This window comes from Thunnus albacares, chromosome 5, assembly GCF_914725855.1.
Source record: "Thunnus albacares chromosome 5, fThuAlb1.1, whole genome shotgun sequence".
NCBI lineage: Eukaryota > Metazoa > Chordata > Actinopteri > Scombriformes > Scombridae > Thunnus > Thunnus albacares.
The window spans coordinates 16,579,157-17,069,385 of record NC_058110.1 but is presented as its reverse complement, the minus strand read 5'-3'; the positions used below and the strand labels follow the sequence as shown (position 1 = coordinate 17,069,385).

Here is a 490,229-nt window from a genome sequence, read left to right as displayed (position 1 = left end):
ATGTCTAACTTCAATTAAGACATTATTGGGTGTTTTAACTAAATATTCCAGCTGTGGTTCTTTTGTTTGGTTGTGTTTTATTCTGTCGTCTACATATGAGATCATTACAGTCCATCTCCAGCTCCAAGCCTCCCGTCAAGACTATCAATTTTGCTCCAGTAGTGAAATATAACTACATTTACTCAAGTAGTGGACTAAAGTGCAGATTTGAGGTACTTGTATTTTACTATTTTACTTTATTTCTATTTTATGCTGCTTTATTATTCGACTTCACTTCATTTCAGAGTCAAATCTACTTTTTATTCCACTGCATTTATCTGACTGCTATATGTTAGTTACTTTTCTATTTAAGTTTTTACATACAAAGAAAAAAAAACATTATGAGATTATAAAATATAAGTCAGTGCTGTATGATAATTACCCAGCAGTTAATAAAGTAGTTAAAATTCACTCCATCTTGCCCAGCTACAATCACAATAAAATACTGCTTACACATCATTGCATTAGTAATAGTAGTACAATACCATAATAAATATGAATGTAATGCTGTCAGGAGTTACTCCTCTGCATAAGTACTTTTATTGTTTCTATATTTAAGCACATTTGCTGATAATAGCCTACTTTAACTTAAGTAAAATTTTTATTTGTATTAAGTATTATGGATAAAACTGTCTAAATTCATTTCCCAGGCTAGTCAAGTCAAAATGTATTTATATGGTTTATTCTGTTTATGGGGAACAGAAAAGGGAAATTAATCTAACTTTCAGGTGATTTCCAAATGGAGCCACTAGGGCTCGTTAAAGAGTTTTAATATGGTACAGTTCAGTTACTGTCTAAAGGTTTTGTGTAGTTTTATGACTCTGTAATTGTGTGCTGTGTTTTATATAGTAGTGTGAACATTTCACTCTGTCTCATTCTCATATTGCAGTTGTTAGATGTAAAAAAAAAAAAAAAAAAAATCCAGCTGAATTTGATGGTCTATCCATTACATGAGCACTCAGCAATTTTTATTATAATTTTTGTTATTATTTGCACATGCCTTTTGCTAAATCCATATTTTGTTGGTATAGTTTCACAACAAAATAAACCACCCTAATATTCCAGTTGAACAGATCCATAACAATGTAGTCGTCCAGTTCACAGTTTCTTGCATCAGCCACATGAGGGCGGTACAGACCTGCCTTAGACCTGCCAGTTCTCAATGTAGTCAGGAGTCTGTTAGAAATTAGTTGCCATCATAGCAAGATCACACATGAGCAACTGCAGACTACCCAACATGAGGTAAGTCTAACTTAGTAGAAGCATATTCATATTAATCCTTTGATCTGTTTCAAATAAATTAATATATTGCTGCCGTTCTCACAGTGACATCTCTCTTTCAGTTGTTCTTTAACACCATTCAGTTTATTCTCCTATATTCCGTCGTGTTATTTATTTATTCAGCGATCAAATTTGAGTCGTGTAGGAGGGGGCAGGCCAAGACATATTACCAGGACATTCCACCTGTCAAATCCAATTTCCTGAGAATTTTTGATTGACCTGTCTAACACAGAAACAATGCAGCTGCAAAGATTTGAACATTCCCTTTCAGAGAACCTGAGGAGTTTCCATTGTTCCATTTTTCCCTGTTAATTAGATTTCAGATTGTATTTTTTGTCTGGCTTGAAGCTACAAACTTCATGTTTCGATTGTGATTCATTTTCCCCACAGTTTCTCTTTATGTCTTGTTACCATGTTTAAAACTCCCAAATAAACCGGACGGGCTCAGTCACAGTTACCAGTAAGATTACCGGTGTTAGTATTCAGGCCAGATATTCATGATGACAACTACACTTTGTAACTAATGTAAGATGACATAGATCCCTTTCTCTAAAAGAAAACATTCTCTTTTTCTTGCGCAATATGCAGTCTCTCATTTTCAAAAAATGTGTTTGATGGATATTCAGAACTGAACCACAGACAGAATCAAGTTTTAAGCTTTTCAGCTGTCTGTTGGTTGCAGGTTTCTGTAGCTCAGTGTTTGCATTGTTGTTGTTTGCTGCATAACCACTCTCTGTTCAGGTCTGTCATCATTTTTGGGGTCCTCTTAGGTAAAAGGCCCTTACTGCAGGGTTGCAACATCTGGAACCAATACAGCTGTGCTGGCTATCTGTGGAACCAGGGGGCTCGGAGGTTGTGGGCTGTAGTGGAGGGGGTGGGCAAGGGGTTGGGCTAGTTGCTGCTTTGGCCCTGGGGGTCCATGTGTCCCTGACTTCAAAATAGACTTGATTGCTAACAGCTGGCAGTCCTAACTCACCCAGTGTCAGAGCTCTCCTCTGATGTCAACCTTGTCAGTATCAAGGCCCGGACAATGGAAGGCCGGCAGCACGGAAAAGGTAGAGAGCAGAATTGTGTCCATGTGAAATGAGATTCAAAGAATGACCTTTTTTTTATGAAGGTTGTTACCATAAATAACTTGAAAGTTTTTGTCAAGGCACCTTTAAATGAAGCACACACTGAAGGTGTGCACGAACACCATAAAAATCAGGTATTAAAGTTGAGTGCATGCTAAAAAAACATGCTTGAATTGTGTGGACTTACAGGTGACATCGGCACAAAACAAACCAATATACTATATTGACAAAATAGTCATGAATGCATCCATCAGTAGCAACTAAAAACTTTGGTGTCTACATACATTTTGACTATATGAAATGATTATGCAACTAATTATTCCTATGTAACTTTCTCCTATATGTCGTTATGTTCCTATATAACTACTTCATAACCCCAAATATATAAAGGTAATTATATCAATAATTAACATGTATGTCTTTTAATCATGGTGAATTGTATTTTGAGTATCACTTTTCATTGGAGCTATATCGCAGCGAGCAGCATCTGAGCCGTGCCCTGCTATTCACTGCCACAGTATGAGTAAATAGGACAGCAGCTCATTAGCATCTTTTATTATCCAATTACAAACTCTGCTCGCCTAATTACCTCCAATCAGCAGGGAGAAGAAAATGATTGACTTCCTGGAGGACAGGAATCACTCAGGACAAAAAGGACAAACTGGAATTCAGTCACTTATTGGATAGAAAGAGACTCACAGGAAGTCAGACTATGGAAATATATATAGACATAAAAGACAGCAGCTATGGTCACAGTGTTTAAGAAGATAATTATCATAAATCCCCTCACAGTAACACCATCACACTGTGGAGGTGAGGCCTTTACAACTTAATTTGTGACTGTTGCAAGACTCCAGCCGACATATTATCAATATTAGACTTCTAAAACATTTCATTCCCGTTGTGTGAAATTAGTGTGCAAGTAGTGAAATATGTCTCTTTATATACTCCAATGTCACATTTCCACATGGTATGTTCTACCTTCACAAGGTTATGTTCTGTGGATTATGTTATTGAGTTTGTGACAGGAAAAGATAGGAAATAATTTTTAAACAGCTGCAGAAATGATTATCCTTCATCAGAGGATGAAGGGCAGCCGCTGCACAAGGTTGTGCTTATAACAGAGCTATGCATCATTATTAGACAATTAATTACTCTGTCATCAACACCAGCACCACTGTTCTACTGGGATTCAGTCGCAGATGTTTCGAACTCAGCTTTGACACCGCTATCCATAACTGGGGAGGAATGGATCCTGTTTCAGGCTTTGGCTAAACTTTAACTTCTTTGCGCATAGAGTTGCTCAGATTTACTTCTTCTCTCGGTTAGTTTTGAGTCTTTGAAAGATGTCAGGAAAGGCCAGAAATAGCATAGGGCAGGCCGCTGGGACGAGATGTTGTTTACAGACAGTGACAGGGATGAAGGACCTCTGTGCTCTGGTGCTGGGCCTGAAGCCTCGGGGGTGTGCTAGCGCTGCCTCTGTTGCTGTTCTGGACGATGCAACACACATAAAACCACACGAACATGCAGGCCAACAAACTTACGTGCACATAGACACACAAAACAAACACACACACGGCTTTCCTTCTTGATAATTTTTCACTCCACACAGATACGCATTCACAACAAACACAGAGCCTAAACAACTACAAAAAAAACTGCACACCCTCACCTGAATGTACCTGTTTCTTTGTTTCATATTGACTACCTGCTGACTGCACAGGTTACTGTGTTGTCAATTCAAGCTGATACTAGAACAAATCCAAAACGTCACAATGTGTGTGTTTATACGTTAAACGATTTAGCAATCAGTTTAAGTAACTGTGCTGACCTTAACATTGGGGTCAAGCCAGGCTACAGAGAGAGAAACATAAGGTAAGCACCACCATCATGTAATTTCTGCACTCTGGTCAATTGCAGTCCCTTGACTGCTGAAATCACAGAAAAACACAAAGAAATAACCGCAGTGCAATATTGACAAATTCTGTTTAATATTGTGTGATACTCTTCTCTTAAAATACAGTCTTTTCTGAGGTAGACCATTACAGTTCAAGAACATTATTATCATTTTCAAAACAGACATCAAAAAAGACATGAAATAAATACTTTCATGTACAATATGCCGCAAAAATGAGGTAGAAATGGTTACAGAAAATGTACAATAACCAAGAACAAATTTACCGCAATAACAGATCAAAACATGTAAAAAATAAAAGCTTGTTTTGTTGGACAAACTGTCGGGTGTCGTGTGTTGTCATTATTTGTAGCTCTAAGTCATTATTATTATTTAATTTCTATGATTACATGTGAATAATCACTTGCTTTATCTAGACCATACAGCTTGAGGCTTCCGTAATTTGTAAATGTGTTTTCAGTCTCTTAGACAGTGAACAGTATCCACAGCGGGGGTCACTCTGATTGATCTGGCTGTATGGCATGACTGAAGCCACCAGCTGGAGAGGGAAGGCTGCACTGTGATATAGGGTTGCTGGACATCAATCAGACCACTTCCACTCCAGAGGAATCAGTATAAGGGAAGGGGCGAAGGGGGGGAGGATACAACGCCACATGGCCACTGGGGCTCGTGGCCAGGGGGCAATCCAATCTAATGAGATTGCATTGGGGAGAGGGAAAAAGAGAAAAAGAATGATGAGGGAGGGAGGGAGGGATGGAGGGAAGGAGAGAGGGAGGGAGGAAAGGGCAGTAGGAAATATTACATCATACTGTGTATACCTCCTCAGGACCATGGCAACAGTCTAATACGCACGACCTCTGTACCTGCAGTCCAGTGACAAGGTTTTTCCAGCTTGTTAAAACAGAACTGTAAGACTGCTGGAAAAGGAAGGTTTCTCTGGATTGTCTACATGTTGGGTTCATCCACAATATGTACACATTAACTATGAATTTTTAGACTTTGGGATTTGCTAAAAGCTACACATACATTTTTTCACAAATGTGTTTTTGTTGGTGGTCTTTTTTGATGGAATATTGTGCTCAGATGTTCACTATGAGTGCATGTGTATGATTGTGTGCGTTATATTTACATTTTCAAGTGATATTTTGCAGCCGTAAAACAATAAACAGCAGACATGCATATGCAGGATATGTAAACGCTAAATAACATGGAGATTTGCAAGCAGTTTGTCCAACAAAAAAAGGAATATTTTCTGTATTCTACATAGCATTTCATCATTCCACCATAAACTACAATAAAAATAAAGGGTAAAAGAACATAAAAGAAAACTTATTTATATATTCATATATAATAATACATGGATTTATGGCATCAAATATCCTTTGAAATACCTGAATTACATTCAATGTTACTCTTTGTAGCATATTCAAGTTTCTCTCCCGAGGTAAAAGCCCAGCTGCAGTGGGTATTAAAAGACTGTCAGGTTTCTCCTCGCTCCTTTATCTTGCTCCGCACCACTCTCTACTAAGACCCTAAGATTACATACATTCTTTATTTTATATTTCTGAGGTAAAGAAATTCTTCCTGAGCATTTCAAACAAGACTACATACTAAGAAAACAAAAGGAGTAAGTGAAATAGAAAACAGACACGCTGTGGGAGAAGCTGTGTGCAGGTGGTGTTGTTTTGTAGGATTCTCAGGAAAACTGCAGTGGATGAGGAATGTGAGATCAAAAACAAATGCATGTGGAAGTCAAGGACAACAATCCAAAAATAATAAAGTAAATTGTCAGTGAATTGTACCATTTTAAGTATGAATATAGTACCAATGGTGAGTTCAGTGAAGATACATGTGAAGTATATCTACAACCAAACATGTTGAGTGTAACTGCAAGGTTTCACTTGAACAACTGATCTTCAGGAAAGGGCAGCCGCATGTTCGGAATTCATAAAAGTCATTTGATTTTCTTTTTTTTTCAGAATAGTAAGGACTAATTGTTTTGATTTGGTGAGCAGCTATCAAGACAGATTCATCTTTTGTGATTTTGAGGACCAGTCCGATTTGAGAAATATAACAGTGCAGCTCATTATGCATTTGGTTTGACATGTTTTTGGTCAAGAAACTGTGGTTTGCTGTAATGTTGCAGATCCCAAGCCCTTCATACTAAATGATTAGCAGAAATCCAATGACTAAATCAACATTAGGATAACATGGAAGTGGACTGGCAATAAATAGAATCCTGAGAGTAGCAGTCAAAAGGGGGGATTTTCCAAACCCTGATTATCCATAATCTTGGACCACGTCACCTAGCAACAAATAATTGATTTTGTCCTGGACCAAGGCTAATCAGGATCTCTGAGAGTATCCAAATAGCTATCTATGATTTTCCCATTGGCCAAATGACTAATACACTACCCCACTCAACAAGGCCTATTCATGTTTCCTTTCTTTGGGAAAAATAAAATATTGATATTCATAGCAAAACAAAAACAGCACACCATGGCATGCTTATGCCAGTAAAACTACTTTTTCAGCTCTCCTGTACCTTTGAGTTTGTCTGGCTCTTTTGGCTGCATAATTCGTAATTACAAAACAACAACAAAACATTCCCAAGGCTTGCCATGTCAAAGCAAAGACGGGGTCACAGGGCAGTCCGAGTACAGTGACTGGCTGCTTTCTCAGTGGCTATACATCTTGCTCCACTCTATACAAGTGTCCAGTTCTTTTGTGGTGGTGTGTGGGCGCACCTTGCAGAAGGCATTCTCAAAGTCTGTGAAGGCTGGGGATTTGGAGGATGTGGGCAGGCCATGCATGGCCCCAGTGGGGGAGGATGCTGAGGACAGCGCCTGCTGGCTGAGCTGCAGCAGCTCCCACACGGAGAAGCCCTCGGTGCGCTGCAGCACAGCGCTCAGCTCCCTCTCGCTCAGGCTGCAGCCCTGGGGCGACAGCGCCTGCAGCAGCACCTGCCTACGCATTCCCACATCTGGCAGGCCAACGTGATAACGCTTGGCAAAGCTCCGATGGACTGCATCTTGCAGCAGATCTGGCCTGCCAGTGGCGCATACAAGAATCACCAGACCCGTGGTACCCACCTGGGCTTTCTCCAGGGTGGTGAGCAGTGTCTGTCTCAGCCCCTCCTCTTCCATGGCCTCCACCTGGCTGAGCAACACCACTGAAGGCTGCCGTGCCCCTGCAACCTGCAACAGAGACCCCAGAATGTGCTCTGCCTCAGCCTTCCCTTTAGACGCCAGCATGGCTCCACTCAACCGGTAGAAGGAAGCCCCCAGCTGTGAAGCCAAAGAACGAGTCAGCGTCATTTTACCCCCTCCCCGGGGGCCAAACAGCAGGACGGTTCTTGGTGGCCGCATCACTGGACTGGGCCTCAACACGGGCCACAGCAAGTCCTCCTCCAGGGCAGCCTTGACATGGGTGAGCCCAGCCAGCTCACCCCAGCTTAGAGCTGGGCTGCAGTCCAATAACTCCCCATTGACAAGGTCCAACACTCGGGGGTCTGGGCTCTTAAGAGTCTCAACAGTCGGACCACACAATGGAGGGCGTTTGTGGGCCTGGGAGCAGTGCTGCTGTTGCTGTTGGGTGAAGCCCTGTTCCCCCACTCCGTTCTCCCCTGTCATGCCCGCTGGAGGGCTGTACTCCCCTGCTGCCCCATACTGAGGAGACACCAGGGGCTGGGAGGAGGGCTTACTGGACTTGAAGGTTTGAGGGTCTGTGCTCCCTGAACTGCTGAAGCCATTTCCCCGGCACTCTGTTTTGTCATTCACACTGTAGGGCGAGTTTCCCCCGGCCTTCAAGGGGTCATAACTATATTTCCTGTAACGAGAGCCGTCCCCACCCTCATCATCCTCTACACTCATCTCAAATGCTTTTCTTTTTAGTGTCCCTCCAGACTCAGATGTCCCAAGGTTGGTGCTCTGGTAACTATAGCTGCCTCCTACTACTGTGGGTCTTGATGGAACAGGAGTAGGAGCTGGCAGACCCGAGGGCAGGTACGTTGCAGAAGGGTGGCTGTAGCTGGGAGCAAGGCTGGTCTGGGGAGGGTATGTGCTGGGGGGGTAGTTGTAGACAGGTGTGGTAGGGCTATAGCTGGGCACCAGAGTGGGAGTGGATTGGAGGGTGTGGAGGGAGGCAGGGGGAAGTGCTGCACTGGGTTGGGGACAGTACCCTGAGGAAAGATAGGTGCCATTGTAGCTAGAGGGGTACTCGCTGGAACCACTGCAGGAGCTGCTGCCACTATAGCCAGAGTCTGAGAGATTACTGTTTACCACTGATACACTGCTAACCCCAGGAGGGCCTGCAGATGTGGCTACAGCCTTGGAACCTGAAAGGCTGTCATGGCCTCCAGGGGGCACTAGGGAATAGGAGGCATCAGTGCTGTGCGTCAGTGGCCAGGGCTCCAGCTCAGTCTTCTGGCCATTGAGGCCTCCAAAGGCCCCTGGCTCTGGGTAGGTGCCTACAGTAGGTGGCCGGTCATATGGTGAGTCCAGCACACCAGAGTACTTCTCAGCATAGCGCTTCAACAGGTTAGAGGCTGTGAGGGCAGAGATGTCGTCATTGGCCCAAGCGTAGTTGTGGGAGCCGCGGCTACGGCCAGAATAGAATTCCGACTTGTGGGCCGGAGAGGAGGTGGTGGAGGAGACGTCCAGGTGCTGCTCAGGCCACTGGCTGAGGGGCTGGGCATGCTCTGGGTTCCAGTGCATCTTTAACAGACCTGACAAAAGAAAGGGGAGGCTGTGATTACAATTATGTCAGAAAATAGCATATTGATGGTGTACAACTGACAACATTTGAAAGAACTTGAGCTTCCTGGTCATAATATGAATCAATGTGGGTCCTTATAGAGTCTTAATCAATTGCTTCCTTTCCTAACTTCCTGCAACTGGAATTATTTTTCTCTCTTTCTTCTCTGCCCTTTGCTTTGACTGATAGGTGAAATAAATCTCAAAATCAAATTTTTTGCATTTAAATAAATGCAACCATCATCTAAGGTTCAAAGGTTGCCAATATATAAAAAAATCACATATCTTATGCTTTACTAAAGCATAATGGCTCATATTACAATAAATAAGCTTTTTTGAACTTTATACACCCTCTGCAAGGCATGAGACTATGATGAATTAATTACCATTAAATAGGCTAAAAAAGAAAGAAAAGGACTTATTTTTTTAGATATTAGTACAATATTTTTGTTTATTTGTTAAGTGCTTAAAGTGAGATGTTAAGATCATTTCCACCATGCTATGAGAATATAAGGAGAAGAAAACACAGTTCTTTAACAACTGATAAAGGACAATCAGCAACATTTGAAATTGCTGTTTACAATATGTCATGACCAGGAATCTGTATGATAAGGTTGTACAAAAGATCAACACTGCTTTGAACCAAAATAATAGTCTATATCCAGTTTTGATATAGATTAGTAAACAAGACAAACAAAGTTTAGACACTCTTCCATGACTGTTTTCCTCACTATCATGTGCACAGTAACACATGGTCTGAGCCCCTCCTCTATACGCATTGAGTGACAAGAAATGGCCTTTCGTATGTTTGGAAAGGACTCTTTTTCAGTGTTACCATCATGCATGGTAGCAGAAGGAGCTCGAGTTTCCCAGAGCGGCATAAGAAGGTAAAGAGGAGGTGGAGGGAGAAAAAAAAAGCTGCAGAAAGAAAGAGGGTGAAAGCAGATCTGTAGGCTGTATGTGTTGTTTTGCAGTTTCCCAGCTTGTGTTGGAGGAGTGATAAGATCCCACTACTATTCCCTGTACTGCTAGCATCTGCAGGTCTCCCAGAGGAGCTATTGTTATCTCCCCGTGCATGTTGCTCTGAATGCCTGCTCTCTCCGCCCTCCACCCCCACCTACCACCCACCAATCCACCCACCCACCGTACACCAGAGCTCCAAAGGCCCAGTGGCCGGCTGGACAGAGGGAGGGAGGGATGGAGGGTGAGGGGAAGGAGGGTGTTTGTGTGTGTGTGCGCGGACAGTGGTGTGGAGAGAGTGAGAAAGAAAGAAAGACAGAGGGGGGTTGGGTTTGGAATTGCAGCATAGTGTGCTATTCATCAGCACAGTCTCCCATGGAACATTGGGAAAGTGGAATGTCTGTTCCTCTGGCTGACTTCAGCACTGGCTGAGGTCTGATTGATCATGGCTGCTTTGCACTGAGCACATCGTCGAGCTAACAGAAGAGAGGGCAGCCAGAAAAATAAGATATTTTGGTCCACGAATCCTGTTTTCCCTCCATGTCCACTCATGCAGTGGTCTTACTTTCCAGTAAAATATTAAATTGGCTTTGCATCTAAAATGCGTGGAATCCTTTGCCCAAATGTATAATGCATCTGGTACTTTTCAGTGTTTGCATACTATTCTGTCTAATCTATCAAGCGCATTATTACTTTTATATACATATATATATACATATATATATATATATATATGAGAGAGTGAGAGAAAGAGAGAGAGTCATAGGTGAAGAGGCAGACAGGAAACAAGGGGAGAGAGATGGGTATGAGATGCAACAAGGGTCCCTGGCAGGAACTGAACCAGGGACGTTGCTGTTATGTGGCATGTGGAGTAACAATTTGGGTACTGGAGCGCTCCAATATACTGTATATTTATAGTGTGTGTATATGTAGGATACTCCAGTATCTAAATACTATCAATACATGCGTAATTACTAATTATATTACAATGTTATAGTTAAAGAATAGTGTATTTCATGAGGACTAGCACTACCTCTTGCTGAGGCATTAGCCTCACATTCCATACATAGCTTGGCATTATTGAACTGTCACAATTTACCCTGAGGTGAGGACTGCTCCAGCCAGAAACAGGGAGGTAAAAAGGAATATGGCAAAAGCCGTCATTACTGGCCTTGCTGCCTTCCCTGCAGTGGACGCCTGATGATTCATTATTCATGGCTGTCTGTGTGTGTGGAGCCAGGCTTCTTATTGCCATTTAAATCAAATCTCAATATCCACAGCTTGCGATTCTGCTCCTGCTCTCCCACTCTCTAGCTCACTCCTAAACTTTGGCCTCTTTCTTTACCCTCTGTCCAAACCTCCCCATGTGTGTGTTTTCAGATTACGTCTGTTATTTATTCAGTCAGATGAGACCAGCAGACCAGATGGCTGTTGGATTATCATGTCCTTCATATTCAAATCCACTGCCTTAAGTTCCCAATGGCCAAACCAGTTCAAGTACTTCCCTAAGCTTCAGCCAACCCACACAGCCACACACCCACCGCAGCAAGATGTGCAAGAACATTCTCACACTCTGTTCACTTGTATTTTCACAAACATGCTGAAGACATTGGCTTGTCCACACCCAGATGACCACATATTTTTGTGGTCCAACTTGCAGGTCTTTGTCCAGGCTGCAGAAACCATATATGTCCTGCAGGCCCTTCCCATCTGCAGCCCAACCAGTTTTTGAGCAGCCCCAATAATGGGGCCTGTGTGTGACAGAGATGGATGAGAGCCCAGGGGAGCTCATAAAACCTGCAGTGGGGAGGGAGGGATGGAAGGAGGGAGGGATGGAGGGAGGGGAAATAGTGGACAGCAGGCGCTTCGTCCTCTCTAAGCGGACTGGAGCGGACATTAGAGGACTCAGTGAGGCGGGCTAACTGCTGTCCACTCCATCATCAGAGCAGCACCAATACAGAATGGACTCTCACACAACCCCCCGACCAACTTAATGGCCAGCTGCCCATACCTGAAGAACCAATTCACTATTAAATCTGAGAGTACAGTAATTACTTTCTACAAGTCTTTTAAAAAAGTGCATTATACTCTATAATTCTTCCTGGATGTACACAGTAAGTTAGATGAGTGATAGGCCACCACTCACCCCTGATGAACACAGCAGGGTTGCAGTGCAGTTTAGCCCTTTCCATGTAATTAGATCTTGCCTTCTGCTGGATTGTGGTTTTTAGAGCAGCAGTGCTCCACATTAAACTGAGCAAACTCTAATCTACACTTCTGCTTAAATCAGCCATCGTGTAGATTAATTCACTAGAGGGCCAGCAAGAAAGCTAAGATTAGAAGTAGGAAATCAGGACAATGTGGACATACTGTCAGTAGCAGTGCAATCATTAGATTAACGTCAATGTATGCTCCAGTGGGATGCTATTGTAAATGATCCTATACATCATACATATATATCATGATACATTGTTCGGCTCTATAATGCATTTGTGTGACTTCTCCCTTTTCTGCCACACCCCCCTCAACTCTATTTTTTTTCATAAGAGAGGGGGATTGTGGATAAAAAACCCACATTCATTAAAAATAGGAATCCTTCTTCAATTATTTTGGAAATTTTTGTTGCTGTTGTCAATAAGAGTAAAGCAGCTCTGTGATGCAGTGACAAGGGGGTTATTTTTTTTATCATTTATCAGTAGCACTGTTGAATTTGTGATGTTGAACGTAACAGAAATAAGTTGTGATATGTTGTGACCAAATTAAGTATAGATAAATGTGACTAGGCTGCTTTTCTGTTGACCGATGGCCTTACTTGGCTGCAAGGAGATTGATAAGAACCTTGTATATATAAACATTAAATTTCCCACTGTGTGTGTGTGTTTTCTCGGTCCCAGGAGAGACAGATGTTCTTCTGCTGACCGCCTTACTGTCTGTGCGGCCATTGTGGTGGACGGCCATCTAGCAGACGTGCGCTCCTCGGACAATCCAGTTGGCCCTGAGACAAAGCCTGAAGGATCCTATTGTCAGGGGCCTGTCTAATTATGGAAATCTTATTAATCTATTCAGCAGCAGTCCACTGACAGCTTTTGTGTCAGCCTGGGATTTATTGAGGGACCTGTGTGAGCTGCATCCTATTGTAGGAGTGCGTGATGAAGACAGTGGTACGGCTCTCTTCAGCTGAAACCAGCTTTACTTTGAGGAGGCCCTAAAATTAAAATTAGACCACTTATGGCTCAGGGGGAATGTGTTTATTCATATGTGATTTCAGCTCTCTAATACTAAGATTTGCCATCTGTGAAGTCACTGAATGTTCTGTTGACTCTATGAAATCAAAGTAGCTTTCAGCCCATAAAGGCTGGTAGTACTCTAGACAGTGTTGTGGTTTCTATAAAGGAGGTATCAGTGGGTGAGGTGAAACGTTATCTTGGCAGGAAGCCCAGAGACGGAGGGCTCCAGTGCTGTTTCACAGCTCCCCTGGGGTTCCTTTCCCCTGCTCCCTTCCCGATACTTTTGTTTTTCCTGCCCTGAGGAACAAAACAGACACGGATGCAACAAGCCTTCTGGGACAGTGTGCTATTAAACTGTGCCGATTGTGAAGAGGCCGCTTGTAAACAAGAGCGCTGTGGATCAATCCAATCAGGGCTCTATTCAGGGTCGAGGTTTATCCCCACCCACCAACTAAAGAAAACTACCAACATCTCCACTCCATCGTACACCTCCGTACAGAGGCACAGACTAAAGAGAGCAATGTGTTTCTAAAAATGTACACAGAGCTATAAATCCTTTGATGCTTTGTTGCTGGTTTCTAACAAAACGTTAAGACTTATCATGTTGCAGACCTGCAGGTTGCTTAGCTGGTCAAATTAACATTTACAAAATATACAGCATGAAGAAACAAAGGCAAGAATTTACTTAAAAAGTTGTCCTGAAAGTCATGATATTGATATTTTCTGTGGAGACATTGTGCTCTTTTTTCTGCTCTAAATGAATCTGTTGGCTCCACAGTAAAAAGGTAATTATATCTATTCAACTTTCAACTTTCAAATTTACCAAAACCTGCCTCAGAAGAATCCTACAAATTAACTGGCCAGACATTATCAGCAACCAGGAACTGAGGCAGCGAACAAGACAGCAGCCTGCAGAGGAAGAAATCCTAGAGATGGATTGGTCACACTCTTCGCAAGCCTGCATCCAGCACCACAAGACATGCCCTCTTTTGGAATCCACAATGGAAAAGGAAAAGAGGCAGACCAAGAAACACCTGGCTCCGTGACCTGGAGGCAGACATGAAGAGAACTGGCCATACATGGGGACAGCTGGAGAAATTGGCCCAGGACTGGGATGCCTGGAGAGCCTTTGTTGGCGGTCTATGCCCAAAGTGTGGTCACAGGCTTGAAGTATGTAAGAAATCTAGTCAACATTTTGGAACAGTATGTTGAAAAAAAATTAACATCATCAGGTTCACTTAATACCAAAGACGAAATTCTTCACTTACTTTTAAACAAAAGTTGCAAAGAGGGCAGCGTCAAATGCTTTCGAGAATGCTGCTCTGGCTGTTGTGGCAGTATGTCAGGATTTCAATTTAGACAACATCTCAGAAACAGTCACGTAAAAGAAAAAAGCTTGAAATGAATACAGCCGAGTTACAATACAAAGCACACAGCCATACGGAAGGGGAATGACAGGCAGGAAGTAGAGAGAAGGACAGAGTGTGACAGACACTATATTTGTGCTGATAAATCACAAACCTGATGCACTGACCACTGCATCAGTTGTTATGTATTCAGTAAGCGCAAGCTGATCAATGAGCTATTGGATAAAACTCCTGCTTGCTGAACATAAATATGTAGAACAGATTATCTCTTTCTTCAGGAATCTTTAAACACAAACATATCAAATAAACTGTTTCAAACGATGGAGCGCTGGGTTTGGTGTGCTAAGTCAGAAGCCTCTGAACTCAGAATCTGTTATTTATCAGAGTTTGTTATCTTGATTTGTCGTTGAGTCTTGAAGCCCCTTAAGTCCTCTCTTCTCAAGTTCACTGTGATTTATGACACTAATATCAAGCAGGACATTCTCACTAGGCTGGCCGCTGCGTACTACCTGGTCTGTCGTAAAAACACCAATCTGAGAGGCCGGCCACATTTCACAGCGTGGCAGGTGGAGACAGTGGAAAATTGTCTCTGGACGTTCTCTCACTTTGGTATGAAATACACATTTTATCAGCTCTTGCACAGTTTGTCCTACAGACTGAAAAATGATGATGAATTTCTCACAGATATTGTGGATTATGTATGTTGTACTATACTCGTGTTACACAGACAATATCACCACACAGATGCTGAATAGCCTCTGTTATCGTGTGTGGGGTATTGCCAAAAAGCTGTCAAAGGAAGTGTGAGGTCAGACCCTTTTCAAACCGCCTTAAGACTGGGATAATGCGGACACCGGACAACAGGGATCATAATTTATCAGCCATGCATAATTGGGCATTGCCAGGGAAAATTATTATAAATCTATGCGTTAGTCACAGGGCTGCTATCAATCAAAAGAAACACAATCCCACACTTCCACTCTGCCTCTCGCTCCCTCTGGCTCATCTGCTCCCTCTTTCATGGCCCTAAAAAGATGTAATAACAGAAGAGTGCGGGAGCTCTGGCGGGGAGTTTTCACACCTGCTGCCCAGAGCACGAGCAGACGCAGTTCTTTTCAAACACGCCTCACCAGTTCAATCCCAGGAGGAAGAAGCACATCTCCTGCAGTGGCATTGAGGGATGTCCTCTGTGTGTGTCTCTCTCTATCTCTGTACCTTCCTCTTGCTGTGGATAAAGCTATCTGTACTCCATGTATCAGAATGACAGTTTGACTTACTCTATTTTTTGTTTCATCCCCCTTTGGGAATGTTACAGGCCAGCTGTCAGAATGGTTTTTGTCTGTGTGTGCAGCTAATACGGTTTTATTAGAAGAGAGGGGCAATATGACAACTGTGTACTGTGGATTTTGCAGATATACAGAAAACAAAATGTCTGCAATAAAAACCAGTGAGGCTAAATGACAATTATTTTTTGAAACAGTTCACTTAAACAGAATAAAACAAGCTTCTATGAGGTAAATCTCCAATTCATTAGCAGCGAACAAATATTCAGTGTCATTAAAAGTTGTTGTTTTGCAGAGTGGATGCAGTAGCCAAAGTACGTGATGACATTTGTTAAACATTGATTAATTGACAAACGTGTTTAGAATTGCTAATGATAGTGCAGCAAGAAAATTCCCATCTGAGAGCGTGCTCATTTTACAGCCCTTTTCTCAGCACTCTCCAAAACTAGAAAGCCTCTGGAATAATTGCTGGATGCGTCACTTCATGCTCGTAATTTTAGAAACAACTCCCCCATCCCCCGTGCCTGCTAACGCACGTCCACAAATGGCAGAAGCAACCCCCCCCCCCCAACACCCCCTTCAAGAAAAACAGGGTCCCTATTTTCTGTGACTGCAGGCTGGCTTTAGGTCATTGTGTCCACTAATATATCAAAGAACAGCTGTCCTAAAGCTCGGTGATGACCAATCACCCTTTCCATCTGTCTCACTCGCCCAATCTCTGCTCTATCTCCCCCTCTTCAGCTCTATCTTTTTCTTGCAATCTCCTTCTTTCCCTGTTTCTCTGCTTCTCCACCTCCCTTATTCCCTCCATTCCCACTGAGCATGTTGCGTTCCCTCTTTTCTGTCCAAATCCCCTGGCCCCTCTGTGCTCCCAGCTTATACTCTCAGCACATGGACAGCTCTGGGATTTGTTGTTTTCTGTTAGTATACATACAAACAGAGAAATATCTTCAACACTCCCCTCTGTGGCAGTGCTTTTTATGATCACTGAACAAACAAACACCTAACGGCATGCCGATTAAAGTATGTTATTTCTCAAGTGTAGTCATTTACTAATTAGCTGTGCTGCTGTGAAAGACGCTGCGCCTCATTGTCGAGCTCTGAATTCTGCTGCCTCAGGAATCCAGTGAAGTGTTGCCATCCAAATGAGCCTCACCACCCTGCTTCTTAATTGGGCCCTTAACGGGAGCGGAGGCCTCCTTAATGAGCTGATGAACCCTCAGAGAGACAGAGGACAGGGCCAGTGGATTCACAGGGCCCTGGGTCCCTAACCTCCCTGTTTTTGTGGGCAGAGATGCATGCAAACATACACACACACACACAGACTGGGGGCTAATTAGAGCCCATTCACACCCTGCACTAATGATCCCGGCTCTTATTCACACACACTTTAGCAGGCTGTGTGTTTATTCAAGGGCCTCCCAGGCTCCTCCGCTGCACCACTCATACCACTCTGCCCACAATAGGGGTAGACACCGGTGCGGCCCTCCAACCTGCTCCTTCAGGGGCTGGGATGAGATCTACTCCTTCTTTCTTCTATACAAACTGCTCCATGACTTAGCAGAGTCCTTCACAAAGACACTCGCGCAAAACATAAAAACAGAGCGCAACAGAAAGAAAGGCGAGGGAGAGGGGTCAGTCAGAGGAGAGCTATAAAAACTGCCAGATCTGGACTGCTGTGCATGTGTGTGTGTGTGTGTGTGCTGTTTTAAAAGAAAAGGTATCGCTACACCAGCGGGGGCCCCAGCAACAAGAGTTAGGGCACTCCTGGGTTGGCGGCCTGGGACTGATTTAAGAGTGTGTTTGAAGTGCAGATTACAGATTCTTTGCACCAAATCCCTCCAGGAGTATCCATGGCCCCTGGAATCTCTCTCAGGTTTCTCCTCAGGTCCGGCCGAGGCTGCTCGCCCCAGCTTGAAGTCCTCTGGACTGGCCGGAGACAAGGACCAAGACCGGACACGCCAAGGAAGAATGAGTCACACACACTGGCTGAATGTGAGATCTAAATCATTGAGACCGGATATGTGAGAGTAGTCATGATAACAAAGACTGAAGCCTGTCATTGGGTGTACCTGTCCTAAACGTGTATCACCCTGTGTGCATTTATACACTGGGGCTTGTCTATGTGCAAGGGCAGAAATGCCTACAGCAGGAGTCAGAAGTAGCGTTGGGAAGCGGGAATGCTCTACATTCCCACAAAGGGAATTCCAACATGGAGGTGAGAGTCTTCGCATGTCCTGCACATATGCAGAGTCCCTCACAGTCAGATTTGTGCTCGGCAGAATCATGACTACGGTCTTTAACTAAAAGACAGTGAGCTGCAGTGTCACCAGCGAGCACAGGGGTGTGTTTGTGTGTCACTGGTCTGAGAGTAAACAGCGTGACTACCTAACACTGCTGTGTGCGCTCATACGATCCATCTGTCTACATACACGCACACACACTAGCAGGCTGTTCTGAAATGATTTCAATCCTGCAGAAGTGCGGCAGAACAGAGCCACTCTGTACATGAAAAAACATCAAACTATTGGACAGAGCAGATGAAAACAGCATTGTATGTCCTGATCATAAAAGCAAATCACACACAAAGGCTAGTACGTAGTGTACTGGAGGGTTCCCAAGAAAAGACCAGCAGTGTGAGTGTTCTGAAGGCATGCTAACTATTCCACCAACAGTTTGTGACATTCTTGGACTTGCTGTCCACTTCTGCAGAGCGTTCAGTCAGTATGGACTAGCAGGGTGCAGGGAACTGATGGAACAACCAGTTAAACAAGACTGGATGGGAAACAGCACAAGCATGCAAATTACTGATCTATCAGTGCTATTCGAGCAGCTCAGCCTAATTGGATACATAAACGTCCTCTAATGGGAAAAAACACAACATTTTCTGTGAGAACTGGCATTGAATCAAGCAAGAGCCACTTCTGAGAGGACATGTTTCATAACAACATAAGGTCAACTACTTATTGGGCTGGCAGCAATACTAAATTCCATTCATCTGATGAGTAGTCAAATAATAACATTGGCTATTTCGGGGATGAAATTTACAAAAAGCAAACAAAGTGTCATGGTTACTGTCAAACATCCCTACATGATGCTTTAATCAAGCCGTTTTGTCCAGTTTGAATTCACACACCCACACATTTGTCTTACACTGACTCTACAATCCATTTTTTGCATGCTAACAAAACAAATCAGAAGTTTTTACCATCTATTACGAAGTAATACTTTTTAAATTAACCATTCTGTGTGGTTTCTCCCTCTTTTCTTGTAACTGTCATGCCGATAATGCTCCTTTGAGGCGAGTTAAAGAGCTGGGAAAAAGGGGCTCTTGAGGCCGAGGGCATGGAGGCAGCCCCATGCTGGCCAGCAAACAATGCTGTTTTGGAGAGCCCGAGCACTGGACTCAAATGAAACCTGGTGGGAGGGTACGAAGGGGGGGAGGCCAAAACTGGACACGTCAGTTATTAGGTCAGCATTGAAGGGAGAAAAGATAGAGAAGGGGGGAAAAGGAAGGAGTGCAGGAGGCAGCGTGTGTGGTGCTAAGTCCTGAACTGTATTGGTAAAATGACAATGGCAGAGGCGAGGGCTTTCTGCTGCTTAAACCATCAGCCCTCCAACCTCCCTCTGTCCCTCTTCCTTCCCCCATCTGCGTCTTCCGCCTAGTGATGAAACATTCAAACAGGGCCAGTGCCCGGAGTTTAGCATTTCCACAGTGTACGTCAAGGAAAAATCCAGCTTTCTGCGCTGAGGCTTGCACATTTTCACAGTTACCTGTGTTTTTTTTTCCTTCAGTTTGCAAACTACAGAACACAGAGTCCGCTCCTGCTTATTTTTGGAGTGGGGGCTCATTGATTCAGGCAAAGTCCAACTAAAGTCAAGTGAGGCTGTTTGGTGTAACATGCAGCAGGGTAGAGAGAAAGAAAGGTGCAAAGTACTCACTATAGGGGACAATAGGACTCAGCATTCTGTGGAGCTGGTCTCAGTAAAGAGGAATGCTGTTTTGTGAATGCCAGCTAAGGTTAGCGTCCGTCCGGCTGTAGTCCATCACTGGCATGAGCTCGCACTGACAACAGAACAGCCCTGAGAGAGAGAGAGAGAGAGAGAGAAAGAGAGAGAGAGAGAGAGAGAGAGAGAAGAGGGGGGGTTAGGCAGTTACAGGCTGCTGCACAATTAAATGTCTGGACAAACACTCACATGTCAACTAACCCTTTCACACAAGCTCACACGGCAACACACACCGAAACACTCACACCAACACACAGACCAGAATTCAGCCAGTATGATAGAATTACTGACCAACCTGAGAGGCCTATCAGTGTATCAAAAACAGAGTACTCACATACACACGCACACACGGTCTGCCAAATTGACGCACACAAGGGTATTCATTATAGGCAGGCATTAAGCTGATTGTGAAGCTGCGTCCAGCCTCTAAAGAGGGCTTTCTAAATCTGCCTCACAAAAAGACTCATGCATACCATTGCTCTGTGCACTGGGGCAATAAAGACTGCATTCTTAGGAGACCAAACACTTTTAAGCAAAATGCAGAAGAAAAAATGCTTCCTGCAACGACAAAGTTACACTTTTCAGTCTATCAATATTTTTAATAGACCTCTGTTAGAGGTGCAGTGAAAACTGAAATCATACTACCAAATGCAGAAAACAAATTCACTCAAATAACTATTGTTTGTTTTCAAAAATAATGCATAATAAAATGTATTCTGTCTCTGTTCTGGTTTGGGTTATACATGTCATATTTTAATCACGCACAGCTTAAAGACAGTTTAATCTTCCAGTTTCTATTGTTTTATTCTGATATGAGGCACTTCCCTGAGCAAACCCATGAGATTAAAACATGTTTTTTCATAGCAGCCGTTATGTTATTTCTTCATTCTGTGGACAACAAAGTACAATTTTTATCACCACTGGTGCTAAATTGCTTTAAAATACACAGAGCAAACAGGAAAGACAGATTATTGAAATTGTAAAGTAAATGGTCCTGTAAATATACAATCCACCTAGAAAAGGTAACACTACTGTATCTACTGCAGGATAAAATCACAATCCAAAACATCATTCAATCTCAAATGTATAAAACAACTTTAGACACCAATATTTAACTTTAGTTTAGTTTATTTTGGTCATTTTCGATTTATACAACTCAAATACACATGTACATAAATAATAATAAGTTGTTGCAGTGACAAACCAAAGCAAGTTTATACTGACTGAAGAGGTGCTGAAGCCTTAATTTACTGCAGCTACTCTTTTTACATGAATTATTGTGTACCGAGCCCTTTAGATTTATACACTGAAAAAGAAAGAAAGAAGAAAAAAAGAAAGAAGGAAAATAAGAGAAAGACTAATTTTATATATGTATATTATATCTACCCAAAACACACTAGCGGCCATATCTCAGTTTTATATTTGTAAATCATCTTATTTTTTTAATCTATGAAATATATTACACATTTTTATTTCCTTTTCAAAACCATTCGACAAATGAACTCTTTGACTGATATACATCTTTAGTTTGCATAATGTTTGTTTTTGTAAACGTGGAAATTCCTCTTAGTTCAGACTGACTTGCTCTGATTTGAAACAACTTCTGGATACAATCTGGAAGCATCTATTTTTTTACTTTATACATTAACTATGCAGTTTTAAAGTCCACCGAATCTCTAAATCTGAGAGCATGTCAGTTTATAAATAATATGTTAGTTGGTTCATGATAATCAGCTCTGTTTACGATTCTTATAGCTCTCTTCTGTAGCATAAAAATTGGATTTGTACTTGTTTTGTATATTTTTTCCCAAGCCTCCACACAGTAGGTAATGTATGGAACTATAAAAGAACAATACATGTGATGAATTTAGGTTGAGAATGTCTTTTGTTTTGTGATGGACTTATATTGTGATGGACCTCAACATTTTTGTCTTTACATGATTTACATGTAGATTCCAGTATAGTTTGTGGTCTATAACAATTCCCCAAAATGTATTTTCATAAACACTTTCTATTTAAACATTATATATCATGATATGTACTTGATTATTGATTTTTCAATATCCAAATATTATACATTTTGTTTTATTTAAATCTAATGACAATGTGTTGATATCAAACCATCATTTAAAGTTTTCAATTCTGTCTCCACTGAATCCAGAAGCTGCTCAAAATCTTTACCAGAACAAAAAAAATTTCTATCATCTGCAAACAAAACAAACTTTAGCAATTTGTACATGTTGCAAATATCATTAATTTACAATATAAACAGCTTTGGACCCAACACTGGACCTTGTTGAAACCCAGCATACTGATGTTTATTATCATGATAGTAACTAAGCCATGAGTATGCTACCCCTCTAATACCATATCTTTCAAACAACCCCTACAGTATATTCCTTATTTTCTTTTGCTGTGGATATTTCTTTCTTCATTTCCATCATTGACATTGCAGTGGATCGATTAGATCTAAACCCATATTGATGGTCACTCGATAAGTTGTGTTTTTCTATGAAATGATCAAGTCTTGGAACAATAAGTTTTTCTAAAATTTTCAAGAACTGAGGAAGGAGAGAAACTGGTCTATAGTTTGAAAAAAGCGCCTGTCTCCATTTTTGCAGATAGGAGTGACCTTTGCTATTTTTCATTTTGTTGGGAAATATGCCTGTTTGAAGTGACTGGTTACATATATGGGTCAGTCGTTTCGTTATATACTGTCATGTCAATATCAGTACAATCAGTGGATTTTTTATTCTTAAAATTGTTTACAGTGTCCATTAGTTCCTTCTTTTTAATTCCCTTCAGAAACATGCTGTTGGAATTTATATCAATAATATCATCATCTACACTCTCCTTCATTACTGGGTCCACAATATCATTTGCTAAACTATAGCCAACATTCACAGAGTAATCATTAATCATTGTATATCTCTTTTGTTTTGGTTATGATTGGTTGATTATTTTTAATAAAAGTAATGTGGATCATCTGCTTTTCCTGTACCCTTTTTAATTATGCTGATAAATACCTCCCATGTACCTTGTGTATTACTTCTATGCTGTTCCAGTAGTTTGTTGTAATAATCGTTCTTACTGAGTCTCATTATACTTATCAATTTATTTCTGTATTTTTATATTTATTTTCTGCTTCCAACTTCATGTAAGATTGTGACATTTATTGCTTTTGTACATTACTACAGAAACTCTGTCTTTATGACTAGATATGAAGAACAACAAGGCATGCAGTTATCAATTTACATTCACTCATGTACCATTCATGTGGAGGAGAGATTACGCAGTGACCACACGGCTGCCCCTGAACACCAACAGGCTTCACGTACAACACCGCCTCCTATTACAACCCCCTCAGCTCTAACCTACAGTCTATGGCTTTAACTGACAGTCAACTTTTAACACTCAGCTCAGAATAACTAACTTGCAGCAAACCACAGCTTCTACTTAAAACAAACATAGCTTTGTCCTTGCACAGTTCAGGGAGAGGCTGAAAGGAGAAGGCAGAGTTAGGAGGAAGGTTTGCTCAGGAAAATGTCTCATGGTCAGTGGCCAAAGAGGAGAGCTGCTACAACACGCTCAGCTCTGGTCTTCTTTCAACTTCAGCCAGCCAGCAGAGCCAAGTCAAACAGCAGGGAGAGCAGCAGGCTATGACAGCAGATCAACACAGAGATGCAGAGAAGACAGACAGCCTTACCTATTCATGCCTGCATGTCCTCCATCAGATCTGAAAGCACTAGGATAATCCCTGGAGCAGACCAGACCCGTGTGTGCACTGCTATGCTTTTTTTCCACATATGGGACACAACTCCACACACTCTCTCTCCCTCCCTCTCTTGCTCTCTCTCTCTCTCTCTCTCTCTCTCTCTCTCTCTCTCTCTCTCTCTCTCACTCACTCTCTTTCTCTCTCTCTCTCTCTCTCTCTCTCTCTCTCTGGCCAGTGACAACAGAGTGAGCACTGAGCTCCCCTCCCCCATGGATCTCCCATCCCCCTCTCCCTCCCCTCCTTCTCTCTCTTTATGCTAAAAGTATTTAAGTAGGGAGCAGGGGCAGCAGGGAGGGTGGGGGACTGACCAATCGTGCTCTGAAGGAGAGTGAGGGTGATCGCACTGAAACTTGGACACAGAGGACAGTGGGGAGAGAGAGAGAGAGAGAGAGACAGAGAGAGAGAGAGAGAGAGAGTTTTTGGTTGGAGGGAAATGGCCAGAGTAAGTTTGGTTTGCCCCGGGAGGATTAAGAAAGAGTTGAAGGAACAGTGGTCAGATTGTGGTGAAAATACACTGAGGAACAATCTCTTATTTCTTCTCTGACTGACTAAAACAAATGATGGTCACTGTTGGGCACATTACTTGGAAAATGGAATCAATTTGGTACTTATTACTGATTACGAAGTAATTACATTGCTTAATTAATTACGTAACAGCAGAAAAAAATGTTACATTAATTGTTACATAATTTGATCGTTACACAGCTCTGTCAAAGGTGCCTTCCAACAGCTTCAAAGCCATCACACCCACACGATGCATCTTCTGTATTTAACACATAAAGAAACAGAAAAATAGACATTGTGGTTTAACAAACAGCCAGCCTAGGGTGAAAATTGATCGTTTTGGTGACAGATTAGGGGAAAAAACGCTGAGGTCTAAAGTAACAAGAAAACATAATTTACCTCAGCCAAGAAACTTGTCTTTCATTAGTCATAACAAACCACATTAAATTGAAGGGGACCTATTATGCTCATTTCCAGCTCTATGTTTTTACTGTGACTTCACTAGATTAGCTTTGCATGATTCACAGTTCAAAAAAATCTTTATTTATCTTATACTGGCCCTTTATGCAGACCTCAGTTCAACCTCTGTCTCTAACAGGCAGTCTTAGCTCCTGTCTCTTTAAGGCCCCCCTCCCATCGAGCCCACTCTGTTCTGATTGGCCAGCTGTCCAGAAGCCTACCGAGGGACAGATGTATCAGTTGTTTTAAGTTACCACCAATGAAAACCCAACATTTCCTGCTTTACTGCTTCATATTAAAAGCCAATAAATGACTAAATAATGGGAGACTTTTATTGTAAAGAATTTACAGGAAATGAAACGTACTAAATTAGCAGAGATTCGTTAGCGGTGCTAAAAACCAGGTGACACAACAACATATGGAGATATTTGGAGCTCTTTGTTGAGCAGATCAGTTAGAAATAATGCAGGGAGGAATAGTACAAGCAGAAACAGCCACAGAGATGATGATGTTTGATGAAGAGCCGCAGATGACCAGCACACTTCCAACAGGTAAACTACTTATTTTACTTTGCCCCGCTGTGTAAGGGAAAAACACTCACAGTATGCCAGCTCGATAAGTCATGGCTGAGCGTGACTACCCCCAAAACAATGGAAAAATGCTATATTGTTAGCGGAGCGGAGCAGTGAACTTGCACGCTGTGCGTGGAGCAGATGACCATATAAAGAAATTCGTCACAAGCCAACATCAGCTCAGGCTGAAAGTAGAAAAAAAACGTTGGAAACCGAGCGTTCAGAGAAGTCTGAAGCCTAAGCTTTGTGCTCACAGGGATTACTTTTACATACGTTTACCTCATTTGATATTTTGGCCACGTAAATATGAATATCTGAAATTGTAACATCATATATATAACTGAAAATAAGGAAAAGCAGAGTAGGTCACCTTTAAAAATGAGATGTCCTTCTCGCCCCTGACTGTAGTGCTGTTCAGCAGCAGTGTGCTCAGTGCTGCCAAGAAGTACTTTGAAGATACTGGCTCCAAAAAATCCCAGGCTCCAACTGAATTCCATTCAAAAAGGATAAACTTCTCTCTAGAAATACTAAGTCAATTATTTTTTCAATTATTATGATCTCAATTGCTATATGCAGGCCCTGTAATAAGTGTACTATTGGACATTTTCGAAAATATTGCTTAATAACATTTGATCTGTTAATAAGATTTGAAAAGTTCGATGTCTGCTGTGTGGGCGTTGATTGACAGCTGTGATTGACAGTTCACTCATCTGCTGCTCTCCCCGGCTCCTAGACTTCATTGATTTGGACTATTGTTGCATTGTTTCAGTAAGTTTAATGTTACTTGATACCTGCCCCGTTAACACAATTTAGCTAAAGTAACTAACATTGAACAGGGTGTTCCCAGAAAGTTACTGTTAGCTTCGGTCCAAGGTAGCAGGCCATGTTTCCAGGGTGTAAAAGGCAACACTCCACACTCCTTATCTGGAAAGTCCTGGCTCCAAACCGAAAAGAGCTGCAGTTCTGGACTTCAAACTGGCTCCAATGCAACCCAATGGGTGACGCCACACCTAGCATTTATATATAGTCTATGGTCAGAACATCTGTGCCATCTTTTATATTTTAGTATTTTATAGTTTTTTTCGTAGTGATGTTGTTGTTGTGTTTTTTGTTATTTTGCACCTACCATAAGGTCATTTTTTTTCCCAACAAAAAAAGATTGCCTGCCATCCGATGGGTATTTTCAACATTCTTCCCATTAAAAATGTAATGACTGAAATTTTGGGTTCCTGGAGATAATAGTCAGACCTTGTCCTCACAGCGAAGCCACAACGATCACAAACCTTCCCAACTCATTGGCTAGCTAGCCGTTTAAGACTAAACATCTAAAACAACTTTGGTGTTACTGTAAGGAATTTTTATTCCTCCTATATTGGGAGGAGCTAGACACATCCTTTCACCACCAGACCCCTGCACCAGCTAATACATCATGAGCAGTCTGTCCACTGAACGCACATAGATTAAATTGATATCAACATCCAATCCAAGCAAACAAGCTGGCCACCAAAATGCATTGAAGAAATGGAGCACTGGTATTTAACTGTTATGTAATTAATTTCAATTTGTAATCCTTTACCCTTTGTATTACTGAAAAAAATAATCACATTACTGTAATGCTGTTTATGACAATGATAAATATCACACAAATACAACAGGAAGGTTTCTATGTCTTATAAAACATGTTTTACCTTTTCAGCTGATAAGATTTCTGGCAGTCACAATAATACTTTTCAAAGAGAACAAAGGTAAAAATGATTTAAAAAAAACAGGTAATAGCTCTAGTCGATCTGTCTCATGATCAGATGCTGTTCCAGTTTCATTTACTTGCTCTTCACACGCAGCTGTCAGGCTGTTTTTAGCGCCACACTGAGGGCCACATGGTCCAGTCATCTCCTCCAGTTACACGGAGCCGGTACTCCAGTTGAGCTACAGGATGCCGCCCACACACACGCATAGTCCAACGCAAATATCCATATACAAGTGAGCAAATAGAGCGGGTGAACCAGCTGAAAATAGAGAGGGACATTGTGATCATATGTTTGGTGTCCAGAGCATCCAATGCACTTCATCATGTGACAGTATTATGGAAAGTGTTTGCTCTCAGAGTAGCCCAAAGGCATGCTGACAAGAAATTAATCATCCTGTAGTTCATGATGTTGTCCAATGATACAGCTTTGTTATATCATTGGACAACATTATCAATACAATTGTACTCATTAAGTTAACTGCTGAGTTCTGGGAACACAGGGGCACAAAATACAAAGTCGGATTACCACATACAATTTAAGCAAACCTTCAGGTTAGCCAAACTTATGTGAAATACCCAAACTGTATGTTGTAAAGATTCTTCACAATTTACTAACTTTCTGGTTCTACTTTGACCTACCCTACTGGGCATAGTGATGCACATACACACTTTCCCTGTGCAAAGAGGAATTATTAGCAACATTTTTGATGAGCTAAATTTCAGTTTTGCCTCGAAATAAAGCAGTTTAGATAAACTATTAAACTATTGGCTTGTTTTCAACCTATCTGATCACAATTTCTTGCCCTGTTTGTTGTATCAATGTCAGCTTGTTCCTGGGTTTCGGTTACTTAATTGTTAACATAGCAGAGAGAAAATAAAGTTGTAATAAACCGGAAGTGCCCTTTAAACACATGGTTTCTGAAAACTCTCTTTTGTAAGACATGTGGGTTGAGCTATTTTAGGAGATGCCCCAGTGGTCAGTGACATGGCTCAAATTGGAATGTAGGGCAATAAACCCATTGGAGGAAACGCTGCAACTCATTAGAGTGGTTACAAAACTTAACACACCCAGTGAGTCCCAGTTCACAACCACAATTAGACTCCTTAATGTTTTCCCTAATATGGGATCCTCAATAGATTTGCTAATGGTGCCTCTGTGGGGGGTTAGGTGAGGGTACGGTTGAGTAGGGATGTTGAAAGCAGACAACTCTGGTGCTCTCTCTATCACTCTATTGCCTTATTAGTGCTGAGGCAGCAGTGTGTGGACACAGGCAGCATGCTGAGCCCAGCACTACTGAAGCACAAAGACTTCAGGGCCCCAGGACACGAGATGAGCCAAAAACTGAGGAAAATGAGACTGAAAGAGTGAGTTTGAATGAGAAGGAGACAAAGCAGGTATGACTGCACAGACTAGCTCCAGTTTCACATGAGTGAGTTTGACAGGTGTCAGTCTAGAAGATCCTGCCCCCCTTCTCTGACATGCATTAAGATATTTCTGCACACTTGTGATGGCTCAGGCTCCCCAAATGCTCAGAGGACATTCAGTCTAGTGGACACTGGGGGACATGGTTTACTGTCAGGACCGGAAAGTTGCATAGGTGCATGATAGTATGAGGTTAATGGAGAGATATGAGAGGCAGACAAAAGAGCCATGGCAGCCTGAAAGTGACTCCTGAATGAGGGTACAGGTCAACACGCTAGTGTTTGACCTCATACTCCAGGGCATGTCAACTCAACACCTCCATTCAGCAGGTTGTTCGCCCAAACGATGAACTGTGTTAGCAGGTCAGCTGGTTTCATCAAGCCAAACTGCTGATTCAGGCCTGTATTTAATTTGATTAAATGAAAATCTGCATGCAGCGCAGCCCCAAAAGATGATTCGCTAAGCAAAGTATCATGCTTAATGGCTGTATGGCCATAATCCTTCATCTGAGACTGTGATTCAGTGTCGTAGTTGTATTATGAAAGTACAGTAGGACATCTATACATCTAAACACCATCTAAAGATTGGCAAGGATGAAGTTACTTCTAACTGCACAATCGTGATCATCCAACACAACATGCTGGGTCATGTGTTTAAGGACAATGATGGAGTACCTAAACTGTCACATGCACACAAGGTGGTTGGGTGAAGTGGATTATAAATATAAAAGTTTAAATCTTATCTAACATGTTTAATTAATTCATGAACAGACTGATGGGGCCAATAAACATGTTCTTTTCTGTTACAGTTTGAAAACATATCCGCCAATCAGATGTTGTTTAACAGCAATTAAAAAAATGAACAGTTTTCATCTACAACTGAAGCTAAATACAGTCAGACTTTTGACTATTTTCATCAAGTCTGGTCCACAGTGTTCTTAAACGTGTTCAAACATTTCCTACTTTGACATAGTCACTGCAAATGAAAATAAAAACTTTCAAAATCTTCCAGAAGGTTTGTAGACTGCCAGAAAGATTATCAAAATGGAATGTAATTATTTTCCCCGCTACAGATACATACAAACCAATGCACCTGTGTAATCTGAAAGTTTGTAGGCACTGTAGTTGACATTATAGATAGCCAAAGTTAGAACCTTGTGAATCTGGAGGCTCTGAACAGCTAAATGGACTGCGTGGACCAGACCTCAGGTATCAGACTCCAAGGTCTGACCTCAGGACACTAATTGCTTCCAGGACTGTGTAGACTGGCCTGGACCAACGCACTACTTAAGGGAAACTAAACATCCAAACTCAAACATGAAGGCCTGCAGGCAGAGAAAAGTGTGAGACAAATTTTGCACATTTTGTTTTTCAAAACACACACTACATGTAATTTCCTGTTTGCCCCCTCCTGTGACAGCATTTCAAAGCTCAATGAAGCATTTTAGTGTTAGAGGACACAGTGAGATATTGGAAAAACAATCCACTGACCCTTCTGAAAGTTGAGTGTGCACACTTTACCTATTCTGAGGAATGTGTGTAAGAATTGTGTGTGCTTTTATGTATACAATCCACAAATGTGTGTGTGCGTGCGTGTGTGGTGGGTGTGTGCGTGTTGGTGGCGATAATCAGTTCCAGGCCCCCAAGGTTGACCAGTATCATTTCATTAGAGCAGAGGAACGAGTGCTGGGGCTTTGGCTGAGATTAGGGCAGAGGGAGAAACTCTACCCCAGGCCCAGTTGCCCTGAAGAGGGCTGGCTGGGCAGTGGAGGAAGGGGCAGTGTGTGTTTGTGTGTGTGTAATAAAGAGACGGACGGGGACGGGGTGGGGGGCGTTCAGCAGGATTATTAGTGGGAGGTTCAGCTGTTTATTATTCCAATTCTATCTCTAACAGCTGAAAATTGGAGAATTAGGCGGCAGCCCTGAGCAACCTGGGGATCAATGCAGGCGGGTTAAATCCCGTGGCATGGCTCCACAACACACTGACAGCGCTCACAGATACTGACGCAGCACACACACACACACACACACACACACACACACACACACACACACATCACAGAGGTCATTCACAAAACTTAACAGACACATCAGATTTACCGCTCTGAAGTGATAAGACACTCACAGACTTCACAGGTCGATGAATAGCTTCACACTTCAGAGGTTGGTGAGCGTTTGATAAACATAAGGCCGTGTTAGTTGGCTGCTAATAGCTTGAGGTTTTATTGAAATTCTATTGATTTTCCTCTTTAAAGAGAGAGCTATGTGCCTGTGGAGCCTCAAAAACATAATCAAAACTCTTGATTTTGTATTTGTTATATTTACAGAGAAACTCTTTTCACCTTGCCTTTGTGCTGTTAATCATGACTTGTGACCAGAGAGGAACTTCTGAGAGAACTGGCTGAACAATGTCTTCATGTCAACATGTTTGAACACAGGCTATCCACAGATTTTCTGTTACATACACTGTTGGCATCAGCTTGTAGTGTTGGAAGGTCTGTGGTCACGTCCATGCATGTTGTTAATCTGGACAGGGACATGTGACACTGGGAACTGGGAAACCTGAATTTTCCACGCCATGTAGGCATGCAGACTGGGGGTATGGAAACAGGTCTTTGGACATATGGAGGTCAAGGAGTTGAATTTAGAATTTAAATGGACTCCTAGCTGTTTCAAATTACAATATGCACAGGCATTTTCTGTTGTTTTGGTGTCTGATTTCTGTGCTGTGGCAGTAGGGAGGCCAACAGGTAGACAAGCCAGGGGAGATAAAGGAGAGAAGGTGCTGACAAGACTAAATCCTGATCCAGTCTAGCATTAACTCCAGATGTGGAGATCTTCCTTTTTACACCAGCTCTGTGGATCAGTTACAATGTTTGCTGGCATTTGGACTATAGCTCTTAATGCCTCTCATGTTGATTTAAAAAGAAAAGAGTTAAAATCAAGGGCAAGGAAAAACAATTAAGGAGTGTAGATAGTGAGTGCTGCTCGTGGGATTATTCCTTAATGTTACCAGTGGATTAAAACCTATAAAAGTGCGTGTGTGTGTGTGTGTGTATGTGTGTGTGTGTGTGTGTGTGTGTGTGTGTGTGTGTGTGTGTGTGTGTGTGTGTGTGTGTGTGTGTGTGGTGTGTGTGCCCATCCTTTGAACCTGCCATCTTTAAGCTGTAATTAAAGACAATGAGCTACTCCACTAGCTGAAGGATGTAACACTAGTTACTATCAATAAGACACTAAACCTTTGAACCTCACACACTTGTAATGCACGATAGCAAATTCTCCCTTGAATCTAGAGAGGCGTGCTTTTAATTAAATTTTAAAAAATCATCAGTATATGTAATGCCATATACTAGAGTCACATTCATCTTCATGTCCTACAAATGAGGGCAGGGTGATCAAAAATGATAACTGATGCAAAACAGAACCTTGCTTACTGAGGCAAGTTGTATGTTGACACTACAAGTCACTGACATTAATTTGCAAAAATGCTTACTTAATGAAGATGATTTCCTTAAATAATGGTATGCATTTATTCACTGTGAATAGGTCAGCTGCAAATTGCATGAATGTATTCATAATTTCAAATATCTTTCAATTGATTCCCTCTTTTTGGCGTGAGGCTGGACAGTGAGTCACAGGGCACATTGTACTTTCAGCCAACTCTGCTGGCTGAAAAACTTTATCCTTGTGGTTTATTCACAGAAGTGGTTGCAAAGAGCAGCAGCACAGTGGCAAGCTGAAACTGACATTTTTCATCAGTTATAATACTTCTCTGTTCCTATGAATGTTATCTCAGTTCCGTGCAGTTATCGTATGAATAAGAACTTATCACAGCTAACTGAGATAAACCTCTTGGCCACCAGAGTGGCATAGGTCTATGTGGGTAAAATCTCACTTGGAGGTGCAGTGTGTAGAACTTAGTGGCATCTAGCAGAACAGACTTGGCAGAAATTGAAAATAATATCAGTGTTTCCTCTATATTCATTCCACAGCAGCAGTGCACCACCACCTCCCTCTCCTCATTCTTCAAAGGACATCTATGTGAAAGGAACTGTAATAAAAATGGGGTAGCTCCTTTAGGGCAGTGCGTAATGAGCAAGCGGCAGAAAAGTGACGTGAATGTGAGCGGAACAGAGGAAAACGTTAGCAGTAAGTTACCGATCTGGCAGTAAATGTACAGTATAGGCTGCAGTGTGTCAGTTACTAAATGCTGCAGCTTCTCAAGACCATGAAACGTCTCATCTGTTGTTTCCCCAACTGCTGGAAAAGTGAAGTTAGCCCCGAAGTTAGCAACAATAGGTTAGCCTAATCTGACCAGGCTCACTTTAGGTGGACTAAGGTGGACCAGCTTTTCTCATTTTAGTGTCAATCTCTGCCTCTCCAAAACAGAGAACGGAGCAATGTCTGGCTGCTGAGTCCTTTTATATCTACATAGGGAGCAGGTCCTCTTCCACAGAGCCTGCCATGTTGCACCACAATGTTTCTACAGTTGCCTAGAATGGACAAACCAAACACTGGTTTTAGAGAGGGCCTTTCGCATTTTTTGGGAGTTTCGTGGCCACAGCAGGTTCTCCTACATGCTTGGAAGAGGAAGGTGAGGGGAGCGGTATTCAGTTGGTAACAATCTGCAACCTCAATGCGAGATGCCACTAAATCCTACACACTGGTCCTTTAATTATGACTCAATCACCGTCCTCTCAAACCAGCAGCTATTGATAGATGTGTTTGTGGCGGAAAAGAACTCTAGAAAATTGATTGAAAATTGATTTAATTTTGAAAAGACAATTCATATATGCAGGGCAGGCATGTGGGAAATCAATGTTTGCCATCTGCATGCAAAATAGAAGAGTAGAATGTGAGCGAGTACATCCAGTGACACCATGACTTCACTGGGAGGAAATACGCATGCATGTTTGAGTGTAATAAAGAGACAAGCTCACATACACACAGCTCTAGATAAGTGTGGAACCCCTGCTGAATTAGACAGGATAAATCAGGTAAGCTGTAACAACTCAAATTTTCTTTAAACTCTGGCTTCTTTAATTTTTCATGACTGAGGCCAAGTGTTTGATGTAGTATTTTCTCAGAATTGGAGGACGTCAAGCTTAACCTCAGGAAAGGGAATTAGTTTTCCCTTATGTGATTGTCACAGACTGCAATAGTTCTTGTTGGTCTATTGGTCCTTCTATTTTCTCCTCCATCAACAGAGGTTGGTAGGGAGCTAATGGCTATTCTCCACTCCTTATTAAACCTTTTCTCCAGGGTCTAACTCATGCCCAGTGTTCAGGGAAACAGGGGCAACAGAGCGGGGCACGGCTCACCAGGGTGTCTTTTCTAAAGTGTCCAGCCTGTTGGAGAGGACCTGGACAAAGCAGGAGCCTGGTGAAAGCTGCCTGTTGTCCACCTAATCCTAGCCATGGCCCCGTCTCCATTGACAACGTGAACCCGAACAATGGTCTCTTTCAAGAGTCGTTCTCTTCACTGACACACTGACATAGCAACAATAGAAGAAGACACTTAAGGAATGGAAAGCCTTGTCCATGATCACACATGTGCTTTCTTCACAAATGATACAGGAAGAAAATTACATCTGTAAATTACTGTCCAAAATAAATTGTTTTCCTCTAAGAAGCTCTGGGAGCAGAAATGTGAAGCCACAGACACATAAGATCACACATAAGTCTTCCATATTTTCACTGATGAATGCAATAAACGGAAGCCCAGCATAGCCAGTTGTACCAGACCAAAGGGTGAAATAGGCTTCATCGTGTGGTCTGGTATAAAATGATTTCTCTTCTTCGAGATCAGCTTTTCTCGCTGTGCTTTTTCCTTTCCTTTGAGCACAATTGCTGACCAACAGAAACGGAAGATGAATGCTTCCATTTCAGATGCCGAGGCCCCCTTCTCTCATCTTCTTCGATCCAGATTTCACATTAAACTTGTAATAGCATACGACCCTGCAAGGCACGATTCTCATTCAGGTGGGCCATGTTATATGAATGAGATTTGGTGAAATGCCAATATTTATGCACATACATTCACATTCTGTGGCTTTCTCATCATTGCCATCTACTTCAGTACTAAAGGAAGAGCAGCTGTCATTTGATACATCAAATTATACTGAGGAATACACAAGCATGTGCATGTGTGCACACACGCACAAACACTAAACCCACTACACACCACAGCCACAAAATGTGCAACCGCACCACACTGCCCAGACACTGGTTAGCCTGTAATAAGCTCTCCGCTGCTCTGTGCAGCACCAGCTGGCTGCCCAGCTACAGTTGTTGGGAAGGTCATCTGTCAGAGAATGAACTAGGCTGTGGCTGTTTGGCATCCCCACAAGGTCTGCAGAGAAAAGAGAGGCGTCTCTGAAGGACACTTTCCCTCCTCTCCTGTGCTCTAATTCAATCGTTCTGACAGGGTAGCGGTGTCCCAGTGTCTGCCAGCCCAGTAATCTTTGTGTAATTGAGTTCCCAATCAGCCATCCATCAATAATGCATCTGGTTCCATGAAGGAAGAGACGACCACACTGCTCCGGCCCTCCGCATGGAGGAAGGAGACAGGATTCTGCTGCGACTGACCAGAACGATCTATTACTTCCTGGAGATAAAATCCACACTCACCAGCCTCTCTGGCTTGTATCACTCCCAAACACCAGCTACTTTGAAATGGGATAATGTTATATCAGACAGTATCATGGTGGTGGGTGGTTTGCGAGAGTGTAAAAAATTGTTGTTCAAGACAAACAGAGCTGTTCTGGAATCAGCCCACACATCGATGTTACAAACATCACAACACAATGGTGCTTTCAGGCCAGTGATTCAGCGCTTTCAGCAATGTGTTGTGTGGTTGGGTGATGGAACGGATTCAAAGAAAATGTCATGAGACATCAGAGAGATATTGAAGCACTTTTATGAAGCATCTCCTACAGTGTTTTGTAAAGCTTTCTTGAAACACAGCATGTCCATAAAAGCACACACACAGCTTCAAAGTCCACCCACATACTCCTCACTTTTCAATTGGCGGTGCATGCCAACCCATCAATTAGTGACTAAGACCATGGTCCTCCAAGGTTAAACTGTACAGCTGTCTGAATGATTTTCAATTACACAGCCAGGAAGCCCCCGACAGCTCGCTGGCTCTCACCTCCCTCTCTGGTCTCACAGGGTCATTTATAATACCGAACACCTTCCATAGATAATTGTGTATCACCACCTTCCTTCCCTTTCCTCTTTAGTGTTATTTCCATTTTCAATTTCCAATCTTGGAGCACCTGGTATCCCCTTTCAAAGACTCAGTTTGTCGCTGCCCTCGTGTTATGAATAAACTGCTTTTGATGGAACATTTTGATCAAAACCTCTGTCCAGTAGTGATATATAAGTGTTTAGACCTTAGATAGATGTAATGCTTTGAAGCAAGATTTAGTCCCAGAAAACCATCCACTTTTGATTATATTTTAAATTTTAGTTGCTATTCTGTTTAATTTATGAAATCACAAATAATTTGTGATCATCTGCTGTTCCCCACATCTTGGTTACATCATGCTCCCTGGATGCCTGTTGTGCTGTCCCTTTACCCTTGGGTCTGCCAGATTAATGGCTCATTTAAGTCCCCATTATATTACATTAGCCCATTCAGCGAGCGCATACTGTACACTCCCCAGCAAATAAATCACATCATGAAAATATTAATCAATCTCAATAAGTGAGCGCACATAATCTGTTTGATGTTAAAGACTGTGACAAAGGTTTATACTGAGAGCAGCAAATTACTGTCACTCACAGGGACAGACTGACTCTAATATCTCTGGTGTTATTGAAGCTGTTGGCTTATCATAGCAATAAGTCTATGAAGCTCAGAGAGGGAGAATATTCTTGGTGTATCTGCTACCAGTTTTCACAACCTGAAAGCAAAGAATATCAGTGCAAGGGTGTATTACAGTAGTCAGTCGTCTGAGCCGATTCCTGTGGTTGGCTGGTTGGGCCAAAAGTCACAAAATGCCACAAAACAGCACTGCTTCCCCAAGCAATTTTAGAAAACCGATTTTGTGCTGCATAATAGTGTGACAGTGTGAGTTCAAGAAAATCCTGTGAATTGCAGGCATGGAAAAGGCATGTGGTTCACACCACACACCAACACACACAACAACACCGTTCCCAGCTGGAGGTTAATTCAATCCAGCGCGTTCCATTTTGAGGCTGCTGTCAGGCTCAGGTCTGCAGTGTGACATTGTGAGGGAAAGGTAATTACATTTTGGTCCAGTCCGGCGACTCAGCGTCTATTCAGAGGGTGCTGTCAGTGCCCTCCTCCTATAGACCACAGCCACCAGAGGAATGTCCAGCTCTGGACACGTTACTGTGGACAAACAACTCAGCAGTAGACTTTCATGTTTAATCTACAAAAAAATGTAATGACCCTTTTATGTTTCATGTTAGATATCAGAGGCTTTACACATTACTTCAAGTCATTAACTACTGGAGAAATATAAAATGATAAGCTCTGAAGTTTATCTGACAAGCCACAAATTTACAATTGGAGGACCCCAGATTTAAATTAAAAAAATTAAAACTATTCTAAGTTCAAGAACCAGTGTGTAGGATTTAGTGACATCTAATGGCGAGATTGCAGAATGTGGGGGAATCTACAGTGGTCACGAAACTCACGTAAAACACCAAAGGCCCTGTCTAGAGCCAGTGTTTTGGTTTGTCCATTCTGAGCTACTGTAGAAACATGGTGGTGCAACATGGAAGAGGACCTGCTCCCTATGTAGATATAAAGGGTTCATTCTAAGGTAACAAAAACACAACAATTCTTATTTTCAGGTAACTATACACTGATTAAAAAATTTAAACTTATGAATATTATATCGGATTTATGCCAAGTCTGTTCTGCTAGATACCACTAAATTCTACACACTGTACCTGTGAAAATCAGAAATGAATGCTGTAATCCAGGCTGCTTTGGCTCCATATCAGTTTCTAGCTGGCAGGCTGGAACAGACATATGAGCCTTTGAGGCAGCTCCTCTGCAGTAAGTAGTCACAAGTTGTGCAACAGATTTATCTCATGACAGAAAGTGATCTAGCTGAATACCATTTTGTGTTTACTTTTAAATGTGTTTTTTGGGAAATGTGGCAGCATGTCAGAACAAATGAGAGACTGCTTACGCATCACACGTGACACTCCTTAGACACTGCATATAATTATTTAACAATGAAATGTAACTGTGCTGTAAGTCAAGGGCTTCGGGCTTTGAAGTAGAAATGAAACACACCCATCTGCACCTGACCACAAAACTTCATGATAGATTTACAGCTTTGCTGATGCTCTCAGTTCATGTATGGTCATGTTGTACTTGTCCATTGTGTACTATTGATCAGGCTCTGGTGAAACTTGTGACTAAAGCTTAGTCCTATCCCAGCAGAATAAATCACAGTATTGACCCTGTGCTTATCAATAAAGGTAATGACAAACATCTGGCCCCACCTTTAATGGAATCGACAGAGTCTTCCTGGCAGCAGCCCAGCATTGGCCACACATAGATTGCCTTGATCTTTCCAGTGGGAACCCACTCTTAGTATGCATATGAGAGGGGAGAAATGCAATCGCCATCTAAAGCTAAGCAGTGCTCCTATTGAATTAGGAGCTGAAAATCTCCATATACACCAAAGGAAAACCTTAGAATGTCTGCTGACAATAAGCCTGTTTAGACTGACTAAGATTTATTCTGTCAAGGATCTCTGACACAGTGTATCTATGTCAATGGAGGAATAAGTGAGGAGATCAAATCAATGGTCACTCCACTAAGGTCCAGAGGTGCTGAGCTGGACTTTTGGAGCGGCCTGCAGAGGCAGCACTCTGTCCTGTGTGTGTCTTGGGTGTGTCAAGCCCGGATCTACACAGGATATCTTATTATTAGGGCCAAGGGTCTTCTGTGACAACATGCTCCCTCATATGAACATGTCTGACTCTAGTAACAGAAACATGGGCTTAAATAGGAGTGTTGCTATGGCATTATTTGTGTAAAAGAGTCACATTGTCCTTTTAACCTTGGGATCGATGAGAGAAGGAATAGATGTCTCTGTTTTTTTCTTCTTGTGCACATAGGACAGAGAGCGAGGATGGGGCCACAGAAATTCATCATATTGAAGGGACAGCAACACAAAGCAGGTTGATACCCTGCAGCCCAGTTAGTTAGTTCAGTTAGTTCACTGCAGGTGACAATCAAATGGAACATGCTCAGCAGACTAATAGTGAATGACACAGAATTGCACTCTATCGACAGTATTGAATTCTTAAAGGTACCACAACAGCAAGCAATTACAGCTCTCTATCACATACAATTTGAAATAACATCATTTTGCTCTAATGGAAATGCTACAACTGACATTTTCCTTCATACACCAAATGACAACACAATGATGTGATGTGTCACACAACAAGAAAACGACTATACCTGGTGTAATTTTGTATTTATGCTAAGTAAAATAGGCAAAGTTTAAAGATGTAGATGTATAAATAACAAAGAGGGGTTGGATGTGTCAAAATGAAATGAAGGGAAATATAACAACGACATCCAACATTATCCAATGAGACAAGAGCCAGTGAAATTTTATCAGCACATCATAAAATTCAGTCATGTGTCTCCAGGTTTCCATCATCAGTTCTTTTGGGTTTCCACTTCATTTAGTGGATGGGCTGTAGTCCAATAAGTGAGTGACTCATAAAGTAGGGATGTGCACACACAACACGCAGAACGAAAAACGTAAACATTTACTAGAACAATTTAATTATGAGAGGCTTTAGGGGAAGCCGTGGCTGAGATCACCTCATTCGAATCTGAAGAGACATACATACATGTGCAATATAACACCTGCAGATAAATACACGGTATGACTTTTCCAAATTACAGTTAATTCAGATTTTAAAAAGTTTGCGATGCACAAAAACACACCAGTGAGCTCAGCCTGATTGTAAATACAAATGGAAATAAGTATGGAAATAAATAGTACATAGTAGGAGTTCATAGTGATGAAGATGGCAAAGATCAAAAATCAAACTTCAGTGTCAAGTTTATCATTTTACTGGCAGTACATTACATTTGTCTCTGGGACAATGGGACAATCATTAATTGGGACCAAAAATAAAAATCTAAAAATTATCGTTCACCAAGGTTTTTGCAAGACAAGTTACAACTACAACCAAAAATGTCTACCTCCAAAAATTAAAACTTGAAGAGAATCACCTCTATTTGGTTTGCCGGTGAAGCATAATTGTTTGACTGAGTAGATAAACAGCCCTAAACTCAGGGTGAATTTTTGTCATCATTTAGTGTGATTTTTTTTTTTTTCATTTACGGTAAGGTGAGGCAGCCCTGAACCTTTCAGTTCCCCGCCAATCCTGTTACTGCCGGGATTTGTTCTGCTACCCCTATAAAAGATTAGTCCTCGAGGAGAAAGAATGGACTTGATTAGCTAGACAGCAATTTAATGGGATTGTCAGAGGGCCTACAATAAATCAGCTTTTGTGATTAAATGGGATCTCCAGTAAAAGTTGTATGTCTCCAAATCAATAACTATTGAATGTTTCTCCCTTTGTTCCAGGCGAAGGTAAAAAAAAAAAAAAAAAAAAAAAAAAGAAAGAAAAAGCAAGAGAAACAAAGCTGAAATTTCCGGTGGGCTAATGACCCTGCAGCCAGTGGTGAGAAGCAGCTTACATGTTCAGCGGGGAGGTGGAGAGAGAGGGCAAAGAGCCACTCAGCCTGGAGACGAAAGGGGAGTGAGAAGGGGAGATGGACAGAGAGATTTGTATTTAGAGTAAAGAACAAAGCATCGGGGAATAGTTGGGGCATTAAGTAAAAGCAAATGGACTTAAGCAAAGGCGGATGTATAGCCATAATTGGACTTATACTGTAAAAGCTCTAGGCATCTGTGTAATGGCTAACCACAGACAGCACTGTACTCCCTTTCTCTGTCTGTCTCTGTCCGTGTGCTCACAGGGATATGAGTCAGGTCAAAGAGATAGACTCCATGTGTATCTCCCTCATTGTGATTGAACACTTGGAGTAAGAGCTGGGCTTTGTCTATTAGTGGGAAATAAAATGGTGTGGAGGCACAGAGTCTCTAGCCAGCGCATGACCCTGAGCACCGTTTGAGAGTTGCCCCAGTCAATTAAGCAGCCGAGCTCTGATTCTTCCATACATATTAACCACCAAACACCAGCTAGTGCCCATAGATCATCACACCAGGTTAAATAGAAAATATTATTGACCAATGGATGTTTTTTCTGGCTAAATAGTTATGGGATTTGGCTTTTGCAGTTGGTATCACAAGGTTAAAAGATTTATTGACGCTCTGAGGCGAATTGTGCATTTTTGCAAAAACATAAAAAACAGCACATTCATCAAAGTACAACAAATGCTCATATAACAAAACACGTTCACGTAACATAAAATTGATGACTGCCTCCATGAAAATGACATTTTTTTGTCTTTCTTATTGTGTAGTGCTGGTTCAAGTCCGTTAACTAGCTGTAGGTCTGTGGCCCTTCTCTGTATCTCGGGTGCTGTGTGCAGTGCTAAGCTCTGACTCACCCCTCCACTTCACACATCACATCAGATCAGAGGGTTAGAAGAGCGTTCCAGGTCCTACCAGCCCGCTCTACATTCCTGTTGCTTTGATACTGGGGGGGCTCCCCCGTGTCTGTCCATCATCATCGTTTCCCCTCTCCTCCACCTCCAAACCTCCTCTAACCCCCACCCCCCCACACACACACAGACCACCACACTCTCTCTCTATCCTCCCCCAGCTCGGAGGAATTCTCCAGCTCTGGACAATGTTTCATTTCTTCACAGGCCACATCCTTGATAGCTTAATAGCCCCTGCAAAGAGGAGAGCATGCACTGAGAGACAGGGAGCTTTTAAGTCCTGTCCTCCATATTTAAGTCATTCAGGCTGAGCTTCAAGACTGTTGTCAGTTCAATGTTGTGGGCCTGCTTGTCACAATGAAGCAATGCCGGATAGCATGTTCTGTTTATGAAAGGTGTATGTTGACTCCCTTTCCATCCACATCTGTATTATTTAGCAGGCTCGGCTGGATGTACCTTTCACAGGCTGCAGCTACCAACACAAGGCCAGTGCACAAAGGGAGGGCAGCCTTGAGCATTGTCCAGCAGTGAGCGAAAAACATTTTATACAATCACGCCATGTGCATGAGCCGGGACTCAATTCCATCTCCCTATTCATCTCTGATTCTTTTTTTCCCCACTTTATTTATTCAGTTTTACACAGAATACAGCAAAAAGATTGTTGTCACAATCAGTATGCTGTCATGAGCCAATGTGAAATAAAATAACAGTACTAGCAGTAACATATTGATAATAATAATTATATAAAATATTACATCAAGAAGGGACAGGGGAAACAAAAACAAAAGACAAGGGGAAAAAGAAAGGAAAATAAAGAAATAAATAAAATATAAAAAATTCTAATAATAATAATAACAGAGAGTCAGTGTTGTCAGTCAGTAGCACACTGTGCATGCAGGATTATGCAGAGGCTGGATCTCATATTATGTATGGAGGGAAGGAGCAGGTTCTACCGGTAGGCTATATCCTCTAACCTTTGTTACGTGGAAAGTTAACCCTTTTGACGTAAAAGGGAGCTACACTTTCAGGAACTTACTGGATGAGCCCTTTAGAGTGAGTCTAATTTTTGTCCAATTTAAGGAAGTAATTACTCTGAAACTGAGAGGGAGAATTTTTGGCCTTCCAGTTAAGCGCTATCAGTTGTCTTGCCAACAGGGTTACAAAGGCTATAGTGTGTTAACCTGACATGCCAGATGGTTTGTTTCGCAGAACCATCTGAGAAGTCGTCCTTGGAAACTGTTTGGAAAAGGGCAGGCGCTTTAAAAAAATACTTGGCAGGTGATTGCATGAACCATCTGTCTATCACCGTCTTACCTTGCGAGGCAGCTGGATTGGCAAGATCACGCAAGAATCCTCATGAGATGCTGATTGGTCCGAACATAAGCACATAACTTGAAGCCTGACAAGATGGATTCTCATGTAATCTCATGATATCGTGATCTTGTGAATCCAGCTGCCCCAAAAGGTAAAGAGTGTGTTTCTTAGATGCAGACAGAGAGGAAGATTGAGAGATACTGTACAAAGGCGCGAGCCATGAGTTGGCTGCTATGGCTGTTAGCTGAGCGTTCAAGGTCTGCAACAGTCTCAATGAGTGATCCCACTTTGCTCTCAAAGGGTTCAGTAGCTACTGTAATCTCCTTCTTGACAGTCTCTGCAATGATGGAGTCATGCTTATTAACAATATCAGTGCACATTTTGTTCACCATTAGCTTGATACTCGAAAGCAGGGCTTCATTTGCATTGGGTGACTTCTCAGGAGAGTCCAGGAGGTCACGTTCAGGCGATGGCCGAGGCTTCCCACAGCCTCCTTTAGGTAAATCCGATTTTGCGTTTCCAGACACTGTAACTGATTCCAGGAGTATGTTAAAGAATGACCGCAGTTACTGTTAGCAGAGCTATCACTCAGAGCAGGTGCATAGTCGTGGGCGGGCCTGGGTGGACATGGGCCCACCCACTTGGATCCCATGCCCACTTAATCAGAAGGCTTCCTTTTTTTTCTGGATCATCCAGCAAATAGAAGTCAATGAATATTGTTTCAAGTATCTGAGTACGTGACGAAAAAAAATAAAACAGTTCTTGTTTCTTGCCTCTTCTTTACCATATGATGATGACAGGTCAGATTTTTTGAGTGCCAGTGCATTTCACAGATGCCAGATTGCAAGTTGCCCCTCCTCTTTCACTCAATATACAGCCCGCGCTGCTGCACAGAGGAACAGAAGCCTACTTTCTGCTAGCTAGCTGCTTTTAATGTAGGCTAAGATAAAAAATTATGGCAAAACAAAACAGTCACAGGAAGACGTTGTGAGGAGCAGGAGGAAGAGAATTCAGTCAAATTCAGTCATCATTCAAGCCATCAACCCAGACACCTCCTGCACCAGTTTCTCTTTAACAAGTGCCAAGTAGTGACAGCACGTATGAGGCTGCTAATTCAACTCTTTCCCCGTTAGCAGCAGCAACAAGCTGTACTGCTGAAAGACTCTTTTCAACTGTCAGTCGGATAAAAACTGGCATCAGGGCATCAATGATGACATACAGACTGAACTCTTTGTCCCTGCTCCCCTTTGAAAGAGAACTGACTGAATCGTTGGACTATAATGAAATAATTTCAGCGTTCAACATCAAGCCCCGTCGTTTCCTGCTGTAATCATCAAAAGTAAGCTAATTTCCAATTTTGGACTGTAGTAGCCTATTGCCTATTTCAATATTATTGTTTATTGGGTATAGTTTTTGTTGGGTGTACAATTGGATTTTATGAAGATGCTTTCTGCCATCTGTGTGTGTGAGAGTGTAAAACTGAAAAAACAAGTTTGCACAAGTAACATGTTTTAAAGAGTTACATTCCTTGGGATAAGCTACCAAACACGTCTTACATGTTGCACATTCATTCTTCACCTCTGATTCTCATTGAGACACAGCAGCTCTGCTCTTTGTCAGTGCCATTTCACTACCTTTCACTTTGACATCATCACAAGTGTGCACGCCATCAATGTGGCCCTCTGCAATTTGAAGGTCTGTTCATTTTCTAGGCTGAAAGCACACACAGAGAGCGGCCATGCAAACACTGATCTTTCTATCCGACAGTAAGTGTTTTGTTGTGCTTGGAAAGGAACAAAAATCTCTGTGTATGATTTAGTTGTAAGTCTGTAAGTCTTCTTTCACAGCTGAATGATGTGAAAACACATATTCGAACAGCTCCAAAGATAAAGTAATGATATATCAGTTTATTTCTAGTGCTACTGTGTGGTACAACTCTCATAAGGCAAAACATCTCAAATGTATTGCTCTTGCTTTGTCCACCCAAAGATCAGTGGATCTCAGTCCTTAACCTGAAATATCACAGTTCTGCTATTTTCCACTCTTACAATCTAATAAAGGACTGATATACACTTACTTTACTGATTGAATGCTTTGAGAACCAATGTTCTAGATGATTATCTAGGAGGTACACAGAGCAGCTCAGACATCATTTTCCTTTGTGGTGTCCTGCAGCACTTCCTAAAAGGCGTCAGTGTGCTCCTGAGCCAACTGAATGATGTAGTCTTCCCAGTATGTCCTGGGCCTCCTATCAAATAGTCATGCCTTTAACACCTCCAATAGGGTGCACCTGGGTGGCATCTTTACCATCTGCCCAAACAACCTCCACAAACCTCAAGAGGGCTTCACAAATGAAGATTCAACAAGACCAACATAATTGGGTCATCAAGACCTCAAAGGACCATAACAATAGTAGGATGTAGAACTAGAGAAGGATAGACTGGTGTGTAACACCTGCTAAGCAATGAGCAGGGACATAGCAGACCTGTGAGTTCAGTCCAGTTATTTACCTATTTTAGTTTGCTGTAAAATTGCACAACTTCACAACTGGCATCAGGATAATAAACTGCAAACACTACAGCACCTGTAAAATAGATTTAAATAGCTAAGAAAACTCCCTCATAGTGCAAAGTAGATGGAGAGCAGTACAGATCTAGGTTGAATTAAGTGGGGCATTTGAGCTCAATGCAATAGTTTGACATTGTGTAACACGTAAACAAGAGGATTAATCAAAAATAAAGGCGGAAGCAAAACAAAGACAATTGGCAGGTGTTTCTCAGAGAGGGTTACAAGACAGCTAGAGCACTGTGGCCGGCCACTGACCTTCAGGTGCCGTTTGAGGGACAAGTCCATGATGCCGCTTTTACAGCCAAACCCCCCTTCTTCTCTCTGCCTCGATCTGTAATAGCATGGCTTATAGTCATTTTCAGCTAAAGGACATTTTATGACAGCCATAGCTATGATTGTAGACCAGGCCATTGGCAGCAGCCACATGGCTGAATACCTACAACAAGGTGCAGGCTGACCCTGAACCAGCCCCCACACAATTGCCTCAGCCATGCAGCAGAAGAGCGAGGGCTGGCAGACAGGCAATATTATGGCAGGAGAGGTGCGAGTGTGGGTTAATCTCAGGTGTTGTGAGCAGGTTTTAATATAGATGGTCAGCGAGGATGTGATAGAGGATAATTGCTTCTGGGGTTGTCACAGATGGTGCTGGTTGATCTGTTAACTATGGCCAGGCCAGAGCTCTGTCAAGGACATTTTTACTGCTCTGATCTCCTTATCTAACCCTCACAATGTCAATCAGTACTAGTCCTGCAGATGTATGACTTTATGTGTGGTTCATGCCACATCTTCTGTATTATTTTTATTGCTGAGCAATTACAGTCTCATGGAAGGGCTGATATTCACATCTAAGGAAAGAGGCCATCCTGTTCAACAACAATTCTTATAAAACAGCCACACTTTTGTACAAAAACTGTACACACTGCTGTGACTTGTCAGTTGTCGCACTAACAGACTCCATTTTCAGGCTAATGGTAGGAGTAGAAAGTAGGGAAACAATATCATATATGGGATTAAACAATATCATCTTTTTTGTACAGATCTAACCTGCTCTACGTCATCTTTACAGGCGTGCTTCAACAAAGCAAACAGTGAGAATGCGTAAGCACTCCACTGCTACCTGTTTCAGTGATTTATATCATATTGCATACCATAGGGAGTGTGTGTAAAAGATATTGATGTCCATGGGAATCATATTAAAAATATATAAAGCCCTTTGCATTACACTAGTTTCTGAAATGTTACAGACATAATCCTGCATGTTATGGTGAATTTTCTGTTTAAACTTTAAGCAAATCATCCTAATCCTATCCTCTAAAACACTAGTACATCTAAAAGCAAATCACATAACTTTACTGAAGATCATCTACCATGATTTGCATCAACAGATTTTTGATCATTTATATTTAACTGCACTATTTACTGCACTATAATAAATGCAGAGATGGTATATATTCATATATTTTGTGTGCATGTAAACATAATTACTGTGTATCTGTTTAGTTTCATTGCTAAAATACAGCAATTTTCCCAGATGAAATCACAATTACACAAAGACAAACCAACAGCAGAAAAGCCTGCATACACAGAAACAAAGAAAGAAAGCAAGAGTGACAGGGAGCGGCAGCAGAATGATAGAGGTCTGCGCTTGCCTCTCATCAGAGCTATTCCAAGCAGCCGCCCTGTCAGAACACGCCCCAGATGAGGTCTCTCAAGGCGGAGAGAGAGCTGTCATAACAGGACGCCTAGAGGGCCGCTCGATCACACAGACAGCTCTGAGAGGTGTTAGACACACACACAGGACCTGTCTGCATGTGAGTGGTCCTGGTTGTAGCCACGGAGTACAGCCCTGCTGACAGACAGCCATCATTCAGGGGCCTTTATCTTTCTCTCTTTATCTCTTCTCGAGTTCTTTCTTTCTCTTGTTTTCTCCTTCCTCCAAGAGAGCACCGGGAGGGAGAGAGCACCACTGACAGGTTTACTTAAATATTTATGCTGACAGGGAAAAGACAAGAATGTTATCTCCAACAAGACAAGCTTCCATATCAACACATGCTCTGACTCAGCCACGCACATGAAACATTTGCTTCCTAAAACCCCTCTACCTCCTCTTAGAGCTAGTTAAAAAGGTATGTGCACCAGCAAAAAGATTGGGAACCCAGATAAGATGGTTCCAAATGCATGTAGCTGCTTTCATCAGGTGTTGTGAATATGAATATGATCTACGTATGTGATAAAATGACTGCAAAAATGTCAAGGAAGGAATCATGACACTAATAAAATTTAAAAACACACCTTCCAGCTCCTCTCTCCAACCACATTAAATGACCTGCACCACATTCAGGCACACTCTATCCTATTCAACTCTTTGAGTCCAGTTACAGAACACAGATGGGCTGGTGTTGTTACAGTGTGCTGGGCCCCGGGGACATGTGTGCGAGAATGAGGCAGTGCTGTACACAGATGCCACATCTCATGTGATGCACATCCCATTAAAGGAGGGTGGACAGCTCCTCCAATCAACAGATCACCTTTTCAAACAGCCTTTTGTTCCCCGACCCCCAGCAGCTGGCAGCAATTAGCTGGCAGGACAGAACACAGCAATCCAGCTTGCCAGTCAGTCCATTATGGTGCTGGGTGAGGCATGGGAGTGGAATCCAAAGCGCTGGGGGCTGTAAATTAGATCTGTGATAGATGTTGTGGAATCTGTTCTCCCACACACTATGCACCTAACTTGGGAACTTTACAAGACTGGTCATACCCAAAGCAGGGCAACACACATGTTTAGTCAGCCCAAATTATGCCATAGGGGAATTTGCGAATATCATCTTGAAATACTGTGTTCCTACATAGCTGTTTTCTGCTTTGTCAAGTTGACACAACAGAGGTGATGAGTTCAGTGGACTTCTAAGTTTCCCCTTGAAAAGTCTTGTTGCTGACAGCAATAATAAATTGCAATCTGACCAATCAATTGAAGACCAGCTTGAACCCCTTAAGTCCTTAAGAATGAGAGGCTGGGGAAAAAATCAATTTGCAATTTACATCAGGCTGATGAGTGTTGAAAACACTAAGAAATGGACAGCTCCAAGGATCCAAGTATAATTACATCCGAGTCAGTTCAGAGCTGTGGCTCTAACATCATCATGGGTTTGAGAATCAATGGTACTGAGCAGAACTCACAGTCTGTAAACTCCTGTCATTCAAGTGCACAGACTGTGCAACACTCTCCCAGGTATCACACAGGGGAAGTGATTTGTGTCGCATCAATGGGCAGTAAGTGTGTGATGACAACCTCTTAGTGGCCTGGCTTCCTGGAAACATGGCTACCTGGCTGACACACAATGAGGCTGATGGGAAGAGGACACCACTGACGTTAAGGAACATATTGAGCCAGGATGGTCTCAGGTGCCAGAGGCTACTGCCATGTTGTGCCGAAGCCATTGGACTCACATGTAATGAAATCAGATCTGTGGAGGTGCTAGGAGAGCGCTGACGCTGAACTGTGAGGCTTTTATTTTGTTCCTGTATGCAGGACCAGGTGTGCAGGAATCGTTTCCATCCTCTGTCCATTTCTCACTTGCTCACACAAACACACACACGCACACACAGCACATAAAAACAGTCTCCACACACTCATGCAAAGAGCACAGAGCACAGCCAGAGACAGAGCCAAAAGTCATAATGAAAAACAGAAGCACAGGGAGGTGAATGAATAGTCGTGGTTTCAACTATGTTTTGTAGTGGAGACAGAAAGAGGAGGCAGAAAAAGGAGCAGGCTCGAAGGGTTAAACGTTGGCAAAAAGCGGGGAGGGGACAAAAGGCCCATTGTAAGGGCCAGAAGTGTCCCCGGAAAGGAGGGGAGAGAAAAGAAAGCCACCACTGGCTGGTCCCCCGGACCCATTGTAAGGGAAGGGGAGTGCAGCCACGCATGACAGATGTCCCTGGCCATTGTTTCCCCAGCAGCCTCCTCTCTGCCTCCTGCTTCGGCTCTGGAATTCCATGAGACGGCCTCCGCCTGTGAGAGTCGTTCAACACGCCTCGCCTTGCGTTCCCCCGCCGCCATCCTGGCCGCACGCAGTGGGTGCATACGGAGGCTCTCAAGGTGGGGATGGGGCTACGATTCTCAGGAGGGGCTCTTAGTGGGGTGCCAGAAGTTATCCTTAATGCATAGTGCTGTTCCCACTGGCCCATCATTTATGGATCTGCACTTGCCGAGACATGTGCATTAGAGTGTATGAACATATTCTCATTACAAGAGACAGAGTAGCTGTATGCATGCACAAAAAAGAAATCCACTGGTACTACACAAGTCACCAAGAGCACTACATGAAATCTGACATTCACCAACTTAAGAATCAATAACGATAAGATCAATTGCATTTGTAATCATCTGAATGGGTTCAAAAAACAGCACTCACATTTTATTTTACCCTGAGGGCTGTGAAACAAAAGCAATTACTAAAGTGTTAAGTGAAGCGCAGGTGAAAGCCATTCGCAACATAAAGAGTTGAGGTAAGCTGTTTTTACAAAGCAGTGACGTTTTGCATTCCCTATTCAGCAGCCCACCATGTGGCAGACCTAGAGAGGCGGCTTGTCGGGCTGTCAGTCACAGCAACAGTGTGCCAGTGGGAAGTGAGCGCAACAATGGCCCTGTCTGGTTAATGGGTGAGAGAAATAGCAGACAATCCTTTATTTCTATGCCTTACTACCACACTGTCTGTTCTCTGTCCTATTCTTCTCTCAGTCTGAACCACATTCGACCAACACTCTCTCACTCAGTCTCCAATCAGTTACCCCACCCCCGCCCGCCTGTTAACATTCATTTCAAACGCACACACCACACACACACTCGCATTCCAATGCATAAGCACAAGAGAGTGACAGAGAGAGAGAGAGAGATCTCTAAACAGAGTGGAAAATCTGTTTGAAAGCAATGAATGTTTACCAGGTGGATCAATGGCTGGCTGTTAAATCATTTGGTGAATTATAACAGTGCTGAGACGCAGCTCCTGGTAACCCTGTGCTCTACTGTCCGGAGCCCTGCCACCCTGACCCCAAACTTAACACTGCATCAGCACAAAACCACCAACTACACTACCCTTCCGGGTCATCACAGACAATACAAATGCAACTTCCACGTATAGGAAAATTATTCTACACACTGCCTTCCAACAGTGATATTACACAGCTTTTCAGTTTTTTTATTTTTTGGGGGGCCTTTTTGCCGTAATATGATGATAGTAATAATAGAGAGGGGAGAGAGAAGAGGGATGATGTTAAAAAGGCAAATAAATCTGATTGACGAGAGCTGTGACACTTAACACAAAAGTTTGTAAACTTTTCAATAAAGTTGCGGACTGCCTGTACACTTCAGGATGTCAAAAAGGTCCCCGGATGGAACAGGAGATGCTAAAATGGCTTAAACCTCCAAGTCGACAAGATACCCCAAATCTCAATTTAAAAGTAGAATTACAGTATCCAATAACTAGAACTATACTACCAATCATACCTTAGTGTGACTCTTCTCACTGGTGGCAAGTAATTAACTGATTAAAAGTACTCTTTGGACAGTATAATGATTTGAAGGTTGTTGATTTATGATGTAGTTTGTTTTAAAGAGTTTGGTGGCTCAAGCTAATGATTTGAAAGTGATTAATTAATGTATTTTTCTTTCTTCTCTGTTTATGAATACTGAACATTAATTTGAGTGCATCTGATAAGTGACTATAAAATTATTTATCATGCCAGGGTTTAAATTGTGACCATGTGCTAATACTTTGTATGAGTTAGTGTATTTGGGGAGTAGAGGCCTTAGATGGGTGACAATACATCAACAACATAGATCATGGAAATATAAGTCACAATAAATTACCTTTGGAATGAAACCTATAAGCTATTAATTTATTTATTTATTAAATTATGTTTCCTTCTCAGAGATTGAATTGTGGTTATCTTATGATATGCAGTAATATGTATGTATGCATATGGGTATATACTGTATATGAGTATGTATGAGCATGTTTTTTTTTCTTTTTATTTACTTATATTGTTTCTTTGAATGTTTTTGTTTTAATAAATATTAGTCACCAAAAGGGTACTTACTGTGATTGTTACCATAATTGAGCAGCATTTTCATACTTGTACATAACATCACTCCATTCTAAAATCAATAATTTTAGCAATGTGCTCAACTACTTTTAGAAAGGCAAGAATTAATAGCACATAGCTATACTTATACTGTTACTACTATACTGTATACTATTCAAATACTCTTTGATTTAAACATCTTTTCATCCACAAGACAGTCTTTGATAAAGTTTTGTTGTTTTATAAGGAAAAATTGATCACAGATGTTGAAAATATTGCTGAAATGGAGAAGGATGATGATGTATGATTACATCATGATGCCACACTGGTACTTTCATATGGAGGATAAGAAAACACAAGCATATAGAAAAAACACAAGCAAACAAAAAAAAAATCTTGTGTATGCATTTTCTTAAACACTGACGGCCAGCATACTTTCACAGCAGCACAGTAAGAGAATTACTCAGAGTTGATTTCAAAGGAAATACTCTCTTCAATAATTATTTTTCAACACATTTTTTCAGGTGTTTATTATTTAAGTGTTAAAGTTACAGTGTTTTTTCTTGTAGAAAGATCATCTACTGGCCTTTTAACCTCTCAATGCTGCAAACAGATCTGTTTGTGTCAGTCCTGTTGTTCTGTTGTGTTGGAAACTTTTTATCCCTGGAGCTCTTTGTATTCTCTTTTTCGAGCTCAACTATTTACCATTTGTTCATTTCCGTTCTTCACTGTCACATTTGGCTCCAGATGAATGCATGACTGAGGCCCTGAAGACAATATACTGACCTGTTTTTCTGTCATGTCTGTCAGGTTAATCTCAAAAGAGAAGCAACATTAGTGTCATACATGTTCCTCAACCCACTCATGTTAAGAGTCATGTCTGGTGTCACAGCTGAAAGCTCAGCGTCATAGAACAAAGTAAGGAACAGCCCACAAAGAGTGTTTATTCTTCCTAACTAGCCTCCATAACCTGGTGGGTCTGACCTTCAGTCCAGTGGTGGAGAAAAGCATGACATATGGCCTAGTCTGCGTCCATGGGGCGACCCCAGATTGGGCCAACAGACCCCTGGGTAAAATCAAATGAATGCATGTAAACATTTAGCCCCCTGCGCACTGTGCCGTGATCCCCTGCATGAGCTTAGGTGACCCCAGTCAACATCAATCAGACAGAACACAATGGGAAGAGGTGCACGGGGGAAATGCTAGGGTCAACCGCACTTTTAATAAGCAGACACGGATGGCATTGTGGAAGCAGATCGGTCCTGTTCTCCTGACCGTGGGTAAGCTGGGCACTCCTGCCCTCTCAACCGCAAGCGGCAATTATGAGGAACCCTCAATGCATGAGCTTTAGAGATGAGTGGATAATCTACTTGGGCAGATTTAAGACTAATCTGCCATTTCTGCTCTCCAAATCAAATCACAGTGGGGTACATATAGGGCTTATGCACTGATATGATGATTTCAAAGCATGGACAGAAGGAGGGTGATTCACAATGGTCAGGGGAGCATTTGTAAGGATTTGGCAGGAAAATGATATAATAACAACAAGATGAAATGGTTTTTTTTTTGTTGTTTTGTTTAGTTTAGATAACCCAAACTGTCACCACCTCCTACAAGAGTCCAGTACAAACTGTACTATGACAATCCATAACCTCTTTCTTAGAGCTTAGCTAAGCTCTATCTCATAGGAACATGCATCAACTAAAAAGACAGAGAATGGCTGTTTTGACAGCTGCAGGGACAGCATTACCCTATTTCTCTGCCTCCTGAGATAAGAACTATCAGCAGAGTAGGAAATGCAGGAGCTGGTCACGCCTTCCCTGCTGTAACATGCTGCAGTTATGTTGTCATCCTGAGGTTTCAGTCTATCACCACGGCAGAGCTACATGCTAATGACAGTTAGCAAACATTAACTCGTGTGATCCTGTCTGACTGTCAGCAGGAGCAGCGAGTCTGTGAACAGCTTCATGAGTATAAACACATGTAATCATATGCACACATGCCCACACGTGTGAAAAATAATACACACACGGCACACTAGATGGTGTGTACCCTCCGATGTGTGTGACTGTCAGTTATAATCTTGCGCTCTGACAGCCCTGACCCCTCATTTCATTACTCCTCCTCTCTGCCAGACACTTACAATCCCATTACCTTCTACAGATGAGCTCTGGCCTGAGCCACAGCTTCCCTACACAGACACAAACACATTGATCCAACATCTGAACCAGCAAACAGCAAGGGCAGACAGAAGAAGTCCCAGATTCACAGCCACACAATCAATAGGGAAGGAAGTGCGAAAGTCTTCAAAGCAAATCCGGACGAGCTAAATCAGTCAAATTTTGTCATCACAGATTACTGTGAGGAGGATTTTGCCTACGATTGACTGCCTTAAACAGACAGAAAAGATTACTGCAATATTTTTGATGTGCTGATGCATGAGGATGAATGACATATAATGAATTACTTTGGCTAAATCTCTTCCTGCTCTTGTCATGACAGGCAGATGTTTTCAAATCTTCGAATGATAAAGATTGAATGCATAAATTAATCCTCTTTTAAATTCACTGTGAACATTATAAACATGCACATTTCAAACTGTTCTGAAACGTGTCTCTCTTGTTTCTCTCTTTACCACAAGGAAATGAAGATCACTTGGTGGCTGAGGCACGAGACCACAGTTGTCCACATGCTTCCTCCGAAACCTGCTGAAAATAGACTTCATCAGCTGCTCCACAACCACATTTATGCAAAGCTTACCACCACACCACCCCCTCCACCTATTCCCACTGCAGAGAGAAGGCCTGAGTCCATGCCGCAGAGGTTTGTTAAGATGCTGCTATAAGATTATAAGTTTAGTCATCAAACTCCTCCTCTGCTGGTCTAAGATGGAACAGGATCACCAGGCCCTTCTTTGATGGAGGAAAAAAAGGAGAAAGAGATGCAGCAAGAACAAAATTTTATGTGAATGAAGTGCATGTAAGCAGATAATGCACTGAGAGAAAATTTACAACTAACATAAGCTGCTGTGTTCTTGCAGGCTTTCCTTTCCTTTCTCCCTCCTCCCCGCCCCCCACTACCCGGCTCTGCTCTCCTCTGTGGACTGTGGCCGAGCATCCATGCCCTGAGTGCGCTCGCTGGAGCACAGGACCCTGCAAGAATGGAGCCTATTCAACAGCCTGCCTCCAGATGCTCGCCAAAACAGTCCTCCAGGCTACAGCAGGGAGCAGAAGAGGGGAGAGAGCAGGAAAGGGAGATAGGAATCTGATAGCCTATCATTAACAGCCAAAATAAATTGAAGGAAAAAATCTCAGGCTCAACCACTGCCCTCAGTCGTGATGTTTATAGGTGATAGCCTTATTGTTTTGTCTCCTGTGGCGTTTCAAAGACCTGCTATGCCTCGCCAGAGAAGGTATTTGTTGTTGCAGATAAATTGTCTAATGTGTAGCGTCCACTGTGATTCACAGACGTTGCCCTCAAACCCCAAGTGAGGCACGATCCATATAAGAGCACTGCGTGGGAGTTTCTCTTCAATGTAAACTAATCTTACGCCTTATCTAACATCCTCCTACATCTGAGGCACATTCTTCTACTTTTCAATGAGGTGTAGCTTTTGGAACTGGAAAAACAAAGAGAAATGCAACAACTTTAATTGAGAAAAGACTTGTGGGCTCCTCTTTCTTTCTGTTTCTATTTCATGTCCATGAAAACCTTATGAAACAGGGATGCAGCAAGGATTTTTTTCCTGAAAATGAGCACAAAATACCACTAAACTCATTGAGAAACTGATGCTGCACCACAAATCTCCTCCTTACTTTGCTTATAGGTGATGCGTTGTAAAGGAGAGCCCCTGTATGTAGGAGTAGGAGCAGATAAATGCAATACTAATGTATCAATCAGCACCAAGTTATCAAATAGCAACAGAGAGAACAGCATTGCAGTCCCTGTAAGCTTGACCCTCAGCTATACGATCCCTGCACTCAACTCCCCTTCTTAATGTTGGCAATAATATATCGAATATAGACTCAAACATTTATACCCCTCCTCCCCTGGGGCTTTTACCAGAGGAGAGTATAAGTCGTGAGGTAGGTTTGTGTATCTGTGTCTATTTCTCAAGGGATCAAGCACATTCCTTATGTATACTATACTACTGTAATGGACCATCCGCACAGTCTACTAGACCATCTGCAGCACAACATGCTGATCAAATATTGTCTCTTTCCATCAATGCCTTTAGCTCATTATGTAGTTCAAATATATATAAATATATAATATATAGTATAAAGTTCAAATCTCAATCACGGTCTGTACTAAGCAAGTCTGTGAACCTGAGGCTGCAGATACTAAAGCAGAATTTCTCATGCTCAGGTTTCAAAAACACATTGTGTTGCTTGAGAAGCTTACAAGATTGCCAGAAATTTCATTTTGATAAAAGTAAATTAAATGTTGAAAAACTAGTCAGTATTTTTGCACCCACTTTGAGGATAAATTATAACCTGACAAGTCTTTTGTCAAGAGAGTTGTCAGGTTGTCAGAAAAAAAGAATTTGATACCTAAAAACAAAAGTCCAGAAAAGGTAGAAGAAAATCTACATTGGAGGTTACAGTGACCGAATCCTCAACATGAGAGCACAGGCGACCTGGTTGCAGTGCACTAGTCAAGACTGACACCTAGTGGCCAATGCCTGGAAGTACAATACATACAGAACCTGGCAAACATTAAAGTACTCTTTAGGGATTTAAAATATCCATGAAGCTATGTCCATTGTAAAAGAGAAAGGTGATTATCTTCACCTAGACTATTTGTATAATGTGTGACCAATTTCATCTCCTGGTGCTGTTTAGTTGCAGGAGATCTTCACCAGACAACAATGACTGAGGGGGTTAGACAGGACACGAACAACTGTTAACACTGTCACTTTAACAACCCTGCTTAGCTTTGAACAGAGAAGCCACACAAGCCAGAAAGCTAATTTGCATCAAACATCAAAAACGATACAAGTGGTCAGTCAACCATTTCAAGTCTCTGTGACTTCACATTTGACTCTTCAGTATATTCTTGCAGTCTTAACCTCTATGCAGCTATTTTGACTATTTTGATACTTTGTTAATCTTTTTTGTTTTCAAGCAAAAGATGGCAAACATTTTCTTGTTCCACCTTCTCAAATGTGAAGATTTGATATCTTTCTTTGTCATGTATAGTAAACTGAATGTCTTTGGTTTTTAACTGATTAACTGATTAACCAAAATCTGAACTACAGCTTGTCCTTTACATAAGAGTGCAACAAAAACCTGGTGACTGATTTTGTCTTTTGAATTTAAACTTGTGACGCATAAGAAGTCGAGCACTGAGTGAAAGACAAAGAGCTGGCTGCAAATAGTCTGTACTTACATGAGTTCATGGTAAATTAGGGTTGAGTGAAGCTCTTGTAGTCTGGAGGGAGGATATCATGTCATTCTGTACTCTGCTGAACATCCTGACCTGTCCATAAAAGTCATGTCGCCCTCATTTTTTCTTAAAAGATGACTCAAAACAATCAATCAACTATCACAAGTGTCGATGAAGAATTTTTCTGTCGATTGACTAATTGATTACTCGACTAATCGTTGCAGCTCTACATGCCAGAAAATGTGTGGACAAATTATACATGGCTTCATTATTTGAGACTTTGCTGCTCTGACTGTCTGATTTTCCTTTTAGTTAAAAAGTTTAGTTCAGTTTAAATTAAGTTGGCCTACTTCATTTGCTGTTTGTGTTTCTAACTGGGTCAAATATTGCAAACCCACCTTTTATTTTAAATTGTAGTTTTAATTTGTAATTGTTCAAATGTAATGTTTGAAATTGTAATTTGAAATATTATAAATAATATATTTGTCTATATTGAACAAAAAGAAAAGGCTTAATGTAAACCACATGACAAATGGCGCTGATGGGAAGAAGATGGAGGTCTCTGCTGGTTTCAGTCACAGGTAAAGCTGAGCTGAGTTTCCTACATCAAGCTCTACTTGGGGCTCAAAGACATTTGTGTGGCTGTGTGTGTGATCATTAGCAACAGAACAGCAGATCATTAATTCACTGCAAAATCTTAAAAAAGCCATATATTGCATTTCATCAATACAGCAACTATAGACTATAGTTTATAATACAGTAAGAAGATGAATTAAGTATTAAAAATCTGTTTAAAATAGGTGTTCATCATTATCTGTTTTTATGCTTTAATTAGAAGTTATCACTATTTTGATAAGACACAGCGAAATATCTAACATATGATTCTCAAATTTTCATCCAAATATTAGTCTGGAGTCCTGGAGGATTGTACGCTGCAGCTGAATACGCTCAAGGGCCTTGATTTCAAACATTAAAGGAGTGAACAATGCAGTTTAATAGTCATGTTCATGACGTTACACACCACAACAACATTTCTTCACACCTGCTACTGTCTGAATAAGTGAGAGAGGGCTCTGACCATTGACCTGCGTGGGGAGCACACGCCATTCTAGTTCAGATCAGCTATGATCCAGACCACCGTAATGAGGTAGAGGGTCATCAGCTGTGGGAGGTGTCACAATGGGACACCTGCTGTCTTTATAAAGTGACAGAAATAATCAGTACTTACAGTTTAGTCCAGTCCCAGTGTATCTTCAAGGTGTTGTTTCAAGGTGTTTCTCCGTGGCTTCATCAATACTACACTGCATGTTCTTCAGTGGACACGATTCAAAGTTCCCTAAGGTGAGTTTGTTTGTTTGTTTGTTTGTTAGACCTGAACCGATCTTAAAAGATGCAATGTTTTCTTATCTAATTTAACACTTTGTTTGTGCTCTTGGTTATATTGTGACCAGGTGATCTGAGGATGAGCCTGCTCATGTGGTCTATGCTAGTCCTGTTTCTCTGTTCAAGCAGTAAAGAGATGGTTGTGGATAAAACCGGTAGACCAGCAAGGTATCTATAAAGTCTCTTTCTGCTTATTGGACACTTGCATGTTTGGATGTTTTACAGTACTTTTAAATTTTATATGATTAAGCAAAAAAAGAGGTATAATGTGAAATCATATCAATATTTGAGAAACAATTACAGCTTCAACAAATTTGTCCATTTGTCTCTTTACAAATTTAATTTAGTATCTGCTGTAAATTTGTGATTTAAAGCACTGAAACTGACTGTAAATTAAAAACTCACTCATCAACACTGCTTGTCTCAGATGGCCTTCATATCAGATGGAAAGGGGACAAAACATCCGAAACCTGAAAAGACATTCAGATGGGACATTCACCAGCGATTTCACCCGCTATCTTGATAAAATTAAGGCTAAAGATTTTGTGGAGTGGCTGGCCAGCACCAAGCGAGAAGGGTGAGCTGAAAAGCAACATTCATAGCTTCTTTGGTGATGGCATGATAGGACTGTAAGAGGGCAATAGAGATGTTACAGCATGTGTTTTACTGAATATCGCAGGTTGCATGCAGGGAGGAGAGGAATATGAGAGCAATTCTGTCAAACAGTTGATAACTACAATTGACGTTTTCAGTTTAGTTTATTTTTTACACTATTACCAACATGCAGAGTGGCTCAACAAATTTTTGTTGGAGAAATTTTAAGTAATTTAATGGGTCAAAGTGAAAACAATTCACAGGTTGTGTGAGTATTTTAGATGGGACGTATCTTTGTTTTGTTTGACTTCAACCCTTTATATTTTAATTGCAGGTGTCATGAAGACCTGCTCCAGATTGCAGCAGAGGTTTAAGACAGCCCAGGGAACATGTGTGCTTGTTACTGCTTTACATCATCCAGCAACATAAAAGAAGACAAATCCTCGGCACCAACATCAGAAATATCGGTCGATATATTTATTCCCAGGTATTCTCAAATAAAAGGTACATTTTGCACTTTGCTGTTTCCATAATAAGCAACAAAGTGAAGAAAAATAATCAAGATGTTCAACTTCTGAATTCATGTCACTTGTTATTTTGAAATGTCAGAGTTATTTATTTCAGAGCTTAAGTCCCTCTACAAGCTTTCTTCTTTTCAAATGTCTTTTTTTTTTTCATTTTCATTGTCATGTTCAGATACGTACACCTTATAAGTACACTGGCACGCTTTATTTTTACTTTGATTTTCTCTGCAGTATGAATAAACTAAGATGCAAGATGAAAAATATATAAATATATTTGAAACAATCAATTTTGGGTCTTTTTCTGGGATTCACCTTTATACCTTTGATGTTGTGGTGCACACAAATGTATTTTCAAATTATTTCAGATTTTAGAATAAATTTTAAAAAGCAGCAATGTTTTTGTATTGATATTTTAGAGTGATGGTGGTTCTGTCAGTGCTATCCAAAGGAACAGATGATGCAGTATTTTGTGACATTTCATACATACACAGGGCTGACCAGAGGTGGGTGCTGTTGTTCAGCAAATATGACAAATCAGGCAGCCAAACATCTCAGGCTGATTTGGGAAATCTTTAAAAAAAAAAAAAAAAAAAAGGCAGTGTGTGGGTGTGAAGGAATCTGTTTTGTTTCCTTTTGCAGAGGAGACTGTATATAGCTGCACTTTGTTGACACAAATTTACATTGTTGCACAATAAGGTTATGCAATGTGGCAGGCAGAAAATATAGCCAGTAATAGAGTTAACATTTAGTGGGAAAAGGAGGGGCTGGTGGATTTTAGGTAGGTGGAGAGAAACAGTAGGCTATAACTGGTGATGGTGGTGGTGTACGTTTTTATGTATATGTGTTGGGAAGGGGGGTTCGTTCTGTGTGTCTGCCTTGTTTCTCATTGAGAAATGTGAGTTATATGAGGGTGCAGCTGTGGTGGGGGCTCTTGGGTTCTGGCCACAGCCATGATGGAGAGCTCCCTCTTTTGGCTCCATCCTCCCTCCTCAGTCTGACTCTCTGGGGAGAAAGCAAGACCAGGGGAGGAGGAGGGAGGAGAGGAGAAAGAGAGGAAACACCAGCAGAGCACAAACACAACCCTCTGATCTCAGTCAAGGGTTGAAATGGGATCAGATAGTAGGAAACCCCCCTTTTACTGCTGGCTATTCCCACTTACTGCCTGACATTTAACAGCAGAACTGCAGCAACAACAGGAAGGGAGGAAATAAGAGTTGGACACATATGAGCATTATAAACCAAGCATTGCATTGCAGCCCTTGTAAATATATATATATATACATATAACAAAAGTTTGGACACAACTTCCCATTTACTTGAATGAGAAAGTGTGTCCAAACTTTTGATACTGTATATATAACATTAAAAGGACTATAATAATTTCTATTGTCACCAACATGTATATAAAAATCCAAAGCTTCACCTCATGGCAAAGAAAATACTGTGACACGTTTAGTCGTTATATTTAGCCCCGCTCAGGTCTACCCACAGAGAAAACACATGCTATGTGGCAGCACACTCCAGAGGAAGGGGGGTGGAATGAGAGGAAAGCGATGGAGGGGGAGGAAGAGGAGGTGGAGGAGGGGGGCGCGGGGGTGTGTAGGTGTGGCTGTCTATGAATTAGGTCGAGCTCCTCCGCACACTAAACGCATTTTTATGGCTGAGTTTAGCTCCACGCCAACCAGCGCTGTCATCTGCCGGTCCAGCCCCACCTAAGGCGCCTCAGAGATGGGCAGGGGATTCTCGTCCTCCCGGTACGACCACCAGCAGCACCAAGGACAGCTCCCTATAGCGCACAGCACCGCGGCCGCCTCCGGCGCTTCACCGCTCTCAGATGTCGTTAACGAGCCTAATTTTAGGATGAAATGTCCTTATTTTGGTGTGATTTCTGAGCGGGGGAGCCGGTCTCCTAGGCAGCCGTGCATGGGCACAAGCCGATGGAGGCACTGGGCCAAACTGGGAGTGTGCTGCTGACTCAGCCTCGACTGCTGCATTAATTTATCTGCACTGCAGTGCTCCACCACCTCCCTTCCCCTTCTCTTTTCCTTACCTCCCCCCTCCCTTCCTGACTCCCTCTCTCTCTATCTCTCTCTCTTTCTCTCCTCTCCACCTCACTGCACTATCACACAACCATCCTGGAGCAGCATGGCAGCGAAGCCAGGAAGAGGAGAGAGAGAGGGTCGATAGTCAATAATCAGGAGCAGGTTGCCATTGCCTACATGTGTAGATGATAGATAACAGAGAGAGACGCATAGATTTGAAAAATATCATACAAAATTCCTGGGAGACGGTGGAAAGGCGGGGGAGTAAGGAGATGCTGAGAGTTGAAAAGACTCCATGTGACTTGAGGGAGAGAAAGGAGCCAGGGAGATTAAAAAAATGTGACAAAAAAGGGAAGGGAGGAGAGAAAGGGAAGGGAGGTACTCCATGGAGAATTTGCCATCTATTCAGAGTCTACACTGTCTGAGGACAGCTCCACATCATTTACATACAAATCCACCTACTCTCCAAAAGGGACTTCTTACCCTCCTCCCGCTTTCTGGAAACCAGTGTGAGAGTGGCCATCCCAGCCCTGTTCACATGAAGTTGTGGGGGTGACTGTAATATTATACCTCTGGGCTATTTACTTTATGGTGGACCACAAACAAGAGCATTACAGTACAGATGGACTGCATAATAATGGGGCTATAGTCCATCTTCTGCCTGTGAGGGGGATGTTAACACAGGGCTCTTAACAAATTCAATAAGTCCATTACATTTGAAAGGCTGCCTTTCACGACCCTGTTACCACAGCACCACTCAGCTCCATTTCACAGAATGTTTTGTAATCCACTTGCATCCACATACAGCACCACAAAAGTCAAATACTCAGCACAAAATGGTGACCACTACTTAAAGTGGACACAATGGATCTGAAATAAGCCTGAAGGAGAGTAGAAGACAATGTTTTTGTCTACACTAAATCTCTTTTAAAAGAGCAGAATTCAACATTTCATTAAAAAACAAGACACAAGTTGTAACTGGAAGGCTGCTTTATTGGTAATAAAAAGGTTCGTGCTCAAATGAAGACAATCTTTCATATATTCTTACCAAGAGTCCAAGTGGTTGTGCAACACACCATCATATTGTACTGTATATCCTCTTTTATCACGGTGTCAAATGATAACAACAGTTTAAAAAGCACTTTTTAATTTTTCAGCAAAAAGAAAAAACGCCCATAATAAACCATGCTAAAAAAGAATGAGTCCTATAATCAAATATTGATACAAAAATAAATTTCAGATGGAAACAGAAATATAGAAGAAATAAAACAGAAATATAGAAGGCAAGCTGCTTTTTCACAAGCCAAGTGGGTGACACACATAGCACTAAGAACAGGACATTTTTGAGTTAGCTGTTTTTCTGTTAACATCACACACTGTTGAATATTAAGATGAAGTGGGGTGTCTGGATGATCCTCTGGCAGTATTTCTGAATCGACATCCCTGATTAATGTTGTGCTCACCCCCAAACCCCTACCACCCTCCACAGTTTGGAAACATGATTTTTTTTTTTTCTTTTTCTTTTTTTTTTTTCAGTGTGGCATCGACATCCAAATTTGCAGAAAAAGCAGAAAAAAGGCACATGCCATTGAGTGGAACACTAGAAACAAACCATTCAACAAAAGAAATGTGAGGATGAGAAGCAAGTACATGATCGTATGCATGTTGAGCTGTAATGGCACTGATGTGTGGGTGTATGGGAAAAAGCCCCTGGGGTAGGTACCGTCACAGGGTGTACGAGGCAGTCAGTCACACCAGCTGACGTCCTCTGGGAAAGAGATCACTGGTAAAGATGGTGGGCAGTGAGGAGAGTCACCTCTGTGTGTGTGTATGTGTCTGTGACTGTGGGCGTGTGTCCTGTATATTCAGTGAAGGTGAGAGATATGACAGTAAGTGAGAAATGTGCTGGTAACATTATCCTTTCATCATGATCAGGCTACAATCCATGGCAAGCAGCTCCAGTAACATCGCAAATGAGCTATTCCCCAACATAGAAGGGTGCTGGAAACAACCAGTTTTAGACATCCACTGAACGTGTTGCACATAAATCAAATGTGACAAACAGTGTTCTTCTGTTTTATGTATATACATATAGACATATATGTATACATGTATATATCTTTTGTATTATATAATATCTATATTTCATTCAATTTCCGTCAACAAAGTGAAAAGTGTCTCAAAAAATCCAAAAGGTAACAAATGTGACAAAGGGCATAGCTGGAAGCCATTCTATATTATTGTTATTATTCATTTTTTGATTATTAGTAGTAACATTTTTAAAATTTCATATTTACAAAAAAACACAACAAAGCATGCCGATAAAATAAAATAATATAATACAATATTTATAGTTTCTCTCAAAAAGTTCGTTCTTTTTCAGCGATTGTGCCATTTACATCATAGCCTGCACTGTACATATATATGTTTTTGTATTTTCTCTTTTGTCTTTTTTTTTGTTTTTGTTTTTTTTTTTTCTTTCAAGTGTGAATGTATCATTCTAAAACATTACATCCAAGATGAACATGGGTAAATTGGATGACGTTACTCGCTCCTCCTGTGGTTCTCGTTGGGAATGTATTTGGTTTCAGTGTGCAGCAGCCAAACTGATTCGAGACCTCATATTGTAAACAGACCTCACTTATTGTTACAGACAGGGGGTTCTGGTACAGGCAGTGTTAAACACACCAAATGGCATTAGTGGTGTGATGATGGATGCCAGATATATGTCCAGCCATCCACTTATAAATAGGACCATCACTCCTGTGTAGAAAAGAAATGGCAGGAACATCTAGGGAGGCAGTTGTGTCTTGTCTACCACTTGACAAAGCCTCAGGTTTTTCATGAAAAACACCCACAAAGCTTATTATACAACATAGCTGCGTAAATGTGAGGCCTGCTGATGTTTTATCTCAAAAAGTGTTAGTGTTTCTACCTCGATCTCTGCCTAATTATTTTGAAGCGGGTGATAGCAATTGAAAGCCTGCAAGTATGTGAAAAGATGGTGCGAGCCTGGGTCCAACACCACACAGTGTTTAAGAGGTCCCACAAAAGCACAATGATACACTGACAAACATGGGACTTTCAGCACTCCGACTCAGACCAAAGCACTATTCTCTTCTTCTGCTCTTCCGTTTCTCTCTTGTTCTCATGGCAGTCAGTCTAAAACCCTGAAGGGAGGGGCTTTACCTATTTATTGGTCCACATATGTTATTTATCACTCATCCACCTCCCTGAAATATCACACCAAATCCATTTGATTCTACAGTCCAAAACCCCAAGCCCTTCATGGCAATCCACCTTTCATACATGCTAGGCACGACAAGGCATGTCCTTGTGATAATTCTCTGCTAACTCTGCTGTTTGAGGTGGTCAGTGTCACTCTCACTGATCAAAGCCTTTTCTGAGAATGATTGCATCACAAGGACATCAGAGAAGGACTTCAAGGCTTTTTTTCTAAAGCTGGCAACTCAAAATTGTCCAAAAAGCACTACCTAAGACATCACTCTGGGAAATTCTGATGTGGATCTGACAGAGTACAAAAGAGGATCTGTATTGAAATGAATCACTAAATGTACGGTCTAATGTATCTACCTAAACATGGTTTTCAGCTCTTCCACTAACCAAAAAAAAAAAATCAAAAAACATATTTCTGTCCCTTCATACAGCAGTAGAGGGGATACCTTTTGACACTTGAGCACACCAGATCCTTACTGGTGCCAGATATGGATTCCTTGGCGTGAATCATCACCTGCTCTCATTGCTGTATCACTGATGTAAGTAAACAAAGAGATGTAAGCCCCAGATTCAGTTCAGGACTACAGACATGGCCATCCAAATCTGTGCATCCTCAACATGAGGTTATTCTGCTTCCTGTTACTCATACACTCAACACTCTTTCTATACTATTAACATTCAGAGCAGCAAAAAAAACCTTTTATAGTTTGTGTCGTTAGATGATACAACTTAGACTTTGCCTCTGAGTGCTTACATCCTCCATTCACCTGAAATTTTGATGAAGGGTTGGATTAAAAGATCTGTCAGTTGAAAAGCAAAACTAGTGAAGGGCAGGATCATATGAATATCATTCCCCAGTATTCTATATATTATCCAAAATCTTCATTTTCCAGTTGAAGTTATTGTTATTTCCCCAGTGGACAGCCTCAAACTTAAAGTCAAGCCACTGCAGTGGTCTGAGAATTAGTGTCTTGTGGACTATGATTACTCATGCATGATTCCTGATCAAAACATGCCTTCATGCAAGTCATTTCTATGCATTGAACGAGCACAATAATTATTATTTATCTGGAACTCGGTCTGAGCAAGTCTCCTTCAGCCCAAGTCAAAACAATGACTAATGACCCCTACCCGGTCAGTGTGAAAGCCCATGTAGAAAATGTCTTTTTCAATGTCAGTATAACAAAGAGGAAATGAAAAGACTAGTGACATGGGCTAAATGTTATCTTTTTTGCTGCTCAAATAATGTAAAGATGCAAGTATACTCAGCACAAACAAACAAAAAAATCTTTGTCTACGGTTCTGGGTTTCCCCCTCCCTCGCTAGTGTTTCCTTCCTAGCTAAACTTGCTTGGTTGATTATTGTTTTCTTCTTGATAAAGATGGTAAACGTAGTGTCACAGACCCTCATGTAGACTGCTAATACAGTTCTAGTGGGATCTGTATGATCCAGTCCCGTAGCATTGAAGCTTTGCCGCGGGGGTCCACACTAGGTGGTGGCAGGGATTTTGCAATTCTCCAATCATTTAGCAGAGATTTCTGTGCCTTGGCAGTTGGTCCCCAAAGAAATGTGTGTCATTGACCAGCACACTGTGAGTCACTGTTTCTTATTTGTTCATATTTGTTCCTCATTTCTATGAACTTCGTCACTATGCAGCAAAGTTCCATGGTAAACTGATTGTGTTTGGTTCAGCTGTCTTTGATGACATAAGAAACCACATTGCCTCAGTATTATTTGAGTCTGTAAACATTTTTTTGTATGTTTTTGTTGTTTTTTTTTTTTTACTTGCAAATGATCACTTTTTCTACATTTGTTGGGTTTGAGCTCAGAGTCTCATCTCGCTGTGTTTTATTGGATTTTGAGAGTCACTGAACCCTAACACTTGGATTCCCACTCATCTTTTTGGTTTTTGTCCTTCTCTTTCCTGGCCCACTCCTCTTTGTTTTCGTCCTGCTTCTCCTTGTCAGGTTTGGTCACGCTGTCATAAGAGGGGAGAGAGGCAGTGGATGGTGTGCTCTCCTTCTTCTCTTGGTTGGTCCCTCCGTTCTCAAGCTTATTGTTAGTGAAAGTGTGACGCTTGAAGATGATGCCACGCCTGATGAGGTGAGCACGGTAGGCGTTCTGGATAGTTCTGGCGGAGACATCTTCCTGTTTGCGGCGGAGGGTGGTGGTGATCGGTTCATACGACACCTTAGAGGGGTTGGCCGCCACAAAACGCTCCTCCATCTGCTGCCTCAGCATGTCCAACTCACCACTGTCACCCAGCACACGCTTTGTGAAGGCAAACAGGATGTCCAGGCAGTGAATGCGATCGCCGCTCACCATGGGCATGTCCATGGCAATTAGTTCTATAGTGTTGGGCTTTGGCACACGAAGTGGGTGCTCCAAAGCGTCGGCAAAGTCAGACAGCTTGGCAAAAGTGATGAACTGAGAGGCAGTAGGGTCAAACTTCTCCCAGATCTCGTAGAAGGTCTCAAAGTCGTCCTCACTAAGTGGATCAGCACTTTCCTCTGTGGCCACACTGAAGTTCTCCAGAATGATGGCAATGTACATGTTGACCACAATCAGGAAAGAAATGATGATATACATGACAAAAAAGAAGATTCCCACCGAGGGGTTACCGCAGTCGCCCTTCACGGAGGTGCCTGGGTTTTCGAAGTTGGGATTACAGTCTGGTGGGTAGTTGAGGATTGGCAGCAGCAAGCCGTCCCAGCCAGCCGACGTGGTGATCATGAACAGGATGATCATGCTGTTACCAAAGGTCTCAAAGTTGTACAGGTCGTCAATGCCTGCTCCGTGTTTTACATAGCCAAAATTAGACATGCCGAAGATGGAGAAGATGAACATGACCAGGAAGAGCAGGAGGCCAATGTTGAAGAGGGCTGGCAGTGACATCATCAGAGCAAAGAGTAAAGTCCGGATGCCCTTAGCTCCTTTGATCAGACGGAGGATACGGCCAATACGAGCCAACCTGATCACCCTAAACAGGGTTGGCGATACAAAGTACTTCTCAATAATGTCAGCCAGGAACATACCTGAGAGAAAGGAAAAAGAAACGAAGAATACAGTCGGTGATCAAACTACAATCACTAATCACTTATATGACAAGTGTCTCGTTTGGTGAACTGTACCAGGATGACATTGACCCTGAACTTCTAGAGGTGAAATTCTCAAGTCACTCCATCACTGCTATCTCACTCACCAACAATTGACAGGATGACCACCACAACGTCGAAGATATTCCAGCCATTGGTGAAGTAATAGTGACGAAGGGCAAAAAGCTTCAGCAAGAACTCCATGGTGAAGACTACAATAAAGATGAAGTTGACCCAGTAGAGGACGTGCTCTGTTTCATTCGACTGATCGTCTGTTTCCACCATCATGGTGACCATGTTGAGGCAGATGAGAATCATGATGGAGATGTCGAAGACTTGCTGTGTTACAAAGTCGAACACCATTCCCTGGATCTTGTTCTACAAAGAGAGAGGATACAAAGATAGATTTCAGCTGAAAGCGTCATATGTTGAATGGCCCAAAATTACATTTTTTTTAGTTTTTTACTGCTGCCTACTAATCTGATTGGTCAAAAGCAGTAATCCAAAAAGAAAACATACCTGTGGTCGAGGAATAGGTTTTTGTGGCTTTTTGGACCCCAGTTTTTTCATGGCATTGTAGTACTTCTTCTGTTCCTCCGTCATGAAGATATCTTGACCTCCAAAGTAAAGGGATGAAAAAAGATTTGGTTATAATCATATTTTAACCATTTAAAATGGAAACTCCGTAAGCAAAAAAGGGAACTAAGAGACAGAAAGCGTCTTATCTTTTTCTTCTGCTGGTTGAAGTTATCAATGATCACACCAATGAAGAGGTTGAGGGTGAAGAAGGAGCCAAATATGATGAAAACAACAAAGTAGATGTACATGTAGATGTTGACTTCATAGTCGGGCTGGTCTTCCACCTTGGCGAGAGAAACAGTGTGGAGGGTAGTGTTGTATTATTATAGACACAACTTAAGTAAGAGCTGCTTGTTGATGGTCTGGCACACAGTGAGATAAATGAGCATTACAATATTTATTGATGAAGTTATGAATATACCTCTCTGGAATCCACAGCTGCGTACATAATGTCCATCCAGCCTTTGAATGTGGCCTTTCAATAGGAGAGACATGATTAAATACATTTGTAGAAACAAATAATACCAAGAAAAGTATAAATCAAAATAGCAAAAATCCTCTAAGAATACTCAAACTCAAACCGAAACTGATGCATGTCCTGTGGTACAGCTTGTGCATGAAAAAAAAACTAGTACATGAAGAAAAAGGGCATAACACTGAATATATACACAATGAATATGCACAATAGACAGCCTCAGAGCACTGTGAAAGCAAATGAAGTAACAACAGATCCTCAGGTGAAGCACAGACGGGAAAAAACAGAAAAGTGCACAGGAAAATGAGAAAAGCAACCAGGTTAGCGTGAAACAAGAAATGGAGTCAGAGAGGAGAGGAGGAGCGACACTCTCACCACTTGCAGTAAAGCCAGGTAGCCGGCGCCCACATTGTCAAAGTTGATCTTGACGTTCTTCCACCTGACCTCGGTAAAGTTTTGATGCATGAGGGCCTCACACTGGGTCTTGTTGTTGACCACGTCGACGGGAAAGTATTCCTCTGATGTCTCATTGAAACAGTAGTAGTACTTGCCCGCAAACAAGTTGACCCCCATGATACTGAAAATCAGCCAAAAGATGAGGCAAACCAGCAACACATTCATAATGGAAGGGATGGCACCCACCAAGGCGTTGACTACCACCTAGACCAGACCAGGGAAGACAGGATATGACAGTGTGAGAACCAGGAAACAAACGCAGTTCATTCAACCCCTCCGACAAGACACTACATACTGTTATGGCGTTACACTTAGTCCTTAAAAAAGCTATTCAATCCTTTGTTACAGGCGTTAAGAGCAGCAGTTCAATCCTATTATGATTTCATGTAGCTGAAAATAAGCACTGCCCACCACTGTGATGCGCATACTGAAGTGTGGGGAATTAATGGGAAGGAGAGCTGTATCAGTCCCGTTTTAATTAGAGCAGCACTGATGTGACTCAGAGATGCTCTTTGATCTGCTGAAGCATGCGGCTAGAACTGCTTAAGGGATACACAAGCGCGCGCACACACACACACACACACACACACACACACACACACACACGTACCAAGGCGAATATCCATATAGAAAATCTATAAGAATCACATGTTAAAATGTAAAATGTTCAAACATTTTATATAAAACATAAGATGTTTATGAATTTTTATGATATAATAATTACAGTTACTTTCACATAACAGACTACTACTATATGTTTTATAGTTTAGTATGTCATACAGTGTATGTTTATGGGCTTAAATTAGGGTCATATGTATGTATTGTAGCTATGTAGGCTTCACCATATCTGAATGTGTGAAAACATTTTGTATGAATACATTCAAATGTGTGAATGTGTAAAAACATTTGATTTCCATTTAACATTGCAATGATTGATGGATGTGATGGATCACTTGTTAACTAGTCATTCAAGTTACATTTTTACTGAAATAAGTCCACATTTACCTACAAAATGGGTGCTGAATTAAACAGTGGCTCCTAACTTTACTTTATTTTTTAAACATCATCTTATGTTGCTTGTCAGTTGCTTGTTCAGTTGGGGCCTGCTCTCAGGGCCTTCAGTGGACACGCCCCCAGCATTTCAGAGCATCACCATTGGCTATTCAGGAGGAAGTGTCAAATGTGGGACAAAAGTATTTGTACTTTTAGGTTTGATTTGTACTTGTAGGTTTGATTCATAGCTGTAAACTTGGGATTCACACATACAATTGAGTTCTGTGTGAACCTTTTTCACTCACAAACAGATAGATGTGTAACTGCAAACCTTTGTGCTAATCTTCTTTATGCACTCACACATTGGAAATTATTTGTGTTCTTCTTCATCTGTTCTCAAATGTTATGCACAGCTACAGATCTCTTTACGGATTCAAAAATTAAATCTATTTGTTCAGATATTTTTTACACATTTGAACATTAGAATTAATTTGATCAAAACGTTTTTACACATTCAGATATGCATTCAGATATGGTGATACACAGCTAAAATACATATGACCCTAATTTAAGCCAATAGAAAATCGTATGAGAAAATAAACATTATGAGTTCATGTACTGTAAATTATTGTCCTAATATTTTTTCTATAAGGCATTAGCGCACACACACACACACACACACACATACACACACACACACACACACACACACACACATACCGCTTCCTAATGGTTGTTTTGTCTTGCTTTATCTCTCCTAAGACTCACAAAAATGTTAAATGTCCCTGTTATCATTTCACATTTATGCATATATATTAAATAAAAATAAATCCAAAATAATATCATAATTCATAGCATTTGAGAGTGTTGTGAAAAATACAGTTTATATTATTTGGACTCTGCACCTGTGTGTATGTTTCTACATGTTTACTTCATGAAGCTTAAATAAAAAGTGTTTGCCATACCACTATGAAGTGTCCACTCTTACCACCCCAACCTTAGACAGTCAATATTCTTAATTCTTAATATTTTTATTAAGCCTTTCCATAACTAGCACAACTCAAACAATATAGCATTATAGCAGCAAAATAATCAATTAAATTCCCACCACCACCCCAAAATCTAAACCTTTCTAGCAATCCAATCTGATTTCCCATGGGTTCATCATAGCCAGTAATAAGCTCAGCACATAGTGAACCGCTCACTACCAGTGTTAGGCAGGCCGACCAGCAGCTCTCAGGCAGACAGCTGAGCATGCATGTCTTTGGCAGACTCGTTGGAGTGTGGAGCCATATTCCCTCCTCATTACAGACAGACAGGGAGGAGCTCTAGAGCAGGATTCTCTCAGCGCGTACACGACCTTCACAGGCTGACTCGTGTTGAACGTGGAATCATAAATTTCTCATGTGATGCACGGGGAGCACACTAAAATATTGTGTCATATGTAAAGCACTTAAAGAAAATGGCTGTGGGGCGATATAATTTCAAATATAATTATAGGCCTAAAAAACACACAAATCATAATTTAAAGTCTTTCCCCCCACAGTGTTGTCATTGCACTCGCTGAGAGAATGACTCTTAGCTCATTCTGAGGTACAATTAAACCGCTTTTCAGTGTTTAAAAAAAGAATTAGGCCATGCTGTGTGGAAAGCATTCTCAGAAAGAGGGAAAATGGCTTTCAAAAATGCATAATGTGCATCGGCAGTTATAGTACATGCGTGTTACATGGCATTGTGCAATCTCAAGAACCGCTCAAATCAATAAATAAATAGATAGAGAAATGTGTGGATAGAGAGATAGCGGCTAAAGAGATAATGGCAGAAGCTTTGCTTGTGCGTCTGACGAGCCATTCTGGTATTTACATGGGTAGTAAGGGAGTCTTACAAATATGTACAGCACAATGTGGCTGAGCTGAGTGACCAGCACTCGTAAGCTAAAACAACATTGGTCTGGAGTACGTGTCAGCCTGTTCATAATGAGGACAGGTGACTAAAACAATTGGGGTTCAGAGGTTTATACCCAAAGGCCCCATGATGACTAACCCCTAGCAGGTCATTGTCATTTTAAAATCTTTGGGTGTAACTTAAACTTCAGCAGGTTCATCAGGAAAAGGGGTTTTTACTGAAACTGGGGTAAAAGATGGCTAGTGATGGTGTCATTCCTGTACAATGCATTGCTCAAAAAAGGTCGGACCGAGATTACAAAGCAGCATCAAGAGAAAGACAGAGCAAAGTACAAAGTCAGAACAGCCCGTAACCATTGCATGTTAAGCAGTGCAATGTGTTCAATTGAAGCTGAACTACTTGCTCGGCGTTGAGTTGAGTTGGCCTCTGCGACGCATCGTGCCGTGACACTCAACCAGCGGAGACGTAAAAGTTCTCAACATTCTAACTCTCCAGAATCTCTTTCATACGGTGTCATCTCTCCATTCATGTACTTCCCTATTCATTTATTTATTGCTTTGACCTCAAATTTTTCAGTTCAAACAAAATGGTAACTCAATTGATGAACATAAACATTATAGTAAAAAACTAATACAGCAGGATCAAATTCCTCAGTTTATTTCCCTTTTGCATTACTGGGCCACCCTCACTTCTCTTACCACATACACCCAGTGAATGAGGTCATTCATAGGGGCACTGGTATTGGCATTGATACGCTATTTAAGCAAATGTGCCATGATTTCCAACCCCAAAAATGACATTATCTTATTGACAGGTCTATTTCCCATCCCAAAATTAACAATTAAACCTATAAAATTTAATTAAAACATTCACGACAACATCCATAAAGCCTATCCAGGGCCTAAAAAGATGTCTGCTCATGTGCAACGCCATCACATTTTAGTCGCTGGATATCTGGTATGAATGAGGCTTCACAATTCATTTACAATCAGTCCACCCACTAGATAATAATTGCACAGGCCTTCTTCTCTTGCTGGTCTGTCATTTTTGGGACGTACTAAAGAAGGGCAACACATTGTCTGTCTAGGGTTGAGAGTGTTGTCCGAACGCTTTTGTGCTAGTCAACCTAATGGGCCTCCACCCAACCAGACCCAGAACTCAAAGTCAGAGTTTAACTGGGCCCGTTGTTGCCTCCCAGTTTCACTTCCTGTGGGAGTGGAAGGCAACAGGAAGCCAGGGCCTGCTGTATGCGCTATGTGGTGCCATGACATGACAGCAGTAATGCCTTATGTGAAATGGCAGCCTAGCATATTTGCTAAGCTTCTGCCTGCACTCCAAAAGAAAGGCATTAAAAATGATTAAAGGTATTCAATATGGACAATGTTGACGGAAATTTAAATTAAAACCTGCCACCAGAATGGACTATTAGCAGATCAGTCGGTCAGATGGCTCGACCCCAAGTGCTGACACCGGCAGAAGCTTAACAAATACTTTCCTCCCAAAGCCACAACACTGTGAGTGTGTGGTTTCTGTCTCAGTCCCTGATGCAGAAAGATCCTGGACAAGCAGGAGAGAGTGTGGTGACCCTCCAGCGGTACGACCCAGCCGAAACCGGGTCGAGGTGGAGTGAGTAGTGAAGGGATAAAGGGGTGTGGAGGAAGAAGAGGAGGAGGAGGAGGAGAGGTAAGGGTGGGGGTGGGTGCTGCACAGTGCTGCACATGTGGGGCTGAGGAGGAGGTGGGGAGGAGCTGAGGTGAAGAGGAGAAGCGCAAACTAGAAGACAGTCCGAGAATAGTGAGAGGTGAGAGAATGAGATCAAGAGAGAAACAAAGAGACAGGAGGGACTACGGGTGACAACAACCAGGTGCAACCTATCACTACCACCAGTCACAGAGACGACCAATCAGATCTGTGTATTCTAGGAAGAGACGGCTGAAGCAACCAGAGGTACTGTCGCAACGAGCACTTAATGCTCTGTAAACCACTGAATCTTCTATTACAAATGCAACAGATTCCTCCGAGTGGTTGTTTGGCAGCCGTCCTGTACATTATGCAGAGTTTTGGTGTGACTGGTTGGGCAGAGGTTTTGGCGTCCTGCGGCTCCCTGGTTCCTGCTGGTTGTTCTCGATGCCAGATGCATTGAGGGATGGTGTGAGCTGGGGGAGGGGGGAGGTTATGGGAGCAGGGGGGAGGGGGGGGGGGGGGCATGTGGAGGGGAAGGGGAGGGAAGGGGGGGTTCTCAATTGAAAGCAGTGGTTGAGAATCAGGCCAAATGAAAAGCTAATTATTGATTTGAATGCTCTATGAGATGGCATGTAAGTTTGGTTAGCTTTGACCAATTTGACATTCACTTTGGCCAATTAAGAAGAAACAAAGTAAGATGAAGGAATCAGAATTTCTAGATTGTTACTTATGTGATGAGGCAGCTTTGTAAAAAAAAATGTTTCTTGGGTCATTTTTTATTATGAAACAAATCAATTTGTATAATTTTGTTGTTTTTTTAAGGAAATTCAATTGAAATGCATGTTGTTCTGCTGGCAATACAACTTTACTATTACTTTACTCAGTCTCCCAGCTGCATCATGACTTGTTCTTTCGCTCTAACAAAGGCATGGTACAGGATTGCGCATGGAAAGGTGACTTCTTGGCTTTCATTTCCTGGTTTAAAAAAAATCCCCCAATATTTTGGAGTTTTTTGTTTTCTTAGTTTGTTTTTAGATCAGTTCTAGCATGCTTTAAACTGTTGAATGGGCATGCGGAAGGATCAGCTGCTTAGCTTTGGATCTTACCCTCATCCCTTCAAAACGTGACAAGGCTCTGAGGGGTCTCAAGGCCCTTAGTGTCCTGAGTGATTTAATGGGCCCTAGATCGGAGTAGCCCAGCGCATTAGCTACAAGGCTGACTATAGACACCTACACAAAAACAGAGAAGCAAAAGAGGTTCCAAACTGTTAGAAGTGAGAATATTCACTAAGGAAGAGAGACGGCCCTGGCATAGGCGGAGAGTTGCTTGACATACACACATAAATCTATGCATGTATATACATGTATAATATTGCATTTATACATGTATATACACTGAGAGAGAAGGTCAATGTTTAGTATAGGTTTTATGTGCGTAGTATTTTTAGTTGCAGTAGGCCAAAGGGGTTGTTTGTCTGTTATTTTGGGGCAGTTGACGAGATGTGAAAAGTCCTTTGTACCTGCAAAGAAATTTGTGGTTGAGAGAGAAAGAGAGGAGATAGAGACATAAGACTCAAATAGAGGGTAATTAGGCAGAAAAGAGTGCTACATGATTTAGTAAAGATACAAGCGAAGGGACTGGGAGAGCAGAGGAAGAGGAGTTGGGGAGGGAGGGAAGGAGAGAGGTTACCCTGTAGAATCTGATAAAAACCCAACAGACTTGAGAGCCTTACCCTTGCCCCTCTAACATTGTCTCTCCATGTCGCTCTCGGGCTGAGGCATAAAATCCCATATAATTTAAGACAGACAAACTAACGGAACCTAAGAGAAAGAATACAAGTAAACATGTACAAGTGTGTCATTTTGCAATTTTCTTTCTCAGACATCAAATCAAGTTGTCACACAGCATTTAGAGTCAAATAGGAGAGCCACAGTCACATGAACCACGCACAAGAAACAGGGATGGAGATAAAGGGCAGAGGATATAGTTATTAGCACTGGATGGCACTGAAAGGACAGAAATACACAGAGTACAGTCGAGTTACACACAGTTAACAACAGTTAACAATAACAGCACACAACCTCAAAGAAACTGGTGCAGCCCTGCTCACGTCCGACGGCAGCCACCGAGGTATTGCTGCAGCCAAAGAATGCTTTATAGTGTGTTATTATTGGTTAGAAAACACTCACTAAATCCTTCAATAATGTAGGATTGTCATGTATAAAACTGTATAGGCAGCCATTCACAGCACTGTAATAAATCAATGTAAATTTAGGTAAAGCGGCCTGGATTATGGTTTGGTAACTGTGAATCCCCTATAGCCCTGGGCCATATAGCTGATCTAAGCTGAACACATACAGTATGGCATCATTAACAAAGGAGGAAATGGACGATGGGGAATGTGGTCAATAAGCTGCACTAATGTTCCTTGAGGGGTGGTGAGTAGCTTTGATGAAGTCACCTCAAGTGCGCTGACGACCATTACAGGCTGTCTGCTGCACAGGGGAGCTTTGTAAAGAAGGATTCTCTGGCTGAATGCAGCATTTCAAGATGCAAAATGCAGGAGTGGGCAGCTATATAAGAATTAGGCTTACAGTCTTATACTTTAAATTCAGTTGAATGGAAAGTATATAATTAGTACATGGACACAGGAATTCTAATTCAGCATCATCAAGAAGTCTTTTTCTCCAATAACTGCAATTTTCTGGGTGGATGCTGGAAGGACTGAAACAGGGGGAGTACCAGTTCCTTACAAATAAGGAAAATATCAACAGTGAACACATGTGAAAGCACCTCCAACCAGCCACCGACACCAACCGGTCAAACTCACCGCAAGAAGTACACAACATCCAAAGCTTACCAAAGTCACGGAGGGAGGATTGTAACAGGCAAAATCTTCATTTTGACTGGTGCCTTTATCAACATAGACTACAAGAGAGCAACTCTCCAAAGTGGAATCCATCAAAACTACGGAAAGAACAGCAGAAAAGGTGTCAGCGTGGATTCTTCTTCTACTGTAAATGTTGGACAATGTTCAAACATCAGGTCCAGGATGTCCTGGGGAGGGCCTTTATTTAGATTCTGTTGTGATTTTTCCAAGTACTTACTCTTTGGCACTAAGCCCCTATCTACTGTAAATCAATAACCCTGCCTCTACAATATGTTAGCAGCTGTGTGCTCTGGCAGCGAGACAGTAAAATAAAGATTTTGCCTTGATCTACACTACAGTGTTTGGGGTAATTGTCACCTTCAGCCTGACCCCTTGGAGCGCCCCCCTTTGGGGTGCCTGGCCTCTGGCCCCCCCGCTGGGCCAGCTGTGTGGTAGTGGCCTCAGTGCCTCAACGTCCTTCTCACAGAGCTCTGCAAGGCAAGGCCAATGACATCTGGGGCTGTGATCCCATGATGACGACGGCACAAACCAAACAGAAATAAAACAAACTAAAACCAAAGGGAAAAACACAACAAAACAATGATAATAATCTGAGTAAAAAAGAAAGATGAGTGGAGTATGACACCTATCAGCCTCACGCTCACACACTTCAGTAGCACTATCTACCACTACCCTATCTATTTTTTCATTAATTAAACAGCAAGTTTAAGATGAATATGGATTTTTATTCCTCCATTTTATTCTTTACTATATTTTACTTTGCATCTCAGATGACGATGCTGCAAAGTTTATTTCTTAACTCATTTAACATTAACGCTTAAATCTCTAACATTACGTTTTTTTGCCCCCTACCATTCTTTAGCCAAAACATAATACAATACAAAAACATTCTCATAATGAAAATCAGGAAGACACAAATCAAATGGATAACAGAAAGATACAGTAACACAAGGGAAATGAGGAGGAACACAATCACACAGAGTCAGGCACACTCAGAGAAAAATACAGGCCGGTCTAATGATGGTGCCCCCCCTTTCTGAGTCCGTGGCAATGGTTTCACCCCACAACACAGGACGGCAGAGGCACAGTCAGGCCACAACACAACCCAGACTCATCAAGCACAAGTTTTTTTTTGTTTTTTGTTTTTTTTTTTGGAGGGGGAGCGCTAGTGAAGACCAAACTTACCGCCGGCCGCCTGTCACCCACCATCATTACATCTCAGCACAATATCACCACATTCCTGAGGTTACACTTTCAAGAGGGAATGAAAGGAGGACGGGGAAAGAGGGTAGGAGGGATGTCACTCTTTGTAACATGTTCACAACTTGGGAACCGTTGCACCCCTGCACTGTCCCAAGTGTTTGGCTTGACAACACACCTACAGGGAGGGAGTCTCCAATGGCAAAAACCTGGATCAGTACAGTGTGGTCTGAATATACAGTAAATGCTACAAGTTCTATGTGTGCTGAACATCAGCGTCGAAAGTATGAAGTAAAAATTGCTGTGTAGTGTTCCTTAAGTAAGTCTTTACATACTTGTGCGTAAATTTAAGCTGTACAAACTGTAAAATGTATAAATGCATGAATGTAGAATGAAAGATTTTAAGAATCAAGTGAACATGTAACTATGGGATGTTTAAGTGTATGTTTGCTGCAGGGGGTCTTGGTTACAGGAGCTTAAAATGAATCAACATGGCAACTTCTGGCCATTGATAGGAGTCCATTCACGGGTATTGGCTGAGGTGTTGAACACTGCGGAGAGGTAGTTAGTTCAAGAAGAAAGTCAGAAGTCAGGGAAATTCTTATTCTATCCAATCGCTTGCTCATTGAAAAGTCTTCCATTCAGTGCAGATTACTCCCAGATTCATCATCTATGTAAAATATGAATGCTTAAATCCTCTGTCAGTGGAAATTATCCCCTCATTTCTTCCCCACACTGGAATCTCTCATTGAAACTACACAACCTCACAATCTAAAGTTAAGTCGTCTTAAAGATTGACACAATAAGATTAAATGGTGCTTATATGTGTGACTGCCAAAGAATAGAGTGAAGAATGTTCCCCGTTCTGCTCTTTCAAACTTGACTGACACAAGGAGCAGAGAAGTACACAGAGAGAGAGGACAGAGGCACATATCAAACATCTTACAGGTCAGAGACGCAGGCAAAGACAGCTTTACAGAGACACATCTTTGACACGTCTCATTACTCTGAGCATGACTTGAATATGGCTGCAATCAATAAGCTTGGTTATTGATTGGTTGGTTCTAATTTGTCATGGCATCCATGCTTAAACAGCTATGTTTTCAATTGAAACAATTTCTTATAATTCTGACTGAAAACATCAAAATTGGCAGAAATCTGCACCAGAAATATTGTTTTCATTCACAAGCAGTGAATTATTCTACATATTCAAGCATCTCAGAGTGATAAAAACCAAGTAAAAAACAGGGATTGTTGCTTGATGGATTTGTAAAAGGTGACTTAGGCATGTGTGCACTTGATATGGACAGACTGATAGCATAGTCTTGTAAAACACTGTCCTTATAACATGAGTAAACAAAGTAGATTTGCTTCCTTCTTGTAAACAACATGCCCTCTCACCTTTTGCATGCCATAAAGCAGATTTTCAATTTTAACCTGATCTTTCAAACCTAACCACACCCAACTGACAACAATAGGGGCAACACTTAAATAGAAATCTAGAAACATCAGATTCTGTATCAATATGATATACGTAGAACATATAATTCAGTTCCTAATAATCTACTGTAGAAAAAGACAAATTACTACTTTGTAGTTACAGTCAAAACAGCAGAAATTAGCATTAGCTTTGCTGTTGAATAAACTGTATGCATCTTTCTACCAGTGTGTTGCTGTTGGACCAGGGTGTGGTTGAGGACTATGTAAATGCTCCTCTGCTCTAATCTAGTAAACAGGATCAAGTAAACAAGAGCCGGACTTACATCCACAATGAAGAAGTCCAGCCAACACCAGGCATTCGTGAAGTACTTGACAAAACCATAGGCGACCCATTTCAGCAACATCTCCAGGATGAAGATGTAGGTGAAAACCCTGTCGGCATACTCCAAAATGATCCGAACCGTCTTCCTTTGCTCGATGTACACATCCTCAAAGGCCTGTAAAGAAACAGGAAAACATACGTCAGCTAAGGCGAACACAGCAAAGAGAAATATTACACCCGATGATTTACGGTTCCGCTAATGAAATTGTACACAGCGCTACAGCTCGCTCATAGCTGATCGCTAACAGTGATTTACAGGACACAAAAAAACTGATGTACGTGAAATATTTCAAATAACTGTACAGCTAATGTGGATGTGCAGCAGTTTTTGCTCTTATTTTAGTAGCATTTGACATGCTTGAGAACAATCCCCCTCCCCCCCTCTCCGTCCCCAGAAATAGATCCCCTGTGTGATAAATGGTTCAGTCCATTAATCACCGGCGCCCCTGGCCCCTCCCCAAGCTCTGGGACTGTGCAACCAAACAGACTGCACCACTGATCGACTTATATCACCTCTTCACTGCCACAGACACACACTGGTATCTGTAAAGCACCTTTATTTTTAATGAGTCATGAGTTATTCAGTCTTTACCCAATTTTGATTTTCTCAGGTCAAGCAGATGGTGAGTCTGTGTGTGCAGAGAATGCAAATGCTAAAAGCAGTCCTTCTCACCAGGGCACCGCTACTGAGGAGGATCATGAAGATGATGAGGGTTTCAAACCAGTTGTGCTCCACAATCAGGTAGCAGGTTTTTCTCAGGAACCACCAGCTCTTCCCCCAGCCCATAGTGATGTCAACGTCACAGCACTTGTACTTGGCCACACAAGCTGAGGACACACAGGAGGAGAGACGGCATTTGATATAGTAAAATAAGATATTAATGGCAGGCTTCAGTCCTGTGTTTTTTATAAATTTGGTTATACTACTGCATGCAGTTTGAAGTCTGAATGTTGTTTTGGATGTGGAACGAATAGCTAGCTTAACCAAGTTTATCTCAAATCCTGAATGTTTCTAAGATCAAGTAGCAACATCACTAAAATGAAGAAACACACCTTATAGTTTGAAACTGCATTCTTAAAAATATGTATTCATACTCAGTTTGAGCAGACATCAAGCTTAAAAACAAATTTCCCTGTTCCCCAAGGAATTGAAATGAGTCGAATTTCAGTGCAAGTTTGTCTGACATATAAAACAAACACTCCCTTTAAGTGTTAAATTACAAATATTCACAATTTCTATGACTTTGACGGTTTATATATAAATAGCTATCTCTAAAGTTATACGTATTTATTCATCAGTGTATCAGTTTAAGTATCATAGACAGACAGACAGACTGATAAATAGTCTCCATGGGTGAATGACCCTTCATAATGAAGCTATTCTTCACCCTGCCGCCCTATCATTTCCACTGAGCCCAGGGGAGTCTCTGTGCTGTGGAGTGGAGGTAATGGGTGCAATGGGAGCAGTGGTCTCACCATCTGTCCAACACGGCTCTGGCTCCATGTATTCCTCCACCGGTTCCACCACCACCACCTCCTCCACATCTGGTTTGATGTCGATGGTGCTGCCCTCCGATGAACTGGTTTCATCCAGCTGCATAGATATATGTGTATGAGCACACACACATGCAAACAAACAGAAATATTTCAGTTTCCATTGCAAGGAATCACTAACTAAGTTAAAAGCTGAACTCGTAAAGTCTTCTTGGATCTGTCCGGAAATGTAAAAGTTGCATTATTTCCAAATTGTGTTGGGGTAGTGCTTAAAAGGAAAAACCTTGAGTTGATCACAGCTGTTTTGAGATGGCCATATTGAGATAGAGACCTTATCAATCATGAACATCACATAACATCCACATGAACACTGAAATGGAATATCAAATGGCAGATTATCTTCTCTGAAAGCCTCTAAATGCATTTCGTATAAAGATATAAGTCACCAGATATCATTTTATTACATTGCCTGCCTTCTCCAGCCACTCTAGATGACTCTGTTGTGTAATGGAGTTAAATTAGTGTCTTGGCAGCGCAGAGTGGCCAGCCAGACCCATAGTTTTACAGTCTTGAGAGAGGAAATTGCACCACAAAAACAACAAATGTTGTTTTTGATATTCTGATATTCTAAAAGTAAAAGAAATAATTTTCTAAGTGCTTTGAAAATGTAGTTTTGTTGTGCATTCTGCAGTTTCCAGTCTGTTTTTTTGTCATTTGTGAATAATATGTATCTCGCTCTCACTGACCTCTTTGCTGTTCTCATTGTCCGACTCGCTGCTGAAGTCTTCCGTGTTGAGGTTCTCAAAGTCAGACTCTCCCACAGCTATTGGCACGCAGACGGTCAGGTTTGGGTTGTGAATGAACGACATGTGGTCCTCATCAATCATATACTTGCCCACACTGCTGCCAATACCGCTGGTGGTGCCGTTACCATTCTTGGCATAGTCCAGGTCACGGTTGATGTCCACCCCGGTGTGGTTAGCAATGCAGTTCAGCTTCTTGTCATACATGTCATCCAAAGGCTTCTGCTCATCCTCCATCGGTGGTTTCTTCAGCAGACTGGCCACCAGTATCCGCATCTTCACTTTTATCCACGCAACGCCTTTCTTTATACGCATGACAGAAATCTGTAGGTTGTTGGGCTCACCGTCGTCATCTGTCGCAGCCAAGTTGTCAGCACTGAATGAGCTCAGCAGCAAGGCAAGAAACAGGTTCAACACCTTTGGACACAGAAAAATAAATAAGCAACTCGATGTAAAATGGTAATTTTACATTCTCTGATCTTATTTGATCTTTATTTTGGGTTCAGAGAGCCAACAATTTGCTGAACAAACAGTGACAATCTCTGAAAAACCCTTCCAGTGTGGACACTCACCACCAGGTTACCGATGACCATGACCATCATGAAGACGATGAGGCACATGCCCTGGCCGGCCACCTCCATGCAGTCCCACATGGTCTCAATCCACTCACCGCATAGCACTCGGAAGACGATCAGGAAGGAATGGAAGAAGTCGTTCATGTGCCAGCGGGGCAGCTCACAGTCAGCAGCGATCTTACACACGCAGTCTTTGTAGCTCTTGCCAAACAGCTGCATGCCCACCACAGCAAAGATGAAGACGATGATGGCCAGCACCAGAGTCAAGTTCCCCAAGGCTCCCACTGAGTTACCGATGATCTTGATCAGCATGTTGAGGGTAGGCCATGACTTGGCCAGCTTAAACACTCTCAGCTGGAGTGAGGTGGGTGGAAAGAGTAGGAGGGATATGATTTAGTCGTAACATTTTAGCTTCACTAACTTGCTGCTTCACTTCAGTGAGGTAAAATAGTATAAACACACAAAATATGCAACAAAATATGTAAACCCCACAAGCTAAGATGCTAACTCCACATGCTATCTCAATTTGGTTTGGCTGAGGGAGGAGCTACAATTAGCATTTACCAATCGGAATGACCGCAGCACAGACAGGCCCTCGACGTCAGCTAGAGCCAGCTCCACTAAACTCAGCGTCACAATGAAACCATCGAAACAGTTCCAGGCCTCCTGAAAGTAGTAGTAGGGATCCATAGCCACCAGTTTGAAAAGCATCTCCCCTGCAAAGATCCCCGTGAACACCTGGCAGGTAGGAACAAGGACAGATTTGAGCAAACGGATTTGGTTCAACAAAAGCATGATGGGCAGTGAATCATTACATTTGCGATATCTACTCCATTATCTGAGAAAAATCAATCACACTATAAATTAGCCCTAAAGTAACTGCATGTTAATGTGTTTCACCAGAAGGATAAATCCAATTATTTAAAGAGGCAGCACATCTAGTTAATGTGTGTTTGTGTGTGTGCCAGCTGCTCTATAGTCAGTAAGGATGAAATGGCACTTCTGATGTCTCCTTAATCATAGAGCCCACATAATGAATAAATGCACAATGTAGGTACGTGTGCGTGTGCGTGTGCGTGTGTGTGTGTGTGTGTGTGGGTGGGTGGGTGTATGTGTGGGTGTACGATGACTCATATTGCATCAAGGTGACCTAGAAATTTCCACCTGTACCACCCATTGGCCTTTTCTGGTAAATTATTCTGGGAGAGAAATGGTAAATGACACATTTCTGTGCTGTTTCAGTTGTAAATTAATACCTTAAGTTCAAAAACATAGTGGTGTGCTCAGTGGGTAGATCTTGATGCAGTCAACAAACAAACACTGGTGCTCTTGAAGGAAAAGGACTGAAATCTTCAATGCATGAGTGCCTGAGTTTTGGTCTTTTGTACGCTTCTTTAAACTAAAATCTTTCCATATTTATGTATACACACACAAACATGGTAAGTGGTTCATAAGTGAAATAGTTAGACTTGTTATTTGCTACTAAATCACTGACACAACATGCAGTGCAGTATGTTAATGACTCTCGGAAAGTAACACAACACTCATAGCTCCAGTGCAGATACACAAATGTGCTCAGATTTACTCAGTTTCCTTGAAAATGCTAATAGTGAAAATGACCAGGTTGAGTTATCCGAGCCATGATTCAGGCACCATTTTAGAGCAGCTCATCGATCAGGCTCCATGAAATATTAATGCAGGCCTCCCACCAACCAGTCAGCCAACCAGCAGAGAGGCAGCCTGGTCCCATTGAAGCAAACAGCAGCTCCACTCAACCAGAGGAGAGAAGAAGGAGCAGAGATAGAAGGCAGAGAACATATGTGTGTGTGTGTGTATGTGAAGAAATGAGAAACGCATGGATACAGGGAAGCAGCAGCGAAGGGTGTGGGGGGGTTGAGAATGTTTTTTTTTTCCTTTCAACTTTGAATCGGCAATGAAAGAGCTGCCAATTATGGTCCCAAAAATAACACTTCTCTAAGAACTGAGGAGAAGCAGAGGAGATTCTTTACAGGTGAATCAGATAAAAAATAAAACAACAAAAACGATTGCCACTCACCAGATTGCCTACAGACAGCATGTCCTCAAAGTCGTTGGTCATGGGGTAGTGCTCCATGGCCATGAAGAGGGTGTTGAGGACGATACAGATGGTGATGGCTAAGTCCACGAAGGGGTCCATGACTATCAGGTTCACAATCTCCTTAATCTTCACCCACTTGGGGGAGCACTCCCAGATCAGGAATGTGTTAGCAAACTTATACCAGCATGGCGGACACTTGCGCTGAGACTCCTCCAGTTCTGAAGACATAGCGCGGATCACACATCAAAACCAAACATACTTGCGTGCTTGAGCATACTGCATGCAATGGTATCAAATGATAGAAATAAATTGTATGCATTGTATGTATCTGGTACTGTTGGATATGCAAAGCAGATAAGCAGGAAATTCATGTCAAACTAATCAACCAATGAGAGCAGCCCTAGTTAAAGAATAATGAGAGAGCAGGTTAAATAGCTGGGTTAAAGTGGCAGTACCCTCCACTAGTGTGTTGGTAATGACGCTCATGACACTGTTGGCCCGCTCTTTCCGCCCAAAGGAGGTATTGAGCTGGTCCACAGACACCATCAGGGAGCCCGACAGCTTCTTCTTCACCTCAACCTCAGTAGTTGGCTGTCAGGAGGAGAGGAAGAATCAAGCACCCATGGAGAGGACATGAACACCATCCCACATCACCACCGGTGGCCGGCGGAGGGAAGTGCACATCAGCATTGGCAGGAAAAAGTAGTTGTGGGTCAGATTTTTGGGGGGGTGGGGTCAGGGCATTTTTCATTCTTTTCTATCTCAATGCTGGTTTCAAGGAAGATGTGTGTATGCTGTAAATGCATGCAGGTCTCAGCCAAAGTGGGAGCAGTGGTCTAGGGCTACTTGACCTAATTGTGTTTGAATGTAATTAGCTCATCCCGATTAAATAATAAATGGATTGTGAGATACTGTGCAAGAACTGCTTCTGCATGAATGCATTTTCAGTCCTGTCATGCAATAATGGAGGCTTTGCTGCCATTGCAATATAATCATTAGGTTACAGCTATTTTACAAAATGTCTCCCAAATCTGGCCATTTTATGTCACTTGCAAATTGATGCTACAATATCTTCCTACTTTGAAACCATACAACTTATATTGCAACCATCAAGTCAAGAGCATTGTAAAAAGATCATATGGAGGCAGGTAGTTCAGATCCATCCATTGTCATGCACGAGCATGCTCCAAGTCAAAGAGAAGGAGAGGAAATTACAGACACCATAGCCATTGTTCTACTTGTCTATGTCATGCTTGTTCTAATTTAGGGTTTAAATCTACCATGCTAACTAGAATGAGACACAACTAATTCACTACTGTTGACCAGGGAGAGTTTGGAAAACAGAGAAAGGTAAAGACAGACAAGGACAGCAGCCCTCCTTAGTTTCTTAAATTACATTATTAAGGCCTGATAGGATGGTGTGTGTTACGTGTGTATCTGCTTTGGGATTATGATCTGTGTATTAGGGAAGCAGATAAAAATGTCTGTGGCTCTACAGTGCTGGTCCCCTCTGTTTCCTTCGCCTCCTATTGTAGATCTACCCACACAGGCTAGCAGAGGACCTGGATGCCTGGAGGAGGAACACATCAACACACTGGAGCATGTTAACTCATCATTATATGCTGTTTGTAAAGCAGTTAACAAAAATGGTGTTTTATTACTGTGTGTGAGCGTGTTAAACAGGAACTTGATGACATCCCGCACATGAAGTTGTGTATTAAATCTTAATCGGGCTTTGATCTATATGCCAAAATCTAATGGGCCAATGGGGAAGCAGAAGAATAATAGAATCATGTCTGTTTGATTAGTGCCTGTATAATGGTGTGAGTATAGTGCATGTATGAATAAATAATTTGATATGAACATATTCAAAACATTGACATTCATCATAATGAATCAAACAACAAAATTGCCTGGAAGTCACTGATAGACCCAGTTTCACTAACCTATCAAAATGCAGGCTTGGCTATAGTATAGTCACTATGAAATTTATTTTTCTCCATCCTTTGCCTACTGTCGGAGGGCAGCATACACTGCAGGGGCTGGGGGAGGGGAGGCGCGAGCGCTTAGCCAAGTGATACATACGGACTTGCAAAGATGACAGAGTAGAAGATAGAGAGTCAGAAAGAAAAGAACGGACGAGAGGGGGGCCATGCCTAGATACGTCTACTCATTGACTTCCTTACACTGTCGTCAGTAGCTGCCTTATCTATTTTCACCTCAGGCAGAAGGCGTCCACCAGGCCCAGGGCCGATGAGCGACACCACGCCGTTGCAATCCACCGTGCTGTTCCTCTTCCCGTGGAAGCCACTGTAGCTGTTCCTCCGGTACGGGCTGAACAGGGAGCCCCGACGCTCCTCGCACTCCTCCACCGTGCTGTGTTCATCATCTGCAAATTCGTTCTCCGAGCCCACATCCTTACTGCGGCCCTTGAAACTGAAGATGCTGCTCTTGCTGTTGTGGCGGGACAGGAAAGGCGAGCCGGGTATACTGAGGAGGGACTGGAGGAGAAGAGGTAGTAGAAGGATGAGGACAGAAGAGGAGAGGAGACATTTGTGTGACTGATGTAGCCCAGGGGCGTTTCTGAATTACAATTGATTGCACCATCATTTTTACGCTGTTTGTCATCAGTTCCAGAGGTCAGGATGAAAGGCAACATCTGTGGGGTGTGAGAAATTTAATGCGACCAGGACACTTCTCCCTGAGGAGGCATATTCTGCTGCAGAAATCATGTAGTTAATAAACAAGAGGGAAATACATAATTAGGTCAGTGATATCAATCACTGTCAAGGTCACACATACAGGACAGAGATACAGGTAACATGGAGAGGAGCATCAATCTGGGTTGCTTCTAGTAATGATCATTTGATTTGATTTGACAACAATCTTCTGCTAAATGGTGAAATGTAAAGTTAAAAACAATTGTGTTTTAGTGTTACATAAGACCAGTGTGCTTTGTTATCTTCTTTGGCAAATCCTACCTATAAAACACAATATAAGAGCCAGTGGAGCTCAAGTGAGGCCTAAACAAAGCTGCAGGGTTGCTCCCTCTGAAACATTCATGTAATCACTATAAATAATTCAGGACCTGGACATGTGCTTCTATATATCTGGCCACTATATGCTCTTCTGTACGTGAGCTCGTGCAACACCACACTGTAGCAGCACTATCAATGTGAAATTTTCCTCCTCTAACAGTCAAAGAAAATAGAAAAGAACACCTTTTCTTGCAGCCACATTATTCACTGACATCTATATTCTATTCATAGCAATAAAAAGCATCTCTATTCTAATCCTGTGGCTCTATTGTGATGGTCTTGTTTTTCCTCTTTTTGTGTTTGACACAAATAATTATCAATGACCCTCATAAAGCTTAAAGGGTCACCGAAATTACCAAAAACACCCATATTTTCCAATTTACTTCCAGTCTAGCCTTGGAGATAGTTTCACTTTTGTTTCGAGTTTTTGAGATTTATGCCACCAACCCAGCCAGCAGTTTCAGAGGTGGATATCTTAATTTCTCGACACGTAAGAAAATACATTTGTTTGTTGTTTTTTTTGTAATTTTTTACAAACTGGCCTCTGAATTAAGAAAAAAACTAATTAATAAATATTAAAAACACATTGAAACTGAAACTGAAGCAGCTAAACTGAATTCAGCCATCTTTAATTGTATTATTTACAGCTGACATGTCTTCTTCTGTGACATGTCAAAATGTCTTCCATGAAAAGGGTCTGTGAATATCGTAGAGAAATGTTTAAATATGCCTGGACTACACTATCCTTTCCTCCTTACCTGGTTCATAATGGAAGACTTTCGACCCAAGCGGTTATCAGGGAAACGGAAGCGGCTCCTCTTGCTGCCGTCATCCGACTCTGACTTGACAAACTTCTCGCTGTCTCCTTTCTCCTTCTCCTGCTCTTTCTGCCGCCACTTCTTCTTACGGTTGCGCCGCTCTTTGGCACTCTTAGAGCTTAGCTTCGACATCTCAGAGGAACTGCATGACAGGCGCCCTCCTCCATCGTCCTCTACCGCATCCTCTGACACTGTGCCCGCAGAGGTTGCCATAGCAGCGGTCTATCAAGAAACAAACACATAAATAAAGTCAGAACAATGACATAACATGACTCAGTAATTATTTCTGCCTCCATCATGTAGAGGACACACCTGAGCATCTTCCTGCTGTTTCTTGAGCTGCTCCAGCATGGCCTTAAATTCCTCCTCCTTCTGTGCGGCCTCCTCCATGGTGGCCTGATTCTGCTCCTCATAGGCCATGGCCACCACAGCCAGGATCAGATTCACCAAGTAGAACGAACCCACAAAGATCACCAACACAAAAAAGATCATGTAGGTCTTCCCTGCCGCCCTCAGGGTCTAATAAGAAGTCAAGGTGGGGAGAGAGACAGATGGGGAGGGAACAGAAGAGACACTCAAAACATCTGAAACATGACCTCAAACCCCCGAGCTCAGTGTTGACATCACTGCTCTTCTCTCACAATGACTCATCAGAAATAAACAAAAGTCAGCTGTTAGTAGGGAAAAGAGGAAGGACAGATCTGACATTTCTGGATGCAAAAATCAACTCCTCTGGACAGTACGTTCAAGGAGGGAACTCAAACACAGCTGTCACACCTACAGTTGAATGCTTGTTTCTGGTTTGAGCACTAATGAAATTAGCTTTACTATCATCTCACACAAAGATGAATTGATACACAATCTATTTTTGGCTTGTACAGGAAAAAGCTTACACTCTGTGCTCATTAAGGTCCTCAGCATGAACCCAAGGTTGTGTTATTCATCAGGGAGAGCCACTAGATATGCATTTTGACCTACTTTTTCCATGCACAGTATGCACCAGCCACTGCACAGCTAAACAATTTCTATGGATTGGTGAGCTATACCCAGTGGAGATGAGGAAACTGAGCTGCAGAGGCACAGCAGAACAACTCAGAACATTCTGGAAAAGTCTTGAGAAACGTCATTTTGATGCAGATATATTGCATTTTTTTGATAAATCGACACATTTCTTATTTTGGTTTCATTCACAGAGACACTGAAGTGTAGCAGAGACACCTTAGATTTGAATTAATATGTTCTAACTCATTGGCCTCCTTTGCTTCCCTTGTCAAAAGGCAAATTACTGTCTCGGGCAAAAAAGACTTCCTGGGATAAGGAAGTGAAATTCCCTCACAAATCAATAAGGACTGTAGTTGACATGTAGTGTTGGGAAGTGTATATAACACAACATTCTCAACAAGTGAAGCTCAAACTGACTCCCACACATCACCAAATCGTATGTGTATAAAAACAGGCAGTGGGCAGGTACAAACCCATCAGTGGCAATACTGGCGATGAGGTATGAACAGTAGGATCATGTTCACTCTGCTCTATTTTATCAATTTAATTTCTGAACATCTGAAAAAGACCTAAACACGGCTGCATAATCATTACTCTAAAGATACAGTACAAAATAGCAGCGAGAGTCTGTCACTGGGAGCTGAATTTCAAAGCTCTCTTTGAGCAAAAATAGAAGTATGAGCTGGGATGCTCCCATCAGGTCTCATCTCCCTCATTGGCCATACTGTAATCCTGAGCTGTTAATATTTCATACTTCCTTCCTTCCACTCGGCCTCCGTATGTGAAGGCAGCGGGAGTGTCTCCACCATTTCAGAGAGGTATTGTGCAGGCTGACAGACGGACAGGATGTTAGTGGTCTGGCCACAGTATGCAGATGAGGCGAGTCAAAGAGGGAACAGGCCAGAAACATAGAGGTGTGCTAAAACTAGTCACCATTTTCTGTCACAGAGGTGGAGCTGCCTTTTACACATAGACTGTATATATGACACACCTAAGATGTGGAGGAGATCACAACAAACAGATTGCTCACTGAGCACTGGCTATTTCTAGCATTACTGATTATTTTTATTAATTAATTTGTATTTGTATTTTCTGCAGGTTTTTTCTGGTCTTATTTTATTGATTTTCTGCCTCAGCCTGCAGTCAGTGTAGACTGATGGAAGATTAAAAATATTAGATAGAAATTATCTATAATACACCATTTTTACATTTACACTACCTTTCTCTGTGCAGTAGGCCTGCAGCTAATGATTTCATTATCAATTAAGCTATCTGGGGGTCTTTTTGATAATCACTTAATCATTTCATCTAAAAAAATGTGGAAAAAATATCAAAAAATGCTCATTCAAATTTTGGAGAGTCCGAGGTGGCATCTTTGTCTGATTAGCGGTTCGAAATCCAAAGAAATTAAAGTGACAATGATAAACAGATAAAAACAGCAAATCCTCGTATTTCTGAAGCTAGAACAAGTGAATGTTTGGCATTTTTGCTTAATAAATCACTTACTTTGGTTAATTTTCTATTGATCTACGAATCCATTTATTGACTACTATGCAGTTCTACCTATATGTGCTGTATAGGCCTCCTATGAAACAATCTGAAACTGGTAAAACATCAGCTTTACCAGCATGTAGAGGTTCTCCCAGAAGTCCTGTGTCATGAGTCGGAAGAGAGCCAGGAAGGCCCAGCCGAAGCTGTCAAAGCTGGTGTAGCCGTAGTTTGGATTCCTCCCAGCTTTCATGCATGTGTAACCCTCCGGGCAGCGGCTGAGGGGTGGAGAGAGAGAGAGACAACGGGGCGCCCGGCCCGAAAATGACTCAGCACTATTTACTTCAAATCAAATCTGACTTCAGGCAGACAGAAGCACTACAGCAGGTCTTGGTAGGATCAGTATTAAGAGGAGGACAGAGAAGTCAACTCACCCAGAGTCTGAGCTGTTCCCACAGAGAAGAGCATCCGCCTGGCCAGGCAGGAAATAGAAATTGGCTGAAGAAAAAGAACAAACAGCCACGATGAGTCATTTCGCTCACATTCTGTCGCAGCTACAGTTGTTTACTTTGCAAAAGTCTGTAAATCCATTCAGACTAATTTCTGACTTCAGTTTGCTCATGCATTTTCAATTCAGCGCAGTTCATTTCAAACCAATTCATTTTGTCTATCCCGTGCCAAAATGATGTATTGTTTTTTCGTTCCAGCATATGCGCTGACTCATACTCCTAGATCGCTGCCAGCTCACCGTTCAGCAAAGCCATGCGTCTACTTACTGTCGTTCATAATGTACTCGTCCCAGTCAAAGCCCTTGCTGCCGTTGGCCAGGTAGCTCTCGGTGGTGTTGATTGGCCAGATCACACACTTGTGGCGCAGGTTGCCCATGAAGAGCTGGAGACCGATGAGGGCAAAGACGCTCAGGCAGAAGACAGTCAGGATCATCACATCTGAAAGCTTCTTCACAGACTGGATCAGGGCACCCACAATGGTCTTCAGGCCTGGAGGGCAGCCACGCACATATGAACACAAACCACGCAGCTGATGCAGGAGCTGCTGATGCCCCAAGTATGAATCTTTGGAGTGTCTACTTCTACTAGAAATGATCTGTGGTAGATAATATTGCTAATACACTAATCCAACTCTAGGTTCTATGGATCTATCACTGGGAAATATCCAGTTTTGACTGGATTTAGGTAAAAAAGATCAGGGTGGAAACAGCATACTTTCATATAAAACCTAACAAAAGTATTAAAAGAAATATATCTTCAATAAATTAGTGAATTATTAATGTGATAATATATAAATATTAATGTTTTCTATTAAATGACTTCCTGTGCTGGAGAACATCCCAACAAAGGGGGTCATTTATATGGATAAAACTTAAACTTGTAACAGATTTTTAAAATTTTGATGTAGGTAGTAATACATTTTGGACAAAACTGACAGATTACATACATAACATCTCTAGAAACAAAACAAACAGGAAATATTTAAGAGCCTTCCCACTCTTTTTATATTCATCAAGACAGAAAATATTGTAAAAGAAATCAAATCTTGTGGTTTTTTCAAATGAGGAAATTTGCATTTCATTGCCAATAATGGACGAAGTGAGAAAGAGGGAGAAGGCTGTAGAAAAGTGAGAGGAAATCCATAAGGAAGAGAGCACAGCAGCACAACGAGGGGCCATGAGAGGGACAGAGGCACAGGCAGGGGGGCTGGAAACCACATGCAGGTCATTTAAACTCCAAGGCTGAACAGGAGCAATTCAATGCCAGTGCCAGCGTGGGCACTTTCTTGAACTGTCTTGTATAAGGTGTCATTAGAAAGCACTGACTCCCCATACCTTGACCCTGCAGTCTGTCTCGTCCACAGTTTCACTAAAGATAAAACCGGTTTACCTTCCAGACAGGAATCCTCTGCCAGCGTTCACATGGGTCCACAAGGAGCTCAAACATGGAAGCAGGATGACCCACACCCCCTTCTCAGTTTGGCCTCTACAGGTACAGTGGACTTTACCAGCTGTACCTATCTTCTCATAAAATATTATCTAACTTTAGGCTTAGTAAAAGCTCCATTAGCTTGGCAGCATTAAGATAAATACACAGCTTTTCTTATTCAATTCAAAACTTTTCTTATCTAGAAGTAAATGAGAAGATTAAGTTAAATTAACACATATGTTATATTGGGTATTATATTAAATACCCTCATATATTCTTCTGAAATCATGCCCTCCACTATAAATACTGTAGCTGGACTAAAACTACACTATAAAAGATAACAAATTTCCCCACTCCAGTGTTATAAGCCTTGATCAATTATTGTTAAAGGAATAGTTCGATATTTTGGGAAATACACTAATTTGCTTTTTGGCTGAGAGTTAAATGAGAACCCGTCCTCATGTCTGTCCATTAAAGCTTCAGTCAGCAGCTGGTTCGCTTAGCTTAGCTTAGTTTAGCTTAGTGCAAAGACTGGAGACTGGGGGAAACGACTAACCTAGCTTTATCGAAAGGGAAGTAGATGAATTTTGTAAACATTAGAAAGACCCAGCTTAGCTGTTTCCAGTCTTAGTGCTAAGCTAAGCTAACCAGCTGCTCTCGATCGCTTCATATTTACTGGATAGACATAAAGGATATGGCTGGTGATTTTCTATATTTTTTTTATCGTCAACAAACCTCACGTGCAGAGCCAAACCGGCAATGAACTCATCCTACTTACAAGTACTATGTGTGTATCCAAAGCCTGATATATTTTATTCCTCTGTGCCGTAGACCTCCATTGTTGTCCAAAAACTATTAAAAACACACCGATGAGCCACACTGCTGCACTGGGTTGCTTCGCACACAAAGAGTTTTGGGAACAGTAGTTTGTTTACAAACAGCTCCAAAGACTAATAACAGCGATCATGTTTTCAGTCTCCAGAGAGTAGTTCTGTGTAAGGCAGACGCCACTGTGCATACACGGGAACACGGTTCTGTTTACAGTGCTTCGCTAGCTTGTGCTAGATATCAGAAATTTACAATGTACAATGTAGTTCAAAGTCAAGAAGATGTGATATGAAGCACAACAAGCTAGCAAAGCGCTTTAAACAGAACCGCGTTTGTGATCCCTGTCATTACTCTTTGGATAGACTTTGAATACATGCACATTACTTGTGAGTAGAATGAGTTCATTGCTGGTTAGGCTCTGCACGAGACTTGTTGACAATAAGAAAAATATAGAAAATCAGCCATTTTCTTCAAGAGTGTTCTGGATCTTCTCATCTAACTCTCCTAAAATGTCGAACCAATTCCTTTACAGTTTAAATGAAAATACAATCCCTTTTGTTTTCGCTTTACAAGGATTTCCTTTTTCAGACTTCCCAATAAATGTGTTGTTTAAAAAAAAAGCCATCCACAGTGAGCACATCTGTTCAGCATCCTCTATCAATAGATAGATAGATGCACGGTCAGTGTCACTTAGAAAGGTCAATAGGTCGTTCAACCCTCCCATCTGCATCCCCAACCTCTACAATGTGAACACATTGTTTCTTTTTCTGTGTGATATATCATTCAAGTAGGTCATTAAAAAAAAACAAAAACAAAATCAATAATCAAACTAAAAAACAAAAGAGGGCAAATCAAACTTTCAATGCCATTTGTCAGCCAAGCTCTTAGTAGGCTAATATTGTAAAAGCAAGTGACTGAAAAGCATCATGCAGCGTAAGAGATATGTTCACAAACTAGGCTTGGCAGTCTTCATACATAAATAATAGGAGTATTCTGTGGGATGTCTCTAAGAGCTATGCCATAAGAACATCAACATCTACAGGGTTTGTTTTCGATCCCAAAAACATGGAATCATCTCTTCCCAATTCAATCACTAGTTATAAATGTGAAATAAAATCTTTTAATTTCACTTGCACATTCATTTTTGTAATAAACTAGAAGGATTGCTGGCAAATTTGAGGAGCTATAATCTATTCCTATCTAATGAATACCATGAATAATCACCTGATTTTTGTGCTTAAGATGAGAATATTCTATCAAGAATTTTCTTTGCTAAAGAAAAGGGCATTTACTTACTCTGAAAGCTAGTGAAAGGAGTGGGTTAAAGCTATTTCTAAAGAGAAACACAGCTGCCTTGGAAACAAGCCTCATAATGAGAGTGCTACTGGGGCAGAAGAGAGTGCAGACTCTTTGGAGGGCCCTAGAGGAGACTGCAAAGCCTATCAAAAATGTATTAGTACCATTTTTGATAATTTTGGAGGAAAAATAAATCAAAAAATGGTTATTTCCAATTCTTTTGTTGTTGCTTAAATCATAATCGTAATCATAATAATAGTGAGTAGAAAGGAAAGGGTGAGAGGATCAGCCTTAGTGTTTAAACTGAGTCTCACCTGGAATGACAGAGATAGTTTTCAATGCTCGGAGAACTCTGAATGTTCTCAGCGCAGATACATTGCCCAGGTCCACAAACTCTGTTATATATCTGAAATAGGGGAAGGATCACACACAGAACAAACACGATGACAAAAACCACACACGCCAAGAGCACAACACCACCGAACCAGGAGGAAACGACGCCACTCACAGAGCCTGTCCACTGAGGAGAAGGGTGGAAGGTAAAAGGAAAGAAAGACACACACACCTAACACCAACCCCGCCCCACCGTCCCCCGCCCCATCCTGTCTTACCTGGAATTACAGAAATAGTTTTCAATGCCCTCAACACCCTGAACGTGCGCAGAGCTGAGACATTGCCTAGGTTTACAAACTCTGTTATATACCTGCAGGATCAAACCACAGTTACAAAAGCTCGTTATTTACATGCAGATATGAGGTGAAGAGATAAATCTACACACAGATGGGCCATGTGACTGCTCTACAGATAATTATGTATCATTTTTTGGTTATGTTTTGCTCATATGGAGGCAGTTAACTATGTGGCATACACTACTGGGTGACATATAGTCGACGGGGAGATACTGGGCCTTAAACTGGATGTTGCGGACTCCAGCCGATTGAGAGAGAAAAGGTGAATGAAAAGGAGAGTTAAGATGACAAAAGGAGGATAAATCGAATGAATGGGTCTGAGGTGTGGGTGTTGTCAGGGAGGCCGCAGAGTGTCGGATGGAAACCTTCAATTCCCAAAGAGAAATGCCAGAGAAGTCTCAGATCAATGGAGGAAACACAGACGATGGGTTATCAGAGAGAAAGAAAGGAAGAAAGAAAGAAAGAGAGATGAACAATCTTCGGTAGCACTGAAAGCTAACTTTCTTCACCCACCCCTCTTCACAAAACAATGGCAATATTTGTGCACACAATTTCATTTCATCATCCACTGACAGTCAGAGTCACAAGAAAAATACTTACGCCATCGAAATGACCATGAAATCCAGCCAGTTCCATGGATCTCTAAGGAATGTAAACCCGTCTATACAGAATCCTCGTGCGGTGATTTTTACAAGAGACTCAAATGTATAAATTCCTGTGAACGTGTACCTGAAAGACAAAAGTGGTGACAGATTCAGTTCACTATGATGGATCAAAGCTCGATCATACAAACCTGAGTGTAGAGCACAAGATACGTTTGAAATGATGAAGTCAGCTAAAACTGTTACATTACTGTTATATATTATATTTAAAGAAGTTTCAGAAACTGTAACTTATGTATTACATTGAGTCACAGAGCACAGCATCCATTCTCTGAAAAATATATACAACGCGATCCTTAATCTAGACTAAGCGTCTAAAGCCACACTAGCAGCTCCATGAGGTTGTACAACATGCTGACGTTTAACAGGTAATGTTTATCAGGTTTTTGCTACTTTGCACTAAACAAAGTACACTTGAGGCTGATGGAAATATCATTAGTTTTGCAGGTATTTGGTCATAAACTGAAGTGTTGGACAAATTATAATTTGGACCTGATGATCAAGTTAAATGAAAAGTTAATACAATTCATCCTCTGGGAACCATGAATGTTAGTACAAAATTTAATGGCAATCCATCTGATTGTTGAGATATTTCAGTCTGGACTATAGCGGAGAGGCAGTTAACTGACCGACTGCTAGCATAGCAATAAACCTATAAGGTTTAACAAAACTTACTTATGGTTTCTGAAGGTATTTCCAGAATCCGTAAAGACTCTAAACCATCTGGAGAAAAAATATTTAGTCTCTTTCATGATAAAAAAGAGTTTTAACCGGTTTCTATAGTTGTGCCTCTTTGTATAAATCCAAGCAAAGATGGTAGCTGGATATGACCAAAATTTTAAAAATCATTCTTATATATATTGACGTTTCTTTCCAATATTTCATATTTCATTTCATATATAAAGAGCAGGTAATATGTCATTTCCAGCTACGTGGATTGGGAAACTTGAGAAATGGGTTAAAAAAAGTTTTGTTAAAGGACCCACTGGTTTTTTCAAAGATCACAAATATCTTTCTAAAATTTTCAAAAATCATAATTGTTTTTCATAACATTGGATGCTTAGCTTTGTGACTCGAATGTATTGGTGTAACAGCAGTTAGCATGCGTTTATACTACTGAGTGAACATATTAAATGTGTACTTACTCTACTTGTTTTGACCACTCAGGAGGATCACTAAAGGTCATGAATATACAGTTGGTCAAAATAGTACACATAATGATCATGCTGAAAAGAGTGAGGAGCAGGTTAAGGAAAATATGGATTATAGAGGCAATCACAAATGTCACCAAACCTCACTGAAAATGTAAAACACAACAATCTGCAGTATCCACTGCACGGTACACATGTAATGACTCCATTCAGCCTTAATAGCCCTCAACACATGAAGGGTTAATGTCATAAAAAAATCTACTCATAGCACTTAACAGAAGGTGCTTGTGTGTGCCCACTACCACAAAGGCCATTACTTTACCCATGAAATATTAAAATCATAAATATATTTAGTGTAAATACAACAGCTTGCCCTCAATACCAGCATGACCAAAACTGTAGTACTTTTTAAAGCTGCAAGGCTTCAGTGCAGAGAGGTCTACGGTTAAAGGAAAGTATTTTTTTTTATTGCCTTTAAAGGCAGCCAGAGGTCAGTAATAGTTGTGGCTTGTGGCTCAGATTAGGAGATAACTAGGTAAACATAGGGACAACAGACAGTAGTAATAATAATAAAAAATACAGAATGGAAAAAAAACAAGGGTTTAGTGTAGTTTTAGCTTTCCTTACTGTCACTATTGCTGTTTCTGTCAACAAACACAAGTCAAACCTCAAGTTAGCTGCTAACAGCTGTGGGAAACATAAACAAAATTAATCATAATGATTGTTATCATGTTGATATTTATATGTTTATATCATGTTGATACAAATATGTGATTTCCTGAAGAATTCAAAAGGGTTCAGAGTTGCTAACATTCATCCCACTGGGTCAAACATTTTAATGATGTATTTATTCTAAAAATTAAAAATTAAATTAAATCCTTAACATTTTCATGAGTCAAACACATTTTTATACAATTTATGGTTGAATATTTTTTCAGCGATGGCCATTCAGTGTATTACCATTTTGTAATTACCTTTCTATATAGTAGTTTTCATGTTAAGTGGCAGAGTCCACCATTCCCGCCCCGAATTCAACCTACATCTATCTTCAACATGAGTTTGTTTGGCTGCACTGTAAACAAGATTCACCACATTTTCACCACGCAGATAATCAACGGACAGATTTGACCTACTTTATGGAAATATTGCTTTGACCAGCTGCAACTGGGAGTCTAATTCTGATTTTCTTCCACCTCCTGAGTCTTTGTTTGACATTTCTCTGAACAAAGAGAGGTACAACCTTCAGCTGTTCGGTCAGGGTTCTGAGATTGATGGCACAGTTTTAAACCATAATGAGCTTACTGAGGAAGTCTAGCCTGGTTTACTGTTAAGGATGACTCATCATTTGTGCTAGCCTCTCCTTACAGTGATAAAATGGCTTCCAGTATGCTCTGCCATATTAGCGGCGTATGGAAGACATAATTTTTCTATTATCTGACATGCTATTAGTTGCCATCTTAAGGCTCTGACTATATCATGTATCCTGTCCTGTACAAGCAGTCATAGGTAGCATCAACAGCAGTACGAGCAGAAAGACAGGACATATCATCATGAATAATACACATGAACAGGAAACCCTTTTGTCTCTGCAGTTAAGACACCATTTCAAAGGATATGAATGTATCAAAATTTTAATAGCTACTCGCCTAACCGGATTAAAAGGACTTATGAAGTACAAGGCAGGTGTGGCACTAAAACGGAAGATTGTCTTCCCTTTATTTAGCACTATAAATGTCTGTGGAGAGAAGAAAAGGAGAGAGAGAGACCGACAGTTGAATCAGTTAGCAATCATACAAAAATACACTTATTGTTTCACAGCAAATGCTTGAGAAACATTTACTAAAAGCAATTGAATATGATACAAAACTAATGTGTTTACAGTATAATATATAAAGTATGCAAAAGATCATATGTGCATTTGCTCATTAAGTAGTGAGTCTTTCTTCTTCTGTCACATAAAAGGATGTTTCTAATGTCGGTATGTTGTCCCATTCCTTCAGTGCATCACGACTAATAACTGTGTTTTCCTTTATCCACTGGAAACGCCCAGTGTGTGTGTGTATGTGTATGTGTGTGTCTTGTGCACATGTTCAGCTGCCATCACTCGTGCCGTTCTGCCCATCATGGCTTTGGTGGTTTTGAGAGAAGGAAACGAGCAAAACTGAGAGAAGCTGGCAAGCCTCTTTCTGTGGATAACCTCATAATTGTTTAAATAAAACATGGCGATTTGCATGAAACTTTAATGAGACTCTGTGCATTTGAACAAGTGATATGGGCCCTTGTGCTTTTAACAAGGCATCCCTCACTACATTAAGCCCTGCAGAGCCACCGACTCAGTGCTGAAGGCTGGAGACAGTGGAGTCAGGAGGGAGAAGAGGAGGAGGAGGAGGAGGAGGAGGAGGAGGAGGAGGAAGGATGGGATGGGAGAAGTACAGTAAAAAGCTTGTGTTAATGTAATGTAATGTAATCTGTGTGCATCCTACAGAAATGAGGTGCGTGTGTATGATGTTGATGTTAACAAGAAACATAAACATCTCAGGAAGGAACATGGAACCGAAACGAAGAGTATCTCTGCCCGCAGGACGAGACACAGTTCTGTCACATGACCCCCTGACATTAATTTGCTGAAATCCACAGACTCAGATGAAGCCAGAGCGGTTAAACATGATTAGATAATCTTACTCTCTACTTACTATTACAGGTCAGAGCAGCAGCCTCCCCCCTGAGTGTTAATACTATCATATATACTGTAAACATCCCCACTCAGCACTATGGTCGGCTATAATGACACACTTGGAAATGTCCCAGTTGCCATACGCTGTGTGCACAAGCATGACCGACACACGCAAACAAACACATTAACTGACACGTGCACACCAACCAGCATGCACAAAGCTCAAAAATGAGACACTGTCACACACACACACACACACGACTGCCATGTATGTAGGGTCTTTTTCTCTAACGCATGACTAAACTGCTGCAAAGCTACTGAAAATTTCATAATCCAGCACTGAGCAAAGAGAAGAGCAGGGCAGAGGAAAGGCAGAAAACGGGGGAGATGGAGAGTGAGTGAAGCAGGCAGGCAGGCAGCAACTGTAGCAGCAGCAGGCTGAGGAGAAGCAGGGCGGAGGGAGCCAGAGCGAGGGAGCTGGGCAGAAGACGAAGAAGAGGAGGGGAGGGGGATGGGCGGGAGACGAGGAGAGAGAGAGAGAGAGGGAGCGCGGCTTCCACACAGAAGCTCCAGCCATCAGGCAGGGCTGCAGCATCTGCATCCAGGAGGGCCGCAGTAGCCATTCAACGAGCCCCCTTCTATAAACCCTTGTGGTTAATGGTAAATGGACTGCGTTTTATGGCACCTCTAGCCTGAAAGCTGCACACACACACACATTCATACACTAATGGCGTAGGAGCTCAGCTGCTATGCTAGGTGCTAACCTGCTCAGGTATTCATTGTCATGCCTTTTCCCTTTTAATGACATTTCATGGTCTAAAAAATATAACTAAGTTGTTAAAGGAAAAGCTGGGAGAAAAAAGATTTTCTCTGAATGTGCAGATGATCTGGAGTCACAAGACATGTTCCTTCCACTGTAGTCTATATTTCATTTCATATTCTCAAGATTAAATTCAGCTTACATCATGTTGTATCTGTGCTATCTGTCTTTTGAGAAAATATGATTATAAATATTTATCTTTTCCCCGTGCAAAGGAGGACAGACTTGCACACACTGTGAATGAATTCTTCAACAAATTTAAAAGGGGTGATAGGGGAAGGTATCAGGCTCTGTGGTGTTTCTGTGAAAAAAGACTTGATTTTTGCACCTTCCCCAGTAAAACACATTTCAGTGAGCTGAGCTGGAAGGAGAGTAAGTGTGCTCATGCATCCTTGCACATGTCGTCCATTTCATCCCTGTCCTCATATCATCTCTCCCTCCCTCCCTCTCTCTCTCTATCACTCTCTGCCTTCTCCTTGAAAATGATCTGTGTCCCCGGCCTTCTACTTTGACACCCAGCTAGACCTGGCCTGGCTCAGCTCAGCGTGGCACAGCCCTGCTCCAGCCACCGACTGGGCGGGGTAGGCTGGATGCTGCGTCATCACCCAGCCAGGCTGTCAGCCCTCTGTGTCAGCTATGACACAATCTAAAAGAGCCACAACCGAAGATTTGTGACAAAGAAGATAAACAGTGTTCGTTTACGATTATTTCTCCCCCTCCCTCCCCGTGACGTATCCAGAACCGGCCTGCTGCCCCTCTCAGTGACAAAGACATACAGAGCAACGTTCTTCCACCAAGGTCACCACCTGATCTGACGTCACGACAGCTAAGGCTGCCAGAACCAAAGCAGCGTCGGCTCCCTTTGGCATTAGAACGAGACTAGATGGAGGGCCATAATTAGATTTGCCTGAAGTCGAGAGCTGACAGGGCTACTGGCAGAGGCAGGCGCAGAGAGATAAACACAAGAGGCACAAAGAAGCTTGTGAGACTCACATGCACCTGTGACAGTAATGTGTCGATGTGTCTGGAAACACAGACCAGTGAGCAAAGTGTTAGTGAGTGAACTTATCAACAGTCCCACGTATCACTGGACATGTTTGCCACGTGTCATCTGAATCGTGTCTCCTACTTGTGCACTGGACTGGTGTGTTATATAACAGTCAGCGTTCACTGTAAAGACAGGGAGGTATGAGACAGAGACAGACGGAGAGAGAGGAACACAGGCACAGATACTGTGCACCTAAATGCACACGCACCCAAAATCTGGACAAATCCAGTCCGCTAATAAGAAAGACTAAACATTATTTAATAGATTTTACTATACTTTAAGGTATACTGTGTAGACTGGTTAACAGTGTTGTCAAAAGTGCAGCAGTATTTGAAAGAATATGTGATTGGCAGAGACCATTTTGAACAAAAATGCCAATTTTGTTACATAATTCTTTGTTAAAAATAGACAACAAAGGATGTTACCATGGCAGAAGATTTGAGCCACGCTGCTCAGCCTTGTTTATAAAAACACCAGCATTAAACTGACCTCAGTACACTTTGCATCTCGATTAATGCTCAGGGGAAGGACAGCCATTTTATGATTAAGTATTCTTGCTTCTTTTTAAAGTATAGAACAGGTTTACACTGTTAAACACTCAGTACTACGGTTCATAAATAGCTCAAAATGGCTGCAAATTTCACAGAAGTTTTTTTAACTTTCCTGAGCTTTCATTTCAGCCTCTATCAATACCTGGAAGTAATGACTTTTCTGTCTTATCATTTTTATTCATATTTTATTCTCGGTCCAACGAGAGCCATGTGAAATGAATACTGTCTCCTTTTACAGTTTTTGTTGATAGGTACACATCAAGGGGATTTAGAGAGACTCTCAAGGTCACCCGGCTGTCCTCACACTGAGTGTCAGACATGACAGGAACCCCAGAGAGACACGTGTCTCCTTTAGGAGAACCAGAATCCTCCCAGCCTGCTGCTGTTGCTGCTTTTCTCTCCTGCCACAGATTAATTTTTGAACAATTAGGAAAGTCTGTCATGTGGAACAACAGCCTTTCAACAGTTACTGCTTCTGACCTTTTCCCCAAAGCCCTGTGAGCATATCAGAGATACGGCAACGGCCCACTCAACAGCTCGAGTGCTCAACTCTCACACTCCCCAAAGGTCTTCGAGGAGGAAAACATAATTACATTCTGCAACCTAATCATGAAATTAAAATAACTGTAAACTAACTATCTCAAAACGTCTCTGCTTTGTCAGGAAGTTTTCTTTTCTGCGTAAATTCCAGTCATGATGTATGACTCAACATGACATCATCTACTAACCATTATGTAAAATATTAATATGGATGTTTGAGCTTCACTGATACAGCAGAACACCTGTCTACTGGTCTAAGCATCAAAGGTGACATGTTTGCTGATCAATGAGGGAGAAAAAAAATCACCAGAATTACTTTTTACCACTGATTCAAAAGCAGCACGAGAAAATGAAATTCTAAATAATGTGATAGGTACCAATCAAACAGCCACACAATCTGTAAGTATGATTAATGTCACAAAGACTTCCACATCTCAAAAGCCACACATCTACTGACTTTTCAAGATGAAAGCAGGACACATACAAGAACTGAGACACAATGTGATGCGATTCTGACTTGCAGATTACATTATAAGAGCTGTTTGGGACAATATACTGTTATGATTTGAGATTTTGGACACCTGAGGTAGAGGGACAAATACCATCCATTAATAGGGCTGGGTATCGTTTGAAATATTTTGATACTTGTGCCAATAAGATTATAAAGTTTAAGTGTGATGCTCTTTGAAAAATAATATAATATTTCTCTACAAAACATTTTTTTCACTGAACAAAAGAAGCCAAAGTACTTAAATGGTTTCCATATGCAAGCTGGCATCACATTTGACAAGAAATGTGATGCCAGCTTTCTATGCTGTTTTGATACGATGGACACAATTTGGTCAGTACTGAAAAGTATTGATACCCAGCCCTGATCTGAAACATCCTTTGGTTTGAACAGCTGTAGTGAATGTGAGTTGATAACATCATTAAGCCTGTATGTGTGTGTGTGTGTGTGTGTGTGTGTGTGTGTGTGTGTGTGTGTGTGTGTGTGTGTGTGTGTGTGTGTGTGTGTATTTCAGATCTCTGTAAACTCACTTTCTGAGTATTCAGGTAGTATGGGTCCAAGTCCTCCAGTGGTACCGCCACCATTCCAGAAGGGGGGTCCCCGTATATGTAGGGCAGACTCTTCCCAGCCTCCAGGTCGCTGTTGGGCTTGGGCTTGTTCTCGTCATCGTCATCGCGGTAGCTGCTGTCCTGCTTGGGTGGCTTCTTGTTCTTCTCCTCTTTGATGCGCAGCTCAAGGCCCCCCAAAGATTCCACAGTAAACTTCTTGAAGCTATCAGGTCCTGGCGGTGCAATAAGGGGTGCAGCCATGTTTTCATCCTGCAACTACTTGGTCTTTAGGTTTGTACCATCCACAGTAGTAGTTCTGCAGAAGGGACAGAGAGAAGAAAGGTCATCTCTACTAATAAAATATACTTGTCTTCTAAATGGATCTGATATGTTGAGCATGTGAACATCATCTCTTTTTTTCTTTTTTTAATCATCTTGACATTGACTTTTCAGCAATAATCCTAAAATCTTTTTTGATAATCAGACGAGGTTTGAAACAAGTGACAGAATGTTTAAGGGCAAATCAAAAACACCCAGATGCATGCATGTCTGCACACAAACACACATTTGTAGGTTTCGATATGGAGCCATGAAAACAGAAATATGAGTTTAAGGTAGAGAAAATGTGGTACAACCACTACAAATGTAAAATATTTGATTCCACCAGTTCCAGAGTAGAAAAATTACCACAAGTAACATGGTGTCCTACAAAAATGGCTGCTTAAATGTTGCATCCTTGCCACATTATTTATTTACAATAGTCACATTTTCCAAATTGATGGTTTTCCTTGATCCAAATGAATGTAAAAAATAAAACACTACCACTGTTTGATAAAGAACTGTCGATACATAACAGCCCGAGAGCAGAAAACTACAACCAGGAGACACCCTGACTGTAGCAGAAACAGGAAACACCATGATGGTTTTATCTACACTACATTTGTCCAACCACAGTCAGGGAGAAAAGGCGTTCACCAGCCAATGAGAAGCAGAAACGTTTATATTTCAGTTGTCTTCAACACTGTTGATGAGAAAGAATTCACAATGTTTGGCTCACTCTTTATCAACAGTTATAGATATAAAAAATATATTTTATCCTGTGTGACACCTTTTATCTTATATATACAGGTATCAAGTCAATAAACTACAAAGTAAATCACATCTTATCAACTGAATGTTCATGAACTTTAAAGGCAAAAACTAAAAGCTGCATTAATTATAGTAAAGTGAAATATCCCTTTAAGGCTGAGAGCTTTTCTACAGTCTCTCCCTTTATATTTGTGTCAGTTAAGGAGATAAAATGAGCAGAATTTTGTTCAGTGATCCTTTAACGCCACCAGAGCAAGAACAAAACAATGATACAGAAAACATAAAAACAGTCACTCTGTGAATCGGACTAATTAACTGATTAACTAATAAACCTCCTTCAGTCTCTGGTTAACATAATTAAAGAGTCTACTGTTTAAGATTAGACTGAAATGACGGCTGAAGGACCTAAAGGCTTCAAAGATGAACAGATTTTGTATTTCCTCATCAGAAATTTCACCAAATACACATACGTCAAAGTGTTTTTGTGACAAGACTTGTGACGATTTTATCATCAAAATTGGAAAAGGAAGAAATATCTGGTGATGCATGATTTATAGTTCATGACATCACATACTTCATGTATATGTTTATATTACTTAAACAATTATAACCATAACAATAATTAATTATTTCAGCTATTATATTTCTAAAATGTATCACTTATTACATGAAATTGCTTGAAGAGATATTTACTTCTTTTATAAATGTTCTGTTGCCTTTAATCTCAAGATTTTACAGAATAATAAGTAAAATTAATGTCATTTACACATCTGAGAGACATTTTCTGTCAGTTATGGCTGTTCTTATTGTTCAGGCAACCTCAACATAAAGTGTGATTTCTTATTGTAACCCAGTGTTGGCAGTAAGTTCTGGGTCCTGCATTAAACCCCTGACAGCCAAGACAACTGACCCCCTTTTTAAGGATTTTACTCCTTATAATTTTTTGAACTGCTGTGGAAATGCTGCTCTTAATGGCTGCATGACTCAGTAGGGCCTTTTGCCAACACACTTAGATGTAAAAGGGTATGATGGTTACATGACAACTGTTCAAGCTGCAGGACATTTCAGGGTCAATGTACTAATGTGAGGCAGAGCTGAAGGAAAGACGAGGCAGCTGAGAGGACACAGGTTCAGAGGAAACACAGCCACACCTGAACTCAGACCTTCACTGTTTGAAAGATAGAAAATGACTGTAATTACTTCATTTCTTTGGCAGATTTTCAGCATTATGACACTTCCTTCCCATTCATGGATGCAGAACTTCATATTATGATGAAGAGAAAGGTAGATGTAGCCCAAACAAGAGGAATCAGCCATATCTGAATCACAAGGCCTGTCACTTCCCTGCTCCCCTCTCTTGCATAACACGATCTAATTAAAAATGCTCGACGTGTAAAGCTGATATCACACAGCAAACACACACTCTATCTGTCGTGATATGAGGGGGAAAAGGAGAAACACATGAAAACATGCATCCTGTGAGCCAAGACGTCTGTTTTAAAATGGACCCCGGAACCTCACAGTCACTGAGCCTTCTGCTGCTCTGCTGGCGCTGTCCGCTTCAGCACCACACGAGCGCGCACGCACGCACACACACACACACACACACACACACACACACACACACACACACACACACATATGCACGAATGCTTGCATGCAGGTTCATAGATGGAAAAAAAATCATAACCGATCTGCCTGGAAAACCGTTTTTTTGCTGTGTGCCAGGCCTCCTTGTTGAACTCCCTTCTCGACGCCTGTAGGCCTGCAGTTTATCCTTCAATTCTCAATGTTATCAAGTCATGATGACAACACTCGTCTTGTTGTGTCTCTGCCTGCTGGGCTGCACATTGCTTGCATCCAAGCTTTGTAATGCAATCATTTTCACAAAGAAAACAGGCATATTTAAGGCATTTTCTCAACCATCCCCCCCTAAATTCAGACGCAGCGAGAAATAGAGACTTGTTTACTAAAGCTGTTAATTAAGAAAGGAGGGCCTGGAGACGCCATTATGTGCGTTTCTCTAATATATTTCATTAAATAGAAAAGTGCTGCTCAGCCTCACAGAAAGAAGCTGGAGGTTATACTGCGCAGAGATGTGGCTACGACCAAATTGGCTAAAGCAACATTGCTGCAGTGGGTGGTTTGTATGTTGAAAATGTCACGCTGTGGTAAACGCAACCGTGTATTTTTGTTTGGTTTTTTTGTCAGAGTCACAAGTGTGATGTCGATGTGTCAAAATGAATAAAAGTCCCTCTATGTTATTCAGCAAAAAACCCTCAAACGATTGATTTTTTTCTTCGAGATATTCCGTGCGTTTTTGCGCGTTGCCTTGAAGGATCTGCACCACACCCGTGAAGCCATGTCGACTGCCAAATCAATAAGGGCTCTATCTATGCACAAGATAGTATGAAGCTAGACAGCAGCTTTAAAACCACATACAAACAGCAACATGAGATGAAAGTGACAACAATAACACGATAAGAGAACAGTTTGGATGCTGCCACACCAAAAAAAAAAAAAAAAAAAATCACCTGGAGGAATGTGAATTTCTCGGCTATTGATGATGGAAGGAGGACCAGGCTACTCACATAGCATCAGCCCCTTTCTCGAAGCCTTATGGTGTATGAAACGCATCATCCTGTAGTCCGGAGTATATAAAAAGCCAAAAATGGTGACCGCGAATTGAAAATAATCTTTACATTTTTAGCTTTTTTTTTGGAGGCTGGAGCGGTCAGACGGCGCCCTACCTGAAGCCTGTGCGGAGCATTTTCTCTCGCAAAAAGTCTAATCAATGCCTTTTGGATGCTCGACGAAACAGTTAATCCGATAAATACCTCACGATCCGAGATCAATTGATTGATAAATATATGTTTTCCTCTGCTGCTCCTGGTCCAGCAGATAGACGCTCAGCAAACGCAGACACCCTCTTCAATCCCCCCCCTCCAAAAAAAAAAAAAAGATGCGGGGCAGTGTGCGGCTCTGCGACATTTACGCAAGGATACCGACAGAGAGAAAATCTACCTTCACCTCTTAACATATGCTCTCTTTTCTCCAGCGATTAACAATGAAGGGTACTCACTTTGTAAGCGTTACAATGAATCCAGAAAGCCGGTGCAGGACTGCAGATGTGGAAAAGATTGGGGAGAAACTGCGGTTGTCGCCATATTGTTGCTGCTATCTTCCCCCTCAGTGCGAGCAGTTTCCCTGCATAATTGATGACTCTCAGCAGAATGTAAGGGAGTGTCGGCAAGTGCGTTTTCGTAAAATCGTAAAGGTCATTTAGGCCTCCAGCCTCTGAACCCCCCCTCCAGTGTGTGTGGTGATCAGAGATGAGCACGGGTGTGATTGTGCACAGAGAGAGAGAGAGAGAGAAAGAGAGAAAAAAAAAAAAACATGCACAAGGTTTATCCGACAAAACGCATTGGCTCACTGTGTGTTCAGTGTGGTGAGTTTATAGTGCAGGAATTTACTGGCAGCTTCCAGAAAGGCCACTGAACGTCTGATATACATAAAGACGAAACATTTATAGATTCAGGTTTTAAAGACTACAAAAATGCCAAATGTATGCAAGATTAATGGCTTTTACTCCACATGTAGTTTTCAGAAAAACTTTTCCTTTTTTACATTCATTTAAAAACAATATATGTCACATTGTTAATTGTTTATTTGGATCCCAATTAGTTGTTACCGAGGCAACAGCTACTCTTCCTGGGGCCGTATAACTCCAATTAAACTCCACGTACAGTATATTAATACTTTATGTAGTTTTTTTACAGCTTTTTTTTTTTTTTTGAAATATCTCTTATTAAGGTCATTGTGAAGTATTTTCATTCATAGCCTGCTGCTCTTCCTCCTGCACTCTGCTCTTTAATGGCGCAAATTAATGTGCAAATATGAATCTGTGTGTTTGTGGAGTGTGACTCTTTGACGTGGTATCATTAATCATGAGTTAAATGCCGTTTTTTATTTCACTGTTGACGCAAACGGGCTTAAACGTGCACATGACGTCATTGATCGGAAGGGACTGAGGTTGTTTTTGTTTGCGGTCAGAAACTAAATGGACTCCAAAGCTCTGGTGCTGTTTACTCTGTGTTGGACCGCTCAGACTTCACCGCAGGACAGTGAGTCAACAACAGGGTGGGAAGGAACTAAGAACATGTAACTTATTATGTATTTTTGAGTAAATTGATTCATTTTTTTCCCTTTTTGATGAAATATAATAAGTTATGTAATAAGTTATGTGTTGTAGTTAACAGGAGGACTGGACCTCTTCATACAATCGCACTGAGATTGGTTGTATGCAAATAGATACAGTCAAGATGTCACATTGGCCATATACATAGAAATAACAAACTTTTACTTACAGAAGTCTTTAAAATAGCCAACCTTTTCTCAAATTGTTTTAAGAAAGGTACTCTTCTTCTACTTAAATAGTATTAAAGTGTCGCTATGTAACTTTTGAAAGAAGAAATAACTCAGTCTTCAAATTAGTGTATTGTGGGACACTAAACTCAAATGCATCTTTCTCTTTTTCTACCAAATGTTAATGATTAAGACTGCTGTCTAATTAAACCTGGAGTGTAATTGAAATCACATGACTTCACATACACACATAGACTGGAGCAATGCAATCTTCCTACAGGTAGTAGTTGCTGTGAAGTCCAGTTAAAGGTCAGTGACAAAGGATTTTGAGTAATTTAATGTTAAGGATTTAAATCTGTCATGAATGAAGCGAGTTTATGACTTATTCATGCCTCAAAATATGCTACAATATGGTGAAAACATGCTTTATATTTTTTTCATTTCAGTCAATTCATTGTTCCATTGTAGAAAATGTGTTACTAATGTGGGACAGCTGGTTTTACTAATGTGGGACAGTCATATATGTTAAAGTGGTGAAATATGCATTTCAGTGTATTAAATGTGCAATATCAATACTTATTCAGGGGTATAAAAGGACAGTACTCCCCATGCACAGCCAGTATTTCAGTTAGGTGCTGGTCGGTTGCAGGAACATATAAGGTGAAAATCAAAAGTTATTCAGGGGTCTTAGTCTTTTAATGCTTGACTTATTTTTAGGCAGATTGCAAATTCTATTAATACTAATATTAATACATAATACATACTATAATACATTACTATACTATCTGTAACTACAAAAACATTGTAATTACTGAAATGACCAAACATAGACATGCACTTTGACCTTGAGTGTTACTGACCAGAGAAGTTTTTATTGCATGAATTAAGGTGATTTAGACCTTTCAGCCTCCCATTGAGTGTCCCAGATTTCAGCCTGAACTGTCCCACATTATGAAAGTCACATAATCAGAGACTGTTTGGCAAAAGGAACACTTTTATATTTGTCATTTCTTCTCCAAATGTGATATTTGCATTCTCTTTTCTGATATGAGTAGAAAACACCTTGTATTGGCTTCATATCAAAATATATTGCTGTAGTGCCAATTCACCCGACTAATGAAAAACATGAATGAACAAATAACACACTCAGGAGTTTTGCTTCTGTAGCCACATTCGGTCTGATGACCAGGAGCTTCTAGTGGCTAATGTTAGCAAACAGTAGATATTGTTGTGTAACTGACATTAGAGTCAATTTTCTGACTTTATGACTCTACTTGTGTTAGTGTTACGTTACGTTTTGGCATAACTGATAAACATTTGAATGGTTTTAGTACAAGTAAACACACTGTACTGAAATGGGAGACTTGTTTTTGTTTATTTCTTCTTGTCGTCCCAAAGAGCCAAAGACCTGATGTAATTTCCTGGCTAGTTGCTGTTACATTAGCTTCTGTGACTCAATGCAATCTTTCACTGAGCATTTCTTTCATCTGCCTTTCTGAAACGGTGAAACGTGTCCCTGGGGTTCATTAAAAGATTAATCAGTTATAATTCAGAAAAATACAGCTCCCATGAACATTTCCCAGTCTGGCTGCGCCAGTACTTCATCATCATTATTTGGTTTCTGCTGTATTCACCCACTTTTTCTAATTTGCCTTATTATTAAAGTTCTGAATGAGTGTTTCTTACTTTTTTACTTTGGCTCTGTATTTTACTTGTGGCTACAATGGCTACTGATCAGCAAACATTGCATAGTGTTGCTTTAACAAACAGAAAATCCACCTCATTTTATATATATATTAGAGCAGTGTTGCCACCCTATTATTGTTTTCAGTCTTGTGTTCAGAGTCGTCTTCAGATGACTTGTTTTGTCCGACCAGGAGTCTGAGATCCAGAGATAATCAATTTACAGTGATGTAAAACAGAGAAAAGCAGGGAAACATCATATCCCAGAGATAAATGGGTTTGCAGTGTGGGTACAAATCTGTACATATACAATAAAAACATGCTCAGTAACAATAACAAAAAGACACCTACAGTAGTACCAAAAGTAAATGATTTAAACGATCAGTAGATCAAATTTGAAAAATTATTTTCTGTTGATTGACTATTTTAGTAATTGACTCATTATCTCAGAGTATTCTTAGCGATACATTAATCACATTAAATATCTAACATAGCAAGGTCACACACATTATACACACTCTCCTCAGCTACTGTTTGGATGTCATTTCATTTAAAACTATCTGATTGTGTTTGTGAGGTTGTGGGCAGCGGCCCCTGGTCGGCCCCCCGGTGCATCTCAGATAGTGGGGGGTCAGGAGGCTCCTGAGGGCGCATGGCCCTGGCAGGTCAGCATCCAGCTCCTGTCCAGGCATCACAGTGGTGGGACGATTCTCAACAGCCTCTGGGTGCTCGCAGCCACACACTGCTTCCACAAATACAAGTGAATATAACTTACACACCCAACTGATGTGACTGACTCGCACCTGCAAGTCACATGTCATATATGACCCCCTCCCTGGCGTACACAAGACAAAATAACGTAAACACCTGGTGGAAAAAGAATTTAATATAAAAACTGCTTTAAGGTGTATTGGTTCAGCTATTAAACATGTTGATATGTGAATTTACAGAGAAAAAAGAGACAATTAACGGAGCTCAAAAGAGGTTAAATCATCTATAACCAAACTGTATTTGCATTGGTTTAAAGAAAACTTTAAATTATTCAAAATGTGAAGAGAAGTAGGATTAAAAATCATGACCATGTATATTAAATACTGACAAGCTTGGATGCATCTTTAAGAAAAGAGAAAGCTGTGGTTGTTTGTGTGGTCGATACGAGCGGGTGTCTAATAGGGTTATTTTAGTCCTGATCCAAGGTTAGTACTGGTGTTTCACACGTGGAGGTTTTATACGTTGTGAAGAGAACAAACTTGTTGTAAAATTTAATGATAAATAGATACAAGATTTTCTAGAAATTCCACAATAACTGTAACAAGCTGAAGCCACAGTTTTGGGGCCCCCAGAGATAAAAACACACAGGGGTCAATGAATCCAATCATGACTTTTGACTGAGAAATGCTGCTGTGATTCAGCATTTAGGACCCAACATTGTATCAGTTTGCTGCAGTGATTTATTTACTTTTCCTTTTTCCACAAGTCTTCATGTTTGTCATTTTCTCTTCTCAATGTATGAGTGTGTATATTTGTGAAAGACTGTGAATTATCAGTTGTTTTAGCTCTCATATCTTACATGAACAACACACATATAGCACACTACTTACACGATATGTACATTATATTGTACAATAAAGGATTCCACTTCACGGGCTTGTGATTATAAAGAAAGGGGGGGGGGGGGGGTTGGTGGGTGATAGTGGACAAGAAACAAAACAGCAGCGAGTCAAAGTCATTTAATAGTCACATTATTTCTGTTTTGTGTCCAGAAGAATCAGCAGAACTCATTTCCGTGTGGTGGCAGGACTCGGCATGTTATCTGCTCTGGGAGGAAACGCACAGATCTGCTCCATCCGTCTGGTCAAAATGCAAGAGAACTACAGTGATGTCATGTCTGACAATGACGTGATACACGAGCTCCTCAGCTCTCCTTTCAACTTCACTGACCACGTCCAGCCCGTCTGCACTCCTCATAACGACGCATAAGTTTATGCTCAACTTCAGTCAGTTTCATCACAGGATGGAGAAGCACCTACTACAGAAGGTCGGTGTAAAAATTCACTGATTCTGCAGGATTATGAAAGGTCAACATGAAAGGTCGTCATCATCATCCCCTTTCATATTGAAGAGTGCTTAAGCAAGACACTGAATCCCTGACTCAGACTCACTGTGGAGGGGGAAGGTACCACTTTACAATATGACACATTCACCTTTACTTAACCCTGAAGTCCATGAAATTAAAAATGTCTTTTTCAAGGAAGACCTGGTCAAGACTCCGACTATGAGTCTGGCCCAGTTTGAGTCTGGTCTGGGACGTTTGTTGCTCTACAGTCTGCAAAAATGGCATAAAAAAAAATAATTAAAAAAAAAAAACATTTTATGAAAAGCAATAACATGTTTCACTCAGATGCCTTTTATCAAGTCTCTATCAATAGTTGATTAATAATTTATTGACATTTTGCAGACCAGTAATAAGTTGTTATACCGGTAATAAATAAATTAAAATGGATCCTTCTCCTGTAAGAAGGCTGCAGAGCATCTGGTCTAAAAATCATTTATTAATGACTCAATAACATTTTATTGCTCATGGTCTGGCATCAAGTTTGTAACTATGAATATTTAAAATTTAAAGAAAAATAATTAATCTATGAAGAGAAACCAGCTGCAATGACAACATATGCTGAACACAGACAAACATGTGAACGGGTCACTTGTGCAAAGACAAAATTAAAATGTATTGAAGAAAGTATTGTTGAGCAGTAATCCAGTAGCATTGATGTGATCAATACATTTTCTTTCCTGTGTTACCTTATAATTATTTCTGCAGTTACTGCATTTCTTGTATTTCTCTCTTGTTTTGTGACTATTTGTATTTTATTTTATTTCAAGGTTCAAGGTTCAGTTTATTGTCATTATAAAAACACAGGATTGCACAATGAAATGCAGCTGTAGCCCCCTCCTCACCACACACACAGAAAATATATTAATAAATATTAAAATATTTTAATATCAAGAATAGAATAAAGCAATACAATTGACAATAAAATGGAACAAAGTATATAAAAATAGCACTAAAAGAGGAGATAAAAAGGAAAAACTATATTATATTTACAAGTAATATACAGTTACAAATATACATATAAATAGAAGAAGTATTGCTGCATGTACCATCGACCATTCATAAAGTTATTAGTTACGATTAGTAAAGTGATACTATTATGGTCTGTGTTTTGTAGGCAGGCTGATGAACAGATTGCAGGAGGTGGAGCTCATCGACAGGAGAACATGTAACCTGATCAGTTGGTACGACGGCCTCATCACTGAGAACATGATCTGTGCAGGACTGGAGAGCGGGGCGATGAGACTTCCTCTCAGACTGGGAATGTACGCTCGAACCAGCAGGTTTTCAGGCTGGCAGGAGACAAGTCAGGCAGAGTCAGCTGCACACAGACTGAACACAGCTGGACATCAGACTGTTTAAATGTTGCATGTTTTGTTTTTACACGTCGTCCCCTGGATTAGTGATGGCATGCTCCACTAACTCATCGTCAGCTTCTCAATCTGTTTTTAGCTTTAACATCACTGGGTCAGTGCAATGAGCCATTACTTACATTCACTTACTTACATTTTCTCAGCCAAAATTACAAAATTTTTGGTTGCTTTGCATGAGCAGTTTGTGTATTAGTGTTTTACAGTGGCAAAAGTATTCAGATAAAAAAGTAGAAGTATCAATACAGCAGTGTAAAAATACTTCATACAAGTAAAAGTCCTGCATGTACATAAGTCTCACCAGCAAGATACACTTTAACTATTAAAAATAGAAGTACCCATAATGCAAAGCGTCCCCTTTAAGAGTGTGAAAAATATAAAAACTCAAGTACAACTAAATTGTTCTTATGTATGGTCCATGATTAAATGTACTTAGTTGCTTTTCCACCACCGCTGCTCTGTCGGTGCTCCTCACTCTGGTTTGAAGTTGGTGATGTCACGAACCTCTGTGCACCAATCAGAATTTAGCAAATATCAGAATGATGTTACCAAGGAGACGCCACTGTCAATCACACTCATTGAAGCACAGTCACACAGTGCAGATGAAGCAGATTGGCACATTTTTTGAGTGTTTTAATTAATTATACTGAAACTAAGAACTTAAGTTCACAAAAGAGTTTTGGTTGTTTCTTATTTAGTCTTGAATATTTAATGTTATAAGGAAAAGCTTTAAGCTGTGAGAACATTGTACAAATGCTGAGATTTGTAGATTGTAGATAGTAGAAAAGCCTGTCCTGTAGTCCAGAAATAGGTCTTTTTAAAATTTTTTTATCTCAACTGTACAGGAAAAACATCTTTAATTTTATTGCCACCCAATAAATTTAGGTGCTGTAATAATTATTTATGACCTCTAACTTAAGCATTAAAAGCTGTGTGTAATTCCTGCAGCGTTCACAGTTAAAGGTTTTACTTTCACCAGTTACCAAAAACAATAATCTTCATTCCTCACAGGACAGTTAACATTTACATTTATAACATGTATAATGCATAATATTACACTTTCTAATAAAGCACCCTACATAAAGGTTTGTAAGTTGTAACTAATGGTTTTAACAATGACTAATAAATAATTTAGTAATGTTTTGACAAATCTCTGGCTGGTGTTTGTCCTCCTCCAGTATGACACGGACGACCACTCCAATAGACTGTTAGACGCCTCCTCTTCTGGGAAAGGTTGACCAAAATCCATTTATCAACAACTTATTGACATTCTAACTGCAGACTGGATGGATAATATGTTATTCATTTGATTACCAACATTTATAGCTGCATTATTCCTAAACTAAAGAATAAAAACCAGCAGAAGGGGTTTTCACAACCTCGCAACCCAAAACATGGTCATATTGATGGATTTTAACAGATCTATAAACTATTAATAAATTATTTATTAACCATTGATAAAGCCATTTGTTACAACTTAGAACCACTTCATAAAGGGAGCCTTATAAGAAAGTGGTGCCATATTATTGGACTATATCAGAGTTGTTGCTCCTTAACTACAAATTATGTACATTTTGCATTTTTTCTGACCATTTTTAAATACGCTGTACAGTTTTAGATTTCAGTCAGTCAGTCACATCACAGTTACAGAAAAAAGCAGTGCAAACTGTTCAAATCAACCTGCAACAAAACTGCATCAAGGAACGATAACTCTTACAAATGACAAGCTTGTTTCAATATCTTCATATCAAACAGAAACTAATGGGAGTAGTAAACAGAACTGGTGGTATGGTCCTTTAAAGCGTTTAAGAATCTGTTGACCAGCTAATAAGATATCTAATGGCGTCATTGCTTTAATTATGAAGCGACAAGTACAAGCGGAAATGCATGTGTCATGTTTAATATGGATATATTTGTTGGGACTGAAAACAGAGCCTGACAAACTAATGACATCATAGAAGGAGCCTGTTTCATTTAGACAGACTGACACCTGGTGGAGGGAAGATGCGATTTTCCTTTAACGCAGCAGCTGATTCTTGAAGCTTCTAGAGAAATGTTTGTTTGAAAGAGGAGGGAAAAAAAATGACAAGATACTCTGACAAAGCATTTTTTTTTATTTGACATGAAACACATCCAATGACACTGTGACAGTGTTTTGTCAAGTAAGACATGTTGTTAGAAGTTATCGCACCATTGACTAGTTCAGAATGTCTTTGCTGCAGCTCGACGATGCATAGTGAACAGACAGTCGTTGAGGTATACATTGTGGGCCCTTGAGTTTTTTGTTGTTGTTTTTTTTGTGTGTGAAAGATCCTAATTTCATTACCTCATGTACATTTTGTGCTTAGAATAACTTTGGAGGTTTGAAAATGAGCGCCATTCCTCACAACACGACAACTTGTTAAAACTGAAATAAATATCAGAATGAAAATGGCGGGCGTGTGTGTGTGTCAGCTTGCATTGTCCGTGTTGAGTTGCTTGTTGAGAGATTTTTTCATCAGATCTCGGAGCTGATGAAAACTGGTGATGATGAACAATTTTAGAACAGAGCAGTGAGTGAGAAGTTTGAAAATGTTGGCATGGAAAAAGAACGACTTATTTTCACACAAAAAAAGGGCGTCCAGAAATAAAACCTTTGTAATGACATTGGAGAACAAAAGTCTGTTAACTTTCCCTTATTGAATAGCACCAATGTCTATTGAAAAGGCTTGAAGGCCAACATGAAATTATAAAACTTTATTAAAACTTGTCCGAGTGAAACAGTAGCAACAAAGCAATTATCACAGAGTAGCTCAAAAGGTTCACTTATTCGTGAGACTTGCCCCAGATACTGGCTCGCATACATGTCAGTGTGCGTCACTGAATGGAGAGTGGTTTATCGATGTGTCGAATGTCAAGCTTTTTGCAGAAGTTGTGCAGTTTCAAAGAAAGATTACATCAGGAAAATATTGATGAAACCCCTATAAAATATATTAAATTCCAATTTTGGATGGAAAGAATTAAAATACAGTGGAGGCGACATTAAAAAAAAAAAAGAAAAAAGAAGAAGAAATTTTAAAAAATGGTTCAATATTCTGGGATCATTTTCATTTAAAAAAAAAAAAAAAAAAGGCAAACCTTGTTGCACCAGAAAAGCCAAATATCACTGTTAAACTGGACACACACTCACTCACACACACACACACTCAGACACACACACACTCAGACACAGACACGCACACATAAAATGATATTGGGAAAGTGCACATTGTTCCTACCAAAATAATCGGAAACTTTTTGCTCTTTTGCGATGTGATACCATTAAATTAACAATGCAGAAAAATGCTGTCAAGTATGAAAGATCAGTCAAGTTTTATCAACAAAGTTCATTTCCATGTACACATTAACACCAGTAATACAGTATTTGACCTCTAAAATACAGTATACAGACGACATCCTTACCCTCATTAATCACCTCCTGTTGCCTTTTAAAGGAGGATTCTGACTTTTTTTTTTTTTAACACGGGTTGCTTATAACTGTTACTCTGATTGTTCATTCCTAATTTTCATTTATTATTTTTTTTCAGTGTTACAAACATTCATAAAGAATTGGTTTAAATGGCATATTGATGAAATGAGAAAGGCATGACTGCAAACTTAAAAAGAACAACCCCCCCGCCCCCCCAACCCTCCTCTAAAAAACGTGATATGTGTGTTTTGAGTTATAAACTGGTGTCTTGATTCCATGTGTCAAAGTCAGTGGAAAAGTTCTTCATTTACACTAAAAGCACAGCTAGAAATGAGGATTCAAAAATAAAAAGTTCCACAGGTTTCAGTAAGGCAAAGTTCAGTCCTCATTCTGGATATCTTTTAGAAATTCAACAGTCCATAATCAGAAATGCAACCATGGTGCTTTACTGTATAAAGGCACTGACTTGCCTTCTAATTATCTACATTTCCCTAATCAACTGTGATGCTAAGATTCAATGAAAGATGCTCTTTTCTTCAAGATGGGTCACACGGACCGTAAGCTAGCAGCTCGCATCAGTTTAAGCCAGTAAACTCTGCTAACCCTCAACAAAAAATGTCATCTCCAGGGACACTTGCTAGTTTGTTCTGGACCTCCCGGCTGTGTTACACAACCTTATTTGCTCTCTAGATGTTCAAACTTTCCTCAGTTCTGAGCACTCTTAGGACTTTGAAAAGTCCATAAAAACTGAGAAAACCCCATCTGCTAATGAAGACTATGTATTATGGTCAAAAGCTCTGGAACAAGCAGACCATGAGTTGATGTTTTGTTTTAATCAACTGCTATTTTCAAAACTCGAATCCACCAGCACTGCCTAACCCCAGTTTGTGCCTCTCACGCTATGAAAAATACATGTTGAACGGGGCTCCGTTTCTGGGAAAGCAGGAGACGCGGAGCAGAGGTCAACTCATGGGAGAGAGCGTGGTGCTGAGACTGGCAGAGCCATTCCTGGGGGAAGGGAAGACATAATATCACGGATAATTTCTTCACTTCTCTCATCCTGGCTGTGTGACTGGCCAGTAGGTGTAAATATTTAACTGTTATTGTATCATTTTATTGACCTTGAAATAAAAAAATAAATTATCTGTCATGGAATATGATTTTTGAAGCCCAGCCTGGTTGGCAGCCTGGGGAAAACGAAGTGCTGAAACTGAGTCGCAACTTGAGAAACGGGTTAAAAATCATTTTTATCTGGTAACAGATGGAATATTTATTTTAAGGAAAGCCGTTAAGATTCTGGAAATACCTTCACACAAACAGTAAAAGTTGTTAAATAACCTTCAGTGTTTTTCAAAGGTCAACAGGTAATTATTTGTCAGAGAAACAGATGCTACGTGCTGCGACTGGAATATAATAGTAATACATGTGAGGCTCAAACTGGGGCTAAGTTCTCCCAAAATATTCAGCATAGTCACTGCCAAGCCAACCAGTACACTGCTGTGTGACTCCTCTGCACGTTACAGGTTGTTTTTTTTTTTACCCCTCGGTCCGTGTCTAGACATTGATTGCACTCCCAATTAGCATACACACCCAAACACCAGGTATAGCTTCAACTCTTCTTCTGAAAAATGGTGCTTTTAAAAAAAACTGTATTAGTACGATCACAATCATAAGAGCTATCTAACGGACCAACTCCTACTCATACTGAAAATGAAGAATCTGTTTTCTGCCCATCAGAGCTCATCCAGGTTTGTATGTTCATGAAGCTAGTCTTTCTTTTCCCACACCAACAAATGATTCAAGTGCATTTTTTTTAGGACATTTTGTGTGACAGCATGTCTGCTGGCGTATACAGTATGTGACGGGAGGTGAAAGCCACGGTGCACCTGGTCGCAAGGTAATATGTCAGAACTGCCCATGTCGGCCGCACTTGCTGGTGGCATTTTTTTTTTTTTTTTTTTTAATACTGATGTGGATTTGCTCGTGTGAAAGCAGCAAACACATGGGGGGGTTGTCTCCTTGAGGCAGGCGAGACAGGAAGTGGACTCAGAGGTGCGAGGACTTAAAGTGCAAGGGGGAAAGTTCCAGCTCCTCTTAGCAGTTCCGGTGCACCATCCTGCCATCAAGAAGCAAGGGGGGTAAAAAAAAAAACAAAAAAAAACAAAACAAGCACTCAGGAGGATGAATGGTTCAGCATAAAAACCAAGGAATGGAGAGCGGGGAGGATTTCGTTTTCATTGATGAGAGTATGTACTTAAAAATGTCTTTAAAAAAAAAAAAGCATGAATTGGAGCGATGAGGGAGAAGCGGGATGCGCAGAGAGGATTGCAGATCAAATTTCCTCCTGTTGACAGATGTGTCTCGTATTTCCCCCCAAAGCAAAACTCTCAGTGAACCTGGACCGCGGCGATCGAGCAGGTGGAAGCAAGGAAGTTTCTGAGAGGGAAGCACGTTCTCGTTACAGTACTGGTACTGTATTCGCATTCCTAATATTGTTTGGTGTTTTGAATGTGTGTCTGAGGTTTAAACATTGGGGTAAGCTACTGTACGCACCCCCCAAGTCCTTCTCCCTCTACGTCTGTTCTCAGAGCTGGGCTCAGTTTTCTGCATTTTCATCAGTAGGCGAAGGGCGATCACATGTTGTAGGCCACGTAGATGGGGTCCAGTTGGTCTGCCAGGAAGGAGTCTCGCAGGTGCATCCTCTGCTTCTCTCCTCTGGAGTTGATGGGAATCACCCCGGGGTCCACGATGACCACCACCCCGACGATGAGGTGGTGCTCCTCCAGGACCACGTTGGTGACGAGGGGCACCAGGTCCAAGGCCTCCTGCTCCGAGCCGCTCAGCTCCGCCACCACCACCAGCAGGTTGGTCCATGTAAACACAGCACTGAGGGGCAAGACGAGCGAAGAGTACGTTACTGTGAGAACTACAGGCTGTGATTGCTTTCAGCGAGTTTAAAGTCTATGAGGAAAATGATTCATTATGCACGTGAGCAGTCGTATTTGAAGAACCTCACCTCTCTGCGATGCTGCGGTGAGATCGAGACACAGACGTCTCGATGTCGATGGGGTGATAACGTAATCCCCTCAGCTCCAACGTTTCATCAAGAGAGCCGACCACGAACAAGGCATCATGACGATCTGCAGCAGAAACAAGTATTCCATTATTTATAGTTTAGACAAAGAAAGGGCTCGAAAGAAATCACTTCTGAAAGTCACAATAATGCAGTTAAGATGCTGAATGTGATCGACTTGTTTGAAATGGCGTCTCACCTCCACTTGCATCCAGCAGCTCAGTCCTCTTGATGAAGCCCAGGTAGCCAGTCCTGGCCCACAGAGTGTGGGGCTCCCCAAAGCTGAGTCTGGTGTTGAAGTGGTCTGCCTGCAGGCTCTCCTCCCCATAGATGGTGTAGTAGCCACTGGCACTGTGAGGGCTGTTCACCCAGATCTGCACAAAGACAAAAAGGAGAACGAATGAGGCCTGGATGTATGTTTTGTATTTGTGGGACCTCTAAAATCTGAGCGATTAGGTTTTCCTTTTGAGATAAACAAAATAAATAAAAAAAATCAATCATTTTTTTTGTGTCAAACAGCTTCACTCTGTGCTGGCGAAACTACTCAATATGTCGTAGAGTCATAAGAGGAACATGATCCTCTCTGCCCACTCACCTCTCCAAGATGGGAATCCCCCAGCGGGCCTCTGGTCTCTGGGTTCACTATGATGACCCTCACCCCCGGCAGGATCTTAGAGGAGCACATAAGAGGAGAGTTTAGCTTGAGGGATAATACAACCACTTCTATTACCTCTCTGGGTCTGCGGCCAGTACGTGTATTACACAAATGAGTCAATAATCAATACTTACAGTGCCTGACTCCATGAGTGGAAGACTCTGTGGCGCTCCTCGTTCCACCAGCCTCACCCTGAGTGACACGGACAAAACACGGCCTGTCAATCATTCTGATCGATCTGAGGGACCCATCTTGTTTATTTCCACTAATTGCATCGTGTGACCACTTCACATGATGAGTTGTTTTTGTACTGTTTAAAGCGTCTCCAGTCTTACCTGTCGTGACGCAGAGACTTCATGTCAACATAAACGGTGGAAGGATCCGGTCCAGCGGTGCCCTGGTGACACAGAGAGGAAAATAAAAATGATGAAATGTGAGAAATCAGACTGAACGTGAGACTTTTTGGCTCATTTAGACCATCAATAGGTTATTATTATTCAGTAATACTTAAGGTTGACATGGAAAAACATTTCTGTAGAGTAGAATAAAGAGAAATGTGTGCAGTAAGTATAAATTTTACAAAAAAACTGGCAGGTAAATGATGCATACAACATCAACAAATTAGTTGTGTTAGTGTGAGTTCTCGTGTGTGTCCATATGAAACCGACCTGCAGGCCGATGGCCAGGTTGACCCTGGAGCCAAAGGCAGTGCTGACGGCTCGTGGCGACAAGCCGAGATCTTTGAAGAGCTTGGAGAAGGACTGCGTGAGGGCGAGGCGAGGCCGCTCCTCTGCTATCACCACACAGCTCCGTACACATGACAGATTCAGACCCCGCGCCTGGAGACACGCACGGCTTAAAGGTTATTCACACTTTTAAAAGTTAAGTGTAAACTGATCTTGACGCTCAGCATTAGTGGACGTTTTTAACCAAAGTTCTTTGAAGTAGCAACAAAATATAAAGCAGAGATATTGAGCTATACAGAACGACAAGAACCAGATTCATGACTTAAAAAAATAGATAAAATTTGACTGATAGATGTAAACTTTCACATGCGGTCAACACCTTTTAATAAGTCTGCTATGTATCCGTCAGATGATATTCTTCTGTAACATACAGGTGTGCAAAAATATTGTTCATTCTGTTGAAATCTTGAAACGGATACTTATTGCTCACTTGCCGCGTTTGACTGATTATAGCCTCATCATGTTGTTCTCATTACACCATTAAAAACACAATCATTTTAAATGATTGATGATGAAACAGGTGTTTATTAGTTGCCTTCGCAGCAGATAGGATTCCCGTTTGCAACTAATTTATCTCTGTGTTATTATTAGAGTAACAACAGATATGACAGAGCAGTCATCTTAATTGTTTTGGGTGTGATTCTGACCTTCAGCATCTCTGTCTGCGTTCCCAGGCCCTTGGTGCAAAGCTCCATGACAGAGTAGGAGCAGAATGTGTCTCTGATCTTGTACTGACTGAGCGTGCTCAGCCACAGAGGCAGCGAGCTCTCCAGCTCCAGTGGAGGGATAAGGATGGACTGGTGACCTGAGTAAACACTGGAGCAAAAACACACTCGCTATAGCAACAACAGACACAGCATGTTATCTGAAATATGATATTCAGTCTGTGTTTGTGTGTGTGTGTGTTTGTGTGTGTGTGTGTGTGTGTGTGTGTTTGGGATACCTGGAGAGGCACCACAGGACGAAGCCCAGGCCACAGTATGGGTCCAGGCAGATGGCTATTTGGCGTGAGGAGTAGAGTTCACACTGCAGCTTAATGGAGCGGCACAGAGTACTGACTGCAGCATGAGACATCTGAAGAAAAAACAGGAAATGTACATAAATTCTTAAAAATACTTTGTGCTGCAAATAAGACATACAGAAATGATATTCATGTCATCCATGTAGATTTACTTTAGGATCTACAGCATTATTTCTGATGATTTTTTACCTTGACTCCAGTCAACATGCCCGTGGTAGACACACTGAAGTCCAGGTAAGCCAACATCTCAGCTGTAGGGGGTTTGTAGATGTGTGGAGGCCGCTTTCTGGGGAGATCATCTGTAAGGAGAGAGAAGAGGAATCTTTTATTTATTTTATTTGACAAAATAAATTCACTGTTTTACTGTTAGTATCAATGGGAATGCACTGCAATCTGATAATTATTCAGTGTTATTGTAGAGTGGGAGGATGCTATAATGTAAATGTGCCTTTTAACTGCACATTTAAAAGCTATCTCTGGTCATGTGCTACTTTCAAGAACTGCCTTATTATTTTATAAAACAGGTGAATGTTTGCTGAACATATTTAGGAGTAGAGAAGGTTAATCATCCTCTCAGTAAATAAGAGAAGAAAAGAAGTATTTTTCCCAGTGTGTTCAAAGTGAAGCAAAGAGCAAACAGGACACCTTGTGGTCAGAAGTGGTACACATGTTGGTCTCAAGTTTTTGTGCTAAATCCGGTCTGTCCCCAGAGACGTTTCATAAAGGCAGTATAGTAACCAAGGCCACACTTATAATAACCGCAGTCACAGCTGTTCATTTGAACAGATCTCAACCGCACCTGTATCGATGATAGTGGGCCATGTCTTGACGTTGACGCTGGCAGCAGCCTCCCTGGACCTGAGGATCCTCATGAGAGGCTGAGTGGTGAGGATGCAGGCTGCTTTGCTCACCTGTAACACGAAGCGAACATACAGAGGAGTTCATTCAAGGACACAAACTACCAACCTTTAACAAGAAAATCCTCCATTTAAGGCATTGAAGTATTGTTATGCTTTATTGATTTCTGTGGTAAAATTATATTTTATTTGTTCCCCTGCAGGGAGACGGGTCAAACACAGAACTACTCACTTCACCTCTTCATCTGGTTTTAGATTCAGTTACTTGCTTAAGGGCACTTCAATGCTTAAAATTTGCTCAAGTGGTGCTTAAAAAGTGTGGTCAATGTAATCTTGACTACTTGACTTATCTTATAAGGTTTGGTGACAAACTTCTCAATTGTTTTATATAGATACTGTAAAATATGCTTTAAGATGTAATGCAGAAAAAAAAGGTTCAGCAAAATCACAAAAAACATGTTCCACTTGCATGACTGGGGTTAAATGGGAAAACATGTTTGCTTTGTGCTTCAGGTGCACTGACTCTTTACGGAGTTGTCTAAGATGAAACAAATGCAAAGACAGTCTGAGTAGGACTTGTTGCACATGAATAAATGTACATTCATCACTTTATAATCCTCTGTTAATGCTTGATTGAATAACACTATGTAACAGAAGCACTATTTATCAGATAGTTCTTGACTTTAGCTCATGATATTGTCTTGGTGGTGTACACTTACGTCGATGATCATGCGGACAGTGGGGAGAGTAGCAGCCAGGTTCTGAGGATGGGGCGGCCTCACCGTCACAGGGATGACCCCCGCATAGAGACAGCCATAGAAGGCAGCGATCAGGTCAATACCTGCAAATAAATAAGAGACAGACAAGAACCTCATGAACTACAATATTCTGGTTCTTTTTCACTGGAAAAATAAGGACAAAGCTACAGTTACGAGGGGTGTGTATATTTATGTGTTCACCTGGGGGATAAAGCAGCACCACGTTGTCTCCTGTGTTGAGGCCCCCTCTCTCCAAAAGGGTAGCTGTGATTTTCTCTGCTCTCTTGTGTAGCTGAGCACAAGTGGCTGTGCACACTGCCACCCCCTACAGCAAAAACAGAGGAAGGACAGATGAACTCACACCCAACAAAATGGATCACCATTAGCACCGTCATCACAGCTAAATATAAGACAATTATGGGTTTTTTGTGTGTGTCAGTAAATATATATCTGATGCACTGATTCTTACTACGAACCAGTTTCTCAGATTGATTTGATGAGAGTGTGTTTACCTTTGCATTGAGCAGCACATATAGAACATGGTCTGGGTCAGTTTGGGCTCTCCATTGCAGGGCTTCAGACAAGAACTGGTGCTGAAAAGGTACAGAGAGGAATGTGTCATCACATAAAATGTCAAGAAAGGACAGAATCACTGAAAACTACACAAAGCTGCGTCATTAACAAATAATAAACCATTTAAAAATGACTGACAAATAAAAACATATAAAATCTGGCCAGAAAACAATCAGATATCAAGTCAGTTCATTTCAAATTGATTTTGTGTTAAATATAAAACAGAAAACATTTTAAAGTACGTCAAACATTTTCTGTGACGCTTTTGACCTCTCACTCAGAGACGGACAAGCACACAACAGGAACATGGCAGTGTCCAGAGAGTATTTTTCTGCCAAGTGCAGGGTCATGCTGGGACCATCTGCACCTGGTAGGGGGCAAATTGGAACCACTGTCAAAAACTAACAAGCTATGAGCCTTTCAAACAAAGGGTCTTGACACCTTTGAAAAGCTTAAAAGAGAAGTTTCCAATAGCTATTAGAAGCTTGGTGTATATTTCTTAAATAAAGTTGCTTCAAGGGAACAATCCACTGACTATTTTAACAATTAAATACATAAGAAGTATTAAATGCATTATTAGCTTCTTGATCAGTAGTGTCAATGAGCTGAGGAACTAGCCAGCGCACAGGTCAGAACAGGACAGGACGTGAAAGCAAAGAAATCCTTTAAAAAGGAAGAAGCCAAGTGAACATTGGGCAGCACATAAAAAAAACAACAACAAAGAAATAAGGTTAACACCATAATGTTCTCTGGACAAACAAACATAATATATAGCAGTGTCACATCGCTAGCCATATTAAAATCACTGGCTGGCTTTGTGCCATCCGCTCTCTCAGTCAGACAGGTCGTCAGTGAATCGGGAGTCAAATCATGCAGACTGGCTGCTCTGACCACTCATCAAAGCCATGCTACACACGGGGGAGCATCACAGTGAACACAGCAGGCAGAGGTGCACACCAAAAATGTTCCTAATAAATGCTTTTACTGTATAAAATGATATGGTTTCCAGTGGTCACATATGCTAGAAGACTGTTATAATATATAATAATCCTTGCTCAAAGCCTGCATTACCTCCTTAAAGCACATTTTGTAAAAGACAAGAAAACTATTATTCACTTAGAGTGGGTGAATGACAATTTATTGAGCTGGTTAGCTGCTGGCCAACTCCCATTTTACACTGATAAATGGAGAAGGCAACTCAACTTCACTGTTAATGTATTACTGTATATGAGTTTATGTGTGTGGACCCCTGCTGGCCGAGGAGCCAGCCTTGGACAGTCATCTTTGTGCGTCGGGACAAGCTGTTGCTGGTGGTCGTCAGGCTATTGCGGCTGCAAAAGCACATCTGACTGACAGAAGCAGCGGAAGCAAGGACAGGTGGGGCCAGACTAGAGCCTTACCATCATAGTGGGCCACATACAGAGCTAAAGCCCACCCCGAATAAAGGCAGAACAACAACAGAGATTTTAGGAAAAGACATCAGCATCCATTTTCCCTTCACAGTTACACAGTCACATTTAACTGAGTAAACATGAGAACACATTCAGAGCATTTCCAGTGTATACATACATCAGTTTCATTTGAATAGGTTTATGTGTTATGTGCAATAACTCGGAATAGCAACAGCATAAAGTTTGTTAGTCTAGATGTTAATGTCAGAGTCATAGATTCTTCAAATATAACTTTTCACAGTAATACAAATTAAACACAGTGATACAAATTAAACTGCAGAAAAGACATTTTCCTAACACTGTGCTGAGAGATGCCACATCTATTCATAGAGTCAGTGTAATGAAAGTGTGGTTTGTGGTCTGTGTGTCAGACGGTACCTTTCGGATCAGATCCTGGTCCTCCACCACGCCCAGCTCTCTGCCTGTGGCCTGAGCGATCCGTTTCCCTGCCACCAAGTTGCCGACCAGCATAGAAGCTGGACCAACATCCACTGAACAAATCAAGAGACAATCAGAGTCATTTATACAGTGACATATTTACATGCTCAATAAAACCAACAGTACAAACCCAAAAACAAGCAAAATCAACGACAACTATAAAAAGCAACCTACCTGGCTGTTTCTGGCGTGGTTTGGGCATGTTGGTAACGCAGGTGTGTGGACACATGAGGATGTTGCAGGGGTGCAGGTTTCCCTCCAGAAAGTTCTGCTTGGTTTCACAGATGTGGATGCCTCCGAGAGGCGTCTTTGGGAGGGTGTTGGCTGGGACGAGCGCGAGGCAGTACAGGCCAACCTGGTGGATACTGTCAATGGCCTGTGCAGAAGATATCCATCATGTCATATAGTTTCATGAATGCTAAATGAACACAGCATATCATAATGTCTCCTCATGAGGAAAGGCTGTTGAGTGTCTCTCTTTCTCTAATTATAATCAAGGTATTAAAGCTTTAATTTTATTCATCATGATTTTGAAATATAAACAACTTTTTCAAGCACAACTAAAGACATAAAGGGGAGAATCTGTGACATAATAACAGTTACAACAACTAAATACCATCATAAAAAAGAAAAGAACTTCACAAAATTTTGGATTTGGTTGTGACATTAACATGGATGCCCCCTGAAACTCGGTTCTGATTTGGAACCGGTTCTAAACTGAACTCTATTCAGTTTTTTATTGGTACTTATTGGTACAAGGAGTGAGATTAGCAGAGTGTAAAATCTGGTTTTTAAACTTCACTCAGTATTATATTGATGTCAGAAATTATTTTATTATTTTATTTTTATTACATTTTTTTAATTGACATTTCAGATTTGTTTCAATATTTAGTTATATTTAAAGTATAAATCAATTCTACTCCTGTACTAATTTATTCTTTTTTTAAAATCATAATCAAAAAACTTAAGTGATGAAAAAGAACTGATAAGAGTATCAAGAAAGAACTAGACCATTAATACCAATCCCCTCGACATTAGATACGTGCTCTACCTGCAGTACTCGACTCATCCACTGGAAGCTGTCCTCCTCACTGGCGTCAGGTCTCTGCTCTGCCACGATCACTATCCTCTCATCATAAAACACTGTCACTGAGAACACAGCGATCCTGCACAGATATAGATACAGAAGTTATTGCTCTTACTTAAAATATCAAAATATTATCACTATTTATATGGGTGCATGTATTGCTTCAGTGTAATCTGTACACTCATGCACCCTAATATGGACTGAAATTGTACACGCACACACACACACACACACACACAACAGTGAATCAAGCAGGCTGACAAACAGCGAGCAGGCAGCGCCTCACCTCCCCCTGTAAACTGTTTTGACAGGCTCCACTGCGAGCGCAGTGGCCACCAGGTCGTCTGCGTTGTGGCGTCGCCCGCTCACCATCAGCAGCCCTTCAATCTTCCCCACAACAAACACCAGGCTGCCCTGTAGAGGAAACAGATTTAACTCAGCATGAGAAACAGAGGTCTCAGCCGCTGTAATTTGTCAGAGAAGTTTTGACGAGCAAACTCTTTATTTTTATGTATGTGCGCCTTACTGGTCCTACAAATCCAAGCAGACCAGTTCGAGTGAAGGGAATTTCTCCTATGGGTGCTCCAGCCTGGTTCACAGGGATCACCTGTAGGAAAGCAGAGAGACCAAACATTGGACACCCAGAGAATAGTAGAATTTTGAAAAGAGTTGAGAGATGCTGCAGTTAAAAGCATAGTTAAAGTTGGCGTATTGTACAAAAATATTACATTTAAGTCCAAGACGGAGAAAATTGTAGTGAACAAATATAAGAATTGGGAAGATATGGGACCTTGAGTCTTGTGAGGCTTCTTATAAGTAAATGAAAGAATAAATACGATGCAACTATTGCATGATGTATGTTGCACCAGGTCTACAGAGCCGATCCCAACATTCCCTCTACAAGATGCAGAAAACACTTGCACAAGTCACCAAGATGTTCAAGTTTTTAACTATGTTTCTTGGCTCATACCAAACCATGTATTTAACAGTGACTGAATGTTTCATGTTTTTTCTACTATGCTCCACTATTTTGGAAGAAAAAAATGTGGGATGAGTCATGTTTGTAGTTCTTAAACATGGGTTTCCAACTCTGACAGACCTCAAATGTGTTTTTGGTGACACCAGGCAGGCCGTAGTACATAGTGCCTCCAGCTCGAGAGTTGATCACTATCTCTCCTATTTCATCTGTCTTGCACAGCTGAGGAGGCCCGTCTGGCTTCACAATGCACATCAGAGCTGAAACACACAAACAGGTCACAACATTAACATCAAGTATGTTTAAGAACTTGTATTCTGATGTTGACAGAAAGATGAAGAGGTAAATAAACTAAGATACAGTAAGAATGGACAGTAAAATGTGGCATCTGCTGCACCTCTGCAGTGCCGATTAAAGCAAACTGCACTGGCTTACCTCCAGGCATGATGTGGCCCACATCCTGAACAGTGAGAGCAGAATTTTTGTCCTCTGTGTTCACTCTGATCACCCCGTGGCTCAGCCCGCCCATGGACAGGATGGCCCTGGCTGGCAGAGGAGCTCCTCGTGCACCAGGCCTGCAGAGAGCGCATAAAAAGAGAAGTGACAGTGTGAGAGTAATGACAGGCCAGACAGAAAGGCGACAGAGAGGTGACACACTGTTGAGGTCTACTGATAAACAAATCAAGTCTCAGTCTCAAAGTGCAGTTGTTTTTTTAAATTTATAAGTGTTTTTATCTTGAACAGGAATGAAAAAATATGCTTTAGTTTTGAGTTGCTTTATCCTAAAAGTAGTGAAATTATTTTAGAGCATGATGTGAAGAAGGGAGGTGAATGTTTAGGTGACAACAGTAGTAATACAGTGGATGTTTGTAGGTGCAAAAGGCATGCAAGTTGGTGTCAAAACCACAAGTCAAGTGTTTATCTCTCTTGCACTCATTTCCTGCCAGATGAATCTGGTAGTCAGTTAAATAACAGTCGTTTATGTTAATTTCAAACAAAACAGACAAATTAAAATAAAATCCCAGCTCTAACTGTAAGACCCACTGAATTTGAGCAACTTAATGATGAATTTTATGTGCAACAAGCTACTCTTGTTGTTTGAGTGAAAACTGCACTAGTTTTGAATCCCCTTGTATCTTCGCAGAGCATGTGACTACGCAGATGTGGTTTAAAGAGATCACAACTCTAGCAACACTTGTAGTGTAAAGAACAACTTGATTGTTTTTGACCGACACGTTTCGGCTTGTGGCCTTCATCAAGGTCATCCAAATCCGCAGATGTGGTACCTGCGTATGGCCACAGTCAGCACCTCAGGAGAGGTTGCACACGGACAGATGACCTCAGGCTTCAGACCATGAGACTGGAACACATTCAGGAAGGCATCACATGACGACACAGACCCTGATAACAAGCAACGCATGAAAACATGATCAAAACAGAGAAGAAGTAGTAGACAAAGTGCACAACTCTATACATTAAAATGACTTTACACAGTAGTTTCTCGTCACAGAGGGACCTTGTTTATGCAGGAGAAGTGACTCACATGGGTTTGCTCCATCAGCCACTATGAGCATTCGTATGGAGGACAGGTTGGTGTCCCTCTGATCCTTGTGGGCCATCATAGCCCAGTGAAGGTCACGGCACTTCACCAAGGCCACACGAGCTATAAGAGGGCAAAGGGGCAAAGTTATATATTATGCACTATACAAATGGTTTCATCCAATATGTGACTGCTTTTAGCATTTGAGATAAAAACCATCTTATAATACCATTGTGTTACTATTGTCTGACATGTGGAGTCTCAGTTTTATATCTCTGTTCTATCACTTAAAATAGAAAGAAAATAAGCAACTATAGACAGACATTAGACTCTTAAACAGCAATGAAATATCAAACCATACCTTTGTGAATGTGGACCCTCTGCACCCAGGACATGGGACAGGCTTTCATGACAGCATACGGTACTGTGATCGTGTGGATTCTGTTCATAACACTCTGTAAGAAGAAAAAAAAACACACATTGTAAATCTCAAGGTGCTCTAAACATTAAGAAAGTCTGGATACACAGAACAAACTGTTGCGTCCAATCTCACCGTTAAGACGCCGTGCCACATGCCCATATCCTTCTTGCAGTCCAACACATTGACCAGAGTCTCCCCTGAGTCAAAAAACACAAAAACACATTAGCGAAGGAAAGAGAGGCGCAAGCATGAGAGATATAAGTTACATAAAGCACAGAGCTCTGACCTTCACAGTAGTTACAGGCCTGGGTCAGAGCTTGACAGTGGGTCAGCATGGAGATCTTGGACACAGCGACTCCCATCACCGTCCCCTCCTTACTCGCTTTGTACTTTATTAGGACGGACGCACACAACATAAAAAATGCATAAAAACAAGGCATCATAGAATAGATCAAATAGAAAAAAGGTAGATGAGGATTTCAGATGATTCATAAATAGAAGTGTAACATAAATAAGAGCCACACCCTGCTATAATTATTTTACGAGCAGTAAAATCAATTAAAATGCATCTGATGACTAAATTAGGAATGTTAAAACTGGCACTTGATGTTGTGAAGAGTACCTCTATGTAGGCAGTGTCTGTGTTGGCAGTGGGGATGTGAGGCTGCCAGTCTTTGGATGGTTTGGTCAGGTACTTGGTGTCTGTCACTACCCATTTCATCCTTGGCCATCCTAGTAGACGTCAACACAACACCACAAAGGAGCATAGAGACATATTTTAGCTGACTCAAAGGAAAAACAAAGTGCATTTAGGGACACTAATTATGAGCCGCACTCAGTTGACAAGGTTCACTTTGCAACCTCCTGGTGTCAAGGCCAAAGGTGAACAGCCAATAGTTTTAAAAGCAGAGTGACACACACACAAACATCACACTGTATACTCCCTTTAATGAGTGAGGATCTAATGGACCCACGGGAGACAGAAACACAGCTGAGCCAGCAGCACTGCTAGCGGTGCATTTGAGCTGACTGACCTTTGAACTGGATGATCTCTCCGTTTGGTGTCTTGGGCAGTCCTTTGAGACACACCTCACTAGTCAGAGCCAGACTAACACCACAACTCCCCAGTAGGAAGCCAATCTGCTGGCTGCCTGCATCCTATGGAGAGAGACAAGGGTCAAGAGACTCTCACTCTGTCAATATGTTGCTCATATTATATATCCATATTTTTTTACATGGATATTTGAGCAATAAGCCATTATATATACCCAGCACACAGTGATGATTAGAAGCACATACATGACATTAGGTTTATTAAAATGCAAGACAACTGAGGCACTGTTCTGTTCTGTTCTGTTGTGTTGGATGTGATTGTTGTAAATTGTTGCTTTTATGTAATGCTCTGTAATGTGACACCTATTGTACGCTGCCATTCTGGCCAAGTCTCCCTTGTAAAAGAAATAATGTATCTCAAGAGACTTCCTATTTCAATAAAGCTTAAATTAAAAAAATAAATTAAAACAGCCAGTGTGTTGAGTGACACTATGTGCATTTGGCACATTCTAGAGAGCAACTGCGAACCTGATTGAGCTATATTAGTTTCCGTCATACTTGTTTTGACTAGAGAGATTAACATCTGATCTTGTCTTTCTCACCACAGAAGAATCACTTGACTAGACTGACATCTTTTTACCTGTCGTGACAGCGGTACTTCAATGGGCACAGGGATGACCTCGGCCAACAGGCAGCCATAGAAAGCCACCCAGAACATGCCGGGGTCACTGTTTGGGTACACCAGCGCTACCTAAGAGACAGAAAAACTTATTTTCTTTGTCATGTTCCTTTATGTTTCACATACTCAGTGGTGACTGACAGACTCTTACTCGATCTCCAGGCTGTAGTACAGGTTCTGTCTTGGTGCCCAGTTTATTCAGCAGCGTATAGGCCAGCTTCAGACTGCGACTCCATAGTTTGCCTGTGTGGAAGAAAAGTCAACGATGATTTTAGAATATCTTGTTTATTACTGGTAATTTATCATGTATTAATGTTGTAGAACTAAACCTTGACTTGCTTATTGTCTATATTAACATTTGCATGAGGTGCTGCTCACCATATGTGAGTGTGTACAGGGGTTTGCCAGTGATATCCAGAGCAGTGAGGGCAGGGCTCTTGGCCTGGGTGGCCCCCCAGCGGGCCAGGGCAGCCTGCAGGGCAGGAGGCCAGTTACTGACAACACCGAGGGGCTCGCCCTTCACTGGGATGATTTGACGTCCTTCAGGCTTCGGGGTGTTGGGGTCCGGCTGGGGAACTGGATAACAACAGAGGTGCAGATGAGACGGGGATGTGATTAGAAAAGGCTCTGGTAAGGGTGTAACCTTACAATAACACTGTGGGCAACTCCGATGATGCGTCACAAGAATTTGGGTCATTTCTTACACAACTGAGTCACCATAGAAACTTGTGTGGACAATGAATAAGCATGTCATCAGCCATTCAACAACCAAGAGGATTTCCATGCTAGATTAATTCCTGACCAGTGTGGTTTAAAATAATGACTCTCTCTGGAAAAATGGTAGACGTTTTTCCTGGTAAGCTTCCATTAATTCCACATAAATAGCAACATTACAAGAAGGGACGTCATAGCTGCAAAAAGTATGACCCACAGTCAGTCGAAGTGAAGCAGCCCATTTAAAAATTGTGAACATGGGGTGATGCATTGTTAAACAGACTATGTGGGATGGTGAAAAAACAGAGTATGAATGTGTATGCACCTTCTACAATTTCCTCAGAGTCATCCAGGAAGAATTCGCTGAGTGGCGGTCTTTTGGGCCGTTTGAGTGTGTTCAACAGCTGCTGGATCTTAGTGGACACCCTGCTGTTGACAGGCACGCCTGGACAAACACCAAAAAAACAGCCACAGTCACAAACATGTGCAAACAAACAACCCCAAAAACCACACCCAGACACCCACACATGCACTTCTAGGCTAACACAAATCTCTACTTTATCACACACTCTCTCACAGGCAGAACCCTACGCACTAGCACGCAGTCAGGATCAGAATCAGCAGCAGGAAGAATTCGAAAGGGAAATTGGTACTTGAAGAGACACAGATTGGACGACCTTAAGGAAAATGAAACATACTGTAGGAGGATTTCTCTACGTCTAAACCTACGACACCAGACAAACATGAAGACAGATTTGACAGACACCAGGCTGGAAAGCAAGCTGATACGGGCCTCTTCAGCATCCCTCCCCTTTCCCCAGATTTTCGATTTATATTACCTTTTCTTTTTCCTTTTTTAAATGAAAGGCAAGACAGGGACGGATTAATGGACCCAAAAGAAAGAACACAAAATATCATTGTCAATGTCATTAGCAGCATTCACCACACAGTGAAATGAGGAAGATGTTTGAGGTGATTTCAGATGAACATGGGTAGATTTTTATTGATTTGAGCAATCTCCAGGCATCACTGAAATGCTGTAAACCACATGGTCAATGCAAAAAAGAAACGTGTCACTCAACTCAACTGCCATGACTAGAACATGCAAATGGTTTAACCTCTTGATCTGAAGCCAGAACCAGATGACAGTAACCAAGTTCCACACATTACAGGATAGAAAAGGAATTACTTTGTTTTCTTTCCACATCAGTAGAAACTTACACCCTGATACATCTTTACCACCAACAGACATTTATCCTGCTTTGTGTGAATGTGAGTGTGAGTGTGAATGTGAGTGTGAGTGTGAGTGTACCGTCAGCGGTATCCAGCATGCTAGAGCGGCTCTGTCCACGGCTCATGCCCCTGACCGCCGGAGGCAGGTCCACCCTGGACCCTCTCTCCTGGGAAGTGGAGGATGTCACATCTGGGGGGACACTGTTTTCTGGAGGAGGAGAGGGGAGAGTGAGCATCATAATGGAGAACAACAACCAACCATGACTGGGATGTAGGCATTCATTGGTGCCATTCATCAGTTAAGTTTACCTATGCGTGTGTGGGCCAGTACATCGGCCAACAGGGAAACAGCAGGCTGGAGCTGGGGCTGTGGCTGCGTCTTGGGCTCTCCATGGGAGAGGGTGGAGGAAGCGGATGAGGACGTGGAGGAGCTTTGGACGGAACGGTTGATCCAGTAATCGGGGCTCTGCAGGCTCTGGGCTAGCACTGCGCTGAGAGCTGCCTTTCTGCGCAGTGAGCCTTCATCCTCTGATGCAGAAGATGTGTCTGGAGGCAAGACAAAAAAACAAACAGATGGAGCATTGTCTTCTGATCATAACTCAAGTCTTCATTTAGATTTTATTTACTCTATTTAGCACCTTGTCCTCCCTAGAGAGCAGCACCAGAGTGTCTTGCTCCAGGACACTTAATGTAATGTGGACACTAAAGCCAGGTTTCCGATTGCCAAGCAGATCCTATAACCATCACACCACCCTGCTGCCCACTGAGCGTGAGAAATTAAGTTTACCTGGAGGTGTGCAGGTATCTATGGGAGACTGGACAAAGGCTGAACGTCTCTTGGTTGGCATGGGCAGTGCCATCTTCTCTTCTTTGTGTTTGGCCAGTGCTGCCTGCACGGCCTCTGTGTGGATGTCTACATAATGGGTCAGAATAAATAAGAGTGAGACAAGTGAGGTAGACAGAAAGAGAGAGTTGAAAGTCGGTGCTGGACAGTATTTATTCAGTATGTTTTATGAGTGGGGTTTTTTTATGTTAAGTATGTTGTATACCTGATCTATAGCGCTCATCTCTGGCCCCTCCACTGCGGTGTGTGCGGTGGTGTCTGGAGGCTGAAGATGTGGAGGGGCCCGGGGCCTCAGGACTCGGACTGGGGTCGGAGCTGTGGCCCGGGGAAAGCTGCACATCTGGCAGAGATAGACCCACATCTACCGAGTAGAAACAGGTATGTACAGGTCAGTAAAAACATGTGTAAGCCAACATATATATATATATATATATATATATATATATATATATATATATATATATATATATATATATATATATGTAAAAACAAACATGTTCTTTTGAAAAGTCACAGACAAACAGAGCACACTTTGCTTTACATAATGCCATTACGGAAACATAGAGGCATAAATATTATATAATACTCGCAGAAGCTCTCTAAATTTAGCCTCACTACAGAGCCTCTGAACATGAAGTGAAACAAGGGCGTGTACTTGACTGATACAACCTATACTATTAACAGAGTGCATGAAACTAGGCTAGATTCAAGCAAATATATTTTTAGTCAACTGCCTTGTCCTCCTGGAGGGCCTGGGCAACAGAGTCCCTGTGGAGATGATGGTTCAGAGGGATAAGGAGGCCTGAGGGGACAAGTGCAGGAGCAGGAGGTGACCTTTTGAGCTTCAAAGCTTCCCAATACCTGCTTTGATATTCTAGGGCAAGCTGCCCATAACAGAAAACAAAACCACCAGACATTAAATATGGGAATTTTCCATGTTAGATTGAGATTTTTGCAATCCTTCTCAGTTCCTCGTGTGTGATATCATCTAACAAAACACGTATCGAGAGGTAGCTCAAGCCGAAGCAGGTTAAAGGCTGATCTTATTCATGTAACTTCACGGAAAAACGAAAGAAAGAAGACCACTTTCTAAATTGGCCAACAGTGACACATCTGAAAGGATTTTTTCATTCCTATGCTAATGTGGTGCAATTTTTCCTGAGGAAACACCACACCCTGATGTGAGGCAGCTGACTGACAAAAAAGGGAACGGATCAGCTTACCAATGAGGACACTGGGTCATAGTAGTACAGTGAAACTCTGGTACTTCCCTGCCTCTGTGAACACGTGCAAACCGACACTGGTTTTAGCTAATTATGTTCACAACTGACAATTGAGTGGTTTTGTTATTCTGGGGATTTTCTACAGTGGTGCAGGTATTGCAGAAGTTGTTAGACGCAATTTGTGAAAGTCCCGTTTTTGCCACTAGAGGGCCTCAGAAAGTCAGACATTCCCTTATTACAGTCAGGCTGGACATTCACTGAAGTTACTTTTTTATAAAGTTTGACACATAAAACCACACTTATATAGCCACTTTTTTTTAATGTAGTTCTCAGCAGAAGAGCCAACAGCTGAGATGTACTGACAGTCATGATCCTGAGCTCTTCTGATGCAATTACAGTTATGTTTCCACATCTCAGGGTGACCAGCAGGGAGAATGTTGACAGTGGAAAAGAAAATTGTGCAGGAAACAAAGAAAGGAGGGGTAAGAAGTGAAATGAGGAAAAACAAAGAGCAGAAGAAGAACTGGTCTTACTTGGCAAATGGGGGATGTAGGAGGCCAGCAGCTTGGCTCTCTTCTTCTCAAAGCCCTTCTGCGTGATGTCACCTAGGAGAGAGGACAGCGACACCACACTGTTATGTTAGTCATAATTACCACACAAACACCAGATGAGTGCACACACAAACACACATGTAAACCAGATAAAGTACACACAACACACACACACACTGATGCACAGCCTCTGCTTTAGCTAATACATTTTCAGGGGTTGAGTCATAATAATAATAATCCTCTTTAGACCAAATCTACTGAACTCCACATGTTGACGGCTCAGCCCATTTACAAGTAAGTAAGGAGATAACACCATTGTTTGGCCTTACATTAGCCCCGGTGAACAAACATGATGAGTGCACAAAAACCTCCTCCAGGCTACGAAACCCAAATATGATTACGACACTGGCAGATAAACCGTAGCGGACAGAGAACAATGGCGAAACTGAGGGCTATCAAGAACAGTGGGGATAGTAAGCAGACCAAAAAAAGAGAAGCCATGTGAGCCAGTTTCACATGGGACTCAAAGATTTATCTCTTCCTCCTCCTCCTCCTCCTCCTCCTCCTCCTCCTCCTCCTCCTCCTCCCCTTTTCCCACTGTACACCCAGCACCACCCCTTCCTCAGTCGGCCTTGGACTGGCAGGACTCCCGCCGCTACCACAGTTTATTGGAGGACAACAGAGGCGAGGCAAAGTCCACTTAACTAGGACCCCCAAAACACACAGTCTGCTTGTGCAGCAAACATGCGTGCAAGACACACCTCTATCCTGTTAACTGACAGACAAAGACCCTCCCCTTGTACACACAAACAATCCCACTGCTGCAATGCCTGTTATTCCTCTTCGTCAGTGTCCAGCGATAACACTGGTTTCTATGTCAAGTGCAATGTGCCAAAGGACTGCTTAGCCTCAATCCCCTGACACCTCCTCCGCACTGACCGGTGACAACAAGGAGACCCTGGTCTGACATACTGAGAGGGGGAGAAAAAAGGAGATAACAGGGAAGAGAAGGTAGAAGTTTGAGTAAGAGGGGTGGGAGTGGGTTGTGTGAAGGTGAGGGGGGGGGGGGGGGATAAACACATGGTGAGAGTCACTGGGGGAAGTGAGAAGGAACATTGTCTGTGTGTATGAAACAACAATGGAAAGAAACAATGGAAATAAGAAGAGAAAGAGAGAGAGAGAGGGAGAGAGAGAGAGAAGAGGGAACCGAAGTTCAACAGCAGAGACTGAAGTGGAGGTGGGCTGGATAAGCCGGCACTGGGTGGGGACTCTCATGTGTGACTCAGACAGTTTGTGTTGTGTCCTTAAACTTTCTCACACTCTGGTCACTAACCACTGGTGTGTGCCTGGGAAAAAAAAACAACAGAATCTGAAAAGAGATTCCCCACAACATTGAGCGTGTAAACAGGATTTAAGTTTTGCAGATTTATTTATGAAAACTTTCAATGCGGAAAACTCTTGAGGTTTCACAACACAGTGAAATCATGAGAAACGGGAGAAGAGGGAGGGTGTGGAGGGGGCGCGGAGAAAGTCAGAGACAGTTTCAGAGAGAGGGAGTCTGTGATTGAGTGGTGAGTGTTTTGTCATTCTGTGTGTAAAAAAAGCTCAAAGGGGGGATGGCTTTCATTCAGCAGCGAGTTCATGCCTGGGTGCACACACTGGCCTGAGAATCTGCACGTTAGAGTCTCTTTTCCTTTTTTTTTTTGCCTCCTCTTAAGGCATGCCACTGGCTTGTTTATGTAGAGGAATCACAGTCAGACAGACACAGACATGCAATCAGCAGCAAATTGTAGTGGACTGGAGCGTCATTGTTGTTGGAGACAGGGTTCTGTCGAGCCCAGTCCTGGTGCCCAAGTGGTGCCGGGAGGGGAGGAAGGGAGGGGATGGAAAGATGGAGGGAGGGCGGTCATTAACACGGACAGAGGAGAGTCTGTACTGGTGTGGGGAACAACAACAGGCCCGGACTGGCACGACCACACTAGCTCTGTGGTCAGCAGCGGGCAGAGAGACACTGAGGGCTCTGGGTTGAACGAGTGACTGTGACAGCTGCTTCAAAACAGAGGAAAAGCTGTGTGTTTTGAGTGCAAGAATGTGGTGTTTTGAGTGTGAGCGAAACAGTACGGTGAGTATGTGTGTGTGTGTAATCTGAGGTCAGGGGACAGGATATGAGCGTTACCCCACCCTGTTAGTGCGCTGCCAAAATCGTCTCCCTGTGTCTGTCTAGAGAAAGAGGAATGTGCTGATTGGAGAGCGCCACACTAACAGAGAGGGCCAACTGGCCAGGAGAGCTAGCTCATTGGCCAAAAACTCCCCTGAGGGTGCAGGAAGCAAATTTTATCTGTGTGTGTGTGTGTGTGTGTGTGTGTGTGTGTGTGTGTGTGTGTGTGTGTGTGTGTACACAGCTGGTGCAGGTTAAGGGGTGCTACAGTACACAGAGGAATGAATGCTGACTGTGCCTGAAGCTGTGGCATTACAGGCCTTCACTGTGAGATGTGTGTCAGTGTGTCAGACCGGGACTGTGTGTGTGTGTTTTGTTGTCCAGGCATATGAGGGACCTGCTCAGTATAATGTGGAAGAGGCAGGGTGTTCAGTAAAGTGTGCTTGTGTAAAAGTGTCTCTTAGGCACATGAATTCAGTGATAAAGGTCATCTGATTACTGTAAGCAATCATCATAATCCTTCCTCCTGTCATCCAGGCTTTTTAAAGTCTGTCTTCATCAAGTTGGTTGTGTAAACAGGACGTCTGTTTCAGGGCTCATTTGAGACAAGAAGAAAGTGACCCTGTGGCTTTTCCTTTAAACTGCTGCTGCTGACCTCTGACCTCATGACAAGTCAGGCAGAGGGCTGATCCGTCCACAGCTGATGGCCCAGGGTCACAGGGAGGTAAACACACACACACACACACACACACACGCACACAGCACTTACATCAATAATTACAGCGAGCTGAAGCGTATTCCGACATAAAGAGGTTTTACAGTAGAAGTCACGCAACCAGGCATTACTGGCCACTTCAGTGTTTAATCTGCGCTGGCCTGATCCAGCACATTTGAGCCTTTTGTGTTTGTGCAGCTCATTAGTGATTTATCTATGTGCTGTGCATCCGTTCACTATGATGGTTGAAGCCATCAAATTATATAATTCCAGATTTCTCAAGTCTCCAGCCAAATGCTGCTTAAACTGTACAATTACAGCTGAAGAGCTATTCACGCCATGTAGTGATTTAAGCTTGTAGATAATTTCAAAGAAAATCCAAACCTTTGCTCTAAGAGTCACATTACATCCTTTTTCCGACTTCTAAAAATGTTTGGAGATGGAAAAAGTCAACTGATGCCTTCAGCTTACTCTGTTTGGTGCCAAGTGTTAAACACAGTGGTGCATCTATAATGATATTAGTGGCTTGATCATCAGGAAGGAGTCTAGTGTCCTGTTGTGACGTTGAATCATCTGACTGGCTGACCGTAGCTGACACACTTTTCTCGGGTTGCTGTTAACAATGCAGTGAATATTTGGCCTTCTCAAACAAACCTAAAAAGGAACACTAATACCACATCAATGGTGATTAAATAATGAGTAACAAGTGGTATGAGAACGGCACATAGTCAGAGAGGGTTGGGAAGGAAAGGCTGAGGTTATGGTCATAAGAGCACACTGGGTGTGGGGAGGAATACACAATCAAACACCAATGAACTGAGACAAATCCTCATCAGAAGCACATAAAACCTTACGCAGGCCTCCGGGCCATTCAGCAATGGGTGAAATTAATATTGGAATTAGAGGTGGACTTGAAAGGATTTTTGAAAGTTTGTGTTCATAATCTGAAAGAGCAGTTTAATTCCAGCTGCCACTATCAGCAAACAGCACTCAGGTACAAGTCTCAGACATTTACATAAAACTCCAAAAGGCTATTCTTTAAAATCAGAGTAACACCTGCTGCCAACTTTTATACTGTGACTTTCCTTCTTCTTAACTGATATTAGTTGGCTCTGGAAAAACTGTTCTTAATTTCGGAAAAATGCTCCGCTGCCTGAGAGGCTTGGTGAAGCACTTTTTAATGACACAATATTCCATTTGTCTTGTGTCCAGAGAACATTTTCTTCAATGAAAAACCCACCGGCAACACCGGAAAATCACATAAAGCACTGAAAACAAGGAGGCAACACAGGTCACAGCTGGGTTAATGTTTCCTCTTCTAAGACAGAAGGATGAGCTAATAGTTGAAGCTAGCAGACAGGAGAGAGTCTGGACTGGACAGTTAACACTCCGCCATCCACAAACCTGCCCGCACACACACACACACACACACACAAACACACACACATACACACAAACACACACAGGAACAATCAGATTAAAGTCAGTAAAGTACATTAAAGTGCAGAGGTACAAGATTTGTGCTGTGTGTGTGTGTGTGTGTGTGTGTGTGTTTGGGGGGGGGGGGGAGTACTGAATGACTTTAGGAATCAGCTGATTAACCTTCCAGCACTCACAGCTTACTTCAATGACTCTAAGATCATGTATGAACAAGTTTCCCCCATTTCCATGTTAAAGTAACGAACGTCAGTGAGTCAGTTTTTCACTTTCCTGTTAAAGATGTGGTTACAACACTGATGTTATCTCATCAAATGTGGTTTGTGTTGTTAAATGTTGTTGTCAAAAACACATCCACATTTTGTACATCCCCCCACCCCAAACAGAGAGCGCTCTGTAATTACTGTGGACAGATTAGCCTGGTGACATCCAGCTCTAGGAGGAAGTGACATGACTGGTTTTTTTTTAAGCACCCACATCTTCTTCTTGCCTCACAGTATCACTTCCTCTCTCTGCTAACACACGCACCTACATGTCACAGGTTACTCAGAAACACATGACTGTCAGCTAAACAAACACACTTTACTGAGGTTAACTACCCAGATTACACAGATAGTGGTAAATAAAAACACCCTTTCATATTGACAGAATCATCCAGCGTTCGCGTTTGTGGCTCTATCCTAATCTGTAATCTGAGATTACATCTAACCTAACAGATTACATCTCTCCGTCTGGACATTGGTGTGGACTTGTTAAAAAGATAGATGATAAAAAATGTCTGAACTGAGGCCAGCTTTCAACCCTGCTGCGTAGGACCTGTGAGGTCATGGTTGTGCTTCTAGCCAGTGATACTGGTTCAATCCACACAAAGTTGTCTTTGTTTATCACTGGTTTATTGTCTGTGGCAAACGTGATGCTAACATACAACGCTGTTACAACTCAATCTGACAGGAAACGCATATCAACAAAAGAGTGCTATTCTCCTGTAGGGTCTTGGTGAGGAAATGACAGCAAGGAAACACACGGCACAACCACAAACAAAAATACTGAACGGACAGTTGCAGAACGCATTTTTACACCTAAATACACACATGAACACAGAGGCAGACAGAGGAAATAAGGTCACCCACAGGATCTTATTTATAGAGACTCAGAGCAGAAAACACAAAAACAACACGCAGACTGTGCCGAGAACATGGGTAAATAGCATTTGGCAGGAAATGCAAATGACTGGTCTGACACCAAGGCCATCTAATGGCACTTAGTCATCAGTTGAAGAAGATTTCAGAAACTGTTTCCATAGTTCAAGCTCTAAAATCAAAAGCAGTTGGACAAGAAAAAAATTCCCATACCCTGCTTTTGCATTCCCACGTGTGATTTCTTTTGATATTTACTTTAAATATTGTGAACTCAACATTTTACCCAAGAATGGTCTTTATCTTTTTTTAACCATGCTAGCAGAACAGCTCTAGGGATGTTAGTCTGCCAGTGGACCACGTTGGTCCAGACTAAAATATTTCAAAAACTATTCTAGTCTATAAAATGTCAGAGAATTGGGAAAAATGACAATCGCAATCACCAAGCCCAAGATGCAACCTAAAACGTCTTTTGTCCTGATCAACACTCTGCAAACCAAAGTTATTCAGTTTACAATCATAGAGGACTAAAGAAACCAGAAAATATTCACATTTAAAAAAGGTATAATGTGTAAGAATTGGCCACCTGATCCAAGCAAATAGAGGGCAGCATATCACACCACCACCATTATCACTCACTGAATATAGCGTTAAGTTTACTGTTTACAGTGAATCTGTGCTATGCCGTTATCACAATATCAAAATGTTGAGACAATGAGGAGACATTAGAACCAGCAGTGAATTGCAAAAGAGCTGAACAGATCAGAAAGTGATTGCACCGCGGAGATAAATTACAACATAATTCCTAGTAACAACTTAATATTTACAAAAATACCCCTAAGCTATGTGTAAATCACAAAATGTCACAGAACTCACTGATGGTAAATTCCATTAATTGTTGCCATTTTACAACACAGTAATCCAGTAGAGACTTAATTTATTGATATATTTCAATATTGATCCAGTTTACTATGATGTGCTACGATGCCAAATGGCTCCTGGTTCAACCCAGTGCAGTTCATCAGATCAGCTGACATGACTAGCTGATGTAGTCTTGTTTAAACCATTCACTGCCATCGAGATCAGTATTTAACAGGATTCACATTTGTAAAAACAAAAGCATTCTGCTTGTATTTTGTCTTATTTTGTCTGGGCTTCTTTTTGTGTCCAGCACTTGTAAAACATTTATGGATGTAATTTACCTTACTGAACTTTTTTTAGTCAAATAAAAACAAAAAGGGAGACACTCGACGATTGCAGGAAAACTGAGTGAGCATTAACACTTCAGCTTCTGTACAAGAACTGTTTTCGTTTCCTCAGATCTACTGTAAGTCCTCAAGTGCTTTTCTCAGTGTATCAGCAGCTGAATCAAAGCTATCAAATATTAGCAACAATGAGGTTTCACTCAGGGAGTATTTTGTTCATGTCTGAGACTGATTTAAACATTTGCACGTAGGCCTCCCACCTCCAGGACCAATGTTTTCCACTCCATAAGTAGGCCTAAAATTCCTCTGGGACCCCGCTGGTCCATATGGGGGTTTTCAGGCAGACGGGGAGGATGAAGTGATCTCTGGATGGCTGCAGAAATCTCCCAAACAGCTGAGAAAGAGGTTGAGGGAGAGTAATTTCTCTTGAAAGAATCTCAATTCAAAAACAGAGATTTGGTTCGTCTTTGGTTGCTTCAAGGTTAAAACCAGCAGGTCTCGACAATTAACTGCCTTTTCAAATTATGATTAGGAGGACAAAGCATTATATAGTTGAAATGAGGTTTTTTTAAGAGATACTGTGACATATCCTTATATCAGAGGAATGTCTTTTGGTTTTTGTGGTGTAATATTTTTCCAACATCCCCCAGCGATAGGATATAATTACATGATACGCATCACATCTTTCATATCACCACCATTATTTGGCAAATTAGAATTTTGTTTATTTTTTTGCTGAGCAGCCATTTTCTTCTCCTGGTTGGTGCGACAGATCATATTACTGCTCCTTTTACAATTCTGTGGCATTCTCTTGAGAAAAACTCAATAGAAAGAGTTGAATAGAAAACAAGACGCCAACAGATGTGCATGTCAGTGCAGATCAGTGCAAATGAAAAGTTCCCCTGTGGTCTTCAATCTTACAATCACAGATGCATAACACCTGTGTTTTCCGATACACAGTAGGTAATGACTGTAGATATTCAAAGGGAGCGAGCAGTGCAGAGGATGTAACAGCAGGTGTGGGTAGAACTGAAAACTGAAAGTGAAACCACGAAAGTGATGCTGGTAGGACGGGCAGCAAGGTAGCAGGTTACAGGAAACTGGACAGAAGGATAAAGAACACAACAGACGCAAAAACAAACATGCAGCAGCTCACAATGCACAAATACGTACGGATCAAAGTCACTGTGTTATCAGTATCAGTATGTGAGGTAATCACACATTCCTTAAGCTGTAAAACCTTACAAACACCCACATTATCACACCCAAGAAACACGTGCATGCATATGAACAAACACACCCACACACACACATAAACATGCTGGTTATTTTTCCAATTCAACCCTGCCTGAGTCAGCCGCCTAATCGTTTCATCAAATCAGACTTTCCTGTTCGGGACAAAAACACTTCAGTTCAATTGTGTTAGCCGCACTAAGATCAAAAATTAAGATTGTGTCCACTGTGAAGCGCAAGTAACAATCCATTCTTGGAGCTAAGGCACAATCAGACTCAACAGTCAGCATCCTGAAAGTTATTTTTGCCAAAGAAATAAAACTAATGTTCTTTCCAAGCTTTTAAAGTATTAACATTCTGTTTCGAGTGCAGAGGAAGTATTGCCTTTCCTCGTCCATTACTTGTATTACATTGTACATTCTACATTGGCAGAGACGGCACTCTTGAGCCAGCAGTATGACAGTGTGACTACACTGAAGTCAGTTACAGTATTGAAAGCTAATTTTATGGCTCAATGAGAAAACCACACTGAATACAGAATTACATTCTCCAAAATGTCAGCAACACACAGAAAACTACATTTGTCTGTATAAGGCCATATCAAAAGATTTGAGTCTTCCCTCTCATCTATGCTACTTTCCCACACTACTTTAGGTCATGGTATTTCCCTGGAAATAACAGACATGTTCAATCTCGGGATAAAGCTGCATTACTTCATCAAAGTGATAAGACCTGGTGAACAATTCTAGACGGTTCACTGCTGAGTCAGACAACTGACGTAAAGCAGGAACAAGTAGGTTGCTTGTTAGTAACCAGTAAAGGTTAATGTAGTTTATTCTTCGGTCTTCTCTCTATAGCACACTGTAAGCACAATGGGTCATTAGTTAACGAGTCATGTGTTTGTGGCATTAGGTACGCACAGAGAGAGGCCTCCTGAGGTGAGAGGCCAAATCCCAGACTGATTTCTGGTTAGATTAGCTGGCTACGCTGCCACTTACTGTATCCTCCACTGTAGGGATTATGTCATGTAGGGCTACTTAACAATAATTGCTTAAAATGTTATCAAATTGGAGCTGATATTTGATTTTTGTATTAATAGGCCTTTTTTCACAGAACCAGGAAAATAATCAGGTGTAATTAACCATAATAATAATAATAATAATGATGATGGCTGCCTTCAATGTATGTAGGTGTTACTGGTAATGTGCATGCTGACTTATTGAAATAGCACACTGAGAAACATAATGGAACTGGGCCATGTTTAAGGTTATTAGTTACACCTGTGCTTTTCCTGATATGACTAGTCAAAGTGTCTATGGTGAAAAAGGTCTGATAGGTGTTGACAAAATGCCAATTTAGGTGATTTGATATTACCAAACATATCTTTTGTACATCTACAGGCTGATATCTTGCCATGAATACAGAAATCTAAACGACAAACATGAAAATTTGGGCAGCAGTAGTCAATAAGATCTTGTGTAACAAACTAGATATGTACACTACAATATATGCTATTCTGTCTGTCGGACTTTTATAAAAGCACAGGCGTAAATAATAAAATTAATGATGGCTGAACTCCATTTAGCTGCATCAGTTTCAGGGTCTCGGTATTGTGCTCTCACTGTCTTGACTTGCAGGGACGCTTCAATAGTACAGATACATCATTAATGTTCTTACAAACACATTTACTTTTCCTACTATCAAAGTCAAAATGTCTACTGTGAAAAAGGCCTATTCCATGGTATAAGTACACCACTGTGAGTTATTTTGTCACTTTCTCTTCTAGCTCATCTATTTGAACTATGATGGGAATGAAACAAGGTCAGTAGGTTGACTCTGACTTAATTCAGCACACTGTAAAGAAAAGAAAAACAGAGACGAGACTTATTTAGACAGAGGCATCCTGGTCGGTGAACTGCATGACAGACCAGTGTTTCAGCATTGCTGGGTAACCAGAGTGTATTGAGCAATGAAAGTGAGCGAGGGATATCGGGTTTCACTGTGGCCACCGCGTTGTAGTGTTGAGATAAAAGGGTCATAAACATGACCTGAGGTTCACTGAGCTTCGTACATTACCCGAGCTTAAATTAGCAATATGCTCCATCATATGCAGAAATGTTGCTCCTTGATGGGGCTTAATTGCTCATGGATGATGGGTTAAAAGAGGACATTAATGTAGAAGGAGGAATGTTAACCAGGCAGCTGACTCATTAAATCAATATTATGAGCTCATAACAAGCCATGAGTGGTCTTTGAGAAACACTCACATCCCGGGGTGTTGAATCTACAGCTGACACTGAAACCACACAGACCTTATTGCCTACGTTACACTCTCTGGACAGCTCACGGTCCTGACCTCCCACCTCCCACTGCTCACACTCATTAAACAGCCTGTCATCGAGACGGGAGTCTATCGCTGCTCTGACTGTGACGGCTCTGAAACTGTGGGGATGTTCAACAAGGTGCAACACTAGAGGAATGTGCGAGAGAGCAATATAGTGCGGTGAAAAATGGGCCATATAGCCACTTGTCAAGTTCTAAAATACACAAACCTTTACATCAGCGAAAATGTTTCACTTCATGCGGAACTGAGGGTATGAGGTCACAAGGGAGTGGTAGAGAGGGTATGTTAGAAACAAGCTACTGACAGCAAGATAGGCACTAACTGGATAAGGTGAAAGTGGAGTGACTTGACAAACTGTATCGGTGCCGATGCAGACACATTTGAAAACCACAGTTAGGACACCAAAAACATCTTTTCAAAAATACAGATGAATGTGATTTGTTTGGTAAATGCCTGTGCAGAACTCAATATATATTTCAATGTTCTCCTGTTGTTTTGGCATATTAGTGTGGACATTTAGGTTTTAGAAAAGGATCTGGAAAATGCCCATCAGAATTTCAACTTTCAACACATACAGTCCATACAGTAAGTACTTGGACAGTTACACGTTTTTTGTTCTTCAGGCTCTCTGCTACTACATTAAAAGTGTCTCAGCTTTACTTAGAGTAGGGTTTACATAAACATTGAAAGAACTATGTGGGAGATATAACCCTTAAATTTAGTTGTGTCTCAAAATATATATGCCAACTAGCGTGCACATATGAGTCTTAAGTGAAAGTTTAGTTAACATTAGTTAGTTAAAAGCTCTCTAACTAACTCCTATGGCTCCTACAGCCACAGCCAAATGATTTTGATGACATCCAGACAAGTCATCATGTCTCGTCACCGTCTGTGGGAGCACGCAACACGACACAAACCTACAATAGAAAGAGGGCCTCCCACTGAGAGAGGAGTGTGAGAAATACTGTGCATTGATATACTGTCACTACCCGCAGTGGCATGTGGCACTATCTCCACAAACCCTCAATAAAAAACAAAAAAAACGCTTCTATTCATTCAACATTAACGTTACCAAATCCTGCCCAACAAGGATCATAACAACACAGCTCAGGCTTCGAAGCAAACAACCAGTTTTAGCTCATCTCCAGGAAATGACTAAGGCCAGCTGGGCCAGAACTGTGGCTGTGATTCTACCAAGTTCAAAATATTAAAATAATGTTTCCACTCAATGCAATGTGGACTTGCATCAGCCCAGAAGCCAGTGCTATTGACAGTTAGGGATGAAAAGGTTGAAGCCACACCCTATTCAATGTGTTTTCATGGCCTTTGTGTTACCTCTTTCTCTGGGGAGTTGAATTAAAGGGGTCCACGACTACACGCCAAGCTCTAGCACAATGTGTTCTGAGGGGCCAAGAGGGGAGATATACATCAGCCTGTTGAGGGGGTTTCCTGAGGACTTCTACTCACTGGGAATTTTCGATAACCCTTTGGCTCCACATAAGAATTAGGAAGAGAACTATTCACTCACAAGGCACGAGAAAAAAAAAACAAAAACAACCCAATAAACACTGACAGAGAAAGTGTTTGACCTTTTTGGAAACTTTTATTGTACAGATACAGCATGACTGTTTTACCCCTGAGCTCTGGTTTCCCATCAGCCCTTCCTGTGACGCAGGCCTGCACTTTCATATATAGAAACTGACCAGCTGCTTAGAAAATACCCCGTGTTCTCCACACCCTCTTCAAAGGCTGTAATGATCAGCTGTGGCTGATCATCTGAAGAGCCAGAGTGAGAGCCAGACAATGAGAGAAGGAACAGACAGCAGGTTTATGGTCAAAGAGTTAATGTCCAACCGTCGTTACAATCACATGGAAGCAATTTTAAAATTTATTGGTAATATTATTTTATTCCTGAAAGACAGAAAAAATGTCTTTGAAGATCAGAATATCAGAAATACCCCTTTAGCCGCTGAGCTAAAGGGGTGTTTAGGTCATTGTGAAAACGGACCTAACATATAGTGACTGATCAACATTTACAGATCAGTTTTTAAACTGTTCAGAACGCAATCGCTCACAAGCTAACAAGCTAACAAGTCATCTAACCTCAAGGACAGTTGTTTGCTAGTTTGTTCATCAAGCCATGGCATGACTACAGACCACCAACTACAAAATGTGACTGATTTCACAACTATTCCTGCATGATGTGTTCAAGGATGCTTTGACATGTGATACTGAAAAGACTGGTGCCAAAAATCATTGCGTAAACAGGCAATGTTATCAAAAAATCTACTCTGGAAACCAAACATTAGGTAAACATGGACACAGTGAAAACACTGTGGTAGTTTCTTGTGTCACAACAGCTGTTGCACAAATCTCCTATGTTCTATTTCATATAGGCTTCGCCTTCTAAGGCTATCGCTAGTGGGTTTATCCTTCACGCACTCACGCAACACTGACAGATTTTAGTCAACACCCACTTGACGAACCGGAGTCGGATGACTCAGCTTCCCCCATCCACAGATCGTGTGGATCGCCCCTAGCTTCCCTCCTCCCGGCGGAGGAGCCGGAGCTCGGTGGCAGCTCACTCGTTACACACCCAGGGGACCCTGGAGAACTCTTCCTCCGCTTCAACCTCCCTGCCGGCGATAGGTGATCTCCTCCAGGAGCCCCCAGAGATCATTAGGAAGACGCCTAAATCTCCCTGTACTGCCAGCGCAGGAAGCTGCTCCCCTGGATGAGATGAGTGGTCCAGACGGCCAGACAAGATCCCATGTGGCCTCATTTTCCTCCCATGAGGAAGTACCAGGATGGTGTGGCAGCGGAGCCAAGAAGCCTGAAAGCACCTGTTTCCACTTACATCCCCATCACCAAGGTGGAGGGTTTCACGGATCACAGCTTCCCTCCTGTTGCCTCTCTGGAGCCCAATTTCACGGCTTATTGTGGTGTGGGATGGTGTTGTCCAGCCATCATCCTCCAAGGACCAGTTAACTGCCTGCCTGTCAGACCACACTCACCAATGTGCCTGCCAGGCATCGGCCAACAACATCTCCCTGCTGGCTTTCTCGATTATGAAGCTGGCCGCTAAGCCAACTGCGCTGCCTCTGGACAAGGTGTTGGAGATCAACAAGGCTGCCAGCGTTATCTCTACTCTCTGTGCTTCCATCACCGTCTACCAGGCATGGACTGCCGCTTGGCAGACAATGATACAAAAGGAACCTCTGGCTTCAGCAGTCCCCCATCCCCAAGGCATCAAGGAGGGACCTCCTTGAGGCGCCCATCAACCCGACGAGCTGTTTGGGCTATGTTTCCATTCTATGGTGGACGCCATGAAGTCAGCGCCAGAGGAGGCAGAAAACATCAGACGGCATGGTGCATGCCCCCTGCACTCTTCCGGTCAATGCTGGGACAGCCATGACCAACACTGACAGCAGAGACACCCCATAGCAACCACTGGGGCTACGTCTTGCCTCCCTTCTCCCCCTCTCCCTCCACAGCCACCTCAGCCAGCTTTCTCAGCTGCACAGCTGGCACCTCGGAGGGGATTCAAGAACAGCCGCGTGGCCTGCACCTGGTGGTTCCTCCCCAACAGCCTCTAAGGAAGCAGAGCAGGAGGCAATGATGGGTTGGAGGGGATTGTACTGATGATGTTCATGAAAATGTTGGCACTTGTTTTGAAATAAAACAAAACATCATCCCCTAAAGAGTGATATCTCTGGAAAAAAGTCTACCCCTGACTCTTCTGACTCAGCAGTAGCTGTTAAACACATCCTCTACACTGTGTGAGCCGGTGGCCCTTAACCTGTCGGTTAACAGGCAGTACAGACCCGTGTCACAAAAACAGTACACCTACTCTGTCACACACTCAGTTTTTCCCCACATACAAGTTTTCTGACAAAATGTGTGATAATAAGCCTACGAGCGCCGTCACTACACCTCGTGCTGACAGGGCGCACACAGTTCTCTGCATCCAGCGTCTCTCTTCATCCTTCGGTGAATGGGAGCGTAAGCACACCTGAATGTCACGTTCATGGACCCTCTCCCCCTAAACTGCAACTTCATGACATTGCTGTCCCCATACATTATGGGGGGGCAGAGGGGGGGCTGTGAGCCCATATGTAACGCAGCCTCATGGGGCTTCCACTCAGCCCTTTCGAGCCGAGCCCCCTATGGGTTGCACCGGAGAACCCTCCGACTTATGCAACTGCAGCTCTGGACTGGCTTGTTTCCATGGCAACCACAGCACAGCAAATACATGTACGCCCACTTTCAGAGCATTACTCAGAGTGGCGATGCGTATGTTCAATGGACGGCTGGATGAGCAGGCTGATCAGCAAAGGCTACATTCAGCAGTTCACAAAGTAATTTTGCCCCACTGCTGCAGAATCAGCACATGCTGATCCGCAGACAACAAAGCAGCAGCCTACATAAATGGTCAGGGAGGAGTGCGTTCAGCGCAGCTTCTGAACCTAGCAAGATGGCTGATGTGCTGGGCGTACACACACTTACTCTCCATCAAGGCAGTGTATATTCCTGGCGAAATGAACAGAGGAGCGGACATTATGTCGAGAGGGGACCCTCGTCAAGGGGACTGGAGTCTCCATCCCGAACTGGCCTCCCCGTTTTGGAGGAGGTTCAGTAGAGCAGAGGTGGATCTATTTGCCGCACGCGGAAACATGCAGTGCGCTCTCTGGTTCTCCTTGAGCACGCAGGACAATCTTCCACTGTGAGTGGACAAGTTTGCTTATCAACCATGGCCCGATACTTTCCCTTCCCACCAGTCCCAATGATCCCTCCGCCCCTGGAGCGAGTGCAGGAAAAGTGGCTGCCAGCAATCCTGTTAGCCTTGGAGCGCACAGGTGCACCATGGTTTCCATGCCTGCAGTGGCTGTGGGGATGCTCTCTCCCAGGCATAGGTAGTGATCAGGAATTACCTGATGATAGGCCAGCGTTTGTGGGTCTGGTCGCTGAATGCGAACGCTTAGAGAGGCTGGGCCTCTCCGTGGATGTTGTACCCGGGTGTCTAACACCGCCAAATGGAAAGCTTTCCAGTGTTCCCTGCCTTACTTGCTTTCCTTCCTCTAACTATTAGTGGACAGGAATTTGGCCTTCAGCACGGTTAAAACTTATGCTGCTACTATTTCATCCTGTCACAAGGATTTCAGCGAAAGATCTGTGTTCAGCCACCCTCTGATGAAACGCTTCCTGAGAGGTGTACCGAACACCAGCCCGTGTCATGCTCTCTAGCCCCTCAGTGGGATTTAGTGCTGGTTTTACGTACGCTGGTTAAAGCCCCCTTTGAACCTTTGGATCAGGTTTCAGTTAAGTTCTTGTCAGCCAAAACGGCCCCGCTTTTGGCTCTGACATCTGCTCTCTCTGTGGCTCCGTCATTTCTCAGGATCCAGGGAGATGGCAGTTCAGCTATCTTGCGCCCAACACGGCTTTTACGCCTAAGAGCATTACTAGCTCTTTAAGATGGAGGGGATAACCTTGGAGGGTTTCTTCCCTCCTCATCACAAGTCTGAGGAGGAAGCCATGTCTCATCTCCTCTGCCCGGTGCACGCTCTGGCCTGCTACGTTGCACGCACAGCCGCCTTGCACCGTTCAGTGTCTGTTTGTACACAACAGAGAGCAATCTCAGGGGCTTCGTCTGTCTGCACTGCGCCTTTCGCACTGGCTGTGCATGGCTGTTTCACAGGCATATCTGTCCTCTGGGATGGATCCCCCAGAGCACATCAGAGCGCGCACCACCAGATGAATTTGCACAGAGGAATGACAGTGGAAGACATTTAAACTGCGGTTTCTTGGTCTTCCCCGTTCTTTCATTTGTTTTTATATGTAGGATGTCTCCCACTTTTCTATGACTCACTCTGTACTGAGTGCTCTATCAGAGTGATTGATATCGGGGAATTCAGTTGTGCGCTCTTCCTCTTGCTTGTCGGCGCATGGAGAGCTGTCTTTTTCCCTTCCTCTGCTCCTCGCCAGCCCTCATCCCCTCATACTGTGCGTTCGGGGCTCTTTGGGGCTCTGTGATGAACCATTACCCATGGTGCAATGGCTGGGCATGTAGCGCTACTTGTTTCGTTTCTCTTTGAAGTAGGCGTGTGTCTTTGCTTGTGGTACCGGACGGACCGAGTGTGGCATGGACTATATCCTGCTTCACCCTTATCTCACTAGCGATAGCCTTAGAGGGCGAAGCCTATATGACATAGAACGTTAGTTACGTATCGTTACTCCAGATTCTATGAGTACAGGCGCAGACCTCTAATTTCTGGGCCCCACTGGCTCCATGAAGAGCTGAGAAAAAGCTTTTTTGGGAGCCAATTGTCCAGTCTCGATATTTTTTATACTCAAGGTGAGACAGTGAGAGGGCCCATCCCGCAGATGGGTGTGGACTAAAATTTCTCAGCACTGCGTGGGCGCACAAGAGATAAACCCACTAGCCATAGCCTTAGAGGGCAGCGCCTACACTCACAGGATCTGGAGTTACAGTGCGTAACTAACATTTCTCACAAAAAGTTGGACTTATCAACAAGTGAGGTTTTTAAACATTCCCTGTTTGCACTTGCATTACCAAACAATAATAACACAACACATAAATTTGACCAAATATTTACGGTGAGAAGTCCCTATGTTGATTTTCAAAGCAGGTAGGAAATGACTCATCATTTGGTAAATGATGAACAATAATGTTAAGGATAAACAATTTGTAGGTAACGTAGTAAAAACAAAATAAAAATAAAATCCAAAACCACTGATATGATGCTTTAACAATTAGCACACCTACAGCAACTTTCTTCATGAGTCAGTCAGCAGGCTGCTTGGCCTGAGAAGGTCAGTTCCCAACAGGCCGCGGTATTTCACACACAACCCACTGGCATAACAGTGACCCACATGTAGCAGCCAACCAGACAGTTGGTTTGCTGGTTGTGGATGTGTACACCACTGGCTGCTGTCTTCTAACCAGAAACATTAGCCTCAGCGAGAAAGAAACACACAATTAGGAGTGACTCCTTGGCTCTTTAAGAGTGTGGCCTCCACTGCAATAATGGTGGTGCTTTTGTGTCAAAGAGATGCTTGTTTTCTCCTCCTCAGGCATGAAAGCGAATTTGTCTTGCCAGCCAGGTCTATTTATATTCACAAGAGCATTCTTCAGCATTAGCACAGTCACATGGCCTGCCGGGCGGTGGATATAGTCTAGCGATAGATTGGAGGGGCTCTGCATCAGCTCCCACAATCTGACAACACCAAAAAAAAACAAAACACCATTTGATTTCTCTGTTGCCACCGATCATCATTTAGCCTGTGAGGTGTAAATCAGAGCGCACATCAGTCAACATTGTCTGGTGTGTCACAGCCTGGGCCCCTGACTAAATGACTGCAGGCCACAAAAACACTGAGTGGGGAGGTTGCACAATGCAACGTCAGAGAGGCGCATCACTGTTGCTTTCAGCTCAGTTGAGATTACAGGTTGGTCAAGCGGTGAATGGAGGCGGGTGTTGTGCAGTCTGCGAGAAAGGATCTGATATCATAAAATCCCCATTCACTCTTCCCTTATGATGAGTCACAGTTTGCATCACACCTATCAACTCAGTAAACAGCACAGTGAGACAGGAGCCTGAAACAGGTTCTTTTACTTTGTGGTGGATGGATGTGCCCTGGAGAAGAGGACACACCTAATTACAGTGAGTCATGGGTCTACGAGACAGGATACAGGCTTGCCTTGTCTGTAAACATGTCATATGTTTAAACGCTGTTAGTTTAACTTGACATACATAAGTAGGCTTCATATCACATTAGTGGGTGAACGTTAATGTTTAATGTAATGTGAAATTTTATTCCTAGACTGTGGGGAAGTTCTCCATTAACTTGCTTTCCTCCACATGAAGATCAGAACACAGAGTCAGACACCGAATAGCACATTTCAGTGGCGGAGTCCTGCTTAAGGGTACTTCAGAAGAGAGGATGCTTGTTAGCACAGGCACATCAACCACTGTCCTTTATTGTAGTCACTCTACTCACTAAAATATTCCACTATTTCATGGTTTCCATGTGTCATATCAGATTTCCACACCCTAGTAAAACCAAAGTCCTCATATAGGGGCTTGGCAATAATTCAATGATTACATATCAGGTTTCGGTTGATTAATAATGATCATATTGTGGTATCATTTCACAAACCCCTGTTGTCTATTTTATTGATTCCAACAAAACTTTAAAACAGATTGATATATATTGGGGAAAAATATTCTTACTAATATTGTTGATTTCAGCCTAATTGTCCAGTGTTACAGTACCTGACATCACATGTGAGCTCGCTCAACGAGTTGAGCCTCTTCTGCTGTAGAAGACATGTGCAGTTCTTGAGGGCTGATGAGTGGGATGTCAATATATCTCCTAGCACTGAGTCAACAAAGTCAGGTTGTCAGTCTTCTATACATGCCTAAACTTTTACCTGTAGGGCATCTCGAAGTCACGCACACCAACCACACACACACCCACACACACCTCTCTGTGAGGGTGTCATGGTATTTAATGGGAGCATGTGAATAACTCAGCCTAGAGGAGGGAAAGGGACCGCAGCCATCATTAACCGTTCACAGAGACAGTATTATGTCACATACACACATTTGCATGTTCAAACATACTGTATACACACAAACACACATTAAAAAAGACCTGTGCCAAAAGTACCCAACCATCTGCTTGGGCCTAAGGCCTTGGCCCTGAAGCTATGAGGAAGATGATTTGTGGTTTCTGTATTCTGAGCTACACTAATGTAGCGTATACTACCAAAATATCCAAACAGAAAAAAATGGCTTGATATGTTAACACTTTAGATTGCTTAAAGCTCACCCAAATGTGGTAAGAAATTGAAGAGGAAGGTTCCAAATTGCAAGTAGATCATCTCACATTTTGGGTTTCGTGGTTATCTTGTCTGAATGAATAATAATTTTAATTTTACCAAAAGTGTCACAGCATGAGATCTAAAACCATACATTTTTTGAGAAAATTATAGCATTTGGGTTTTAGAAAAACACTCGAAAACCATTTGACTCAACAGGATAAACATGAGTTTGGCTTTTTGACTTGTCATTTTGAACCTTTCTGTAAATAGTGTGACGGGAAATAGTCAAGTACTCTGTAATTGTCGTGTTCCCGGTTCGATTTGGCTTGGGACATTTGCTGCATGTCACTACCCTCTCTATCCCTCCCCTTGTTTCCTGTCTCTCTAGACCGTCAAAAGCAAAAAATACCATATAAATCATCTTTAAGAAGATGCATGATGATTATATAATGCTGTGATTATTGTAGCAACATTAATTTTGACCATATCACTCGTTTTTGCAGGAGAAGTACACTAACATTTGGTAAAGCTGTTAAAGCGTGTAGTATCAGACCTGCAAGAGTTGAAAGCTGTGAAATCATTTGAAGTTTGGTAGAGATTTCTGTCTTACAATCACTGTGAGCGGCCCTTATTCCTCTTTTTTGCAGACCTCCACCTTAAAAGCACAGCTCTTCACCATGTGAGCTTGAGGAAGTGTATCACACGTCTGTAATCCGTCTCAAAATAAGCGCTTTGTCTGACTACTAACAAAAACAACAGCTCACTGCTTATCTCATTCATAAATAATACAGAGACAGAAGAGATATGTCCTCAAGGATACATCAGGCTTTGTCCTGCACGCTGTCACTGATGGCTAGGGTCAGGAGGAGGATGGACGGCTGATACAGACTGGGTCCATATTAGTGCTGTCATGCTCTGCTGAGGGCAGTCTCTTAATATACAAATGAGCCCAGCCTGCTTCTGTTGCATCTGAATGCTAGCTGGCTGGTTAACTGGATGACTGGCCTAGAAAGGAAATAACTGGCAATAATCTGGGCTCTCATGATGGCCACACAATGATCAGAGATGCAAATAGGCTGTAAGACTGTATCAACATACTGTGCAAACAAGCATGAAAACACATGAAAAAGTGTTTAGAAACTTTTGAGTAAGAGGAAATGGTAATCATCTCATGTTGTGTTTTCCTTAGCCTGGACCAGCAGCTACTATTTCACAGACAAAAAACAAAAATTTTGCTTGTGTCAGCAACATTATGCCTCTGTATAACTTGCTTGACGGATGGCGAGGAATGTTTACCAGGTAGGCTAGTTACAGTGGAGAACCGGATGTGACCTTTTACCCCTGGCCCAGCTGAGAGATGGCAGGTTGAGAGGGGGTCAACCACTCCCAGCAGTAGTACACACTACACGTCATCTTCTCAAGTATGACCAATCACCAGCCCCTCCCTTCTCTTCCTATGGAGGCAGCTCATTCCAACGTGCACACAAAGACCGAGTTCAGCTGAATGGCCTAAATGGCAGCAGAGCTCCTGGCCACGGCGGCTCAGACCAGCTGAATGGTCCTCATTGTGTCCCCATGGTCACAGGGGGCTAGCAGAACTGGGTTGTTTTTTAAGAGGCCATTTGGCAGGCCTGTGTTCTTATCCGAGCAACGCAGGAACAGGCATTTCCACTTGCTTCAGAGGAGGGCTGGTATGGACTCAAGAAAAATAGCCTACAAGGTAGTGACATGCCGCATGCAGTCATACAGGGACTAGCTGGCTTTGATGCGCATGAACCTAAAATAGTGCAAACATCCAAATATTTTGCTCTTATGGCTGATTAAGACATTTTTCTATCACACTCAATACTTGAAAGCTGCAATCAAAAAAGCACCGCATTCATAATGTTGTCTGACAACCAGTCAACTGTATTAATTACAGCAAGTTTTGACTTCTGATGTGAAGCAAAATAAATGTCTGATGGGAATGTAAAAAGTGCACTTAATAATGAAAAGGCCTAAGATGGGTGATATCCAGTATCGCTGACTATATATGTAATTTTATATCACAATATATCAATACAGATTGTGATGTAATACAGTCCCTCTACAATCAATCAATAAATCGTAAATGGATGTCAAATTACATATGTGACATATCAAAGTACTTCAACATATTGATGTAAAATCATGTAAGAATGAAATTCAGCCATAAAACAGTCCTAATCATTGATGTGTAACATTGCCCACAATACACCTTGGTAACGAGATTGTTTCCACAGTATGAACAGTGTGGCAAAATCACAATTAGACCTCCGTCTATCCCTGACAATACATATATCGTCATATCAGCCACCCGTTAAATGACTCACGATATAGATGGTCAGCCTGTGATGTCAAAGTACACCCGATGTAATTAATTGGCTAAAACCTTCAGATCCACCAGTATAACTCTTTAATAGACCAGACAAACATACTAAACACTGGTTTACCACCAGAATAACACTTTAACTGTAGAGGTTAGTGAGCTCTTAAAATACCTGCAGATGCACAAATAACATATCAGTTTACTTTCCATGTTGGCTGATGTGATCCGTAAAAGGCATCAGCGGTTTCACTCCAATATACTTACAGCTAACAGTAATAAGCTTGTAAACATACATTTGTATATTTCATGGTAGTATGTCATATAATCGTCAAATACACAACCATAGAGTCAAGGTCTTTTATAGTCCCATATTCCTTTTTAAGACATTTTTACAGGCATGAGTGAGAGGCTTTAACAGCATTTGTACTGAGACTCTTGCAAAAAAATCCCTATCAATACTATCACAGCACCTAAAATAACCAAATGTCAGTCATCATAGTTAGATCGACACAGACCGGTCACTACGCCGGGACAATTGGCTTCAGTCTCCTCAGCTGGAGGAATATGGCCCAGGTGCCATGAAGCAGGGGAAGGGGGGGATACTGTCAGGGATGTGACAGTGTGTGTCAGTGGGTGTAGAGCAGGACAGCTGCTTGGGGGATGGGGTTGATTTGTACTATGTGTCGGATGGATGAATGAATGCTTCACACATGTGTAAAGTACAATAAATAGACAAGTCCATCATCCATGTCTAGGAGCATCCACATTGGCTAAATGCACAAGTCTGACACAGATCTCACACAATTTGTCCATCACTAGACTGAGTGTATTGTAATACAAGGAGAGCGGGGCAGGTAGGCAGGTAAACCTATAATTCCCAGTAATAACAGGTTTAGACAGGTGTATGAGGCTCTGTTCACATCTTGTTGGTCTCTCAAATGAACGCCACTAGTCACACTTTGGTAATCAGTAACAGACATTCACAACAGACTGTATCTTCATATGACATGAGAGCAGATGATGACTGTAGGCCCTTTGACATTAACGTCAACACTTGTCACCATGACTCAGTTTCAATACAATAAAACCCTATTTTTTCCAACTGAAACCAGAGTACAGACACCATGTAAAATGCTTGAATGGTGTCCAACTGGAAGGCCATGTGGTCACAGATGAATCTGAATTCCCACCATGTGAATAAGTATAAGCAAGATGACAGGAAAAAAGGGGTCAAGCCCTGATAGCCAGATGGACCTTGCCTCTGGCCATCCCTGTCTGTCACACACAGCCATGGCTCTGACATTCAGACGCCCAGAAACATGTCTTTACATCGAGGTTTTTCTTTAAAATGAGCCACTGTCTGCTGTGAGATAGATAATAAAGGCAACACGGGGGGAGATGGATGAAAGCCTTTCTCTTGCTGCTTGTCATGCACTGCTAGCTCGTCTGCTCGCATCCTGTGTTAGCACGATATAAGCTAAGTGGCGTGTGCCCACATTCAATTCATTACAAGCGGAGGGTAGAAAAAGGAGGAAAACTACTGGTGTAATCGATTAGCCTACACAAAGCTAGCTTGAAAATCTGCTGTAGCATCACCCCCCTCTTCCCTTCTCCCCTCCTTTACCTTCAGACAGCTCCAGATCCAACTCCGCCAACTGGTCTCTAACCTCTTTTGGCAGGGCGGACAAATCCACGCCGCGGTCTGCCATGACTCCGCCGATAAACACGAGCGCAGTCTAGCTGAAAAAACACCGGGCCGTCGTGGGAGAGTGTAGAAAAAAAATAAAAACAAGACGCCCTCCCTCAAGACACAAAACAAGCATCAGAGTGGGAGAGACGGTCCATCCGCACGGCTGGCCCCTCCGCCATAATGAGGGAGAAAAAAAACTCACCAACGGCGAACCGTGTGGTCACGTGACCGCAGTTACCTCGCCTGTACGGTTAATTCACCGCATCCCGAGAAAACACGCTGAAACCATAAACTGTTGCTCCCCCTGGCGTTTCACACGCAAAAACACATCTCTTCCTCACTATTACTGCAGGGTAGTACTTAACAGGTACACTGTGTTATTACCAGGTTCTCAAAGTGGGGTCCTGGAGGGGGTCCAGGCGGTCCCCAGCAAAAAGGGGAATACGTTATTTTCACTATAATTTCATTCATAAGTAACACAATGACAGAATGTATGACTGTTTTGGTCATGGGTTTAATACACTTTCTGTAATAAAACATCTAAAAGCAAAAATCTTAGCAAATAGGGGTCAGTGGTCTAAATTGTGTCAGTTTAGGGCTCCTTGACATGAAAAAGTTTGAAAACCACTGTACCAAGGTGATGTACTTTCATGTCATCATGTCATTTTTTCAGGAAAACACAAACACACATTAGACTTCCAGAGGATCCCAGTTAGGAAAAAGTTCAATTTCATTATGTGATACACTGAGAGTATTTGTAAGGATTTCACTTTCACCTAAAGCCTTATTTTGTAGATAATAGCCACAGAAAGCCAGAATGTCTTACTTAAAACTAGAGGTGGAAAGTACATTTACTCAAGGCCCTTCAAAGTGGTTCTATTAAGTAGTTCAAAGTAGTTCCACCTCCAGCAGCTACAACAGTAACATGCTGCTTAATCTAATGTCATATAATAATATATCAGTCATGTACTTTACTTGAGTATTTCCATTTGATGCTACTTTATACTTCCACTCCACTAGATTTCATATTGTACTTTCTACTCCACTACATTTATTTGACAGCTTTAGTTACTTTTCAGATGAAGATTTGACACCATCGATAATACAAGCTTTTAAAATACAACACAATGTTAAAGATGAATCCAGTGGTTTCCAACCTTTGTGGCTTTTGACGTCTTACATAAAGCAGTGTGTAGTCGGGGTCACATTTCAGATGTCTATGAATTGTTAACAGCTCCACCAAATAGTGATTTTTCCCTCTAAACTTCTCACATCAAAGATTAGAGAAAAAGTCCACAAACTGAAAACAGATTTGTGTATCAGGACTTTGTTTTTTCTTCTTTTCTCTTCTCTATTAGGAATTTGTTTAACTACACACATCCAAATAATTTTGAGTTCACTTAAGAGACTACAAACAAATTGAAACGCTTTTAAACAGGGACATGGTGATATTCCAGTAATAGGAATGAGCTTACTAGTTGTTTTCTGGAGTTGTGAGCAAAACATAAGATCAATTAATCTGCCAGTTATTTCCTAGAATAATCGATTACTCATTTGGTCGATAGAATGTCAGAAAGTTGTAAAAAATGCCCATCACAAGTCCACAATGACCAAGGTGCTGTCTTCAAATGTCTTATTTTGTCCAAAAAAACCCTACAATTTGGTTGACATTGATATAAAACGGAGAAAACCAGCAAATCCCCACATTTGAGAAGCTGCAACCAGTAAATGTTTGGCATTTCTGCTTAGGACCTAAAGGATCAATCAATTATCAAAATAGTTACAGGATAATTTTCTGTCAACAAATCGTTTAATTGACTAATCGTTTTGGCTCAAGCGAACTGTTACATAACCTGTAACTGATGCAACATGCTGCTACGTACAGTTTAGGATGCACAGTCTTGGATGAATGGGGTGTTACAGCAATAAAGGCTCATTGTTGCCCTATAGTGACAATAGTGAATTAATTGGGCCCTGATCCTACTTTAACTGAAGTACTTGATTTAAATTGTACACAAGTTCATGTAAAACTACTTGTGCTGAAAACTGGTCATGTGCAGCTTCTCTGACTTAGTTCCTAACGGTCACCTTCAAAGAGCAAATGTGGCATCCTGACTTTCACCATTATAAAATAAATATACCCAAACAACCACTCCCTCTGCAATTAAGGGCCACTTCTAAAACATTATGAGCATGTTTTCCTTATAAGAAAAGACTGACACTGTCTTTCAAGGAGAAGGAGATTCAAAGCAAACTCCACATAACAGTATAATTGTAGGCTACTGTGTCATTTTTGTCTTTCTGAAAGTACTTGAGTGCTGTGCAGAAAACATCAACTTCAAAGCAGGGCTGCAGCCAGGATTTTAGAAATACTGAGGTCATGAGTCTAAACCACCCAAACACACCCCTCACCCCGGCAGAAAGTGTGAACAGAAGGTATTTAAATTCTATAATTACTTTGGTTGTTACTTTTTTATGAAGTTTACTGCTCAGTAAAGTACATTTCCCTACATTAAGGCCTCAGTGCTGTTTCAAATTTTCCTTTTTCCTCAGTGTGCTCAATGGTAGCTACAGCCACGCTTTAAGCAACATTTAAAAAAGTTTAGGATGTACTTTTAAAGTACATAAAACAGCTAGAACTGTAACCAGAGTACTTTCTACAAAGTAATTAATAACAATACAATCTTATCAGTGGAGCTGCAGTGAGGAGGGGACATACAGTATATGAACACAGAGGATATACAGTATTATAAGACATCTTTACACACATTCAATCATATTTGATTTCAGGAAACTTGATTGAAAGTTTTATCAAACCACAATTTTAACAAGCTCTTTTTTTAACTCCAATCTCCACTTATGTGAACTTCATAGTCCATGAAGAGAAAACATCTGTTTGTATCAAAGCTGAAAACACGCAAAAAACGGTAAAGTTCATTAAGATGTAGTTTCTTTAATTAAAACTGCAGCACTGTAAGTGTTCATAGTATTCCACTTGGACATGCATGGAAAAGTAAATATATTCATATAGTACAGATATGTACAATACAAGGACAATTTTTGAAATCATCAGTCCAACAATGGGAGTGTGAAAAACCATTCATATACTATGTGCAACTTTCACATTGTTGCATTTTTCATTAAATTGCTTTTACCACAACAATTCTAAGTAATATTAATATGCCAACTCTGTTATGACGATTGTTATTTGACCAATTATAAAAATAAGTTAGACAGGGAAAGTCGAAAGACGTGGCCAAATTCATCTTAGAAGATATGACAAAGGGGACAAAATCTCTTTTTTTGTAAAAGGACTGATCACATTTTTTTTCTGTAGAGAAAACAAACAAAAAATAAATCCACTTGTTAAAGAAATTAGTTTCTATATTCATCAGTACAATCAGAAGCGTTATGACAAAAGTTGTATAGTGCTGAAAATAGCACACAACAAAAGAAAACAAATGACAGAAAAGGTGCCAATGACATGAATTACATGAAAGCTAAATATAGTTTGAATTTTCATTCCATATGAACAATCGTCTATAAGGGACTGCCAGACAAATATAGCGCCAGCTTCAAAGTACAACAAAATGCCGGGGTCGCCATTGAGGACAAGAGGTTCAGTCAGAGGTGAAAGGTATTAAAGTTGCTGAGCAAATTCCCATTCATGTATACAGTACAGATAAGAAAAAAATAATGGTTTTTTTTTTTTTAAAAAAGGATTTAATATCTCCGAAAAAGGCCGAGAGGACATGAGAACCGCAAAAACTTGAAATGAACAAAAAATACAAAGCAACAATAAACTTGCAATATTTTAGTGCATAAAGACATGCCCTTATGATAATGGACAGATATCTTGTTTTTACAATATCACATCTTGCAAATATATGACCATACCAGCCAAAAGAGGGACAGAAATATATGAAGGAAAACAAGAAAAGCAAACTGCTTGTTTAGGTGTTTATGTAAATAATATAATGATAAAATATCTTGGCGGGATTTCTGAAGAACTGGAGCCTTTTAGAAACCGTCACAAGAAGTCTGAACTTTTTCCTCCCTCAAGGCTTTTATCAGTGAAGATGTCTTTGCTGTGTCTCTCCACCAGATGACAGACAAGGATTCATTCATTTTATGTCACTGAAGACAGACTGATGGTTAAATTAACCATGAATTTAAAATGCCTTTTAGTCGACAAGTTATTAAATCTTTTGTTCCTTGTTGGTTTAACTTTTCATTTTGATTAAATGAACAAATCAAGGCAAACACATTTTTCAGAGGATATATTGTTTTTCACAAGCAAATCTGTGTATATTTAAGTGGGGATGTCGGAGGCACCAACGTGATATTAAGGCATAATCATCAGACATTGTGTGTGAAACTGTACGTAAGTGCAAGTAATAAGCAGTGATAATACTGTAGATTGTGTCACTGTGACCTCTGAACCACAAGATAACAGTCAGGCTATTTACTTCCTGCCCGAGGACAAGTACCAGGTGGACTTTGGACATTCAGAGATCTGTTTTTTTTTTTGTTGTTGTCATTGTTGTTGTTGTTGTTATTATGGCTTAGTTTAGGTTTGGTAAAGAGCATAAGGGATTCATCGCACTTCCAACGAGCAGCAAGGATGTGCAACCATCCTGAGAAGTGTGAAATTAACAGTTACAGTAAGTCCAGAGCCCACACAGAGAAACACAGTCACTAGAATAGTTTCATACAAAATGGAAAAAGGTATCCACTTAGAAAACCAATAAACAGCAAAAAAAACTTTTGCTGTGTTTTTGAGGAAACATGAGAAGGAGCAGAGAAGTTGAATTCCCTTCAGATCAGAAAAAATTATTGCTCAAACAAACAGATTTTAGGATGCTATACTGTCTTGGACAATCTAACATATTTTGGTTCTGTGTACTAATCTGGGAGGATGTGCCAATTAACTAAAAAAAAAATATAGCTGCACATACTGTATCAAGGACATAACACCCTAATAGAAAAAAGTCACATGCTAACAATCTAGCTATTAACGTATCAGATCAGGAGTAGGCAATCTGCTATGTTCTGATGTACATAAATACATACACACAGAGCCAATCACACACAGTTTATAAATTTTATCTTAAAGGGGTGTAAATGAGGTAAGGGGTTTTGGGTCCATGTTGAGATCACCTTAAGGTGGAACCGCTTACAAAAGGTTTGAGTGAATATTTGAGATCTGAGTCACTGAAGTCTAGACAACTACTGCATCTTTGGAGCCAAGTATGTATAGGGACGTATGCTGTGATGACGTGTGTGGGCGTGTGCATGGCTAAAAAGTCGAAGGAGCACAAGGCACTATTCCCTGCTGAAAACAGTGTAAAGCCCTGTGTGTTGTTTGGTATCTGATTTGATCGTGAATGTTTATGCAACACCTGTATCTTTGAAACTGTGCGTGTGTGTGTGTGTGTGTGTGTTACATGTCCACGTGGGAAGTTCGTTACGGCAGTACACTCAGAGCGACGCAGCCCTACAGTCCAGTGAAGAGTCATTTTGACTGAGGGTGAGGAGAGATGAGTGGGGAGGCACGGGGTGGAGGGGGTGGGGGTGGGGGGGCAACGAGGGTGGGGAGGTTGGAGTCCAGCCCCTGTAGTCTATGGCAAAGTGAACAGGAAGCTCTCTCAAAAGTCTCAGTCCATTCCCAGAAGGCTGCTGCTGAGCTCCAGGCCACAGCATGATGGCTCCACCGGGGGGGTCAGAGAGAGCAGAGGAGCATAGGGAAGAGGGAAGGAGAAGATAACAAATCTGGACTTCTAGATTGGGGAAGTGGAACAGGGTGGAGGGGCGGTGGGGGTGGGAGGGGGGGGGATTCGCTGCTCTTCTTTACCCCTGGGTGACGAGTGTGAGCCAAGTCTGAGCCGTGGTGGCATCGCTCATCATCTGGCAGCAGATTGAGACTGTGCAGCCATGATAATGTGAGAGGATCCACTCTCAGCCCTCTGCTGCTGGCCCATTCCTGCCAGCACAGACATAGCCATGGCCTCAGCTGCTGCCCTTGAGCTCAGGCCGTTTTGCCCTGTGGAGGGGCTGTGCGCCAAAGAGCTGTGCTGGATCACCGGGGCAGGGGAACCTGTAGGCTCGGAGGTGTCTTTCATGCTCTCTTCTGCAACTACGTGGAAAAAAAGATGACACAAGTACAGATTTATACTTAAACTGGCAACCATGAATATACTCCATGCTTTGCTGAAAAACAACAGACATTATCTTTGTTGTTTAGCAATTCAAATGTAGTGAGTAACATGGCATAATTCTGAAAGGCTCACCTAAGTAGGCATTCTTCTTCTGTAGGGTGGTCACGGGACAGTCCTTATGGGCCAGCAGCAGCTGCTTCAAATGAGCCACCTCATTCCTCAGCAGAGACACTTCATTCTGACGGGAGGGAAAATCAGGCCGATCAATACTTTTAACAATTCATAGAAAATTCATATCATGCAGTTTACCCCAAAAGAAAAATCACAACTAATGCTGGGTCACATAATTCGAAACAGAGAGACCTTCTAAACTTTTTCCCCTCACTGGAATTTTAATGTTTTTCAGCTAAGAAATGCTCTACAGGGGTAAACAGTCTGGTTTTAACTACAGTAATTCCAGCAGTGGAGAACTGGGCAAACAGCGTAAAAATGACCTGAAACCACCAAATAACACAATAAAGATGTGAAAAAAGTTGTAATAGGTTCCAAGGTTACACGTCTTGTAACCTCACACATTAGTAAAAGTGTAAAACATCCCTTAATCTGATTTTGCCCACGCGGAATATACCTCTCAAACTTCCACTACTAGTTGGAAGCTTGTCAGCTGAGCGCAGTCCATGTGACTATGCACACACTAACTTGAGCCACCACAGGCCACATTTCATCCCTGCCCACCAATTTCAAGCCCACTCACCGACAGTGAGACGTTCATGGTGCTGAGCTCCTCAGCCTTCTTCTCTAGGGAGTTGACCCAAAGTTTGCGTTTCTGTCTGCAGCGTGACGCCGCGGCCCGATTCCTCTCGAGGAAGCGCTGCCTTCGCTCATCTGGGTCATCGTCTGCTGTTCGCCGCCGACGCCCACCTGTAGGCTGTGCTGGAGATACCTAGTGGGAGAGCCAGGGCAAAGGGTAAAAAGGAAACAGACAGACAGACAAGGGAGGGGAGCGGAAGAAAGATGAGAAAGAAAAGGGAAGTTTGAGTCATAGTTTCATTATTTTAGTCAGAGCACATCCTAGTCATCTCACTACAAGATGTACAGCCCCAATTTTCTGTAACGAAAACAGGACACATGTCCTTAAAAACAGAGTTAAGTTCAGTTACAATTTCTCAGTTTTTCTCAGACTTGAAAGTCATGTTACTGTCATGTCTCTGCATATAAACAACACAGCGTACCTGAGGTTGTGCAGGTGATGGAGCATCTGGATGTTGGACAAGCAGCTGGCTCTGCTCTGCCTTCTGAGGTACCATGGGGCTGCTGCCCATGGCCATGACACCCATGCTCTGTCCTGGGCTCTGCTGGGACAGCGCAGCCTTCAGACGCTACAGGAGAATAATCAAATGATCAGTATCAATAACAAGCACAGGGATTAGAATACACAGCCAAACCAACAGTATAACCAGTGTGGTTTAAGCATTAAAGAAGCTGTAGACTCAATAGGAACAGCACTTCATTTTTTATGTATTTCCTATCATTTAAACATCACAGGAAGACTTCTAGACACTGTACTAACAAGTTGGCTTATGTTGACATCAACTCATTTACAGTGTCAGCAAAAATAACTTGGCCTGAAGTAAGTTGTTAATCACACTTATGCAGCAGATGTGTTATGTGATGAAAGTAGATTCATTTCTAGTGACAAATGTTTGTGCTGTGGTGTTCTTCTGCAGACAGACATATTTTACGTGCAATAACTGTGTTTGACAACATGTTTGCTTCTTGGTCTCTGAAGTTTTCACGATGAATTGAAATCATTACCAGGTTGTACTACACTTTGCCTCAGGAAAAGCTTAAATTTATTGGATTAGATTTGTTTCATAATAATTGAACCAAGAATCAAACAAAAACATGAATTGGAAGTGAATAAAAATAATTTGAAACCAAAAAATGACCTCAAAGGCAGAATTGACAATAAAACTATTCAAGACATTTGATTATAATATTCTCTACTTTTCTTTCACTGCTGAATTTTTCAGGTCTGACACAAAGCTCTTGTGTTACAGGGCTGCATCCCCATTGGCAGGTAACTTTTAGAAGGTCTCTCTGTTTCAAATTATGTGACAGGTCAGTGGTCTGGACGAGCAACAAGTGGTATGAAACTGAAAAATTCAGCAGTGAAACTGAAACAAGTGACAGCAAAGGGGAAATTCCGATCAATGAAAGAAAAGTGGAGGATATTATAATCAAATGTCTTGTATAGTTTCTTAGTAAGTTTTGCCTTTGTGGATCTTTTTTTTTTTAATTTTCAATTTAATTTATTTTGTTTGATTCTTGGGAGATTTTGTTCAATTATTATCAAACAAATCTAATCCCACACAAATTCTTCTAAGGTATCAATTTAAAAAGGTGTTGCAGAGACCTTTGCTCATGCTGTGTCACACAGTTCTAGCTTGTTGTCAGCAGTGCAATAATGTGCCTGACATCCTGTTCTCTCTTAACCCTTATGTAGTGGGTTGAGCTCTGGAGGCTTTGCAGATGATGTTAAAAAAATTACGTGTTCCTGGAACGATTTTCAGATGATGTTGCTTTGGGGGATTGTGGCCCTAAAGGCACAGAACTGGTAAAAAGCACATTTAAGTAGCCAACAGCATTCTGATGATGACCTTTTAGTACTTAGAGAGCCATGTTTATGCCTGTGCCCAGAAAACATTCCCAAACCAGCAAAACACTCCAAGCCTTTGCTGACAATGATCTTCTACTTCTTACTCAACTAGCAAGCTGTTTGTTTAAATTGACGCACTAAAGTGGACACTTAGTGTATGTTGTACTACTAAAAACAATTACTACACGTACTCGGTTTCATTGGAAATGCAGTTGAAAGGTAGAATCCTTACGTAGAGCTCTGTGCGTTGCAGTATCAAAAATTCAGTTAAGTTTGTGTAGTTGTGTTGAAAGGGTTAAATAAACAACATCAAGTAACTGCAGTAAAAAGTCATATGATGAACAAACTAAGCCAGTGCAGAAGAAGGCTGGAGGGTGAAGATGGAAACAAAAAGAACAGATAAAGAGATAAAAATAGCGAGCTAATCTAGTGCTGACCATCTTGGCCTCTGAGTGGATGCTGTAGCCAGAAGGGGAGTTAGAGCCGCTGCTGCTGCCTCCCAGAGGAGGACCAGGGATCCCAGGAATGTTGGGTACCATGCACATGGGTCGGGCCAGCTGGAGAACAGATGAGATACACAAATATGCATTTACTAACAGCTTAAATCAACTTTGCAGCTATAAAAGTCAAATACAACATATTTAGACTGTTGGTATGCCTTACATTAATGACAGAGGGCATCTGTACGGGACCAGGGAGCACAGGCACCGCCTGGCCAGAGGGAAGCACCATCATGGGGTAGTGGCTGGTTGGCGAACTAGACAGGCAGACACAAAGGAACAGGAGGTTCATTCATGTTTGTATAAATGACAACTTTAGACTGGGTTTCCGTAACAAAGCACCTATCACCATCTAGGAAAACATTATCCACTTCAACCCACAAAGTCCATTATTACATCCATCATTACTAATCCAAGCTGAGCAGACAAAAACTGCTTAAACCGAGAGGAATCTATATCAAATTTAAATCAAGAACACAAGGTTTTTAAAGATAGAAAATATGTCAGTTGAATGACAGTGAAATGTTTAAAAGATGCACAAAACATCTAGCATATTTAAATTTGTGCAGCCACAAAAAACTTAGAGCCAGCAGATACAGAATATATACTGTGAGTGACAAAAATGTGTTTTTTCAAACTCTTGAGAGCTTTAAAGTTACTCAAGGGGAAATGTAAGAGGTCAATCAAGTTGAAAAGGTCAGCAGACGTCAGTAGAGGGATGTTGCCTGAACTTAACTCACCCCAGAGTACGATTGGAAGGCGGTGCCTGTGTGATGACAGAGGTGGGTGACGGCATCGTGGGCTGAAGGGCATCAAATCCCAAGTGTAGTGGGAGGGAACCTGGACGCACAATAGTTGGCGTGGGGGCCGAACTCCTGGGTGGTGTGTCCTAGGAGATAAACGGTGTGGTAAGTTAAGTAAAACACAGATTAAAATGATTCAAAATGAAGACAAACCATCTTTGAGGCAAAAAAAGATATGATTTACTTCCCCTAAATGCTTTTATGTAATACCGTAAAAGTCATGATGACACGTATCGTAAGCCATATCATTTCTACACCATTTAAGGTCCCACCCTTTTCTCTATTCACTAATGTAAACCCCCCCCACACACTTCCTCCCGTTTCTCTCCTACCTTTGCTTTCACCAGAGGCTCTATGTAGCTGTCTGACTGATCAGAGAAGGAGTCAGGGCTGTCTGGTGGTGAGGAGTCCACCTCCACAGGTGCCTCCTTTTTCACCTTCACATCTGATGGCGTCTGCAGGCTCATGTCTAAAGCCACAGAGTTGGGAGCAGGGAGCTGAAAAGGACAGAAGCAGTGAGAGAGAGATAAAAGAGAGTAAGTTTCACAGTCATACTACTTAAGGTATCAAAGATAACATTGTCATTGACTGCAGTACAAAAAAAAAAGGAAGTGAGTATTTATCATGCAAGTATTTATCATGAAACTCTATTTCTAGCACAATAAAACACACTAAACCATTTCAATAAAACCATCTTAAACTGTTGCAATAGTTTCTCTAATGACAGACGGCATGCACAAAGCAGGAGTTTCTGCAAGGAGTAATTTCTGACTACATCAACACTTAAGGCAAGAAAGAAGGAAGTAAAAAAGGTAATTTTTACTTCATGGGAGGCTGCAAAAAATTCCCTTGGTTTCTGTACATAGTAGTTCATGCAGATACACAAACCCACAGATAAAAACACTGACAAAATCAACAACCCCGAACCTGTCTTACAGAGTTCTTTGCTCTCTTGTCATCATCGTCTTGTTCGAAGGAGCTGGCCAGCTCGTTGAACAGACCAACCTCCTCGCAGTTCTTTAGGAAGCGGGTGGGAGTAGGTGTCTGGTCTGGCAAAAGGGAACGAACACAGATAACTATTCAAAGTAACGCTTTCACGCTCTGTTCACACTTAGCATTGAATATAGAAACCCATGTCATAAATGTGTGTTTGGAGCTGCTTTTCATGAGTACTAATAGTGTGGGAGCGTTCTGACGCTGAGGTATGCTAAACAGTCTCCATCATAACACTGGGAGAGGATATTTAATAAAAGAGGTAAAGTAAAGCTGAACATTTGCCTCTTAGACAAACGGTACCTGCAATAATGACAGAATCAGTCCTGGCTGGTCCAAATTTCAGTGTCATCTCATGCTTGTGTTTGTGTACGGCCAAGTGGTCCTCATTTGTAAACCTCTGGAACAAGTGAACAAGAAAAGAGGAAAGATAAGTACATTATATATGAATTTGCCTAGAGGTAAATTGTCTACTTGTCCTGGTGACCTGAAGAAATAGCTTGTAGTACCTTAACCCAGATATCATGTTGCAATAATCAGAGACTGATAATCTTTTGGAGATATGGCTCAACACATGCAGCCTTTGCTGTACCATTATGTGACAAACCACAAGAAAACTGTATCTGTGGTGTACGATTCCTCGTGTCTTAAAAGCCCTGTATGGGCCTATTACAGCTGCAGGGCAAGAGCTCATATGTCTTTACACAACTAGAATTATGTAGAGATTATGAAGCTACTATGGATGAGACCTGAAGTGATTTTTACAGCACAAATATAAAGGGAATGAGAAATGAGAAATTATAAATGTAGCCTAAATAAATTGAAGAAGTGTAAAAACTACTGGCATGGAAAAATACAGAAAGCAAATAAGTTGATAAAACAGATGCAACTGTAAGGTGTTTTTACAGGAGAGAACAAGTTGCCATTTAAAACATGTGGATGTTGGAAACTGTGTCTCAGTAAAAAGCCTACGTTCTTTTACTTCCTATCACATATCCACAATAGAAGCTACGGGAGGTCTGGCAAATCAGACCTTTAGAAGACAGTACCAACAGCCATCCTCCGACACACAGCACTTCGTCTTTGGAGAAGTGGCGAGGTGAATCAGTCAGAGACGTAGGAGGAATAATCTTGGCTGTGGCACCAGCCTATTCACCATTCGCTGGAGCCTATTTTAGGGTGCCGCGTTGCAGTTGCGAGTTCAGTCGTGAGAGAGTGAAGTGGAAACACAGTCAAGTGTCAGGGAGCTTATTTTTAGCCGTACCAGGCAACATCACCAATACAACTACATGTCTCATTTGTCTCTTTCCTCTGAACAAGGCGGCTGGGTCTTGCGGAGGAAACTATCTCCCACTAATCTCCCTGTATGAGATACTAGCAGCTAGGATTACCCCTCCCCACACAGTAAATACTAGGCATCGTATAATGGGGTGCTGCTGCTGTTGTTGTTGTTAACTCGGTAAAAGGAAAACCCTGAGCAAAGCCAGGAGTCAATCATCCTCGTTCTATTATGGGCATGATTCAGACTTTCCTGGTAGACAACTGTTGCTTGTAAAGGGCAGCAGTAAAACGGCATTTGGACATAAAGCAAACTAACATAAAGGATGTTCTGGCCAGCAGAACATAACAATTTGTATGATGTTACAAGCTGGCTTTATATGTAAGACTGGGAATTGAATCTCAATACTTTTATGGTACAAACTTAAATGTGTCCATAGCACAAACTATCGAGGGCCAAAAGTTTGAAAATCAAATGCCCGGTTACTTCTGCAGTTTAATTTGCTTATTCTTTGATCAGATAGTTCCTGGTTCAAATAAAAATATTTAAAATTTCAGACTGTATTTAATCTAAGGAAATTCCTCGTTCAGCTGCTTGTGTTTACGCAACATTTAAAGCTGCACCGGCTGATATTTTTACATTTCCAATGGATCAAATGACTGTGTGTAATGTGAAAGGGCTCGCTCGTAGTGACAAACCTTCAGTGAATTATCTCTTAACTCTGCAGTTCCCCACAGCTCCGTGGAGTGTTTTAGCATCTTTCAACTCATTGTTTTGGATTTTATGGCCCCACAACTCTACTGTCTCACCTCTCTCATCAACCTGATCCCAATCTCCAGCTGCAGGTAGCTGTTTTCAGCAAAAAAAAAAATCTCTGCTAAACCAACAAGTTCACTACCTGCTCAGCACAAATCCAAATTAATGCTAATGTTGCTTCGTGTCTGCTGGCTGTGTAAACAGGTGAGTGTTTGCTAACATTGCTAATGTCAATGTTGTGTTTTAAGCTTGTTTTGCTGTTACCAAGTGTAAAAAATAATAATAATGAACGCTTGCCTTAACATTTAGGACGTCTGGGATTCTTTTGTCAAATTAAACAAGAAAAACATGTCCATATTCCTCAAAGTAAGGTTTTAGCCAATCTTAATAATGTGCAGATAACTCAGATTGTGTTGTTATATCACAAACCTACATCCAAACAACTAGCCCCATCACACCCCACTATGATCTCAGACCTGTTTATACAACAGTTTAACAATCAAACAAAGCTGGTCAGAGTGCCACAGCTGTAGACCCAACGCTGTCATCAACCGTCAACTTTGCCTTAAGAAGCTTTCATGTGATTTTGTTGCTTTAGCTGTCAACTAAATTAATAATGATGTGTACAAATGAAATATGCAGAGTACATATATCACAGAAACATGTCAAATGGGAAGGTTAAATGTTTTTTGTTTTCTATCAGGGAAAGGGGTCCCCTGGTGTCCATAATGTTCTGAGAAGAAAACAAAAAAACAACCAATCATCATTTATTTATCTGACACACACACGTTTAGCTGCTTTTCATGCCTGCTGTTCAAACCGCAAACCCCCGTGTACAACAGATCACTCCTGATCAGAGGATGGAAGTGGGCTTATGAATCACAAATGTTCCTTAACCACATAAACATGTTCTCCCTCCAGACCCCAGGAGACATAATCCAACACTAGCTCTGGGATATCACACCCAACTGAAAGCAGCCTCGTACATGATGTTTCCTGTGTTGAATAATCGTGAGTTCAAGAACGCACTTCTCATAATTTGCTGTGATATCAGGCCAAGCCCCGACAATGCACCACGTTACTGGCATGTGAGCACACTATTGGCACTCAGCTGAGTCACTGCTGTGGCTCAAACCTGTGTCTGCAGGCGCTAGAAGTCAACAGTGACAGGTTGAAACAATAACTGTGCTCTGATTACTCACTGGAGCTTCCAGTGAGTCATTGCTAAAGGAGACAGCATTGTCTCAGGAGACAGCATGTTAGCGAAAATGCTGTTAGTGTGATGATCATTGAGAGAGCTGCATAAATCACAGCAAGTTCGCTTATGCTGGCAATGAGAAGACGTGTGCTGTCAGCCCCAAGTCTTTTTAAGGATTAACAAGTTTGCTCATTGTATATATGAAGCTATACTCCATTTTCTTTTAGAAGGAAACACATTCATTCATAAGTAGTTACAGTTGACTGTTGTACACTACTTACACAAGGGTAAAACTACTCCACACCACACACATGCACACACTTGAAACCCAGGACAAGGAAGGAGGGGACTTACCTGTCCACAGCCAGGAGCATTGCACACAAAAGGTCGGTCGTCCCCCATTTTTGCAAAAAGCATGCAATGTAACTGTGGGAGAGGAGAAGAGGAGAACATTGCTGCAGTTTTTCTGGATTTGTCAGCTGGCGAATCCTGAAAACAACACAACAGGGATGCTGTGGCTTGTAGTCTCTAGTCTGAGCAGGAAGCTGAATGCTATTTAAAAATAACCCTGGCAAGGAGGAAAACACGCACAGAGGCAGCGAGACGAAGTTTCCCTGGTGATACTTCCTTCACACAGGGGGGCTCCTGGTTGGCCAATGAGGAGCCGTTTCCAGAGAGGACAACAGCTACCGTTTACACAAAGATATCTCCCTCTCTCTCTCTCCTTCTGTCTGATTTTCCCTCACTTCCAATCCCTCCTTCTGTCTTTACCACTCCCTCTCCTCACCTCTCCAGCACCTCCCAACCTTTTCCCTTCATGTACCCCACATTCAGTCGCTCCCCCGTTCTGTTCCAACTGTTTCACTGTGCGCAATCTCTGTTTTTGTAATCTCCATCAACGCTCTGAGTGACTCCACAGCACACTTTTAGTGCTAGTTAATTCCAACTAACTTGCTTGCTTTTTCAGTGTGAAGACACACGTGACTGGTGGAGAAATCCAATAGACACCGCTGATTGGAAGTGGGAAATACTGAAATACTAGTTTTTTGCTCAATACCTGAATACCAACAATGTTGTGATACTTTTAGTTTCATATATCATGACATTTTAATGGCAGTAAGTATCTGTAAGTGTTTGCTGGCTGCTTGCTGAGGAGAATTACATGAAAATGCTGCTGATATGTTAGAGCTGGACAATAAGATCTAAAATCAATGCCACAATAAATTGTCACAGTTACCCAAAAATATTATTTTTATAATGGAGTAATACATCAGTATATAATTCGATTCCTTTTTTCATGTTGTCACACTTCTGATATACTTGACCCCAGTAATTACAGTATCACCAATTTCAGATAGTAGAGATTTTCAGTGGAATTTGGGCTAACTGGTTGGTTGTTGTTGTATCCATTCTCAGTTAAAGTTATGGACTTCACACAATCTCTTCACTAAAAAACTGCATCTGCAACTAAATTTAGGTCAGCAGAATATTCATAATTTCAGGAATCAAAAAAACTGAGTTTATCGTCCAGCTCTATGCTGTAATAACATAAAAGGAATCTTATTAAAGTGCTATTAACATAGCATAAATATTTGGTGTTACTGTAAAAATAGAGGGACATTGTTGGGCATTTGTATGCACTGGAAATGCTTCCAAGGCTTTCCTCCGAACTATAAACTAAATACGAGATCCCTCTCTTCCTGAGTACATGCTATTGTCAAGAGTTAAACATGCACATGCTTCTGTTTGGTTTCTCCTCCTGTTGTGCCTGAAGCTACAGTGACATAAGCTAAAGCTGTGGGAGGCTTACTGATTCTGTCAGCTGTCTCCACAGAGGACGGCTGCCCTCCCACCCCAACCCTATCCCCAACTCCACCAAACACCCCACCCTGCACTGCTCTGCACAGCTGGGCAACACTCCACGTTAAGACAAACTGGGAAGTTTAGAAAAAAATAACTTGGTCATTAAATTTAAATTAGGGATTTGGAGGGGTGGCGATGCCGATGGACGAGAGACGGGGGACATAAATGTTTTAGCACTCTCGGCTGGCGCTAAGTGACGTTTGGCAGCAATTACACAATGCTGTCCCACTGACAGTACAGTACAGAAACTACTAACATGCATCAAAGGCCCTTGCTATGTATACAAGTATGTACCGTTCAATAAACAAAAGCAACTACAACCGCAACACTCAATAAGGTTCAGCTAAAATACATGAGGAGGGATGGAGTCTGGCCTTAATGGTTTAGTAGTAGCCTTTCAAAATGTTTGCCTTTGATGTCTTAGCAATCCACTTCCTAAAATTTTACTTTGGCTACGATAATTTGACATGACAACCTTCTTTACTTCTGTGTTGTTTTGACTTGTTTGTAATGCTTGTTTTATCATGTTCATTTCAAAAAGCGGCTGATGGATTAATCCAACATAATATCTACGGCTTTCCCACAAACTGGAAGGTAACATTAGTTAAAAATATTTAGTATTGTAATATTACTGTGTTACTGACCACATTAACCTCTATTGTACCTACTACATGGCTGGAGCATGTAGCCTAACATTATTGAGTGGGACAGATTATTCATTATGTTGGCGAGGCATAAATGTCTGAAAGCTTTCCCAATGTGAAGTCAGTATATTTTCCTCCTTCCTCCCTCCATCTCTCCCTCTGCCGAGGACAGCTGCCTCTGAGCCAACACATGATTACTGAAGCCTTGCGCTGGAATATGACGCTCTCCCATGACGCTGGGCCTGCAACAGGCCTAACCGTTGTGTCTCTCAGCTCCATGTCTTTATGAGGAAAGGGGCCTGCGTCCTGTTTGCAAGCAAAAGCGTCGTCCCTGTCTGCACAGATCAAAAGGACCGATGAAGCAGAGCAGTCTGATTTCTAGCAGACCTCCCGTGCTCTGGAGAAAAGCAACAGGTCAGTGCCAGGGCCCTCACAAAGTGCTTCCAATCCAGTGAGTCTATTTGTGCAGAGATGTGTCTGCAAACGAGATACTCCGACTAGCTCGTTATACCGAGGGTGTGGACTGTGTGGGGAAATGGACACATCTGGCGTGAGGAGTGGGGAACAGATTTCAAGAGTTTACATCTTACTAAAGACATGCTAGACATTAACTTGGCTGGCTGGCACCGACATGAAATGTGGGGATTTGATTTTGTGGGAAGTCCACCATAAATTCCAGATGACAGGGGTGGAAAAATACCATTTGTTTTCATAGCTGCACCAACCAATATCTTAACCACGTTCTGTGGTCCTTTCTTTGGCATCTATTGCGTGGCTTTGTGGTAAGACAATCTATCTGGAAGGGTATCTTCTAAAACTGCAGTCCTATCTGAAATCCTCTGCTAGATTCACATGCCTGTACAGAATGTTTATTACTTTGTCATATGTGTCTCATTGAGAATAAACCCTGAGCATAATTAATGAATCGACAGTGTGAGTTTTACGGCGTCCTGTAAAACGCTCTGCTTCATGCAGCCTCAACTCTGTGTGAGACAATAAATCAATCTGCTAGTTACATTAGTCCTGAGACACATCGCTAATATTCATCACAGGTTTGGATACAAAGTCCACCTATTTTTGCCTCCTTTCATCCAAGGTGACATGTTGGAAGCACTCAAAGTTCCCTAAATCCTGTCCCTCTCATTGAGCTGCTGCCAAAGTCCCACCGTTAACTTGGATTTCTCCGACTCAGCAGGTGTAGGGGAACGAGTCCCAGCTATAATCAGCCACAGCCATCCAGTGTTTGATGCAGCTTGCTAGGAAACTGACTAAACAAACTGTATTAATAGCTCACGCTGCAGCCATGACGCTGGAATCCGAGGCTTGAATTGCCAGAGGGTAGGGGAGACCCCACAAAAAGAAAAAAAGTAAAGGAGGGGGAGGTAATGAGGAAATAGTGAAAGAAAGAAAGAAAAAGAAATAAAGAAAAAGTCAGCGATTGGTTAAGTGAGGGGTCATGGGTATTTACTAGATCACAGGTGAGGTCTTGTAAATGTGAGTTATGCGCTTTAGAGACAGGAGATCCAGGCTGTAACTGGGTGTGTGCAACAGCCAATATGTATTTATGTAAGCAAAGTGAACCCGAGATTTGGTAAATGGAACAAATGAAATCCTATATCCATGTCTGCATAACTAACAAGGTCTAAAAGCTAAATCCATGCCGAGCTAGCACACAGTGCAGGACAATGCAGGATGGACCCCGGGCATTTATCTAAAATTAAATCAGAAACACTGTGACGATTTGATTCAGGAACTTTTATCAGCACTGGCCGTAAGGTTTTAGTTCAGTAACTACAAAGTCAAAATAAAAAGATCATGTCACTTGATGTTTTTTTCTCTCATCAAAATTAGAGCCTGCCCAGCCTCTGGTGCTGAAACAAAGTTGGTAAATAATTTATGCCCTATAGCATTAAGCATAAATAGAGCATTTTGTATCACTGACATCTCAGCCTCAGGCAAAATTGTATCCATAAAAGCATGCATGCTCAACATATAATTTTGAAATATTAGATTTAAACACCAGATGTGTTAATGTGATGATGTTTAAGTTGTATCAAAGAACGTTTATGGTGCACATAATTTCAAAACATATGTCACTACTGAGAGAGGGTCGAGATGTTTGATTGTACAAAAACGGGCTGCAGTATTTTCTGGTGTTAACACTTCTCTATGTGATGGAAGTTGGTACAACTCTGCCAAAAACATGACCTACATTCCCAATGAAGGTGTTGACATGCATGGGGATGTGGATCCTGGGGCGTTTAACAGCTCAGATTGCAATACTATGGATATCATTATTACTTGAGATTTGAGTTCTTTTTAGGCTCTTCTTGCAAACCCAGATAGACACCATAGTCCATCTCCTTGTGTGTGTGTGTGTGTGTGTGTGTGTGTGTGTGTGTACAGGATGGGTCAAATGCGGAGGATCAATTTCCCCACGGGGATCAACAAAGTACTTCATAGCAAAGTCTACCGCCAAAAAAACAGACGGGCGGTTATTTTTTTGTGGAGTTTCGGGCATGAAGGAGAGGTTAATAATAAACCTGAAATCCCACAGTCCTGCACATTTTAGTTCCCTCTTCCAGACAACGCTGACTGGCTTGAAAAGTTTGTCTTTTTTAGCCTCCATTACCTTCTGGCTACGTACGGGCGCACTTAAAGCCCTGCCTTTTCCCGTAACAAGACCGCCTATTCTTTTCAGCAATTGGCTATAAGCACGTCAGTCAACAACATCTAACGCATGCGAAGCTTTGGACGCTGTCAATAACATCGGAGAACAGAATCTTATTGGTTAAAACCCCGAAATTAACGTTTGTGTCCACGATAAAACTAATGGCTAGCTCTGTGTGGCTAGCGTTAACAACAGGCCGAACGCACATTCAAAATGAGTAATAACAGCGCTACAACCAGTTTCCGCGATGACAACAAACAAACATTAACGTTAATTTAATGAAGTCCGAGTTGAAGTTGAACTGGTATATTTTAAAGGCATTACATACAGTCAAAAATTCACAAAAGCAAGAGAGGAGCTAGCAGTTGACTGGTTAGCAGACTTACACTTGAGTTCAAAGCGAGACAGTGAATCCGAATGAAACGTTGTAACTGCCACAACAGTTTGACAATTACACAGACGTGCAGTTTTAATCGTAACAAACAATGAAAACTGTCGCGCTGGACGCTACTTTGTCGTAGTTTAATGTAGAGGACATATCTATGGTGACTTTAAAGGGTAATAAAGTGTTTACAAACTTACCCTTGCGCCCCTCTCTCTGGCTCCCTCTCCTCTCCTCTCTCTTGGAATTTGACACTCCCCTCGACGTCGAGTCATCGCGAGAGTTCACGTCAACTCTCGTAGCCAGACGTTGGTTTAAATATGTACCCGGACGTTGAGGGCAAATGCTTGGCTGGTTTTGGGACCCATTTTTAACAAGTTTCCTGTGGTGATTCATATTTTTTGGACATACAGGCACATACAAGAAAATATTTCCCCTCTCAGCCTAGAAACTGGATGAAAAAAAGGTCATTTGAAGTGTGGTAGACCTGTCAAAAAGACTCCTTTCTCATTCAGTTCAGAAGTTTTTAACCATATCTAACGTTATATCTAATCACTATGGAGGAAGCAATTATTATGTAAACAGCTTTTTAGTCATTCTTAGTAAGAATTTAAGTGATACAGAATGATAAAAACGGTTGGTTTTGACAATTTTCTTTAAATTTACAAACCACTGGCTCAGTCATACTTACATACAAATTATATATATATATATATACACACACACTATATATTCCTATTTTTGGACCATATTATCTACAACATGTGGGCAATACAAGAACTTCAGTACTAAAAAACAAGGGATCCATACACACATAAAAGTACATGAGTGTATGACGGCAAAACTAAAGTGACTCCAATGGACATAACACATACCATAAAAATACAAAATACCAAATTATATGCTTTATTCAATTATGGAATAGCGGTAATGGCCTTCAAGTAGAATGGCTTTTTGTACTTTTTGACTCCTACTCCATCACATTTCAGTAGAACTATTGTACTTTTTATCATACACATTTATTTGACAGTTACTTTTTACTTTTCAGATTAACATTTTACATAAAAACATACAATGCAATATTGAAGATTAAATGGCTGGTTCCCAACTTTTTTTGACTTGAGACCTCTTACAAAAAAGCAATATCTATTTGGGGCCCCTTGTCAAGTTTCAGATGTCACTGCATGAGTTGTTAGCACTTCTCTCTTCAAAGAGAGATTTCCTCTCTAAACCTAGCAGGTGGTATTATTTGAATAACTGTTCAACACCCAAAATAAATGAGTAAAACTTTCCAATATTAGAGATAACAGAAAAGTTTTTTTAAAAAATGACAAATTTTGTAGCAGAACATTTTCCTTATTTTCAAAATTAATCATCTTTTGCAAAGATGTACCAGTATTAAAAAATGAACACAGTAATACATAATATTATAGCAGTCGTTGGGGAATTCGTCCACAGAACCAGGTACTTTTACACTTGAGACATAAAATACATTTTTGTGATAATGCATCTGTATTCTTACTTAAGTAGGATTTTAAATGCAGGATCTTTACTTGTAAATTACTAATTTTACATTGTTGTATTAGTATTTTTATCCTAACTAGATGATCTGAGTACTTCCACCACTGATGAGATTATGGAAATTCAGTATATGTTTAAAAATGCATAAACTATTAAAGATGAGGCCTGCTGATGTAATACACAGAAACTGTTACATTACAATCTTCCTTGAATATACAAATTATATTGAACATCTCATTTGGAGGCTGTTTTATGAGCCAATGATTCAGAGACAAGGCTAGAGAGACCCCCGATGGATAATTTGAGAACTGAATGTGCTAAAGTTAACTTTTGTCTTCCTGTCAAGAGACGGACTGACAGATGCAATCTGCGATTTCTTGGCAGTCTTAATGTTTTGCCTTAGTTCTTCTCTGGAAGATTAGATATTTTTCTCAGTATTAAAATAAATATAAAATTCCCTTTGTATTATGTAAGCTCTTATATCAAAACTTCATTAGGGGCCCACACTACATTTTTGCTCCAGAATTTGACATTGTTTGGATAGAGGTCTGAGTAACAGTCCTAACTGAAAACTTATGATGCTGTTTCTCATATTTTAGCCCCTCCAGCCCTCTCATTGTAATGACTGTGCTTCAGTCTAATGAATCCAGTAAGACTTTAATTACACTAAGAGATCGCAGCTGTATTCAATCCTAATCACTAACCAGAGGGACATTTCACACAGTTAAATGTAATAATGGAGCCTTTTCTTCACTAAATTAACATTCATGCTTTTGTATATATGTTTTGATCCAGGATATAATGTGCTATTACTAAAGGATTTTAAATTCAAGCATGTTTTCAGTGACAGAGCAGTATGTGTTCCTATTATTCTGACACAGACATTGCCATGATGAATCTTACAGCTGTATGTAAGCTTTGAATATCAAATGTGTTGCACCTTGTCAGCTGGTTTGATAATCAAAACAGACTCAGAGAGACTCAATCATAAAGTATTAGAGAACACATATTAGGCCTTTTTTACACAACACATTTTGACATGTCACAGCAGGAAAAGCACAGGTATAAATAATCAAATTAATAATGCCTGAATTCCATTTAGCTGCTTCAGTTTCAGGGTCCTGCTGTTGTGCATGCTGGCTCTCTAGTAGCACCGTCACGGTTTACTGAGACACTTTAACAGAACACAGCCATCGTTAACATTATTAGTAACACGTGTGCTTTTCCTAAAGTCTGAAAGTCAACTTGGTCAATAATATGAATATGACAGTGTTTCAGTAGGATTTCATAGCCTTCAACTAGACTTTTAAAGGAGTAATTGTCTAATTATGATTTGCTGGATGTATTTTAGCTGTCTGGTTAAACAACTTAATGAATTCACCTTTTTTGTGAAGAATGGAGAGAAAACATTGAATGGAATATAAAGGCATTTACTTTCATTACATTGACAAACAAACAAACAAACAAAAAAACACTTGTGCAGGTGTACACAAGACATGATCTAAGAGAGAATTTTTTTTTTTTTACATCTGCAGAACAAGAAAACAAAATCAAGCACAGAAATGGTCAGATTTTTAGACAGATGCCATAAGAAACTTAAATACATTTTGCAAGGTTATTTAGAGAATCTTAAAAAGGACAAAAAACTTAGTAATCATGCTGCTTTATGGTTTCTAACATTTAGACATTCAATTTAAAATATTTTTTAAACATATGCTGCAAAATCTTGGACCAGTAAGCACCCATGATAACCCCAACTTTTGCAAGTTAAGACTGAAGACACCCATTGTAAAAAATAAAAACCTTTTATTCCTCCTTGGCAACTGCAACCTTCATCAAAGTAAAGCCCAAATTAATTCTAAATCACACAGGACAGCAGGCATGTTGACATCACTTTCATCAGTGTTTAACATTTTCAGTGGACTGGATGGTGTTTTTTTTTTTCCTCAGTACTGCAAAAATGGACTGAGGTTCACTGGGACGTCATTGAGAGAAAGACGGCCACTCCAACTATCACACAAACTACATAACACTCGTTCCTGAGCTCTACTTCAGGAATGACATCCTCTGACAGAATTACTGGACAGCCTCCATCATTAGACATTAGCCCTCATTCATAAACCTACAGTACCAGTCAAAAGTTTTCCATTCACTTCAATGAGAAATTGTCGCTAAACTTTTGACCGGTACTGTATCTTACATTAATCTTTTAATGAGGTTAATAATTTTACCACCAAACTTAATATTTGACAAGATTTTCCTCATGCTCTGTGACAAACCATAATAGCATAATGTGTTCACTCTATTCATGTTTTAAAATGTAATAATTAACAGTTATTGTGAATTTTGCATACAAAAAAATTAATATGCTTACTTAAAATCTCAAAGATGCACTGGCTCTTTATGACCATGTTGAGAACAGCTGGATGACATTTTTTTTTTTTTTTTACCCTCATTTATTCAGGGAAGTTTCACTGAGAGGAAGCCTTTCTTTTGCAGGAACACCCTGATCACATTCACACCTGGAAGCTGCCCAGTACAACCACAGTCTGATCTGCTGGCCACTGAGCAGCTCAACTGAGCAGTTGGGGTTAAGAGCTTTGCTCAAGGGCACCTCAGCGGTGGTAATGAGAGAGGGGGAAACGCTGCTTTTTCACTGTCCCCACCCAGAATTATCTTATCCTGCCAACCCTGATAGGTTCTTTCTGTACTGCATGCAGGGTGGGCTGAGTACATGTTGTTGTGTTAAGAGTTCTTTTTACCATGCAGGGAGTTACCAAAAACTGCATAATTTTAAGATGTTTTTATGTAACAATACAAAGATAATGCACTAGTGCAGTTTTGCTCCTACAGCTGAAACTGATCAGATGTACCAATCTGAAATAAAATCACAGCTCATTTAAATGTTGTGTAACCACTAGATAGTTTAAAAAAAGACATCTCTCCCGGTGCATAAGTCTGTATCAACTTGCAAGAAGGTTTGATAAATGAGGGCCACTGTCAGACAATATCCTATAATTCAATGGAGACTTCCTCGCCAATAAATGCTGTGTGGTGAGCCATCTAATGATCAGCCAGTGAGGTCTGAGAGCACCCAATGGTTTCACCACCTCAGTCTCTCAGCAGTAGATAGTCTTTGATAGTCTCTGGTAAAGGAAGCTCTTTAACAGCAGTAGGGAGGAACTGCACTCCGAGACTCTGCCGGACAGCGCAGCGTGCCAGAGAGCGAAGTGTGGGAGCGTGAGCCACCATGTTGGTAAGCCTCGCCAGCAGCTGGGGATCCTTACTAAGCTCCCTGGGAAGGGTGCCGTCAGCTCGTCGGATCTCAAACCGCCCTGCTGCCCGACACAGCAGCTCCAGGCACTCTTCCTCCTGTTCAGTGCCCAGGCCCCGGGCCAACAGGGCCACCAGTCGGGAAATAGGGGTCTGGCCCTTCAGGTTGGTCACATGGACCTGGGCTCCGTAGTCTAATAGCACTTTGACACTCTCCAGGTTGCCCTTCATTGCTGCCCAGCTCAAAGGTGTGTCATTGTTATAGTCCCGGGCATTGGGACAGGCCCCGCTCTCCAGCAGGGCTCTTACACACTCTGGGTTATCTTTGAAGGCAGCCCAGTGAAGTGGAGTGTCCTTGTTGCCATCCAGGGCATTTGGCTGGGCCCCATATTCCAACAGCAGCTCCACGCAGCTCTCATCCTTCTCTGCTGCATAATGCAATGCTGTGCGGTTATATCCATCCAAAGCGTTTACCTGATAAGGAAATTTAATGTAATGAAGAATCTTATATCAAAGGATTTGACTGGCAATTTCCTACATTTTTTTTTTACTCTCAACAAATCTCATGTGCAGACCCAAACCAACAATGAACTTATCCTACTTAGAGGTATTGTGTGTGTATCTGAAGTCTGATATGTTGTAAGTCGTCTGTGCCGTAGACCTCTGTTGTCCAAAAAATTATTAAAAACACATCACTGCACTGGGTGAGAGCGGTTACCATAGCTTGTTTAGAAATGGCTCTAAAGAGTAAAAACAGAGATATTAACCCTCAGGAGTGAGGTTCTGAGCCGTTTCTAAACAAGCCATGGTAACTGCTCTCTTCAGGGACGAAGGAACATGTCACCCAGTGCAGCGGTGTGGCCCATTGACGTGTTTTTAATAGTTTTTGGACAACAACGGAGGTCTACGGCACAGAGGAATAAGATATCAAGCTTTGGATATACACACAATAATATGCACAGTAAGTAGGATGAGTTCATGGTTGGTTTGGCTCTGCACATGAGATTTTCTGACAATAAGGAAAATATAGAAAATTGCCTGTCAAATACTTTAAGAAGTTAACAATACTTAGGCACATGCTTAAATTACACAAGCGCAATGACCACCACAAGTCAAGTGCAAAAGTACTGGGTGAAGTGGAACATCGTGTGAAGGGTGTTGTAATTTGGGTACCAACAGGTAAAGGAAATTTCAAGGTCAAGAAAATACCAAACTGATGTGGAGCTACTTTCTACCAAAGAAATAGTCCCAACGAACACTGTTCACAGTAATTAGACACCACTAAGGTAAAAATCTTTTTTCATAATGAATGAACCAACTGTTCAAGTTACTATACATGCTGGTGGTATACAACGTTTTCATCTAGTAACTGCAAATATCATCATCAAACACTATTAGTATTATTAAGATGAATTCATGCAATTTTCCTACTTATCAAGCAGCCACTGGTTTCTAGGGCTGTAGTCTCCTGGTCGACTAGTTGGTCGATATGCTCTCGTCCGACTAAATTCTCATTGGTTTAATAATCTCTGTGTTACTTTCATAAGGAGAGAAGTGCTTCATCAATAACTTTCCAGGATTAATCCAATATTTCATGCGGCGGGAGGGACAGACTAACAAATCACCTGTGAAAACGGGGGTGTATTCAAAACATTTCACAATTGAACTCGCCCAACCTAATGGAGACTGCTGGGTCGACCTATACTCAACGTTTACTGAGTGTTAACTGAACGTACTGAATGTCTACCGAATCAGCGTTTCTCGTGTAATAATATCAACGAATCCCCGCAAGGCCAAAAGATATTTTTTTAATGCCAAAAATAACGCTAAATATCGGTAGCGTAACTCCGTTTAGGAATAGGGCAGTGCTTAGTATGTTTGCGTAGCGAGTGGGAAAGAGTGGCAGGGAAGTGACGGTGAACGCGAGCGGAGCAGAGGAAAAGGTTAGCGGTAAGTTCTCAGTCTGGCAGTAAATGTACAGTACAGACTAAAGTGTAACAGTTAATAAATGCTAAGAAGTCAGGTCTGTTGTTCCCCCAAGTGCTGGAAAAGTGAATGGGATTAGCTCATTAGCCCAAAGTTAGCAACAATAGGTTAGCCTAAAGGCAAAACAGAGAAATGTGAGGTTCACTGTGCACTCCGTCCCGTTACATCACGCCCCCCCCCCCCGCGACTAATCCATTAGTTGAAGATTATGTACGATTTCAGTCGACCAAGATTTTCTTTGGTTGACTACAGCCCTACTGGTTTCACATCATGTTTGCACAGTATGAAACTCAACATTCAGAGATGGATTCCTTCACTGAAAATCATGCTCAGCTTTACTTTTCTTTTTTCAAAGTTTCACTATCTGCAAATACGTTGTAAGATGCTGTAAATTCTGAGCAAGTTCTGTTTTGAAAACTTATCCGTTGATGTGTTTAAGTGCGCAGTGGAAACTGCAACATCTCACACTAGAGAGTTGGGTGTTAAATGGCAACCTTTTAATGCAAAAAACTATTAAATTCTGAACTCATAGTTTGAGCTAGAGCTGCAACGATTAGTCGATTAATCAATTGGTCGATCAAAAGAAAATCAGCAACTATTTTGATAACTGATTAACTGTTTAGGTAATTTTTTAAGCATAAATGCCAATAATTTGATGGTTCCACATCCTTAAATGTGAGAATTTGCTGCTTTTCTTGGTCTTACATGATAGTAAATTGAATATGTTCGTGTTTTGGACTGTTTATTGGACAAAACAAGAGATTTAATGACACTACTTTGTGCTCTAGGATATTGTGGTTGATATTTGTCACTGTTTTCTGATGTTTTATACAAACGAATGATCAATTAATAGAAAATTATCGGCAGATTAATTGATAATGAAAACAATCTTTAGTCACAGTTCTAATGAGTTCCATGTTTGTTTACTGTACGTCCTCCATATTTGATTTTCTAACAACACAGCTTGTGCATCTATGTTTTTTGTAAAGTCACTATTTGGCTTCAGATGTCAAAGCTTTCTTGAACACACCAACAAAGAAGAATTTTAATCTGTTCCTGCTAACACCTGCATTGCCGCACAAACATGGCGTACTGTTGAGAAAAAATAAAACTAAGCTTGATGTTCAGTGTCATGGATTAACTATCACGAGCAAGGTTAAACCCTCTGCAGGTTGACTTTAATATCATACTGTGGCTTTCTGGAAGGTAGGACATAAATCTAAAATCTTACGTCATGCTATGGGAAACGGTTCCATGTGTAGGAGTCATCTATAACATACCTCTGCCCCCTTCTCCAGCAGCAGCTCCACACAGTCAGCATCAGCGACCATACAGGCACAGTGCAGGGGCTTAAGTGTGCCATGCATCCGGTTCACATCGGCTCCCTTAGACACACAGGAGATAATGATGTCAATAGATGTGATAACACTGAGAGATACTATTCATTTGAAGTGTAACTGGACGACAAACAGACCTACCTTACGAATGAGATCCTCCACATTGTCGTGTGGGAATGAGCGGATGGCTGCGATGGTGCGGATGAGCCGCTCGGACAAGGAGTATTTACTTTGAATGCTTTGCATGATGTACCACATAGTAGAGCTCATGTGTAACAGAGGACCATGGCACCCGAGCTGGGTGACAATACGGCACGCTGAAACGCCGTTTTCAAGAAGTTGGAGTTAAAAGCTGAAAGACACAATGGAGATCCAACAAATTTAAAAGGCCCCTCATGTGTTTTTAGTTATTTTGGGTGATTAGAGCTCTTCTTAGGTAGTGGCAGGGAGTGTATGTCATGTGACTATTTCAATATTACGTACTGTAATGTCTTAACATAGAAATGCATTTATTACGCCACCATTTTACCAGCATGAGTTTGCACAATGTGATGCTGAAATATGTGCTGTAAAGTATTTAAAGGTTTAGATGTGACCAAAAACGCACATAGAAACGTATTGTATATTTTAGTGTAAAATTAACTGATACACTGGTAGTACATACTGTAATCAGGTTTGCTGTGACGCTTTGTATTAAGTATTGGAAGATCAGCGATAGAGTTTATCGTTAATACAACCTCTTTAAAAAAAAATTCACATCATATGAAATAGAAAAGAATCACGATTTCGAGGGTAACTTGTTGATCGTCGGATCAAAATGTCATCCTGAAGATAGTCATGAGGACAATTATGTATGATTACTTATATTGGTTAATTACAAACATGTTTTGCCTCTCAGATTTGGTCCATTCTTTGTTCATAATCACTTTCAGGTCAAAGAAATAATATCAAGCCAACATCGCTCCACCAATGCGATCTAAATAGTAAATGCTTACGCTGTGATGTTTGACGTTATTCTGCTGTTTCTACTTGACAGTAACATATCGGTTATATCAGTAACTACGGTTGTAGTAAATACAATGACTGACAATTAATGTTAACTGAGCTCATTTGACAAGAATGTGCTCCATAACAAAAGAAAAACTGAAGACAGTCTGCTACAATAATGTAAATTTTACACGTAGTGACAGCTTTTGAGAATAACAGATTAGCGTTCATATACAAATCGCAAGAGCCACCTGTGTAGCAAAGCAGAAGCTGACAGGCTGGTTTGGAGTAAAAAAAAAAGATCTCTCTGGCTAAATTTACAGCAGCAGCTAGCAGCAAGTTAGCTAGCTTAGCAAGCTAACGTTAGCGTCAAGATGCGAGGAACAACCGACACAAGAAGATGTTAAAATCAGATGACATACATTTCAAAAGCCTGAGGATGTGTTTTGAAGTGTTCCTCGCAACAACCATCGATGAATTACCGATGCTGATGGGGTAACATACCGTTTACGGTGCACGGTTTGAAGGGCTGACAGGTTACCGTGTTGACTGTTTGCTGCTCATAAACACTGCACGTCACCGCTCGTGGCCACGCCCTCCGCCTCGAGCTCGTGTTTCCCCGTATTTAAACCTGACCGAGCTAACGGTTGCTGCTGTACCCTGCGATAACTTCAATTATCTTGATGTTTTCTTTGATTATCGGTCTTCACTCAGTCTGACTGAGGGCCCCGTCGTTGGCTACTTACTTTCCCAATATAGGCATGTATGTATGGCAGCACCGCAGGCATCCAGCCGCATGCCGCGGATGCCTTCAGCTCATGTCCATGTTAAGAATCGCCGCCGACCAGAGGAGACACTCAACAAGCGGCTTTACAAATCACTGAGTGACGGGTCAGGCAGCCCAACAATCCTCAAGCAGGCCACAAACATTGCTATTTTCAGTGTTTCTAATGGGAAAGTTACTTTCATATCTCGCCCAAGAACTGTGGACACTTATTCTCTTTTTTGACAGCAAAGACTTAGAATTAGACTAGAGCTGCAACTAACGATTATTTTCATGATCAAGTATCATCTTTCGGTTATATTTCTGATTAAATCATGAGTTCCCCGAGAGCCCAATATTGTTGTCAAATTGCTCGTTTTGTCAGCAACACTCCAAAACCCAAACATTCACTTTACAATTATAACATTCAGAGAAAAGCAGCATATCTTCTCATTTGTGAAGCAAAAACTGGAACCACTAAATGATTTTCCTTGATAAATGACCTGAATGCATACTTTTCCAAAAAGTATTTAATTATTAATTAACTTTTTGACTAATTTACAAATTGTTTCAGCACTATATTAGATAAACATCCGGATCCAGACCTTCATTATCCAGCTACATCTTTTGATTTTGGCAAATTTGATTTTTGACAGAAATATTTTTTATAATCAATTAAGCATCTAAGTAATTTTTCAATAAAAAATACCAAACAGTTCCTGCTTCAAGCATCTTCGTTGTGAGGATGAGATGCTTTTCTTTGTCTTATGGGATAATAAACTGAATATCTAAAGGTTTTGGACTGTTGGTCGGACTAAACAAGAAAACTGAAGACATCAGCTTGGCCCTTACGAAATCAGCATGGTAAATTTTATTCTCTGACATTTTACAGATCAATGCATTGATTAACTGAGAAAATATGTAATTGATCATGACAAAAGTAATTATTAGTCGCAGCCCTACATCAATTTATCTATAATTGGATGGTCCACAACTGAGCCCCCAAACAGCCAATGTTGAGGTTAGAGTCCTGCACAGGTCTAAAGCTGAGACCCGAGCCCTGCTGATACTCACATCTTTGAGACCCAGCCTGACTGAATCCAACTGCTTCTGTCAAATCTGAGAACCACAACCCTACCTAAAGCTATATTTTGGCTTCATTTAATCCATTAGTGACCTTATGACCTTTACCTTTCTGCAGGATTCTAGCAGGATTGTTTATAAGACCTGTGTGTCTACATGCGACACATAACGCACGGTTGCAAACAGAGAAATATCATGATAAAAATACATTTAAAAACAACCCAACTTAAAATCTGACCAAAACTTAATCAAAATGGCCCCGACTGGATCCAAACCCCTAAATCTTCATCAGGTGCAGGTCAGGTAGCAGAATTCCAGCGGGGGGAAGGAGAGGTGAGCTGAAGACGCCTATAAATTCAGAAGGGCTTAAAAATTATTCACAGTTTTGTTGATTCTGTGTACAAGCACAAGATAATAGAAAGAAATAGGACACTAGGGAGCCAAATCAAAATAATTTATTTTTGGTGACATTTCATACAGTTCTAGGATTGTGTCTCAAACACTTGGTTGATCAATTACTATATTTCCTTTTTGCCACCCCAACCCAAATTAAACAGAAAATAACCCAAACATATTGGGGGGAGGGGAGGGAAGGGGAGGGGGGGCAATTCCTGTAGGTATTTGCAAGCCTGTCAACATCAACCATATGCTTCTAAAATGATTTCACATTACTCATGAGTAAGATTATTTTTTTAAAAACAAGTTAGTGCATTTCTTTAATTATACTAAATCACTAGCTGCTCATACTCATTAATGAAAAAAAAGAAATAACAGCCCCAGTGATTGGTTACTCATTTTACTGCATTACTAAACCCAAAGTCAATGCATCAAGTATTTTCTCTCAGCTGACATCTCGAACAGTATATAAATGTCATATGCGTAATTTTTTTTATTTTGCCAATGCGATTTCACACAACTTTGGGGAAACCAGCCTACCAAGATTGGGAGAAAAGCGTTGCGCATCAGAATTAAAATAAATAAATTTAAAAAGCAATACATACAGTGAGTCAAACTTCAAATTCTAAGTCAACCTGTTTTGTTTTTCAAATTTAAAAAAAAAAAAAAAAAAAAGGAAAGAAAAGAAAAAAAACAAAGACAAAAAAAAAATAAAACAGCAAACTCACCCTAAAAGCACAAAACAATCTGGTGGATGCCTGCTGTCAAAAGCCTCCCTCTGTAAATTCAGTACTAGAACAATTACATTCTCCCACACACGTTTCTAGTGAAGGGTTATTACGAGATAGCATAGGCAACTACACCTCTACAGTTTCTTCAAAATCCAGTTTCACTGGGCCAAAAGTTTCCCCAAGACTACATTATTTAGCAGACCTCGTCAATAAAAATCAAAACTTTATCCTAGCACACTATGATCGTAGGCAGCTGGCACATAGCACGTGAAAATGTCCCAATTTTCTTTATACCCACGACTTGGCTGCCAATTATTATGTAGCTATCATCCTTAGCTAACAGCACTCTTCAGTCTATTTTTGACACTATGCCATTGTTAAGAACAATTCACAGATATAAGCTTAACCTGGATATCCTGTGATGATGTAGAAAAGCCAAACCTAAAACCATCAGGCGCGCTGAACAGTCAAATCTTACCATTAAACTATTCTTTTTTTTTTTTCTTTTCTTCTCTCCCATGGAAAACGTCACCCTACTACCCAAACAAACATGTAAACAGAGAACCTGACTGATTATCAAACATGACGATGAATCCACTGGAGTTGGGTGGATCCAAAAACGTTTCAGAAAGATAAGAGATAAAACTTAACATGAAAAACTTTGGACCAGGCTAGCAGGTTCACCGTGGCCGACGGGCCAGTGAGCACCCCAAAGTGGATTTTTCGGGCTTCAAACAAAAAAAAAAAAAAAACCACACACCTCGACTGCGGCGTACATCAACAGTTTCTGATATCTGACTGATACAATTTAAGCCAAATGATGAACCAGGATCAAAATACCACCATAGAACACATTTCATTAATATACATTAGAAGACCTCACTGTCCGCGTTTCAGGACAGCGATTCTGAATCTCTGATGTAAAAATCAAAAAAAAAAAATCATCCATTTCATTATGTCAGTGCAACAGCATTACTGGAGCACTTCAATCATTTTGTTTAACAATCAATGCATACACAGACATCAGTCAACCCCTTCAGTCATACTTGCAAACCTAAGCACACAAGGAAAAAAAAAAAAAACTGATCTCATTGCGTGTTAGTGATATCTTTGTATATGTACATGACATATATGCATGTTCTTTTCTTCTTAGTGCATATTGTTCTTGCAGACCAACATCTATTCTTAAATCCAAAAGAAAAAAAAGAAAAAAAAAAGAAAAAAAAAAAAAGGTAGAGGGCCTTTTACGCGGCCCAGGATCCCACCTCTTCCCTAGCAGAGCGTAAATGAGACGGCCTCCAGATAAATTGCACTTAAATTCTTTTAAGCATAACGCCGGAGGCCAAAAACAAGATTTTTGTTTCCTTTTCAAATCACTCGTTAAAAGTTCTTCAGGTGTCATTTTGCCCATTAGTCCTGGATGTCCCGGTCCTATCGTCATTTTAAAAGCTTTTCTGTGGACAAGTCCCAGGAGGGAAGGTGGCTACCATAATGTTGTTGCTTTTATGTTATTCATTTTTATATAATTATATATATCCATGTATATATTCATACATCTTTTTTCTATTCTTATCAAGTTTTTACTTTGGCGATACTGGTGGGATATTCTGCTCTTTGCCAGTGTGCCTGTAGCCTCCCTGCGGGGAGCTGCGTCGGGCCATAGGCGGCCGCCTCTGGTCCCGGAACTTGAGGCCCCCAGTGCCTCTGGGGCCATTGCTGCGGTGGTAGCCTTGAGAGTCACGTTCACGCGGTGGCCGGCTCTCCTTGCATTCCCATCCGCCCTCCCTGTCGTGGCTTTTCTCTTGCTTGTCTCCAGGACCACCGCTGGAGCCCGGCTCCTCGGCCTTGTTGACGCGCAACTCGCGTAACGGCTGGCCTGATGCAGTGCCGGAGGAAGCTGGTGCAGGGGCTGCGGGGGCTGCAGGGGGGGGATCCTTGGGTGGCCGTTGGCATACCTCGGCGTAGCTGAGCTTACGGGGCTCCTGAACCAAGGCAGGGAGAAGGCACAATTTTAAAAGATGCAACACTCACTTCTATGAATTCAAACTCAAACATACATACAATTCATTTTTATTATTCCTCATCAAACCCTCAGATCTCATAATCTTAACGCTCATCGGGGTAGGAGTGAATGTTCTGGACTTTGGTGGGAAAGAGCAGAGAGATAAAAAAAAGACAGAAATACTGAAGGAGAGTGACAGATAGAGGAGGGAGAGAACCAAAGCCAGTCAGTCCACTTCCTCACTTCCCTCTATGCGCAAAAGATCTCATCATCGGGAGGACAAATATGCTCAAGTGCTTGCTTAGTGAAACTACAAAGACCCAGATTCTCACCTGTGCAGGCGTGGGAATAGTGGCTGGAGCAGGGGCCGGCGTGCTAGGTGTCGCTGGCGTGGAGGCAGCAGAGGGCTGAGGCCTGGAGCTAGGCACAGGCTGTGTGGAGGAGGAGGATGAGGAGGAAGAAGAGGAGGAGGGGTTGATGGTAGTTTGAACAGGTGCACGTGGGGTCGCTTTTGGAACTGGGGGCTCTGCCCGTTCAACCCTCTTCTCCTGACGAGTGATACTGCAAAACAAGAGTTCAGACCTTCAAGTTAACATTTTAGCTGTAACACAGATGTTTGAATCTATGCACCAAATATCCCACTTTAACTTATAATCACTGAGAATGTCGTACCCAGGGGCCGAGGGTCCGAGTGGTTGTGTAGCAGGTTTCGGTGCTGCCAGGGCAGGACTTGAGACAGCCACAGCCTCCTCTGTGACCGGGGCTTGGCCTGAAGCTGGACTCACAGTGGCTTCTTTATTGGCTTGTTCTGTCTATAAAAAGCAAAGCGACATGCACATTACACCTCTGAAGTCCCCCTCTCAACAATCCTGTCAGTACAGTTGCAGTATAGATTTCCTCTCACCTTGTCCCTGTACAAACCGCGTACAACATCTGACATTCGGTTTTCTAGCACTGGCTCTCCTTGTGTGCTGACCACGCAGCCGGGAAGAGGGGGGAAATTGGTAGCAGCCAAGTCAAACTTGGGAGGAGAAACCTTGACCTCTGCTAGCGGTACAGGCCTCTGAGAAATTAAATTGAAATGGTGTGAGATGGTTCATGTTTCAAATACAACATATATACGTTTTATGACAACATAAAATTGCCATTTACCGTAATCCGTTCATCTTCTCGCCTCCTCCGTGTTCCTCTGTAAGTTGTGCTCCGCCTGAAATGCAAATAAATCATCGGTGACTCAACCATAAGTCAAGTGTCACTGATCAAGTCTCAGCCCGGGAGCAGCGGCCATTACAGTCAGGCACAAATCTGACAGGAACTAAAACAAGGTTTACCTTCCACGTCCAGCCATGCCGCTGTCATCGCTGGGGTCCAAGGATGAGGAGGAGGAGGAGAGATGTGAGAACGCCGAGTTCAGGTCAGAGGCAGTCTGGACTGAGTTAGTGGTGGTGGCTGCAACAGGAGTGGGGGGCTGCGGGCCACGCAGTCCAGTCAGACTCTCCAAGGGGACAGGAGTTATAGATGCTGAAGTCACCTCGTTTGTCCTCCCCTGGGGCTTCACGTGGTTTCTGTTGCAGTGGGAAAAGGTGAAGATCACCACGGTAAATATTCAGTTAAAAATACTCTGAAGACATACTGGTAACCAGTGTTTCCTGTACAGCTTTTTACTTGTGGGGATGATTTTGACCTCAGGAATAAACTTCAGGAGATTACACAGACCACACTGGTGATTTTTACATGTAAAGCTTGTAACCATTCTTCGAAATTTAAAGGTCCAGTGTGTAGACTTTAGTGGCATCTAGCGGAACGGACTTGTTAGAAATGGAATATAATGTTCATGAGCATGTTTAACCTCTTAAACTCCACAAGGATGCCAGCATCCCCAGCCGCCATCACTGTCTTTCAGAGGCTGTGGCGGGCTCAGTTTTAAAGCTAGAGTGAAGATATGAAACTAGAGGATCTAAGGCATCCATTAGTACCAACAATGTCATGCTAGCTTATTGGAAAGGGCAATAAATGATGCACCAAAGTTAGGTTAAATTTGGCATGGCCATTTTCAAAAGAGGTCCCTTGACCTCTCACTCTTCATAACTGAAGGAAAATGGGTTCTGTGGGTACCCACGAGTCTCCCCTCTACAGACATGCCCATTTTATGCTAATCCCATGCAGTCTGGGGCAAAATGTTAATCCCCACAGAAGCCATTTCATTGTAGTGAGACCATTTTTTGAAACTTGACCTCACTGTATAAAATGACCTATTGTGACCTCTAGGATAATCACAGCCTCATGAAATTTTACAACGCCAAACTAGAGACCTGCGGGGGGGAGGGTTTGAGCAATTTCCAGAACAGAAGTGCTCGCCATCGAATTGCCCCCTAAAAAAGACAAACATGGATCTATGGTAGGGAGGGGGGAGTGGAAGAGATTAGTGTATAATCCCATGAAAATAAGAATCATTGTGTTGTTTTCGTTAGCTTAGAATGAGCCCTTTATATCTACAGAAGGAGCACGTCCCCTTCCACAGAGCCCACCTTGTTGCACCGCCATGTTTCGACAGTAGCCCAAAACAAACAAACAAACAAACCAAAAAGTGGCTCTAGAGAGGGCCTGTTGCGTTTTTTTCGTGAGGTTCGCAGCCACCATAGGTCCTACTACATGCTTGGAAGGGGGGGGGAGGGGAAGTGTATTCAGTTGATTGCAATCTGCAACCTCACCACTAGATGCCACTAAATTTTACACACTGGTCCTTTAAGATTGATTTCCTGCTTTCAGGCAGCTGTTGGTACCATAAGGACATTTGTTCAAGAATACATATATGTGGGTGTAATCTTTCATCTTTATGGCTCAGAAAATGGTCAGCAGCTATGTGCAGCTGCAAATCCAATTTAATTGGCTATAACATGTAAAATCACTGTATCGTCCTATAAGAGGGACTCTTGTTTGGACATTAATGTCATTACACGCAGAAATCTGCTCTGTAATCGCACTGGTTGTTGGTTGGAAGCTGGAACAGACAGCAGTAAGCCTGTATAAAAAAATGTAATTCCTATTTGTTGGGGGGTCCAGAAACAATTTTCAGATGACGGTGGTCATTACACTAAATATGTTTCATGGAAACACTGGTGGTACCAACCAAACTTGATCATTTGCTGGAGGAATAAGACAGCATGCTGTGTCCTCAAGGTAAATGTGGAGACATGCAAGGGGTTTCTGGACTACAACTGTGCTCATGATTGGTTGAAGCAGTGGAGAGTTTTCTATAAACACACACTATGTTTGGCTATCTGCAACCAATCATAAACTCATTGAGAAGAGCTGACAACACCCAGGTAAGGCAACTAATATCTTAATGTACCACAAATAATACTTTCGTATTTCGTATCGTTTCAAGTTTCAAATTGCAGAAACCTAGCAGCACGATTCACAGGTTGATGTTCTCATGAGTCTTTGACCCTCAGATCTCATAATCTGAACGCTCATTGGGACGGGAGTGAAGCTCCTGACTTTGGAAAGGAAGGATAGAAAGAAAAAGAAAAGATAATAAGGAGAAAGAGAGAACCAAAGCCAATTACCCCACACCCCAGCTTCCCTCTATGCGCATTATGATCTCATCATCGGGTCTGACTTGGGAAGAGTCCAGTGAGACATTTCTTTGTGAAGTTGCTGTTTCACCACATAAACCAACATGCAAAGTTGTCATCTCTTTGCAACAAATTTGAAGCTTACAGAATAAAGCTTGACAGCTAGACTACACTCAAAACTGTCAGCATTTCTTTGTTATAGCATATAAAAACACATGGCATATGGTAATGAAATCACTGATGAACAAAGCAGCAGTAAAACAAAGGAAAAAAACTACGGACAAACAAAATGGATGGTTAGTTGGGATGGAGAGAAACTGTTACATGTAATAATGTAAATGCAAAGCGGATATTTTGGAGCCAAGGTGGTAATAACTGGATAATGCCAATTGCTCAAAATCAAATAGCAGCTGCTGCTGTTTAGTAGGCAAGCCTACATTTATCAAATGACATGACAAATCCAGGATATCCATTACTCAGCAACAAACATTTACCACACCGATGACAAGGATTATGGCCATAAAACTCTGACGGGCAGAAGGCATGGGCCCTGTTATGGATTTAGTCATTTGGCTGCAGTATGGTAAGAGATGAGGGTAGCAATGAAGCTTATTGTACAGTGTAATAGTGGTACCTGAAGGCATTTATTACATTCTTTCTTGAATAGAGAGGGACACTGTGGGGACAGTAAGAAGACAGGGAGTGAAGAACAATTCCCTGCAGGGGTTACAGTATCTTTAGACAGTTTAATTATAAATGATCCGATGTTCACCATTTAACATCATGCAAACAATGAGACAAGTGGTAAAACATTCCCATTAGAGTATGTGTATGCAAATATCAGGCTTAAAAACTTACAAATTAACAAACATCGGGGGGGGGGGGGGGATAAAGTCCTTACCGGTTTCTATTGAATGGGCGAGTGATATTAAGAGAACCGGAGCCAGTTTTGTAGTGTCCAGCAGAGCCGAAGCCATTCACAAAGCTGCTGTTGGGAAACGGCGCCTACACAAGGAAAATAAGTCAGTGTTTACGCTACACACATTACATTTCATACAAGAACCTGAAAATAAATTGACTATCATTTGCTGTATGTGTTTGCTATAGGTATAGAACTGCTGCAGAAAAATACAGAATATTTCAACTAACTCTTTAAGTAAAATATTGTGTATTTAAGTCTACTGACAATTGAAATTGACTCATATGAATTCACTTGATGCATTTATTTTCAGGCAAAGACCAAAGATTTTCTGCAGGTTTTTCGAGTGAAGACGGACTTGTGTATCATTCCAACTACTGCTGATGCACAACTTGCATCACATTTTACACACTGAATGTTAAGATGCAGAAAACCAATAGTAGTTGGAAAGGAGGAGTTCGTATTAGTGTGACAAGTACAGCATGTCTCACCAGAGGAGTTTCAAAATACGGTGTGGGCGAAGGCGTCCAGGTGGGAGGTACGATGCCGTAGACTGGGTACTGCTGCTGGGGGTAAACGTGCTGCATGTAGAGTGGGGAACTGTACTGGGACTGGCTCTGGGACTGCTGGGCGTACAGGCTGCTGTCCATGCTACGGTAGCCATTCTTTGCAAAGAATGTGTTGATGGCCTTTATCCTGGCCTGTCAGTGTGGAAAAACCAGGAAAAGAGGAAAGAGTGAAATCATTAAAAACTGCTTCATAAAAAGGCATTTCTGAAATTGACAAAGGGGTTGTAAATTTGTCTCACCATGATGGGTTTTCCCTGAAATGTTTTCACTTCCTCTCTCAAGTATTTGTATGCCTAGAGGAGCAAAAGACACGATTATGATCATGTCACAACATTTCAACTGAAGAAAGTGAAGAAAGTGAAATTCAACTGGAATTACCTGTTGAGCATCCGTGTCTGATTGGAATGTGATGTACCAGTTGTTGTTGTGTGCAAACTCGACACTTATCACCTTTGGACAGTTGTCATTTTTGAACAGTGACTCCACTTCCTGAAAAGATAAACAGCAAGAATTGTGTCACACTTGATCTAAAACATCAGCTTCATTTTACAGTTCTCTCTGCTAAGTTAGCGTTACCTCAACAGGTGTGGTTTCAGGGACCTCTCGCAGGATGATAATGCACCGCTTGTGATTAGGACGCACTTTCTCCCCTTTCTCATCCACTTGTACCATGGGAGAAGCTGAGGGAAGACAGAGGTAAATTCAAGGTATTTCAAATCAAGAGACATCACAGATTTCTATGTTTTCTTAAACTTTCCACTTACATCTCAGCACATCCAGGATGAGGTCCATGTCAGTGGTGAGGACCTTGATGCCCTCCATGCTGGCGATGGTCCAAATGGGGACAAACTGGTCGCTGTCCATCTGAGACATCAGGTACAAATCCTTCGAGAGGTTTTCTCTGAATCACAAAATGAAAAATCCATGAAGATTAGTCTTCTCTTGATCTGGGGAAAACAACAAGTCCACAACAGTTTAAAATAAGGTGTTTTTAAGTGCTTGACTCTCACCTTGAGAAATAAAACTCCAGTTCTTTCTTTAGAGACTCGCGTAGATTCTCAGAAGAGATCGGCTGTTCTTCAGTTTTTGAATCCACTGGGAACCAAAAACACAATCAGTCAGTGATTCTTCTATATCAAGTTCTCCTGCACCACACACACCTTTCAGTGATTAAGGGGGTAAACCCACATTTGCCGTTGGTCGCCATTTTGCATCTCATCAACCCTCTTGCCACCCTTTGATGTGGCTACAGCTTTGACATAAATAAATAAGTATATGATAGGCCCATCACACCATTACTTTACAATTATTGATGGATTACTCTGCAGTGACTTCCAGACATTTTAAAGGTGCAGTGTGTAGAATTTAGCGGCATCTAGCGGACTCGGCAGAAATGGAATATAATATTCATTAGTATGTTTTAATTAGTGTATAATCACCTGACAATAAGAGTTGTTGTGTTCTCATTACCTTAGAATGAGCCCTTTATATCTACATAGGGAGCGGGTCCTCTTCCACAGAGTCCACCATGTTGCACCACCATGTTTCTACAGTAGCCCACAATGGACAAACCAAACATGCAACCATAGCTTCTCTTACACGCTTGAAGGGTGAGGGGAGGGGTCGCCGGTAGTTTACAATCTGCAAGCTCACGGCCAGATGCCACTAAAGTCTAAACACTGGACCTTTAACCATCTCAGAGATACTTGAGCAGGACCGAGTGTAGATCATGTGAGTAATATTTAATAACGAGGAGTACAACTGAACCTGTGAAAACACTTTTTAATCATATTTTCTGTGGCTCTATAGTGGTTGTGGTTCTAAAGTCTAAAAAATAACCCTATTTGATTGTGTCATCAGGGTTGTAAAAGCGCCGGATTTGGAGACTTTAAACTTTTAATTTAAAGCCTGTGTTTCAAACTAGGCATGCAGAGTTTGAAAGACATGGGTCTTTATAAAATATGCTATCTTGCATTGTGGGTGCTGTGTGTTTTACAGTGTTTTTTTGACTTTACCCCTTCAAGGAACAGGTCTTCTGTGAAACGTGACTACCAGTCTAAACAGGTCTAACCACGCTTGAATGTGTGTTCATTATCCCCAGTTAAACACAGGGTTTGCTTGTGAAAGTGGTACATGAAGTACAAACAAATGTACAGGTCAGATTTGGGTAAACAGTCTGTGTGTGCTCTCTTTCACCTTGCTGCTAGACAGATTTCAAAGTTGAACCATGTGCCACGGAGAGCCAGCAAGTCTGCACATTTTCATTCCAACCAGCACAGACTCTACCCACTGATTAGCACATCATCATCATCATCAGTGAAATCACCTGCTGATCTGATCAGCTGGGAGAATGAAAACCTGCAGGCTCGTATAGGTCAATGTGCTGCTATGGAAAACAAATTTGTGAGGCAATACTCGCAGGGTATTATTGTATTTCAGCTGTGGAAGCCATCAGCGTCTGATATATGTTAATACAGTTTATTGACTCGGCACATGTGAAGTTTTAGATCCCATCCAAACTTTATTGTTTAGATGAACTATTAAAACAAATAAATGTATTGAAAACTGAGTTGCAGCAGCAGTTGGTGTGTGGAGACGGCTCCATGTGATGTGACTGACCTGAGGTCCCTGTGGTGGACTCAGCGGGGGAAAAGCCCAACTCTGGAGGGTCCATTCCATTTACTGCTATCTCAGCTGTTGCTGTGGAGCTGCTGTCATCCAGGGCCGTGAATCCCACAGTGTACTGCTTGCACCCAGCAGACGACGGCTCAGAATAACCTGTGAACAAGGTAAAGAGTTTCAGTCAGGGATGATTCGCCTTGTCTATTTGTAAAGTCCATAAATCCCCTTGTCCCCCTTGTTTGGTTTGGTACTGTGTGTTTGTGTATATATTAATAGTGTTCATATGTGTATAAATACAGTCAAAAAATGTAGTTGCTGTAGCCGGTGCTGACAGAAATATTAATAGACATATATGGGAGCTAATGCTGCACCAAATCCTTCTCATAATGTCCACTTTTCCAGAGAAATATTGTGTTTTCCCACATTTTAAAGATCTAACTGTAATAAAATCATACATCAATTATTAATATTCTGATGGATATCTAATTGGGCTGATAGAAGTGTGTCTCACCCTCGCTGATGTCTGAGGGGGGCCAATGAGGACTGTTGGTAACAGCCTCGCTGGGGGCCACGGGCATCTCCTGCCACACCTTGGCATTTGGGTTCAAACCGGCGCCCTTAGAGGTGACCTTCAAAGCAGAAACAGCAGGTTTAAACAAGTTCAATCGATCGAGGTCAATCAAACATTTCAGAAGATACACAAGGACTAAAAAAACAATGTAGAAAATATCTGTCATGTAAAGCTGTTATCTGCTGCAATTAACAGTTGATTTATATTTGAATAGATCTGAATGAGACTGATGTGCTGCATCTACAAATGAGACCCGCACAACACTGAGCATCAAGTATTTAATATTCTCACTGCTTCACCTCTGATTTGCCATCTCATCTCTGGATGGCATCATACTTGTTCACGTCAGAATTAATTAATATTTTGAAGAATTGAGCAAGGATAAAACACTACCAGTACACCGACAGTATGATCTGTACCTTCCCAACTCAGCTCATTAACATTAATTCATAGAGTAGTAAGCACCGAACATCTTCACTGCATTAAATAAACCTAATAGCTATTGAGTGTAAGCCCCTATGGCCTTTAAAGAGCACGGGAAATCTATGATCATCAAGGTGGAAATCTGATGACAACATGATAACTTGATCTAATTATGGCAATGGATTTGGAAAATATGAAGCAACGAACAATTTAAGATCTAGTTGTCCAATGGAAAGTATTTTGATCTCACTATCATGCTTCCACAGGCCAAAAAGAAAAAAAACACACTCTAAAGACAACAAACTCATCTAACTAGAAGAATTTTAACTAACAAATGTGTAACCAGTTATTTTTGCAGTCTGGTGCACTCAAATACTGTTTGTCAGAAACTGGGATCAAATTTTACCCAGTGTTGTTAAGGTAAACATTACACTGTACTGCATGAGTGAAAAAGCACATCCGCAGTCACAAAAGTGTAAACATATCAACAAAAACCAGGCAGCAATGACACACAAAAACCAGAAGATTTAACGAGACGTTACACACTGTGATCTCCAATGATTTACCACGGAGGACAGATCATGCAGGTTACAGCGACCCAATCACTACACCTGCTGATTTCACTCACTACTTCAACCTTAAATTGGGGGGCACTAAGTGAAATCACCTGGTGCAATCTTTGGATGGACTCAGACCTGCATACCATTGGGCCTCCATGGCATATAATTGGAAACCAGAGAAGTACAGTGAAGTGTGCCCACAGGGCCCCATGATCCCCTGTTGACAAAAGAGGCTATTAGCCTGTTAACCTCAAGGAGGAGAATGACTGTAAAACATTTGCATGACCAAAATTTTACGCAGTAATAAAGCTGTTGGTAAAACTACGTAAAAACAACTAACAATGTTAAGACTACTACTGCTATTACTTTGAGTTACTTTCACCAATTTTATTTTTAAACGCACATTATTCAAGGGTAGCATCTGCATATCAGAGGAGCTGTGGGCTGCAGGAGAAATCCTGACCCTGCAGAGATCTGTGGCCAGGAATAGACCACATACTGTACATATAAAGGCACACAGGTGCTGATGTGATGCTGGTATAAGCCAACTGAGTGTTGTGATTGTATGCGATCGAGTGGATGGCAGCTGTACATTGAATCGCCAGTAACTGGTCAAGTTTACCAGCTTCTTTTGACACTGGCACCTGCAAATAGATCCACGTCCTTTTCTTGCAGAAGCACTCGGCCTGACAAGAACAGCTGCTGGTCACAATGTTCCTCAAGATACCAGTTACAGAAGACTGCATGAGCCACACAACGAGGCCTCGGTGCCATTCAAGAGAGTAATCTATCAATCAGTCAATCAAACTTTGTTTGTATAGCACCTTTCGTACAGGTTAGTGCACTTTAAAGTGCTTCACAGATGACTGACAAGCTGATAATGAGACAGAACAAGTGTAGACTGTAAAAACAAAAAAAGACAACAAAAACAAAAGAATTTGATAAAAATGCGCACAAGAATATAAAATGATGTAAGTGTAATTAAATAGATTTAAAATCTCTTAACAGTAATAGTAGTAAAACAAACATATATATAAAGTAGTAGAGTGAAATAAAAACTAGATCAAAACACTATAAAATAGATTAAAAAGACAAAAGAAGTAAAATCAATAAGAGAGATAAAATATGTAATAATATTAATGATAATAATAACAACAGGATAAAATGAAATATTTTTTACAACAAATACGATAAAATAAGTGATTGAAATAAAGTAAATAATGTCTATAAACTATCCTTAATCTGAAGCCGGGCTGAGGAGGCAGGTTTTAAGTTTACGTTTAAAGATTTCAAAACTTCAGCTGCGCTCAGACCTTCAGGAATAAAAGTTAAAAGCTGCTTCACCAAATCTTTCAGTCCTGCACTTCGAAACAACCAACAGACGCCTGCAACAGTGTGAGGACTTTAAAACAGGTGTAGTGTGTTGTCTCCTTCTGGTCCTGGTCTGCACCTGGACTGCAGAGTTCTGAATCAGCTGTAGCTTATTTATACAGTTTTTGTGTAAACCAGGTAGGAGGGCACTACAGTAGTCCAGCATGCTGGATATAAAAGTGTGCATTAGTCTCTGTCATTCTGAGACAGAAATGGTCACTTCAGCAATATTTCTGAGGTAATAAAAATCAGATTTTGTGACAAACCACACATGAACATTATGGTTCAGATCTGAGTCAAAGACCACACCATGTTTCTTTGCTTGTTGGCTCAGGGTGAGTCCAAGGGAATTTAATTTTACAATCAGTCTCTCTCTCTATGGTTTATAACCTGTGACTAAAATTTCAGTTTTATCCTGTTGAGCTGTAATAAGTTGTGTGACATCCAGACATTAATACCTAAAATAAACTGTGCATACAGCATGAACATTTATGTGCTGCCGTGCAACTTGACACATGGTTACAATGCATGCTTCTGTGTTACAGGCCGTCGCAAGCCAAGTAATGTCAGCTGACTGCGCTGCGCAGCACAGGCCGGGTGTTTGCAACGCATGCCACTGCGCTAGCAGGGTTAGCTAGCAGCTGCGATTAGCTAACAGAAACGTTTGACTGAATGAACGTCTGTCCGCCAATAATCGAAGCATCGATCATCTACAGTTTAAAAACAACTCAATCACTGCTTCTCCGCTTCACGTAGCACCGCCGTAATTGCACAGCTGTGTCATAAGTTAACTTACAGGCTAATGATTACTCAGCAAACTCGTTACTTAATGAGCTCGCTTGTTCCAGTGGAGAGCTAAGCTAACGTTAGCTAGCTGTGTGTCAGGAGCTGCAGTGCAGATCTGGATCCTCATAAGTCAATAATTTCTTGTCTGTGCTGGTTACAAGGTAACTTAGCAGTCCTACAAGTGCTGTTGTGTGCTGTGTCTGAGGCTGTTTTCGCTTGGTGATCAATAAAACCTCACAGTTAAATAACTTCCAATCATTAAGTGATTACTCGACTGGTCTCAAAGTCAAAGCGAAGCTGAAACTTGTCGGTTTAAATGCGTCTTGTGTGTGTTAAAAGTGTCTGTTGTCTAATAAACACCGCAGAGGAGGCGTACAGGTCTCCACTGAGCAGCAGCTTATCTCTCCAGCGGCTGCAGGCCTCACTCACCATGCCGCCGGACCCTCCCTCGTTCCCCGGCGGAGTCTCGTCCTTCCCGCCGGTCCTCGGTCCCGGCTCGGCCTCCTCCTCCTGCAGCAGCGGCGGCTCTCCGCTCTGGTCTGAACTCATCAGCCGCTCCTGACTCACTTCCACCCCGTCGTGTTGTCCCGGCCCCCGCCTGCCACCACCTCCTCTGTCCGGCGCACCGGCCGGGCTCAGCAGTCAGTCCGGCTCTCCTGTCGGATCTCGAACTAGCTTCCTAGCAGCTAACTTAGCAGGTGTGCTGCAGACTGAAGCTATCGACCTGAGCGTGCTGTGGAGCACCGTCAGCTCAGCGGATCAAACCTGCTACGATACTAGCAGTGTAAACAAAGCCAAACCATGACTCTTCTCAGACTTCACTCCCCGCTGGCGTCTCATCAAACATTACACCGCACAGCGGCTTCGTGAGGCGCATTCCTGACCGGGCGACCGGAGCGGACACTGGGGACACGCAGCTCTCCTCAGGCAGGCTCACAGTCCGCCGACGTCCCGGCTGCCACCGCGAGGTCCCGGTGACCTCTGCACAAAACATTTCCTCTTCCTTTTCCGGATTCACGCTGTAGTTTTTTTTCTACCAGCATGTTTTCTGCTGTAGTAGAGTCTGTTTATCTGCTTGGGAGTACACCAAGTTATATTAACTACAAGGGCTAATTTATTTGTATTTAGAATTATAAAATATATTTTTTCTACTTTTATTCTAAAAATGATTATACATAGATTAATTCAAGCCAGTCTGTGAACTGGTGTTGCACCATGGTGTTAAAGGTCCCTGCAGACATGTTTTAAGATGTATATAAAATACTCTATTTTGAATAATAATCAGTTTCTAATATGTTTTTTCAGTTAAAAGTTAAATTACCTTGTTGATTACCTTAAAATGACATCTCCTTCTCCCTCATTAATAATTCCAGATTCTATAAATATGCAAATATATTTCATTTCAGAAGTCTAACTACTACAAGATGTCTCCTACTTCACTGTAAATTAAAAGTAAATTCTCAGTGTTTGTGCACTGGAGGCTTTAAGTTTCCACATCAGACTTGTGTAAATTGAATATTGGACCAGGATTGGCCTCCAAACTAGTTGTGATGTCACAGATATTACTCGTACGCTCACTCCTTAAAATCAGACTTTCTGTAAGCGCAGAAACTTCCCACTTTCAGCAGATAAATGTGAAAACAGCTTCAAGCGTTAAACTCTGCACAAACATTCTGCACAGTGAAGCTCAAACATCCAGCTGTAGGAACAAGAAGAAAAACACATTTTTGAATGGAGGGGGACTTTAACATCTTGGTGCAATACAAGTTCATAGACTGACTTGAATGAATCTTTTTATAATCAATTTTAGAATAAAAGTAGAAAAAATATATTTTATAATTATAAATACAATAACAAAATGCATGGAATGAGTCTGAATAAATGAGCTCTTATAATTAAAGTCCCCCTATATAAAGCAGGGGGACTTTAATTATAAACGCTAATTTATGCAAACTCATTCCATGTATTTTATTATTATGCTTCTGAAATGAAAAATATTTGCATATTTATAGATTCTGGGTTGGGTTTTTTTGTGGAAAAACCACATCAGACGCAGATTATTATTAATTAAAGCAGTTTTTTATATGCACCTTAAAACATGTCTAGAGGGGTCTTTCAGGATTTGTTTCGAGCTGATGACACCCAAACAGGGTTTGTGAGAAAACAAAAAAGTGCTTTTGCTTACTTTCCTGTTTTAAAACCATATTTGTACAATATACATTGTAAGAAACGAATTGAATAAAATATACAACTCTTACACAAACACTGAGTTATTTCCCTGTAGGCCTGAACATCCTTTAAGTCAGTTTTGATAATTAAGATACTTCTGCACTTGTAGTAGGTTGTGTAATACATGTATGTATGTACACATTCCAGTGTAATATTTCTTCATCATTTGCGCATGTCTACGTGACATTTTTTCTTCTATTCTGCAATTATCTCTAGTTTGAGTAAATACACTGCTATCATGTTAATATGCATACGTAGATGGTGTTCCAGTCACTATCAGCAGGGTGAATAAATGACCTTTTGTGTGGTATAAAAAGACAAAGAGAGTCAAAGAAAGAAAAGTGATGTAATCACTTTTTTGAGATGTAATCAGCCACTGAAAACGCTTTAATTAACCTAAAAAGGTTGTTCAAAGACAGGTCACATAGTGTTAAATTAGGGAATAACTGTATTTTATTGGATTATCTGTGCAGTAGATTAAAATGGCTCCACTGTTAAGGTTCCCGTCAATGAAGAAAACATGTTATAAAATGGTGAATATTATGATTCAGTGATCAAGGTATTCAGCTTTAACCACAAGCACCATGACATGTTACATCTGCTGATTCACAGCAAATCCAGCTAGATATCCTCTGACCCGAATGATCGAAAACCTTCCCAGACATTGTTTGATATGTAATTCAGAGGCAGGTTTTGCAGGCTCTAAACTAAACAACATAAACTAGGTGTTAGTCAGATTAATCAAATAAATACCTGCAAGTTGCAATGTAACCTCTATTTTTGACTCACAAGCAATCTTCTTTTTACTTGCAGGCAGTTTAGAGGTACAGACGTGGCTGAAATTATTGGTACCCTTGCATTTTATTAAAATAATGCACCATTCACCCTGAACAGTGTTGAAATTAAGATATTTTATTATCAATGCATGTCTATGTGTGGTTTGCAGAGGAACAAAACACAAAAGCTGTAAAAATAACTAAATTCATGTTTATTCTACAAAGACTTATTGGTACCTTTTTAGAAGTTGTAAGAAATAATTGATTTGTAATGATACTTTACGCAGACTATTGTGTTTTAATTAGTATTACAGGTGTTTTCAATCTTATAATCATTCATGCAGCCAGTTTAAAAGGATATAATTACTCACTCTGCTGTTTTGTGCCACAGTGTGCGTCACATTGAACATGAAAAACAGAAGGACCTAGAGAGTGGTATGAAGACATTAGAAAAAAGGTAATAGCCAAGTATGGTCAACGTAAAGGTTACAAGACCATCTCCAAAGAGCTTGATGTTCCTTTGACCACTGTTGCCAGTATTATTAAGAAGTTTAAGGTCCATGAAACTGTAGCCAACATCTCTGGATGTGGTTGCAAGAGGAAAATTGGCCCGAGATTGAACAGAAGGATTGCTCGAATAGTCGCAAAAGAATCAAGGAAAACTTCAATACAGATCCAAGCTGTTCAAGGTACACTAGTGTCAATTTGCACCATCTGTCGCTGCCTGAATGAAAATGGGCTCCATGGTAGAAAACCCAGGAAGACTCTGATTCTAAGAGGTAGACAAAGAAAAGCTTGACTGGACTTGCCAAAATGCATGTCAGCAAGTCACAGTCCTTCTGGGCGAATATGCTTTGGACAGATTAAACAAAATTAGAGCTTTCTGGTAAATCACACCAACCCTATGTTTACAGAAGAAAAAGATGAAGCCTTCAAAGAAAAGTACACCATGCCTACCATGAAACATGGAGGAGGCTCAGTGATGTTTTGGGGTTGATTTGCTGCCTCAGGCACTGAGTGCCTTGAATCTGAGCAGGGCACAATGACATCAGAAGACTATCGAGGCATTTTGAAGTGAATCATACAGCCAAGTGTCAGAAAGCTGTGTCTTAGTCATCGGTCATCATACATCAAAATGCACCCAAGAGTGGATGAGAAGAAAACATTGGACCATTCTGAAGTAGCCTGCTATGAGTCCTGACCTGAATCCCATTGAACATCTGCGGAAAGAGCTGAAACTTGCAGTTGGGAGATGACACCCATCAAACCTGTGAGAACTGGAGCAGTTTGCTCAAGACGAGGCTGAACTACTAGTGGAGAAGTGTAGAAACCTTATTCAGAGTTACAGAAAGGACTTGACTGCAGTTATTGCCTCAAAGGCTGTGCTACAAAATATTAAGTTAAGGGTACCAGTATTTTTGGCCATTTTCACTTGTTTTATTGTATTAAATAATATGTTAAGTTGTAAATCAAAAGCAAAGTTTCAGTTTCATTCAATGTGAAATAAAAAAATGGTGGACACTATAGTTCAGTCGGTTTCAACTTAATACAGAGAAATTTTTTATTTTTTTTTTTAAAGGTGGAAGAGTACCAATATTTTCAGCCACATCTGTATGTTTCTCGCCAATAATGGTTGATATTTTGAAGGAGATCAGTGCAACAGAGATGACACATAGATCACAGTGAGTCTCTGTGTGTCTCTATCTTTACCTGCTTACAGCTGCTGGTGCCTCCATGAACAGGAACAAGAGGATACAGAAAGATGGAAGAAGGGATGAACACTCCCCGTATGCAGCTGCTTTTTGTGGCTGTTTTTCACACGCACAACTGGGTCCTATTTGTCCTGAATCACAGCTGCTTGGGGAAAAAAACAGGTTATACAGCTCCCACACCTTTTATTTACTGTGTGTACTGTGTATGTTTTAATGTGGGGTCATTGTTTCCAGGATATTGTATGCAAACTGAGAATAAGAGTCTCCTGACTACATTCATTTCTCAGGACAAATCACATTCTGCTAACTGAACACAAATCACCAACAATGCAACTTTTGGTTTGAAATATATCTTTATTCTGTGTCTTGTATCTTCTGCAAAACATATACACAGATACACTGATTGTTTTGAGAGTTAGAGGTGCTACATAACACTGGATTCGATAAGAGAGCACACAATAAAGATAAGAAAGGGTAGGTAGTTGGACAAAAAGAAAAATACGTTGTAATGGAACAGAAAAATTGCCCCTATCTGTGTGCTCCTCGGGAACAAACTGAGTCTACATTGCGAGAGCAGTCCTCTTCTTGATCACGTGCTCAATGTCGGCGTGCTCAGACGTGTCTAGTTTGATGTCGTATTTGGCCAGGATCTTCATGATGGGCCTGATCTTCAGCCACCACTGTGTCCTTGGGATGCGGTGACTGCAGCAGACAGAGGAGGTATCATTACAGACGTTCAACCATTAAACTTGTTAGTTGTAGTGCAGTATGTCATATGAAAAAATATGCATCTTACTCAAAATCTGTGTCTCCCTTCAGATCAGCAAGAGGCTGGAAGGTGAGCGCCCTCTTCCTCATGCCCAGTACGCAGGCAGAGTCTGGTGTGTTGGCGAAGATACGACCTAAAGAAGAAGTGAAACAGTTCAGTTAACACGTCATGTACGTAATGCTCTTTACTATCAACTTATAGATAGAGTACTATATTTATCCCCAAAGGGAAATTTCAGTGTTACAGCAGCTATCGCAGCAATAACAAAAAACACAGACAGGACCCAAGCTTCCTCAAGAAATAGAGTCTGCTCTGTCACTTCCTGTAGACAGCCTAAGTGTTACATTTCCAGTCCGGTCTGTTGACAAGGTGAACATCCAGGTATCTGTAGCCCTCCACCACCTCCACCTCTTCTCCCAGGATGGAAATAGTGTTTAGTGTAGTCCTGGTCCTTCTAAAATCCACAACCATCTCTTTCATCTTGGTCACATTTAAAAGGCCACAAAGATGTCCACCAGTTCCCTGTACTCAGTCTCCTGTCCACCACTGACACACCCGACAACTGCAGAGTAAGAGAGTAAGAGTGCAAAATTTCTGCAGATGACAGGACTCTGAGTTGTATTGGAAGTCTGAGGTATACACGGAGAAGAGAAAAGGCTAGAGAGTACAGGTTCCTGTAGTGCTCCTGTGTTGCTAACCACCTGCTCAGACATGCATCCCCTCAGCTCAACAAACTGTGGTCTGTCCATCAGGTAGTCAATAATCCAGGAAATTGTGGAGGCGTCTACCTGCATCTTTTGGAGCTTTTCACACAGCGGTGTAGGCTGGAACCTGTTAAAGGCACCAGGGATCTTCACAGTGCTTCCTGCTTTGTTCAGGTGAGAGTGGGCTCACTGAAGCAGGCAGATGATGGCGTCTTCAACTCTGACCCTGAGGCAGCAGGCAAACTGCAGTGGGTCTGGAGAGGTGCTCACCTGAGGTCTCAGATGGGCCAATATCCGTCTCTCGAGGATGTTTATGATGTGTGATTTTAGGGCAACAGGTCTATAGTCATTGTGGGCAGATGGAGAAGACTTCTTACCAGGCAGGATGTCTTCCAAAGCACTGGAACCTTCTCCTGGCTCAGGCTAAGGTTGAAGAGGTGCTGTAGAATCCTACATAGCTGGTCCGCGCAGACCTTCAGGACCCTGGGGCTGATACCGTCCTTGTTGTGCTGCAGTCTCTCCGGCTGCCTCTTCACCTGACTGCTGGAAACAGACAGGCGGGTGGGGGAGGCAGAGGGGGGCTCAGTGTTTCTTGATGTAGGGGGAGGTGTTGATGGGGCTTTGTTGAAGTCCATGGTGGGGGTTGGGTGGTGAGGGAAGGCACAAGTGTTATTAGTCCGTGGTCTTGATCACCTGGGAGATGGGAGGTGTGAGAGGGAAGGAGCTGTGGGGGCAGGGAGGGTGTAGGGTCTGTGTGGCTAGGAACAGGGGAGGGGGAGGAAGAGGAGGAGGAGGAGGAGGAGGGTCCTGTGCTGAACCTGTTGAAGAACAGGTTCAACTTATTGGCTTTGTCCAAACTTCCCTCAGCCTGATCCCCCTTCACCTTGAAGCCCATAATATTTTTAATTCCTGAACAAACATCCTGCATGTTGTTTTGCTGGAGGTTGCTCTGCAGCTTTTTCCTGTATGCCTCCTTTCTCTCCCTCAGCCTCACCTTCATCTCCCTCTGCACACTCCTCAGTAGTTCCCTGCCCCCATCCCCGAAGGCTCCCTTCTTCTTATTCAGCAGCTTCTTCAGGTCAATGGTCATCCAGGGCTTATTACTGGGGAAGCACCACACTGTCCTGGTGGGGATGGTGTTATCCAGACAGAAGCTGTTATACAGTCAGTCACTGAGTTCATGTCATCTCCATGCGGCTCACAGAGTTCATTCTAGGTTGCAGCTTAACAATGAGTGTGTAGGTAGAGGTGGGGGTGGGTGGTTGGTTGGTTGGTTGGGGGGTCAGTGGATCTGTATGCATCACTCATAAATCGTATAATTTATCATATAATTCTTGTTGGAAGTGGTGGAAGAAATACTCAGATCCTTTACTTACTAAGTAAAAGTAGCCATATAATAACGTAAAAATATAATATTACAAGTAAAAATGTTGTATTGAGACTTTTACTTAAGTTAAAGTACAAAAGTGTGATAAGCTCAAAGGTATCAAATATAAAAGTACTTGTTATTCAGATAAATGTTCCCTGAAGTGTTACATTATTATATTATTAGGTACCTCAAAATTGCTACTTGAGTAAATACATTTTTGCAAGGATTTATTTTGTAGTATATATAGTATTACTTATACTATATAATAATGCGGGATGATTTACATAATTCAATTAATTATAGTAATTACATATGCTTTATTTTAAATGTGTCTTTATGTTTGTGTAGATTAGGAGCTGCAGTGTTAGCAACTGTTTAGATTGGTGGAGTGATGTGCCATAAAACTTGAGCAGATGTATCACGGTCGTTGTCGGCGTGCTGTTGTCTTACTGTTGCAGTGGACATTAAAGTAGACAAGTTCGACTGAAGAAATTGTCCCTATGGTCTTACTTTACCTACGACCTCAAAGTAGTTTTAATGCAGTAACTGTGAAGTTAATACTTAACGCTAAGAATAAACAGTGTTACAGTTGCAGTCCACCTCTGGCTGTTGGTTTTCTTAAAATGTGCAGAATGAACATTTGATTTTAGGTCAACGTACCATGCCTATAGCACTCCTTGAGCTTCTCCGTCAGCCACAGAACAGACTTGGCTCCCATCTTTGTGCCAAAGTTTCTGTCAAAGGGTGTTGGAGTACCACCCTGTAGTCGATAGAGGACAGACAAGTGTAACATCAGTTACGTTGTAATGTAGAACGACAAGGACATAATCTGTTCCTTTATACTTGGAGTGGATTCTAACTTATATATTATGGTTCATATTAACACTTCAGCACACAAACAGACCTGTTGCATGTGTCCCAGAACATTCTTGCGGCAGTCAAAGATGCCTTTGCCCTCCTCTGAGTACAAGTTGAAGATGAAGTCAGTGGTGTAGTTGGCGTTAGAGTTCTCATTCCTGTTGTAGAAGGAACAGTGACAGATCATTGTACCGTTATCTGGAAGGATTTTTGTTTTGTTTAATAGGTGCAGAATGTGTTAAAAAACAGAGTGGATTATTTATAAATCATGGTCACTTTCCTAAAAAAACACTCACTTATGTTAATTAAACATTTTGAATTCTTGATTAAAAGTTTATACCTAAGCTTGTTAACTATACATTTCTAAATCAACTTTGTGTCCACCATCTGAATTTAGAGCTGTGATTAAATGTGAGCGACAACATGTGTGTTAAGTGGTATTCATCAAGACTACTAGTACTTAAACACTATACTTCAATTAAATCTGCTGCACTTCTGGGTCACACTTGAACAAAACCTACCTGAGAATCAAACCTCTCTTCACTGTTGTCTTCATCTTCTGCACAAGATGCTCGACGTTTGTCTGTAGAACAAGTGGACTGATCACACACTCAGAATACATCAGCACTCAGGGTGCAGAGACTAAAACAAACAAATGGGTAAACAGGTGCTGTTCTTCCATGATCTTCAGCTCACCTCCAGGTCTTTAATGCTGAATTTGTCCTCATAGATGTAGGCAGCATCGGCCCCAGCAGCCAGACCAGCCATGGTGGCCAAGTAGCCGCAGTATCCACCCATGGTTTCAACGATGAACACGCGACGCTTGGTTCCTGCTGCAGACTGCTTGATTCTGTCACAGGTCTGCAGAAGAAAACATAACAGGAATGTGTTTAGCTCCAGATTGTTACGTATACTGTATATGTGTGTGTATCTGCTGTGAAGGCACTGACAGAGGTGATGGTGTTGAGGGCAGTGTCAGCACCAATGCTGAAGTCGGAGCCGGGGACGTTGTTGGAGACAGTGGCGGGGATAACCACGATGGGAATGCACATCTCCTCGTATTTCTCTCTGGCCTGAACCAGCTCCAGACCTCCAACGTAGGCCTGCAGGAGATGAAGATTCATTTGTTTGTGTGCTTCTAAAAGAGGGCAATAACTGTCAAGCTTTCAATCTTAATGGTGAATTTATCATTGAGACTGACACATGACTTCTGGATTTAAAGAAGAAGAACAGCTGTCACATCTTACCTCAAATCCACCAATAATCACCAAAGCATGGATGTTGAACTTGGCAATGTTCTGGCTGATTTCCTCCAGTATTTTACCGGGCAGAGTTCTTTGGAGAACAGAGACAAATATCACAAAGTTATAATGAAATCCAAGTTTTCTTATAACAAAGCTGTACCACTGAAAAAAAAGAACAATAACTAACTCTTTACCTCTTGGTGCCCAACATTGACCCTCCTTTTCCAGTCCAGCCACTCACTGAGGTCCAGGTGATGGGCTCAACCTGCAACAAGAGAAAATGATCGATTGAAAATGTAATATATCAAATACTACAACATGTAAAACAATTGGGAAACAGTGACGAATAACACAAAGTTTGGTTTACAGTATATATTTAGAAATAAGTTCCCTTTGTGTGTCATTTTCCATTCAGTCCCAAACTGAAGGAGAGAAAGTGTCACCTGTGGGATTTGGATGAGGTTGGGAATGAAATACATTCAATATTGTACTGTCCATTTGATCATGATCTTTGGATGTCTCAAAAACTACAAAACACTACTTCAGATTTCAGTGGAAGTTTGTGGAAAGTTGGCCAAAAGATAAATGATTAGTTTTTGCAGCTACAGACTATGTGGCCATTTATAAAGCACGAAGCATCTTGAACTAAGAGATGTAAACACAAGTTTATTTTTTCCTGGATCCCTCGGTTTACAATGCCAGTTACCTGTCCATGAGCCAGACCGTCGAAGCCGTCGTGGACAGCCAACATGTTGTGACCCTGGATGAGACCCATCCTGACCGCTGAACGGACGGCTGCATTCATACCAGCACAGGGAGCACCGATGTTCATGATGGCCACATTGATGTTGCTCTGGCAAGACAGAGAGAGAAGGAGATAGTTGAAGGGTTACTTAACAAAGACATTCATTCATTTTTTTTTTATTAGGAATAATCTTTACTAATGTCTTTAGAGTCTTTTTTTAGAAAATGGATGGTTCTCACCTTAACATCTGGGGGGTTGATGTGAGCCAGCAGCTTGTATGTGTTCCAGTTGTTCTCAAAACTCCTGCACATCATAAATAAGGTTGTGTAAGTGTTGGTAATTTTTTCTTACTTTCAAAATGTTATTATGCCAATATTTCTCTAAGATATTTTATACTATGCGAGGGGCTGCTCTTCTCTCATTCTTCTTTTCATTATTTACTTTGTGCTGTATGTTTTTCTGTGTTTTATGTTCTTTTTTGTTCTGTTTTTAGTTTATCATGTATATTTTCTTTGTTCAATTCATTCAGACTATAATCTTGCACTCAGAAATGACTCAAAAAGCCAAAACTTAAAAAGTTTGATGGAATAATTAAGTTGTTTGTGGTGTCATTGTGATTACACTCCAGTACATTTAAGAGGACATTTTTCTTACTTTCCTCTGAGCTTGATAGCATCATCAAATCTGCCCTCAGCCATGGCAGCAGTCACATCTTTGGTCTGTGAAGCAAGAAGGGGGACAGAGAGTTTGAGAAGGAGAAAGACGGAGAAATCTCAGAGTTTAATATGAGCGTATATATCCTCTTAAACAAGTAGAGCAACATCCTATGAAAGTAACTAAAACCTGGTGGATTCTTGCTGGAATGAAAATATTTTGACGTACCACTTGCACACACTCCATGAGCGGCAGTCTGACTGCCTGGTTCCCGGACAGGCTGACCACACAGGCAGGAGTGTCGGGAGTGGCCTCCAGCAGCGCCATCACAGCCTCCACACCCATCCTGCTGCCCTGAACAACACACACACACACACACACACAGTCAGATCATCAAGTGTGCATGTGAGGTGAGCGACAGCTATATTTTGTGTTTTACTGAGATAGTTACCAGGATTCTGTCGAAGGCGGAAGGTGTGCCTCCTCTCTGTACATGTCCGAGGACAGTGGCGCGAGTATCAAAGCCGAGTCTGTCAGTCACCAACTGGGGACGAAGAAATCCAGCTGTTAGTTTGTTATATTGTCAGTGCAACCTGCAGTAGCACTTTACTCAACTGACACAAGAGAGCAGGACTCACCTTTTTAATGTCGTCAGATGTAATCGCTTTGCCATCTCTGGTCATTGCGCCCTCAGCTACGATGATCACATTCAGACGAGAACCTCTGGCCCTTTGCTGAAAGAAATAATGAGAAGATGTAACGTTGTGCATTCTGAATTAAACACGTCGTAGTGTTCAGAACATCTGCAAATACAGGGACGCATACGTTTGTCAGCCTCCTGCACAAGTGGTCCTCCCAGCCCTCATCTGGTGGCATCTCTGGAATGAACACCCAGTCCGCACCACAGGCCAGAGCTGTCACCAGGGCCAGGTACCTGCAGCCCGACGCACACACACACACACACACACACACACACAATTCAGGCACAAGTATACAGGTACATTTGAAACCTTTTCAGCAAATGTGTAAAACACATGTAATATTCAACCCTTTTTCTTTAATAATGTCAATAATTCATCCTTAATTTGATGTACTGTGTTTACACTATTGAAACAGCTTGTTCAGGTATGAAAAACTCATAGCAGAATCATATTAATTTGTGGTTAAGTAAGATATCATTGAGAAATAGTTCTTTTCTTGCTGTTATATAAGTCGAAAGCAGAGATGTGACAGGAAAATGAAAGAAGAGACGAGGGATGACAAGCAACAAAGATCCTCAGCTGGACTCGAACTGGCGTCATTGCAAATACATAGTCAGCATCTTAAACTGCTTCATCACAAAAAACAACAATTATGTTTATTTGATACATGTCGAGCTAAGCACTAAAGACACACTGTTGTTAAATTGGTTCACTAAAAAAAAACAAATTGAATTGAGAAAAAGTTAAAAAGATTTCCTTCATTTTGACAAAATATCAGCAGTAGGTAAATGTCATGCTACAATAGGTTATATGTTTATGTCATACACTCACATGTGTGCTTGTCAATATACAACATACACACAAATAGATATATGCAAGCTACTGACCCACAGTGTCGGCCCATTACTTCCAGGATGAACGTCCTCTGGTGGCTGTGGAGGAAAATATTTCACAAATAAGAAAGGAGGAAACTATAATGAATAAAACGGCAAAATATCCAACTACACACATTTACACATCTGAAAATTCTCTGTTTTCACTCACACAGTGGACTATATTAGCTTGTAAAACCATGAAGCAAGCATCTTCATTTTTCTTTAATTTGTCAGTGAGTCAACATCTATTTTGTCTCATAATTGCTTCATACTTCACTGCCGCTGCGACAGTATGATCTAATTTCACCCTCATGGATGAATTAAATGTATCTTAGGGAGAGTTACAGTGATGTCTGACCTCTGTGCGGTTGTGGTGATGGCGTCCACCACCTCAATGATGCGGTGTAGAGCGGAGTCGGTGCCAATGGTCATGTCAGTGCCACAGAAGTCATTGTCGATGGAGCCGACCATGCCGACGATGTTCAGATGGGAGGATTTTTTTGCCTCTTCTTCTGTAATCTTACCTGCAGAAAATGCAAAAAAACCAGTCGGTAACAACAAGAAACATATAAAGCCTATAGTAAGATTTAAAGTTGTAAAAAGTTTTGTTGATTCATGTAATTCTTTTCTTAGGTTTTTATCTCAGATGTTGACACAGGTGTTGACACAACTGTCATCATTTCATCTGAATGTCTGGATTAGTAATGCAGATTCTCCCCAAAATCAAATTTACACAACTAACTCAACATAATGAATATGGAGTATCGGGGCTCCTGAGCATCTGCTACTCTGGGACGGTTTCCTTCTTTGCCTGGTTGGTTATTCAGCCTGGTTTGGAGGAACTGTATTAGATCAGCGGTGTGTTTTATTCACCCACATATGAGTGACAACATCTCATTTTGGCTTCTTTGGAAAGTAATTGTATCTTTGTGTGCATGGTTTCTTGATTTGTTGATGTAAAAAAAATCATTTTTGTAAAACAATAATGAATACTTTACAAAATACTGTATTCTAAATCAATTACAGGATTTCAGTGAAGGATAAGAAAAGAATCTCTGAATGAAGAGAGTACAAACTGAGCTGAGGGAGATACTCAGGACTCATTGACACTCTAATCAAGTTCATCTCTTTACCATCTCGGACCAGGTCAACCAGCAGTTCGCTCCACTCAGTCCTGAATGCGTTGGCTCCAGTCAGACTGCCATCGCCTCCGATCACACACAGGTTAGTGATGCCAAGTTTCACCAAGTTGTGAGCTGCCTTCATACGACCCTCTCTGGCCCTGAAGTCCTTGCAGCGAGCGCTGCCGATGACAGTTCCTCCCTTACATGTGAAGAAAGAGGAGAAGCTGTTTTCAACACAGTTACTGACACGCCAACATATTTCTGGCTTTAAGGAAGAAGACTTTCTTAGTGCAGTGATCACTGACATTTAAACTGACATGTTTTTTCCATTACAAACATCCAGAATTACCCCTTAAATATTAATCTCTGTGGTGGGATGTGCGTCAGGGCGGCTTTACAACACTGTGGAATTAGACTCGTTAAGATGCCTTGAAGTCACATCAGGTGAAGTTGCATCATGCTGGATAAATGCGGCAGACACTTTAGAAGTGATATCCTAGAAATTTGCTGCAGCCTGTGAGTGGCCACTTAGTCGCTCACTGTCACACACTTCATGAATCTTCACGTGTCATGCCGTCTGCACTGCCAGGTCTCTTTATTTAAACAGAGATGATGGGGAGAAATGTGAGTCACGAGTTTCACAGTATTACTGCACCTCCAGTCCTTCAGTCACAGGGCAGCAGCAGCCTTTTAATATCATCACTCAAAAATCAGTTTCTCATGTTATCAGAGCTCAGGAGACGTGGAGGAAGCTGTTGACTCCAAGTGAAGAAGGATTGCTGAAGGGCGGGTTCACAATTTTTCAAGTCTGTCTTAAAACAATAGTCAGGAGCCCAAATAAACATTGAAACATGTTTGTCTTCCTGTAATTATTCCTCCTGTTCGTACTGACCATCAGAAGATCCCTTCAAATGTGCTTACAATGTAAGTGATGGAGGCCACAATCCACAGTCCTCGTCTTGAGCAAAATGTATTAAAATGTTTATCTGAAGATAATATTAGGCTCCAGCTGCCTGAATCAAATAAAATGGATATCTTTCACAGTTATAGTCTTTTTAGGTTAAAATTCCCTCTTTGTGTCTCGATGGACAGTGTTTTCCTGTTCAGCTGCAGTGGAAGTACAGTAACAAGAAGAGGGACTTTGGCACTAAAAAGAAGAATTATGAAGGCATCTTCTAATGGTCAGTGTGAACAGGAGGGATGATTATAGCAAGAAAAACATGTGTCAATGTTCATTTAAACATCTGAATATTGTTTTAGGACACACTTGAACAATTGTGAACCTATCCTTTAAAGTTTAAAGGATTTGCTCATCCAAATTACAAAAAATATGTCTTCTCAGGCAGATAATTCATCTTCTATGTGGACAGGTTTGTAGACATCCGTCTTTGAGATTTCTGCTGTGGTGAGATGAATGGAATTGTTTGTGCTGCTCACAGCAATAAAAAAAAAAAAAAGACATTTCCAAAGTTCAACAAAAAGGTGTCCCCCCATCACAAGACCAAGAGTCCACATCCACACTGAGCAGCTGCTCCATGAGTCATATTTAGGCATAATGGTGACTGAAAAGTGTCCCTGTTACTTTAGATGATCCACAGACCTTTCTGTCAAATGCCAAAATGCCAAAGAAATAGTCCCCATGAAAATAGTTGACAGTGTTGTTGTTGACCTTTTAAACTGTAATCTTTCAATGTTGTGACAACCATAAACAAAATTCCTCTCACCTCCGCTTGTTTATCTCAAAACCTGAACAAATCACAGCAACACCAAACTTTATATGGCTAGACGCAAAACTAAATGAAAAAGTAGGGTGAACCGACCCTTTAATGGCACAAATAAACAACTCTATTCTGTCCCATGTGAACATTCATGCATATTTTAGCAAAAAGTGTCTCTTGCTGGTGGATTTAATTATGTGTATCTGCGTGTGTGTTTATTTGGCAGCACGACACTCACCAGCTGCAGCATCATGGAGACACTCTCCCATGTGGCGGGTTGGATGTTTGCTCCTCCATCCACCAGGCCCTGGTAGCCCTGCAGCACACAGTAACATTATTAATACTGCTGCTACTACAAATAACTGCACTGCAACAAAATACAATTTATTTTCTTTCAAGACTTTCATAATGTATTAATGTCTTATAGTCTTGTGAGTCTCTGTTTTGTATTTATTTGTAATATCATGGACGTGTGCAGCTCATACCTCATGAACAAAGTAGACTTTGGCTCCGGTGTAGAGACCAACTCTGACTGTGGCTCTCACAGCAGCGTTCATACCTGAGACACACACACACATATTTATTATGATTGAGGTCTGATTTACTCACATCATAAGACAATGTCAGGTGTTATTTTAATTTACCTGTCAGAAACCAGCTAAGGATTTATTTGATCCATTTGACCTTTAAATGACTTGACCTTCTTGTACATTGGCAACAGATGAGACAAAAATAGGCACAGGGAAAGCTGAGTTTATGGTTCTGTATGTCTTGAGTACAGTCTCTCCCTTGGATGTGCGGTACACTAAAGCCCACAGTGTGAGGCTGTGTTGTGGCAGGCTGGCATGCTGCAGCTCTTGTTTCACCAAACAGCAGCTGTGAATGGGGGCGTTTCTCTCCTCCATACCAGAAAAAGGTCACAGCCGCTAAAATTAGCTCCAAAGACGTGAAATAAGGGAACGCACGAGGAAGGACAAGAGGGTACATAAAGCTGCCACACAAAGGGTTAGAGTCAGATTTGGACTCAGTGAATAAAGATTGCACAGAAATAGGAGATGAATATGAGACATCATCCAGTTGAACTTCAACTGGAGTTGAAGCTTAATGCTTAAATTTGAGGTTTAATTAAGGAAAAGGCAATCTGTATGGATGATAGCTTAAAAAACTCATAAAACATAAAATTTGATTTTAAATCTAAATCTGCTACACAATTATAGCCAACAGTGATAGTTTATAGGCTTTATAATTTGTAAAGACATGCAAAGACTTTGTGGATACATAAACATTAGTGGTACTGTAAGTCCAAGATGTAATCTTACTCTCCTTATTACACTGACATCAAGTACGACTTACAGCCAAACATCCATCAATCTGAGACAGCTGGCCTTCACCCGAGCCACCATGACATCTTGGAAAAATGCCTTTCAGTGCTGTGGTTCTTTAACTTACTAAAGATGTCATGCAATCACAGCTTTAATATGATACTTTATTGGCCTCCGTAAAATAGAGGCTGCATCTGTTGGGATTCGGTGTTTTGCTCAGAGGCACATCAGCGGGGAAGATGCTGTCCGACAGATTGTCCCCTCGTTGTTCTTTTTTTTTAAAAAAGTTGAAAATAAATCTGTGATTGAAATAGCCGCCTCCCTCCGGATATCATCCCCCGCTTACCTTGGGCGTCTCCACCTGACGTCAGCACGGCGATGGAGCGTCCCAGCCCCATCTTTGTGGGGTCCCTGGTTGGGTGGAGATCCTTGGACATGTTTCCAGAGGAGCGGGGCAGACAGGTGTCTACAACAAAGGGGGGGAAAAAAGGAGAAAAAAAACGGAGCAAGGCTGCTCTTTCCTCACTCTCTGCTTCTCAGGGGAGGGACGAGCAGAGGCGCAGGCTTTATAGACTACTGTCCCTAACCCGGTCCCGAGCCCCCTCCCACCGACACCCTCCACCACTCTCTCACTCACATAAGTCTACTAAATATACATCAGGGCCTGTAACCACCTGCAGTGGACAGTTACAAACACAATGAGAATGATCAGAAACATTTATACTCATCAACATTTTCTAATTAACACATAAAAAACAACAAAATAATGAAAAGGATTTTGAAGGAAAATTAACACATTTTAGTGGATTTTGTCACCTTTACACATGAAATGAGACCTAAAGGGAACAGCTGTAACTCAAATGCTCCTAAAATTAAGAATCCTGTTCAAACAATGTGCCAATGAACAAATTTGAAAATGTATTAATTAATATGTGACATAAAAACACAGTCACAGCTTGATTTGAATGTTTTTTCTTCCTTTCATATTGTAAATTTAATACCTTTAGTGTTCTTTAGTTTGTCACTCAACAGATTTGTTTTTTGGGAACTTGTCGTTATGTTTGACATTTAACAGTGTAAATGTTAACTGTTTTTTCAGAGTCGAGCTGACTCAGCAGCAGGGTATATTTCACATGTGTAGTATCAGTACTGTCTTCTCGCTGAACAGGATACAGTGTCACATGATCGAACACGACGCAGCTTGTTACATGTTTCCAGAAAAAGGCTTGAACTCTACATCTGGCCCAAAGCCAACCTAGGGAATGTAAAGCAGTATGGCATATCTTGTATCATGCCATGAAGATGATCGTCTCCAAGTCTTACTCCTGAAGAGTAAGCGGAGAAGGCATCACATAAGACTTCAGCGAAAAGAAAAGCCTGAAGGTCTGATAAGACGCTCTGGTAGCCCAATTAAAACATTGTTATAGTGATAAAAGTTAAAGGGGAACTCAAGGGACATAGAATAATGCTCCAAATCAAAGCAGCAGAGGTTCAGAGATCCTGACTAATGCTGTGACTAATATTTTACTATTCAATTTACGTTAACACTCACCAAAAAATATTTTGTATTTTTAAATAAAGATTAACAATTAGTCACTTAATTGTTTCAGAAAACACTGGATTTCCAATAATGTAATGAATATAACGTCTTTGTGCCTGGTCACATCTTTCAATCTCCTCACCCCCAGTTTGAAACTCAGGCTTTTTGTTATAAATTAATTGTCTTCGAGTCCAAAACCGAGATAAGCTGTTATTTCCTCAGACTTTAGAAAACATCACACAACTGTTTTCACAGACATGAAGCGTAAACTGACCGTTATGTGTAAAATGTTTGTAGTGCCTCTAAACAATTTGATGAGCTGAAAGAAGAATCACATGTGGTCGGACAATAACATATATAAATTTATTATAAACACTGTACAGGAAGAACGTGAAACATCGTTTTGAATCTACAGTTACAAACTTTACACATAAATGTTCTGCAATTATTTAGCGTTTTTATCAAAGCTCTACAATTTTTCTTCTCATTCACACACCGATGGCAGCAGTTCAAGGCCCAAGGACACTTTGACACGTGGACAGGAGGAACTGGGAATCAAATCACCAACCAGCTTCACCTCTTTAGCCACAGCCGCAGATAAAAATGATCCAAACCACCTTAATCTATATATATACTATGGCTATAACACTGATCAAGTCTTCATTGACCTTTTAAAACATTTTCCTCACATTTAGTTTTCTATTCATGTTAAACATTGTTTCTAATAGTTATTCATCTACATTATTGACAAACATGGGTGTCCACAGTATGAAAGCTGCATTATTCAACAGAAAAAAACTTTATTTTTTTAGAAAGCATCTACTGAGAGTCAGTCTGAAACATCTATAAGACAAAAACGTTGATGAGTTTATAACAAAAATGATACCAGTAGTGCTCTTTGGATCTATATTAAGACTAGCATCAACAGTGTTGGACAAACATCATTAGTTTTATTAAAAAAAAGATATCAGAAGCTTAAAAAGAAATAACTGTACTCGTAGTGCATTTCATCTCTCCTGCAGTGGAGAGCTGTGTGGAGAAGAAGAGCCGAGATCGAAGCCAATTGGAACAAATGTCTGGAAAACAAAAGGAAAATATACATTTATATCAAATGTGAGTGTATAAATAAACAGAAAATATGTACGTACCTGTTCTATGTTTTAGTGCTATGTATAGTATTGGATTTCATCATCATCATATTATTATAGTATCAGCTGTTATGATCGTTTGTAGGGCTGTAACACTGTGTTGTATTTAATCATATTATGAGACGTAAAAACATCAATCTTCTCATGTAAATCTCAGTAAGAAAGCTGGTAAGCATATTTCCCAAAATGCCAAACTATTCATCATAATCTCTGTTCAACACCTGCTGTGATGATACGTCATTACTGTCACAACATCCGTTTGTTTTCTTCCCCTCGGTGGCTGCAGGGTTTAAAGATGGTGATAATCTGTCTGTTCAACACTTTAACACTTTATCTTTACTACTATCAGCCAAACTACCATGAAATGTGGTATGAATATTATGAATATTATGAATATTATGAATATTATCCTCATCCTTACTGCTCATCTCTGGTCAACTTTACCAAAAATGTGCTTTAAAGTAACAGTTTGTCATTCTGGGAAGCATACTTTGTATTTTTGCTTTAAATGATCACATGACATTTCTTCTAGTGCCTCCCTCATCTTACTGAACGTTAACAGCCCCTCTGGTTGTTGAACTGGAGGATCGTCACGATGTTATTACTCATGTTCAACACTTTTCTGTCATGTGGTGACATGAAAATTGCAGCTTTTAGGGCAAACAAGGCTTCAGATATTTGTTCTTATTTCTAGTTTTTTTTGTAATGTACGCTGTGTTGTATTTCACTTCACATAGATATGGATTATTTTGACAGATGGTCAAAAAAAAGAAGCAGTAATTTGCTAAAATTTGTCACAAATTATTTGATATCAAATAACAGATTTAAAAAAAAAACAGTTTTGTCTTGTTTTTATTATTATTATTTTCTCTGTTTCATTTGGACCCTCAGTTTGTTTTACTTCATATCATTCGTGTATTAAATGTTTGATTCTTTTGGAACAACCAGGACTGACGGCATAACATGAGGAATATTATGGATTATTGATTACTTCACTATTTTGAAAGTATGTCCACGATTCTGAATGATGAAATTACACGAACCTCGTGGACTGTTAGGGGGCTTGGAAATAAGGTTTTATTCTCTATTTGAATTCACTGATGTTTTATTTCTACAACAGACTCACAGTGTTAAAACCACTGAATACATATTAAAACCCAGCTGGATCTCTCAGGTGTACGACGCACCTTTTACATCTCGAGTGAGGGCCGTAGTGCTCCTGTTTCATAATATTATTCCATTTATACTCAAGTCCAAGATTATAGATCCTAATGGGAGATTTATTTTGATTTCCGGCTCTATTCATTAATTTCCGATCACCATGTTGAACATATATGGCCCAAATTCTGACGAAACTACATTTTTTCATAAAGTTTTGATCCTCCGATATCTTTATTGGTGGAGATTTTAATTGGTATTTGGATTCATCTTTAGACAGATCGTCCTCTAAATCTCCTCCAACAATTAATGCAAACACTAAATAATCTGATTAAATCTAGAAATATGACCCCAACAAAAAGGAACATTCATTTTACTGACATGTGCACCAGTCATATACTAGAACTGGAGGTTCAGTCTCACACATTATCACAGTATATTGATCTCTGATCATCGTCCCGTTACTCTGCAGCTACAGTCCTGCTTTTCCAAACCAAAATATAACAGAGATTTAATGACCTTCTACTATCATCTTCAGGCTTTAAGGAGAATTTTTAGAGATGAATGACAACGGAGAAGTTTCAGACTCTCTGAGAAAAACTTAAAGTTATTGTGAGAATTTATTATTTCTTTTGAGACCTCAGGAAAAAAGCAAAATTTAAAAGACTGAAAGAAACTGAACAAGAAATTATTTATATAGAACAAATATATAAGACATCTTTACTACAGTCTGACTATATACTAGTACTACATACTATAACAAGATTCTGAAATTAAAATCTGAATATAACTGCGTCCTTGGACGGAAAATAGTCTTTTACTAAAGATGAGACTAAACATTTTGAATTGAGCGATAAACCTCAAAAAGTACTATCAAGACAACTTAAGGTGAGCTGATGAAGACTCATATCTATAAAATACAGCCCGAAACCAAACAAATACTTACAGATCAACAAGATATTAACAATCATTTTAAAGAATTTTACTCTCGTCTCTACGTCTCTACTTCCACAGCAGCAGAGACAGATTACTCTCAGTTCTTTAGTTCGTTATCTTTGTCCCACAAGTAAATGATCTACCAAGCGTTTCATGAGATTTTAACACCTTTCTTAATGATTCAATTGCAAGACAAACACTTCCACCTTTTCTTAACAAGGCAAATGTATTTCTGTTATTGAAAAATGGAAAAGATCACATGGATCCTGCTAATTATCGGCCAATATCTTTGTTCAATTTTGATCACAAAATTTTAACAAAAGTATTGGCCACTGGATTAAATTAGCATATAGCAACCATTATCCACCCGGATCAAGCTGGCTTTATCCCAGACAAGTTTTCCTTTTTTAATGTGCATCACTTGTTGAATTTATTGTATTCTGACTGCGTTAAAAACACTCAAGCAGCCGTCACGACTCTGGACGCCCAGAAAGCTTTCTATCAAAATATTTATTTGAGATTCTGAGGAGGTTTGAATTTAGGAAGACTTTTGTGGACTCGATTGAAATGATTCATCGCTCTCCTAAATCTTCTGTCATAACAAATAATATCTCATCAGAGCCAGTTAGTCTGTATCGGGGATGTGAGAGATAGAGAGACAACTTGTCTCCGTTGTTACGGCACTAGAACCTTCAGCACTTGAGATAAGAGGTCATCCTCACATCGAGGGTGATCCAGCTGCTACATCAGGATATCTTGTTACGCTGTGCACAGATTATCGACTCGTTACCTTAATCCTGAGGTGGGTAATCATTATATATAATATATTAAATCATTCAGTAAAATGTCTGGTTACACTATAAATTGGGCTAAAAGTGAACTTATGTTTATTGGAGAAAATACAGTTTTACAGGATTATATCACATATTTAGGGCTTAAAATCTCAAAAATTCCTAAACTTACTAAACTTCCTAAACATACTGGAGGATTTTGCCTCCATCTATGATTGAGTAAATGCCATTAAGATGGTATCTCTATTCAAAATTTGCCGGTATTGATCTTGGCTGATTTTTTAAGAGGCTAGAGTCGATCTTTTAGAATTTATTTGGGGTTATTAAAAAAAAAACAAAAAAAAACACAGATTATCTAAAAACACCCTTATATTCAGGCCCAGTCTGGACGGAGGTCTGGGTCTTCCAGTATTTGAAGATTACTACTGGGCAGCTAATGCTAGGCACTGGTATACTGGTAATGTGGTTCTACAGACCATGAACCACTCAATTCTGCCCCCCAGTGGCTAAAATTAGAGTTTATGTCCTTAATAAAACCACTTGCCTCACTGTCTGTTTACTTTCCACATATCCTGTATCTGCTATTAAATCAGTAAGTCACAGTTTTGTGCCTTACTGAATTTTTATGAGATTCACTGAAGATTTTTTATCAAAAACATATTGACAAAGTCCTTAGTATTTCAATATAAACATACCACACCTTTACTCCAGTACTGTTGGGTCACAGCATTCGCTACATGTGTGCTTAAGTGCATAACGGACTTCTATTTAGACAACAAGGTTACGTCCTTTGGTTGATTAAGCTTAAAGTACAATCTACCTCACTACAATTTTTTTCATCATATGAAGATAAAGATTCTGTATCTGTAAACTGTATCAAGAGGACATGAGAGAGGAAAATCAATGCTGTGCTGCCTGATAAAATATGAAGGACTGCACTTTCCTGTATTCATAGTTGTTCAATAAACAGCAGACACACATAAATTCAGTTCAAAGTGATTCCCCACTTTCATTATTCAAAGGTCATGTTACATAAAACTTTACCCCTCTGTGTCTTCAATCTGTGATAAATAAGTAAATAATTTTTTCTTTTTTACCATCAGACCCTCTGTCCTGACAGGGACTTGGCTCTCTTTCTCAGAGGACTCTTTAAATCTCCCTTCACCACACATTCAATCAGTTTTATTGATGGGGGACGGTACAAGCAAAAAAAACAAAACAAACATGTTCTCAAAGACTGAAATATATATATATATATATATATATATATATAATGTTGAACTTTTAAATTATTAAATCATGTGGATAATCAAAACAGGTTCATGCAACCAGTTTTTGAAGCATGGTAGAGTTGGTGTCAGGGTTTTTTCTTCCTCTGTTTTGTTTTTTTATACTCCTATTTTTGATGGGCTGTAATTAACAGTCAAATATGGATGATATGAACTTGTATCCCTCTCCCCTGGTGTGTGTATGTGTTTAAACTGGGTTTTGGGTATTGATTTTTCTGTGGTTTATAATCTGACAGCAATTTAATTTCAAAATGCCACAAACAGAACTATTAATTCTTCTTTTCTGTATGTTCACTTTCAGCGTTGTACTCACAGTTGACTCTTCAAAGTGCAGGTAGGAGGCCACCGGGTTTCCACATCGGGGCCGAGTAGGGAGGAACACGTTAGCAGTCGGGCCCGACACTGAGGTGAAGGTGGCCACCTCCTCATCCATGAGCAGCTCCTCCAGGGGAGGAAGGCGCTTGCGCAGTATCGCCACAGCAGGACTTAGAGCACAAGTCTTCTGAACAGTGAGGTCTGTAATAAAAAAAACAAACTTTAAAAAAAGATCACAGCTGCAATCCAGGAAAACGTTGACGAGAGACCCAACAGTACGAGGACTGTAAGAGATGTCAGTGTTACCTCTGTGCAGACTCTTGATCTGACAGGTTGGTTCTGATGATTTTCCTTCATGTACTTGAAGCACTTTTCGCTGTTCTGATGAAACCGGACCATGTTGCTCCTCATGGGCTGAGCTCTCCTGCTTCTCAAAACGTGGAGCTCGTAACAGAGTTTTGCCTGTCGAGAAAAAAATGACCGACTCTCTTTGAGGTGCTTGGAAGAACGGCTGCCCTCCTGTAATCTGTTTGTTCTCCTCATCCTCCTCACTCTTGGTCCTGATGGTCTCTAAGTTTTCTTCATAACTGGATTTAATCTAGAGGAGTGAATCGAGAGGAAACAAAACATATGTGAACAAATTCACTGAATATGGATCTCTGTTTGGTGGTAAGTAGTGAATTTCATTTCTTACAGTTGAGGCTTGAACTGGGAGCTGATCTGCTCGTGTCCCTGGATCTTTCTCTGCCACATTTGTGCTCTGCTCGTCCTCTTGATCATCAAATAACCTCTGGACAACCTCCTGCAAACAAACAAGTAAATCATATGAGTTGTAATTCTTACTTAGCACCGTATCTTCATTACAACCAAGGCTAGAAATAGATGTAGTGATGATAGCTTTGGATCAAACTCCTGCATAATGTTACACATTCCTCATATGAACTAAGGACACTTCCTAAAGACATCATCACCACCAACTTTTAAAACTTGAAACCAGCCCATTAACTGCCGACCTTAATAGTAAATTCATTTGTTTATTGATCTTCAGCACCCAAAATCTTGGCACGATCTCTGATAACAGGAGGTTGTTATAACGTTTAGAGTCTTGCACAAAAGTCCTTATTTGATATCTTAATCATTGATCCTCCAGTGTAAAATCTCACATCCAAAATCTTGTAATTCTTAAGAAGGCGGACAAAGGACAAAGAATGAAATTGCTTAAAGCTACAGTGACCACTTTTTGGTATTTTTCTGACCTACAAAGAGGTATATATGCTTTTATTTCCTCGTGTTACACAAATATTTCTCAAACCTTTCTCTCCCATCAAGTTGGTACAGAACGCTGCAGCAGATATGCCAAAAAATATCCAAAATAAATATCTAAAATGTTGCTTTAGTTCATTGAGCCTCCTCTATACATTTCTGATATGTTGTATCAATTTATTATATCTAAGTTAAAAATCAAAACGTGGGCAAGTCTTTGTTGTAGCTGCCTTTAGTTGCCTTTTTAGTAAAACCTTTAAGACTCTCTGGAACAACTATCACCTGAATGTTGCACATAGTGATTATGTTTCTCTACAGTGTTTTTGTAAAGCTCTTTGGAACAGATTTGTGTAAAATCTCTCTACACATCTTATGAAATGGACAAGACTTCCTGCTCTCACCTCTTGGCGCGGCTGAAGGTTGGTGTTGCAGCGTCTCAGCCCGGGAGTGTACGGCGTCGTCAGATTCCATTTCTAAAAACAGCAGCATCATGAGATGAAGACATGACAGCGAGACAACACACCGTGGCAAACAGGCAGAATGTGAACATACAGCTCATATTGTCTATACTGACCATGGAAGACATGGGCTGATGCTTGGTGTCGCGGACTCTCTGTGGTGTCCATTTCTTTGACGGAGTGTCTTTGAGTGCTACCGCTGAGAATAAAACAGCTGCGTTACATTGCAGTAAAAGGACGAGGAGATAAGGATGCATTAAGGTTCACTGAGATAACAAGAACAATGATGTCACATCTTACCAACTGGTCCTCTGGTTGCCTCCGCACCATTTTTTCTAACTGGCACCCTCTGGGCCTGAAACAGTCAACAAAACTGTGTTTTTGATTCAAAAAAATATAATAAGCTGACGAAAACATATTAAACTAGAAAGAAGCAGAGTACACATGAGAATAAATTCAACATGAACATACTGTGTAGATTGAAGTCCCTCTGCCTGAAGGACAGACTGAGTTTCGGGGTGTAGCACCCACGGGCCCTCCAGCCTTCACCCCCTCGTTCAGGAGGATACTTCTCAGTGCGGCGGGGTCTGGAGAGAACTGAACCGACCTCACTGGTCCTGAAACACCTGTGCACAAAGAAATCACAGACATAGTTATGAGGATCAAGGGGAAAATTAATAGAAGTGTAGAATAAAATAAATAAAAATGGGATTTAAATCCTAAAAACACAACTGCATGCACAGAGAACAAATAATTAATAGAGAAATAAATAAATAAATAATAAAACCAGAATGTGACCATTCATGTTTTCATGATGACTAGGGTCTTAAGACGGGTTTTCAAAATATCAGTTGAGGGAGAGGATGTAATAAAGAGAGGCAAACCGTTTAGGGCCAACAATGGAAAACGCCCGTTCAAATCCCAAAGTCTGTTTGTATCACTGTAACTGGAATGTTATAGTAGTTTGTTCATAAGAGGTCTAACAGGGTTAAACCTCTTTGTGGTCTGACTGACCCCAAAATGTCACTCAAACATCACTACACATTTCTTTGTCTGTGAATGACAAGACGTTACATCCTTATCTGGTGTAATAACAAAGCTTTATGGTCATTTCTGTATTTTGTCACTTTTATCAAATGTTCATGCCCAATTTGTGGCAAAGTGAAGGTTCAAAACTTCAGTATTTCTCGACATATCATGTTTCAGGTTAGAAGAAAAACAACTTGTACATCTACTGTGATCACACACTGTATATTTAACCACACACGTTGCATGTTAGATAATACTCGCCTGTAGTGAGTTCAGCTTTCTGACGACTCTTCATGACAGACACTCGCTGGGGCTGCGAAAAGATAATAAACAGATGTTTATTAAATTAATCTCAACATCTATAGGAAAAAAAAACGACTATTATCACACCAACTCAACAGATATTTATAAGGTTTGGACTGTGCTGTTGCAGATTCCTCATTCTGGACACTGAGCAGAGCAGCAAGGTCAGACTAGAATTTCAATGTTTTAAATAAATGGTGATAAATTCAACATGAACATACTGTGTAGATTGAAGTCCCTCTGCCAGGACAGACTGAGTTTCTGGGTGTAGCACCCACCGGCCCTGCAGCCTTCACCCCCTCGTTCAGGAGGATACTTCTCAGTGCGGCGGGGTCTGGAGAGAACTGCACCGACTTCACTGATCCTGAAACAGCTGTGACATGAAAAGGCCAATTCATTTACATCACACTGATTGTTAACAGTGTACAACAAATTAATAATACTTTTCAGTTTTACTAAAACCACATTTAATAAATTCACATCATTCATAAAAACGATTACTTTAGGTTCTTTCATTGGTGGTAAAACTAAATAAGATGTCTTAAAACATTCACTTGGGGATCTTTTGACTTGTGATGGGCGTCTGTATTTAACCCTGATGTGCTGCCATCTTTAACAGCTCAAAAACATACTTGTTTGATCAGCTTGACACTTGATGAACTTTCCTAATTTTACGAGAATTGCTCATAAAAACAACTTTGAACTGACAACATGTTTCAGTAGTCCGCTTCTGTAAAACATGATTACATATGATGGATTTTTACCATGTTCTGTATTTGGTGTTGACAATACTTTTTACACAGCAACGCCCCTCCCAAATCCCAAAGTCTGTTTAGATTGCTGTTATTGGAATTTGTTCATGAGAGGTCTAACAGGGTTGAACCTCTTTGTGGTCTGATTGACCCCAAAACGTTAGTAACGTCGCTTACTGCACATTTCTTTGTCTGTGTCTGTGAAGACATTAAATATATCCTTATTTGGTGTAATAACAATGCACCCAATCATTGTGAATGAGTTTAAAAACAACTTGTATATCTTCTCTGAACACACACCGTATATTTAACCACACACGTTGCATGTTATGTTATGTTATGCTCACCTGTAGTGGGTTCAGCCTTCTGACAACTCTTCATGGCAGACACACGCTGGGGCTGCGAAAAGATTACAAACAGATGTTTATTAAAATAATCTCAACATCTATAGGAAAAATGCAGCTAATGACTATTGTATTATTATGGACAGTGAAGTTGCAGATCCCAGGTCTGTGGCACTTACTCCTTCATTCTGGAGGACACTGAGCAGAGCAGCATGGTCAGGCTGGAATTTCTCCCCTTTGTCTGAAATACATAAGAAATCAGAAACACTGTGGTCTACTATTTACATCAGCAAATACATGAGCAATGTAGTCAACGAAGAAAATCATGAAAATCCTAATAATACTAGCTATATAGTTCATAATAAGTTACAATTGTGTTGTTGTTACAGTTTTAAGAATGGATAAAGTCCAGGTAGTGTAGGTAAAAAACTATGAAAACAAATAAGTTAAAACCCACTCTGCAAGGTAAAAGGGATATTGTACACTAATGGAAGTATTCTGTGTTATGACAAAACAACAAGTTAACTTACCAGATGGACCTTTTGAAATGTTCTGGCTAACATGGGATGTCTTGGATGGATCTTTGAGACTGAGCAGGTTCAAATTATCCAAACAGGTCTCTGCACTAACAGCAGCCTGCGTAGACGGAGCAGCACTGTTCTGATGCAAAGTGTTATTAGTCTTACATGTGTTGGAAGGCCCAGACTGTCCTGACAGGTGGGGTTTTTCTGTCGCCTTTCCATGAAACTTTCCTGCCCCTTTAGTTGAGCCCCCCTTGTTGTTTAAAAGAGCTGGATGTTTAGAGGGTTTTGCATTAATGTTTTGGGTTTTTAGACGAGCATTGCATGCATTGTTTTCAGCTTGGACAGCATGAGTGCCAAGCCTTGACTGTGAAGCCGTTTGAGGCTGTGCAGTTTCAGTGTGCATTCTTGAGCTCTTGGGCTGAGTCATGTTGAAAGGTACAGGCCTGGTGCATGTCTTTTTCTTCTTAGCTTTCCCCTGTTGTAAAATGATAAAGTGTTAAGGACACAGGAGTCATCAGATTAAATACAAAACATGTAAATCGACAGGATGGGAAGGAGACACTCACAGCCAAGGGTTTGTCCTCCCACCCGCAGTGGGACTGAGTGAAGTCGGAAGGAGTCTGAAGACGAAGGGATTTTGCTAGCACCGGAAGCCTGCTTACACCCGGTCGCACAGGTGCCCTCTTACCTACTTCTGAGCTTCCTGGATCTTGGTTCTCAATATCTTTGTTGGGAAGGTGTGTGGCAGACACATGTTTGAAAGGTTTTGGGTCTGCTGGCATTTTGTTATGTTCATTCTTCATTCTGTGTAGAGAAAACCAGTCAGGTGAAAAATCATAGATGCAACTAGAGTAAAGTTTTGGTTTAAATGTTTCCGATACAGGTGCTGACACCTGAACTTCTGCAACAAGATGTTTTAACAACACAAGCAGCTGCATGAGACCTTTCCCTCAGTGAACTAAACTATTTTTTTAAAAATCTAAATCAGGAACTTTTTGTCAGAAAGGAAGTCAACAAGATTACCAATCTAACAGGAAATTCAAGGTACTACATAAACATTTCTGTCCATATCAACAAAGTACTAAGGTTCAATACACAGGCAGCCCTAAAGGCAAGCAGAAAGTAAAAAGTATGTCTGGTTCTTCATAAACTGTCTTACCTCTGAAAGTCACTGCGGATTTTGTTGTGACTTTGCTGACGCAGGACAGGAGAGGAGTCCATAATGATGACAAGGGGAGGGAGAAGGTGATGAAGATGTGAAGAACAACTAGAGGAGCAACAAATGGCACAAATTACATGTCAGCAACCAAGCATGAAAAACTAAAAGTTACAGGCTAATCACAAGAGGGGTATAAAGACAGACACAATACATTCAACATGCACAAGCAGGAACAATAACATCAGACTAACTGCGTCCAAAACTTTAGCAATTGCTCGAAAGTTAAAAAACAAAAACAAGCAAGTCAATTAAGCTGACGTTAGCTTTGTGCAGCCAAATGTCAGCATTAATGGCACTGTAAAAAAAAAAAAAACAACTAACAACGCGATAAATAATTACATTTATTAGCCTAATCAATAGAGCACATTCTTGAGCAGCTCAAACCAACGTGTTGACTGTCAAACATTACTAAGAGAAGTTAGCTTTAATCTGAGCAGAAAGGCTCAATTTAAAGTTAGCACATGCTACGTAACGTTACGCACATAGAGACGTTTATTACACATTTTACATACTTTCAAAACAGAAAAGGGCCTCTGGTACTTTCTTCCGAGCATCCAATAAAGTCTGAAGTCTTTCTCATACGGTTTATTCCAAATGTTTTTTTGGTTTCCGGGCGTTTTGTGCAAATTTAAAGTTCCCTTATTATGTCCCTTCAAACACTGCAGTGGACAGTCAACTTCCTGCACTCGCAGCAGTTAAAAAAAGCGCGCTTCGCCATTGGTCACAACAGGAAGCCGTATCAGCCAATGACTGCGCACACTTTGGTCATGACAATATCGTTGACCAATGAGCGACGGATTTTAATAAACAGCTCCATGGTAACGACGCGAAAGTTGTTTTACCACGTGACTGTGTGCGGCATCCCCCTCCGGCAAGTAGAGACTGAAATAATCAATCAATCAATCAAACTTTATCTATATAGCACATTTCAAACAAATGAAATGTGCTTCCTTCCTTGTTTCTTGTTCCTTATGTTTGACACTAGAAGGCTGTTTTCACATTCATCCGCTGAAAGTGAAAAGTTTCTCTGTGCTCACTGAAAATCAGATTTTTAGGCGTAAGCCTACGAGCACAAATTGTTTGAAGGCGGTTGTGGTCAAATATATAAGTTATAAAAGTGTGATGTGGAAACTTGAATCCTCCAGAGCACAAACACTGAGAACAAACTTTATGGTGACATCTTGTGTCCAGCAGTTAAACTTTTGAAATGAAGTATATTTGCATATTCATAGAATCTGTTTTTAAGGATTTTAAAGTGGTAATTATACTTTTTTGGTGGAAAACCCTATCAGGCACACATTATTGTTCCAAGCATTATTTTTAGATGTCTTAAATAAAGTCAAGTCAAGTCAATTTTATTTGTATAGCCCAATATCACAAATCACAGGAGGCTTTGCAGTCTGTACAACAATACAACATCCCCTGACCTTAGTCTATTCGAAAAACTCCTTAAAAAACCCCTTTAACAGGGGAAAAAAGGAAAAAAACCTAAGGAAGAGCAACAGAGGAGGGATCCCTCTCCCAGGACGGACAGATGTGCAATAGATGTTGTGTGTACAGAACAGAGCACAAATTACAGAATACAGCATTGAACAGGATAACAAAATTATAACAGATTTATAATATATATGAAGAATGTGACATGGAGACCTGGCAAGAGGACAGACTACATATACACACAGCGGAGACTCACATCACATCATTCACATACACAGGAGAAGAGATGAGAAAATACATTATTCACACAGGAGATAGAGAAGAATGAAGACATTATTCAGAGAGAGACACATGAGGTGAGGCTGAACTCCTACAGGAAGGGAGGTCAGATCCAAAACCACAGGAAATGGCACTGACAGCCAGGGAAACAGAGCGGTTCCAGGATGGGTGCTGGTCCAAGAGATGCCCGAGAGACAAGAGAGGACAGGATGAGAAAATAGGGAGAGAGAGAGGGAGAGAAGAGATAGGGACACACAGCTTTGATGCTTGTGGAACAAACAAACAGAAGGTTAGAGAGATGCAATGGTTATCGGACTCAATAATCTCATCAGCAGGACAGCGCTTATAAAAAATGTAATTTATTGCGACAGAAACCGACCTGCCGTGCAATACAAGGTCATGAAGTACTCAATTAAAGGCAAGTAATTGAAGGTTAAGGCAAAAAGAAGTTTAGATTTAAAGGACCCAATAGACTTGGATTGTCTGATGTCAGCAGGGAGATTATTCCATAAGAACCAGGCCTGACAGGAAAAGGCCCTGCCGCCTGCTGACTTCATTTTAACTTTAGGTACACACAAGAGCCCTGCATTTTGAGAGTGGAGAGCTTGAGATGGAATATGATGTTTAAAGAGATCAGACAGGTATGATGAGGCCCATTTAGGATTTTATAAGTCAGCAGAAGCACCTTAAAGTCTGATCTAACATGGATAGGAAGCCAATGAAGGGAGGCTAGAAATGGTGTAATATGGTCACATTTTCTTGTTTTAGTTAAGATTCTAGCTGCATTTATTTTGAACTATCTGGAGACTTTTAGTACCAGCATGTGGCAGGCCTGAAAACTGGACATCACAGTAATTAAGTCTGAATGAAACAAATGTATTAGGGTCTCTGCGTCAGCCATGGACAGGGAAGACTGAATTTTAGCTATGTTGCATAGGTGGAAAAAGGCTTGGTGATTTCTTTGATGTGCTTATCAAAAGAGAGGCTGGGATCAAACGTAACACCAAGATTCTTGACTGCTACTTTGTGAAATCAAACAGATGTCGAACGTTACTGTTACTTGCTCAAAGTGGTGTCTGTGTCTAGTAGGGCCAACGACCAGCATCTCAGTTTTATCTGGGTTTAGAAGCAGGAAATTTAGTGACATCCAATTTTTCACAGCAGCCAAGCAGGCCTCTAATTTAATAATTTCAGTATGATCATATAGGCACATACAGCTGAGTATCATCCACGTAGAAATGGAAATTTATTCCATGACTACGTATAATTTGGCCAAGAGGCAAAATATAAAGAGAGAAAAGCAGAGGCCCAAGAACTGAGCCCTGAGGTACTCCATATTTAACATCAGAGAATTTAGATATAATATTATTATAGCAGACACACTGTGTTCTTTCAGATAAGCAGGGCTAATGCCAAGAGAGGGCAAGGCCAGAGACACCAAAATTACAAATTAGTCTAATAGTATACAATGATTAATGGGGTCAAAGGCTGCACTGAGATCCAGTAAAAGAAGCACAAATGTGGAATCTGAATCCATAGTGAGTAGAAGATCATTTACAGAGCAGTTTCAGTGGAGTATACGTCAGGATCAGAACAGTGCAGCAGTCAGACCCTCCCTCTCTGCTTGGTGACTGTGGACGTCCAGCAGGTGTCACTGCTAGCAGCCTGGTAAATGCCTGCCTGACAGCAGCAACACAGAGTGGGTGTCTGCCTGTCACCCAAGGGCCCGGTGTCAACAGCAGAGGGAAGAAGAAGAAGAGACGTAGAGGAGGAAACCAGAAAGTTACACTGCTGCAGACATGGACCTGCGGTCTGAGCTGCTCAAGTCCATCTGGTACGGTTTCACAGCCCTGGATCTGGAGAAGAGCGGTAAGGTGTCCAAGTCTCAGCTCAAGGTGAGTGGAGGGTCCTCTACTGGGAAGATGAGACTTTTAAGATTCACTCTTTTTCTCACTCTACTGCCTCATTTCCTACCTCAATTCATACTCCATCACGTGGGTTTGCTCTGTGGAAGACGAGGTGAAAATATTTGAAGCATTCAGCAAACAAAAATGTCACAAATGAGTTTGTTGTTGAGTCTGTGTAATGTATGATTCAGTGCTTGAGGAAATAAGGGTGTGCTCAAAGCTGATATCATTCTCAATATTTCCTGTGTGAAACTATTTCTTTTTTAACAATATGCTGTTCAAAAAGGAACAAATTTGTTCCCCATATTTCGAGTAGTGAAAGAGGGCACAATATGCACCTCTGTCTGGCAACAGCACAGGAGTCACAGTTTGCTCTCAGTGTGTATATGAATGGGAGCCCTCATCTCCAAGCTGTGATTAGACTGGGCCTCGATGTACCAGCTTGTAGTGCAAAGGGTCCTCTGGCACTGGACCTGACCAGAGAGCAGCCTGTTGAATAGAGTATGTTCACAACATGAGCCTGTGTATGTCAAAAGAACATTGTTACAGTGAGAGCGAGGACAAAGTGGAAACATGTTGGGGATTGTTGTCTCTTGCCACAGGGCTTCAATGAAGGCCACTGTATTTTTGTTGATCTCATCGTTATGTCACTTGGTCTTGGTGTGGATCAGACTCCATTCCAGCCACCTCCACGTTCCTGCGATATGCTGCCCGCCACTCCTGGCTCATGTCGAGTCAGCCTCATGACCAGGCTTATCCCCCTCATGCATGCAGCCTGTGTACAGGCACCACATTTCTTTAGAAGCAAGCAGTTTGCATGCCGTGGCCTCAAAAACTGACAGATGTTTCAGTTCGCTGGAGACTAGAGACAGGATGTGGTTATGGCTCAACACTCAGAGACTGGTCTGATAACATGCATCAGATATCTTAAGACGCTGCACGCTCTCAGTTGAAGAAATCTATAGTGATAAAAGTAAAAGCCTGGTTTTCTTAAATAAATCCCTCTTTGACAGCAGTAGCACTGCTAGTTGTAGCACTAGGCACTGATTACATAGAACAGTGGTTCTCAAACTTTTTCACGTTAAGGACCCCTAAACTGACGCAAATTAGACCTCAAACCAGAATTGAAGAAGATTTTGGCTTTTAGATGTTTTATTACAGAAAGTGTATGAAACCCATGATCAACATAGTCAAACATTCTGTCATTTTGTTACTTTTTGATGGAGTTATAGTGAAAACAAATTATTCCCCTTTTTGCTGGGGACCTCCTGGAACCTCCTCAAGGACCCCTGGGGGTACACGGACCCCACTTTGAGAACCACTGACACAGAATATGTTAAGAGGGGTGGATTTAATGATTTTGGGGCCCCAGGCAAACGCCATCTTACTTTACTTTTTACTTTCTCTCTAACTAGGAATGTTGATATTAGCAGTGGAGGAAGAAGTACTCAAAACTGTTTTTCTGAAGTAAAACTGTTTACTATTAATAGTAAAACTATGAATACCACACAGTAAAAGTTCTGCATTCAAATGTTAACTTAAAGTGAAGTGTGAAAGAGAGGAATTATCAGCATGTTGTACTTAAATGAACTTAACTTGTGTTCACGGTAAAGCTTTTAATTCTAACTAGTTTATATAATGCTGGATAGTTTAATGAATAAGAATGCATCATACTTTATTTGTTATATTTTATTTTTATATTTCTTTTAAAAGTTATTTTGGGTACAATGAGTTAGAATAGTAACATAATTCAGAATTTTTCATATCTAAACATCATAATAAATCTACAGCTGTCTGTTTGGGGCCCTTTAAATTGGGGGTCGTCTACCTTGCCTAATGGTAAAATCCACCCCTGTATGTTACTAATAGTTTAGTAATATCATCTGCTGACTTTTTAACATGTCTTATGAATATTATATCCTTTTTATTTATGTTGTTTCACTTTTATCACATTTATTTCAAACACACAGTGTCTCTCTCTATTTCTCATCTCCCCAAGTCTTCCATTATTTTACTTTTTATCTTTATATTGTCTTATTTATTATGTCTTATTAGCTTGTCAGTCACCTGTAAAGCTCTTTAAGCTGCACTAACTGTACAAATGAAGTTACACTGATTGATTAACTTGAATTTTCTTTTTTAGTTTAAAATTTGAAAATGTCAATGTCATTGTCATTGTGTTGTGTCATGCAGTTTTTCTAACGGTATTTTGCCTCCAGCTGCCCAGTGTCGCACTACTGTATGTGCGAATAAAATTATTTTTAGAAACAGTACAGCAGAAATTCAAATTTTCAGTTCCGCAAACGTAAACTTTTTTCTCAATTTATTTGGCCCACGTTTTCTGGCAGAAACTGAACATTATCCTTGCAAACAAACTAAACTATCCACTAGATACATCAGCAATGTAGCTTTAGCAATAATGTATCATCCACATTCATGCAACTTGATTTTTTTGTGTCCTAAATATTTACTTTTACGTTTATTTACGTTTTCCTCTTTAAAAAAATATTTCTGTCCTGTACATTGTGATTTTTCAGGTATTGTCCCACAACCTGTGCACAGTCTTGAGTATCCCACATGACCCAGTGGCTTTGGAGGAGCACTTCAGGGATGATGATGATGGCCCAGTCTCCAGTCAGGGTTATATGCCTTACCTCAACAAATATATCCTGGATAAGGTGATAAAACCATAAATGTGCTCATTTTGCTTCACTAAATGTTACATAATCAAAGATGCTGTCATATTTTCTTTAGTTTCAATTCCTGCATTTTGTTGTTGCAGGTTGTGGAGGGTTCTTTCATTAAGGAACACGTAGACGAGCTCTGCTGGACTCTTACAGCAAAGAAAAACTACCAGACAGACAAAAACAGCAGCACTGTTCTGCCTGAGAAAGATGCTTTTCGGCTTTGGTGCCTTTTTAATTTTCTGTCTGAGGACAAGTACCCTTTGGTTATGGTCCCTGACGAGGTAAGTCTAACTATAGTATATGTTTAATCTCTTCAGTCACTCATTATAGTTTCAATCTCAAAACAGAGCTAATGTCTGGCACTTAAAAAAATGCCTTTACTTCTGATATGAGGTATTGCTTGTTATTCAAAGCATTAAATATTGTAGGATTATATAAGCAAAAAATTTTTCACATCTTGAAACCATAGTTAGCCGTGGCTGCGTGTGATGATAGTGACACTTGTTGCTAAATTTAGACACATGGATGTAAGTTATTCTGTGCTTGTTGTTGAGCACAATTCTAAGACTGTAGTCAGCAATCTTTGAACTAAAAAAGGTGCTGGATCATTTACAACCACTAAACACAACCTCGCTGAAACCTTGTTTCTTGCCATCATGGAACACGGTGCTCTCTTCATGCTGCAGTGTGGGCTTGTTTCTCACTTGCAAACCCTCGTTTTGGTTTCCTGTCGTGTTTTTTACACAGCCGCTGGCAAGAGAAAGCCCTAAATTTCAAGGGCTAAGTAGTTTCTACCATGCTGAGTTTAAGAAAACATTATCCAGTTTTATTTCGGTTTGCACTTCACGCACTGACCTCTGTTCAAAGAAATCTGTTGTGTAATGAGCACATGGTGTCGTAAATACTATTACTAAAGCATGTTTAATTAAGAAAGAACATAAATAAAAGTTACAATATTTACTAGGGGGGGGTTAAATGGAAAAAAACTGGAAGCTACAACATGAAGTGCACATTTAAAGTAAAAACAAACTCCTGATCTTGTCTGACAAATAACCGTTTACTGTGAAAAGTGAAGAAAACAAAATCTCAGAGGAAAGTTAGTTAGTTAAGATTAAAGTAACATTTAGTTGAAAATACTTGTACTTGATTTAAGTAAAATAAGTAATTACTGTATTTTAGTTGCATACAGATTATTCAGACGAATCATGTTAATTCTCACTCTCAAGACCTTTGGTTTCTGTTCCTCTTTTAGGTGGAGTACCTTCTCAAGAAGATATGTATGGCTATGAGTATTGAGTTCAACTGTGTAGAATTAGAGGATTTCTTCTCCCAAGACTTGGTGCAGCAGAGCGGAATTACTGTTTGGGTTTTTCTGGGGATGATGAACTCAGGGAAGATAACCAGAGGAATTGATAAGAGCATAATCAGCATGGCTATAGAGGAAGTATACAGGGAGATAGTTGGTGATGTCCTCAAAGAGGTAGGAGGCCGATTTACCGCCAGAAATTTGTGTTTTGGTGTCTGACAAGCTGTGCTTTGTGTCGGTGACAGTATTTGTGTGTGTGTGTGTGTGTGTGTGTGTGTGTGTGTGTGTGTGTGTTGGTTGGGGTGCATGCAGGGTTATCTGTGGAAAAAAGGCCAGCTGAGGAGAAACTGGAAGGAACGCTGGTTCACTTTAAGGCCGAGCAACTTGTCCTACTACACCGGGGAGGACCGTAAGGATTGCCAGGGCAACATAGTTCTGGATGGGAACTGCTGTGTGGAGGTAAGCAGCTGGAGGTGATCGTCTTTCAAAGCTAAACATTTAACACTGTGGCTCTGATTTTTGATAACAATGTACTTTTTATCAGTTTGTCCAGAAAAGAAAAGAAAACACACTGGATGTTCATAGTAGTTAAAATAAATCATTTGCTTTCTTTTGTACACTTGAGTAAAAATTTTTTTTTTTTAAGCCAGCAGCTCCCAACCTGGAGGGTGGGGACTTCCCCCAAGGTGTTGCAATATAAATATGAAAGGGGCATAAGATCAGCAGCAGATATAGATTTTTTTTTTAGACTTTCGTCATCTTTTGTTCTTCTTGTGAATTACAGGATAATTTTACCTCTTCAGGACATTCAAATATAACAGTTTGAGACAAAAAAAAATCAATTTTAAAGGGAAACTTTGGTACTTATCAACCTGGACTCTGTTTTCCCATCTTTTTGTGTCTAGGTGACTAATAGGGAAAACTAGTTTTGAAGTTGGTCCAGTATTGAGCGAGAGCGCTTCAGCAGGCAGCCGTGAAACAGGCTGTAATGTATTCCTTTGGGGCAATAGCGCCCCATTAATGTACATCCACTAAAAGTGCTTGTTTTTGCTACTGACAGGCTCAGATTGTTCTTATAAGTGTTTGACAACATTATGGAAAGGACCATACACAGAAATAAAACATTTTATTTTACCTTTCACTTGATCCAATCTGTTTGTTATTGTGTCTAACCAAGTCTCGCTCAAGGAGAAGTCTTGTCATGAAATCTCGCGAGAGTTGTTGTTAGAGTTGTTACATCAATATCAAATATCGAAATCAGCTAAATATTCAGCCATGACATTGAAAGTCTTTTAGGTAACACTAAGCTACGCTGTCTGTTCTCCAACACAACAAACTCCTCCCAGCACTCCTCTCCACCTCTGTCATGGCTGAATATGTAACTGATTTTGACAACAACTCTCATGGCTGCTAGCTGCAGCACTCTTGCTCAATACTGGACCAATCTGTTGTCCCCATTAGTCACTTAGACACAAAAAGATGGGAAAATAGGGTCCACATTGAAAAATACCAAAGTTTCCCTTTAAGTTGCTCACAATCTGTAGATATGTGCAACCAGTTAGAAGGAGTCACAAGGGACTGTAAGAAAATTATTGGTTTGGGGAGGAGGGTGTAATGTTAAGTTTAACATTTTAATGTAATTTAACACAATTGAATTGGTACAATTAATTTTTCCATTAATAACTATAAGTGCACAAAGAATTTAAGATGATATACTCCATTTTAGACCCTAATAGGACAATGAGATGATGGCAGACATAGCAAAATGTTTTTTACTGAATACACCAGTCAGTCTTTATTTTTGAACCGATAGCTGTGTCTGTGTCTTTATATGACACATTCACATTTTACTTTAATGTTGTTCTACTTTATGTTGAGATGCAGAATTAAGTGAAGGTGGGAGCTGCAATAAAACAAGATAACATTCAATCACTAAAGACACCCCAAAAATCTTTATACAATCCCCAAGTAGTCATAGCATCATATTCATGTGTCAATCCAAAAAGGGTAGAAAAGAAAAAATTTAAATTAAACAAAAAGCACAACATGAAATCTGAAAGTTGCCTTGTTTCACATTCACAATCAGATTTCCTGACAAATCTTACAGAACGCAACTGACCTGAACTCAAGATAAAAATATGAACTCTTAAAAGACCATTTCTGAAGCATCAGTAGAGTTAGACTAAAGTTAGAGTAGAGTGATTGGTTCCTGGGCTGTTTTGGTGGCTTTTGACATGAGCACGAGTCAATTATTAGCCCATCAATGCCACACAGAACTGACAAACAGCAATGTGGTCAAGTTATGTTTTTTCAGCAAGAACACTACAGACTGAACCATGTGTTACCTCAAAGGAAAACAAGCAATCATTCTAAAATCATGCTTTATTATAGGAAGTAGGCGATGATCAGATATTGTTTGGTCGTACAAAATGGATCAAAAACGTCCTATTTCCAGTGAGTTGACCGATCTTTTTCTATTTTTCTATTTTTTTTTTTTATTCTCCTCACCACTGTTTATTTTTAAACAACAAATGTAAAAAAAAAGAGAAAAAAATTATGCATGGTGGGATATTTATTTATTCAAGTGTTTCTCTTGTTGGAAAGGTGCTGCCAGACCGAGATGGGAAGAGGTGCATGTTTTGTCTGAAAACCCTCACCAAGACTTATGAGATGAGTGCCTCAGACACCAAACAGAGACAAGAATGGACTACAGGTCAGAGGAGGGTCACATTCACTGGTATTGATCATAGATTAAAAGCTTAATGAAGACATAAAACATCATCGTTCCTCTCTCCACAGCCATCCAGACAGCTATCAGGCTGCACGTGGAGGGGAAAACGTCTCTCCACAAAGATCTGAAGCTGAAGCGACGTGAACAGCGGGAGCAGCGGGAGAAGAGACAACAGTCCAAGGAGGAGGAGCTACAAAGGCTGCGGGCCCTGCAGGAGGAACGGGAGCGTAAACTGGCGGAGCTGGAGCTCCTGAAGGAGGCGCAGAAGCAGGCTCAGGCCCTCCTGGAGCAGGACGAGCAGAGGAGGCGCCAGCAGCACGAGCAACTCCAGCAGGCCCTGGAGGTCCAGCTTCGTGAGGCTGAGGAGGTGAGGATGGAGGCAAAGCAGAAAGAAAAAAAAGAAGCAGAAAGATGTGAGTGTTCATTCGTTTGCTTGTTGCCGTGTGTATCAAGGCTCGGGTCAGCATGCAGGCAGAGATGGCTCTGAAAGAGGAGGAGGCAGAGAAGCAGAGGAAGAGGATCCATGAGCTGGAGGAGATGCAGAAGCGTTTGGAGGAGGCACTGCAGCAGGAGATCAAAGCCAGGCTGGATGAGGAGGCCTTCCGCTACGATCAAGCAAGGTAAAATGATATATGTTAACACATGTTTAGAGACTTAGAGACACTTTCACGGTACGATAAGGAGGTTCAGAGCGTGCAAGCAGTGTTAGATGAGCTGTAATTTAGGAGGTGCCTCTCTGTGCTGACAGCAGATATTAAGCTCAGCTGTTGAAAGGCGTTCATGTTGCGTTATGTTCCCGAGGAAGTTGAGCTGCCAACAGAGGAAGTTGTTAAACGCTGCTGCCATCAGTCAGATCTAATATGTCGCTCTTTGTGTGCTTCCTCAGCCTCAGTCAGTCAAGTTAAAACTTCTGATGAACTGATCGCACAAATCTACAAACACCTTGCATCAAGCACCTTGCATCTTTGCTTTCTCTGGAATATGATGCAGCTGTCTGATATTTTTGAAAAGCTTTGTGTACATTTCTTTAGAAAAATGTTATTTTTATCTTCTCTGTTGTGTCCAGGTTACTGGCAGAGGAGGAGGAGAAAATGAAGGCCCTGATGGCCCTGCAGGAGGAACAGGAGGAGTACATCCTCAAGACAGAAAGGGAGAAGCAGGAGCTGAAACAGGAAATGGAGTCCAAGTCCCGGTCCCTGGATGAGGCGCAGAGGCAGCTGGAGGAGGTCCGCGCCAACCGGCACAGGGTTGACCAGGATGTCGTGGTAAGAACCAAAACACAAAAGTCTCACTGATTTTACTGTTACAGAAGAAAACAATAATTAATGTCACTGAATCCTAGTTATCGGCCTCTTGTGTCTTTATTGTATTTATTGAATAAAACATGAAGCTGCCAGCATCAGCTGCTCTTTTGGTGTAAGGTTCATGGTGTTAAGTCTGTTTTCAAGCCTATACTAGTGTTGGTTATTTAATCAATTTTATTTATTCATTGTTGTTAACCTTTATTTAAACAGGTAACATCCAACTGAGCGTCCTGTTCTGCTAAACTCTCTTAAACTTACTTAAAAATGTAATTCACCGTCCTTTAAAGGTTATGATTCATTCCATGCATTTAACACTATAATTATAGTATCACTATTAGGAAAGGGGGCTTTTTATTTTCTACTCTGCTACTTTAGCCTTAAAAGAGTCAGTAGTGTACATGTACTTGTATTATAACTGTCAATATGTGTTTTGTCTTTGAAGTGACAGAACTTTGTAACTTTTACTTAAAAAGTATTCCTACCATTAAAATGAATTGTACTCGTTTACAATGCTTACAGTAGTTTATTTCTTCATTGCTTGAAGTTTTAATGAATTTTTCTGTGACAGGCTGCCCAGAGGAAACTCCGCCAAGCGAGCACCAACGTCAAACACTGGAACGTCCAGATGAACAGACTGATGCGACCAATCGGACCTGGCGGTATGTGTTGCATCTGCACGATGAGCTGGTACAATAAATGATGTCAGCCATTGTTAGTGTCATTTAGTAACACCTGTACTTTTCCAGTTATAACAAGTCTAGATGACTGCGTGGGAAAAGGCCTACTGCCTGACACTTAAACATACTACTGTGTTTAAATTACAAAGAAGTTACCTCATACTATGAATGTGAGAGGTGTTAAGAAATTCCACCGTTGAATGTTGTCACTGTGGTGAGACATTGACATTTAACAAGTAAAGACTTCATGATGACTTCATGCTCTTAGATCAGAGGTTGTTTGTGAATATTCAGCAGACTCTCTCTTTCTCACTAAGGACATAAAATAGATGGTACTTGTAATTCATATCCTGTTCTGTAAATATACTTCCTGAAATTTGATATATATATTTTTTTACCACTGGATTTCTTCTCTATTTCAGCATCCGCATGTCCAAACCACTGTGTTATGGACCCAAATCAGATTTAATTTGCCTTATGTAAACTTTCACTTCATTTTCTGAGGTATTTTGTTGTTACCATCCCCCGTTTCTAGAGAAAAGACCATCGTTGGGAAGCTCCTTCTCATCTTTCCAGATCCCGACGCAGAGAGACCCCGGTCTGCGCCTCAGGAGGAGATCAGGATCAGAGGATCAGGACGAGGAGAGCAAAGAAAATGTTGAGAGCAGAGCTGGATGTGATTTAGAGAAACGTCACTCTCATGCCTCAAACGGAGACATGGACATCCCCTAAAAATACAAATCACGGAGGCTCCTGGTCCCTCTCTTAGGTGTTGACAGGAAGGGCAAGAGACGACTGTGACAACTGAAAGGTGTGAACAGTATGAAACAACAGTGGGACATCTACAGCTAAAACTGAATTTACAGTACTACCATGTTCATTAAATGTTGGATTTACTGACCTCATTTCACTGAGAACAACAGTTTTAAAACATTTTAATGAGAAGCTGCATTTGCAGTATTAACTGTTCAACTAATGCTTTGACTGCTGTCTGTGTGAGGCCTGTTCTGGACTTAAATGATACCTCAGTGTATAGAAAATGAGCTGTAAGTAACATCCTGCAAGTATAAAGGTAGTTGTAATGTTTAAAAGCTAATACATACACACGTGAGGGAAGCTCATGTGTCATATAGACTTATAATAGTTAATTTTTATATATGTATTTTTCGGTGGGGTGGGGGGTGTTTTGACTTTTTGATGTAAAAAGTTGGTTCAGTATTAAGAGTTTACCGCAAAGTCAGTCAAAGAGTTTCTCCTGACAACAACAGGAAAGAGAGACAGAGAGGCGGAGAGAAAGAAACTCTCATACACTTCCTGTTTCTACCGTCAGTTAACGTAATTGTAAATAAAAAGAGTGAGTTGATGCCTTAACCAGAATTTTACCTGCATTTTTATTGTGTTAGATTATGTGGAACATGCAATTCATTGAGATTGTAATCTTCACTTTCAATAAAATGTCAATTACACAACGAAGAGCTAAAATAAATACATGAAATTAGTTATAAAACAACTGTGACATGTTGATTACGGGGGCCACGCAATGGAACAAACTGAAGCCCACACGGCTGATTTTACAAGCAGCACATCCTCCTTAGTTTGAATTTGAGTCTACCTCATTTGCTCAGTGTTAAAATGTGTCATCACTGACTAAATCGACGCCTCTCACTGATGAAGCTTCATACAAGTGAACAGAGACATCACCTGACAAATGGAGCGAACTACATGTCGGCTGGGTTGATTTTTTTTTATCATCCAGAGCTGTTTTGTTAAAAAAAAGTCTTATGTCATTACTAAGCATTACTTCCTTGGTTTGGTCTTTTAATCATTTTAAGGGAAAAGAACATGACTCTCTCCTTTACAATAATTAATATTAAGCAGATTTCAAAGTTATAATAACAAGCAGTTGCACGGATCAATCAGTCAATCAATAAATACATTTTTAAAAATGTATAGTATTAACAGACTTTTATTAATCAACAGGAGACAGTTTCATGTAGTTTACATACAAATGGGTCATTTTAACCACAAAAAAGAGCCTATTTGTTTCCTGCTGCTTGCTCTCGTGACTCTGTTTTGTGATGTCTGTTTGTTTTTCAGTCCACCATTTTGGTTCAGACAGAAATATCTCAACAACTATTTGATGGATTGCTGTGAAATTTTGTACATTCATTCATTGTCCCCAGATGATGAATCCAACTGACTTTGGTGATCGTCTGACTTTCCTCGAGTGACATCATGAGGTTAACATTTGTGGTTCAGAGAGAAATATCTTGACAGCTTTTTGATGGACTGCCATGAAATGTGTGACAGATTTTCAAGTGCTCTAGAGGATAAATTCTAACAACTCTGGTCCAGCAGGTCAAAGGTTTTTACTCTACTACTGATACTACCTGATGGATTGGCACCATATTTTGAACAGATATTCATGGCTATTCATGGTATTTTAACAGAATTACAAAACTTATATACTGGAATATTACATGGCCCAGATGTATGATATCTATCCATCCATCAATCTATTCAACTCAATTCAATTTAATTCAAAGAGGTTTTACTGGTATGGGAAACAGATGTTTACATTGCAAAAGCAAATGTGAAATAAAAACAACAAAAAATGTACATAAACAGAGGAATTGTGATTTTGCTGTTAGAAATATACAGATAAGTAGGAATAACTTCAAATAATAATAAAACGTGTAAACTTGCAGTTGAAAAATATAAATACAAATAAGTACTGCAACATTTTTTCTTCTTTTAAATGAATGTATTTAAAGATATTTTTTCTGCATGTATGTATGTATGTCTACGTACAGAGATCAGCACAGTAAACGGTTGGTGCAGGAGGACACAGGTGACTGACAGTCTTCATGGTGGTTGTTTTCCATTACACGCCCTTTTATGATCACAACAGCCCACAAATCTTGCTGCTGTGTTTGCACATGGCTGTATTTCGCCTAGATTGTGTGGTTGTTATCTGTGGGTAATATATGTCCTGGTGCAGTTGGCAAGTGGTTAAAACGTGCAGCTGGGCTTCCGCCGGCTTCCTGTCGTGTGCAGTCTGTCTTTTCTAGAGAGAATGATTGCTAACATAGAGTCTGGACTAGTTTAAGTTTTGGATCGGTCACAGTGGTCAGGTAATATACTGAGTATTTTCTGTTTAGGGCAAAACAGAAATCCAGTCTGCTCTGGTTTTTAGTTACTTTTTTTCCAATGTGTCAAATAGTTTTGCTCTTGTTTTCTAATAATTTGGTTTAGTCTGGTGAGGTTTGTGTCTGGGGGCTCTGCTTGTGTTTGTGGACAGAGTCCCAGAACCAGCTGGCTGAGGGGGCTTATCTCTAGGGTCTCTCTGCAGGTGAGGCTTTGTTACGGAGCGTGTCAGGGTCACTTTCTCTTAGATGATTATAAAATTTAAATGCTCTCTTTTGAATTGAATTGAATCTTTTTAGTTTTCCGTTGGCTGCCGAGAGTGGATTTGCAGAATTCTGCGTGCAGAGTCTCAGTTTGGTGTTTGTCCCATTTTGTAAAATCTTGGTTGGCAAGTGGACCCAAGACCTCGCAGCAATAGAGGGAAATATGTTTTATATGGATGCCAATATTTTAAGCCAGATTTGAATTGAGGTGTCCAACTTGATGTTCTTTTTGATGGCATATATAGTCCTTCTTGCCGGGTCTCTCAGGTTGTTCACAGCTATGTTGAAGTTACGTGTGGCACTGATGTTTAGGTTGAGGTAGGTATAGTTAGTTAGTTATAGTTATAGGTGGACCGGAGTGGGAGTACAGGGGTCTGGTGGATCACTTTGTTGCATGGTACCAGCCAAACCAGCTGCAGTTGAATATATTCAAGACCAAGGAGATGGTGGTGGACTTTCGTAGGTCTGGGGTCTTCTTGCAACTAGTCTCCATTGAGGGGGCTGATGTGGAGGAGGTCAGGACCTGTAAGTATCTTGAGCTGAAGCTGGGTGACAAACTCGACTGGTCAGAGTACACAGACATTCTTTACAGGAAAGGGCAGAGCCGGCTCTGTTTCCTGAGGAGGCTGGAGTCCTTTAACATCTGTAAGAAACTCCTGCAGATGTTTACCAGTCCGTGGCTGCCAGTCTTCTCTTCTATGCTGTGGTGTTCTGGGGAGGCAGCATTAAGAAGAGAGACACTGTGCGGCTGGACAAGCTGGTCAAGTGACTCGGCTCTGTGGTTGGTATGGAGCTGGACTCTCTGGTGACGGTCGTAGAGAGAAGGACCCTCTGCAAACTGACGTCTATCATAGACAATGACAGTGACACTGAATTAAACCACGAAGAAGCAGAGGAGTAGGTTCAGTGGCAGGTTGCTGTCACAGATTTGCTCAACAGACAGACTTAGGAGACCCTTTGTCTCCCAGAGCCTTCAGGCTCCTCAACTCCTCCCAATGGGGGAGGGGAGATGTTCAGTACTGGGCCTGATGCTCTGCTCCTCTGTTTGTGCTTACTATGATAATCACCCTGAATAATGTCATAGTCACGTCATGCACTGTCAGTCACTTTATTTACTGTCAGTCACTTTATTTACAGTTTAGTCACTTTACTTACGGTCATTGCACTTTTTTCTTTTTGCAGTGTGAAATTATTAATCTACTGTATCAACAGTCTCCATGTATACAGGACTTTTTAGTTCAAGTCTTTAGTTCATGAATATAGTGCAGTCACATTTTCAAGCTAATTTTTATTGTTACAGGCTAACTTTTACTGTGTATTATTGTGTGTATTTATTGTATTGAGTGACTGGATGCTTAAATTTCCTTTGGGATCAATAAAGTTTCTATCTATCTATCTATCTGTCTGTCTGTCTGTCTGTCTGTCTATCTATCTATCTATCTATCTATCTAGTTTTGATCTGGAGCAATGGTATCTAGAAAGAATTTATATTTGTAGTTTTGGAAGCTGGGTCTTTTTTGGAATATCTTTTTAAATTTTTAAAAAAATCTTGGTTAGATTCACTGTCTAGGCCGAGGTCTGGGAGAACTGGTGCAGAAGATCAAGGTGCTGTTGTAGCACCAGATTATCTGTAGGCAGTAGGCATTTGACTTCTGTGTCTGCTAGACTGGTGCCAGGCGCTGCATAGGCCACTGTTCTAATATATATATAAATATATGTATGTATGTATGTATGTATGTATGTATGTATGTATGTATAGGCAGTCAGGTTAACTTTATTTACATAACTGAAAAGCACAGATTTGTGTCAAAGGGCTTTAAACCCCATGTGGGCTATCTATCTATCCCTGCAGACATGGTCAATGCCACATTTCCTGATGTCCTCTAAAGCCTTTTAGTATCAGTGCAGCTCCACAGAGAAATATAACTACACACAGTTACAGATTACAGAAACAACAGCATATTTTAGTGATCCTCGGAAGGCTGTTGTGTGTGGGGGGGGGGGCGGGGAGGTGAGGGGGTGAGGAGGGGGGGCTGTGTCCTGGCATGTGACGAGAGAGAGAGAGAGAGAGAGAGAGAGAGAGCGAGAGAGAGAGAGAGAGAGAGAGGCAAAGCAAAGCAAAGCAAAGCAAAGCTAGGAACAACAAGGAGACAGTCGGGGAGGGATTATCTGTTGACTATGCTTATCTGCATGTGATATGGCAGCCAACAAAAGTGTCCAAACTGTTTTTCTTGCCTCTTGAGCTCAGCGGTGTGTCAGCTCGGCTGCTACATGAAGGCCTGGATCAATCTAAGTTTATGTTAGCAGTCTGACGTTAGCAGCTCCTGCTGGTGACTTCAAACTACTTGTCAGCGGCAGCCGATCGCTCCTGGACTGGACTCGGGGACTGCTGTTTATTTCAGCCTGTGCACAATTTCTCGTAGCGTTAAAAAAAGTCTCCTGGACCAGCAGCACTATTGGGAGAGGTAAGCTAACTTGGCAAGAGCCTGCTAACGTTATTTAAAGGCACACACGGGAATGTGGGTCAGCCGCGCTAACAGCTAGTGGTAGTCAACATTCAAGGTTAGTAGCTAACTAGCTAAGTTAGCTCGCCGTGCCGACTCTCTCCGGCGGCCTGCTGACAGTTTAACGTCTCATATTGTTCCCACTTCAGCTTAAAAAAGGAAAAAAAAGTTTAATGGTGTCTATAAGTTAGTCGTCCTTTCCTTTCTCTAATGCTTGTATCCAGTTACAGTCCTGTCATTGACTCAAACAATTCACAGTAACGTTAGCAGATATTTCCGAGAACCAGTGTGACAGGTTGTCTGCTGGACAAGTCCTAACACTCCTCATCTCTGGCGGGGTTTTTGTCGGAAATGTCACGAAAACAAACAGAGTTTAGACTTTGTACCGCTTTTAGTAGTCATTTAATAGCAGTATGCACTGTAAGCAGGTTATTAATCTCACATAAGTAGACACTGTGGCTGTGTCAGGTCACAGCTACACACACACGGACGGATTAATCCACTAGGGGGCCGCGGGGCAAAAATGTAACCCCCATCCCCAAAGCCTACTCCCCCACCCCCCCCCCCCCCTCCCCAGGCCCCCACCACCACCTTCCCCACCGCCCCCACCAACGATCAACACTGCTCAGTGTGTACACAGTGCATGCACCCTGTCCCCTTAAAACACCCTCCAAGTACACTGTGCACCCTACCATGAAACTGGGGCAAACAATAATACAGATGTCTCCAAGCTGCAGAAGAGACAAAGTTTACTTTTTAAGATAGCAGAGAACAGACTGAAATGTTCATTAATGAAAACTGTGGTCGCCTCAGGGATCTGGTGCTTTGGGCCCAGTATGTTAATAGAGATTGGGGCCCTTATTTGTGTCCAGGCTTGTGGTTTTTAATTTGGATTTTTAGCCTTTTAGACACGTCTTCTGATAGGACATTAGGAAGAAAGAGTAGTCAAAAAGGCAATGTACTGTATTCCCTGAGATGCTAAAAAAAATGTCTTGACCGTCAGAGAATTAGCAGCACTGTTTATTCTGTGGTAACTGTCCCTTTAACATCTTTGAGTTTACAAATAGGCCAGATTGGACATTGTTCAAAATCAATTAGCAGGACTGCTTTATGTCAATATTGCAATTTTATATGAGTTTTGAATCAATGTGTGTGTGCCTTGATCTGCCAGGTATTAAATTTGCTGTATTAGCCGAAAACTGACATTCCTGACTAGTTATTTTTATCAGTTAACAGTTTTTCAATTAATTTACATGATACATATTGATATCAGGATATTAAATGACATATACTGTGACTAAGGGTTTTATCCAAATCATCTACCCTTATTAGTAAGATGTTGGAAGTTTGTCTTCAAAAGTGGGGAGTTGAGGGCTCTTAATGGTCTGAGGACCCTGCTTGTCTGTTCTGCTTGGTAATCCATGCATGGCCACACACACAGTGTATGTAAATCATGTTATAAGCCTATTACTATCAAGGACATTCTGTGGCCGCTCAGGGCCTTTCAACACCTGAAAGTTCAAACCAAGGTTCCTGTTTTTGTTCCACTGTATATATTTGATCTGATTAGTTTTGGTTTCACATTGCAATTATGCGCGCGCTCTGAAGAACTTTGCATGACGTAGATATGTCCAATCATCATCATCTACGTGGGCTGCGTCTCCTTATACTTGACATTTATTGGTTTGTGGACGGCCGTGCGTCTGACGTTGGTGTGTTGTCAGTTCTGCAGATAGCCTTCTATCCCTGTTTGAATTAATGGAGAAAAATGAATGAAAAAATCATTTTGTTTCTCTATGATAATATTATTATGGCATTACTGTATCTTCAGGTAGCATCGCTCTCCTGTCCTCTCATATCCTCCCTCTCTCATCCTCTCGGAAAATACCTGGAAAGTGTCGGCATTTTTATGAGTTTTTTCCAGTTGACTTTTTATAACGTCATTGGACCATATTTCAATTAAACACTTGTTCTCCTCCTCTCCCCATGTGCTACCAGAGCTCATTTTTCCTTTTTCCAGTTCTGACGATACCCTGCCTGAGCTTCCTGTTATTGGTCCGAAAGTCCAAACCATTTAAAAAAAAAAAAAAAGTTTTTACACTAGAAACAAACCGAACCATGGTGCAGTTTGATCTGGACCGAGACCACCTCTTTTCGTTGGACCAAGGTTTGGCTGTGTGGTCCAGGGGAGGTTTCACACCTGTAATTTTGGTTCGGATCAAACTGAAAAGTCCAAAAGTCCAGACCAAGTGAGGCAGATGTGAAAGGGCTCTTAAATAAACAGGACACCTAAATAAATACACTTCAGTTGATAGAAGCCTATCAAGACCTGAACCTGCTACATGCTCGGACAAGCTTTACATGCAGCATGGCTGGAGACTGGTAACCAGCATTGAGGAGGGCATTTTATGGTCTAATAGCGAGGTAGTAGATTAAATGTGGGCTTTAGAGGCCAGTTAACGGTGATCTAGTGTTCATTCTTGCTCTGTGTATTAAGTATACATTGTTAATTTAATATTGCTTATTTAAAACAAATGATTTCATTCTTAACTAGTGGAGCTATGACGGCAACGTGACAAGAGGGGAGCCGCTGAGTCAGCTTCAACAGGAACCATGGAAGGGTTTCAGAAAACTGCTAAAGAGCAGCACGACAGGGTCAACGGCTACTGCGAGCCCAAGTCCCCCCAGGACACGGCCGATGTTAGGTGGACGGCGCCGGAGGGAGAGTCTGGAGGTTCAGACAGTTGCGGGGGGACAAGTGTGTCAGAGCTAACAGACGTGCAAGACCTTAAAGCCAGGGAAAGTGAGGATGAAGAGGACAAGGAGGAGAAGGAGGTAGTGCCTGCCTCTAAAGGCCTGAAAGGGGACCAGAAGAAAAGAGAGAAAGAGAGTCAGGATCAGGAGGAAAACGATCACAGCAGGCAGAACAGCAGTGCAGCATCCAGCTACACAGGTGAGACTTTTATTTCAACATCCCATCACATGCTTTCTGGAAAATGGACGTGTATTTAGATGATAGATAATTCCTGAACCTTACTCTTCTTGCATTTCTTTATGCAGACCTGTCCCATACCTCGTCTCCCTCGCTGTCAGAGCAGCTGCGTCTTGGCCGAGAAGACAGCGCAGCGTCTGGGATCAGCGTGGAGTGTAAGGTCTGCGGGGACAAGGCCTCTGGCTTCCACTATGGTGTTCATGCCTGCGAGGGTTGTAAGGTAATGCAATTTGTGTAACACAGCAGAATAGCTGCCTTAAATTACATCGTTTGTTAGCAACAGTTTATCAAAGCCGCTGAACCAGTTGTTTCTCACTCAGGGCTTTTTCCGGCGAACTGTGCGGATGAAACTGGAATATGAGCGCTGTGAGCGTTCCTGCAAGATTCAGAAGAAGAATCGTAACAAGTGCCAATATTGTCGCTTCCAGAAGTGCCTGTCTTTGGGAATGTCCCATGATGGTGAGTGGGAAAATATTTTAGCAAATGAACTTTGTAAATAATTTAAAACAGTAAACATGCAAAATAATTCTTTTTACAAGTCCAAGACTTGAATGAAAAGGTATTTTACTGACAAGGGGGGATGAAATTTTATTGAATCTGACGTGAATAAAAAGAAAAACTACTCATTTATTTCAAATCCTTTCTAATCTCCTTTGGAACTTTTATCCATAATGTGGTGTTGGGGGGTAAAGAAAAATTAATTTTCAAGCAGAGCGCACAGTCACTTGTAATTTCTCAGTTCTTCAGGTTCACTGAGGTGATGGGTATTTCAGTGCAAGCATTTGATTAACTTTTGGGTATTTTTCTAACTTGGAATTTGCTCTAAAAACAAAACCAGGTATCAGAACCCAACTGTGGTACTGACAAAGTGATTCACTCTTGGAATAACCACTCAAAATAAAAAACCAGCATGTATGTGTTTGCTCAGCGATCCGATATGGACGTATGCCTGAGGCGGAGCGGAAGAAGCTGGTGGCAGGGTTGCTTGCAGAGGAGCTGAACCACGGTAAACCAGGTGGTTCAGACCTGAAGACCTTGGCCAAACAAGTCAACACAGCCTACCAGAAGAACCTCAGCATGACCAAGAAGAGGGCTCGCAGCATCCTGACGGGCAAAACCAGCAGCACCTCGGTATGTTCCAGTTTTAGGACAGCTCATCTGAGCTTGACTGCCTGGTTTTACAGATACATGAATACATAATATGTCGTTACATCTGTTGTCTGACCCTTGAAATGTTTAGAAATTAAAGCATATTGTACAGTCTGACTTGAAAAGATGCAAGTGAACCACAAAGTGCAGAGTTTTAATCTAGCACTCAATACCTTACCCCTCAAAAATGTCATACCAGGTATATTCTAGTCTTTAAAGTGTCAGTTGGATTCTTGTCATCCGTTTAGCCCTTTGTGATCTACGATGTAGACACACTCTGGAAGGCAGAAAGTGGTTTGGTATGGAGCCAGTTACTTCCAGGTGCACCCCTGACCAAGGAGATTGGGGTCCATGTGTTCTACCGCTGCCAGTGCACTACGGTGGAGACTGTGCGAGAGCTCACCGAGTTCGCCAAGTGCATTCCAGGGTTTGTGGACCTCTTCCTTAATGACCAGGTTAGTCACTGTCTCCTCTGTGTGCTGCACGGTGAGATAATTTGTATATGTCTATGTAGGAAATAACTTGCGTACAACTGTCTTGTTTGCTTCCTGCAGGTGACTTTGCTGAAGTACGGCGTGCATGAGGCTATTTTTGCCATGCTGCCCTCTCTCATGAACAAAGATGGACTTTTGGTGGCCAATGGTAAAGGCTTTGTGACCAGGGAGTTCCTGCGTAGTTTAAGAAAGCCTTTCAGTGAGATCATGGAGCCCAAGTTTGAGTTTGCTGTCAAGTTCAACGCTCTGGAGCTGGATGACAGTGACCTGGCCCTGTTTGTTGCTGCCATTATTCTCTGTGGAGGTGAGACTGAAGGGTTTTTTGGTTTTTTTTGCTAGATGTTATCTTTGCTCAGTGTAAACTATGACTGATAATAACCCGTCCCGTGGTGCCTTCTCGTTCTCTCAGATCGTCCTGGGCTAATGAACGTGAAGCAGGTGGAGCAGAGTCAAGACAGCATCCTCCAGGCGCTGGACCTCCACCTCCAAGCAAACCACTCTGACTCTGTCTACCTCTTCCCCAAGCTGCTGCAGAAGATGGCTGACCTCCGTCAGCTGGTTACTGAGAACGCTCAGCTTGTCCAAAAGATCAAAAAGACTGAGTCGGAGACCTCGCTCCACCCTCTACTACAGGAGATCTACAAAGACATGTATTAGTAGTCTCCAGCACAGACTGCTTCTAGCAATACTGTTACAGACTGAATATACGTTTCTAATAATACACTGCATTCAGTACAAGCACTGTTCCACGTACGGGCATGGATTTTTAACATGTGCAGATGAAGCAAAGTCACATTGTAGGGCTAACACAATCAGCAAAGTCTTCTCAACGTCAGCATTACCTTCAGCACAGCAATGTGTGTCTGTGTGTGTGTGTGTATGATGAGCATCTGGAATCATTTGCTGTAAGTCCTAGTTTCCCACAACGGTCACCTAACAGTGAGAATGATCTGTTTTCTTACCGAGGCTGCTCCGATTTCATCCTAATAGCAAAGCTGACCCCAGAGCAGCGTCTAGAGAGAGCTTCTCCTCACTCGCCTCGGCTCTGTGTTTTGCTGTAAAGGGAAAGCATTTCATGTTCTTAACACCAATGGCATAGTTCAAACAGAAAAAGAGCCGTCAGTTTGTACTGTACAAGAATTTCTTAAAATTTGCCAATGTCTTTGGTAGAGTGATTGTTCTCAGACTTTCGGTAAAGCTGAAGATGCACAAATTGGTTTTTGTTTACATCATTATTATAATCATTATCATCATCATCATCATCATCATCATCAGTGACCTCTATCTTTGCCATTTGGTTTATAGAACACAAACTGGGCTGGCTCCAGCAGTGTAGAGCTCTCTCTCAATGCAGCTGTCTGTGCAATACCATTTCCATTTGTCAATAAATGTGGAGATCCAAGTTATATAGGTTTTGTCTTAAAGCCATCTACCTGAGTGGTAACTAATGGACTATGCTGCACAGATTTTGTTTCTGAAGCTGACACTATAAACACCTGACCCACTGAAGTACAAGGGACAGCATGTTTTTCCTTTTTTTTTTTCTTCTTCTTCTTCTTCTTCTTTTGACATGCAAATGATCATGAACTTGCCATTTTAAGGTTTTTTCTTAGTTTACTCTTTGTAATTATGTCACTAATTATTTGTAATTGTTGATCATATTTGTAAGGGCAAAACATGAATTATCACCGTGTTTTATGTATTAAGTATATGTTTTCTTTCTTATTACATGCCTGCCTATTTAGTTTAGGTTGTACCAAATATATCGTCAAGCCTAACGACAAACTTTTCCTTGATGAGGAATTTGGATTTTCACGCCTTAGCAGGTTTCTACCTAAAACCAGCATACCATGATATCATTATTGGGAGATGATTAGAGTTCAACATCTAGAATCTGATAAAAAATAAGTCTTTTCTGTGCTAACCCATGATTTTACCACAGTCTTAGCCTTTTTTGTGTACATTCTGATTTGTCTTGTTAGGAGACCCACAACTGTAATAGCCTTACTATGGCCTTCTTTCGGGCCAGGCTTCTTCCTGGAAATCCTCCTCTTGTGCTCTTATTCTGTCTTGATCCCTATCTACCTCTAATGTATGATCTGTGACAATATTCCACTGTCTCATCTAATCTCTTGACATTTTTTTTTGCCTTAATTCCTGCTATTGGTACAAATTGCAAATTTGATATCATTGGCTAATGTGCAGTGTGTGCCAAGCAAGTAAAGGGGTGTGGATAAAAACGAGAAAGTGCACCAAAAAGTTGATGTAAGCTACCTCTATGCCTGTGTAAGTGATGGATTGACATATTTGTTCACAAAAAAATGTGTTATGACTTGAAAGAATTTCGTCCTTATAGTCACATGTAACCATCTGCAGCTCTAGTTAAGATACATCTCGCTTATAAACTTTATTAGAAATATTAACACTGATTTTTCTCAATTTTTTAATATGGGACAGATATATGTTTCTAATACACATGTCTGCAGTTCATCAAGGTTTTATTTACTTGTTAAAGTACTCCTTGATATGTCACTATCATTAATTAAACTTCAGATAAGTGGAATTATGGATAAATTAGAATACGTAACGTACAAACGTCAACGTCACGCTTCTATTGGTTCGTTGCTAGGTTAATTGCTGAAAGGGAACGGCTGTCAACTATTTAGATAACTAGAGGGATGGAGGGTGACTGGCGGCATGGTCAAAACACACGGAGGAGGATGGGCTCGGAAATGGAGCGCTTCTCTGCTGCCCGTAGTGGAGGTGTCTGTAGGTAAGTTGAGTCACACTTGGGAAGGTGTCGGGAACTTTAGGGAAGTAGGAGGTCTGACACAGAGAAACATTACTCATGTTATCGATAGCTTGTGCTACTTTCAAATGCTGCTGTGGTGCGTTCGAATGCGGACGTTACGGCGAAAAAGTGCGATTTGATAATTTTAGTTGTAACTAAAATAATATAAAGTTGCTCTTTAGTGGATGTTTTACCTTTGTAGAAAGAGGATGGCAACGTGGGGAGCCATGTCATTAATTGGATCTATCTAGAAAGGACAATAGCTGAAAATATTAGCCAAACTGTCAGCTTCAATTATCCCATTCAACATATCTGGACCCAGCTAACTAAGCTAAGAGGCTAACGCTAGCCAAGTTAGTGACTTTTTGCAGCACGGATTTCCGACAGCGCGTAAACAAGCTATTGAGGAAACCTCGTCTGTGTGGGAGAAGTGACAACAGTTAATTAGCATTTATGACTTTATAACTTACAGCCAAACATCACTCTAACTTGGCGATATGGGAAGTTAACAATTTTGACATTGTTTCTATGCTGTTTGAGTAATAACGGCCGGCTGGCTGTGATGGTGTTTCTAGAGAAGCTACCGTTGTTTTTCAAACGGTCACTAACAGCTAGTTCTGTCCTTTGATGTCATACCGCATACGTGGTCACATTATAGGAACTCTTCTGACCGTTTACTGAGGGAACTGCACTACATGCATGTTTGTTTGTTTGTTTTTTGTTTTGTTTTGTTTTGTTTTTATAGCCCTTAGTTCAACTCTTGTTGCTGCCTCCTGAAGTTTGGGTATCTACTTACTCGAGACTCGAGCTTTTGACCCAAGTCAGACTTTTGAAAAAGTCACAAGAAATAGGACTTGAGCTTTGACTTGGACTTGACTGATGAATGTACTGATTTCACATTTAAACCCTAAAAGTTGAAATTTAGTAAGTACAAAAGAGTACTTGCATGACCTCACTCTTTGATTATTTAATTGGGCCTGCGCATTGTATGGACCAGGCTGCAATTATGTATTACAAAAAAAACCCTAAAATGTCTTTGAAGAAATGTTCAAATGCTGTCCTTTTTTTTTTTTTTTTTTTTTTTTTTTTTTTTAAATGGCCTCAGCGACCTGAAAGACTTGCATCCTGCAATTTGCTTATAAAGACCTGTAACTTGACTTGGACTTGCTTTGACAGACTTGAGACTTGACCTGTTCTTGCCCCAAAAGACTTAAAATAAAAATACAGTATAACTCAACAATTGATGCAACATAATAGAAATGAACCCTTTTCCCTTGCAGACGGTTCATAAATGGCTCTTGCAGATTGGGACCAAGGTGTAATTATCGACATGAATGGCCAGTTATATCGTCATCCCAAATATGTAGATACTATCAGAAAGGCGGATGCTGGTATGGTGATCGCTGCAGGTAAGTTATTTACACTTTTTTTTTTTTTTTTTCCCCCCCTCAGTTGTCTGCAACAAAATAAAAGATGATGACATGCATACACATTTCCTGAGCACATTCAATATTTTCCACTTCTAGGTATCTCCATATCCTTCAGCCTGAAGGTGATGCAGCTGTTGCTGGCAGAAGAGCTTCAATGCCTTCAGTTTCCTCTTCCAGGGTGGCCACTGCTCCACCAGGCAGAAGAGGGTCAGTGCCTGGTCTCATGCAGGTTGATGTGACATCCAGGCGAGAGCGCAGCATGCAACACAGTCACTCTGTGGTTAATGTCTCAAATCCTCAGCACAACACCGGGCGCCTGGCAGCAGATATTGCGGAGGACCATTCACGAGGTACTGGATGTTTTCATGGGTGAAACTGACTTTGGTCAGCGTTTCATTCATTTCATTTCACTTAAGTTACCTTTTTTTTTTTTTTTTTTTTTTTTTTTTTTTTTAAGCAGACACTGACTCTCATCTAGCTGCTTCTTGGGAGTCGGTCCAGAGCTCAGGAGCAGCTCATGCAGGTGCATGTGATGGAAGAAATGATCAGGTTTGCATCTAATTTGGCTAATTTTAAGTGTGATAATTCTACAGCGCATAATAGTTGATTAAACTAGATTGAACTTAGGAGGTTTTTGCTGATTGCAAAGTTTTTGGGCCCAGGAGAACTCTTCCAAAGAGACGGAGGATGTTGGTGCTGCTGCAGCCTCTACCTCTCAGGGGAAAGTGGAGGAAATGGAGGCCTTCCTCCAGAGTAAAAATGTGACCTGTGGCATATGCATGGACAAGGTGTATGAAAAGGCAGACCCAAGAAATCAAATTTTTGGAATCTTGCCGAACTGCAATCACTCCTTCTGTTTACACTGCATCAGGACCTGGAGGAAAACAAAAGACCTCGGGCTGGATGCCATAAAGTAGGTTTCAGTAATCAAATTTCAAACAGCTTCTGACCTCACCTCATAAAGAATCTGACTTGGCATCACTGTTTAATGTTTATTCCTCAGGAGCTGCCCACAGTGCCGAGTCAGGTCTGCCTTTTATGTGCCTAACAAGTATTGGGTCGAAGGACAAGCAAAAGAAAGCCTAATTGCTGCCTTCAAAGAGAAATTCAGGTATGGTGTCAGATTCAGTCTTGATAGCAGAAGTAATCATTACAGCGGGGGCGTAAAAGTATCTAGGCAGGATTTTCCTAAAAAAAAAAAAACCAATGTATAGACTCAGTCATCACTTATGACCCACTAGAGGTGTGGGGTGGTGTATTTATCTACAGAGACTCTGCCCACTGCCTGTATTTTTCTCATTATTTTTGCTGAGTTTGGGATGTTTCTGGGTGTCAACCTTTGGGCAGTGTGTGTGTTGCCCCCAGCCAATAACAGCACGCAGGGTGTGAGGTCAGGACTTGTCATATAGCGACCAGGTTTTGTCACTGTCTCCGTCTCTCTGCTCTCTGTGTCATGGATGTATAAATAGCTGCAGGTCTGTGTGTCTGCTTGACTGAGGGTGGAACTGAGCTACACACACGCAGAGCTTCACACACGCAGAGCAGAGAGGCTACAGCAGACAGGATGAAAATCTGCATTCACACATAATCCAACAATGTGGCGCCTTCCCACAGGGTTGTGTGGAGGTGTGTGGGGTGTGTTTATTTGTGCTTTAGAACGTAACTGCTGTGAAACTATCAGAAAATAGCATTTTTATTTATCTGATTCACGGCTTTGTTCTTGCCAGCGCTGCTCGCTCTCTTCATTCACTCTCTCTCACTCGACCATGGCTGCACTCTCTCTGTCTCGCTTCCTCTGAGCCGGGGAGGAGGGGTCAACTTTGAATGCTATGTGCTTACAAACACCAACTGACAAATCCTGAATTTAAGGTTTTACAGGGCTGAGCTTTTTAAAAATCTTTAATGTCCACACCAGTGCATACCTTGCTGGGTAGTTACCATCTCCAGGCTTCAGTCATTCGTTTTTTGTTTTTTTTTTTTTTTTTTTTCATCGTAGAAAGACGTCACTGCAGCTTCTCAGCTCTTGCTCTTCCACCTCTTGCATGTTTACTGATATTTAACTCTTGTGCTTGAAATGGTAGGAGTGATTCTTTTGCCTGATATGCTTTAGGGTTATATTCAACTTGCAATTTTTAAAACCTCAAAGGCATTAAAATATGTTGTATTCAGAGTTTCTGTACAACACATCTGCCATCAAAATCATAGATTCTTCAGGGGCAACATATACAATGTTGAAGTCATTGATGTATATGTTTGGCTGTAATATGTACTGGATACATGTCAAAGGATTGCAAACTCAGAACTTTGTGTCTGTTAAATGCAAAATTCCATGAATCTCAAGTCGGAGGCAGCTGTGGCTCAGGAGGTAAAGCAGGTTTCCCACTAATCAGAAGATCAGCAGTTTGATCCCCGGCTTCCAGTCCACATGTCAGGACAGTGTCCTTTGGGCAAGATACTGAGCCCCAAATTGCTCCCGAAGGCTGTGCCGTGCGTGAATAAGATTGAGCATTAGACCTCCCGATGAGCAGGTTGGCACATTGCACGGCAGCCTCTGCCATCAGTGTATGAGTGATTGAGTGTGAATGTCGGCATGTAGTGTAAAGTGCTGTGAGTGGTCGGAAGACTAGAAATGCACCATATAAATGCATCCCGTTTACCAGTTAATGCTGAATTCTTGTGATTGGTTTGAGTAATGCACGCACATAACTAAACACCCTCTCCTGTTCTGTCTCATCTCTTTATGAATCTAGTAAGAAAAGCTGCAGTTACTATACACGATACGGATGCTGTCCCTTCAAAACAGAGTGCCTTTACCGGCATGATAAAACCGCACGTTACAGGTCATTTCCTGTGAGTATTGCCATAAGTTCTCAACGCCATATTTGTGAGATAATGCGTTTGTATGTATATATTTTTTCCCCTTACATCTGTCTCTTGCTCAATAGTATGTTCCAGAAGATGAAGATGACGACGATGGTGTAGATCTGCTCAATTTTTTCATAGCCATGACCCTTCTCAGCAGTGGGGACGATGACGACAACGATGATGACTTTGACTTTCCTTTTTACCTCACTGAGGAGTACGATTTCTAAGCTTTTTCATTCGTTTTGGCAGGGCCTGAAACCTCTTTAAGGGGCGTTTCATTAAAATCATCAGCCCCAGAAGAACACGTGGCTGTGATTTGATGTGCCTGTCCTCCTCGGATCAGTATTGAAACAACTTTTTTTTTTGAGTAGCCATGCTCAAGATCAGGGATATCAACCATGCGCCGTGGAGGGCCCAGTGTGAGGTGTTCATTAGTCAGACGACAGCAGGTAATTTTACTAACAGCACTCCTTCAACCAGAGAGCAACTAATCTGTGAAATCACCTGCTCGTTGGAAATGAGAACACGTACACCTGGCTCTCCACAGCACATGGTTTGTTGGCCCTGCTCTAGATTAAGAACCCCTGATATGACAAACCTTCAATTTCTACCTCCTAATTATCTTGTACTTAATCTGTGGTGGTCTTGTTGGGGTGTATTTCCCACATCCACAGTGCTTCAAACATGTTGCAGATTGGTAATTTCCCCGTAACCTTTCCCCTGTTTACTGCTGAACTTCTTGTGTAGTAGCAATTTGCACCATTTTGATATTTTAAAGTGTTGTGTGGATGGTATTTTTAATTGTCTGAAGATTAAAAAAAAAAAGTGTACTGTACCCCTTCCTGCTGATGTCCACTACTGAAGATGCCTGCCTTAAGTGATAGTCATGACACCCTTTTCCTGTTGACATGCACAGAAAACGTTTTTTATTTCTTTTAAAACAAGTTGTACTCGTACACAGAAAATAAAACATTGCTTCTCACTGAAAAGGCGTGTGTCTTGTGCTTTTCATTGACACTGCTACAGTTGACTTTCACCACTAGGTGGAGGTGTGAAGCACAGATTCAGTGAAATTACACTCACGAAGAAGAAACGTAACAAACATTGGCGGGTCTCTTTTTAATACATCTATGGGTAGCAGCAGTTCAGTCAGCCGGGAATGGACGTCGGTATGTTTGTGAATTGGTTCGATGGACAGTCGAGGCTGCTGGTCCGGTCGCTGCTGTCCGGAGCCTCCGGTGTCCACAGAGCGCTGGGTGTCTTCCACAGGCAGCAGCGTGCAAACCCCGGAGTGTCCCTGTCTAACCTGATGGAAACACTGTGCCGGGACGAAATAACCTGCCCACAGACTGATGCCCAGCCTCTAACTGTGTAAGTAAGAAGTTTACGGCGTTAGGTTTCCGTGACAAGCCGGTAACTTGGTGGTACATGTCGCTGGAGAGGGGACAACGGTGATTTTCATCAGGGATAGTGACGTTACCCTAGCAACATAACCGCTTTAACATTTATGTTGCTATAGAAACCGCGTGTAAAGGTAGCATTTCTCTTTCGCAGTTATATCTCAAAATTATGTGTACAAATACAGTTTTGCTGATGTCCACAAACCTATTAAAAATTACTCTGACTTAGTTGCTGCCAAAGATTCTTTGTATTCAAAGGAAAGTTAGTCTGACAGTGACAACTGGTTCAGACCTGTGAGGGTTTCAGTACTGGGTTTATCCTGTACATGTGGATCACTGATGGTGCTTTTAAATTTAAACACACCATCCCGCTGATGTCTGCTTAATACTCTTTCAACTATCACGCTGAAATCATCTTCAGCTCTGCACCAGAGAAGTGCTAAACTAAATCCATGTGTAGGGCAACTATATTAATCGACTAATTGCATGGTCTATAAATCATCCAAAGACAGTGAAAAATGCCCATTACAATATGCTAGATCACAAGGTGACATCATTAAATGTCTTGTTTTCCCTGATCAACAGTCCAAACCCCCAAATTATTCCATTTACAATCATGTAAGACCAAAAAAACAGCAAATTATGACATTTGAGAGCTCAAAACCATCAATTTTTGCTTGAAAAATTATTCAAATGATTAATAGATTATCAAAATAGTTGGTGATTAATTTTCTTTCATTTGACCAATTGATAAATCGACTAATTGTTGCAGCTCTACGTAAGTGCTTAACTAACTGTTGACATCTACAATATTATGTCACACATATCCGTGCTTATGCCTCACTCCCATGTTTTCTTCCTTATCTATTCTAGTAAACCCTTGGTGTGCCTGTTTCCAGCATTATTCAAACAAAACCTGCTGTCCTTCATGTATCTGGTCCACTCAGTTCTTCCTCAGACTACTGTGCTCCGTGTGCTCGAATGCCTCAGCCAGGACCCTCATCCGAGCCCCTGGATCACCGCTCTGGTTAGACAGCTGGAGAGAAATCTGAAGGCCCACAATAAGGAGCCTCTGTTCACTCCAGTGTGCAGCCACAGACTCAGAGAGCTGTCACAGCGCTGCGCTGGTTTTAGTGAGACCGGCGGGTGGGCCAGGTGTTTCAGCTCTCAAACAGTACAACCTGAATCTCAGAGTGCATCTAGTTTATCAGAACTGGGGACACAAAGGAAAAGGAAAAGCAGCTTTGTCACTCTGGATTCAGATGGTGAAGAAACAGGACAGCAGAGTAAACGGATAAAGATGGATGTCTGTGGCAGTGAGCGTGTCGATGGAGAAGAACAGAGCACATATGAGGAGATATCAGAAGGATTAGAGGATGATGCTGCAGCAGAGGCACCTGCTAAAGAACTGCAACCAGCACCATGTGATGCACTTCCTGAACATATAAAGGTAAAGAAACTCAAAACCAAATATTTTCACAATTTTACCAGTTTGCTTTCTTTCCATAAAGGGACAGAATGATTTAATTCCCTTCTGATAGTAATTTTACACACTGTTCATACTGCTTCCACTTAAACTAACAGTATTGGTCTATTTTTATGTTTCCTCAGGTTTCTGTTCTTCAAATAAAGGAATTACTGGAAAGTCAGACTGAGGTAAAAAAGAAATGTGTTCTTTTTGTTGTATCTGGTACAGACTTTTCAGTCACGTTTGGTATTACTGTAACTGTTATGGTCTGTTTACAGTGGGACCAGAACTCCATGGATGTGTTCAAAGTGCTGAATGACTGTGACCCCACTCAAGTATGTCCTTGGATCCCATAGTTGACATTTTTACAATGTTTTACCCTTTGATTCATACTTGTATATATAACATGTATATGTTCAGTGCATTATATTTAAAGGTGGTTTTGTCCACCTCATTCATGTACATGGAGAACCAACATTGTTAGAAACATCTTTGAATGCACTGCAACACAACACAAGTCAGGAATCTTTTCTAAACCACTCATACTGTTCATTTGCTCGCTGAGGCACTGTGAAAGGACTAATCCCACATCTTTGTGTCTCCTGTTAAGGTGGAGGTGTTATGTAACATGCTGAGTTTGCCTGATTTACCGGAGCAGACTTTGCCTAAACTGTGCAGCAGCGTTCTGGCTCTCTCTCCTGACCTCAGCTACAGTACGGCAGCGACAATCATCAAGAGCCTCCTGCTACAGAAGGTACATCATTGACAACACAGATACGGCTGCAGCTAACAAATATTTTCATTAATCAATTGATTGTTGTTAAGTCTATAAAATGCCAGAAAATGGTGAAAAAAAAATTTCAAAGTCCAAGATGGCGTCCTCAAATGTCTTGTTTTGTCCCGACCAACAGTTCACAACCTAAAGAAATTCAGTTTGCTGTCATAGACGACTAAAGAAACAAGAAAATATTCACATTTGAGAAGCTGGAATCGGAGAATTTGGACATTTTTTTCTAAAATTGACACCAAACAATTATCAAAATAGTTGGTGACTAATTTAATAGTTGACAACTAATCGATTAATCAACTAATCGTCGCAGCTCTAATTGCGAAGAAATGTGTTGCAGTTTGATGCTGACAGTATATCCTGTTGCTACATGTACTACAGGTCCTGTCCCTGTCAGAGCCAGCCTCCAGATGTCTGGTCACCACAGTGACATCATTCTGTAGCCGCTACACCAGACCAATGTGCCACGCTCTGATCGGACCAGTTCTAGAGGAGAAGAACATAGGTGAGGAAAAGGTTGAGCCATCACTGAGAACAGTAATAATTTATTAACTTACATTACAAGCATTGAGTCAGAGATGCTTGTGCTGTGGTGGGTAGCAGAGTTACAGAGCAGGACAGTCCTGCGCCTGGCATGGATTCAATGTCCTGGTTCAAGTCCAGACAAACACAACAGATGCTTTGATGTTATGGAGGGCTGAGCCAGGACCTTGTTATTTATCTCTTGGCCCAAACATGAACTGATCCTCTATTTTGAACTCTGTTATTTTGTTTTCAGGGAACACGCAGGCTGAGCTGCTGAACAGATTAATTGAAGGCTGCCTGGATTCCCACTACAGACTACTGGTGCTCCAGTAAGATAAAGCATGTTTATTCTCTATTTATTTGTAACTACAGTAATAAGTTAGATAAGCACAAAATAATAATGAACTCATATGGTTATTGTTTGATTGTTGATGCTGTTTTTTTTCTTCCAGGATGACATTCAAAATCACGTGGAGCGAGGCAGTGCTCTCCATTATCCACAGCTTGCTAGACTCCAAGGTAAGGCGAGGCCATGTTTATTCATGGGAAAAGTGCTGCAAGACCATGTAGTCATAATATCAAACGTCACTGAGTTGCCTGTTTGTTTTATTTCTCAGCCTGACTTGAATGAAGAACTGTTCACACAGTTCACTGAACAGCTTGTTAACCAGAGTCCTCAATTCACAAAATCTGTCAAGTTTGCAAAAATGATGCTAACAGTCCTCACCAAATATAGCAGTCATGTAAGTTTTTTAAATTCATATCAAGCATAATGGCTGAACAGTCATTAAAATGTTATTTTTAATCATTCTGCTTATGTATTGATCTGTTTTTCCAGGTGACAGCTGCGCACAAACACTCCCTGTCTGCTTGCCTGATGTTAAATGAGACCTTCCTGAAAAAGTCTCTCCAAGCTGCTTTGAAAAGAATCACACACACATAAAATATCATCTGACATTGTTTATGTAAATAAAGTTATAAGTTATAATATATAATAAGTTCTTGGCTTCTCCTGGAAAATGTTCTGACCTAAAACTGAAGTACCTCATTTCACCAGTTTGACACTGAATAATATCCTTTCTCACTATAAAATATTCCCCTGAGTCTTAAAGAAAATATTCCAAAATGCTGACCTTTGCATTCCTGACTTTTGTTAACTTAAAATTTTGGTGTAGCAGTTCAAATTTATCCTGCTTTTATATTCATCATGTGTTGTTCTGGATAGTTGCCATTAAAATTACTGAAATGTTAACAGAATGATCATGTGTTTTAGTTTTACTGAGTAAAGGTTTTTATTTGTTTTTGTCTTTTTAGTTTGCTCATTCGTCTGTGTATCTGTGTTTGAAAGGAGTCTTTATTTACCCAGAATTAATTCACCCCACTGAAGATAATCAAGAACTGTACAGCTCTGTGCTACTAAAGAATGTAGATACTTAAAATATTATCAGGCTCAGGGTGAATGTGATATTACAAATGTAGACACTGAGATCTGCAGCTTTGTCATCTGCACTTTTCCTTAATCATCAATGATTCTATTTCATCAGTTTATAGTTTTTCATGCTATATGCCCCTTATGAACTTTTGATCTATACTTTTAAATCCCTTACATAGCCGTCGTCTACCTACACAGGTGTTTTCACTTATTTTGCCTGATGGGACCTTTCTTCATGACTGTGTGGGAGTTTACAGATTGTGCTTGACAGGCATGTTAATGGTAAATGGAGTTTAGTGACATCATAATTCCGAGCAACTTTAAAAATATACAGTGGTGGAATGTAAGTACAATTACTATAAGTACTGTAGACTACTTATTAGTACAATTCTGAGGTACTTGAATATTTCTATTTCGTGCTACTTTATACTAGTAGTTCACTACATTTCAGAGGGAAATATTGTACTTTCTACTCTACTACATTTATTTGACAGCTTGAGTTACTTTTCAGATGAAGATTTGACACAATGGATAATATAACAAGTTTTTAAAATACAACACATTGTTAAAGATGAAATCAGTGGTTTCCAACCTTTTTGGCTTTTGACGTCTTACAAAAAGCAGTGTGTAGTCGGGGTCACATTTCAGATGTCTATGAGTTGTTAACAGCTCTACTAAATAGTGATTTTTCCCTCTAAAATTCTCACATGGTTTCATTTCAATAAATGTCCAAATAATCCAATATTTCACCAAAATCAAAGATTAGAGGAAAAGTCCAAAAACTGAAAACAAAACTGTGTATCAGAACTTTGTTTTTTCTTCTTTCCTCTCCCATTAATCATCTCACAACCCCTCAGATTTATCTGGTGACCCTTTGGAGGGGCCCGACCCCTAGGTTGGGAACCACTGGACTAAACTAGCTAACTGTATATAAAGTAGTTGAAACCAGCTTCACCTCCAGCAGCTACAACAGTAACATGCTGCTTACACACTGATGCTTCAGTATTAATAATCTAATGATGTCATATATTATATCAGTCAGAGGGACCAAACCACTACTTTTACTGCAATTCTTTAACCACATCAAACTCATAATACTTATGTAGTTTTACTTAAATAGGATTTTTCGGTGCTGTTGTGACACTTAGATTTCCCTCGGGATTAATTAAGTATTTCTTATTCTTTTTCATGCAGGACTTTTACTTGTAATGGAGTATTTTTACATTGCTGTATTGGTACTTTTACTTAAGTGAAGGATCTGAATACTTCTTCCACCACTGCTATTTGGTCTTTATATAGGACCGCTGTCTTGTATACCGTAATTTAAGAACAAAGACATGAGTAGTATATATTGACAGATTTATTGTTTTATGAACAACTCCGCAGTGCTATAGTGTCATGAAATTCTATTCAAATAGCGAATATGAATGTAAATATGTATTATTTACAGGAGAATAACAAATATTAATTAAGTAACAGGGTTATATTATATTATACAAGTTCATTTCATATTTATATTTATAGAGAAAAGTAAACACTATGTTGGATTCATGGATGTATTCAGAGAGTTGGATCAGCCGGGGGGGATGGACTCTCGCGAGATTAGGGTTAAGGTTTGGGTTATGGATACAATCCATGATACAATCTCGCGAGAAAGAGAATCACGCGTCGGTCACGCTGTTTGATGACGTAGGCACCAGGCCGCCTTTATTTTGCGTAACTTCCCACAGCACTTCCTTTTCAGCGTAGCAAGAAGAGAGGGACGAGCTGCGAAAATGAGGTTAGCTACAATTTCACAAATAAATGTCACAGAAAAAGCCAGTCTATACATATTTAGCGACCGTATTACTCGCCCAACACTGAAGTGTTAATATGTTGAGCGACAGTTTGAGTTTTTCAGTCCAGTTTTACAGACTTATGTGAAGCTAAATGTCACGTAGCGGACCGGTTTATCTGCCGGTGTAGGACACCGCGTTAAGTTTCACATGTAATCCATCGTCATCCACAGATTTTAAACGTGTCTTAATAAACAGTCCAACATCAGATGGTTATATTAGTAGCTGTATATCATATTTTTTGAAATCTTTACGCACTTTTTTGCTATTTTCCAACATTTACTGGCGGCTACATTGCAAGCTAATCTGGGCTAATTGACGTCTCACTGATCGGCTGCTTATACATGTTTTCTGTTATTTTCTGTATTATAGTAAGGTGTCCAGGGATACGTTGTACGAAGCCGTGAAGGAGGTCCTGCAGAACTCTGCGGCCAAGCCCAGGAAGTAAGTTTATCTGAGGAGAGCTGGTTAACCTGTAACATTTCTGCCTACATATGTCAGATATCATGTGTAACTTGTTTTCCACTTGTAGGTTTGTGGAGACTGTGGAGCTGCAGATCAGCTTGAAAAACTATGATCCCCAGAAGGACAAGCGTTTCTCCGGCACTGTCAGGTTCGACCTTTTACTGTCTCACCCAACCTTTTCCCTGTGTGCTGCCAGCCCTGTCTGAGTATTAAGAAAACAGCCTTTTTATAAGACAAGTAGCTGAAAACTCATTAATTAAATTAAAAGAAAGAAAGAGAAAAAAGTCCAGACAGGCCAGGGAGCGGACATGGAGAAGTACTCTGGGTAGTCTGACTGAGCTGACCCAGTCTTGGCTGGTGAATGCGAAGCAGACGGACCCCTACCCTGGGTCTTAAAACATGAGGGGAGGCTTTGAGTGGTTGAGCTTATAGCTCACGTCCTCTAGCCGACCATTATACATTGTGTTACCAATGAGGTCACCTGGACACCGACCACGGTGGCGGTATGGGTAAGACTTTTTCTATTAAACTGCAAAATCAGGAGTGAAACGGGGGTGTCACTTGGTTAGGGCGGAGCTGTTGTTTCTGTATGTAAATCAAAAGTTATGGATATTCTAGTTAATTTTTCCTTTAAATTAAAACCAAGCGGTGTATTTTTCCTATTTGAGCTACATATTGAGAGTTTAGCAAATAATTAGTTGATATATTGTTTTTAATGGTCTGATAATTAGCTTAAGCACATCCCAGGTGTCATTTCGACCACAATGACACAGCTAAAACTGATATTTCATGACTATCTCAGTCATGTCCTGCCTCTTCTACCAGCTGACACCCCTGCGTTTGAAGTGGATCGTGAGTAATGTTGCTGATCGCTTTGTTAATGTGCAGGCTGAAGACTCTCCCCAGGCCCAAGTTCTCTGTGTGCCTTCTGGGAGACCAGCAGCACTGTGACGAGGCCAAAGCCGCTGACCTGCCCCACATGGACATTGAGGCTCTCAAAAAGCTCAACAAGAACAAGAAGCTGGTCAAGAAGCTCGGTATGAAGTTAACACGACCCGCAAGACATCTGACTAGCAGTGATTGAAGTTTGACCAGCTTTTAACTTTGATCTTTTTGATATGTTCTCTTCTAGCCAAGAAGTACGATGCCTTCCTGGCTTCAGAGTCTCTGATCAAGCAGATCCCTCGTATCCTGGGCCCCGGGCTGAACAAGGCTGGCAAGTTCCCCTCCCTGCTCACCCACAACGAGAACCTGTCCACCAAGGTGGATGAGGTCAAATCCACCATCAAATTCCAGATGAAGAAGGTACGTTCAGCAGCAGTCGTATCAGAAAAATCTGTGCTGTTTGATTTCTGTTGTAAGCGCTAATATTAAATGTTTTATCTGTAAACAATGTTGAAGAAATTGATTTTATTAACCGGTTTTCTGCTGTGTTGTAGGTGCTGTGTCTGGCTGTGGCTGTAGGACACGTGAAGATGACAGAGGACGAGCTTGTGTACAACATCCACCTGGCTGTTAACTTCTTGGTGTCGCTGCTGAAGAAGAACTGGCAGAACGTGCGCGCCCTCTACGTCAAGAGCACCATGGGCAAACCCCAACGCCTCTACTAAATCACAGCTTTTCTATTAATAAAATGTGGAGATGCTCCAAAATTGACGGTTTTTGGGTGTTTTGTTTGTTTGTTTTTGTTACTTCTGGGTAGCTTTGTGTTCATCTGTGGAGTTTGAAACTTGGTTTTGAAAACTTTGGGTTTAATGGTCTCAGACATTTCATTAGTCAGTGTTGGATGTTTGTAATGAATTTCAATTTGAACCTAAGACTCTTCCCATTAGTGTAATTATCTTGGTTCATAATTTATCTTTTTACAGGGATCACTGAACATTGATGTCATGTATACAGGCCAAAATCACAAAGGCTTTACAATCTCTGCTCCATTTTTAGATCCATGTTTAGATCTGAAAGTCTGTTTAAAATATTCCATCTGCAACATTTTACATGTACAATGCTGTACAAAAGTTTTTGGTACTTTAGTAGTTTAGATCCTTAATCCATTATGCAACATAATCCGAGTGGCCTCTGATCAATCCCACATTCTGCTACACGACAATGACCCCAAACATACAACTAGAGTCTAATTGTGGGGGAAAAGACTTGATCTGTGTGTGCTTGTATATGTTTACACATATACAACTGTCAGTTCATATATGTAGGACTGGGTACGTTTGTTTACTTTTATGCATTTTTTCGCTCCTATTATTTTTGAAAGAAAGGAGTCCTGCAACAGATGGTATGTCCCCCCACAGAGCCCTGATCTTAATATAATCGAGTCAGTCTGGGATTACGGGAAGAGAATGAATCAACTGAGACGCCTAAATCCACACGAGAACTGTTCTCCAAGATTCTTGGAACAACCGACCTGCCAAATACCTTGAAAACTGTAGGCGTACCGAGGAGAACTGCTGCTGTTTTAAAGGCAAAGCTCACACTAAACATTAATGTGATTAAAGTCATCAAATCATCCTCGCTTTACTTTTAGTGCCTAAAACTTTTGCACAGTACGTTTTCTTAAGAAGATTTAATATTTTCTAGTGTTTATGAGAAACTACATTTTTAAAAAATGGACACTCATAGGAACAAAACCCTCGAAGGAGAGAAATAGAAATTAAACAAATATATCTCAACGTTCTATGGAGAACAAAATAATGAAAATATCCACTGGTTTATTTCCTAGTTCTGACACTTTAAATCCTAATACTTGCTGATTCATGACATGTCATAGACATTTTAATATCATCCATATGGAGCTCCTGTATTATCTTAATACAAAAATACATTTCTCATGACAATATCGCCAGATTTAAGAGTTCTGGAGACGTTTTTGTAAGGAACCAAACCTGTAACAGACAAGTCTGCTCTTATGGTCTGTGGGGGCCTGAATCAAGTCTAATGGACTCAAAATGTTTAATTTAAATGGAAATCTTTAGGAAAACAAGTAATGAAGTGCTGATGATAAGTGGATCCTGATCTGTTTGTGTCAGTAAATGTTTAAACCCTCTTTTATATGATTTCACCAGTCAATTAAAATATTCTCTTTGCCTTCATCTGTAGTGGTTCAAATGACAGCGAGCATGATGGGAACTGCAGTAGTGGCACATTTGACTCATCACCTGCAACAGTATTTATTTGCTACAGATAAAAACACAGCAGCAGGTAGATCCGTGGCTACCCATGAGCCTCTTGGGGCGGTCGCCCTGCTCGGGTTTGACTGTGGATCTCTTAATAGGATTATCTATTCTCAGTACAGGAGAAAGGCAGCCGGAGAAAATGGACCAAACACGGACAGGGACTTACAAGAATACATTTGTCTCTCCAGCAACAATAAAAAACTCATTGTTGATTGTGAAGAGAATTTAAAATATTTAATCTGGTTTTACTTGAGTAAAACATTTGGATTATTCTTGTAGTGATGAACGCTCAGGTGAGTCAAATAATCTACAGCTGTCTCTGAACCAGGCTGTTAATTCTTAGTGTTAATACAACATTTTATATTTAATTAGTGTGTCGTTCAGTGTCAGATAATATTTCTGAACTTCTTTCAGCCTGAAGCAGCGACAAACACTTATAATCTGCCCACCATGGCGGACAGTGACGACAGTGAAGACGGTAACAGCTGTAACATTTTTATAGAGAGACCACAAACCACTGTTTGGCACGGCAACAAATATAAACTGGATTGTCTCTTTATAACAGAAACCGGTCAAGAGGAGCCGCCAATCACGAGCTGGAATGAGCTGTCCATAATAGAGCGTGTTGGCCTCAACAGGTAACAGATCATGATGTATTTACTGTAAATAAAACCCAATTTAACTCAATCCTGCATTAAGTTTTGGATCTTCTTGTTTTCTGACAGTGTAGAGATGTCAGAGAAGGATTTGGAGGTAAGGCCACAAACAGATTACATGATGATTTTTCCTCTTTTTGTTGCCCTAAATGTGCATTTTTATGTTCTTGGTGTGTGACATGTGTGCATTATTTGCTCATTGTGCCTGTTGTTTGTGCTTTTAATGTTTTAATTGTAATGTTTTGTCTTTATGTAGGTTTAAAGGAGCGTAGTTCTTGATTTTGTGCTGAATATCTAAAATATCTATTAGGCATCAAATGCAAATTAGGCTTAATTTAATTTGTTTAAATGTTTACATCACAGAAAAGTTCAATTTTATTTTATTTTATTTCAATTTTAGTTTTATTGTCATTTCAACAATTAAAATACAGCTGAAGGAAGTTTCTCTGCAGCACCAGATTATAAACCGGAGAAACATCAGACAAAACAAAAATATAATTATATATATATATATATATATATATTATATATGTGCAAAACCTGAGTGAAATAAATGATGTTGGTTTGTTTCTCCTCACAGACGGCCTTCTCTCAGATTGCGCTGGCTTTCCGCTGCGACCAGTACACTCTGAAGCAGAGGCTGCAGGCGGAGGAGCACGCCCGCAACCTGGCCGAGGAGAACATCCAGCTGGAGCTGACCAGAGGCAGAGAGACCCTGGAGGTACAGTCTGCAAGTCTGAAGTAAGACTTGATGACCAGACCAGAGGTTCAGGGACATGTGTGTGTGTGTTTGTGTGGTGTGACTTAGCCTACTTTCAGGCACTTTCAGACTCAAGACCAGTTAATTGGGGACGGCTTGTCCAACTAGGGAAAAAAGCCGTGTCCCCAATTGGGAAAAAGTTGATTTTTGGGTCAGTGGTTACGGTTAAGGTTAGGCAAAGTCTCCAGGAAATTAATGTAAGTCTATGTAATGTTCCCAAAAATGACCATGATCTGTGTGTGTGTTTCCAGACCCTGAAGGGCCTGTGTCTGGACAGTAAGCGCAGTACGATCCTGCAGAGGCTGGAGCTGTCTCTGGACATCCTCGGTGGGACGGTGGAACGAATCTCTAACACAGCCGAGGTGCTCGGCGCCGTGCACCAGGTACACTGAGGTTCCTTTGCTTCTGTCGTGTGTGTGGATGCTCAGCGCCATGTAAGACACTCTCATCTCATTTCATTTCATTTCATAGCAGAAAATTGAAAAACATTACAAGCTGTCGACTGTTGGATCCTCACACAGTGAGAACAAAGAGCAATAAAACTGAATGAAGGTGACAAACAAATACAAACAGGGAACAATAAAAGTAATAAGAAGCATTCTTCACACATAAGGCCTAAACAACAAACCTAATTTGCAAAAACAGCATTTAACAGAAAACACCAAAACAATGTATGCAGAGGCAGAAACTGAAGAGATTTAGATTTTGATCCAGAGGGAAATATCTGTTTAAATGTTAAAATTGTAAAAAAGAGGAAATGTTTGTGTTGTGATATGAGGTTTGATTTCATATTACTTGGAATAAAATCCCATATTATGTAACTCATAAATGTCATCAACTGTTTATAAGTTGTTAATGATGACTTACTTTATTATTGGTTAATTAATTAATTGGCAGTGTTCAAAAAGACAAAATAATAATAAGCCAGAATATTAAAATGTTGGTACATCATGAACAAATGACTCTGAGTCCAGATGTTTTGCAGACTTATTCCAGATAAAAAGCAGTCTGAGGAGAGATCTCCCTTCATGGTCTCGCTGTCAGAGGATATAAACCATGTCAGTCTACATTTTAAACAATATCTCAAACTATTTTTCATATTTTGGGCTCAGCACCTGAAAAAAACAGATGTGCCTGAGAGTTTCTACACTCGACGATGTGGCCTCACAACCCAAAATATCTATTTCCATTGCTTCAATTATTAAACTGTAGCACATTATAAATTATACTATACATTTGTAAATCTATTATTAACAACTTAGATCTTTTGTTAGTGCCCCTTATTGCGCTGTAGTCTTACTTATGAAGTCCATGCAGTGAGTTTACGTCATTATATTTTCCGTCTTTGGTAGGAGGCTCGAGTGAGTCGGGCAGTCGAGCTCATGGTGGCTCACGTGGAGAATCTGAGGAGGCGACATGACAGAAACATGGCGGAGCTGGAGGAGCTCAAGAAGATGAACCCCTTCAAGAACGCCATCGACAGCAGAGCTTCACCAGGTTTCTCATCACGTGTCTCGTGGTATGTGTCTTGTTCTGCTTGTAATGTGCAACATCGTGACTGACATTTGGATCTCTTCTTCTAGAGCCAGAGGATGGTGAGAGCAGAATGAGAAGCTCTCAGGTATGCAGATATTTGGCTTGTTGTACAGTTTAATATGCTGTATGTGCTGTTACCTTTCTGTCACATCAGTCTGTCTACATTTAGATTCTCCTCTCACTTTTTCTTTTAGCCCTGCATTCGTCGAAGGGTCAGTATATCATTGATTCCAATGCAATTCCAGGTAAGAAGGTTTCTTTAGTGAGCTCTCTCAGTTTCTTTACTAAAGTTATCATCCAAAAAGCCAAACTTCCTCTTTGTCTCGACAGGAGAAGACAAAGCGAGACTTGACGAAGCTGGCAGCAGGTTCCAGCAAGACGTCCTCCCCCCCATGCCCGTCTCCAACACCGAGCCCCGAGTCCAGCGTCTGCGCCATCACCAAGGATGAGAGCCACACAGCGGAGGAAAGGTCAACTACAGACTCAGAGTTTATGTCTCATATCCGGACCACGTGGTTATGGAGTACATCACCTGATTTCTGTTTTCTGTGGTTTTTACAGGCCATTTAATCCAGTTGAAGCCCCACCAGAAGCTCCAGCTGCTCAGCTTCCTCCAGACCCCCCTCCCGTCCCCGAGCCAGAGTGCCCTCCACCAAAGCAAGTGGCCACCAGGAAGATACAGAACAAAAAGTATGGTTCGGACTCACATAACAGAAACACAGCACAACACACGATCCTAAAGTAAATAACAATTATCTGAAGCTCATTATGTTGTTTTTTCCTTCCTGTGTTTGTTTGACAGTGAAATATTTCTGTTTGGTGTATGTTGTCATTTTATTCTTCCACATTACTTACTTACAGTGTTTGCCCACAATAGTGATTCAGAAATCAACTACTATAAATAACAATAGACCTTTTTTAGATGTTATTATGTCTCATGGCAGGAAAAGCACATGTGTAACTAATAACATTAATTAGTTATTAACAGCCATCATTAATGTCATTAGTTACATGATTACAGATTACAAAGGCAGCAGTATAAGTTTCATCAGTAACACTTTAAGTCCCCCTATTTAACGTTCCTAAGCAGTACATAAACACTTAATAAACGGTTTATAACACATTATAATGTAGTTAGAAGCAGATATAAGGACATTTTAAGTGCTTATTAATGAACAGTTTTTGTCAGCAGTTTCAGCTTCTCCTGTACAGATGTATTCATATTATTGCAGCTGTGTTTTACTATATTGTTGTTCATTATCTGTGGTGATGCTTTATTTTACAGGTCCTTTGATTTTATACTGATTTCCTGGACATTTATTTATTTATTTTCCATTATTCCTGGATATTTTACAGAGAATGCAATTTTGGTACAGATGAGAAGAAACAACTTTAAAAAGTGTTTTGTGTACAGTTGGTTTTGTTGGTAAATTTTTCTTTGACAGAAAATACTTTGTTTTCAGTGTGTAGTTTTGTGTGTCAAACTACATATTAGCATATTAGGTTGTTTCTTAAAAACTCTATAACAAACACATTTCCAGTATACTACCAAATTATCAGATATATTCCAACAGTTTTTCGAAGAATTGTCTAATTTATTAAGAAATTTTGAAAAATAACCCAAATAGCCTATAATGAGTGGGTACTTACCAACTAAATCAAACTTAATACGTTTTCCTTTTTTTTCTTATAATTTGTACTAAATGTCCTACAAATTAATCATTAAATATCTGCAAATTACTCAAAAATTTTTCAGGAAATAAGTGTAAAATTAGAGGACCTGTAAAATATGTTTATATTATATATATATATATATTATATATTATTATATATATTATATACCAGAATCCACACATGGATGTCCACAGGAGGAATTATAGTTGTTGACAAATACATTAATAAACGCTTAAATCTGCTTACAACTACATTATACTCTGTTATTAACCAGTTATCAAATGTTCTATACTAATTATAAATGCTAAATAGATCATTTCATATTTAACTAAATGTGTTCTTTCCGATAGAGGTCAAACCATCATTGAATCATAATATTAAGTAGAGTTCGGTTAAGTTTTTAAGGCGTCATCCAAAGATGCCAGATAGTTGTTGTTGCTGTTTGTTGGTGCTTCAGTTAGAAACATGAAGGATTGTGACGAGACCAGATCTCAAAACATCAAAAATCATCACAGACTCTCATACATACTCTCAGGAATCGTAGTTGTCAGAGTTTATTTGTCCATTTTGAGAATAGTGATGCTATTTTTAATGTTATTGTAATGTAAGTGTAAATATCGTATTTATAATCTTTTTTAAAAAATGTTGATTTGCAATAGAAAATAAAGCAAATTGTGACCTAACAGGACATTTACCACTAACACCAGTACAAACCGCAGCCTCAAAAGTGACCAGTAGTATGAACAAAATCATTATAGGCCTCAATAGATTGATATTTACTAAATGGCTCTCTGTAATTGTGTCCACGTTTTGTTACTTTGCATGTAGTGGAATAATTTAATAGTGAAAATGGAAACGTGTGTCTTTATTTCAGTTCCCCTCTGGACACTTTGCGACAGAGACACAAAGGCAAAGCTGTGTTATCAAAGAAAAAGGCAGACAAAGATAAAAAGAGTACAAATATCTACCGGCGGATCTCTCCCGGCACGTAAGTCAACATATTTTTCAGGTGTTCATTGTGATGATTATTTCCTGCGGACAAACATTGACTGACCTTCTCTCGTCAGGTGTGGATCTCTGTGGAGACAACGACCTCTGGTTCACTGGCTGTATCGCTGTCGCTGGGCGCTGCTCTGCACGTACCTCTTTGTGCTTCTCTCTGTCATAACGCTGACTTACTTCTTGTGGAAGCTTCAAGATGGCACATTTGAGGAATGATCTCTTCTTTGGGAATATACTGTTTTTCAAATTTTGTGTACTGTACTGTACTGTAAAAATCAAGGTCAAGGTAAACTTTATTATCCCAGATAGGGATATTCAGGCGGTCAAGGTGCTTGTCTACAAGTGTATAGACAAGCTGAAACACTGTGTCATTCCAGAAAGCACTTTGTATGTGAATATTAAACATTTTGATGTAACACTTTTGGTTGTTCTTGCATATGTTTTGAAATAATTTATGTATTTTACTTAAGAAAACGCCTCCACCCTCTAGATTAACACCACAAACCTTTTTCAGTCATATTTTTTATTATAAATATACAAAAAAATATCAAAACTGATACAATCACTTGGTTAGTAACAAAACACCATACTGCAGTGAGAACATGTATCAAACCACTGTTAAAGGCACCAGTGATTAATTATTAAGAGTTAATAGGAAACAATAAGAGTCAGCTTACTTCACATCGTGTCTAGACAGATGTTAAACTTTAACTGTGTATATAAAAAGAGCAACGCATTTCCAAAGGTACATATATCAAATTTTTAGTAGGGAAAAACTTTAAATTATAGATAAATATAAAATTATATTAGGAACGGGAAAACTTATTTGAAAACTACTTGTAGGTGAATTTTATGTGCAAAAATGTGTGCCAGCCACAAAGAAATTCTTGAAACCACAGCAAGTTTGTTCTAAATCCTAAGATCCATTTGACACACTTATGAAATCGTATGAATCTCAATTCACCTCAGAAACTTTAGAAACATCTATTAGAAAACAATTTGAAATAAATAAAACTGGCTTACACCTTACAATAAGTTTTAAGTTATAAAAGAGAGAGAAATGTGCTCATCGGGGTACCGATAGGTCCACGTTTTCTGCATCAACAAACAATCTCACAGAGAGTCCAAAGACTTAATAAATACAGAGATAAATAGAGAGGAAGAGCGAACATCCTACTAAACATCCTGCAGAGGAGGAAATGTCTCAGCTACACCTGGCTCACAATTTCAGCATCCTCCGCTACAAACCACTGGACAGGAGTCCCGTCTGCAGCTCTCTGGAGAATCACATTACCCAAACCCTGCAAAACATAAACATAAACATAAATATATTGTACATATGCTGTATTTTAACATTACTGTGAGTTTCACTATTGGATCATTAAGTACCAACCTGTTTAAATGACGGCAGGTGAGGTGAAGTGGGGCTCTTGATACTCTGTTCCACATAACTTGGCCGTAACTTCTGGAGCTGGTTCCTGTGGTGCCAGGACTTCAGCTCCTCCGACACGATCTCCCGGGGCATCAGCCGGATGGCGTGGTTCGGGTACTCCTTCAGCGAGGGTGTTCGCACCAGCCTGGTGTAAGGCGGAGGGGGTTTCAACACTCTCCTCGGGGACGATGCTCCCTCCTGCCACTGTCTTTGCTGAGGGCTGCATGCCACAGGAGGGGCGGACAGGTAGCACTTTCCCTGGTCTGGATCCTGAGGGGAAAGGGGGCCGTCCTCCGCTGTGGCCCTGATGTAGCCGGGACTGGGCTGCAGCCGGTTGGTGTTCTTCTGTGAGCTGGGGAAGTTGGGGACCCCTTTCTTCTGCGCTCCTAAGTGGAATCCATAAGGTGGAGGGCAGAGCTTCGGGATGTCAGTGGGTCCATCCCTGCCAGGCGAGCTCATGTAGGAGGAGGTCGAGTGCTCCGAGCTGCTGTCCTCAGAGCTGGACTGGTATGGGCGCAGGGGAGAGTACTCTGGAGAACGCACCATGAAGTCAGTCGCACAGTGCCGCTGCGGCAGCCTGGCTCGCCCTCGATTCTTCTCTGAGCTGAGACACTCCACGTCGGTAGATGGCTTACTTTTGGGAAGTCTGAGGAGACAAATCATGTACAGTTGTAAAACAATCATACACATGCTGCTATGCTCTTAGTGCATTACACGCTTGATGTGTCTGATATGAGTTCTCAGTGTACCTGAAGGACTGGGAGTACTGTCGGCGTACATGCAGCTCGGGGGTGGAGGGGGCGCTGGTGGAGTGGTTGTGACGCAGCGCCGAGTTCTTGATGAACTGAGAGAGAGGAATCCTGCAGCTTTCTGCAGACACCTGGGTTCCCACTGGACTACTGCACACAACAAAAACAGAAAGGATGACATGAGATATGTAACACATAGAAGGTGAGACAGATACAAGTAAATCTGGACTATCAAGTCCTGCTAAACTAAAACACAAACATAGATTTCATCTGTAAACAGTCAAACTAAAAACTGTTCTCTCAAAGGAAGCTGAGAAATGTAAAGATTTTTTCTTTTCTGATTTTGTTTTCTCTCTGTTGGTCATGTTGACGGTCTAATATCACACTTTAGACTCATACCTGGACCTGCTGCTGCAAGCAGATTGAGGTTTAGTAGCCTTGTGGTACGGCTGGTCCAGACTAGACTCTTTCCACGGAGAGTTCTGGATGGGAGAGCGCTCATACTCCACACTGAGCTGACTCGCTGACTGCTGGGATGACTGCAGGGTCTTGGCTGACAGCTGGAGGGGGTCCAAGTAGGACGTGCCCATCACTGGGGGAGAGAGAGGGCCGGGCGAGTCCACATCTATGGATGGTCGGAGAGAACATCAAACAATCAGTATGAGGCAGGAATGCAACAATAATTTTAAAGAAAAGCCTTTAATGTCACAGTAGCTTGAATTCAAGCTGAAGAACAGTCAAACTACCCACAAGATGAAAGAGAAAACCGGCACATTGCCTCGGTTTTCTAAAATGTGCACATTGTATACATAAAAATAAGAATAAAATCACAATTAGGAACAAAAAAACAGAGCGGGGTTCACTTTTGTATTTTAATATAAATTTAAAGTTAAATGATTACATTTTGAGACATTCATTTAATTTCTGTGCCATCATACCACTCCAGAATATTTCTATCTGACCCACATATCTACTAAATCTAAATCAAAGCATGTTTGTAAGACAGTCCTCACTCACCATCATCCAGGGCCACCACATCAGACAGGGAGCTGTCATCAGACATGCTCAGATCTGCACAGAGAAAAGAAACATTTTTTAAAGTGTCCATTAAACCCACTGCGAGCGTTCATGAGTGCAGTGCACAGTTTGGCCTGAAGGGGGCAGCAGTGTCACTCACCTTTGTTCTGGCTGGTTGAGATGCTGATACACGGTGAGTTGCACTCGCTCTTGATCCTGTGCTGCAACACGGCCTCCTGCAGATCCTTCACTTTCTTCTCCTCCCTCTTGCACTGCTGCAGACGGCTCTTCTTCTGGGGTTTGCTGAGGTTCTCCTCCAGGGAGAGTTTGCGGGCCGCCTGATAAATCTGCATCTGAAGAGCCAAGCCGGTCTCCAGCTCCTGCAACTCTGGATCCTACAATAAGACAAGTTTTAACATTTAGTTTGATCTGATGAATTGTAGTCTCTTTTGCTCACTCCCTTTCTCTCGCCAAGAATAGTTAACACTGTACCTCTTTATCCAGATGGATCAGACCTTCGTCCAGCTTGAAGGAGGCTCCGATCCTCCTCCTGACGCGAGGCAGCTTCTCATCGGGCATCAGAGGATAGTCTGAGGGCAGTTTACCAGTCAGCTCCTGTGAAGACAAAATAAAAGTGTTGATTATAAAAAAAAAGCAACCGCTCATTTAGAGCTATCATAATGTTCCTCTTATTCTTGCTAGTGCGTATTTGTCGTCATTTAGAAGCTACTCACTGCCTCCCTGATGCAGAGCTTCCTGAGCTCCAGCAGGCAGAGCTCCAGACGCTCCTCCAGAGACTGGTGCTTCAGTTTCAGGGCTCTGGTGTGGGTGGTCAGGTCCTTCACTGGGGATGTGGGGCTGTCTGGACCTGCAGTGCACATACACAGAGGATCACATCAGGCTTTGCTCATCAGCATCAGTATCAGCCTTAGAATTAAATATAAAATTGACTATTTCTACTGTATATAGTGCACTTTTATATCAAGAATAGCTGCCTAAACATACTTAATAGGATGCATCATTTTCTTATGGATGAGTGAGGAATTCTTGGCTCATCCACACATCACTTCTTATATGTGATCCTTATATCAGGTTGGTGCTGCAGAGAACTGAAGCTGTGGTATCAGATGGTTTTTGGTCTGTCATATGTGGACTACTGCATGTCTGTGACTTATTGTTTGTTGTTTGTGTATGTTCTTTTTTTGAGCCTACACTGTGAATCAATTTCCCTTTTGGATAATAAAGTTAAAAAACATCATCTGCAAAATCTGTAAACAAATTTACTGCAATTTGTGGCCAATTAGACCATTTTTATTTTGTCTCGATTATGGATGTGACTGAGGAATTTGTCAAAAAGTAGGATTTTTTCCCCCAAAATAAGTAAATATAATAATGTGGCACCATTTTCTTTGCTTACTATTTTCAGATCAGTAGCATTAGAGCTGCAACGATAAGTCGATTACTTGATCGACAGAAAATTAAGCAGCAACTATTATGATAATGGAATAATCATTTTAAGGAAAAAATGCCCAAATTCTCTTATTCCAGCTTCTTAAATGTGAATATTTTCTGATGTCTTTAGCCCTCTGTGACAGTAACCTGAATATCTTTGGGTTGTGGCCTGTTGGGTAGGAAAAAACAAGACATTTGACGTTGTATCTTGGGCTTTGGGAAACGGTGATTGACATTTTTTGCTGTTTTGTGACATTTTATTGACCAAATGATTGTGTTTTATATTGATTACGCCGCCCTAATCTGTCTGTGATGTACAATGAGATCAGATGCTGTATTGTTGTATTTTGTTGTGATGTTCTTACCAGAGTGCAAGATAATCCCACTGTCAGTGTCACTGATCTCCTCTTTGCTCTCGATGGCTGTCATCTTGACTGTCTGCTCTCAAGTTTTTTTTTTAGAAATACCTGTTGAAATAAGATTAGTGAAAGTTAGATTGATCACTTTTAGGAATCTATATCTTCCTGTTGTTTTCCTACCACATGGCTTCATTCATGCTCGCTCCTGCTGCTTCACTTAACAAAAGTGAATGAGTGGCGAGTGTCCTTTCACACACTTATCCATGCAGCTCTCCATCTCCCTCCTCCTCCTCCTCCTCCTCCTCCACCTCTTTCTCCCCCCCATGCTCAATCACAAAAGAGGCAGACCCCCACGCTTGACTCGGCACATGTGCGGGGGTTAATCCGAATCGTGGTGCCATGGTGACGGGGCATGGCGCGGCTGGCTGGGGGAGCGTGTCTCCATGAGGCGTGTCAGAGGGCGTTTAAAGAGCCCGGACCCCGAAAAAGAAAGCAGATGGCAGCGGGAATTACCCCACTCGTGGACTGCACCTGTTCCCCCCACGCAACCCCTCCCTCAGCTCCCCATTCAACCAGTGTCCAGAAAACCCTCTGGGGGCTTTGAAGTAGAAGAATGTCTCAATGCTGGGCTTGTCCACGCAGCATCAGATCACAAGGGTCCTGCTGACTCCTGTGCAACGCCGCCGCATTCACAAACAGGCGAGCACAATTCATGTTTATGGCCTGCTCTGTCCCATTGTTGTTTTCCATTGAACATCTGACTGATAATAAACAAAAAACATGATGCAAAGAGGAACGACAGCCAGAACAGGAAAACAATGACAACAAATTGGAAATAACATCTGGGGATAAGTCGAGGCTTTTAAAACCAGGCCAGGAGGTCTGTGGCTGATTTGGTGAAATCGCCTTAGGGCAGGAGAGAACTTCCCAGAAAATGCTGCCTTTATTTTCTCCTTTTTTTAGGTCAATTAATTTATTCTGGGTCTCACATGTCCACCACCACCCTAGACTTCTCCTAAAAAAGGCCGGCAGATCATAAGAGACAACGTTACGGCCACTAACATGATTAAAGGATGTTGTTAGCTCGCCTTGTCTCAATGCCACACATTCATAAATGTTCATAAACTGGGTGACTCCTGGAGCAGCCTCTGAGTTTATATCATGTAAGCAAAACTCATATGAGAAGTAAATCGCCTGGACGTGAAAACAGGCGCAGGGATGAACGTGTGTGTTGCTAAGGCAGCAGTGTATAATCCTCAGCTCCTGTCTCATCCTCTGTGTTTGGAGATTGATATCAAGTCTTTTTCCTGTAGGGACCAGGAAGACACAGAGCCTGAGCCTCCTCTAACAGGATATTATTGTGTATCCCATAGGCCTGACCCTTTCACCACAGCAACTCATGTGAACTGATGCAGCTTAGAGCAGCCGGTAGCACAATGAAGCACAGGCAGCTCGACTCAGTAAAACAACACTGCAACAAAGGCCCTGTATCCACCAACCGGCCTCAATAATCTGCTGTGGGCGCAATATCTGCTGACAACTCCGCTTCTGGCCGAGCGGCGTTGTCGGGCCAAATATTGAGACAAGGCTGCAGTGAGAGGTGGGGGAGAGGAACAGTGCTGAGTTTTTACTGTGCAAACGACGGGGGCTTGAAAGCAGTCTAAAGACGTCAACAGGATTCCGGCCTGGTAATCAGAGACAGGCAGGGTAATGTGGGATTTTACCCACTTACACCCCATAACTCTCTGAAGACTTTCACAACGTCTGTGGTCGGAGGTCTCGGCTGAGTGAGTGGGTGGGTCGGCGGTTGGGTTGGGGTAAAACAGCAGATTTCATTAGATGTTGCAGCTTATTGCTAAGACATTGATCCCATTCGTCATTGCTTGGAGACGTGGGAGTGTTGAAATTACAAAGTTAGGGAGAGCCAAGAAACAATACTTTTCTCGGCGGAGCATAGCAGGAATCCATTTCCTGGAGGGGTAGCCGCTGATAGCACAGTCTCCACCCGGCAGACTTGATTGATGTAACCATAACATCTTAATTGCAGCGTGTATGATCATCACTAATGAGGACTATCTAGGAACGTGTCGGAGATGGGAGCTGACCGTCCCACCCATCCTCGACGCTCACCGGACCATGACGATGTAACATCTACGGAAGTGGGTGTTTATGGTGAGGGATAATGATGTGGATTCACTGTCTCCCAGACTTCCCCCCACCCCTCCACCCCCACCCTTTCCCATGAGCCTTTGGAGCTGTGATGTCCTGGAACGCCGTGCTCATTACCACTGTGGTCGGCCCTGGAATTACCAACAGGGACCAGCCTCAGCGAGGAAACAGCGAGGGATGCCTGAAACCAGACCGAGGCCTGTTTGAAACCCTGTAATTAAGATTCTCCACTGAGTGCTGATACTATGGAAGAAATCAAATGACTTTACAGCATGCCTTATTTCAGAGTCTGATGAAAAGCCAAAATCCATTCAGCAGAATGGATCATTCTGTACACAACATGAGCTGCTGGAGAAAAAAAAAAAGGGGGCATCAATGTGGGGGAGCGGCAGGAGGAAAAAAAAAAAGAAGTGTTGTGTTACAAAGCGCGCCACTGGAGTCAGCCTTAAGAAGCAGTGCTGATTTTGGAAACTCCACAGACTGTAGCAAAATGCAGACAGCAGGCTGCAATAACATGAAGTTCAAAAGTCACGGTTATGAGGAGGATGTATCAAAGACTCAGACACTGACAGCTTATTTCCTTTGTCAACTGTTTGTCAATGCAGGCATCTTGTTTTCCAGCAGAGACAATGCAGGGGTAATAAGCATTATACAAGCCTGCTCTCAGTCACTGGAGGCCATATGTTGAGCAGACACACCAGCTCTGTCGCAGCCCAGCGACAGCGTAAATAAAGAGGGCAAGAAAAGATGCTCCATTGTTCCCCGGAGGCTGAAGGGCTGGCCGTGGATCGTGACACCTTGTCCCTCTGAGTCATCGTCTCTGAGGCCTCTGAATGGACACTGATGGTTATCCCAGGGCATTGTCAGGATGTGGTTACAGCTTTTCACCCACAAGTGCCCACCGTTGACAAAAGAACCAGGGCATAACAACACAGAGGTGTTGTCTTTAGCACCACTGTAGCACTGAATGTCTGTCAACACGTGGGCTGTAGGAGACTGTGTTTATTCTGCTGCTGTGAGCACAAATAACTGCCGCTGACCGGCATGTTGCCTCAAATAATAGTCCTACAGTGTTGTTTATCTGTGAAAGCAACCTGTTCACATTCATGGTACACAGCAAGTGATTAAATTGCTGAGACTCCCACACAGTCATCCACCACAGCTGTTAAGTATTCATTACTCATAATTGCTTAGTCTGATGGTTGCAATACTGTGGGATTTTAACTCTTCTTATGCATTCCATTATTTCACAGGGTTTGTACAAGTATTCTTGTAAAAAAAAAGTGTTGATACACAGTAAAAATGGCAGAACTACACTAAAAAAATATCCTATTACAAGTAAAAGTCCTGCTTTTAAGTTTTTACTTAACTAAAAGTGCAACAAAATGTACTTTAAGTATCAAAAGTAAGAGTTCTCATTATACAGACTATATATGATATCATTATAATGAATCATCATTATTGGTGCATTAAAATGTACATTTAAGCAGCATTTTAATGTTTTAGTTGTCGATGTTGAGCCCATTTTATTAACATTACAAACTACTGAGTGCCTTAATAAAGCAATGATATTAGCTGATCATATATTTTGTATGTGAAATCTTTTAATCATAGAAAAAGTGACTATATCTGTCTAATAAATTAGTATGAAAAGTACATTTTCTCTCTGAGATGTGGTGGAGTAAAAGTAAAGATTAGCAAAAAATGGAAATACTCAGTAAAGTCATACTTATAGGTACAGAACATGTGTAAATATACTTATTTTGACCACTGAAGGAGAATGAACACTTAAAATAATATGTACTATCAAGGAGTGTTTAAAGATGTATAATATGTTAAAGCACTCAGTTTGATTACACAATTAACTCACATGCATAAAAGTTTAAGGACTTATAACAGTATCCACCGCCTCACACACTGACTCCTGGCTGTACTAGTGTTGCTGCTTCTTACCTGTCCGGTGTTTTCTCTCTGTATCATGTTGCTGACCTAATGAAAACCATGTGTACTCACCCTGTAGTGTGTTATCTTCTCTTTTACAGCATCGTCCCGACAGCAGCGGCAGCAGTAGTTCAGACTTTCTCTGGTCAGAAGTGAGAGCAGCGCTTGGGACATCTGTTCCAGTCAACTCCACTTTCTCTTTGAAGGGGGGAGAGCTGTGTTGATTTTTGCTGAAGTATTTATTTACTCGCTAATTTCCTCTTATATTTACTTCATAGCCCGTATTGTTCATTACTATAATCTCTCAAAAAATATTGTATTGAAAAATGTAAGTTTTAAACGGGGAAGGTAACTTATTTGATGCCAGTGACCCCCGGACTGTTTTTAAATGGTTTGTTCCGACGCTGCTGACTTTCCAGACACGCTCTGCGTATCGACACAGCACGCGACTCACCGAGGTGCTGTTGGTATAAAAGGAGACACAAAAGAGGAACAACCGCAGGGAGAAGAGACAAGTTTTGGTTAAAATAAATGTACCCAGGACAGCTGGCAAGTAACGTGGTGGTGAACAAAATTACACCTCCCTCTTCTCTCCGCCATGATGATGGAAAACAAAATATGTGGGTCAAAAATCATCCTTTCATCCATTCTCAAAGATCCAAAAATACGTTAAAACATTTTATATTGTGGAGACAGATGTACTTTTCATAGCTGATTATCTTTCAAATTAAACTACATATCTGACCTACTTGTGCTGAATAGAATATTTTGTCTAATTGATGGCATTTCATTTGATCATTTGGATTTTTAAAACTACTTTTGCTTACTTTATTCATTATTGCATTATGCGCAGTGATGAAAAGCACAATTGCCCAAACACTGCACTTAAGTACAAATTTGAAGTACTTAATTACGTATTTCCATTTGATGCTTCTTTATTCTTCTACTTAACTACATTTCAGGAGGAGTATACTTTACCTTTTACTCTACTACGTCTATTTTGTAGTTATTGTTACTATAGTTTCTTTGCAGATTAAGATTTAAAAGATCTATTATTAGCATATAAGATAAAACTACCCAGTAATAGTACATGAAGTAGTTAGAATCAGCTCCATCTCCAACACCTACAACATTAAAATACTGCTTGCAAGTTTTAATATGGATACAGTAAATTTAGCTGATAATACTTCCGTATTTGTATGTAAAAATTTAAATGCAGGACTATTACTTGTATCATACTTTGCAATGTGATCATTTTAAGCAGAAGATCTGAATACTTCTCTCACCACTGATTATGTGAAGCACTTTGGGTTTCTCTGTGTTCGTGGTCCGTTACTAAAAATAACCTAAATGTAATTCTGAAACAGCAAACAGGCTCCTTGTATTTGCTTTCAGCTGGTTGCTTCCCTGACCATCCCAAATGTCTCCAGTGCCTTTTAACCAGGCCCCTGGGTATTCCTATAGCCTATATATCCTGAAAAGCCTCCTCCAGATGGCCTGCTCTCTCCTCTCGTCCCGTGATGGAATGAAAAGATCAGCCAATTAAACAAAGTCCCATATCCATGTGAAAGAACTGTGAGAGTCCTCAGGGAGAAGAGCTGCATGCAAATCAATCCCCAGCGCTTTAAACTGTGTCCAACAAAACAGTGCATCTCTGCAAACCATAAGCAAAACCATTTATTTCCACAGCACACGGACACACTAAAAATCAAGTCACGACATAAACAGATAAACAAACATGCAAATGTGTAACACTGAGGGGATGTACAATGTTTCGTTCTGATTTCTGTTGATACAAAACAGTTCTCTGTTAGCAATCGCATAGATAGTAGTCTTATAGAAAGTAAATAATTAGGCTTGCGTGACTGATGTGGCCCTTCCGCCAAACAAACAATAAAACAGCCTCATGCTGCTTTAATGTAGGAAGAAGTATAAGAAATTGATTTTGAAAAAATAAATAGTATAATGACCATAAAAAACATAAAAAATATCAAGCCTCTCAACAGCAGTACCTCTCTCCCTGAACCAGTAGTTCTCCACATAGTTATGAATAAAAAGGAGCACTCCCTCATCTGAAACAAAACAAAGTTTTAAGAAGACATTTCTAAATATGGATCATGTGTTTCCTGGTGTGCATGATTCCTTATACAGTATCTGAAGAGACAGTGAACTCAATACAGGGCCACCATGGTGAGATGCTGCAGGGGCTGATGGGAGCCTCGGGGCCTCACTGCTCAGACATCTGTGTGCGTCTCAGGTTGTCCTTCACACGAACAAACTCTGGGATCTTCTGCTGGTTCTCCCTCCGCCTGATCTCCTCCTGCTCATACTGGACAAACAGAGGACGAGTCAGCGTGTCAGCCAGTCAGTGTCATTGTGACCATCTTTAGTCCACAGAAAGTAATAATATAGCATTACTACCTAATGACATTTACATCACTAAGGTTTAAATGGAGAGTGTTAATGTGCTATATGGCCTAAATGCTGTTTCAACAAGACTTGAGCTGGAAAACATATTGAGGCGATTTGGTCATAAACATGATCGGATGTAAAGCTGATTAGTATTGATACTGACACCTTTAATATGGAAATGTTTGTATTGGCAGTGGTGAAAGAAGTTCTCAGATCCTTCCATTAAGTAAAAGTAGCAGCACAATAATGTAAAAGTACTCCTATTATAATACTAAATCCTACTCAAGAAAAGATATAGAAGTGTTAACAAGTTGTACTAAAGTTTCCAAACTAAAAGTACTTATTCTGCAGAAAAATGGCCTCTGTGACTCATATATTATTATATATTAATTATCAGATCATTAGTAATCAAGCATTAGTGTGTAAGCAGCATGTTACTGTTGTAGCTTGTTGAGGTGGAGCTGGTTTTAACTACTTATAGTTTGGTAGTTTAGTCAAGGGGTTCTCTACATAGGGGCCAGGCCCCTCCAAACGGCCACAAGATAAATTTGGGGTGTTTTGAGTTGATTAATGACAGAAGAAAGAAGAAAAAAACTCTGTTGCACAAATTTGTATTCAGTATTGGACTACTCTCTAATCTTTTCTCTTTTTTTTGGTGAAATATTGGAAATGTTTACCCCTTTGGGCCTTGAACGATTATTTAAATAAAACCATCTGAGAAGTTTAAAGGGAAATCTCTCTTTTGTGGAACTGCAGAGGACATCTGAAACATGACAAAGGGCCCCAAATAGACAGTTTTTAATGAGTCACAAGCCAAAAAGGCTGGGAGCCACTGCTTTAATTTTTAACAGTGCATTGTGTCTTAAAAACTTATCATGTTTTTTTTTTAATGTAAAATCTTAACCTGAAAAGTAACTAGTTAGTATAGCTGTCAAGTAAATGTAGTGGACTAAAAAGTACAATATTTATCTCTAAAATGTTGTAGAGTAGAAGTGTAAGTACCACTTGAATAAATATATTTAGTTACTTTCCACTCTGAGTACAGTTTTTGGCCCTTAAAGCCTTGTGGTAACACTAACAACAACCTCTGTATGTTTGGTCTGAGGTGAATTTATTTATATCCTCTAATTACGTCATGAAGTGTCTCTCAGCTGTGTGTTTATGTGTCTCTGACCTCTTGCAGCTTCTGCTGCCTCTTGCGGAGCTCCATCTCCAGATCTGAGGGCTGCCGCTGTGCCATCTCCGCCTCCTTGTGCAGCTCCAGTCTGCGCTGCTCCAACACTCGTTTCAGCTCCGGCTTCTCCTCCAGCAGCAGGCCCCTGCACCCTCAGTCAGAGAGTAGTTAGTTATTGAGAACATTAATTAGTGCATTAAGAACAGAGAGTAGAGCTGTTTACCGTTTATGGCTGAGCAGCAGCTCCCGGTGCAGGTTCTGGTGGCTCGGTATCTCCAGTGAGGAGCCGTTGAGTTTTCTGGGCAGAATGTCGTCACTGCTGCAGTCTGCTGTGGACTGATGGGTCAGTGGCGGATGGCCAACAGAGATCTCTGAGGAACACAAAGCAGCTCATATATATCTGTCTGTCTATTGACTTTTAACCCCTCACATTTAATAAATTCTACTAAAATAACTCTAAATAAATAGTTAAACGTTGGATCCAGCAGTTATTAATTGACCTCAGAGTATTTTGTATATTGTTGATGTATGATTTCTGTCACAGAGTAACAGGTAAATTAATTAAAGGGAGACAAACACAATGATAATTTGAATAATAATTTGGTGATATTATTTTCAAAACAATATAAATCCATTTTGGGAGGAAAAATCACAACCTAAAAATCTGTGATTACTGAATTATAATGGAGCCAGTTTGTATTTACTCTATCAGCTAAGTGCTTCTAAAGACAATTATATCCATCAAATTCTAATCTATCAAACAAACATTTGATTGATAGGCCAATCTATCATTCAGATAGATAGATTGATTGATCTATTTGATAGGTAAAATGATTGGTAACACTTGACTGATAACTCCATCAAATCTTCTAATCTACAGTATCATCAAATGTGTTTTTTTTTTCATTTTTACTCAGCATTTGTGCATCAAGATACCTTTTCTGTGATGTCCGTATCCTGGTTTCTGTGAATATTTAGAATTAGAAAATGTAAAAGAGGGAAAAAAAGAGGAAAAACTTTGTTAGTCGCTTGACCAGTAAATTATGTCACACTCACTAGCCGAACCAAATATATGAACTCCTCTTTATTTTGATCTTCTCCTGACTGGACAGATGGTATAATTAGATAAGAGCTAAAAGGGACAGAGCCCGCTGTGCTGCTGGTTAAGCAGGTGAGCTGTGTTTTCTCGGAGCACAAAGGTGACGTAACAGCTCTGTCGCACTGTCAAAAACAGAAGGGCAAGTTTGGCCAGACAGTGATTGTCTTTGGCATAACATGAGCAGGTTGCATGACATCCTACTGAAGCCCAGTCACACAGATAACCGCCACACCCACTGAAACCAGATAACCAGCAGAAAGGATCATAATAAGCAGATGTTCGACTGCTGCTCACTCAAACAAAGTTGAATATACCAGCTGATAACAGCAAATTTCTGTTGTAAACTTCCTTACAGGCAACCATAATGATCCTCAAGCTCTGTATTTTGGATTATGTCTTTTACTGTTCCTACATACATAAGCCTCCTCGGACCCCCGCAGAGAGGCTGAGCTGGGAGATAACCTGATGAGTGCCTGACCTGATGGAAACCATTTTGCCAGTCCTGCAGAGCTGGGATGGATTCCAGCAAAATCAATCCACCTGATCTCGACTTGTCAACAACTTACCCTTCACTCTAACACAGGCGCTCTGAACTGTCATAGGATAAATATAGTTTCTCTTTGGCCTCATAGTTCATGAATCAATGTGTTGTTGCTACATTACTTCCAAAATCATCCAGGTTTAGAAGGAGTTTTATAAACCCAAGTGACCCAAGATTTTGAATTATGTTAAAACATGAAAACTGCTAAAATGGGAACAGCAATGTTTTCCCATGACAGAAGTGATGTGTCACATGTTTACCGGTGGCTTCATCAATTTTTCTGAAGTGTCCTGAAATATTTGAGAATCCAGAGAGAATTCAAGTATGCATAAAAAGCAGCGTGACACTCATGAGGATAAAACTTCCTCAGCAAATAAATCTTAGAGTGTTTGATTGGTCTCACTCACTGAACCAAAGCAGTTTCATGAGGCCACTTCTTTGGATTCAATCATTTTTATCATCCTAATCTAAAAGATTGTCTAGATTGTCCCAACAACAGTGTCTTTATATTATCTGTCCATGTTTTGCATAATGTGAAGAGGGATTTAAAGTCTATCGGCCATATAGAAATCAAAATAAATCAGGACTGTAAACTCACTGAGGCTAAATTTGACTTGACCAAAGTCAACTAAACCTCTGACAGATGGCCACCAGACCAGACGTTGACCTTTCAGTCACCAGACAGGAGTAAAGCTGTAAGAGAACTCACTTTTTTTGCATTTGACCCCTCCATGGCAGGATGGCGGAGGTCCACTCTTTCTGTCCCCCTTTTTTTTTTAGTCCATTGTGAAAAGAGTCCCACCTCCTCACAGCAACAGTCTTTCTGTTGTCTGTTTCTTCGCAGCATCCAACTCCAACATATTGTTGTTGACACGGAGGATCCTCAGACTCAATGCGCCACCTCGCAGTTGTCAGTAGTGGTATTACAGCATTCAAGATTACCTCACAACCCCCACAGGGCACAGGACACTAGATTAGTTAATTGCCGTAGACACAAATGCAGCTTAAAACCAACCTTGCACGGCACTATACCAGTCGACTCCTCCACTGTTAACACTGACTGAGGCCCCAACAACAGGCAAACCAACATATATAATGTGTGGCAGTCAGATTTTTCACTTCATGTTTATTGGTTCTTATTGCGTATAACAATTAGGCAGGGTGGACTTTACCATGAGGCAAGGTAGACGACTGCCTGGGGCCCCCAACTAAAAAGGCCCCAAACAGCTGTAGATTTATTATGATGTTTACATATGAAAAATATTATATTATGTTACTATTCTAACTCATTGTACCCAGAAATACCCAAAAAGCCCCTAAAGCACTTAAAAAATATGCAACTGTATACTTCAGCGGAAAACATTTACATGACAGATAAATGTTACTTGTTACGTTGCAGATTCAGATTTTACTCACAAAATATGACAAATAAAATACGATGCTTTATTATTAATTAAGCTATCCAGTTTTATACCGGAATTAAAAGCTCCACCTTAAACACAAGTTAAATGCAATTACGTACATTGTGCTGATAATGCCTCTCTTAAGTAAAAATTTGAATGCAGGACTTTAATAACAGTATTTTTTATTGTGTGGTATTAATAGTTTTACTTAAAGAAAAGGTTTTGAGTACTTCTTCTACCACTGCCAATACCGACATTCCCAGTTAGAGAGAAGGTGAAAATAAAGCCAGACAGAGTTTGCCTTGCCTCTCAAATCACTGAATCCGCCCCTGCAATTAGGCTTCAGCATCTGTGTTATGGTTGCTGCATTTGAACATATTTAGTAATTCTTTACATAGAGATGGAAGTTATCTAAACTTTGCATAATCAACATGTTAAAATCTGTGTATCTCACAGGTCTCTCTGCCTTTGCAGCAGACGATCTGGCAGTTAGTCTTTGTACAACTGCTAGAGCCAAAACTAGCTTTATTTATTTGTTTGTTTATTTAATGGGACAATACAGATATGCATTGTTACTTAAGAAAAAAAGGCAACAGATGTAAATTGTATAGGGTGTTCAGCTGTCCTGTGTCCTTTTGTATGGTGTATTTGAGTTTTTGCCCTCTGCTGCAAGTTAAATTTCCCCTTGAGGAACAATAAAGATCTGAACTGAACTGAACTGAACTAATTTGCAGCCCCTGCCCCCTCCCGGGGCTTTTAAAGTTCAAACAACTAAATAAACAAACAAATGGATGAAACAGATTCAGGATAAAAACTACAGAAAAGACGTAATAGTGTGTGTGTACGTGTCTGTATCTGCATGTGTCTGTGTGTGTATTTATTGTACATGACTGTGTATGTGATGACTTACAAGTACAAATATGTGTACAGTGGATTCAGAAAGCAGCTTCAATTTTTACACCCTTATTATGTTGTAGATTTTAAATGGATGAAACTGCCATTTTTGCCCATCAATAACCCATAATGACAAAGTGAAAACATGTTTTTTAGAATGTTTTGCAAATGTATTAAAAATCAAAAATGGAAATCTCTCATACATATATGAGTGAGGTGATATATGATATGATATGTATATATATGTATGTGTGTGTGTATATATATATATATGTATATGTATATATGTATATATATGTATATGTGTGTGTATACATATATGTATATGTGTATATGTGTGTGTGTGTGTGTGTGTGTGTGTATATATATATATATATATATATAAAATATGTATGTATATGCATGTACATGTGTGTGGTCGATTCATTCATAAATCATTCAGTGTTCACATCTTTGTCAACTACTACTGTCTCAACAGTACATTGAAAACTTCTGGTTTTGTTTTACACTAATTCATGTAATAAGTGGTTCCACATTTCTGAGTCTTTTACTGAATTCCTTTTGGGGAATAATATCAGGTGTAATATCATGAATGTATAATATCAGGTATTGTCGACAATCACTATATATTTTCCAGCCATTCAAAATGCAGTTTTGCCCATGACTCTAGATCTGCAAGATCATTGCAACTGAAAATTACTGAAACTGAAAATAACTAAAACGTAATTTAATTTGTGACATTTAACATTGGACTTAGTGTAAATTAAATACAAGTGTTAGAATTAGGTTGATTGTATATTGTTAAAGCTGTAGCTACATGTCTGCATTTAATGCTGTAATTTACCATATTTATTAGAATCTAATTCACTTAAACATAAATGAAAGAGTAAACAAACCCACTATATACCCACAAATATCCTTTAATTGTAACATCATGTTTTCAATCACTACATTTGCACATCATTCATTTATTTATTTATATTACTGTAAATACTTATATTATATATTATGACTTAATGTTATGCTTCTGCTTTCTTATGCACTTTTAAAACTATATTTCCTACGTTTAAAGAAATTTCAGGCAAAAAAAGAAAAAGAAATTACGTTTATGGCCACGTGAGGGCGACATAGTTTCTACTTTAATGTCCCATGATGCAACGCGGCTGTTGGCTATAAGTTAAACCCGGATGTTCCGCTTCTTCAGAGTGTGAATGGCGGGTGAGTGGGTTGTGATCATGTATGTTTGGTGAGTGAGTGTGAGTGTGTTTGTGAGTGTGTTTGTGTTTGTTTGAGTGTGTGTGAGTGTGTGTATTTCTGTTAAAAACCTACACAGTGATCTTATTTGATCCGGTTTGAGTCTGGCTCTGCTCGAACCGGAGATGATAGGAAAAAACGCTCTCGAGCCTCTTTGGCGCTGAGTAGCAGGCACTATTTCACCTCCAGGGCCTCCACGCTGCACAGTGTGGTTTAGACGTGATGAATTGATCAGATATACTAGTTCGGGATGAGTTTGGGGTTCATACTCCAAACTTCACGACGGACACTGAGTAAAGAGGCGATTCTGATCTAACCACAGGAAGAGCAGCTGGGAGCCCTGCGGCCGGTTAAACACCGGATTCAGCTAAAGACGCACAAAGGAGCCGCCGTCAGCTTCTCTCTGTGGCTACAGTTCAGCAAACATTTACCTCAACGTTACAGCGGTGATTGTTTCAGATTGTTAGTATATTGTATGGATTCACAAGACAAACATTATGTAGCTCCCTCTGCGGGAACTTAATGACTGTAAACAGAAAAGTTGTTCTGTCTGTTAATCACAGTAACCGTTTACTGATCCAAGTCTGCCTTAAAACCCAAATGAACACTGAGACGTGTTTTTCTTTTAATCATTCCTCCTGTTCATACTGGCCATTAGGCCACAAGATCCCTTCATAATGCACTTACAATTTAAGTGATGGCGGATAAAATCCACAGTCCTTCTGTGCAAAAATGTATTAAAGTTTATCTGAAGCTGATATGAAGCTCCGACTGTCCAAATCAAGAAGATAACTTTCAACGCTAGTGTTTCTGGTGCCAAAGTCCCTCTTTTTGTCACTATACTTTCACTGCAGCTCAACGGGGAAACACAAAGAGGGAATTTGATGCTAAAAAGACTGTAAATGTGTCCGATATCCACTTGATATGAATAACTCAGACTGCTGAAGCCTCATATTCAGATAAACTTTAAATGCATTTTTACCCAAAATGACTAGACACACTGGATTTTGGCCCCTATCATTTACATTGAAAGCACATTTGAAGGGTATCTTTTAATAGCCAGTATGAACAGGAGGAATGATTACAGCAAGGAAAACCTCTTTCAGGGTTCGTTTGGGCATCTGACTGTTGTTTTAAAGTAGACTAAAATTGTGAACCTTTTACAGTTTTCCTTAAAACACTTGGCACTGAGAATACAACTAGTGGCTAGTTGTTCTCACAGTGTAGCTTATGAATTAATAATATTAATAATCTATTCCAAGAGCAGATCCAACAGGATCATATCACTGGCTATTTCTAACACCTCTTCATCCAGTAGAAGCAACCCACCCTGGCCACTATCGCTACATAATAAACCTGATAAAACATAAATACATAAAATAAATAAAACAACAGAATAGTTAAATAAAGACATTAAAACAATACACTCATCAACAGTGTTTACAGCCTTCTTAGCGCAAGATTAAATAGTGCTGCTCACATCTTTATGGACAACTGAAGAGTGTTTTTTTGTTGGCAAACCTATACCTATGAATATGAAAGTTAGCTAAGATAATTATAAGATTGAAAATGTGAGCTTGTTTCCCATTTTACAACTTTCTGTTGTAACTTAAAAACCCCAACAGTGCATGTTTATTCAATAAAGCAAAATAAGCCATAAATGCAACATTAATAAACTCAGAGACCACTTGCCACAGTCTTTGAGTATAGTAACAGTGCCAAAATAAATGAGGCACAGTTTCAGGATGTGAAAAATGAACACAATGCAGTAATACAATTCTTAAATCTTTTAAGAAAATGTTGTACAGGGTAGAACTTGTATGTAAGCTTAAAGTACACTTCCTGAATCTGTCATCACGATAAGAAGATCAGAGCTCTTTTTCACTGTGATACTGTTACAGTTCCTGCTGTAGTCTCATACTGGGATGGTGTTGTGGAAAATATTCCTTGGAAGAAAGTTTGAAAACTACTTTATCTGCCTGTACCATAGGCTGTGTGTCATTTCATTATGATTATATTATGATTAATTATTATTGTAATTAATGAAGCATAATATTGATAATATATTGAATCACTCATAATAATAATAGTGATTACATAGTAGATTATTATAATCCCTTGAATTGTGACACAGCTATGGACAAAAAAAATGTACGTGAAAGCCATGGATCTCGCGATAATTCACGTTGGAATATGTGATGACGTCAGTCTTTGTGTACACATGTGACCCCGGCTTGTCCAACCAGCTTCCAGCAGCGGAAGAAGAAGAAGAAGTTCTCAGTAACGACCAGGCGAAGCGCGCGAGGGCGAACGAGTGTACCTGTTTTTGTTCGCCATGGCGGAGCATAGGAAGAGACAGCGGATCAGTCATGACAGCATCGCCACACAGACTTCCAGTTGCCGCGAAGCGAAGGCAGGCAGTCTGCCGGACGGAGCCGGAGCAGAGGGCCGTTTTGTGGAGGGGTCCATTCTCCGCATCACCATGAAAAACTTCCTGTAAGTTTACTGCTCGACGGCTGTCAGTCAACTGCTCAAACAACGTCTATAAACAGACATTAACTGCCGCCGACCTGAGACACATATGATAGAGACCGATGAGACATACACGGTGAAGCTGGCAGACTTATGCTAACATATCAGTGCTATTAGGAAGCTTGAAATAAACATCACCATGTATCCACTGAGCCTGCTGGAAACAAGCTAAAACAGGACAGTTTCAGTGGTTCCACGAAAACACATGTTCACATAACATGGTCACAATATCAGATATGAGCCCCCCTCCACTTCTTCTTTTTCTTCAGTTTGATATTTGAGCTTCACTGTGCTGAATGATGTATGTGCAGAGTTTGACACTAGAAGGCTATTTTCATATTCATCTCCTGAAAGTGTAATGTTTCTTTGTGTTCACTGAAAATGCTGGAACATGACATCCCAACTAGTTTGAAGCCAGTTGTGGTTTAAATATATAAGTTATAAAAGCGTGATTTGAAAAACTTGAAGTCTTCACACAGACACTACCAACAAACTTTATTGTGACTTAATTGTGTCCAGCAGTTAAACTTTTAACTAGTAAATGTAATTTTAAAGATTTTAAAGTGCTGATTATACTTTTTTGTGGAAAAAACATACCAGCATAGTATTTTACATCTTAATTCATGTTTTTCATGTAAGCCTCAAGATCTTGAAGGAGTCCTTACAACTCAAGTCGAATGGTTCATAATAGCTATCTACAAATTACAGTTTATTTAACCCATAAAGGACGGGTTCACAATTTTTCAAGTGTGTCTTAAAACAATAGCCAGGTGCCCAAATGGACATAGTGTTTTCTTGCCATAATCATTTCCTCCTGTTCATACCGGCCGTTAGAAGATCCCTTCATAATGCACTTGTAATGTAAGTGATGGAGGCCAAAATACACAAGCCTCCTTCTGTGCAAAAATGTATGTGAAAGTTTACTTGAAACAAATATGAAGCTTCAGCTGTCCAAATTAGTCAAACCAAGAAGATATTTTTCAATGTTACAGTCTTTTTAATGCCAAAGTCCCTCTTTTTGGCTGGACTGACTGAGTGATGAATTTATACCATTGGTCAGTTTATTTCAGGCAAGGTGTCCCATCTCTGCTACAAAACACTGCAGGAAATCCTGAAATATCTACTTTGTACTCTGACAGGACCTATGACTACTCTGTGGTGTATCCTGGACCGAATCTGAACATGATTGTCGGAGCCAACGGAACTGGCAAGTCCAGTATTGTGTGTGCCATCTGTCTGGGTCTGGCTGGCAAGACTGCTATCCTGGGCAGAGGGGACAAGGTAAACAGCAGAGCAACATTGATAGATGTACTCTGACATTGTCTACTTAGGCTTCGATTCAACACTTTCCAAAAGACCAATGAGTAAGTATGGCCAGTTGATATCAAGGCTGATAGCAACAGCCCAAATTAGGGGACATTTCATACTGTGTTATTTTGTCTTTCATCGTCCTCTTGCACTGAATTTTTGTCTCACATCACTGCACTGTTGTCAACCAGTTAAATGATTATACAGCTGACAAATAAATCAATTACAATTCTGATGATGATTGATATTTATTTTTCTTCTGTAGGTTGGGCTGTATGTGAAACGCGGACGCAATAAAGGATTTATTGAGATTGAACTGTAAGTCGTGTTAAGCAGTTTGCAGATACACAAGCTGTTAGACACGTGAAAATAATTTGTGTTGTATTTGTTTAAGAAGTTCTTGATGAACCCATTTAGAAATCATGAAATATGGATCCTGTTAACCTGTTTTACCATCAAGTGTAATATCAACCATATGAGGATTTTAGGTTGACTTTTTTTCTGAATGTATCTAACCGTAGATTCAAACTGCTTGTTCCTATTCCAGGTACAAGAGTGGTGGTAACGTAGTGATTAACAGAGAGATCCATGTGGAGAACAATCAGTCTCTGTGGATGCTGAATGGAAAACACTGTAACCAGAAAGCAGTGGAAGAGGAAGTCAAGGCTCTTTGTATCCAAGTCAGCAACCTGTGTCAGTTTCTGCCTCAGGTATGTTTTTGTCACTACAAAGACTCTACAGGTGCAGCTAATTAGAGTAATAGCTTAGTCTGCTTAATTAGTACTGTGACATTGTAGGATAGTTGTACAATGCAGGTGTTGTTTGTGCAGGTTTGTGAATGTTTTATTGAATATCTCATTTATGTCTCATTGTTTCTGGGTTTTCTTAACATAACATTCAATATTTAAGCAGTGTGACAGCATGTGGGTGTGGAGGACATGTTTTTTTTTTTTGATCATACAAATTCTTTCTTGATGAGTCAAAATTCTAACATATCATAAATATTAGCTGTAATGATTCATGCCTCACTGTTTTCCTGTTTTCCTTCCTGTTAATGTGGTTGGTTTGTCCCTACAGGAAAAAGTGGGAGAGTTTGCCAAGATGTCCAAAATTGAGTTGCTGGAGGCGACTGAGAAGTCAGTTGGGCCACCGGAGATGTACGATTACCACTGTGAGCTCAAAAACTTCCGCAAAAAAGAGCGAGAACTGGAGGTAAACATGCGGCTTATGTGGACATGAACAGCAGGTCATTAGCTTGTGCCAGTGTGTTTATGTTGACAGTCCCATTTAGGCATGACTGACAGTTTGATTGGGAAAAATAGTTGAATACACGTTAAAGAATTAATGCATATTAAAAAAAAAAGTCTTTTCAGTGAACACCCAAGCAGAATTATCCTTGCATCTTTTTGTCTGTCACCACTCAAGTATTAAACAAAACAAAGTCACAGCTACACCATAGATTGACAGTTTAATCAAATAATTAATTAAAAATGTAAAAGCATTGCAGGTCTCAGGCTGTTCTGGATTTTTCAGTGTTGCTGGTGGTTTTTGTTTCCCTGGTAGAACGTTGTGAAGGAGAAGGCCAGCTTCCTAGAGAAAGCTAAGCAGAGGAACGAGAGGAACAAACATGATGTGAACCGTTACTACGAAAAGAAGAGGCACCTGGACGTGATCGAGCTACTTGAGAAGAAGAAACCGTGGGTGGTGAGTGGCTGAAATGAAACACTGTGTACGAGAGAGAGAGACAAATACTGTGTTAACTCTGTCTGTGTTTCCCTCTGGTTATAGGAGTACGAGACCACCCGTAAGGAGCTTGAGGGTGTGAAGAAGGAGCGAGACGAGGCCAAAAGGCAGCTCTCTGCACTGAAGCAGGCCCAGGCGCCCATGCTGAGGAAGATCCAGCAAATTGAAAACCAGCTGAAGCCCACTGAGGCACAAATTAAGGCTAAGGTGCGAATTCAGCAAAAGCAAATATTGGTACCTTCTGACAGGTCTGTAGTATGACACCTGGGTCTAAAAGAAGAAGTACAGACAATGATTTGGCCCCTACAGCACAGCCCTGTGTTTCTTTTCATCATCTATTCAGTTGCACCCCTTAAAGTAAGAAAAGTCAGACCAACAGAGAAACCAAAGGCCTCATAGAAAAAGATATACACAACTTCACTAAAAAGAAACTTAAAAAAGACTGAATGAAAATGGAGGGAAACAAAATTAGAGGAGCACCTCAACGTTCTTGAGGAAAATCTTTACAACTGTGGGATCAAACTTACAGACATATGTCTCAGTTTTGGTTTTAAAATAACATGAATAATCCTCATGTCCCCTACTGAATCCTCACCGCTCTTATAGATCCTGACCTTTTGACATTGTATAAAAATGGGATTTTGGTTATCGGGGAATAGGCCAAAAGAGAGAACCTCATTTCACATCTCAGTGCACATTCTCGTAACACTACATCTGTGGCTAAAAATATGGGGTAATTTAAATTTTGAGAAGTGGCATCACTTAAAGAACGAAGCTCACGCCATTTCTTTCACAGGACAGCTGTGAAAAACATACTCATATTTGTTGTTTACAGTCGTCTCCATTACTGTAAATCTCTTCACAGGCTTCCCTAAGAGCGTCATCAAACATCTACAACTGACTGCACTTATCACCCACACATTAAAATCTCTCCACTTGCTGCCTATAAGCTATAAAATTTATTTTAAATTGCTTCTCGTCTTTTTTAAATCACCTTGCGGCCTCGCTCTGGGCTACATCAGTGACTTCCTCACAGTTAATGTTCCTCACAGATCACTCTCACATTAACTGTTCCTCGGTCCAGGACTAAAGTCTGTGGTGATGCTGCGTTTAGTTCATACAGCCGACAGCCAACATAACTTAAAACTCACTTTTTCAAAACGTTTACTGTATTTTAAACTCACCTACAGTATTTATTGTCATTGTTTTTAATGGTCCCTGCATCTGTCTTTTTATTGTGTTTTATTGTTTAGTGAAGCACATTGTATTGCATGTTTTTGTATGTCAATTTTATTATTAATATGATGGTAAAATTATCTTGTTGTTTTTCAGACTGTTGCCATCAAAGAAGCGTCTCTGATGTGCAAACAGAAACAAGATCAGTTGGATCGAAAACACAAAGAGGTGAGACTTTGCACTTTTCTTTTAACACAGAGCAGCAGGTGCAGCTGTCAGCACTCATAATATGTCATCTATGTTTTTGTCATCTTTGAAAACCCCTCTGGTAGATTTGGCAAGGTATGGAAGTTTTTTTCTTGGAAAAAACATCACAAGAATGAGTAGAAAAGTGCGATTGAACAGGGGCTTCATATTTGTGAGTGAACAAACATTAAAGCTTGACATCAAATCCCTTTGAGTGCTTTACAGTAAATTATGTTTTGAAAATGTCAAATAATTTCAGTTAAACAATAATGTATTCATAGCTTTGTATCAAGTAAAGAGGAGATGATAACAGAAATTGCCATTTAAATGATATAATCAATGTTTTTGTATTTATGAATGAAGCCTTACTTCATATCATTTATATTGCTTACTTTCTCTGTCCAATTTGCCTTTATCGCAGTATCAAACAGACTTCATCTGTAGCTGTGTGACATTCATAATGAATGACAACTCTGCCTGTTCTTATCTACAGATTGAAGATATTAAACAAAGGCTGAGACTGAAGCAGATGGAGGAGGAAGAAAACCAGAAGCGAATCAACAACACCAGACGGACCATAGAGGACTTGAAGGCAGAGCTCGGCAAAGTCGGCGACCAACCAGACGTGACGCCGAGGATCAATGCTGTTTATGTCGAGCTGAGGCGCGTCCAGGAGGAGAAGGCCAAGATCGAAGGAGAGAAGGCCGACCTACGCAGGGAGAGGGACAACCTCTGCGCTGAGTCCAAAAGTGAGTCCAGTGTCCTCTGAACCAGTTTACATAAATAAAGATCTGCTTGTTAAGCATGTTTAACATATGATACTGCTCACTCTGGTAATTAAACTCTGCCAGCGTCAGTTAAAGAGCACATAATGGAACAAATATTTATAGCTGTTTATTTATTTTTATTGCCAGTGTTGGAGAGAAAGCTCAGTGACATGAACAACATGATGAACGCCAAAGAGGAGAAGCTGCGGGGACGTCACAGAGACACACACACTGCCCTTCAGTGGCTCAGGAAGAACAGAGATCACTTCGAGGGAAACGTCCATGAGCCCATGATGCTTGTAGTGAGTCTGAACAACGTGTTTATATTCATGTAGTAGGATGACAGAATGAGACGGGTGTGATTATATTCTTTTTGTAATTGGGGAAAGTTGTTATCTTGGATTTTTCAGATATTACCAGAAAGAAAATAGGTCTCATGTTCTTCATTCCTCAGATCAATGTAAAAGATCATCGCTTTGCCAAGTATGTTGAGAACCACATCTCGTTCCATGACCTGCGGGCGTTTGTCTTCCAGAGGAAAGAGGACATGGAGAAGTTCATGGTGGAGGTCAGTGTGCTGCAGATTGTCCTGTTGACTCTGGGTGAAGTGCAAATTGTTGATAAACTTAATGTTGAGAGTTGAGATTTTACCCTCCTAAATAAAAAATTTAGTTTGATCATTCTTGACCCTCAGGTCCGAGACAAAATGAACTTGAAGGTGAACTCCATTTCTGCTCCGGAGGAGTCGTGTTCTAGGCGGTCTCCATCCCGAAATATCGAGTCCTTGAAGTGAGATTTATTTTGCTTGAGGCGTGACGACCTCTAAAATCACCATAACCTATATTTATTTGTGTAACTGTGTCTTTGCCTGTGACTGTTTCAGTTGAGATGTTTTTATACGTTCTTTTAAAAACGTCTCTTAACTTTTTATTTGCAGGCGTTTCGGGTTTTTCACCTACCTCCGTGAAATGTTTGACGCTCCTGAGGAGGTGATGAGTTACCTCTGTCACCAGTACAGGGTGCATGATGTCCCTGTGGGCAATGAGAAAACCAAATCCATGATTAAAACGGTATGTTCCTCGTCCCACACCATACAAGTTCCCAGAGCAAAGCAACAGAGAATTAAGGACATGAATATCATTCAAAAACTCACAAACAGGTGATTGAGGAGCCCTACCTCAAGGTGTTCTACACAACAGAGGAGAGGTACACGTTGAAGAGGTCCTTCTACTCCAACAAGATCAGCACCAGTAACTCTGCAGTGCACTCTTCCCAGTACCTCACCATCACTGTGGACGCTGTACAGAAACAGCAGCTGGAGCAGCAGATGAAGGTGAGGGACAGTTCTGAGACATTGAAACCTGTTAAATTTTAAAATATATAGAACGTCACACTTCAACCATGACTTTACACCCAACAAAAAGAGAAATACAGAAGGATATAATCTTTAAATATATTTTAATTGTGAGTTTAACCGTAACTTCCATTGCGAGCAGGCCTGTGAGTCGAAGTTACGGGACATCGATGAACGGCTGAAGGCCCTGCAGAAGGAAGCCACTGCGCTGGATCGCCGTGACAATGAACTGTTGGCAGAGAAGAAGCAGCTCCTTGAGCTAAAGGGCAAAAAAAGACAACTGGAGCAGAAAATCAGTACCAAGCAGGACAGGTAAATCTTGTCTTACGCTTGACACAAACATGACTTGATTATTAAATTATCTCTGAACATGGTTTATTAGGTCTTGTGACCGCAGATGTATTAGAGTTGGTCTGACTCCCTCTTTCCATGTGTTTAGTCTGAGGCAGATGGAGCAGAGCGGCATTGACCTGAAGAAAATTGAGGAGGAGACTAAAGAGAAAATTGCAGCTGTTAACTCCCAAAAGGTGTCCATAGTCGCTGCGTTCATGGCCCAAATGAAGGTATGAATAAATTAATTGTATATGATTGAATCATATTGGATTTCTGTGGTTGGAAAACATAAAAATGAAATATTATTTAATAGCCTGTTGTTCCTTCTTTTTTTTTTCTTGGTTGCCACCCAATGAATCAGAAAACTGTGATTTACAGTCTTAATTTGAACTCTAGCAGACACTTTAATTGTAAACAGTGAGAAAGACCATTTCTAATGTGGTTACAGATTTTTAAATTACAAAATTTTCTCCTCTCTTATTATAAAAGTATCCTGTCTTCATAATCATTCTCTGCCTTATTTCTCTCTTTAGTTGTCTGACTCTCTTTGTGTCCTCCATTGTCCTTGTTTCTCTCTTGCTGTAGCTGAGAGCCAAGCTGACTATGGAGAAGGTCTACCTGGCTTTGGAGACGGTGGGGCTGACAGCTGAGAAGACCAAGCTGGAGAACGATTGTAGAGAAGGCGCTTCTGAACTCAAAACCACTGATGTAAGTATTTCACATACATGCACACTAATGCCATTATGGAGGCGTTTGGTAGCCTGTTCTTCATTGAGAGGACCAGGACTCAAAGCCCTCATGTGAGCAAGCATCCACCCTGCTCGAGTGCCCACGACATAAATTCTTAATTCTGTATCACTGATTTATACAAAATGTCCATTTGTTGTTGCAGCAAAAATGCAGCCGTCTGGAGCAGAGGAAGGTCCAGCTGACAGAACAATGTAAAGGCCTGTTGAAGACGGCAAAGTCGATTTGTAGGATGCAATCTGATGAGACGTTACCTGAAGACCTGCGTAACGTTAGTGTTCATCACAGTTTATTATGCTGAATGAGACAAGTTTCTTCTTCTGTATCACTTTGTATAAAATATTATCAGTGGAGACCACAAAATATGAATATTAGTGTTCAAATTATTGGTGGTTCTTGTTTTTTTTGTTATTGCAGGCTTTCAGTAAGCTGCCTGACACGCTGGACGAGCTCGATGCCATGCTGAATGAGGAGCGCGCCAGAGCCGAGTGCTTCACTGGCCTCAGTGAAAGTGTAAGGCCACATGAGAATCTGCTGAGGCTTTCATTTGTTTATGCTTCATTGATTTTTTTATATATATAGCTATGATGACTTTATTCTCAGAAAGCAGAGTATCTACAGAAATTATATCAAATTTGAGCTGGGAAATCATGAAAAATCAGTTTAAAATAAATAGATATAAATTATAAATTGGCTTATAATGTTGAAGTCATGAAAATGTGTAAATTGTACATTGTAGTGATTCGGAAACATTAGAACTCCATTAGATCATACAAGCTGTTTTAGTATTATTTATTTATTTATTTATTGTTTCTCTCCCCGATTCTCTCTGCGTCGAAGGTTGTTGACGAGTACAACAGAAGAGAACAGGAGATCAAACATCTGGAGAAAGAGCTGGAAGACAAGAACAACGCCCTCAACGCCTACAGGCAGAACATATCAGAGGTAAACGACTCTGTCGCTGCAGTGACTCTTCTGGGATTGTTTACTTCTTTTACTAAGAACTCAATGTGTGTGTGTGTATGTATGTGTGTGTCGCAGGCTAAGGAACGGTGGCTAAACCCTCTGAAGCAGCTGGTTGAACAGATCAATGACAAGTTCAGTGATTTCTTCCGCTCTATGCAGTGTGCAGGAGAGGTTGATCTGCACTCAGAGAATGAGGTAAACAAACAACAACAGAAACACTTGATCTGACATCACAGGGTCAAAGGCTGACTTCATCATCTGCTTCTTTTTATTCATGTAAGATGTTGTTGGTATTTGTAACTGTTTTTTCACAGTCAACCAACTGAATTAAGCACAAGTTAATTTAATCCCATCAACCTCTGATAGAGTTTAATATAACGGTTTGATTATTACTCCATTAACCGACTGCCGTCTGTCTGCAGGAGGAGTATGACAAGTACGGGATCCGCATTCGAGTAAAGTTTCACAGCAGCACTCAACTCCACGAGCTGACGGCCTACCATCAGAGTGGAGGAGAGCGTAGCGTCTCCACAATGCTCTACCTCATGGCCCTGCAGGAACTCAACCGCTGCCCCTTCAGAGTGGTGGACGAGATCAACCAGGTAGTTTCTCTCTCACACACAAACACACTGAACAGTAAACCAGGCATGTGGTTTTTGTGTATCAAGGTAATAGTTGCTTTAGTCTCTGTCAGTGTCTTATACTCAGTTTTAGTTCAGTTTCTAAATAAGTTTTTGTTTTCAGGTTTCAACATAATTCTTTTAAATTAAAATTGTCGCGCAATCCCAATGTGCAATCGTGAAAAAGTATGAAAAACTGGGAGACGAACGAGAATGGGGGGGGGGGAAACATTTTTTGTGATGAGTTTTTTGCTCACAAAAACACATAATTAGTGACACCACCAAGCTAAGTATGAAACTAAAAAGCAATCAGAGATGCGTCAGCCTTTCATATCCGTTTTGAAAAAAAGTCCAAATGGAACCAACAAACATGGTCTAATCTGAATCCACTATGTGTGATGAGCACATCAACATCAGTCCCTGTTTCTGTAGCTTGTGGCCTAACTATTCACAAAATGTAGGTAACAATAAGGAAATAATGTAGCACATCTGCAGATGATAAAACAAACTAATACATGCAGGAAAATTCACAAATCATGTTTCCTTTTCAGTTTGTTCTCTAAAGATCTTAATATTTTTTTTTTAAGGTTTAACAGATTGAGTTTTCACTTCAGTAAAATAATTTGTTTGCAAAGCAGCTAAATCTCACAAAATACTCTACATCAGCAGGAACCAGTTTATATCCTCCTGAGTGTGATTTCTCTTCAAGTCTACAAGCAGTAATGCAACAGTTAGTTGTCTCCTGCTTTTCTGTATGTGGACTTGACTGAGACGGTTTGTGTCTCTGTGTAGGGAATGGATCCTGTAAACGAAAGAAGAGTTTTTGACATCGTGGTCCGCACGGCCTGCAAAGAGACAACATCCCAGTACTTCTTCATAACTCCCAAAGTGAGTGTTTATACCTGCTAATGAGTGAATGTCTTGTGTGTGTGTGTGTGTGTACATCTACTGTATGTTGTGTTTAGTTTTAATATTTATGTGCTCAAACTGTGTATCTGCTGTATTGTCGATTTTCCTGACCTTTCTGCTGCTGCTGCTGTTTGTCTTCAGCTGCTGCAGAACCTTCAGTACGCCGATGAGATGACCATTCTTTGCGTCCACAACGGCGCCCACATGCTTCCCCCCAACAAATGGGACGAGAAGGCTTTCATCAGACGGTGCCTCCAAAGAAAAGCCAGGGCCTGAATCCACCGGGCCGACTCCACCTGCCTGAGCTCAGTTAGTTTCCGGTTCAATGGATTCAAAATAAACACCAAGTGAAACTGACATTTATCAATTATGGGAAAGAATATTTTCTGGAAAAATATGCCGTATGAACCTTTTGTTTATAACTCTCCAACAGATCTTTCCTTGTTTACACTCATCTCTATGCAGCACTTTTTATACAGTGACATTTTAAATCTTTTGTTAACAGTCTCATTTATTCCAACAGTTGTATGTGTTTTTAATAAAATATTCTGCAGTTTCTCTTGTAAATGGGTTTGTTAAAATTTACTTAAATACTGCCTCAGTATGCAATGCAGTATGATGTTTCTACATGCAAAATACAACCCTGTTATTTCAATCAAGCACAGTAGAGAAGGAGTCTGGGGGAAAAAAAGATAAATGCTGTTGTGCTTGAATGTAAATGAAATTTGAAAAATTGGTTTTCTAAGAAACCCCTGAAGCCAGGAGCAATCTGTACAGAAGTGAAATCAAAACTAAGAAACATTCAGTATTATTTAAAAGCCAAATTATGTGCAAATATACCTTAATGTTGTGCTGTTACTTCATTAAATATCCATTTGGCTGTCAAAATATGTGACCGGTGAATCAGGTGAGTATTTGTGTTCCTATTACATTGTGCATTTTATTAAGGAGAGTTTTTAAGGTTAAAGTGATTTAGAAATCAGGCTCATTTTCTGTGTGTGTCGTATTTAGAATAACACCAGCAGGACAAACACACATTGAGAGAACTCCTTTATTTACAGGTCTCTGAAGTGAGCAGTAGTCAGAGATGATGATACCAGAAACTGCCATCAGTCTCCCTGCAGTGGCTCTTGTGTGAAAAGGCCTGTGGAGGTAAAAAAAAAAAAAAAAAAAAAGGCTCTTTATTTGAGACACTCCTCTTCCCACACTGAGAGAGTTTATGTAAGCTTCACACATATTATGTATTGTGTTGATTGGGGATCATAATATAACTGAACTTCACCTGTGCTTCACTTAATACAGTAGATTGAGCGTTTCTGTGGGTCGACCCAAACCCTGATGTCCTTTTCGCATTCATTTTCCAGCACCTCCTGCTCCTCTAAGCTTCGCTGTGTCCTCCTGTAAAATTGGCGAGACAAATGATTTATTAAATTCAATCAGACATCCTGAAATGTCACTGCCAGTCCGTGACCTTAACATCACAGATGCGTACCTGTTGTCCTCAGAGACGGTCTCCTTCTGGTATAAAACCTGATTCTTGCTCCACAAGAAGTCCTTGTGTTGATCGTAGACGGCCTTCAGCTTTAAGTCCAGGCTGTCGTGTGGAGCCTGAAGTGGAGAAAAGAGTGTTAAAAGTGCTGAAGGTGCATTTGCCTTGAAAAGTTGCTTCAGAAGTGACACACACACACACACACACAGTTTAAGATTGTGCTCCCTGACTTTACCCGATGCTCATAATACTGAACACTCCGCCGGCTGCTGGACACAGTGGCTGCATCATGCAGGCGACTCCAGGGCTCCTCAGTCTGGGCCATGTGGCTCGGCTTATCATAGGTTTTCCTCTGTGCAGAAGGAAAGGAGAAAAAATGATCTCCAAATTTATAAAGAAATTGTGTCTATTTGATAAAGAATTATAGAGGAAAGTAATTATTGGAGCAAAAGTAAATCATAAGGTTCATATTAAGTCCTGGTCTGATGATTTTCAGACGAGTTTCACAAGTGAATGTTTTAGAATGAAATGCTACAAATGCAGTAAACTACATGAAGCGTAATAATGGCTGTTAGTTTAGCTAAATTACTTTAATCCTTTCATTTTATGCATCAAAGATGTTGGTTTTGTTTAAGTCCACAAAATGATTGAACACACACTTAAGTCACACAAACACAATTTAAGACTTGAGAGAAAACACACAATGCTGGTAGAAAGAGTATGAATGATTTCCTGCTGACTGTAGAGGATAAAAGTCATTTTACATAAGACAGAACTTTACTCAGAGGACATTTTTGTTCCAAAGATGCTGAGTATACATGTTATAATCACTTCATACAAAGTATAAATATAGTATATACATTAATAGTGTGTATACTGTATACGTATAAAACTTGGGGGAAAAACCCTTTTCACTGAAGTAATAATGAATAATTATCATGATTAAATGTACATTTTTAAATAAATATCTGAACACGAGGCAGCTCATGTTTTGTTTTGGTAACATGGATCTCTGACAAACCTCAACTAGTTAATTATCAGTAATAAGTTGACTGACCTGCTGCGGCCTGAAGCCGCTGAGAGTGAAGCCGTCTTCAAACCTCGGGGAGGGGAAAGGATCCCTGCTCGACATATTAATGACAACAAGAAGCTCGACAGACAAATAACATCATGTGTACAGACTTTGTGTTGCTGTAACGTTTGCTTTACTCTTGCTAACTTAGCTACTTGTTTACAACCTGGTTCCTAAGCAACCAAGAACTTCCGGTATCAAACGTGTCTATCCTCCCTCCTCCCTATGTGAAACACTGGAGACAAGAAACTCAGAGCAATAGTAGATTAGTATGCTGTCTGGTCCTAAAAAGAGATCATGAATTGTCAGAGATAGAAAGCAGAGACAGATCCTAACCAGTTACAGACTCAGTGACCACACAAAAAATGAATGAAAACAGAATATGTGGTCACCAGGTGAGGCTGAGACAGAGATAACGTCCTCCTACACTGTAAAACATTTAGTGAAATAAGGAACATTTACTTTACGAGTTAAAGTATACAATTTCAGATTCAAAAGAGCTTCATGAGCTCTAAAAAATTAAAAAATACTCCCAGGAGAAGGAGACAGGACATATCTTACTGCCCAATATCAACACGCCACAACCTGAGACACACAAATACTGTGTATCAATCTTAATGTTGTGTTATTGTGTTCTGGCGTTCTGTCCAAATATTTAGACAAACTGGACTTTGATACCTTGGCAACGTTGTTCTTGAAACCTTCATGTCAATAAAACCTTTTGAATTGTAATTGAATTGATAATTTGAGTTGGAAGCTGTTATATTAAACCAAAGGTGTTTCCAAAAGTTATTTTCCCACATCTAACTGCTATTTTGACCAGTGAAAATCTCGAAATTTCACTATCTTGAAAAACAAACTGTTTTTCAAACCACCACTTTATTAGCCATCAGTTGCTGAAGTGTGATTGGTGCGAGTGTGATTATTTCCTGTGGACGATAGCTGATAACAGCTCACTGCTGCACAGAATTTCCACATAATATCAGCAGCAGGCTGCTGTGTTGTTGTTTAATACTGAGACGTTAAGTGATGATTCATAGTGAAAACAGGGACCAGAGCCAATCACCTGCCAGTATTTGCTCACCGTCCAGAGGCAAGCCGCGCCTCTCGCCTCACCTGAGGGCGCAGGTCAACCTGCGCTCCTAGATCCGCATCACTTCAGCACTGACAGGACACGACGATGCAGCGAGGCCCGGTAAACCCGAGCCACCTTCTACTGTGGCTGCTTTTAGCACAGACATCTGCGGATCTGCCGATGTGCAAAGAGGTGAGACAATTCGTCATTTTTAGCGACATTATGAGTAACAACCCATTCAGAGCTAAAATTACTCATAAGTGTCAACTGTTCCTGTAATAAAAATTGCATTCACGTGCATTTAACTTAAATGTATGTAGTCTAATAGGAAATTATAGATGAGAAATCCTGCAAAATATCAAAATTGCAGCTCTGAAATGCAAAGAGATGTGGACTTTATGTACCTGAACACCAAAATATTGATTATTGGATGCAACATTTCTGAAAGTTTTTAAAGTTAGTTGACCTATAAAACAGCTTCACCCAACTACACATATGTCTGATAATAAAGGGCCATGTTCTAAATCTGTATTTTTGCTGGATCAGCTTTAAAATTAATACAAATATTGAAATAAACTGTTGGGAGTTTTTAATTGGCACAATACAATACAACAGCATTTGTTTTAGCAGGGCTGTTGACACCCTGTGGCCTCCTTCACATATTGTGTTTGAGAAATGAACATATGTTTCCTTGCCAGTGTTTTCTTACATTAGTCACTCAGTCCTGCTCATTTCCCTGTTGTTGTGGTTGTTGTACACTTGTTTTACCAGAACTTCCATATGTTACGTCGTCTGCTCTCCTCGTCTTTCTGTTTTCAATTTTGCATAACAACAGTGTCGTTTGATAATAGTCAAAATACGTCTTTTTTATCAGCATACTTTGCACATCAGCGCAGTGTGTGTGGAATTAAGATATGTAAAGGAAAGTTAGGACCAGAGACCTGTAGGCTTAGTGAGATTATACATTTGTGGAAGGAGCTCTGGTAGCAGCTACCTTCACCAGGTGAGTTTGTACATCGACCATGAGGCACCATGGTCATGATGTCCCGTTGCCTTGGTTTCCTCATGTTTGTTTAAAAAAGCCATTAGGCTGCAGCGCATCCTCCAGTTTGATGCATTTTTACATCAGATCCTCCCACCCAAACCCATCATCTGATATCCTAAACCACAGCTAATGTAGCAGCTGTAATGGAAAACACAGACTCAGAGGAACACTCGCAGCTGCTGCTGCTGGTGTGTTTCTGTTAACTATTAATCCCATGAGGCTGTGTGTGGGCTTGAATTAGTCTGTTGAGTGACCTTCCCCGGAATATTAGAGCCTTCTGTTGACCAATTACCAAATCTCCAGATTAAACTGTCTGCTTGCTCAGTATTCATGACTTGTTTCAGGAAGAGTAAAATCAACAAGATGACCATTAACTTTGTGTCACATCCCAAATAACATCATTAAGGGCGGGATGGTGTTTGTCAGTCACCTGCTGTAAGTGTCTGGAAAAAGGCGTCAAAGCCTGACAGACAATAACAGCCAAAGCTGAGCACCTGAGCTCCTGCTGTCTCTGCATAATTGTAAAATCCTGCGACAACACTGTTTACAAAAGGGTTGGACGAATCAGCATTTCTCCCCTCGGCTAAATAAATAAACCCTCAAGGCGCAGAGCTGCAGCACATCCTTGATGAACGAGATTAAAACAACAGGAGTGACGACTTGCTGGGCAAATATTAGCCTTAGCTTTTATTTGATAAAGAGGCTGGTCTGGTTTTGGGAAAAATTCCAGAAGTATAAAACAATTTCTTTTTTAATAGCAGCCTGATTTCCTTTTTCACACGCATGCTGACTTGCATCTTTATATACCAATATCATTTAATTCAGAGAGCATATTGTGTGTATAAAGTGTGTTTCAGCTGTGTGAAACTCACACCTGTGTTTTGTCCCTGCAGTCAGATTATCACTTTGAGTACACAGCGTGTGACGTACTCGGGTCTCGATGGAGGGTGGCGGTTCCCAACAAACCTGAAACGTGCACTGGCCTCCCAGATCCAGTCAAAGGCACTCGATGCAGTGAGTCTCTTATATCTCATTATATACATCTTCTGCAAGCCCTCAGTCTGTATTGCAGCTTTATTGTATAAATAATAGAATCTGTCTCTTCACTGCCATGTTCTCCATGATGCCTCTCTAATGTGCGCACTTTGCCTGTTCTTGTTCTTTTCCTCTTGTAGCGTTCTCCTGCAGTGAAGGGGAGTTCCTCAACATGCAGTCGCAGCAGTGCCAGAAGTGCGCTGCAGGCACCTACTCTCTGGGCACCGGCGTGGCCTTTGATGAGTGGGACAACCTGCCGATAGGTTTTGTCACCCACGGGGTGAACACTAATGATGGTGACGCCCACACAGACTGCTCCAAGTTAGTATAAGCCTCACTCGCTTTATTTTGAAATTTATTTCATGTGTTTTGGCTTCATTGATTGATCAAATATCTGCTGATGTTTTTCTAGCTCCACCTGGACACCAAAGGGTGATTACGTAGCCTCAAATACAGATGAGTGCACTGCTACGCTGTCCTACGCCGTGAACCTGAAGGAGCCTGGAACTGTCTCCTTTGAATATTTCTACCCTGACTACAGCATCTACTTTGAGTTTTATGTAAGTAGTATTTTCTATATATTTTCTCGGCATTGTATATCCTCATTAGAGATGACAAGAAATGAGGGGGAATGAAAGGCAACAAAGGTCCCTGGTTGGACTTGAATTGGCAACGTTGTGGTTCATGGTTAGTGTCTTAATCCCAAGGCTCCCGGTTGTTAGTGTTTTTAAGTGACTGTTGCTGACAAATAGGCTGTTTTAGGGGGAATATTTGGTAACCTGTGGTTTGTTTTTCACCCTCCTTTAGGTACAGAATGACCAGTGCCAATCTACCGACACTGAAAGCCGAGGGATGAAGATCTCTGAGAGCAAGTGGAGCCAATACAGGGTTTGTCCATGTGTAGCTGTAGCGATTCATGACACCAGACTGGTATCTGATTGTCATTTGCTGGAAGATTTTCATTTTGTCTGTGCTCCTCTCTTATCTCTTTTGCTTTTTTCTCATTTTCACATCAATCCTGCGCAGGTTAAGTTGAACAGCGGCAACAACGTGCTGTATTGGAGAACTACTGCGTACGTTCTACAGGGCAGTGCTGTCAAACCTGTGCTGTTAAGAAACATCGCCATCTCAGGTAGATTATAGCCTCAAGTGTCTTTGACGACAGTAGCTTGTTCCCTCCTCAGCTGCTTTTTCTCTGTTAATGATTACAAGTTGATTGATGGTTTTCCTCCAGGGGTGGCCTACACATCAGAGTGTTTCCATTGTAAACCCGGCACCTACAGTGCAAATCCAGGATCTGCCCGCTGTGCCCCCTGCCCTGTTGATTCCTATTCCAACAAGGGTGCCACTGTTTGCCATCAGTGTGATCCAGACAAATATGCAGGTATGCATGTTTACATTTCTAACGCTCTGTCCACAAAGGACGGTCATATCGCTGATCTTTAACCTGATGTAATTGTAGTAGATATTTCTAAACTTACAACTACGTATTTGCATGTCTCCACACACACACACACACACACACACACACAGGCAAAGTAATCTGCATGCAAATACTGCGTTTACTGCTTAAGTGGTTACACAGTGTGTGAGGTTTGTCTTATCACTGGATCTTAATGTGAGCTGTGTGTTCTCCCTCGTCCCCGCCGGCTGTTTCCTCTCGCTTGGTCTCTATTTTTTGCAGAGGCTGGTTCAGGGAGCTGCAAAGCGAGACCTGCGTGTACAAACAGTGACTACTTCTACACCCACACTCCATGTGACTCTGAGAGAAAGGTACCGTAGAAAAAAGTGGAGCAGGTTTAGTAGAGGTGAACGCAGCATCGAAGCAGCAACCATCTGCTGCAACTATTAGGTTTCCTTACATATAAATTGTCTGGGGTTGATTGTGTTTGTCACACAGCCGTCGGTGGCCTCTTTCATGTATTCATGTCTGTGTGTCTCAGACCCAGCTCATGTACAAGTGGATCGAGCCCAAGATCTGCAGCGAGGCCGTTAAAGGAGCGGTAAAGCTGCCAGCATCAGGAGAGAAGCAAACTTGTCCGCCATGTAACCCGGGATTCTTTGTCACCAACTCCTCCACTTGTGAACCCTGCGCCGTCGGTTCCTACTCAAATGGAACAGGTGCAGAATCAGTACACTGTTTATTTTTGCAGTGACGTACACACTGTATGTACTTACCAAAGATGTTGATTATTTGATGCTCAACAGATTTTATTAAAAGCTAAACTTTGTTCTAAAAGGATCCAGCAGCAGTTTCCACAGTAACTTTGTGGCAGTAAAGTTGTTGTTGTTGTTGTAAAAAGCAAAAGTGATCAGATTTCTTGACTGCAGATTTATAAAAGTATATGAAACTTTGGTCCAGTCCAGACATAAATTATAGAAACTTACTGTACAGTGACTAATATTCAGCAAAGCCATGTAAATCTGGTAAAAACTGTAAACTGACACTAGTGCAAAGAAATCACATTGCAATCATAAACTGATGTTACATTGACAGGTAAGGGTTTACACCTTACTGCGCCATCACACTGACATAATGACGCATTATTTTCTCACAGCTTGTTCCAAGTGCCCTGTTGGCACAGAACCGGTGGTGGGTTTTGAGTACAAATGGTGGAACACGATGCCGAGCAACATGAAGAGCTCCGTCTTCCGCCGAGAGTTTGGCGACACCGACCACGGCACGGGTGAGTGTTTTCATCACAATGTTAGTCAGCACAGTGAAGGATAAAGAAGATGTGAAAGCAATTTATTATAATAAACTCAGATAAGAAATGATAATCATCACAGTCAAAATAATTAGCCAAAAGAGATCGAAGGATAGCACAAATAGCATTACAATGACTCTGTCCATGGTCAAGAATGAACTTAAACAGCCTCAGCATTAGTTATAATAGTTTTACTAACTTATACTTTTAATCTTTATTTTTGATGCATGTATGCTTGAAAGATTGTATATGTGTCTGTAATGGTGGTAATAATAGCATGTAGAGGAGTATAATACTGTGTTTTTCTCATTTGTAACGACAGCTTGGGAGGTGGCTGGAGAGTACACCTACACCACCCCCGGGGATCAGGACACAGACTATCTGATGCTGACGCTCAATGTCCCTGGATACAGGTGAAGTCAAACATTTACACATAAACATCTCTTTATATATTTACACTATGTCCTAAATTTGGGTTCTAATGTGATGTTATTTATGTGGTTTGATGAAATATCATGTGTCTCCACAGGCTGCCTCAGTCGATGGCAAAAGACAGCGAAAGGAGCGAACAGTCTCGCATCACCTTCGTCTTTGAGACCACGTGTTCAGCTGACTGCAAGTTTTTCTTCCTGGCGGTGAGGGAAAATATTTCAACTGTCGTTGTCACGTGTATGTTTCAGGATGAAAACATATAAAAACGTGAAGCTTGATATCAGTGTGAGTGCATGAGGTGAATGTATTTCTCTGCAGGGTTATAATGAGTGGAATAACGAGGTGGTGGAGCAGTGGAAAGGCAGCAGCAGGAAACAGTCGTACTCCTACTTGATTCAGAACAACAGCACCGTCAGCTTCACCTGGACATTTCAACGAACCGAAGAGTTTTCTATGGTGAGAAACACAACAACTCAGTTATCACTCTTCATCTGCAACCTCCCAACAAATCGCCCCTTCAGCCTTTGAATATCTTTATTATTTATCTTTATTACAAGTCATGCATTACATTGTTTTAAAGTCATTCATTCTTTTCTTCATACTTGACTTACATATCCAGGATGCAGCTTGACGGTTCAGTGGAATTAACGTGGAATGAATCATTATTCAAATACAGCCAAAGCAAAGTCGACAGCAGTCAAACATAGTGAAGTTCTCTTGATCTTATAGCTTTATATTTATTGATTTGTACACTTTTTTTTATACATATATACTCTTATATTCTTGTCTCTCACATTGTTTCTTCTTTTTCTTTTCTCTTTTCTGTAAAGCACTTTGTAATTACTGCCTTTAACATTTTTTTTAAGTTTTAATGTACAATGTGATTTCTTAATTCCCTCTTTATGTCTCAGTGTTTTGTGCTGCACCTCATCAGGGTGAAAACCTGCTGATAATCGCTGATAGTAAATGTAAAAACAACATTTTAAGAACCAAAATCAGATTTTAGAGGAAGCCAGAAATGTTAACCATAGAAACAAAATGGCAAATTCACATTATCTGTGGTCTTTTACAGGTTTTTATGATCATTTATATTATAAATGAGGAATTGCAAATGAAACGCCTAATTTAGCGGTTAACACTTGCAGATAATGGCTGTAAATATTTAAAATCATCACTAGAATTTGTTATGACAGACTAATCATGTTTGCTTTGGCTGACTGGTTGAGTGTTTTCACACTGACAGAGGATGATGTGTTTGACCCCCAGTTATTGCTCTGAACTCCAGAGGGCAGTCTGGAGCTGTGTGTCCACTATGAGGAAAAACAGGATGATTTATAAAAGAACACTACTTTTGTACTACATGAGAAATTAGTAGGAAATAAAAGAAGGACTTCAAAAGCTCTTTCAAGCTTCACTGCATGTGGAGCGACACAGATGGTGAATGATAACTAATGTCTCTCTTCCGTCAGGAGAGGAAATACAGTGCTGATGCTGCAAAAATCTACTCCATCCACATCACCAATGTGATCGGAGGTGTGGCCTCTCAGTGTCGCCACTGCGCCCTGAGGTCAGCCACAGCCAGCTCCGCCTGTGTTCCCTGCCCACCGGGACACTACATGGTCAGCGAGACAGGAGTGTGTAAGAGCTGCCCGCCAAACACCTTCATCAGAGCTGAGCTGCCTGTCGGAGAGGCCGCTTGTGTTCAGTGCGGCCCGAACACAAAGAGAAACAAGGTACGGAGAGCGAAATCCTGCCCACTGAAAAACTGTTGATGCACAATAAATCTATCTAAATCTATCAATGCATAAATGTAAACAGGACACCAAGTTCATGTCCTCAGTGTTTTGGGCGTTGACCTGAAAGTTTATTATCTACAAAATCTCACAAATAACACACTGTGGGGTTTTTAAGGGCAGATTTTCATAATTTTAGACTCTATCTCTCTACATTTAACTGTTAAAGTGGAAAAAATTAAATGAAATTAAATTCCTGGCAATGTGCAGAGGGCTTTAAAAAACATGCGGGAGAAAACTGTTACAGAAAATATGGTTGTGTAGTTAAACAAATAAAGAAAGTGTGACAAAACTAAATCAGAAAGTTGAAAATTTATCACATGGTTTGGGTTGGCTCGAGGAATTTGGACTTGTACAATCTACTGCACCCCAGCACAAAACATCTCTGTCATAAATTCTACTTTTAAGAAGCTCATACATTTTTAGTCTTTGTTGACACAATAAGAAAGGTGTTAATTCCACTTTGTATTTACTGTTGAAGTCATAGTGGGTGGTGATGTTGTCGTCTGCGCTATATTGAGAGATGTGTCAAATGTTTTGCCACCCTGACACGTCTCCATCCTCCAGGCCTACACGACTTGTCTCAGTGACTGTACGGTGGATGTGCACACCAGCGGAGGAGCTCTGCTGCACTATGACTTCTCTCCTCTGGCCAACGTCACGGGCTTCCACAGCAGCCCCCGCTTCACAAACAAAGGCCTGCGATATTTCCATCGCTTTAACGTGGGTCTGTGTGGGAAAGAGGTGAGAAGCTGTGATCTTGATGACTTCTCTTTTTGTAAAAAATTTAGCTTGAGTGTGCATTTTAACCCCTGCTGTGTTTCTCTTGCAGGGTCGAGTGCCGGCTACCTGTGTGGACAATGTCACGGAGAGCGGGAGAGAGGTCAGAGGTTACGTCTGCCAGTCCACTGTGGTTCCCTCTGACATCAGGAGTCAGAGCATGGTGTCCTCACAGCCTTTCCTGATTGGTGACCAACTCATTGGTATGAACCGATTACTGAGGCATCCAGTGCTGTAAATGGAGGATACTCTTTTATTCTATTAGAGGATACGTTGCATGTTTTATATCAGATAAATATGCTGCATGTCTTCTCGTTCTGAAGGTGTAACCACTGACACGACCCTGAGTGGCATCACCTCTCCAAAATGGCTGTTCCCCGCTGCGTCCAGCCTGCCAGACGTCATATTCTATTATAAGTAAGTAAGATCACACACTTTCATTTCATTTGTTTGTTTCATTCAGCCATTGTGGTGCTTTTGACTACATATTTTAATTGTAAATATGTGATGCTGGAAGTTTGATCACTTGTTTATTTATGAAATGTAAAAGAGAATCAACACTAGTCTTAAAGTGTATCACATGTTGGACCTGAAGATCTTTATTCTCCTCGTGTCTGTGATGTTTCCAGGTCTAGAGAGACAACTCAGGCTTGTAAACGAGGCAGGTCAGGCACCATCAGACTGAGATGTAATCCCACAGTGACTGTTAAAGACCACATCACACTGCCAAGGTATCTTCACCCTAACCCTACACTGTGACCAAGCTCAACTTCTGATCATTCAGACAACATTTCAATGTACACATGCTGTATTACAACAGCCATATTTGGCTCTCTGAAGCCGAACTGTGGAGATTTTTTTTTTTTATCACATACAGCTTGAAATCATCTCTCTTATCTGGTTTTCCTCCACAGTAATTGTTCAGAGGGGACATGTGATGGTTGTACTTTCCACTTTCTGTGGCAGAGCCAGCATGCATGTCCACTCTGCACCAAAAACCACTACAGGGAGATTGTCAGTGCTTGCATCCAGGGAATACAGGTAACGCTGCACAGGCAAAAAACATTTTACCTCCTCAACCCTGCAGATCCATCACAGGTCCTTCAGAGACTTGTGTTGTGAGGACAAAAAAAATCTTAACATTTCCGAAAATACCAATTATGATGGTTTATTTCCAGATAACAGGAAAATATGTATAAGATGATGTACAAGAAGTTGTGAATTTTCCATTTCTGTGTTAATTTAGTCACAAAAACTGGCTTCTTGCATTTGAATATTTCACTTAAGGTGCTGGAAGCATAGATACAGTGAAGCAACAAGCAGATACATGATGTTCTATCTAACTTTTATGGAGACATTTAAGGGAAATACTGAACACCTTAGGTTTCATGTTAACAAGGCAAATATAACTATTTGTGTGTTTCAGAGAACCACCTACGTGTGGCAGCAGCCGTTGCAGTGTTTCGGAGGAGAGTCTCTACCAGCTCAAAAAGTCAGTGCTTGTGTGACTCTGGATTTCTGGCTCAAGTTTGGTGTTTCTACAGGAGCGATCGCTGCTGTGCTGCTCGTCAGTATCAGCTGCTATTTCTGGAAGAAGACGCGCAAGTGAGACTACTGAGCTTCACGTTACCTTTAGTGTTTCCTTAAGCACTGATATATCACACTAGTAACCGAGATTAAAGCTAAAACTTAAGCTTATAGTATGAAAATTCCCAAACCAAAAGAAACAGAGACCTTCATTGACAACATCTCATTCCTACCATCCTTCATCTGCAGGTTGCAATATAAATACTCCAAACTGATGATGAGCTCGGGGGGTAAAGAGTGTGAGCTGCCCACTGCGGACAGCTGTGCAATAATGGAGGGAGAAGATGCAGAGGACGACATCATGGACCTCACCAAGAAATCCTTCTTCACCAAAATGAAGTCCTTCTCACGAGAGGTCAGTGACTCTTCCGTCTGGACGCACACACAGCTATAAGGCAACTTTTCATGCTTCATGTCGTTATCGATGTGTTTTCAGAGGACATCGGATGGATTTGACTCAGTTCCACTTAAGTCGTCATCTTCACGCCAGCAGAGAGAGGAGGAAGACTCAGATGATGCTTAAATATCAGAATGAACAGACCCTCCTATCAGAGTGCAGCAGGAAGTGTTAAATTAGATAAACAGTTTGACATCATTGCAGCAGGATGTCTCCATGCAGTCACAGGAAACAGAGACAGGCTGTACTGAAGATGAGGCTCACTAAGGGAGCTTTAAGATCATGTAAAGACTGATGTTTTTATTCTATATTATTTGTCATATTTTAGGTTGCCAAACCTAATAATTAAATACAAAGTCTCCATATTGGGGATATGCTGTATTTTCAGAGCGCAGGGTGTCTTTCAAAAATGATCTACAAACCAAACTGGATAAAGTTACACTTTTTATAGATGTTTAAAACTTTATACATCAGTAGAAACTGTGAGTGTGTATTTCAGTTTTTTCTTTTGTCCTTTTTTGTTTTTATTATGCTGTTATGTTTTTGTATTAGACCTAAATCATCTGTTCAGTCCTATAATGTTATTTGGTAATATGTGAATATGTGAGCTTTTGATTATCTTTTCGGCTGCACCCAACATTATGATATAATCTCGCTTTGATGTAAAGACGTTTTCTACAATAAAAAAAAGCAACAAATGTATTAATTGGACTTGGCCTCCAAAGCTTTTCTTCAGTTTTTACAAGGAAGAAGTAAATTATTTTGTCCACAACACACATCTTAAATATCACATCTTGGTAAAACAAACTACATACATTTATTCCATACTGTGCAGTTTTGGTGTCCTTGTACAAGTATCTCAACACTTTCTCGAGTACTTATTTTTTTCTGCTACTTCAGTATTGTACCCGACTACAGTTCAGCATAAAATAGTACATTGTACTTCACTAGTCATCTGACAGCTGTAAGCACATGTTACTTAGAGGTTTTAGATTTTACATATAAAACACATGATCAGGTTATAAAACATGTTATAATATGATACCATAGATTAACTACTTAATAATATATGAAGCATATGAAGTATGTAGTATATGTATATTTAGTATATGAAGTAGTTATAATGCCGCAGAATATCAGTTTTATTTTAAATTGTATGTTATTGGATTGTTAGCACTGATGCATTAATCTGTAAGCAACATTATACTGTTGTAGTTGGTAAAAGTGGTTCATTTCTTTTTAACTTTTTGTTGCGTACTTCTGCATTTTTTCATTTCATTTTCATTTTTTGTCTCAAGACCATGATTACGCTGATATGGAGCATAAACAGAACATACAATAATAACAAAACAACATCACACTGCATGGCTAAAGTACAACAAATGTTACTTAAACTATAGAAGTATATTTTTCAAAAAGCACCTAATTTACAAATAACTTTTGGCTTATCTGATTGCCATAAAATTAATTTAAACATAGATGGGCGGTTTAAATGATACTGTGGTAAATGCTTTTCTCTATGATTCTCTATCATTCATCATGTTTACATTCTTATATTCAATCAAATATATAGATTTTATGTTATTGGTCGTTAAACTCCACGAGTTTGACTCCCGAGTTGAGGAGTTGTCTCATTTCCTACTTTTTGTTTAGCACCTGAAAGCAGCGCGAGTTTCAGTTTCTATCCTCGGCCGTCTGTCCCATTTCTACTTTTTTGTTCTCGCGAGACTTTGAGACGTGTTGCAAGTAAGCGGGGTGAAATCTCGGGAGCTGTCTGAACGCAAGCGGAGCGAGGGACAAACACCGTGAAGGTTTTTAAAAGCGTGCATGCAGTAGACGGGGGATTTCTGCAACATTTCGCAATAAGGCAGGGCCGTAACTTCACATCATATAAAGTTGTCCAACGACGAGAAACATTTCATCTAGCTTATCCTTTTATTTGTGTGTAACTCGGGGAAAGTTGAACTCCGACTGCACGGCTCGGAGAACCACCTCAGAGCAGAAAGTCAGGTCGGTGGTCGGCTGTCGGTTCTGCAGGAATGTCGCAGAAAGAAAGACCCAAGTTTTACCGGCAGGAGGTCAACAAGACGATATGGGAAGTCCCAGAACAGTACCAAAACCTGTCTCCGGTCGGCTCTGGTGCCTACGGATCCGTCTGGTAAACCACCTTTTGTGTTATTATGTTGTGTATGTTAGTGTGTGTTAGTGTGTGTGTGTGTGTGTGTGTGTGTGCAGCCTTGTCACCTAACTTAACTCCCATTCATTTAGACGAGGCCTGCGCTGCAGATGCTAAAGTTAGGTTAGCTTGTCCAGACTGCTGGCTAGCAAGGTGGAGCCACGATGTTCACTTTAACAACAATAAACCCTGTTAACTTGTCGTCTATCTCCTCTTATCCACTTATAAAACCTGTAATTAGCCTACTCAGCTTCTTATATGTTCACTTCAGCTCTGCTGCAAGAAACTGCACAGTAACGCTGAACTACTGAACAAGTAGCGAAGAGTTTGGGACTCTTTTTTATCTGCTCTAAGTGGGCTTGTTACGGTCACATAAATGACTCATTATTACCGGTTCTCATCAATCTGAAGTGACATATTCTGCTGCCAGAGGTTTATTCTTAAGAAGTAGAGATTTAACTCACATTATTAGTGTGAACTCCACCAACGCTGTGGTGTAATTAGAATAAATGAGGATGAGATAATCCGATACTGTTGCATGTTGCTGCTGCTGCTGTTGTTGTTGTTGTTATTGTTGTTGTTGTTTTGGAAAGATCTGAAGAACAAATATTACAAATATTTGACTCTTAACTTGCTTTCGATGATATTTATGCCACTGGTGGTTTGATATGAGTAGTTCATTTAGTTTTTTCTACTCATCTAAGAGAAGCTGTATAAATCTAGATGTGTGCTGAATCAATTTGCCAAGCAAAATCATAATTTTTTAAGGAAAATTACTCGGTTTCAGCTTGTCTAGTCAAGATTTGTGGTTTTCCATCTTATGGTAAAAGGAATATCTTACAGTTTCTGATTGGTTTTCTCACAGTTTATAGACTAAACAAACCATCTATTAATTGTAAAAAATAATTGACTTAACTGCAATATAACCAATAAGATCACAAAAGGACAACTTTTCAACTTTTATTATCAACACATAGATATTATCAATGTATTTTCCATTTCCAGTCCCGAGGAAAACATAGTGTTAAACTCTATAACTACACATCTTTTAGGCGGTGCCTCAGTAATAAACAAATCAGTAGCACAGTTGAATTCACATTTCGAGTGCAGATGATTTGTTTCGTGTGTCTTTTTAGAGGATCTTAATGGTGAGGTGGATTTCCTTGATGCTGCTTGGTGGCAAAAGGGTAAACTTTCACTGGAGGGACGCTGGTGATTTAACAGGTTGTGCTGATGCTATCTAGGACACAACATTGTCAGCGGTGCACTTGGTTTAGTGGGCAGATGTTTGTTTTGCAAATGGAAGCGGACAGCTGTGCTGTTGCTGGGCAATAAGATAATCTGTTGCTGGTCAGATTACCGGCAGCTCACCAGACTGTAATTGTTTTTTTTCCAAACCAACACACTGTCTTATATTATCAGTGTTTACATGATGGACTCAGCTTGAAGTTTACTGTGAATCTCTGATCAGTTTATTTATACTTTAACTGCACAGTCTGAAAATCCAGTATATCAAAAACACTAATGATCACATTTAGTTTTATTAATCACAAATTGACTCATATTTGATATCAGCTAATATTATTAAAGGCAGCAACTAAAGATTATTTTTATGATCGATTGATCTGTTGATTATTTTCTCGATTAGTCATATAAAATGTCAGAAAATGGTTAAAAAATGTCAATCCTTGTTTCCTAAAGCCGAAGGTGACGTCTTCAAATCTCTTGTTTTATCCACAACCCAAAGATATTCAGTTTATTATCACAGAAGACTAAAGAAACCAGAAAATACTCACATGTGAGAAGCTGGAATCAGAGAATTGGGAAATTTTCTCCTTTAAAAAATTACTCAAAACAATTATTTGTTTATCAAAATAGTTGCAGATTAATCTGATAGTTGGCAGCTAATCGATTAATCAGCTAATTGTTGCAGCTCTAATATTATCCATACTGAAATATCAAAGTAGTAACAGGTTTGACGCCATCAAAGCAGTCGATCTGTGCAGCTTCATAGTTTATTAAAATGTCGTCACTGACGTAAATCAGCCAGAGGCCTTGATGCCTCTTTTTCTACTTCCATACTTTAGTTCCTCTCTCTGGAATGCATGTTTGTTGTCTTTTCTTTAGATTTTCCATTCAGTTTTATAGCCAATAATTAGGAACCGCCATTCCTGTGGATATTTTATCGACAGATATGCATGTTAGCTTGGCGCATGTGCATCATGTTTTGTATTCAGACTCTGACAAAAATAGACGTTAGTTCTGGCCGCTATGGATGGAAAATATTTGATATTTTGGCTTCAACAGCTTGTGATATCGCTGCCCGGTCACAGCGCGCTCTAGTCTCTGAGTCCCAGCAGTAGTCACAGGTGGCTGTCGAGCGGCCGTGATGATGTTTAGGTGAGCTGAGCAGGAGGAAGAGATGTGTTTGGATTGGAGACATTGAGCCTTCAGAGTGCCTAACAAACTGCAGGCGAGGCTGCTCCCAATCTGCTGAGAGATGACATTTTCTGCTGATGTCGCTCTTTCCTCGGCCTTCAGCAGCTCTTACTGCACCTAATTTGGTTTTGAGAGCAAACTCAGCCCATTCTCAGCATTGTGAAACAGTTTCCCTCATCTGCCTAAAAATGACATGCCTGCCTCTCTGAAGTTCATTCACTAGATCACTTTTTGTTCAGTAGGCGCTAAAAAAATGTTGGGTGTAGATTAGTAATGATTACAAATGTATTGTTTATTATTGAAGAGTTTTATGCTTAAATTTTTTCCCCACTTTTTTTTTTTTGAACAGTTCTGCATTTGATATGAAGACTGGCTTGAAGATTGCTGTGAAGAAGCTTTCTCGGCCGTTTCAGTCCATCATTCATGCCAAGAGAACATACAGAGAGCTGCGGTTGCTTAAGCACATGAAACATGAAAATGTGAGTCCACTTGTTTCTCTTCCCCTGTCTCGTGGTAAATGGACATTAAAAAAAACAAAAACAAGTTTGTTTGCGTATCCAAGGCCTCTGAATGTTTGCTCTTTTAAATATTTAAATTAAAGTCTTTACATGTCTCTTTGTTCTTTGTGTTGCTAATTTGATTGTGATGTTTTTTGCAGGTGATCGGCCTCCTAGATGTCTTTAGTCCTGCTACATCTCTGAAGGAATTCACTGATGTGTAAGTTGAATGTGTTTGTTTTAGAATAATTATGTTTACTCCCCAAGTTTTCCTCTACAATACCTTTTGGCTCGGGGTCAGGGTGTGACCTCAGCAACACTTGCGCATAATTAAACAACAGTGCTCAACAAACTGCTGCCTGTTAGTTTCTCAGCAGAAGGCACTGGTGTCTGGGAAACACCTGGAGGAGGGCCAACAGACTACATTCACTGGAACATTTCTTAGACTGTCCAGTCTGTTAGTTATTCACTCTCCGGCTGCAGAGAATTATTTCACCACCAGCTTCCTCCTCTTTTGTTTCCTGATTTCTGGCTTTGTGAAACCTAGTCAAGCTGCTCGCAAAGATGTAGTTATTGTTTGTTGATGTTGAAAGTTATCAGAAATGGGAAGCGGACAGCGAGACAGTGACGTGTCTGCTGCCTCCCCCGTCGTGTGTGGAATGTCAGACTCTTTCTCTTCTCTACACACTGAGCGACTTGTATCGAATCACAACGAATTTCAGTCGACACCCGACATAAGAATGTGTCTCAACTGAATACTTGAAATCACATTTCTCTCGTTTTTGATGTCGTACTTTAATCATTGTTGTATTGAAAACGATTCTCCTATATTCGACTCGTGCCAAATGTTTTGGAGCGGTGGGGAGTGGGCAGTGCGGCACCCAAGGGACCCACTTCATATCTGAGGCCTTGGTCAACAGTATTGGCAGGATTATTCTCATACCTAACATGCATGTAATTCAGTGTGGGAGGAAACCCACATGAATACGTTAACTCCCAGGACTCCCATTTTAGGCGAGGCGACAGTGCTCTCTGATTTATTTATTTATTTTTAACTATTAAAAACTGGAATAAGAGGTAAAACAGAAAACGATGCACATTTGAGCTCAGTCATCCAGCCTGAGAGAAGGACTTGCAGTAGCTGTTTGTGTTGTCATCTTAAGTGAGGATTTCAAAACCTTGTTCAAGTAGTTTGGCAATTGTGGATCATTTATGTGTGCCGGGAAGTTTTTTTTTTACCACATATACACCATTTACACTTTGCAGTATATAATCTGTATGTGGATGTGTTACATTAACAGTGCGTTATGAAGGGGTCATCTACTGGTCAGTATGAATAGAAGAGATGTTTACAGCAAGAAAAACATGTCAATGTTCATTTGGGCACCTGACTCTTATTTTGGGACAGACACAAAATTGTGAACCTGTCCTGTAAGCAGAAGTGAATCCACAGCATTACTGCTCTTGCTCTGGGTCGTGTCGTGTTTGTTGACAAGTCCGCCAGCCTCACTTAGCTAATTTGCATGTTGAGATCTGCTCACAATGTAGGTAAAATCTAGATGATAAGAGCACCTCTTCATACCAGGTGTACGTGGATCAGATGTCATCATCCAGGTACAGATCACAAGTTAATACAAAGTGTAAACGGGGCCATAAATAGTACAGAGTTAAATATTACTAGGGAGTGATTCAGGGAAGTGCCTGCATTCCATGAATTTCCCTGAGGAAATTGTTTAGGCGTTTAGGTATTTGCCCTGTGAAGGAGTACCTGCGGTCTTTTCCAACTAAAGATTAATGTTCTTTCATGTTTCCTGGTTGTCAGAGATGGTTCACATGATGGAAATCCAGGCATTACATATCAAATCTGGCAGTCATCCAGGGTTTTATTATGCCTCCGTGCCGGCGACAGCCGTGGCTGGAGGTATTGTGTTTTTGGGTTGTCTGTCTGTCCGTCTGTCTCATTCTTGTGAACTCCTATATCTCAGGAATGCCTGGAGGGAATTTCTTCAAATTTAGCACAAAAGTCCACTTGGACTGAAGGACAAACTGATAAGATTTTGGTGGTCAAAGGTCGACATCACTGTGACCTCACAAAACATGTTTTTGGCCATAACTCAAGAATTCATTCTCTAAATGGAAATTATTCACTGGAATCATACAGTTATCATTTCCATTTCTGCAAAAATACACTTGAAAGCTTTTATTAAATTCCTTCAAACTCTTCACTACAAATATTATGAGTCTGGACAGACATGCGTGTAAACTGCAACTTGATTGATTGGCGGAGGGATGCAACTGCAAGGCGGTATGTCTAGTTTCATATAAGTATAATAATTTATGATGTTAGCAGAGGTGGTGTTTGTTTCAGAAAACCCTGCATCCAAGCTGCATTACATAAATGCTGTCAAGGCTTCCTGACTGCTCCGGTTGGTTTTCAGGTCCTTTCATGCCAGTATTGAGAGCTGTCCACTGTCAAATCACACAAGAGGCATTTTAATGCACAGAGTGGAAAAAATCTTCAGACATTGACAGCTGGAGCTGATGCAGAAGGCTGTAATGTGCTGAATGTTGCCTCTCTTCCTCCCTGAATACCCTCTCTGCCATACAGTGTGCAGCGCTGCTCTGCTGTGTGACCTTTTCACATTTGACATGAAATTGAGCTGTAGCGAGGGTTGATATCTTTTCCATTTTGCAGAAAGGCATTAAATATCCCAGATCTGAGCATTACTTTGCAGAGAAGTGTGCTTTAACTCTCTCACACTTTGAGCAGCGGTGGCTCTGCTTGCTGTTGAAATGGAGAGCTGCCGTCCTGCTAAGGTGCCCCTCCCTCCTCCCAGATTAGCATAATGTCATGGAGGACTGAAGGCAATACAAGGTCATTCATAGGCGGTGCGCGAGACTGAGCTCGTGACTGAAAGGAAAAGAGGGAGCGTGTAGGTGGACGGTGTGCAAACAGAAATGCATTCTGTGAAGTTTTTCTTGCACTATATGACTGCTGAGTCACAGGTTGTATATTGTTAATGTCAGATATGGCTCTCTTTATCTCCACATACGCCGGAACATGGGAATGTTCTGCATGCAGTTTGATAACCGGGAAACATCTCAGACATGCAGGTGCTGTAAATGTGGTTCCCCTCAGCTCTAAAAATACAGTCTGAGTCACAACGCTGTGGTAAGGCTCCTCAAAGCTGCAGCCTTGCTCCTGTTTCTATAGGAGAGGGGAAAACAGAGGTCACTATTTATATCCCTTTTTTTTCCAAGGCGGGTGAACTTTGGAGAGTGTCCGTGTGTCCCTGTGCGCCACCGAGAACAAGTTCAAGCGCAACCAGGTGCTATTTTAAGGCCTCGCTCTGTGCGCTGTGTGAGAATAGAAGAGTATTCATAAAACGGGTATTTGCTGAGCGGCAGACTTGACGAAGCAGCACATGGCTCCGTGTATTTTGGCTGCAAAAGTGCCACTGTAGCATCCTGCTCTCGCCTTCTTCTAAGTGCTGTTTGGGCATTTTAAACAGCTCTGGGATTAGATTTGAATTATCCACTGATGCAGCCCCATTAAGCCCATTTATCTGCGTGTGTGTTGTTAAACGACATTCCATTTGTTGAAGGGCTTGGCCTGCCGGTGTCTCTGGAGAGAAGTGGGAGAGAAAAGAAGTAGCAGCTAAACCGGTTTAAGCTCATATTGCCATATGGGAAATTAGTTTCTGACTGCAAACAACTCTGGGAAAAAAAATGTTTGGAAGCACAAACACATTCATTTATAGCCATCTGGCATTTTATGAAGTGTGAAAACATTGTTATGCCCTCTGATATTCATGTCCAATTAAATTGACGGCCATCTTTTCTGATTGCCAGGTATCTTGTGACTCATTTAATGGGGGCTGATCTCAACAACATAGTGAAATGTCAGAAACTCACAGATGACCACGTGCAGTTCCTCATATACCAGATACTCCGAGGGTTAAAGGTGAGGTTATAAAACTGTTCTGCTAACACTCAAATTAGACACATTTGTTTATTTTATTATAAACAGTTTTCACATCGTACTGCGGTGTTAGTGAATGTTTTTCGTCGCTGTAAATCGGTACATATCTAAACTGATGATGTCATTTAATGCCTATGTTCTCCTCCGTCTCTCCCCAGTATATCCACTCAGCAGACATCATTCATAGAGTAAGTGCCATGTTGGGGTTTTTTTTGTCTGCTGTAACTCATCCATGAAATAGAAAATATCACTTTGTCCCTAACCCAGTTTGGAAAAAAAAAAAAAGTATGTGTCAGGGTTTATGGCAGCTTCCACTTGGCAGAGTCGGGCTCGTGCAAACATCGAAGGGAAGGAATGTGATAAACAGGATTTTTATTTGGCATGTTGTTAATGAAGTAATGTTTTTATGTTGCTTAAGAATGGACAGATAGTTTCATTCATGAAAAGTAAGATATATTTCTCCAGAATAAGGTCATACACACAGATATACTGTATATCCACAATTATGCTAATACTAAAATTACACAAATTCACATTTTCCTCCCTTCAGGATTTGAAACCCAGTAACCTGGCAGTGAATGAAGACTGTGAGCTGAAGGTGAGTGAACTGCTGCTGTTATTTTAAAACATAAAATAACAGCAGAATCTGCCCGGAGTCGGCAAATGTGAGTATTTTGTAAACAAACGCTTCTTTTTTTAACTTAAACCGCCCTCAGATTTTGGACTTTGGTTTGGCGCGGCACACCGATGATGAGATGACCGGCTACGTGGCCACTCGCTGGTATCGTGCCCCAGAGATCATGCTGAACTGGATGCATTACAACATGACAGGTAGCTTCCTGGCTTCCTGCCTGTATATTTCATCACGGAAGAGTTGTTTTGACAAATGAATTTTAATGTTTTGTGTCGTTCTTTTCTGTCTTTCAGTGGATATTTGGTCAGTGGGGTGTATAATGGCAGAACTTCTCACTGGAAGAACTTTGTTTCCTGGTACTGACCGTATCCTTTTCATTTGAGTGTCCAGTATGTACAGAGCTCCTTTAGCTGGTGAGACTCTGACAACACCATTTGTGTAATAAATCAAACAAGCTAAACAGACTGTGACATTGTTATGGATCTGATTTATGATGCTTACATGTTGTTTTTTTTTACCAGCACAGTAGCAGAACTTGATCTGCAATGCTTCTTCTTTTCTGTCCTCTTTATAAAAACCTGCTTTTCTGCTTTCCTCTTCAAACACGGTGCTGCCTGAGGCCTTTTATTAAAAGTGTAGCATAGTTAATACCTGTTTCCACACTTCCCTCTGGCTTCACACATACCTTTTCACTGTAACGTTTCACTGGCGTGCTTCAACTCTTCCTACACTGTCAGTATGCATCGTTGGCTCGGGTCCATCTGCCTGCACCACAGCCAGTCTCTCTATGAGCCTATCAATCTGCAGTGTGTATGCTTAGAGTTATGTTTATCTTTCTCTCCCTCTGCCAGTGTTTTCAGACTAACGGCTGAGCTTGTAAGTAGATGCAAAACACGGCTGTCCACTGCCTCTACTCTTTTTTTTTTTTTCCTGTCATTATAAAATTCCTCCACAGGTCACAATTCAGAGACTTTTTTTTTTTTTCCTGCTCTTCTCTGTGCAGATGTGCAGTATGTGTAGGTCTGCTCTTTTGACATGTCTCATGTGTGAAATACAAAGTAAATAAATTTAATATCACACATGGTTCCTAAAGTTTCACACGGACGATAAAGACTAACAGGTCAGATCACAAGTTCTCCCTTTGTCCAGCTTCTGGTCTTCCTTTACCGTTGTGCTGGTAGACATTGATCAGTTGAAGCTAATCATGCTGCTCGTCGGAACACCAGGGCCCGAGCTCTTGATGAAAATATCTTCAGAGTCTGTGAGTTCACAAAGTCATGCAAGGTTTTTTTTTTTTCTCTGTCTAACCAGTTTTCTGCTCCAAACTCGCCAATCTGCTGTGCAACAACTTTGACGTATCTGCTTACCTAATTGACAGCATGTTTTCTACCTTTGAGCTTTGTGGGTTTTGTAATAACGTGTAAGACTTTCTGCCTCTTTAACTGAGTGAATAAAATAATGTTTGCCTTTGATTTAGCTCACTGACTGTAATGCAAACTGTTGTTTCTTTCCTCTAAATCTCACAATCTCTCTCTTAACTGTTTTTTTTTTTTTTTTGTCACATCTGGCTTCAAAGCTCGGAGTCTGCTTTTCAACATAACATTGTCGTGCATCTAGAGTGTCAGATTGTGAAGCAGCTTTTTTAACCAACTCCGCTCTGTCGCTATACTCCCCTTGACACAAGCTTCATAGATATAAACCAGCTACAGCAGATAATGCGTCTGACAGGAACGCCCCCAGCATCTCTAATAAGCAGGATGCCCAGCCACGAGGTGAGCAGGATCAGTCGCTTTCTTTAAGAGACAGCAGAGCAGCAGGACGACGCTCAGGCCTGCTGCAGTTCACAGTCGCTTAAAGCAACACAGCTCTTAGCTCGGTATACCGTGTTCATGTCGACAGTGTTTCATACATCCATTCACAGAACGTTAAAAGCAGTAATAGATCCAATTTATAGTTCATCTTTGGTTATTAAATTGTCTTAAGTGATGAAGCAAACAAGGAGTTATTAGCCACTCTGATGAAAGCAAAAGGCTCTAAAGACGACTGCTCTGTGATGTAAGGAGCCTTTGAGGTTTTAGTTTTGTCTTCTAGTCTAATCTGAGTAATTGTGTGGCGTCTGACACGCTTGTTTGCTGCATGCGATTGCCACAAGCAGCCCTGAACTCGTGTGGTAAATGCATTACAGAATTAAACCTGCACACTGAGCAGTATCGAGGCTTACTGTTGGTGGTACAATCGGCACTAACAGCACTTTTTGTGTTCCCTCTGTGGTTTTTCTTTGTTTTTTTTTTTGTCGCACATTTCTTGAAACTTGCTTCTTTGCTTCTCTCATCTTTGTGTAATTCATATGTAATTTTTCATTCCAAGTGATAGAAGTCTGCAAACTAAACTTCACTGTTATACCGAGAAGTTTCATGTCAGGAAGATGATGACTAATAAAATACGTGTGTTTTTGTTATTAGAGTCCTCGCTCAGACAGAACAAAAGGACAATAGGGTCTTTTTTTTTTTTTTTGCTGAATACTTGGGGCTCATTTTTAGTTTTCCAAAGCAAATCTGTGAATTTGTTACTCTGATGGAAGTTGACTTTTAAAAATAACATTTTCAGCATAAACATTTTACCTGTTTTAACCAAACATCTTAAAAAAAAACAAAGCTGCACCACAGCGGCTTTTTTCCCCCTGCAGCTCCGATTTCAAACACCAAGACGTCTTGCTGTTGCTAGGCAACATCAGGGATGTCACTCGCTTGCTGCAAGCTGCACATTGTTATCAACAGCAGCTGTGTATGTTCAGGCAGTCAAAAACACTGAAACAGATGTAAAAACTTAGCTTAAACTTTAAGTGCCTCACTAATAACTCTCATTAAAAAAATCAAGTGATTTTTATTTATGTGGTAATTTCTATCTAATAGATCATAATAGTCACGTGTGATCAGTAACGAGGACTACGCCTTGTCACAGGAGGTCCTTGTTTACTGTAAACAGCACTGATCAGCGTTGTTGTGCAGGAGGAAACACAACCTTTGAGTGCTTTGGAACAAAAAATATGGGTTAAAATCATTTTAAACCGTTCTATCCCTTAAAAATCAGCTTCTTCTTCCAGTAAAATAAGTAAAATCTGTCACAAACTTAAATAATGAGCGTTAAGTATACTGCAGAGGGGCCGAGCTTTAAGACCAACATATACAGTACACTCTTGGTAGTATTAATATACATTTAGGGTTATGGGATGCAGTATAGTCACATCTGGAGACAGAAATGTAATAAGTGAGCAGCAGTGAATCATTCATGTAGCTATAAAATGATGATTGCACATTATGAAACAGGCAGGACTGAACGTGTGCGACATCTTGCTGCTTTCAGGAAGTTGACATTTGGTTTTTCCGTTTGTGTTTTCCAGGCCAGGAACTACATCAGCTCCTTGCCTCACATGCCCAAGAGAAATTTTGCTGATGTGTTCATTGGTGCCAACCCACAAGGTAAGTCCAGAAAAACCAGGCTTTTCTTAACAGGAGCTGTATGGTGAAAGGCTTTTGAACTGTAATTATTTCTAAATGTCTTTAAAAGCTTTTAATATTTTTGCTATCCACTGTGAGTAACACTCTTAACGTTTTCATGGATCGTAGACTGTGTGAGATTCAGCTCTGTTTACATGTTTTGAAGCTGTGGACCTTCTGGAGAAAATGCTGGTTCTGGACACAGACAGGAGGATAACAGCAGCCGAAGCTCTGGCCCACCCGTACTTCTGTCAGTACCATGACCCAGATGACGAGCCTGAGGCCGACCCGTACGACCAGAGCTTCGAGAGCCGTGAGCTGGAGATTGAAGAGTGGAAACGTATGTCATTATTTCTACACAGTAACTCTAATACTTATTATAAAACTGTAACAATGGAAACAGAAAAAAGAATTCATAACATTTTCTCATTTCTTGCAGGATTAACCTACGAGGAGTTGTGTAGTTTTGAGCCACCTATCTTTGACGAGGATGACATGGAGTAATGAGAAGTGCAACACACATCGACCCCGGCATCCGACAATTTGTAACGACCTCGTTCATATGCATTAGTGTTAAACTCTCAGACACACACACACACACACATACGTATCAGAGTGCCAACCAGCAGCTTTGTCAGTCTTTATTTAATGGAGACAACGCTCTCCATGTTTGGCTCTTGTAAGGGGATCATTACCAGCGCGGAGGAAGGAAGAGATTATTATTCTTATTTATGAACCACTAATGTTGATGGTCTGTTGCTGGGAAAAGGTCACTTCTTTCCAATAGCTGAAATAATTTTATATTCATCAGATTTTTTTTTTTTTTTTTTTTTAATTTAGACTTTGATGACTCATCACTGTGACACTGAGATGCTGAAACACCTGGACCTATAGCTGTGCTATTTTGTGTTTTAAATTTTCTATTGAGTAACTTATGAATAAGCTTTTGTGTCTATCAATTGAAAAAAGGAATATGCTAGTCTACCACTCACCCTGCCAAGCTAACACATATAGCACTGGGTCACATGTATTTGTAAAAATGATCCAGTTAATCACCATTATTGTTCCTTTATTTAAAAAAAAAGAGTTGACTTTGAAGGGTTTCATATCTGTGACAGAAGTAGATTTTATTGTTTTTACATGTTTGACAATTTGAGAATGTGCCTGTTCTGTGACGTCACTGAACTGAAGCGCTCACCGACAGGATATCACACATTTTTATTTTGATTTGGTTTAGTTGCTGTGTCAGGTTTAACTCCGACATTAGGAGATGTGTCTGAATAAGTGACTAAAGCGAAAAGTCCTGAAAGACTCTTATACGCATATTTTGGCTACACAGAAGAATCTGAGCCTCTGCTGTTTAAAGGATGGTGCCGTTCAACACGGCACATAAATAGGAAAAATAATATTCATGGTGACACGCGCTCTGCTCAAAAATATGTAAATATCTGTGCCATACTTTTAAAAGAAATCTTTGTGATTACTTTTTTGTGGTTATCTTATCAAGCAATCACTTTTAGCATGTTCATCAGTTTGTGTGTCTGCGAGAGTGTGTTTACAGGAATTTTAAGTGTCATGCTAAAACCTCTAATAGAAATACTGCTTAAATGTGTAAAAGAGGGATTTCAGATGTATTTATACTTTGTGGAGGTGATATTTATAAACAACAATCAAATGATCCCTTAAACTATTTTCAGTCCAGCAGAGTAACGACTATCTTCAGTCCTTTGTTTAACTAAATAAAGACTTATTTTTAAGAGACACGTTTTTTTTTTTTTTTTATTGCCTCAACAGCATGTTTGACTTTATCAGTAGTTTCAGTGATTTCACATGATATCAAAAACTGTTTATATTGAGATAAAATGTCACAATATTAACAGTTTAATTGATGCCCTTGAGTCCACTGAGGCATCGCTGCATTTTTTTCTCTGGTTCAATAGTCCTGTTTTTAAATGACCAATCAGTGTTGCCTGTATTTATTTCTCTTAAATGTCACATTGTCAGTTGCCAATGTCAAATGCCTATTTAGCCACAATTTTGTAACATATGACGCAAATAAAATAATGCTGTTTGTGCTCTGCATCGTAGTACCCTGTCTCAATATAGCCTGCCCTGTTTAATGGACCAGAGTACAGGTATTATCTGACGATTTTACCTTATCACAGATACATTTTGAGATATATGTTGTCAGATAAGACACAGGAAATTGCAGAACTGAAAGGCCAAAGTTATGTTTTTGTGGTTATTTAGAAACTCTCATCAAAACAGTTTATAACAAGTGTATTTTTCAACTGTAAAATGTCTTACTCAGTACGTGATCACAACTTCTTCATAACCAAATTGAAGTAATCCTTTCTAAAATGTTTGTTATTCATTTATGTCAGAAAAATAAACACGAGACAATATGTTATTGAATGTTTAAACTTCCAAATTAGTAACGATCCAGTATCAAGTCAGGCTCCAAATATGGACCCTATTACTATGACCTTGCTAATGCTGGTGTGGGTGGAGGCATTTTAAGAATTTGCCCCCTCTAGCCCCCATTTCTGTGTGCATCACTGTGAGTATGTTGGCTCATTTTAGTTTCTAAAGTGGATTTTATGTAAAAAAACAAACAAACAAAACCACAATCTGACAGTTTGTTTGTGATATAATCTTAATTTATCATCTCTGTATTTAATTTCAGCAGAAGTTACAGATGCTTATTCCTATTCTTTCATGTATACAGTTGTTATCTGTGGGCACAAACCATCTTATCACCTCAGCTTCCATGACTCAGATAATTTGACACTGTACAACTACCTGCTAGTGTCAACACATTAGTCATTGTGATACAGTAAAAGTAAACTAAAAATGAGTCATATTAGTATCACTTATAAATACTTCTGAATAGCAGGCTGCTCACTGTCTTTGTTCCCAGCTTCAGTGTAGTTAAGTTCATAAAACAGGGGTTGATGCTCAGGTGGAGCCATCACCAGGGAAGCTCCTCTTGACCAAAACGAACCAGTGCGCATGCGCGGAACATTCGACCACTGGTGGTGTAGCTAACGGCTAGGCTACGTATCCAGCCAACATGGAGAGAAAAGGTAAATCTTTACACCGACACGCCGCACACTGTATGAGTAATGTTAGCCCGTGTGTTGACAGTGCAGCTATTGTTCCTCCTCAGTCACAAATGTAAGCTTTAGCGGAGCAGCAGACGTCCAGAGGGTTTAATTGAACGCGTCTGTCACGCACTGTTGAGCTGGGGTGAGCTACGTTAGCTTTAGCTTCAATGGGACATGTCAGGATTAGCGCTCTACGTCCAGCTTTCTAGCTCCTTCTGTTTTGAGCACCATCTAAAACACCGACAGTATTAACCAGGTGTTACAGTTAGCCACACGAGTGTCCTGAAATGACTTTATGTCCTACTAACGTTACCGTATTTTAGAGGGACGGTTACCTATGTGGGTAACGTTAGCTTAGTGATGTCAGTTGACGTTAGATGGCTCCCGCAATCAAACGGGGTGACTGCAGTTGTGATTTATATGCTGTTTGTTGCAAACATGACACAATACTGCACATAATCACCGAGTTTATGAGCTGTAGGTAGTTTCACACTTCGCCTCAGACAGTGTCATCCCCTTTTGAATGTCAGCTGGACATCAAACGGTAACCAGACAATGGCAAAATAATTGTCACTGGTTTCTTTTTTTTGACAGTTTTGGCACTCCAGGCGAGGAAAAAGAGGGTGAAAGCAAAGAAGACCAGCAAAAAGTGAGTTTTTGTTTTTACCCCCAGTTCAAGCTCGTCGTCTCTTCATGTTGTGTATGAAACATTCGTTCTGGTATGCATTTTTGTGAGGTGCACACAGTTAAAGGTGGTTTATTTGACACACACACACACACACACACACACACACACACACACACACACACACGTGCTGTCTGCTTATGGTCCAGATGTTGAAATTGAAACAAGGTCCTCGATGGCATGCTTGCACTCATACTTTATTTTGGTCTGTGCTGATTAGACTGAAAGGCTGATTGATGCATCTGCAAAGAATCATGGGATCTTGTGTACTCTGTTCTGGTTTTTGCAGTTTTCCATTTTTGCATGGGATTCAAATAAGGGCAGCAGCATCATTCATAAACCCTTGAACAGTTATTTTAATAAGATGTAAGTTGTAAATGATCCGTATAGAATGTGCAGTATGCCGTGCCTAAAATAAACTATCTGAAGGCTATGTCCTAATATAAAAATAGTTTATGGATGATTGCATTAACATAATGCAACATTTGGGGCTGGGAGTAGTCCACTGAAGCGCTGGTCTCCAATACTGATTGTTTTGGTGTACCTAACAATCTACTAATCATGCCATCAGTGGCATCCTCTGAGTGTTGCATAACAGCCTGTGCTATATTTAAAACCAGAGAATGAAGAAGCCCACATCAGCCCACCGAAGCATGGTGTTTCACTGAAAACTGCAGATACTCACCTCCTAACAGTGTTGTTTTCATGGCATATACTGGCATCTTCATATAGGAATAATAGCATGATACTAGAAACTAAATATATATGGTATAACAGCAGCGTTGCATGCTGCAGTCATCCTTTCATACTGAGCGCTATACGTATTGAAGAGCAGTGACGCTGTGATCTTGAAGGCATAATGCAGTGGAGGAGCTATAGTCTGAATCAGTAAGCAGGGTAAACGTCAGTAATTAATTGTAAGTCTCTCTTGAAAAACATGCACCAGAACAATTTGAGTATCAGAGCACACGGTTGCCTTCACACCAAGTGAAGAGCACCAGTGTAAAAAAAAAAAAAAAAAAAAAAAAAAAATAAGAACACCCACCCAAAATTAGAGCAGCCATTGTTTTTCTTCTCATGAAAAGATGATTAATTGTAGTTGTGTCTGGCTTCAGATGTAAGTGGTGGTATTGTTTTTGTTCGTCCCTGTCTCTATTCTTTAATTTAAGAGCTATGACTGAGAATGAGATTTAAGAAGATTCATTATGAGCACTGATTCTAATTAATTAAGATTGCAGTAAAGCAAGAGTGGGTGTTTCAAATGGAAAAGCCGTCATTAGAAAGTCAAACTTCAGTTAAAACAATTCTGTAATTAATCACAGATGCTTGTTCTGTTATTGCAGCGCAGGAGGTAAAACGGCGACTGTGTCAGGCTCGAACAAGTAGGTTGCAGATTATGTGGAAACCAGCAGCCCGTTTGTGAGACACTGCAGACCAGTTTAGCAATTTATTTGAACGGGATCTCGGCTCTCTTGGCTCCCGTAGTGATGAGCAGCCTTAATCTCCTTTGTGGAGGAAGTAACATCAGGCTGTTTGGCTTTGAAGTTAATATTAGCAGCTGAACTGCTGGCAAACACAGATTATAGGATGTTACATGTATATTCACATGCAAATTTTATTTTGATTACTGCATAAAATGACAGAATATGTTGTTCTGACTCAATTAATGACATTTAAGTATTAAACTTTAAGGTACAGTCACTTCTAAAGCAGGTACATTTTCTTATGTAGGGCATTATTTATTATATAAAATGTCTGAAAATAGATTTGGGTGGGTATTGTAAGCTAGCCTGTTACTTCACTGCTGCTGGCTTTGAGTTGAGTGTGAGCTGCAGTTACAGTCAAATCACCAGTAAATACAAAAACAAAAAGTCAGTGACTCCTCCAAATATTTAATGCCAAACATGAATCATGTACAGACATTTACATGTTTATTTTTTCTGCCCTTCTAGTGCACTAAATATTACTAGTGAGTGTATTTTTTGTCTGCAAAACATTTTACCATATTTCTTAATATTCTCAGTGTCTTCATTTTAGTTCAGACTCGCTTTTCGTCTCCTCCATCTGACAATCTGATATAATGACAAACTAAGTGAGCTTTGTAATTGCGAGATGGCAGTAGCATGCTGCTCTCTAGAGTGAGAACACTTTCCTACTCTTTATCTTAATGATAACGCACATACATTTTCTTCTTTAACGCAGCTGTGGTTTCTTTGCCCCTGATCCTAGTAATTTATCAAACAGTGTCCACCGATATGGAGCACTGAAGTCCTGATTCTGTTTTTATATTCTTCTATATAATACAGTCGCACAGCGCACACTTTGCCTAAAATAGGCCTGCGTTAAAATTAGTAAAGCCATTCAGACGAGTGTTGACAGCTGAATAGCTGTGCATTAGGAATAGCCTGCAGCACTGATTTCCTTAAATGTTTCCTATGTTTTGTATAGTGTGATAGATAGGAGGTCTCACTGTGGATCTGTTGTGGCAGGAAGGTTTCAACAGGATTTTACCTCCAGCATGAACAAGATATAGAAGTTCAAATGCAGTTTTTGATTATCAGCAGCACTTTAGAGGTGTGGTCCACCTGAAGAATGTTTTTTTTGAGCCAGGGTGTATTTGCTTGCATTGCTCGCTCACAGTCTCTGGGATTGTGCAAGCTTCTGTTCATTTGTGTGTGTGTGAATATTTGTTTATGGCAGATACAGATCAATTAAAAATTGCCTTTGATTGGTTTCATCACCGATCTTGCAGATTAGCTCTGGACATCTCTTAATATTTGTCTGATCTGCTCTAAAAGTTATGGATCATTCTGAAAGGTCTTAACATGCATTTGTATCTTATATTTAATTGGTTAGACCTTGAAAGATTCTTATGATGCTTTTGTGACATCAAGGCCAAACCAAGACACTTACAGGCTATTACACCAAAGCTCACAATTTATTTTGTAGGTTGTATGATTCAAATTAACAACCTGTCACAGTGTTAAAGGTCTGACCAGTATAGCTGTCCTGTTAGAATAATGTCAGCTGCCTCTGTTTTGTTTTGTCTCGGGAACAGTTACCTGTAATGCATTAAGCAGGATTTGGGTGTGGTTACATTTATTAGGTGGAGGTTAGTGGAGGTTAACTGTTTACCAGGTCTGGGAAAGAGGTAGAACATTTCTATAATTTTTGTGAAACATTTGTTGAATAGGAATGCATTTCTATAATTAAATGAGAGGTAACTGAGCGGTGACTCAGGCAGGGCGGAATATGGCCGGGACTGTGTCTCTAATGACGTCCATGATTGTTGGCATGCATGTGTTTGTCCATCAGGCAGCCAGCCAATCCCAGAACTCGACAGCAGCCCCAGCTAGAAGCCTCGCCTCAGGAACCCGAGGAACCTGAGGAGATTCTCGGCTCTGATGATGAAGAGCAGGAGGACCCTAACGACTACTGCAAAGGTGAGTCCTGTCTTACTCAGTATGTTTACATGTACACTATAATGTTGTTATTGTACATAACCATACTGAAACATTTGATTAAAGCGTTTTATGGTTTGCAGTAAACAAACTTCCACACTAACTGAATTATGCCCCGTACGGCCTTAATTTAACTAAGATAACCCGTTTAAGGTAAACATGACTGACTATTAGCACTCCTTGTTGAACTTTGTAGTCAACAGGCATTTTCTTCTCTTCTAGGTGGCTACCACCACGTGAAAGTAGGCGACCTTTACAACGGAAAATACCACGTAATCCGGAAACTGGGATGGGGACACTTCTCCACTGTGTGGCTCGCCTGGGACATCCAGTATGAAAAAACTTTATTGCATATTTTTACAGCACAGTTTTGATTATAAGACCTGAAGTTGGATACAGACTCGGTAGCATCTGGCTCTGAGACTGTTGTTGTAGGATGTTTCACAGTGCTTCCTGTTGGCAAACGTTACTTACTCTGTGGTTGCAGGGTGAAGAGGTTTGTTGCAATGAAGGTGGTGAAGAGTGCGGAGCACTACACAGAGACAGCAGTGGATGAGATCAAACTCCTCAGATCTGTAAGTAGCTGAGTTTATTTCCCAGAGTAGGTTCTTCTTTGATATGAAATCATTTAAATTACAATAAATCACAGTTCATGCAAACACATATATTCAGAGCTTACAGTGCAAGTCACAGATTATTCATAGCGTGTAACTACAAATACTGTGTAACAACATTCAGCATGTTTGGCAAGTGAATTCAAGCAGTGTTTCATGGTTAAACAGACATGTTTGCAGATCCTGTCTGACTTCAGTACGTGTGATTGTGTTAATTGCGTTATTCTGTTTCTGTGTGTCCAGGTAAGAAACTCAGACCCCAATGACCCCAACCGGGAAATGGTGGTCCAGATGGTAGATGACTTCAAGATATCTGGTGTGAATGGAACTCGTATCCTTTACAGCCGAGTACTGCTAATGCTTCCTGGTCTTTTTTTTTTTTATAACTCAGATTTGATTTGGTTAATTGCTTCCTACAGGAAAGACCAGCCTGTTTATTCTTAGAAAAATACTTTGTCTTGAAAGGACCATTCTTTCCCCTGGTGTCAAATTTAGCTGAAAAACATGTAAAGTAAACAACAGGCGATGGCTGTACTGCTGAGAGCCTTGTTTGTCCCAAACAGACCTCAACCTATCACAACACTTTGGCTTAGTACGATCCTCCAAATGCCACAGGGATAGTTGTACCTGTAACATGAGACTCCCTAACAACACTGTAGTGTTTGCACTCATTTGACCTGCCCTCTTTTCTGTATAAATAATGCTACTGAGCATGTAGTTGAATGGCTCCAGGACCTCAAGATGTTTCATGAATTGTTTTCTCCTGATTGGTTTTCAATTTGACTTGTGTTGCATTGTTACTATCTTAACTGCTTCCCTTCAGATGTCTGCATGGTATTTGAGGTGTTGGGACATCACTTATTAAAGTGGATAATAAAATCTAATTACCAAGGATTGCCCCTGCCTTGTGTGAAGAGCATCATAAAACAGGTAACATGAAAACTCCAGTGTCACACCTTTTGTGTGATGAAGATTCGGACGTAGCTTATTCCAATTTACAAAAGCTATGTACTCTCCAGGCTGTGTGATGGGTAGAAACCAGTTGGGGCGGAGCATGTTGTGATAATTTAACTTTTAAACAGTACAGAAGTCAAACCTGCCTCTAAACATGACAAATGGATTGAGAAGTCAAATGTTCATTTTCATTTTCCATGAATTAATTTTCCAGGTTCTCCAAGGTCTCGACTACTTGCACACAAAGTGTCAGATCATCCACACAGACATCAAGCCGGAAAATATCCTGATGAGTGTTGACGAGCCTTATGTCCGAAAGCTTGCAGCAGAAGCCACAGAGTGGCAGAGGGCTGGGGCACCTCCTCCCTCCGGTTCAGCAAGTACGACACACAAACACACACACTCATATGTACATCCATGAACATTTTGTTGTAACTGTTTGTACTCATCTAATATTCTCTTTTCAGTAAGCACAGCGCCTGCTCCAAAACAGGTACAACCCTTTTACTGTTTCAGTATAAGACAAATTCAAAGAAATCCTACAGATATATAATTATCAATGTGAGCCTCTTATTTACTTATTTCTCCAACAGACAGTAAAAATGTCTAAAAACAAGAAGAAGAAGTTAAAAAAGAAGCAGAAGCGTCAGGCCGAGCTGCTGGAAAAGTGCATCATGGACCTAGAGGAGATGGAAAAGACCACAGAGACACGAGAGGAAGAAGAGGATGAAGATGAGGACCCACAGTCTCCGAAGGGACGGGCCTGCGCTCCCCTCAGACAGGTGTCTCCTCAGGAGCTGGGAAACGAGGATACGAACGAGGGTAAGAAGCCAGCATCACTGGAGTAATGTGTGTTTTTTTTTTTTTTTTTTTTATTGCTGTCGGTCAAAGTTCTGTCAAAGCTGTTATACAGTAATCTGTACGTCTCTGGTGTGACTCATTCGAAAAGAATCTGTCCTTTCCTGATACTCCCAGAGAGAAATGTAAATGCAGATCTCATGAGGGTGGGACGAGATGAGCTATCGGAGGTGAACTGTAACGGCTATGCGGAGGTGGAGCAGAGACAGTCCCGTTGGAGGGACGAAGACCAACACAACGGCAACGCAGAGCCCACAGAGAAATGTGCCAGTAAGGAGGAGCAACACGAGAACTCCCCTGTCCACCCCGTCTGCAACGGTGTGGACTCTGCAGATCTCAAGGAGCTGGACACTGAGACTGAAGGCAGGGGAGCTCACAGCAGTGGAGTAGCTGAGAGACGCCTTCCTGCTGGGTTGGAGGAGGGAGAGCTGGAGCAAAGCATCTGTCAGGAGGACGGAGAGGACAGACCCGACTGTCAGTATGGAACCGAGGAAAGCCTGAGAAACGGTCAGTCAGCCAAAATCAGTGCAGCCACTAACTGCCAAGAGTTTTTCTGGAAGCTGTTTGCTCTGGAAGATTAATAAAGGCTCAGCTATGTGAACTTTGAAATATTGATTTTTAGACTTTCTTTTATTAGATGTTTAGTACATCCTTATCTCTCCCTCTGTCTCTCTCTCTCTCTCTCTCTCTGCTCTGATGTAGGCAAGCTAACAGCAGGATCCCTGCTAGTTAACCCTCTTGAGCCACTCAATGCCGACCAGATCAAGGTCAAGATTGCAGATTTGGGAAATGCTTGCTGGGTGGTGAGTAGTCTGTTAATGACCTGAGGGATTTCCTGATTAAGCAAGAAGCCTTCCAGCGAGGGACACATCCAGTGTCATCCAGCTACCAAAATAGAAATACATCCAGCTCTATGTTTTATTCTTTACATTGATTTAGGTTTAGTAATCGAATGGCAGATGCAGCTCAGTACAGTTCTCCGCGCTCTCTGTTGCAGAGCAAAGTGGAGTCCAAACACACACACAGTTATAACACTTAAATATATTCCTCTTTTCTACTGTATGCTCTGTTTATTTACAAGTGGTAAAGAGTGTTGTGTCGTGTTGTAGGATTTGTTTCTTCTCCTTTATCTGGGAGATTAATATGCCCTGTTTTATTTTAGTTCGGTTGATTTGTCTGTGCTGTTTGTCTTTTTTATTAATCTATTTGTTTCAATTTTGCATGTGTTTATGTGTCTGTAAAGCACTTTCTAACTCTGTGTTTTAAAAAGTGCTATATAAATAAAGCTTACTAACTTACTTACTATCTCCTTCTCTCAGCACAAGCACTTTACAGAAGACATCCAGACACGGCAGTACCGATCCTTAGAGGTACTGATCGGTTCTGGATACAGCACACCAGCTGATATATGGAGCACAGCCTGCATGGTGAGAAACTGCACTGACAGTCTATCGCATTGTGTCAAAACACCCCGAGACAGAAATCGTAGTATAATCTACCTTGACAAGGCCTCAGTAGCATTATGAGAGTGTAGCTGCAGGTGGGAGGGGTGTATTTAGTTGTGGTAGATGTATCCTGTCATGCAGTGTGTGAATTCCTGTGTTTATGATGATTGTGTTGTCTCCTCAGGCCTTTGAGCTTGCCACAGGGGACTACTTGTTTGAACCACATTCTGGGGAAGATTATTCCAGGGATGAAGGTATTTCTGGGACTCACTCGCTGTTTTCTCATTAATCCTCACTGCTATATTTAGCAGTGTGTTCTTGAATATGCATATTAGTCTGGTAAGAGTCATTTTGCTCTGGTGGTAACTTTCAACTTTGATTACTACTGTGAAAATCGTCATGGTGTTTTTCTCATTAAATCGGGCCTCATTGGGGTTTAATCTTCATCATGAATTATTTAAAAATCGATCCCATCCACACATCTAATAAGAGTTTTCACAGTAAGCATGGCAACTTATGACTTCACTATGCACTATGCTTAATTTTCACAGTTTCAACACTTAAGTGAGGTACTCCATTACAGTGATGTTGACTGATTTAAATCTTCGAATATTTAATGAGAGAAATATTCCAGTGTAGAATCCAATCATGTGATGATGAGTACCGACATTCCTGTGGTTATTTCCTGTTTAACACCTCAAACCACATTTTTGTCCCACTGGAGACGGGGCCTTCTCTCTTTTTCCTTGATCATCTGTCTTCACCTCCTCATCAATCACGCTTCACATTTCTTCCTCACGCTTCCCGTAAATTAATTTTCACTCGCTGCTTAGCTCGAAGTTTCCGTACTGACTTGATTTTGCCGCAGCATGTCAGGTATGTGCTGAGATGTAACCTTCGGTGTATTGGCACATGTCCTGCAGCTGTGAATCAGCCTTTTTCACTTACAGTGCATGAACTCACGAGCCCGTTACTTCATATTACCGCTGCTTTATCTCTTGCATGACTATCCTTAATTAGATTTTTTTACTAATCAGTCATCCTGTGTCAGGTGCATATTGCTTTGATAGCTGCTCTGTTAGCTTCATTTTTGATCTAATTCAGTCTTTATTGTTTTCGTATGTGAAAGTCAACGGCCTACATTTGTTTAAATGTTTGTAATAGCTTTTGATTTGCAAAATTAATATAGGCTTTCCATCCATATGCTTCTTGTCATACTAGGCTGTCATCATCCATTGTTCCTAATACATTGTTCCATATGACTGTTTGCCATCTTTCTCCCATCCCCTCTTCTCTCCAAACGGTTCTCTCTATCTCCTCCCTCTCCTCCTGTCTTGTCTCTCCTCCACTGATGTGCCTCATTTCCAGACCACCTTGCTCTCATGATAGAGTTGCTTGGTAAAATCCCTCGCCACTATGCCCTGAGTGGGAAATACTCACAGGAATACTTCACCAAGAGAGGTATGCCACCCCTCTGTTTGTGGCCCGCCCTGGGAACGGTGGACAGGAGGGAGAAGGGGGGGAAAGTTCCTGGCAGCACATTCAGATCTACCAAAGTTGTTGCTGTGTGCTGCCAGCGGGCCTAATGATGAATACAGACCAGTAAATGTCTGTTACTTTGAACAGTGCCATCAGACATTGATTCAAGTAGCTCTGCCAAAGTTTGCCTGGCAGAGGTACAGTCAGTACCTTCGTAGTTGTAGCCAGAGGACTTGGCTAGATATCAGATACTTTATTGATCTCAGTTTGGGAAATTCTCATGACTTTTTTTTTTCCTCCAGAGTGTTAGGTCAGCCAAAATAGTCTGATTTCATTTTATCAAATACATTTAATTTTATCTAAAAGAATCATTAGATCACAGAAAAGCAACTAGAGAAAAAGTTGTAATGCTTGAAAAACATAAAATGAGTTTCAGAAAACAAAATATTTTAAGTGGTATCAAAAAATACATTAATAAGCGTCTGCAACAAAGTGATAATTATAACAATATCTCCTCCATAAGGGATCCTTGGCCCAAAATATTTAGAGAATTTTAATCCTCCAGAACAGCTCAGATCATAGTCGGTATCCTTAAAACTACTCTGCTACCATTGAGTGAGGCAGGTATCAGAGTCTTGATAACCTTTGTAATGTTTTAGAGCACAAAGTGGGAGATTTTTAAATTTGATTAAGTGAAATATTTCAAGTAGAATAAAAATGTCACAACCTCTATATTTACACCTAAGAAGTCTCTGTGAAAATGAAGCTTTGATATAAACATGATAAATACTTTTGATTTAAATACATTCACACATCAAAGATCAATGAGTTTAAGATAAGTTGAATATCTGTAGGTGATGATAAAACACTACTTTAAATTAGTGTGAGTAACTGAAATGTTTCGTTTTGAGATTGATTTATATGAACAGTTTCATAACATTAAAGAACCCTAGATGAACGCTGGGAGCATAACACTCTTCACAATGTCTGATGGCCATGTTTGAGCTCTGTGCACCTCAACCTCCGCAACAATCTGGCCCATGTGTGCTGTCAGCCGGACCTCTCTCTCCTTCAGCCCCCCCACCCACACACCCAGAGTGGGCCTGTTACTGGGACACTGTCTGATGAATCTGTGGTTTGTCTTCTTGTCTGTCTCTCCAACCCCCCACCCCCTTTCATCTTGCAATCGTCTGCTGGGCGGCTCCGCCATGTAGACCATATAGCGCTGATCATTGAGCTGCTGGGGAGTGTCCCACGCAAACTTATAATGACCGGCAAATATTCCAAGGATTTTTTCACCAAGAAAGGTAAAAAACAGAAGTGTCAGTGTCAGACTTAAGAGAAGAGTCCTGCGTCCTTTTCTGCTGTTGTGCTAGAGCAACTTTGTTCATGTTAACTTTTTATCTGTAAAAAACATTTCCAACATTAACTAGTAACATTCAAAAGGATGACCTGTCTGGGAAATACATTTACCATTAAAGGGGTAAAGAGAATTAATGTAAGTATGTAATGTCTAGATATTAAGAATATACTGCATATATGATGTTTTCAGAGACTTAACTACCTTGTTGTACTGAGCTCCTACATCAAGTGTCTCTGATACAGTCTGTCTGTTTGACTGCAGGTGACTTGAAACACATCACCAAGCTGAAGCCGTGGGGACTGCTGGAGGTGCTTATCGATAAGTACGAGTGGCCCCGCGAAGAAGCCGAATGCTTCACTGACTTCCTGCTTCCCATGTTGGAGCTGATCCCCGAGAAGAGAGCCACGGCGGCAGAGTGCCTGCGCCACCCCTGGCTCACCCTCTAGTGGAGACCTCCAGCTATTGCACCTCCCTTCCCTCCCTACTCTCTCCAGAGACTGCAACAGATCACTTTCCAGTTTGGGCATATCAGATGAATATTTATTTCTCTTTTTTTGTTTCGTTGTTTTTGGATTTCCTATGTTCTCGTTATTGAGCTATTGCTTCTGTGTATGTTTACCCTGTATTTGTTGGTTCTTCTCTCTGTGTGATGACGTCAGGAATCCCGTGGGTTATATTACTTTGTGGTCATGTTGGCTCCAACTGCTGTGCTCCGTTCACCCACCCAACTAAGCAAACCTGTTATTGTACTGCTAGTGACTCATCCTTGTTTGTTACACTCCTGCACTAAAAACCCAAACAAATCAAGGATATGTAGCCTTTATTGGTCATTTTTGTCCCCATAAAAAAGGACTCGCTATCACTTTTTTTCCTCGTACATTTCATTAGTGCTGTGTTCTCTCCTTTTTTTTATGAATTATTTTATCTTCTATTACACATGTAAGGTATACATTTTGTATTTGTAAAGTAGGCTTAGAAAGTTGCACACTGGGCTGACATTTACACTGACTGTGGTAACGTTCACACAGCATCTCTCTAGACCGACTCTAGTTTCTTACTGAGACACCGATGTCTGATAACATCGGTCATATTATTTAGCCATAATAAATCCATTGTCACCTGGTATTTAGTGTGGTTAGTCAATTAAAATTTAAAAAAAAAAAAGATCTTTCATTCTCATGGGAGGCTGGTATTCTCATACACCTATTACAATTCAGGAATATAGTGTTTCAAAGGTTTCAACAAGACGACACGTTAGGAAGCCCAATTGAAAGGAAAAAAAGTGAAAATAAACTGTATATATCTGTACCAAAGAGTTTGCCTTTATGTATATTACAGTTATGTACAGTTTTTAACAAATCTTATATCTTAGCTAAAATTATTTAGCTGGGTAGCTGTGTTTTAATAAAAGTGAATGGAAGATGTGTTTGAGCTTGGTTGTATGTGTGGCCAACTGTTCAATAATGTCACTGTTTTTACCATAGAAATGGTGAGATCTGATGTTATGTAATGGTGTCCCAAATTGATCATATCAAAGTAAGCTATGTATCTGTTGAAGCCTAGGTAAAAACAGAAACTTACATCAGTGTCAGATTCAAGAACATAGACTTTGTGTGAACAAACTGTACAACACACCATACAATAAAACAGACGTTCATACAGTACAGAACAACAGTGTCCAGCTTGTTTCTCTGAAGTTTATTAGGTGTTTGACTTGAAACAGACCATCATAAAAAGAAAGAAAACATGATAAAAAAGAAAGACAGGTGAACAATCTGATTTAACTGCATCCTGACATTTCAGGATGTTTCTCTTGACCCTTGAAGGCCTTCAAAGTAATCTGCATCACACTGGTCCTGAAGATCCACGCTCATTAGGTTTTTCCTGTAAAAGAAGATCACAGCTCTGATGAATACCTGAATTTGATGGACTTAAGACAATGTGCCAGTGCTGACTACTAAAGCACTCCGTAATACTTGTTAATAGTCACCCAGACTTAAGTGTTTAAGTAGAAAACAAGTTTAATAATTTGCAAAGAAAGCAGGAGCACTTAATAATGACAGATGAGCAGCGTAGAATTGATTTTTGTGGGCTGACGTCTTGGCAACAAGCTCAAAGTGAACAGCACATCATCCTCATATTTGTACTACAGGCTCGGGGGCAAATAGATGTATGACATCATGTGTATTAAGGAAATAAACCACTGTGTTAAAATAACTTATGCAACAGTCAGTACATACAACATTTCACAAGGTAAACTTCCCCTACTTCTAAAAATATGCAAAACAGGTCACACGAAAATTGAAACAACATGGCTTTCTGCTGGATGAATGTAAATAAGCTCAACATAAACATTCTCATCTGAGCTATGAGAGTATTAAAAAGAAACAGAAATATATTTTCCCTCAGGGAAATTAAAAAAAGAAATTCAATTAGGAAAGTTGACCTCTGAAAAGTACAATTTCCATTACAACTGTTCAAACTCCATCTACTCCCTGATTGAAAGCAGCTAATAAACAGATGATGGTGTAATGTTAACTGCTGTTTCATAACTGACAATAATGAACACTGAAGCTCAGAAGTTTAATAATTCCCAAACCTCTAATACTATTTGTAATATTTTTCACAGAAGACATTTTGACATGCCGCAGCAGGAAAACACAGATATAAAAACTAAATTTAATGACGGCTGAGTTACATTTAGCTGCTTCGGTTTCAGGGTTCTGCTGTTGTGCATCATTGATGTTATTAGTAACACCTGAGCTTTTCCTTCTATGACAAGTTAAAACGCCTACAGCCGTCATTCCTTCCCTACAAGCTCGGGAGCAGAGACGGTTCCTTCCCTGCTTTGTTCAACACACACAACCTTCACCTGTCTGCATTAACCCTTACTGTACCTTCTCCCTCCACCTCAAAGTCATCTGGCAGCAGTTTGTCCTGCCGGTTGCCGAGGGTGAAGGACAGAAACGCCAGCAGGAGGGCGTCCAGGATGCTGATGATGGCCAAGATGTAGGCCCAGCGCACCGTGCAGTTCCCCAGGCTGTACTTATCAGTCCTCTGGCCACACATCCTCTTCACCTCAGGAGAGTCCCAGCCGTCCGGGTAGATCATGCAGCCCATCACCATCAACACAGCTGCGGGAGAGGAGGGACATAGAAATGGCAGAGCCTTGCATTAATTACCTCTTGTTTGGAATTAGGTTGATAAATAATTATGAGGGAGGTTCTTTTGAACCCCAAGTGCAGGATAAGATCTGATGTAGCCCCATAAAATACCAGAAGTTGAATTTCTTTATGGTGCAGCAGAGCAAACAGGCTCACTGGTGCTGTTCGGATGATGCACTGTTACGTCAAATACTCTTCATCTGGTAAAGTTTCCTCTGGGTTTTCACCACAGCTATTGTACAACCTGGATTAAAATCAGAATTTTGCAGCTTTGTGCATTTCTAAAAATTTACAAGACATATAAGCCCTTATCATAGACCACATGGTGAGTTTACTTGGCCCTGGTCTGTCTCAGACACAGGTTTAGATCAGCTAACAACACAGCAACACTTGATCTTGTGACATGTAACCAATCCACCATCAGAGGTGTCAAAAGCTGAAACCGGAGCCCTTATTGGCTCCCACAGTGAAAAACAACACATACAGTGACAAACACACACCGCAACTGAAACCGGAGAGGTGAGGGGGTGACTCATGACAGGATGAGTTTATCAGTTCACACTCGACAGAGAGAACAGATCAGAAGAGAAGCTCAGGTCTCACTCATCCTTTAGATCCGCTGCTTCATTTTAGAGATGTGATATTTAAATGTTGAAATCTAATAAAGATTTGAAAGATTTTGTGGAATTTGCACTTTGATGACCAATTCCATGATCTTCATTTGAATGATTAGACTAAATACTGATACTAAAGCAACTACAAGGTTTTAAAACACAGAATAAATGGCAAAGTTACTTTCCAACAGACTGTGACCTTTGATCCCTGATTTGAACCCTAACTAATGCACTAATCAACAGCCTCGTCTTGAACACAAACAGACTTTTTGGTGTCATAGTTACTGTAAGGTTGGACTATTATGACAAAATCATTTGATACAGTATTTTTAACAATATATCTCAGTATTAATAACAATATTTTAGTAATTATTATAGTAGATTTGTTTGGTAATTCATATAAATATGTAGGAAGAGAGAGTTTATTTTGAGTTTATATATAGTTTATATAGAGTTAATTTCCTGTAATAAAGGTTCTTTTCACTTACTCCAACCTTCTTAAAGGCATAAATAAAATCCCAGTTGATCACTAGATTCATAGTAAAAAAACAAAAAACAAAAATCAGCATTATATTGATTTATCTCCCAGCTCCATTCAGTTGTAAGTTTAGGATCAGCACTTTTAAATAAAGTGTAACCAAAACCTGACCCACAAAATCAAACAAAATTATGTTAATTTTTTTCACCTGAATGAATTTATATTCATTTTGCCACTGAATGTAGAAGAATTCAGATTTGTTCCCCCTAAGTTGAAATAGTAATATGATGAAAAGTTCTGCATTCAAACGTTTTGTTGAGTAAAAGTACAACTAGCAGCATCACAGGTACTTGTTATTCTAAACGGACCCTTTCATTCTGTTATTATTAAGCAAATTTAATTCAGTTGGTGGAGGTGGGTCTAATTTTAACAACTTTAGTAGAGTAAAATGTACACTATTTGCCTCTGAAATGTAGAGGAACAGTCCCATAAATGGAACAACTACTTAATAGGAACCTCACCTGAGGCCAGCTGCATCCAGGCGCAGATCCTGTAGACGTTCCCGGTGTTGCAGAAGAAGAACAAGCTGAAGCAGACCATGGTGCCTACGATCAGCAGCATGGAGGTCCCGACGAAGAACATGGCCGTCCTGAAGGCCGGTGACGGGATGGAGGCGAAGTCCAGCACGCTGCCCTTACAGGTGAGCTCCGAGGTGAGCGCGTTGCCGATGCAGTAGTGGAAGAGGCCGAAGTACCCGGCCTGCGGGGTGTCGACGCTGTCCCCGATCCAGTAGGGCTGGATGAAGACCACCACGGTGATGATGGCGAAGCAGATCGTGAACACGGCCCACATGACGCCGATGGCTCGGGAGTTTCTCACATAGTTGGTGTGGTAGATTTTGGCAGCCTCCAAGGCGGGAAGCAGATCCATGTTTAAGACCAAAAAGAAAAAAAAAAGTTTGAGTCAGAGTTTTACAACTTCCAGAAAACACTTGTCGGCTTAACTTCACTCTTTTCTTGTAAAATCAGTAAAATATCTTGAATCTGTTATTAAACTAAATCCATAAGTCCTGCTGTAGATCTTTAAACACGCCTGTTGCCTCAGTGGCTGCTTTGCATAGAAAGACCTGTCTCAGGATTCAGCACCCTGGACAGCACCCTCATCGCTTCAATTAATGACGTGGCTCTGACGTCAGAGATCGACAACTGCCGCCTGACAATGTGGGATCCCAAAGTGACAACACAGGCTTGCTAGTAGAAAGTAAATAAATGCTTTATTTACTACTAATTGTAACTGCGATTTATTGAGTCGCCAAATTGTCTTTATGAATTTTGACAAGTGGAATTGTTTTTTATGAATGAATAACTTTGCTACTGTTGTGGTTTAATCAGGAAACTCCTTCATTGAGGTTTGCTTGTCTTTGTCTTTTGAAAGCAGTTCTTGAAAACTTTTAATAAGCTTTGATATAAAGAGAAAGTCATTCTGGGACTTTCCCTTAATGGTGACCACTTGCTACTAAGTTACAACCAATAAAAACCACCAAGTATCTCTTTTGAAGACCATTTTAAGTAATTAGTCTGGACTTAGTCTGGCCTATTTTCTTATAAATATCAATATGAAGGATGCAATGTTGCATTATTAGATTAAATGCAGTTTAAAAACACAGCCTTGTGTTTCAACCCTCATGTTTCCCCAAAAGGCAAATACAAACAATACGTTACGTTTGGTTCAAACCAATTGATCATCAAGAAAACAACATGTATTTCTCATAAACATAAAATTCTGGGGGGTTTATTTTTATAATCGCAGTTTTACTGCACAGTTTTGCCCGTGTTCAGACATTTTTAAAGGTCATAACGTGATATTTATTGAAGCTCTAAAGGCTCATGGATATTGACTCTGCCTGTCAGCTTGCCAAAGTTTATGTCTGATACCCAGGAAACTTAAAATAAAGGTTTGCTGATATGAAATTCAATATTGTTCCAGCTGAGGCTCCTTATTGGAGCTGTTTATCTGGAAACTTGTGACTGTCAGTGACAGGAACACAATAAGAAATATTATTATTAGGATACATTTAAAAAAAGAAACTACATGGATGGATCACAGCTTTTGATTGTTGTTGCTGAAGGTGTTGGGAGGTCAGCTGCATCATAGTTTTTTGGCAAAAACAGTGAATCTTATTGGCTGCAAAACCACTTTCTAATGTGAGCTAATGAGACTGGTGTGTCTTTATGTAAATAACTCTAACAGTCTCCTTCAAATCACAACAACACATAGTTTCTCTTTTTACACTCAGTGTGTTTTTTTTTGCCATATTCAGTTTGAGATAACAACTGTGTCCCGCGGCTGACAGGTGCAGCCGGACAGAGCATGTCACCATCTGTGCCCTCCACCCTCAGTGTTTGTAACAAGGAGCTTGAGGGCCTCGTACATGACACTGTGCCATGTGCACAGACAAGCGTTCAGGGATGAGAAGTTGTCCCGCTTCCTCAGAGGATCCCTGACGGCTCCCTGCAACTTGGGAGGGACAATCAGTTGCCAGCGGGGGGAGCAGCATAGGGAAACACAAGTTTTACCTTTGCACAAATTAAAAAATGCACAAAAATGACAAGGATAACAAATAATATACAGTGCAGAGAGAGGCAGAAAAGCCAGTGAGCTTATTTGAAGCCTTCTTCTAAATAATGTTAAAATTTCACAATGTTACAAAGAGCTCAAAATGAACATACAGAAAATAATATGACTACATAAAATAAATACATATAACAACAACAATAATAAAATCAAAATAAAAGCAGAAAATGTGTGTGTGCGGATGTGTATGTGTGTTTGTGTTTGTGAGGGGGATGTTGGTTTTATATTTACTCCTGAGCAATAGTAATGATTCATGTAACTGAGTGCAACAAATAAAACATGGATACATGGACAAAAATACATGAGGAAAAGCAGTTACAAAACAGCAGTTCAATGGTCTTAGACTGAAATAGTTAGGAGACAGTTTGTGGTGACAAGATGACTAACCCTCCTTATTACACCAATGTATTTATTTATTCATGCTAACTCAGTTTGATCTCTCCAACTCAAACTCTCATCAGCAACAATTCTCAGGAATCTTGTGGTCGACACTTGAGGCATCTCAACAGACTCAACTATAATTTTAGATAAATCCTTAGCATATGACTTTCTGCCACCGATAACGATTAAATTAGATTTTTTATATTCAAAGATAGTTTGTTTAATCTGAACCATGTAGCGTAGGCAGTTAAACCAACATAAGCATCTTTATCAGTGAAATGAAATTTGAATGAGAGCGAATTAGGGTTGAGTCATCTGCAAACATTATTGGGGAAAGGATATTTGAGACATTAGACAAATCATTAATATAGATAAGGAATAATAGTGGTTCAATAATGGACCCCTGTGGAACCCCACAGACTAGTCTGGCTTTGTTGGAACAACGAACAAACAAACTGTCTTCTGTTGGAGACATAATCGTTTAACCATTTGTATCAAAAGCTTTTAAAAGGTCTTTGAAAATACTACAAGTAAATTTATTATTATCAAGTGGGGAGGTCACGTTATTAGTCAGTATTAGTTATGAAGCAGAGCCATATAAGTGGAGACTGGTACTGATACTGGTGTTTGTAAAGAACTGACTGTTTCACCTGTTTGACAAGGAATGCAGAAATATTATCACGACCAGCTGAAGATGTTTTTAGCTCTTCAATTATGTTACTTATTTCTTGGATATCAGGGGGCTTAAAAGAAGAGATAATAGGAACATTTCTTTGAATAAAATCCAGTGGATTACCATCACAAACAGAAACTTTGTTGGCTCAATTCATAACCAATATTAACAAAAAACATTACATTTTTGAGCTGTATTAAATGAGTTTTCACCATCCAAAAAGACTGACGGCAGCTCTGGGTTAGTCTTTTCTCTTTGCAATAACTGATTCATTACTTTCCGTGTGGTTTTAATATCTTTTCAACACCTCTTACATTTTTCATTGAAATATTTCTTTTTTTCAGATCTAATGAAATGAATACATTTATTTCTATAGGATTTATGAACATCATGGATGAGAGGAGTATTGAGACATATTTTCTGTACAGTTTATTATTTTTCCTCAACAGCTTCAGTAAGTCAAATGTAAACCAGGGCTTATTGAATTCTTGACTGTATTTCTTGGTAGGACTGCCAATTGAAACTAAAGCTAATAACTTTCATAAAATTTTGATATCACATGAAATACAAGCATGTCTTTAAATTTAAAAATACCAGACTTGCTTATAATCCTTTTGTGCATTATTTTCTTGGTATGTTAACGTTTATTAAAGAGTACTGGAATATGTGAGAATGATCTGACAAGTCTGAATATAAGACCCACGATTTCATTCCTTTGCTCAAAGAATTAGTTATCAATCAAAGTTGCTGAATTTTCTTTAACTAATGCAAATCTATGAATAAAAAGGGAAAAAAATAACTAGAATAAACAATATTGAGAAAATCCCCAGTAAGGGTATCTAATTTATTTTTTAAGAGGATTATATTGAATTATATCACCTAAAATGTAACAGAGTTTATCCTCATTGCTTAACAGGTCAAGAGAACTTGACTTTCATTAAAATCTTTGATGACAGAGTCAAATAAATAAAAATAAATAAAAATAACACCAACAATAAGAGCTCTAAAAAACACTGATGTCAGAGAGAGATCATCCCTAATTTTAAATCCATAGTCACCATTAATAAACAGAAATCTGCGATCTTATCCCTTTTATGCAGTGAACCGCACTGTATATAGATAATTAATTATATAGTTTCTCTAGAGACCCCTGTAAGCCATGTTTCTGATAAAGCAATAACAGAAAAGTCATGTTTGAGTGAAGACAAATAATGAATGAATTTGTCATAATTGCTGGACAGACCTCTTATATTCAGATAAGAGTAGAGAATATATTCAGAGACATAGAAACACATAAGTCATTAAACTGGGTTTCATTATAAAAGCTACAGAGGTTAGAGGCATCAAATGATGAAAACAATTAGGTCTGGGTCAACACCAAAATTCTAGATCAATTGTAGAGGGATCAATGGGCTTAAAGATCTGGCCTTCAAAACCAGATTTGTTGTAGTCCATAGCGTGTGTAAAGAATAATGTACTGTAGATGTGAAATCAAAGTATAAAGTTAGATGCCTAAAGGTGAAGACCAATGAGTCAAACTAAGTTTATTGTATCTCAAATATGTAGTTACCTCTCTCTAAAGCTGCCTTCATTGCTGAGAATAGTTCTTCTTTGCCGGACGGCTTCAGGGAGTCCTCATCGATCAAGATGTCTGAGCCCTTCAAGTTTTCAGCTTTATCCACAACAGCAAGTCTGTCCTTCAACTGCAGAAATCTGACCACATTGTGTCAGAGCTTTTCTGATGAAAACATTGGCTTTCCAGTCCTATGAGCCCAATCCAGCTCTATTTTGAAATTATCCAGTTGTATTTTTTCACTATATAATTTTCTCACTTTTTCTTCAGATTCAGACACCTTTTCTTTCCCAGACTCTTTAATACCATCTACAATAATGTTGTGGCATCTTGTCTGAGAATGAGATCAAACTTTCACAAACTGTGTCCAAATCTGTCCAGGTTTCATTACAGCTCTTGGACTAAGTTATTATGAGATTTTAAAATCATCACATTCCTCTTGAATCATTTCCAGACTCACCTTGAGATCATAGACTTGCTTTGACAGATCATCAATCCTCCTGTTTGAAGAACCAACTATGATCTGTACACAAGTTTTGAACCTTTTTTCTGGTTGTTCAAGCAAAGTTCTGTAGACGTCTTTTCGCTGGTCCAACAATTCACCCACTTGAGCCATGGTGACATATTCCTCAGTGGTGTTGTTTGAAACTTTGGGTGTCATGGTTTGGTCATCAGCCTTCAAGGCCCACTAGGCCCAAGTTTCAGCAGGATAGACCCAGAAACCTCCACAAGATACTGGTGATGTTCACAATGTTGCTGTAGAGAGTTGGTTAGACTCCTCTTAATTCAATCAGCAACAGAAACTCTGAGTTCTAGGCAGGATTCGTCAGATTATTGTTAGATATAAAACCAGCCACAAGTTCAGAGAAACACAGCAGCAGCCGTCTTGCCATGTACTCTAGTCCTCATGAGTCCATCAGCTCTGCCTGACAGATAGATGGAGAGGGATGATACGGAGAGGAGGCACCACATGTCAGATAAAAAGACTAATCAAACCCGGTCTGTGGAGGAAAGAAAAACTGTGGGGGAGCTGCTTTTGAGTGCTGCTCTAATGAGGCTTAATCCCTGATACACGTTCCAGTCTCTGAAGAGTCTGACTGTCTTTTCAAGATTTCATCAAGCCTGCAGTTCCTTCAGTGATGCCTCAGAGAGACGTGGTGCAAGCATCTTGGTGGAAAAAAAGGTTGCAGACTGATATATGCCATACAGTTCCAGGAGAATTAACCTCTTCATTTGTTTTCTGCCATAAAACCTTGTTCCAGGCTTGTTTTATGATGTCAAGAAATGAAAGCCTGTAGTGATATTAGGGAATTATTGAAACACAAAATCTGTTCAGAACCCGTGGCATCAAATTTAAAGATAAATCCATGACCATCTGCTTTTGACCCAGAGCGGTGCTGCCGTTTTATAGCTCCAAAATGAAGAAGAACAGTGATGTCTATCTTATGGGTCTATGTGCTGGATTTATCACAGATGTTAAGTCAGTGTGGATAATAAAACTTTTCCCCTTTTTGATTTTACAGCGTCTTTCTAAGGATATGACATCAGAAGAAGGATGAAGGTGTTCGAATGTCTTTGATTTTAGAGGTGCCGCCGTCCCCTGAATATAAATTAAAGCTGTGTTTTTTCTTCCACTTGACTGAGGAGAATGAAACATTGTTTGCATTCAGTCATTCCACCGTCTGTCGCACTAAAACTTTTTATTAAAAAAACCCTTCTCTTTGGTTTTGTAAAATAATTTTTCTTTGTGCTGCAAAGCAATCCAGCAAATTGATGCCGATGACACACTGTGTAAACACTGGAAATGGCTCTTTCCCAGGTATTAACTACCTCACATGGACGTGGACGTCACTGTGAAACTGATAAGATGCGATTCCTCTAACTGCTGTTTATGTAAATGACAAAACAGACAATTTGTCTCTAGAAATACGAAATCAATACCAGGTTGAACAGCTAATTTCAGCTTTGTTGATGGCAATTTTTAAAAGTTTTTTTGTCCCTCCTGTTAACAGTGGTGAAAGAAGTACTCTCATCCTTTCCTTAAGTAAAAGCAGTAATACCACAATGTAAGAATATAATCCATAACAAGTAAAAGTCCTGCATTTTAAAATCCTACTTAAGTAAACGTACAGAAGTATAATCAGCTAAAGTTTAAGTATTAGAAGTAAAAGTAGTTGTCTTGCCCCTGTGAGTGATATAATAAATATGTTTAATGAAATGCAATATTAATACTATTGAATCAATGTGTAAGCAGCATTGTATTGCTGTAGCTGGTTGAGATTGAGCAAGTTTTAATTACTTTATAAGCATCATAAGATAAATCTGAGGAGTCATGAAATGATTAATGGGAGAGGAAAGAAAAAACAAACAGTTGGGTTTATTTGGGTGTAATGTATGAGTATATAATATGTTGTTTCATGTTAATTTTTTATTAAAAGTAACATTATTAAAGTTATCAAATGAATGTAGTGCAGTAAAAAGTACCATATTTCCATTTGAATTGCAGTGCACTAGAAGTATCAAGTAGATAAAGATGGAAAAACTCAAGTAAACAACATAATTTGCACTTAAGTACAATACCTGAGCAAATGTACTTGATGCACTGATGAAAAAATGATCCTCTCGACCTTCTTTCCATCTCATTACCGCTTGTGCATTAGTGTACACGAGCACCCATTAAGTCATTTTTTGTCTTTATTAAATAATAGATAGTTCTGACAGGAAGTGAGGAGATAGAGAGGGAATGATATTAAACAAAGACCCTCAGCTGGCCTTGAACATGTTCAGGTCCAGCCACCAGCACGCCCAAGCAATAACTTATTTGTTTTATGGTAATTATCTTTATTCTAATGTCTCAAAAGTGGACAATAAAATGATGTTAGAATGAGACACCTTTAAATATTGTATCATTGACAACCTCAGGATCTCCACCTGAACATACTGGAGCCACGAGCCCATTCACACTTCAGACCTGGGGCTGAGCACACATTTAGGCTCTTTACCTGAGATGAGCGAGTTTTTTTAAGCAAACCTGATGTCTGAGTTCTTCTGCCTTGTCATTCTTTTACTTCAGGGAGTCAGGTTTGTTTATCCGTTTGATCAATAATTCCTGTGCTTCACCGCAGTTCAGAGAGGTGGTTAAAACCTTTCCTGTGCTGCAAATACACAAGCTGGAGGCTGGCAAGAGAAAAATGAAGAGAGATACAAGTGAGCACCTTTCACTTGGCCCTACAAACTACAGATTGCAGAACACAAATAGTGATGGACTCTGTTTGTGCACATGCACGGGGGGAGCGGTATCTCGCCTCAGTGATAGCTTTGAATAGATGGAGAAATGCTTCTGATTTATAAAGATTTAATACACCAGGTGTGGAGAATGGCAAGAAGAAATAGTTTCACAGGTTATCTAAATCTTTCACCCAGACTACAACAGCACAGACAGAGACAACATGTTCCAGTACATCAGCTTTAACATACTGTATAATTATAGCAACAGTAATTCTATTGTTTATTTGGATATTTAACTTACCGTATGTAATGATATAATCAACAAACACAACAATACAGCACATAATATAATTGATACAAGATTTTTGAGGCTGATACCAATATCGATATATGGGAGTTTAAAAAATCTGATAATGACATATTAGCTGATATTTGTTAACACAGACAAAAACCTCTAATGGGAGCCCTTAAAGTCCCCCAGCAGAATGATTTATGTGCAGAGTTTGACACTGGAAAACTGTTTTCACATTATCTGATTAAAGTAGAAAGTTTCTCTGAGCTCATTGAAAATCTGAGTCTGAAGCTTGTAAATGTGAACGTGATTTGTGACATCACAATCAGTCTGGAAGCCAGTCATGGTCCAGTATTCAACTTAGACAAGTATTAAGTGAAAACTTGAGCCTCCAGTGCAGAAACACTGAGGATGGACTATTGAAGACATGGTGTGTCCAGCAAAGCAAACTTTTGAAATGAAAAATATTTGCATATTCATAGTTTCTGGATATTTTTCAGTGAGGGAGATGGAGAAGATGTTATTTTAAGGATACTGAACTTTTTTTGTGCAAAAAAACATATTAGACATAAATTACTGTTCAAAGCAGAGTATTTCTGTCTGAAAATATGTCTGGAGAGATCTTTAAATTCCATGTAGATATGTATTACAAATTACGTAATCAAGACACTGTTTCTAAACGACCTCAAATATGCCTTTGCCATTTCTGTACTGCAGTTTCTTATTGGCTGACATTTATGCCGACACAAATGTATGTGTAACAGGCTAATATCAAGCGGCAACCTCTGAGGCTGAGAAATGAAGCCAATGCAAGGTGCCAAAAACTGCAGTTCCATGAATGGCCACTTGAGGCTGGCTCCAAAAGTGAGTCAATCCCTGTAGATCCCCATGTTAAAATGCCTATAACTCATCTGTTTAAGTTTTTATTAAGGCTTGAAGTTATGCATATATAGGGTGTGGCCACTTTGAGTGACAGATAGGTGCCATCACAGGCAAGTCGCTACCATGGCGACAACTTTAGTGAGGTAATGTAAACATGGCATAACCCCAGATTTACAGAGTATAGGCGTAGCCACTGCTGTTGCTATTTCAGTGTGTTTTCAGTTCATGAAAGTTAATTGTAACATTTTGGTCGCCTATAAAAGTCTTGCTCAGCATTTAGTTGTACTAAAAGACCCTCTAAGGAGTCGGATGTTCAGTTTTTTCCGGTAAGTACATTTTGTTTTACTGTTTAAGCCATTAGCATTATCACAGTTAACCATAGACTGTAAATGCACCGTGCTAACCAAGCTAGAGGCTAGCAGCTAGCCTTAGGGTCACTCCACCCTCTCGTCCAAATATGGTCACTTCTGGCTCCAAAAATCCAAGATGGCGATGGTCAAAATGCAAACTCAAGGCTTCAAAATGGGTGTTCACAAAACAATGGGTGACTTCACATTGGCTATGTCCATTATTTTTTACAAGTCTAACATCAGCTGAGAAATTGGCCCGGATGATTTATCGGTTGGACTTAAGTAATTAATACAGTTACAATATTAGAATTGTCTCCAACACAATAAAAAATACATCTAAATCAAATGTTTGACACACAAAATACGACCAGCAACCACAGAAGCAGAACATGACCATTTACAGAGGGCCAGTTGTAAAAATCAGTTGAAGTCTATCCCAATCTCAGATACTAGTCATGTTTAGATGTTGTTATTGGCCATTCTGGAGCCTTATCAACTCTAATGAGTGGACAAACAACAAAAATCCCCTACAACTTAACACTTATCACAGAAGGGAAATTGTTGTATTTAACATATGAGCAAAGCTGTCGAGGTTTTTCATTGGAGCATATATGCTGCATAAAGGCAACACACGGCTGGTATGCACATACGGTTCAACTGCAGCACTCCTGACATGGAGCTGCGACAAACCACTGCAGATTGTCATTGCTACAGGAATGAATGTGTATGAATGGCTTCAGTCACAAGCCATTAAACCTCCCCTGGCCCTTTGTAAATGGGCAAGTTCTACTTCCTTGCTTCATCATATTTCTCTCCATAATCCAATACGAGGTGTGTGAGCGGTTGTAAAATGGCCTGTGGCAGTTCTAATAACCTTGGCAGCTTTATTACATTTACGGCCAACTTTCATCAAATGAGCGACATGCTTATTCCTTGATGTGATTAAGGTTTGCTGGTGAGACAGAGAGCGTAGTACATCATAATGTTTTCCAGAAATGTGACATATATTCCATCATAATTGTACCTTCTTTATGTGTTATTATTGTTTAATGTTATGTGACTCATTTTCCTTCCCACCAGGATGTCTGTTTGTGTAAAAGATGCTTTTTTTCAGGTTTTGGATTCATGACAGAAAAGCCCGTTTTCACCACACAGATTTAGATGCTGGTGCCAGTTAGAGATGAAGAGGCATTTCATCTGAATATTAACCGTCTTTTAAACTCAGACACTGATTTCTTTTGTGATTGGCCCAGAGGAAGCTGCTGCCCATCAATGCTGGTTTGAGGAAGAATAATAAGATTGAGTTAGGGGTCTCTACTTAGCATTCAGTTTAATAAACCACTCCAATCAGTATGCATGAAGGGTGTTGCAGGAGGGCAAACTGTGTCTGAGTGTATTTCTACAGTATTATCCCTTCATTTCTGTAGTTTTAACCTCTCTGGAGTTGTGCATATTGTAATATTCTTCTAAATACCCCCTTGTGTCACATAATGTGGCTTAGTTTCCCTGAAGCAACAATGTGTGAAGATAATGAGCTCTGTGGGTTTCGTGCAGGTGTTGTAATGGTTGTAGCAGCTCTACACAGGACAGGAGGGGGGGTGAACATCTACATTTTTGTGCTCCTCTCAGAGCAACGGCTTGTGTTCACCAAACAAACCCAAACCTTATCCTCCCCTCTTCCCCTTCATTATGCCACCGCAGCTTCAAAGACGCTTGTCCTGCCATCAATGGGGCCAATTTTTTTTTCATCCCGCCTCTGTTGGGATCGGTGCGGTTTGGCAGCAGAGAAGAGGAGCCGCTCCAGAACTCAGCCAGACGCGTCTTGTTATTTCAGACAGAGAAAAGAGCACAATGGGCTTTCACACCCTCAGCGACCCAGCACCGCTGTATTTGGGATAACTGAGGCATTCACTATGGTCACAACTCTTGTGGAATTTGTGTTTGGTGTCACACTAATAAGATCTTTCCCCACTATTGACACTCTGCTTTTATGCAAAAACAATACATGAAAATGTAGAAAAGTGTTTCGTCTCTGGGTTTGTGAGCTCATTACATTGATGAAAAAAAAAATTATTAGCCAAGATTGTCCAAGAGGGGGCAGTACACCATTTAAGTGTACTGAGTCATCCTGTTTATTAGAGTGTATACACAGAGGATAGATTAGGACTGTTCTCCTCCCATACTTCAGCTCAAACAAACAGCCAGACAATGAACAGACTGTCCTTCCTGTCCCCACATGTATGTTATACAGTGTTTACACAGAGCCACTTGCAACAGACAAATCTATTTAAAATTTAATATCAATGTACCCTTTGAGAATCCTGTAATGCTTTTTTTCTTGCAGGGTATGCCTATGTTATCTTTTGATGTTGAAAAGGACCCGGAGTGTATTTTATATAAATCCTTTGTGGCATGATCTTCTTTGAAGGCTTCTGAATCCTCCTGAGTGAATGTATAAACACACAAAATCTTCAATCACACTGATTTTAATATTCAAACATCTACTTTATGAGTCATTCCCTCCTCACTGACACTATCTCTCTGCTTTTCCTCTTCATTTGTGAATAATGAGTCTATTCCCTGGATGTCTTTTGTTTCTGGGACTGAAGCCCAGTGTGTGTGTGAGCGAACATGATATCAAGTGTGCGATGGGGTCATCATTCAGTCCTCCTGACAGACTGAATCCCTGTGAAAACACTGCCGCTGCGTCTACCGACACAGCTGCTATTGGTCCGACTGCACCGGCTTCATCTCCAGGCTCACACACGCTGCATGAGATATCAGGCAGGGGTGCAGTTATGCAAGGGCACGCGTGACGAGGAGGCATATTTATCACGGGAGGGAATCTCATCTTTATTCTTTCCTTTCTAACCTCCTCCTGTTGACTCGATGCTGTGCAAAGACCTGAGGCTCTGAACTTTGATTGCATAATACCAGAGGCCCTCCAGTGATTAAAGAAAACACACCTATAATTTCAATCATGATGTGTGGTGCCCTTTTGAAATGTCATCACGGTCAATATGTCTATCAAATGGCCTGAATAGAGGTGAACGTATGCTCTTTCTTTCTAAGGTGCTCATTTAGTGACCAATCAAAAGTATTCACTTTTAGATTGTCTCTGCATGTGTCTGTGTGAGTGATGCTCCAGCAGTTATATAACCTTGTAGCAGAAGTGATAAGAAAAGGGATTTTTTTTTTTTATCCCCACCCTCAACAGTAAAATTTGGCAAAGCGGAGCTGCGAGAGCTGTGGGTAAATTCTTGCTGTTAATTGGACTGTGAAGGATTTTTACTGCAGATTCAGCCCACTCTTCATGTCACTCTTGTCCCTCTGCAGGTTCATACCATGGATTGTAAAACGGTCATTAGTTTACAGCATGTTCTCTCTGTCTCTCTTTCTGTGCGTCTATATCCCAATTCTATACTATAACTGCACTTAGCATGTGCTATAAAACATAAAGTATACAGACTTTTGATGTTACCATACAAGAAATCAGTGCCCCTCATACTTTTGTGAGCTACTAACAGGAAATAAAGCAAGACATGCACTGATAGGTGCGAACCAAACCGCCACTTTGTAGGCTCCTGCCAGTTAAAAAAACAACAACTTTGGACTTGTCAAGTTAATTGCTGAGATCTGGTAATACAGTGACGTCGCTAAAAAGTAGTCTGACAGTTACCTTGCGAGGCAGCTGACAGATGGTTCATCCAATCACCTGCCAAATATTTTTTGAAAGCGCCTGCCCTTTTCCAAACAGTTTCTAAGGACGACTTCTCAGATGGTTCTGTGTAACAAACCATCTGGCATGTCAGGTTAGTCTGATAGGGAAAGAAATAAAAACATTCAGATGATCAGACAAGTTGCAAACAGAATTATAACCATCAGTATAATTATAACTACAGCAGCAACCCAAACTATCAAACTATCACAGTTTACAGACGACCACAGTTTTCCTTTGCAATGAGAGATTACAGATATTTCATGTAATCAGTATCAGTTTGAAGTATTTTAGATAATTTGGGTAAATTGTTGGCTTGTTCACATTGACAGCTCTAGTTTTTGTTTTTTTTACCCTGTCTGACATGTTTCCAGATCACAGAAATTAACTTGGTGAGTGCAATGTTATCAAGGCCAAAACTACAAAAATAAGATGATGATGATGATCCTATGAAGTGAAGTGAATTATAAAAGATACTGACATCCTAGAGTGTACTTAATGTTGTTGCTTCTCCAGCGTGAACGCACGACATACTCAGAACCCTGTTAGCATTAATGTGTGCTACAGAACTGGAGCACAGCACACATGCACACTCACATTTTTCAAGGAGATGAACAGTGCACAAACACAAACACCATTTGCATCAAACACTGATGAAACAGCGACTGGTGATGATGCCAGCTCCTGTAAACTGACTGTGAATCGGGATGAGAGTGAGCGGATCGAGCTTCAAAAGGGAGCTACTGGGTATGCAAAGAATTTTCTGCTCTATTCTTTCAACATTTCAGACTGAGTAACATCTGCTATCTTTTATTCATACGTTACTGTATTTTGTTTCTAGTGGAGAGTTCTTTCTTCCCTCCATTTACAGTTTGTATCGCTGTGAGTTGATTTATTACAGTAATGGCAGTGAAGGCAGAAAAAAAAAAAAAAAAACGGCTTAGTTTTAAATCACTTTACACCGCCAGGCGTTTAGCCATTAACTGCTTCTCTTTTACCCACAAAGGGAAGGAGAGGCGCTCCATCACATAAAGCAGTTGGCTGTGGTTAAATCTGGACAGAATGAATGGACTTTCTTTGGCACTTGCTGACCCAGTACAAGCCTCAGATGTTCAGCTTGTGTGAGACAGACAAGATAGACAATCTCAGTCTTCAGCTGTCTACAATACGTCCAGGTCATCTGTCCTTTTGTCATGTGACCTACAGGTAGTTCATACTGTAGAAACACACACCTCTATATATCTGTATTATCAGAAACGGTAGATATGAGGCAGATGTAAAGGTATTGACTATACAGCCTAAGCTCTGCCTGTAAAGTCGACAGTAACTTGAAGTGTGAAGGACAAACTATAAACATTGTGTGATTGCAGAAAAGTGTTTACAATAAGTAAGTAATGAGTCATTTTCACTTCATCACCTCTTGACTGGTTTGATTGTGGAGTATAATGGAGGTGAGCGAGCTGTCATTTCTATGGAAATTGTCAAGTGGCAGCTGGTGGTGGGCTGGTAAGGAATAGCTCAAGGGGTTAAAGACTGCTGGCGTTCACGACACCACAGCAGGCCTGTACCGCTACCCGCACTCACCACTGATGAGTTTTTTTCCTCCCAGACAGAGATGACTTCTCCGGGCCCCTGCTAGCACACACCGGTGCCCATCAACTCCAAAAATCACGCTGCTCCTGTAATGAGGAAAGCCATAATGGCAAATCCTGCTCGGAGCATCCTCTGGCTGTGATGGCTACACTGGAGGGCATGTGCACAGAGTGCGGGGGTGTTTCAGCTGGCGAGCAGGCTTTCCTCATTATCTAGATGTGAGCGCCACAAGGGTCGGATAACGCAGAGGGTGTGGAGTCACATTAATCATGCTGTCACACATGTACAGGTCCATTCCAGAGACAGGAGTTCACACCGTCACATGCTGATGCACTGACAGTGACAACAACTAGTGTTTTCACTCAATTCACACAACCCCAGTGATGTTTTAGCACATAACTCAAAATGTTGGTACTCTATATTTTTGTATTTTACTGGCAGATCACTCTTAATATTTGATGATTTGTGATGTAATAGTAGTCCTCCTTTGTTGACTCGACTCAGCGGTGTTCCCCTGCACCTGCATCTAATCTGTGTGTGGGAGGAATCCTGCTATTGCTCCTCAGTGAGCCGTTGGTGGTGCATCGTGCCTGCTGTGAGTCTTACCATGCCAATGTTCACATATCACTAGTTGTGCGTTCATTTCCACCCATACCGCACACAGTGCATAGGGGATAAATGTAATGATTTGCATGCATATAGCTTGGAGAAAACACTGTAATGAAAGTCCCTCCCGCCCAAGATGGAAAGCAAACTTTGATCAGGGGTGGGAGGGAAATGTCTCCATGCCTCCTGGCATTGCAGAGGCAGGAGGCTGCAGGCGTGCAGCATTTAAGATTAGACCCACTGCTTGTTGAACAAATACATAAGGTCAAAATCCTTCGTGAAGTCTCAGCAATGGTGATGAAGCCCCTGCCTCTTAAAGCAGTTTATATTAAGCATCTTAATCATTCTTATTTCATTAAAGAGGAGCAGCAGAGCTGCTGGGTTTCAGTCAACACAAACTAAATTGGATGTGCCTCTGTTGCATGAAGATGCTGAAATGGAAAATTTAGATGATGCTGTAGCCTGGGATTCAGTGGATGAACAGATGATACATTTCTCTCAGACTCCCTGCCTCTGAGGTAATTCAATTCATTTTCTTTTATTGATTGACACTGGACACCGTGACGTTTGGGGTTCATGCAAGCAGGCAGAGATAATAAAAGAAATTTCTTGCAATAAGGCTCTTGAAAATAAATAGTGGCTCTGTCAAAGCTGCCAGGTAGCAACAAGTGTGTGTGTGTAATTTATTGTACTTCTATCTTCATGAGAACCAATTTGAGAGTGAGGTTTGTGTGTTCTTGTGATGTTGTTCATGTTCACACAAGCGCAAGTAATACAAACGTGTGTATATTATTATACATCTATCTAACATTTTGGCAGGTCTTCACTTCTTCAAGAGGCTGTTTGAGATTTATGGTCCGTGAATTGTTCATTACGAGTTTTGTTTTTGGCACTTTGGTGATTCAAAGTCCAATATTCAGTCCCCTTTTAGCTCTTGTTTTGGTCTCCGCCAACTCCTGAGGGAAATATCAGTCTCTTTAGCTGCTAAATGCTCCACTATGTTCGCAAGCTAACTGCTAACTTTGTCTGTCTGCCAAGCAGGTAGTGTACAGTGGGTTTTTCATTAATAACAACTGCCTACTGTTGTTGAAAACAACACTGATGAGAGAAGTGAGAGTGTTCTTTTTGAAAAACAAAACAATGAGCTGAAAAACCATAAAGCTCCGTAGAGCTGAGATGAGCGATAATTCTCTGTGCGTTCATCACTACTAGACTGTCCTCACAAGTACAAAAAAGTGTGTGTGTGCTTATGTTTGTTAATAAGAATGAATGCCATTAAGACTTCTTCCTGGAGAACACAGGAGGAACCTTTCATCTTTGTGTTACTTTTGTTTGTCTTTCTGACATTTTTACTTTTTGCAGCCTTTGAAGTTATAAGGACTTTTTTCCATTAAACCCTCCAGCATGTCAAACTTTGAGGAAGAAAAGCACTCTTTTATTTTGCAGATTATTCTTTCAGCAGAACACAGGGCTCTTTCTGGCTTTAAAGATAGTTCCTGAGTCTTTTGACTGTTGTACATATTCATGTTTGTAGGGATTGTCTCCATCCTCTCAGGAGCTGTCTCTTTGTGACTTACAAAGTCTGACATCAGGTGTTTGCCCAAAGCTTAACGGGGAAAGATTTCATACATGTAAATTAATTTAAAATCGACAAGGTGGCTGCTTGACCTTGCTATAATGCTGAAAGTAACCTTCAGTTTAAAGAGGCACTCCGTCCATTTTACATCTCGAAGTCAATTTACTAGTCATACGGGGTTCCTCAATATTGGACGGTTCTGCAAAACTCTGAATTATGTTCAGTGGTAGCCTATTCTTTTTACATCCAATGCCGATGTTTTTAAAATCCTCGCTTTCCACAATATCTGCACATGGCAACTGTGGGACAGTTAGGGAAAGATCTTGGTTATGGTTAATAAGAGGGCAAATATTTATTGTATTCATGTGACTGGACGCAAAAAATTAAGTCACCTATATGAAAAACTCGCTACACACCTGTCCACAACTCTGACCTCCACACTTGCTTTCTGCCCACCTTCATAAAAGGCGCACAACTTCCTGCATTGGCACTGAACGTTGACATTGGACATAAATCATCAGGTGAAGAATCATCTGATATAGACGTAATTCCTAATGTCCAATGTGTAAACAGTTGTATCATGTCTACTGTGGCTCTGTAGGAGCTTTGTCAAGTCCAAGTGGCAACTGGAAGCTGAAGCCAATGCCACTGATGAAATCTAGATGCTTGCTCCAAAAAAAATCACTGGTTCTAACTGACTCCCATTCAAAAAGCGTCAACTTCTCTCTAGAAATACAAAGCTTCGCTTCGGTCTGAGGTAGCGAGGCGTGTTTCCAGAGTGTGAAAGGCAACATCATGCACTCCTTATTTGGACGGTCCTCGCTCCAAACGGAAAAGATGGTGCTGACCATAAGCTGCAACTTTGAGCTTCAAATTGGCTCCAATGCAAACCAATGTCCATCTTTATATACAATCTATGGTCAAGTCACTTGGGTGTTTCGGCTTTGGCTTTGACATTAGACAGTTTTAACTGGAAGCCTGCATTACATAGAAGATGTTTGGAGCTTGAGAGATCCAGGCTGTTTACCAGATAAGGGAGGATCTGAAAAAAGATGCTATCAAGATGCATGATGGAAAGTGTAGGATCAAGTGTTTTTTTGAGCTTGACCCATACCCCAGATTAAAGTCAGGACATCTCAGCCTCTGCTGCATCGATTTTTACAAGTCTTTAATTTGTCTCTCAGAAGTCTTACAACTTCAGAGAAAGGCAACAATAAGTTGCTGGAAGGCAATGCGATGCACCGTTTCTTCCTTCTGTAATTGTTCATTCTTCCGTGATCATTTTGTTTGTTGCAGTCTAATTCACAGCGTGTTAATGGGCTTTATGGACCCACCGACAGCCACCAGCAATCTGATGCAATTCACTCTATCTGTTGTGATGCATTGAAGTGAGCTACCAATTTGTTCAGCTTACAATCACAACTGACACAGCAATCAGTCATTTTGTGCGAGCAGTATAAAAGGAGAGTGACTGTTGTGAATTTTGGTTTGTTGTGGAACGAGAGGATAACAGTAACACACTCTGACAAAGGCATGCATACAGACTATATGTATTTCTGAGTGTAAGCAGAAGCTACAAACTTCAATCAGTCCTGATCATGTGCTGCGGTCTCTGAGCTACTTATCAGAGAGTTTCAAGCACGCATCATGTGTTTACTGTGTCGAACGTAATGAGGCAGCCTGAGAGTCACAGGAACTCATCACGACCCTTATTTCACAAGTGACCACAGATATGGCAGATGACAGCCAGCGTTGAACCTGCATGAAAATGACTGCGGCAGCGAGACAAAAACATGTGGCAGGCAAGACAAACGCAGCCCAATGTGCTGCCATTGGATGATAGCGACTAATTAGAGAGGTTTCTCTTCCGCTCAAGGGGCTGTCTCATGATTAAGAGAGCCCAATGAATATGTATATGATGCGAGTACAGGGATGGCTTGATCTAGGTCAGGCTGGTGCTGGTGGATGATGAGTTGCCTGTGAAGTGAAGCAAGGAGATGTGTGGCAACACCACGCTATTCAGAGGAACCCTCAAGAGGCGTGCAGATGTGCGGGACCTTAACTTTTCTAAATTATATCTCAAACAAGTTTATGGGCTCTTGGCATTCAGAGGGAGGCGGCTCATCCAGCTGAGGAGCCCTAAATGACTTCTCTGGGGATCATTTCTGTCTGTTACAGCTTGGCATTTAAATGGAGCAACTGGATGCATTAATTGGCCCATCTACTCACTTGGCAAACAGAATGCGAAACAGATATTTCAACAAAGATGGTTGAAGTGATGTCATACGCTGCTGGAGCCAAGAGATGGTTTCGTTGAAGTTTACAAAGAGAATATATACAAACCATTCAGAGTCCATGAAGACAAAATGAGTGAGAAATAGTCAGAAATCAAAAGGCAAGAATTCGGCTCTGATGGGATACAGTAGGCTTCACAGTGACCCTTCCTTTGTCTCTAAGGCACAGCGGCTGTGCAGTGCAGAATTGTAAATGAGGTTTTCAGCTGTTCTGCAGTCAAGTCTCTCTCCAGGATCATTACTACAGAATTTACAATAGCTGAAAATTTTCACAGCTCATGGTTTTGCTACCGACAAATTACTCACATTATCAGTATTAATAATACAGCTGACCCAAGAAGTTGCAGACAAAGTCAAGTTTGCTTCGGAGGTGGAAGAGAAAAGACCAGCTGTCACAGATGCCTAACCAGCAGATCTGTCAGAGGATATGAGAAACGCCCCCAGTATTATTTTGGTTTTATTAAAATGTGCAAGCTTTTTTTTCTACCGCTCTCAATCACACTTGGGAACTATGAAATGTTATATGATTCCTGCATGCATGACAGCTCTCAATAAATGCAATGATTTCTTTGTCTTTTTTTTTTTCATTTTGAGGAGAAAGATTTGAATGAATTACCTGGTGACTCCCGTTGTACATGTGCAGCATTTCAAAGCAAAACCACAGACACAATCTGAGCTTTTCAAAGCATAACTACATAACTGCAATTGTACCTGTGACTGTATTCCCAAACTATTATAAGGGCTGAGATTCACACCACAGAAGGATTTTAGGTGTGAATTCTGCGGCAGGTTTCTCCCAGAAAATGCGAGTGACACTCTGAAATATCTTCACTGTACTCTATAACAAGAAATGCCTCCACTTTATGGGACTGTGAGTCTCTTTCTTAACATAATGAGCTCCCTGACAGAGAAGAGGCAGTGAAGAGGGTTAGTGTAACGGATGACTTTCTGCTAAAGACAGTGATGCTGATACACACACCTGCATACTGTTACATGTCACGTAAAGAAACCCTGTCCTGTGATGCCCTCTGTAGTGCTCACACCTCACCGTTTATCTGTCACAGAAGAAAAATGAGCCAAAGTCTCACACTCTATCTCCTTACATGACTCGATGAAGCTTCATCCACCTCATATCAGTGCAGCTCTATTGGACAGCGCAATGGAGCAGAAATAGACTAAACACCGCTTCTCAGTTGTATTCAATTGTTCATTTGCTCTCTGTCCTGTTACGTGTGACTGGAGAATCACACACCGCTCCTCTCGTTATGACCTGAGCATCATCACTGCGGAGGAATTTAATGCTCCTTGTATCCTTTGCTTCAAAGAAACGACAGCGCTGACAAAATGATGGGATCATCTGAAATTAAGAATGACAAATGTGTTTCTTGGCTCAGCACAGGGGCATTGTTGATTTATGTCAGGGAAGGATGAGAGTGGAGCTGTTCTTTTAGTCTTGCAGAAGAAAAGAATCCAGCTCACGCTCCACATTAAAGATACTACTTGGAGTTTAATGTGTGAGGTTTTGCTTGTGCTAAAAACACATTGATGATGAGCAATAATTTTTTTTTTCTATTTTACTGTTATTTTTATCTGTTTTTGTTACAGTCTTTGTCCACTGATGTTCTTCTTTTTTGTTTTCTTCCATGTTTTGCAGATTAAGCATTCCACAAAATGTTACTGTAATTGCAGCAGAGCCTGTGTTTGAATAATCAGCTGTGTCCGTAATTCATGAATCATCAGAAAGTACAAACCCCAATGCTGGGACTTTTTTAACACCTGAAACTATTGTTTAGGAACAAATTTTGTCCCTGGTTCCTTCGGTTGAAACACAGATAAGGGTTATTGGTCCCCTGGGAGAGTTCCTGTGGTGGAAACACCCTATAAGCTATTGACTTGACTGGCTAACAACTTCTATCAACTCTGTCCATCAATGCTGAACTTTCTTCAGTTAAACAAAAACTTTCAATTAAAAAGACTCAAACAAACGTGCCTAAAGTTACAGAAATATCAGTTACAAAATGAATCACAAAAACATGCCTAATAAAAAGCAAAGAAACTGTGTAACAGAAGGAAAAGTAACTAATGTTTGCTATAAAAGCACAAAACAGTATGCATCATCACATTTTTAGCACATACAGAGCCTCATACAAACAGATCTGTTAGTGTTTGTAAAAAGTTCCACTGCCAGTATTTTCCTTATGATCTTTTACCAACAGACTGCAAATTTGTACCCCCAACCACTAAACTGTCTGTGGGCGTTATGACACTATTTATTCTCAGTGGAAAAAGGACAGACAAGAAATTATTCATTCATTCATGTGGTAGTCAGTAGTTTTGTGCAACGAAACACAACAAACTTTTGCCACAGATGGCATATTTGTCCTTTGAAATGTATCTGCTTTTCAACAGAGGCGTGAAAAACTGAAACAAAAACTAAAAAAAACTATAATTCCACTTTCAGCAACAATCACCTAGAGAATACATATCCAGTATTTCTTTCACGGTACATTTACAATGTGTTGCTTCACAGATGTTCATTGCAAAGTAGATGCATGGAATGTTTTTTAGACTGCACAGGAAATAGATGATATTAGCCTTTCTAGTGTGCTAGGTCATAAAGACATAAAATAAAAATAGGAAATGCTGGCAGCATGCTGATGCACATACAGTATGTTTTCTGTCTGCCTCTCACAGGATAATTTTGTGTATAATAGACTTCAGAAGCAGAACAAGTATTCAGATCATCAGTTAAAGTAGCAGCACCACTAGAAATACTAATTCCAAGCAGAAGCCATGCATTCAAAATTGTGCTTAAAGTGAATTATCCACACAACTCTGCAGCTGTGTGGATCTTTTTTTTTTTGTTTGTTTTATGACACTTTTACTGGGCCACTTTCATCAGCCCTTTTCCCAGCAGAAGCTGCTGCGCTCTGCTAAGGAACAAAAAGCTCTGATAAACCCACTGGACATTACTCAACCCTGTCTCTGAAGTTGATGGTGACCAGGGACATTCATTTGTCAGATGGCCAGTAACACGACCTCAAATGAATGGTAATGTTGCTCCATTCTCAACTTTTATTAATGCACTCTCAGAGTGGAAAAGACACTGGGTTAAAAATTAGAAGAGGGTAAATGAATGTGGGCATGTTGCTTCAAGTACTTAAAGCATGAAATACGATTCACTACGTCCAGTTTGAGTAATGGATCAAGAGTTTGAATAAACCCAGTTTATGACCGCAGCTCTCTGTGTGTTATTTCCTGATTTGCATTACAAACTCAGCGTTAAAACGTGAAAAAATCCTACCTGTTATCACGGGTTGTAACGTTACCTCCAGATATATTTTCATAATTGGTGTGTGTTTTCCCGGTAAGATAAACTATTCATCCAGGGCTAAACCACAGACTGTCGCTGCCTGCACAAATGTAGGTTCCGGCGAAGAAGAAGAACTAATCGTAATGAACCGGTTTGTGGAAATATTAGCTAGATTTAAACGTTGTCGTTGTTGTTGTTGTTTTCGTCCTCGGGCAAACATATTATCATTCCAGGCAGAAAGCTGACATTTATATGATTACAAAATTACATTTGAAGACACAACTTGCTGCTGGATAACACATGAAACCTTTTTTAACGTTTCCCTTAAAGTGATATAGCGTAATGTGAACGCCACACAGCTGGACGGTTACCATGGCAACCATGTTTCGTAATTAAAAGGGCATCAGTTTGTACTGTACACTCGTATTTTCAAATGATTGTTTAACTAAATACACTGTCACTTTTAAGTCACTGAAAAAGTACTATTACAGCTCTAGTGCGGTATCAGTTTTAGGCAGTAGATGGCAGTAGCGGCTGTGTGTGTCACTGACACTGTAAATTAATCCCATAGGCACAAATTAGTCTGAATGTTGAACAGTAGCAGGTAACAGGTAGCTATTATTAGCTGTATTCATCTGTCCTTTTGCTGTGTTTTCAGGTAAGAAAGCGGGCACACACGATGTACACATTAATGTCAAGTCTTTGTTCATGTGTGGTGGCATAATTTTATGTTAAACAGGTTGAAAATGAGTAAATTTAGCCAAACTTAGCTAAAATATTTTCTCTGGCTAGCTTTGTTTCTTGGTAAGGTTAAATTTATTATTTTTAAGTCTGTATTAGTTAATTACCTGTAAATGTTTAAGTAGTTATATTATGCTGTGTATTTAATTTATTCTGGCTGTTTATGATGTGAGTACAGCACTAAGACCTTACTGTGTTTTCAGGTCTGAACACAGCCTTAAGTCGTCATATGCTTCAACAGAAGTGCTTGTTGGATGGTCAAACAGTATCGGAAACCTACCTGCCCCACACCCTCCTAGCATCTGAATTGTGGCTGTTTCTGATCATTTTTGTCACTTTCCATAACTAACATAAACGACACGTAGCTAGGTGTGCTGAGGTGAGGTGAGTATGCAGGATTTTAACTTCTCTCTTAAGTTCTCTCTTGTCAGCTCTACTCCCTGTACAGATGAGTGCAACACTGCGAATGCCTTTGAGGAAAGACGTGCATCATTAACCTCCATTTGAGAGATTATCACGATTATCGCACTTCTCTATGACGGCAGGCTTGTCACCCCTCCTTTGAGTCTAACTGTTGGGAGCAACTATAAACACGTTTTTCCTTCAGATATGGTCAGGCAGCACATTGTACAAGCTTTTTAAGCATATTGTCGCCTTAAACTGGGAATACAGTGGTGGCTGTGTATCTGGTTTCAATGTTTTTCTGCCCCCTAGTGGCCAAAATTTGATTAAGGCAGCTTTAAGTAGAAGTGGCAGCACTACAATAGAGAAGTGCTGCACCACAAATAAAAGTGTTAAGTTAAGGAAATGTGAAGTATATCAAAAGACGAAGTCTGGTCCAGGTGGTAGGCTACTAATTTTGATTATCTGACATACTGTTGGGTATTTCAATTTATAGAAATACATCATGTTTTTGTTTTTTTAAATTCGATTCTTCTGAAAAGTAACAGCTGCCAGACAAATATTCATTATTCAGTATTTTTCTTAATAATACTGGCAAATCCAACAAAGTAATAAAAAATGAAAATGTAAAAAAATACACAAAATGAAAATAATAACATACAGTACAGTAATTGTAACCCTTGAGTCTCTTCTCTTGTTGCTGGAGGCTATTCCTCACTGCAGAACTAAACACCGGTGATGTTGGAGCTTGTATCCCATCATCTGGCCTCCTCCCCCTACTGATGCTGTGGCCTGCTGTTTATGCTGAGCAGGTCTGGATGTTACCACTGTTCACACACACACACACACATACACACACACTCCCCGCAGACAGGATTCATACAGCCGTAATTACACTCCTGCCACAGCTATAGGAAGTGGGGCGGCTGCGGGTGGGAAAAATGGAGGGTGTCTCAGCAGGCGGTGGGGAACAGCTCACTGAGGAGAGCTCAAAATCAACCATCCAAGGGCCACCACAGGGCCTAATTACCGAGTGAACATGACTAATGATGAAGCAGCGCTCTGATGGTGTTGTGTCCGAAGTGTGCAACCCTTGCCGCCCAATCAATCCAAGTCTCACTCCCAGGTGTATAAGTGTAGGTATAGCGGTGCGCTACCGCTGTGCATAGACCTCCCACAATGCTTTCTGCTCATAAACGACGCTTGGAGAGTGATGGAAAGCCTGTGGCGTGGAGCTCATATGTTCCCATGTCATGTGTCAACTATATAGATGTGTCGGTGTGTATATGTAGAGTTTGATTTCCATATGTCACAGATTGATGCAGTCCTGTATATATTTGCATAAACAGCTGATTTAGAGAGGGTGATTGGCCGTTTCCATGTGAGAACAAGCAGCTAGCCTATTTGCCAGTGATAACCGTGTCAATGTTTCCAGGTGACATGGGAGTGATCTCTTTAAATGTATTTTACAAGAGAGAAACAATCACTCTATGCAGTGATCCTCTCCTTTGAGATTTCTGCCTTGACTGATAGGAGTTACCCCCCAACCCCTCCCAACACACACACATCCACACACACACCCACACACAATCATGTTTTGATCACTTCAGAGGACATTACATTGACATTCATTTCCTGGGGACTTATCCTAACCTTAACCATAACCACCACATGCCTAACCCTAACCTACCACTAATGCTAATATAACTCTAAACTTAACTTTAAACAAAGTCTTCACCCTAAAATTAATGACTTATGTTAAGGGGACTTGCTTTCTGTCCCCTTAAGGGAGGCAAGTCTCTGCAAATGACTGTGTAAACAGATTTATGTGCCAACAACATGAGGAGTACCTGGACCACACACACACACACACACAATCGTGTTTCGATCACTTCAGAGGACATTACATTGACATTCATTTCCCGGAGACTTATCCTAACCTTAACCATAAGGACCACATACCTAACCCTAAACTTAACCGCTGGCCCCAAAATCAGCTTTTTCCCAATAGGGGACATGACTTTTGTCCCCAATTGGACAAGCCGTCCCCAGTTATCTGGTCTGAATTCTGAAATTTGTCCCCAAAAGTAGCCTATAACAGACAGAACACACACACACACACACACACATTCCCACAAAAATCTCCACAGCAGTTTACCTTTGAATTATTCGTCTGACAGGTTGAATTCCTCCACATTTCATCAGGTTGTTCAATCAGGAAAACGATGAATCGGAAGTAAAGCTCCCCTGGGAGAGCACAGAACACCTATACAGTCTCCCAGAGATGAATATACAGTGAAGGTGTGGAGGAAAAACAAACATCATTACAAATGAGGAACGAGGCTGTGACTGAAGCTGCAGGAGTTTGAGGAGCTGTCCAGATGCTGAAAGAGAACCAGACAGCCTTTCAATTAGAAATAAGAGCTGATGGCTCTGGAGGAACTGATGTAATTTTCTACACTGGGTGAGAATAAACCATTTATCCGCTGCAGGTGACGTAAAGGTGCAGCTTGAACATTTTATTTTGTCGTTAATTTGAGGCGATATTTTACTTCTGCAGGTTTCCATAGCTAGAAAATTGCACTTTAAATAACCGGCTCAATTTCATACACGACATTTCACCTATTAATTTATTAAATCAAACAAACAAAAAAAGGAAAAATACAACCTAAGGCAACATTCACGCCCCTCATTGCTTATTTATTTTCTGTTAGAAGCTCTTAAAACCAATTTGGAGCCAAATAACGATCCGTCCAGCCATATATCAATAGCTTGAATCTGCAACGAGTGTCAGTCGCAGCTCCGCTTGTAGGAGAATGCAGGCAGGGGGGGTGGAGTTCACAGCTTTTACTTTTCAGACGCTCCTCTGGCAGAAGAGCTCATTCTTTGCCTGGAAAACAGCGGAGTTAGCGCTGATGTGTCCTGGCATGTGATCCCAGTGTAGCCAAATCAAACGCCTCACCGCTGCAGCTTCCCATTAAACTTTCTATGCTGTTGCCCGTCCGATGGACAGCACTTAGGAGGTTTGTCTGGACCGTATCCGCTCCTGCTCGCTCGTCCACTGCGCTCCGGGTCTCCACCGTCGGCTCTCCAGGTTCAGAGGGACACTCGCGGCCCGGGGAGCTGGCCTGGGTCTCCCGCTAGCATGGAGGGAGACGTTATGGACAAAGTGGAAGCCACGGCGACGGTCCGTGACTTCGACCCCATCAGTGGGAGCATCCCGGCCACCAAAGTGGAGATCACCGTATCCTGCAGGTAAGTGCACCCCGGCGCTGCTGGTGCTGTGTCTGCGTCAGGTTTTGGGGAGCTCCGCGCGCTTTCGGTGCGTCTTGCTGTGAGAAGCATCACTGTTTGTGATGAATAATATGCCATTAAACATCTTAGTGCTGAAAAACCTAACTTAAACCTGAACCACGTTGAAAAAATTGTGAAGAATAGCTAGAAAAACTTTTAAAAAAAGATAACATTACTAAAGAAATATGAAGGTAAAATCGCCGCATCTGCTATAAAGACCTATAAGCATACAGATCTAATTGGAATAGGCCTATTTTAACATTTTTACAGACTTTTAGTTAGAATTAGAAATTCACACAGCACCTAATTGGCATTGCAGTAATGTCCAGCATTCCCCCAATCACAGACAAATGCTGTAAATCTGTCCATACCCAAACTTTTAAGCTTTTGATTATCCTGTTTATCGTAAATATTTAGTCTGTGGTGTCTATTTAGATATTTAGATAAATCCATATCTCCGTCAGCGTATCTCTTGTGTGTGTGTGTGTGTGTGTGTGTGTGTGTGTGTGTGTGTATGTGTGTGCGCCTGTGCGTGTGCGTGTGCGTGCGTGTGCTTTGCGCGCGCCTAGTCGCGTGCCACAGGAGATATCGCCGTAGAGTTTGTTGGCGTGCCTGAGAGGTTTCCCCTGAGGCAGTGTGTCAAGTGTGAACTGCTTGACAGGCGCCGAAAGCGACACTAGTTTGTTACAGAAACGCGAAGAACGAACACTTAATTGTTCCTCTCGTTTTCAATTGGCTTTCAACTGAACCCCCACAAAAAACCCCAAATACCACGAAGATGGCAAGTGGTTCGGCTTGATAGGGTGGGGCAGCGCTGGTTGCAGGTAGAGTCAGTGTATACAGTATACTGCTGCAACATATAGTGGGTTTATATAGGTCGACAAAAACAGTTGGTGCGGTTTTAAACAACATATCTCACTGAAATCGGTGTTAATTTGTGTTACAAAGATTTCCCCAGCTGTGCGTCATTTTGCCATAATTCACAGTGTTTGTACCTGCTGGCTATGTCAGTGCTGTATACATGTAAATGACGTGTTCTCATGTGCACTGCTGTCGATCCTATAGAGAGTTAAGGACTTAATATACATAACGCCACTGGAGAGAGAGATTTATTAACCAAACATCCTGCGGTCACCGTTTTTCTTCTCTCTCTCATCTGCATTCTTCTCAAAATCTCCATCCGCGCAGTCAGTTATCTGTAGGGGAAATTGATTGATTGCCTATCTTGTTGCAAAGGCTGCTTTGTCATCCACTTTGAAATTCTGTGGTTGAACAACAAACCCAACATTGCTGTTATCATGTAGCTGACCTTATAACCCATTTTGGATATTAATGAATTAGTCACATGTCTTTATGCAGTAGAGAGATTGAGAGACCAGCTATAAGAGGGGTATTTAGTTTGAAGAGGGTGAACAGTATTAAATCCTGTATAGGTCTACTTTAGGATTCTGTGTTTATGTAATAAAATATTCAGTTGTGAGTGTGTGTGTGTATGTGGCATGTATAAGCTGTGGACTTTATACTGTGTGGGGGGTCTTTCTTGTGTGTATGTACTGTATGTGTGTGTGTTTTATCCATAGTGGGGCATGTGTTGAGTAGCAGCTGGACTCATGTTGTTTCCCTCGTGGTGCACACAATTGTTTTTTTCCCTCAGACCTTCATACTTTAAGCTGGGGTCTGTGTTGATGCCCCCAGGCTCTGTCGATCTGCAGCTCCCTTGTTTGTCATTAATGTCTCTCCAAAACAAAGACTTGCTCCAGGACACGGTTTGATAGAGAAGAAAAAATCATTCCAGCTTTCACTGGGCCTTGAAACATTGTCTGCTTTAGATGCGAAGACTTCAGGTCCTATTTTCTTCTTTGTGACTCGTGGAAATTGCTACAGTAGCTCATGTTTGACCTCTGAGGACTGCTCAAAAGTTGAACATACAGTATATGAAATACACGGCCATGCATGCAGCCACTCCGCCCAGCTATCAGCAAGTGTGTATTTGGTCCATCCAAGAAACAATGGGTGTTATGTGGGTGAGAGGCACAGGCTCCACAACTCTGTGTAATTGATTTAGTAAGCCTGAGAGCTCTGAGATTGCAGCGCACATGGAATTGAATTGTGGCGTGCAGCCCTACAGGCATTCTCATAACCCTCTGCCAATATTACTGCAAGCCCCCCTGACAAACTGGAAGGACTGAAGCAGACAACCCCTTATCAAAACAAGTGCATATCACTGTGATAACATATTGCATGTGCTCTTATGGTTCTGATTGGTTTTACTCACAGGTCAGCCAGTGAGCCGAGCCCAAAGCATCTGCTTCTTAGCAGCGAGGGCGATACACTCAGCAATAAGATGGCTCTTCAAGCTCAAGTGGCCTGTATTCCTGCCAGTGAATACAGTTCAGTGGTTTAAGGCCAGTGATCCCCTGGTACTTTTACAGACTTGATCCCACCTCTTACGTGGCAGTAATGAGTGTGTTCATTAGTTAATATTTAAGCAACTCTAATGAATATTTCATAACTTGTCTATGCCATTTGCTACATCATGCTTTAATTATGAGCAAAGTAGTGCATGTGAATCCTGCTGGATTGTAGAATGTGCCCTTTCTATATCTCAGCTTACCAGACCGTCTCAGAGTTCCCATGTACAATGACTTTAGGGAAACTGGGGCTCCGTGGTTCCACTGTGATGCACACTTTTGGTAATGAATGTTGGAAAAATGTGCACACAGACAAAAACCACAACGCCCCTAAAGGCCTGACACATGGATCTTCATTTAATGAATGGAATTTTTTTCCCATGTTTCTCTTCACAGGTCCATGTGCGGGATGTTAGTAATGCTTTGTAAACACTCTGTTTACTGTATGTGCTGCTGTGACTACAGTGAGGGAATAGAATCCCTTGTAGTTGATAAGCTTGACAACCTTGACAAATCTTTACAACCCTTATCGCAACAAAATTATTTCTTGCTCCTGAAAGATTACTTTAAGGCATCTCATTTGTGACACAGGTATAATCTAGAAGAAAGTGAAGGGAAAGAAAATGGCATAATGATTTGATGAAAAGCCAAGATATAGACCCTGTATCATTCTAAGAACATGATATACGCTTTAGTCTAACAAAATGACCAGGCACAAGGACGTAGCTTGAATTTTTATTTCACTCCCATCCGCAAACAGATCAACAAAGGCCACATTATAGAAATTTACTGGCCCTCTGCAACGTGTCATAACACACCACAGGTATGCTATTAAACGTGGAATTGGCTGACAAAGCCACCCTCCCTTCCACTACGCTCAGCCTTCCACCTGACAGCTCGAACATCGAACTTTATCAGCCTCCATTGCCTATTTCATCAGGACGAAGGCACTGCTTCTTGGCCGTCCCCTCCTATTCTGTGCTGTTGCTTTGGAGCTCGCTGTAACCGTTCATTTGCAGTGATAGATTGGTCGGAGTAGCACTGCATCCAATCAATGCATTCCATAGCTGGGGGGATCTAACTCAACCAGGCCACTCTGTTCCCGAGGGATTCATTACCTGGTGAAACACACAAGGGGTCACATGACTGTCAGCATCCTGTGACAGATGCTTGCAGGAGAGGATCCCTGGCGTATGAGGCCACTGATTGCTGTTCCCCAGGGTCAATCTGAAAACTTGTGGCATGCTTCTTGATCTGAATTCCTCCTGAGGCAATCATCGCATGGGGGGGGGGCTCAGTGAAATCATCAGGACGATTAGGATGTGTGGCATCGCTGCTCGATCTGTCAAAAACAATTTCTTGAGCAGAGCAATTGGGATTCAAGCTGTGTAACCGACCTATTGTTCGATTATTTGACTGCGTTGCTGTGGCCTGTAACTCTGCTGTTGTTTTGTTAATAGCTGTTGATCTCATTCAGTCTTGGTTACCCATTTAATCAAACCCTGTGACCTGGTTTTTCCTGGTTGAAACATCCTTTTGTTTTGCCCTGGCAGAAAGCAAGTTTGAGTTGAACTAGTTTGCATTGTGCAAGAACATAAAATATTAATAACAGATCTCTCTGAGCAAGAAAGAAATTTCAATTTGCAGTGTTTTTACTGTGCCATTCTTTTCATATCGTGTTCTGGGTTAAGGCTGACCTCAGGCGAGCTTGCAGCTTTTATCTTGCAGGATGGCTCGTGTCTGTGAGTGATGTGTCGCATCTGTCTTGGGGATCGTGGCTGAGAGACATGAGCGCGCCAAGAGAGGCAGACTTTTTTTTTTTCTTCCAATTTTGGGGATGTTAAGATTGCAGCAGGCGAGTCTCACAGGTCGATGAAGCGGATAATTATGCATGAACCCCTGACACAGTGAAAATGAGTTTGGATCCCAGACACTTGGCTTGTGGTGGTGTCAGTGTTATTAATATATTCTCATTTGGGATGTATGACAGTAGAGGGGGATCCCATGGAAACACAGTTGTGGTGCAATGCCAGTGGTGTATGACGCTCTGCATGCCGCCTGTGTTGTCTGAAAGTGTTGATTGGAATGACAGGAAAAGTCAAGAGTGTTGTGTAGTGATAGGAAATCTAGACAGTCCCTCTTGGCTCAAACGTATCAAGCGGCTTTTGTCACTATTTTCAAGGAACCTTAAGGGTCAGCAAAGTATGTTAGTGGATTTTTGTGTCGGGGGATATTTGACCTAACATCACAGCTTGTCTGGGAAATGTGAGAGCGCTGGTGGCGGATTCGTACAAAGTGTGACAGGTTGCTCAGTCAAGACTTTACCACATTATGTTGCGTATGTTGAAGGTCTCTCTCATTGACAGTCTTAACTGCAGGCCTAAACAAGCTACTTATTGTCATCTTATTGTTGGCTCCGTAAAGTTGGGAATTCTTCTGTTTTGTACATTTGAGTGGATATGTTATACAGTAGCCAAAAGGGACATTTCTGCCTGTGTGGGTGAGTGTGTGTGTGTGTGTTTGCTACAAAACTGTGTATAGAGCTGAAACCTCAGGCTTGATAATACAAATACAATTAATTTCCACTGTAGGGAAATGGATTATCAGTCAAAATGTATTAATTGTTCAAGATAAACTTAATCACAAGCTGCAGAACTGAAATGGTTAGAGGCTTCTGTAGAAGCTGTGAGTTAGTCTGATTTCAAATTTGCTTGATTTTCTTTTCTTTTTCATGTTAAACGCCTTTAAATGGAACATGCAAAGCCGTATTTCTGACATCATCAGCCGAGCATGATATGATTGGTGTTCAAGTTGTGAGAACACAGTTTGCTAGTTGATAAAAAAGGTTCTAGAAATAGCTGATGATTTGAGTTTTCTACATATCAATGTAACAACAAAGTAATTGAAAGTTAAAAACGTGAAAAAAAGAACATTGATTGTGTCAGTTATATTAAGAAAGAAAAAAAAAACAGCTTACATCATGTCACAACCTGGCTCAAGGCTGGACAAAGCAGGGGAGACCACACAGTTTTAACTAAAAATAGATTTATTGTACATAACTAAGAGATAAATGAAACTAAACACAACCAAAACCAAAAATGGTGGAAGCCAGAGGAGAGAGGGCAAATGACTGACAGTCAGTCCAGGTGAGCTGAATCTCCCTGAAGACCCTTCACCCACCAGGCTCCGGCAGGTAGAGCACAAAGAGTCTGTCCAGAGAGGGTCGTCACACATCACCACTTGTATTTGAAGCTTTCAGAAAATTTCTATTTAGGCAGGTGCGAAGACCAGCCACATCAGTGAGTTCAAACAGTCACACATCCATTTGAGGCGACTTAAATTGGGCAGACACAGTACGGATTAAACCCAATTTTAACCCCAAATTGGTCGCCCTTGGTTAAGTTTAGAACCGGGATGAATTTCTGTTAGATTGGATGCTTGACGTGCAGTTTGAGGGGGTCTTGGTGACTGATAAATTGTTTGAGCATTTCTTTTTCTTTCTTCATTGTGTGATTTCCCACATGCCTGCTGTCAGAGGATGCGTTTAACACTGTAGTGAGCTTGTCTTACTTTTATTGGCGTAGTATTTTACATGTTGTAGCTAAGTCTTGACTGTGATCAGAGACAGATCGTATTGTCTGCGTCTTCTAGTCATCTGGGGCAGCACCAATTAAACAGCTCAATTTCTCTATTTCCACCCTGTATGGTGTGCTCACAGCTATCTCATCCCTCACTAATATTATTAGTGTTATACTCAGAGAGTTTCTTTGTATGCTTTATCATCATGATCACTATTGAGATTGACCCTGCTCTCTCCACTTCACACCTCACTGAATCCACACAGTTTTTTTTTTCTGAAGTGCTTCACATTGCCAGTCTGTGAAGTACACAGTTAGCGTGTTCAAAGATATTTGCAGCGATGGAAAGATGAGGGGAAATTGGCGGGAATTCACAGTAGGCTAAGTGCAAAGTATTCTGCCAGGGTTATAACAGCCACATAGTATCAGTATGCACATCTCTCCCAGCTCCTTGCAAAAGAACACCCTTTCTCTGCACAAATCCCGAGCTGTCACAGTGTGCAATTAGCAGTGATATTATTCCCAGGTCGGACATTGGTCACACACCAAAAGCCAAACCGAACCAGGGACTCACAGCATATGTGCAATCTCATTTATTATACTACCAGAAGAGCAGTTTTATGACTGAGATTCTGTCACTTCTTACGAGACGGCCGCCCAGGGAGTGCTCTGCTGCTGGTATTGTCGACCTGGAGAGATCGCAGGTGGAACAAAAACTGAATAATTAAACAGATGGAGGAGGAGAAGACACCTGGTGCCATCACAGTGAAGGTCAGCAGATGGCTCTGTCACTAATAAAGGGACCAGATTGCGTGTTGCATGTAATGGGGGGGAGGTTTTAAGATCCAGACAAAAGCAACATTCCTCTGTATCATCATCTGTCACCTTCCGAGGAATTCTGTTATGCAATTCAGGCAGAGAGGCACATTTCCAGTAATTAAATGCAGAAGTTCAGCAGATTTTATCAGCTGTTGTTTTAATTTGTTGTCTTTAATTTCAGCGGAGGTGCTCCTTACACGCCTGTATCTGATGACCTTTCCTGCATAATGTACTGTAAATACGTTTTTTCTGAATTACAAAATACCCTCAAGGAAAGTGGGAATATTTCTGTCTGACTAATGTGATTCCTCCAGTTTATAAAGGGTCAGCTGCCCTCTGCAGAAGCATATAGCTCCCCCGTTTGGTTCTCTGACTCTTTGACCCCTGAGAAGCTGCTTAAGGGTATATTAGACAAAAAGTAGAACTACTGACTCTGGGAATACAGTGTCTGTCCTCAGTCAAAGGAGAGAGGGCCATAGGGCAAGAGTGAAAGTGAAGTGACAGAGCAGACTTGAAAATTCAAACCATCCTTTATGTTCTCCTCCCAGCCATCTCCCGTTGTCTCTAATGTAATATAGAGTCTTGCCTTCCTCTAACCCAGTCAGAGACTTGACTTTCAAGCTTGCATTTTCGTGTCCTTCTAAGAGCCAATGAGGCAGCAGCTCATACTGGAATTTGCCAGCCAGATTCAAGACTATTTAAAACCACTTTCTGCTGAATTAGATGCTATTTCTCCAAGGTGCCAATTATGATTTCGACAACTCCAAGAAAGTGGTGGAGAATTAAGGGACTGCTGACAATAAGGCACTAGGGGTGCAGGAATTAATTCCCGCATTTCTCACTTTAATGATCAGCCACATGGACCAAGGAGCTGCTGAAATATCTCCAGGGGCCTGACCGAGAGGGAGCGTGTGCTCCTTATATATTCCTTGAAATTAGAGTTTAACAGCCAACCATATTTTAGAGGTCAAACCTCCTTCACACTTGGCCGGCAGTAGAAACATTTATCAATTTTTTGGCCAAACTAAACACTTTTTTGGCACATTTACACAGCCAGAGAGAGTTAGCAGATTTGATTGCAGAGCACATACAGAGCTTGTTTGACACTAATTCAACGTTCAAAGGCTTTCAACAGCTTTCCCAGGTACTGCCTTACTTATTAATTAAAGTGTGCATAATCAATAACTGCAAGCTTAATTCACTGATGAATAAACAAACATTACTTTGTTATAGATGATTAGGTAGAGAAAGAAAGCTATTAAACTGATCTTCTTTCTTTCTCAAGTGGAATTGAATTCTATTTCTTGTAGTTTTGTTTGTTCTACATCTAATAATACTTTCCAGACTCTTGCTTCATATGTGATAAAATATTAAATGCTCCGGTGACAAGAGATTATTGCACTCAGAGTTTTAATGAAGGTGGTGAGATCAAGAGGAATAAGAAAAGTCATGTTTGCCATCATTCACGTCATTTCAAATTAGATGGTCAAAGTGCCACGGTATGAAACAAGGCCAATACATGAGAAGTGGCTGGTTCAAATTACTTTTGTCCTACTTTCATTGAACTTCATCTTCATCAACAAACTTTTCCTACATCAGGTTTCGGGATAATGATCCTCTATTATCCCATTGAGATGTGTAGAGAGAAGGAGTTAACTTTTGAAATAGGCAGCGTTACTTCAACGAGAGCAGATGGATTAACTGAGATGTTAATACCCATCCTGTGGCACCCTTGTGTGTACTCTGGCCATGTGCACAGTAAGATGTTGGATTAATTTGAATGGGTTTATAAATCTGTATACCAATTATTTCCTCCTGGAGTAAAAAATGTTCTGTGAGAGCAAAATGAGGTTCAACATCTCAAATGATGGCTTGTTTTCTGCAGTAATGTGCAAAAGTGAAACAGGATGTTATGTTTTCCTATTTTCCTTTTTCCATGTGGCTCATTCTGTTTTGCACAGAGAGATGGGATGAGGTGATGGACAAGCTAATTGTCAGAGGGTAATGGATGCCAGACAGTAACAGGTGGATACAAAGAGGCAGTTAGTCATGGACGGATTTGTTATCTCCAGTGATAATTACACTGACAATGTTCCAACTGTAGTCAGGTCAGCCCAAGGCTAATACCCAGCAAAGCTGCATCTTTTATCCCCCCACGTATCCCTGTGACAGAAGATTTTGTGTCCAAGAATTCAGAATTACATGTACATGAATGATTTCCTGTTGCTTGGATTCAGTCCTGAAATCTCATCTATATTCATTGAATTCCTGCTTTCCCTTAAGGGCATGAGGATTGTTCTGAGCTGCATGCAAGTTATTTATTGACACGGCGAGAGCTAAAAAAACTAGAAACAAGACATATTTATTGGCTTTTGCATTCACTGACGTGCTAATGAATTCACTGAAACCATCTGGAATAAGGTTTCTCATCTAAAATATTGAATGAAGTAGCTGATAGTGGGTCCCATTTATAGCACTGTCTTTAGGTTTTAAAGGTAATATTTGCTGTATTCGATCGTACAGTGGCAGAGGGAAAGAAAGGGAATGTCTTTTTTCGGGAAATTTCCCTCCATCTCCCAAAAACCACACATATTCCAGCCTGGAAGAGGCTAAAAATAAAGACTGCATGAATAATATTAATGCTGATTGCGACTCTTATCTTGAATGAGTCAGTGAGCCAATCAGAGAGTATGGCTGCTTGAAAAGGTTTGGATGATGATCAGTGAACTGGATAGCTCCTCCACCGTGAACAAGGTTGTGTTTTATATGAGGATTCAGGGTGTGGGGAAATACTATTGTAGGTATCCTGATATGCAATAGTAGCTTTTTTTTTTTTATTGTAGTTCAGACTGAGGGAGACTGAATGAGAACTGTTCTGAATATGTGTAACATCTGTAGATATACTGCTTTACGAGAAGTGGATCAAATCCATAACATTATGAGCACAAGGCTGCAGTGACTCCAGGATGCTCTCATGCATGCTAAATGAGCTTTGAATCTAACCTAGGCAATGTGGATGCATATTGACTGTATTGATGGTACCATGTTGTTTTGAATGGTGAAATAAGTCTTCATATATAGTTTGTGTTGTGGCTTGTTTTGTACCCTGAGGCCAAACCCACCAAAGCAAAAACAGTTTGGCTGTACGTTCACTTTGCAGTACTGCAATGCTGCATCAGATGGGTTTACTGTCAGCTCTGACGCAGTCTTGTCAGTCTGTCTTCAAGGTTGTCATGGGTGTATTAAGGGAACTTTTTGCACATGCCACATATGCATTTGAGTTAGAGCTGCAACTAATTTTATTTTCAGTTATTTTTAATCTGCAAATCATTTTCTCAATTAATTGGACAATAAAATATCAGACTGTGTCAAATCAGATAAGGTTGTTGCAGCACCTTCTCAGATTTTGTTCAAACCTTGTCTATATCATGAATGAGTCCCAAAACCAAGCCCTGTAAAATATTTCTGTTCAGATCCTATGTTTTCATATTTTTTCAGTCCTTGATATGAATTCATTTTTACAGCCTCAAAAACGCCTTAGCTGGGAAGCCATGTTTGGGCATTAACATCTTGACAAGTATTGTTCCTAGCCTCACTAAACTTTGTAGGATGGAAGACAAGCATGTGTTCTGTATGCCAAAACCATTAAAAGCTTGTACTGCATGCAGGGTTCTACAAACCCACATTTTTGCAGCAATACGACATCAATCATTATTTTTCTGCAAATATAGTCTTTTATTAATTTTGTGCCAATATTTGAGGTCTCTGCCACCAATGGACATGAAAATATTATGAATAAAACAAAGGCGTGGTAGCATATTTTGGTCATTTTCATAGGACCAAAATGGTATGTGGGGTAGCTAGTAGGACCATAAAAATGTACATGGAAATTGCTTGATGTATGGTTGTTAAGGGTGCAAAGTGCCAATGTCATACAAAAATAGACACAGATTCAAGAGATATTTTACCTATGGCAGAAAAACATCCATTTCAGGATTACATTTTTTTGCCTCATTATCTCCATGATTAATTGTAAGAAATAAAGGATAAACATGTTTTCAGTACGTTCATTGGAATAGAGGGCATTTGAGATGGGAATTATGTCTTTGGTAAGGTCCTGGATATTGAAAGTAAGTGAAATATTTTGATAAATCCTGTGGTATAAGGAGGAATAAGTGGTATCCGAAATGTTCTTCTCAGCTCCAGTGGGAGTATTTAAGTGTGTTTCCACATAAATGGTTGGATGTGTTTATAGATTATTTTTTAATGACCTATAGTAAAATGAGTTAAAATTTTGTCTTTAACTAAGTGTATTTATCTATGAAGGAAACATGGAAGGACATTGGCACTTTGTATACTAAATGATCATACATTAAGCTATTTCCACATACATTTTCATGTTCCTACTAGCTACCCCACATACCATTTTGGTCCTATGAAAATTACAGAAAAATGCTACCACGCTTTGTTTTATTCATAATATCTTCATGTTAATTAGTGGTAGAGCAGTCAAATATTGGCACAAAATTAATAAAAGATTGTATTTGAAGAAAAAATAATAATTGATACCATATGGGTGTGAAAAAATGGTTTTATAATACCCTCAATATCACTCTCATGGAGGAATGTGGCACTATTTTCCAAATCTAGGGTATTATAGAAAACCAATAGGCATGCAGTATAAACTTTTAATGGTTCAATCATACTTGGAACATGTTTGTCTTCCATCCTACAAAGTTTGGTAAGGCTAGAAATAGGGGTGTCGCGATATACTAGTATTGACAATAAGTGTGATATTTAAAAAATGAAATATTAATATCATGTTAATGATACACATATGATAATATCGTATAAATAATCCAGAGTTTACAGCTCTGATCAGTCTGATCTCCGGCTGTGATTGGAAACTGCAGCCTTCAGCCACAGTGACGTCGGGTTGCGTTTCTCCAAAAGTTGGAGTTGGCTCAACTCTCCGGCCGCAGTCCGGTGGGGCACTGCAGCAGCCAAAACAGCCGCAGCCGAAACGCACTAGCCCCATTCAAATGAATGAATGGGAGGACTGACGTTTTCGCCGCACCGTCTGATTTGGTCTGAATACACATTATTACATCAATAAATATCCATGGATGGCTGTTGCATCATTTCAAATTAGCCGGCAGATATCCTAATCCTCCAATGTGTTGTCCATCATAACTCGCGTTTGCATGTAAACCACATTAGCCACACCTTGGTATCAAAATGGCTACTGCACTCTGACCTTTCAATTGACACCTCACTTGACCCAATAGGGGCTTCCATGTCCTATCCACAGCCTACAATAGCGAACGAGTGTCCGCATTGAAAGGAGGTGCCTGCCCCTCTTCTTTCATATAAAGACCAAGCCAATAGGAACAGATTCTCCTGATGACTGGGGCATCAAATAGCAAATGAAATTCTGAAAATGACCATATGCTGCTTTATTGCTTTTTATAAAGCCACAACATGGAAATTATGTGAATATAAATAGTTTGCTGTGATTAACTTTTATATGAACTCCTTTTCCACCATAGCACTGGTTTTGACTTTTTTGACTATTTTTATGCACAAAGGTAGCACTATAATGTGTTTATGTTTCAGTTACTCTGAAGCAGGGGTTATTTGGTGTCTCTAAATGGCCTTTTTCTGAAGACACCTAGACATACCCTCAGAAAAACGTGTTAAATATTAATTTTCTGTGGTATTGTTGTTACATTTGAACTTGGACTAGGTAAGGCTCCATGCTGTTGTCCCATTGTATTTTCCAGCTAATAAGTCACAGCTATAGGTCATCTGCAGGTATCTGTTTGAAAAAAATATTCAGGCAGAAATAGAAACCTTATACTTCTGTGTGTTCAAAATCCTTTCAAACCTTGTACAGTTATGGTTACTGACTCTCTCTCCACCTCCCTACACTCATATTTTGAGTGCAGTTCATTTGCCAGAAAAGAGGCAAAACGCACATTAAACAAAGTCAAAGATGATTCGACTGAAAGCTTTTTTTTTTCAAATTTTCTATAGATATCGCGATGATATCGTTATCATGAATTCTTCGTTGTGACAGTCCTAGCTAGGAATAACACTTTTCAAGATATTAATGCTCAAACTTGGCTTCCCAGATAAGGCGTTTTTGAGAATGTAAAAATTAAAAAAATATCAAATGGCCAAAAAGATATAAAAACATCGGAATTGAACAAAAATATTTTTAAAGGCCTTAGTTTTGACATGGTGTTGCAAATACTTTTCTGGATTCTGTCTGATTTGGCATGGGATGACCCCCTTCACAATTTCCCAGAGCTTAAGGTGATGTCTTCAAACTATTTTTGTCTGACCAACAGTCCAAATCACGAACATATCCAGTTTACAATAATTCAAGACAAAATCCTCACATTTGATAAGCTACAGCCACAAAATGTTTGCCATTTTTGCTTGAAAGAGTACTAAATAGATTATCAGAATATTTTTTTTGGTCTATTAATTAATTGACAAATCTTTGCAGCTCTAATCAGAGTTCTCTGGTTGAGTGGTGACTCCCTTCACACATGAATGCTGCCATGATAATCTTCTTTGAGGCTTTTTGATTTTTATTGGAACTAATGGCTCAAATTATGATAATACAATATATTTTCTTAATGTGTATTATCCATGGTATCATGGCATATGTAATGATGATATTTTGGGAAAAGTCTCTGTCATGTGACCTGTAATTCTGGCTGTGAACATTATGCCAAAATACCTGCACAACCTGGTGCTGTTCCTGGGACCTTTGAAATGTTGTCCCTCCTTTGCTGCATGAATTCAACAGCCAAAATATTATATAAAGCCAAAATATCATATAAAAACTTAATGAAGAATAACCAAAGTAACTAAATCACCATTCAAAAACCAATCATAACAACAGGTCCTATTTGGTTGTAGCAGCAACTTCAGTATTTGTCACACACCAATGTACTATTCAACTATGGCATATTTCTGTTGATTAGTTACCTACATAAAATACATACATATATACATATATATGTATGTGGAGGAGAGATGCTGTTCAGTGTGTTTGGTCCTGTTTGTTTAACTGTTTGATTGTTTCTTAGCAGCATTTCTCCAAAGTCAACAGATTTGAATGAAATTTGGTGGAAAGTTAGGCCATAGGCTAAAGAACTAGTGCATACATCATATCCAGGTGCCCATTTAGGAACTCTTTCAGGAATACTTCATTTTGAGGTGGACAATTGTGAACATTTTTGCTGTTTTGTCCTGAACTACTGCACAAAAAAATCTGGAATGACAATGTCAATCATTTTCTCTCATAAGAATAACTGTAGAGGATTATGCAGCCTTGGTGAAATATGCACCCCGAATTCTTTGAAGTGGCAAACAGTTATAAGTAGCACCCATGTTTTTACATCTACCTCTGTGTCCTCTGTGTCCTTTTACTGTGCTTTAATGAGGTTATTGTACTGCTCACTTGGAAAATTCAAGGACAATATGGTTTATGAGAAGATAAGTGTGGTTTTGAATTACCTTGCAATTATCCTGTAGTTCTTTGCTATGGGATTTTTTGATCAAACTCCATAAGACTGGAAGCATTTACATATGGGACACCTTACACACCTTACAGAAGATGGAATTTCCCAACTGTTACGCCGCATTAATTAGACTTACATAAACACATGCTGGACTCAAATGGAATTTTGATGTGTAACCGTCCTTCCTTCTCTTACAGGAATCTCTTGGACCGAGACACTTTCTCCAAATCCGACCCATGTAAGTTCTCAGCTTTTTATGATGCTACTTGCAGCTTAGCTTTTCCTGTGGGAAATTTTACCCAGAATACAGTTAATTGATACCTCCTCTCCTTTTGCGAAGATTTACTTTTTTACTTTCGCTGAGCTTAACTTTGATTCAGTTTACTCTGCTATTTCAAAGTGTTCCTTCAATAACTGCATATCATTTGCACAGTAATGTGACAACCTTTCCACACTGAGAGCTACAGAAAGTACCTTAATGCATGCAGGGTATAAACGCTAGCCTTTGAATACAAATGGCTTTTGGTCTTTTGGTGAGACACATGGGGAGCCGCCATAAAGGCATTTTCTTTGATACTCCCTGCAGGATAGAGAATGGAGGAGACATTTAACATAATAGGGAGGAGGTTCGAGCCCTTTGTGTAAATAACCTACTGGGAAAATATCATACTCGCCCTGTTTTGTATTCGCCTGGAGATGGACCTTGGGATATATGACAGGTCATGTTGCGTTCGCCTGCCTCAGCTTCATTTAAAGTTGCAAAATCAAATAGGAATCAGAATCCCACCGATAAGAAATTGTGTTTTGATTGCATGGCTTAAATTGTATTCCAGGAGCCTTCAATCTTGCTTTAGAGCTTTGTTCTTTGCATGTGGACATCATACTTAGAATTTGATGCAGTGCAGCATCATCAAGCTTGGCACTTCATTATGCTGTCAGATTGTGGCAGGATAATTAATGATGAATGTCGGAAAAGGAGGAACAAAACAAACACTATTTAAAGAAGCAGGATGCTTGATTGAGATTGTTTAGTGACAATATATTCCTCTGCTTTCTCTCTGTCTTCCTATCTACCCTCCTCCTCCTCTCTTCTCAGTGGTTGTGTTGTACACCCAGGGCGTGGAGTCCAAACAGTGGCGAGAGGTAAGAGATCACAGCTGTCCCTCTGTCAACACAACTCAATCAGCCTGTCTCCTCTTCACAACAGCACGCTCTCTGTCTACAACCCTCTCTCCCTACCCCTGCTGTGAGTGCCAATCATTTGCAATTGATTGACCCTGCGAACATCCGCACGTTGGTCAGCACTGCGTTAGCTGTGACTGATTGGCTGATTAAGGTGACAGTTACACGTATCGATAAAGATTTGCCTCTGCGTCAGAGTGCCCCTTGGCTGTTGGCCACTGGGCCATAATAAGACCAGAGAGAGAGGAAAAGTAGAGGAAGGCAGAGATTGCAACAAGACAAAGGGTCCTTCTGGCATTATTATTTGTCCCTGTAATCTCAATGGGTGGACATACAGAGAAATGGCAATTTAATTATGCTTAATCCATTTATGTAATCCATAACTCTGAAATTTACAACAAATGAATTTAATACCATGTGTCCAATTCAACTTAGCATAATTACACAGTGAGATAGTCCAGTTCATCCACCACCAAAAGATGTATAAATGGATAAATTAAAGTTTAGACCACCTCACCCATGGGGCAGCACATCAGCAACAACATTGTCTACCCCCTTTTTATGCTTGATCTTGAGGTTGCTTGATCTTGTAGCCTTGCACCAACATGCCCCAAAGCATTAACCGCTGGTTATGGTTGTACATCTGGGCTAGGAAAACAAGATGATTATGGTCAGTGTACACTATCACTGGAGATAAACTTGAGCCAACATACACTTCAAAGTGCTGAAGAGCCAAGAGCACGGCTGAAGTCTCCTTCTCTGTGGTGGAGTAGTTCAGCTGATGATGTTTGAACTTGACTGAGAAGTAGCATACAGGATGGCACACATCTCTCTCTCTGTCCCGCAGTAACACAGCACCGGCTCCAGAAGCACTTGTGTCAACCTCTAGTTTGAAAGGAAAGAGAGGTAAGGCGCAGCAAGGAGAGGGGTTCTTTGAAGGAGAGACTTAGCATTTTCAAAGGCATGTTGACATTCATCATTCCACATGAAAGGAACAGCAGGGCTACATAACTTGGTAAGGGGAGCAACCACCACAGAGAGGTTTTAACAGAAACACCTGTAGTAAACAGTCATGCCCCGAAAACGTCAGAGTTCATGTCTGGTAGTGGGAGCTGGATAGGACAGCTGTGACTCAGGAATCTACTGAACAGACCTGCCCATGACCAACCTGTTTCCCCAGGTAAGTGATGGTGGCCTTACTAGACTCACACTGGGCAAGGTTAAGGGTCAAGGACTCCTCAGCAAGCCACTGGAACACCACTGTCAAACTGGCAATATGGTTGGCTCAGTCATCAGAGTATACCACCACGTCATCAAGGTAGACCTTGCAATGGGGGACATCCCCTAATACCAGGTGCATCATGTGCTGACAGGTGGCAGGTGCATTCCTCATACCAAATGCCATCACTGTATACTGCAAGAATTGGTCAAGCGTTACAAATGCAGACATGTCAGAGGCTCGGGATGTTAAAGGAACCTGCAGGTACCCTTCTAGTTTTGTGATGAACACAGCTGGACCAATGCTGTCAATGCAGTCTTCCATGCGAGGCAACAGGAATGAATCTGTTACAGTAACTGTGTTAACCTTACGAAAAATCTGTACAGAAACGAGGCATGCCATCAGACCAAACATGGTGAGCTCCAAGGGCTGTGAATGGGCTTGGCTAAACCATTCTCTAACAGGTAGTTGGCCTCATACTTCAATATCTCTCTTTTTGCTACAGGGCAACTGTAAGTATGCTGTTTAATGGGAGCAGCAGTACCAACATTAATGTCATGTTTTAATACATTGGTACATGATGGCACGTTGTTGAACAGAGTTGGATAGGAATGAAGCAAGCTGACTACATTCAGGAAGGTAGGACAGATGTGTTTCTATTTTAGGCAGGAACTCAGAGTTTGGTAACCTACCACACTGCTGACCATCAGTAAGCACTGCCAAACCATCATCAGACATAACAAACCAAGGAAGTGAAGTCTTTTCAGGGATAGCAGTCTCCTGAGTTTTTTCCTGCTCATCCTGGGTAACTTCTCTGGAATGATAGGATTTTCTTCTGTGCTCAGGTGTGTGGATTACATAATCTATGTCAGACACTTTACTTTCCACCACATAGGGACCTGAGAAACGGGCAGGAAGAGAAGAGCTAGGAATTGGTAGTAGGACCAGAACTTGATCACCAGGCTTAATCTGCTGTTCAACTGCTTTCCTGTCAAAGTGCTGTTTCATACTCTTCTGGGAGGAGGAGAGAGCTTCTTTTGCAAATGAAGATGCACAATGAAAATGCTCTTTACACTGGGAGACAAAATCCAACACATTAGTTTTTGGAGATGAATGGGACATGAACTGCTCCTTTAACACCTTAAGTGGGCTACGCACATTGTGACCAAATACAAGTTCAGCTGTGAAGTGGAAGAAGGGCACACTTCCAGTGCCCAGATATCCTCATAGCAGTTTTTTTCTGGAAGTTGACATTTATTGTAGTGTTTTGCAACTCTGGCTTTACAGGCCAACTGTGTTCTTGCCAAGGTAGAATAATATGTGAACTGGGATATCTGTTATTTCCTCAGGTGGCTATTCTTTGCTCTGGTGCTGATTCTTCTTCCTTTGTTAGGTTTGGCCTGAGACCAAAGTGAATATGCTATCATCGGCCCCCTGCTGCCATATTCAGCTCCATTTGCTGAAGTGGAGATTTCACCTCCTTTACATCTGCTGGAACGGAGCTCTCACACTTTCTGGGAGGAAGAGAAAGAGAAAAAGTAGTGCCACACGGTAGTTAAATTTTAGTAGGCTTAGATACACTTTTATGTTTGATGACAGGTTACACTACTGCAAACCCACTCTCTCAAACTGTCATATGTCACACAGCCATGAAGCCATGAATTCACACGGCTGTCGGGAGAAGATAGTGGTGGGGGTGAGGTAATAGAGCGATAGATGTAGTTTCTAAGTGACTGCATGATGTGCTGTCTCAAAGATCTGCGCTCACTCACCTAGATGACCAGACCACAAATGCTCATGTAGTAGTTCTAATACATGCTGCCAACAACCAACTGGAACAACTATTTGATGAACTGTGCCCCAGTGCCCACTTGAGTCATCTGCTGCTTCACTTGACCATGTGAACCACTTGCCATCAGCTCACAGTTATCCATAAGACATGACAGTGTCTCACTGCACTTCCTAGCATCCTAAAGAACTGTGGTGAAACACTTGGCTAAGGTCAGATCACCTTTCTGGGCGCTGATGAGTGCCTCATGGGGCAGTAGCAGGCTCTGTCACACCATCAAGCTCTTTTAGAGTGCGGTTCACAAATTCATGAACAGGTGGCGACTTCTCAAACAGAGTCAGACAAATCAACATCTTAGACGTCAGGGGAAGGATAGACTCCTATGATAAAGTCAATGCAATGATGGGAAAACAGGAGTGGTGAAGGGATGCGGGCACAAAACCCATCCTGATACCTCTTACTATAGTGCTTATGTCGCAGGCAGATGTAGCACTCAAGGGCAGGACACTGGAAAGGATGAATGACTGTGAGCCGCCGGTGTCTTGCAACACTGTGACTGGGCACTTGTCCTCAGACTTCCCTGTGAGAGACACTAATATAAAAAATTATCCCGGGGACAAAGAAGCAAGGAAAATGGAAGTATAGGAACAAACCAAGAATTCATCAACAATTTAACTTAACAGGTTTACAAAAGACCTCAAAACACCAACTGAAAACTGCTTTCCATATAAGAAGAAAGAGGAGCTAAATAAAAATGGAAATGAAACAACAAGATAACAGTTAAATTCAACTAAGGCTAAACACAACACCAGTAAACACACTCCCTATAAAATGGTGCCAAAGTTACAGACCCTGGTACACCACAGCTTGAGTTTAGCTGAGAATAACAACCAACTCAGCCCGAAAGCTGCCAACTGGTCTACTGGCACCGTCTGTCCGTTCCTCCTGGTCTTTATCCTCCAGGCCCTGATGAGCAAGTGAGCACAGGTGTGCTCACTCACGCAATCACTGCAGTGGTAGGAAGGGGGAAAGGCAGTAGTCTGGGAAGAGACACAGGTGAGAACAGGAAGAAACACACACCAGAACACTACGGCTGTAACAACAGAAATATAAAATAATCAATCTATATATGCATGCTATCTAACAGAAAGACAGATTCTTGTCTGTGAACTCAAAATATTTAGCTTTTGCTTTCTCACTCAAATCATTTTTGAGTGAATTGGAGTGCTCTGTTTATTCACTCCTCAGAGACCTTGGTGTCCTGCTGGTGCTCAGTGGTGTGACACAACAGATTTAAGAGTGGGAAACAGTTTGAATCTGTGTTTTGGTGGGTGGGGGCTCTTAGAAAGGGAGGAAGGGGCTGTCAGCTAAAAATAAGCTTTAGTTGTGCATCACAGGTTAATAACATGGATTTTAACACCAGTGAGACACACTTAATCCCACCTATACATTTCACACGCACACACACACACACACACACACACACACACACACACACACACACACACACAAGCACTCTGTTTGAGCTACTATACTTGTGAGGACCATCACTCACACAATGTGTTCCCTAACACTAACTTTAAACCTACCCTTAACCTAAGTCTAATTCAATACCTAAACCGAGACTTTACCCTCAACCAGCCCTTTGAAGATGTGAGGACCGCTCAATATGCTCTAGCTTTCCAAAAGTGTCCTCACTCTCAGTGTCCTCACATAGATATCCGCACACACACAGACTAGGGCATGACATTTAAACTAAATATATATCATACACATCACTGTCTCCTGCAAAGGCTGCCTTAGTATGTAACTTCTCTTCTCCAAATAAAAACTCCTGCTCACCAGACCAGATCTCGGGACTGTTAAAATACTGTACTTCAGAATACCGCTTTCCATTACTTTGCACCTTATAAATGGAATGAATTACAGATAATACACCTTGAATGTCCCATCCCTCTGGCTGATTTTAAACTTTTAATCTTGAGTCTATTCAGTGATGTGTGTGTTTGTTTCTGATTTGATTTTTTTTGTCTGGCTAAGTTTGTTTTCATTCTCTTTTTTGTGCTCAGGTATCTCTTGCTAAATTTATTTTGATCTCAATGAGATTACTTGATTAAATAAAGGCTATAATAAAATAATGAATGAATTCTCAAGACAGAGTGCTTTGATCTTTGATTTGTTTTTTGTGTTCACTTTATTATAACATATTTGTTTTATGCATTTTAGTAATGTTCGAGTAACAACAACTGTGTGTCCCTTTGGTGTTTATAGTCTGTGTTATCTTGCCTAATTATGTGTCTGTGGTTGTCATTTCTACTAACCTGACTGCATAATAAATTTCCTGACAGGGCAAAAAATATGAATGATTGATGGATGGATTAGTTGGATGTTTGATTGTTTAATTGATTTGAAATTCAATTTTTTTTCAGTACTCACTGAGAGCAAATAATATTCGAGCTTGGGGCGGTCAGCTGTCCTTGGCTCACAGTAACCAGACAGTGATATTCTTTTCTAAAGCCAGACACTAGTTTTACTGATTAACATGCAAATGTAGACAAGCATCAAGCACAAGTGCAGTTTTCAGGCAGGAAGAGCCTCCTACACTTGTCACCTCTGGTTAGAAGAAGAATTTGGACTAAATGGTTATGGATAAATTGTTTTTTGATTCTAGAAGGAGGTCTTCGTCAGCTCCTCTTGATACCTGTGCCCCCATTATTAATTTTTGTCATCACTCATAGTCGAATATATAAAACCGAGGCAGCAGCCCATCATTTTGTTACCACATTACTTTAAAGTCTCAATCTTTAACTCCCTCAACTGTAATTACTCCTTCAGCACATGACAGGTTTTCCTCTTTCTACCACTTTCACTCAACTGAGCAGTTGACACAATATAACTTCTTCCCTAAATTCAAGCAAAGCCTGGCCTTTCCACTCCCAGTCAAACTCCTAGACGTTAATCTTTATACCAAGATGAATTTTCTGGCATTCCAGCTCACATTCTAGTTAGGTTTTTCATTCCAGTCAGGTTTATTGAAGTGGAAGAAGGGCACACTTCCAGTGCCCAGATATCCTCATAGCAGTTTTTTTCTGGGAGTTGACAGTTATTGTAGTGTTTTGCAACTCTGGCTTTACAGGCCAACTGTGTTCTTGCCAAGGTAGAATAATATGTGAACTGGGATATCTGTTATTTCCTCAGGTGGCTATTCTTTGCTCTGGTGCTGATTCTTCTTCCTTTGTTAGGTTTGGCCTGAGACCAAAGTGAATATGCTATCATCGGCCCCCTGCTGCCATATTCAGCTCCATTTGCTGAAGTGGAGATTTCACCTCCTTTACATCTGCTGGAACGGAGCTCTCACACTTTCTGGGAGGAAGAGAAAGAGAAAAAGTAGTGCCACACGGTAGTTAAACTTTAGTGGGCTTAGATACTTTTATGTTTGATGACAGGTTACACTACCGCAAACCCACTCTCTCAAACTGTCATATGTCGTACACAGCTGGTATGCCTTTGCATTAGCACATGTGTCCGTCTGTTAAAAGTATTCTGCTGCTGTAGTGTCACTCTGCGTGGCTCCCCTGTTAGGTCCCATATTGAGTTTTACCCCCACTGGATGTAATCACAAAGGTGTGAGCCTGTAATCCTGCTGTTTCATCTCCTCATTAAGCCTTAACACTGTTATTATTAATTCACTGTGTCAGTTTATGGTAACACTCTACTGGGGATCTTTTATTTATGCAGCTCAACATAGTTTCTCTGACTTTGAATTATTTATTTTGGATATAATTAATGTGTGTGTGTTTGTGTGTGGGTGCAACAGTAAAGGGTGTGTCTGTTGATTTGTTTATCAGCACATCACCTCATCTGAAGGCTTTGCTCTGTAACGCTGACAAGACTTTTTTCATCTGTGCAGGTGGCTTCCCATTTTCCTCTTAACGCCATAGGGAACAGGGGATTGTTTGCTATCTTTCCCCCATTTGTGACAGTTCCCCTGTGTAAAGACAAAATGTGAAAGTCACAATTTTTCTTTGCCTTTGTCTTGTCATCCCCCCATCAGCCGCCCCTTGTTTTGAAGTGGCTCAGAGAACGGCAATGGTGTGAACGTGGTAATTAAATGAGTGTAATTGGACTCAATAAAGTGGTTTCCTCAGGCTTTCTCATCCCCAGCACAATGAGAGGAGGTGGAGAAGAAGAGCTGACAGTGTGTGATCATTAACTTCTGTTAATCAAATCTGAGCTTATCTGAAGCCATGAATTCACACGGCTGTCGGGAGAAGATAGCGGTGGGGGGGTGAGGTAATAGAGCAATAGATGTAGTTTCTGAGTGACTGCATGATGTGCTGTCTCAAAGATCTGCGCTCACATCTCTGCTCACATCTTCTTCGTCTGTCTTTTGTCCTTCTCTCCTGGTTCTGATCTAGTTTGGGAGAACAGAGGTGATAGACAACACGCTAAACCCAGACTTTGTCAGGAAGTACATCCTGGACTACTTCTTTGAGGAGAAGCAGAACCTGCGCTTTGACGTGTGAGTTATTCTGTTTGATCCGGTCCTCTGAGGACACACACCGAGGTGTGTGTGTTTCAGATGTGCTGCCCTCTTCAAACCCAGTCCTTCAAATCCTACCTTTTTTTTTTTTTTCCTTCCACAAGCTTAACATCTTCTCCCACATCCACTCTCCCTCTCCCCCTTCTACCTTTTCATTCCCTCTCCCTCTTTCCAGCATCTCATTTTCTCTCTCCGAGTCACTCTTCTTCTCTCTTCCCTCACTTGTCTCCAGCTTGGATCTCTCCTGAGGAATTATTCATTGGTGCAGTGTCTCAATAGTCATTCATTGAAGGGAGATGGGTATAAGGGTGATAAATATTTCATATAAAGTTTTATCCCTAATCTCCCTGCTGCTAAGCAAAGCAAATGTCTAAAACCGAGTCCCATAAAACTCACAAAGACCCCTGTCCTCCCCTCTTTCACATATAGCTGCCTTTCTCCACTTGAAAAGGCCAGAGTAGTGAGAGGGTCAGGAAGGTGCAGTTTCATTTTGAGATCTCCCAGAACCAGGTCAGGATAATTTCCTTCGCTCTCCCTCCTCCTCAAGTGGAAGAGATATGCTTCCAAAAAGCCACGCTTTTTTTCCTTCCTTCAAGCATTAAGTCCCTGGTGGACTTCCGGGATCGAGCTGCAGGTCTCTGAGGATTTTTAGTCACTTAATGAATTCATTTGGCATGCTATCATGATACGACTCTGGAACAGGAGAGGAGGGAGTGTATCCCCTCACAATTAGTGTTACTCATTTACATCTCTCTTTTATCACAGAGGTGGGAGCCAAGGCATACTGAAGTTTAATTACTTTTACATTAACTTTGACTGGCAGATGCTCGAAACTTTCTCTGCATTGGTATATTGTTTCAATACGATCCCACAGGCATAGTACGGAAATTACATTCATAAACTATAAAATGACCTCCTTAATTAACTGTCACATTATTGCTTGCGTTTTTTTTCGTGGGCTGCTCCCTTTTGCTCCCCCACTGACCCAGGTGTGTGATTGACAGGCAGAAAATGTCCACACTGCAGCCAGTATTCTTTTATGAGAGTCAGTAGTAATTTGTTAGGTCTTCTGATGGTTTGCCCACATTGTTGCCTCTGTGATTTGTGGTCTCTTTGTGATTTCAGGTATGATATTGATTCTAAAAGTCCTGATCTCGCAAAGCATGTAAGTTAAGAACTTTTTGTGGATCAGGAGCTCCACCTTATATTTTACCCTTTCATTTGTTTGATCTGATATATGTGCATGTCTCTAACATTTAGGTTCTATGCAAACCAAAGTTTGTGGCATCTAAACGCTCAAATATATTTTGGAATAATGAATGAATTATGCTTCAACTGCCAAAATATTGTTTATTTTGCATTACCTTCCACCTGCATCAATTTGTAAAATGAGGTATTTTATTTCTCCAGAGCTATGATAATCAAAATTTAATTTACATCTGGCATACCCTCATTACCTTTTTTTAAAATGACAAATGAAGCATTGCACATCATTATTATCAAAGCTTTTCAACACATTTCCCTTTGTGGTATGTAGTACTTTTTGCAATTTAGAGTTTAATTTCTGAGACAGCAGACAGTTATTCAAAACAATATACAGGACATTTATTTTAAAATGATAATAAGGGACAATGCTTTGTTGTAGAACATACATTCAGGCAAACAGCTCATTATAATGAATGTATCTTAGTCTCCAGGGTTTGTCCTGCCATTATAACACTAAGGCACAGCGCCCAAGCACCTTTTTCACAGCGCCTGAGCTGAATGAACAGAAAAAAGACGATGAGAATTCTCTACTGCGTTTTACTGTCATTTATGGTTGTGCTAGCTTCTCTGTCCCCTCCTCTGCTCTTTGTGTTTGACCAAGGGTGGGGCTCATCTCCTCCACACACACACACACACACACACACACACGCAGCAGAGAGGCTGCAGTGGAGACATTGGACCAGGTGACTGAAATAAAAAGTAAAGAGCCACTTTATCAAATCACCTGCTCAACAAGCATAAACATGTAGAAAAGTGATATTTTTAACTGCTTTGTCCGCAATCTCCTCATATGTTTTACATGACCACAGTGCACTGATAAAGTTAATAACGAATTGTTATGAATAAGCTGAAGCTGAAGCTGTCTGTATGTAGCCTAGCTGAAATTTGGCAAATTCTTGTAAACTTACCTACAGACAAAACAGCTCCTCTTCTCTCTATCAGCGGTACCTGCAGCAATGAATCACATCAGCAGCAGACGGAGGAGGACAGAGGACAGGATGACTGACACTGACTGATGTTTGTGTTCTTCATTCTTTCTAAACTTCATTCACTATTTTGATATCAGGAATATTATTTATTTTACTGACATTTTTAGATTTCTTTCCGGTGAGATATTTTTGAGTTTATAAAAGTGACTTTTCTGTTGTCAAAAATTGCTGTTGCTGCTGTAGAAAAAATATTTTGTTATATTTAAAATATAAATCTATCCCAGTCTTGTACTGAATTTATTCTTCTTTTACAAAAACATCACCCCCCCACCCACCCACCCACCCACCATAACCACAGCACCGAAGCCCTCCAGAAACCTGGGAAAACCCTACTCTCATCATTTAAGCTAAAAGCTTTGATATATAAACTCCTGCTCATACTAAACAAATGTATAAAGAATATATTTGTGGCACTTGGTTTGCATACTACCTAAATTTCTATCATTAATTATGCTGTGATGCTTTTATTGTTGTGTTTTTGCATTTTGGTGTTTCAAACCCTCCATCCTCTGGAAACAAACTGTTCCTAAAACTCTTTCCGCCTTTGTTGCTTTACTTCTCTTGTGCTCTTTCATTTTCTCTTTCTATTCTCTGAGACTCTGCGACTTTTTACCCTCCGCTGTTTCCATTCTGCTTATCTGCTCTTTCACATGTCCATGTTTCATTTTGCTCTTCTTCTCTTCTTTGCACTTGGTTGATGACAGTCTGGTATTTGAGTTGAGTGCCTTCTGTTCCATGATATGCTCTGTTGTGTCACTGCTGCTGCCTGGTCTCTCTCTCTTCCTCCTACTCCTCCTCCTCCTCCTCCTCCTCCTCCTTCTTCTCCACCCTGGAAGCCAACCGACTTTAACGTACGTGTCTGCCTCAGATGTCTTAATTTATAAGCGTACAATGCTTATAACGATGCTTAACTCCTCACCAACTCTCCTTGTTACCCCCCCCCTCCGTGATCCACCTGAACACCCCCCCATCCTTCGCCCCAACCTACGTCTCTCTCCATCCCACATTATGCTCCCCCCCATGGCAGGACTTTCTGGGACAGGTCTACTGCACACTGGGAGAGATTGTGGGCTCTCCTGCCAGTCGCCTGGAGAAACCTCTGGGGTGAGTCTTCATTCTACTGTGTTCGCTCTAGTTTTGCACAATCATATGGCCAGATTAGGAGCCACTCAGAGCATTTTTTTTTTTTACTTTGCTTGTTCTCTCAAGGAGACAAACAGAACAAATTTAACTTTGCAAACACGAGTTTTCAGATGTTATCAGATAATGAAAACTCAGTGCCACCTCTCAGCCCATTCAAATGCGACATGCTTCTCCTGCTGGATTTCACACATTCCAGCAAAGATGAGGTGATGATGAATATGTCTGCCTTCTAGAGCCATCTGTATCGCACATTGCACTGCAAGATTAGACCCGTGTGCCTGGATGGGTAATTGAACACGACTGGGGCTTCCTAAATGCAATTACTGTCATTAAGGAGGCAATCTAGCACAGAGAGTAGATTGAAGTCAGTGTGAGACACATGGCGACCCTGCTACAACGTAAATTGGGAAATATGAAACCCTGAAAACATTTGCATCCACAGACTTGTGTGTAGCTTTCTGAGTTATGTGTGTCTTTTTGCGAGTGGCTCGACCAACTGTGAAGCTTGTGTTCGTGTGTGAGGCTGTGAAGTGCAGTGTGTATGCCTCTGTGTGAAGTATGAGGCGGCGCTGGCCCCTGCAGTAGGGTGGTTTGTGTGAACAGCAGGGCTTTGGTGTCGACCATGAACTCTGCCAGGGACTGGTGGCGGTGGATTACAGAGCTCGGTGCCCTTCAGTGCTGAATAAGAGGATGAGCAGGATCAAGAGACAGTGTTCACCAATATGCTGTAAACTAGGCCGAACACCCCACATCAGAGGCAGGCAGGAGGCTCAGGAGCTCCAGGCAGACATGATGGACAAAAGTATTGATTCTACAGCTTCTAGCAGGGCACCTTGTCCACTGCTGAGACTCGACAGTGATGTAACATCCAATTTAGCTGCAGCAGAAGGTGATGGTGATGATATGGTTGGTGTTACAGAACACATGTTACAAACTGAAGAAATCAGCCCTTTTGAAAACATTCACTTGTGTTGCTTTTAACTGCCCCAACAGCTTTTATGTCAGGGAGTAGCAATTCAGAAACACACGATAAGTATAGGTTTCTTTGGATTTTCCATTCCTGATGGCATTCAGTTAAGGGTACAGCTTTATTCAGCCCTGTACTTTTTAAAAAGCTAAACAGTATCCATGGGTAATGGAGATTTCCTTCCCTCCTGTGATAGAAGATAACTCAGAATATGTTTAATGGCTATGTGCTCCATTTCCTTGTCATGCATCCTGACGTGACAGTGGACCGCAGCTTTGAGGAACGGTTCCCGCAGGGGCTGAGGAAATCTGTTAGCCATGCTCAAACAAGCCCTCCCAAGGCACACTGCATCCAATGACCTGCTTAAGAAGCACATCAGCACCCCTTTCCCTATTTTCCACACTTCATCTCTCATTTATTTTCCCTCCTTCCATCCAACAGATTCTCTTTTTTTTTTTAGCTTGACCCCCTTTCTCCTCATTGTGTTTTCTATTTCTTTTTGTTCCCTGAAATCTCTTCCTCTCTCTCTCTCTTTGCCTTTGTTCACATCCTCCTCCATCCAGCACACACACACACACACACACACACACACACAAACAAACAAACATGTACTACTATACTTGTTAGGACAATGTTTGACTCATCACAGTGTCACCTTAACTTTAACCATCACCACTACACATGTCCCCAACCTTTACCCAAAACTTAACCCAGTCATAAATTTAATGTTAATCCCACTTAATCCAATTTTTTTGTCTACTTTATTGGAACTAAGTCTTAGTAGTGAGTCCTCACATATTAAACTGTAAACAGATCGTTCTTACAATGTGGCAAATACATTGCTTCAACCCTATTTCCTATTAAAATATCTTCATGCAGTATACTACTAATATCCCTTTCCAAATATATTTTGGAGGAAATGTCATTGCTGACCATGTTTTTTTGCTAACCTAAACAAAATTGGTTTGAGTTGCCTAAACATAACCATAAAACATTCATCATGCTCAAGTTGCCAGAAGCTGATAGTGTAGGAAAACAAATGAAACATGTTACTGTCTTGATATGTTCATGATGAACATTTTGCATTGAGAGTAAGAAGTTTGCAGATATGTTAACTACAACCATTTATTTGTTATGTTGATAACAGAAACTTAATATGGGCGGCATTACATTGCCTCCAAAACATTTTTGCTGATGCAAATTAGTAATGAATTTAATCTGGAGGAAAATCAGTTGATATCATATTACCATATTGTACCATCATAAAACCACAACCACTACATGCCTAATCTCAGCCTTTGCACAAAAGCTAACTTAGTCATAATTTAACACTTCTTAAAAAATCAAGTCTTAAACCCAAAATAAATTGTTTATTTTGTAAGCACTGATTTTCAGATGATTAAATAGCACACACACACACACACACACACACACACACAATCCTACACTCTTTCCCCTCCATGCAAGCGGAGATGAAACCCGTTACTTACACTTGGTTCAATCATTTCTGACTTTGTATGTGCTGTGCACACGAGGACAAACGTAATGTTCTGACATTCGCTTCAGAGCAAATTTCCACACTTATTTGTCTTGGGGAAAATAACAGGTCTGATGAGATGTATGACTCTTCCCACTTGCCTTTATTAAGACAGAAACATATGCCAGTGGAAGGAATATGAGTTATAAAACACTGAACTGACGCTGTGGTACATATCCTTCTGTTTATAATTTGGTTTTAATGAGAGGCATGTATCAAAGTTATTGGTAGCTGAGGAAATGCAAAGCTAAATGACTGACTGACGCAGGTGAATTGCATCTTTTACTGAAAAACATGTTATCTGCGACACAGCTCTCTTGGCTGTGATTATGGGTATAGCCTGTGGGAAGGAATCATAATGTGGTTGTATAGGTAACATGATAATGGAGTTCATTATACAGATGGCAGTAACCTTTTTTGCTGGCATGGTAAATTATACCACATACGAGAGCATATGAAAGCAGCACAACATTAGCATGTCAAACCCATTAACCTACTGTGACTGTGCCCTCCTGCTGTACAGTCGAAGCAGGAAATGAACGGTAAGCAAAACTACAGTGAGTGTAGTGAGTATGCTGACTGCATCCATAGGAGCCAAGGGAGACGAGGAATTTTTAGAAATATAGTAAATAATATATTTTTTAAAAAATGTAGAAGTTCCATGTTGAATTAAATAAATTGAGAGCACATTGTCGTGGCTCACATCAAAGGCTCATCCGAATCTTATCGCACCGTATTCTTGTCTTTTAGTCGTCTCTACAGCACTGCATTTACAGTAGGAGGAAGTTTAAAGGGAACATACGCAAATTTCCTTTTGACTTTTGTCAGCTCCGGAGGCTACGTAGATAAACAGTAGTAGTAACTTCACTTATTTTTCTCATTCTTTACTCAAAATGTCAACTTTTCAAATACATCTGTTCACGTTTGAGCCAAAATCTGATGTGAAATATGTGAGTGGACAATGTGAACAACACATTGAACAACCTCAGCAACAACCTTAGCAGTGAAGACTATGGAATGGACGACCATTTGTGAGCATGCATGAACGATCTGACGTCAGTTTGATGGGGAAGTAGAGATAACATTGTAGTCCGTTCATAGCTTTTAACTTTCAGGGAGCATTTTTGCATTTGTTCACCTTATGTTTTGGAACTTTTACTATGTTTAACACAGACATCTGACATTAGAACGGCACATAAATGATAGAAAATCACAAAAAACATTTTATGTCCCCTTTAAGAAAATCTTTACACAATTGCAAGGCACAGTAAGCAAATTCAACTGGACTTCATGTGTCTTTCACTTTTTCTCACATAAGAGATCAGACACTGTCTCTTTGTTGCAGTTATGAAGAAATATATTAGAGCTCAATCTACAAAATAAGCAAATGGTAAATTTTATAGTCTATTATTTAAGTCTATACACTACATATTTATTGTTTATCCACACACTGTATATGAAGATAATGTTGCTATATTAAATTCATGTTGTAGAGGTGCAGTACCATGGAAGTTAAATGTTATGTTGATTTTATACCTTTGGTTCTGCTATCAGTGTGGCAGTGTATGTTATTGTATTTTCTTCAAGCGTCTCCTGTAAATGTAGTTGTATATTATGTAGTGAAATCTGTATTTATAGCTCACCAGAGCCTGCACCACAGTGGTGCTGTAAATGCAAAACATCAAAGTCAAAGGCCAACAGAAATTAGATTTAAGTGAGCCCAGGGGTGGAACTCAAAAATTCAATGATAAAAACAGAGAAGATGAAAGTGTAGTTAAACTGATAAATTCTCTGTAGAATTTTCGCTTGTTTTGATAAAGACATAATTTGATTAGAACATGCCGATTTGATGAAAGCAGAGCCAGTATTTGATCAAAACAAGCTTGATTTGATAAACATCTTTTTTTATAAAAAGTTTGCTGCTAATTTGTTTCCTCCAGCGTAAGTATTTATCCTTAATATGTGCAGTGGCCAACGTATCACAGGCCACATTAATACCCAACCTGCTTTCTGATGATAATTACTACCTGTTTTGGTTATCGCTATCAAGAATGTATTTATTGGGCCTACTTCCTACTGTTTATACACTTTCAGTTTAATATAGCCACAGAAAGTCTTGAGATAAAAGTAAACACAAAGTCCATTTTACATTGTTGGTGCAAACTGGAGCTCCAAATGCCTCCAAACTGGGTCTTTCATATTCAGCTGTGTGACGGGGCCTCAGGAAACATCAAGTCAGAGCAATCCACGATGACTCTGGGAAGCTTTGATTAACATGTTGGCCAATGCACATGAAAAACCTTAACTGCTCACACCAGTGCACATGTTTAATGATAAACAGTGAACAGGATGATGATGTTAATAAAATGAAACCTGGTTCTGCTTTCATGAAATCATGTTTTAATTAACTGATTCATCTCTGTACCAAAACAAGTCAAGATTTTAGACATTTAAAAAACTGTTTTTAGTTTTGAAACAAAAGATTGCATCAAATTTAACCAATTTTGGTGTCATAGTTTAGACTTGAATCATTGTCTTATACTCCTTAAAACACATAAAACTCTCATCCTTGTGCTCCCGCTGAGGACTAGAAATCAATTCATGATTGTATCTTCTTTCATATAACTCAGGACCCTTTTTGCTTCTTATAATTGAGTTTAAGACCAAGTATTAAATACAGCAGCAACAGTACAATATAATGCAATCCAATAGAACAACAGTGTAATGAATACTACATCTGTGAAACCTATAATTTTTCAGATGTGTTGATTCAACTATATGGTCGTTGTTTGAGCAGCGGTTGCTGGTGTTGTGCTGGATTACATTTCACACTTACATACGGTTAGGTTGCAGTTGCATCATAGCACATATTCTATACTATAGTAGTAAGATGTACTGTACTGTACTCATCCATTTAGTTGTCTCACTTATTTTCTCTCTTCTGTCCAAAGGTTCTGCTTCTCCTGGTCCATCAGTGGGTGAAGAAAATTCACTATAAGACAAAAATTAGAAACAGTAATAATTATTGTAGACCAATTTATGAGCCAGCAATCAGCTGGCATTATGCTAAAAATCAGTGTAACAATCACTCACAACTGTCAGTGACACCTGTCATCGTGTAAAATTCCTCTTACACTATTTGTGTAAGTGACTGTTGATTTTGCCGGCTGAAATAACAGCTGCTGTTGTCAGATTTGATCAGCTGTGGCTAGCTAGCCAAAAAAAGCTAATTTAGCTCCATGAGTTGGATGAAAACACCGTCTCCAACTGGCTTGAGACAGGGTCTTAAATATACACTGAATAGCTACATACATGATATCATATGAACAGACTGAGACTAAAGCCACATGAGATACAGAAACAACATTGATCCTTTTTAAGATAAGGACTAATAAGTTTTTGGCAAAGTGAGTTGGGTAACTTTGTCTGGTGTTGCTTAGGTGCAAACTTCCCAAATCCAATAAAGGTCAGGTCAGAGCCCCTAACATTACCCATTACCCTAAACACTGATAGCATCCAGGACTGGCTTCCACAAAGAGAGGCAATACTACACAATGGATGATCATGAACAAGGTTTTTTTTGCCCCACAAACAAATGTAGTGCATTAATGATATGCTAACTCTTGGCCTTGGAAAATAAAGCTCAGTTACTACCTTCTGTAGTTAGCTAGTTAGCTGGACATGCTAACATTTCCTGCTTACATTGAAGGAGACAAAAACATCCATTTAATCCATTCCTTACACTTTTGCTCTTGTGTTTTTGGAAAAGTTAAATACATCACCATCAAATTCTTTAAATGCTGAGTATCTCTCCTCCTGCAACCTCATACACATCGCTTTGACATGTGGCTAAATCCAAAGTTTGACAGGCCTGCCATGCCTAGTTACAGTTGCTAAGCTATGATTGGACAATCACTGTTTGGGGGAGGGGTTTAGCAGACTGTTAATTAGAGCCTTATAGTACTGAGATGAAATACAGTTTCTAAGATGGATCTTTTTACATAAACTAATTAAAATATGCAACACACACACACACACACACACACACACACACACACACACACACACACACACACACACACACACACACAACATTCAGAATTAAAAATCAACAAACAAAAAGGTCAGGTATATCTTTATAATGTCATGCTCACAACATGTCAAACCACTGTGTCAACTTTGATGTTTGACTCACCAAAAGTTTACACAGAGAAAACTGACGCAAACAGCATCACTTGTCTCATCTCGATCTCAGAGACTCGCAGTTCTTTTAAAGTTGTTGGTTAATGTAGTTTTCTGACTGACTCGGCAGTTCCTCTGAGATTAAAAAACATCCTGCTGCAGATTTAAACTAATGAGTGGGAGTTAGTCAAGTTTTTCTTTTTCTTTGGAGGGACTGAAAATCCTTAATCCAAGTACTCTTGGTAATGTAAATGAAGGGAGGGAAGCAGGTACAGTGTTTAGCTCTGTGTTTGTCTGTGTTATTTAACTGGGAGGTGAAGTGCTTTAGATGGCTTACAGTAATCAGCATCCTCTGCCTCGGGACATCACACACAATTACAGCATTCTGCTGCCTCGCTAAATGAGCCACAAGGCTGAACACTAACAAGGGTCCCTCTCTAATAATGTGTATTCCTGCTTATGTGTGGAAAACCCCAACTGTGCTGATTGCACAAGAACCGTTTTTGTCTGATGATGTTCTGTTTATGACTCCTCAAGGACTTTGGTGTCACACAAAATCTAGAAGTCTCTTTTGTTTTCCGCCATGAACAGAAACAGTTAATTTAATATATACTGTGGTTGTTAAAGGTCTTGGTTTTAAAAGCTCCGTGGATAATAAGGCAATAGATTTTTGTCTTCACACTAATAATGAAGACCTCAGGTGCAAGAGCAGGCAAGGGCAGTGGAGGCTTTTACTTTACAGATAAGCCTAGCTGATTTGTTTTGCACTCAGAACAGACAGTGTTCATTTCTGTCATGGCCATGGTCTGTCATCTGCTGGAAAGGTGAGAAAGCTTCCTGAAAGCCTCTGAATGAGCGTTCTGCTGCTCCAGTTTAACACCCCTATGTTGTTAATCTATTCAGTGGCTGAAAACGATCTGTCGGCACGCAGATTGCAATCTATAGTGAGCAGTAACCACCACAGTGGAGGTCAAGGCGACCCTGTGTAACATGATATGAATTCCATCACTCGCAGCCCAGCACCAGCAGGCTAAAGGCGCTCTGGCCTGGTAACACAGCGGGGATAAGGGAGAGGAGAATCGGCTCTGATTTGAAGTCACGAACCCACAGTGGGAAAGTGGGATAAAATGTGACTAGCATTGTATGAGAATTGGGCGTCTCTTTTGGCCTCTGATAGAGAGGGATGTTCTGTTCTTGCCGGTGGGAAATTGAAATGTGCACCTCTAGAGAAGGGTTTTTCTTGTTGGCAGGAGGGAACATAAGGAAGGAAGTGAACTCACTGTCATGACTTTGAGTAGTTTTAGCCTAAAGACTGAGAGAGAAAGTTTCTCTCTGATTGACAGCTTCTTCTAATCCTCTCTTTCTCTGTCAAAACAAGCAATTTTTAGCTTGCAGGTGGGTGATGAATGCCTCATTTATTTAGAATCACAATAAATCAAACACTATTACTGTGATTAAAGCCTGTGCCATTTTTCATTTCATCAAAACGTCAGCAACAGTCTCATTACATCACTGCACACTCGTAAAAAACAGGGAACACAAATGAATCATATTTCATATTCAGTGTTCGGAATTAGTGAGTACATAAAAGAAAAAAAAAACAACATTCCCATAAGGATAACAGGATTAGTTTCATTCATTGAGGTTGTGATAATGGTCATTATGCATCTGTGGGAGACCTGAGGTATCCAATGAATAACACTCAATGGGCTACATACATGACTGCAACAAAGGGGGAAAAAAAAGGGCAACGTGTTGGTGATAATGTGCTCTCATGCCTCGCACCTCGTTTCCACTAGTAAAAAAAGCAAACACATTCTTTACTCTCGGTTGTTTTGTATATCTGTGTGACATTTTTCTGCACCACATTTTTCTGCCCTATTTACTTGCTTTGTGCTGGTTCTAACAAAGCTTCAAAGAGCTCAGCACAGGTTGCCTGTAGCTACCTGCTTTCAACACCACCTCTTCTCGCAGCACTAGTGGGAAGCAGCTGCCTTTTCCTCTCAGAGAACTACAGCAGGTCTTTTGGTGTCCTTTTGAATTAGCCCGAGCACTTTTCATCCTCTTTTTTTTTAATCCTGGTGAGGTGAGGGATTATGGATGTTTATCGGTGTATGAAGATCAAGGGGATTAGGGGTATAATCCCATTTGAACCCACGTAGAGTTTTGGCAACCTTGTCTAATTCTGTTGAACTGTGATCTGCCCACTGCCCCAAACGTTGACTGTGGCACAAAGCCAGATTATCTGTCTACCCTCCATCTCTGTTGGTCTCAACTCAAACCAGTCAGATTTGCTCATTTAACTTGATCCCCCTGTCAACCAGAAAGATTCATTGGATTCACTGACATGAGCAAACTCAGTGAAATCATTCTTACGTGCAGTGAAAACTATCCTATTCTCATGTTATTTCTTGCTGTTCTTTTACTCCACCATCCCAAATAATATTTTTTAATTTGCTTATCCCCATCCGAGTGTGAAATTGCAAGGTAACAATCTTCTTTGCATGATAACACTGCAGTCATTTTGCCTCATATGAAAATGTGTAGACCCACCCTGCAACAGCTGCAGTGTGAAAAAAATCATTTTCTTCTTCTTTGGCTCTCACTCATATTGTTGAGCAGACAACCCTCCCCCTCTCTCATATGCGTGACACGTTGCAGCATTGTTAAATATCAAGACCATTCCTCATCCTAATGACCTAATGTGAGCGGCATCAACAATTGCTTCCTTCTCCCTTTTCGGACTTTAATCTCACCCCCCCCCCTACCTCCGCACGGATAGGTAATAGAGAATACAGGCGTTGTGAATCACCATTTCGCGACAGCAACTGCCTCTAGATGGGAAATTATAGCGGCCATACATTGAGCCTGAATATCTATAATGTAATACGTCATGCACAATGATCTTTGATGCTTGTTTTCTGGAGGAATAAATAGCTTGAATGTGCTCCCCTCTGGAAAAGAGAGAGACCCGGGATTCTCATTGCTATTCTGCTGAACAGCAGTATCAGAAACTTTGGCCAAGTAATTGTAGTGATGCTGAAATATGCTGCTTGATCTCTTTCCATTCACTTGATCAAACAGGGAATCTGTCAAGACAGTTGTGGCCAACTCTCTGTTGCAGTGTGAGCTAAGAGCATGACAGCACTCCTTCCTTCCATCTCTTTCTAGGTTAACGAAGTCACTGCGCTACAAGGCCGTGTTTTAATTTCTGTCTCTCCTTGTTTGTTTTCTTTATGAAGTTTTGTTTGATCATCTGGGTTTCTGTTTAAAAGGAAGAAGAGAGGAGTTAGCCGCACTGACACAATGCTGATATGACTATAAATATGAGGTCCGTTGAGATTTTCAGGCAACATCAATACACATCATGGACTGACATTAGATTGGTCAGGACCATATGGCACAGTGTCTGTTGAGAGCCAAGGGAGACCTGTAAGTGATGCATGAATTATGGAGAATTTTGAATGGTGTTAAGTACGTAGAATGTAGTGAGTGGAGTCACTACTCACCTGCATTGCCAGAAGTCTTTATTATATCACATTAATCATTCACTGGAAGCGCCAAAGCCATTGATGATAACAGGCTGTCATCAGTCTTCCCTGAACGAGACCACCTCATCAAAACTCTATTCAACACTTCTGGGCTTAACACGCTGAGCTGAAATGGCATTACTGCCTCTGCAAAATGATTCTTTCCTTACTATTGTTCCTCTTCAACTATAGATTGCATTAAATCTCAAATGTAGTCGACAAATACAATCGCATAAGTGCTTAAAAGTTATATTCCTCACCTCGCTCAGTGTAAATTGTGATGAAGCCTGTGACGAGATGGGAGGGATCTTCAGCCTCAAACTAATGTTATAAAATGTCAAATTGTGACCTTTCTAACCGGCTACGTAGTTAATGTTAAAGATATTAATTTTCTTCTCTTTTATGATTGTTTTGCACCAGAAAACAATTTAAAATGCACTACTAAAACTGATGGTTTCTTTTTCTTTTCTTGTTTTTGGCAAAAAGTAAACATCCAGAGAGACTCTGTATTGCCCCCCCACCACCCTTTTTTAAAATGAAAAGGTTCAGTCCTGCCCCCCAAACCAGGCACGAACGGTACTTGCTAGCAGTGAATTGTGAGTGAGGAGTGCATCATGTCTCAGCTCCCTAAAGCAAAATCTGGTTTCCAAAAACAAAAAGAAAGAAAAGAAAGACAAGAGAGAGAAAATAAAGGGTGACAGTGTGTCACCCAGTTGTTCACAAAGAAAGGTGGGTGTAGTCTGTGAGTGGTGGAAATTAACCTGTTAGCTTAGTCCATAGTGACAGAGGCTCCTTTTGCTCTTTTAGCAAGCTGTTCATACTAAATCCAGTCCCTGCCCCAGGCCCAACAGATGCAGCTTCAGGCTCAGCAGCCATGTCTCCCCATCCCCATCCCCCCACCACTGAACCAGGCCTACTCCCAACTGATAAAGGAGGTGAGCAGCATTGTGTTGAATGACATGTCAGTTGGCATAATTGCAGGGGGTCCATTTTTATCATTATGAAAAAAGGAGAAATGATTGGATCCTTTTCAATGATAAGAATTGGTGGTATACTTATACTTAGTTGCTTTGTATACTCAGTTCAAAAATCTGCTGCTGATTTTATTATTTTGTTTGCTATATCATTCTATATATGATAATTTTAATTTATTTTAATTGAATGGGTTAAGTTATATTTATTTTAAATTTTTCATCAATGTAAAGATAATTTTCCATTCAAGAGTTTTACCATTGAAATTACATTTAGACTTTAAAAAATGTATCAGTCTTGCATCAAATAGTGAATCCACTGTATGCAGAATGTTGCATGCATGTCTGCACAGTGTTATATTGTCACAGCTGACTGTCAGTACATATTGTACAGTAAATATTGGACTACAAGAGAGTTCCAAGCCTGCAAAGGTAGATTTATTTAAAGCTTTGAACGGTTCAGGTTCTGGAGGTGAACTTACAGCAATTGTGCAGGGTTGGCCTGTGGTGGGGCCCAATGTGATATCTTTCATGGGGCCCAAGATTTCTGGTGGCACCCCTGGTTATATCACTCACTCACTTTATGAATCTGACACAATACAGAGATGGCTAATCTCTAATGTTTGATGTATCAGTCCTTTATTGTCTGACATAATTAAATAAAGACCCTGCACCACTGGCACAAGATAAAAAGTGTTTGATGAAATGCACATATACCAGTGATTTTGCTATTCTTACAATCTTCCCAGTAGCAAAAATAAATAAATAATCTGGAACACAGCAACCTGCCTATTAGATAATGAAACGTTATTTTTGCAATATTGATATTTTAGCCTGAGGGTGGCTATCGATGTTCAAGGGTTGTCTAAAATGGTAAAGGCTCATCCTCTGGGGGAGTTAATCTCATAGCAATATGTCTTTTGGGTTTTGATATTTCTTGTGTACAAGTGGAAATGTGGAAAGGTTAGCGGGTCAATAAAAACATTAGCGGTGCTCATTCACGTCCGCTTGGCCCTTTCAATACTGTGAAAACTGGAGTGACCTCTGTGAGATCGACCCTCAGAGGGAGCAAGTGAATGATGTCGACTTCAGCTGTGCATGCTAAGCATCAGTTGATCTTAAACTTTTCTTTTGTTACATTGTCTTTTTTTAATACAAGTTAGTATTGATCATTATTGAAAACACTGATGAATTCAACCAGTTATCATTTATTGCAGTTATTTGCTGAAAATAATTATTGTATTAATAATAATTGTGGAGTCTCCAGACGAGGGCAAGTGCTTCAATTTTAAATCTTCTGCTCTTCTCGAACCCTGCCCCCTTTGCTCATTTAGTGGCTAATCTTATGAAATATGATTCTACGTGAAGTAATATCAAGTGCCGAGGGGGAAGTTATTAAAACGCACCTTAGGATTCATCATAGCAATATGAATATTAACTGTATGTAATATTTCATGAAAATTACCTTAGGCAGTTACACTCAAGTCCATGTGTGCTGAGCACCGGTACATGCTTGACTCAATAAATAACACTAACTATGTAATACTGTCGAAAAAATCGGAGGGGCAAATTCACAAAGAATGGATTGTGGCCTCTGATAGCGCTGTGAATTTGTGCATCATTTGCAACTGCTATGTGCCCTGTCTCGAGGTCCAATTCACAAAAGATTTTGCGTTAATGATATGACAGAGCAAACAAAAATTCAGTTTTGCAGCTGAGTGTAATTTGCCCTTGTTTTGTGTCTGATTGAATGAGCAGAGCAGTTTCCAGTGTTTCAGGCTTTTCTCCACATTTCAGCACACAGATTGGTTCATAATGAAAACTGCAGAGAGCACAAAAGCCTCAAATTGTGTGTCTTTAATTAGCAGAGGTGCACACACACAGAGCTCTCCACAATCACAAACCAACTTTCATGTATTTTGCTTATTTTACTTTATTTCACATCTATAACATAATCTGCTGAAATGTCAAATGTCAAAATACAGCTATTAATGTGACTCAGGCAGTTCTGAAACATGTTTGATTAATGTCTGAATCTTACAGTAATGTTGTTCAGGTGTCACTGAATGTATCCAGGATTTCGCAGAAACATCAATACTGATATTCTGTTCGCTGCCCACAGCTTGCTGCAGCATCACACAGCAGCTGAAACGATTGGTGCATCTCAAAACTGAGAAAGAGGCTGTGCGCATTTACGCATGTGGTAACGTGATTAACACTAAATTGGTCAGGGCCTGACAGTAATTAATGTTCTGTTTCCTGCTACACATTTATATGGTGGAATTGTTTGTGATAAAGCAGCCCTTATGGATGAATCCTGAGCTCCATCAGCGCTGTCAGGACATTTTTATTTTTAAGTAGCTGAATGTCCGAGATAAGCCTATCACCCCAAATCCCACTTGATCCCCCTCAATGTCTGACTGAAGATTTCACCCCTGATATCATTCAATATCAATTCAATATCATTCAATGCCTCACAAGCCTGAAGATTTGAAGAAAGAGAAAGAGAGTGAGTGAGTGAGTGAGTGAGTGAGTGAGTGAGTGAGTGAGTGAGTGAGTGAGTGAATGAGTGAGTGAGTGAGTGAGTGAGTGAGTGAGTGAGTGAGTGAGTGAGTGAGTGAGTGAGTGAGTGAATGAGTAGGTGAGTGTGCTTCTGTTACCACCAACTCTCTGAAGACGCTAATCATTTCACTCTAACTGCGTATGACTATTAGTGCTCGTCTTTGTGAATTGGACTGTTTTTGCAATGAGGCTCATTTGCATAGAAAGGAGCAATTTTGTGCCAAATCTATGCATATTACCTCATTTACATACGTGCAAATAGCAAAAGAGCACAGAGACTCTATGTGCTTGGCAGCGCAGTTTGGGACGCATTTCATCCTTTGCAGGTGAACTACATGGTTTGTTTTTGTCTCATTTGCGCAGGTTGCTGCAAAAGCTGCACAATCCTTTTGTGAATTTGCTGCTAAGAGTTCAAAATTAAACCTAACTGATCAATGTCAATATGAATAAACCGTAATTGATCAATAAAGAAAATAAAATAAAGGAAAATAAAGAATATATTAGTGGAGGAGTCTGCAGGTAATGACAGTGACAGTTTGCATGCGGAAGCTGCAGTAACTATTTAAATACCTACATCTGTGTGATTATATCTTCACATAAAGACATTCATAATGACATTGCTGTAACATTCACACAAGTTGAAGTAAAATACAGAAAAGAGAAAAACAAAAGACATATTGAGTACTATACCTTGTATAGATATGTATGTGCGTATGATGATACAACGTGTAAAATAACCCTACTACTGTCACATGGTTGTGTTCACATGAGTCGGTTACCTCTGGATTGCACTGCTGTTAAACATCACAAAATACCCTCATGTTGTTTGACTGGAGTCATTTGAATATTCAGATGTTTGAGCAGCAGCAGAATCAGCGGAGACAAATATGACACTCATTTACATGACCAGCTGATTAAAGCATGTCAGTTCCTCGCAGCAGTCGGACTGTAGGCCTTGTTCTTAGCAAATAGTACAGGAAGGAGAACCACAGCAGCACGTTTCACATCATTTCATCATCAAAGCATTTTCCTGCTGAGGAATCGTCAGTGAATGAGCGCTGAGCGAATGAGTGCTCTTGATGCAGGACACCTCATATCTCCAGCAGTCACATTTCAGTACAGAATCTGTTTGAACTAGCAGGGAAATGTTTAGTCTGGGCAATAAAAAGGAACATGTGCACCATAGATAAATGACAGGAACTGTATTTATCCATTCAGGGCTTGCTTGCTCTTCAAGTTAACTAGTCATTGTCAGAGAAAATGCCGCACTCAATAATGCATACCTAATTTAAAAGACCATTCATTGCCCTTTTGGTGCCTGCTCTTGTCTCAGCAGCACAGATTAGATGAGGGCGGTGCATCTTAACGTCTCTGGAGCTGCTATTTTACCAATCACTGCTCTCATTTCCCAATTTGAAAGGACTATTGGTCATTACCCTGACCTGAGGGAGATAACTTGACCTGTGGCGTGTGCAGGGTTTACTGTCCTCGTTGGTGAGGGGTTTACTGGCTCTTTGAGGCATCATCAAACTGCACAGTGGAGACTTGGAGTGAAACATCAATAATTCAAGGACAGTTAATTCACCTTGAGATTGGTCTCCATGGAGCCTGAAGATATAGCCTGAGAATGAGGTGTGCCTGCCCTTTGAGAACATCATGGCTTCATTTTATATTTTGCCTCATTAAAGGCTGAGACCACGGTAGTTCTTTGGCTCGTACTGGTGGATATGCAACAGTTATAGTCGGATGCTTTTGTCAGTGGATTTATATTGAGGTATTGATCAAAGTTGATACATCAGGGACTATAGGTGCTTTAATGAAGCATAACACTGCACGTGTTATGGGCCTAGGAAACCTGAGAGAGGCCAGTAAAGCTTAATGGAAAAACCTCACACCCTATCTCTTAAGAACACTAGAAACACTTCCTGCATTGGCAGATAAGAAAGAGGAAACCACGTTTTATCTCTTAATATGCCCCCCGGCAAAGCCTGTATGTCCAGGCATTGCAGGTTTGTGCTTTAGATTATCTTAATAAATAATGCAGACTTCTGCTGCCATAGTCAAAGACTGCCTCCCATTTAGCAGGAATACTTCCAGTCATATCAACTGTCACAGCTTGATGAGGATCTGCAGCAAGTCTGACCTTCTAATGATTGGGCTCCAGCTAAGGCCACAGCAGGACTCCTGTGTAATTTCCTTCTTTATCCGTAAAGATGACAGGAGTGTCAGCAGCTGGAGTGCAACTGCATGATTGGAAAGTAGATACGCCTCCTTGCTCTGTATTGGGTGGAAAGGGCTCTGCCTTCTTCTTACAGCTTCAGTGGATGCAGAGAGTTAGCGAGATTTGATATTAAAAAAAAACCCAAACTCGTTCTGTTGTTCTGCTTCAGAAAATACAGCCAAATAACATTTAGGACAGACTCGGGAGCAATCCTGTCTCTCTTTGTTGCTGGAGAGGCGACATACAGAAACAGAGACATGCAGGGGACCTCTCTTGTGTTATGATATGTCTTGATCATCTGCTGGTGCGGGAATCAGTGGTAAACAAGTGCAGACCTGCAGAGCTTTAGAGTGTCAGCATGGTGCTGGCAAACAGGGATCAGAGGAGTTCTGTGTCTCAGCAGTTTTATTCCACATTGTACTAAAAAAAAAAGTCAGTATTTATAACTTGTTTTTGATTCAATTAGTGGTGAAACAAAATAATGTTCTCATTAGAGCTGTCAAACTGTCACTCAAATGTCACATTGCCATTCTGTATTGCCTTATTGGAAAGCTGTAATTTCATGCAAAAATACACCTGTATTGTCAGCCTGAAATAAAAACTGCAGAAAAAGCCTTATGAACCATAAAGGGCAGGTACATTTTTTTGTTTTTTTTGAGGTTTTTATATCATTCTGTAGCTTCACAGTAGCTTCATGTGTATTCAAATTTGAAAATTCAAATTTTGGTCAAAGTATATATCTTTTAGCGTCAAAATGCCATTTTCCCAAACCCTTCTAAAAAACTTTTCCCACGTGACCTGACATAGGTTTCCGCATGATGATGTTGTTATATATAAACCAATATAAACCCCTCTAGCCCACCTAGCCAGTAGCCACAGAGACGGACTGAGCGTTCACTGTTGCTGCTACTCTGCAAAACATGCTAACAGACGCACAGACACACAAAGATGGGGTGCTCACTGTTGCTGCTGCTCAAAGTTTAAAAAATAAAGTCTGAGCTCTCCCCCTGCCAGTAAACGGCTCCGGATCAGAACAGAATCCGGTGTGACTTGCGGGTGTTATTCATCCCGAAGCTCTGGCTCTGCTCCCGGCTCTCTCCTCCAGAGCTCCCGGCACTCAGCAGCTGTCTGTCCCTCCGCTCCGTCTGGTGCATTTATAAACATCTCACGCACTTAGACTCAGCGCTGCGATGTCGCTCATAGTATATGTGGACAATTTATCGTGCTTTAACATACAGTGAACGAGTATGTTAGGAAGACACTGTCAGCAAACTGCGTGTTGGGTGGGTGGGGGCATCAGCGCTGTAACTCACATCACTGCTTTTTGCTAACGGCTGAGTGGGCGTTTCCATTTGAACAACCTTGAAAAAAATGCAGATGGAGTCGTCCTTTAATATTTTAATCGTTATTATTTGAGTGCCTGGTATGTTCTCTGGTGGAAATTCTTCTTGGCGTACTCACAGGATGTGACAAATGAAACACTGAAGTAAAAGCAAAAGCTCCTCAGCTCTAGTTAAGTGCACCAGCATTGGTTAGAGCTGCTGCTAAAATAGCTCCACTACAACTTTCACCTCCATCAGCCACTGAGAAATGCATCACAGTGCCTCTCAGTGCCACTTATCTAACCCTCAGGATAATATTTGTTGTAAGAGTGAATGATATCTATTTTATTTTTCACAGTGGCATACCTGGGAAGAAATGCGGGACCATTATCTTGTCTGCTGAAGAGCTGGGAAACTGCAGAGTAAGTCAAAAAATTTTCGACCAGTATATTTTTTTCTTTTACAATGTAGGTGTTATAGTAAATGTTTTGCTGTTTACTGATCTAATCTGAACTGGGCCCTTAAACAACGGTACATTAGAGTTTAATTAAACATAGCTAAAAGATTACAACACCTCACTGTGCACTGTGCAGTTGAATGCAGTTGAATAGGACACACTGCAGGAAAATGTGGAAAATGGTGGTTGCATAATGAATGTTTAGCAATGTTGACAAGCCTGCTGAAGCGAAGTGGGTTGTTTAATAGCTTTGACTTCAGTAAGATGTATTGTATCATAACTGTCCCCATTAAACCGGCAGGATATGCCATGTCACTATGCAATTGTGGCTGTCATGTTGAAATTGTGTACATAGTGAAAATGCTATGAGTTTGAACAGCTATTTAATGAGGCTGTGTTCATTCTAATCACTAAAACGGGCATTTCCTCCTCTGTGTGGTGTGTAAATCTATGAGTCTGCGTTAATAACTTTTGTCCACTAATGTCCATTGGCTTTCTCTCCACACAGCTAAATGAAGATAGTAAATAAGCACATTATACTGCTGCCAGCGGAGCAGGAGAAAGTAGCAAGACTTATTGGCCAGAACAACCAGCTTCCCTCGGAGGCTATAAAGCAAGCCGTTAAGCTGCAACTACTGTGTAAATGTTTTATGATATCCTAATGCATGTAAGCAACTAATGAATTTAAAGCTTTGTAACTTTCTTTCATATATGTTGAGTAGGAAGCGTTTTATTTGGTTGTAGTTCACAGTATTTGTGCCTGACTTTAAAGTTGTTGTTTTTTTAAAGTTTTACTAACAGAATAATCCATTTCCTGAGGAAAAATAGTCTCCAGTTATAGTGAAACAGATATACCATGCTGATGATAAAACTGCCACGATAACTGTTCCTGATTTGGTCCCGCTGGATTGAAGTGTCAGTGCTCACAGTCGCTCAAGGGCTGCTGTGAGTCATCAGGTGCACTGGATCCGCGATGATAGGAGTTAGCATCTTCACTGCAAAGTACCACTTCAAGAGGCCATTTTGTAATATAAATGCAAATGATCATTACTGGTACAAATGACCATTTTCCTTTTCACAGACTCAATTAAAGAGACACAGACTTGACATGTCACTCCAGACCTTCCCTGTTTGCACAAGGTTTAGCCCTGAACGCCTCAGGTTTGAATACAGAAAAGGAAATTGAGAGAAAAGGCAGATTAAAGTTGAATAGTCTGAAGACCCTGCTGTCAGTGCAAGTCCTACACCTGTGAATTACAGTAGTTTGGAATTGCTACCATTGCGAATCATATTCTAAAGTGTTTATTTAACCATTTATTCTGACCATTAAATGGAGGCAGCAGAGTTGATGCTTCACCTGAAATAAACACTGCATTTCCTGTATGGGGAAACTGAACCCAGCGGATTGGGAATCGACCGAGGAAGTTATGCAGGGACTGTTAACTAAGAGGCGGGTTGGCTCACACCTTTGTGGTGGATTTGTCAGGTATCATTAGACAGAGCAACAGCCTCTGCATGGATCAAAGGCTTCCTCTTGGCTGTCGTTATCTCTGGCACGTATGACATGCTGAGCGGAGGCTGGCTCCCTCTCAGATCCTCCTTGCAGTCCAGCCGCAGCTCCGTTCTGATTTACATATGACAGCACTGTGAGTTTTTACTCTTTCCTTTTCTGAGCGTAATTATGGTTCCGTTCATGTGAAGATATACATAGGTCTTCCATATCTCTCCTGACCATACATCTCTCCAGATTACCATTCACCTATTGTATACTAAGACTCATCCCTACACTCAGCAATAAGCTGAATTATCATCGACACTTTGGATCGTATGATGTATTTCCCTAAAGCAAATATTCTTCAGTTTATCACTGGAGTCAGAAAAAGAAATGGAGCTTTGTTCCATTTTTTTCATGGGTGTAAAACAAAAATCCTTCACCTGAGGCTTACGGTCATAATAGACGAACACCCAAATGAATGGAGTGAAGCGTGAAGCATACCAAGGAATTGTGTTAATTTCTGAATCATATAATCCTCTGGCTCATGATTCGGATGGTGATTCAATACTGTATACGATCCTGAGGATGCTATAAGCTTATGTCATGTGAATTTGAGTATTGTCTGCATTGCTTCATATTCCTTTGAAAAACCAGTCCCACTTTCTGAAAGTGACAGTGTGGATTGCTCAGCCACTTACCCCCATGCAGTGATATCTTGGTAGAGCAGAGAAATGGGAAGAGGGATACAGACTGCACTCGTTATTCCCCTGCTGCTCCTGAACCTCAGTGGCCAAAATGAATGTTCTGCCTTTTTTCCCAACTTAATGAGAGAACACTGCTAGACACCAAAGCGAGTATGTGTTATCTGTGCCTAATGAAGGCTTAAGGCACTGTGTTGCCATGATATTGTAATTGTAGAGGCCGTGTCAGGGCTAAGCAGAACAGTTATAAGATGCTTCTGTTTTAAAGGGACTTTGGATTACTGACCTAAGCAAACTCTGCTGTTCTACAGTAACATGATATGTTGTGTTTTTTGAAATCGGCAAAACGAGGCACAGCGGGAACGTGGCAAATGAGATGTTCTTGTGAAAAGCCATCGAGGGAGAGCGTGACACACTTCAGATTCAGAGAGGAATGGCTCTATAACCTGGCTGATCCGTATCCAACTACACAAATTGGAAAAAAGATCATTTTCCATTAATATGCTCTCTACATATATTATAGGCTGTGTCGAACCACAGAATATTACTTGAAATGACAGGAGGGCATGAAAATAAGTATAAACAACCCTGACTCATTCAGCACAAACTGACTGTTTTAATCAGCTCTTTACTTTGCGTCTGTTTTCAACATTTCCACAGTGTTGATTGGAAACCTAACCTATGATTGGAATCAACAGTGATATTTAAATTAGCTCAGTTTTTCAAGAGAATACTCAGAGAAGTATTTTAGTAGCTATGAGTGGAAAACCATCTTTCTCACAGCAGTTGCCACAGAGATAGAGGCCGGTCTGTGTCGTGTCCAGGGCATAAAGGCATAAAGTGATGTGATGGGGGTTAGTGAGAGGCAGGTCAGAGGCAGAGTGCACCATACTGATGTGGGTCAAAGCAATCGATATAGGCGCTGCCCAGCACCATGCTGATTCAGATTTAATAGCTGCACTTCAAAACCTAAAGGGCTGGCAGACCAGCAGGGTAGGAACAGCTCTTCTATCTGCTAGATACCACATCTCACACTTAAAATTATGATGATTAGACACTCGACTTGCATACACATTGAGTTTCAGAGCTACAAAGTTTCTAAAAAGGCTCACACAGCATTGAGATAAAGGCTGTCAGTTTATGGAGAGGTCTTTGTTGAGTTTCTTCTGATGTGGACACTTACTTGTCCAGTCTCTGCCCACTATGCAGCCTCATTATTACACAATGCAGACTAATACCTTGACCACAGGGAGACTATCTGGAACCAAGAGCATTATGAGGCATGGTCATTGTTCTTATAATGGTAGCGCACATTGAAATGCTGCCTAAATTAGTATAATTATGGTAATACCAGCCTTTCTAATGTATCATTAGCTGCACTCACACCCTCCATATCCTTTTTGTACACAGCCCCCCCCCCAGTGTGCAGGGTTCCGCTTATGTACCTCTGTGTGGTCTCTCATACCGTTACTATGATTATATTCAGCTCAACAACGTATTTTCAATTTGATATCTCTTATCCCATCTACTGTTGTTATGCAGGAGTTGCATTATAAGGAAATGGTAATGAATGCATTGCTGGTTTTGGAGACTAGAGTCCACCGGCTGGTTTCGCTCTGCTCTTATTAGGATTCAGTAAGCACTTTTCCTTTATTTGGTGCTTCAGTGCTTTTATATCTTGGCACACAGCATGTCTAAACAACAACAGGAGACAAACAGAGGCAGGAGCATGGATTTACAATGTCCTTTACTTTTTTGTCTTTTCGTTTCTCTGACTCTCTGTTTCTCTTTCTCTTTTTTCCCCCTTCTTGTCTGTAGGATTATGCTACCATGCAATTCTGTGCCAACAAACTGGATAAAAAGGACTTCTTTGGAAAGTCAGACCCCTTCATGGTCTTCTACAGAAGCAACGAGGATGGCACGTGAGTTTGTCTCTTGCTTCTGCTTCTCAGTGGGTTTTTCATTTTGGCTCGCTAAAGCCAGGTAAGAGGGAGTAGATATCAAAGGGGAAGGAAACCAAGGTCAAGAGAATTAGATTGAGATCCCTCAAACTCAGCTGCATACAGATTAAGTCGTGCAGTCATGGTCCCAAAGCTAACCATGGTGGGAAGGTTTTACCAATCAGGGTTTTCGCAGAGATGTGTGTTTTAGCATTTTAAATCCCTGTCGGCCTGCATCTCCAGGTTCACCATCTGCCACAAGACTGAAGTGGTGAAGAACACACTGAACCCTGTGTGGCAGTCCTTCTCTATCCCCGTTAGAGCGCTCTGCAATGGAGACTATGACAGGTAGGGTGAATGATGATGTACTATTAGGGGAACATCACACACACACACACACACACACACACACACACACACACACACACACACTTGAATGGAGTGTGATTTTCCAGTGGAAATCAAAACCACACAGTTTCAAAATGGGTTGTGTGCGTCAAATTTAGAAAGCATTGATTTTCTACCCTTATTTTATGTGGTGCTCAAATTGAGAATTATTGCAACCCTATCTGCTACCTTGCTTGGCTGTTCATTGATTTGCCCACAACCGGAGAGAGCATTTCAGAACATTTCATCTCGTCAGAGCAAAATGCCTCGTGGGACACCTGAGGAGCAGGAAGAGTTTGGGCAGGAAAATAAGAAATACGAGGAGAGAAGAAAAAAAGTGAGAACGGGGAGGAAGAGTGGCTGTACTCTTGGTTCTACAGATGTTGACAGGTGGCTGGAACAAAAGAGGAGCCCTGCTCTGTGTGTCTCTGTGTGTGTCTGTGTGTGTCTGTGTGTGTGTGTGCAAAAGGATGAAAGTGTGTAGACCCAGACAGCCCTCGGAGTGTGTGTAGGAGTTGTCAAAGAACATGTCAAAGCTTGCCCTCTCCACCACGCTGGGTGTCAACAGAGGTTCTTCACTCTGATCCCGTCTCTGCTCACCTGCCCGGAGAAGCTAATTGGGTCAGACAGATGGAGCAGAAGGCATGAAAGACGCCTGATTCTCTTTGAGGATTTTGATGGCAAGAGAGATCTACAGCAATTTTGTGTCTCTGTTACTTTTCATGTGAAATTCCTACAGTTTGCTGTGCTGCGTTTTTTGATCTACACAGCAGGGCCACTGCAATTTTCATTCTCTTGATTCACTACTTCTCAAAGCTAGTCAAATTTTAAATCATGTTTAAAATGTAATGGCTCTGTAATAATTGCAGTTGGTCTTATCTTGGCTCACAGTATGTTTAGTGGCTTTGAATTTCCTTCACTCAAACATTTCTCAAATGCATAGCGTTTTCTACTTTATAGATAATGCCTGCCTCACAGATTTAGCCCTCGTGCTTTTCCTTATGCTCTTTTAAATGTTTTTGCACCTCAACTTTCCTCTGTGCTCATGTTTCTCACGTCAGCCCAAAGCACAAATGATCGTGTTTATTCCCCCTCCGTAGTAATGTCTTTCGGCCTCTTGTGAATCTGTCAAATCCCTTGCAATCATCTGGGTTTAATAGTGATCAGAACATGAGATCTCTTCCATTTCCTCTCAAACCTGCAGTGGCTCCAGGAACAGAAATGAAACTGATCCAAGGACTAATCATCTGTATCTACACTGGTGGATTTGATGGTGTCACAGTGCTGCTCATGACCCTGATCATTAGTTGCAGGAAAATGACATTAGAGAAAATTGATGTTGACTGACACATCACTATGAAATCATCTGCCACGCTGGCCCTGACTGTCAAAACACATTACTTTTATTTTTGTCTGTCAGTTAAGAGCATACGGAAGATTTGGTTGTTTTCTCACTCTGACTCTGAAATCTGAATATCTGGCTGTGTTATAAGTTCTTTCAATAGCAGCACAATTCTTGTCTCAACTTTCTCTACATGGATTGCAAAGGTTTTCAGAAGAGAAATACATTAAGTGCAGACAGAATGAGTTCAGGTCATGATAACAGGGCAGCTCTCCATCCCCCTACCTCCTCCTGGACCCACCGACACATGATTGACACCAGCTGATGGGGGAGGTGGGCGAGTCACTGATCTTTCCGTCAGATTGACTAGAGGAGAGGAAACACTTTGCTCATTCCCAGTGAACTCTCTCCGGCTTACTTATTTGGTTTCTCGCCTTCCAATTTATTTCGAGAACTTGCAAAATATGCTCCCTCCCAAGAGGTTAGTTTTCTATCTTTGGAGAATGTTTTACTCAAACTTTTGGCAACTTTGTCAACCTGCTCTCTCTTCTGTGAGACATACATACTCACTGGTAAACAGTTCATTAAAATCCTTAATGTCTGGTTGTCAACACAAGCTAAAAATACCCTTTTTCCTATTTTGGAAGCAATGGATTTGTAATGGTCTCAGCTGAATGTTTAACTTAAGTTTTCACATTTTGTCATTAACTGCTGTATTTAGTGTCAATGTGGGGCACATTCTAGTTTTAAGAAAGTAACTGATGTTTTTTTAAACTGGTATAAGATCCTTTGAAAGGTGTTTGCATCTTTTGCCTGCAGAAAACAGAGAAGGCTTTCTGTGATTGGTTTAATTTAGACTTCAACAGTAGTTAATGAGCTTTAATAGGTCATGCTTTCACTGCGTCATTTCAGAAATGAGAAAAGTCCCCCCTCAAGGACATTAAGGTTGTGACTCACGTATTACATAAATTCGTTAACACAAACAAATTCTCTTTTCTCTCCTTTGATATGTTTTACAGAACGATCAAAGTGGAAGTTTATGACTGGGACAGAGACGGAAGGTAACGGATACAGTTACACACACACAAACATATATACAGTCATGATTATGAATTTATTAAAAATTCATTCATGCAATTTATGAAATGTTTCTTGTGTCCTGACCATATAACCACATTCACAATCTTTCACACCTAATTGCTATTCATTTTTATGCCTCCGTGCCGGCAACATTCGTGGTCAGATGCATAATGTTTCTTGTCTTGTCTTTCAGTTCGTCCTGTTCTCATGAACATGATATCTCAGGAACCCCTTGACGGAAATTCATTACATCTGGCACAAACATCCACTTAGACTCAAGGATGAACTGATTAGATTTTGGTGGTCAAAGGTCACTGTGAACTCACAAACATGTTTTTGGCCATAACTAAAGAATTTATATGCTAATCATGACAAAGTTTCATACAAATGTCTAATAGGTTAAAATGATGCAGTGATAACATATTTCATATCCAAGGTCAAAGGCCGACTTCACTGTGACACCATAATGTTCTGCAAAAACATTTTTCTGGCCATTATTCAACACCATAACTCAGGAACAGAAGGGTAGAGTGTGACCATATTTCACATTTGGTCAGATACTGAATTGGTGACACTAATCTTGGTGCCCACCTTAAAACTGGTGATTGTACAGTTCTTCTGTGCTGCCGGGTTGAATGTGTGTGTGTGAAGCATCCACGTTTTAGGATTTGTAGCTGCTTTGCATTTTGCTTTCCCAAAGTAATATGAGTTCACCCTCTTCACTTCCTCTCACTGGATGACAACTAGGACGGGGGGGCTTCCTGTTCCTCTGGTAGTCCACCACAAGCTCATTGGTTTTGCTGATATTGAGCTTCAGGTGATTATCGTTGCACCATGTGACGAAGCTCTCTATCAGTCATCTGTACTCCTCTGTAAAAATAGTCTCTAAGTGAAGACAGCATGTTTCTCACTGGAAATTATTCACTGGAATCATACATGTCAATATAGTGATGACTTCCATTTCACCAAAAAATACACTTAATACCTTTTATTAAATTCCTTCAATGTATTCACTATAAATATTAAATGAGTCTGGACAGACATGAATGTAAACTGCAACTTGCCTGGTTGGCGGAGACATACAACCTCAAGGGGGTATTTCTAGTTCATTAAAAATTGACTATTACATCTGTGCGTCAGAGGTTGTGATGTAATTCCTCCAGCTACTTTTATCTTCTATCTGTCACGTTTGTACCTACTGTATCTGAAAGAACTGCATGTGATGCCGTTTTTCTTTCTTTCCATCAGCCACGATTTCATCGGGGAATTCACCACCAGCTACAAAGAGCTTTGTCGGGGTCAGAGCCAGTTAAATGTCTATGAGGTGAGTGGACATACATACAGTCAATACTGTTGGTCAGTACTCTGTTTTCACTCAAAGCAGAGGACCTTTACTGTGCGTAAAACAGTGATTGTAGCTGCACATTTCATTTTGAACTTTGGTGAACTGTGACCATTTGATTAAGGCCCTCTACCAACCCCACCAACCCCCCACCCATGTTAAAACCATATAGTGTATGACATGTACACCATCATCTGATCTCTGATTAAAGCAAGCAGTAGATTATCAAAACACAACTATGTTACAATATATAACTATGTATGTTTAAGTATGTCACCAGAAACAAGTAAGTTTGCATGAATCAAAATGCACAAAACCACTGCTGACAGTCTGACTATTAACAAGAAACAACTACATACCGAATAGCTACTGATGACCAATATCTGCCATCAGAAAATACACTGCAAGTGTGATAATATAAGCAAGAGGCCAACGACAGTCTGACTTAAAAAGCCACATTTTAATTCAGTCTCTCTCTCTCTCTCTCTCTCTCTCTCTCTCTCTCTCTCTCTCTCTCTCTCTCTCTCTCTCTCTCTCTCTCTCTCTCTCACAATCACAATTAACTGGCGAGCTGTTGCTTAATAAATCAAAATGTCTCCCTTAAGTATTTTACTATAGAAACTACCTTTAGAAAGACAACCATGATCTGTGGGCTCAAAGAATCTTTAAACCTCTCCCCTCGACAAAACAAAAAACAAAACAAAATCAAAAACACTTCATTAAGCAGCGGCTTAATAAATTAAAACTAACTCACCAGTTTGTCTTGAGAGGAAAATATGACAAAAACATTCTCTCAAACTTCACCAGCCGGCTAAATCCATAAATAACAGTCATGTCCAAATCTTCACAAGCTGTCCAAATCTCTTCCGTTCTTCACTAGTTGTCATTTTTATTCAGGTTCAGTCATGAAAACGGTGTTATCAACAAGCTAGCATTATCAACAATAAATAAACATCCCCACTTTCCTCAGTTGAAAGCTCCCTGACATGTTTTTACCAAGTAAGTAGCCAAAGTAAGACCCTGATAGGGTGGGAAAGACATATTTTCTTGTCTGAGCTTTTCAATAAAGACAAATTTTAGTGGTGTTGGGAAGATTCATTTTGATTTGGAAAACATTGAGATTTTATGGTAAACCTGACAGTTCCCCACTTAATAATAGGTTAATAATTTGTTTAGAAAACTTTTAAAATCACAGCACTTTGTCTATACTTGTCCAGAAAATAGTTGTCTCATTGTCTGTCACCTTTTCTCTGCAGTTCCTCTTTTCCATCTCTTTAAACTACTAAGTCACAATGCAAACCTGACCTTTATATCCAATTCTGAAGGTGTGATTCATCAATTTGTTCAACGGCAGATTTTGTGCTTCCACATTGGTTACTAAATGTGTTTCAAGTCAAGTGAAGCACACCAATCATACTGTAACCAGACAGAGCTTTGTGCAAACTATTACCGAATGAACTGTGGGTGCCCGTTTGGAACAAAAGTTACTCTTCCAGGGCACAAAAACAAACTCAGCTTCATTTCTGGGGGCCAGAGTGAGAAACCCACTTTGATTTAAGAGCAAATCAGTGCGCCCTTTGGCTCAGCAAGGTCTTGTTATCTAAAATTTAGTGACAGGAAACTCTCTAGGCCTTGGTTGTTTTAGCTATTTGAAATTAACATCCAGCTTCCCCTGTCTCTACTCGCCCTACTCGGCATTAAGCATCGCAGAGGTTAAGTGGTGCAGCAGACCAGATGAGGAAGGGTGTTTCTGTGGTGAGAATACAAATAGGCATGCAGCAGAACCGTGCTCCTGATTATATTTTTTTTTTGGATGGTCCTTGGAGGGTCAGATTGGGTATTACTGTTAGGCGCTGGGAGGCTAGTATCGGTCCCTGCTCATTAAAACACTTGCCATGTTACATTAGCTTCTGAATGGAGTTGGCTTAAGGAAAGTACAGAGCCAAAGAAGAGCGGGTGAAGGAGAGGATGGTGGATCGGTAAGAAGAGATAGAATGAGTGAGTGGCATGCACAGTTGCCCTTTCACACTGCTGACATGGCAGAAGAAGGCGCATCCATTACCCTTCACCAAACCTTTCTGTATTTTAATTAGAAAATGAAACGCAGCAGTTTCTTCATACACTCCTTTCCAGGTCAGTGCCCTTGAATCAGTTTCAAGATTTGACCAAAAACTACATGAAGCCACCTTTTCACTGTTGACAAATAAAGAATTTGAATAGGTCACAGGCCGCAGTGTTCGACTTCATGCAGATTCCAGCGTACTCGACCCGGCATGCACGAGGCCCGCAAACATTATCTCTGTGAGTTGAGTTGACAGCGGGCGAATGCTAACGGGGGTTGGTGTAATCGAGGGTGATGTCTGTGTGATGCAATGCGAACCTGGCAGTGACTGAGTGATGGCCGTGGTGGTGCTGTGAGGCATCATCTGTGTTGGAGGATTTAAGGAGCAGGATCAGAAAGCACAGAGGTAGAAAGGAGAGGCAGAGCCTGCAGAGAGGGGGAGAAAGGGAAGAGAAAGAAATACCTTTTACTTTATTATGCAGCACAGCTTCCTCCAGGCTTGTGCTAGACCCATAGAATGAGCTGTAGAGATGTTTGACCTTGATGGCTTATTTTTCCATACGTGTTTTCAGCTGCAAGTTCTAAATGTAACATTTATTTAAAGCAGGGAGTTCTGCAATCTCTCATAATCAGCTTGTCTTGCTTATCACCCTGATATTGGCATATTTTTGTGTATGTATTTACCTACATTGTACATTATTGTATTGTGAAATTGCCAGAGTGTAATTCAGTCTGTACTGTATGTGGTTATCATTTAAAATAAATAGTTTGGACAGAGATATGGGATATGTGTTCAATCTTCCCTGAGCTTGGTAATATGCATGTAAAATGTACAGCACCGCTTATAAAACCCCCCTCCCATGAATAATCTGTATCTTGCCGTGAGGTATGATCAACGCTATCTCATTCTCACCTAGTGCAGTTATTGGATTCAGTCCCCATGCTCCATTACCCTTACAGACGTGAAGTAGGAGGACAAAGGTGTTTTTATTACTTGCCCAAGGGTGGATAAAAAAGAATTGCACTGAAGGTTTACATTATCATTATCCCTCTTTCCCATTCTGCCTTCATACAACTGTAGGTGGTGAATGCCAAGAAGAAAATAAAGAAGAAGAGATACATCAACTCTGGGACGGTGAGTCTGAGTGCTGAGATAACAACAAACCTCCTGGTGCACTCACACCCCTACTTTGTTTTTGTATTCATTAGAAAGTTTTTGCTAAGTAGATTGCACAAGGCACTTCAGCTCCGTTAAATGTTTTTATTCCATTCCCAGTCTCAGGACTTTGGATCCCGACAGTGAGTTTAAGTAGATGGGAAAACATTATCGTAATCGCAAAGGGGGTGAATAACCAAGTCTATAGTAATGCATGAAGGGACTCTTGTCTGTGTCCTATTAGTGAAGAGTAGTGATGGATGTTTATAAATGAGCCACGGCTTTGTTACTGCCAGAGTACTTTGGCTGCTCTTGCTGTATGCAGTGACTTTGTAATTAAAATCTGTGGCTAGTTATCCATCACACTGATCATCCATCAGTGCATAGCCACACTGATGTTCTTTCAGTCATTGTAATGCTAATATGCAGCCCAGGCGTCAAAATCATTCTGCATGGATAAGTCATTTTGTGGGTGGTTAACTCAGAGGTCAGTGGTTAATGTGGAGATTGGTAGATTTTGCTTTCCTTAATTACCAAACATGAGATAATCAGTATTTCTTTTTGTTTTTTTGTTTTTTTTCTCAGGTGTCCTTGTTGTCATTCATTGTGGAGTCAGAGCACACCTTTCTGGATTACATCAAAGGAGGGTGAGTTCACTGTTTGTCTGGCATTTGTATTGTTACTGCATAGCTGTATACCAGGTACCTTAGTGCAACAATACAGAAAGTCTGACAACATGTTATCTATTTTCTTGATTACTTTTATCTTGATTTGCACTCATATGTTAATCAACTATATAAACATACACCTGTGTTGTTCTGTGTGGAATGGTAATAAAAAGCTGGTCAGAAAAACAGTGGGACAACAGAAACAGCATGACAGTTACAGGCTCAGATTGTTATTATAAGTGTCTGACAATGAAAGTAAACACAGGAACCAGCTGTCTGTAGCAGCGTTATGGCTAACTGCATAGGGAACTACATCTGGGTCAGTTTTCCGGCTAACGGAACCACCCACATATTCATCCACACATGCCAGTATGTTTACATGTATGAGGCTGACTTTCACCGGAAACTAAAAAACAACTAAGTGCAATTATCCCGCGCACTACTAGGGGACGATCATGAGTCATCTCACTTTGACTGGCCATCTGTATTTATTTGAGCCACAGTACACAGAGAGGAGATAAAACAGCAGAAAGAAGAAAAATGAAGAATTGTGACAGAAATGCAACAGGACAGTCAGCAAAGTCAACGTACAGTAACGGTTACCTCAGAGAAACTGCTGCTGTTCTTGCAGAACAGTGAAGAGGAAAACTCTTTCTGCAGTCGGACCTGTTGCTGCCGGACTTGGAAAATCTAGAATTCTCTACGGATGAGAGTAATCCCAGCTGTGTAACTACTACAAATGGATTTACACGTTTTGAACTGGATGAAAAGAGCAAGGCCGGCTGGACCAAACATTCAGCTCCACACTGTAAGAAAAATGTGATTTCAACACGTAACTATGTGAGAAATTACAGTATGTAAGTCTCTGTCATCCAGTATTAATCCATGAAATCTGCACAGTGTGGATCTGGTAATTTTATTCTTACAATGTGGAAACTATGGAACTATTTTATTTCATCTACTTAGTTACTACTTCTCTAGCATGAACAGATGCTGAGCGATCCACAGCCTCAGACATAAAAACACCAACGTGCAAACTGCCCTGGATGTAGTTCACTACACAGTTAGCCATAATGCTGCTACAGACGGCTAGTTCCTGTGTTTACTATCGTTGTCAGAAACTTATAATAACAACCTGAGCCTGTCAGTGACAAAAACAAGCATTTTTAGTGGATATACTTTGACGGGCGCAATTGCCCCAGTGGATTATGTTGCAGCCCATTTCGTGGCTGCTGGCTTAAGCTATCTTGCTCAATACTGGACCAGTTCCAAAAATGTTCACCCTCATTAGTCTCTAGACCCAAATGATGGGAAAATAGGATCCAGGTTGAAAAATACCGGAACTACCCTTTAACTAGTTTGCTAAAACTTTGCTACAGCAATACAGAGAACATCAGTGAGTGTTGTGGGCATTGTAGACACGCCATCGCTGTGACTAATACATGGAAATAAGGCAGAAAATCAGTAATGTGAGATTTAATACAGTCAATTTAAATGCATCACTTCAGCTCCCCTGACTCATCCTCCTTCCCATCTCCCCCGCTGCACGTTGCAGTACAAGCACCTGTCCACATTTTCTTCACTGTTATTGACTGCAGTTACTGCGTAGCCTGGAATTTTCCACATGTGAGTAAAGTGTGGCCCCAAAGGAGACGATCTTGTCCGCAGTCACAACTTAAGTGTCAATGAATATGAATGACTATGATGAAATATGGAAAGATCTTAGGGCTTAATTAAGGGTGGACAACCTGTCACATATGGAAACATTTCTCAGTGGTTGCCCTGGTTTTAGTTTTCTGCTGCTTCGCCACTGATGGGTGAGTGTCCCAGATCTGTCCTATTGGTCTCTCCAGCTTACACAAATGGACATACTGTACCCGCACATACACACACACACACACACTCAAAATAACAGTGTTTTCATGTTTACCTTTACTACCTGTTCGCCTCTGATCTAATTTGTCCTTTAGGCAATGTAGGGAAATGGACGAAAAGGCATTACATACATAGCGATGTCCTGTTAATAATTCAGTCGCGGGGATGATTCTTGTTTTTATGTCGGTGCATCTTAACATCATTTCATATTCACAAAAACCCAGATAAACACTTGTGTAACCTGAATATGAGCGCTGGGATGTGCTGATACTTGGAGCTTGTACTCACAGTTTCCCCGCTACTGTTCTTCCTTTTAAATTGGTGCAGGCATATTTCTGCATGACATTTAGAAGGCAGGCAGCTCAAAGACGAAAGTGAGAGGTGACATTATTCACAAATGAGTGGGATATTAGAGATTTAGTGGAACGATAAATGCCTGTGGTATGTCTCAAATGAGACCTTGGAATGAGATAAAAATTGATAAAATGTGCAGTGTAGATTAAAAAAAGAAAAAAAGAATTCTGACCAAAGGGTTTTCATGAGACATGTGATTTAACTCTAATTCTGACTATTATTGGAATAAATGTAAATGCAGTTGTTGTCAAAGGCTGCACACATTACACATAGTCCTTTGTTGTTTAACCTCAGTACTCTTAATGAAGTCGACAGTTGGAAGCTTGAAACGGCTTTTTTTTCATCAAATTAAACAAAAAGTGGTAATATTCACATTAAACAGTCACAGGCATATGAGATTCGCAAACCGCAGTGATTACCCCATTAATTAATGTGACCCAGCACGGGGAGTGAAGCATTATGTAAAGTGGTACTTCATCTTTTTGTTACGGACATTTAGAAATGTTAAAAGCTCATCAGTTCTTTTGTGTGGTTTCAGTTTCATGCCTGTGAGAGCGGCTGTTGACAAAGACTGTTACTTTAAAAACACACCAATTTTTTAAAATATGAAATCTGTGAAAGAGGATTCGCTCCAGCATCTGTGTTCAGATAGCTTCTCTTGAGGTCTTTTCAGTCATCATGAAAGACTCCCGGTGCCTTCTGTTGTCATTGCTTCCCTAATGTTTTCTTCTTGTTCTCTCAACAGTGGAAGTCCTTGTGTATTAAATCATCATAAAGAGCAGCAGATAATTTTTTTGAAAATATCATCAAAAACACAACAGTTATGATGCAGAAAAGGTCAATTTTACGTAGTCCTATCTCCTGGTTTCAATGTACTGCAGGTCAAGGCTGTCTCTATCTGTAATTTCTGTTTTTGTTTTCAATGAGCTCCATCTTTTTCCTATAAGTTGTGGTTTATGTGCAAAATTGTCTCTGGTGGCAGAGAGCTAAACCAACTTACATGTATTTTCTTCAGCCATTAGTCCACGCTGTCAGAATTAATTTGAGAATGATAGATAGATGTAAATATTGTACATGAGGATTTAACGCAACATTAACTTTTCCTCATTATGTTAATGAATGGACCTTTCTCCACAGCACCCCTACTTGTTAGATCTCACCAAATGTATCCCGAAAAACTCACACATTTCTTAATAAGTTAAATGACTCTATTATGTTTTCATTCATTAATTCTGACTTTCATTCACTTTCTCACAATTAGCCTATTTGTCCACTAGTGGCTGTTAAGAGAAATGACCTTGTTCCACTGAGCCCTGTTTTTTTATGCAATTCAATACGAAAACTTTTGGCAAAAATAGTTTAACTTTCCCCTCCCTCCTCTCAAATCTGCCTGTGAGCCAGCACCTCCCTAGAATCTGTTTGCATTTGCCTTCGGTTCTTTATTGGTCATCTCATGGCCACTATAAATATTTTTCAGATAAACAAGCCAAAATATTTTTAAGATATGATTTGTGCACTGCTGTTATCCAATAGATCTTTTCAATGGCACCAGCTGTGGTAGCCGAGAGATTTGCGATGCCTCTGCTAAGATATAATTTCACTACATAAAATTTCCACAATCATGAATACCCTAATTTAACAAGTATGAAAAGGGAAATAAAATATAAGGCATTTATCAGATTCCCTGCTTGGCGCAGACTGCATGACAGACTGCTGAGGAAAATAAACAAGATTACTAATGCTGGCAGTGGATGGGTGCTGCTTATCCGTGATGGGAGAGATTAACTGTATCCACGGAGAATGAAACACCAGACTTACAGTGTTTAATTGAAGAGAGTCCAGGAGAAAAAGCTGCTGTTTTGCTCAATTAAACTATCTGAAAAACCATCAGGCGCCGGTGAAATCTTTGCAGCTTTTATAATTTGAGCCTACTCTCCACTGAACATTCAACAAGTTAGGTCAGGTTTATTTGTATAACCTTCAATAGCTGTTGCTGCCTCAAAGGGATTCACAACACTCACATCCTGAAAACAAACCACAGGCCCATAACCAGTGGTGGAAGAAGTATTCAGATAGAAGTACGAGTACATCAATGTAAAAATACTCCATTACAAGTAAAAGTCCTGCATGAAAAATCCTACTTAAGTAAAAGTACATAAGTATTAGCAGCAAAATGTAGTTTAAATATTGCGGTGAAAGTAGTGGTTTGGTCCCTCTGACATATTATTATATACTCTGATATATTATTACATATGACATCATTAAATTATTAATACTGAAGCATCAGTGTTAGAGCAGCATGTTACTGTTGTAGCTTCTGGAGGTGAAGCTAGTTTGAACTACTTTATATACTTAGTTAGTTTAGTCCAGGGGTCGTCTAGGGGTTAGTCTAGGGGTTGGGCCCCACCAAAGGGTCATCAGATAAATCTGAGGGGTCCAACCCCACTTAAGTACCGTACTTGAGTAAATGTACTTAGTTACTTTCTGTCACTGCCCATAACCTTAAACCTTCACTGGATGATCATAAAAATCTCCTCCAAACCTCATTAGAAACAAAATTTGCGAGATTTGCCCTGTTGGGACAGTCAAACATGCACTGGGTGCTTAGAATGGGCCAATTAAGAATGAATGTATGTTTCCTCTAATTATAAGATGTAAAATGTTTTAATTGACTACATAGTATTTGAGGAAACAGCATTATCACCAAGATCAAAATAAGATACTCTGTTAGTAACCAGTCTCATATTGCACTTTTCCAACAAATCATTAAAACAAAATAACTCAAATATATATTTTACACTATTCTGCTTGTATAAAAATTGCAAATTTTGAGTTCTTGCTCAGATCACTACTGTATCAGCGTTTGTTGAGTGGATTGCTTAGTTTTGATTCAGCATCTGTTCTACAGTAACTGGGTGATGGAGGTGACTCTGAACAGAGGTTGGCACTCAACACATGCAAATGATTACAAACCAACAAAAAAAAAAGCTGAACCTGAAAGCCTGCCAACCCTGTTATTCAGATAGATGATGAGAAATATGAGCCAGAGCCCGAGCAGCAAGCTGTATAAAAGTAATCCAAATTGTAGAGCCAAATTTGATATTTTAGATTTCTGTTATCGATTTCTCTCCTTTCATAAGTGTGTTTGCTTTACTGCTCCCTTTCTAAAAGGCGACAACTAACATGATGCATTTTAGATGCCTTTTGAAGCAGAGGGTAAAAAAGCAATTTCTTTTCCAGACGCACCATCACATCCTGACTGGTTTCACAGTGAAGTGGTTTTTCATTCATTTTCATTAATCTTCAATTGTAGCAGAGATATAGTCAAACAGAGGTAATTAAAGTCCAAAGGCCACATACTGCTCTGATTCTTAGAGGCTAATGAAAGATTTATATTCTTTTCATCGCATGTTGAAATGTTTCTTTCTAAATGAAATCTGCAGTGAGATCAGCCGTGTAATGGCTTGTGTGGAGCCTCTATTGTGTGGAGATCTTATTAAGGTTTAATAGTTTCATCCCAAAAATATCCTGTTGTCCTGAAAGAGGAGAAAGTGATACTGTTTTTTTTTTCAGTCAGACTGCAGAATGGCATTTTTCTCTGTCTTCTTCTTTGACTGCTCTTTGATAACCACTGATTCTTGAAAATAGGCAGATATTGCTCTGCAGCGAGAGTCAAGCCTATATTTTACTGCATGTGTAGTGGTTTAGTATTTGTTCACCTTGCAAAAATACAGGAAGAAGAATATATTGATGAATATATAAATGATATTTGTGATGGACTGCTGCTTGTGCAGCTTATGCTGCTTTGGTGTCTCTCTCTGGCCCACTTTTGGTCCTGTTGTTGTTACAATTTACAGGGAAGCAAAAGCAGAACACTTCAGTTTAAATTTATGTGTGACTCAACTAGAAACAGTCATGTCATCAGAGTCTTGCCAGTGTTGACCTCCTTGATCTGTCTTTCACTTTGTTTTACTGCCATGTAGTGCATATCTGGCTGCATTTTATTATACAGGAAAAACACTGTGCCAATCTGCTCTTTGATGTAGTCTGAGTTGGCCAATTTTCAGCACATACTAATGAGACTGTAGGTGTGCTGTGGCTTCATTCTTTGTCTCACTGTTTTACATTACATAAAATATCCCACCCAACCCAGATTGCCAAGACTTCAGGGATTTCACATTACAAAGACTCCTACCATATGTTGTTTGTCTAACTGGAAGGGGAAAGTCAATATGATACCAATACGTTTGTAACTATTTTTAACTATTGCAATAATTCAAGGTGATACACAAACTGCTTGAGGAGCTGTCATTTTAGTTGAGAAAGAAACCGAGAGATGAGGAGACGCTGAGTGAGTTAATGGTGACGCGAAGGGACACAGTGGACTGCCCGTTCTGAAGGACTTGTACTGAATCAGGTTGAAATAGGCCATTTGAAGACCGGTGTCAGATTTATGAACCCCTGATCGAAAATAGGAAATGATGAATTTGTCCATGGAGCAATTCATCACTCAAGGATTTAATAAATGAAAAATTACCTGCTCTGTAGTTTAGAGGATTGGTGGGATAAAAAGAGTAACCCCAGACCTGCCACCAGCCATTAGAAAAAAACAGACAATACTACAGCATCAGTCAACATCAATCTATATTGATTTTTTTGTCTCAAAATAATTTGTGAGCCCAGCTCTAAAACTAATCCCCACTGTGAGTCACAAGTGAAATTAGAAAAACAGAAACTCAAGCCAGTCAGCTGAACACAGATATGTGTGTTGAGAGATTTAACTTTTCCTGCAGCAAACTGCAGACAGACAGCAGCAAACACTGATCTCTAGAGGTCTGTTGGGCTGCTTGTATGACAGTATTTTTCTCTAATAGAAAGTGGCACCAGAGAGAATGGCCTGATATCTGAACCTGTTCTCCCAGTGAACCCTCACGGAAAACGACTGTACACAGTGCAACAGAGGGACAGTAATGTGAAGAAAACAACTCAATTCTCTCATCAGCCCAAACCTGAGTCTAAAAAAGCAAATAAATCGTATCCATGGACGGTGAAGCTGCTACACCAAAGGCCAGAGAGATTTTATTTTCATAGAGGTTGCTGATCATATGGTAGATGCCTAAACATAATATAAAATTACAATACAGTACAATACAATACAATACAATACAATACAATACAATACAATACAATACAATACAATACAAATTTCAGTAACCTTTCACTTTAAGTCCCTCTATTTAGTATTCATAAACAGAATATAAACAATGAATAAATTGTGTGATGTAGTTGTAAGCAGATATAAATGTTTATTAATGTCTTTGTCAACAACTATAACTCCTCCTGTGGGCACCCATTACTGGACAATATAGTAAAACACAGTTGTAATAATATAAAATATTATCTTTATAGGAGAAGTTATAATTGTTGACAAATAACTGTACATTAACACACACTTAAAAATGTCCTTATGTCTGCTTATAGCCACATTATAGTGGGTTATAAACTATTGATTAAATGTTTATGTACAGCTTATGAATAATAAATAAAGTGATGACCAGTTTTCTGATAGGAAGCTGATAAGACCTTACCACTGATATGTTGGAAATTACCCTTTTAACAACCCCATCATCAAACAATTATGTCAATATTGGATGATTCTGCAACATCTGGACTTCATTCAGTGATGTTTTATGGTATATTCCTTCCCGTATCTGTGCATGACAAATACTGTATGGTTAAGGTTGGGGACAGATTATTACTAAGAACTACAGTATGGTTATAGTATGATTAGGGTGGTTGGGAATAATTGTGGTTACAGGTAATAAAAAGGCAAACAGTAATTGCAGGTCTGTAATGGGGCACAAAGTAAGGTCTCCTGCATAAAAGTCAGATGTGCTACACCTCCATCCACTACCTCGAACTCCTCATCCTCACCTTCGCCTTGCTGCATCAAGGGAATCACCCAATATGAGTGTAGTTTGTAGGATACTGAGCTGAAAATACCTTACCAAGATCCTTAAGTGCTCAGTGACCTGTAAGTAGTTCAAGAGTTTAGCAGTTACTGTCTGAGAATGAACTTCTAGCTACTGACGGTTCCCGTGTGGCCACTTCCACTGTCTACCTTAACTTTAAGTCACTACCTTCCTTTTTTAGCCAAACATTCAAAACTAACCATAGAAATCAGCAGAGACTTTCAAATTGAGGCAGCATACCATTGTAAGACTTCCCCTTTGTCAGCTGAGCGGTCCAGCTCAATGCTGATTAATGAGCTGGGGTCAGAGTCTCCCCAGGAGGAAGCCGCCTTTATCTTCGATACTGTGCTTGTGGGAATTTCTGAATGGAGGTGAAGTCAGGAAAGGCAATCAGTGTTAATCACAATGAAAGAGCACACACTTTGATCTAAGCTCCCCTTCCCCTCGCTCTTCATTTACCTCTCTTGGGAAATGGGGAAACCCAACAGAGACTAGTTAGGCCATGTTTAGTTTCTTTTCAAGGTTTTGGCTATAATTATGGGCTCATGAATAAAAAATATCCGTTTTGGTTTTTGGACATTTTGTACGGCTGCTACTAAATTGATACGATAAATGGAAGACCTCAAATTTTCCATTGATATAAAAAGGGAGTAACGAAGACAATAATGGTGATTACAATGGTGATGAGGATTTTGCACAGCATACAGGAGAATGTTAATGTTCACACATCTCAGAAAAAAACAAGATAAATAGTTAAAACATGAGTAAGAGTGCAGAGTTTTAGGATTAATTTAATCGGGATTATTTTCTTCTTGCAGCTCTCCTGCCTGCTAATAATCATTTCTTGCCTCAGCGTGATGTTCAGTCAAGATCATTGAGCCAGCTGCAGCAACTCATTATGTGTTTGTGGAAACCATTTGGGAAATTACTCTGCCTTATCAATTTTTCTAGGTCTTGCGGGATGTGTTTGTGGTTTGGACTTTGCCACTGCGCTGTTAAATCTTTAAATATATCTGTTATTTAAAGATCAAAACAGTGCTTTGGATGCTGCTTGACCACAACTAAATGTATGCTCTCTTTGTTTCGTAAATTGAATAATAAAAGCCTGATTAGCTCCTGTGTTGTGTAACTGGCAGCGGCTGAGAAGAAGCAGCTGTGAAGCTACGATGAAGGTGCATTATGAACACTGTTTGAGGTTTACCTTTGTCACACCTCTTCTCATATGAGAGGTTGAGCAGAGAGCACTGTGAAACCTGCGAGAGCCTCATTAAACTGCAGTGCTGAGTCTTTTCCTTCCTCTCTTTTGTTAACAGCATCCTCTCTTCTATTCATCTGTTTCAGGACTCAGATTCACTTCACAGTTGCCATTGATTTCACTGCATCAAATGGTGAGTGTTTCGACTACCATCAACCTGTTCTGCCTCTATTTGTCATCTGATGTATGACTATGCCATTTTCCATGAATGAAAGAGGAAGTTGTGTTTTTCTTCCTGCATGTAATAGTCCTTTTTTTCTTTTTAAACCATGTTTCATTGAAATGTTCACATGGTAAACAAAGTGTTTAAAAATGATACTCTTCATTTTTTAAAGAAGACAGAAGAGGGACATAAAGACACAAAAGTGGTTATAAACCGAATTTAGAAATGGGGAAACCTGTTTGTTATGCTGTATCTAGTGCAAAATACAAACAAAATGACAGGTTGTGGATTTAAAGAGACAACACAAATAATAAGTTAGGCTTAAGTCAGCTCAAGTTTCTTTTAATCATTCATCTAGAATAAACACAAATACATAGTTGAATGAGAATATATGATATATTTGTGTAGAGATGAATGAATATAGAGATGCAAAAGACTTAAATAAATGGGAATAAAATCTAACATAATTAACATCTATCTAGGTTTGTTTTGTCTAAATATTCAATCAAGCAGATTTTCTGGATGTAAGATCTTGACTGATTCATTTCAGCATAAAAGGGAATCCTGCAAATTCATATGTACTGTATCCAGAAGTATACATCACATTTGAGCGCTCAAAATGTCACAGTAAATTCAAAAACACAAATAAAACAATATGAACATGTTTTACATTTATCGTGCAGCAGCCGTCATAATATTACTGACTTCCAGTATTCCAGATAGTTACACCGACTCTAATTCACAGCAGCTCATTTAGTTTGGGTTCACTCATGTTTCTGCCGTTGCAGCTGTCAGTTCGGTCTCAGTTTGAGTGTCTGCATCACTGACTCTGATTTCTCTTGTCTTGTAAGGAAATCCATCCCAGTCCACTTCACTCCACTACATGAACCCGTACCAGATGAATGCCTATGCCATGGCCCTGAAGGCTGTGGGTGAGATCATCCAGGACTATGACAGTGATAAGATGTTTCCTGCCCTGGGATTCGGTGCTAAGCTGCCCCCTGATGGGAGGGTGTCCCACGAGTTCCCTCTGGTGAGTCAACTATGGGGTTACTTCAAACGCTCAGAATCATAATTTCTCTTACAGTTAATCTGAATTTACATGAAAATGATTTTCGACTTCCCAGTGGAGCTTGTATTTGATTGGTGAGCACTTGTATGTTTTTATGCTTCCTCCAACACGTACGGGTAAACGTGTTTTCATGTGTGATATGGATGTGTGTGTTTTGAGATGAATGCTGCAACACCTATGACATGCATAATTCAGAGTGAATTCCATTTACCTTTTATAGTGCAAATTAGGTCTCTGTGAGGCTGAAGGATTCGTAAATCAATTGGGCTTCTCTCAGTCAGCTAATGTGCTCTGGCTGCTGCATAGTGCAGCCTAATGAGGAGTCTGTCTAGGGTAACGTCTGCATCACTCCATGTCTCCGTTAGAATTAGCAAATTAATTAATTAATTAATTCATCTCACCATATAATTGAAATCTCATTCTTTTGTGCTCTTGTCTCAGAAGTGGGCTTAAGAGTAAAGTTACAGTCCTGAGTGAAATATTTTTCATATATGTTTGGTTAGATATGTGCCTTGTAGCCAAGGAAGCTAACCTTTGAAGCAAAGTTTGACAAGCACATCACTCGGAGCAAAGAATGTTTTCCAAATGTCATTCAGCCCTTCAAGAGAGACTTCGTACTTCTGTAACTGAACAAAACCACAGGACAGAGTTTATACTAACTAAATAGCTAGTCAGCGAGATAAATGTGCTCTGTTTCTAGGCTGTGTTCATTCATTTACTATTCACTCATTCATTTACTCATTCACTACACACTAGGTAATTATAGGGTACAAAATATAATAGTAAAAAAATATTTTAATACTACTGTGGTCGTATCTTTCACCTGGCAGTCATCTAATCTTTTTTCCACTTATTGGTAGTTTTTCACATACAAGCTATTTCTCTATGGAGCTGCAATGATTAGATGATTAATCGATCAGTCAGTTGACAGAAAATTAATTAGAAAGTATTTTGACAATCAAATAATTGTTTTAGCCATTTCTCAGGTATAAGTGCCAAACATTTACCTTGTGAGGCAGCTGGCTTCACAAGATCATAACATCATGAAATTATGCGAGAATCCATCTTGTCAGGCTTCAAGTTATGAGCTTAGCCAATCTGCGTCCTATGAGGATTCTCTCGTGATCTTGTGATCTCACATATCCAGCTGCCTCACAAGGTTGGACGGTGACAGATGGTTCATCCAATCAGCCTGCCAAGTATTTTTTGAAAGTGGCGGCCCTTTTTCCAAACAGTTTCAAAGGACGACTTCTCAGATGGTTCTGATTAACAAACCAGGTTTTGGACTATTTATCCGATAAAACAAGATATTTGAAGACATCACCTTGGACTTTAAGAAATTAAAATGGGCATTTTTCATTATATTTGACATTTTATATACAAAATGATTCATTGATTAATCAAGACTATAATCAGCAGATTAATCAATAATCAAAGTAATTGTTCGTTCTCTTAAATGAGAATGTTGACCTGTTTAAAGACCAACTTAACAGCAGCTGAAAATCTTGTTTTTGCTGACTGTTGCAGTGATGTAGAAGTGTACTTCAGGGTGTGTCAGTACACAGTGACATCGGTGCCTTGAAACTTTTGAGCAGAGAGGACAGCAAAAAGCTGCTTTTCAGCCTGATATTAGATTACTCTTTAACTTACCGCCGAAACACATTGTAGTATGACTGAAAGATGGTTGTTTACATGAATTAATTGCTATCTCAAGCCCTATTGCGTTCCACCCAGAACCATCTAGTTTTTGTACTACTCATGTTCTGTTTTTGTTTTTCTCAGAATGGCAACATTGAGAACCCTTACTGTAACGGTATGGAGGGGATTCTCGAAGCTTACCATCAAAGCCTTAAGACGGTTCAGCTGTATGGACCCACAAACTTCGCTCCCGTTGTTAATCATGTGGCAAGGTAATCGCACAAATACCGATCCCAGTGAACATCACAGAGCACAGTTGTCCTTTCTGCAGCTGGCAGACACGCTGCCAGAGGTATTAAGACAGTGAGTGATGGTTTCTCTTTTAATTGAGCAGAACTAATGAAGGGAAAATAAACAATGATGAATAGAAATGGTAATCAAGCATATGTAGGTCCAGACATCTTAATGCAGGTGCTACATTGCTTTTTAGACTTAGTGGGAGAAAGTGGTAAGATAAGCTGGTGGGATTGGCAGCAGAGTTGTAAATGGATTAATGTTATGTTGCCTTTCAGCCATGTGTTTATTAGTCACATTATTCATCAAATGAGCTTCACTGTGAACAGGGAACCACATGCTTTAATTCAGCATTTCTAACTTCCTGTTAGTGTAATAATTGCAACAAAAAAAGTACATTTAAAGGCTTGTCTATAAATTGGGCTGCAACATATTAAATGCACAGCAGACATGATTTATAGAAAATCCGTCTTCTCCAGATTGAAATAGAAGTGAAAGTACAATAATAAGGACCAGGTGTGCAGTGTTTCACTCCCCTCTTCTGTTTTAATACTGGACTCAGACTCAAGCTGAGGCTTCAGGCCCAAATGTTGATGACTCATGACTTGGCTTGGACTTATATTAGTGACTCACACATGGAGTCAGGTTTGTGCACCACAGACCTGAACCTGAATTTTACTTTCAATTTTCTGCATTTCAAGTGATATATACTTCTGGTTATTTAAAAACTTACACTTACACGGAGATAGTCTATGAAATTGTATCTTTGTCAATGATGGACTTGTGTTGATCACTTAAAGTCACAATTTTAGCTAAAAAACTAGGTTTTACAAAAAGTGATGTAACTTTAAAGATTCTGCATCTGATGAGTTCCTCAAACACAACCCTCAGTAGTAAGAGCTTCATACTGAAATTGCACACGACGCTTTACTGACTTAGACTGAAACAAATGAGGACTTGGAACTAGACTTGGACTTCCGGTTTGAATCGACAGCAACTGACAGACTGATGACTGACCTGAGATGAGGATTAATGTGGTGCCCTGGATAAAACACAAGGCTACAGCAAATTGCTTTCTTTTGAAAACTTATGTATCTTTTTGTTTCAGTGTTCAAATCACTACGCACACAGACACACAAGAATAATAATAAAAAAAATGACAAGAAGTCCCATGCAGCTCTTGGCATGATTTCAAGGAAGGAAACTTATTAATAAATAAATCTTCTTCTTTTATATTGTTACACTTTTTACAGTCACTCTTTGCCTAAAAGGTGCAGTATAACTAAGTAAAATTAAATTAAATTAAAATACTAAAAATGATGCACAGAGATGCTGCAGACTGTAAGAGCCGTTCCACTTACCATGACAAGTTAAATAAGTCATCCAGTAAACCTGTGATAAAAACATCAAAATTACTCTTTTTGTGACCAGAAGTAGATCTCACACCGACTCCTAACTGGACGCGATGTGAACGAGCGAGTGACCGTCAGATTCTTTCAGTGTTTCCCAATGAAGATGTCTTAACCTGCTCCGTGCGTCAGCCAACAGGCTGAGCGGCGTATTGCTTGTTTGAAAAACTGGTCACCCTGGCTCTATTTTTGCGAAGTTTTTCACACCTAACCCAAATTTCATTGGTCAAAATTGACACTGACGTCTTTGACGTTTCTGTTTCCCCTCCAGTCAGCAGTCAACATGGACGAAGAGAGCGTGAGAGTGAAGATAAAACCACTTTTCAAAAGTTTAAAAAATAAACTCTGAGTTCTCCTCCTGCTGGTAAACAACTCTGGATCAGTGCAGAACTTTTTGATCAGAATCTCAATATTAAAAATGTAATCTATCTATAATATAATATTCTGTTAATGTGCTCGACTGTCTCCAGTGAGTGTGGCTCACATTGTTATTTGGCAGATGAGGAAGACAAATGCTTCTTTAATATCCTAAACACCAGTCATCACTCTCTCCAGTGTCACTGACTGGACGCGCTCTTTGATTAAAATGTCAGCGCATCAGTCAAACCTACCAAACTAAAAGCAAGAGGAACGACTCACCTCTGACCCTTCCTCGGCTCTCACAATGATCTGCCACATTTTTCCCCCTCTTGCTCATCAAGCCTTGTCAATTGAGTGCGGGGTGATCACTGATGTTCTGAAAGAATAAGACTGCACCACTTGCATAAACAGTTCAATAAATTATTCATAGAGCAGCCAGCGATGGGCGATTGAAACTAGGCCACACTCACTGTGGTGTCTCTGATGGGTTTCGTAATAGTGTCTGGATAGACCTCGGAGACGTGAAGAGCTATACAACATATTTTACTTCTTTACATGTCTATATTAAGCTTTTGTGTCACATGCTGGGCGGAAGGGGAATTTATTTCTGAAGAACATGCTTTTTAAATTTTGTTTTTCTCCTCTCTGACAGCGGCTGCTGACACGCTGCTGTAGCTGCTCTTAGAGTTTCTCTGCGGTTTTTCAAACCAATTTCAGTTTTATGTAAATGCATAAACATCTGCATCTGCCTTCATCTGTCTGTTGATTTCTCTCCTTCAGGTATGCAGCGGCAGTGCAGGACGGATCTCAGTACTTTGTCCTGCTCATCATCACTGATGGCGTCATATCAGACATGGCTCAAACCAAGGAGGCCATTGTGAACGTAAGTGCTGCTCTACCATCAGCCGCAGGATGTTCACCTCTCTCTCTCTCTCTCATCCCCTCGGCTCTGCAGGGTATTGGCGTTGCAGGTGCTTTTAGCTTACTGTGGCACTCACTGGCTTTCTCTTACTTTGAGGGGTTTATAAGCCAGTAGCACTAGATATGAGGATTTATGGGATGTTTTCTACTCCACTTGCTTCCCCCCCGTGCTTGGACGCTGTTTGTCCAATATGTTTCCTTTTTATTGAGACTCTGGGGAACCTGAGGGGCTCAGCTGAGATTCACTCTCAGGTCAACAGGTTCACTTTATTGGAGGAAAGGGTCTTATCCAGCACACCATCTGAGGCACCTGTTTGGTCCAAATTTTAAGAATTATTTCTGTTTGTCTTATGTCTATGTTTAATATTTTATGTCTTATGAAAACAGTGGAGCTCATCTATAATAGGATTATGGCCACAGTGGTTAGACTCATCGTCGACCAGGTAGACGACCTCACAGCAACATGGTGCTCTGACCCCCAGCAGACTGGGTTTAAAGGGAATTTGCGACTGTTAATCAAACCATTCGAACAGCCACACCTTCCTTTTAAGATCTTGTCTGCTGCTCTGCACTGCTCAGCCCGAACCTTCTGCGTCCTGCTGCCACCTCTCACCTCTCAGTTTGCACTTGGCTTCTCTTCTCTCTGCCCACAGAGCAAAGGACCGAATGACCTCCTTCACTTGGCATTCAGCCTTTGCCCTTGAGAGATGAATCATAAGGAAAGAGTTGCTGTCTGTGCAACGTTCATCTCTGCACTTTTGCTGTATTATTTGTGCTTTCTGATGCTGTAGTGTATCTTTAGAAGTATCTTAAAGATTGCACATAGCAGATATCTCTTGGTAATGCACTGCTGCAGGCCAAACTGTAATGTTAATTCTGTTCCCTCCTTGTTAATCCTTGTTCCCCAAACCAGCACCGCTTAGCTTTCATATGTCCACACATCTAACGGGACAGCCTCCGGGGTAAATACAAATTCTAACTCTTTCCTTTGATGTTCTTGAGGTCTGAGCCACTTTTTTCCTATTACTGGTGCCTCAACTCTCTTAATATATAAACATTTGTATAAATTCAGAACTATAAGTTACAAGCAGTTAATTGGTATCATTTTTTTCACAACATGGGCTATTTGCATATGTATGCTGCAGTGATATTGCATGACAAAATAGACCAAGAAGTCAAAAGAAAAACTAAAAGAGAATTTGAATTTTTCAACATTTAATCCATTTTCCACAAAAACAAACAAATGATTACTATCTTCACATTTGTTGCCCAAGGCCTTAGGTAGAAAACAAACAAACAAAAAAGAAAATTAAGTCTCAATTGCACAGAAAAACAGAACAATTTATATATATATATATATATATATATATATATATATATATATATTTATCACAACTGTTGATATTTGTTTCTTGGTGATTTTTACAACAAACAACTATGTACAAATGTTTATTGTCTTCACGGTTGTAGACTAAGGCCTCAGATGAAAAATAAAATCTCTATTCATAAAGTCTCTATCACACAGAAAAACAGAGCTATTTACATTTTTATAAAAACTGTCCATATTTGTTTCTTGTTTTTTGTTTTCTTTTGTTTTGTTTTTATGGAAACTGGCATATTTGCCTGCCCGCCACTTCCACCTTTTCTTGATGGATTATCAAGCCCCCGGATGGATTATAAGAACAAGTGACGACTCGTCACGGCTGAAAGCCAGCAGCCTTGTTATTTCCTTCTGTGCGTACACTTGCGTTATTTTGGTAATGAGGTTTTCCACCTGGAAGAATTATTGACTGTAGATAAATATGGACGACATGACAGCTCCCCAAAAGTGAAGCCAAAATATCTCGATCGCCTCCTGGTGGCTGGCTACAGTATAGGTCATAAGTCCCGCCCCCTCCATGTTAGTGGATGTGACGTGAGCCAAACTAAAATAACAAAGTGCACGTTAAACAACAAATTTTTCCCAAAGATGGTTTCTGTCCTTTTCAGGCAGCTCTTGACAGGTGTGACAGCCACTCTCAAACCTCCGTCAGATGGTGGGACGGCTGAGGGGTCGTATCCCGCGGGCTGTCATCCCGCCATCTGACTTTACTGTTACACTCTACTCTGGCTCCAAATGATGTCACACAAACAAGATAGCAGGAAATTAGATATTTTGGCTTCACTTTTGCATCGCTGCAAGAAGTGGAGACGTGTTGTCCATCTTTATATATAGTCAATGGGAAGAACTGAATACTGTCGCTTTCATTTAATTTACAGTCGGGTCAGGGTTTGATTCAGAAAGTAAAATGAAAAAATACGGTATTTATTATCAATGGCTCACCAAGGAGGTTCTGACTTGGGAGAATTTGAATATACAGAGTTATAAGGTTATCATTAACAAAGTATCATATTCAGCATATTATGAAATTCCACTTCAGACACATTCCAGAGGATACAAGGAAGCTGCACAAACAATTAATTAATTTATAAATGAATACATTTCTGAGTAGAACATCTTGTTTTGGTGTATAACATATCCGGAGGGCTCCGAATTTCCATAGTGAAATGTTCTGGAAATGTTTGTGCAGCAACCTGCGATCCTCTGAATGTGTCAGAAGTGATTGGAAACAGACAGTTTTGTTTTCATACATTTCTGAGTAGAACATCTTGTTTTAGTGTATAATATATTTTATTCTAGTGAAATTGATTTGGCGTTTAGAACTATGAGTATTGTATTTTTTTAAAGCGACAGCAAACCGCGTTTTGTTGACGTATTTTTCAGTTCTTCCAAATGGAAAATGCACATGTACTTGCAGGAGGAAATGAAGTGGCGACTGGCCCGATTGCTGTAGCTGCAGGGCAGTTTTTAAAGTAAATGTCTAGCACGCAGTGTTCCAGAGATAGTTTAAAAATAGTAATTAGAGTACTTTTATGTTGCATACGACATTGTTGACCCCAGAGGGTTAAGATTCAAATTTCATTTAGGTTCATAAATTATAAAATAGGGTCTCTGTCTGGCGTGGGAGGCCAAAACATGAATTAATTTGTGCCCATGTATTAGATTATGTCTGAGGTTGTCAGTTTGTTGTCTGGATGGGAGGCTTGCTCTACCAATAATTTCATAAAATTCATAAATATTTAAACATTTAGGGAAACTTAAAGGACTGCGTCTGGTAGAGTCCATCTGTCCGTTGTGAATCAACAAAGCAAAGTTTCATCTGTCTGACTAACTCAGAGCACGTACCTAAAAAAAGAGCCACAAGTTATGTGTGAATTGTCACAAGAGGAGACACTCTCTAAATATACATGTTTTGTCTTATTTTACCAACTTCCTAAACAAGTCAGCAGGTTATTTAAAAGGTTAATTACATGTACTGAATATAATGTTAGCATGTGCACTGGAAACAGAGACACAGAAATGATTTCTTAATTCACAAAATTCTTTAAAGTCCTTTAATGTTCAGTAAAGTGTTATGAGAACAAGTGTCTGTTGTGTGCAGTGAGAGGAGGATGTTACTGTATGTGCTTAGACAGACTGATGGAGTGAGATCCCGAGTGACTTGACAGTACAGGCGAAGTAACAAATGGTGTAGACTGAATAATTCAGCTCAAGATACTTTGTGAGAATCTGATCTGGCATTTATAGGTATACGCTTGCGAGGTCGCCTCCGCTGGAAAGGGGCAAACAGAATGTATGTATGTATGCGAGAGGTCATGAGGAATGAGCCGAGTGGAGGGGAAGATAACACAGGGGAAGAGATGGAGGGAGCATAATGATGGAGAACATGGAGAGGGTGGTCCTCTTAAGTCTGTTTACTCCTATCTGTGACAGGCCTCTCCCCTCGGGAGGTTTTTTCCAGGAAAGCTGACCTACTTTTACCCCTGTAAAATGCCTTTCTACCACAAGCATATATCATTCATTCATACCGAAGATCTCACTGTCTCCACATCAGGACTGTGGTCTAAATTCATGCAGTGGACTAACCTGCACACCACAAACTGAGATAAGCTTCATTAAACCTTAGTTGTGTAAAGTGTTTTGGCTTTTCTTCTCTGAACTTCTGAACAGTACTTGAAACATTTCTATATGCCAACATCATGAATAAGTAATGTTAGACTGTGTGATGCAAGTGTGTAGAATGAAGTCATCATGTTTTATGAATACAGCATTTGACTTAACTCATGCGTTTACATGTTATCTTCATTGTTTTTCTTCTTCTGTTGTTATTTATGAACTTAAAGTACAAAAAACTTTGGGTTCTTTAACTAGTTTGATATTCTATGTGTAAAATCAGCCTATTAAATGTATACATTGTATAGTAGTTAGTAAAAATATTCTGTTATATGCTGGATGTTGTAACAATCTTGGGGCCCCTGAGTTAAATAATGTATTTTCTCTCAGTCCCTGGACAACCTGATCTATACAACATAACGTGGTGTTAAACACTCATGAAACTGTTATGATGCTCTGTATCATCTGTGTTTATTTCATTTTATCTTGTCCTTTATCCTTTTCCTTTGTGGCTTCTCTGGGGGACTGTGCCTGCGGATTAATACTGTCTGTCATTGCAGAATGAGATGTGTGTTAAGGGGGGAAAAAACCCAACAATAATTGGAAATGTAACCCCTCCATACTCTGATGTCAGCCCATCTTTAGAAATATGGTTCTTTCAGACAACTGACTGTTTGTTCTTCTTCTTCATGACAGGCTGCTAAACTCCCCATGTCTATCATCATTGTTGGAGTTGGCCAAGCTGAGTTCGATGGTGAGAGCAGAACAAATGTGTAAAAAACAGTGGAAAGTCTGTGTGCATCTGTGATTATTTTTTAATTCAAACTGACATAAGTTTTTTATTTTTTCCCTGACTCATTTGTTACATGACTCAAAGTTTATGCGTTACATTATGGATACAGAGTTATACGCAAGTTAGTTAGAACATGTGAGATTATTTTTCTTTTCTGTGTAGCCATGGTTGAGCTGGATGGTGATGACATCAGGATCTCCTCGCGGGGAAAGTTGGCAGAGAGAGACATCGTACAGGTGAGATATTTTTACTGTTTTCCACCATTTTCCAAAGGTGACAGAATCATTCTTGCCCAACTAGTGGCCGTAACTATAGACAATGTTTTTTATTCCAAAGCAAGATATCGCAACATCGCTAGCATCACCATAAGACCAAACAAACAAAGTGCAAAGTTACAAAGTGCTTTACAGTGAACACAAAAACAATATCAGTTACTGTAAGAAAAAGCCATAAAATAAAAACTAGTTTTAAGAAGAGATTTCTGAGAGACCCAAATACCTATGAAATATATTCTGGATGTTCTTGATCCCCAGAGGATGAACTCACGGTGACACCCTGTTGCTTACTTTTGCACCACTTTGTCAACTTTTCACACACAAATCATCATAATCTAATTAGCAGGTAGACTTTGATGACCTCCAACCAACTGTACAAACCAACTGTTTCTTCTGTACAAACTTTTAAACCTGCTTGCATTTGTAAACCAACTGCTGGTGATACTCTAAGAGGAAAATCATCTGTAAATTGTTCATGGGAGCCACTTGTGTATTTTCAGGTGTAATGAACATCACAGCTTTAACACTTGTTGCATCACAATACATTCTTTTCATAAAGTCACACATTTCTTTCTCATGTCGCAACAGTTTGTCCCGTTCAGAGACTACATGGACCGCACAGGTAACCATGTGCTAAGCATGGCGCGGCTGGCTAAAGACGTACTGGCTGAGATCCCTGACCAGCTGATTTCCTACATGAAGAGCAGAGGCATTAAACCCATCCCCGTCCCACCGGTTTACTCGCCCAGCGACCACCCCGAGACCAACCCCGTCTGAGTCACAACACGCAGCTCCGCGTCAGGGCGGGGGGGGGGGCCAGGCCGGCATTTACGGGGAACCTGCCTCCATCAACCATCCTTTGACGGGAAAATGGGGATGAGGCCCTTTCCTAAATAATAATCCGGCCAAACAAAAAAGATGACAAGACTCCATTTCGGTTCGGAGCAATAAGACTGCTTTGGGGGGAACCTGCTGATGATCGGATGAGCGCTTGAGGATGAGAGCGCTGAGAGGAGCCCGCTGTAAAAGGAGGTTTTAGTTGTTCGCTGTCAAACCTGTCAAAGTGGTGATGTAATGGATAGCAAGTAAACCCGTAGAGAGGGCCTGTTTGAAGGCATAAATATATTAGAATGTGCCAGTGTGTATCATGTTTGTGATACCTTTTGGATGTGTGTTGAACTAGGAAATCATGTGTATAGTAATTTATTTATTTATTGCAGAAATAATTTATTCCTTTTGGGGGAGGGGTTTAAAGGGTGGGGATCAAAGTCATATTTCCCCTGTAGTTTTCCATCCTATATTTTGTGACCAGTCTAACCAAAAAAAAAAAAAAAAAAAATTTAAAAAAAAATTCCCCATTTCTACTTTGATAAGGACTGTAATATAAAGCATGTGATAAAACCTGTTCAGCAGTTTAAGAATCATTTTCACTGATAGTTTTTGATGGCAAGCTGTTGTGTGGAGGAACCTGCTGTGAGCTGTTGCCATACTGATTTCCCAGCACTGCGTCTTATACCTATTTCTAATATTTATATTAACAGAATGCACTAATTACTGTCCAAATAAAAAGCACAAAGGTTATAATGTTAATAAGCTGAAAAGGATTATTTTGAAACAGCTGCCACAATGAAGATAATGGAAAGGAGCCCATGTTATTATGTTTTACACCATCATTTTAAACAGAATGACAACAGGAAGAATGTTTATATAAAAAAGAAAGAAATCTTATACTAATATATTAAAATTAACTTATATTTATCACAAACAGTATGTTTACAGAAAAACCGATGAATAATTCAACGCACACGCCAGCTTTCCTTGTTAGTATGCAGAGAGGTTAATTACACTGCTTAAGTCATGCCGCCATATCTCATCCGTCATCTCGCCGTTTCTTCGTCTGTTTCTTTCCATTATATTTGTTGTGGTTACAGTTTATTGTTTATACTTTTAGGACCCTGCACATAAACTTTCAAAAGACTGATGTCAACTAACACCCACTTTTTTCTTTCTTTTTTTTTTTCTCCTCTTAATTTGATTTGTTGTCCCAAAATAAAAACTGAACAATCACAAATCCTGCAACAGAGTTTGAGAAATTTGGGGCGTTGAATGTTTTTTAAAGTGATCCAAGGAGAACAACAACTAATTGCACAAAACAAAAACGGTCCATCTTTTCTTATGTGTGCATTGTGTTAACTGTGTTTCTAATTAACTCAGAGTGTTGCCACATAAAATCTTTTTACACCGATGCCAAGAAACAGCCCATTTTATAATATAATTGGGATACTATTTCAATACTTAAGACACAATTCCACAGTTTCTTGAAATCAAGTCATTATATCCACATTTCTTCACAGCATTTTCTTTTTAGCGTCTGTATATAAATGTTTTACGGCCTTTGTGGCCCAGTTGTGCACATCCTAAGTTATCTATTTATAACAGACATTATTTTCACTAGTATCTCTCAGTCACTCAATATCTCGATCCAAATGTGCCTATTATATGGAAACATATCCAAATTCAGTTACCCAGGTGTTATTCTGCCAGCAGCAGGTCTCACATTTAAGATGTACTCAAAGAAAATGTCGGCGACGATAAAACTGTTGCAGGATTCGGACTATTACAGCCGCAGTGTCGTGTACTTTTATACTTGCAGCTCTTCACTAATGAAAGTTGACGGCGTCGCTGAACTTTGTTGTACAATATTCAAAGTCAAGACTTGTTTACAATTCAACTGTGGCCACTTCCATTGCCTCAAGGAAAAAGTAAACATTCATGGGTTTCATTGAAACATTCATTTATTCTGGATTTTCACTGAACGACACTGGAGAACCAACGTTTACACAGATTTGTTGTGTTATTCTCTTGTGAATGTGAAGCTCTGATTTCTCACTGACGTCTGTTTTGTTTTGTGTTCAGAGAAAACACGTTTACATGTTGCTTTTACTTTCTTTGGTAGCCATTTAATGTTCTTTGTTGCTCCAGTGCTCTCACAGAGCTGATAGTGTGATGATTCTGCAGAAACTCAGTTGAGAGGCAGTGAACTCCTTCTGTCACAGACCCAGATCCATATTTGACTTTTTTTTTTGTTCATTAGTGAACATCTCTCCCTCAGAAGACAAAGCAGCGTTTAATCTGCTGCCAGATTCACTTGTTCATCACAACTGAAATGAGGCCATTAAGTTTTACTGCATACCACACATAAACACCAGTATACCTCTAGAGGAAGCCATTTAAGCCAAAAGGAAATAAATAATACACACTGAATGAATTTGTTATGAAATATAGAGTATTTAAAGGAGTATTAATAACCTAATTATGTTAAATTATAAATATCTGATCTATTTACTTTGCAAGTAACCTCTTTTAATTCTACTTTTTGAAGTAGCTATAATAGTAGATCTTCTTATTTTCATGTTTTTCATTTTATGTCTAACAAAACAAGCTACTGATGCGTCATAGGAAATGAATTTGGAAAAGTTGGTCCTTTAGCAGCATCAGTATGCAGCTCATTTACTGTGACTGTGATCGCCATAGATCTCGCAAATGTGTACGAGAAGAAGGTGAAATGAAAACATGTGAAGTGGAAGTGGGGCCATATGTTGTGTGCACAACACGTTTCATGTAATCAACACTACTCAAACTCAGTATTGTATTTTTCTTCTCTTTCTTATAGATTATAATGAGCTTCACTCTATTTTTTTTCCTGAAATGAGCACAGTAATGACACTTATGCAACTGTTGAACATTAAATTATTATGATGTGTATTTTCATGCTTATTTCGGTCTAAAAGACGTCTCTCCAATGATACAATTATTTCTTTTCTCTCGGTGGAAATGGCTTTGATCATCCCTTCATTTTGAATTTTCTTTGAGGCTGAACTCTAATTGTGTACATAAGCCCCGTATAAGGAATATTTCAGTGCCAAAATGTGTTCGGTTGAACTTGGCCTCTTTAGACATTGTGCATGTTCTGTGCCAAAAATGGCAGGAAGTTTGGTAGTCTGCCTTCATTTCACCTGATTAGTGCATCTGCCATGTGCTTCATTTGTTACTTCGGGTGTTATTTAGAGATAACAGCCGCCTTTAGCATGCTGCATCTCTGGTTTCTTTCCATTCTGTTCCTATGAGACACATACTGTATGGGTTCTTCTTGCCACTTCTCCCTTTTTATCCCAGGTTGTTTACATACCTCTCTTGGTCTCTGACTTGCATGCTGAATAATTTCCAAACCAGGTGTTGGACATGATATTGTCGTCATACTGTGGTTTGTGAAATGCTTTGTAATGGATTGCCTTAACTGAAGATTAATAAAATATTGACAACTTTGGCAGAATGCACGATGTTTTTTTATTTGTTTGTTTGGTCACTTTGAGAAAAAGAAAGTAGCTCAGTCCTCACTAGAAGCTCCTTTTTTTGATAAATCTCACTGTCAGTGTGAGTTTATGCATTAGAAAACCAGCTGTCATGAGATTTTCACCATCTTCAGCAAGATGGTTGATTTATATTATCCCTCCATTGGAGACTGGTGTCCAACCAGTGATGAGCGCCGTCCTCTTGCAAAATGTGTTCCCCCTTAGAAATGTGTTTTCCTCCCCCTGAGATCCACTGCTGACGAATCACGCTGTCCACCTGGGGAGAGGGAGACAGCAGCTGGAGCCATAAATTACCAGCCTAAGATAGAGCCAACACCTCCCTTGCCCACCCACTTACTGCCTGCACAATAACCACAGACTGGCAACCAGGAAGAAAATCCACAGCTAATGACATAGAATTACACCCTACTTATATATAACACATGTATAATATGCAGAAATCATTCTCGGGACAGTTCTGCTCAAAATGTATTACACCAATTACTTTGGATTTCGGGCAGGCAACATTTTATGAGCCAAAATAGATCTCAGAGTAGTCTGTAAACACACTTAATATTGAATTTTCAAATTGGGAAAAAATTATTTGACTATTGACTCACTGGTTTGTCAATACTGCTGAATCAGTCATGTTGACACATCAGCAGTAGCTCAGTAAATCATGAAATCTTCACCTCTTTTATGCTTTTTTCAACATTTTTTTCTGCATCAAGAATATAAAACTGATTCAAGATAAGTAACTACATGTACATTTCTAACAAACACAAACTATAGCTGCGGTCAGAGGTGTCAACAGGAAAAACAACCAGAACCAGATCTCTCCATGGTGTGTATCACAGCACTGCCCTATTAAAACAGCCTCCAGGTTCTTCAGCAGCAAGGTGGAGCTGCTTCATGTCTGATGGAGGGTGGAAGACCGCCCAGTAATTTGTAGAGCTCAGGTCAATTGAAAACACGAAGCTATTTCTTTTCAGATTTTGGATTTGGAGTTAGTGGGAGGGATCGTTACGGCTGCTACTCCTCACTACTCCCACTAACTGGATAGTCCACCTCCCACCTCTCTCCTGAAACCTTTCTGCTCTGCGGTCCAAAATGAATTCCACTCACCTCGAGGGGCCACAACACAGGTCTCGCTCAACAGCACAAATGCACTCACCTCCACAATTCCCTACCCGCCTTTGCGCTGGCTATAAATCATCATTAGGCAACCGATAAGGAATGATATTAGAGGAATGAGTGAGTCTTCAGTGCATCGTAATGGAGCCAGAGTGGAGCAGCGGGTGGTTTCCCATTACCGCCCATATGAGATAATGTGTTGGGGATTTGTCAGCCGGGATAGCCGTCTACATATAAAATAATTGTGTTGAATCATCGTAATTATTGTGTCCGATTCACTGGAAAGAAACACAAACATGCCACATCTTTGGTTACCTGTTCAGATATTCATTTTACAATAACCTCAGCACAAAGATAAATATCACATTTTCCCTTGAAGGGATGAAAATTGACGTTAAAAAAAGTACCAAAGCACCACGCACATTAATAACATCAGCAAATACAGAATGGAGAAGAGCCAGAGTACCTGAGAGTGCTGACTTCTCAGCAGGGAGTCCAATGAGCTGAATATCATTACATCCTGGCAGAATGAGCCTTATTTACTCTTAGCTGCATGCTTAAACAGCCTGTTCCCCACAAAAAAAGCATTCCCATTACGGACAAAAACAACACTGAAATTGGAAGTGTCAGGAGTATTTTAGTGATATTTTATTTGATTCCATCTGCCAGAACACAGAACAGGAGGCTACTGTGAAGGTAAATAACCCGGAGTGAACCTCATAAACTGAATATCAATACAGCTGTAATCGTCTGAACAGTAAACAGACTGCTGCCTGAACTATTCTGGGATATCATACTCATATGATATACTGCTTATGCATACATAGGGAGGGGAAGTGAGGGATGGCCAGTGTAGCTTCACACATGCTTTTAATAATAATGAATATAAAACAGAATATTTTCTACAAATTAATACAGTGTGCTTCACTTTTATCAAAAAAAAAACAACAGAAAAAGGACAAGGATAGAGATGTGATGATTTTTTTCCCCCTAAAAATTAGGAGGGAAAAAGACAAAACAGCAAAAATTAATATTGCTCTTCTTTTTTGTTTTGTTTTCCTTTTTTCTTTTCATAAGTCTTAGTTGTTAAATATTTTTTCTAAAAAAAAGACAAGACAGTTATGAACATATGAAAGTCTTAGTCTTAGTTGAACATATAAACACACTATAAAATAATGTCTTTGTTGTTTTTGTTCTTATTATGTGCCATTGTCCTTTCTTTCCTAATTTATTAGTCACTGCAAAATCTACACTATGACCTAATAAATGTGTCTGTATGAATTGCTAAATAAAGGGAGAAGTATAATTTTACAAAAAGAATAAAGATCTCCTCTAGAAATATAAGACACTGTCTAGTTCTGACGCAAATCAAATGGCAGCTACATCTCAGAGTGCTGATGCTGCCAGCAGCCATAAACCATTTTAAGCAGTGAGAGCCATTCCCTGGTTGATGTGTGCCATTTAGCAACACACTGAAAAGTGCACACAATGCCTGGCCTGACAAACCCTGTCATGCAGTAAAAGGCTTTGGATATTTCAAATACGTGAAAGTAGGCGGTAGATTCACATAGTGCGCAGATAATACCTCCTGCACTGCCAAAATAGATTACCTTAACTTATTACACTTTAGATTACCTCCTTGATGACCTGGAGCCAGGACTGTAATCTCTGTGGCAGGAGAAGAGAGAGAGAAGAGGAGGCTGGTAAAGGAGAATATATGGGAGGAAGGTGAGCGGTGACTTTAAAGATGAGAGCGAGGGAAGAAAAGCTGGCAAGTGGACAGAGGAGGGAGGAAGGGTGGGAGGCTGGAACGAGGAGTAAAGGAGATTAGAGAGAGCGCAGAGGAGGGAGGAAGAGTGTAGCGAGGAGGAGAGACAGCGGGAGAGAGCATGAAGAGTACAGTAGGAGAGACGAGGGGAAGACGGAGCCCCCATAGGGAAGCACTGTCCTGTGAGCCATCCACAAGCTGCTGGATCTGGGCCTGCGTAAGCCGGAGACTCCCTATGGTCTTATGGGATCTTAACAAAGAGAGAGTGATGAATGACTGCTCCTTGGATGAAGAGAAAATAGAAGGAAAAAACGTCTCTCCTGGTGAATTCAAGGCTGCCTGATCAAGGCTCTTTTGATGTGAGAGAATGTGATGAATGAGTTAGACTGTTCACTACAGCGCTGCCGTTTCTTGTGAGGCTCAGAAGCTTCATACATGCAGAATCATATAAACAACATTTAATGATTCCCATCAACACATGATGTGTCTCCAGAATTAGGGTGAACATTGCTGGAAACTTGCAGTTTTTAACGATGGTTTGTGGGAAAGAGAATCACTCAACATTATCGTCTATGAAAGTCACAAAACTACAGCTACATTTCTGAAAATAATTGCTTGTTTTTTTGGCTGAAGTTTGGCAGCTTTTGTTTCTGCTGCCCTGAAATTCTTCTTTTCTATCAACAGAGATGTTTTGTGACTGCTGTGCTCAGTCCCATCCCTCTTTCTCCTGCTCATCCTTGTGTATTTACCCCCTCAGAAGGCGCATAAACACATACGTTGCCATTTGTTTGTGTACCCCCACACATGGAAAACACTGGCAGAGGCAACATAAATAGCGGTAGACTGTGAGCGAAAAGATAACAGCCTCTGCTGCTGTGTGGGTGTGACACAGCTCAGCTTCATCGTTCCCACTCTCTGCGACAGTCGGGGAAAAAGGGGACTGAGAGAAATCACTACAAAGTGCAGAAACCAGTGGCTTTCTTATTGTCTAACCCAGACGGCTGAAAGGCTTTCGCTTCTCCTCTGATATCACCTATACTGAGCTCTGAGCTGGTGCTCATGTCCCACGCCGCTCTGTCAGAGAGACGTTATCTTTGACGGCTGTTAAAAAACTGACAGACTCAGTATTTTGAGACATTAAAGTGGACATGAAATAAGGAATAATCTTTCTCTGAGGCCGAGTTAAAGGGCCGCTCTGTTCGCCTCCAGGAAAGTCCTTATGTCAGCTGTGTCGGGTCATACATGGTTTAACTTTGCTGTCCTCTGCTTCAGACTGCTGTAGTCAAGATGTGATGCTTCACAGGGAACGAGGGCTTCTTCTGCATCACTGATTAATGTTTCTGGAAATGTAAGATGAGAAAAATCGCCACAACTTATGATAATTTTAGGCTGATTCATGGTAATGGAGTTCACTGCGTGCTGTCCGTGGTGCTGAAAAGCTGAACTCATAGCAAGGTTGTGATTCCCAACCAAAGGTGTTTGCAGTGATAGAAGAAGTATGAAGATAACGTACTTAGGTAAAAGTATCAATACCTCAACATAAAAACACTCCATGACAGATAAAAGTCCTGCATTCATAACTTTATTTAAGTAAAAGTATTATTAGCGGTATCCACTTAAAGTATCAACAGTTAAAGTTCTCATTAGGCAGCAGAATGGCCCCTGTCATAAAGATCTATCATATTATTGGATCATTATTATCACTGGTGAACTAATATGTAAGCAACATGTGTTATAATTGATAGAGCAACTTAACCTATTGTTACCCTACCCTAGTTTAATCTGCAGCACTGACTAATATTTTATAAGGTGATCATCTCATTTGTCTGTAAAATCATTTATCTTATATAATGTATATATTATAAATGCAGTGGAGTAAACAAATACATTTCTCTCTGAAAACTAGTACAAGTACAGTATAAAGTAGGACAACATGGAAATACCCAAGTGAAGTACAAGTACCTCAGACTTGTACTTACTGTAAGTACAGTACTTAAATGTATTTAATTACATCCCACCACTGAGTACTTGTACCTCAGGTGGTACATCTGCAGTAACTAGAGTTTGTATTTCCAACAATAACAAATGTGTACAGTACTTGGTCTTTAGTGTGCACTCCAGGTTTTATGTTATACTGTCACTTGGTGTACATTGTATTTTATGTGAGCTTGCATGTTGGGCTTTAGTGTTTATGTTTTGCATATTTTTACAAAATGTTTTATGCATTTTATTCTATTTTATGCATCTTCTTCAAGTGTCTTTGTGTTCTATGTTTCCCATGACTGGAAGACCAATTTCCACTTTGGGACTGTAAAGTTAAAGATGAAGCTGGTTTACTAGTTTAAAGGTTTACTGTTGTCACAATAAACAGCAAACCTTCTAGCTATGAGCTATGAGGTCGACTGCACAGGGTCCGCTGAAACACCTCAACACCAAGTGCTGCAGTGGAGAACTTGAAAACCAAGTGAGCAGAAAAGTCTAAATGAATAGCTGAAAGCAGTCCCTCTCAAATTGGTTATAATAGTACAAATGCAAATGCAAACATACTGGAAAAAGAAAGAAAAGACCACACCTGAAAACCAACAGTTCCACACAATCATTTGTCTTGACCACAGTCTCTGTTTTCTCAGAGAAACTACCCTCTGATGGGGCTTTGGGGGACAAAAAAGGTTGGAAACCGCTGTTCTATGAGGTTAAAGTGAAGACTTAAAGTTAAAGTGAATCTTGAGGGTATTTTCACCGGTGACACATGAAGACAAAATGACATTCAGCTGTTTTTTCTTTCATGACCATGTCAGAAGCAGCCACAGCTGATTCATCTTAAGGATACAAAAAGGACAAAACATGAAATAGATAAGATATTTAAAATGTTTGGTGATATTTAAGGATTTGTATTAAATGATTCATAATATTACAGAATAAATCTAGCAAAGTGGGTGAGGGAACAGTTCTTAAACCAGTCATCCACCACGCTCCCATTAAGGCTGATAATCAACACTTAAACGATGCACTCATTGTAACATCCAGACTCAGATCATAAAGACTCTATGAACAAATCCTTCTGCTGACCCGTTCACAGAGTCCAGGACTTTATTATATTATTGTACAGTCGCAGTGAATCTGGGACTCTGTGATTTAGTACTTCAACACAGGACAGAAGTTTGGTGTTCCAGCTTGTCAAGTGCATTAACTTTTTTATTTGTGGGTCTTTAGGGGAACTGAGTTTTAGTACATAGTGACAGTTGAAGAATGTATTGAGAGCTCTTGTCTCAACAGAGCAATAAATCACACAGCTGGATGCTTCCCGTCTTAACAACAACCAGAAGAAAATAAAAAAAACATGCTAACACACTCACACTGTCAATCTGGTTGACTTCTGTGGACACCAATTCTCTCTGTTTGATAAAACTGTAACATTACAAAGACATGAAGTTAACAGGAGTCTGTGAAAATCAGATCACCACCCTTAATGGAAATATTAACTTGTGCTGAAGGGAAGTTGAGTGAATTGCAACAGCCGCCTTGTTCTATAAGCAGTTTTACCTCCAGTAGCAGGGCTTGGCCTCACAGGTAGCAACGTCCTTATGATTTCCACTTTGAAGTAATGGTGTGTGTGAGGAATCCATTACTTTAGCTTTAATACCCTGCTGCTGCACCTGTGGGGGGTATGTGATACTCCATTTCCTTTCATTTCCTGGCCTCACTGCCAGGGCATCATATTCTCGCATGGTGTAAAAAAAGGAAAAAGAAAAAAATGCACTTTTTTCCTCTCGAATTATTATTTTTTTCATCACAAACATGTTTTCTGTTTTTGCGATACAAGCACGCTACCTTAAAATAGCATTTGGGCAGCTGCAGAAAAAATGTAGGTTTATGTAAAATATGCAGGAATCTTAATGCAAATTCAATCTTGGGTGTTGTCTTGACCTGATTACAATTCAACCAATCTCAGGAGTACAAGAGTGTGTCCCCTTGGCTGTCAACACAGATTACCACTCACACACACCCACCCTAAAACAATATATTATTGTGTCTCAGGATCTGAAAACCTGGAGTCCTTTTAGAGCAGTTATATCCAGGATGATGGGGCATCTCACAGACTTTAACATCGGCCCCATGTCAGAGCCCTGTGGCACTCCTGTGTCCGGCAGCGGAGACATCATCTGTATTCGGCTGCACACAGTCGCCTCTGAGCTCGTGTCTGATTGTTAATCCCTGTTCTGCCTCCTCCCACATGCGGAGGAGCCCCACACAAGCCGCTCATTCATCCTTTATGCGCACGAGATGAGACTCCTGTTGGCAGCTCATGTCAATCTGACAACCCGCTGACGGTGATTTATGATGTATCAGCATGACGCCTCTGAGCTCTCTGAACACAGCGCACAACTTTATTAGGCACTTTTTCAAAGCGCTGTGTAAGGGGACATGGGAACAGGGCCAACTAAAAATGTGTATACAGCTGGATCGATGCTTGTTTGTTTAGAGCTATTAGGAGGTGATGAGGTAGAGACGTATAACACAGCAAAATATATAATATAAATGAGGCTATTAAAGCTGTGAGGACATGTTGTATTCCAGTGAAGTAAGTTTTATTAAGTTATTAATTTCTTGTCCTTCTTCCAGGTAAACATTACTGTTTAGAGCCCACCCTCTGCTGGAGTGTGGACTATAAGTGGAAAAGGTCATGTGTCATTAGTGGATGGAGGATAAGGTTATCTGTGGTTGTTAATCAGGGGCACCACAAAATATGCAGACCTCCAAACTACCCTTCTGTGGTGGCTGCAGTGACAGACAGCCAGTCCTGCTCTGTAGTCGGGGAGTGCAGTATGCATGCTTCAATGCTGTATTCATATAAACACACAGTCTTTGTAGAAATGTGGAAAGACTTAAACTGCTCTGAGTTTGGCTCTGACATTAAGAACATAGCAGGCTTCTGCTCATTTTCAGCCTGAATCAGCCTGTTTCTGTATTCATCAGCTGCTGTAACACATAACACTGATGTAGCATTTTTATCATCTTAATTGGCATTATAATGTTATTATAAACCGTGGAGGGACAGTGGGATTTTGTTGAGAGCTGAGTCATTACTGCTCAGCATGTTGTATGATTATTTTTTTTTAAATTTTTTACAGGAATCAAATGTGCTGCAAAAGCCTAAAACCCTAATTAAATTAGAAATAACACCAGCACAAATATCAGCTGAAATTTCTAACAAACTACTGCCATCTTAGGGGAGAATAACAGCATTGCAACAGGAAACAGCTGTTTCAGGGTTTCTGCAGGGTTCACCAATTTTAGACTTTTTAATACCACATAGAATGCAATTTAATACCTGTTACATGAGCTGAATATGGCCTACAACTTATCAATATATCACATTTTCTCAGTACTTCTCAGCAGTATATAACCATAATTTCTATGATATATGGTGATTGATTAAATTAGCATGACCTGAACCTGGATAAGCTGCAGAAAATGGATGATTGATGGATGATCCACCAATTAAAAATGATTAATCAATTTAAATTATTCCTCAAATCTTCACTTTAAGCCCATTACAAGATGATGAGCCTCCTAGCTACTGTAGCTAGCAGTGACTACAGGTCTGATGGCGCAGATTGAAATTCCATAAAATATGATTAAACAGCTTCCTGCAGCAGCGATCCACAATGGTCTAACATGTAATTTATAGATGTAGAATATCTCCTGGCAGCCTGTGAACACATGCAAAAAAAAGTTATGTTGATGTATATGCTTAGAAAGAAAAAAAAATCAAGACCTTTGCAACTGAAATGAAGGACTATTCACCTTCTGACCTTCTCTTGAGGGAACTGAATCCAATGTTTTTACAACTTTAATAGACCTGCAGAAACCCTTTTTAAAACAAAAGCTCTTAAACTGTTGTGAGGTGGAGCTCTTTAGTCATCAGGCCTAAAAAGATCATTCTCAGATCCACCAAAAGACATTTATTTGCAAATAAAAGAGCAATTTATTTAAGACACAATTAACACATATGAAGTCTTTATTCAACATACAAATAACAGTTATATGTACAACAGTTTGAATTCTTTTTTTCTTCACAAACACTCATTGAATTTTCCTTCACCAAACAAACAATGCTGCTTTGTTCATAAATGTGAAAGACAGACGTAAATACAGTAAACACAGGTTTACCTTTTAATACCCTAAATAACTTCACAGACAAGGTGGTATGTAAATTACATTTGAATATGTACAATGGGGTCCAAAAGACTGAGACCACTTTCCCACTGACTTGAATGGTAAAGTGGTCTTTCATCTTTCTTTTAGTCTGAATGACCCATAGCCAAAAGAATTTTTTTTCACCAAACAAAAAGGCAAAGTGTGGTTTCACAAAGTTTACAGCTCTCCTACAAGGTTCACAGAGGACTGTAGTCCAACGCGTAGGATTAAAACTGCCAGAGTGATCTGTTAACTTCCCACTGAGGGCAGCTGAGCTGCACGCAGCTGGTTTACGTCACCTCTGATCCAAACATGGAAAAAACATAACAGCAGCTACTTTTTAAAGTTGGCAAATGTGGTTAAACAACTTTATGGAACTCACATTAAACTGTAATAGTGCTATTCAGTACACATGCATGTGATTTAACACAAGTAGTTTCTTCCCCAATAAGACCAATTACTAAGAAATAAAATGTTGGTCTCAGAGTGTTTTGGTGCTACTGAGCAGTGTTTCAAACACATTTGTCTTCAGACTAACAAAGAAAAAACACTATTGCAGCTGCTAGAGAACATCTGGGAAAAAATACTTAAATTGCACATCATCTTCTCCAAACTCTCAAAAAAGAAAAAACTCATCACAGGAAGTATACTTTTCCATTATAAAATACCAGTGTTGCAACTTTCACTTGACTCAGAACTGCCACCAAAACCACAATACATTTTTAATGGGAACCAACTGACAGCAATGTGAGACTTTAAAAATAAAAAGGCCACGACTGACACACAGCAGAAAAAAGGAAAGTTTGAGTGAAAAAGGCTCATCTGGAATATGGCAAATTTTATCACTTTATTTCAGCTTTTAGGCTCCAACTGCACTGAGATTTTGGCTTTCAGCTCACTTTACAGCAAAAACTCCTCCATCCTCTGGAGTTTCAACACATTTCAAATCCCCTGACTCTCACTTTGACTTGCTCAAAAAATGAAGGACGAAAAAGCGACCAGTGTTTTGAGACAGCTGGTTATCAAGGCAAAAACAGTACAGTAATTAGCTTACTTATCTATATTGTAAAAATATGACTCTGCAAATATCAATTACAGTTGACTGTAAGCTGTGCTTCAGCCCCATCCATGGTGTGTAATTTATATACCGCTCCATAAATCAGTCATTATTTTTTTCCACCACAAACAAATGACTTTGACCACAGAATTACAAAGAATTACAACATCCAGGAGGCCAAGACTGCCGTGATGAAAGGTGAGTACAAAGTTTGGTCGGTGACTTTCTGGTCCAGTCCAAGGACAAACTTTTTCATCACACACCTGTTTTTCTAAACTCCAGGTTACTGCCAACCACACAAAATAGACGCACCATAAGGAAAATTATATAAATTAGGACAGTACCAAGGAAAAAGCAAAAGACATAGTGTGACAGTTTTAAAGTGCTTCTGTTAAAATACACACACAAACAGACATGAAACAAAAAGGCCTCTAAAGAAAGGCAAAAACCTGACGATTAGGTCACATTATCTGTCTGAGAGGACAACCTCTTTTCTGCGTCATGTAAAGGAGAGAGAGGAAACTGTTGTAGGAAGCTCTGCTGCAGGAGGCCCCATGTCTTCAGGTCCTCCTCTGTGAAAGGGAGAAACTTTAGGATACTGTTCTCAATCTCCTCTACATACTCGTGCTGCACTTCTGACAAGTAGCTCGATGAAATGCAGGAACAGTTATCAGAGCTGTTCTGCAGTAATGTCACACTGTGCTGACTCACGTTATTGTCATTTAACATGATGTCATCGTCCTGATCAATTCCATGTCTGCCGTGCTGACTCCCGTCACCATCTGACAATACGTGGTTGCGCTGAACATTTCCACGTCTGCTTTGCTGATTGTAATTTTCACTCGATGCTGTCTCATTGATTGTTTTGGCTTCACTTGTGGTCCTGACAGGCTTCAAGCAGGCCTTGGTGTTTGTCAGGATCTCCATGGGAACAAAGTTGCTCTGCGTGAGTTGACTGAGTGGCACCGACTCTGACATCAACATTTCTTCAGAGACGGTCTGGACGATGTTGAGGCTCCACAGGTCTCCTGCCCCTCCTCTGTTTTTGTTTGGGGTGAGTTTCTTGCTGAGGTCGATAAGGATAGAGTCAGATTCTTTTCCGCTGCTTTCTGTGTCCATCTCCTCCTCAGAGGCATCCTGCTCCAGGGACTCTGCCTCCCAGGCTTCTTCACATGACTTCATGGATGCCCTGACTGGAGACTCAAACACCACCCCTTTGGGAGCAATAGGTTGAAAATGTCTGCGTCGAAGGCTGGTGAATGCTGATGAGCTGAGCTGGCTCTCGGGCTGCCTCAACATGTAGTGTCGCACTGACTCGGGCACCAGGATTTCATGGCGCTTTTTGCTGGGCAGTAAGGCGGTGAGGCTTCCAGGAACGCATTTTCCTACGATGGGTACCAGGGAGGTAGGTTTGAGTGCAGAGACAAAATCCTCCAGCTCTTGGTAAGAGGAGTGGTCTGAGTAGGGAACCACATGGACGTTGGGGTGGAAGGAGACCAGCGGTCTGCTGGTAGGCAAGATGGCTAAAGTGGGTTGTTCCTTGTTCCACTGGTTCAAAGCGGCAGAACAAATCTCTGACTGCGCCACGACTCGGATGCGGCCGGCTCCCGGGTCAGTTGTGAAGACGTCAGGCAGCTCAAGGGCTTTGAGGGTCTCCATTCTCTCAAAGCTCACCTCGATCCAGGTTTTAAACTCCATCGCCAGCTCCAGCAGCAGGGACTCCTTACCCAGTGCATACAGACCTGCAAGGCAGCACATGAGAGTGTTAAATTCTGACTCAGCAGTTTCAACGACAACACACATGACCACAATGTAAGACAAAATAAATAAAAGATATTAAGTTTTAAATAAGATTACTGACAAAAGTTGCAGACAACAGAAAGCCAGCTATTAACATGTTGCTGAGATGAAGTACATAAAGCACGTAAAGCATGTTTTGAAAAGTCTATGCAAAATTACCTATGACAACATTGTGGTTGGGATGGCTGCGGATGATCTCTTTGATTTGTTGAGTGGCTCGCTGTCTGGAGGGTAGGCTGCGGTTGGGGTCACAGTTGGTGTTGTCCAGGTACAGGACATCTATAGTGGTGTTTGTCCTCAGGCACGGCTCACGCAGCATCGAGGGAGAATATCTGAAGTCACCTGAAATTAAGAATGTGTCCACGCCACACCATGACATTGTACTCTATATAGTAGCTGTACATATTTTAATATCATGTGATAAAGCAAAAGTAAATTACATAATATTTCCTAAATCCTAGACACTGACCAGTGTACAGTATAGAGCCAAAGTAGCCTTCAAAGAGAAACATGACAGCTCCTGGACAGTGGTTGGCATCTATCAGTGTGACTGTCAGTGTCTCTTTGCCGATGTCATCCAGCGGGAGCAGGTGTTGCTCGGCCACTTCCAATGGATGGATCCACTGTTCTTTCACCTGAGCGGAAGTAGAAACAAGCAGAAAAACGTTAATATAACAACACATCTGCCATGTTCTAAACCACTTCAATCCCCAGTTTTCCTCTGAAACACACTCACACAAAGTTATGCAAACATACAGTATATTCTATATCTTCTTATTCATTATTGAAGCTACACACACAGCAAATTTGACTTGTATAAATCAGTGGAGAAACAAATGCAGATGCTTATATATGAACATGACGGGTCACTGAAGATGTTCCATTTACTGTCATGTATGACACAGAAAAGGCTTCAAATCCTCACATTTGAGAAGCTTCAGCCAGCAAATATTTTGTTTTCACTTGGACTAATTAATTAATCGACTAATTGTTGCACTATAAACAGATATGAACACTTTAAATGCAAAATCTCATTCAGTAGTAGCTCTATATAACAATCATTGCCTTATGAAGCCAGGAACTAAGGTGGCCAGTTACTCTAATAACTCTACACAGCTCCCAGTTTCTCCATCACAACACACATAAACCAGTACTGAGCAAACTGTCCTGAGGAAGAGAAATAACGTGAAATCTTAATGTTAATTTAAACTGTCACGGCTGACCGTGAGACCCTCACCTGCAGCTTGAGTCTGAGCAGAGTGGCAGTGGTCGGGGAGCAGTAGATAGGTCTGTTGCTCCAGGTGGAGGTCAGACCCACCGTGTGGTCGCTGTGCATGTGGGACAGGAAGAACAGCCGGGTGCCAGGACACTTCCTCACCTGCCAGAAGTCCACCGCCAGCGGAGTGTGTGGGAGGACTTTCCCGTTGACTGACATTGTGTTCACTGGATGTCAACAAGTGAGCTGCTAACCGGCGCCAGACTGACGGTAACTTTACCGCTATTTATCTGTATGTGAACGTTATTTAGACCCGCTGAAGTGTGGAAATAACATGTGAATTTAAGTTTGTTCCAGTATACACGACACAGATCAAAATACTGCCTTGCTGACAACTTAGTGTGACGTTGGCGATAAAAAGAAAAGACGCTCCGTGTAGCTAACTTGCATTAACGTTAAAGGGGACGTTGCTAAACATAATGTGGCTAGCTTTAGTTAGCAATAACCCGCCATTTGTTGCTTAGCGACGCCATTCATTTGCGTTGTGAACATCTTCAGTTCAACCGTCGGCATCACAAACATCTGGCCAGTCGTTACATGTTACAGCTTACATTATAGACATTATAGACCCGCCATTTCTGTTTTCAATTTGTTATTCAACGCCTCTTCCTGGTTCTTTTTCTTCTTCTTCGCGTTTATTGCAGTGTTTGTGTTACGTTACTGCACTACTGCCACCGGGAGGTCAAATGCATGTCTATTTTTCCTCTGACTTAATTGTGCTCCGTATCGATTAATCTGTCGATAAAAAGGCAGAAAATGGTGATAAATCTCTATCACCGTTTCCCAGAGCCCGATGTGACGTCATCAAATGTCTAATTCTGTCCACAACCCAAAGAGGACTAAAGAAACCAGAAAATATTCACATGTGGGAAGCTGGAATTTAAAGATTTTTTTTTTTAAATGACTCAAAACGATTAATCAATTATCAAAATAGCTGGCGATTAATTTAATAGTTGGCATTTGATTGATTACTTGATTATTTGTTGCGGCTCTACTAATATCTTACGGTGATCAAGCTGTTATTTCTAAAGCCAGGGCCTGAAAAGTTTGGAATGACAAAAATTAAAATATTGTATTATAAATGTTTATTATATTATGTAAATATATTATGAATATATTTATATTTAATAAATAAATAAATATATTTTATAATACATTTAAATTTTCTTTTTTCCTGTCTGAAAAGATATTTTAAAAAACGTGTTGCATGTTGCATTTTTAAATGCAAACAGCAAACCTACCAACAGGCCTATCTTAGCAATTAATAATAAACAAAATGCTACATGTGGCTCTCTATAAGGTTGACTTTGTGGATCCACAAAAAGTTTGCTGAATTAAAAATGTACCAGATATACAGGATTTCTCTGAAACTGACAGAATTGTGTTCTTTTCTCCATAAGATGGCGCCAAGAGAGAGGAAACAACTGTGTATGATAATTGGGATTTTGGGAAAAAGACAATGAGCCTACAGAACATTTATCTGTTAACTAATAACAGACTAATAATCTGACAGATTCTGGAAGGATGTAGAAGGTATTTTGTCAAGTTAAATATGTATGTATTTCATGCTCATTCTAATTTACCCTGTAAATTAAAAAACAAACAAACACTTTAATTGTAAAGTCTACTATACACTATTAATTTTTTTCATCCACTGGAAGACGTAAAAAATGTATTGAATCTTCTAACAGGCTTATTCTTCCTCTATGACAGAGAATAAACTAAAAGCAATGTAATGTATAAATGTATAAAATCGAGCGGATCAGATTATAATGATTTGATGGATTACTTCCTCTCTAAAACACAGGCTGACTCATCTGTCATGATGCATTAATGAAAAAAAATATAATCCTGCATTTAACAGTCACACCCAACTATTTGTAATATTTGTAAATTATTTTTCAGTATAGTGGTGGGGGGGGGGGGGGGGGTTGGGGGGTACTACTAAATGGAGGTGTTGCTATGGTGACAGCGACCCACAGTACCCTCCCCTTGCGTTTGCACACCGCTCACTTTTCAGGATTATACCTGGGATTGCTGAACATTCTTCCCTTATCACACAGCGTGTATCCTCTCCTCTTTCCCAGAAGCACATTAATCATACTCTGCTTTACAGTTAATTATCTGACTCACACACACACACACACACACACAGACACACACACACTGTTACTATCCCCATCTTATGTTTTGAGATAAGTCACACAGCTGGGTGCCCTTTACATTAGTGCATGCTGCAGGGGGCAGCTTTATACAGCCGAGAGACAAGTCAGCAAGTAATTAATTACAATTTTACTGCTTGAGTTGATTTTTAGATTATGATACTTCACAGTATTTTAAAAACTAATTTCCCTTATTTATGATTAATTTTTTGTTATTGGAACATAAGTTTATCTGCACATCTTTTCCTTTTTTGCATTGCGTGAGTAGTGAGCACAGTCACATCTGGCACATGTAGTAAAAAAAGACACGTGCAGTTAGTATAGTACAGTGGCAGTGCTTCAACTTGAGGAGAATATTGATCCAATGAATATTAATATACATCCATGACACCAGGCTCATGCTATATGACAGGTTTTGAGATGATCCAGATGAACAGTAATACAGCCAGGAAGAAATACCACATATAGGGTGTCATTTCTCATTCAACAACACCCTCACAAATGTTGGTTTAGGTTTATTGACAACACACTAATTTATTATATAATACAACATATCAGACTTTGTCAGGGATAGATTGATAAAGTCCTGGATTTATTTCCATATTTGTCCCTTGTGTGTTCACAGTCTAAATGATTGAACATCCTCATTAACACATCTGAGCCCCAGCACATATTTTTTTAAACCAGTATTTATGCACTTATATATACAAAATCACAGGTTCACTAGATAAGAATATAAGCAGGGTGATAAGAATAAAAGAAAAACAGATGCACTGTTTACATGCGTCAAGCCAAAGGTTGCTGAGGTCAGGAGGATGAGTAGTCTTCTGTCATGTTGTTATGCAGAGAAAAACAAAAGCGCTGTCAGACAGCAGCAGTAAAGCTACGAAGGCAGATGGCGGCAGTCAGTGATCTGCTCCAATGTTATTAACTGCAATGCTTTAAATCCTCCATATAAACTTTTACTGACCTCAGTTTGCCAATTTGACCTTTTCAAACTTTCTTCTGTGCTATAGACTAGAACTTTAAACTAGTCATAAGCACTGCAGGTGTAACATTGTCTGATGTTCTCAGCAGTGGCATTGATGATTACATTAAATTTGGTGACTCCCACATTGTCCCGTAGATTCTAAAAATGGTCCCATCTGATGCTTTCTCCGAGCTCTCTTATCTCTTGCATCTCTCTTTATCGATCCTGCATAAATTATGAGCAACGTGCACTATCTCCATTGCCTCCATTCATCTGAGACGACACATTTGTACCGTCAGAGACGGTGGCAGCCTTATTTCTTATATCCCCCCAAGCATGATGCAGTGGTGTTGTACACACACACTCCTGCAGAGATATTTATGGACATGTGTGAGAAGCCCAAGATGTCCCTCAGGGGCTAAGAGCAAGTTGCCAGCTTAAACAAGCTGGTGAGAACACTTCTCATTTTGGCACGCACTCTCACTTCACTTCTCATTCCATCTGTCTTTGTCTGTTCATCTCTCTGTCACTCGCTCACTCCCTCCCTCTGTATTACTGTGTCTTTATTTTGTTTTCATGACTTCATCCCCTTCCACGCTGTCGTCTCCGCTAGGAATTTCATGACCTCTCTTTTTGTGCTCTTGCTGTTTTTCATTTTGACACAACACCACAGTACAGCAGCGTGATTGCTGTCTAACCCTCTTTACAGCCAGTCTTGGTAACCACCACACTACTGTAACACCTTGTATCAGAGGTGTAGGAGCAGCTATTTTCTTGCCAGGCCTCAAGCCATGTCGCACCACAATATAACGCGGGTTACAAGTGCCATTTGATTCCCCCATTCATCTGGTTTGATGTGCTCAGTTCATTAGACTTTCAGGAGTGGGCTGAGTGGTGTGGCGTGCAGGCAGCCTGCTGAAGATCCCCCACGGACCAGTGGAGGGTGCAGTTTTAGGGATTGCATTATGCATAGCAGTGTGCTCATAGCTTGCTGTCACGGCAACGCTGCATACAGAGAAAAAAAATGACTCTAATTGTCTTCCTGCAGGGCTCCAAGTCATTTTAAATTTCTCTTGGTAGGACCCAGACATGGAGAAAATCATAGCAGAGCTCTCGTAGACTGTACGGTCCTAACAAGCATCATAAAAGCTGAATAAGGCTGGAGATATTCGTTAATTGTCTCTCCATGGGCGGAAGTCGGGCCCAAGCCAATTTATCCGTCGTATCAGTCTTTAATCAAAACAGATGTAACCTGTGTTCCTGAAGGGGAAAGTAAACATACTGATATTGATCCACAGCCTCAGAGGAGGGAATAACAGAATTAACTATATGAAAATTACACAAGAAACAGCCACGGATAAGTTTCTGACTCATCGATTGATGGTGTTGTTACTTAAATGTTAAAAATGTCACAAAAAATAATTTTGTTTGCACTGCACCCACATGCACAAGACTAAATACTCAAGAGTGGTTGAAGGTCGGCTGTGTAAAGGTGATTTAAGCAAGTTTCTTGTGCTGTATTGAATTTGTGTAGTGCTGTGTTTAATAATTTAATTCTGGCAAAGGCATAACTAATATTCATACCCTGAGCAATGGGTAAAAAGCTTTTGTGCGAAAGCAGATTTTAGTTAAGCCCCGAGATTTGTTTCAGTTTTGCTGAAGCAGACAGATTTGTTTGTGGGCTTTACTGCACAGAGAGATCTTCCTGTCGTCCCTCACATGACAACTAGCTGACAACTCCTCACAAACGTCCTATCAACAACGAGAACATCCAGCTGTGTATCCTTTCTATTTCCAGGTGAGCGAGGACAGATGTGATCACCCAGCGATCAGATTTATATACATTGCCTCAATCTGTGCATGTAACACGTTTTGCATGACTGGTTTCCTGCAGTGATGACATATTTTCGATCGCTCTCCTGTCAGTTCTGTTGACTCTCTTCCATTACTCTTCTCATGTAGATCACAACAAGATTTCACAGAAGCAGTCTAGCGTTTATATTAAATTGTCCCTCGGACACACAGAGGAAGAAGAAAGAGGACTTAAGCATTAAGAAGCTTTTCAGAAACTCTTCTTCGTTACACAACAAAGAACTAGTATTGTAGGTGCATTACTGAAATGGCCCAGAGATTTGATCATGAAAATCTGCTGTAAAAGCATCATTCATGTCAGCCATGAAAATGGGTTGTGAGTAGTTTCAAGTCTGCTGCTACAGCCTTGAGCGAAAGTACAAAATGGGTGAAGGAAAAGGCTATATTCGAGTGAAGCATGACTCCACTGCGCTTATGGCGAGTCTTCATGTGGGGTTATGTCAAAGAAAATGAGTCTCTGAGTGGAAATTCAATAATTCACAGTTTATATGATTCCAATTCATCAGATGTGATCACAGTAATTTTGCTTTTAATTTCTACAGATGTCACAGATAAAAGAAGTGCTAATGCGTGCCAAGGGTGCCCCCCACACTAAACCGTAATAAAAGACATGATGCATTATTGATCATAAGGCTCCAAAGAACATGTACTCACAGGACTGCAATATGCTTCAATGTATCAATGTGCATGACAAATTAAGCTTTTGCTCATGATTTAACAAAGTGGTCCCCATGTGCATAATGCATGTATGGAACAGGATAGCAAAGAGATGGATGTACTGCGGAGGATCTGTTCGATTGTTTCACAGCACTGTTACCACACCCACGATGCTGCAAGAAAACTTCAAAGGATAATTCCAATATTTTTCAACCTGGACCCTATTTTTCCATCATCTGGGGTCTAAGTGTCTAACAGGAACAAACATTTTTGGAATTGGTCCAGTATTGAGCGAGATCGCTTCAGCCAGCAGCTGCGAAACAGGTTGCAATCTAATCCTTGGGGCCAATTGCGTTCCTCAAAGTACATCCACTAAATTGATTGTTTTTTGACGTACTTTGAAGGGTGCAATTGCCCCCAAGGATTACATTGCATCCCCTTTCACGGCTGCCGTCTGAAATGAGTTAGTCACTTAGACTCCAAATGATGGGAAAATAGGATCCAGGTTGAAAAATACCAGAATCACCACTTAACTTTAGCGGCCTCCCCCTTCGTTTCACACACTCTCTGTTATATTGCCCGATGGGAATAGGCTGGAGAAATGTTCTGCTGTTATTGTGGGTGACTGTGGACGTGTGGTGTGTTTTGTTGGTGAGTTGCTGACAGCAGCCTTGAAGGGGTTGGCACTGAGCAGCTGCAGAAAAATGGGGGTAACCTTGTTTGGGTCTATTACAGTCTGGATGGTAAGGCAGACAAACGCCAGAATAACATTTTGCCTCTCTGCTAATGAGGCACCAGGACATGCACACACACACACACAGACACAGACACACGCGCACGCACACACACACAGCAGGCCTGAAGCCCAGTCTGAGTGTATTAAGTTGATGTGAGTATCCCCAGTGAGATTAGTCTACAGTTTATTAACAGGGCAAAACAGCAGGTTGGTGAAAATCCAGGTATCGAGATGTCAATATGTACATGGCTGTGGGTAACAGCTCCTCATTAGCTGGCTCATTATAAACACTATGTGGCAACACGGTCGCTCTAGTGGATACTCCCATGTACCTGCAACAGATTAATTTACAGTAAATTGAACGGTAGCTTTACTCTCATGGACCTACGATCAATACACTGTCTCTGCAGTATTAACTTACTGTATAAAAGCATGTACAAGATCATTTTTATTTCTTATATAATCAATAAAAGAACATTTTATAGCTACAAAGAGCTGTGAAGGTACAGGATGTTTAAGTTGTCACCAGACCTTGAGGCTCCTGAGATTCGCAGCCTTTCATTCCAAATGTCCTGCAACAGTAGCGAGCAGTTTGACCTTTGTCTGCAGGGTTTGCAATCTCTTAAAAGCAAAGTTAAGTCAGTAAATATAAAATATGAGATTGTCAGTACCACTCACTTTGATAGCAGTTTAACTCTTCTCCCCCTCCCTACCCCTCAGGATTAGGCAGCTTAGCATATTTGCACAGAGAGACAGTGAAAGAGAACAAGTGTGCAAGTCAGATACGGATTAAAGGATTGATTCACAATTTTTCAAGACAGTTTTAAAACTGTTTGCTTGCTGTAATCATTCCTCCTGTTCATACTGACCATTATGGTGAATACATTGTAAGTGATGGGGGAAAAATCCACAGTCCTCATTTTGAGCAAAAATTTATTGAAAGGTTTATCTGAACATAAAATGAGGCTTCAGCCATCTGAATTAATCAAATAAAGTGGATATCTTCCACAGTTACAGTCTTTTTAGTTTAAGATTCCCTCTTTGTGTTGCGACAGACAGTGTTTTCCTTTTCATCTGTAGTGGATGGATTGGGACAAAAAGAGGGAATTTCAAACTAAAAAGACGGTTACTGAAAGATATTGACTTGATCTGACTAATTTGAATTCACATAAATGTTTAAATATATTTTTGTACGGGAGAAGAGCTGTGGATGTTGTCATCACTGTATGGACAGGAGGAATGATTAAAGCAAGAAAAACATGCCAGTGTTCATTTGGGCACCTGACTACTGTTTTAGGACAGAGTTGAACTGTGAACCTATCCTTTAAGTCAGAGTATGTATCATTCACTCTGTCTCAATCGAAGTTGAAAAAATAGAAGTTTCTGTCTTCAGTCAAGTTATGAATGTTGGCAGTTGTCATTGCATTAGTGCTGCAGCTTCTTAAAGGATAAGTGGCTGTATTTTAGGTGATGAGAGAAGGCAGTGGGCAATCTAAAATGACTGATGGCACATATAAAAGATTTCCTCTCAGTTGGATTTTTGGCTAACCCACTTTTTGGTCCGTTATCATTTACAAAACTGTGGATTCACACAGTGCAACAGAAAATGGTTGTTACTCGCTGAAATTATTCATGCAGCTCCAGCTGGGCTGACATGAAAGACACTTTTATGGCATCTCTCCCTGTCTTTTTTCCCAGGATGATGCTATTCTTGCTCTCATTGTTGTTTCAGATTCCTGTCTGTTGTCTTTTCCAACCTCAACCTTTTCATCTGGCTTCACAGCTTTTTTGGCTCTAAGACTAACACAATTTCCATTTTTAATATTCTCACACCCTAAAATATAATAAGTCAATTTTATTTGTATAACCCAATATCAAAATACCAAAAATATAATATACAACACATTATATTTACAATCTCATCGTACAGTAATAGTGTTTGTACTAATTGAGTCGATGAAAACACAAGTAAAGTGTGTTTTATTCTATAGGCTCAAAGGCTTTATTGCCTTGTGTGTTTGAAATATGCACCAATACAGTTTGGCACAGTGGGAGTATATCAAATTCACAGAAAATTCACAACACATAACAATGTATTTTTCTACAGTACTTTGATTAGTAAATCAGAGGAACTGAATAAATATATAATTTTCTGTTCTGAGGATTATATTTAAGCATAACACATGTATCTTCAGAACTTATCTGTTGAATTTTGTTTATTTCATTACTTCCATGTTAAATGTTCTGCTGAAAATTACTTTGGTAAAATTAAAAGTGCCCATAGTTGACGTGATTTGCATACATTTTAAAAGAGCCAGATGTGCGCACATAAAAAAAATAAAGGAAAATGTTCAGGTAAACATCTTAGAGTGCCTCCACCTCAGAGAGGGGAGTGCATGAAAAATGCTCTTTTATCTCATCTCTCTGCCACTTCCTGTGTCCCTGCCAGATGCCAATATTTAATGCTTATGGATGGCCTGCTCAGCATCAATTACAGCCAGTGTAAACTGAGGTGAATCTGTGCACGTGTTAGGGCTCCATGGAGGACTGAGACGGCTGATTCAACAGTTTTAAAGGTCATACAGGGAGGTCTTCATCAGACACATATGGGGGCAGGGGAAGTAAATTAGAATGGACTGTAGCTCCCATGTACAAGTACAGGACACACTTAATATACATGACTGCAGTTGTCTCGTTAAAGCTGAATCAGATATATAGTGATTTGTTTATTGGGTACATCTGTTAAATAGATGCAATCAAATACAAAAGCACTGCAACAAATCCTGTCCTATTGTTAAGCTGATAATGTTCAGACTTTGCGGTCACTTTTAAAACTCTGGTGGTGATGTCGTGCTGGATTGCACTCTACTGACGGGTGTTTCTAATTTATTTAATGTTTATTGGTGTTGACCAATACCACATACCACAGCATTTATAACCAAGGCTAGTTTACAACCCCTATCTACTATTCTGCCCCCCTTACTGTAAGTACTGTATGTAAATCCAGACCAGAAACTTGGAGACCAGTTTAAGGAATTTGACATCCTGCCCACTGGTCAGTGATACAGGTTTCCAAAAATTAGGTGCAACAGGTTCAAGTTTTCATTAATCTCGTGTGCAATAAGTGCTCTTATTTCTAACATATTATAAATTGACTCTTGATTCCTCACACAGCTTATTTTTCTTATCTTTATTCTTCATGTTGCTGTTTTCTTTGCTTTTAACATACATCGTTATTGTCTGTATTGTGTGTACAGAACCGACACTTTTGAAGTCTTTTATTGTCTTGTTGTGTTTTTATACTGTTAATGTTTTTTGAAGAGGCCTTTCTACAAAAAGACTTTACTCTGGTGGGTCAATAAATATCTGAACTAAACTGAGAGGTGAACAAAACATTAGAAACACCTGCAGGCTAATACAACACCACTGAAAAATGGCTATAGAGTTGAATCAACTCCTTTCTGATGTGTTGTCAACCAAAACAGAACATTACAAGCTTCACAAACAAAGTTTGACAATGACTATTAGACTATGTATCTAATAGGTTGGTAAGTCAGTGTGTGTTATTCATATAAACTTAAAGGATACGGCTGGTTTCTGCCTTACACAGAACTACTCTTTGGAGACTGAAAACG

At 40.7% G+C, this 490,229-nt stretch overlaps 25 protein-coding genes, 1 long non-coding RNA gene and 1 other non-coding gene across 54 annotated transcripts; 13 read left to right on the top strand and 14 right to left on the bottom strand.

The window, feature by feature from the left end:
- Nucleotides 1-4,362: 4,362 nt before the first annotated feature.
- Nucleotides 4,363-27,087, bottom strand: fignl2 (fidgetin like 2). 2 transcript variants are annotated; one of them, XM_044352804.1, is made up of 3 exons: nt 26,906-27,087; nt 19,842-19,982; nt 4,363-9,034 (listed from the first exon to the last, which is right to left on the bottom strand). In XM_044352804.1, exons 2-3 carry the CDS (start codon nt 19,864-19,866, stop codon nt 6,987-6,989), a joined length of 2,073 nt encoding a protein of 690 aa, XP_044208739.1. In that variant the 5' UTR covers nt 19,867-19,982; nt 26,906-27,087; the 3' UTR covers nt 4,363-6,986. The 2 variants fall into 2 exon arrangements, with proteins under 2 accessions (XP_044208739.1, XP_044208738.1); XM_044352803.1 differs by lacking the exon at nt 26,906-27,087 and adding an exon at nt 23,614-23,735.
- Nucleotides 27,088-61,909: 34,822 nt separating this feature from the next.
- On the bottom strand, nt 61,910-108,229 carry scn8aa (sodium channel, voltage gated, type VIII, alpha subunit a). 7 transcript variants are annotated; one of them, XM_044350740.1, is made up of 28 exons: nt 107,656-107,837; nt 107,497-107,546; nt 103,799-104,132; nt 98,744-98,862; nt 97,122-97,211; nt 95,915-96,043; nt 94,940-95,031; nt 91,341-91,562; nt 90,999-91,062; nt 90,701-90,842; nt 88,387-88,593; nt 88,015-88,296; nt 86,405-86,719; nt 84,674-84,809; nt 84,198-84,436; nt 82,706-82,879; nt 82,139-82,495; nt 81,510-81,983; nt 80,746-80,863; nt 79,943-80,097; nt 79,211-79,384; nt 74,464-74,586; nt 68,696-68,980; nt 68,267-68,320; nt 67,992-68,129; nt 67,786-67,890; nt 67,374-67,644; nt 61,910-67,206 (listed from the first exon to the last, which is right to left on the bottom strand). In XM_044350740.1, exons 3-28 carry the CDS (start codon nt 104,075-104,077, stop codon nt 66,047-66,049), a joined length of 5,904 nt encoding a protein of 1,967 aa, XP_044206675.1. In that variant the 5' UTR covers nt 104,078-104,132; nt 107,497-107,546; nt 107,656-107,837; the 3' UTR covers nt 61,910-66,046. The 7 variants fall into 7 exon arrangements, with proteins under 7 accessions (XP_044206675.1, XP_044206672.1, XP_044206677.1 ...); XM_044350737.1 differs by lacking the exons at nt 94,940-95,031; nt 107,497-107,546; nt 107,656-107,837 and adding exons at nt 95,237-95,328; nt 107,988-108,229; XM_044350742.1 differs by lacking the exons at nt 94,940-95,031; nt 107,497-107,546; nt 107,656-107,837 and adding exons at nt 95,237-95,328; nt 107,988-108,228 and having other exon boundaries at nt 86,438-86,719.
- Nucleotides 108,230-108,965: 736 nt separating this feature from the next.
- Nucleotides 108,966-115,674, top strand: LOC122982271 (serine protease 27). Its single transcript, XM_044351458.1, has 6 exons — nt 108,966-109,029; nt 111,542-111,713; nt 112,717-112,906; nt 113,205-113,262; nt 114,184-114,377; nt 115,615-115,674. The coding sequence occupies exons 1-6, from the start codon at nt 108,966-108,968 to the stop codon at nt 115,672-115,674; spliced, it is 738 nt and encodes a 245-aa protein (XP_044207393.1).
- Nucleotides 115,675-116,529: 855 nt separating this feature from the next.
- Nucleotides 116,530-161,082, bottom strand: dip2ba (disco-interacting protein 2 homolog Ba). 2 transcript variants are annotated; one of them, XM_044350994.1, is made up of 39 exons: nt 160,822-161,082; nt 137,760-137,831; nt 136,209-136,364; nt 135,947-136,072; nt 135,469-135,705; nt 135,239-135,367; nt 134,766-134,777; nt 134,252-134,371; nt 133,591-133,788; nt 133,364-133,455; nt 133,174-133,284; nt 132,515-132,638; nt 132,103-132,212; nt 131,767-131,869; nt 131,613-131,677; nt 131,421-131,514; nt 131,063-131,182; nt 130,806-130,920; nt 129,955-130,094; nt 129,643-129,779; nt 129,070-129,150; nt 128,830-128,957; nt 128,508-128,622; nt 127,631-127,832; nt 127,397-127,509; nt 125,507-125,587; nt 125,196-125,319; nt 124,956-125,077; nt 124,179-124,290; nt 123,569-123,678; nt 123,302-123,432; nt 123,006-123,174; nt 122,281-122,451; nt 121,948-122,009; nt 121,747-121,804; nt 121,553-121,627; nt 121,157-121,331; nt 120,901-121,024; nt 116,530-120,770 (listed from the first exon to the last, which is right to left on the bottom strand). In XM_044350994.1, exons 1-39 carry the CDS (start codon nt 160,904-160,906, stop codon nt 120,518-120,520), a joined length of 4,752 nt encoding a protein of 1,583 aa, XP_044206929.1. In that variant the 5' UTR covers nt 160,907-161,082; the 3' UTR covers nt 116,530-120,517. The 2 variants fall into 2 exon arrangements, with proteins under 2 accessions (XP_044206929.1, XP_044206930.1); XM_044350995.1 differs by lacking the exon at nt 134,766-134,777.
- A 2,738-nt stretch (nt 161,083-163,820) lies between these two features.
- On the bottom strand, nt 163,821-181,075 carry atf7a (activating transcription factor 7a). Of its 4 annotated transcripts, none has more exons than XM_044351571.1 (12): nt 180,994-181,075; nt 175,588-175,659; nt 172,304-172,400; nt 171,935-172,056; nt 171,340-171,504; nt 170,945-171,093; nt 170,368-170,461; nt 170,142-170,261; nt 168,278-168,424; nt 167,800-167,988; nt 167,178-167,283; nt 163,821-167,023 (listed from the first exon to the last, which is right to left on the bottom strand). In XM_044351571.1, exons 1-12 carry the CDS (start codon nt 181,066-181,068, stop codon nt 166,791-166,793), a joined length of 1,569 nt encoding a protein of 522 aa, XP_044207506.1. In that variant the 5' UTR covers nt 181,069-181,075; the 3' UTR covers nt 163,821-166,790. The 4 variants fall into 4 exon arrangements, with proteins under 4 accessions (XP_044207506.1, XP_044207507.1, XP_044207509.1 ...); XM_044351572.1 differs by having other exon boundaries at nt 171,944-172,056; XM_044351574.1 differs by lacking the exons at nt 172,304-172,400; nt 180,994-181,075.
- A 2,653-nt stretch (nt 181,076-183,728) lies between these two features.
- asb8 (ankyrin repeat and SOCS box containing 8) lies at nt 183,729-190,720 on the bottom strand. Of its 3 annotated transcripts, none has more exons than XM_044352374.1 (4): nt 190,644-190,720; nt 189,052-189,262; nt 188,854-188,958; nt 183,729-186,061 (listed from the first exon to the last, which is right to left on the bottom strand). In XM_044352374.1, exons 2-4 carry the CDS (start codon nt 189,178-189,180, stop codon nt 185,426-185,428), a joined length of 870 nt encoding a protein of 289 aa, XP_044208309.1. In that variant the 5' UTR covers nt 189,181-189,262; nt 190,644-190,720; the 3' UTR covers nt 183,729-185,425. The 3 variants fall into 3 exon arrangements, with proteins under 3 accessions (XP_044208309.1, XP_044208308.1, XP_044208307.1); XM_044352373.1 differs by lacking the exon at nt 190,644-190,720 and adding an exon at nt 190,320-190,634; XM_044352372.1 differs by lacking the exon at nt 190,644-190,720 and adding an exon at nt 190,402-190,634 and having other exon boundaries at nt 184,747-186,061.
- A 1,462-nt stretch (nt 190,721-192,182) lies between these two features.
- LOC122982658 (la-related protein 4) lies at nt 192,183-207,517 on the bottom strand. Of its 2 annotated transcripts, XM_044352108.1 has the most exons (17): nt 206,701-207,517; nt 203,072-203,189; nt 202,558-202,716; nt 200,949-201,033; nt 200,703-200,839; nt 200,515-200,618; nt 200,317-200,427; nt 200,178-200,231; nt 199,861-200,070; nt 199,352-199,455; nt 199,085-199,126; nt 196,204-196,437; nt 196,025-196,079; nt 195,777-195,935; nt 195,545-195,684; nt 195,205-195,433; nt 192,183-194,852 (listed from the first exon to the last, which is right to left on the bottom strand). In XM_044352108.1, exons 1-17 carry the CDS (start codon nt 206,818-206,820, stop codon nt 194,451-194,453), a joined length of 2,463 nt encoding a protein of 820 aa, XP_044208043.1. In that variant the 5' UTR covers nt 206,821-207,517; the 3' UTR covers nt 192,183-194,450. The 2 variants fall into 2 exon arrangements, with proteins under 2 accessions (XP_044208043.1, XP_044208044.1); XM_044352109.1 differs by lacking the exon at nt 199,085-199,126 and having other exon boundaries at nt 206,701-207,516.
- Nucleotides 207,518-211,322: 3,805 nt separating this feature from the next.
- pfkma (phosphofructokinase, muscle a) lies at nt 211,323-223,627 on the bottom strand. Its single transcript, XM_044352236.1, has 22 exons — nt 223,418-223,627; nt 222,235-222,308; nt 221,988-222,065; nt 220,041-220,230; nt 219,266-219,431; nt 218,920-218,964; nt 218,157-218,265; nt 217,970-218,065; nt 217,783-217,875; nt 217,560-217,685; nt 217,332-217,396; nt 216,917-216,980; nt 216,639-216,785; nt 216,127-216,197; nt 215,936-216,023; nt 215,639-215,791; nt 215,385-215,549; nt 215,210-215,271; nt 214,735-214,846; nt 214,491-214,590; nt 211,785-211,890; nt 211,323-211,690 (listed from the first exon to the last, which is right to left on the bottom strand). The coding sequence occupies exons 1-22, from the start codon at nt 223,506-223,508 to the stop codon at nt 211,549-211,551; spliced, it is 2,343 nt and encodes a 780-aa protein (XP_044208171.1). The 5' UTR covers nt 223,509-223,627; the 3' UTR covers nt 211,323-211,548.
- Nucleotides 223,628-224,951: 1,324 nt separating this feature from the next.
- Nucleotides 224,952-236,846, bottom strand: LOC122983106 (trophinin associated protein). Of its 4 annotated transcripts, XM_044352860.1 has the most exons (16): nt 236,653-236,846; nt 236,081-236,188; nt 235,488-235,725; nt 234,928-235,396; nt 234,577-234,638; nt 234,401-234,452; nt 233,523-233,674; nt 233,260-233,311; nt 232,441-232,595; nt 232,270-232,324; nt 232,086-232,168; nt 231,913-231,984; nt 230,943-231,050; nt 230,555-230,846; nt 230,247-230,449; nt 224,952-225,687 (listed from the first exon to the last, which is right to left on the bottom strand). In XM_044352860.1, the coding sequence occupies exons 2-16, from the start codon at nt 236,140-236,142 to the stop codon at nt 225,619-225,621; spliced, it is 2,124 nt and encodes a 707-aa protein (XP_044208795.1). In that variant the 5' UTR covers nt 236,143-236,188; nt 236,653-236,846; the 3' UTR covers nt 224,952-225,618. The 4 variants fall into 4 exon arrangements, with proteins under 4 accessions (XP_044208795.1, XP_044208799.1, XP_044208796.1 ...); XM_044352864.1 differs by lacking the exons at nt 232,441-232,595; nt 233,260-233,311; XM_044352861.1 differs by lacking the exons at nt 233,260-233,311; nt 233,523-233,674.
- Nucleotides 236,847-237,753: 907 nt separating this feature from the next.
- LOC122982671 (differentially expressed in FDCP 6 homolog) lies at nt 237,754-253,273 on the top strand. Of its 2 annotated transcripts, XM_044352136.1 has the most exons (12): nt 237,754-239,751; nt 242,301-242,441; nt 242,546-242,731; nt 243,703-243,930; nt 244,069-244,215; nt 246,148-246,210; nt 246,361-246,469; nt 246,556-246,854; nt 246,941-247,107; nt 247,554-247,752; nt 248,360-248,450; nt 249,004-253,273. In XM_044352136.1, exons 1-12 carry the CDS (start codon nt 239,656-239,658, stop codon nt 249,198-249,200), a joined length of 1,923 nt encoding a protein of 640 aa, XP_044208071.1. In that variant the 5' UTR covers nt 237,754-239,655; the 3' UTR covers nt 249,201-253,273. The 2 variants fall into 2 exon arrangements, with proteins under 2 accessions (XP_044208071.1, XP_044208072.1); XM_044352137.1 differs by lacking the exon at nt 246,148-246,210 and having other exon boundaries at nt 237,758-239,751.
- A 681-nt stretch (nt 253,274-253,954) lies between these two features.
- On the top strand, nt 253,955-261,440 carry ppardb (peroxisome proliferator-activated receptor delta b). The gene is made up of 8 exons (XM_044350864.1): nt 253,955-254,343; nt 256,937-257,335; nt 257,443-257,594; nt 257,695-257,833; nt 258,303-258,505; nt 258,772-258,978; nt 259,078-259,321; nt 259,427-261,440. Exons 2-8 carry the CDS (start codon nt 256,996-256,998, stop codon nt 259,672-259,674), a joined length of 1,533 nt encoding a protein of 510 aa, XP_044206799.1. The 5' UTR covers nt 253,955-254,343; nt 256,937-256,995; the 3' UTR covers nt 259,675-261,440.
- Nucleotides 261,441-261,676: 236 nt separating this feature from the next.
- Nucleotides 261,677-267,092, top strand: mkrn4 (makorin, ring finger protein, 4). Its single transcript, XM_044350866.1, has 8 exons — nt 261,677-261,790; nt 263,089-263,217; nt 263,335-263,588; nt 263,699-263,787; nt 263,901-264,151; nt 264,242-264,349; nt 265,989-266,088; nt 266,184-267,092. Exons 1-8 carry the CDS (start codon nt 261,696-261,698, stop codon nt 266,328-266,330), a joined length of 1,173 nt encoding a protein of 390 aa, XP_044206801.1. The 5' UTR covers nt 261,677-261,695; the 3' UTR covers nt 266,331-267,092.
- Nucleotides 267,093-267,184: 92 nt separating this feature from the next.
- Nucleotides 267,185-271,540, top strand: fance (FA complementation group E). The gene is made up of 10 exons (XM_044350865.1): nt 267,185-267,474; nt 268,377-268,953; nt 269,115-269,159; nt 269,250-269,306; nt 269,582-269,725; nt 270,140-270,263; nt 270,537-270,612; nt 270,736-270,802; nt 270,901-271,026; nt 271,122-271,540. Exons 1-10 carry the CDS (start codon nt 267,263-267,265, stop codon nt 271,224-271,226), a joined length of 1,533 nt encoding a protein of 510 aa, XP_044206800.1. The 5' UTR covers nt 267,185-267,262; the 3' UTR covers nt 271,227-271,540.
- A 1,859-nt stretch (nt 271,541-273,399) lies between these two features.
- On the top strand, nt 273,400-275,671 carry rpl10a (ribosomal protein L10a). Of its 2 annotated transcripts, XM_044352572.1 has the most exons (6): nt 273,400-273,495; nt 273,923-273,994; nt 274,083-274,163; nt 274,904-275,052; nt 275,148-275,320; nt 275,455-275,671. In XM_044352572.1, the coding sequence occupies exons 1-6, from the start codon at nt 273,491-273,493 to the stop codon at nt 275,623-275,625; spliced, it is 651 nt and encodes a 216-aa protein (XP_044208507.1). In that variant the 5' UTR covers nt 273,400-273,490; the 3' UTR covers nt 275,626-275,671. The 2 variants fall into 2 exon arrangements, with proteins under 2 accessions (XP_044208507.1, XP_044208508.1); XM_044352573.1 differs by lacking the exons at nt 273,400-273,495; nt 273,923-273,994; nt 274,083-274,163 and adding an exon at nt 274,217-274,524.
- Nucleotides 275,672-276,679: 1,008 nt separating this feature from the next.
- si:ch211-163l21.11 (inositol 1,4,5-triphosphate receptor associated 1) lies at nt 276,680-283,318 on the top strand. The gene is made up of 13 exons (XM_044352017.1): nt 276,680-277,493; nt 277,615-277,678; nt 277,766-277,838; nt 277,926-277,953; nt 278,437-278,577; nt 278,868-278,999; nt 279,969-280,113; nt 280,200-280,237; nt 280,347-280,397; nt 280,483-280,622; nt 280,714-280,842; nt 282,701-282,814; nt 282,894-283,318. The coding sequence occupies exons 1-13, from the start codon at nt 277,482-277,484 to the stop codon at nt 283,042-283,044; spliced, it is 1,218 nt and encodes a 405-aa protein (XP_044207952.1). The 5' UTR covers nt 276,680-277,481; the 3' UTR covers nt 283,045-283,318.
- A 53-nt stretch (nt 283,319-283,371) lies between these two features.
- On the bottom strand, nt 283,372-292,170 carry inavaa (innate immunity activator a). Its single transcript, XM_044352938.1, has 10 exons — nt 292,020-292,170; nt 287,844-287,945; nt 286,761-286,894; nt 286,519-286,641; nt 286,187-286,421; nt 286,027-286,080; nt 285,409-285,634; nt 285,010-285,159; nt 284,222-284,906; nt 283,372-284,129 (listed from the first exon to the last, which is right to left on the bottom strand). The coding sequence occupies exons 2-10, from the start codon at nt 287,905-287,907 to the stop codon at nt 284,037-284,039; spliced, it is 1,764 nt and encodes a 587-aa protein (XP_044208873.1). The 5' UTR covers nt 287,908-287,945; nt 292,020-292,170; the 3' UTR covers nt 283,372-284,036.
- Nucleotides 292,171-293,611: 1,441 nt separating this feature from the next.
- On the bottom strand, nt 293,612-298,207 carry zgc:195245 (uncharacterized protein LOC565483 homolog). Its single transcript, XM_044352939.1, has 5 exons — nt 297,883-298,207; nt 296,470-296,497; nt 295,757-295,904; nt 295,534-295,678; nt 293,612-294,276 (listed from the first exon to the last, which is right to left on the bottom strand). Exons 1-5 carry the CDS (start codon nt 298,018-298,020, stop codon nt 294,175-294,177), a joined length of 561 nt encoding a protein of 186 aa, XP_044208874.1. The 5' UTR covers nt 298,021-298,207; the 3' UTR covers nt 293,612-294,174.
- Nucleotides 298,208-300,665: 2,458 nt separating this feature from the next.
- On the top strand, nt 300,666-301,040 carry LOC122983252. The gene has a single exon (XR_006403643.1).
- On the top strand, nt 300,693-313,992 carry smc5 (structural maintenance of chromosomes 5). The gene is made up of 25 exons (XM_044351791.1): nt 300,693-301,170; nt 302,971-303,220; nt 304,396-304,537; nt 304,830-304,882; nt 305,112-305,274; nt 305,642-305,776; nt 306,128-306,268; nt 306,353-306,514; nt 307,640-307,711; nt 308,223-308,478; nt 308,644-308,798; nt 308,951-309,064; nt 309,191-309,285; nt 309,434-309,566; nt 309,656-309,829; nt 309,993-310,162; nt 310,290-310,413; nt 310,769-310,891; nt 311,076-311,201; nt 311,348-311,443; nt 311,771-311,875; nt 311,972-312,091; nt 312,319-312,498; nt 313,309-313,404; nt 313,567-313,992. The coding sequence occupies exons 2-25, from the start codon at nt 303,060-303,062 to the stop codon at nt 313,699-313,701; spliced, it is 3,231 nt and encodes a 1,076-aa protein (XP_044207726.1). The 5' UTR covers nt 300,693-301,170; nt 302,971-303,059; the 3' UTR covers nt 313,702-313,992.
- A 470-nt stretch (nt 313,993-314,462) lies between these two features.
- On the bottom strand, nt 314,463-316,148 carry cfap276 (cilia and flagella associated protein 276). The gene is made up of 5 exons (XM_044351794.1): nt 315,972-316,148; nt 315,150-315,266; nt 314,918-315,033; nt 314,708-314,823; nt 314,463-314,569 (listed from the first exon to the last, which is right to left on the bottom strand). The coding sequence occupies exons 1-4, from the start codon at nt 316,044-316,046 to the stop codon at nt 314,715-314,717; spliced, it is 417 nt and encodes a 138-aa protein (XP_044207729.1). The 5' UTR covers nt 316,047-316,148; the 3' UTR covers nt 314,463-314,569; nt 314,708-314,714.
- Nucleotides 316,149-316,545: 397 nt separating this feature from the next.
- elapor1 (endosome-lysosome associated apoptosis and autophagy regulator 1) lies at nt 316,546-327,549 on the top strand. Its single transcript, XM_044351793.1, has 22 exons — nt 316,546-317,253; nt 319,000-319,120; nt 319,282-319,462; nt 319,554-319,701; nt 319,949-320,029; nt 320,168-320,273; nt 320,376-320,525; nt 320,826-320,914; nt 321,085-321,262; nt 321,700-321,828; nt 322,172-322,262; nt 322,379-322,484; nt 322,600-322,737; nt 323,751-324,014; nt 324,642-324,818; nt 324,907-325,057; nt 325,178-325,271; nt 325,484-325,585; nt 325,769-325,895; nt 326,281-326,459; nt 326,631-326,796; nt 326,878-327,549. Exons 1-22 carry the CDS (start codon nt 317,167-317,169, stop codon nt 326,962-326,964), a joined length of 2,952 nt encoding a protein of 983 aa, XP_044207728.1. The 5' UTR covers nt 316,546-317,166; the 3' UTR covers nt 326,965-327,549.
- Nucleotides 327,550-328,583: 1,034 nt separating this feature from the next.
- On the top strand, nt 328,584-342,143 carry mapk14a (mitogen-activated protein kinase 14a). Of its 2 annotated transcripts, none has more exons than XM_044351332.1 (12): nt 328,584-328,996; nt 331,803-331,932; nt 332,112-332,170; nt 335,803-335,914; nt 336,091-336,120; nt 336,483-336,530; nt 336,649-336,763; nt 336,860-336,931; nt 338,259-338,338; nt 339,967-340,045; nt 340,230-340,403; nt 340,503-342,143. In XM_044351332.1, exons 1-12 carry the CDS (start codon nt 328,878-328,880, stop codon nt 340,565-340,567), a joined length of 1,083 nt encoding a protein of 360 aa, XP_044207267.1. In that variant the 5' UTR covers nt 328,584-328,877; the 3' UTR covers nt 340,568-342,143. The 2 variants fall into 2 exon arrangements, with proteins under 2 accessions (XP_044207267.1, XP_044207266.1); XM_044351331.1 differs by lacking the exon at nt 338,259-338,338 and adding an exon at nt 337,748-337,827.
- An 899-nt stretch (nt 342,144-343,042) lies between these two features.
- srpk1a (SRSF protein kinase 1a) lies at nt 343,043-354,836 on the top strand. 2 transcript variants are annotated; one of them, XM_044351324.1, is made up of 16 exons: nt 343,043-343,149; nt 343,765-343,819; nt 347,171-347,298; nt 347,539-347,647; nt 347,804-347,891; nt 348,174-348,261; nt 348,754-348,860; nt 349,099-349,264; nt 349,352-349,377; nt 349,478-349,706; nt 349,860-350,249; nt 350,445-350,545; nt 351,062-351,169; nt 351,372-351,441; nt 353,881-353,973; nt 354,291-354,836. In XM_044351324.1, exons 1-16 carry the CDS (start codon nt 343,137-343,139, stop codon nt 354,473-354,475), a joined length of 1,956 nt encoding a protein of 651 aa, XP_044207259.1. In that variant the 5' UTR covers nt 343,043-343,136; the 3' UTR covers nt 354,476-354,836. The 2 variants fall into 2 exon arrangements, with proteins under 2 accessions (XP_044207259.1, XP_044207260.1); XM_044351325.1 differs by lacking the exon at nt 353,881-353,973 and adding an exon at nt 352,556-352,648.
- Nucleotides 354,837-355,154: 318 nt separating this feature from the next.
- Nucleotides 355,155-381,503, bottom strand: lhfpl5b (LHFPL tetraspan subfamily member 5b). 3 transcript variants are annotated; one of them, XM_044351336.1, is made up of 5 exons: nt 381,390-381,503; nt 366,578-366,723; nt 358,807-359,191; nt 356,927-357,163; nt 355,155-355,913 (listed from the first exon to the last, which is right to left on the bottom strand). In XM_044351336.1, the coding sequence occupies exons 3-5, from the start codon at nt 359,135-359,137 to the stop codon at nt 355,903-355,905; spliced, it is 579 nt and encodes a 192-aa protein (XP_044207271.1). In that variant the 5' UTR covers nt 359,138-359,191; nt 366,578-366,723; nt 381,390-381,503; the 3' UTR covers nt 355,155-355,902. The 3 variants fall into 3 exon arrangements, with proteins under 3 accessions (XP_044207271.1, XP_044207269.1, XP_044207270.1); XM_044351334.1 differs by lacking the exons at nt 366,578-366,723; nt 381,390-381,503 and adding an exon at nt 364,007-364,900; XM_044351335.1 differs by lacking the exons at nt 366,578-366,723; nt 381,390-381,503 and having other exon boundaries at nt 358,807-360,311.
- A 42-nt stretch (nt 381,504-381,545) lies between these two features.
- cpne5a (copine Va) lies at nt 381,546-466,944 on the top strand. 5 transcript variants are annotated; one of them, XM_044351328.1, is made up of 24 exons: nt 381,546-382,056; nt 382,343-382,523; nt 383,265-383,353; nt 384,747-385,796; nt 400,379-400,419; nt 401,278-401,324; nt 408,790-408,893; nt 410,040-410,079; nt 412,006-412,020; nt 412,197-412,273; nt 429,963-430,026; nt 434,076-434,179; nt 434,441-434,545; nt 436,946-436,987; nt 438,255-438,330; nt 441,492-441,545; nt 442,152-442,213; nt 451,777-451,823; nt 452,705-452,886; nt 454,708-454,835; nt 457,407-457,509; nt 462,238-462,295; nt 462,497-462,570; nt 463,198-466,944. In XM_044351328.1, the coding sequence occupies exons 4-24, from the start codon at nt 385,687-385,689 to the stop codon at nt 463,384-463,386; spliced, it is 1,722 nt and encodes a 573-aa protein (XP_044207263.1). In that variant the 5' UTR covers nt 381,546-382,056; nt 382,343-382,523; nt 383,265-383,353; nt 384,747-385,686; the 3' UTR covers nt 463,387-466,944. The 5 variants fall into 5 exon arrangements, with proteins under 5 accessions (XP_044207263.1, XP_044207261.1, XP_044207262.1 ...); XM_044351326.1 differs by having other exon boundaries at nt 383,248-383,353; XM_044351327.1 differs by having other exon boundaries at nt 383,248-383,353; nt 384,722-385,796.
- LOC122982206 lies at nt 410,251-418,687 on the bottom strand. Its single transcript, XR_006403416.1, has 4 exons — nt 418,599-418,687; nt 417,744-417,808; nt 411,089-411,128; nt 410,251-410,867 (listed from the first exon to the last, which is right to left on the bottom strand). It is a non-coding gene; the product is annotated as an uncharacterized LOC122982206 (long non-coding RNA).
- An 8,923-nt stretch (nt 466,945-475,867) lies between the features above and the next one.
- On the bottom strand, nt 475,868-481,034 carry dclre1b (DNA cross-link repair 1B). The gene is made up of 4 exons (XM_044352592.1): nt 480,159-481,034; nt 479,391-479,556; nt 479,081-479,263; nt 475,868-478,863 (listed from the first exon to the last, which is right to left on the bottom strand). The coding sequence occupies exons 1-4, from the start codon at nt 480,354-480,356 to the stop codon at nt 477,578-477,580; spliced, it is 1,833 nt and encodes a 610-aa protein (XP_044208527.1). The 5' UTR covers nt 480,357-481,034; the 3' UTR covers nt 475,868-477,577.
- Between the last annotated feature and the right edge of the window lie 9,195 nt (nt 481,035-490,229).

Excerpts from the sequence above, each read along its gene's own strand:
- dip2ba (XM_044350994.1), bottom strand. The coding sequence starts at position 160,906 with ATGGCAGACCGCGGCGTGGATTTGTCCGCCCTGCCAAAAGAGGTTAGA. Across the intron at positions 131,678-131,766 it reads GGCCTGTAACTACTGTGAAG|GGGAGACTCTGGTCAATGTG; the intron begins GTCAGAGCTCTG and ends TTTTTGACTCAG. Across the intron at positions 128,958-129,069 it reads TGCTTGGATTTGTAGGACCA|GGCAGCCTGGTGTTTGTTGT; the intron begins GTAAGGCGCACA and ends TTTCCTCTACAG.
- LOC122982658 (XM_044352108.1), bottom strand. The coding sequence starts at position 206,820 with ATGAGTTCAGACCAGAGCGGAGAGCCGCCGCTGCTGCAGGAGGAGGAG. Across the intron at positions 201,034-202,557 it reads GTCCACCACAGGGACCTCAG|TGGATTCAAAAACTGAAGAA; the intron begins GTCAGTCACATC and ends TTTGGTTCCCAG. Across the intron at positions 199,456-199,860 it reads CGTATTTTGAAACTCCTCTG|GCGCCGTTTCCCAACAGCAG; the intron begins GTGAGACATGCT and ends TTCCTTGTGTAG.
- atf7a (XM_044351571.1), bottom strand. The coding sequence starts at position 181,068 with ATGACTCGACGTCGAGGGGAGTGTCAAATTCCAAGAGAGAGGAGAGGA. Across the intron at positions 172,057-172,303 it reads TGATTCTGTCATTATTGCAG|ACCAGACACCTACTCCCACC; the intron begins GTACCGTTTGTC and ends CCCTTTTGCCAG. Across the intron at positions 167,024-167,177 it reads GAAGAAGAATGCCTACTTAG|TTGCAGAAGAGAGCATGAAA; the intron begins GTGAGCCTTTCA and ends TTTTCCACGTAG.
- elapor1 (XM_044351793.1), top strand. The coding sequence starts at position 317,167 with ATGCAGCGAGGCCCGGTAAACCCGAGCCACCTTCTACTGTGGCTGCTT. Across the intron at positions 320,526-320,825 it reads TGATCCAGACAAATATGCAG|AGGCTGGTTCAGGGAGCTGC; the intron begins GTATGCATGTTT and ends TATTTTTTGCAG. Across the intron at positions 322,485-322,599 it reads GCAAGTTTTTCTTCCTGGCG|GGTTATAATGAGTGGAATAA; the intron begins GTGAGGGAAAAT and ends ATTTCTCTGCAG.
- mkrn4 (XM_044350866.1), top strand. The coding sequence starts at position 261,696 with ATGGAGGGTGACTGGCGGCATGGTCAAAACACACGGAGGAGGATGGGC. Across the intron at positions 263,788-263,900 it reads GTGATGGAAGAAATGATCAG|GAGAACTCTTCCAAAGAGAC; the intron begins GTTTGCATCTAA and ends TTTTGGGCCCAG. Across the intron at positions 264,152-264,241 it reads CTCGGGCTGGATGCCATAAA|GAGCTGCCCACAGTGCCGAG; the intron begins GTAGGTTTCAGT and ends TTTATTCCTCAG.
- rpl10a (XM_044352572.1), top strand. Across the intron at positions 275,053-275,147 it reads GAAGCTGGTCAAGAAGCTCG|CCAAGAAGTACGATGCCTTC; the intron begins GTATGAAGTTAA and ends GTTCTCTTCTAG. Across the intron at positions 275,321-275,454 it reads TCAAATTCCAGATGAAGAAG|GTGCTGTGTCTGGCTGTGGC; the intron begins GTACGTTCAGCA and ends GCTGTGTTGTAG.
- cpne5a (XM_044351328.1), top strand. The coding sequence starts at position 385,687 with ATGGAGGGAGACGTTATGGACAAAGTGGAAGCCACGGCGACGGTCCGT. Across the intron at positions 412,274-429,962 it reads CGCCTGGAGAAACCTCTGGG|TGGCATACCTGGGAAGAAAT; the intron begins GTGAGTCTTCAT and ends TATTTTTCACAG. Across the intron at positions 438,331-441,491 it reads GCCAGTTAAATGTCTATGAG|GTGGTGAATGCCAAGAAGAA; the intron begins GTGAGTGGACAT and ends ATACAACTGTAG.
- scn8aa (XM_044350737.1), bottom strand. The coding sequence starts at position 104,077 with ATGGCTGCACCCCTTATTGCACCGCCAGGACCTGATAGCTTCAAGAAG. Across the intron at positions 97,212-98,743 it reads ATTAAAATTTTGATACATTC|TCTTTTCAGCATGATCATTA; the intron begins ATATCCTTTGAA and ends CCTGCTCCTCAC. Across the intron at positions 79,385-79,942 it reads TCCTCAGTAGCGGTGCCCTG|GCCTTTGAGGATGTGTACAT; the intron begins GTGAGAAGGACT and ends GTTTCTTTACAG.
- lhfpl5b (XM_044351334.1), bottom strand. The coding sequence starts at position 364,207 with ATGACACCCAAAGTTTCAAACAACACCACTGAGGAATATGTCACCATG. Across the intron at positions 359,192-364,006 it reads AGCAAGTCTATGATCTCAAG|GCTGCCAAAATCTACCACAC; the intron begins GTGAGTCTGGAA and ends CCCGCCTTGGAG. Across the intron at positions 357,164-358,806 it reads CTGGATGCAGCTGGCCTCAG|CTGTGTTGATGGTGATGGGC; the intron begins GTGAGGTTCCTA and ends CCTCTCCCGCAG.
- LOC122983106 (XM_044352860.1), bottom strand. The coding sequence starts at position 236,142 with ATGGACTCCTCTCCTGTCCTGCGTCAGCAAAGTCACAACAAAATCCGC. Across the intron at positions 234,639-234,927 it reads CATTTCAAAAGGTCCATCTG|ACAAAGGGGAGAAATTCCAG; the intron begins GTAAGTTAACTT and ends TATGTATTTCAG. Across the intron at positions 231,051-231,912 it reads ACCTTCAGCCGCGCCAAGAG|GAGGTTGTCCAGAGGTTATT; the intron begins GTGAGAGCAGGA and ends GTTTGTTTGCAG.
- dclre1b (XM_044352592.1), bottom strand. The coding sequence starts at position 480,356 with ATGTCAGTCAACGGGAAAGTCCTCCCACACACTCCGCTGGCGGTGGAC. Across the intron at positions 479,264-479,390 it reads TGGCTCTATACTGTACACTG|GTGACTTCAGATATTCTCCC; the intron begins GTCAGTGTCTAG and ends TCTTAATTTCAG. Across the intron at positions 478,864-479,080 it reads CAACCACAATGTTGTCATAG|GTCTGTATGCACTGGGTAAG; the intron begins GTAATTTTGCAT and ends GCTGCCTTGCAG.
- mapk14a (XM_044351332.1), top strand. The coding sequence starts at position 328,878 with ATGTCGCAGAAAGAAAGACCCAAGTTTTACCGGCAGGAGGTCAACAAG. Across the intron at positions 331,933-332,111 it reads AGCACATGAAACATGAAAAT|GTGATCGGCCTCCTAGATGT; the intron begins GTGAGTCCACTT and ends TGTTTTTTGCAG. Across the intron at positions 336,121-336,482 it reads CAGCAGACATCATTCATAGA|GATTTGAAACCCAGTAACCT; the intron begins GTAAGTGCCATG and ends TCCTCCCTTCAG.
- srpk1a (XM_044351324.1), top strand. Across the intron at positions 347,648-347,803 it reads TGGCTCGCCTGGGACATCCA|GGTGAAGAGGTTTGTTGCAA; the intron begins GTATGAAAAAAC and ends CTGTGGTTGCAG. Across the intron at positions 349,707-349,859 it reads AAACGAGGATACGAACGAGG|AGAGAAATGTAAATGCAGAT; the intron begins GTAAGAAGCCAG and ends TGATACTCCCAG.
- zgc:195245 (XM_044352939.1), bottom strand. The coding sequence starts at position 298,020 with ATGCTGCGAAGAAACAGACAACAGAAAGACTGTTGCTGTGAGGAGGTG. Across the intron at positions 295,905-296,469 it reads ATACGGACATCACAGAAAAG|AGATCTCTGTTGGCCATCCG; the intron begins GTATCTTGATGC and ends TGTGTTCCTCAG. Across the intron at positions 294,277-295,533 it reads GGCAGCAGAAGCTGCAAGAG|TATGAGCAGGAGGAGATCAG; the intron begins GTCAGAGACACA and ends CTGTTTGTCCAG.
- inavaa (XM_044352938.1), bottom strand. The coding sequence starts at position 287,907 with ATGACAGCCATCGAGAGCAAAGAGGAGATCAGTGACACTGACAGTGGG. Across the intron at positions 286,642-286,760 it reads AGCTCTGCATCAGGGAGGCA|GAGCTGACTGGTAAACTGCC; the intron begins GTGAGTAGCTTC and ends TTGTCTTCACAG. Across the intron at positions 285,160-285,408 it reads GCTTGCAGCAGCAGGTCCAG|TAGTCCAGTGGGAACCCAGG; the intron begins GTATGAGTCTAA and ends TGTTGTGTGCAG.
- fignl2 (XM_044352804.1), bottom strand. The coding sequence starts at position 19,866 with ATGCTGAGTCCTATTGTCCCCTATA. Across the intron at positions 9,035-19,841 it reads GAGTCCTATTGTCCCCTATA|GTCTGTTAAAGATGCACTGG; the intron begins GTGAGTACTTTG and ends TTCTTTTGTCAG.
- cfap276 (XM_044351794.1), bottom strand. The coding sequence starts at position 316,046 with ATGTCGAGCAGGGATCCTTTCCCCTCCCCGAGGTTTGAAGACGGCTTC. Across the intron at positions 315,034-315,149 it reads TTCAGTATTATGAGCATCGG|GCTCCACACGACAGCCTGGA; the intron begins GTAAAGTCAGGG and ends TCTCCACTTCAG. Across the intron at positions 314,824-314,917 it reads ACCGTCTCTGAGGACAACAG|GAGGACACAGCGAAGCTTAG; the intron begins GTACGCATCTGT and ends CCAATTTTACAG.
- ppardb (XM_044350864.1), top strand. The coding sequence starts at position 256,996 with ATGGAAGGGTTTCAGAAAACTGCTAAAGAGCAGCACGACAGGGTCAAC. Across the intron at positions 257,336-257,442 it reads TGCAGCATCCAGCTACACAG|ACCTGTCCCATACCTCGTCT; the intron begins GTGAGACTTTTA and ends TTCTTTATGCAG. Across the intron at positions 259,322-259,426 it reads TGCCATTATTCTCTGTGGAG|ATCGTCCTGGGCTAATGAAC; the intron begins GTGAGACTGAAG and ends TCGTTCTCTCAG.
- LOC122982271 (XM_044351458.1), top strand. The coding sequence starts at position 108,966 with ATGGACTCCAAAGCTCTGGTGCTGTTTACTCTGTGTTGGACCGCTCAG. Across the intron at positions 112,907-113,204 it reads TCACTGACCACGTCCAGCCC|GAAGACCTGGTCAAGACTCC; the intron begins GTCTGCACTCCT and ends GTCTTTTTCAAG. Across the intron at positions 113,263-114,183 it reads GTTTGAGTCTGGTCTGGGAC|GCAGGCTGATGAACAGATTG; the intron begins GTTTGTTGCTCT and ends TGTGTTTTGTAG.
- asb8 (XM_044352374.1), bottom strand. The coding sequence starts at position 189,180 with ATGAGCTCTACTATGTGGTACATCATGCAAAGCATTCAAAGTAAATAC. Across the intron at positions 188,959-189,051 it reads TGGAGGATCTCATTCGTAAG|GGAGCCGATGTGAACCGGAT; the intron begins GTAGGTCTGTTT and ends TGTGTGTCTAAG. Across the intron at positions 186,062-188,853 it reads TGCTGGAGAAGGGGGCAGAG|GTAAACGCTTTGGATGGATA; the intron begins GTATGTTATAGA and ends TTTCCTTATCAG.
- fance (XM_044350865.1), top strand. The coding sequence starts at position 267,263 with ATGGACGTCGGTATGTTTGTGAATTGGTTCGATGGACAGTCGAGGCTG. Across the intron at positions 269,160-269,249 it reads TACTGGAAAGTCAGACTGAG|TGGGACCAGAACTCCATGGA; the intron begins GTAAAAAAGAAA and ends GTCTGTTTACAG. Across the intron at positions 270,803-270,900 it reads ACAGCTTGCTAGACTCCAAG|CCTGACTTGAATGAAGAACT; the intron begins GTAAGGCGAGGC and ends TTTATTTCTCAG.
- si:ch211-163l21.11 (XM_044352017.1), top strand. Across the intron at positions 280,114-280,199 it reads CGACAGCAGAGCTTCACCAG|AGCCAGAGGATGGTGAGAGC; the intron begins GTTTCTCATCAC and ends CTCTTCTTCTAG. Across the intron at positions 280,238-280,346 it reads GCAGAATGAGAAGCTCTCAG|CCCTGCATTCGTCGAAGGGT; the intron begins GTATGCAGATAT and ends TTTTTCTTTTAG.
- smc5 (XM_044351791.1), top strand. The coding sequence starts at position 303,060 with ATGGCGGAGCATAGGAAGAGACAGCGGATCAGTCATGACAGCATCGCC. Across the intron at positions 311,202-311,347 it reads TACCTGAAGACCTGCGTAAC|GCTTTCAGTAAGCTGCCTGA; the intron begins GTTAGTGTTCAT and ends TTGTTATTGCAG. Across the intron at positions 313,405-313,566 it reads ACTTCTTCATAACTCCCAAA|CTGCTGCAGAACCTTCAGTA; the intron begins GTGAGTGTTTAT and ends GTTTGTCTTCAG.
- LOC122982671 (XM_044352136.1), top strand. The coding sequence starts at position 239,656 with ATGGACCTGCGGTCTGAGCTGCTCAAGTCCATCTGGTACGGTTTCACA. Across the intron at positions 244,216-246,147 it reads ATGGGAACTGCTGTGTGGAG|GAAGTAGGCGATGATCAGAT; the intron begins GTAAGCAGCTGG and ends GCTTTATTATAG. Across the intron at positions 246,855-246,940 it reads AGCTTCGTGAGGCTGAGGAG|GCTCGGGTCAGCATGCAGGC; the intron begins GTGAGGATGGAG and ends GTGTGTATCAAG.
- pfkma (XM_044352236.1), bottom strand. The coding sequence starts at position 223,508 with ATGTCCAAGGATCTCCACCCAACCAGGGACCCCACAAAGATGGGGCTG. Across the intron at positions 217,397-217,559 it reads TCATGGAGTGTGTGCAAGTG|ACCAAAGATGTGACTGCTGC; the intron begins GTACGTCAAAAT and ends CTTGCTTCACAG. Across the intron at positions 216,024-216,126 it reads TCAATGTTGGGCACCAAGAG|AACTCTGCCCGGTAAAATAC; the intron begins GTAAAGAGTTAG and ends TGTTCTCCAAAG.